Here is a 576716-nt window from a genome sequence, read left to right as displayed (position 1 = left end):
TTGATCTCTCCTCCAATTTCTTCTTTGACCCGGTCGTTCTTTAAAAGTATGTTGTTTAATCTCCATGTATTTGTGTTTTTTCCTGCTTTCTTTTTGCAGTTGATATCCAATTTCAAAGGCTTGTGATCAGCGAATACGCTTGGTATGATTGCAATCTTGTTAAATTTGCTGAGGCTAGTTTTATGTCCTAATATATGGTCTATCCTTGGGAATGTTCCATGTATACTACAAAACAATGTATAGACTGATGTTTTCGGATGAAGTGCTCTATAAATGTCAATTATGTCCATTTCATCTAATGTGTCATTTAGGGCTGCTATTTTACTATTTATTTTCTTTTTGGAAGATCTATCCATAGCTGTCAATGATGTATTTAAGTCTCCTAGCATAATTGTGTTTTGGTCAATTTCTCTCTTTAGTTTTGTTAGTAGTTCCTTGGTATAATTCGGTGCTCCCTGACTGGGGGCATAAATATTGATGACTGATATGTCTTCTTCTTGTATACTCCCCTTAACCATTATGACATGTCCATCTTTGTCTCTTGTTACCTTTTTTACCCTGAAGTCTGTTTCATCTGTTATCAGTATGACTACACCTGATTTTCTCTGCATACCATTTGGTTGGAGTGTGAATTTCCACACTTTCACTTTGAGTCTACTTTTGTCCTTGTAGCTGAGATGTGTCTCTGGGAGACAGCATATGGTTGGGTTTAGTTTTTTGATCCAATCTGCTACTCTGTGCCTTTTTATTGGTGAGTTCAGTTCATTTACATTTAGGGTGATTACTGATATGTGAGGATTTCCTGTCATTCTATCTTTAGTTTTCTGGTAAGGCTGTGTCTCCATTGTTTCTTTGCCTTTTTGTTGTTGTCTATTATTTCTGTGTGGTGGTATTCTATGATTTTTCCCTCTGTTTCTTCTTTTATTACAGTATATATTTCAGTTCTGAATTTATTTTGAGTGGTTACCATTAAGTTTATGTAAAAGAAAGTTTGATATTTAGAATATTCCATTTTCTTCATCATGCTTGCTTTCTCCATTCCCATATTCCGGTTCAGGCCTTTACTCTCTCCCTTTTTTGTGTTTTGGTTGCCACAAATTGTCACTGTTAATGGTGGTCAAATAGCCTCCTTTAGTATTTCTTGCAGTGCAGGTCGTGTATAAGAAAATTCCCTCTGCTTCTGTATGTCTGGAAAGGTCTTTATTCCTCCTTCATATCTAAAGAATATATTTGCTGGGTATATTATTCTTGCCTCATAATTTCTTTCTTTCAATAGTTTGAATATTTGGTTCCACTCCCTCCTGGCTTGTAGAGTTTCTGCTGAAAAATCTGATGATAATCTAATGGGTTTTCCTTTGTAGGTTACCGTCTTCTTTTCCCTGGCTGCCTTGAGGATTCTTTCTTTGTCATTAATTTTTGAAAGCTTGGATAAAATGTGCCTTGGAGAAGTCCTGTTGGGGTTGAGGTAATTTGGTGTTCTATTTGCCTCTTGGATTCGAGGATCCAGTTCTTTCCACAAGTTTGGGAAGTTCTCATCGATAATTTTTTGAATATATTCTCTGTTCCCTTCTCTCTTTCTTCTTCTGGTAAGCTCATTATTCTTATATTGCTCTTTCTGATGGAGTCAGAAAGTTCTTGTGGAGTTCTTTCATTTCTTTTAAGTCTCAAGTCTCTTTCTTCTTCCATTTGTGTCATTTACAGGTTTCTATCTTCGATGTCACTGATGCTTTCCTCCATCTGGTCAACTCTACTATCTAAGCTGGCTATTTCATTCTTAATTTCTTCTATTGCGTTCTTAATCTCCAGAAATCCTATTTGGTTCTTTTTTAAAATTTCAATCTCTTTCGTAAAATGCTCATGTTGTTTTTTGATTGTGTTTCTGAGTTCATTAAACTGCCTTTCTGTGTTTTCTTGCATCTCGTTGAGTTTTTTCAGAACTGCAATCTTGGATTCTCTGTCATTTAAGTCACATATTTCCATATCTTTAAGTTCCTTTTCTGGAGACTTTTCACTTTCTTTCTGAGCTGTCTTGTTGCCTTGGTGATTCATGGCAATTACTGATTTATTATTTCTCTTCCTAGACATCTACAGGAGTGTCTTCTGAAACAAGTAGATAGGAAGAGGTCTTTCTTTTGTTTTCCAGTACTTGTTGGTAGAGTGTTTTATTTTGTCTCCGACTGCAGCCTTTTTTTCTCTCTCACACGGTAGTGTTATGTTTTCTCTGCACTATTCCAGCTTCTCACACAATGGCGGGATTCCCTGGGAGACGGGCTTCTCGTGTGTTAATAGTTCGCCTGGGTCACACGGCGCATTGTGCGTGTGGGTATGCGGAGAGCTTTTGAAGTTCCAAAGCTCTGCACCAGATTTAGAGCCCGTATGATTCAGCAGTTCTGTTTTCTCCTGCAGGGATCTGCCCAGATAGGTGGGGCCAGGGGTGGGGTGAGTTGTGAGAGGTGGCCCAGAGCAATGGTGGCGACCACCACCACAGCTAGTCCTGCTTCCACAGCTACCTACCCTTTGCCGTAACTAGTTAGGCTGCGAATCTGTGTCTGCGGTCCACAGTTCTCAGAACAGCAAATATTCTGTTCTTTTGATCTGACACTGCTAATGTTCCGCTTCTTGCACTGGCCAGGTGGAGGCGGGATGAGCTCTGGGAGCATAGGGAGGGGGCCGCTAGTCTCAGTGCCTAAGGCATCTGTTCCCTGTGGCAGACAGGGCTTAAACCACCCTTTTCAGCCTTCTTCCCTCTGTCTTTGCTCCGAGGTCTCTGCCGTGAGCGTTGGTTTCAGCTGTGTTATGTGCTGTCCCCTCATCCCTGTTGTCCATGAACGGAGCCCTAGTAGTCCGAGTTTTTCCTTCTCCTGCAGCTGTGGTAGTTTCGGGATGCAGTGAGCTCAGAGCACTGAGCTCGGTCTGAGCCCTGTGCCCACATGGCCCCTTCTCTGTTCTTCTCCCTTCCCTCCTCCTGCTCGCACAATTTGCCCACCTTTTGGTGAATTCAGTAGTGAGCCTCTTTGTCTTGCCTATTTGCTGTGCAGGGAGCCCTTTGTGGAGTTATAGTTGTTCAATTTGTTGTAAATTCCAGGGGATTTCCAGAGGCTCACCTCACGCCGCCATTTTGATGACGTCTCTCCAGGATTTTTAATTTTGATGTAGTCTAATTCATCTATTTTTTTTTGCTGCCATTTCTTTTGTTGTCATACCTACAAAATTATTGTCAAATCCAGTGTCATAAAGCTTTTCTCCTAATTTTTTCTTCTAAGAGCTCTTACGTTTAGGCCTTTGATCCATTCTGAGCTATTTTTTGTATATGATGTAAGAATAACTTAGTTTTTGACATCTTCCTTTAGTTTTGACTATTAGGCACACAAGTGATAATATTTAATAGGAATTTGAATATACGATATTCCCCTTCTCTGCACAGCACATTCTTACTCTTCCTTTAGTCCCAGTGCTGCTATGGGCAGTAGCCTAGACACTAAGAGAGCAGAAAACTTTCAGAAGTTTGAGCTCATGGAAGATGAGGACTTGGAAGTGGCTATCAGATTTGTTGATTAGAAGGATCATTGGTGACCACTGAAAGAGCAGAAGGCTGAGAGCCATATATGGAGGAGTCAAGAGAAAGTAAAGACAGTTACTCTTTCCAAAGGCTTTGATATGATGGCTTGTCTGCCTTTTATTTTGATAGTCTTGTCAGCATTTCTCAAATATTTTGATGATGAAAGAGATCCAGAAGATTTGCACCTCCAAATATACCTCAGAGAGGCTACCCTCTTTCCAGGAAAGGATGTTGTAATTATGGCCATGTGTGGGATTTACAGGCAGTCAGATTTTGGCTTATACTAAGTACTAAAGGAGAGAGCATCAGAATCAGATAGACTTAGGAGCCCAAATCTCAGCTCTGCCACGCAATATCTCTGTGACTTTGGACAGGTCACTTTCTCTGATCCTCAGCTTTCTCATCTGTAAAACTAGATGTTGTGAGGATTAAACAAAATCAAATTAGTTAAGACACCATGTTACACAGTAGAATAGAGTAGTGACACAGTAATTGTTAGAAAAGGATTGATAAAGAGAAACAATGTTCATAACAAGTTGAAAATGGAATGAGGTCCCCATGATTGGGGATGTTCAAGAACAGACTACATGACTACTCTGTGGAAACTTTATGGAGAGGATTCTAATGGTTTTGCCAACTGAACATTGAAGTCCTCTCAAATATTCAGTTTTATAATTCTAAGTATTCCAAACAATAGAAATAAAGACACAAAAGGTGTTACAGAGACCACCCTGCTAATATGGAGCCTCCATGTCCAAATGGGACCTTTTTGGAACAATTGGCCTAAGGGTAAGGATAAATGCTATCCAAGGGACTGTGTGTGTGGGAGGGTGAGGGAGATAGAGTACTGCGTAGTACTGTCTCAGGTTTGAGAGCACACTGCCAGCTGTGCTGTGCCAAATGGGAGGCCCCATTTGGCATCCTGCTACAGCACTGCACTTATGTTCTTTGAAGAATCAAGTAAGCCCGTGAAGTGACTTCGTGCTCATTTTACCTCTTGACTCAGTCAGCTAGGGCATCCCACACTAATCTCTCATTCACTTTTTTACAGTTTTATCATAATTGACTCCCATTTTGGGAGAAGACTTTAAATGAGTCCGGTACAGTGGAAAACAGTGTTTCTTGATTATCTAGGCTTTTGTGTGTAGCTTACAATTTCTTTTTTCAGTTTGGCCTCCAAAGCTATGTCCATGATGCTTCTTCTCCCCACTGCGCCCTCTTCCTACCACTGCTGCTGACCTCAGTTCAAGCCTTCATCTCTGAAGTAGGCTTTTGCAATATAGCCTTCTAATTGTTTTTTTACTTCTGTTGTTCATCCCCTCTTTAATCCTTTCAGCATCCAAGCCATTTACTATCTGACTCCAACCTACCTTTCTAGCTTGCTCCTCCCTGCCCTTCCTGGCACACTCAGCTCCAACCTAATAGTGCTACTGGACTTTCCCTGAGCAACCCTCTTGCAGATATTCTGTTTTTCTTATTCTGACAAAATCCCATCGTTTATTTAAAAACAGATACCATATACCCTTCTTCCCAGAGTCACCTGTGAGGCCTCTAACTATACATGTACTGTGTGGCTTTCTTTGTGCCCTGATCACATAATACCATTTATTAGAGAGGTGTGTGTGTGTGTGTGTGTGTGTGTGTGTGTGTATGTCTTATTTCCCTTAAAAGTCTATAAGCTTCATTGCTCACATCAGTAGCTGCATTCTCTCCATATTCCTTCTCATTTTAAAAACAAACTTTTTCTTTTTGTCCACCATGATTTATCCTTTGAATCACTACTCCGTTTAGCAAATAAACAAATCCAATCAGGGTTTGTGTGGGTTATACCAAAAAGTAACTTTAACACCTGACATCCTATGGCACAAATTACAGAAGTAATTTTAGGTATTAATTGACATTTCAGAAGTCTCAGTGGGGGGAAAATCAGGCTACAATTGATCACTGAATGCTGCCATGGTGTTCTTAATCAGCAAGGAGTCACATTTGCTCCCCTGGTGCACCTTTCTCTTTTTTGTAAATGTCAATCCCAAGGGAGATGGTTGCTTGAACTCTTTATTTCACTTATTTCTCAGCTTGTGAGCCTGACTAAAGTCATTGGCTTGTTCTTGGGTATTATCATACTTTAAAGAAATGAGCAATTCTCTAATTTGTGCTTCAGAATGTCTGCATATTGCATCCACTTAATTTCTTGATGGGCTAGCATAGAAACCAGAGGTGAGTTCAACATTTATGTGGGCAGCATCAATTTCCATAAAACAAGATGACAAGGATCCACCTCAGCTCTTGTGACCACTTCCATGTCCCTGGTGTTGTTTATGAGAACACTGCTCATTACAGTGAATTGGTTCCCATAGACTTTGTTTCTCCCTCACTGAGTATACTGAGTTGAGATGGAGCAGAAAAGGTCAACATGCCTTAGTACCCAAATAGCCAACAAGGCTGCGTTTGTTAACACTAACGGGACTAAAGTAGGGCAAAGGGCTTTCAGAGCAGGTTGCATATATATTCAAGTGCTTAAACCTATTTCCAAAGCTATTAGGTCTGGAAAAGCTTTTCAGTGGACCTAATAAATCCTATTTAGAAGTCAGCTATGGAAATGAAGTCAGAGTGAACCTTCTTGTATTCCATTAAATACAAACATGTTAAGAGAGCTCCTTTCTACTGAAATGCATTATTATGACACTCTGTTCATGTAAAACTTCGATTTGGATTTATTAAAAATAAATGGAAATGCTTTTTTCAGCTTGAGTATTATGTCTTGACCATAATTTGCTAAGTGTTGTCTCTACTCCAGGCCAGTGTTCAGAAGTGACCACCTTACTCCAGAGGACAAATAATAATAATTTAATCCTCACTGCAGCCCTGTAAGGTAAGTGTTATTATTCTTCCCATTTTCTAGCCAGAAGGGGAGATGATATAGTGGAAGTCAGAGCTTAGTCTCTGAAGCCAGACTGCCTGGGTTTGAATCCCAGATCTGTCACTCACTACCGTGTTTCCCCAAAAATAAAACCTAGCCGGACAATCAGTTCTAATGCGGCTGTTGGAGCAAAAATTAATAGAAGACCCAGTGTTATGTTATGTTATGTTATGTTATGTTATGTTATGTTATTATGTTATGTTATGTTATGTTATGTATCGTGTGGGGCAGCCTGCAGGGTCTCAGCTCCCGCTCCCCACATAAGAACGCAGGATATGGTGAGGCCAAAAAGAAACACCCACGGAGCCATAGGTAGAGGAGTCATACCACTATAGTCTCACTGGAGGCTGGATTCACACGACGTGCAACCTGCTGTCCGCTTTTCTGCCAACCGACCAACTCTCTGCAATCCACTCTTGCTATATCAGCCACCATCTTCTTGCTAGCCCCCATTTTCTGCTAGCCACAGCAGTTATATTAGTGGCCAATGGCTCACTGGTTATAGCTGACGGCCAACTAGCCACAGCTGATGGCCATCCAATCACGGTTGATGGCCATTTACTACCTGAGTGAGCACCTTTCCACGTGAGGCCAAGAGCCTGGAAACTGCCCAGAGTCAGTTCTCCTTCCATCACCATATATTTGATCCCCCTTACCCTCATCTCTCATGCCCCACACCCCTTACCCTCTGATAACCACTAAATTATTGTCTGTGTCTATGAGTTCTTGTTTCTCATTTGTTTGTCTTGTTCTTTTGTTGTTTTTGGTTTATATACCACATATCAGTGAAATCATATGGTTTTCTGCTTTTTCTGTCTGACTTGTTTCGCTTAGCATTATATTCTCAAGATCCATCCATGTTGTCACAAATGTTCCTATATCATCTTTTCTTACCGCCGAATAGTATTCCACTGTGTATATATACCACAACTTCATTATCCATTCATCTATCGAAGGACATTTTGGTTGTTTCCATGTCTTGGCCACCGTAAACAAAGCTGTAATGAACATTGGAGCACATATGTCTTTATGTAGAAATGTTTTCAGATGTTTGGGGTAGATACCCAGGAGACGGATTGCTGGGTCATATGGTAGTTCTATTCATAATTTTTTGAGGAACCTCCACACTGCCTGCCATAACGGCTGCACCATTCTGCATTCCCACCAACAGTGTATGAGGGTGCCTTTTCTCCATGGCCTCTCCAACACTTATTACTATTTGTCTTGTTGATGATAGCCATTCTGACTGGGGTAAGGGGATATCTCATTGTGGTTTTTATTTGCATTTCTCTGATGATTAGTGATGTTGAAGATTTTTTCATATGTCTATTTGTCATTTGTATGTCCTCTTTGGAGAAATGTCTCTTCAGGTCCTCTGCCCATTTTTCAATTGAGTTGTTTCTTGTTTGTTGTTGACTTTCATGAGTTCCTTGTATATTTTGGATCTTAGTCCCTTAGAGGCACTGTTTGCAAAAATCTTCTCCCATTTAGTTGGTTGCCTCTTTATTTTGTCGATTGTCTCTTTTTCTGTGCAGAAGCATTTAAGTTTCATATAGACCCATTCATTTATTTTAGCTTTCACTTACCTTCCCTTTGGAGCCAAATTCATAAAATGCTGCTTGAACCCAAGATCCATAAGTTTAGTACCTATGTTTTCTTCTACGCAGTTTATTGTGTCAGGTCTTATCCTTAAGTCTTTGATCCATTTTGAATTAATTTGTGTACATGGTGACAGATAGCAGTCAAGTTTCATTCTTTTGCACGAGGCTATCCAATTCTCTGAGAACCATTTATTGAAGAGGCCGTCTTTTCTCCATTGTATGTTTTTGCTTCTTTGTCAAAAATTGTCTGTCCATATTTATGTGGTTTTATTTCTGGGTTCTCAATTCTATTCCATTGGTCTATGTGTCTGTTTTTCTGCCAATATCATGCTGTTTCGATTATTGTAGCCCTGTAGTACAAGCTAAAGTCAAGGAGAGTGATACCTCCAGCATTGTTCTTTTTTCTTAAGATTTTTTGGCTATTCGGGGTCTTTTGTGGTTCCAAACAAATCTGATGATTTTTTGTTCTATTTCTTTAAAAAATTCCATTGGGACTTTGATGGGGATTGCATTAAATCTGTATATTGCTTTGGGTAATATGGCCATTTTAACTATGTTTGTTCTTCCTATCCATGAGCATGGAATGTCTTTCCATTTCTTTGTGTCTTCTTCAATTTCTTTTAAAATGTCTTATAATTTTCAGCATATAAGCATATAATTTTCACATCCTTGGTTAAGTTTTTTCCTAGGTACTTTATTCTTTTTGCTGCAATTGCAAAAGTAATTGTTTTTTGTATTTCTTTTTCTGAGATTTCATTGTTAGTATATAGGAATGCAATGGACTTCTGTACGTTGATTTTGTAGCCAGCAACTTTACTGTATCCGTTGATTGTTTCTAATAGATTTCTGGTGGAGTCTTTAGGGTTTTTCTATATATAGCATCATGTCATCTGCAAAGAGTGATAATTTAACTTCTTCATTCCCAATTTGGATGCCTTTTATTTCCTTCACTTGCCTGATTGCTCTGGTGAGGCCTTCCAACACTACGTTGAAAAGCAGAGGTGATAGGGGACAGACCTTTCGTGTTCCTGAATGTAGAGCAAAGGGCTTCAGTTTTTTACCATTAATTATGAGATTAGTTGAGGGCTTTTCATATATGGCCTTTATTATGTTAAGGTATATTTCTTCTGTACCTATTTTATTAAGTGTTTTAATCATAAAGGGATGTTGTATCTTTTCAAATACTTTTCTGCATCAATTGATATAATCATATCATTTTTGTCCTTAATTTTATTTGTGATGTACCACATTGATGGATTTGCGGATGTCGAACCATCCTTGTGCCCTGGGGATGAAACCCACTTGATCATGATGAGTAATCTTTTTAATTCATTGTTGTGTTCGATTTGCTAGAATTTTGTTTAGGATATTTGCATCTGTATTCATCAGAGATATTGGTCTGTAGTTTGCTTTTTTTGTGTTGTCCTTACCAGGTTTTGGTGTCAGGGTAACGTTGGCCTCATAAAATGACTTAGGGAGTACTGTCTCTCCTTCAATTTTTTGGAAGAGTTTGAGCAGGATTGGTATTAGATCCTCTTTGAAGGTTTGGTAGAATTCACTAGTGAAGCTGCTGGTCCCGGACTTTTGCTTTTGGGAAGGTTTTGGATGACTGATTCAATTTCATTACTGGTGATCGGTCTGTTTAGATTTTCTAGTTCTCCATGGTTCAGCCTTGGAAGGCTATATGTTTCTAAGAACCTGTCCATTTTTTCTAGGCTATTGAATTTGGTGGCATATAGTCCTTCATAGTATTCTTGGATGATCCTTTGTATTTCTGTGCATCCGTGATTTCCCCTTTTTCATTTCTGATTTTGTTAATTAGTATCTTCTCTCTTTTTATCTTAGTGAGTGTTGCCAAGAGTTTGTCAATTTTGTTAATCTTTTCAAGGAACCAGCTCTTTGTCACATTAATTTTTTCTATTGTCTTTTTGTTCTCTATTTCATTTAGTTCTTCCTTGATTTTTGTTATTTCCTTTCTTCTGCTGACCTTAGGTTTCACTTGTTCTTCTTTTTCTAGTTCTTTAAGGTGTAACGTGAGGTTATTTATTTGGGATTTTTCTTGTTTCTTGAGATAGGCCTGTAATGATATAAATTTCCCTCTTAAAACTGCTTTCACTGCATCCCAAATATTTTGGTAGAATGTATTTTCATTGTCATTTGTTTCTATGTATCTTTTGATCTCTCATCTAATTTCTTCTTTGACCAAGTCGTTCTTTAAAAGTATGTTGTTTAATCTCCATATATTTGTGTTTCTTCCTGCTTTCTTTTTGCAGTTGATATCCAGTTTCAAAGAGTTGTGATCAGAGAATATGCTTGGTATGATTTTAATCTTCTTAAATTTGCTGAGGCTGATTTTATGTCCCAATATATGGTCTATCCTTGAGAATGTTCCATGTACACTAGAAAAGACTGTATAGTCTGATGTTTTAGGGTGAAGTGCTCTATAAATGTCAATTATGTCCATTTCATCTAATGTGTCATTTAGGGCTGCTATTTCGTTATTTATTTTCTGTTTGGATGATCTATCCACAGCTGTCAGTGATGTATTTAGGTCCCCTAGTATAATTGTGTTTCGGTCAATATCTCCCTTTAGTTCTGTTAGTACTTGCTTGGTATATTTCGGTGCTCCCTGATTGGGGGCATAAAAATTGATGACTGTTATGTCTTCTTGTTGTATAGTCCCCTTTACCATTATGAAATGTCCATCTTTGTCTCTTGTTATCTTTTTCACCCTGAAGTCTGTTTCATCTGATATCATTCTGGCACACCTGATTTTCTATGGATACCACTTGCTTGGAGTGTCAACTTCCACCCTTTCACTTTGAGTCTATGCTTTTCCTTGTAGCTGAGATGTGTCTCTTGGAGACAGCATATGGTTGGGTTTGGTTTTTTGATCAAATCTGGTACTCTATGCCTTTTTATTGGAGAGTTCAGTTCATTTACATTTAAGGTGATTATTGACATGTGAGGATTTCCTGTCATTCTATCTTTAGTTTTCTGGTAAGGCTGTGTCTCCATTGTTTCTTTTTCTTTTTGTTGTTGTCTATTATTTCTGTATGGTGGTATTCTATGATTTTCCCTCTGTTTCTTCATTTATTACACTATATATTTCAGTTCTGGGTTTTTCTTGAGTGGTTACTCTTAAGTTTAAGTAAAAGAAAGTTTGATAGAGTATTCCATTTTCTTTAGCACGCTTAGTTCTCCATTCCCATATTCCGGTTCAGGCCTTTACTCTCCCCCTTTTTATGTTTTGATTGCCACAAATTGCCCCTGTTAATGGTGGTCGAATAGCTTCGTTTAGTATTTCTTGTAGTGCACGTCGTGTATTAGAAAATTCCCTCAGCTTTTGTATGTCTGGAAAGGTCTTTATCCTTTTTCATATCTAAAGGATATCTTTGTTGGACACATTATTCTTGGCTCATAATTTCTCTCTTTCAATAGTTTGAATATTTGTTTCCATTCCCTCCTGGCTTGTAGAGTTTCTGCTGAAAAATCTGATGATAATCTAATGGGCTTTCCTTTGTAGGTTACCGTCTTCTTTTCCCTGGCTTCCTTGAGGATTCTTTCTTTGTTGTTGATTTTAGACAGCTCCAATACAATGTGCCTTGGAGAAGGCCTGTTGGGATTGAGGTAATTAGGTGTTCTATTTGCTTCTTGGATTCGAGGATCCAGTTCTGTCCTCAAGTTTGGGAAGTTCTCATCAACAATCTGTTTGAATATATTCTCTGTTCTCTTCTCTCTTTCTTCTCCTTCTGGTATGCCCATTATTCTTATATTGCTTTTTCTGATGGAGTCAGAAAGTTCTTGTAGAGTTCTTTCATTTCTTTTAAGTCTCAAGTCTCTTTGTTCTTCCATCTGTGTCATTTCCAGGTTTCTATCTTCGATGTCACTGATTCTTTCCTCCATCTGGTCAACCTTACTACTGAAGCTGGTTATTTCATTCTTAATTTCTTCTATTGAGTTCTTAATCTCCAGAAATTCTATTTGGTTCTTTTTGTAAATTTCAATCTCTTTCGTAAAATGCTCATGTTGTTCTTTCATTGTGTTTCTGAGTTCATTAAAATGCCTTTCTATGTTTTCTTGCATCTCGTTGTGTTTTTTCAGAACTGTGATCTTGAATTGTCTGTCATTTAAGTCACATATTTCCATATCTTTAAGTTCCTTTTCTGGAGACTTTTCACTTTCTTTCTGAGCTGTCTTGTTGCCTTGGTTATTCATGGCAATTACTGATTTATTATTTCCCTTCCTAGACATCTACAGTAGTGGCTTCTGCAACAGGTAGTTAGGAAGAGGTCTTTCTTTTGTTTTCCAGTACTTGTTGGTAGAATGTTTTATTTTCTCTCCGACTGCAACCTTTTATTCTCTCTCACACCATAGTGCTATGTTTTCTCTGCACTATTTCAGCTTCTCACACAATGGGGGGATTCCCTGGGAGACGGGCTTCTCCTCTGTTAATAGTTCACCTGGGTCACAGGGTGCAGTGTCCATGTGGGTATGTGGAGAGCTTTTGAATTTCCAAAGCTCTTCCTGCACCAGATTCAGAGCTTGTATGTTTCAGCAGTCCTTTTACTCCTGCATGGATCCTCCCAGATAGGGGGGCCAGGGGCGGGGTTAGTTGTGAGAGGTGGCTCAGAGCAATGTCATTGACCACCACCACAGCTGGTCCTGCTTCCACAGCTACCTCCCGTTTGCTGGAACTAGTTGAGTTGCGAATCTGTGTCTGCTGTCCACAGTTCTCAAAACAGCAAATATTCTGTTCTTTTGATCTGACACTGCTACTCTTCTGCTTCTAGCACCGGACAGGTGAAGGCTGGGCGTGCTCTTCGTCAGTAGGTAGGGGGCGGCTAGTCTCAGTGACTAAGTCTTCTGTTCTCTGCTCGGCAGTGTGGGCTTAAACCAGCATTTTCAGCGTTCTTCCCTCGGTCTTTTCTCCAAGGTCTCTGCCGTGAGCTTTGTGTTCAGCCGTGTTATATGCTGTCCCCTCAGTCCTGTGGGCCATGAATGGAGCCCTAGCAGTCCGAGTTCTTCCCTCTCCCGCAGCTACGGTACTCCGGGATCCAAAGAGCTCGGAGCACTGAGTTAGGTCTGCGTCCTGCTCCAGTGTGGCTCCGTCTCCACACTTCTCCGTTCCCCTCCTCCCCGGCTTGCGTGATTCGCCCACACTTAAGTGAATTCAGTAGCGGGCCTCTTCGTCTTGCCTGTCTGCTGTACAGGCAGTCTTTTGTGGAGTTAGAGTTGTTCTATTAGTTGTAAATTCCAGTGGAGATTTCCGGAAGCTCACCTCATGCCGCCATTTTGATCTCATTCTTCATTTTTTTAATTGAGATCTTAGTCTCCAGAAATTCTATTTGGTTTTTTTTTCAAATTTCAATCTCTTTGGTAAAATGTTCATGTTGTTTTTTCATTGTGTTTTCTTTGTTCATTAAGCTGCCTGTTTGTGTTTTCTTGCATCTCGTTGAGTGTTTTTAGAACTGCAATCTTGAATTCTCTGTCATTTAAGTCTCATATTTCCATGCCTTTAAGTTCATTTTCAGGAGACTTCTTTTTCTTTCTGAGTTATATTGTTACCTTGGTTCTTCACGGCTATTAATGACTTAATGTTTCTCTTCCTGTACATCTACAGAAGTGGGTTCTGCAACAGGGTGATAGAAAGAGGTCTTTCTTTTGTTTTCCAGTAGCTGTTGGTAGACTGTTTTATTTTCCTTCCAACTTCAGCCTTTTATTCTCTGTCACTCGGTAGTTTTATATTTTCTCTGCACTATTCCAGCTTCTCACACAATGGGGGGACTCGTTGCAAGGTGGTCTTCTCCTCTGTGAACAGTTTGCCTGGGACACAGGGTGCTACCTCCATGGGGGAATGTGGAAAGCTTCTGAAATTCCAAAGCTCTTTCTGCACCAGATTCATATCCTGTGTATTTCCGCAGCTCTGTTTACTCCTGCAGGTATCCATTCAGTTAGGTGGGGATAGGGGTGTGGTGGGTTGTGAGAGGTGACCCAGAGCAATGGGTTGTGAGAGGTGACCACCAGCACAGCCAGTTCTGCTTCCACAGCTCCTTCCCCTTTGCCGGAACTAGTTGGGCTGTGAGTCTGTGTCTGCAGATCACAGTTCTCAGAACTGCAAATATTCTGTTCTTTTGATCTGACACTACTACTTTTCCACTTCTAGCACTGGGAACGTGGGGGCAGGGCAAGCTCTGAGAGGGTAGGCAGGGGGCGGCTAGGCTCTGTGCCTAAGGTTTCATTCTTTGCTCGGCAGTGAGGGCTTAAACCACCGTTTTCAGCCTTCTTCCCTCAGTCTTTGATCCATGGTCTCTGTCGTGAGTGTTGGATTCAGCCGTATTATATGCTGTCCCCTCAGCCCTGTGGGCCATAAGTGGTGTCCTAGCAGTCCCAGTTCTTCCCTCTCCTGCAACTGTGGTAGTTCTGGAATGCAGCGAGCTCGAAGCACTGAGCTAGGTCTGTGTCCTGTGCCAGAGCAGCCCCATCTCCACACTTCTCCCTTTCCTTCTCCCCTACTTGCACAATTTGCTCACCTTTAGATGATTTCAGTAGTGTGCCTTTTAGTCTTGGCTGTCTGCTGAGCAGAGAGTCCTTTGTGGTGTTATAGTTGTTCAATTTGTTGTAAATTCCAGGGAAGATCAAGAGGCTCACCTCAGGCTGCCATTTTTATGACATCATCCCTGCTTCCTAAGCTCATTTTCTTCATAGATTTTGTGAGTAAATCAATGGTTCCTTATATTCTCAATAAACATACACAATCCATTACTTGGACTTCTGAGAAATATAAATTCCATTCCTCAAAACTGATCCTACCATATGATGTGACTGACAGGACTTGATAGTGGCATGTTTGACAAAACTCCATTGTCTGAATATTCTGTTCTTTTAGACTTCTAAAACACGTACTCATTTGTATTCCTTGAAGTCATAGCATCTGAAAACAAGTAACTGACAGTAAAAGCTATTCTTCATTTCTAACATTAGTATTAGAATATCTCCAACTGGTACAGAAAGCTGTTTCTAACTCTGGCACCCACACTAACCCCCTTTTTCTCCCTGTGTTCACCCTACAAATAGTGGAATAAAATGAAATTTTAATCAAATTCCTTCTAAGGACTGAACCATAACCAAAGAAAATATCAAAACATCTTAGCCTTTCCTGAGAGAGACAGAGGGGAACAAGACAGACTGTTCCCTAGAAGCAGCACAAAGTCTTCAGAGCACAAAGGACTCACTAAGAACACATTTTATATCTGTGAAAATAGAAAAGCCCACAAATATCCAGAGAAACAAGAAATTCAAGAAATGTTCCTGACCTGTTTTAGGGACGAGCTCTCAGAGATACATAGAAGCCTGTTATGTTAGAGGTATAGCAAATCCATCAGGGAAGCAAGTCTAACTTCTGCACATAAACGTGGGAGGGGAAGTGGGAACCATAAAGGGGAATAGTCTTGACCAATATCCCCCTCTAAACAGAGGCAGAGGTGAGGCTTCAGTCCTTCTCTCCTATCCCCAACTCAATTCTCTTTGTTGTGCCAGAGGTAAAAAATTCCAGAAAGAACCAGGTATACTGTTATTCCAATTGTTAGAGCTGGAAATCCCCTTAGAAATCATCTGGTAAAATTGTTTCTTTATAAGAAGCCAAACACATACAATGAAGAAAAGGCAGACTCTCCAATAAATGGTGCTGGGAGAATTGGAAAGCCACATGCAAAAGAATGAAACTAGTCTGCTCTCTGTCACTGTGTCCAAAATTAACTCAAAATGGATCAAGGCCTAAACATAAAACCTGAAACAATAAAATGCATACAAGAAAACATCGGTACCAGACTTAATGGACCTTGAGTACAAAGAGCATTTTATGAATTTGACTCCAAAGGCAAGGGAAGTAAAAGCTATAATGAATGAATGGATTATATCAAATTAAGCTTCTGCACAGCAAAAGAAACTGTTGACAAAATAGAGGCAATTAACCGAATGTGAGAAGATTTTTTCAAACAACCTCTTATCAGCCTCTGATAAGGGACTAATATCCAAAATATGTAAGGAACTCATACAACTGAAAAACATACAAAAAAACTCCACGAAAACAATAATCCAGTTAAAAAATGGGCAGAGCACCTGAAGAGATATTTCTCTAAAGAAGACATACAAATGGCAAATAGACACATAAAAAAAGTTCAACATCACTAACCATCAGAGAAATGCAAATAAAAACCACAAAGAGATATCACTTCATGCCAGTTAGAATGGCTATCATCAACAAGACAAATAATAACAAGCATTGGAGAGGCTGTGGAGAAAAAGGAACCCACATACAGTGTGGGAAGGGATGCAGATTGGTGTAGCCGCTATGGAAAGCAGTGTGGAGATTCCTCAAAAAATTAAGAATAGAATTACCATATGACTCAGCAATCCCTCTCCTGGGTATCTACCCAAAAAAATCTGAAAACATTTATCCGTAAAGATATATGTGCTCCAATGTTCATTGCAGCTTTATTTATGGTGGTCAAAGTGTCCTTTGATAGATGAATGTGTAAAGAAGTTGTGGTATATATACACCATGGAATACTATTTGGCTATAAGAAAAGATGAAATAACACCATTTGTGACAACATGGATGGGTCTTGAGATTATTATGCTGAGCAAAATAAGTCAGACAAAAAAAGTCGAGAACCATATGATTTCACTGATACGTGGTATATAAAACTGAAAACAACAAAAGAACGAGACAAACAAATGAAGAAACAAAAACTCATAGATACAAACAATAGTTTAGTGGACCCAGAGGGTAAGGGGGGTGGTAGATAAGGGTAAAGGGGATCTAATATATGATGATGGAAGGAGAACTGACTCTGTGTGGTGAACACATAATGTGATATATAGATGATGTATTACAGAACTGTGTACCTGAAATCGATGTAGCTTTACAAACAATCGGCACCCCAATAAACTTTAAAAAAAAAAAAGAAAAAGAAAGATCGGCAAATTGTTTCTTTATACCGGTAGAAAAACTTAGACCCAGAGAAGAGAAGTGACTTGCACAACTCATAGACTGAAGCTAAAACTTGTTCTGCAGACTTTAAACACTTCACTTAGCAGTATTTTTAGGCTTTTAACTCAAAACTGTTTTTAGTAGCAATCTGTCTAATAGTCAAGGATTTTTAGTTACAAGTGACAGAAACACCTCTCAAATTGACCTAAGCCCAAAAGAAATTACTGCCTTACATAACTGGGAATTCCAAGAATACATCCAATGGTTCAAATGATTATCTCATGTTTCTTCTCTCTCCTTTCATTTTTCTTTTTCTTTTTTCCCCCTTTTCTTCTGCCTCCCACCCCCCCACACACACACACACTCCGGTTCAAGCCATTGTTTCTCAGTCTAGTTGTGTAGGACACAGCTCCAGCCCATGATGGTATTATGAGCCTTGCGCTCCCCCCCCAGCTGAGTCATTAGTCGGCCACTCATAGCAGCTCACTGCAGCTCTTGCAGGCTGTTGGTCGCTCATGGTGGCACATGGCAGCCTGCGGCAGGACACAGCAGCCCGAGGCAGCACTCAGCAGCCCATGGTAGCACTCAGCAGTCCACGGCAGCTCATGCCAACTGCCGGCTGCTCAAGGCAACCCAGCTCCAGGGTGAGCCATTGTTCACAGTCTTAGCTTTAGAGGGCATAGCTCACTGGCCCATGTGGGAATCCAACCTGCTACCTAGGTGTTAGGAGCACGGCACTCCAACCACCTAAGCCACCGGGCAGGCCCCTCTTTTCATTTTTCAATTTTGCTTTATTCTTAGGCCTTATTCTCTCCTATTATGGATTGGATTCCTCTATGTAGACAAGATTTCCATGGAACAATTTCAGAATTCAAGTGGAACAATAACAATCTCTAAAAGACTCATATCTCAGGAAACAGCTCTGATAAACCCTTGTCTGGGTCATGTGCCATCACATAGACATGGCTTCAATTAGGATGGCTCTCACCATTTTGTTCCCAGCATGCTCTTGACATGGAAAGGGCATATGCCAATTCCTTATGGAATGGGTTCTTCCTGTAGTAAGGCAAACATTATTGTCACACCACTCGTACTGACTTTGAAGGCAAAAGGAAATAATAGATGGGAAAATCGTAGAACAAGGGACATCACCTATGCTTTATCCTGATAGGTCAGAAAAAAGGGATTGGATCCTTTGTTTGAAAAATAACAGAGTGTATTGCATTAGATGTGTAGCCAGTGGTTCTGCCTCCTATTCATAGAGTGACATCAAGCAAGTTACTTCATCACTCAGATGAAGTAATCTTCCCTTTCCCCTCACATTTTCTCATCAGATCAATGAGAACAAGAATCTTTGTGCAGTCCACTACAAATAGCTGTGGTGACCCTGCCTGCCATGTTTTTCAACTCCAGGCAAGGGCAGCACTCTCATCAAAACTTGAATGTCTAACCACTACAATGTACATCTGAAACTAATATAAAATATTAAATGTCAACTATAATTGAAAAATAAAAAAATAAAAGAACAAATTAATGATGATAATAATAGTGAATAAAGTATTAAAAATCCCGCCCCCCAAAAAAACTTGAATACAACGATGATGAAAGTAATGCTGGTCAGTTCATGACTACATATAGTGGCCCTGGTTTTGATAATGAATTTGAAAGCTGTAAAATTTGTCATAGGCTCTGTATGTACCCTCAGGAAGCTCACATTCAAGTTCTATCAGAGAATCGGAACTACAGAGATTTTTTTTTTATACATGGATTTGTCACAGGGATTTGACAGTTTCAGGGACGGGTTAAACAGTCTCCGTAGAACTATTATCTTTGCATCTCACCTTAAAGCCCTCAAGTCAGGCATCAGGGAAGGTAATATGAATGCAAGGTGGGGGCAAGCAAGAACAAGGATGGAACCCATGAGCATGTGCTAGAGCTCACAAGGATGAACTGAAACTGTGTCCATTCTTGTTGCCTCTGACTTTGATGTTGTGAATATCCTGGATAAGTTGGGGCCCTTTGTCATTGAACTAAACTCGTACTGGTCCAGAAGTCAGAGGAGCTGAAACAGGATGCAGAGGAAGATAGAGTAGCTGCAGGCCTGACTGCTGCCTTACACCAACAAGGTGAGACAGCAGATAAGTGACCATGTTTATGAGCTTGAAAATGGCTGCTGCTTCCCTTCTGTCCTGCAAATCTCCCACAGCAATCTCTCTTGTGGCCCACTCTAATCTACAGAAAAGGGAATTCTGGGAAATGTTGCTTAGCTTAGCCAATTTGCCCCATTGCAAAGCCAAGTGCTACAAGGTCTGACAATTACGTTCACGAACTCATCCTAGAAAAAGTGCTACATAATTCATTGCTGAATATCACTATGGTCACCTTCGAAGTACTCTGTTTTGGAAGCTATGCACCAACACCAGCACCTAGTCCACTCTTCAAAGCAATTTTGGAACTCTTTTTCTGGAATGGCCACCAGAGCTGTCATCGTATTACCCTTGATGTCCTGAATGTCATCAAAATGTCTTCCTTTCAACATTTCCTTTAACTTCAGGTAAAGAAAGAAGTCATTGGGGACCAGAACAGGTGAGTGGGGAGGGTGTTTCAATACAGTTATTTGTTTACTGGCTAAAAACTCCCTCACAGACAGTGCCGTGTGAGCTGGTGCATTGTCATGATGCAAGAGCCATGGATTGTTGATGTGGGGACAGAGCCAGGAGTGCAGTTTTCAGGCTCTCACCCTCATGTGGAAGGGTGCTCACTTGGGTAGTAAATGGCCATCAACTGTGATTGAATGGCCATCAGCTGTGGTTAGTTGGCCGTCATCTCTAACCAGTGAGCCATTGGCCACGAATATAACTGCTGTGGCTTCGCTAGCAGCAAGTGGGGGCTAGCAAGGAGATGGTGGCTGAACTAGCAAGAGTGGATTGCAGTTAGCACGGCAGATTGCATCTGGCAAGTGGGGTTGGTTGGTTGGCAGAAAAGCAGACGGTGGATTGTGCATCATGTGGAGCCTGCTTCCTGTATCTCCAACCTAGTCGCCAGTGAGTCTACATTGGTTTGAACCCCCTTCTCATGGCTCTGTTGGAGTTCCTTTTTGGCCTCACCATGTCCTGTGTTCTTGTGCGGGGAGATGGACTAGAGACCTCGCATGACACCCTGCATGACAATTGGAGAAAAGTTCAGGTCGTTTTGTCTTTTTCACGCAGCCTTTTCAGCACTTCCAAATAGTAAACTTGGTTAATTGTTTGTCCAGTTGGTACAAATTCATAATGAATAATCCCTTTGATATCAGAATAAGTTAGCAACGTCTTTGCAACAAGTTCGCAAACTTAATTGTCAGGCCTGGTATATGTGTAAGGGTGAAATTCAGTAAATCAATAATGCAGTTAGACTCAGTTGTCTGTGTGGTCACACAACAGCCTAGACATCTGTCCCTTCATGCCTTTCCCTAGGAAAGGAAGGATTTGTGCAACTGTGCCTCTCTGGGATTGAGTTTGTTACACCTTGTGTCTCTCCGCCTGGACTTCAGATGAAAAGTTTGCAGTCAAAGATGGGTAAGATTTCTCACGGGAGAAACAACCTAAGCCAGACGGGACCCTGTTGAGACCCCGATGAGCTGTATGAAGACTGATGGGAAAAGGCTTTGTCATTCCTTCCCCCTGCTTGTGAAAAGCTGCTGCTGACTCTTGCCTCTCCCTCTCACCTAATTGTGAGAGAGGACCATTAGAGCGATAAGATCAAGCTCTTTCTGCTCAACTCAAGGCATTGTTTTACCTCAAGTGACTTTCCCCCGCCCCAGGGAGGTACATACCACACCTTAGTTATCATGGGACTGGATGCCTGGGCTGTTTTGAGGCAAATAATTGGATTTTGAGATCATTTTTTCTATGTGGTGTAAGAGTTTCACAGACCATGCCTTAAATCCTTAAATCATGTGACTTCTTTGTCTGTAATCAATAAATACGGACAGTCAACCCAATTCAGGGCTCCAGTCTCTTGAGACTGCGAGTCCCTGGTCCTCTGTAATTTAACTGTATTGAGTCTCTGTCTTTTTATTATAGCTTAACCCAAAGCCGTCCCTTCTTGCCTCCCTACAGCCTTTGTTGTGCAGGACGCAACACGTCTGCAGTTTAACTCTGTGCATAGCTCGCTATCTAGCCACTTGTAGTTAAACTTAGCTAGTTTGCATTTTGATCCACCCTGATATTCAGACGTTTCTTGTTTCTCCCCTCACTGATTAACTTAAGAACTTTGTTTTGTTCCCTTTCTCAAGGCTCCCGATACCTTGTGAATCCATTTAATTAATAGAATCCTAACCTGAAAGGAGCAATTTCCTAATCCTCAGGTGCCCGAACATCGGACTCCAATTTACAACTCTCTTACAGTATTTACTGGTGATGCATAAAGTTCCAGGCCATGGTGGCCGAGTCAAAGCCTGGAGTCCGGAAATAACATTGTCTTCAAACAGACCAGACCCAGGAAAGCGATGTCAGCTCTCAAACCTGTCTGACAGACTCCCCTTTTTCTGTACAAGAAAAAGCTAACCTGAAATTAGGTACAGTTGTCTCTATCAGACTCTGCCCCGGTGACACCACCCCTCCACCCCCGCTGCTGGTGTTTCTTTCCTTACTACCTGTGGCAGCCTCGTCTTTAGACACTGCCATGGGCATTCTCTCTGCCCGACCTTTAATAAAACCTTTTCTTGCTCTCCAACTTTGTAGCGTCTAGTGCGAATGCTTTCACCTTTTGCGAATGACCAGGGGCTAATTCCACGCTGGGACAATGTGGATATGCTGCTGGGAAATACTGTCTTATTGGAACAGGGAAGGGATTCCAGGCACAGGAGATAGGTTGTGCTAGTGCATGGATGTGAGGTATTGGGTATGTGTGAGACACAACAAGTAGCCTAGTTTTTCAGGAACTTGGACTCTAGGAATAGGCAGATAGGACACTGAAAAGGAAGTTTTGGACAATATTAACTCCTGAATGTCAGGTAATGAAATTAATACCATAATGAATTGAGAAAAGATTGAAGGTCACTGAGCAGGTGAGTGACACTTTTGGATATTTAATCTGTCAGTGGGTACAGGATAAATCAGACAAGAGGGAGACTGTAGCAGAAGAGAAATTTAGTGCCAAACAGAGGACTTGAGATTGTTTTTGGTCCATCCCAACCTTCAGATATTGAAGAGTATGGGAGGGGGTGAGAACTACTCAACTGCTCCACAGCACACAATTGCTAGCTCTTATGTTCTTTGTGATCTTTCAGATCCTCTGACTCCAGTCACAAATTACTCTTGTCTCCCGAATATCCGTCCTCGTGCCCAGGAGGTCTTTTGCATCCATTAGTGATTGTTCTGAAAATGAGAGAGGCAAGGTTTTCCTGAGAGGATGGGTGCCCAGGGATATCTCAAGGGATTGTAGGATGCCGGCTACACAAATGGGCCAATTAAGCTTTGTTCTTGGAAGCACAGATGGACACTTTTGCACATTAGGGGGAAAGAAGATGAAAGAATAAAGCCCTTACTGGCTTGAGACTTTACACAGCTCTTCAGCTTCCATCTCAGCAGGTGGTGAAGAGCATCAGACACCACACTTAGTGTGGAATTGGAAAGTCCCAACAGAGCAGCATTTCAGCCCTAGCCCCATAACTTGGAGTGAGGGTCACAGGTATGGAGTCCTGGATTTAACCTTACTAAATGTAGGCTCCTCCTCCTCTCAGGGCCTTGATTTCTTCATGTGCATAGTTGAAGGAAAAACAATCTGTGCATTGCCTAACAAAGCTGCAGTAAGTTTCCCATGAGGTGACAGTTTTGAACGCACTTGGTAAACTGTGAAGAGCTGTGCTCAGGGAATGAATCATCATTGGGGTTATGATAAAAGGATCTTTACGGGCCTGAGTAATACTGTGGTCACAGTAGTGTTTAACAAGTAATTCCTGGTGCTGTGGCTGCAACTGAGTATTTGACCCATGAGAAAAAAAAATAATTAGAAAAGAAAGACTGGGTAATGTATTGTGAAGTAAAAGTTACACAGCAGCCATCAGTGAGGGGGCCTGGCAAAGAGGAATTGCTCCTGCTCTATCAGCCGTTCACTACCTGTTTTGGACATTTCTCCTCTTAGCCTTTGCTTTTATCCCTTTCCTTTTTCTCTTTTCTTCAAGTGATTCCATCTCACTGCCCACTCTCTCAACCTCTCTCCATTTCACCTTTCCTCTAAACTTACTCTCCTTCTCTGTCATTTATTTTATTTCTTTGTTTAGTAAAATACACTCTCTTTTGCCTGCCTTTGTCTCAGCATTTCACTCTGTCTCTCTCTGCTTCCCCACCCCCATCTCTCTCTCACAAACCTTATAAACCAGTTCTCTCTACCCAGAGGCTCCGGAAAGAGAGCCTTGCAGCCAGTGTTGCTAGGCAACCCAGTATCACATAGCCAATCCCATATTTTCTGTCTGCTTCTCCTTCAGAGCTCTCCTACTCAGATTCCAAACTACAGCTCAGATTCAACAGATCTGAGAAAAATAACAGGTCTGTTTGGGTCACTTATGGTTGGTCAAAGGTGTCAGCTTTACTCTGGGATATCTAAGTTGCTAGAAATACAGTGCAGGGGATGGGGGGGGGAAGCTATTACAGCATGACCTGCATTCTTACATAATGCTCTCCAGAGTAGGGGGTTCTTAACTTGGAACCATGGAACTCCTACACACACTATGGAGAAGCCACAGGAGATAAAATTCCCTTGAAATGTCATGTAAAAAATCAAACATTTATATTTATTTCTGCTTTTTGTTGTTATTATTTCGAAGGTTTCATAGCTTCTATCAAATTATCAAAGTAAACAAGGCTTTCCGGGGAGTTCTTACATGTATTTTCAATACCTATCGAGTTGTCTCTGCTTCGTGTTTTCCATTGCCCTCTCCCCTTCCTATACACACACTTCCCATTTCTCCTGATCTGATCTGTAGGGATTGCTTCAATGGGCCACCTCTCAGTAAGGTTTCAAGTCAGTTTGCGCCAGTGGGAGGCATTTCCAGGAGATCAGAGGGAGGGGTTGGAGGAGAGTGAGGACAGAGTAGTTATTTCCCCACTACTTCCCTGATAACTTGCCAAGGGTTTGTTTTGCCCCTGTACTGAAGATAACAATTGCTGTCAGGCAGCCCTCTCCATATGGCTACCATCTCCTTTTATGTTATGGTAAGTGCACCCTCCTTTTATTCCTTCAGACCTAGGGAAAATAAGGGCTAATATTTGTCACGAGTATCCAGGGTTCTTTAGAATTAGAAATCCCTCAACTTTTTTTTTCCTTCTTTGAATTGGAAACCTTTTTTGAAAAAGAATACGAGGGATGATTTTATTCACAAAGAACAATAGGGGCAGGAGAAGAGTAGCTAATGTTTGGACTCATACATGTGGGAGGGTCCCTTTTGTAGGACCTACAACCCATTAGACAGGATAATATGACTGAACAATTTCACTTTTCTGATCCAATTTCAAATTTAATTGTTCTGATTTTGTATCCAACTGACCATTCTGCAGATATTGTAATAGAGTTTGCAGCTGTTGGTCATGTTCACCTAATGTGACAAAAAAGAACAAGAACTTGTCCTGGCAGACAATGATGAGCTAGTTCGTGAAATCCCTTGCAATTTTGTTGGAAGTCTGTGCAATTACATAGCAAAAACAGCATGGCACTGTACGCAAAGAGTCCATGTCAAGAAATTGCTGTCATCCATACATTACCTTTGTTTACTCAGACTCTAGGCTCTCTGGAGGTTTTTACTTTGTGAACTATCTGGCCTGTCAAAAGTGAAGAATTCTGGGATGAGTGAAAGCACTTACCCATTTGTGTGAAAGAAAACTTTTTTTTTCACTATTTTTCTTTCTATAAACACTTTGGCAGGTCATAGATATGTATGTTTTTTTGAGGAGGGGATGACAGGGGTAGGGGTAAAAGAAACACATACATAAACTCCCTCTAAAATGTGCTTACGTCACGTCTAGTGATTGTGTCATTTGTGTTCTCCGGGAAGCAGACACTAGGTTAGAGATGTAGGAATGCAAGAAGTTTAATAGGGGACATCTGCAAAAAATAAAAGGAGGGGAGGATGAAGGAGGATTGGGCAGAGAAAGCCTTGGATCTCGATGCACATCTGATAAAGTCTCAGCCAATCCAATGGAGAGCTATGGAGCAAACATTTCCCACTAGATAAACTGTGTTGGGCAGAATTGTCCAGGCCTTTGGTTGCCATTGTCTGGGGCCTGCCCAGTAAGAGTGTGATTTGGCTCAAAAGATGAGATGGATTCTGAAAGCTCAAATAGCTGGAGGCTGTCAGCTCACTTCACTCCTTGCAACCAAATGGCAAGTTATTGCTTGAAGAGAGATCCAAACAGCACACTTCCGTGGCTGCCACAATTATCCAATGAGTTTAATGGTAGAAGTGTGTTGGTTTTTTTTTTTTTTTTCTGAAAATATTTTTGTCATTCACCTTATTTCACAAACACTTGAACCTGTGGTCATTGAATGATGTGAACAACATATATAAGACCCAGAGTTTTCAGATAAGTAGCATGCTCCTTTTGCAGTTTTTGGTATGAAGACCTATAGTCCTTTGTTAGCAGGAATAATGCACACAGATTAAGACTCTGCTCTGAACAGTGACAGTGTCCAAGAGTCTTAATACCAGGGAGAATGCAAGATTTAGAATATCTCTGAAAAGAGCACTCCACGTATTGGAAGGGTGGCAAGTTCAGAGGTGAAGACACCAAAACACTGTCTCCTATAGCTACAAAGAAACACCTGGGCCACAGATTGATGTCTGTTTTATAAACCTAAAATTTACAGAATGGGCTGGGGCCTGGGACACTCAAGGCTGATATAGATTCTCTCTTCTCAGGTCAAGTATTCAAACCCACACTGACATAAAAGTTTACATCTTTATGAAAAGATGGCTTTCATCCTAACAATCTGTCCCATGACAGAGCCTTGGGGCTCCAAGACTGAAGGGAGTAAAATCTTCATAATAATGTGATTCTTTGGAAGGCCATTTGTGAGGCTTCCTGAAGGCTTTGTTTCTATTTATTTGCTTCAAGAGTTACCATCCTCTGTGGTACATATTTGGAACAAAGGCACTTTGAGGGGAACTAGTCCTAGGCCAATTTCCCCAGCTTCACACAACTAGTACTAGTGTTAAGCTCCTTTAACTCTAGGGTATGGTAATTTGCATGGGCTCATTCCTTGTAGTCTAACTGACTCAGCCTGGCATAAAATTATTTGATCAACTGATTTCATTGAATGTATGAAGAGTTGGAATGAACTCTCTGTATACTGGGCTAATAACACTAATGATACCTAAGAATTATTGAGCATTTATTGTTTGCCAGGTATTGTGTTAAGAACCTCACATAATTTTTTCTCATTTAGCCCTTCAACTACAATATGTGATATACACTGTTAAGGTCCGGAATTGTCCCCCTCAGACAGACAGAGAACCCGCACAATAATGCAAGTCACACAGCGAGGTTTATTTCCAGCCAGCTGGGGTCCGAGTCTCTGCCCGACGCAGCGGGTTTTTACAAGGACCCCAAACACTTAAAGCCAAGGGGTTATATAGCATTTTCAAGGCTTTCCATAGCTTCTGAGAGTACTAGATAAACTTACAGGACTTACATAGCTTCAAAGAGTATAAGATTTACTACAGGACAAGGAGACCAGGAGTATAAGATAAGCTACAGAACTTTTAGTCTCCATGCTGCAACTGCCCACATCCTGGAATTTTATAATTATGTTGTTTCAGGCTAGGGGCTGTTAACCCTGACCTAAAGATAGCAGTTCTCATGCTAACAGTCTCTTACAACACAATTATTATCTATATTTACATATGAGAAAGCGGAGACACAAAGATTAAATACGGTCCCCCAATTAATACTATCTAAGGTGGAGGTAAGATTCATATCCAAAAGATCTGGCTACAGATGTAATACACTGTAAAACAAGCTGTTTTCTCAGATGCAGTATTTATAGGTCCTTCCATCCATATGAAGTACATCTACCTTTCAGAAGATGCAGAAAATAGTAAAGGGAAAAAAAGAGTAAATAATTTAGATTGAAGTCATTTGATTCAGAAGCTCAATTCTGACTCTATTAGGGCAGAAAGATATTTCAGCAGCCATAAAAACTGGAGGTGGCATTAAGAACCAGGCAAACTAGTCAGAGAATGATATGGTAGGGGTAGGTGCAGGTAAATGACTGCCCATGGAGGTGTATACTTTAACCCACAAGGGCACTACAAAGCATACTCTGGAAGGCAAGGCCATTTTGCTCCCCTACCTGGGCCTAGAAAGAGTGCCATGCCACAGCATGGTCTGTAGTGGGACAGGAATACCTGGAAGGCCCTAATACTGAGAGAACACTATGTATGAAACTATGGCAGAACCCCAATTCCAGTCAGGCCAAGGGTCAAGTCTAGGGCAGTTAAGAAAGGTAAGAAGGAGCAAGCAGGTGCTATAGGTCCAAGTTCATCAGCAGCTAGGATCCAGAACCCAGAAAGGCCACAAAAGCAACACCAGCAAATAAGCTGAATATTGTTTTAAGATAGAAGCTATATAGGCTTTTCTCATTTGCAGCGTATCTTTTGAATCAGGCCCTTTGAAGCCAGCAAGTGTGAATTATAGTTAGAAGGTGACAAGCCCATCTTTGAGTATGGAAAGGTATACAAAGATTCTCTCGTGACCAAATATGGTGGGATTTCCAATGTTAATTGCAGTTTATTCATGATATATATATATATATATATATATATATATATATATATATATATATATATATATATATATATATATATATATATATATATGTATACTGTGATTTTAGTCATGTTTGAATCAAAAAGAGAAGCAAACACAGTACTTTTAATTTTTACATCAGGCAAGAAAGACCCAAGATGGCAGAGTAGATAAAAACTGTGCCTGCTACCTTTCATGAACACTTTAAAATTACAACTAAATTACAGGATAATCAACCTAGAGAACTATCTGAAGTCTTGCTGAACAGAAGTTTTATAACTAAGGATATAAAGAAGAAGCCATGCCAAAACTGGTAGGAGCAGAACATGAATCGGGCTGATCACAAACCTCTGTGTGGTGGATGAAAATTGTGAGGAAGAAAATCTCAGCCATGCAGATTCCCCCTGGAGGAGCAAACTACCCCAGCCCCACTCCAGGTTCCCCAGCCTGGAGTTCTGGTGCCAGGAAGAGGTGCCCCCACAACATATGGCTGTGAAACACAGTGGGGATTCCAACCATCTGGGTGGGGCAAAAGGCTGCAGGAAACCCACATTTCCTTTTAAAGGGTCTGTGCAGAGACTCACTCACTCACAGACACCTTGGGCTTCAGTGGAGGGACGGTGACTTAGGGGGTGTCAGAGGCATGCAGGGAACAGACTGAGGTGTGTGGCATAGAGGCCAGGGCTGGAGGAGAGTCAGCATTTTCCCTGTATGGGGTCCTTCTCCAATGGAGCCAGCAAGCTGGCACCATCTTTAAAATGTTGGTCCTTCCCCCTACACTTACGGCCAAATCTGAATCTGGTTGGTCTGGTGAGCTCCCAGGTTCTGCCGTGCTAACTCACTGGAATCCCATGCCACCCAATGCCGGAGGTAGTTTCTCCACATTACACTCTTGGAAAACTATGGCAGTCCACATGCCCCAGGTGGGCAGTAATTGGCCTTGATATGCTCTGAGACTTTTGCTGAGTAGCTCCAGGCTCATCACTGGCACCAAACAAGAGTCTACATTAACGTGGTGACCACAACACTTCCCACTGTAGTGATTCCCTGAGACCCTGCCTCAGCCAACTTGCATACTTCATAAGTCTTTATCAGCGGTTGAACTTTAAGGGAACTGGCAGGTGGCAGTAGGACTCGGGGTGTCCTATCTTTTTGCAGAGCTACCCCAGGCCTGATACTGTTGGCAGCCATCCTTATTTTGCAGCATGACCTCTCCCACATGCCTCCAGGTTTAGCACAGGCAGCGAAAACCAATGAATTTCTTTGTAGCTCCTACCAGATAGTCCCCGGCTGGTCACAGGGAGTGGGTGACCTGGGCCTGTACTAAAGGCCCTGCTAAGAGGCCCCAGAACCAACATACCTGGAAGTTGGCTTCAAACCACAGCAGAAAACTACCCAATGAGCCCCAAAAGTGACATACACAAAGGGTGGTCTCAACATGCAATAGAGCTTGCTGGGTCAAATCCCACTCAGTGGGGTAAGCCCCCCACACAGCAGCCCATAAGCTGTGGATGTGGCCAAAACCCAGGGTCAATCAGCCTAAGGGCCAATCCCACCCATTGATGTGCCAATAGCAATCAAAGCTCAACAATAATAGGACAGCACACACAACCCACACAAGGGACACTCCTTAAGCACCTGGACCAGGTGACCAGGGAGATTGTGCCAGGGCCCCACAAAGCACCTACTACATAAGGTCACCAGGCCAAGACTGAGAGAGATAGCAGATCTACCTCTTACACAGAAACAAAAATAGGGAGGCAGCCAAAATGAGGAAACAAAGAAATATGTCCCAAATAAAAGAACAGGAGAAAACTCCAGAAAACGAACTAAATGAAATGGAGGCAAGCAACCTACCAGAGACAGAGATCAAACAGTGGTTATAAGGATGCTCAAGGAACTTAATGAGTACTTCAATAAAGAGGTAGCTAGCATAAAAAAGGACATAAAAACCATAAAAAGGAACGAGTCAGAAGTGAAGAATACAATAACTGAAATGAAGAATGCACTAGAAGGAATCACATGCAGACTAGGTGAAGCAGAAAATTGAATCAGTGATTTGGAAGACAAGGTAACAGAAAACACCCAATTGGAACAACAAAAAGAAAGAAGAATCCAAAAAAAAAAAAAATAGGATAGTTTAAGAGACCTCAGGGACAACATCAAGCATAACAACACTCACATCATAGGGGTACCAGAAGGAGAAGAGAGAAAGCAAGGGATTGAAAACCTATTTGAAGAAATGATAACTGAAAACTTTTTTAACCTGGTGTAGAAAATAGACATACAAACTGAGGAAGTGCAGAGAGATCCAAACCAGATGAACTCAAACAGGCCCAAACCAAGATACATTATAATTAAAATGGCAAAGGTTAAAGACAAAGAAAGAATCCTAAAAGCAGCAAGAGAAAGGCAACTAATAACTTATAAGGGAGCTCCCATAAGACTGTCAGTTGATTTCTCAGTAGAAACTTTGCAGGCCAGAGGAAATTGGCAGGGAATATTAAAAGTGATGAAAAGCAAGGACCTATAACAAAGATTACTCTACCCAGCAAAGCTATCATTTAGAATTGAAGGACAGATAAAGAGCTTCCCAGACAAGAAAAGGCTAAAGGAGTTCATCACCACCAAACCAGTATTACAAGGAATGTTAAAGGGTCTTTTTTAAGATGAGGGGAGAAAAAAAGATCAAAATTATGAATAATAAGATGGCAATAGCTACATGTCTATCGACAATTATTTTCAATGTAAATGGATTAAATGCTCCAATCAAAAGACCCAGGAGGGCTGAATAGATAAGAAAACAAACCCTCACACAGGCTGTCTACAAGAGAATCACTTCAGATTGAAAGACACACATACAGGTGGAAAGTGAAAAGATGAAAAAGATATTTCATGAAAATACAAATGAAAAAAAAAATAACAAAACAAAACAAAAGCTGAGGTAGCAATATTTATACCAGACAAAATAGACTTTGAAACAAAGGCTATAAAAAGAGACAAAGAAGGACCTAGTAATCCCACTTCTGGGTATTTATCCAAAGAAACCCAAAACACTGCTTCGAGGGGACAGAGACATCCATATGTTCATTGCAACATTGTTTACAATGGCCAAGATGTGGAGGCAGCCTGGATGTTTATCAATGGAAGAATGGATAAAGAGTGGGGTGGTACATATACACAATGGACTATTGTTTGACTAGGGAAGGGAATGGGTTCTTGCCATTTGCAGCAGCATGGAAAGTATTATGCGGAGTGGAGTATGTCAGACAGATAAAGACAGACGCAATGTGATTTCACTTGTATGTGGAATCTAAAGAATAAAATAAGCAAACAAACAAAACAGGAACAAACTCATAGATACAGGCATCATTTGGGTGGTTGCCAGATGGGAGGGGGGTTGGGAATGTGGGTGAAAAAAGGGGAAGGGATTAAATAGTACAAATTGGTTGTTATGAAGTAGTCATGGAGATGTAGGGTACAGCATAAGGAATATAGTCAATAATATTGTAATAATTATGTATGGTGTTAGATGGGTACTAGATTTTTTGATAGATGGGAGGAGGTTGGGGAGTAGGGTGAAAAAGGTGAAGGGATTAAAAAATACAAATTGGTAGTTACAAAATAGTCATGAAGATTTAAAGCATTGGGAATATAGTCAATGATATGGTAACAACTATGTATAGTGCCAGGTGGGTACTAGATTAGTCAGGGGGATCACTTCTTAAATTATATAAATGTCTAACCACTGTGCTATACACCTGAAATTAATATAAAATAATATTGAATGTCAACTGTAATTGAAAATTTAAAAGGGTGGGGGGAAGTGAAGGGCAATAAGTGGTCTAAATTTCCAGGTATAAAACAAATAAGTCATGGAGGTATAAAGTACAGCATGGGGAATATAGTCAATAATATTGTGATAGCATAGTATGGTGTCAGATGGTTGCTGGACTTAGCATAGTGATCACTTCTTTAGGTATATAAATGTTGAAGTATGGTGTACCCATGAAATTCATATAATATTTTATGTTAGCTGTATTTTTAATAAAAATCTTTTAAAAATAAACAAGTTTTACATTAGGCAGAAAAACAGCCAGGTTGAAATCAATGTCAACACTAGTCTTGGTTTTCAGTAGATTAATCTTTCACAATGGATAAAAGTGCAGTTTTGAGTTTGCCAAAACTGAGTTAACATGGTTAAGAAGTTGATTAGGGGAACCAAAAATAAAAATAAAAATCTCTCCCCAAATGTAATTTTGAGACAACAAAGGTTTTAAGGTAGAAATCAGAGGTAAGTTCATCAGAAATAAATTTTTTTGCAAAGCATAATTTGAATATAAATATAACCAGATGGAAGATCAGAGTTGGGGGTCTTGGAAGGGCTTTGGGAAAGTACAGTTAAGCATTGTTTAAGTGGGAACAAGCATTGAGAAATAAGGGAAGAAACACCCTTCCTCAAATCACATTCTTCTCAGAAAATAGAGGCTAGTCTCCCTTTTTACTCTCTGTGTAACTTGGACCTCAGTCACACCATCTGAAAAGCCCAAGAATCAAACCAGGGACATGAATTTGTGTTTTGGGAACTAAATGATCCAAATAACAGATTCTGATGGTTTTACTGACTGCCTCTTTCACCATGTCTTCCTTGTCCTTGCTCTTTTCCCTTTTTCCAGCCTCCTATGCTTCAACCCCTGACTTTTTGGTTATGAATCTTAGAGTAGTTAATCCATTCTGTTTCAAATTGCTTTTGGCTTCCTGGTAGCGACTGCTTTTAGGAGACATTTTGTTTTCCAACTATATTTAGTCAGGAAATATTTTTAGAAAAAGAGTAAATTAAATGTTGAAAAAAAATGTCCAACCGTGTTCTGATCTCCTTTGTTGCACTTAAGAATCATTAGGTCTTGTTAAACACTTTGTGCTTCTTTTACTGAGTCTAGACTTGTCCCTATCAGAGAGGCCTGTTCATTTTATTTCCTACTGAACTCTAAGAATCCTGAGGGGAAAGCTTGTATCTTATTGTTTTCCACTTTGTCAGAACCTAAGGCAGTAGTACACACTTAACACAGTATTGTTGAATTGTTAATACCATCATATTTCTACTCCAACACAATATTTGTCTTTGAAATGTTCTACTAATAAACTTTTAATTAATTAACTAATAAACTAATTAATTAATTTAAAAATGTTTCCTAAAAAAAAAATGTTTCCTGTTGGATTTACTACTGTGCTAAAGGTTCTGCACTCATGAAGCCCACAGGCAATAAGGGAGTCAAATAGGCAGTCTATTGCAATGTGGTAACATAACTGCTATGGTGATATGAGAGCATGTAAGATCAGAACCTAACTCGGCAAATAATGCCAGAAAATGTAGATGATATTTGATTTGAGTCCTGAAGAATGAATAGAATTTGTTTCGTCAGGTGAAACAAGAAAAAGGTGAGCAGGAGGAGCAGCATGAGTAAATGGAAAAAAACAGGAAAAAGCATAGTTTTCAAGAAATGGCATATCATTCAAGATGACTGGAGAGTAGTAAATGAAATGGAGAGATGAGGCTGGGAATGTAGTGAGGGCTCAGAAAATACAGCGCATAATATGACAGCTTGAAGGGATCAAACTTTATCATGTGTGCAATGGGAAGTGACATAAATTGTAAGTTATCACTGTGGTGGCACTATAAAGGATAGATAGGAGAGAGCTGGACTGATTTCAGAGAGCTGAGTAGAAGGCTATTGCAGTATTTTTGGTGAAAAATGGTGCCTTGAACAAAAGTAATTGCAATTAATATGGAAATGAAGAAATAAAACCAAGAGATACTTAGTACTTCATCCACCAACCACACAATACACATTTTTTTTACAAACTCACATAGAATGCTCACCAAGATAGAACACGTTCTGGGCTATAAAGCATGCCTTAGCAAATTTTAAAAAAAAAATAGAAATTATACAATGTCTCTTCTCAGACCACAATTAAATTAAACTAGAAATCAATAGTAAAAAGATAATTGGATTCACCACCCACCACATATTTAATGTTTAAATATAGAAATTCCTCCCCCAAAAAAGATAATTGGAAAACTCCCAAATATGTGGAGATTAAACACCACACTTCTAAATAACACGAGTCAAAGAAGAAGAAAACAAATAATATTTTTAAATAAATGAAAATGAAAACACAACTTATCAAGATTTGTGGGATGCAGCAAAAACAGTGCTTACAAGAAAATTTATAGCATTGCATGCATATTTTATAAAAGAACAAAGATCTAAAATCAATAAATTTCTACCTTAGGAAAGAAGAATAAAAGAGCAAATTAAATCCAAAGTAAGCAGAAGAAAATGAATAATAAAAAATAGAGCAGAAATCAGTGAAATTGAAAATAGGAAAACAATAGAGATAAATGAAGGAAATCACAAGGTGATTTATTGATGAGATACTTAGAAGGTTGTACCTGGAACCTTCCAAATGTGTTAGATATTGAAGGGTAAAGGAGATAACAGTCATGGGTCACTATCAAATGATGATGCCAATAACTAAGATAATGAATTCAGAAGGAGGAACAGATGCAGGAAGGGAAAGATAAGTACAGTATGAACATGAGTTCGAAGAAATCTTAGTATATCAAAGTCAAGATGGTTCATTAGAAAGATGGATAAGATAAATAGGAACTCAGAAAAGAAACATGGTTTATATGGATTTGCCTGCCATTAGCATAAAAGTGGTACTTGAAATAGTAACAGATGAAGTCAACCAGGGATTGAGAAAAGAATATTGTAGGGGAAGGCCCTGATGAAGACCAATATTTAAGGAACAGAAAGAAGAGAGCTTCTGAAGGAAACTGAGGTAGAACTGCCGAAAGGATGTCAGCTGTTAAAACCCAAGGCTATAAGTTTTTTAGAATTAGCATGTAAGTTCATATCTCTTGTGCCTTTGTGCTCCCTTACCACTTTGGCTTTAGCCTTTGGGATTTTTCTTTGCATATTTTGCAAGTCAGGTATGCATTTACAAAAAAAAAAAAATTGCTATAATTTATCCAGCAACTTGTTCCATAGAACGGGAAAGTATTCCAGAATACCTAATCCACCATCCTGTCAGAAACACTCCACTGTATTGCTTGCAAAATTAAAAACAGCTGAATGCAACCAAATAAAGGGCATTTATGAAATATCTACAGCTAACATCTTACTTGATGTTGAAAGAATGAATACTTTCCCCTAGGATCAAGAACAAGACAAGGATGTCCATCTCTTCATTTACAATCAACATTAAACTGGAGATTCTAGTCAGAGCAATCGAGGAGGAGGAGGAGGAGGAGGAGGAGGAGGAGCAGGAGGAGGAGGAGGAGAAAGAGGAGGGACGAGGAGGTGGTAAAAGAAAAGGGGAAGAAAAGGAAAGGGAGGGGAAGAGGAAAGAAGGAAGGAAAGAAAGAAGGAAAGAAGGAGGGTCATTCATTTTAGAAAGGCAGAATCAAAACTGTCTTTTTTCGTAGACTGCAAGCTCATCTATGCAGAAAATCCTACGGTTTCTCAAAAAAAGTTACTGGAAGTAATGAGTTTGGTAAGTTTGCAGGATATAAGATCAATATACAAAAACAACAATTTCTATTAGTAGCAATGAACAATTGGAAATTGAAATTAAGAAAATATTCCAGTTACAATGACATCAAAAATATGAAATGCTTAGGTATAAATTAGGTATAAATCTAATAAAATATAACTGACGTGTTCAATGAAAACTACAAAACACTACTGAGAGAAATTAAAGAAAATTTAAACAAATGGAGAGATATATCATTGTCATCCACTGAAAGAGCCAATATTGTTCAGAAAACAGATCTACCCAAATTCATCTATGGACTCAATGCAATTACAATCAAAATTCTGGCAGGCTGTTTTTGTCTGTCTGTCTGTCTGTTTGTTTGTTTGTTTGTTTGTTTTTAGAAATTGACAAGCTGATTCTAAAATTCTTATGGCATGGCAAATGATCTGGAGTAGCCAAATCATGTTTCAAAATGAACAAACTTGGAGGACTTATTCTGTATATTATAAAGCTACTATAATTAAGATAGTGTGGCACGGGCATAAGATAAACAAATGGTTTAGAACAAGTTGGATAGCCATATGCAAAATGTTGTGTGTAGGTCTCAGCCTATCAATAACCAATGTTGTGGTTGGACTGGCCCCTTGTGGTTCTTATTATGCTTGCAAGATAGTCCTCAGCAATAACCATCAGAAAACTTTGAGAGAACTCAAACTCGGTGGGGGAAGGTGGACTGGCTCCTCTTACCTAATTCTGTTGTTGACAATGTGGTTAATGGAGATAGGCATCTTTGAAGTGGATGCCTCAGCAATCAAAGCTTAAGTCATGCGCTTGCATTACAAAAAGAAAACAACATCAGGTTTACACTACACAAAACAAAACTTTGTTTTATACCTTGCATCTTATAAAATACATAAGTCAAAATGGATCATAGACATAAATGTAAAATCCAAAACTATAAAACTTCAAGAAAAGATATAGAAGAAAAAACTTTGAGACTTTGGGTTAAGCAAACATTGCTTTGAGAGGGCACAAAATACACAATCCATAAAAGAAAACTTCGATAAATATAACATCATCAAAACTAAAAACTTCTACTCTTTAAAAGACATTGTTAAGAAAATAAAAAGTCAAGCCACAGATTTGGAAACAATATTTGTAAATCATATATCTGACACTCACCTTGTATCCAGGATTCATAAAGAACTCTTTACAACTCAATGAGAAGACAAACAACCCAGTGAATAAAATGGACAACAGATTTGAGTAGATACTTCACCAAAGAAGATACACCAATGGCAAATAAAATACATCAATGGCAAATAAGTATGTGAAAAGGTGCCCAACATCATTAGTTATTATGTAAATGCAAATTAGAACCACAATGAGATGCCACTACCCACTCACTAGAATAGCTAAAATTCCAAAGACCAACTATAGCAAGTATTGACAAGGATGTGAAGCAACTGGAATAATCATGCACTGCTGTTGGGAATGTAAAACTGTATACTCACTTTGAAAAATACTTAGGCAGTTTCTTTTAAAAATTAAACATGCACCTACCCTGTAACCCAGTCATACCACCCTTAAGTATTTACCTGAGCAGTAAAATCATATGTCCATTCAAAGATTTATAACAAATGTTCATAGTAACTTTATTTGTCATAGTCAAAAACTGGAAACAACCTAAATGCCCATCACCAGGTAAATGAATAAACAAGTTGTGGTCCATCAGTATAATGGGCCACTATTCAGCAATGGATGAGTCTCAAAATAATTATCCTGAGTGAAAGTAGCCAGATCAACAAGAGTACATGTTATATGATTCCATTTACACCTGAAATCTATGTAACTTTATTAACAATTGTCACCCCAGTAAACTTTAATTGAAAAGAAAAATTCTACAAAATGCAAACTAGTCTACAGTGACAGAAAGTAGATCAATGGTTGTTTTGGGATTAGGGTGTGGGGAGGGGCAGGAGGAAAGGATTATAAGAGGGAATGAAGAAACTTTGGTGAATGATAGATACGACTATGTTCACAATTTTAAATGTGGTGATGGTTTCACAGGCTGGTCATATGTCAAAACTTAAATGAAATTGAACACTTAAATATGTGCAGTTCATTTCATGTCAGTTATTGTCTCAATGAAGCTATTTTATTTTAAGTTGGTTTTAAAAAGATATACGAGTACATATTAATATTTTAAAAACAGGATCCCTCAGGCTGGCTACTTGGAACACAAACTTACAAATTTGTTTCCATGTTCACTCTATCTTACCTTTCCAACCTCAGGTTAAATTCTGTGAATCTATTGCCAAACCTTACAGATGGATGCTCCCATCCCAAAAATTCTCTCTCTGTGGGAGGTCCTTCTACATTTACCATTTTAAACTCAGTCCCCAAGAATCTAGAATTACTATAGAAGTTTTTGGGAGTAGAATACCAGAATAAAATTGAATCACCACACAGAGTGGATGCAAGCATAACCTGTAGAGTCTTTTACTTTATAATGATGACATCAGAAATCCATGTGACACTGTTTGAAATGCTACATATAAAATGACCAGAGATGCATGAATTGGATGACACCTTTTATGACCACAATCTTAAAATTCGATTCACTCTTACTCCTAGTGTCACAGTCTCATTTGATCTATTTGAATACTCCTAATTTATTTTAAAACTGACATCATATCTACTCCACTCTAAGTATTATAATAGCTTTTGGCTAAAAGCAATACAATCCCAACGTGATTAGAATTTCAGAAAAAAAGAAACTTCTCATAAAGAAAATAGTCAAACAGCAGAGCTGTCAGAGATGCTCACAGTAAGAGTGGCCTCAGTGACAGAATCCATTCCTGCCCTGAGTTTTTAGGATTCTGATATTGAAGGGAACCAAAATTTTGCCACCCTGAAGTTGTCTTCGGAGGTACTGATTTTGAGCTGTTTATTAAAAATAAAACTCAGAAAGAACCTTTGACCCTCACCCCCACATTCCTGCCCAAGAGATTCAGACACAAACCTGCTTCAGGAAGGAAATCTTAGAATGCAGCGTTAGCCTAATTTGAAGTAAGTATGGCAAATAAGAGGACTTCAGGCAGGGGCCTGTTAGCTAGAACCTCATGTATCTCATTGTTTCTGAGTTGCCCAGCATGAATGTTTCTGCCATATACGAATGTTCCTGTGTAAATCACCCATTCTCATTTCTGAAATCTAAGACCCCACTCCTCCCTTTCTCCTTGGTTCAAAAAAGCTTTATATACCCAACGTTGCCTTGCTGTCTTTGGAATTTTCATGCTTATGTGAATTCCCCATGTGCATGTATTAAAACATTTTATTTTCTCCTGTTAATCTGTCTTTGTTAATTTGATTATTAGGCCAGCTAGAAGAACTTAGAAGGTGGGAGGAAAAGTAATTATTTCTTTAGACCTCACAACATCTTACATAACATGTGTTCCTAACCTGAAGTCCAATCATCCTGTGAAACTGCAGGCAAATTATATGCTTGCTTCCTCTGTAAAATCTGCCCAGGCCATGCCTTCTCTTCCAATTCTAAGTCATTCATGGACTTTTTCTTTTATATGCTGTAAGAAAATGAGGAGGAAGGAAGGGAGGAAGAGGTAGAGAAAGAGGGACAGAGACAGAGAGGCTTGAGCTTCCAATTTGAAGACACAGCTGTGGCACTGGATTTGAAATCAGCAGCCCTGGCTCTGGTTCTGATATTGCCATGTACTCTATGTGTGACATTTGTCCAGTTAGTTGTCTTTTCCTTTTGGGCCTGTTTCATTATCACTTAATTTAGGAGGTTGAATTAGATGATGCCCAGGGCCCTTTCAGTTCCAATTTAGTAGAGTCCTATGTACTAAGGCAGCTCTTCACTTAATCTTGATATTACTTTAATTTCCCTGGGTCTTTGTCATTTCCCCCTTCAGCCAAGGTTCTGCATCAGAGTGATGTTATATTGGCTTCTAGCTTCAGTCAGTGCCACTTTCCAGCGTGGAAAAGACAAGCTTTTAACAACAACAAGGGTCACTGCCTTTCCCTGAGTCCTCAGGTTCTGAGGCATCTTGTCTCTTTCACATTCTCTGACAGAGTCTGAAACTTGTAACCATGCTGGAACTTGGATCCCATGATGGCATGCTCCACAGCCATATCCCAACTCCCTGTGTTTCACCAATTCACCATTTGTCAGGATGTGGTCACTGTTGTCATAAAACCTAGAGTAGTAAGAATATCCTTAAAATAACCTTGTCCATTGTCCTCTCCACCACCACACCACTGTTTCCAGATATCTGTGAGGATCAGAGAGGGAAAGGACTTGCATCAAGCCATGCATGGAGTCCACAGATCAGGACCAGAACCTAGGGATTCTGACTTCATGTTCAATGCTATTTCTACAGTACCTTTTTGTTAATTATATCACCAGACATAAACTCTTATTTTTATCTGGCCATTTATTCTTTCTTTCACTAAAAAGAAAATCAGTGAATGCTTATTATGTGCCAAACACTGTGCTCAGTGCTCGGAAAAAGTACTGACAAGAACAAGCCATTTCTGTCCTGAGGTTCCCCCAGGCTTTTAACTAAAGGTTTTCTCTTATAGCACTGGCTTGGACTCAATGCAACAGAACAGGTCATCATCATTATCATTTATCCCCACTTCCAGGCACCCGCCCACTTGCACTTACCTAAACAATGTCCCACATGCTTTGAAACAGACACAATACATAACATTAAACACCATTTCATTGATTCACTTCAATGCACAAGCATTCATTGAATATCTGCTGATTAAATCCTAATCTTATTCCTAAGAATATAATGCATCCTAAAGATGGAATTAATCATCAAAAGAGAAAGCTCAGATTCCCCCTGAGCAATTCTGTGGATGTTCATTATGAAAGGTAATCCTCTATTAACCATGAATATCCCTCGCAATGGTCCTTTGCCTATTGCATCTTATTTTTACAATTGTATCAAGGAATTCCAAGGAGTGACACACTAAGGAATGGGTACAAAAAGGAAGGACCCAGTTTGAGAGGTTAAACAAATAGGAAGCACCTGGAAGAGTCCCCAGTGTTTGGCCTGCAGCAGGTCAAGGCCAGACATAAATTAGTAACAGAAGGGGCAAGCAAGTTCGTAAGAGCTAGGGGGATTGCAAGTTCTATAATAGAAGCAAAGCAGTCAATTGCAATGAGCCTTGGTCAGCAAACACAGTCTGATCTGGCAAGAGAGAAAAGAGAGAGGAGCAGGCATGTCAGCAAGGGTTGGATAGAGGCATTAAACATACTTCTTGAACCTATACACATTCAAGTATTCCCACTGGCAAAAGGTGTGAAGTATGGGAAGGTGGGGGGTTGATGCTGCTTGTCAATGAATTTATGGCCAAAGGTGAGTGTGATGTGGAGATATGATCCAGATGTTGTTTCATCTAGTCTCATTCCTGAGAACCCGTAATCTTGTGAGAACTTTGTTTGATTGTGATTCTAGTGGTTAAAAGTGAGCATTAAAAAAAATATTCACATACCATAAAGTTAAGCACTTTAAAGTGCACAATTCAGTGGCATTTTGTACCTTCACAATGTTGTGTAATCTTCCCCTCTGTCTAGTTCACAAATATTTCATCACTCCCAAAGAGGATCTCATAGACATTAAGCACTGACCACCTTTCCCCAGTCCCTAGCAGCCACTGATCTGCTTTCTGTTTCCATGGAATTGCCTATTCTGGATATTTCATATAAATGGAAGCTTACAATATGCAGCCTTTTATGTCTAGTTTTTTTTTTTTTTTTTTTTTTTTGCTTAGAATGATGTTTTCTAGGTTCATCAGTACAGTAGCATATATTAGTACTCATTCCTTTTTATGACTGGTAATATTCCAGTGTATTGTTATACCCAATTTTGTCTCTTCATTCATCCATTGTTGGACATTTGGGTTGTTTACACCTTTTGACTGTTGTGAGTTAGGCTGCTGTGAACATTCGTGTACAAATATTTGATTGAGTACCTCTTTTTAGTTCTTTTGGGTATAGTAGTAGCATTGCTGTGTCATATAAAAACTAGATGTTTAACTTTTTGTTAAATCATTTTCCACAGTGTCTGTACCACTTTACAGTGCCACCAGCAATGTATGAGTGTTTCAGTACCTGCAGATTCTTGCCAACACTGATCCTTGGCTGTCCTTATAGTCCGTCTATTGTGTGGCAAGTTGTATCTCATTGCAGTTTTGGTTGCATTTCTCTAATAACCAATGACATTGAGCATCTTTCCATGAGGTTATATCTGAGGGACATCCACTGTTAATATAGTTTATTTCTGTGAATGAGTCATATGTTCTGTGTGTGTGTGTCTCCTAGTTTTTTTTTTTTTTAAATGAGAACTCGACATTTTCAATGTGATAATGTAGTATCTCTGTAAATCAGATTTTCTTCCTTCTTAGGATTTGTTGTTGTTGCTCGCTGTGCAGTAGTTGCTTATTTGTTTCATGAGTTTTAAAAACTAATTTTTTAAAAAATTTATTGGGGTGACAATTGTTAGTAAAATTACATAGATTTCTAGTGTACAATTCTGTATTACATCATCTATAAATCCCATTGGGTGCTCACCACCCAGACTCAGTTCTCCTTCCATCACCATATATTTGATCCCCTTTACCCTTATCTACCACCCCACTCCTCCCTTACACTCTGTTAACCACTAAACTCATAGACACAGACAATAGTTTAGTGATTACCAGATTTTTCTTGTTTCTTGAGATAGGCCTGTAATGATATAAATTTCCCTCTTAAACCTGCTTTCGCTGCATCCCAAAAATTTTGGTAGGATGTATTTTCATTGTCATTTGTTTCTATGTATCTTTTGATCTCTCATCTAATTTCTTCTTTGACCCAGTCGTTCTTTAAAAGTATGTTGTTTAATCTCCATGTATTTGTGTTTTTTCCTGTTTTCTTTTCCCAGTTGATATCCAATTTCAAAGACTTGTGATCAGAGAATATGCTTGGTATGATTTCAATCTTCTTAAATTTGCTGAGGCTGATTTTATGTCCCAATATATGGTCTATCCTTGAGAATATTCCATGTACACTAGAAAAGAATGTATAGTCTGAGGTTTTAGGGTGAAGTGCTCTATATATGGCAATTATGTCCATTTCATCTAATGTGTCATTTAGGGCTGCTATTTTACTATTTATTTTCTGTTTGGATGATCTATCCATAGCTGTCAATGATGTATTTAAGTCCCCTAGTACAATTGTGTTTTGGTCAATTTCTCCCTTTAGTTCTGTTAGTAGTTGCTTGGTATATTTCGGTGCTGCCTGATTGGGGGCATAAATATTGATGATTGTTTTGTCTTCTTGTTGTATAGTCCCCTTTACCATTATGAAATGTCCTTCATTGTGTCTTGTTACCTTTTTCACCCTGAAGTCTGTTTCATCTGATATCATTCTGGCTACACCTGATTTTCTCTGGGTACCATTTGCTTGAAGTGTCAACTTCCACCCTTTCACTTTGAGTCTATGCTTGTCCTTGGAGACAGCATATGGTTGGGTTTAGTTTTTTGATCCAATCTGCTACTCTGTGCCTTTTTATTGGTGAGTTCAGTACATTTATGTTTAGGGTGATTATTGATATGTGAGGATGTCCTGTCATTCTATTTTTAATTTTCTGGTAAGGCTGTGTCTCCATGGTTTCTTTGCCTTTTTGTCGTTGTCTATTATTTCTGTGTGGTGGTGTTCTAAGATGTTTCCCTCTGTTTCTTCTTTTATTACAGTATATATTTCAGTTCTGGATTTTTTTTTTTCAGTGCTTACCCTTAAGTTTATGTAAAAGAAAGTTTGATATTTAGAGTATTCCATTTTCTTCAGCACGCTTACTTTCTCCATTCCCATATTCTGGTTCAGGCCTTTACTCTCCCCCTTTTTATGTTTTGGTTGCCACAAATTGTCCCTGTTAATGGTGGTCGAATAGCCTCTTTTACTATTTCTTGCAGTGCAGGTCGTGTATTAGAAAATTCCCTCAGCTTTTCTATGTCTGGAAAGGTTTTTATTCCTCCTTCATATCTAAAAGATATCTTTGCTGGATACATTATTCTTGGCTCATAATTTCTCTCTTTCAATAGTTTGAATATTTGGTTCCACTCCCTCCTGGCTTGTAGAGTTTCTGCTGAAACATCTGATGATAATCTAATGGGCTTTTCTTTGTAGGTTACCGTCTTCTTTTCCCTGGCTTCCTTGAGGATTCTTTCTTTGTTGTTGATTTTAGACAGCTTCAATACAATGTGCCTTGGAGAAGGCCTGTTGGGATTGAGGTAATTAGGTGTTCTATTTGCTTCTTGGATTCGAGGATCCAGTTCTGTCCACAAGTTTGGGAAGTTCTCATCAACAACCTGTTTGAATATATTCTCTGTTCCATTCTCTCTTTCTTCTCCTTCTGGTATGCCCATTATTCTTATATTGCTCTTTCTGATGGAGTCAGAAAGTTCTTGTGGAGTTCTTTCATTTCTTTTAAGTCTCAAGTCTCTTTCTTCTTCCATCCGTGTCGTTTCCAGGTTTCCATCTTCGATGTCACTGATTCTTTCCTCCATCTGGTCAACTCTACTACCGAAGCTGGTTATTTCATTCTTAATTTCTTCTATTGAGTTCTTAATCTCCAGAAATTCTATTTGGTTCTTTTTTAAAATTTCAATCTCTTTCGTAAAATGCTCATGTTGTTCTTTGATTGTGTTTCTGAGTTCATTAAACTGCCTTTCTGTGTTTTCTTCCATCTTGCTGAGTTTTTTCAGAACTGCAATCTTGAATTCTCAGTCATGTGGGTCACATATTTCCATATCTTTAAGTTCCTTTTCTAGAGACTTTTCACTTTCTTTCTGAGCTGTCTTGTTGCCTTGGTTATTCATGGCAATTACTGATTTATTATTTCTCTTCCTAGACATCTACAGGAGTGGCCTCTGCAACAGGTTGATAGGAAGAGGTCTTTCTTTTGTTTTCCAGTACTTGTTGGTGGAATGTTTTATTTTCTCTCCGACTGCAGCCTTTTTTCTCTCTCTGACACGGTAGTGGTTTGCTTTCTCTGCACTATTCCAGTTTCTCACACAATGGGGGGATTCCCTGGGAGACGGGCTTCTCCTCTGTTAATAGTTCACCTGGATCACAGGGCACAGTGTCTGTGTGGGTATGCGGAGGGCTTTTGAAGTTCCAAAGCTCTTCCTGGGCCAGATTCAGATCCCATATGTTTCAGCAGTTCTGTTTACTCCTGCAGGGATCCGCCCAGATAGGTGGGGCCAGGGGCGGGGTTAGTTGTGAGAGGTGGCCCAGAGCAAGGGCAGCGACCACCACCACAGCCGGTCCTGCTTCCACAGCTCTCTCCCCTTTGCTGGAACTAGTTGAGCTGTGAATCTGTGTCTGGGGTCCACAGTTCTCAGAACAGCAAATATTCTGTTCTTTTGATCTGACACTGCTACTCTTCAGCATCTAGCATCAGGCAGATGGGAATGGGGCGAGGTCTGGGAGGGTAGGGAGGGGGCAGCTAGTCTCAGTGCCTAAGGCTGCCGTTCTCTGCTTGGCAGTGAGGGCTTAAACCACTGTTTTCAGCCTTCTTCCCTCAGTCTTTTCTCCGAGGTGTCTGCCGTGAGCGTTGGGTTCAGCTGTGTTATATGCTACCCCCTCAGCCCTGTGGGCCATAAGTGGAGTCGTAGCAGTCCGAGTTCTTCCCTCTCCGACACCTCCGGTTGTTCCGGGATGCAGCGAGCTCGGAGCAATGAGCTAGGTCTGAGTCCTCTGCCCCTCTTCCTCCGTCTGCGCACTTCTCCCTTCCCTCCTCCCCGGCTTGTGCGATTCGCCCACCTTTAGGTGAATTCAGTGGTGGGCCTCTTCATCTTGCCTGTCTGCTGTGCAGGGAGTCCTTTGTGGAGTTATTGTTGTTCGATTAGCTGTAAATTCCAGGGGAGCTTTACAGAGGCTCACCTCACGCTGCCATTTTGATGACCAAACTAATTTTTAAAGACTTTGTCATGTGTGGTCCCTAAAGTCCTGTTCCTTTAGTGGTGAGTTAGTGTTGTGGCAGAAATAACCTTAAATTTCTGGAGTCCAGAAAAAATAACAGAAAAAAAAATATCCTTCTTGTCTTTCCAGATTAACTCTATATTAGAGCACTCTTTCAATGCTAAACCAATCCATTTGTAACTTTACCTAGTCTTCACTTTCTGCTTGTCCTGAGCTTAAAATCACCAGAGGTGAAAGCTGAGGGCCACATGCATTGTGCTCTGGGCATGCATGTGGCATTTGAAATTCCCCATTATATGTGAGAGCTTTTCTAAGACCCCAAGGAATTCTCCCCAGCTTTTCTCCCCAGGTTTTCAATGTGTTTACTCATTGTAATCAATGAATAATTACTCAAACTGTAATCTTTTGCCTTTCAATATTTTCAAGGAATACTCCCTGCTTAGTCATTTTTTTCTGCCCTGAGAGAGTTTCCAGTTAGGCAAAACAAAGGCAAGTACTTTGATTAAGTCCTTCAAGGAACTTCCAGACAGATCAAACAAACACAACTTCTTGGGAACAAGTTCCACTCTACTTCTTCTAGAACCAAGTACCCATATGTGGGAATGCAGGCTGCCATCTTTACTGCCATCACACTGGGAGGAGAGTAGGGCAAGGCTAAATAAAAATGCCACGAAGGACTCCTCCCATATTTGTCCCCTTTTTTCTAGATTCAGCATTCACTTGGTTACTGTTATCATTTGACAATACTCCAGAGTTCTGACATGGATGATTTTGACAGTTTTTGCTTATTTCCTTGGTGTTTCTGTGGAGGGACAGGCCCTTAGAACTCCTTAGTCTCCCTTTTTTGCTGAGCAAAGATGGGTGTTTTGCAAACAGTATAGCTATAGCCCCTGAACTCAAGCCACAGACTTCATCTGGTGTTTGAGCTGACACCGTGATCTTTTGCAGCACTGGGGGCAAACTGATGCCTGAGCACCCTACTTAATGACAGCAAAGTGAGCCTTTTAAAACTGAAGTCCCATTGGGAGAAGCAGCTCTCTGTTGCAACTCAGTGAATATACGTTGGGGCCAGATTGCCTGGCTTTGAAGTCAGGCTCTTCCATGTACTAGCTTTGTAGCCTTGGACAACTTTACTAACCTCTCTTACTTCAGTTTACTCATTTTAACAATAGGTATAGTAACAGCACCTACTTGCTAGAGGAATGTTGTAAGGATTAAATATATTAAGACTTATAATTTTCAACAGGGTCTGACATAGATCAAGCCTACATGTATGTTTGCTATTACTATTGTGTCACTTTGCCACTCTAAATCCTGCAATGGTTTTGCATCTTTTTTCTCAAAGTACAGTTGACCCTTGAACAACATGGGTTTGAACTGCATGAGTCCACTTATACACAGATTTTTTTTTACACAAATACTGTAAATGTATTTTCTCTTCCTTTAGATTTTCTTGATAACATTTCCTTATTTCTAGCTTACTTTATTGTAAGAATACAGTATATAATACATATAACATACAAAATAGGTGTCAGTCAACTGTTTATGTTATCGGTAAGGCTTCTGGTCAACAGTAGGCTATTAGCAGTTAAGTTTTGGGGGGAGTCAAAAATTATATGCACAGGGGTGACGTCATAGGAATGGCGGCAGCAGGGCACACTTTCTGAGTTCTCCTCCGGATCTTGTTGCAAACAAGACCTATAACCCATCAAAGAACTTTTTGCTCATCACACAGAACAGCGGGGAGATTCGTGGAGTACTTGAAGCTAAGGAGTACTTGAAGGTGCGCTAATTGGGCAAGCAAGAGAAAGAAAAAGAGGAGCGGAGTGAAAACGCCCGGCCGGCAGCAGCAAGAGATCCCAGCCCGCAACGGAGCCTCAGCTGGCGGGGGCGAAAACCGAAAACCGCGGTGGTACCCGCAGTTCCGGGCACGCACGGGATCCCAGGGCGGAGCAGAGAGCACAGAGACCAGGAGGTGGGCTCTTTCCCTGCGTCCCATGGCTGATTTCTCCCGCTGGGAGGGCAGCCAGAGGGTCCTAGGGCAGACAGAGAGCACAGTCTCCATACCTGGGCCCCTCCCCCGCCCCGCTCTTCCAATCCTACTCCGCCCTTCCAGAGACTTAAACCGGCCTCTGAACTGAGGAGTGGTGTCAGATTACAGAGGAGCCGAAGTGCTCAGGCTCTGGGAAGCCTGACGGGCAGCCCTGACCCAGGGAGACTGGGAAGTGTGTGTGATTTTGGCTGCGCTAGGAGAGAAGAGACTCCTCCACCCCCAGCCACCACCTTTTCTGGCCTGCGGGAAGAGGGCGACGCTCGGCTGGGCTGGGAGAGTGAAGACCCCTCCATCCCCAGCCCCCACCCTTCCTGGCTTGCCTAGGACGGGGCGGGTGCAGCTGCAGAGACACACCCGGAGATCAGCAGTAAGGCAGGTGCAGCTCTGGGCTTTCAGCAGATCAGAAATCTCCCGCCCGCACCCATACACACACACACTGAAGAAGTGCCTTAAGACTCAAGAGTACTGGACACGGAACTGGTGGTGCCATTCTCAGTGTGCATATGTGCAGGCAAGGGCAGAAACTGCACTGACTTTGTAAAAACTATCATCCAGACCCCTCAGGCCCACGCATTTAAGTCTGCAGTCCCAAAGTCTCTCTGGGCACCAGGAGACCGGCTCTGCTTGCGCAATAAGTAGGGGGCTCTTTGATACAGCAGAGGACAATCTGGACATTGCTTGGTGGGCTTAGGCCTAGACTGTCGCTGCTTTTTGTTTGGCTTTGTTTTGTTTTGTTTTGCTTTGTCATTATATCTTTGATATCTTTGCCTGTGTCGAGTGGGGGTTGTCAGGTGGTTTTGCATGTGAATGTATTTGATTATTTTTGTTGTTGTTGTTGTTGCTGTTGTGCTTGGTGATTTGCTTTGTTCTGAAACTGCCCTGCCGGGGGCCAGCTTGTGAGGCACGGTCAGTAGATCAGAAATCTCCCGCCCGCACCCATACACACACACACTGAAGAAGTGCCCTAAGACTCGGGAGTACTGGACAAGGGGCTGGTGGTGCTACTCTCAGTGTGCATACGTGCAGACAAGGGCAGAAACTGCACTGACTTTGTAAAAACTATCATCCAGACCCCTCAGGCACAAGCATTTAAGTCTGCAGTCCCAAAGTCACTCTGGGCACCAGGTGACCGGCTCTGACTGCGCAATAAGCAGGGGGCTCTTTGGTACAGCAGAGGACAACCTGGACATTGCTTGGTGGGCTCAGGCCGAGACAGTTGCTGCTTTTTGTTTTGCTTTGCTTTGTTTAGTTTTGCTTTGTCTTTATATCTTTGATATCTTTGCCTGTGTCGAGCGGGGGTTATCAGCTGTTTTTGCATGTGAATGTACTTGATTTTGTTCTTTGCTGTTGTCGTTGCTGTTGTGCTTGGTGATTTGCTTTGTGCTGAAATTGGCCTGCCGGGGCCCAGCTTGAGAGGCACGGGATTCAGCATATCCAGGGGCCAACTCCAGACCAAACTGGAGTGCTGCCGGGTTTGACCTGTAGGTCACACAGCCAGAGGGGGTTCTCTGCAGGCACTGGAGCTCATAGAGGCCAAACCACATTAGGGTGGTCAACCCTCACGCAGCAGAGCGCCCTGCGGGGGGCAGAGCCAAGTCTCACAACGGGTCAGCCCAGGAGTTAACCCCACCTAGTCACAAGCAAAAAGCAATTAAAGATCTTCTTGAACGGGACAGTGTACACAACACAAGAGTCACCTTTGGAGCACACACAGAGGAGGACGACGTGGTGCGAGTCAAATATAAAGGACACATACTACATAAGATAACCTAGCAAGAACTAAGAACTCTAGGGGATCTACCTAATATATCAAAATAAACACAGTCAGCCAGAATGGGGAAACAAAGATACACGTCCCAAATAAAAGAACAGAAGAAGCCTCCACAACTGGAACCAAATGAAGCAGACGTAACCAACCTCTCAGAGACAGAGTTCAGAACACTGGTGATAAGAAGGTTTAAGGAGCTTAGAGAAGACATAAAGAAGGATGTAGAAATCATAACGAACAACCAGTTAGAACTAAAGAACACAATTACCGAAATTAAGAACTCACTTGAAGGAATTACCAGCAGGCTAGATGAAGCAGAGGATCGAGTCAGTGACTTAGAAGACAAGGTAGCAGAGATCACCCAAACGGAACAACAAAAAGAAAAAAGAATAAAAAACAATGAGGATGGCCTAAGAGACCTCTGGGATAACATCAAGCGCAACAACATGCGCATCATAGGAATACCAGAAGGTGAAGAGAGGAAGCAAGGCATTGAGAACATATTTGAAGTAATAATGTCTGAAAACTTCCCCAACCTGATGAAGGAAACTAACATACAAGTCCAGGAAGTGCAGAGAGTTCCAACAAGGATTAACCCAAACAGGTCCACACCAAGACACATTATAGTTAAAATGGCAAAGCTTAAAGACAAAGAGAGAGTCCTAAAAGCAGCAAGAGAAAGACGGAGGGTTACATACAAGGGAACTCCCATAAGACTATCAAATGATTTTTCTACAGAAACATTGAAGGCCAGGAGGGAGTGGCAGGAGATACTCAAAGTGATGGAAAACAAAGGCCTACAACCTAGATTGCTTTATCCAGCAAGGCTATCATTTAAAGTTGATGGAGAGATAAAGAGCTTTCCAGAAAAAAATAAGCTAAAGGAATTTATTACAACCAAGCCAGCATTGCAAGAAATACTAAAAGGAATTCTGTAAATAGAAGAAAGATCAAAACAACCTAACTACAAATTTAAAAATGGCAATAACTGTACCTATCAATAATCACTTTAAATGTAAATGGATTAAATGCTCCAATCAAGAGACATAGGGTGTCTGACTGGATAAGAAAGCAAGATCCTTGTATATGCTGTATACAAGAGACTCACCTCAGAACAAAAGACACACACAGGCTGAAAGGCAAGGGTTGGAGTAAGATATTTCATGCAAATGGAAACAAGAAAAAAGCTGGAGTTGCAATACTTACATCTGACAAAATAGACTTTAAAATGAAGAACATACTAAAAGATAAAGATGGGCACTATATAATAATAAAGGGATCGATCCGACAAGAGGACATAACCCTAGTAAACATCTATGCACCCAATATAGGAGCACCTAAATATATAAAACAGGTACTGACTGACATAAAGACAGAGATCAACAGTAACACTATTATAGTAGGGGACTTCAACACACCTCTGACAACAAGGGACAGGTCTTCCAGACAGAAAATCAATATGGAAAAAACAGCCTTAAATGATACATTGGACCACTTGGATTTAATCGATATTTTCAGAACATTTCACCCCAATGCTGCAAAATACACGTTTTTCTCAAGCGCACATGGAACATTTTCCAAGATAGATCATATGTTAGGCCACAAAACAAGTCTTGATAAATTTAAGAAAATTGAAATCATACCAATTGTCTTCTCTGATCACAATGCTATGAAATTAGAAATGAACTACAGGAAAAAAACTGGAAGACACACCAATTCATGGAGGCTGAATAACTTATTACTAAATAATGAATGGGTCTAGCTGGAGACCAAGGAAGAAATCAAAAGATATCTCGAGATAAACGAAAATGAAAACACGACGACCCAAAATCTATGGGATGCCGCGAAAGCAGTCCTAAGAGGGAAATTCATAGCTTTGCAGGCCTACCTAAAGAAACAAGAAACATCACTAATCAACAGCTTATCTTCACACTTAAGGGATCTGGGAAAAGAACAGCAAAATAAGCCCAAAGGGAGCACAAGGAAGGAGATAATAAAGATCACAGCAGAAATAAATGAAATAGAAACCAGAAAAACAATACAAAAGATCAATGAATCCAAGAGTTGGTTCTTAGAGAAGATAAACAAAATAGAGAAACCTTTAGCCAGACTCATTAAAAAAAAGAGAGAGAAGACCCAAATTATTAAAATCAGAAATGAAAGAGGAGAAGTGACAACGGACACTGCAGAAATACAAAAAGTTTTAAGAAGTTACTATGAGCAACTATATGCCAACAAATTTGACAATTTGGAAGAAATGGACAATTTTCTAGAGGCGTACAACCTTCTAAGGCTAACTCAAGAACAAAGAGAAAACCTGAATAGACTGATTACCACCACGGAAATTGAATCAGTAATCAACAGTCTCCCAACAAACAAAAGCCCTGGACCAGATGGCTTTACAAGTGAATTTTACAAAACGTTCAAAAAAGAATTATCACCTATTCTCCTCAAGCTCTTCCAAAAAATCCAGAAGGAAGGAAGACTCCCAAACACTTTTTACGAAGCCACTATCACCCTGATCCCAAAATCAGACAAAGACACCACAAAAAAAGAAAACTACAGGCCGATATCTCTAATGATCATAGATGCAAAAATCCTCAACAAAATATTAGCGAACAGAATTCAGCAATACATTAAAAAGATCATTCACCATGATCAAGTGGGACTCATCCCTGGTATGCAAGGGTGGTTCAACATCCGCAAATCAATTAATGTGATACACCACATTAACAAAATGAAAAATAAAAATCACATGATCATATCAATAGATGCAGAAAAAGCATTTGATAAAATCCAACAGCCATTTATGATAAAAACCCTTAAGAAAGTGGGAATAGAGGGATCATATCTCAACATAATAAAGGCCATATATGACAAACCCACAGCTAACATCATACTCAATGGGGAAAAGCTAAAACCATTCCCCCTAAGATCAGGAACAAGGCAAGGTTGCCCACTATCTCCGCTTCTATTCAATATAGTGCTGGAAGTTCTTACCACAGCAATCAGACAAGAAAAAGAAATAAAAGACATCCAAATTGGTAAGGAGGAAGTAAAGTTATCATTGTATGCAGATGATATGATACTATATATAGAGAACCCTAAAGACTCCACCAAGGAGCTATTAGAGCTGATAGATGAATTTAGTAAAGTAGCAGGATACAAAATTAATATTCAGAAATCAGTTGCATTTGTATATACCAATAATAAAACATCAGAAGGAGAAATTAAAAAAAACAATCCCATTTACAATTGCCCCAAAGACTATAAAAATACCTGGGAATAAATTTAACCAAAGAAGTAAAAGATCTGTACTCAGAAAATTATAAGACACTGAAGAAAGGAATGAAGGAAGATATAAATAGATGGAAACACATATCATGTTCATGGATAGGAATAATTAATATAGTTAAAATGTCCATATTGCCTAAGTCAATATACATATTCAATGCAATTCCTATCAAACTGCCAAAGTCGTTTTTCACAGAAATAGAACATATAATCCTAAAATTTATATGGGACCATAAAAGACCCCGAATAGCAAAGGCAATCTTGAGAAATAAGAACAAAGTGGGAGGTATAACAATACCTGACTTCAAATTATACTACAAGGCTACAGTAATCAAAACAGCATGGTACTGGCATAAAAACAGACACATAGATCAATGGAACAGAATAGAGAGTCCAGAAATAAATCCTTGCCTATATGGCCATTTAATCTACGACAATGGAAGCAAGAATGTACGATGGAGTAATGACAGTCTATTCAATAAATGGTGCTGGGAAACCTGGACAGACACATGCAAAAAAATGAAGCTGGACCACCTCCTTACACCATATACAAAAATAAATTCAAAATGGCTTAAAGACTTAAATGTAAGATCTGAAACCATAAAATACCTAGAAGAAAATATAGGAAGAAGCTTCTTAGACATTACCCGGAGTAAGATTTTTACTGATATATACCCTCACTCGAGGGAAGTAAGAGAAAAAATAAACATGTGGGATTATATCAAACTAAAAAGTTTTTTCATAGCAAAGGAAACCATCAATAAAACAAGAAGGGATCCTAATGAATGGGAAAAGATATTTGCCAATGATATATCTGATAAGGGATTAATATCACAAATCTATGAAAAACTCACTCAACTCAACTCCAAAAAAACAAACGATCCAATTAAAAAATGGGCAGAGGACTTGAAGAGACATTTTTCTAAAAAGGACATACAGATGGCAAACAGACATATGAAGAAATGCTCAACCTCACTAACCATCAGAGAAATGCAAATAAAAACCACAATGAGATACCACCTCACCCCAGTCAAAATGGCTATCATCAATAAATCAACAAACAAGTGCTGGTGCGGATGTGGAGAAAAGGGAACGCTTGTGCACTGTTGGTGGGATTGCAGATTGGTGCAGCCACTATGGAAAACAGTATGGAGGTATCTCAAAAATCTGAAAATGGAACTACCCTATGATCCAGTAATTCCACTCCTAGGTATCTATCCGGAGAAATCAAAAACTTCAATTCAAAAATCTTTATGCACTCCTATGTTTATTGCAGCACTATACACAATAGCTAAGACATGGAAACAACCAAAATGCCCATCGGTAGATAACTGGATTAAGAAACTGTGGTACATTTATACAATGGAGTATTACGCAGCCATAAAGAAGAAAGAAATCTTACCATTTGCAACAACATGGATGGACCTAGAGAACATTATGTTAAGTGAAATAAGTCAGACAGAGAAAGATAAGTACCATATGATCTCACTTATTTGCGGAATCTAAAGAAAAGAATAAGTGAATGAACTAATCAGAAACAGTTTTGGAGACAAAGAGGAAAAACTGAGGATTGCTAGATGGGCGGGAGGGGTGGGGGGTGGGGGGGAGAGTGAGGGGATTGGAGGGCAGTCGGTGACCACAGGATGGCCACGGGTTTGAAAATTAATCTGGGGAACGTAATTTGGTGGTTACCAGAGGGTAAGGGGGTTGGGGGGGGGATGAGGGTGAGGGGGATCAAATGTATGGTGATGGAATGGGAGCTGACTCTGGGTGGTGAACACACAGTGTGATTTATGGATGATGTGATACAGAATTGCACACCTGAAATCTATGTAATTTTACTAACAATTGTCACTCCAATAAATTAAAAAAATAAAAAAATAAAAAAAAATTATATGCAGATGTTCAACTGCATGGGGGTTAGCGCCCCTAACCCCTGCATAGTTCAAGGGTCAACTGTAAAAGCCAAAATTCTTCCAATGGCCTTGTGAGGTCCTATATAGTCTGGTCTCCTCACGACCTCTCTGACTTCATCTCCTACTACTCTCCTTTCTCACTCAGCTGTAGTCAGTCAATCTGGTCTCCTTGATGTTCTTCAAATATTCCAGACCTGCTGCAGTGCAGGGTCCTTGTCACTGGCAGGTGCCTCTTTCTGGATCATTCTTCCAAAAAATATCCTCAATTGTGAACTCCCTCATCTCCTTCTTTGGACTTTTTTTTTAAACACATTTACTCATCCTTCCTTTATACAAATGCCACCTCTTATTATTCTAGTACTAAAAAACATTTGACCATTTGTTTATATCCCTGTAATATGTTGTAACATATGATTGTATTGGAATGACTTTATTACCCTCTAGTACATTATTGCTTCCTATGGTCTTCACTTGCCAGACAGACCAAAAAAAAAAAAAAAAATCACCAGCACAGAAGCTTCATACCAGGTGTCAAGGGATATGTTGATCTTCTCCAGCAAGTATTCTGTGATGGATAATCTACTTCAGATAGAAGTGGCAGCCAGAATTAGTGACATTGAATTGGGCTTCCTGAATTCAATAGTGATATTGTGATCCCAGGGTGACAGGGACTAGGTGGAAATATTCAATCAACAAAGACAAGATGAGTGAAGTTACTGTAATAAGAGGCAGAGCTGAAGCAATAATCAGAACAATCGTATGCACAGAGACAATATGAAGGAATATTTCAATGTTCTAGCCCTATGTCATGAATCTAGTCCTCAGGGAGCTTGATTGCCTCTTCATTCCATAGGACATCACTTCATTCCACAAGACACTGTCCCATTACATTGATGACATCATGCTAATTGGACCTGATGAACAGGATGTAGCAACTGACCTAGACACCATGATAGTATGCATACATGGCAGAGGGTGGGAAACGAATCCCACAAAAATTCAGAGGTAGTCTTCCTTGATGAACTTTCTAGGCACCTAGAGTTCTAGGGCATACTGAAATATACCTTCCAGTAGGGAAATACCAGCTGCTACATCAGGCCTCAACTACTATTAAGAAGTAGGCACAATGACTAGTGGGCTTCTGAAGGCAAAATATACCTTATTTGGGAACACAGCTCCCACCCATTGACCAAGTAATTGAACGGCTGCCCGTTTTTATCAGGGCCCACAACAAGAAGTGGCTGTGCAACAGGCCCAGGCTGCCATTCAAACTGTTCTGCCACTTGGTCAATGTGGCTCAGAAAATCCAATGGTATTATACTGACTGTGGCAAATCAGGATGCTGAGTGCAGCATTTTCAGGCTCCTTTAGGTGATGTATTTGTTTATATGTCCTGTTTATTCCCATTGTAAATAGTTTATTTGGTTAGATACCACTACCCAGATAATTGTGTTATGCTTCCTGTTATACCTCCCACCCTTTTACTTTTTCTTGAAGCAAACCAATGTAATGTTAGTCTCATTCTGAAAATATCCCAATTAACATTTCTTTTCAAAAGTAGCAATAATACTTTGTATTTTAATGAAGAGGTGAAGGATGTTTAAATGCCAAGAGGCACATTCAGACAAGTTTCCAACTTTTTGTGGATTTGCTCCTTGCTTTATGAAAAAATAAAATTACAAAATCAGAAACTGTTCTGTAATGCATCTCAGTCTGTATGTGAAATGTGAGAGAAATCAAATAGAATATTGACAGTTCAGACCAGAGGTTTCTCAGAGAAAGATAATATTCTTAAGAAGGATTGTACTGATCCTAAATGGGCTCCATACAGGTGTGTCTGAATAAGCTGGTAGCTGGTAGCTTCCAGAGAATTATGTGCAGAGAGAATGAGATGAGTGGGAGAGAGGGTGGATGCAGTCGGATGTGGGCAGAAGTACAGGATGGTTGGTGGTTACACTTTAGTTTTGCCCAAGACCTATGGAATGATGGGTTATGGGATCCATCTAAAGAAGCCATTTTCAAAGCACGGGGCAGCGCTGTTTCTGTGCTTTGGTAAAAATGTATGACAGGGAGTGAGGAAAGGGAAGGAGTAATAGACTAAATATTCAAACTGGACCATCTGTAATACTTGTGACATTTAAAGGTTTCAGAGCAAAGTTCGATTGGGGGCCTACATGCCATGTATAAAAATATTTAAGGTTTAAATCAACTAATAAACGATTAAAAATAAAATATCTCTAATAACATGAAAAATTTACTTTCTTAATGACCTGAAAGACCAGGTTCAGATTTAGAATACTGGGCATATTTAGTAACATTTTTTTGTTGTTGTTTTTTAGTTTATTGAGAATATTTAAAAACACAAATCTGTCAGTACAGGTATTAAGTCTGGAATGGTTGGTTGGGGGAAGTTCACTACTGCACATCTGGATACCTGGAGTGTCCAAGACTCTCTTCTGCTGGGCCTGGTATAAAAGAGGATCACAGGTCCTGCCAACCCAAGGGCAGAGGATTATACAAGAATGTGAATTCCAGAAGGTTGGGATTATGAAGAGTCAATTGAGGGTCAGTGTTCCCTACTTAGACTCCTCAAAGTTCTGTTTTAGTGATGTGAGAAGAGTGGATCTCTCACCTCAGGTCCCTGGTCCACATCCAAGTCCCTAAACTCAGCCTGCCTTCCACTCCTCTATGCACCTTCCACAAGTTTCCTTCCACACCATGAAAGGCTTCACATGCATATATGTGGATAATGTAGTCTTCTGTTACCTGCATACAGCCATTACCTCTTACTTACTTTTCACTCCTGAGAGTATAACACTGAAAGTGCCACTCAACCCTCAGAAGCACAGACTCAGTGAACAGGAACATGCAGGCCTCTTGGGGCTAGGGACATAGAGCCACCTGGGTAACAAATTAATGACCTCAGGCAACTGGATTATGGTTAGGGGAAGGATCCCTACTCTGAGTGTACCTCAAAAAAGGCTTATCTCAAAAAGAGTTGTATACGCATCCTTTGTTTAGTGGAAACCCCATAAGATTCTTAAGCCACATAAGGGCTTTAAATGTAACATGTATTTACTATTAACTATAGTTAACATATTAACTATATGAACACAGAAATATATATGTGTATATGTGTGTATGTACATATAAAACCACTGTCCTAAATAAGTTTATCATTCTCATACATACCTTTCTGCATGCTACATATAACTATCAATATAGATATAGATATAGATATAGCATATATACACGTATATACATGTATACATGTACGTAATTGAGGCTTGACAATTAAGTTCGCGAACTCATCCTAGAAAAAGTGCTATATACTTCATTGCTGAATATCACTACAGTCACCTTTGAAGTACTACCCTTGGGAAGCTATGTACTGACAACAGCACCTAGTCCACCCTTCAAAGCAATTTTGGAACTTTTTTTTTTTCTGGAATAGCCATCAGAGCAGTCCTTGTATTACCCTCGGTGTCCTGAATGTCATCAAAATATCTTCCTTTCAATATTTCCCTTATCGGGCCAGCCCGGTGGCTCAGGCGGTTGGAGCTCCGTGCTCCTAACTCTGACAGCTGCTGGTTCAATTCCCACATGGGCCAGTGGGCTCTCAACCACAAGGTTGCTGGTTCAACTCCTTGAGTCCCGCAAGGGATGGTGGGCTGTGCCCCCTGCAACTAGCAATGGCAACTGGACCTGGAGCTGAGCTGCGCCCTCCACAACTAAGACTGAAAGGACAACAACTTGACTTGGAAAAAAGTCCTGGAAGTACACACTGTTCCCCAACAAAGTCCTGTTCCCCTTCCCCAATAAAATATATTTTTTAAAACAATTTCCCTTATCTTTGGGTAAAGAAAGAAGTCATTGGGGGCCAGATCAGATGAGTAGGGAGGGTGCTCTAATACAATTATTTCTTTACTGGCTAAAAACTCCCTCACAGATAGTGCTATGAGAGCTGGTACATTGTCATGATGCAAGAGTCGCGAATTGTTGGTGAAAAGTTCAGGTCATCTAACATTTTTGCACAACCTTTTCAGCACTTCCAAATAGCAAACTTAGTTAACTGTTTGTCCAGTTGGTACAAATTCATAATGAATAATCCCTCTGATATCAAAAAAGGTTAGCAACATCATTGCAACAAGTTCAAGAATTTAATTATCGGTCCTCATATATGTACACCTGCCATTGAATTGGAGATACAGAATGTTTTGTGAAGTCAGTTAAGTATGAATTTGTACAAGCTTGCTATTTGGAAGTGATGAAAAGGTTGCATGAAAAAGTTAGATGAAAACGACTTGAACTCTTCGCCAACAATTCATGGCTCTTGCATCATGACAATGCATCAGCTCACATGGCCTAATTGTCAGACCTCATTTGTGTATACACATATACATATGTGTATATACACATATACATATGTGTACATACATATGTGTATATACACATATACACACATGTATATGTATACACACACACATAGACAGCATGACATGAACAAAACAACCGATTTTAGGCCTTTCAAGTGACAGTACCTGGATAAATCCCTACTTGGACTGCTCTTTCATTACATAACTATGACAAAAAACTTTGTGCATTTTTTTGTTCTGGCCATAAGGAATATTGTGTGTTACTACCTTTTTAAATGTCAACACTGGTGACAAAAAAGGGTTGAGGACACTAATTTTATTTTAACAGACCATTATCAAGAACCTACTAAAAAGAAAACCGTGTTAGGTGCTTTAGAAGAGAGAAATAAAACCTTTTAAGGTCTCAACCATTCAGAAGGTCACACTCTAGGGAGTGAGGGAGATATACACATAAATAATGTTAATACACTCTAGAATATGAGATGTGCTACCATAGAAAATGGAAAAAAGGTATTGATTCTAACTAGCAAGTATTCAAGGAGTCTTAATTAAATGTAGAAATCAGGCCTTCTACTATCAAACCCCTGGTCTTCTCTTCTCTTATCCTTTACTCTGCTCAAGTACAACTTCACTTTTTTCCTTAAACAAGTTCCTAAATTTAAGACCATTTTCTCCATTGCCTCTATTAACTTTTTTTTTTTTAAATACTTGAGAACTACACACAGATTCAGAGGATACCACATCAATGCACCCCTTACCCAACTTAAGAACATAGATTACAAATAAAGTGGAAACCCACCGTGTAGCCCTCCCCAAATGAATTCTCCCATTCTCCATGAGATTTAACCACCACCCTGATTAAGGACTTTATCATTGTCATAAATGCCTTTCTGCCTGCTGCATAAGTATGCATCACTCCTATGTATGCCTTTTACTACAAATACATGTATCTATAATCAACAAAATGATTTTGTGTTTTTAAACTTCTTATAAGCATGGCATCATAATGTTTTTATCCTTCTGAAACTAGTTTTTTCCTTTATCAGTTTGTCACTTCTACCACCCAGTCTTTGCCTCTTATTATAAGTTGAATTGTGAACCACCCCCCAAAAAAAGAAAAAAAAGATATGTTGAAGGCTTAAACCCTCAGACCTATAAATGTGACCCTTATTTGGACATGGCCTGTTTGCAGGGTATAATCAAGTTAAGATAAGGTTATTCTAGATTAGGGTGGGCCCTTAACATGATATGACTGGTGTCCTTTAAAGAAGATAAGAGATACAGAAACAAGACATAGGAGAAATGCTATATGAAGATGAAGAAAGTGATTGGACACATGTCTTTACAAGCCAAAGGTTGCCAAGGATTGATGGCAACCACCAGAAACTTGGAACAGATTTTCCCTCAGACCCTCCAGAAGGACTCAACCATGCTGATACCTTGATTTCAGACATCTGGCCTTCAAAACTATGAATCAAATACATTTCTGTTTTTTAAGCCACCAGGTTTGTCATAATTTGTTATGGCAGTACTAGGAAACTAACACATCCCTCTAGGAGGTCTTTGTGTATTAGGCTCATGAGAATTCTAGTCTCTTCCTCAGTCCAGATCTTACCATTTTTTTCAGTTTACCTGCAACAGTACCAACTCAGTGAATTAAGGTGGGTCTTACTATAGGTATAGTTCATTGTTTTACCGCATTACTCTAAACCAGTGGTTCTCGAACTTTAGTGTGCTTCAGAAGCACCTGGAGAATTTGTAAAACCCTGATGGCTAATGGCCTACCTTCAGAATTTCTGATTCAGTAGGTCTGGAGTGAGGTCTGAGAATTGGCATTTCTAACAAGTTCCCAGATTATGCTGATGCTGCTGGTCTATAGCAAACCAGTAGCACTATCTGGTCTCCAGGAAAGCTAGGTTATCTATTGGTTTCTTTCAATAGAATGGGGTAAAGTCTAGACCACCATCTCTGTCATTAGACAAATTGTTTATAACTTTATATTTCAATTTATTTGGGGCTGCAATAACGGAATTTAAAATAGGCTTATCAAAGAGTTAAAAAAGATTCCTTTCAATGATAGACAGCTGAGCCAAAACAAGTAGAAAAAGATACAAAGATAAATTTGAGTCAGTGTTATTCATGTAAAGAAAAAACCTGTGGTGACTTCCAGTCAAGATGGCAAAGTAGGTAAACACTGTGATTGTCTTCTGTAACAACCACATCAAAATTACAACTAAACTACATAACAACAATCATTGAGAATTGCCTAACGTCTAGCTGAACAGAAGTCCCATAACTAAGGATATACAGAAACCACCTCAAGACTGGAGAAGGGGTGGAGATGTGGAATGAGCTGGTCCCACATCCGTGTTTGACCGTTAAAAATAGGGAGGGGTATCTAGGTGGTGGAAGTCCCCCATGAGGAGCAAGGGATCCCAGGCCCACACCAGACTCCCCAGGACAGGGTCCAGTATTGGGAATAGAAGTCCCCATAAGCTTCTGGCTGTGAAAACCAATGGAGATTATGGCTGAGTGAGATGAAGGGCAGCTGGAGTCCCAGGCATTCCTCTTAAAGGGCCCATGCATGGACTTACTCACTGATGGACTCACTTGCTCTGAGCTCCAGCATTGGGACAGTAGAATGAAAGGTACTGGCATACAAGGAGACAATGACTTGTCTGGCTTCATGACAAGGGCTGGAGGGGCAGCTTCCTTCCAGACAAAAGTGCTGGCAGAATCCATTGTTCCTTTGTTGAGCCCTCCCCAACCCAGCATGCAGACACAGGTGGCAACCATATCTGAGTCTCCATCAACCTGGCTAACACCATTCCCCAAGCCCTTGTGATTCCCTGAGACCCCATCCCATCTAACTGTGGGCCCACCCAAGCCACTTCCAGTGGCTTTTCCATACAAATGGCTTGTCTTGGCTCATGCTATGGACATTCCTAAAATCTCTCAAAGGCTCAAAATTGCCAAACAGCAGCATCATGCCTCAGCACACCCTGCACCTCTTTCTAAGACGCCCCAAGCCAGGTACTAGTGGCAGCCAGCCTGAGTTAGCAACTTAGCCTCTTCCAGTCACCTCCAAGTCCAGCACAAGTAGCACCCATCTTCAGATCACTTTGTAGCTCATACCAAGTGGCCACAGGCAACAGGTGACCTTGGCCTGCAACAGAGCCCCTCCCAAGAGGTCCCCAAAACAACATATCAACTGGCCAGCTTCAGACCACAGGAGAGAACTACTCAACCACCTCCACAAATGACACACTCAAAGGGCAGAATGGGCAGGCATCAGAGCCCAGCTGAAGCAAATCATGTTCCATGTGATCAGCCCCTAAACAACAGTTCCTCCATTGTAAAAATGGCTAGTCCTCATAACAAATCAGCCTGAGAGTGAATCTCTCGTTTTGACATTCAAACAGCAACCAAAGCTCACCTACAGCAGAAAGACACCCACAACCCACAAAAGGGATACACCTGGAGGACCCAGCTCAGGGGACCAGAGAAACTACACCACGAGGCCTTACAGCACACCTACTATATAAGGCCACTCTACTAAGAATGGGAGACATAGCAATTCTACCTAATACATAGAAACAGAGGGAGGAAGCCAAATGAGGAAACAAAGAAAGATGTCCCAAATGAAAGAACAAAGTTCCAGAAAAGAACTAAGCAAAATGAAGACAAGAAATCTACCAGATGCAGAGTTGCAAACATTGGTTATAAGGATTCTCATTGATCTTGGAAAGAACTTCAACAAAGGGACAAGAAACATAAAATGGAGGTAGGAAATATAAAAAAGAACCAGTCAGAAATGAAAAACACAATAACAGAAATGAAGAATACAGTATAGGGAATCAAAACTAGATTAGATGAAGCAGAGGATCGAATTAGCCATTTAGAAAATAAGGTAGCAGAAAACACCCAACCAAAACATCGAAAAGAAAAAAGAGAATCCAAAGAAATGATAGTTTAAAGGGCCTCTGGACACATGAAGCATACCAACATTTGCTTCTTAGGGGTACCAAAAAAAAAAAGAAGAGAGAGCAAGGAATTAAAAACCTATTTGAAGAAATAATGATGGAAAACTTGCCAAAGGAAATAGAGATAGAAGCCCAAGAAGCACAGAGAGTTCCAAACAAGATGAACCCAAGGAGGCCCACACGAAGATACATACATCATAATTAAAATGCCAAGTTTTAAAGACAAAGAAATAATCTTAAAAGCAGCAAGAGAAAAGCAGTTAGTTACCTATAAGGGGGCTTCCAGAAGACTGTCAGCTGATTTCTCAACAGAAACTTTGCAGGCCAGAAGGAATTGGCATGAAATATTCAATGTGATGAAAAGTGAGGACCTGCAACCAAGACTACGCAGCAAGGTTACCACTTACAATAAAAAGAGAAATAAAGAGCTTCCCAGACAAGAAAATGTTAAAGGAGTCCATCACCACCAAACCAGTATTACAAAAAATGTTAAAGGGATTTCTTTAAGGCTAAGACAAAAAAAGATAAAAAATATGGATAATAAAATGGCAATAAGTACATACTTATCAACAATTACTTTCAATGTAAACAGATTAAATGCTCCAATCAGAAGATATAGGGTGTCTGAATGGATAAGAAAACAGGACCCTTACATATGCTGCCTACAAGTCTCACTTCAGATCGAAAGACACACACAGACTGAGAGTAAAGGGATAGAAAAAGATAATTCATGAAAATGGAAACAAACAAAAACTCTGAAGTAGCAATACTTACAGCAGACAAAATATACTTTAAAACACAGGCTATAACAAGAGACAAAGAAGAACCTGGTAATCCCACTTCTGGGTGGTTATCCATAGAAACTCAAAACACTACTTCAAAGGGCCATGTGCATTCACATGTCATTGCGGTATTATATACAATAGCCAAGATATGGAGTCAATGGGGTTTCCAAAATAGATTAATGGATAAAGAAGAGGTAGTACATACATACAATGGATTATTATTCAGCCATAAAAAAGAATGAAATCTTGCCATGTGCAACAACATGGATGAACCTAGAGGGTATTGTGCTGAGTGGAATAAGTCAGACAAAGTCACTTATATATGGAACCTAAAGAACAAAAAGAAAGTAACTCATAGATACAGAGAACATTTTGATGGTTGCCAGATGGGAGGGGGTTTAGGGGGGGTGGGGTGAAAAAAGAGATGGGATTAGGAAGTACAAATTGGGAGTTACAAAATAATCATGAGGATGTAAAATATAGCTAAGGAATATAGTCAATAATATTGTAATAACTATGCATGGTGTTAGATGGTACTAGATAAATCTAGTACTAAGATTTACATAAGTGTCTAATCACTAGGGTTTCCAGGCGGGAATTCCCGCCCATTCTCAGGAATTTTTTTCACATTCCCATTCCTGAATCCAGAGATATAAACTGTGTTCTCTTCTCCATAGTGAATCGTTTCCACAAAGTGATGGCTGATACTACCAACCACCTGGGTTCAAGGAGCCGATTTTCCTGATTTCCCAACCAACTTTTCTTGGGATTCGGGAACGGGAAAGTGAAAAAAATTCCTGAGAACCAGCGGGAATTCCCACCTGGAAACCCTACTAATCACTATGTTGTACACATGAAACTAATATAATATTGTATGTCAACTGTAATTGAAAATTAAAAAAAAAATATTTAAAGTAAAAATAAAAAACCCATGGCTTATTCATTTCAAACAAGCTTTTATTTTAACGTGAACAAATGCTGTCAACATATATGTAAAACGCAAGAGTGTACTCAGATGTCAGTTAATGCCATTTTTGGGTGATGAACTTTGAAACAAAAGTAATGTTTTGGACTACTGAAACCTGGAATATCCATGAAGAACAAATGCTTTCTCTTTCTCCATCCATTTCTTTCTATGCTTCCCAACTGTAAGAATGGAATAAAGAAGAGTCAATTAATAATTTTATACCATTAACATGCACTATTAATTTTCTACAGATAAAAGTTAATCCTATGTACATCTGTTGTCTTCAACCAGAAGAAAACAAATGTTCTCTTCTTCTAAACTAGATCCTTGGATAGCAGGGTGCATATGCTTCAATCATTTGATCACACCAACCTGTCTCATTCTTGCCCACCACTACCAATGCCTGTTTTGTTTTTGTTTTGTTTTTTTCTTGAGAGGAGACTGTGATTTAAATAAATCTTTCCACCTTAAAAGCTTGTGCTCTTTATACAAATCTTAAACCTCTTATAGTTCCAGACCTTCAGTTTTCATATCTATAAAATGAGAAAGAGGCTATTATCAGACTTCCACAGCTTTGAAAATTCAGAGAGAGAGAGAGAGAGAGAGAGAGAGAGAGAGAGAGAGAGAGAGAGAGAGAGAGAGAGAGAGACAGAGGAAATATAAGCTAACACTTAATTACCAATTCAATGAAAAACAATAATCTTACAATGACTAACTTTCTTTTCTTCTTTTAAATGTTATGCGAAATACAAAAATCTAAATTGAACTAGGTAATATTTGTGAATTAATCATGAAATGCAGTCTTACTTGAAATCCTTAACTTTCTACTAGTGTGTAAGGAGTCACCTTTTCGACACATTATTATTACAAGAGATGACATTACTGTGGGCAAGTGATGAAGGCACACCTAGTGGATGGCCTAACACTTCTTCTGGTGACCATTCTCTAAAAAAAATCATTGGTCTTTATTATCAGGTCTGATAAATTTCCCATTTGTAGTAGTCTTAAAGCTACAGGACAAAAGACTGCAGCTGTGAATGAAGTAAATTTCAGAACATACTGCCTTTTATATTATTTAGTACACAAGTACTTTATTAACATTAAACTGTTTTTTCAAAACTAAATTTCAACAATGTTTTTCTTAGTTTACAGAAAAAAAAACGCCATAAAGCTGTCACTAACAAGTATATGCCATGAATGGCTAGCTAATACTCAAGGCTATACAGTAAATACCAGGATTCTCCAGGGCTGCTATCCACTTAGTCCACATCCACTTCGGGTCCTTTTTCTGGTTCTTTATTTTCATCTCCTTCCACATCACCTCCAGTTTCCTGGGCTTTTTCATCAGAGCCTTCACACTTATATTCAGTTGCTTCTTTATTGAAGAATGATACAGACTTTGGGACCAAAAGATGGTGAGGAAAATATCCCAACTTCAAATTGAATAAACTGCTATTAGAAGAATCTGTACAATAGAAATATGTCAAAAGAAAAAAGAATAGCTGGGCACATTACTACTGGTTGATACAACAGTTCCATGGGCCTCACAATTCTGCTACTTGGTAATTTATAGGAGTGATATTTGGCCCCTCTTTCCAGATCGCACTCCCTGTGCTGATGATTGTTTCTGGGACATGGAGAACAAGGGATCAGAATCATTTAATTCTGATAGCATTTTGTATATTTGTTGTCAGAACTTCACTGGAAAACATTCATTTGATTTAAAAACAAATTCTATAGTGAAGCTTAACCTCGCCTTCCTAGACCTTGACCTCCACCAGTTCCTGTTTTCTGGGATGCAGTCCTCTCTGTGGCTTTCTCTAGCTCCTATGGTGAGGTGCCCTCTCTGTCAGGGACTTGCCCTCCCAGACTTTGCCTCTCCGGGTGTGATTTCCTCTTCCTGGTACTTGGGCTCCCCAGAGTGGTAACTGACCACTACACGGGCCTGCCTGGGGCTGGACCAGTACATGGTCATTATAAAGGATATAGTGAAGAAGGAAAAAGACCCCAGAACAGGGACTGAAACTGCGCCATGGGGAACTCATAGATGCCCGCCACGATTTCAGTGCCCTCCTTACCGTCTTCCTCTTCCTCTCTGTCTGTATAATTTTTATCATCTTCCTCAGAGCTACCATCCTCCTCCTCTTGTTTATCCTCCTCATTTTCATATTCCTCATCCTCCTCTTCTTCTCCCTCATCCTTCCCTTCTTCTCTGTCCTCCTGTCCCTCTTCCATCTCTTCTCCCTCTTTATCATCCTCATCCTCTTCATCCTCCTCTTCCGCCTCCTCCTCAACTTCTTCCTCATCCTCCTCTTCTACTGGCAGTCCATACCAGTTCTCCACGAATATGAGCTGGGCGACCTCCTGCCCACCCTCCTCCGCCCCAATGCCTTGCACGACTTCCTGGAAAGCCCTACGGGCTGCGGCTCTCACAGCTACCGCCCCACATTCCTCAGACATCGTGCCACCCCTGATGGTTCCGGGGTCGTGGCCCAACCCACTACCGGCTCCGTTCTGGTCACCGGAGATCAGGCTTTGCTTCTCTGTGGCAGACATGGTAGGAAAGATGCACCAGTCAGTGCCTCAACTGGAGAAGCGATCTGGCCGCTTGACGAAGGTGGCAAAGATGGCGGCCGCAGAGGTGCCGGCAGCTAACAGGAGGCTGTTGGCAGTGAAGCCTGCTGGGAGGCGGTGGGGGGAGGCAGAGAAGGTGGCTTCAGAGGGAACAACAGTCTGTAACCAGACCTGTGGAGGCCCCAAGACAGGAAGGACAGGGGAGGCCGTTTGAAGAGCAGCCCACCAAGGCTGCACTCAGATGTCGTTGGATGAGGCGGGATAGAAGCTGATGGGCAGGTGATAGGAGGCGAAGCTTTGAAGGGTCAACAAAGGTCTGCTTCCTGTACCGCAAGCTCTAAGCTCATTTGATGAAAGGCGACAATTGACATGGCCAAGGTCCAATAAATTTTCAAGGCCCTCTGCTTCTAGAGTTTGGGTCCTTCTTCCCTCCTCTTTGAGGTCTTAGAGTCCTGGGTTACCCTTTAAGTCCATGCATGCCATGTCCTTTTTAATGTTATCATTGCCAGCAAAACTAAAGTGTTCCAGTATAGAAGCACCCTGCTGCACAGGGTGAATTGTTCCCCGATTCTCAACTAGAGATGGCTCATGCAAATAAGGACAGCGTTATAAAAAATTGTGTAGTTCTCAGTAATAGTAAAATCCTACCAGAAGAGAGATAGAAAAATATTTGGACATTTAAACTTTATTAAAGCTACTTAGGAAAAAAATACAAAGTTGTAATGGATGCAGTCAGAACAGAGTTGAAGAAATGATAAAAAACAGATGTTGGACCGTGTTTAATGAACACTGCTGAATTCACTTCAAGCCTCTAAAGAATGAATAAGGAAAGAAAGACACTTCTTGTAAAGGACTAAGATAAGCATGATAGACATTAAAAGGCAGGCTTTCTAGAATAATTTCTGGATCAACAGTCATTTTGAGTCAACAGACTTTCTGTTGTATTCAGCCCCACATAGCCAAGATCGCAAGTGTAGACGATTCTTAAAATAATAAAGAAACCAACAGTTATTTTATACTGATTCTATTTACCACTAGTACTGGGCAAAAAGCTCCAAAAGAATTCCCAATGAATCCTCTGGGTCCAGACATACTCTTCCTTATATCATTATGTAGCAACAACTCATATCTCTACATAATAATCAGGGTCAGCTTATCCCACTACTGTATAAACTCCTTTCTTTACCTGATAATCCACTTTCATGAGAAGACTGAAGTGTCCAAGTGGTAGCTTTAGCTTCAAGTTCAATATTCCTTACAACAAGAAGTCTCTCTGAACATTTGATATTGTATACCCTTAAGTTTCAGGGATGGGAAGCACACATTCCGCAAGTGTGCTACAGGAAATAATGGTGAGAGGAGCTGTTGTAGTCACTCTACAAAGAAAGGATGGACACCGCCCCCAACTAAATTTTGTTTCAGATGTCAAGACTGATGACACCACACATACAGATGCCAAGAAGGTATGACAAGTTTTTTTACATAATAAGGCTTTCAGGAAAGAATAGGGAAGCCTTCCCAAACTGGTCTGAAAATGGCTTGAGAGAGTGGGGAAAGGAGACTGGTTTCAGGTTTCTGTTTTGGTTAGGGGTGAAGCCAGGATGAGGGTTCTGATGTAGAGGTAGGGGCTTGAATGGTTTGAACCTCCTGCTGGCTCCGAAGAAATTACCTGGGATTTCATTTCAGTTTGCCCAAATGTGGGGTGGAGGGTAAGAGGGAGGGCTGAGGCCTAAAAGTTCTCAGCAGGCAAACATCAGAAAATGGAATCAGACTCATTATTATAGGAGCCAATCTGATATTCACCACTTAGTTCCCAGATTCATGTATACTAGATTTGGGGGCACAGCCCCAAATATCAGTTTTTAATTCAGTGCATATATCAGATCCTGGAAGAAAGTATCCCAATGGTGCAGAGTGTTGTACCTGAATTGATGCATTAGTTGAGCTGCTCCACCTGGTTGGTGGAATTAAGCCAAAGATAAAGGAGATGCTGTTGATTGTATATACCCCTCTCTCTTGAGCCTGAATGTACCCTAAGGCCAGTTTATTATCCATTAAAACTTTATAGGGAAGTTTAGACAGATTTGCTTCTCTCTCTTTATCCTGGACACTGTTTGGCTACCTGCCAAATCACTATGGCTACTTGCACAGGTCCTCCAGATACTAACAATAAAGATAGTGGAGGTCTCTGCTTTGTGGAGGAAGAGCTTAAACATTTACCAGTCACTCTCTGGGTGAGAGGTTCATTAGAAGAGTTGTCATTCTATCTGTGATACAGTCAGTCTAGAGCAGCTACAGCCACTGTGTTTTGAATAACTTCCTCCTTGGTGTTCTTCCCAGGTTGGTCATAATTTCATCTTTGAAATAGAAATTCAAAGCAGCAAGCCACATTGTAGAACACAATTCTGTCTTGACTGAATAATCTGCATGAATTATGGGGTTTTGTGTAAGAGTGCCTACATGCACTATACACTCTCTAAAAGCATAACAGTTCACACTCTGGCCCCAGATGTACCGATTGAATCTCCAACAGTTCCCCAGTCTTTTGACATAAGTCATCTCATACTTCCCTCTTTTGCATCTTACAGACGTGCATTTTAGTAATTTGTAAATTTGTATGGGGTCATCTTCCTACTTGGTGATGGTTGTAGCTATGGTTTTCAAAGAGAAGGACATTGTGTCTTTATCTTTGACAGAAATCAGGGGTGCTCCCTTTGTCCCCTATTCAAAAGGAAAGTAAGCCATCACTATGGCACCTTTTGAGCAGCTTGTTACAGTCAAACCTCTCACCACTCAGTGTCTACCTATCAGCTCATCTTGTGTTCAAGAAACAGACAATTTACCCTCCTCCTCCTAATATTTGGGCAAACACATTCCCTTCTAGCTCCGAGGGAGTTTCTTCATATTCCTGAACTTGGCCCATGGGTCCCCTGCTTTTCTCTTCCAAAAAGTCATTGTCTACATTGTCACTTTGCTTGCTGTGCCAGTCCTCACTGGAATCCAACTTTATATAGGATGGCAAGGAGTAAGTAGACGCCAATGGAAATGACTGAGTAAGCAAGCATATTGACTTGCCACACTCCACAGGTGCCAAAAAAGGACAAAATTCAATAAATCAGAGCAAAATAGTTTATTTACCATAGCACTGCAATCAACAGGAATATCAGCCTGGTAGTACCAGTTCCCCTGTCCCCAGGTTCCACTCTGTGACAACATGGCACCAGATGGCGGCTACAAACACTGGGTTACACCACAGCTGAGCAACTAGGGCCAAGGGTTTAGCACCTTTCTATAACAAGCAGTTAACTGGCTGTTCGCTCTCCTCTAGGGCGTGTGTAGTTGTACAGCAGTCATACTATGATGTCATGTTAATAATGCTCCTTTATTCTCCTTCATTCCCATTCAAAGCTTCAAGGTGCACTCCTACATATATTCCCAGGATTTATGCCAACATATTTGACCTAAGTTTTCCACTTCCTTTGGTTGCAAATTATGTTCTCCCAGAGCAAGGATTTCACTTCCCTACTCTGCCTGTCATGAGAACTATCCTTGTGAATGGGTTTGGAGGCAATGAGAGCATGGATGTTGAATGTATCATTTTGTATGTCTCCTGTGTAGGTAATGCATCTGGAGGGTCTCCAAATATGGGGAGGTTGCTCTCCTCTAGCAAGTCAGAGGAGTGGGTGTGGGAAGACTGCTTCTGGAAGGTTAAGGGTAATCTGATAGTTTAAGATTCTCGGGTTCTTCTGTGCAAATGTTCCCATTCAAGGTCTCATAGTGTTACTATTTTTCATGATGAGCTGACTTTGACATAGGAGACCTATTCAAGTTATGCATCCAGTGCCATTTTGCACCTCTACCTCTCTTACAATTATCTCCTGTCCCTGATTTTCAGCAGTTTGCCCTGGTGCTGCAGAAGACAAGGATCTTTTTAAGCACTGCCACAGATACGTTCTGGATTTTTCAAGGCTGGTAGTTGAGTGAACTGCATCTGTTAATTTCTTTTTGTTTCTATTTTTAGCAATTTTTATTAAAGTATAACCTCCAGAAAAAAAGTGAACAAACCGTAAGCCCAATGAATTTTCACAATGTGAACATACCCATGTAGCAGCACTCAGAATGCAAAACAGAATGTTGCCATATCCCAGAATCCTTTCTCATGCCTGCTTCAAGTCACGAAATCTCCCAAGAGCAAACACTAGTCCAATTTATATCATCATAGATTGGTGTGCCTATTTTTGAGCTTTACATAAAATGAGTCATACAGTATGTACTCTTTTGTGACTGACTTCTACTGCTTTTATAACATTCATACATTTTCTGTGTGTGAACAGTTGTAGATTGTTCAAATTCATTGCTGTATATTATTCTATCATGTGAATATACCACTATTTATTTAGTTAACCTATTTTTTGTGTGCAGTTGGGAAGTTTTAAATATTTTTCACTACTATTAATAGTGCTGCTGTGAGCACCCTTCTGCATGTGTTTTGGTGCACACATGCATATAGTTCTGTTGGGCAAATTCCTGAGTGAAATTATTCTAGCATAGATTATGCATAAATTCATATATGTTTAGATGTTACTAAATAAATTTCCAAAGTGGTCGTACAGGTTTCACTTGCCTCAGTTACTCCATGTCCTCAAGTTACTGAACTCAGGTTCAGTGCCGCTTGCCTCCTGAAGAGTCCAAAACACGAGAGTGACAAGGGTTGGTGAGGAGAAGAAGCATCTTTTATTCTAGATGCTGGCAGCTACGGAAGATGGCACACTCATGTCTGAAAAACCACTTTCCCAAGCCAAAATGATTAAGGGGTTTTATAGGCAGGTAAATGGGAAAGCACAAAGGACAGCAGGCCTCAGGGATGATAGTTGAGAAGTCATCCCCTGATATCTTCTGAGGCCTCAGGTCTGTCTCAACGTTGTATTAAATCCTACTGTCTACAGCCGAAAAGTTATCACAATGAACTGTTAGGGAGTTGAGATCATACCTGGTCGCCTGAAGATTAGGATGTTAATTAGTAATGTATGGGTAGCCTTGAGAAAGGGAACAAATGGAGTTAATTGGTGAGGGGAGAAACAAAGAGAAAACAGCTGAATATCAAGATAAATCAAACTGTAAATTGGCTAAGTTTAATTACGTTGATCAACCGAGTTTTACCCTTACACTTACAGAGATATGGTATTTATATCTTTCTTCATTTTACCTATTCAAGTATGAGAGTAAAAGCATAACAGTATGGCTTTAATTTTCATTTCCCTGATCCTCATGAATAATCAAATTGAGAACCCTTTCATTTGTTTATTTCAATTTGTATTAGCCATTTTTTCTAAAGTGCCTTGTTTTTTGGAGAACAGAGCCAGGAGTGCAGTTTCCAGGCTCTCGCCCTCACGTGGAAAGGTGCTCACTTGGGTAGTAAATGGCCATCAACTGTGATTGGATGGCCATCAGCTGTAGCTAGTTGGCTGTCCGCTGTAACCAGTGAGCCATTGGCCACTAATATAACTGCTGTGGTTATGCTAGCAGCAAATGGGGGCTGGCAAGAAGATGGTGGCTGAGTTAGCAAGAGCAGATTGCAGTAAGCATGGCAGATTGCAGCTAGCAAGTGAAGTTGGTTGGCAGAGAGAAGTGGATGGCACGTTGTGGATAGTGTGTTCCTTTTTGGCCTCACCATGTCCTGCATTCTTATGCGAGGAGTGAGAGTTGAGTCCCCACATGCCACCCCGCATGACATGCCTATTTATCTGTTCCCACTTTTCTATTGGGTCTTCTGCTTTTTCTTCTGGAATTGTAGGAATTCTTTATATATTGTAGATAAAAATCCTTTTTAGATACATGTATTGCAAATAAATACTCCTGTTCCATGGACTACTGTGGGGACAGAGTCCCAGAGAGCAGTTTCCAGGCTCTCGGCCTCACGTGGAAAGGTGCTGGCTCCAGTAGTAGATGGCCATCAGGTGTGACAGTTGGCCATCAGCTCTTACCAGTTGGCCATTAGCCACTGATATAACTGTAGTGGCTGAGCTAGCAAGAGCGGATTGCAGTTAGCAAGTGAGGTTGGTTGGCAGAGAAGCCCATGGTGGGTTGCAGATCATGTGGCTCCTGCTTCCTGTGTCTCCAACCCAGCTGCCAACGAGACTATAGTGGTATGACTCCCCTATCTATGGCTCCGTGGGTGTTCCTTTTTGGCCTCACCATGTCCTGCGTTCTTATGTGGGGAGCAGGATCTGAGATCCCACTTGACACCCTGTATAACAACTGCCTTTTCTCTTTCCTAATGGTGCCTTTTGATGAACAAATGTTCTTGAGTTTTATATAGTCTTTTTTTTATTGTTAGTTTTTTTTTTTTTTCTGGTATGTCCTGTCAAAGAAATTGTTGCTTACTACAAAATCATAAAGACATTTCCTATGTTTTCTTTAAATTACTTTTTATCTTTCAAGCCCTATCCAGTTGATTTTTGTTCATAGTTTGAAGAAGAGTCAAGATTCTTTTCCTTTTAAGTGGATATCCAATTGACAAAAAGAGATCATTGTTTTTCCACACTACATCACAATTGTCATGGATCAGGTGACTCTACATGTATGTGTGTGTGTATACACACACATTTTATGCTTTTTGTGATTAATCATATATATATGATTATATGATTATATATGGTTATATGATTATATATGATTATATGATTATATATGATTATATGCTTATATATACATATATACACATATATATATTGGAATATATATATATATATATATATATATATATATATATATATATATATACACACACACATACATACCACTTAGCATTTAGGAAAACCTCCAATGTGAAATCAGACTGAGAATCTATCTAGTGCGTTGTCCAATCTCAGTCACAGTCATACCAAAAAAGATAGAGAAGAAAAAGTGTAAATCCTTTGTTGTGTTTAAAACGCCACAGAAGGTGTGTGTATGTGTGTGTGTGTGTGTGTGTGTGTGTGTGTATTATAGTTTTTACACTCTGTAATGGTCCATTGCTTTATTAGTCTCTTCTTGATCAGTACTCCATTCCTTAATTCCTATAATTTCATACTAAATTGAAAGGGTGGTAATTTATGCCCTCCTTTTTCAAGATTACTTTTATATTCTTGTCATTCTGCATTTCCATATACTTGCACTTTCCAATATGGTGGCAACTAGCCACAAGTATCTGTTTAAATTTAAAATAATTTAAAATTCAGTTTTTTAGTTACCGTAGCTACATTTAAAGTGCTCAATAGCTACATAGTGACTACTGTAATGGGCAAGAGAGATATAAAATGTTTCCATTAGCACAGAAAGTTGTAGTGTGCACTGCTATTAATACGTTTCAAATCAGTTTGTCACTTTTCACACACACACTTATACACAAAACCTATGGAGATTGGGGTTTGGTTTGGGTTTAATCTTTAGACCAATTTTGGGGAAACAACAAAGGAAACTGGCAAATAATTCAAGCAGAATGTTTGATAGAAATCATTCAGTAGTAGACTTGAGCCAGCTTATACCTGATCATGAAAGGTATTGTTAGAATCTCTTCCCAACTCTGATTTCAGTGACACCATACTGCTAGCTTGAAATTGGTTGCAATGAGAGTTTTTACATCACACAAATTGACAAATGCTAAAGATCATGTTTTCTCTTAACATCTCCCTGACCCTAGAAAACAGATTTTTCAGGTTGGAGAACGAGCAAAGCCACTGGTATCATTCAGTCTCAGTCCAACGGTCAGAGAACCACGGGAGCCAGTGGATAACTTCCAGTTTGAGGCTGAAAGGCTGAGAATCAGGAGCCTGCCAGTGTAAGTTCTGTAGTCCAAAAGCCCAAGAATCAGAAACTCCAATGCCTTAGGACAGGAAAAGGTGGACATCCAAGCTTAAGAACAGAAAGAGACAATTTGTCCTTCCTTTGCCTTTTTTAAAAACTTAAAAAGAAATAGATTTTATTGGATGGTTTTCCTTTGCCTTTTTCTTCTATTTGGGCCTTCAACAGATTGGATGACACCCACTTACACTGGTGAGAGCAGATCTCTTTACTTAGCCTATTAAATTGAATGCTGGTAATCTTTTACAAAAACACCATCACACACAGAAATAATGTTTTTACCAGCTTTTCGGGCATTAATTAGCCCAGGCAAGTTGACACATAAAATTAATCATCACTCTATATATCCTTGTGACCTTGTTATACATGCTTATTAGTTTCAGTAGTTTGTTTTCTTCCTTCCTTCCTTCCTTCCTTCCTTCCTTCCTTCCTTCCTTCCTTCCTTCCTTCCTTCCTTTCTTTCTTTCTTTCCTTTCTTTTTTTTTCTTTTTCTTTTCTTTCTTTGTCAATAGTTTTGGAGATTATACAAAGACAATTATCACTTATGAACAAGGGTAGTCTTACTTCTTCCTTCCCAAATGGTATACCTTTCATTTCCTTTTCTTGTTTTACTGCACTTTGTAGGGCTTCTCATATGATGTTGAATAGGAGAGAGGATGTCCTTTATTTATTCCCAATTTTAAGGAGAATATGTTCAATTTTTCCACCATTAAGTATATATGCTTTAGGTGATTTTTAGGTGTTCTTTATCAAGTAGAGTAAGTTACCCTCTATTCCTAGCTGACGAGATTCTTTAAAATCATCAAGGGGTGTTTTTCTTCATCAATTGATATAATCAAAAAAAAATTTTTAGCATGTTGGTGTGTTATATTGTATTGATGTTTGAATGTTGAATCAGCCCTGCATACCTGGAATAAATCCCACTTGGTAATGGGTATAATTATTTTTCTATCGTTGGATTCCCTTTACTTTTTGTCGAGGGTGTTTGCATCGATGTTCATGATAGCTATTCATCTAAGTTTTCCTTTTTCATAATGCCTTTAACTCGTTTTAGTGTTAGGGTAATTCTGGCCTCATAGAATAAGTTGGGAATTATTCCTCTGCTTCTGTTTTCTTGAAGATATTGTGGAGAATTGCTGTGATTGCTTCCTTAAATGTTTAGTAGAATTCAATGGTGAAGCCATCTGAGACTGGTACTTTCTATTTTAGAGCATTATTAATTATTGATTTAATTAATTTAATAGATTTAGGTCTATTGTTTCTGTCTCCCATTTTGGCTTTGGAATTCCCTAAGTACTACTCCTCAGAGAGAGTCTGTATCTTGCTGCTCTTTATGCTGTAATCCACTACTATCATACTGGTGTGGTGATAAAGTGTGGGGAAGGAGGTGTTCTACAATCTTCCAATTAAAGCTGTCTTTTAGTGAGCCTGTGTCTCTGTCCCATTCTGGCCCATCAAAAGTATATCTTTTTGTATAGCTTCCAACCCTCCTTGGATGAGACAGGACGATGAGGTCTGGAGTTGAGTAAATGCCTTTTACCAAGTGGGATAAGTCCCTGGCAAAATATTTTTCCCTGGAGAGTAGGCCTTTGTTATGTAGAAGACTAGGCATAGCTCACAAAGCTTACTCATCCATTCTACCTGCCAGAGCCAAAGGCAACCTTTTTTGAGTCTTCACCATAAATATGGTGAGGTTCCTGGAGGTAAAAATCCATGAAAGTATGGGACTCCAATAAGAGTGTGACCCCAGGAGTTTCTCACTTTGATGTTAGTCTACAGTCAGCCTCCAGCAGTTTTACAAAATTACCACTTAAGTGTTCCTACTAGTTTATTGCTCCACTGGCTTCTGTTCCAGGTAAGCAAATTTTTGCTGTAATTCACCCTTCTCTACAGATTTACAGTGGCAGGTGGCCTTACAATATCAGTTTTCTGATTAGTCCATGAAATATTGTTCGTTTGCAATATGATCAGTTTTTGTTGTTGTAAGGTTGGTAATGATGACTTCCAACTCTTTACATGTCAGAGCAGAAAACCTTGGCAGAGTAAATTTATTATAGAGAATTAATTAAACAAGTATGAGAATCCTGAGAAAGAATAAAAGAAAATAGCGAGGAAGTTCAGAGATAGGAAAAGCAGCAAGAATGTATCATTCCAAGAGCTGGACAAAGATTTTGCTGTGGTGAAGGGCATTTATTGAGGTAATAGAAGAAGAAGAAGCACAGAAGAATATGTTGTGTCATTGGAATTAACCCCTGGTTGCTCTCAAAAGGTGAAAAGAATTCACAGACTCAGCTTGAAATGAGGAGAGCAAGGAAGTAAGTTCATTCAAGAAGAAAGAAGCTGGCCTAGATGTGCCGGGGCAGAGGACTGCACCTAACTTTAGGTTAGCTTTTTCTTATATAGGAAAGGGTAGGTGTCATGTGGGGAGTCACGTCACTATACTCTCACTGGCGGCTGGGTTGGAGACACAGGAACCAGGAGCAACACAATTCTCAACCCTCACTGTGCCGCTTGCAGGCTCAGCCACCATCTTCTTGCTAGCCCCCATTTTCTGCTAGCGTAGCCACGACAGTTATATTCGTGGCCAATGGCTCACTGGTTACAGCTGACGGCCAACTAGCCACAGCTGATGGCCATTTGATCACAGTTGATGGCCATTTACTACCTGAGCCAGCACCTTTCTATGTGAGGCTGAGAGCCTGGAAACTGCTTTTTGGGGCTCTGTCCTCACAGTAGGTAAATTTCCTTATGGCAGATGTGACATATAGACTGAGGTCGTTTGATTGACATATGTTGGTTATATAACTAGTTTCTTTCTGCGCATGCTCTTACCCAGAATGCATACAGAAAAACCCATGGTGGGGGGCAAGCCTTAATGTTCATTCCATTCTAATTACATTGTAATTAGGCTAGAGTTCAACTAACAGGCAAGTTTGGGGATTTTGCACATGTGTGAAGAACCAGTTAATACTAGTTATGTCTTAATTCCTCTTTTTATGAGGGTTTAGATATCTTAGATTTATTTCTAGGGGATGAAAGCTGGGCAGTTCCTGGGGAGGGGATGCTGGTCTGGGCAGTTCCCCTCAGGTTCACTTTTATTAACCCTTTTCTGCCTCATCAGAATGCACAACCTGTTTCTCCTTCCTGGAGAGTCCCGGTGGTGTCCTTCAAAGGTCATCCTCAAATGGAGGTCCAGGTGATAAGGAAAAATGGCATTGCATTGTCCCCAGCCCCAGCATGATAGAGCAGAATATGAAAGTTTTGAAACTTGGCTATTCCTTAAGTATCACCTGATTTATTCTAAAATGTACCTCATTGAAACGCGGGGTGATGGGCGGGGTCTCTTCTGGGGCCTCTAGTCCCACTCCCCGCATAAGAACGCAGGATATGGTGAGGCCAAAAAGGAACACCCACGGAGCCATAGGTAGGGGAGTCATACCACTATAGTCTCCCTGGTGGCTGGATTGGCACAGGAAGCAGGAGCACACGATCCACAGCCTGCCATCCACTTGTCTCTGCCAACCAACCTCACTTGCTAGCTGCAATCCGCCTTGCTAACTGCAAACCATAATCCACACTCCGCCACGCCACGTCAGAAGATGCCACACCACCACGCCACACCACAATGCCACTATACACTACACCACCCTTTGCTAGCTTAGCCTCAGCAGTTATATCAGTGGCTAATGGCTAACCGGTAACAGCCAATGGCCAACTAGTCACAGCTGATGACCATCTACTACCTGGGCCAGCACCTTTCTATGTGAGGCCGAGAGCCTGGAAACTACTCTCTGGGCTCTGTCCCACACTCACACACTCATAACAAAGAAAACAGCAATAAGTGATTTAAATTCTGTGCTAATATAGTTAAAAGGGATAAACAGAAAGGTCAACAGCAACAACTATCTAAGAAACACCATTAAATTCTGAGCCTTTATTTAGAAGTTTTACTTTATACTGAAGATAACAAATTTATAGATTTTAAGTACCAGTGTGATGAGATCACATTTGTCCTTTACAGCAGTGGGTTCAAAGGAATGTTTGAACAAACAAGGTGATGCATTGGTTCATCCATTTATGTCCAGAGAAAAAAATATTAATAATTTCATTAATTTATATGTCATTCTTTATTATCTTTAATTACTATTTATTTTGTAATGTACACAAAACATAAACTATTATTCCTTAGAGCACCTTTGTATAGATATACACACATACATCACACATATATTTTTACAGAATGAAATGCATATTTGGGGGATATTTGTCCAACATTTTTTGGGGTCAGTGTCCCATGATCAGAAATGTTAGAATGCTATAGAAACAAACTAAATGTCCATCAACAGATGAATGAATAAAGAAAATGTGGTATATATACAATGCGATTACACACACACACACATATATGAATAGAATAGAATATTATTCAGCCTTAAAAAATAAAGAAATCCTGCCATTTGCAATAACATGAATGTACCTGGAAGACATTATGATAAGTTAAATAAGTCTGACACAGAAAGATAAATACTGCCATAATTTGAATTATACGTAAAATCTAAATGGTCAAACTCATAAAAGAAGAGAGCAGAACTGTGATGGCCAGGGGTTGGGGAAAAGGTAAAATGGAAGAGATTTGGGTCAAAGAGTACAAAGTTTCAGTTATGTAGAATGAATAAGTTCTGGAGATCTAATGTACAGCATTGTGACTCTAGTTAACAATACTGTTGTAAACTTTAAGATTGCTAAGAGGTAGACCTTACGTGCTCTCACACAAAAATAAGAAAAGGAATAAGAAAATGGTATCTATGTGAGGAAATGGATTAATTTGTGGGTGATTATTTCAAATGTATATGTATGTCAAAAAATTAAGTTGTACACCTAAATACATACAATTTTATTGTCAATTATACTTTTTATTTGTCAATAAAGCTGGAAAATGAAATAAAGTAGAAAGATATGTTTAGAGAGTTCTGCTTTGTGGAACTCAGATTTCTCATGGCCCTCCATCCCCAGGTATTATCTAAGGACAAGGAAACAATTTAGAGAAGGAATGATTGTGACTCATTCACCTCAATTTTTATTCAACAAGCATGTTATCATCTTTCAACAGCAGTATGGATCAGATCCATCCATTTCGAACTAAATACCCCTTTCCCTTCACACACACACTAACACACAATATGATGTTAGAAATCCAATAGGTTTTATACCTTATGTAGGTAATAGACGTTTCCCTCATATAAAAATTCTTGCTAAATGGTTCTACTCCAGGGGTAAAATTGTATATTCCACTTGTCTTAGAAACCAGAAGATCACTATGCTGTTTGAATTGTTGATAGGTTTCTATGGTAATCAAAATGTGAAAAATGATTTTACAGTGAGAGCCATCATCCATACTTCAGCCACTTACATCTCCTTCTAATATATAAAAGGAATAAGCATTATTAAAGGCAAGAAGCTCACTAAGGTATAGTATGGAGAAGAATACTTCATATAATGAGTTAGGTAGGTAGGCAACAGAGAGTGTGTCATGCGGGGGACCCTGCTCACTGCACCATGTGTCATGCGGGGCGGCCTGCGGGGTCCCAGCTCCCGCTCCCCCACATGGAATGCAGGATGCGGGCTAGGCCAAAAAGGAACACCCACAGAGCTATAGATAGGGGAGTCATACCATTACAGTTTCACTGGAGGCTGGATTCACACTACGTGCGACCTGCTGTCTGCTTTTCTGCCAACCGACCGACCCCCACTCCCCAGCTCAGCCGTGGCAGTTATATCAGTGGCCAATTGGCTAACTGCTTATAGCTGACAGCCAACTAGCCACAGCTGATGCCATCCAATCACAGTCGATGGCCATTTACTATCTGAGCCAGCACCTTTCTAGGTGAGGTTGAGAGCCTGGAAACTGCTCTCTGGATTCTGTCCCCACACTCCACCCCTACAGGGTCTTGCCTCCACAATCTATGCAACAAGCGTCTTACACAAGGGGCCCTGTGCGAGGTGCCTGGAGGTGCATGCAATATCCTGTACACAGCCAGGCTCTCTGGGCACAGTCAAGATTTCTCAGGGCACCACCCGTCCTTCTGGGCACAGCCAGTCTCCCCGGACTCAGCAGGGCTGTCAGGGCACTGCCACTCACTCTGGGCACAGCCAGACTTCCTGGACTCAGCCAGGCTCTCAGAGCACTGCCACTCTCTCTGGGCCTCTCAGGGTACCGTGCTGGAACAACAGTGACTCACAGTCAAGGTGCTTACATATTCTCGATGGCCAGCTGGTCAAGACACAAAAGCAAACATCCCCAGTTAACTACATGGTGGTAAGTTCCCAAGCAAACAGTCAAGTGGTCCATTAAATTAGGTATAAAAGGCAATTCACCATAGTCCATAGTCATTCTCCAGGGCTGTTCCTGAGGGTGAGGACAACCTTGACTTCATCCTCAGCTCCCACAGAGGACTCAGCAAGCGTTTCCTCCAGAGTCTACAAGTCCTGCATCTGGGCTGCCTCAGCAAGAACTTCCCAGCCCACAGGGTCGCAACGACCTTCGCTTTCTCCTGCCTATGCTGGTTGGGGAACCGTCCACATCTTTCCACCCCTCCATGGAGGTCCAGCTCTCCGGCAGCTGCTCCTCCTGGTCTTCCTGAGACTGAGTGTTCATACGCACAAACTGCTCCACCGCCCTTTGGAGAACTTTGGCGGCACTGCACCCTGCTCGCTGCGCCATGTGTCCTGCGGGGCGGCCTGCGGGGTCTCAGCTCCCACTCCCCACATAAGAACGCAGTATGTGGCTAGGCCAAAAAGGAACACCCACGGAGCCATAGGTAGGGCGGTTATACCACTATAGTCTCACTGGAGGCTGGATTCACACGACGTGCGACCTGCTGTTAGCTTTTCTGCCCAACCCGACCGACCCCCCCCCACTCCCAGCTCAGCCACGGCAGTTATATCAGTGGCCAATTGGCTAACTGCTTACAGCTGACGGCCAACTAGCCACAGCTGATGGCTATCCAATCACAGTTGATGGCCATCTACTACCTGAGCCAGCACCTTTCTATGTGAGGCCGAGAGCCTGGAAACTGCTATCTGGGGTTCTGTCCCCACAGAGTGGATAACAGATTTGGTTCCTTTCAAAAACACGATCCACTGGCTTCCAGTTCTGTAATTTAACTTCTTTAGCAACCAGCATAACTGATGCTACAACAAGTAACAATTTCAAACACAGCATGGCCCTAAATACACACCCACGACTCAGTTGACTCTAGGGTTTGGCAGATAAGAAAAACAAATCTCAAGGATGAGGAAAATACAAGCAAATCTGAGAAACATCTGAATATCTTTAGTAAATGCCTCAGGTCTGAATTATATATCAGAAAGCTCAGGCTGACTCACTCTTCTTCCAAACAAACACAAAACCACTAACTGAATGCTGAATTACCTGGAATCCCTTATTCTATCCTGATATTAATCACATCATGTCAGTTCATACCTCTGCTCAATAATTAATTTCCAGACATAATGCACTATATGCCTTCAGTGTCAAAATTGCCACTTCAACTAAAGGATTATCCTCCTCTTTCATAGGTACATTAAATTTATCCTCAAAGCCACAGGCTTAAAAAAGCACTGTTATTCCTCATAATGCTACAAATGTATGAACATAAAATGAGTGAAGTGGTAGAAAACATATTAAAGATAATGATAAATATTATTTTAATGAAAAGGCAGAACCTGAGTAATATATGGAAGTCAATTTCCATTTGATAGATATCCTCCAAGCAGCAAGTGGAGAATTCCTGGTAACAACAATACCTAAAGAAATGCAAACCCACTGAGTTGTTTGCAAAAGCAATAGTCAATAGCTGTTTCCAAAGGCAATCTTTGGAACAAAGTACATGAAGATGGTAGCAAACATGAAAATGATTCCTGGAAAGACAAGTCCATTTTTTACAAGTACCCTGTGCCCTGGTGACCACAGAGAGATAGATTGAGCTTGTCACAGTTGGGAAATTATGTTCCTACAGCAAAGGAAACCCCTACCATATTGTCAATGGGTAAGGATGCTCAGAGAAAGTTGTCATAGAATCATGCTAAGCAGTGACTCAATAAATAAAATATACGTAAAGCAAATGAGGACCTGAGAAACACATGATTACTAGGGGAAAGAAACACAGTTTCCCATAGTATTAGATTATTTGGGTTAGAAAGACATAGCTGTGGTAAGACTGTGGGGACAGAGCCAGGAGTTCAGTTTCCAGACTCTCAGCTGCACGTGGAAAGGTGCTGGCTCAGGTAGTAAATGGCCATCAACTGTGATTGGATGGCCATCAGCTGTGGCTAGTTGGCCGTCAGCTGTAAACCAGTGAGCAATTGGCCACTAATATAACTGCTGTGGATACACTAGCAGAAAATGGGGCCTAGCAAAAAGATGGTGGCTGAGCTAGCAAGAGTGGATTGCAGTTAGCAAGTGAGGTTGGTTGGTTGGCAGAGAAGCGGACAGCAGGTTGCAGAAACTGTGGATCCTGCTTCCTGTGTCTCCAACCGAGCCGCCAGTGAGACGATAGTTGTATGACACCCCTATCTTTGGCTCCGTGGGTATTCCTTTTGGCCTCACCATGTCCTGTGTTCTTATGTGTAGAGTGGGACCAGAGATCCTGCCTGACACCCTGCATGACAAAGATGCAGCTCTCTTGGATTAAAAAGCAAAGTGGAAGAACCCTCTGTGTTCATTTCTATAGATTCTACTACAGGAAGAAGCCATCCTACTTCCCAGATGACACACAGAAGAAGGGCCATAGTGGACAGAATTAAACCTGGAACCAAAATGAATAAAGGTTATAACCAGGTTCTTAGTGGGGATAAATAGAGACAGATATCAAAGATCATTACTGAGCCTCTATAGTTTGTCAAGAAGACAATATATTTGAGTGGTGAATGTTAAGTTTTCCATCAGAAAAATTGACAACGTGGGTTTCTGTCTCAGAGTTACAACTTACAAGCTATCTAACATTTAATGTAATCCTTAAATCTATAAAATTTTGATGGGTGAGAGATTGAAATATACTTTATACCAACTACTTACTAAAGCATACTTCATCCAAAGGACAGAATAGAAAGTACTTCAAATAATCTGCCCTTCTTTTGAAACATAATTAATGAATAGAAAAAAAACAAACTATTACATCAACAAAAATTACAATAAAAATTCAACCACCGAGACCAGAAGCTTTATAAAGGAGCTTGTACTTTATGCATAGAATAATGGAGAGTCATTACAGATTATAATTAGTGATGTAATAAGTTAAAGTTTTCCTTTAGAACAGTAATTTCCAAAGTGGTGTTCAGATATCTAGGACTAAGATTACCCGACTTCAGGACTTACTATGAAGCTACAGAAATCAAGAAAGTGTGATACTGGTGAAAGAATAGACAGATAGATCAATGGAACAGAATAAAAAGACCAGAATAGACCTGCATAAATATAGTGAACTAAGGACCCAAATCAATAAAATCAGAAATGAAAGAGAAATGACAACTGAAACCACAGGAGTACAAAGGATTATATAAGAAATACTATGAACAATTATATGCCAACAAATTGGACAATCTGGAAGAAATGGATAAAGTCCTAGAAACATACAATATTCTAAGACTGAATCAAGAAGAAGCAGAAAATCGGAACAGACCGATTACTACTTTCAAAATTGAATCAATAATCAAAACACTCCCAACAAACAAAAGTCCTGGGCCAGGAATTTTACCAGTCAAAGAAGAATTAACACCTATTCTTCTCAAACTATTCCAAAATAATTAAAGAGAAGAGAAGGATCCCAAGCACATTTACGAGACCAGCATTACCCTGATTCCAAAACCAGGCAAAGACATCACCAAAAAAAGGAAAAAGAGGAAGGAAGGAAGGAAGGAAGGAAGGAAGGAAGGAAGGAAGGAAGGAAGGAAGGAAGGAAGGAAGGAAGGAAGGAAGGAAGGAAGGAAATTTATAGACCAATAACCCTGATGAACATAAATGCAAAAATCCTTAAGAAAATATTAGCAACCCAAGTTCAGCAATACATTAAAAAGATCATACACCATGATCAAGTTGGATTTATTCCTGGGATGCAAGTTTGGTTCAATATCCACAAATCAATTGACGTGATACACCACTTAAATGAAATGAAAGATAAAATTTTACGATCATATCAATAGATGCAGAAAAATCATTTGACAAAATTCAGCATCTGTTTATGATATGAACTCTCAGCATGGTGGGAATGGAGGGGGCAGACCTTGGCATAATGTAGAACATGGGTGGCAGGCCCACCGCTGGCATCATGCTCAGCGGGAAAAGGGTGAAGGTGTTTTCCTTGAGATTGGGAACAGGACAAGAGTGTCCACTTTTGCCACTTTTTGCATGGTGTTGGGATCCTAGGCATAGCAACAGGAAAGGGAAATGCAGGGCATCCAAACTGGAAAGAAAGAAGTAAAACAGTCATTACTTGCAGATGACATAATATTATACAGAGAGAACCCAAAAAGTTGTTGGAACTAATAAATGGATTCGGTAAGGTGGCATGATGCAAAATTAATATTCAGAAATTGGTTGCAATTTTATACACCAATAATGAACTATCAGAAAGAGAAGTTGAGAAAACAATCCTATTTACAATTAAATAAAAAAAACCCTAGAAATAAATTTAATCAAGGAGGTGAAAGATCTGTACTCATAAATTTATAAGACATTGAAGAAAGAAATTGAAGAAACTGATTCTTTCCTAGAGCTTCTAGAGGAGCACGGCCCTGCTGACACTTTCGTTTCATCCTGGTGAAACCTATTTTAGATTTCTGGCCTCCAGTACTGTAAGATGATACTTCTGTGTTGTTTTAAATCACTAAATTTGTGGTAATTTGTTACAGTAGCAATAGGACACTAATACAGAAAGTAAATTTCATCCCTGTTCCTCCATCATATGTGGAAACAGAGGGCAAATAATATTCATTCCACACAAATTATGACTGAGGAAAAAAAGAGGCGGGAACAATTCCCAACTTATTAAATGAGGCTAGTATTACCTTGTGATTAAAAAAGGAAAGTCATGACATGAAATGAAAACTACAGCCTGGTATGCCTCATTAATGTAAACATATTTTAGCAAACCAAACCAGCAATATGATCAAGTAGACTTCATCCCAGGAACAGAAGTGGGGTTTACTTGCTTCTTTTCTTCCAGACATATCATCATGCACTCTGTGCACTCTGTGGCACTCTGGATGAGCACAGTCTAACAGTGAACCAGGCAGCAAATCTCAAACAGGGTTAGCAGAGACAATGCCTCAGTGTCACAGAGCAGAGGTAGAAATGTGATGGTGAGAGACTGAAATATACTTTATACCAACTACTTAGTAAAGCATATTTCATACAAAGGATAGAATAGGAAGTACTTCAAATAATCTGCCCTTCTTTTGAAACATAATTAATGAATAGAAAAAAAAACTACTACATCAACAAAAATTACAATAAAAATTCAACCACCGAGACCAGAATCTTTATAACGAGCTTGTACTTTAGGCATAGAGTAATGGAGAGCCATTTACAGATTATAATTAGTGATGTAATAAGTTAAAGTTTTCCTTTAGAGCAGTAATTTCCAAAGTGGTGTTCAGATATCTAGGAAGTATGTAAATGATCTACTAGAGTTCGGCAAAAAAAATGTATTAGAGTTTCCATTATATTCATTATATCAAAATTCATTTGCTTCAAAATTTATGCACTCATAATTTATCCTGATTATATTTCTTCAATATATGTAGATATATTATAAATGAGGACACATCTTTTAGGGGTACTCCAAAAATATCTCTTAGAGAGGGGTGCATAGTCAAAAATGTTTACTAACTGTGACTTTACCAAATCCAAGATTATGGGTCCCTCACACTATGGGGAGTCATCTGAGGACACAGAAACGAGGGAGGAAATGAAATAACTAGTGACTCAGCCTCTTTAGTCTGCTCTCAACAGTGGCTGCCAGCATCGCCCACAACATAAGTGATCAGTCCTTATATTTGTAATCAGATATTTAATTATTTCCCCCAACACCCTCTCATAGACACACATTCGTAGTGATAGTAGACACCCAAATCATGATATTTTGATGTGAGTATCATATACTTTATGCCTGTAGACATCTATGTTAAATATGTCTCCTCCCAGGGTAAGATGGTATAGCCCAGTTGTCATAGAAACCAAAAGTGCATCATGTTTTTACCATTGACATCAGTTTTCTATGGCAACTAGATACTGCAAATTCATCCTAAGGTGCAAAATTTTAATCTCTACCTCAGGTATTCGAACCCCTCGATCTAATAAATGAACAAATTAATATCAGAGGAAGCACCAGAAATTTACCAAGGGATATGCATTGGAGGGAAACTATTTCTATTCAATGGTTTAGGGAATCAGTTTAGATAGAAGGGTTGACAAGTTTGGCTTTCTTGTCAAACACATATCTGTGTCCCAGTCCCAGCTCAGCACACTCTTACAAGATATGCATAACATATGCTGAATCTGAAAGAGATCTCAAAGTTACTTAATCCTAATACCACACTCATTTCTACATAGCATCTATTAATGCCAATTCTCAAGGAGAGGGAGAATGGAGGCATATCTGAGACAGTTCCATATCCCTGAAATAAGTGCCTCAAATGTGAATCACATGACATAAAGAGTCAGAACCCTTCTGTCTACCTGCAACCAGCACCCTCACTCACAAACACACAGACAAAGGTTACTTGGAATTCCAAATACCAGAAGCTGGTTTTCAGATGTTCCTGTCAGTGCATGCCTTTGCAGATCTTTGTCTCTGTGGAATATATAGCTGTGGGGACAGAGTCCCAGAGAGCAGTTTCCAGGCTCTCGGCCTCCCGTGGGGAGGTGCTGGCTCGGGTAGTGAATGACCATCAACTGTGATTGGTTGGCCGTCAGCCATAACTGGCTAGCCAATTGGCTACTGATGTAACTGCCGGACTGCAGTTGATTGGTTGGTTGGTTGGTTGGCAGGCAGAGAGAAGTGAATGGCGGACTGCAGATGTGTGGATCCTACTGCGTGTGTCTCCACCGGCTGCCAGCGAGAATATAGTGGTATGACTCCCCTATCTGTGGCTCCGTGGGTGTTCCTTTTTGGCCTCACTGTATCCTGCATTCTTATGTGGGGAGCAGGACCAGAGACCCGCATGACACCCTGCATGACAGTAGTGCATCTCAGTCATCACAGAAATTAGATTGTCACCTACGACATAAGATTAACTTCTTCATCTTATGACACCCTAAAATTGCGTTTAGAGTCAAAGCCTGAAACCACACTCCTGTCACCCAAAAAGTCCATATTGTCAAGGAAAGGAGACGTTTACAGGATTTGTCATTATGTTAAATTATGTCATGACAAAATTAAAAAATGACAAAATCAAAGCTAACACTAAAAGAGGAATAAGAAAATAAACAATGATCTATTCAGAAATTAAATTCTATGCATCCATTATAAAGACGAGGTCAATTTAAATGTGCTAACAGAAAAATAATAAAATAAAATCAAGTTACAGAAATAAGTAAAAAATTATGTCATGCATTATAAAACACACATATTGCAAAAGATGCTCTATTTCTTAAGACATAATTACTGGTAAATACATAGTTAAAAGGACTTGAAGGGTAGACACTCAATTGTTGAAATAGTTGCATATGAAGTTAGGGGAGTAGCATTATGGGAGGTTTGGTGAAATAAAGCTTTAAAATTCCATTACTTTTTAAACATTTCACAAAGACAACCAATTAATGTTTTACATATTCTACTAAATATTACTTTTTAAACTACTGTACAAAGACAGGAAAAGATAAATCTGGGAAATGTGGAAAAAAAAGAACTAAACAAGTGTAACATCAGAGACAATAAAATTCCAGGAAAATAGCTTTCTCTGGATTTACAGGGCTATTTCAAATATAAAAGTAACTACTCATAGCAAGCTTTTATACAACCCAAAACAAAGATGAAAATGTATATAGAGAATCAGCTCTAACTACAACAAACTGAAAATTCACACTTAGAGTAGCAAACTTAATACCACTCTTACAATGAATTGATTTTATACATATAAAATATATACTGGGGACGCCAAAAAAATGTATACAAGTGGACAGTTTGGTCAACGTTGCTCAAGCAATAATAGTTTGCTGTAATTAGAAGTGTCTGGATGCTGATGGTAACCATTTTGAACACCTTTTGTAATTGCATAAGTCAAATGTGACTTGTATTCACCTTTTGTTATAGGTATATGTTGAGTATTACAATTTTAATACAGATTTCCTTTCTTAAAATGTGTATACATTTTTGGCACCCTCTCTACGTCATAAAAAGCCCCTTAAAATATAAGTGGATGGAATGTACCCTGCTGGGTTTTTTACTTACGTGGGACCCATGAACTCTTTTTTCTTTCCAGTTTTTACCTTTTGGAATGGGAATGTCTATCCTATGCCTATCTCACCATTGTATTTTAGAAGCAGATACAGGCATACCTCCTTTGATTATGCTTCTTTTTATTGTGCTTCACAGGTGTTGCATTTTTTACAAATTGAAAGTAAAACCCTCCACCAGCAGAAGGATTACAACTGACTTTATTGCGATACTCACTTTATTACAGTGTTCTGGAACCAAATGTGTCGTATCTCAGAGATATGCCTGTAACTTGTTTTCTGCAGAAGGAGAGGATACTTGCCTCAGGATAGGTCATACCTAGAATCTCACCTGTATGTGAGTTAGATGATTAGACTTAGGACTTTCTGAGTTGATATTTAGATAAGATTTTGGAACTTGGAGTAGAAAATGGAATGGGTTAAGAATTTTGGGGATGTTGGGTTGAGGCTCAATGTATTTTGCACATGGAAAGGACATGAATTTTGGAGGACCATAGAGTGGACTGTTGTGGGTTGAATTGTGTCCCCTGAAAAGATATGTTGAAATCCTCATCCATGATACCAGCAAGTATAGCTTCACTTAAAAATAGGGTCTTTGCAAATGTAATGAAGTTAAGGTGAGATCATTATAGTAGGCCTTAATCCAATATGACTGGTGCACTTATAAGAAGAAAAGACACAGCACAGACATAGACACATTCAGGGAGAATGCCAAGTGACAAAGAAGGAAGAGATTGGAGTTATGTTGCCCCAAACCAAGGAATGCCTGGGGCTACCAGAAGGAAGAGGCAAGGAAGAATCCTCCCCTGGAGGCTTCAGAAGGTGCATGGCCCTGTTAACGCCTTGATTACCTTGTAGCCTACAGAACTTAGAGATGATACATTTCTGGTTTTAAGCCACCCAGTTTGTGGTTAAAGCAGTCCTAGGGAACTAATACAATGCTCTTTATCAAATTAAGGGAGTTCTCTTCTATTTCAATTTTTCTGAGATTTTTTTTTTTTAATCATGAATTTGTTTTGAGGGTTTTTTGTTTTGCTTTTTTTTCAACTAAATTTTATTGGGGTGACAATTGTTAGTAAAGTTACATAGATTACAGGTGTACAATTCTGTATTACATCATCTATAAATCCCCTTGTGTGTTCACCACCCAGAGTCAGTTCTCCTTCCATCACCATATATTTGATCCCCTTTACCTTCATCTACCATGCCCCTCCCCCCTTACCCTCCAGTAACCACTAGTTTCAGGTGTACAAAGAACATAATGATTGGATATTTACACCCCTCACAAAGTGATAACCCACCCCCCAATCTACTACCCCTCTGACATCGTACATAGCAGCATAGGGAATAGAGTCAATGGAAGTGAGCATTTTTAAGTGTGTATTTTTTTCTGCATAGATTGAGAGGATCATATATTTTTTTTTTCTTTTTTAGCCTCTTAATATAGTAAATTAAAATAAAATATTTGAATATTGAACCAGCCTTGCATCTCTGGAATAAACTCCTCTTGCTCATTGCGTAGAGACATGTTTAGACATAAGTAGGCAGCAATACTCAAATTTTTGTCTCTCTGGTCATATCCAAGAGGCACAGCAGGGAGCTAATCTTCCATACCTCATCTGGCAAAAGCAGGCAGTGCTCTGATTCCCCAGCCATGGTAGTATCAACAGGTTCCAGCATCCATTTACCCTACACAGCATTAATGAGACTGAACAAAGTGATGCAAGTTGGAGCTACTTGGCACTTCACTTTACCCCCAGGAGGAAGCTGAGCCTCCACCCTTAACCCTGCAACCTCATCCAGCATCAACAAATCTATACAAGGGCAGGTGACGTTAGATGGGTCTAGTCAGTATTCTGCCCATCCTTTGTCAGTATCAGTTTGGAAGTGTTCCCTCTTTTTAGAAACACTTAAGAAGGACTGGTGTTAATCATTTTTTAATGGTTTGGGAGAATTCACCAGTGAAGTTATCTGGTTCTAGGTTTTTCTTTGTTTTTGGTTACTGATTCAGTCTCTTTACGCATTATTGGTCTCTTCAAATTTTCTATTTATCCATGATTCAATCTTCATAGGTTGTGTGTTCCCATGATTTTATCTATTTTTTTCTAGGTTATCTAATTTGTTGACATTTAATTGTTCACAGTAGTCAATTATGATCCTTTTTTATTTCTGTGGTGTCAGTTTTTAGGTGTTCTTTTGCAGTTCTGATTTTATTTATTTGAGTCTTCTCTCTTTTTTTTAGCATAGATAAGTGTTTGTCATTTTTTAATTTTTTTTTAAAAAGTAATCCAGTTTTGTTGACTTTTTCTATTGTTTTTCTATCCTCTGTTTTATTTATTTCTGCTTGTATTTATTATTTACTTGCTTCTGTTAACTTTGGGATTAGTTTTTTCTTATTTTTCTAGTTCCTTGAGGTATGAAGTTGGGTTATTTATTTGGGATCTTTTCCTTTTTTATTGTAGGCATTTATTACTATAAAATTCCCTTTTAGAATTGCTTTTGCTGCATCGCATAAATTTTAGTATGAGTGAAAAGGCAGCCTACAGAATGTGAGACATTTATAAACCATATATCTGATGAAAGCTTAATATCCAAAACATATAAGGAGCACCTACAACTCAATATCAAAAAACAAACAAACAAACAAAAAACAACACAATTAAAAAGTAGACAAAAGATTTGAATAGACATTTCCCCAAAGAAGACATACAAATAACTAACAGATATATGGGGAAAATGCTCACCATCATAATCATCAGAGAAATGTAAATCAAAACCACAGTGTTATTATCTCACTCCTGTTAGGATATCTATTAAAAAAAAAAAGAAGAAGTGTTGAAGGACGTAGAGAAATGGAACTCTTGCATACTCTTGGTGGGAATGTAAAAAGATGCTGCTGATGTGGAAAACAATATGGGGTTTCTCGAAAATTAAAAATAGAACTATCATATGATTCAGAAATCCCACTTCTACATACTTATCCAAAGGAAATGAAATCAGTATCTTGAAAACATATATCTGCACTCCCATGTCCAATGCAGCATTATTCACAATGCCAAGATATGGAAACAATAAAAGTGTCCATCAACATATTAATGGCTAAAAAGATCACACACACACGCACACACACACACACAATTGAATATTATCCAGTCATGAGAAGAGAAAATCTTGCCTTTTGAGACAACTTGGATGGAACTTGAGTGCATTATGCTAAGTGAAATAAGTCAGAGAAAAACAAATACTATATAATCCCACTAATATGTGGAATGTAAAAAAAGCTGAACTCATAAAAACAGAGAGTAGAATGGTGGTAACCAAGGGCTGTGGATGAGGTAACTGGGAGATGTTGGTCAATGGTACAAACTTCCAGTTATAAGATGAATAAATTATGGGGATTAATATACAGCATGGTGATTATAGTTAACAATACTGTATTACATACTTAAAAGTTGAATTTTAAATGGTCTCACCACAAAAAAGGAAATGGTAATTATATGACATGATTGAGGTGTTAGCTAATGCTATAGTGGTAATCATATTGTAATATATAAATGTATCAAGTCCAAACATTGTACATCTTAAACTTATACAATGTTATATATCAATTTTGTCTCAAAGCTGAAAAAATTAAAATATGAAAAAAACGGAGAGGGAATTTCAAAGATTATGTGTAAAGAGCATTTGGTCACAGAAAACACACCATGATTGTTTTGTATGACATAGTCCAATCAATGATCAGAGGACCTATCCCAATGTGGAAAGATCAGATTTTTCAAGGATAGATCAGATTTTTCAAGACAGTCTTGGAACTGACAGGAAAGTTACGAGTTACATGACCTTTCAGAGATGCTTGCTGCTTTCACCAGGTCTGTAGCTGCTAGTGACTTACTTTTGCTTCTTAATAGTCTAATGAGATGGAAGAAACCAAGTTAATATTAACAGGAGTAGCACAAGTGGTGTTCCAAGATGACATAAAGCAAACAAACACTTTATGTTATTTCTTGTGCCAAGAGGTAGACACACAAAATGACAGGAAAGATCCAGTCTCCACCATTCAGGAATACGTGCTCTCATGAAGCTCAAAATGAAGGTGGTGGTTCTTACCCTTGGCTGCACATTAGAATCACCTGAGGGTAATAAAAAATGCTCATGCCTGGACCACACCTCCAGTTATTCTGATTCAGTTAAACGCTTTAATTCTTACCAGAGTGTCAGTTAGCTCCTTGTATATTTTTTCATATGCTGGTAGCATCATAGGAGCAAATAGATTTTTAAAATAGATTGTTATTAGTGTTACAACAGATGTCAGAGAGAAGAATTTGAGGGCATAGGAAGAAGAGAGCATTAAGTCTGCTTGAGGGAATCAGATGCTGCTTCACCAGAGAGGCTATACTTCAACTGAGTTTTTGTTTTGTTTTGTTTTTTGTTTTGTTCTGTGTTGTTTTTAAGGTTTGAAAGTTTAAAGCAACACAGATGTACTGAGAATAGGAAAACAACACCCAGATGCCAATTGCACAGTACAAAAAAAGTTTATATGTTTTCTTTTTATCACATTCCTTGAGAAATAAATAAAAGTGAAATAAACCATGATAAATATGGTTGAATTCCTCTTTATTCCTCCAGTTAATCCTATCACCACTCTTCTTCCCTCAGAAGTAAGAATTATCACAATTTTATTTATTTCGAGTCTATATTTTTATACTTTTACTTCATATTGTGTGTCCATGATTACATAGCATGGTTCTGTGTAGTTTCTTAAAGTGTGTAAGTAATGTTATACTTTGTTTTGTTCTTTGCCTTGGCTTTTATCAGATGGCACATTTTGAAATATTTTCATATTTAGACATGTAACTTTAATTCATTAATTTTGGTGTTTGAACAATATTATATTCTATGACTATACCACAATTTATCCATCCATTCCCATATTGATAGATACTTTAGTAATTCAAGTTTTTCTTTATTTCACTGTTGCTGAACTTCATGGCACATGTCTCTAAGTGCATATGCGCAAATGTTTTGCTCTGGTGGTCATTCTCAACTTGGTGTATACATGCAAGTAACCTGGGATATTTTAAAGAACAGATATGCGTTTTTCTTTCCATTTAGATGAAGTAGCTTGTTCTATGAGATTGCTCCTATTTAAAACACACACACACACACACACACACACACACACACACACACCCAAAATCCCCCCAAAAACTAGAAAATCCAGATATATTACTAAAATCTAGCTTTAAAGGTGTCAGAGAACTGTAGAAACAATGAAGACTAAAGGAACCAAAATTCCAGAGAAGATAGAACCGTTCCAAGGTGCATTGAAGAGCTGCAACTTTTCCCATGGAGATATTGCTAATTCTAGCAGAAGTTGGCTGGTGGGAAATAAACAAGTCAGATGAGCTTTTGGTGATCATAGGAAAATGGTGTGACAAATTTGAAAATCTGGCAGGACTCAAACACACAACCAGAACCCCTCTTAAGACATCTGCTGAAATCCAAAACTGAAACAGGAGGGAAGCTTAAAAAGTAAGTAGAAATCCCTCTGAAAAGTGGAATATAATTTCCCACACTCTTTCAAAGTATAGGAGAGAAAGACTTCCTAGGGGGAGGGATGCTGAGACTATATCATTTTATTCAAGAAGCAGGTGTAAAACGTCTTGGAAAGAGTGAAGAATCAACTTTTACAATGTGCAACAGCTTTCCTGGGGGAAATTTGTCAATCTGAATGCAGCAAGATGCCAACAATTAATGTTTGGGCTTAGGGACAGAGGGATGCTTATGGAAACTGATCATATGCACGCCTCATGACCCAACAATTCTACTCCATGCTTTATATCCAACAAGCGGGCATACATTTATCCACCAAAATACTTGTACAAGAATGTTCAGTGAGATACTATTCATAATAACCCCAAACTGGAAACTACCTAAATGTCCACCAAGAGTAGAATCGGCAGATAAAATGTGGTATTATAATATAACAAAATACCATCCAAAAATAGGACTGAACAACCTATAATTACATGCAATAACACAGATGAATATCATAAATATAGTGCTGGGGGGAAAAGCCAGAATCCCAAAAGTATAAACTATATGATTCCATTTGTACAAAAGTAAAATAACAGGTAAGCTTAATTTATAGTGTTAAGAGTCAGGATAGATGTTACCCTTGTGGGGTTAGTAACTCTAAGGGGGCATGAAAGTGGTTTCTGGGGTGCAGATAATGTTTTCTGGGTACTGATTACAAGGATATGTTGACTTTGTTAAAATTCATTGGCTTAAATTCTTATGATTTGTGTACTTTCTCTATGTGTGTTGTATTGCAACAAAAAAAACTTTTTTAAATGAAAATAAAACAGAACAAAACAAAACAAATAAGCACATGTGCACAGGCCCTACCTCCCAGAATTTGGTTTTAATTAAGTTTTGGTGGATCCAGTTAACAGCAGTTTTCATAGGTTTATTGGACAATTATTTGTCTTCCTCTGAGCACTGGTTTTTCAAATTTTTGCCCATTTTTTTTTTCTCAGAAGGCAACTCTACTAAGACCAAGAGACATAGCAGCCCTACCTAACACATAGAAAGAAACTCAGGGTGGCAGCCAAAATGAGGAGACAAAAAAAATACATCCCAAATGAAAGAATAGAGCAATGCTCCAGAAAAAGAACTAAACAAAATGGATACAAGCAATCTACCAGATGTAGAGTTCAAAACACTGGTTATAAGAATGAAAATCAATGATCTCAGTGAGGACTTTTACAAAGAGATAGGAAACATAAAAACAGAGATAGAAAACATAAGAAAGAACCAGTCAGAAATAAAGAATACAATAACTGAAATGAAGACCACATCAGATGGAAACAAGAATAGTTTAGATGAAGCAGAGTATCAAATCAGCAATTTAGAAGATAAGGTAGCAGAAAATAACCAATCAGAACAGCAAAAAGAAAAAAAAAAGAATCCCCAAATAATGAGGACAGTTTAAGGGGTCTCTGGGAAAACATCAATCGTACAAACATCTGCAGCACAGGGGCACCAGAAGGGCAAGCTAGACAGCAGAGAATTGAAAACCTATTTAAAGAAATAATGGCAGAAAACTTCCTTAACCTGGTGAAGGAAATGAATATTCAAGCCCAGGAAGCACAGAGTCCCGATCAAGATGAAAACAAAGTGACCCACACCACCACACATCATAATTAAAATGCCAAAAGTTAAAGTCAAAGAATATTAAAAGCAGCAAGAGAAAAGCAGTTAGCTACCTATAAGGGAGCTCCCATAAGACTGTCAGTTGGTTTATCAACAGAAACTTTGCAGGCCTGAAGGGCTGACACAAAATATTGAAAGTGGTAAATAGTAAAAACCTACAACCAAGATTGCTCTACTCAGCAAAGCTATGATTTAGCATCAAAGGACAGATAAAGAGCTTACCAGACAAAAAAAAAAAAAAAAAAAAAAAAAGGAAAGCTAAAGGAGTTCATCACCACCAAACGAGTATTACAAGGAATATTAGAGGGATTTCTTTAAGATTAAATAAATAAATAAATAAAAATATGAATAATAAAAAGGCAATAACTACATATCTTTTAACAGTTAATTTAAATGTAAATGGATTAAATGCTCTAATCAAAAGACATAGGGTAGCTGAATGGATAAGAAAACAAGACCCACACATATGCTGCCTATGAGAGACTCACTTCACATTGAAAGATACACACAAACTGAAAGTAAAGGGATGAAAAAAGATATTTTATGAAAATGGAATGAAAATCAATAGCTAGTGTAACAATACTTGTACCAGACAAAATAGACTTTAAAATAAAGAGACAAAGAAGGACCCAGTAATCCCAATTCTGGGTATTTATCCAAAGAAACCCAAAACAATACTTCAAGGAGATGTGTACATCCATATTTTCATTGCAGCATTATATACAATAGCCATGATCTGAAGGCAACCTGGGTGTCCCTGAATGGATAAATGGATAAAGAAGAGGTGGTACATATATACAATGGAATATTACTTGGCCATAATAAAAAAATGACGTCTTGCCATGTGCAACAACATGGAAGGACCTAGAAGATATTGTGCTTAGTGTACTAAGTCAGACAGAGAAAGACAAATGTCATATGATTTCACTTATAAGTGGACTCTAAATAACAAAATAAAAATAAAAAAAAAAACAGAAACAAACTTGTAGATACAGAGAACATATTAATGGTTGCCAGATGGGAGGGTGGTTGGTGGTGGGTGAAAAAGGGGAAGGGATTAAGAAGTAAAAATTGTTACACAGTAGTTAGTCATGTGTATATAGGCTATAACATGAGTCAATAATATTGTAATTACTATGTGTGCTGTCAAATGGTATTATATTTATTGTGGTGATAGATGGACGGGGGATGAAGGGCAGGATGAAAAAGGTGAAGGTATTGAGAAATACAAATTGGTAGTTACAAAATAGTCATGTGGATGTAAAGTAAAGCATAGAGAATATAGCTAATAATATGGTATAATGCCAGGTAGCTACTAGACTAGTCAGGAGGAACACTTCTTAAATTATATAAATATCTAGCCACTATGCTCTAAACCTGAAATTAATATAAAATAATATTGAATGTCAACTGTAATTGAAAAAGTTTTAAAATGGGGAAAATGTGAAGGGGAATAGGAGGTTCAAATTTCCAGGTATAAAACAAATAAACCATGGGGATGTAATATACAGCATAGGGAATACAGTCAATAATATTGTGATAGTGTGGTATGGTGTCACATGGTTGCTGGACTTATCATGGTGATTATTTCTTTAGGTATATAAATGTTCAATAACTATGGTGTACACCTGAAACTAACATAATATTGTGTGTTAGCTGTATTTTAATACAAATCTTTTTTACAAAAGAAATAATGATGGAAAACTTCCCTATCCTGGGGAATGAAATAGACATACAAGTCCAAGAAGTACTGAGAGTCCCAAACAAGATAAACCCAAAAAGACCCACATGAAGATACATCATAATTAAAATGCCAAACTTTAAAGACAAAGAGAGACTCTTGAAAGCAGCAAGAGAAAAGCAGTTAGTTACCTACAAGGGAATCCCCATAAGACTGTCAGCTAATTTCTCAACAGAAACTTTGCAGGCCTGAAGGGACAGGCAGGAAATATTCAGTGATGAAAAGCAAGGACTAATAACAAAGATTACTCTACTCAGCAAAGCTATCATTTAGAATCCAAGGAGAGATGAAGAGCTTCCCAGATGGGAAAAAGCTAAAGGAGTTTGTCACTACCAAACCAGCATTACATGAAATGTTAAAGGGACTTTATTAAGGAAAAGAAGAAACTGTCAAAAAATATGAATAATAAAATGGAAATAACTACATATTTATCAACAATTACTTTAAATGTAAATGGATTTAATGTTCCAATCAAAAGACATAGGGTGTGTGAATGGGTAAGGAAACATGACCTTTACACACACTGTCTATAAGAGGCTCACTTCAGATTGAAAGATATACACAGACTGAAAGTAAAGGATGGAAAAAGACATTTCATTAACATGGAAATGAAAAAAAAAAGCTGCTGTATCAATATTTATAAGAGGTAAAATAGACTTTAAAACAAAGTCTATAACAATAAACAAAGAATAACCCAGATATCCCACTTCTGGGTATTTATCCGAAGAAACCCAAAACACTACCATATTTCCCCCAAAATAAAACCGGGTCTTATATTAATTTTTGCTCCAAAAGATGCATTAGGGCTTATTTTCAGGGGATGTCTTATTTTTTCATGTACAACAATCTACATTTATTCATGTACAACAAGGTACATTTATTCATGTACAAAACTCTACAATTATTCAAATACAGTCATGTCATCTTCTTTTGGAACATTGTCATAACTCTTCAAAACCCGAATTCTGGCTTGAATTTCTTGCGACCCCATTTCCCATAGAGCCATTGGCCCCAATCTCTCATGTCCAGCAATAGAGCTCTCCTTAAATGAGCACTTCTTGTCCATGTAGCCTGCTCATAGTGCATTGGCAACACAGCTGTCAGTGATTTTATCCCATACTTCACCCAAGTCAAGACCTCTTGCAGGCTAGGCTTCACAAAGATTCCACGCTGATTTCTCTCCATTCTATTTTGAATGTAGTCATTGATTTCCAGGCACAAATGGTCCTTGAATGACTTGTTTATTGCAATATCAAGAGTCTAGAGATAGGCAGTCATTCCTGCGGGAATCATGATTTGATCTATTCTTCTCTCTGCAAGGAAGTTCTTCATGTCTTTAGCACGGTGAGTGCTGGCTGAATTCCAGACTAGCAGACTTCTTTGGCCACCTCACAAAACAAGTGGCAGCATTAAATCAACCCACTTCCTTATAACTGCTTGTATGCACCCGGCTTTTTTGCTTTCAAGAACATAAATGCCTGAAACACGTTCAACCTTATCTTTCTTGCCCTTAGTGATGATTAAAGGTAGGGCTTTCTTTCCATCTAGATGAATTGCCAAAACACAGGAAACATGTGCACTTTCATAACCAGTGGAGGGAATGTAGATTGAGGATGCACACCTCTGATCAATTGTCGTTTGAGATCCTTGGCCCATAAGCGCTGCAGTTTCATCCATAGCAATCATGTTGGAGAGTTGGTATTTAGAAAAGTTGATGCCATCAACAAAGGACTTGAAGCAAGTGCACGTTTAATTAGGGTTTCCAGGCGGGAATTCCCGCCTGTTCTCAGAAATTTATTTTGCTTTCCCATTCTCGAATCCTGAGATGTAAACTGTTTTCTGTTCTCCACGATGAATTGTTTCCACAAAGTGACGGCCGATACTACAAACCTCCTGGGTTCAAGGAGTCAATTTTCCCTATTTCCAGACCAATTTTTCTCGGGATTCGGGAATGGAAAAGCGAATAAAATTCTCAAGAATGGGCAGGAATTCCCTCCGGGAAACCCTATCGATAAATAGGAAAAATGTCTAAGAGATACATTGTGAATAGTATATTTATTTCCCATTGTGGGTATTACTGGATTCAAGAAGCCGATTTTCCCGATTTTTCGACGAACTTTTCTTAGGACTCAGAAACAGGAAAGTGAAAAAAAAATCCTGAGAACAAGCGGGAATTCCCGCCTGGAAACCCTACGTTTAGTAACTTCACTATCTTCCAGTTTGAACAGTGTTGTCGATCTTAGAGACAGTACATATCGCTGAAGGAAGCCATCCAGCCATTGTTGTGATGCTTTGAATTCTTCTGGGGATATTTCTAACTGTGGTGCCATTGCAAGGGCAAATGCTTGAATATCAGCCCTGAGCACAACCAAAGCCTTTGCTCTCCTGTCAGCAATCCATTCACAGATGATGTCTTCCAGCTCAGGAAATAATGATTGCCGACCTGATCCACACTTGCGCTTCTTAGCATCTCCCTCGTCCACCTGTTGACTGAGGTTATTACACTCTGCTTGCCATTTTCAGACCATTCAGAGATCCAACTTCTCTTTGCAGAAAGCCGCAAGATTCTTGCCTTGGGAGTCCTCCACAATTCTTTTCTTGTACTGGATGTAATAGCTCTTTCTTTTTGCACTCATCTTGTCTGTGGGTCAAAATATTATTCCCTTTAAAGCTACCATTAAATCAAGTGTTAATTGAAGACTTACGAGACAGGAGTGGCAACAAAAATCATGACAGTTATGAATGATGGTCCACACAAAAACGACGAAAAATTGCAGGCACCAGAATTCAGGAAACGTTTCTTTATTTCACACGAATGCATTAAGTATCTCTGTCAAACACAGGACTTATTGAATTATGAAGATTCATATTAGACACAACCACATCCGTTCATTATCATGTGTGCACGCTATTTGTGCATTGTGTCTGTACTCCGATTAGTCATTTGGCAATAAGTCTCGAGTTCATCTGTTTACATAGGCATTTACCTCTCATCCAAAGGCACCCGCTTGGGTATTCACAAATACTTACTTATAATTTATATTATCATTTATTTTAAGTATTAATGTCAATAATGTTATTTATTTATATTCAGTTACATATTAATATTATTATTTTATAATCCAATACGTCCATTGGGTGTTGCAAGGGATGTACTAAATGCGTCCATCTGGCTGACGATCTTAACTGAGGCTTATTTTTGGGGTAGGGCTTATATTAGTAGCATCCTGAAAAAATCATGCTAGGGCTTATTTTCCTGTTAGGTCTTATTTTCGGGGAAATACAGTACTTCAAAGGGACACATACATCCATATGGTCATTGCAGCATTACATATAATAGCTAAGATATGAAGATGACCTGGGTATCCATTCATGAATGTGACGGGCCAGCCGCCACAAATCGAACAGTACCCGAATGGGGGAGTGGGAATGAAAAAAGACACTCACACAAATGATGATGCGGCCGGTCTTCAGTGATCCTGAAGCACCGAGTTTACTATTCTTCACCAATTTATACCATCTGTGTACATGCAGCTTAACAATCATGAATATGTATTATCTCATTAAGAGTAAATTTATGACTTTTACATACAAACTACAAAATCCTTGAAACTTTCCCAAAGTCATTATCTCATGACAAAGCCCACCAATTATCCTGCTAGTCTCTTCAGTCCTCAGTGTCTGAGAACCGGTCACTCCCACTTACTTTCTCAGCAGCTTGCAAGCACCCTCCAGGTGCAGGCAGAGATAATGCCTTAGAAGCTGAAACAAGTTAATCACAAACTGAGCCAGTCTGCAAGGCTTTAGAATAACAAGAAATCATGGCTCCCCACATCTCCCCCTTTTTTATTTTATAGAAGCAAAATCCATATTACAGGAGATATAAGGTGACGGTGCCTGTCTTAGGCACCCCGGGACCGTCTCATCAATTAACCCGCCTTTGGAACTTGTATTTTTTAATACAAGCCCTGTCTTAGGTGTTGAAGGACCTCCCAGGATTTACCCGTCATTGGCTAACCCGTCCCAATACATACAAGGGGGAGAGAGAGAGACCTAAGGCCTTGTCTTAAGCTCAAGCTGATGGATGTCAGCTCGCAAGTCTAACATCCTGCTGATGAAACATTTAATGAGGATGGGGAGTAGGCACAGAACCAAACAGACACAGATGCCCAATGTAAGAAAAATCATAACAGAATGGGTAATATGAGGCATAGATGGCATAGCATTTCTAAGAGCATCAATAAACTCAGAAGCAGCCTGAGCTGCATCAAATTTCAAGGGTTCAGCTTTTCTCATATTTTGAATTTCATCATGAAGCCGAAACATATCTAAAGACACATTAGCATCATGCCAAATTTCTTTTAGTATACCAAGGTCCAGAGATATTAACAGGAAGCATAACAAAAGATGGTTGTTTAAGTATCATAACATTAGTTCCTAACGGCACCCAAGAAATATAATTTGTTAAAGAACAATTATTACAGGAAACATTAAATTGATTTTCTACAAAGTGTACATTAATATTTTCCATCAAAAGTATATATGGGGAAGGAACACAAGCAGTTACATTAACAGTTTTAACAACAGTGGTCCAATCTCTAGTCCCATCTGGTAAATCAGCCACCTGACTGCAGGGAGTGCCTGATTTACAAAACTTTTCAAATGTTGTTTTATGTGTCCATCAGAAGGCAATCCTAGGGCGTGAGTGTCATTGACATAGACTGGAATCTCAGGACCATCCCATATAGCAGGGTGGAGGATTGGTGGATCAGGTACATAGGCCCAATACGTCTGGTCTTCTTCTGCATTGCTGAGGGTCATCAATGTCATCAGCAGGTAGAGGGTCCACATGTCGCACCGATCGTTCTGGCAGCCACCGAGGGCCTTCTGCATCCTGTGGAAAAACACAAACATGCCCTCGGCCCCATATGAGGACTGGATCTGGGCCTTGCCAAGAGCCTGTAAGTGGGTCTTTCCATTTGACCAAAGCCTGAGTGGCAGTGGAAGGATGCCAAAAGCGCTCTGCAGCACTCTTACCATGGGCATCCAAAGTCAAAAAATTTTGAATAAAGAGAGAATGAGACAGGTAATTATGAGGCGTCAGGGGATATAACTCCCCCTTTTTTATTTTTTGTAAATTGACTTTTAATGTGCCATGAGTGCGTTTAACAATCCCTTGTCCCGGGGGATTGTAAGGAATGCCAGTAACATGATTGATAGAGAATTGCTGGCAAAATAAAGAGAATTTTTTTTTTTGAATGGCTTTTTTAACCTTAGAGAGAGCCTTTTGTGCAGGCTCAGTAAGAGACCTGGGGGAGGTTGGATCAGAATCTCCTTTTAAAATTTTAAACAGTGGTTTAAGATCTCCAGTAGTTAATCCCAAAGAAGGGCGCAGCCAATTAATATCTCCCAACAACTTTTGAAAATTATTAAGAGATTTAAGATGATCTTTTTTAAGCTCTATTTTTTGTGGAGTGAAATACTGAGCAAACAACTGAAATCCCAAGTAAGAATAAGGCTCACTTCTCTGTACTTTTTTGGGTGTAATAATAAGACCCGAGGCCAGAAGGTTTTTTTTTTTATATATTTACAAAGCAAGCTTAACAACACCCCTTCCTTCTTACAGGCCAACAAAATGTTATCCATATAATGAATAATGTAAACAGAAGGAAACTGTTTTTTGGTGTTATCAATTGCTTTACTAACAAACTTCTGACACAAAGTGGGGCTATTTGTCATGTCTTGGGGAAAGACTCGCCACTGATCTTTTTATAGGCTAGTTTTATTTACCTTTTTTAAATCTTGTAACAATCTCCATTTTTCCGTTTTTTTCTTAATTACAAAAATGGGCGAATTTTAAGGTGAAGTAGATTCAATTATATGGCCTTTATCAAACTGTTTCTGTACTATAAGGTTAATGGGGAGGCTGGGAATCAAACCTGGGCCTCCTGCATGGTAGGCGAGAATTCTACCACTGAGCCACCAATGCTTCTCTAGACAAAACATCTAAAATTGTTATGGTAAAGGGGCAATAGGACTGTACTGTGTGCAAGCCTCTTTAATTTTTTTATTTGCTTCCACTGAAAAGGTCTCCATTCTCTAATCCTGTTTCCTGCCTGATCAAGCCTGTCAAAGACAGGATATACTCCAAATTGTCTCATAGACTCCCCCTGCTCATGGGCCTCCTCACAAGCCATTTGAAGAGGGGAGCGCACAAGAGAATCTGACCCTAATTTAACATAACTTGGAGGAGGCTTAATAGACATGTCCCAGATCGGGGGCTGCGGTGGTGGCAGCGGAGGGTCCCACATACGAGGTCCCTCTGGAGGTGGCACAGTGGGGTTAATTACAGGGGGACCTTTACCCCCTGGATTTCATGGATCTGTATAAGGAATCTGGGGAGGCCTGGGACAATCCTCCTCTCTATAAGGAATTTGGGGAGGCCAGGGACAATTTTCCCCTTCCCTAGTAAACTTGAGTTCTACTAATTGTCCTTGAAGCATCTTTATTTGTTCTGCGAGTGTAAACATAGGATCTGCAAGCCGTCTGCTCTCTTGAGCTGCAGCCACCACTAAATCTTCCTGATCTTGAGGGTCTAAATCTTCCCAGTGTTTATCTGGAGGTTTCTGGCTAACAGGCTCTTTATTATGTTTAGCAAGTCCCTCTGCATATCTGACTCCTTCCCCCTCCTCTTTCTCCTCCGGAGAGGCGGCAGATGGAAAAGTTTTCTCAGCATAATCAGCCCCCTCCCTTTCTCCCAGCTCTTCCAGTGAAGCAGCAAATGGAAGGGTTTTTTTTTTATTTTCTGCCTGTTTTACTTTTTTTAACTTACAGCCTTCCCTTTTAAGATCTAAGCAATCTCTAATTAAAGGCCACAATCCAAATGTTTTTATAGGGACCCGCAGAGGTCCTTGGACACTATAATAGCCTTGTAATCGTTCTCCAACCTTTTCCCAAGTCTCCAAGCTGACGGTACCTTCATCTGGAAACCATGGGCAAACTTCCTTTACAAATTCTAAAAATTTATCTAATTGCTCTTTGCTCACCCTGCTGCCACGGGCGGCAAGTAATCTCTTAAATCCTCTAACATACAGGTCCTTGCTGCTGGCGTGACCCATTTTCTTAAATCCTCTAACATACAGGTCCTTGCTGCTAGCGTGACCTATTTCTCTTTCCCTGACTCGGCCCTTCTTTCAAACAAAGAAAAACAATCAGATGCCCGTCTGGCCGTGCCCCTCGTGGGACCAAATCTGTCTTAACAAAAGGCGTTTCGGTGTCAACCCCCGAACTGGTGGACAGAAACCCAATCGCTGTTATGCCATATGACAGAACCGGAACCTCAGATTAGGGCCCAAACAAGCTCCGTAACACGAAGTCGTGGAGCTATCATTCACTCACACATTCATTCGACCGAGGGGACAGTGCCTTACTCACCGCGTAAGCTCCTCAATAAGAGCCGGGCCCTAACCACGCGGTGTTTCTCACTGTTACCCCCGTATTCGGTCCCTGTTCGGGCGCCAAGTGTGACGGGCCAGCCGCCACAAATCGAACAGTACCCGAATGGGGGAGTGGGAATGAAAAAAGACACTCACACAAATGATGATGCGGCCGGTCTTCAGTGATCCTGAAGCACCGAGTTTACTATTCTTCACCAATTTATACCATCTGTGTACATGCAGCTTAACAATCATGAGTATGTATTATCTCATTAAGAGTAAATTTATGACTTTTACATACAAACTACAAAATCCTTGAAACTTTCCCAAAGTCATTATCTCATGACAAAGCCCACCAATTATCCTGCTAGTCTTCAGTCCTCAGTGTCCGAGAACCAGTCACTCCCACCTACTTTCTCAGCAGCTTTCAAGCACCCTCCAGGTGCAGGCAGAGATAATGCCTTAGAAGCTGAAACAAGTTAATCACAAACTGAGCCAGTCTGCAAGGCTTTAAAATAACAAGAAATCATGGCTCCCCACACATGAATGAATGAATAAAGAAGAGGTGGTACATACTACATACAATGGAATATTACTCAGCTGTATGAAAAGAATGAAATCTTACCATGTGTAACAACATGGAGGGACCTAAAGGTTATTGTGCTGAGTGGAGTAAGTCAGAGAAAGACAAATGCCATATGATTTCACTTATATGTGAAATCTAAAGAACAAAATAAATGAACAAACAATATAGAAACTCATAGATACAGAGAACATTTTGATGGCTTCCAGATGGGAGGGTGTTTTGGAGTGGGTGAAAAAGGGGAAGGGATTAAGAAATACAAATTGGTAGTTACAAAATAGTCACGAGGATATAAAATATAGCATAAGGAATATAGTCAATAATATTATAATAACTATGTAAGGTGTCAGGTGGGTACTAGATTTATCATGGTAAATTTGTAAGTTACTTTGTAAGTTATATAAATGTCTAACCACTATGTTGTACAACTGAAACTAATACAACATTATATGTCAACTGTAATTGAAAAATAAAAATTATAAACAAATATATAAATAACTCATACAACTCAATATAAAATAAATCCAATTAAAAAAAATGGACAGATCATCTCAGACATTTTTCCAAAGAAGAGATACAGATGTCATTTCTAAAGCTAGCAGGTGCCGTTTCTTTTTTCTGTTTATTTCTTTTACTTTAGACATTTTTTCTTTCAGTAGATCCCACCTTTACCCTTCAACTGGCAGGCACCATCTTTGCACTCTCCTTCTACCTTGCTAAAGCCGAAGGCACTACCTTTTTTTTCCCTCCCTCAACAGGTGCCACCTTTGCATTCTCCCTCTACCATACTCCACAGTGACAGTATCTCTTGGAGTGGAGCTTTAACATATGTCTGGCGCTTCATTTTTGCAACTGCAACTCAGGAGACAACTCATGATAACCTGGCTCTGGTGCCAGCCGAAACTTGTATTCCTGGGTCCCGTGGAACTGTAACAATTGGAGAGACAGGTCTTGGCAGACTATCACCCCCAGGGCACTGCACAAATAGCAGATTGAAACACACACCTCTCTTTCTGAGAAAGAATACTATTTGCTTGTTTAGGAGTTTGGTCTGGCAAACTTCCAGAGGCCTACAAAGAAGCTGTCAGGGAATGTAGGCTGGTGGGCACCAACTTTACACTCTTCCTCAGTCTCACTCCAGTTTGCCAGTATCTCCTAGAAAGGAGCTTATGCCTTTATCTGGTGCCTTAATTTTTCCAGCTGCTGCCAGGGGGCACCTCTATGTTGTTGGATCTGGTGACCAGTGGGACTTACACTCATGAGTCCCACAGGATTGTGACCAACAAAGAAAGCGTTCTTAAATAGTACTACCCTCAGGACACAGCAAAAGCCAAAAGAACCGTGAGCTCAGTCTTTCTGTGAAAGAGGCCTATGAACTTATCATCATAGCTGCAGCTGATGGTAAATCTTTCCAGATACCTCAAAAGGTGGACACTATCTTTGAGCTCTCTACAACACTCCAGAGCACAAGTATCTCTTGGATGGGGAACTCTTACATGTGTTTGATACCCCAGTTTTTATGTCTGGTGCCACCCAGAGGACACCTCTTGAATGCCTGGCTCTGATGGCCAGGGAGTCTTGTGCTCCTGAATTCCATAGGATTGTAAAAATTGGAGAGACCGTTCTTGGCTGGTAACCATCCCCCAGGCAATACACAGATAGCAAAAAAACCTAGTCTTTCTGTGAAAGAGGCCTATTTGCTTGACCTGGAGCTCTGGTCAGAGGAGAAGGCTTCAGGTTTAGCACACATCTAGAGGCCTATGAAGATGCTTCCAGGAAACACTAGCAGGACAAACCACCTTTGCACTCTTCCTCTGCCTTGCTACAGTTCACTGGTATCTTCCAAGTAAGAGCTTACACACTCATGTGGAACCCTGATTTGTGTGACTGTCAACCAGGGGACACCTCCAGATTGCCTGGTATGGTGGCAGGTAGGGCATATGCTTGTAGTCCCACAGGACTGTATATATTTTCATACTTTAAAAAGCTGCTGCCTGAGGGCCTGGCTTCCAATCAGCCTGAATCTAGGTGCTGATTGAGAACTCCATTTTGGGACACTGACAGGTCTTGGCACTCCCTGAACAACAGGGAGCTATGAAAAATAAAATAGGCCACTTGGACAATCACTAAGGTTCGAGAGACAATAATGAGCTAGGGCAAGGTTGAACGATAAGTTTCATCTCCTACACAAGACCACCCCTTCAAGACTGGGAGAGGTGGTTATTTCATCTTTATACACAAAAACCAACACAGTCAAGCAAAGTGGGTGGGGGAAGACATGCAGATAGATGATCAACAGGTACATGAAAAGATGTTCAACATAATTAATCAAATGCAAATCAAGCCACAATGAGATGTCATGTCACAGCTGTTAGAATAGCTATTATCAAAAAGACAAGAAGTAAAATGTGCTGGCAAGGATTTGAAGAAAAGGCAACCTTTGTGCATTTTTGGTGAGAATGTAAATTGGTGCAGCCTCTATGGAAAATAGTATGGAGGTTTCTCAAAAAATTAAAAATAGAACTACCATATGATCCAGCAATTCCACTCCTCGGTATTTATCCAAAGAAAACAAAAACACTAACTCGAAAAGATATATGCACCCCCATTTTCATTGCAGCATTATTTATAATAGCCAAGACACGAAAGCAACCTAAGTGTCCATCTATGGATGAATGGATAAAGAAAATGTTATATATACATTACTATACATTATATATTATATATAACATATTATATATAATACATATTGTATATGTTATAATATATATTATATAATGTATATATTATTCATCCATATAAAGAAGGAAACCTATCCATTGCTATAACATGGATGGACTTTGAGGGCATTATGCCAAATGAAATAAGTCAGACAGAGAAAGACAAATACTGCATGATCTTGCTTAAATCTAATGTGGAATCTAAAAAAAAAAAAGTTCAAAAATACAGAGAACAGATTGGTGGTGGTTTCCAGATACAGGGGATGGGCGGTGGGCAAATGGGTAAAGGTGGTCAAAGATACAAACTTCCAGTTATAAAATAAATAAGTCATGGGGATGTAAAGGTAACTATAGTTAATAATACTATATTGTATAGTTCAAAGTTGCTAAGAGAGTATATCTTAAAAGTTCTCATCACAAGAAAAAAGTTGTAACTATGTATAGTGATGAATGTTAGACTCCCTGTGATGATCATTTTGCAATATACACAAGTATCAAACCATTATGTTGTACATCTGAAATTAATATAACATTGTATGTCAATTATACCTCAATTTTAAAAATAAAAGAAAGTACTTTGTTTTAGGAGAAAAATTGATGTACACTCTTTATTATACAACCTAGATGGGAAAAATTGACCCTAATCATCAGCAGGAGGAAGGAATGTTTTTTCACAATGGGTGCAAGCTGAATATTCTTGGTATTTGAGTGATTTATCTGAGTGCCTGTTTGTACTTTCTTGCCTAATTTTTATGATGAATGAATGGTCAAGTGTAATAACCTTGGCCAAAGAGCATGGAAATCAGTGTCTTAAGACTCATCAGGAAAGAGGCTACAGCGTCATGTCATGGTGAGCTACAGTGTCCAGCTGAAGGAATCGGGAACCTAGAATGAATAGAGGAGGGAGATAATTAGTGTCAGCTGTGACCCTGAAACTACTAGCTGCAGAAGCAGAAGCTGTACTTCATGCCACAAATATTCTTCCTCTAAGTTTCCCCAAAGAAGAATGATTCACAAGAACCCTGGAGGAGCTGCCTCCCAGACCTATATGAACAAATTGATTTCATCAGCAAAAGGAGTGAACAATGTTGGACATGTAGTTCTGCCATACAGATTCCTCTTCAAGAAAATACTTGACCCAGATGCTAGGAGTTTTGTCAGTAGATAGTCTTCAGCTTTTACCCCCTACAAAGACAGCCTCAGTTTCAGAGAGATGTCTTACCCATATCCAATAACTGATTGAGGTGGGTATATGATGGCCCAACCATTTCTGGCCATTGGAGGACAACTCTAACTGGCCATTTTCCCCCAGATTCCCTCATGCAGTCATGGCTGTTGCTTTTTGGGCTTGCATTTGAACATCACTTCTGCCTCTGCCCAGTTGTGCTTACTTCCCTTCTCTTCTACATGCATCAATCCCAAGGACACACCATAATAAACAGCCTGTACAGTAAATTCTGTTTCAGAGTCAACTTCCTGGAGACTCTAACCAACGACATCCCCACTACTTTTGCCAATTTCTGTATTATTTGGAGTAAAAGCTAGGCTGCTTAGTAAATGGGCCCAGCAATAAATAAGATTTCTAAAGAAGATAGAAGTTTATTTCTGCTCACCTAATCATCTGAGATAAGCATTTTGGGACAGTGGGCAGCTCTCCTTCATGTGAGTATTTAGATATGAATGTGCTCTTGGTCTTGTTTCTCTGTGAAGACAGGTTTTAACATGAAAATCCATACACCCTTCAAAGAGATCTACGGGTAAAATTCAGAGAATCTATACATTTGAAAATTTATAAAAAATAAATTTTAATTTTACTAACCTCCAACTGAAATTTAGCATTTTCTTAATTTATGAACATGGGCCAAGAATGGATGTGGTGGCAACCATACCTGTAATTTTTGTCACAAAAATCACAATACATATTTAAACATCACGTATAATCTCAAGGCACATTGTAGTTATTGCAGATATTTTAAAATATCATTTATACTTCATACTACTTTGGAAGCACTGTATTTATATCTTACCTGTTTAAAAATATCATTATCATAGCAGCATATATGTTACTATATGTAGTGAAAGTGCCTGATATTAGGCTTTTTTATTATAATCTAAGTGTCTGACATTAAGCTTTTGAATGCCAAGGCATCTATTGCAAAGATATCCAGCTCAAATAAACATATTGCCAACTGTATGGCAGCTACTAGCTAAAAACGGTAATCATCCAAGCAGCCCCCATCCATGAAGTTACCTTTTTAGAAAGCCCTAGGAAACCTATATAACTGACAGAGTGAGTGACCCCATTTTTCCCTTCTTGTGCCCAAATCCAGGCTTCTGTTTTAAATTCTCCAATAAAGAGTAAACCTGTGAAACGCTAGCCATCCTGTCCTTGGACCCTAATAAAGGCAATGCTCTCTCTCTCTCTCTCTCTCTCTCTCTCCCTCCCTCCCTCTTTCTCTCTCTCTCTCTCTCTCTCTCTCTCTCTCTCTCTCTCTCTCTCTCTCTCTCTCTCTCTAACTGCAACCTCTTTGTGTGGCTGTTGGTCATGCAGTGAACCCTCCAGGATCTGTGAGTAATTAACCTTGATTTTTCAAGGTCCCCTGATGCTTGTTGCTGAGGTGCATCTTGAAATCATAGTAAAAACTACAAGGGCCAGTCCAGCCACAACATTGGCTCCAGTTGGGGAAATGTCTATGAGGGGTTTGCCACAGGTAGCATGGGCCCAGGTGAGTGCCTCAGGCATTCTTAGCCAATAGCATTACTATCAATAAGCTGAGATGGACAAAATACTACATCACTAATTTGTCATTACAGTATTTTTGTAATCACATTGCAACATTATTGGTGCCCTTCGTAATCCTAATTTTTTTTTGGGGGGGGTTATTTAAAGGTTTATTTTGAAAAGAGTTCCAGTTTTCATTAGACTGCCAAAGAACTGTCCACCTGTTTGATGATCAAAGCTAGATCGTAAATCCACTATTCAGCTCAAAGGAAGCAGGAAGAGCGTGGAGGAAGTACCCTACTGCTGTAATGCCCTGGCAAGTAAATGTCCCACAACACTTACACTCAAATTCCATTGATGAAAGCTTAATCTCATGGCCACACTTCATTGTAAGGGAGACTAGGAAATGTAGTATATCATGAAAGTTATGAGGCTATAATTCCTTTACAATGGAGAAAGGAAAACAGAATTAATGGACTCCAGGCAACCCATACCACTACTCTTCTGTATTCCATTCCCCAACAAGTTTTCTCCCTTTTGTTCTAAGAGTTTTCCATAGATTTTTTTTTTATGTAGACAGATTTGTTTCCTCCTTTCCACACCATCTGTTATAATATTTATTTCTTTATTTTGCTGCAATGACTAAAACCTCCAATACAATGTTTAATAGAAACAATGATAGAGAAGGTATTTGTCTTTTTTCAAATTTAGTAGAAATTCTGATGTAAATTTTCACTATAAGTGAGATATTAATATAGGTATTTTATGGCTAACCCTTATGAAGTTAAGAAAGTTATATTCTATTCCTTGTTTGCTAGAAAGAGCTGAGATTTATAATGTGAATAGTGGTAGTCCTTCATGATCTGGCCACAGGAATAAATGATTGAATGATATTTAGTCTCTAATGAGATACATGAACTAATAGAGAGAACAGTGGCTTGTTAAACCCTGGCTTCCCTCTAGAGATACTGACATTCCCCTCAGAACAACTTCTAATTCAACTCATTTGAGGAGTTTTAATGCCTGTATGGCATTAACTCTGGCCTCTGGAGGTAGGATCTGAGCTAGAGAACAGAAATCTGAAAACCAGGACACACACACTGCAACCCTGGTTCTGAGACCAACAAACTATCTGATGTTGACCGATGATAGTGAAACAACTAGCATTTATAGGACTCTTAGCAGGTGTCAGGGTCTATAAAAAGCATATCACATGCTTTGCAGCATTGAATGTTCACAAAAAACTAATTATGTGGATATTATTGATGTTCCCATTTTAAAGATGAGGAAAATAAGATGTGTAGGGTTTAAGTACCTCAACCAAGATTACAAAACAATGGAAGTAGAAGAGCCAGGATTGTAATGTAACTTCAGTGAAACTAAACTCTATGTTAACAATGAATTTTCAGTGCCATAAGTCACGTTCTGTCTCTGTGCCTCCAGTTTCTTATCCATAAAGCCAAAGTGTGAATGATACCAGGGGTAAGCAAAGCTATGTGCAAATGGATCTGATGAAAAAAAAAACTCGAAATGTTTGTGGGACAAATATTTTTCTAAACAATATATATTTATTTCAATCTGGAAGCACAACATCTGCAATAGCACTTATACATTTGTTATTATTTCCCCTTCACTAAAGGGTTTCACCTTAGGGCTAGAATTTCAGACACCACATCTTTAATACTCACTGTACTAAATTCTAATACTGGGGCTTTGAATATGAATTGTCTAAAATGGAATTTAGTTTGGTGGTTGGGGATAGGATGGCATGCACAGGCAAGGGGGGGGTTGTTGAAGGATCTAGGGATAAGGAGGTATCAAATTTCAGTGAGAGTAGAGACAAAAAATAGATTAACCAAGACATTCATACTTGAGCAACTGGGACAGGGGTACAACATTTGGAAAAGAGCACAATTGCAATACAGAAAAGGTATGAGATATGATGTGAATGAATGACTGTCCTTCTCTACCTTCAGCTTATAAATTGTCAATAAGGGAACTTTTTTGGGGCAAGGGGAAGTGAGCTTATACAAGGATGTTCATCACTGTCTTTCTTGTTCTTTATCTCCATGCTTGTTAGGTCACAAAAGCTACATTCTTAGCAGTAGCTCTCAGTCTGTGACTCAGCCCTGTAGTGGAAACACCTTTTCATAGCCCACCAATGACAGTTATGGCAAGTATACAAAGAACTGTTCTGATGGGATAGAGGGAAGGGAGTTGAAAGATTCACATATAAGTCACTGTATTTTATAATTTTATGCTCTTTGATCTTGTTATTAGAATGCTGGGATATGAGAACATAACCTGCATTTGGACTATTCCTCAGAGGGCAGAGAAAGGACATTTGCCAGCACAGTCAAATTCCTTGGAGCTAGCTAATTGGGGAATTTTCTGACAGAGAAGTGATATGGGGCCTTCCTGTGCTTTGGGTAACGAGTTACATGTTGGCTATCTGCATATTCAGTCACAGCAGTGGCCTGTTCCACATGAAATAATACCATTTGGCCAGGGTCCAATTTCCATCTCTGGATAAGGAAAAGCATGTCCATGCCTATATTGATCACATCAGGCTGCACTATTTCTTTCCCATTGCAATAAGCACAGGCAGTTAGCCAACCGTATCTTTTCCAACTACACTCCCATTGGATTCAAAACTTTCCCTAGAAAGAGAATGCTCCTAGTGCTTTTCTCCAAACCCAACAGAAGGAAGGATCTATCAAATTGGATGGTAAAGTGAAAGACAGTGATTTGAGATAGTGATTTGAAAACTGACGGCTACAGCTTTGGTTCCTGTTTCACCAATGTCGGCCACAACATTGTTTCTGAGAACAGTGCACCCACCTCTCTGAAAGTGCTTTCTCCCTTGAAAATTTTCTGGACTCATCCAAAAAGCTTTTTGACTCTCCTATGGGAGAGCCATCTTGACATCAAAACCATAGGCAACAAAAAAATAGATAAATTGGAAAATATTAAAATTAAAAACTTTGTACATGGTATATGTGCTATGGACTTAAATATATCCCCTCCAAATTCATATGTTGAAGCCCTAACCCTCAATATGACTATATTTTGAGATAGAGCTTTAAGTGATAATTAGTTTACATGAAGTCATAAGGGTGGAGTCCTAATTCAATAGCATTGGTGGCTTTATAAGAAGAGGAAGATTTCTCTCTCTCTCTTCCTACCTCATTTCCTCCCTCCCTTCCCACACACATGTACCAAGGAAAGATCATATGAGGACACAGAAAGAAGGTGGCCGTCTGCAAGCCAGAAAGAAAGCTCCCACTAGAAACTGTATTAACTGTAACTTGATCTAGCACTTCCAGCCTCCAGAACAGTAAGAAATAAAGTTCTGTTGTTTAAGCAACCCAGTGGATGGTGTTTTGTTATGTTAGCCATAGCAGACTAATACAATATAATAGCAGTATTATATTGTGGCGAAGTATGTCATGTGGCGAAGAGTGCAGAGTGCAGAGAAAGTGAGGTCACAGTGGGGTTCAAACCCAAGATAGTCCACCTGCCAATTACAGGCTTGTCCCTCTTAACCAAGTCTTTTTGAACCTGTGATGCTCTGTTCAAATGTGAGCAGGATATTCATGCCACTGTCACCCACCTCTCTGAAAGTGCCTTCTCCCTTGAAATTTTCAGGGATCATCCAAAGAGCTGTGTGACTCCACCCATGGGCAACACAGAGCTATGTGCAGCTATGTCCAGTGGAGGAGATCACTGTTGTATGAGAGATATGAGCCACACTTGCTAGTGCTAGTGAGAAGATATAATGAACTTCCTCCTCCACCTCCAAATTATCTGAACATTGAACTTGAAATTAACACCATTGAGCCTTACCATTAAAGCAAATCTAATTCACCAAGACCATGATAGTACTCAGCATGTGGTTGTGGATAAGGTCCACCACCTTCCCTTTGATTTGCACCTCCATATGTCTATTTATTTCCTTCTGGGAAGCAGAAACATTGGAGAGATAGGTTTCAGAGGATTTTGATGTGTTTTGACATAATACAAAAATTTCACCAGGTTTCAGCCATTTCCCAATGAAGAGAGTTTTTCCTATTTGCAATTCCAGCTCCTTATTTTGAAAATTCAGTGACTAGATCATTTGCTGGCAGCTCTGCTGGATCTCTGCCATTGGGGTGTCTGTGGGTTGAATCCCAAACCCTCCAAGATCTGAGTTTGGGTGCTGGAGCAGGTCCTAAGGAATGGCATGGCTAAAGCTACAGAAATGCTCATGGGGAAAAGATAGTGCTCTGATCTGGGATCTCCAAAGTGAAGCTCCAATAAGGCTGAATGCAAGGTCAACATCGTAGAATTACATCTTATAGAGAGTAGTACTTTGTTGGGGAGAATGCCAGGTGATTACTTCACCTTCAGAGCTGTTAAGTGGTGCACAATAAATTGTATTATGAAGCCTAGGTACCAAGAGAACCAGACAGAGGAACTGTTGCATTTTGGAAGGAAGGTAATCTGTAAGTAATGAGGTAAGAGAACCATTGGGGGAATGTAGCTGGATGGAATACTCCCTGAGCCAGAGATACCTAATTATTGCCCATCATGATTAATAAAACAATAGAAAATACTTTATGGCGTGTTCACCAGGGGCTGGGAGGGGGGTTCTCTACCCTGAAAAAAGAATGGATCTAATAAGTATGGGAAGTAAGAGAGATTGTTTGCCAGGGCCACAGAAATCACTCCATAGACTGTCATTCAGATGTAATACTGACATTATGAAAGTGCTGTGAGCAAACTAAATTTATGGAAAATGATTCACTTTTTTATTTGAACCAGCCTTTTGGAGAGGGAGGGATCCTTATGTAAAACTAGCACTCTCTCTGTAAACATTGTTCTTTGTAGATTAGAATTTCAGATTGTGTTTTTAATTTGGTATCTTCTTAAGGTAAAACCTGTAAGATATAAGGCAAGAGAACATCAGTACTTTGGCTAAAAGGAAAAAATCATAATTTTCATAAGACATGTTCAATTGGAAAAGAAGGGTCGTGGTTTGTGGACCCATGTACAAGGTCACAGGCTGAAATTTATGCATTTGTGCAGTGCATGGGACCACAAGTGTGTTTCTAAACGAGAAGAGGAAAAATGTTACTGTGTTTTAGATCTTTCTAACCATTATATCATAAAAAGTCATTTCCAAGTTGCAAGTTATTTTAACACTGTTATTCTTATATTCATGTGTATTATTTTTTAATTATTAGAGAGAAATCCAAAAAGATGTGATATAAGATACTCAGAACCTGGAAGAGTACAAGGCAATGGAGTAAGGGAGTCAGCTGTGGAATCTCCAATAACTGCAGACATGAGTGATCAAAAAGAAGAGATCCATGAAGTCACGACAGATCTCCTTCCTCAGCCCTCAATCCTTTCCCTGGATAACATAATCCACTCCCAGGAACTTAACTGCCAATTCACAAAACAACATAATCCAGATTGTTCTCCTGAGTTCCCAGGCACGTGCCTAACTGCCTATTAGATATATCCACCAGGATGACCTACACCAAATCCAGGATGACCTCGATCTCAAAGTTTTCAAAAGTAAAATAATCTCCAACATGCTCCTTCTGCTTCATTCCATATCTCAGTCTCAACACCGTCCACTGAGACTCCCATGCCAGAAACCTGAGAGTTATCCTAGGGAGTTCCTTCATTCTCATCCCCACATCTCATGAGTTATGATTCCCTATGAGTACTACTTTCTGAATACCTCTCAAAACTCCTTTTCTCTCCCTTTCTACTGCACTACTTCACCAGTTCCTAACAGGTCACACTTCCTTCAATCTCTCCTGCCCCAACCCCACTGCTTCTGCCCCTCTATCCAATCTCCACATTGTCAACAAAGTCCTTTTTCTTTAAAAGTCATTAAAGCTAGTAGAAAGTCAATTATCAGATGACCACACTTAGACCTTGGCCCCCAGATATAGGAGCTCATTTGAGACTCTGACTTGCTGGTAGAGACGTTCAAAGTCCCCAAAAAGAAAAAAGAAAAAAAGTATTTACAGACCACACCCAAAAAGTCATTTGTATCTCTCAGAAAGCAAAACCTTTCCATCTTTCTGTGCTCTGTGTTGCAAAAGCAGAGCACTCATAGCTACTCATCAATTCCAGCATTAACCCCAGGGTGATATTTTCAAAGCTGATATTCAAAACCAAGGCCAAAAGGAACAAAGTGAAAAGTGATAAGGATGGAACTTTGAATGACTGCTTTGGCTCCCAGATCCTTCATCTATAACAAAAGAGAAAGAGGATTGTCAGAGCTGGAGGGGTCCAGGTTTGTGCTAGGAAATGTGTCTTTTCGGCAGGCATAATGAGGACCAGTGACAAAAAGGCCAAGAGGGACCAGGACAAAGACTGTTCTCCCCACCAGGGCCCTAAGATGAAATAGATTGAGTGACTGCTAATATGTGCTGGGATCATCAGCTTTTTGAGGGAAAGGTGCATACAGGCAAAGCCTGGGTGAGCCTCTCTATCAGGTGTTGTAGAAATTACGCATGCATTGGCTTGGAGGAGATGATGTCAAAGGTAGTTTCCAACCAGACTTCTGAGGCTGCGCACATCTGTTTTCTCAGTGGTAACCAATCCTGTCCTCTGATTACTAATATCCCCTGTGCCATCTCCTGGACCTCAGGACTCCCTAGGAGGATACAGAAGGAACGAAGGAGACTGGAATCAAAGATTTCACTGTCCAATATTCACAGTGTACTGAACTGTGTGCTGCAAAGAAGCAGTGGGAGAAAAGAGCACAGGACTCAGTCAAGAGACCTGAGTTCAACCTTGCCCTTGACAGTCTCTAGCTCTAGTGGTAGTAGTAGTAGTAGTAGTACCCAGTAGTAGTAGTAATAGTGACAGCAACTCTGCTTATTGAGTATTTACCATGTGCAGAGAGTGAAGAAACTAATTCCTGACACTGATTGTTTCAGGACTGCATTAAGGATGTGCATATGTTAAGTGAGGGGTCAGGGTTGGAGGAATGTGGGTTAGCTTGAGATAAGCCTAGACTGCAGTCTGTAGGGGGGACATGAAAGCCAGGTTAAATAGTGCAATTTTACCTTGAGAGCATTAGAAAGCCACTGGGGGATTTTCATAAGGCAGTGACTAGACAGAGGGTAATTGTGTTGTGACATTGTTTCTTCTCAACCAAACATAGGTAATGCTCCTACTATATGGAAAGTACCACACTCAGGACTGGGGTTTCAGAGGTGAATGTTAAGCATCAGTCCTGAACCCAAGGGATCTTTCTAACTACCTGACACCCACTGCCCAGACAGAACAGAACTGAGCACATCTCCCATATGAGATGGTCACAGGTGCATGTATCCCACAGCAAGACAGTAGAAAGCTCAGATCTCCTAATACTGAGGTCAGACCATGCCCACTCCTGGTATCCCACACACAGTCTGCTCTCTCAGCTATAGGCAGTTGCTGCATAAGAAACATGAAAAGACTGTGTAGAAAGAAAACTTCCCTGCCTGTGCCCTCTGATGGCATACTCAGACAATGGTACAGCTTGTTTTCGGCTGCATCTGATTCACCTGAGCTTTGCTAGTTCATAGGAACTGCAGGGTCTGTTTCGGACATATGAAAAGAGCAGTCCTCCCCCTGAAAAATCCCCTGTTCTGGACTCTGGAGTCAGAGTCACTGGACCTGTAACAGGGCTTAAGTTGCATTCTATTCTGGTCATAGGACTCTAAGAAAACCTAGCTTGGAAGTTTGTTGACCATGGATTGTTAGTGTGGCTGCTAGATGTGGACTAACTGAAGAATTCTGCCTTGCTTCTGTTACCACATTGTACCCCATTTTCATTTTCTAGGTCTCTGTTTTGCTCCCCTCATACTACCAACTCCAGCAAACATCTAGTAAGAAGATGGTATAGATGAAAAGACGTAAGACTGATATCAGGAAGCTATGTTGGACGTGTTGCTAATCCTACAGATTCTTCTTCAACACTTCCAATCTCTAAATTATATATACCTGAAAAATGACACCACAATCTGGTATTCTATTCTGGTATTCCTTTCTGAGCCTGCCTACCACTTCTTACTAAACAAGACTATCCATATCCTTTTCTTCTTTTAGATTCCTGGATGAGCCAAGAGTGGTCATAAGGGCATTTTTACTGACAGGAATTCTTGGATGAGAATCATTGGGGAACTGTTATATTAGGGATTTCTGCAAGAGAAATTAACTTTTACTAAGCCCTAGTAATAGGTAGTGGGCTAGCTGCCTCTTCAGAACAATAGTTTAAGGTAGGCATTTATTTACCACTTCATATATGAAAAAATAGAGGCTTTGAGATACAGTACATGATTTACAAAATGTTATAAAGGAAATAACTGTAAGAGCCAGAGTACAAATTAATTTTTGGCTGTATTCATATTGTGCCAGCTTAGGTGGTGAAGAATGAGCAAGATTTCCAGAAAGGAAAAGAAGGAGCTGTTACAAATATCCTTGCAACTCTAGGCCCCTCTTTTTTAGATTTTTTTTTCTAGAAATAGAAGAAATGATTCCTCAAGGATAGAGGATTTCATCTAGTTGGAAGCTGAGACTGCCACTTGGTCATTTGGGGCTTCTCACTTGTGATGAAGCAAAACATAGGGATTTAAGTGAAGTAGATTATATTATGGAGTTCCTGCCACACAACAGAGGTAGAATAAATGTGGATGGAACTCAGGTGTTCTCTTAGGATACTTTGTTACATCACTATGACTAGTATTAAAAGTTCATTTTGAAAAATGATGTCACTGAAAATGGCGTCTTGGGAGCTCTGATGCAAACATTAAGAACACTAAAACTTACCTTGTTACCAAAACATGGTAACGATAGTACAAAAAAAGAAAATTACAGACCAATGTCTTTGATGAATACAGATGCAAAAATCCTAAACAAAATTCTAGCAAATCAAATACAACAATGTATTAAAAAATTTATACATCACGACCAGGTGGGGTTCATCACAGGGGCACAAGGATGGTTCAACATATGTAAATCCATCAGTATGATACACCACATAAACAAAATAAACAAAAAAAAATTTATATGATTATAAAATAATAGATGCAGAAAAAGAGTTCGAGAAGATACAACATCCATTTATAATTAAAACACTTAACAAAACAAGTATAGAAGGAAAATACCTTAACATAATAAAAGCCATATATGACAAACCCTCAGCTAATATCATAATGAACAGTGAAAAACTGAAGTCCTTTGCTCAACATTCAGGAATAAGACAGAGATGTCCCCTATCACCTCTCCTTTTCAACATAGTATTAGGAGTTCTAGCCAGAGCAATCAGGTATGAGAAATAAATAAAAGGCATCCAAATTGGGAATGAAGAAGTTAAATTGTCACTCTTTGCAGATGACATGATGATATATATAGAAAACCCTAAAGACTTCACCAGAAAGCTAGTAGAAACAATAAATGAATACAGTAAAGATGCAAGCTACAAAATCAATGTACAAAAGTCCATTGTATTCCTGTATACTAACAATGAAATCTCAGAAAAAGAAATAAAAACAACTTTCTTTTTGTAATTGCAACAAAAAGAATAAAATACCTAGAAATAAACTTAACCAAGGATGTGAAACATCTATATACTGAAAATTATAAGACATTTTTAAAAGAAATTGAAGAAGACACAAAGAAATGAAAAGGCATTCCGTGTTTATGGATTGGAAGAATCAACATAGTTAAAGTGGTCATATTACCCAAAGAAATATACAAATTTCATGCAATCCCCATCAAAATTCCAATGGCATTTTTTAAAAAAGAAATAGAACAAAAAAATCATCAGATTTGTATGGAACCACAAAAGACCCCGAATAGCCAAAGCAATCCTAAGAAAAAAGAACAATACTAGAGGTATCACACTCCCTGACTTTAGCTTGTACTACAGGGCAGCAATAATCAAAACAGCATGGTATTGGCAGAAAAACAGACACATAGACCAATGGAATAGAATTGCGAACTCAGAAATAAAACCGCATAAATATGGACAGATAATTTTTGACAAAGAAGCCAAAAACATACAATGGAGAAAAGACAGTCTCTTCAATAAATGGTGCTGGCTGAATTGGAAATCCATGCACAAAAGAATGAAACTACACTGCTATATGTCACCATGTACCACAATTAACTCAAAATGGATGAAAGACCTAAACATTACACATGAAACAGTAAACTATATAGAAAAAAAACATAGGTACTAAACTTATGGACCTCGTGTTCAAAGAGCATTTTATGAATTTGACTGCAAAGGCAAGGGAAGTAAAAGCTATAGTAAATGAATGGGACTATATCAAATTAAAAATCTTCTGCACAGCAAAAGAAACCAGCGACAAAATAAACAGGCAACCAACTGAATGGGAGAAGATTTTTGCCAACAACGCCTCCGCTAAGTGGCTAATATCCAAAATATATAAGGAACACATATGACTCAACAACAAAAAAAACAATCCAATTAAAAAATGGGCAGAGGATGTGAACAGACATTTTTCCATAGAGGGCGTACAAATAGCCAATAGACATATGAAGAAATGCTCAACATCACTAATCATCAGAGAAATCCAAATAAAACGCACAATAAGAAATTGTGATACCAAAAATTCTTTGTGATACCAAAATATGGTATCACCTCATACCAGTTAGAATGGCGATCATCAACAAGACAAATAGTCACAAGTGTTGGAGAGGTTGTGGAGAAGAAGGAACCCTCGTACACTGTTGGTGGAAATGCAGACTGGTGCAGCCACTATGGAAGGCAGTGTGGAGGTTCCTCAAAAAACTTTAAGAATACCATATGACCCAGCAATCCGTCTCCTAGGTATCTACCCAAAAAAATCAGAAAATATTTATCCATAAAGACAAGTGTGTTCCAATGTTCATTGCAGCTTTATTTACAGTGGCCAAGACATGGAAACAATCAAAGTGTCCTTCGATAGATGAATGGATAAAGAAGTTGTGGTATATATATATATATATACAATGGAATACTATTCAGCCATAAGAAAAGATGAAATAGTACCATTTTTGAAAACATGGATGGATCTTGAGATCATAGTGCTAAGCGAAACCATATGATTTCACTGATATGTGGTATATAAAACTGACAACAACAAAAGAACAAGAGAAACAAATGAAGAAACAAAAACTGATAGACACAGACAATAGTTTAGTAGTTACCAGAGGTTAAGGGAGAGGAGATGGTAGATGAAGGTAAAAGGGATCTAATGTATGGTAGGTAATGGAAAGAGAACTGACTCTGGGTGGTGAACACACAATGGGATTTATAGAGGATGTAATACAGAATTGTACATCTGAAATCTATGTAACTTTACTAACAATTGTCACCCCAATAAACTTTAATTTTAAAAAAATAAATAAAATAAAGCCCAAATATTTTCTACAATCTAAAAATAAATAAATAAATAAATAAATAAATAAATAAATAAATAAATAAACAAAAACAAAAACAAACACACAAAAAAATCTTGTAACTACCAGAAGGCTGCTTAATGATGAAAGAGTTTTAAATTTCAGGAAGAGAGAATTGTGTCATCCATATTCCACATCGTGGTGATGATGGTTGTGGGAGTGGCAGCCTCTGTTCCTGTGCAGCTTACTGGTGCCAGAGTGGGAAATATGGACCTTTTTCTCAGAGAATGGTAATTATGCATTTCGATCTTTCTGGTGGTTACTTGAAATATCAGCTCAGGGATTTACCCGTTTTGTTTTTTTTTACTCCCTCAGAGCTCTCTCAAGGCTGGAGCAGCCTCACAGGCAGCATTGGTCAAAAATGTTTAAGACTATTTATTACTCACAGTCACCTGATGCAAGGGACTGTGCACAAGGCATTCGTTTTTGTTGTCATTGAGTTGTATGAGTTCTTTGTATATTTTGGTTATTAACCCCTTATCCAATATGTGTTTTGCAAATATTTTCTCCCATTCCATAAGCTGCCTTTTTAAAAAAAAATTTTTAATTGGGGAGTATTGGGGAACAGTATGTTTTTCCAGGGCTCATCAACTCCAAGTCAAGTCGTTGTCCCTCAATCTAGTTGTGGAGGGCCCAGCTCAGCTCCAAGTCCAGTCGCAGTTTTCAATCCAGTTGTGGGAAGGGGGGTGGGCACAACCCACCATCCCATGTGGGAATTGAACCAACAACCTTGTTGTTAAGAGCTCGCGCTCTAACCAACTGAGCCATCTGGCCACCCCCATAGGCTGCCTTGTAATTTTGTTGATTTTCTCTTTTGCTATGAAGAAGCTTTTTAGTTTGATGTAGTTTCACTTATTGATTTTTGCTTTTGTTGCTTGTGCTTTTGGTGTCATATTCAAAAAATCATTACCAAGACAAGTATCAAAGAGCTTCTTCCCTATGTTTTCTTCTAGAAGTTGTATGATTTCAGGTCTTATATTTAAGTCTATAATCCATTTCTAGTTAAATTTTGTAAGTGATACAAGGTGAGGGCTTGATTTCCTTTTTTTTTTCTTTTTTCTTTTTTTGCATGTTTTTATCCAGTTTCCCCAATACCATTTATTGAAGGAACTATCTTTCCACATTGAGTATTCTTGGCTACCTTGTCAAATATTAGTTGACTGCATATGCATGGGTTTATTTCTGGGTTCTCAATTCTGTTCCATAGGTCTACGTGTCTATTTTTATGCTAATACCATACTCTTTTGACTACCAGAGCATTGTAAAATAGTTTGAAATCAGGAGGTGTGATGACTCCAGCTTTGTTCTTCTTTCTCAGGATCGTTTTGGCTATTTGGGGTCTTTTGCGATTCCATACAAATTTTATGATTTGCCACTGGAATTTTGATAGGAATTGCATTGAATCAATAGATGGCTGTAGTTAGTATGGACATTTTAACAATATTAATTCTTGCAGCCATGAACACAGAATATCTTTCTATTTATTGGTATTTTCTTAAATTTATTTTATCAAAGTCTTGCAGTTTGCAGTGTACAGGTCTTTCAATTTCTAGGTTAAATTCTCTTGTAAGTGTTTTATTGTTTATGATGTTATTGTAAATAGGATTGGTTTATTTCTTCTTCAGATATTTTGTTGTTAGTGTATAAAAAGCAACTGGACAGAGACATCATCAAAATGGTGGCGTGAGGTGAGCCTCTGTAAAGCTCCCCTGGAGTTTGCAACTAGTCGAGCAGCAATAATTCCACAAAGGACTCCCTGCACAGCAGACGGGTAAGACGAGGAGGCCCACTACTGAATCCCCCTGGGTGGGCGAATCACGCAAGTGGTGGGAGGAAGGAAGGGAGAGGTGAAGAGACGGAGCCACGCTGGCGAAAGACACAAAACTGGCTCAGTGCTCCGAGATCCCTGCAAACCGGAACTACCGCAGCTGTGGGAGAGGGAAGAACTCGGACTGCTACGGCTCCACTTATGGCCCACAGGGCTGAGGGGGCAGCATATGATGCAGCTGAACCCAAGGCTCATGGCAGAGACCTCAGAGAAGGGACTGAGGGAAGAAGGCTGAAAACGGTGGTTTGGGTCCTCGCTGCCGAGCAGAGAACAGAAGCCTTAGGCACTGAGACTAGCCACACCCTCCCTACCCTCCCAGAGTTCGCACCGCCCCCACCTGCCCAGTGCTGGAAGCAGAACAGTAGCAGTGTCAGATGAAAAGAACAGAATATTTGCTGTTCTGAGAACTGTGGACCGCAGACACACAGATTTGCAACTCAACTAGTTCCAGCAAAGGGCAGGGAGCTGTGGAAGGAGGACCGGCTCTGGTGATGGTCACCGACATTGTTCTGGGCCACCTCTCACAATTCACCCTGCCCCTGGCGCCACCTATCTGGGTGGATCCCTGCAGGAGTAAACAGATCTGCTAAAACATACGGGCTCTGAATCTGTTGCAGGAAGAGATTTGGAACTTAAAAAGCTCTCTGCATACCCACACGGACACTGCACCCTGTGACCCAGGTGAACTATTAACAGAGGAGAAGCCCATCTCCCAGGGAATCCCCCCATTGTGTGAGAAGCTGAAATAGTGCAGAGAAAACATACCATTACTGTGTCAGAGAGAAAAAAAAGGCTGCAGTCGGAGAGAAAATAAAACATTCTACCAACAAGTACAGGAAAACAAAAGAAAGAACTCTTCCTATCAACCCGTTGCAGAGCCACTCCTGTAGATGTCTAGGAAGAGAAATAATAAATCAGTAATTGCCATGAATAATCAAGGCAACAAGACAGCTCAGAAAAAAAAGTGAAAAGTCTCCAGAAAAGGAACTTAACGATATGGAAATATGTGAATTAAATGACAGAGAATTCAAGATTACAGTTCTGAAAAAACTCAATGAGACGCAAGAAAACACAGAAAGGCAGTTTAATGTACACCTGAAATCTATGTAACTTTACCAAGAATTGTCACCCCAATGAACTTTTTTGTTTGTTTGTTTAAAATTATGCGTTTTGATTATTAGTCAGGTATAGAATTTTTAAAAAATTTATTGGGGTGACAATTGTGAGTAAAATTGCATAGATTTCAGGTGTACAATTCTGTATTACATCATCTATAAATCCCATTGTGTGTTCACCACCCAGAGACAGTTCTCCTTCCATCACCATATATTTGATCCCCCTTACCCTCATCTCCCACCCCCCACCTCACTTACCTTCTGGTAACCACTAAACTAGTGTCTGTGTCTATGAGTTTTTGTTTGTCATTTGGTTGTCTTGTTCTTTTGTTATTTTTGGTTTATATACCACATATCAGTGAAATCATACGGTTCTCTGCTTTTTCTGTCAGACTTATTTCGCTTAGCATCATACTCTCAAGATCCATCCATGTTGTCACAAATGTTCCTATATCATGATTTCTTACCGCCGAATAGTATTCTATTGTGTATATATACCACAACTTCTTTATCCATTCATCTATCGAAGGACATTTTGGTTGTTTCCATTTCTTGGTCACCAAAAACAAAGCTGCAATGAACACTGGAGCACACGTGTCTGTATGTATAACTGTTTTCAGATTTTTTGAGTAGATAGCAAGAGAAGGATTGCTTGGTCATATGGTAATTCTACTCGTAATTTTTTTGAGGAACCTCCACACTGCCTTCCATAGTGGCTGCACCAGTCTGCGTTCCCACCAACAGTGTATGAGGGTCCCTTTTTCTCCACAGACTCTTCAAAACTTGTTACTATTTGTCTTGTTGATGATAGCCATTCTGACTGGGGTGAGGTGATATCTCATTGTGGTTTTTATTTGCATTCCTCTGATTATTAGTGATGTTGAGCATTTTTTCATATGTCTATTTGCCATTTGTATGTCATCTTTGGAGAAATGTCTCTTGAGATGGTCTGCCCATTTTTCAACTGGGTTGTTTGTTTTTTGTTGTTGAGTTTCATGAATTCCTTGTATATTTTGGATATTAGCCCCTCATCAGAGGCACTGTTTGCAAAAATCTTCTCCCATTCAGTTGGTTGCCTCTTTAATTTGTCGATGGTTTCCTGTGCTGTGCAGAAGCTTCTTAGTTTGATATACTCCCATTAATTTATTATAGCTTTTACTTCCCTTGCCTTTGGAGTCAAATTCATAAAATGCCCTTTGAACACAAGGTGCACAGGTTTAATACCTATGTTATCTTCCATACAGTTTATTGATTCAGGTCTTATGTTTAGGTCTTTGATCCATTTTCAGTTAATTTTGGTACATGGGATAGTCTAGTTTCATGCTTTAGTGCATGGATTTCCAATTCGGCCAACACTATTTATTGAAGAGGATGTCTTTTCTCCATTGTATGTTTTTGGCTTCTTTGTCAAAAATTATCTGTCCATATTTATGCGGTTTTATTTCTGGGTTCTCAATTCTATTCCATTGGTCTATGTGTCTGTTTTTCTGCCAATACCATGCTGTTTTGATTATTGTAGCCCTGTAGTACAAGCTAAAGTCAGGGAGTGTGATACCTCCAGTATTGTTCTTTTTTCTTAAGATTGCTTTGCTATTCGGGGTCTTTGTCGTTCCAAACAAATCTGATGATTTTTTGTACTTTTTCTTTAAAAAATGCCATTGGGATTTTGATGGGGATTGCATTAAATCTGTATATTGCTTTGGGTAATATGGCCATTTTAACTATGTTGATTCTTTCAATCCATGAGCACGGAATGTCTTTCCATTTCTTTGTGTCTTCTTCAATTTCTTTCAAAAATGTCTTACAGTTTTCAGCATACAGATTTTTCACATCCTTGGTTAAGTTTATTCCTAGGCATTTTATTCATTTTGCTGCAATTGCAAAAGGAATTGTTTTTCATATTTCTTTTTCTGAGATTTCATTGTTAGTATATAGGAATGCAATAGACTTTTGTACGTTGGTTTTGTAGCCAGCAACTTTACTGTATTCGTTGATTGTTTCTAATAGCTTTTTGGTGGAGTCTTTAGGGTTTTCTATATATACCACCATGTCATCTGCAAAGAGTGATAACTTAACTTCTTCATTCCCACTTTGGATGCCTTTTATTTCTTTCTCTTGCCTGATTGCTCTGGCAAGGACTTCCAACACTATGTTGAAAAGCAGAGGTGATAGGGGACAGCCCTGTCGTGTTCCTGAACGTAGAGCAAAGGGCTTCAGCTTTTCACCATTAATTATGCGATTAGCCGAGGGCTTGTCATACATGGCCTTTATTATGTTAAGGTATTTTCCTTCTATACCTATTTTATTAAGTGTTTTAATCATAAATGGATGTTGTGTCTTGTCAAGTGCTTTTTCTGCATCAATTGATATAATCATATGATTTTTGTCCTTTATTTTGTTTATGTGATGTATCACATTGATGGATTTGCAGATGTTGAACCATCCTTGTGCCCCGGGGATGAACCCCACTTGGTCGTGATGAATGATCTTTTTAATTCATTGTTGTATTCGATTTGCTATAATTTTGTTTAGGATTTCTGCATCTGTATTCATCAGAGTTATTGGTCTGTGGTTTTCTGTTTTTGTGTTGTCCTTAGCAGGTTTTGGTATCAGGGTAACGTTGGTCTAATAAAAGGAGTTAGGGAGTACTGTCTCTTCAATTTTTGGAAGAGTTTGAGCAGGATTGGTATTATATCCTCTTTGATGGTTTGGTAGAATTGATTAGTGAAGCCATCTTGTCCCGGACTTTTGCGTTAGGGAAGGTTTTGGATGACTGATTCAATTTCGTTACTGGTGATCGGTCTGTTTATATTTTCCAGTTCTTCATGGTTCAGCCTAGGAAGGCTATATGTTTCTAAGAACTTGTCCATTTCTTCTAGGTTATTGAATTTGCTGGCATATAGTCCTTCATAGTATTCTTGGATGATCCTTTGTATTTCTGTGGTGTCCGTGATAACTTCCCTTTTTTCATTTCTGATTTTTTAAATTAGTGTCTTCTGGCTTTTTATCTTAGTGAGTCTAGCCAAGGGTTTGTGAATTTTTTCAAAGAACCAGCTCTTTGTCACATTAATTTTTTCTATTGTCTTTTCATTCTCTATTTCATTTAGTTCTGCTCTGATTTTTGTTATTTCCTTTCTTCTGCTGACCTTGGGTTTCACGTGTTCTTCTTTTTCTAGTTCTTTAAGGTGTAACATGAGGTTATTTATTTGGGATTTTTCTTGTTTCTTGAGATAGGCCTGTAAAGATATAAATTTCTCTCTTAAAACTGCTTTCACTGCATCCCAAAAATTTTGCTAGGATGTATTTTCATTGTCATTTGTTTCTATGTATCTTTTGATCTGTCCTCTAATTTCTTCTTTGACCCAGTCATTCTTAAAAAGTATGTTGTTTAATCTCCATGTATTTGTTTTTTTTCCTGCTTTCTTTTTCCACTTGATATCCAATTTCCAAGCCTTGTGATCAGAGAATATGCTTGGTATGATTTCAATCTTCTTAAATTTGCTGAGGCTGATTTTATGTCCCAATATATGGTCTATCCTTGAGAATGTTCCATGTACACTAGAAAAAAATATATAGTCTGATGTTTTAGGATGAAGTGCTCTATATATGTCAATTATGTCCATTTCATCTAATGTGTCATTTAGGGCTGCTATTTCGTTATTTATTTTCTGTTTGGATGATCTATCCATAGCTGTCAGTGATGTATTTAGGTCCCCTAGTATAATTGTGTTTTGGTCAATTTCTCCCTTTAGTTCTGTTAGTACTTGCTTGGTATATTTCGATGCAACCTGATTGGGGGCATGAACATTGATGACTGTGATGTCTTCTTGTTGTATAGTCCCTTTTACCATTATGAAATGTCCATCTTTGTCTCTTGTTATCTTTTTCAACCTGTAGTCTGTGTCTGATATCATTATGGCTACACCTGTTTTTCTCTGGGCACCATTTGCTTGGAGTGTCAATTTCCAACCTTTCATTTTTAGTCTATGCTTGTCCTTGTAGCTGAGATGTGTCTCTTGGAGACAGCATATGGTTGGGTTTAGTTTTTTGATCCAATCTGCTACTCTGTGCCTTTTTATTGGTGAGTGTCGTCCATTTACATTTTAGGTGATTATTGATATGTGAGGATTTCCTGTCATTCTATCTTTAGTTTTCTGGTAAGGCTGTGTCTCTTTTGTTTCTTTGCCTTTTTGTTGTTGTCTATTATTTATGTCTGGTAGTATTCTATGATGTTTCCTTCTGTTTCTTCTTTTATTACAGCATATATATTCCAGTCTGGATTTTTTTTGAGTGATTACCCTTAAGTTTGTGTAAAAGAAAGTTTGATATTTAGAGTATTCCATTTTCTTCAGCACGCTTACTTTCTCCATTCCCATATTCCGGTTCAGGCCTTTACTCTCCCCCTTTTTTATGTTTTGGTTGCCACAAATTATCCCTGTTGGTGGTCGAATAGCCTCCTTTAGTATTTCTTGTAGTGCAGGTCGTGTATTAGAAAATTCCCTCGGCTTCTGTATGTCTGGAAATGTCTTTATTCCTCCTTCATATCTAAAGGATATCTTTGCTGGATATATTATTCTTGGCTCATAATTTCTCTCTTTCAATAGTTTGAATATTTGGTTCCACTCCCTCCTGGCTTGTAGAGCTTCTGCTGAAAAATATGATGATAATCTAATGGGCTTTCCTTTGTTGCTTACCGTCTTCTTTTCCCTGGCTGCCTTGAGGATTCTTTCTTTGTCGTTGATTTTAGACAGCTTCAATTCAATGTGCCTTGGAGAAGGCCTGTTAGGATTGAGGTAATTAAGTGTACTATTTGCTTCTTGGATTCGAGGATCAAGTTCTGTCCACAAGTTTGGGAACTTCTCATCAACAATTTGTTTGTATATATTCTCTGTTCCCATCTCTCTTTCTTCTCCTTCTGGTATGCCCATTATTCTTATATTGCTCTTTCTGATGGAGTCAGAAAGTTCTTGTGGAGTTCTTTCATTTCTTTTAAGTCTCAAGTCTCTTTCTTCTTCCATCTGTGTCATTTCCAGGTTTCTATCTTCGATGTCACTGATTCTTTCCTCCATATGGTCAACTCTACTACCTAAGCTGGTTGTTTCATTCTTAATTTCTTCTATTGAGTTCTTAATCTCCAGAAATTCTATTTGGTTCTATTTTAAAATTTCAATCTCTGTCATAAAATGCTCATGTTGTTCTTTGATTGTGTTTCTGAGTTCATTAAACTGCCTTCCTGTGTTTTCTTGCATCTCATTGAGTTTTTTTCAGAACTGCAATCTTGAATTCTCTGTCATTTAAGTCACAGATTTCCATATCTTTAATTTCCTTTTCTAGAAACTTTTCACTTTCTTTCTGAGCTGTCTTGTTGCCTTGGTTATTCATGGCAATTACTGATTTATTATTTCTCTTCCTAAACATCTACTGGAGTGGCTTCTGCAATAGGTTCATAGGAAGCGGTCTTTCTTTTGTTTTCAAGTACTTGTTGGTAGAATGTTTTATTTTCTCTCTGTCGGCAGCCTTTTTTTTCTCTCTCACACGGTAGTTGTATGTTTTCTCTGCACTATTCCAGCTTCTCACACAATGGGGGCATTCCCTGGGAAACGGGCTTCTCCTCTGTTAATAGTTCGCCTGGATCACAGGGCACATTTTCCGTGTGGGTATGCGGAGAACTTTTGAAGTTCCAAATCTCTTCCTGCACAGGATTCAGAGCCCGTGCATTTCAGCAGTTCTATTTACTCCTGCAGCGACCCGCCCAGATAGGTGGGGTCAGGGGAGGGGTGAGTTGTGAGAGGTAGCCCAGAGCAATGTCAGCAACCACCACCACAGCCTGTCCAGCTTCCACAGCTCCTTCCCCTTTGCTGGAACTAGTTGGGCTGCGAATCTGTGTCTGAAGTGCACAGTTCTCAGAACAGCAACTATTCTGTTCTTTTGATCTGACACTGCTACTCTTCTGCTTCTACTACTGGGCAGGTGGTGGCGGGGTGAGCTCTGGGAGGGTAGGGAGGGGGCGGCTAGTCTCAGTGCCTAAGGTTTCCATTCTCTGCTCGGTAGTGAGGGCTTAAACCACCGTTTTCAGCCTTCTTCCCTCAGTCTTTTCTCCGAGTTCTCTGCTGTGAGCGTTGGGTTCAGCCATGTTATATGCTGCCCCCTCAGCCCTGTGGGCCATAAGCGGAGCCCTAGCAATCCGAGTTCTTCCCTGTCCCACAGTTGCCGTAGTTCAGGTATGCATCAAGCTCGAAGCACTGAGCTAGGTCTGCGTCCTGTGTCCGCAGGGCTCCGGCTCCGCACTTCTCCCTTCCCCCCACCCCCGCTTGTGGTATTCGCCCACCTTTAGGTGAATTCATTAGTGGTCCTCTTCGTGTTGCCTGTCTGCTGTGCAGGGAGTCCTTTGTGGAGTTATTGTTGTTCGATTAGTTGTAAATTTAAGGGCAGCTTTACAGAGGCTGATCTCACGCTGCCATTTGATGACGTCTCCCAATGAACTTTAATTAAAAAAAAGAGAGCGAGAATGGACTATGGGTTGTAGAAACATAGACACTTATTTGTTGGCTAATTAATTATATAGCCATTTGATGACGTCTCCCAATGAACTTTAATTAAAAAAAAGAGAGCGAGAATGGACTATGGGTTGTAGAAACATAGACACTTATTTGTTGGCTAATTAATTATATAGCCATTTAGTGAATCTTTTACTTTATCGTTTTTGTCAGGTATGCCTCCTAAGGATTATTATTAGTGAAAAGAATATAAAAATCCGACGACTCATTCCTATTTTCAGGATCTCTAACAACTGTTGGTCTAGTCTTTACTTAAGCACTTAGCAGTGGCAGTTAGCTCACAACTTTATAAAACAGTCATTTTCATTTCCAGAGAATTCCTAATAACTCCTTGTGTTGAATATATATGTACCCTTTAAATTCCTATTCATCATTCATATTTCCATTTTTGTGGTCATACAATATGAAGAAATGCCACTAGGTATTCAGAACAGATTTCTCACATATTAGGAAAAAGAAAAACTTGCATTGCTTAACTTCTACCATATTGGAGCCTACTCAAGGGTGGCAGCAGCATGTATGATGGCATGTCCACAGGCAGGCACTGGTCAAGCTCAGGAGTTCCCTGCTTTGGTCTTATTTCACCACTACATCTCTCATTACACACAGTAAAAAAGCCCCTCTAAGTGCACATGATCACTGAGCAATGTTTCCTACTCCCACTTCTTCTCACTAGCTCTTCTCTTCCATGCCACATTGATTGTCACTCATCTTCCCTACACTTCATCCGTCATCGAGCATTTGGAAGTCTGTGCTCTGGACCCTCTAGAAGCCTGATGTTTACAATTTCATGTTTAGTTTACCTGGTCTACAAGACCTTACCTCAAGTGCACATGTGCAATGACCCAGCCACTGCTCAGGTGCCGCACAAGTAACCCCTAAATCCGATGCTGCCTCAAATGTCATTCCATATTCTAACACCAACTCACCATAAGACCATAACCAACTCACCTCAGGACATAAGGTCAGAAAAAGTAGCCACCTCACTCTAAAATAATGTTGCTATAAGCTCATTCTAGTGGGCATGAAAATAACTCCATGCCAGTTACTAAGCTTACCTGCCATACATGGATGATAGAAAAATCCAAAAATGTAAAACAGATAGTGAGGTCAAGACAACTTTAGTGGATAAAAGTCACTGGCTGGCTGATTTCCTACACATTCAGAGAAACTTCTTCAAAGAAATTATTAAAGTCACTCCTCCAGCAATCATCCTGTAGTAGCAACCAACTCACTTTGAGCTCAATAAACAGTAGACAACAATTTCTTTGGTTATCTCTGTTGCAGCATGATTACAATGTCATATGTCATTTCTGTTGTTTGCATAACTGGTTCCAAGATAGGAGAACAGACAATAAAATCTGAAGTGGTTCTATGCAGAGAGAAAAAATATCTGTTTGCAATCAATCCCTTGCTCTTACTTTACCACTTTTCTCCCCATTATTAGCTCCTTTAAAAAATAAAGCCTTTCAACAACACACTCTCAATTATGTGCCCTTTCCTGCCTTCCTATTCCACTGAAATACTTTTCAGGGGATATTATTGCTTTCTCAACCCATTCCTTAAGTTTGGTCAGTTACTATTCATGTTCTACCCTCTATTTCAAGCCCCATTTCTAGAAATGCCAGTAACTCCTCCCCCTCCAGAACTATATGTTATTAGGTAGTTGAAATCCATAGCTCTGAACAAATTTGAGGCTCAAAGTTGGCTACCTCATTTTTGTTTGACCCAAATAGCAGCCCCTCCAAAAGAGCATAAAACTCAGAGCAGGATCTACACATTGTCTTCACATTCCAGCTTTACCAAAGCACCCAACATTCCCTTCTTCCCCACATTGCTGCTGCATTCTCACATTTTAACATCAAGTGCATTTTTAGAGAATTTAGGAGATTTTTTGGTAGTCAGTTTCTATAGCATCAGTTTTTGTGCCTCAAACATGGCTATATCATAGTTAGTTATAGTTACAATTATTGTTATCGTCATTGTAGTTACCATTATAGTTACCTATAGTTATAGTTAAAGTTATGGTTATAGTTATGAATAGGCTGATTATCACTATCTACAATTAGTTGTAATTAATATAGTTAGTTGTAGTCACTAACTTGTTGTGGGTTCTAGTTGTAGTTCATTCTAGCCATAGGTAGTTACCCTTGCTAACTATCCACTATAAATACTTATGACTACTAATTAACTAAGGACACCATTCATGACTGCTAACTAGTCATGCTTATCAGACATGGCTACTAGATAGCTGTGGTAACTAGTTGTGGCTACTAACTAGTTATGCTTACTGGTTGTAACCAAATACTAGCTGCTGTTACTGATTGTGACTACTAAGTAGTTGTGACCACTGGATATGGATGGTGGTGGTTGTGGTTACAGGCGATGGTTGGTTGTAGTTGTGGTTAGTTGTAGTTGGTTATAAGCATAGTTTTAATAGGTACAGTTGGTTATAGGTAGTTATAGAGTGTTAGAATTGTAGTTATTTGACCTAGAATGTACCGTGTTTCCCCGAAAATAAGACCTAGCAGGACCATCACCTCTAATGCATCTTTTGGAGCAAAAATTAATATAAGACCCAGTCTTATATTATATTACATTATATTATATTATATTATATTATATTATATTATATTATATTATACCGAGTCTTATATTAAGACCGGTAATAAACTCACAGACTTATTTCCAGGTCTTTCAAAGCTTTCAAGACCAATGCACACTGGACAGTACTATTTTATTCAATAATAATCAGTTGACTTTACTACTTAGAGATAACCTAAGGTGTAATGTCTTTCAACACAAAGCCATGTATGTTAGGTGTGGTGGAAGGTGGTTATTTTTCCTAAGTATTTGCGGTTATAACTTATGCCTATTAACCAGCTGTGGTCACTTATGACTACAACAAATTGTGGTTAGTAATTATGGCTTCTCATTACTTGTCTTTGTTATTCATGTTTAGTTGTAATTATAGTTAGTTATAATTATGGTTGCTTATGGTTGTAGTTTATTTACTAGTTGAAATTGCTAACCATGACTACTAACTAGTTATGGTTATTGATTATGACAACTTACTAGTTCTGTTACTGGTTATGTCTACTAACTAGTTGTCATTGATAGTTGGAGCTGCTGACTAGTTTTGGTTGCTATGTATGGTTAGTTGTAGTTATTTGGTATGGCTGTGTTTCTTTGGTGGTTGATTATTATTCTTCATTAGTTGTGGCTGCTACTTTTGTCTACTAACTAGTCACAGTTGCTAGTTATGGTGACTACTACATGTGCATTTATTATATGGATACTAACTAGCTGCAGTTACTAGGTATGGTTAGTTTGTAATTCTGGATAGTTGTAGCTATGGTTTATTGTGTGTATTTGGTTAGGATTCCTGACTAGTTGTGATTACTAATTATAACTATTAACTACTTGTGGTTACCAGTTGCAATTACTATCATGAATACTAACTCCAGGCATGCCTCGTTTCATTGTGCTTCACTTTATTGCACTTCACAGATACTGCGGGTTTTTTTTACAAATTGAAGGTTTATGGCAACCCTGTGTCAAGGAAATCTATTGGCTCCATTTTTCCAACAGTGTTTGCTTACTTTGTGTCTGTTTCACAGTTTGGTAATTTTCACAATATTTCAATTTTTTTCATTATTATTGTATTTGCTATGGTGTTCTGTGATGTTACTATTGTAATTATTTGGAGGCACCATGAACCACACCCACATAAGATGGAAAACAATGAGTAAATGTGTGTGTTCTGATCACTCCGCTGAGTGTCACCCCGTCTCTCTCCCTCTCCTCAGGCCTGCCTATTCCCTGAGACACAACAATATTGAAATACGTCCAGTTAATAACTCTAAAATGGCCTCTAAGTGTTCAAATGAAAGAAAGAGTAACATGTCTCTTGCTTTATATCAAAAGTTAGAAATGATTAAGCTTAGTTAGGAAGACATGTTGAAAGCCGAGACAGGCTAAAAGTGAGGCATTTTGCTTTTATCCAAGTTGCAAATCCAAAGGAAAAGTTCTTGACGGAAATTAAAAGTGCAACTCCAGTGAACATATGAATTGTAAAAATACAAAACAGCCTTATTGAAAATTTTAGTGATCTGGTTAGAAGATCAAACCAACCACCATATTCCCTTAAGCCAAAGCCTAATCTAAAGCCAGGCCCTAACTCTCTTCAATTCTATGAAGGCTGAGAGAGGTGAGGAAGCTGCAGCAGAATAACTTGAGGCTAGCAGAGATTGGTTGATGAGGTTTAAGGAAAGCCATCTCTGTAACATAAAAGTGCAAGGTAAAGCAGCAAGTGCTAATGTAGAAGCTGCAGAAAGATATCCAGAAGATCTAGCTAAGGTAATTAATGAAGGTTGCTACACTAAACAACAAATTTTTCAATATATACGAAACAGCTTTAGATTGGGAAAAAGATGTCATCTAGGACTTTCATTGTTAGCGAGAAGTCAATGCCTGGCTTCAAAGCTTCAAAGGAAGACAGGCTGACTCTCTTGTTAGGGGCAAATGCAGCTGGTGATTTTAAGTTGAAGCCAATGCTCATTTACCATTCCTCTGATCCAAGGGCCATAAAAAATATGCAAAATCTTCTCTGCTATTGCTCTGTAAATGGAACAACAAAGCCTGGAAGACAGAACATCTGTTTACAACATGGTTTGCTGAATATTTTAAGTCCACCATTGAGACCTACTGCTCAGAAGAAAAAAGATTCCTTTCAAAATATTACTACTCATTGACAATGCACCTGGTAACCCAAGAGGTCTGAAATGTGCAATGAGATTAATGTTGTTTTCATGCCTGCTTACCCAACATCCACTCTGTATCTCTTGGATCAAGGAGTAATTTCTACTTTCTAGCATTATTATTTAAGAAATATATTTTGTAAGGCTATAGCTGCCATAGATAGTGATTCCTCTGGTGGCTCTGGGAAAAGTCAATTGGAAACCTTCTGAAATGATTCACCATTCTGGATTCCATTAAAAACACTTGTGACTCACAGGAAGAGGTCAAACTTTCAAAATTAACAGGAATTTGGGAAAAGTTGATTCCAACCCTCATGGATGATATTGAGGAGTTCAAGACTTCAGTGGAGGAAGTAAATGCAGATGCAATGGAAATAGCAAGAGAACCAGAATTAGAAGTGGAGCCTGAACATAAGACTGAATTGCTGCAATCTGATGATAAAACTTCAAGGGGTGAGGGTTTGCTTCTTATGGATGCAAAAGAAAGTGGTTTCTTGAGATAGGATCTGCTCTGGTGAATACGCTATAAAGATTGTTGAAATGACAACGAAGGATTTAGACTGTTACATAAACTTAGTTGATAAAGCAGCAACAGAGTGTTGCGTCCAGAGCAACACAGGCAGTGAGCGAACGAGAAGGGTTAAGAAAGAAACAGAAATCAAGAAAGTTATGAAACAGGAGCCAAGGGTCTCACAGCCTCAAAGGACTGAAAGCCCTGAATGGGGCCGCCTTGTAGCTTTTATTGATGCACACACAAGAAAGCAACATTGTTTTCTCCAAGGTCTGTGAATTTCACACATTATACTAAGAAACTGATTTGAACTAATTACCCCTGCCTGCAAGCAGCTGCACCGGTCAATTTCAGGATGTACCTCCCCAAGAGACAAAACCTTTATGCTGAAATTTACTGAAATGGATAGATGGAGAACTGATGTTATTGCACCATTGAATCTCCTCCCAAGCAGGTTGTGGGAAGGAATGCAGCCACAAAGGCAGAAGCTCTCTTTAACCGGGGGAAGGTAGGGGTCTATGCCCACCTCTATCAACCCCGTAGGTTCTCTTGCTGGTCCCCATTCAATTGTGCCTGGCTTGAGTTGTCCCCCGCGTGGGGAATCTTACTCATCATTGGCTAACCAGCCATCCTCTGGGGCCAAACAGGGAAGCATAAAGGTGTAAGCACAAAGGTGAAGCAAAGTCCCTGAAAGGATTAGTCTCACAGACTCTCCTTTCTTTAGGGGTAGGTATTAGGGGACAGACGGGTAGGCTGCTGAGTGACAACAACAGGGTTTGAGATAATTGACTCCAAATTTGAAAGAAGTTATACTGTAGGTAAAATGCTATCAAACAGCATCACATGCTACAGTGAAATCATTTGTGAAAGGAAGGATCAATCAATGTGGCAAACTTAATTGTTGTGTTACTTTACGAAATTGCCATAGGCATCCCAGCCTTCAGCAGCCATCACCCTGATTAGTCAGCAGCCATCAACAGGAAGACAAGAACCTCCACCAGCAAAATGATTACAACATGCTGAAGGCTCAGATCGTGGTTAGCATTTGTTAGCAATAAAGTATTTTTAATTAAGGTATGTACAGTACATTTTTAGACATAATGCTATTGCACACTAAATAGACTACAGTATAGTGTAAAGACAAAGTTTATATGTACCAGAAAAAAAATTATTGTGACTCACTTTATTGCAATATTTGCTTTATTGTGGTGGTTTGGAACCAAACCTGCAATATTTCTGAAGTATGCCTATAGTTCTGATTGTTATTTATTGCTAGTTATAGTAATGCTTAGGTATCTTTATGATTAAGTACATAGTTGGTTATACTTTATAGTTACTTATGGGTATAATTAGTTGTAGGTAGTTGTAGTTTTAGAGTGTTAGAATGTTAGATTTCTAGTTACTTGACGTGGAATGTAATGTACTCACAGGTTTATCTTCAGGTCTTCCAAAGCTTTCATTATCCAAGCCCATCGGACACTGTATTTCAATATTTAATTCCACTCCATCATTTGACTTCTTATTTATAGAGAACCTAAAATACAATTTCTTTTTAACACAAAGCCATGCATGTGAATTCTTAGAAGGTTCCTTGTCTTTCTGAACCCCATTTGTTATGCTCATGTTTTGGGGGCACCTGTCAAGCAAAACGGCAGCCGCTTGTGAAATCCTTATCCCTAGTAATAGCTCTTTGCAGAATCTCCAGCTCCTTTTTTAAAAACCTTTCTTTCTTTGTTTCTTTCTTTCTTCCTTCCTTCCTTCCTTCCTTCCTTCCTTCCTTCCTTCCTTCCTTCCTTCCTTCTTTCTTAAATTTATTGGGGTGATATTTGTTAGTAAAATTATATAGGTTTCAAGTGTACATTTTTTATTGTTTCAGGTGTACAAAACAATGTAATAGTTAGACATTTGCACACCTCACAAAGTGATAACCCCCCTCCCGCAATCCACTACCCCTCTGACATCATATATAGCTGTTCCAATTCCATTGACTCTATTCGCTATGCTGTAATCCATATCCCGTGACCATATATATATATATATATATATATATATATATATATATATATATATATATATATATATAATTATAGTTGACATTCAATAGTATCCAGCTTCAGCTTCAGGTGTACAGCGCAGAGGGTAAGGGGGGAAGGAGTGTATGTAGAAGAGGGTAAAAGGGGTCATATATATGGTGGTGGAAGGAGAACTAACTTTGGGTGGGGAACACACAATACAATATATAGATGATGTATTATAAAAATGCACACTTGATGGACCTACAGAATATTATGTCAAGTGTACATTTCTATAATACATCATCTATATATTGTATTGTGTGTTCACCACCCAGAGTCAGTTCTCCTTCCATCACCATATATTTGACCCCCTTTACCCTCTTCTATACACCCTCCTTTCCCCTTTACCCTCTAGTAACCATTGAACTGTTGTCTGTGTCTATGAGTTTTTGTTTCTTTGTTTGTTTGTCTTGTCCTTTGTTGCTTTCAGTTTTATGTGCCACATATGAGTAAAATCATGTGGTTCTTTATTTTTTCCTTCTGGCTTATTTCGCTTAGCATAATAATCTCAAGATCCATCCATGCTGTCACAAATGGCAGTATTTCATCTTTTCTTATGGCTGAGTAGTATTCCATTTTGTATATGTACCACATTTTTATTATCCAATCATCTACTGAAGGACACTTTGCTTGTTTCCATGTCTTGGCCACTATAAAAAATGCTGACTTGAACATCAGGGTACACATATCTTTACAGATAAATGTTTTCAGACTTTTTGGGTAGATACCCAGGAGAGGGATTGCTGGGTTGTATGGTAATTCTATTCTTCATTTCTTTGAGGAACATCCATACTGTTTTCCACAGTAGCTATACCAATTTACATTCCCACAAACAGTGTATAAGTGTTCTTTTTTTCTCCATAGCCTCTCCAACTGTTATTATTTCTCTTGCTGATGATAGCCATTCTGAGAGGTGAGAGGTGATATCTTATTGTAGTTTTGATTTGATTTCCTTAATAGCTAGTGAAGTTGACTATTTGTTCATATATCTCTTGGCCGTTTGTCTTCTTGGGAGAAGTGTCTGTTAAGGTCCTCTGACCATTTTTAATTGGATTGTTTGTTTTTCTGTTCTTCAGTTGTATGAGCTTTGTATATATTTTGGATATTAGACCCTTACGGGAGGAGTTGTTTGCAAATATCTCCTCCTATTCAGTTGGTTGCCTCATTGTTTTATTGATGGTTTCTTTTCCTGTGCAGAAGTTTTTAGTTTGCTTTTCATTTACTTTTGCTTTTTATTTCCCTTATCTTTGAGGTCAAATTCATAAAATCCTCTTTAAACCCAAGATCCGCAAGTTTGATGCCTATGCTTTCTTCTATGTACTTTATTGTTTCAGATCTTATGTTTAGGTCTTTGATCCATTTTGAGTTAATTTTAGTATATGGTGAAAGACAGCAGTCTAGTGTCATTCTTTTGCATATGGCTTTCTCAGCACCATTTACTGAAGAGGCTTTCTTTTTTCCATGGTACCTTTTTGGCTACTTTGTTGAAAATTATCTGCTCATATATATGTGGGTTTCTTTCTGGGTTTTCAATTCTATTCCATTGGTCTGCTCTGTGTGTCTGTTCTGTTTTTTTGTTTGTTTGTTGTTGTTGTTGTTTTTTCTGCCAAACCAAAGCTGTTGCGATTACTGTGGGTTTATAGTAAAAATTGAAGTCAAGGAGTGTGATACCTCCAGCATTGTTCTTTTTTCTTAGGATTGCTTTGGCTATTCGCAGTCTTTTGTAATTCCATACAAATCTGATGATTTTTTGTTTTATTTCTTTTTAAAATGCTTTTGGGATTTTGATGGGGGTTGCATTAAATGTGTGTTTTGCTTTGGGTAATATGCCCATTTTAACTATGTTGATTCTTCCAATACATGAACACAGAATATCTTTCTATTTCTTTTTGTCTTCTTCAATTTATTTTAAGAATGTCTTACACTGGGGGTGGCCGGTTAGCTCAGTTGTTTAGAGCATGGTGCTAATAACACCAAGGTTGCCAGTTCATTTCCCACATGGGCCACTGTGAGCTGTGCCCTCCTTTAAAAAAAAAAAAAAAAAAAAAACAGATGAGGGATTTGAGTACATCATATTTCATGCATTAAAACGATGAAATGCCCCACAGGGAAACTTTCAGGGGCAAAAAAAAAAGAATGTCTTGTATTAATAGTTTTCAGTGTATACGTCCTTTGTTAAGTTTATTCCCAAGTATTTTATTCATTTTGTTGCAATGGCAAAAAAAATTGTTGTTGTTGTTTTTTTAATTTCTTTTTCTGAAATTTCATTGTTAGTATATAGGAGTGTAATGGAATTTTGTATATTGATTTTGTAGCCAACAACTTTATAGTATTTGTTTATTGTTTCTAATTGTTTAGAGTGTTTAAGGTTTTTTATGCAAAGAATCATGTCATCTACAAAAAATGACATTTAACTTCTTCATTCTTAATTTGAATGCCTTTTATTTATTTCTTTTGCCTGATTGCTCTGGCTACGCCTTTCAACACTATGCTAAATAAGAGTGGTGATATGGGGCAACCCTGTCTTATTCCTAATCATAGAGCAAAAGCCTTCAGTTTTCCACCATTAAGTATGCTATTAGCTGAGTGTTTGGTATGCTAATTAAGTATGCTAATACCTTAACATGGTAATATATGGTCTTTATTACTATGTTAAGGTATTTTTCTTGTATACCCATTTTTAAGTGTTTTAATCATAAATGGATGTTGTGTCTGTCAAATGCTTTTTCTGAATCTATTGATATAATCATATAATTTTTATCTTTTATTTTGTTTATGTGGTGTATCACATTAATCGATTTGCATGTACTGAAACAACTTTGGGCTCCTGGAATAAACCCCACATGGTCGTGAAATATAATCTTTTTAATGTATTGTTGTATTCAATTTGCTAGAATTTTGTTTAGGATTTTTGCATCTCTATTCATCAGCAATATTGGCCTGTAGTTTTCTTTTTATGTGTTATTCTTACCAGGTTTTGGTATCAGAGTCGTGTTGCCCTCATAAAATGAGTTAAGGAGTACTGTCTCTTCTTCAATTTTTTGGAAGAGTTTGAGGAGAAAGGGTATTAAATCCTCTTTGAATGTTTGATAGAATTCACTAGTGAAGCCATCTAGTCCTGGACTTTTGCTTTTGGGAAGGTTTTGGGTGATTGTTTCAATTTACTTACTCTTTTTTTTTTAATTTTATTTTTTAATTTATTGGGGTGACAATTGTTAGTAAAATTACACAGATTTCAGGTGTGCAATTCTGTATCACATCATCCATAAATCACACTGTGTGTTCACCACCCAGAGTCAGCTCTCCTTCCATCACCATACATTTGATCCCCCTCACCCTCATCCCCCACCCCCCAACCCCCTTACCCTCTGGTAACCACCAAATTACGTTCCCCAGATTAATTTTCAAACCCGTGGCCATCCTGTGGTCACCGACTGCCCTCCAATCCCCTCACCCTCCCCCCCCACCCCCCCACCCCTCCCGCCCATCTAGCAACCCTCAGTTTTTCCTCTTTGTCTCTAAAACTGTTTCTGATTAGTTCATTCACTTATTCTTTTCTTTAGAATCCGCAAATAAGTGAGATCATATGGTACTTATCTTTCTCTGTCTGACTTATTTCACTTAACATAAGGTTCTCTAGGTCCATCCATGTTGTTGCAAATGGTAAGATTTCTTTCTTCTTTATGGCTGCGTAATACTCCATTGTATAAATGTACCACACAGTTTCTTAATCCAGTCATCTACCGATGGGCATTTTGGTTGTTTCCATGTCTTAACTATTGTGTATAGTGCTGCAATAAACATAGGAGTGCATAAAGATTTTTGAATTGAAGTTTTGGATTTCTCCGGACTTACTCTTGATCAGGATGTTTAAATTTTCCAGATCTTTGTGATTCAGTCTAGGAATGCTATATGTTTCTAAGAACTTGTCAATTTCTTCTAGGTTATTGAATTTGGTGGTATACAGTGCTTCATACTAGTATTCTTGTATGATCCTTTCTATTTCTGTGGTACCAGTGGTAACTTCTCCTCTTTCATTTCTGATTTTGTTTATTTGTGTCTTTTCTCTTTTTACCTTAGTGAGTCTAGCCAAGGCTTTGTTAATTTTATCAATCTTTTCAAAAAATCAGCTCTGTGTTGCATGATTTTTTTCTATTGTCTTTTTGTTCCCCATTTCATTTAGTTCTGTTCTACTTTTTATTATTTCCTTCCTTCTGCTGACTTTGGGTTTCATTTGTTATTTTCTTTTTTATAGTTTTTTAAGATGTAATCTTAGATTGTTTACTTGGGACTTTTCTTGTTTCTTGAGGTAGGCTTTTAACGATATAGATTTCCCTTTTAATCCTGCTTTGCCTGCGTCCCAATTATTTTGAAATGATGTATTTTTATTCTCATTTGTTTCTATGTAACTTTTGACCTCTTCTTTCATTTCTTCTTTGACCCAGTCACTTTTTAATATCATGCTGTTTAATCCCCACATGTTTGTGTTTTTTTCTACTTTATTTTCAAAGTGGATTTCCAATTTCAAAGACTTCTGGTCAGAGAATATGGTTGGTATGATTTCCATCTTCTTAAATTTGCTGCAGCTAGTTTTGTGTCCCAAAATATGATCTATCTTTGAGAATGTTCTATGTACACTAGAAAAGAATGTATAGTCTGGTGTTCTAGGTTGAAGTGCTCTGTAAATGTCAATTATGTCCACCTGGTCCAATGAGTGATTTAAGGCTGATATTTTCTTACTGATTTTCGTTTTGGATGATATATATCCATAGCTGTCAATGGCTATTTAGGTCCCCTACTATAATTGTGTTTTGGTGAGATTATCCCTTTAGCTCTATTAGTACTTGTTTTGTATATTTCGGTGGTCCCTGATTGGGGGCATATATATTGATAAGTGTTATGTCTTCTTGTTGTATTGTCCCCTTTATCATTATGAAATGTCCATTTTTGTTTTTTGTCACCTTTTTTATCCTGAAGTCTGCTTCATGTGATATAAGTATGAATACACCTGCTTTTCTCTGGATACCATTTGCTTGGAGTATGGTTTTCCACCCTTTCACTTTGAGTCTGTATTTGTCCTTGTAGCTGAGATGTGTCTCTTTGAGGCAGCATATGGTGGGTTTTGTTATTTGATTCAATCTGCTACTCTGTGCCTTTTTATTGGTAAGTTCAGTCCATTTACATTTAGGGTGATTATTGATATATGAGGATTTTCTATAGTCATTTTATCTTTTGTTTTCTGGTAGAATGGTGTCTCTATTATTTGTTTGCCTTTTTTGTTTCTGTCTATTATTTAAGTTTGGTGGTATTCTATGATTTTCCCCTCTGTTTATTCTTTTTTTCTGTTATGTATCTCAGTTTTTTAGTTTTATTTTTTTTTGAGTGGTTACCATTAAGTTTATGTAAAAGTAAGTTTCGTATATACAGTACTCCTTTATCTTCAGCATGCTTATTATTTCAATTTCCCTTTTGCAAATTCAGACCTTTACTCTCTTCCTTATTATGTTTTTGTTGTCACAAAATTTAGGCTATGAGTTGATTTCTGAGTTGCGGTTGAAAGTTGACTTTTTCTTCTCTTTTACTTTTATTTTTTTTTATGCTTTTGTCTTCTTTACCCTTTCTGTTATGTTTAAGTATATAGTGCCCTATTCTGTGAAGGGGTTGCCATTTCCTACTTCTATCTGTCTGTTAGTAATCTTGCTCATGGTTGTATATTCTTTGGACTTTTTGTTCCAGATAGAATAGTTTCCTTCAGTATTTCCTGTAATGCAGGCTTGTAATGGAAAATTCCCTCAGCTTCTGTATGTCATTAAAGGTCTTTATTTTTCCTTCATATCTAAAGGATAACATTGCTGGATATACGCGTATTATTCTTGGCTGCTAATTTCTGTCTTTCAATAGTTTGAATGTTTGATTCCATTCCCTCCTGGATGGTAGATTTTGTGCTGAAAATTCTGATGATAATCTAATGGGCATTCCTTTATATGTTCCTGTCTTCTTCTCCCTGGCTGCCTTGAGAATTGTTTCTTTGTCGTTAATTTTCGATAGCTTCAGCACAATGTGCCTTGGAGACATGCTGTTGGGATTGAAGTAATTAGGTGTTCTGTGTGCTTCTTGGATTCAAGGATCCAGTTCTTTCCATAGGTTTGGGAAGTTTTCATTGACTATTTGTTTGAATAGACTCTCTGTTCCCTGTTCCCTCTCTTCTCCTTCTGGTACACCCATTATTCTTATGTTACTCTTTCTAATGGAGTCAGAAAGTTCTCGTAGAGTTCTTTCATTTCTTTTAACTCTCAAGTCTCTCTTCTTCCAGCTGTGTCATCTCTAGATTTCTATCTTTGATGTCAATAATTCTTTCCTCCACCTGGTCAGCTCTGTATCCTAAGCTGGCTAGTTCATTCTTCATTTCTTTTACTGAGTTCTTCACCTCCAGAATTTCATTTTTTTTTAATTTATTGGGGTGACAATTGTTAGTAAAATTACATAGACTTCAGGTGTACAATTCTGTATTACATCACCTATAAATCCCATTGTGTGTTCACCACCCGGAGTCAGTTCTCCTTCCATCGCCATATATTTGATCCCCCTTACCATCATCTCCCACCCCCCACCCCCTTACCCTCTGGTAACCACTAAACTATTGCCTGTGTCTATGAGATCTACCTCCAGAATTTCTATTTGGTTCTTTTTTAAAATTTCAATCTCTTTGGTAAAATATTAATTTTGTTTGTTGATTTTTGTTTCTGAATTCATTAAAGTGCCTATCTGAGTTTTTTTGTATCAAATTGAGTTTCTTCAGAACTGCAATCTTGAATTCTCTGTCATTTAAGTCACATATTTCCATGTCTTTCAGTTTATGTCCTGTAGATTTTTCATTTTCTTTCTGAACTGCCTTGTTACCTTGGTTATTCATAGCAATTAATGAATTATTATTTCTCTTCCTGGGCATCTCTACAGGAGTGAATTCTGCATCAGGTTGATATGAAGAGGTTTTTCTTTTGCTTTCCAGTAGGTGTCACTGGAACATTTTATTTTCTCTCATGCTGAAGCGTTTTATTTTCTCTTGCACTGTTCTGATTTCTCCTGTGATGGGAGGTTTCCTGGGAGGTGGGCTTCTACTCCGTGATCAGGTCACCTTGGTCTCAGGGCACCACCCCATGGGAAGATGTGATGGAAGATCAGGTTTTGAGCCTCTAAAAACCACAGTGCTGTCCCTGCAGCCCAATGCAAACCTGTGTGTCAGTAGCTCTGGTTGCCCCTGCAGGGAACAGCTTGGAAAGGTGGGGGCAAGGTGGGCTGGCAGAGGCAGCTGGTGTGTTTATGGCTCCCAGCAATGTCGACTTCCAGCCCACAGCTGTCTCAACCCTACTGCTCCTTCCCTGTCACCTGAATTAGCTACACGGTGTGTCTGCCACTGTGGGACTGTCTCTCCAGTTCTCAGGGCTATAGACATGCTGCTCTTTAACCCGACAATGCTACTGTTTTTTCTGGAGACTGCTTCTAACACTGGAAGGTGGGGGGAGGTGAGCTCTGGGAGGATGTGGGAAGGCAGCCAGGCTCTATGTCTGTTTTCTGCCTGGCAATGAGGCCTTAAACCACAATTCTCACTCCTGTATTTAGGCTTTGCCCTGAGGTCTCTGCCTTGAATGCTGGGTTCAGCCATATTATATGAGCCCTCAGGCAGGACTGTGGGCCACAGAACATTCACCTGCAGCTTACATCCTTCTTTCTTCCAAGACTGCAGTGAGCCTCATCCTGCAGCTCGCATCTCTGCACTTCCCCCTTTCTTTCTCCCTTGCTCACCCGACTAGCCCACCTTCAGATATTTCAATGTGGGGATCTGTCAGACGTGCTTGTGTGTTGCTTAAGTTATCCTTTGTTGAATTATAGCTGTTAAATTTGTTGTAACTTCAGGGGGAGATTTGAAGGAGCACTCCTTAGACACCATGTTTCACTTGAAAAGACTGAGTTAAATTTCCAGCTCCTTTTAATGCTAAGTAAAAGTGAGCCAGAAGGTCAGGATTCATCTCCCCTTCTCCCACAAGGATTTGCTTGTAGTTCTAGCGTAGCACTGAGAACATTCTAGCTTTTATAACCATTAATATTGATGTCTATGTTTGTTTTTGTCACTGGATTGTGAGCTCCTGGAGGATAGAGCCACATGCCTTATTTATTTATTTCCATAGTGGAGTACAAAAATAGTTATAAAATGCTGGACCATGTCATACTTTTGGATCAGTCATAATTAATATTACTAATATTAGAATATTAAAGTCTAAGATGACTTATTTTGTTTTGATACACATATGTGCATATGTATATATGCATATGCATACACATTCATTCTAGGTTATTCCAAAAATAATGTCTTCCTTGGTTGTATTCTGATATGCCTTCAATTATTCACTATTTGTTTCTTTTAAATATTAAGTGGAAAAAATCATGAAAGTTTATCACTGCCAATCATTAACTTGTCCTCCCTTCATGTGTCTGCAGGGCTTTGGTTTGAATTGTTGAAAAGAAAATCATCTCTCTTGGCATGGGTATCCATGAAGTGTTCTAGAAAAATAAGCAAATTGAATAATAACAGCAGAATATGCTCCAATATGTATGTACAGCATCTGACCATTAAGTTCATGAACTCATCATAGAAAAAGTGCTACATACCTCATTGTTGAATGTCACTATGGTCACCTTCAAAGTACTCCCCTTGGGAAGCTATGCCAGTAATTAGTCCACCCTTCATAGGAATTCTGGAACTCTTTTTCTGGAATGGCCATCAGAGCTGTCATCGTATTACACTTAATGTCCTGAATGTCATCAAATTGTCTTCCTTTCAATATTTCCTTTATGTTCAGGTAACAAAAGAAGTCATTGGGGGTCAGATCAGGTGAGTAGGGAGGGTGTTCTGGTACAGTCATTTGTTTACTGGCTAAAAACACCTTCACAGACTGCCGCCTGTGTGCGCTGGTGCATTGTCATGATGCAAGAGCCATGAATTGTTGGTGAAAAGTTCAGGTCGTCAAACTTTGTCACGCAGCCTTTTCAGTATTTCTAAATAGTAAACTTGGTTAACTCTTTGTCCAGTTGGTACAAATTCATAATGAATAATCCCTCTGATAACAAAAAAGGTTGGCAACATCATTTTGACTCTTGATTTGGACTGACGGAACATTTTTGGTCATGGAGAATTGGCTGACTTCCATTGTGCACTTTGACACTTTTCTTTAGGGTCATATTGGTACACCTATGTTTCATCACCAGTGATAATACAGCCCAAAACATTGTCTTGCCTTTCCAAAGGGTCTTGGCAAACTTCAGCTCTCCTTTGCTTTTGTTCATCGGTGAGCTCCTTCAGGACCGTTTTTGCACACACCTTTCTCATGCCAAGATTTTCAGTTAAGATTTTCCTATCTGTTTCTCTATCAATATTTACTTGGTCTGCTATGCTAATCACAGTCAGCCGATGATTTTGACTCACAATTCGATGAATTTTTGCAATGTTTTCATCAGTTCTCGTTACTGGCCGCCCTGACTTCTCTTCATGAGACACATTCTCTCCCCTCAGAAAAACGTTTAATCTGTTTGTACACTGCCATTTTTTTTAATGGCATTATCTCCATAAACTGGGACTAACATGTCCCTGATTTCACTTCCACTCTTGCCAAAATTAACAAGAAATTTAATGTTTGTTCATTGCTGTAATTCAAGCTCAGACATTCTCGTGAAGGCACACAAAAACACTCAACAACAATAATGAATACCACTCAGCAAGACACCACCACACGTCAACACAAACACAGCTGGGAGACACTGATATACCAAGTTTATGAAACCTTACTTAGCTGTTTGTACGGTGCTGCCAATGTAAGCATGCTGTGGCAAGTTCACAAATGTAATTGTCACACCTCTTATAGTACCAGGTGGGTACTAGACTAGTCAGGGGGATCACTTCTTAAATTATACGAATGTTTAACCACTATGGTGTACACCTGAAATTAATACAAAATAATATCTAATGTCAACTGTAATTGAAAAATCAAAAAGGGGAGGAAATGGTGAAGGGAAATAAGAGGTTCAAATTTCCAGGTATAAAACAAATAACGCATGGGGATGTAATATCCAGCATGGGGAATATATCAATAATATTGTGATAGCATAGTACAGTGTCAGATGGTTGCTGGACTTACAGTGATCACTTCTTTGGGTATATAAATGTCGAATAACTATTGTGTACACATGAAACTAATATAATATAGCACATTAGCTATATTTTAATAAAAATCTTTAAAAAATAAAATATTTTTGTTACATAAAATATGCAAAATATACTTAAGCGAATATATTGTCACCACATTCATTTTCACACACATCAACCCAAATTCATTATTGATACAAAGCTATTCTATTCAGAAATTTTTTAAACACAATGAATTTTTTTTTATGCGTTGTGAAATTTGATTTTTTTTTAATTTATGGGGGTGACAAATGTTAGTAAAATTACATAGATTTCAGGTGTACAATTCTGCATTACATCATCTATATCCCATTGTGTGTTCACCACCCAGAGTCAGTTCTCCTTCCATCACCATATATTTGATCCCCCTTACCCTCACCTCCCATGCCCCACCCCCCTTACCCACTGGTAACCACTAAACTATTGTCTGTGTCTCTGAGTTCTTGTTTCTCATTTGTTTGTCTTGTTCTTTTGTTGTTTTTGGTTTATATACCACATATCAGTGAAATTATATGGTTCTCTGCTTTTTCTGTCTGTCTTGCTTCGCTTAGCATTATACTATCAAGATCCATCCATGTTGTCACAAATGTTCCTATATCATCTTTTCTTGCCGCCGAATAGTATTCCATTGTGTATATATACCACAACTTCTTTATCCATTCATCTATCGAAGGACATTTTGGTTGTTTCCACGTCTTGGCCACTGTAAACAAAGCTGCAATGAACATTGGAGCACATGTGTCTTTATATGTAGATGTTTTCAGATTTTTTGGGTAGATACCCAGAAGAGGGATTCCTGGGTCATATGGTAATTCTATTCGTAATTTTTTGAGGAACCTCCACACTGCCTTCCATATTGGCTGCACCAGTCTGCATTCCCACAGACAGTGTATGAGGATTCCTTTTTCTCCACAGCCTCTCCAACACTTGTTACTATTTGTCTTGTTGATGATAGCCATTCTGACTGGGGTGAGGTGATATCTCATTGTGGTTTTTATTTGCATTTCTCTGATGATTAGTGATGTTCAGCATTTTTTCATATGTCTATTTGCCATTTGTATGTCCTCTTTGGAGAAATGTCTCTTCAGGTCCTCTTCCCATTTTTCAATTGGGTTGTTTGTTTTTTTGTTGTTGAGTTTCATGAGTTCCTTGTATATTTTGGATATTAGCCCATTATCAGAGGCACTGCTTGCAAAAATCTTCTCCCATTCAGTTGGTTGCCTCTTTATTTTGTCGATAGTTTCTTTTGTTGTGTAGAAGCTTTTAAGTTTCAAATAGTCCCATTCATTTATTTTAGGTTTTACTTCCATTGCCTTTGGAGTGAAATTCATAAAATGCTCTGTGAACCCAAGGTCCATAAGTTTAGTACCTATGTTTTTTTCTATGCAGTTTATTGTGTCAGGTCTTATGCTTAAGTCTTTGATCCATTTTGAATTAATTTTGGTACATGGTGACAGATAGCAGTCCAGTTTCATTCTTTTGCACGTGGCTTTCCAATTCTCCCAGCACCATTTATTGAAGAGGCTGTCTTTCCTCCATTGTATGTTTTTAGCTTCTTTGTCAAAAATTACCTGTCCATACTTATGTGGTTTTATTTCTGGGTTCTCAATTCTATTCCATTGGTCTATGTGTCTGTTTTTCTGCCAATACCATGCTGTTTTGATTATTGTAGCCCTGTAGTACAAGCTAAAGTCAGGGAGTGTGATACCTCCAGTATTGTTCTTTTTTCTTAAGATTGCTTTGCTATTCGGGGTCTTTGTCGTTCCAAACAAATCTGATGATTTTTTGTACTTTTTCTTTAAAAAATGCCATTGGGATTTTGATGGGGATTGCATTAAATCTGTATATTGCTTTGGGTAATATGGCCATTTTAACTATGTTGATTCTTTCAATCCATGAGCATGGAATGTCTTTCCATTTCTTTGTGTCCTCAATTTCTTTTAAAAAATGTCTTATAGTTTTCAGGATATAGGTCCTTCACCTCCATGGTTAAGTTTATTCCTCGGTATTTTATTATTTTTCCTGCAATTGCAAAAGGAATTGTTTTTTGTATTTCTTTTTCTGAGATTTCATTGTTAGTGTATAGGAATGCAATGGATTTTCGTACGTTGATTTTGTAGCCAGCAACTTTACTGTATTTGTTCATTGTTTCTAAGAGCTTTTTGATGGAGTCTTTAGGGTTTGCTATATATAGCATCATGTCATCTGCAAAGATTGATAATTTAACTTCTTCATTCCCAACGTGGATGCCTTTTTTTTCTTTCTCTTGCGTGATTGCTCTGGCAAGGACTTCCAACACTATGTTGAAAAGCAGAGGTGATAGGGGACAGCCCTGTCGTGTTCCTGAACATAGAGCAAAGGGCTTCAGCTTTTCACCATTAATTATGCGATTAGCTGAGGGCTTGTCATATATGGCCCTTATTATGTTAAGGTATTTTCCTTCTATACCTATTTTAAGTGTTTTAATCATAAATGGTTGTTATATCTTGTCAAATGCTTTTTCTGCATCAATTGATATAATCATATGATTTTTGTCCTTTATTTTGTTTATGTGATGTATCACATTGATGGATTTGCGGATGTTGAACCATCCTTGTGCCCCGGGGATGAACCCTATTGGTCGTGATGAATGATCTTTTTACTGCATTGTTGTATTCGATTTGCTAGAATTTATTTAGGATTTTTGCATCTGTATTCATCAGAGATATTCATCTGTAGTTTTCTTTTTTTGTGTTGTCCTTACCAGGTTTTGGTATCAGGGTAATGTTGGCCTCATAAAATGAGTTAGGGAGTACTGTCTCTTCTTCAATTTTTTGGAAGAGTTTGAGCAGGATTGGTATGAGATCCTCTTTGAAGGTTTGGTAGAATTCACTAGTGAAACCATCTGGTCCCGGGCTTTTGTATTTGGGAAGGTTTTCGATGACTGATTCAATTTCATTACTGGTGATCGGTCTGTTTAGATTTTCCAGTTCTTCATGGTTCAGCCTTGGGAGGCTATATGTTTCTAAGAACGTCTCCATTTCTTCTAGGTTATTGAATTTGCTGGCATATACTCCTTCATAGTATTCTTGGATGATCCTTTGTATTTCTGTGGTGTCCGTGATAACTTCCCCTTTTTCATTTCTGATTTTTTAAATTAGTGTCTTCTGTGTTTATATCTTAGTGAGTCTAGCCAAGGGTTTCTTAAATTTGTTAATTTTTTCAAAGCACCAGCTCTTTGTCACATTATTTTTTTACTATTGTCTTTTTGTTCTCTATTTCATTTAGTTCTGCTCTGATTTTTGTTATTTCCTTTCTTCTGCTGACCTTGGGTTTCACTTGGTCTTCTTTTTCTAGTTCTTTAAGGTGTAACATGAGGTTATTTATTTGGGATTTTTCTTCTTTCTTGAGATAGGCCTGTAATGATATAAATTTCCCTCTTAAAACTGCTTTCACTGCATCCCAAAAATTTTGCTAGGGTGTATTGTCATTGTTATTTGTTTCTATGTTTCCTTTGCTCTCTCCTCCAATTTCTTCTTTGACCCAGTCGTTCTTTAAAAGTATGTTGTTTAATCTCCATATATTTGTGTTTCTTCCTGCTTTCTTTTTGCAGTTGATGTCCAATTTCAACGCCTTGTGATTAGAGAATATACTTGGTATGATTTGAATCTTCTTAAATTTGCTGAGGCTGATTTTATGTCCCAATATATGGTCTATCCTTGAGAATGTTCCATGCACACTAGAAAAGACTGTATAGTCTGATGATTTAGGATGAAGTGCTCTATATATGTCAATTATGTCCATTTCATCTAATGTGTCATTTAAGGCTGCTATTTCGTTATTTATTTTCTGTTTGGATGATCTATCCATAGGTGTCAGTGATGTATTTAGGTCCCCTAGTATAATTGTGTTTTGGTCAATTTCTCCGTTTATTTCTGTTAGTAGTTCCTTGGCGCTCCCTGATTGGGGGCATAAATATTGATGACTGTTATGTCTTCTTGTTGTATAGTTCCCTTTACCATTATGAAATGTCCATCTTTGTCTCTTGTCATCTTTCTCAGCCTGAAGTCTGTTTCATCTGATATCATTATCGCTACACCTGATTTTCTCCGGGTACCATTTGCTTGGAGTGTCAATTTCCACCTTTTCACTTTGAGTCTATGCTCGTCCTTGTAGCTGAGATGTGTCTCTTGGAGACAGCATATGGTTGGGTTTAGCTTTTTGATTCAATCTGCTACTCTGTGCCTTTTTATTGGTGAATTCAGTCCATTTACATGTAAGGTGATTATTGATATATGAAGATTTCCTGTCATTGTATCTTCAGTTTTCTGGTAAGGCTGTGTCTCCATTGTTTCTTTGCCTTTTTGTTCTTGTCTATTATTTCTGTGTGGTGATATTCTATGGTGTTTCCCTCCGTTTCTTCTTTTATTACAGTATATATTCCAGTTCTGGATTTTTTTTGAGTGGTTACCCTTAAGTTTGTGTAAAAGAAAGTTTGATATTTAGAGTATTCCATTTTCTTTAGCACGCTTACTTCCTCCATTCCCATATTCTGGTTCAGGCCTTTACTCTCCCCCTTTTTATGTTTTGGTTACCACAAATTGTCCCTCTTGATGGTGGTTGAATAGCCTCCTTTAGTATTTCTTGTAGTGCAGTTCGTGCGTTAGAAAATTACCTCAACTTCTGTATGTCTGGAAAGGTCTTTATTCCTCTTTCATATGTAAATGATATCTTTGCTGCATACATTATTCTTGACTCATAATTTCTCTCTTTCAATAGTTTGAATATTTGGTTCCACTCCCTCCCTGCGTGTAGTTTCTGCTGAAAAATCTGATGTTAATCTAATGGGCTTTCCTTTATAGGTTACCGTCTTCTTTTCCCTGGCTGCCTTGAGGATTCTTTCTCTGTCATTGATTTTAGATAGCTTCAATACAATGGGCCTTGGAGGAGGCCTGTTGGGATTGAGGTAATTAGGTGTTCTATTTGCTTCGTGGATTCGAGGATCCAGTTCTGTCCACAAGTTTGGGAATTTCTCATCGACAATTTGATTGAATATATTCTCTGTTTCCTTCTCTCTTTCTTCTCCTTCTGGTATGACCATTATTCTTATATTGCTCTTTTGGATGGAGTCAGAAAGTTCTTGTGAAGTTCTTTCATTTCTTTTAAGTCTCAAGTCTCTTTCTTTTTCCATCTGTGTCATTTCCAGGTTTCTATCTTCGACGTCACTGATTCTTTCCTCCATCTGGTCAACTCTACTACCTAAGCTGGTTATTTCATTCTTAATTTCTTCTGTTGAGTTCTTAATCTCCAGAAATTCTATTTGGTTCTTTTTAAAAAAATTCAGTCTCTTTTGTAAAATGTTCATGTTGTTCTTTGATTGTGTTTCTGAGTTCATTAAACTGCCTTTCTGTGTTTTCTTGCATCTCGTTGAGTTTTTTCAGAACTGCAATCTTGAATTTTCTGTCGTTCAAGTCACATATTTCCTTATCTTTAAGTTCCTTTTCTGGAGGCTTTTCACTTTCTTTCTGAGCTGTCTTGTTGCCTTGGTTATTCATGGCAATTACTGGTTTATTATTTCTCTTCCTAGACATCTACAGGAGTGGCTTCTGCAACAGGTTGATAGGAAGAGGTCTTTCTTTTGTTTCCGGTACTTGTTGGTAGAATGTTTTATTTTCTCTCTGACTACAGCCTTTTATTTCTCTCACACGGTATTGTTATGTTTTCTCTGCACTATTCCAGCTTCTCACACAATGGGGGGATTCCCTGGGAGACGGGTTTCTCCTCTGTTAATAGTTCGCCTGGGTCACAAGGCACAGTGTCCGTGTGGGTATGCGGAGAGCTTTTCAAGTTCCAAAGCTCTTCCTGCACCAGATTCAGAGGCTGTATGTTTCAGCAGGTCTGTTTACTCTGCAGGGATCCACCCAGATAGGTGGGGCCAGGTGCAGGATGAGTTGTGAGAGGTGGCCCAGAGCAATGGCGGCGACCACCACCACAGCTGGTCCTGGTTCCACAGCTCCCTCCCGTCTGCCAGAACTAGTTGGGCTGCGAATCTGTGTCTGCAGTCCACAGTTCTCAGAACAGCATATATTCTATTCTTTTGATATACACTGCTACTGTTCCACTTCTAGCATTGGGCAGGTGGGGGCGGGGTGAGCTCTGGGAAGGTAGGGAGGGGGCGGCTAGTCTCAGTGCCTAAGGTTTCCATTCTCTGCTCGGTAGTGAGGGCTTAAACCACCGTTTTCAGCCTTCTTCCCTCAGTCTTTGCTGTGAGGTCTCTGCCGTGAGCGTTGGGTTCAGCCGTGTTATATGGTGCCCCCTCAGTCCTGTGGGTCATAAGCGGAGCCCTAGCAGTCCGAGTTCGTCCCTCTCCTGCAGCTGCGGTAGTTTCGGGATGCAGCGAGCTCGGAGCACTGAGCTAGGTCTGTGTCCTGCGCCCGCTCGCGTGGCTCCGTCTTAACACTTCTCCCTTCCCTCCTCTCTTGCTCGCGCGATTCACCCACCTTTTAGTGAATTCAGTATTGGGCCTCTTTGTCTTGCCTGTCTGCTGTGCATGGAGTCCTTTGTGGAGTTATTGTTGTTCGATTAGTTGTAACTTCCAGGGGAGCTTTACAGAGGCTCACCTCACGCCGCCATTTTGATGACGTACACTGACATGTATGAATTTTTTTTTAATTCTTATTATTAGTACAAATTAACACTGATACTTCATCGCCCATGTTTATTGCTTTTGTCTGAATTATGTCTGGAGACCATGTGGTTGTCATGGCTCAAATGTATCAACTATAAGCAAAGTTGTTCCCATCACTGACTACCAGATTACTCACCTAATAAAAGATGATTAATAAATGTGTTCTTACTTTTACTAATCAAGGTAGTAATAACAAGACTTTTGTACTACCACTACTACTAAGAAGAGGAGGAAGAGAAAGAGTAGTTACATTGCATAAGTGTGACTTATCAAGCATGCAATGTCTCTGGAGCTTTTAGGTGGATTATGTCTTTTGATCCTCAACAAACCTGTGTCACTGAAACTTACTAATTCAAAGACACAGACTTGTTGTGAAGATTAATGAGACAATATGAGTAGATACTTTTGGAACTTGGAAAACAACAGAGAAATTAATTAATTATATTATCACAAATGTAACATTCCATATCTAAAAAAATAATTATGACATGTTCATTTCCTATTCACATTCTACTTAAAAACCAGAGTGTGTATTTTATTTTCCACTTCTATCTGCAGTAATTCACTATCACTACTTAGTTGTTTTCCTTTAAACCAAAAGTTTTCCAGTTATTGTTGTTTCAGTGTGAGGATTTTAAAACTGTATGTGGCTGGTAGTAAAGCCCTTTCAATCCATCATGGGAAAGCAGAGTTCTCAGAATTGAAGCTGCCCCATGCAACTCACCTACTATGGTGCAGAATGAGGCTGTATTTACTACAACAACTCATAAAACATAAAGTTATTATTTTCTACCTAGAAGTATGTGAAATATAATGGCAACCATACATAGTTGAAGGTGGGAAGGAAAGGGGGGAAATTATTTTCTTCTCTGTGCACCAGCAGTAATCATTGAGCAAAAACTATGGAAATAATAATATAGGCAAAACACTATGCAGGAAACAGAATAAGGTTCCTGTAAAACACAAACACACAAAATTGGAAGGGTTACATAACTGGCTATTTAACATCAGAGATGAGCAAGCCCTATACTGTAGCACTGTTATTTTCTCTCATATTTATTACCTGTCAGTAATGAACACTCTCAATAGTATTTTAAAGGAATTTTGATAAAAACACTTTTAATGTTTACCTTCCAGTGTAAATTGTTAATATTAATGAAGCATTCCTCGAAGAGGGCGAGAAATGTGGAGAATTTGCCATACCAGATCCTAAACGAGTGCAATTATCAGTGAATAAGTGTAATTAACACAAGATAATCTTGGCTTACAATATCAAAGAGAGTTTCCTGTAACTAAATTGGTAGTTGATATGGCACATAACATTTTGGCATTTACTGAGGGAAAAAATCAATTTAAATCTTCACTTAAAAATGCAAACTTAAATGCCTTCACCATGAGTAAAAAGATACGTTTTGAAATATTAAATCAAAGCACCATTTGCCTACAATGGATATCCATAGAATATTGTTCAGAGAATATACCACATTACATAATGCACACAAGGCAAATCGATTTTTAGATACACATACACACACCCCAACCTGTCAATACAAAATACTTTCGCTGATTTAATTGTGGGTTGATATGTGTATGATTGAAAATAGAGAACATTTTAAATATTAAGGAATCATGAAACTAATTTTGACTAAGAGAGGGTTATGAAATATATAGTGTTTTTTCTTGCATTTGCCTAGGCTATATGGGTGAACAATAGCTTTCTTTAAGAATTTGATTAAGTCATTCATCTACACAGTCTATGAAGTAATCCCCTTGATATGTCCGGTGCCCATCAGGCACCTTACATAATCTTTACAACATTGTTGATTATATTGTCCATTCTGTGTGCATAAGGAAGGTAGTCAATGGTATTCTAACAGTTATATAAGATGTCAGGGGGTAGTAGTTTGGGGGAGGATGGTTATCACTTTCTGAGGGGTGTAAATGTCTAATTATTATGTTGCTTTGTACACCTGAAACTAATTAAAAAAGAATTTGATTAGAGAAATTCATTCTTTCCTAAAACTACAAATGAATTCACACTACTCATTGTCTGTGGGACCATGAAAAATGTCAATCTCTAAAACTCACCATTGATTTCCTTTTCTAATATATTACCACCTTGACAACTATGACTTAACATCTTCATTTAATATTAACCAAGTGATATCCAACTAGATTCACCTTGAAAAGTACATAATTGGCTAGAGAGCAAGCACCAAATCATACGATCAACCTATAATGCAATTATTAAAACAATGGGTTGAACACTAAAATAATGTTTCAGTGTTTAATAGAAGAGAACACATGAAATGAAGCAACTAAGAAGCATTCTAAGTTCTAACCAGAAAGTATCATTCAATTACCTAATATTCTATATATGTGCAAGTTGAAATATATAATATGTATATACCTCACCATGAAAACTCATGGGGTGCTCTGGGGAGAAAAGATGTTGCATAACCATAGGCATAGTATGTTTCCTTTTAAATGAAAAGAAATTCAACTTACCATTGGCATCTATATCTATATCATATATATATATGATATATACATATATATCATATATATATAGATATATATATAGATATCGTATATATAGAATATATATACGATCTTAAAAGATAATCAGAAGCTTAAAATTAACACATAGAGTTAAAGATCTATAGGGGAGATTCCTAAATATTTCTTTATTATTCAATAGTTATACTGAAACATTACTGCATTAGATATGGAAGTTAAAAAAACACTATGCACATATGTAAACAACTTGTAAAATGTTCAATGGGTCATTTAGGGCATGAGAACTTCCCACATGTTAACAGGAGTTGAAAGAATTTACTATTATTATAACCATTACAGGTTGCATTAAGAGCAATATCAATAGTAGTAATGGAGATGACAATGATTTGAAAATGTATAAAAAGACTACAAGGCTACAGTAATAAAAACAGCATGGTACTGGCATAAAAACAGACATATAGATCAATGGAACAGAATAGAGAGTCCAGAAATTAATCCACACCTATATGGTCATTTAATCTGCGACAATGGAAGCAAGAATTTACGGTGGAGTAAAGACAGTCTATTCAATAAATGGTGCTGGGAAACCTGGACAGACACATGCAAAAAAAATGAAGCTGGACCACCTCCTCACACCATATACAAAAATAAATTCAAAATGGCTTAAAGGCTTAAATGTAAGATCTGAAACCATAAAATTCCTAGAAGAAAATATAGGAAGAAACTTTACAGACATTACCCAGAGAAAGATTTTTACTGATATATCCCTTCGGGCAAGGAAAGTAAGAGAAAAAATAAACATGTGGGATTACGTCAAATTAAAAGGATTTTCACAGCAAAGGAAACCATCAATAAAACAAAAAGGGATTCTACTGAATGTGATAAGGTATTTGCCAATGATATATCCGATAAGGGGTTAATATCCCAAATTTATAAAAAACTCACTCAACTCCAAAAAAACAAACAACCCAATTAAAAAATAGGCAGAGGACGTGAAGAGACATTTTTCTAAAAAGGACACACAGATGGCAAACAGACATATGAAAAAATGCTCAACCTCACTAACCATCAGAGAAATGCAAATAAAAACCACAATTAGATACCACCTCACTCCAGTCAAAATGGCTATCATTTATAAATCAACAAATAACAAGTGCTGACGAGGATGTGGAGAAAAAGGAACCCTTGTGCACTGTTGGTGGAATTGCAGATTGGTGCATCCATTATGGAAAACAGTATGCAGTATCTCAAAAATCTGAAAATGAAACTACCCTACGATCCAGCAATTTCACTCCTAGGTATCTATCTGGAGAAATCCAAAACTCTAATTCAAAAAACTGTATGCATCCCTATGTTTATTGCAGCACTATACACAATAGCCAAGACATGGAAACAACCGAAATGCCCATCGGTAGATGACTGGATTAAGAAACTGTGGTACATTTATACAATGGAGTATTACGCAGTCATAAAGAAGAAAGAAATCTTACCATTTGCAACAACATGGATGGACCTAGAGAACATTATGTTAAGTGAAATAAGTCAGACAGAGAAAGACAAATACCATATGATCTAACTTATATGTGGAATCTAAATAAAAGAATAAATGAATGAACTAATCAGAAACAGTTTCAAAGACACAGAGGAAAAACTGAAGATTGCTAGATGGGGGGGGTAGGGATAAAGGGGAAGGTGGGGGGATTAGAAAGCACAGTCAGTAATCACAAAATTGCCACGGGGTTACAAAAGTTAATTTGGGGAATGTAATCAATAATGTTGTAAAGATTTTGTAGGGTATCCAATGGACACTTGTCTTGTTAGGGAGACCACCTCAGGGAAGATATAGATGCCTGATCACTGCACTGTACACCTGAAGCTGAACAATAATGTATGTCAGTTACAAGTTTATATATATATGTATGTATGTATATAGTTACAAGAAGCGAAGTACAGCATTAGGAATAGAGATAGGGGAAAAGTAATGGCTGTGTGCGATGTCAGAGAGATAATGGATGGGGGTTTGACACAGTGTGAGAGATATATATGATAAATGTCTAATTATTACATTGTTTTGTGCACCTGAAACTAATTAGTATATATATATATATATATATATATATATATATATATATATATATGAAAAAATGTAAAAAAGGATAAATATTGGTCTTTCCTTAATTTGCATGTAGTGTGCTTAGGAATTTCACGAAATTGAACTCATTTCATCAACACAACAAATGCATGGCTTGGAAACCACTACTAACCTGTATCACAAATTTGTTGTGAGGATCGAATGAGGTGACAAATTAAAATACTTTAGGAATCCAAAATGCAAGATCAGCAAGAGGTATTATGTTATAATTACATAGTATTCCATATATAACAAAAAAGTTATAATGTGTTAATTTATTGTTTACTAACTACATACCTAAGCGAGAGCAAATTCTGTAAGTAACTCTTGTCAGTTAAAATTAGAACCTACTTTTTCATAACCACACACACAAATGTACAAATATATGCACATACCAACATATTACACAAAATATTTTAGCTCTTTCGGTTAAGGGTCGATATACTTGTATGTTTGTTAGACCACAAGGAAGACTTTAATATTAGGGTAGATTGCATTTAATTTTGTTAATACAGAACTATGGAATGTAAGATTGTCTCTATATTTTTATGTAAGACAATAAATTATAGAGTGAGAAGCACCGTTTTCATTAAAAGTTGATAAGAAAAACACGCTATAGCAAAACACATAGAAACAAATTTATTTCACTCACTTTATATAGGATGTCAAAAAGGCAAGTATTCCGTGTTTGTCAATGTTTTCATTTTTTAAAAAGGTTATTAAAAATACTAAATATTATAATAATATTAAATGATCATTATTGTCATTTATTTAATGATTCAGACTGGGCACTTCGGTAACCAATTGTGTATTATTTCATTGAATCCTCACAAATCCCCCAATAATAGAAAGTTTTATTAATTTTAATTTAATCTTTTGAAGCTTGCATGGGGTAAAATATATGATATATTTTTGATGATATTATTATGCATTTTCTGCACAAATTAATCGAAATTGTGATTTCCTTTTCAAAAACTCTTAACCAATGCACTTAATACTCTTTTCTATTAGTGAAAATAAACACCACTATTACATAGCCCAAACATGATACTTGGAATTCAAGTGGCTGCCAAGGTCCAATTGTATTAACTGGTGGCAACGTTGCTCTAGTCACTGCAACTGATGTGTGTCTATCTGGGTGTTTTAGCTTGGGCTGCCATAACAAAATACCTTAGATTGGGTAGCATAAACAATAGAAATTTATTTCTCACAGTTCTGGAGGCTGAGAAATCTAAGATCAAGGTACCATAGAGGCTTCTTCTCTTGGCTTCCCGATTGCTGCCATATAACTGTATGTTCATTGACCTCATGAATTAGTTGATTGGTGGTTCAGAGTTTGATTTCTTGACAACTAGCAATGCAAGCTGTAGTTCTGGCTTTGACACTTCCATGATTTCTACTTTTCAAAAAGAAATTTGGAGGGAAACAGAGAGAATTAGTGATTTGAAATGTAGCTCATGACACAATTTGTAGCATGGTTTGGGCTACTTTCAAGGATTCTTTTCTCTGTACCAGTTCTCTTGTTCATTGTTCTCTGTGGCCCCATGATTTACCTCCACCTTCTTTTTCTGTTGTCTTCCTCAGTTATATCTGAAATGAGCATTATGAAATATGTCTTCCTTGGGAGTATGCATTTTTCTCAGTCTGCTTCTTGTCTATAGAATTTTGGTGGCCTAAGGACTATTTTATGGCTTATAACCTAAAAGGAGTCTGATGGTTTAAATATTTTTTAATTTTTTTATTAGTTTTAGGTGTACAAAACAGTATAATAATTAGACATTTACAGCCCTCACAAAGTGATAACTCCCCTCCCCCAAACTACTACCTCTCTGACATCGTATATAGCTGTTACAATTCCATTGACTCTATTCCCTATGCTATACTCCACATCCTGTGACTATATATATATTAAATTATAGCTGATATTCGATATTATTCAGCTTCAGCTTCAGGTGTACAATGCAGTGGTCAGGGCCTAGATAATTTTAATCCTACTGAGCCAAGGATTGGTATTTTTATAGACTTTCTTAGTTCAGGCTTATTGTTTGTTTAACGGTTTGATTGTCTCATAACAGGCTTGGTTTCAGCCAGCAACATGTGCCAATAACCACACCCATACTTCTTTTGCAGGCATAGTTCTCAGATTTGCTATAGCTTGTTTTTCTTTCTTTATTGCCCCTGTATCTTCCTCTTTCTTTAATGTGGATTAACTGAGGTTGTCCGTTTTCTGTGGAAAGACCATATCATTAAGGTAATCTGCATGGTGAATGGACAATGCAACATGTAGATGATGTATTATAGAATTGTACACTTGAAACCTATATAATTTTCCTAACTAATGTCACCCCAACAAATTTAATTTAAAAAATTTTTAAAAAGGTAATCTTTGCCCTGAGTATTTTATTTAACTGAAAAGTTTTATAGGGTGTCACACCATTAGTCTAACTTCCCCCTGATAAATTTTAATATGTTGAAACACTTAATGGGTTCTTATCCCTCCAAAGCTCTCTCAATATTATTTTTATAGTTTGAGGTTAAAACCCAGTTGAGTTTTCCAACCATAAAATGCCTGAAATTCTTATATTGTCTATTCCCCTTTATTTCTATTTGCAAACCAGCTAATTCTTTCCTGAGCTCTGCATTAATCAAGGTTCTCCGGAGAAACAGACCAATAGGACTTATATAAATATACATAAAAGTAGTTTTATTGTAGGAATTGGCTCATGCAGTTATGGAGGCCAAGAAGTTCCTTGATTTTCCATCTGCAAGCTGAAGAACCAGGAAAGCTGGTGGTATAATTCAGTCTTAGTATGAAGGCCTAAGAATCAGTGCGTGTGTGTGGGGGGGGGTGGGGGATTGATGACATACTTCCCAGTCTGAATCCAAAAGCCCAAGAACCAGGATTGCTGATATCCAAGGTCAGGAGAAAATGAGTGTCTCATCCCAAGCAGAGAAAACAAATTGCCCTTTCTCCACTATTTTGGTCTATCCAGGTCCTCAACAGATTGACTGATGCCCACCCACATTGGTAAGGGCAATCTACTTTACTCAGTCTACTGATTCAAATGCTAATCTTTTCTACAGACTCCCTCACAGACACACCCAGAAATAATGTTTTACCAGCTATCTGGTCATTCCTTAGCCCAATCAAGTTGACACATAAAATGAACCATTACTACACCGATCAAAGCCAGCAATCAATAAACACTACTTTGACTAAGAATAGCACTAAAATTTTGTTTTCTAGCTTCTTCTCCTAAAATATTTTCCTATGAGCATTGTTTTCCAACCTCTTCTCTTAGAGTTACAAATCCCCTAATCATATTCACTAGTTCTATTGTAAGTTAAAGTTTCACCAAACTTTTGTCACTGAAAAATCCTACCGCAAAACCACTTAGCCAATGTCAAATCTCACATTTTTGTTATGGTGATATTCCACTTTCAGTACCAGTTTTGGTATTAATCAGGATAAATTAAGCTAGGCTATGTAACAAACAGTCCTATAATCTCAGTGGCTTGACACAACAAAAGCATACTTCTGACTAGAACAAATTGCATTGTGGATTCAGACAACTCTCCAGAGTATCTTCCCTATTCCTGGTGTGTGAGTAATCAGGCTTCTTCAAACTTAAATTCTAGCATCTCAGCACAAAGTCCTCCTCAGTTGCTGCAGCTAGAAAAAGGAGGTGGCAAAAGAGTTGAACATTAACAATTAAATGTTTCACCTCGGAAACAAAATACATCATTTCTGCTCATAGCCCCTTGGCAAGAACTAGTTAGAAGGCCCTGACTAATTATAAGAGGGCTAGGAAATATATCCTTCCAATGCACATACAATGGAGGAGAACCAGACATTGTTGAAGTCTAGTAATGTATACCTCTATACCTCAGATAGTATTGAAAGTTGTATGACTTGTGGATAAAGAACATACCTGGAGTCACAAACCCTAAATTCAAGCCCTAGTTTTGCTACTTGCTACCTGACAAATGGCTTAAACCTTGAGCCTTGGTTTAAAGTACGAATAATAATACCTAATTGGATAATTATTTACTTTATATGATATTAAGCACATGCAATGCTTAGCACAGTTCCTGGCACACAGAAAGCATTCAATTAATTACTCTATATAATGCATGGTGCATAAAGACATTATTATCCACTAAGCTGTGATCATGACCAGTAAAGTCTGCTACAGATAATCTCAGGAACATCATGGCAGTACCACTTACAACATACACATTATTATAGTTCTCAGTAATTTACCAGTGTTTAACAGACTGGGAAAATATTGACATTGTTATAGTCTCCACAATAAATTAGAGTAAAGAGCATGATGGTAGCAATATGTTGACAAGAAGAAAATTAATGTGACAGAGGCTTTTTCAATTTGCTAAAATGTCTTAAATTTTGTAGAAAAATAGTCATTTACTATAATCAGGAGCTGCTCCAAAATTACATGCTGAAATAGAAATATGGAAAAGAAATGCATAGCAAGAGCAAGTAAATGACTCTGAAGAGCCAGCCTCTCAAAAAAGCTTTTTGTAGAATCCTTTTATAACGCACATGGTATTATACTTCCTAAGTAATTTTATCTAACCTTTACCTGTAATCAATGAGGATTTTTGAATAAATAAAATTTCATAATTCATATTATTGGAATGATGTTATGGCACTTCTAAGGAAAGAAGCTACATTACAAATAGGGATTTTTCTGTGAAAGGAGTCATAAGTTAAACATATTTTTATGTTCATGGCACTAATTACTCAGGGTTTATGCAATATGTTATTTTTTTCTACTTTTAGCTAATAAGTTTATTATAAGTTTCAAGCTTATAATAAATGATAATGACAGCATATTCTTCAACTGATTACCCATTTAAATGAAAGGTTTTCAAATTTGTATATTTTTTTAATATGTGGTTAATGTTCTTCTAGAATTATAAAGTAGTGTATGTTCACTGAAAACAATGGAATGAAATGATGTAATGAGATATATATTTTTTCACATACATGCCCACCTTTTCCTTCCTCACCCCAAAACTCCAGATAACCTACTGTGCATTATTACATGTTTTTCTCAATATTCAGTGTATGCATATAAGTATGTGTGCATTTCACTTAATATATCATGAATATCTCTCCAAGTCATTAATATAGATTTAACTCATTCTTTCTCTACTAGCTTAAGAAATAGCCCTATCATGAATACACAATTGGTTTAAGCTTCTACCCACTGGTGGACATTCAATTAGGTTCCAGTATTCTGCCATTATAGACAATGCTTAATTAAACATTCTTGTGCTAATATACTATGTCAGTAAAACATATGCAACTCACAGTGACAGAGGGAGAGAGAGAGAGTTACATTTCTCTTGGTACCAAATCTGACGGGAAAAATATCTGAAATAATATATACCAAAACTATGTATAGATAATATCTTGGAAAAGGGGCCTCGTAGGAGTTGGGTCACAGGTCAATTAAAACTTATTTCACTCATTTCCCCTACTATTTGCTCATCTAACACATATGCTATGTTTGTAGTCAGAAAAGTACATGAAATTTAAAATTTGAAGATATGTAGGAATTATTCCTTCTGCAACTGATTAGCAAAATAATGATATAAACGGTGTGAGCATGGAAGGATGTTAAATATTCTGTGGAGCATTTTCAAAATTACTTTCCAATATTTTTAAAATGTATCAATAGTATATTAGTTTCGTAGGGCTGTCATAACAAAACACCGCAAACTAGGTGGCTTAAAACAAGAAAAAATTATTCTCTCACAGTTATGGAGGCTAGAAATCAAAGTGTCAATAGGGTAATGCTCTTTTTGAGCGTTTCCTTGCCTCTTCAAGCTTCTGGTGGTTACTGGCAATTCTTGGCATTCCTTCGCTTATAAAGGCATCACTCCAGTTTCTGCCTCTGTCTTCACATGATTTCCTCCCTTTGCATCTGTGTCTTCCTATGGCATTCTCTTCTCTTTCTCTGTCTCTGCATCTCTTTTATTCTCCTTATAAGGACAGAAGTCATATTGGATTAAGGCCTATCCCAATCCAGTATGATCTCATTTTAACTTGATTACAGCTGCAAAAAACCTATTCCCACATAAGGTCACATTCACAGGTAACAGGGATTAGGACTTCATCATATCATTTTGGGGGATACAATTCAACCCACAACAAACAGAATAGAATTGTTGAAGTTTATAAACCTAAACGTTAACACACACACACACACACACACACACACACACACACAGAGCCTTATCTTTAGGTGAGGATAGAACTTTTTTCCATGGGGCTGGTGAGTAAAGTACTACATAATATTGTATGTTAGTTATATTTTTAATAAAAATATTTTTTTAATTTTAGCCGTTTTAATGGGGATAGATATCACATTGTAGTTTTAATCTGACTTCCCTGATGATTAAACATATTAAACATTAAAAAAAGAAATAAAAAAAGAGTCATTTGACTGGTGGGAGTGTGTTTCTCTTATCGTCTCTATTTCAGGTCTCAGTATTATAATAGAGGAAAAGGAACTGAAAATGATATATCTCATTGTATTAGACACATCATATCCTCTCACACATAAACGCACATAGAAAACCTTGTCTTTAGTTAAGAATGGAATTTTCTATGGCTGAGTAGTGCAGCCTATATATCTTTGGTCACTACTTGCCTGACTACACTGAGCGTGTTTTCCTTGTCATCTACCTATGTAGATGACTAGCTCTGGTCAGTAGTTGCTACTTATCAGTATTTCTATGCTTTCCAAGGAGAGAAAAGAGAGACTGTGGAGGGGAGGACAGAAGTAAAGAGAGAGGACAAGGAAGAAAGAGAGAGAAAAGATATGAAATTTCTTTTCTTAACGGTCATGGTACTGTATGAATTATATTATCTATATACATACACACATACATGCAATGGAATACTAAAGTTGCCTGATAAAATAATTGAAGTTGAACTGTGTGAAATGATATGGAGAGTTATTAAATTATATAAAAGAAGCAAATTCCCTGAAGAGACATTTCTCCAAAGAGGACATACTAATGGCACATAGACATAGGAAAAAATGCTCAACATCACTAATCATCAGAGAAATGCAAATGAAAACCACAATGAGATATCACCTCACGCCAGTCAGAATGGCTATCATCAACAAAACAAATAGTAAAAAGTGTTGGAGAGGCTGTGGAGAAAAAGGAACTCTCATACACTGTTGGTGGAAATGCAGACTCGTGCAGCCGTTATGGAAGGCAGTGTGGAGGTTCCTCAAAAAAATTACGAACAGAATTACCATATGACCCAGCAATCCCTCTCCTGGGTATCTACCCAAAAAATCTGAAAACATCTACACATAAAGACACGTGTGCTCCAATGTTCATTGCAGCTTTGTTTACGTTGGCCAAGACATGGAAACAACCAAAATGTCCTTCCATAGATGAATGGATAAAGAAGTTGTGGTATATATACACAATGGAATACTATTCGGCGGTAAGAAAAGATGATATAGGACCATTTGTGACAACATGGATGGACCTTGAGAGTATAATGCTAAGCGAAATAAGTCAGACAGAAAAAGCAGAGAACCATATGATTTCACTGATATGTGGTTTATATACCAAAAACAACAAGAGAACAAGACAAACAAATGAGAAACAAAAACTCATAGACACAGACAATAGTTTAGTGGTTACCAGAGGGTAAGGGGGGTGGAGGGTGGCAGATGAGGGTAAGGGGGATCAAATATATGGTGATGGAAGGATAACTGACTCTGGGTGGTGAACACACAATGGGATTTATAGATGATGTAATACAGAATTGTACACCTGGAAATCTATGTAATTTTACTAACAATTGTCACCCCAATAAATTAAAAGAAAAAAGAAGCAAATTCAAGAGTAGCATGGTTAAATGATTCTTTTTGTGGGGGAAAAAATGACATTCAAAAATGACCCCATTGTGTTGAACACCACTCTCCTTATTTTTCACTCATGGTAGAGGAACTGTCCCTGAATCCAAAAAGACTACATTATAGACATGGTGGTTTAGTTGACTGGTGGTTCAGAATCTTATTTATTGCCAACTAGTAATGCAAGCTGCAGTTCTGGCTTCAACACATTTGTAATTTCTACTCTTCAAACACAAATTGGGAGGAAGAGTGAGAGAGAATTAATGATTTGAAATGTAGCTCCTGACACAATTTGTAGCATGGCTCATGAAGGTAATACTTTCAAGGATTCTACCACAAAGATGGTAGACTATTAGTGAGTACTGAATGATAATGAGAGCAGGCCCACCTACTGTGAATACAAAGAGATGTGGGTTTTGAATTGGGCTTCCCCACTTCCTAGCTCTGTGACCTGGGACATGAGAACAACAGTGTCAAGTTCCTTGCCCCGTTGCTGACATTGGGTTCGGTCTTTCTTTTTCTGATTTGTAAATCCAAATAGGTGAAAAATAAAATTGCATTATCATTATTTGAGTTTACTTAATTGCTAATGAGATTTTTTGGGGGGAAGGAAGTTGTTTTTGCCCAACCATTGGTCATTTCTATTTTGTTCGTGGTAATGTCACTTCCAAATTTCATTGGCCAAAACCAGTCAATGGAAAAGCCTAAATCCATGAAAGGTGAGAATAATACAATCACACATCTAGTGTGGAAACCAGAAATATTAGGCAAACAATGCTACTGACTACCATAGATAGATTCCCAGAAGTGGAATTGTTTGGTCAATGATAGGCATATTTGAAATTTCCATAAATATAATTTTTAATGTTCAAAAAGGATAATGGCAATCAAAATTTCAATAGAAACATACAAGAGTTCCTATTTCCACACATCCATTCCAGTTCTGTATGTTAGATTTTTGTGTAAATATTTTTTATTGAGATATAAAATACATACAGTAAAGTGCTTGGTATTTTTGATTAGATGTACAGCTTGATATTTTTGTTTACAAAATAAGTACACCCATGGAACCAACACCCAGACCAAGATATGAAACATCACCTGCACCCCAGAGCCTCCCCAATGTCCCTTTCAGTCATTAGCTCCATGATGTAAACCACTATTCTAACTCTTATCACCATGCATGAGTTTTGCCTATTTTTGAACTTCATGTAAATGGAATGATACATGCATATTCATTTGTATCTAGCTTCTTTTGCTCAATATTATATTTGTGAAATGCATCCGTGCTGTTTCTAATAGCTCTCCAATCATTTCCATTGCTGCTACTATTTGTATGAATATAACATAATTTGTTCACTCTATTGTTGATAGACATTTGGGTTATTTATTAATTTTGACCATTACAGATAATGTTGGTATGAACATCCTCATACATTTCTTTTGGCATTTCTATTGTACTTATAGATCTGACTGGAATTACTAAGGAATGTAGTAAGCTGTAATCTATACAGCCCATCAGTCTTCCCAAATAATTGTATCAGTTTACACTCCTGCCAGCAGTGTATTAGAGTCCCAATGTCTTTTTTTTTTAATTTTAGAATTCTCGATGCTTGTGGAATATTATCTGATTATGATTTCAATTTGCATTTACTTGGTAACTAACAGAATTAAGCACTTTTTTATTGTATTATTGACCATTTGGGTATCCTATTTTTGATGGAGCTGGTCAAGATTTGTCATTTAAAAAACTAATTTGGTAGTTGTTTCCTTATTGATTTGCAGTTCTGTATTTATTCTGAATATGTTCTTCTCAGATGTAAGTATTGCAAATATTTTCTCCCATTCTGCAACATGCCTTTTCATTTTCTTAATAACGTCTTAATTTCAATGAAGTAGAATTTTTTTTTTCTTTTTTAGGGTCAGTGCTTTATGTGCCCATTTAAAGCAATTCTTAACTATATCAAGGTTATTAAGACATTATCTTATGCTATCTTCAATAGCTTTTGTTTGTTTCACCTTTCACTTTTAATATATAATCTATCCGGATGTAATTTTGTATATAGTTTGAAATAAATGCAAATGATAATTTGGATCTATTTGGTAACACAATGAATTGATCCAAATCACTTATCAAAAGGACCATTTTTTCTGACACTCCATTGCTATGGATTCTTTGTCATAAGCTGAATGACAGTATATGTGTAGATCTCTTTTTGGACTCTTCTATTGTTCTACTTTTGTATATTTGCAACAATAGAGAATGGATTTAATTAGTATCACTTGGTAAAATATCTTGATTTATGTAAATCATTAAACTCTGTTTTTCTACAATATTTTCCATACTGTTGTTACCATTTATAATTCTATGTAAAAAATTTATAATCCATTTGTTAACTTCCATAAAAAATAAGCCTACTGGAATTATTTCTTTGAATCAAGTCAGGGAAAATTAACATCTTTAAAATGGAGAGTCTTCCAATTTATAACCGGTGTAGAATTATCTTTTTATTTAAGTCAATGTTGATTTCTCTCAATGTTTTCTTTGTCTTGCACATCTTTTGTTAATTTTAATCTTTGATATTGGATGATTTTGGAAACTAATGCAAATGGTACTTTCATTTTATTTTATTTTTTTGCTAATATATGTAAATACAAACCATTTTTGTCTACCGTGATGGTTAACTTTACGTGTCAAGTGGACTGTATTATAGGGTTGCCAGATATTTGGATAAACATTATTTCTGTGTCTCTCAGTGAGCGTGATTCTGGATGAAATTAGCTTTTGGATAGGTGGACCAATAAAGCAGTTTGCCCTCCCTAATGTGGGTTGGCATCATCCAATCTGTTGAAGGCCCGACTGAATAAAGCAAAAAGGGAGAAGAAGGTAGAATTCAGGCCTTCTTGCCTGCCTGATTACTTGAGCTGGAACATCAATCTTCTCCTGCCTTCGCTGGACTCAGACTGAATTACACCATCGGCTTTTCTGAGTCTCTATTCTGCAGATGGCAGACCATGGAACTTCTCAACCTCCCTAACTGCATGAGCCAATTCCTTATAAGAAATCTCTTCCTGTATAAATCCTACTGGCTCTGTTTCTCTGGAGAACCCTGACCAAATATATATACTGGTCATATATCTAGCAAACTTGCTAAATTTATTTATTAATTCTAATAACTTATTTGTAAATATTTTGGGAATATTTGAACACACAACTGTTACCTGTAAATAATGAAACACTTATTTCTTCCTTAGCAATCTTCATGAGATCCGTTTCTCTTTTACATTAATTTATTGTCTAGCATATCCAGTAGAAGGGTGATTAGAAATGGCAATACAGACAACCAAATCTCATTCCTGATCTCAAAAGGAAATCTTTTGATATTCCACCATTAATATGCCATGTGTTGTATGTTTGTTTAAACCCTTTAACACATTAAGAAATTTTCCTTCAATTCCTAGTTTTCTAAGAGTTTTTCACATGAATAAGTGTTGAATTTTATCAGACTTTTTATATCTCTATTGTGGTGATCATATATTCTACTTTTCTTTTAATGTAATTAATTTTATTATCCCTTTTTGAATGTTAAACCATTCTTCCATTCCTAGAATAAATCCAACTTTGTTGAGATGTATTATCCTTATAATCCCCAGATTTATATTGCTGATATTTTTCATAAGATTTTTGCAAAGTTCACAAGAGATTCGGTCTATGGTATTCCTTTCTTATAATGTCCTTGATAGGTTTTGGTATTAAGTTTATAAAGGCCTCATAAAACAAGTAGGTAAATATGTCATTCCTTCTTTCTCTAATTTCTGGATGAGTTCGAGTAAGACTTGGTGTTATTTTTTTCCTGAAATATTAGGGAGAACTCACTGTGAAGAAATTCCACTTTATTTAATATGCATAAGACTATTGGGATTTTATATACCTTCGTGAAATCAGTTTTGGTAAGTTGTCATTTTTACATCATTTGTGCATTTCATACGAATTATAAAATTTGTTGTTCATTCTATAATACATCATCTACATATCACATTGTGTGTTCACCTCCCAAATTAAAAAAATTTATTGTTCATTAATATCTTCTCATTATCTTTCAGTATTTATATTAATAGATTCTGTATTGATGTTCGTTTTTGTTACTGATACTTATAATTTATACTTTCTCTGTTTTTATTATTGGAATTGCTACAGATTTATCAATTTCATTAGTCCTTTCAAAGAACCAACTTTCAGCTTTGTTGATCTTCTAAGTTGCCTGTTTTCTATTTCTTTGATTTCTGGTCTTACCGTTTTCCTCCTTCTCCTTTTCTTGTAGTTTAATTTGCTATTTTTTAACTTTCTTGAGGTAGGTGTTTATATTGTTGATTTTTAGGCTTTCTTCTTTTCTAATATATATAGAAAAGGCTTTAAAGCTCTCTCTAAGCACTACTTTAGATGCGCTGGACAAGGTGCAGTGTCATATTTTTATTATAATTTAGTTTAAAGTATTTTATAATTTCCATTTTGAGTCCTTCTTTGTACTTTGGTTATCTAGAAATATATTGCTTAACTTTTCAACATTTGGAGATTTCTATTATCATTTTTTTTTTATTGCTTTCTATCTTAATTCCACTGTGGTCAGAGAACATACTCTGATTCCAGCCATTTGAAATTGTAGAGACTTGCTGTGTGGCCCAACATATGGTCAATTTTGATAAATAGTCCATGTGCATTTGAAAGCAGTGTGCATTTTACATTTATTGCACACAATATTGTATGCTAGGACATATTTTTTAATCTTATTGTTCATTCTCCTATACCCATACTTTTTTTTTTCTCATCTGCTGATTTTATCAGTTATTGTAGGAGGTGTGCTAAAGTCTTCAAACATACTTGAAGATTTATCTACAGAGGGTGCCAAAAAGTTGTATACACATTTTAAGAAAGGAAAAAAAACTGTATTAAAATCACGCTGATGGTAACCACTTTGAGCACCTCTTGTAATTGCAGAAGTCAAACGTAACTTGTACTCATCTTTTGTTCTCGATACATATTGAGTATTACAATTTCAATACAATTTTTCCTCTCTTAAAAAGTGTGTACCATTTTTTGGCACCCTCTGTATTTATGTTTAGAGCTCTGTCAGTATTCATTTAATGCATTTTGGAGCTATTTTATTTTATGCATACCAATTAAGGTGATTTAAACTTTAATGAAAAGCAGATTCATTAGGCCCAAAAACCTAAAATAGGTTGAATATAAAGAGGTCTTCACTGAAACACATTATAATCAAATTGTCAAAAGTTAAAGACAGAGCATTTACAAATCAATAAGGAAACATTGGATTGAACTATATTTTAGACTAATGTACCTAATAAACATACATAGAACATTCCATTCAACAGCAGCATAATACATATTTTCTCAAGCACTCATGGAAATTTCTCCACGATAAATCATGTGTTAGATTACAAATAAAATCTTAAAAACTTAAGACTAAAACCATACCAACTATGTTTTCCTAACACAATGGTATGAAACTAGAAATCAATAAAAGGAGGAAAATTGGAAAATTCACAAATACATAAAAAATTAAAGAACAAACTTATGAACAACCAATGTATCAAAGAAGATATCAAAAGGGAAAAAATATCTTGCAACAAAAGAAAATGGAAATATAACACACCAAAACTTATGGGACACAGCAAAAGGAGTTCTACGTGTAAATTTTATGGTGATAATCATTTACATTAAGGATAAAGAAAGATTCCAAATTAAAACAAGCAAGCAAACAAACAAACAAAAACAACTAGCTTTACACTTCAAGGAACTAGAAGAACAAACTAAGCCTAAAGTTAGCAGAAGAAAAGAAATAACAGAGATTAGAACAGAAATAAATAAAATAGAGAATAGACAAACAATAGAAAAGATCAACAAAACTAAGAGCTATTTTTTAAAAAGATAAACAAAATTGGCTAGTACTTAGGTAGACCAAATTTTAAAAAAGAGAGAAGAGTCAAATAAATAAAATTACAAATAAAAGAGGCGACATTACAACTGATACCCATGAAGCCCAGAAATAAACCCAAGTATATAAGGTCAGTTAATATTTGACAAAGGAGCCAAAAATACTCAATGGGGAAAGGATAGTCTCTTCAATAAATGGTGTTAGGAAATCTAGATATTTATATGCAAAAGATGAAATTAGATCCTTATGTTACACCACTGACAAAAATTAAATAAAATCAATTAAGAACTTAAATGTAAGACCTAAAAATATAAACCTCCTTAGGAGAAATCATAGGAAGAAAGCTTCTTGATATTGATCTTGGCAATTGTTTTTTTGGATACGGCACCAAACTCACAAGCAACAAACTCAAAGATCAACAAGTGGGACAACATCAAACTAAAAACTTCTGCACAGCAAAATAAATGATCAAAAAATAAGTAAAAAGGCAACCTATGGCATGGGAGAAAATATTTACAAACCATGTAGTATTTTATAAGGGTTAATATCCAAAAAATATAAGAAACTCATATAACTTAACAGCAACAACAAAAAAAATCCATTAAAAAGTGGGCAAATAACCTGAATACACATAGATACTTTTTTCCAAAGGAGACATACAAATACCCAAAAAGTTCATGAAAAAGTGCTCAACAATCACTAACCATCAGGGAAATGCAAATAAAAATCCACAAGGAGATCCACCTTATGCCTGTTAGAATGGCTATTATCAAAAAGACAATAAATGCTGATTAGGACGTGGAGAAGAGGGAGTCATCATATACTGTTGGTGGGAATGTAAATTGTTACAGCACTATGGAAAACAGCATGGAGTTTCCTCAAAAATTAAAAATAGAACTACTTTATGATCCAGCAATCCCACTTCTGGGTACTTACCTGAAGAAAAGGAAAACAGGATCTTGAAGGGATAACTGCTATCCCATGTTCACTGGAGCATTATTGACAACAATCAAGACTTGGAAACAACATAAATGTCCATCAACAGCTGAATGGATAAATAAACTGTAAATATATATGCAATACACACACACACACACAAACACACACACAAACACACACACAAACACAGGAGTGCCAAAAAATGTATACACATTTTAAGAGATGGTATCTATGCTCAAGCAGTAGTTCACTGTAATCAAAAATGTCTGGTTACTGATGGCAACCACTTCGAGCACCTCTTGTAACTGCAGAAGTCAAACGTGACTTGTATTCATCTGTTGTTAATAGTATATATTATTACAATTAATACAGTTTTTTTTTTCCCTTCTTAAAATGTGTATACATTTTTTGGCACCCTCTGTGTGTGTGTGTGTGTGTGTGTGTGTGTGTGTGTGTGTATATATATAATTCAGCCATAAAAAGGAGGAAATCCCACCATTTATGACAACATAGATGAACCTTGAGGGCATTACGCTAAGTAAAAAAAGTTAGACAGATAAGGACAAATACTGTATGATCTCACTTATACATGGAATCTACAAAAGCCAAATTCATAGAGCAGAGAATAGATTGGTGGTTGTCAGAGGCTGTGGAGTGGGGTATATAAGGAGATATTGGTGAAAAGCAACAAACTTCCAGTTATCAGAGGAATAAGTACTGAGGATGTAATGTTCAGCATGTGATTATAGTTAATAATACTGTATTGAATATTTGAAAGTTACTTAAAAGAGAAAATCTTAAATGATCTCACCAAAACAACATCAACAAAAAAATTGCAATGCATTTGTGTATCAAATCACCACATTGTACACCGAAATTTAAACAATGCTATATGTCAATTATATCTAAATAAAGCTGGAAAAACTAAATAAATGAACTACCATCTGCAATTCAAAATTCCAGCTGCCATTTTGGCAGGAATTGATAAGCTGATTCTAAAATTTAAGTGAAAATGCAAGGAACCCAGAATAGTTTAAACAATCTTGAAAAAGAAAAGCAAAGGTGGAGCATTCACACTTCCTAATTTCAAAACTTACTACAGAGCTAGAGCTATCTAGACTGTGTGGCACTGGCATAAGCTAGACCTATAAATCAGTGAAATATTATTTTAAGTCCAGAAATAAACCCTTAAAATTATGGTCCATTGATTTATTGACAAGAGTGGTAAGACAATTGAATAGGGAAAGAAGTCTTTTCAACAAATGGTGGTGGAACATCTAGACCCACAAGACAAACAATGAAGTTGCACATCTACCTCACACCACATAAAAATATTAACTCGAAATCGAACAGTGAAACTATAAAACTTTTCATTAAAAACATAGATGTAAACCTTACTGATCTTGGATTAGGCAATGGTTTCAAAGATGTGACACCAAAAGAACATGCAAGAGAAAAAATATATATACAGAGGGTGCGAAAAAAAAGTATACACATTTTAAAAAAGGACAAAACTGTTTTAAAATTGAAATACTCAATATATACCAATAACAAAAGATGAATACAAGTCACGTGTATACATTTCCTTGGCACCTCCAGTATATATATAAATTGAAAATTTTTATTCTGTGAAAGACACTATCAAGAAAGGAAAGACAACCCAGAATCAGAGAAAATGTTTGCAAGTCATATATCTGATAAGGGATTTGTATCTACAACATATCACTTACATTGTAGACCTCTTATGATTAAAAAATAGAAAGATAAATATACTTAAAAATAAGCAAAAGATCTGAATTGACATTTTCTCCAAAGAAAATATAAAAATGACCAATAAGCACATTAAAAGATGATCAAAATCACTGGTCATTACAGAAATGCAAATCAAAACCACGGTAGAACTACTTCACACCTACTAGGATGACTACAATAAATAAAGATGGGCAACAGCAAATGTTGGCAAAGATGTGGAAAAATTGAAAGTCTTATATATTGCCGGTGGGGATGTAAAATTGCGTAACACTTTGAAAGGAAGTTTGCCAGTCCCTTAAAAAGTTAAACATTGTGTTGGCCCGGTGGCTCAGGCGGTTGGAGCTCCGTGCTCACAACTCCGAAGCCTGCCGTTTGGATTCCCACATGCACTAGTGGGCTCTCAACCACAAGGTTGCCGGTTTGATTCTTTGACTCCCACAGGGGAGGGTGGGCTGCGCCCCCTGCAACTAAGACTGAAAGGGGACAACAACTTGACTTGGAAAACAGTCCTGGAAGTACACACTGTTCCCCAATAAAAAAAAGTCCTGTTCCCCTTCCCGAATAAAATCTTAAAAAAAAAAAAGTTAAACATTGATTTGCTACAGGAGCCAGCAATTTCTGTCCTAGATGTCTATTAAAAATATCTGAAAACACGTCCATACAAAATCTCATATATTAATATTCATAGCAGCCTTATTTATAATAGTGAAAAGTAGAAATAATCCAAATGTCCATCAGTTGATGAAACGATGAGCAGAATGTGATATAACCATAAAATGAAATATTATTCAGCAAAAACAAATAATGAAATATGCTACAACATGGATGAACCTTGAAACCATTATGCTAAGTGAAAGAAGCCAGACACAATGCATGTTTCCATTTATATGAAACGTCTAGAATAGGTAAATCTGTAGTGACAGAAAGTATATTAATGGTTGCCAGTGTCTGGAGCAAGGAGTTGGAATTGGGAATGGCTGCTAATATGTATAGGGTTTCTTTATGGGATGATAAAATGTTCTAAAATTAGATTCTGGACATGACTGCACGACTCTGAGTATACTAAACACAATTGAATTCTCCACTTTAAATTAGTGAATTACAAGTATATGTTCTGTGAATTACATTCCAATAAAACTGTTATTTTAAAAATAAACAGTAATCTTTATTTTTGCAGTTATGTATATTTCATTTTTTAATTATTTTTCAGTTACACTTGACATTCAGTATTATCTTATATTAGTTTCAGATGTACAACGTACTGCTTAGATATTTATATAACTTATGCAGTGATACCCCCCAATCATTCTAGTACACCCCTGGCACTATATTAGGTTGGTGCAAAAGTAATTGCGGTTTTTGCAATTATTTTTTAACCTTTTTTAAATCGCAATTACTTTTGCACCAACGCAGTACATAGTTGTTGCAATATTACGGACTATATTCTCTATGCTGTACTTTACATCCACGTGACTCTGTTGTAACTACCAATTTGTACTTTTTAAAAATAATTTGATTAAAATACAGCTAACATACAATATTACATCATAGTTAGTCAACGGCACCCACCTGGCACTATAGAGTTATTACCACATTATTGATTACATTCCCTATGCTAAAGAAATGATCACAATGATAAGTCCAGCAATGATCTGACACTGTACCACGCTATCACAATATCATTGACTATATTTCCTATGCTGTATATTACATCCCTAAGAATTATTTGTTTTATACCTGGAACTTTGAACTCTTATTCTTGTTTACCTTCCCCCCTTTTTAAAATTTTTCAGTTAGAGTTTGACATTCAAAATTGTTTTATATTAGTTTAAGGTGTACAGCATAGTGGTTAAACATTTATGTAATGTACAAAATGATCCCCCTGACTAGTACCCACCGGCACTATACATACTTATTACTATATTATTGATTATATTCCCTATACATTACATCCCTAAGACTATTTTGTAACTACAAATTTGTGTTTCTTAATCCCTTCACCTTTTTCACACTGCACCCAACCCCTACTACCTATCACTCCGATACATCTAGTACCCATATGACACCATACATAGTTTTTACAATATTATTGACTATATTCCTTATGTTATACCTTACATCCCCATGACTACTCTGTAATACCCAATTCATGTCTTTATCCCTTCCCCTGTTTCATCCATGCATCCCAACCCCCTCCCATCTGGTAACCATCAAAATGTTCTCTGTATCTATGAGTTTGTTTCTGTTTCATTTGTTTGTTTATTTTGTTCTTTAGATTCCACTTATAAGTGAAATCATATGACATTTGTTTTTCACTGTATAAATTACTACACTCAGCACAGTACCCTATAGGTCCATCCATGTTGTTGGAGATGGCAAAATTTCATTCTTTTCTATGGCTGGGTAATATTCCATTGTATGTATGTACCACCTCTTCTTTATCCATTCATCCATTCAGGGACACCCAGGTTGCCTTCAGATCTTGGCTATTGTAAATAATGCTGCAATGAAAATATGGATGTAACTTGAAGTAGTGTTTGGGGTTTCTTTGGGTAAATATCCAGAAGTGGGATTACTAAGTCCTTCTTTGTCTCTTGTTATAGTCTTTGTTTTCAAAATCTGTTTTGTATGGTATAAGCATTACTACCCCAGCATTTTGTTATTGTTCTTGTTTGTTTGTTTCTATTTCCATGAAACACCTGTCTCCATCCCTTTCTTCCAGTCTGTGTGTGTCTTTCAATGTGAAGTGAGTCTCTAATAGGTAGTATATGTAAGGGTCTTGTTTTCTTATCCATTCAGCCCTCCTATCTTTTTAAAAATATTTTTAAAATTAGTTTCGGGTGTACAAAACAACGTAATAGTTGGACATTTATACCCCTCACAAAGTGATAATAACCCCCTCCCCCAATCTACTACCCGTCTGATATCGTATATAGCTGTTACAGTTCCACTGACTCTATTCCTTATGCTGTACTCCACATCCTAACTACATATATATTAAATTATAGTTGACATTCAGTCCTCCTATCTTTTGATTGACACATTTAATCCATTTAAAGTAATTGTTGATAGGTATGTAGTTATTGCCATTTTATCACTCATTTTATTTATTTATTTATTTATTTATTTATTTATTTATTTTTAAAATTTTGTCTTAAAGAAGTCCCTCTGAGATACTGATTTGGTGGTGATTAACTCCTTTAGCTTCGTCTTGCTGGAAAACTCTTTATCTGTCCTTTGATTTTAAATGGCAGCTTTGCTGGGTAGAGTAACCTTTTTGAATATTTCCTACCAGTCCCCTCTGGTCTGCAAAGTTTCTGTCGAGAAATCAGCTGAGAGTTTATGGGAGCTCCCTTGTAGGTAATTAATGGCTTTTATCATGCTGCTTTTAAGATTCTCTCTTTGTCTTTAAACTTTGGCATTTTAATTATGATGTGTCTTGGTGTGGGCCCCTTTGAATTCATCTTGTTTGTGACTCTCTGCACTTTCTGGGCTTGTGTATCTATTTCCTTTGCCAAGTTAGGGAAGTATTCTGTCATTATTTCTTTAAATAGGTTTTCAATTCCTTGCTCTCTCTCTTATCCTTCTGGTATCCGTACAATGTGAATGTTGGTACGCTGGATGTTATCCCAGAGGCCCCTTAAACTCTCTTCATTTTTTTGGATTCTTTTTTTGTTTTTGCTGTTCTCATTGGGTGTTTTCTGATACTTTATCTTCTAAATTGCTTATTCGATCCTCTGCTTCATCTAATCTACTGTTGATTCCCTGTAATGTATTCTTCATTTCCGTTATTGTATTTTTTATTTCTGACTGGTTCTTTTTTATGTTTTCTACCTCCATTTTTGTTTCCTATCTCTTTGTAAAAGTTATCCCTGAGATCATTGAGCATCCTTATAGCCAGTGTTTGGAACTCTGCATGTGATAGATTGCTTGCCTCAATTTTATTTGGTTCTTTTTCTGGAGCTCTGTTCTGTCAATTGGGACATGTTTATTTGTCTCCCCATTTTGGCTGTTTCCTGTGTTTGTTTCTGTGTGTTAGGTAGGGCTGTGTTGTCTCCCAGTCTTAGTAGAGTGGCCTTATGTAGTAGGTGTGTTGTGGGGCCCAGTGGCACAGTCTTCCTGGTCACCTGAGCCATGCACACCAGCTGTGTCTCTTGTGTGGGTTGTATGTGCCCCCCTCTTGTAGTTGAGCCTTGGTTGCTATTTGCACATTAATGGGAAATATTGACCCTTGGGCTCCTTGGTTGTGAGGCCTAGCCATGACTACAGTTGAGGAGCTGTGGTGCAGGAACTGACCCTACAGAGCAGGATCTGCCTCAGCAGGGCTCTGGTGCCTGCCCAATCCACCCCTTGGGTGTATTGTGCTTAGAAGCAACTCGGTGATGCTCCAGCTCGTTTGGAAGCTGACCACTGGATGCACCAGCCCTAGGGCCACCTGGGAGGGGACCCAGTGCATGTCAAGTTCAGCCACAGTCCATGTCTCACCCAGAGCCACCCAGCAGGAGCCACAAAGCAATCTGCAGATGGCTGCTGCCCATACCATGCTTGGAAGTGCCTTGAGAGGCCAAGCCTCAAACCAAGGCTGGCTGTTGGTTTAGGGCTGTTGGTTTAGGGCCAACCCTGAGCTTAGGGTTGCTCAGCTAGAAGTATGGTACATGCTCAAGCCAGATGCTGCCTGTCTGGGTTCCATGAACCTTTGAGAGACCTTAGGAAATTCTGCAGCATGAGCCAGGCAGTTTCTACGAAAATGTCACTGGAAGTGGCTTGGGTGTGTCTGAAAGTTGGGCAGGGTGGTATCTGAGAATCACCAGGGCATGGCAAATGAATGGCCTTAGCTAGCTTGATGGAGACTCAGATATGGCAGTTGCCTGCCTCTGCACACTGGGAGGGGAGGAGGGGGTCAACAAAAAACAACGGTGTCTGCCAGCTTCTCCGTCCAGGAGAAAGCTGCCCCTCCAGTCCCCGTCCTGAAGCCAGATAACTCAATTCCCCACCATATGTCCCTGCTGCCTCTCCTATTGCTGCCCTAATGCTGGAGCTCAGAGCTAGTAATTCCACTGGTGAGTAAGTTTGGCTTGGTCGCTTTAAGAGGAGCACGTAGGACTGCAACCACCCTCCGTCTCACTCAGCCATAATCTCTGCTGGTTTTCACAACCAGAAATTATGGGGACTTCTCTCCCCAGCACTGGAACCCCAGGTTGAAGACGGGCTGGGACTCCTTGTTCCTCCAGGGGATCCTCCACAACGAGATATCCCTCCCAATTTTTAATGGTCACATGTGAGTGTGGAACCACCCTGTTCCCCATTTCTATCCATCCTACCACTCTTGAGGTGGCTTCTTCTGCGTGTCCTTAGTTGTAGGGCTTTGGTTTAGCAAGATTTCAGGCAATTATCAATGATGGTTGTTTTGTAATTTAATTGTAATTTTGATGTGGTTGTGAGAGAAGGTAAGCACAGTGTTTACCTACTGCACCATCTTGACCAGAAGCCCCCGCCCCCACAAATTTGTATTTCTTAACCCTTCACCTTTTTCACCCAGCTCCCCAACCCCAAACCCCTTTTGCAACCATCAGTTTGTTCTCTGTGTCTATGAGTCTGTTTCTGTTTTGTTTGTTTGTTTTGTTATTTAGATTCCACATATAATTGAGATTATATAGTATTTATCTTTCTCCAACACTGTCATCTTTAGATAAATAGCTCATTGGGGACCAACTTTCTGGCTCAGCTTTATTTCAGATAAAGCAACCCAGTTTACATACTGGTTTTCAGATTCCCAAAATGTCATCAAATTTTAGCCATATATTTCAACAAACAGAAATTCTTGAGAGGAGGAATATAAACATTGAAGCATGCTAAATACATCATATTAGGATGACACATTAAGATGAGTGGAAATAAATTAATCTGTGGAATCCTGGGAATTTTCTGGAAGTCACCCTTTTTCTAATAATCAGGGAAACAGAGATCTAATAAATTGAAAATGTTCAAATCTAAAATCCAATCCCTTACAGATATATATGTGTGTGTGTGTGTGTGTGTGTGTGTGTGTGTGTGTGTGTGTGTGTGTGTATAGAGAGAGAGAGACTCAAAAGAAAAGCTAACACACTGAGACCTTTATGAAAAATAGCAGAATTTGAATGGACATAAGGGAAGGAGGGAAATAGCATGAATCAATCATTCATTATGCATCTAATATGTGCTCAGGATAACCAAAAGCATGGGGGCAAATATGAGCATTCGTTTGACACACTGAGGAGTCCAGAACTACTGTTATGGTGAGCCTGTGTTAAGAGACTTTTGTTTATGCACATCCAACAAATAAAACATATTCGACATTTGATAGAAAGGTGACATAGTAACATCCTTGATTCCAACGAGGTGGTGGGGGGTGGTATTATAAACTATGTGGATCCATCCTTGTATATTGAGGCAATTTAGTTAATGAAATCATCAAGAGCAGCCTTAAAAAGGAAAGATGTTGGAAAAGGGCAGCACTGAGCGCGAGGTCGTAGTGTTCTGGTTGCCAGGCAGCCAACCTCAGGCCCTCTTTTGTTACCTTGGTGATGCTGGAGAGCTTACCAAAATACTCTTTGAGATAGCATCTGAACTCTCCACATCCTTTTAGCACCAACTAATGATGCCACTTCTTTTTCCTCTTCCCCCAGATCTCTACCCACACTGTCATAATCTTATGAATTCAATGAACCTACAAGTGTACCTCCGATATCCAACGTCCAAGGCCAGGGAATGACGCTGATTTGCAAACCCAACATAAATAAATGAAAGGATAGTTAAATAAATGAGGATATCAAACAAGGTTGTCAAGTAAAAATAACCAAAATAAAAATAACCACAACAAGGTTATTCAAATTAAAAATTATGTATTTAGGGGCTAATCCAGGATCTGTCCAACATTATGTCATGAAAAAAATATTGGCTTGATAATCAGGAGACCTGACTAGTAGTTCTGATGCTCTGTCACTTATCACTGGGTGATCTCGGTCATGTTAGTCCCCTTTTCTAAGCTTCAGTATAGATGATGTATTACAGAATTGTACACCTGAAATCTATGTAACTTTACTAACAACTGTCACCCCAATAAACTTTAATTTAAAAAATAAAGACATTTTACATAATGACCCAGTATACACATATACATACCAACAAATCTGAAACAAAAATTTTATGAAGCCATCCTCATCCTTGCATGTGCAATGCACTTCGACAGGTTCTGCTTGGTTCTTTTTCATATTTTTGTTGGTAGTGACCCAGTAAGATGACTGCATGACTCTGTTAATGCCTCACAACCCGTAATTTGAAGAACACTGAATTAGTGGGTACCTAATGGCTCCCTATAGTTCTAGCATTCTACGATTTTATGTTATGTCTTTATCTGCCTTTTAGAATAATAGTAACAATAGCACTTATTGAACTTCTGCATTTCCTTCAAAATATCAAGCATTCTGCTGTCTCATAAAACTTACTCTAACTATTCCCTCTGATACAAATGCCCTTTCAGAAGATAGCCACATACTCACTCCCTCAATTCCTGTAGGTTTCTGTTCAATCTCTTAATATAGATCCTTTCCCTAATTACACGCTATATAAAATATTAATTCCCGCCTTCTCCTCTCCCTTCCCCCTTATTATGTTTTTTGTCTCCATAGCAAGACTGTACCTGGCCCAGAGCAGATATTCAAGAAATATGTGTAGAATGAGTAAATTAGCTAAATACTAATAATGGCAATGAAAAGAAGCTTGATTAAAGGAGCCCGACTACTGTTAACCCCAACGGCCTACAACAGTGCTTGCCTCATAGTAGGAACTTCAGAATTAGTGAATAAATAATGATGAAATGGAGAGCAAAGGGAGATTAATATAATCTAAACAAATCTATAACCATTTTGAAACGTATTATTATAGCAATTATTATATTCTGTGTACACTGGCACATCTGGGTACACATAACAAATGTTTTATTTTCAATTCTGACTATTTTTATCAGCCTTTTTACTTTACGTTCATTCCATACACATTCCTTGTAGTTTAGAAATGCAGTTTCTGAAATTCTATATCCTATTTATGTTAAGCCAGGTATTGTATAAAACCTAAGTACATTTTAAGGAATCTAAAGACAGCTCTTCACCACGAGAGTTCTCTAATTTTCTGTTTTCATTTGCATTTTATCACTAATTCACCCATCCAGCACTCAATTATGCTAATGCTAATAGCAATCACAACTAACATTTATGGATGACTTTTTGTGCTAGAGACTGTCCTGAAGACTGTGCATATATTATCTTGTTTCCTTCACACTACAGGAGACCCATGTTGTCACATTCACGTATATTAACCAACTCTAATTTACTTTCGTTGCTGGTTCAAGGCCAAAACCACCCAAACCCTGAGCTATGATTACTTGCACCCCGTTTCTAGCCACTTTCTCTTTTCCATAGCCTCTCGACACACTCCTATCTAGAAGAGCCAAGAGCGCTCCTTCCCCTCCCCCCCCCTTATGCTTTGGAAACCATGACAACCAAGGCTTTTCTCCCTCTTCCTCCCCTGGCAATCCAGCGGGCACCAGGTCCGAGGACCTGCTACGTAACCACGTGTGTGATGCTTAGTAACCGCGCCTTGGAAGAGCGCCACCCCAGGGGCGGGGCGTAAGAGTTGATGAACGCGCGCGGAAGGTCTTTGCAGTTGTGATAGGAGCGGCGCCTTTCCAGTCAGTCGGGGCAGAGTAGCGTTCGTCGCTCAAGCGCGCGGTTTCTTAGTCTCTTAGCTTTGGACCGGACAAACTAGCTTTTGGGTGTGAAGAGGGTACGCAATTTTCCCATAATGTCTGGTGAGTTAGACCAGCCTCAGGCCGGCCCCTCACATGCTGGGCTGGACCGGCGGAACCCTGAGAGAAATCGGGCTGCGGTCCCTGGAGGGGTGATCCGAAGAGCCAGTGCCCAAGGGCCCATGTCCTGGATCCAAAAGGTTCTTGAGCAAATAATGGACTCGCCTCTCCAGTGGGTCACCCCCTCGGAGGTGGTGCCTGTTGCTGTGCTGGCAGTCCAGAGGTACCTGTTAGAGGATGAGCCACGCGACACGATACCTAAACCTCCCCTTTACTGCTATGATGTGACGATCTCAGACGGGGTGTACCAGGAGAAGTGCTACCTGGACCCCAGTCTGAACTTTCTCGTATATAAAAATATCCTTAAAGTTGGCATAGAAATGAAAATTTTCAGAGTCTCGTGTCTTTACAACGAGAGAAGGCTAGGCCAGGGGATCCTATGCATGGATAACGTCCACTGTGGGGAGACCTTGGAAACTATTTCTTTAGAAACTCCCTTCAGAAATAGTGCGCATGAGGAGATACCGGAGAGGCCTTTAAGGGGCGGGAAGAGTCATTACCTAGCCCTGTGGAATAATGAAGATCCGTATGGAGATATCTGGTTAACCAACAAGCAACCTGAGGAACACAATTTTAACAGTAAGTAATCGGAGGGAACGACGGAGAGGTTAAAAAATAGTTTTTGAGAGCTTGCGTTATTGGGAAAGGAAACGAAGGTGCTTTGGTATTGTTCATTGGGAGTGATAGTAGACAAAATTTTTTCAGGAGTGACAGAGAGATGGTCCCTTAATAAAATTTGCACAGCTTGTGTCTTGCTTTGATTGTATAAGTAGCAGCTCAGGAAGTCTCAGAATACATCTTAAGTTTAATCTGGCAAACACACTGGTGTCGCAGTTATTATTCCTCATGTGTTCATTACATGTTTGAGTTGAGTGAAATTAATCTTAATGGCATTCCCATTCCAATTGTGGAAATAGTACTTTCTGTGTTGGTTGGAAAATGTATAGGTTTGAATTTGGTGTAAAAGTTGTAAATATTTGTGGTTTTGCATATTTTAACCTTCTTTCAAAAAAGGATGTTCTGTGATTTATTCCTTAATAATTTACATTAATGAAACGCCATTTGTATGTCTTTGAGTGTAGAAGTTATGTAAATATGGCTTTTAGAACGGGTGATTTTTTGGGGAAGACTTGGAATTCTCATTTTTAACATGCAATACTGATCAGAGAAGTTCAATTCTTTTGTATCAAAAGTAGGAAGTTAACCTGAAAATGCCAGCTCGCCATCAGCAACTGCTCTCAAATATATTTTATCCATAAGAGATGGAAGTAAGGGGAATGGAATGATAGTACTATAAGCATGCACGTGTATGGAATGGGGAAGACATAAAATGCAAAAAATAAAGCGAAAGTACTGAGCGGGAAAGATGATAATTTTCTACATTTACTGCTTTTCAGGATTTTGTTTTGTTTTGTTTAATATTGCAGTCATAATTCTAGACCATAGATAATCTTACTATGATGTGTAAGAGCAACAAACTTGAGAGTGAAAAGATAACTGCGTCAAAAATGTGCAATTAAACTAATATCCAATTATAAGGGAAAAAAAGATGTTCTAGAAACGTGTAACCAAGGATGATTTAAATAACTTAAGCTTTAAAAGCAAGATACTAATATCAGGGATGAAATAACGGAATAATATTTTTTAATTTCAAGCGTGGAATAAGGCAACAGTGCATCACTACTCTGTTGATCATTTTTACTTTTAGAATTGAATATATAAATGAAAATTTGGTGCTCTAGAAGAAGAATTAAAAGGGGAATACTACTTTGTAAAAATATATTTTACTTTTCTGGTTGTGAAAGCAATATCTATTCATTATTGAAACCATATTTTTATTACAAAAGGCAATGTCCATGTGCTAAAAATCCAAAAGTTTAAAAAAGTATGTTGTATTAAAAATGTAAGACCCAAGTATAGTAAAATTTTGATGACAAAATCTAGAAGTGGGTATACTGGTGTTCACTCAGGATTGCTCTGTGTTTGAAATTTTTAATAATAAAATGTTGGGGTGGAGTGAAAGACTCCTTTCCCTCCTCTTATGCCTTCAGTTGTCTTCTCAAAACTCCAAACTGTCATCCATTTGGTGTGTATCTTTGAAAAAAACAAACAAAGAATTATATGGTGTTGTGTGATTTGCTATTTCCACTTGTCTTAAGCATCTTTAATGTACATCTGTTCATACAGTCTTCCATGGTATGGATGTACAATGATTTATATAAACATTCCCTTGTGAATAGGTAATTTGTAATTTTAGGCAGTTATTGTTTTTTCTATTTTAGATTCAGGGCTGAAGATCATTAGGGTATACACATATTTGCCACTATGTTTAAGTATTTCTGTTGAATGGATGGATTCCTAGAAGTGTAATCGCTGGTTTAAAGTATCTGACTTTTTTAATGTGACGGATATTGACAAATCATTTTCTGAGAAAGCTGTACTAATTTACATTCCAATGAATATATGTGTATATATATATAGATAGATAGATAGATAGATAGATATAGACATCTATCTATCTATCTATATCCATTTTCTCATATTGTACTATAGTTAAATTATATGTTGTTACTTTTCCTAACTAATTTATAGGATTTCTTTACTAATGGGTTTTAAGTTTTTGTCTGCTATATATTGTAAATTATTTTCGTATACTCTGTCCCTTTTCTCTTATCTTTGTTTATAGTGCATTTTTGTGCTTTTAAAACTTTTAAGGTATAATGCGTACACAGTAAAGTAACAAAGTCTTAAAAATACAGCTTGATATATTTTTCATATATATATATATACACATATGTGTATATATATATATATATTTATCTATCTATCTATCATCTATCTAACCATCCCGCTAGATCAAGACATAGGATATTTCATGCACCCCAAAACGCTCCCTCATGCATTCTCCTGGTCAGTATCCTACTCCGAAGGTAACCAATATTGTGATTTCAAAGATGACTTTTTAAAATGGAAGTCACATTATGCCACTCACCCACCTGAATCTCTCCAGTGGCTCCCCATTGCACCTAGAGGACAATCCAGACCTCCTACTGGGGTCCACAGGGCCCTATGTCTGTAAGAGCCAGATAGTAAATCTTTTTGTCTCTGACAGCTACATGTGTCTCTGTCACAGCTATTCAACTCTGTCATTGTATTGCAAAAGCAGCCAAAGACAATCTTTAAATGAATGGATTTAGCTGTGTTAAGATAGAACTTTATTTACAAAAAGAGACAGCAAGCCAGATTTGGCTCATGGGCCATGGCTTGCAGACCCCTGTCCTATATAATCCCCTTACTCACCTCTCTAACCTCATCTCTAACCTTTCTCCTCCATTTTGCCTCAGCAATACCAGACTTCTTTTTGATCCTCAAACTTCCAAGCTCTTCCCTGCCTCAGGTACTTTGCTCCAGCTATTTCCTCTTCCTGGAAAGTTCCTCCCCATCCTCAGGATTCAACTCAAATATATAAAAAATATTACAAAAGAACTATTTAAATATGTATTCCCTACCCACTTATTATTATGACATCACAGTGCACATACCCTTCACAGAATTGATAATACTCTGAAATTATTTTGTTTGTTTTCTTCCTCCTCCCACTAGTTTATAAGATCCATGAGGGCAAAGTCTCTGGTTTTTTACTGTTGTGAGCCACTTTCCCTATACCCAGAACAATGTCTGGCACACAGTAGGCATTCAGTAAGTGTTTATTGAATTAAAAAATGAATGAAATAAGTTACATTAATGGATTTTCTAATGTTGAACCACTTTTGTATCTCTACTTGGTCATGGTTGTTATTTTTATATCTGTATATTCAAGTGAATTTGGTTATTAAATTTTGTTATTTTTTTTGGGGGGGAAGTATTTCAGTCCAAGTTTGATATCAGATTAATGACTATTAGCCTAGTAGAATGAATTGGGAAGCTTGTTCATTCTTCTGTGTCTACAGAAATCATGTGTTCATTGAAGGTTTGGTAGAATTAACCCCCGAAAGTACTTGAATCTGGGGCCTTGGGCCAGGATTGGGGGTTGGATGAATGACTCCTTATTAATTTCTTGTAGAAAAAGTAATGAATCCAATTATGCTATTTGAGTCCAATTGTGCTGTTTTTGAGAATTTATATTTCACTAGGAAATCTCATTTCACCTAGATTCCAATGTTGTATACAGCACTCTAGTCTTTAATCTGTCTTATTAGTTATATCTCCTTTTACATTCTTGATTTTTTTGTGTTCACCTTCTTTCATGATTAGCCTTGCCAGAAGTTTGTCTATTTTATTGGTATTAAAAAAAAAAAAAGGACCCTTGGCTTTACTAATTGAGAAGTCTATAGTGGCGAGAAATTTTCTACTTAATTTCTATCATCTTTGATTCCTTTACTTCCTTTGTTCATTATGTTTTTGTGCTACCTTCTTGAGTTGAATGTGTGGTTCATTTATTTCCTTGTTTATTTCTTCTAAAAGCTTTTAAAATTCTGAAATTTCCCATGGGTACTGCTTTGGCTGCATCCTCCCAGGTTTTGAAGTGTAGAGATTTTATTGTTACTCGTTAGTCATATTTTATAATTTTAAATTTGAGTTCCTATTTAACCCCCAGACGTTTAGAAAGAGTTTACTTATTAGATATGAAGTTCCTTATTATATCAAGTTTTAAATTTTAATGAAAATATTTCATATCCTTATTTTTCATCTATTTTTTTGCCCATTTCTCTGAGAGAAATATTGGCTTCTCTTTATGATGCTGGTTTTGTTCCTTATATGTCTAAATGTTTTTGATTTAGCTGTTGCTATAAACAGCTGTATAACATTTTATAAGATATTAATATCTTGTTGGTGGATTTTACTCATTATCAATATGGAATTTCTCTGTCCCTTTTTGCCTTGAATTATATTTTGTCTGATGGTAGTCTTTACCATTTTTGCTGTCTTTTAGTTAGCATTTAGAGCAATGGTGCTTAAACATGAGTGGGCATCCATATCACCTCAAAAGTGTTTTAAAATGCAGATTGCTGGGCCCCACCACCAGTTTCTGATTCAGTAGGTCTGTGATAGGGCCCTAGAATTTACATCATTAACAAGTTACTGGTGTTAATGATGCTGTTGGTGCAAAGACCACACTCTGAGAATCACTGACCTAGTGTATGTATCTTTTTTCATCCCTTTATTTCTATTTTATGTTAGGTTTGTCTCTTTTAGGAAACTAAAATTTTGCTTTTTGACACAAACCAGTTATTTATTTTTCTTTTAGGAGGTGAATTTAATACAATTAAATTTAATGTGTTTATGATGTTTGTACCTGATCTTGCAATCCTACTTTATATTTACTATATGTCATGGTTTTTTTAAACTTTTGCAGGATTTAAATATTTTTTTCTCTAGTGCTTTAGAAGTTATACATTATATTTGTATTTTCCTAGTGGTTACCCTTAACTTTCTAACAAAATTATTTAAACTTGCATTTTTGTGTCAATCTCTAGAATTATTCAGAATTTATAACATCCCCCTCCTGATTAAGACAGGATGTTTAGGAATCTGCTTGGTCATGATGAAATGTGTCATACTGGTATATGGAAATTGTAAGTACTCTATTTAAGAGTTGTGCCGTCACAAATGATTTGGGTTTATAGTTTTATGTACTATTTCTGTCATGTTTTTTCATGATTTATCTAAGTTTGTTAAATGAATTGGTACAATTTCTGTATTTTACTCTGTATTAGGACAACTTATAGTTAAGGGAAAGAGCTATTCTTTAAAAGTTGTTAGAATTTTCTTATAAAACTATGTGAACCTGGGGCATTTTTGGATGTCATTATTTGTGAACTTTTTCATTTTCGACCATGGTTATTGGCCTATTCCAGTTCTCTTCTGCTTCTTAAGGCAATATTGATAATATTTCCTAGAGGATTATAAAATATATAATCCCAACGAAATACATTGATATTTTCAAGTTTTTCTATGTTTATAGTCGATCACATTTCAAACATTGTATTTTTGTTTTCTTTCTTCACGATTGCACTTGTCAAAGGTTTACCTTTTAATTCCATTTTCCAGGGAATTGGATGTACCAGTTCTACTGCTTTCTAATTTTTTTCAGCTCTTACGTTTATTCCTTTTCGCATTCCTTAGGTTTATTCTTTTGCAACATTTTTTTTCAATATGTGGTTCAAGGGCCACGAAGGCCTTTTCAGGGGATTCACATCAATACTATTTTCGTAATAACAATACTAAGGCTTTATTTAACTTTTTTCACTCTCATTCTCTCAAAAGTATATAGTGGAGTTTTCCACAGGCTACATGACATATGACATTGAAACCAACAGAATGACCAAGAAAATATGAATATCCAGCTGTCTTCTAGTAAGCTAGAGACTAAAGAGATTTGCAAAACTGTATAACAATGCCTTTCTTCTCAATACATTTTTGTGTTTTGGAAAATACAGTAATTTTTTTTAAAAATACATGTTTATGTTATATATAATAGGTTATTGTTATTTTACGGGGATTAATGAATAATTTTTATTTCTTAGTTTTACTTTACAATATGGTAAATATTGATAGATATTACTCATATAAGCAAAAGCTTTTGAGGTCTTCAATAATTTTTAAGAATATAAAGGGGTTCTTACACCAAAAAGTTTGAGAATCACTGTTCTATTGCTTATTATCTTTTTATATTGAATATCTAGTTTATTTATTTTCATTCTTTTGATAATGAATACACTTATTTCTATGAATTTAAACATTCTTCATTGTCTATGTACAGTCTATAATTTCTTTTTGGATTTGAGAGATATGTATATTCTATAAAGTTTGTGAGTTAAAAACCTAAACTGGGAAAATGTTAACCAGCCACATGTCTGATCACAACTAACTCTCTAGACCCAATTATAACAGAAACAGTGGCTCTTATAACTCTGGTGTTATAAAACCATGTATCTCTTGAATTTTTGCACCCAGTAAGGGAGGTGTATGTGCCTTCATTGGTCAAGAGTGTTCCACATACACTCCGGATAATTCAGAGCTGATCCACGATTTGACCATATTAAAAAGAAAATCACTTAATTATATCAGATCAAATACTAGGACCTGTGATCCTGCGCTAGTAATGTACTGGAAGAATCTGGAAGGAGAATTACACTAGATATCTTAACACTAAAAATAATGTTTTTTTTTTTTAATGGTACAGGTAGGATGATAAAAATACCATTTAAACTCTTATTAAAAAGAAACTACAAGTATGGTTTTTGTGCCATAATGTTGAATAGGTGATACATGAATGTAAATAAAAATGGAAGTGGAAGATGCCTTAGCAAAATAAATATTGGAACAAACAAAAATTCAGGTTTTAAAAGTTGGGACTGTGGTCTATGAGAGAGCAAAATGTGGAGAGAATTGCAGGTGGAACGCTTCTTAACCCAAGGAAGAATAAAATCAGAAATACAAGCTAATCTTTTAAAGATGGTGAATAGCTTTTAAGCAGTTCTTGTACTTGCTAGCAGGCTTGGAGATTAAAACATTTCAAAGTAAATTATATGGCATATAAGTGCTATATAGAAAAATAAAATGGGATGTGAGAAAAGTAAAGGAATCAGTTTTCAATAGGAATGTTAAGGATAACATCACTGGGAAGGTGACCTTTGAGCAAAACTTGGAGAGGAGGAAGGAAGTCACTTGGAAGTGACTAAGAGGAAGACATTCCAGACAGAGAGGGTAGCAAGTGCAAAGACCCTGATACAGGACCATGTCTGGCATTCTTAGGAAAGATAGAACTTACATCTATGAGACTAAGGTGAGGGAAATACAGAAATGTATCATAAAGCAATTCTATAAGTTAGGTATGTGAGGGCTTAGTAGTAGGAAAATAATCCATGGCATTGAGTGTTTTCCACAAAAAGGGAGGTGAGTTTAGATTCGTCTTCTAGGAAGTAATTAAACAGTTTAACAGGTGGAGGGCATTCTAGATGGAACAATGTATTAGTTAATATAGGTATTTATCTATGTTCCAGGCACATAGTAAGTCATATATATTACCTATTATTACTAGGGATAGTGTGTATTACTAAGTTTGGTATGTGGCTTAGCTGGCGAAAAGGTGTTACTTCGGGTATGATCTGGCTACTATTTTTAACCATTAAAATAGAATTTTGATATTACCATGACATACTAAGGAATATATTTTTCTTCTATTTTGTATTCTAGATACCAAAATAATTTCCCTTTCTCACCTTGAAATGACCTGGAATAACAGAAGGAATTTTCCTGCTTTGCTTGTGAGAATCTTGCATAAATCAAGACTGCGATATTATGGAAAACCTGATAAAAACATGATTGAGCCATACCAGGTATAAGTAATGATAAAATATTATATTATTATATGTTAATTTAACAGTAATAGATTATAACTTACAGACAGGACTCCATATGAGGATAATTTATGTTTAAATAGCATTTATATGTTCAATTTAATTCTTTCTGTATTGGTAACTTTTAATTACCTGATCCAGCTGGTCTCCTTCACACCTTTTTATATATCTTCAACGTTTTCTTCTCTACTGTGCTTTGTACACCAGCATATAAACGTAGTCTAGTCTTCCATTTTAATAAAGGAAAATAAATATCCTTTGATCTCAGGACTCCTTTTCCTCTCTTCTCTTTAGGCAAGCTCCTTGAAGAAGTAGTCTACACTAGATGTTTTCACTTTCTTGCCTCCCATTTACTCCTCAGCATAATTAGCTTGGCGTTTTTCTTCAACTGGTCACTCACAAGAGACCTTCTAATTGTCAAATGTCTCTGACACCTTTCTGTTGTCTTGACTCTATGTGCCATATGATGCTGATGAGAACTTTCTTGATTTCTTTTTTTCTTTATGTTTTACTGTATTTTCACGTGTTATCAATAATTATTTTGAGTTTTTTATTAAGTTTTTATTATAAAAGTTATGTATTCTTTTAGGGAATTTGGAAAATGTGGAAAGCTATATAAACAAGGCTGATAAATAGTATCACCCCAAATCATACCAATCTGAGAGAGCCACTGTTAACATTATAATGTGTTTTATTCTCTTTTTTGTGTGTATATATCATATTATCTACAACATTTATCATATATGTATATATATCTATAATATTACATTGTATATATCACATCCATCTGTATATGTATGCATGTCATATTTCATATGACTATGTATGTCATGTATTAAGTTATCTTATAAACTGGCGATCATATAGTACATAAAATTTTGTATCACTTAACATTTTCTTTAGTATTTTCTCATATCACTAAAAATTCCTGATTCGTAACTTTTCATAGTTATAGATTCTGTCATACAATATCAGAAATTATTTAGTCATTCCACGATAGTTTTACTTCCTCATTCTTAAAAATTTAACATCCTGTAGGTAAAAATAACAAATATGCATGTATTTTTACTCTTTTTCTTTTTTAGACCTTTTTGGAAGTTGCTGACAGTTCAGGCACGGTGTCAGTGATTATGTGGAATGCTCTGTGTCCTGAGTGGTATAAAAGTTTGCAGGTTGGCTTAGTTCTTCTGCTTCAAGATTACTCTGTTAAAAAGAGTTATCCATTGAGGTTGCGGCCTCTCCCTGTGGATCCACAGATCAAACTAATTTCTACAATGGGTTAAGTACTAGATGTATTTTTTCTTTTATGGCTTTATTGTTTGCATACATTTGCAAAGTACCATATCAGCCAAGACTCTTAAAAATCATAGAAGCTGACTTAAGTTAATAATATATTGATATTGGTTCATCAATTGTAACAAATGTATTACTCCAACGCAAGATGTCAGTAATAGGAGAAACTGTTGGAGGAGGACAGGGAGTATGTGGGAACTCTATACTTTCTGTTCAAATTTTCTATAAACCTAAACTGCTCTAAAAAATAAAGTCTATTTATCTAAATAAAAAGGGGGCACAAGAAAAAATTTGGGAGTGGATATGTTGATTGTCTTGGTTGTGATGGTTTCATGAGTGACGTGTTAAAACATTAAAAACTATACACTTTAAAAAAAATTACTGAAGCTGTTAGAACCTGATAAACCTTTGAATTCCTGTATCTATAAAATTTTCAAGCACTCACTTAATGAATGTACTTATTTATTATTGCATGTATTAAGAAAGGTTATCTGAGATATTTATTTTCGATTAATGAATGAGCTCCATTTGAGGTACGCTTATTTTTATTATTTTTTATTTTTGTATTATAATATTAAGTTAATGACTTAAATACAGTTTTCTGTTACTACGAGCTAGTATTCTTTCTTTTTTTAAATTTAAGTTTATTGGGGTGACGATTGTTAGTAAAGTTACATAGGTTTCCGGTGTACAATTCTTTAATACATCATCTACATATCACATTATGTGTTCACCACCCAGAGTCAGTTCTCCTTCCTTCATCATATATTTGATCCCCCTTACCCTCATCTCCCACCCCCCACCCTTCTTGCCCTCTGGTAACCACTAAACTATTGTCTGTGTCTATGAATTTTTGTTTCTCATTTGTTTGTCTTGTTCTTTTGTTGTTTTTTGTTTATATACCACATATCAGTGAAATCATATGGTTCTTGACTTTTTCTGTCTGACTTAGTTTGCTTAGCATAATAATCTCAAGACCCATCCATGTTGTCACAAATGACACTATTTCATCTTTTCTTATGGCAGAATAGTATTCCATTGTGTATATATACCACATCTACTGTGAGCTATTATTCAAAAGGGCTTTTTTCACATTTTATTTTGAAATAATTTCAAACTTACATTAAAGTTAAAAGAGCAGTGTAAATAACTCCTATATACCCTTCATACAGATTCAGCCATTGTTAACATTTAACTTTGCTTTACATCTATCTCTATCTGTCCATCCATCCATCCATCCATCCATCCATCTATCATCTGTCATCTATCTATCTCTTTATTTTGTCCTCTGAACCATTTGACAGTAGGTAGCAGCCATCATGCATACCCCTTTATCTCTAAACACTTCAGTAATATTTCAGTCTATGTTTCCCGAGAACAAGAACATTCTAGCACGTAATCACAGTACAGTCATCAAAATGAGAAAATGTAAAATTAAGGCAATACTGTTATCTAACCTATAGCCAATGTTCAAATGTTGCCATTTGCTGCAATCTTGAAAGGGCTCTTCCTAATTAGTATTGAAATAAAAATTGTGACATCTTGGCATCATCCTAAATATTTTGGAAGCATTAAAATTAACATATTAATTGATTGCTGCAAGACATGGATATATTTTTTTTTTTCATTTCCATTTTTCAAAATGGTAAATCTATCACTCAACAAGTTTAAGTATTGTTTTGGGCTTATAATAGTTTTATATTGGACCCATATTTCTATGTATTCTAAATTCCCTAGCTAATCCATTAAGCATAATTGCTTAGAGAATATTCAGATAACGTAGTCTTTGTTCATTGTTTCCTGAAACATATGTATATTTTGGAAAACCTCATATGATTCTTTATTAAAACCTTCAACATTTGGTAGACATCAATCACATCTTGCTAGATGAACAAGTCATTACCTAGATAGTTAGGTAAAATTTATCCATTGATCTCATTACTCTTTATTTATAGAAAGGTAGGAAATTAAATTGATATTGATGTTGGGACTTATTTGAACAAATATAGTAAAAGTTGGCAAAAGGAAGCTAATTCACAACACACATTATTATGTCTACCAATTTATAACTTCTTTTCCATGACCAAGTACATCCAAGTAATAAAATTGCTTTAGTAAAAATTGAGACATCCATTGTCAGTAACAGATAAGGTAAGTGACTTTGTTGATGTCACATAATAAATCACTGACATAATGGAAATCAAAACCTGGTTTTCCTGATGCCTAATGTAGTGTTCTTTCTACTAGATACACTCTTTTCTGTTATAAATAGAATTAATTTGAATCACAGTTTTTACATGGCTGTGGGCAAATCTAGAAATATGTCTGGTACTAATAGCTGCTTCTAAACCTTAAAAACATGATGATGGATGTAGAACTGACTCTGGATGGTGAACACACAATGCAATGTATAGATGATGTATTATAGCAATGTACACTTGAAACCTACATAATTTTACTAACTAATGTCACCCCAATAAATTTAATAAATAGTAAAACAGAACAAAGCAAAAGGAAAAAAAAAACATATGGAAAGTGGAACAAAAGACACCATGTGGTCAGTAGATAAACAGCCACTAAAACTTAACAGGAATCACAAAGAACTTAAAAGGAATTAAGAACTATGTTACCTCTGCTATATAGGATTATACAGACAAATTTTCATAATGGAAGCTCTCTTTAAGACATGGCAGGCTATTTGTACTTTCAAATAAATAATTGCAAATGTAAAACAATTATTTTTAAAAATAAGAGCCTTGATGAGAATATATTGAAAATGTGCTGTTTAGTGTTTAAAACAATTTTACTTCTTATCAGTGTTAGCATCAGTCTCTATTATATAACTTTTAGATGAGTAATAGTATGTATTTCCTCTTTATCAGAGGTCAGCTAGCTATTTCTGTAAAGAGCCAGAGAGTAAATATTATAGCCTGTGCAGGCAATATGGTCTCTTTCACAACTACTCAGTCCTGCCTTTCTAGAGTGAAAGCAGCCAGAAATGATATAAAAATGAAAGGACATGGTTGTGTTACAGTAAAACTTTATTTGAAAAAAAACAAGCAGCCATCTGCAGGCTGTAGCTTGCTGAGTCTATGTGTATAAGTAGATCTCAATCCTGTCTGTACGTTTGTATCACTTAGAGAGCTTTCAGAAAGGACGGGCACCCCACCCTCTGAGAATCTGATTTAATTACTCTGAGGAGGGGACTAAAACATTGGTATGTCTTCAAAATTCCTCAAGTGACTAATGTACAGCTAGGGTTGACAACAACTGCTTTATGATCTTTAAAAATTACCTACTTCAAAGTGATAGTGATCTTTTGAAGAGAAAAATAAAACAGCTCTATAAATCATGCTAGGCAGAGGAGATAAAAAGATAAGTAATATATATAGAGTTCTAAACTTAAAAAATAGTCTAATGGGGTAACAGATACGTAAGGTGAACAAACTACAGTAAAATGAAAGACTGATGACAGTAAATAATAAGAAAATGTGGTGAACAAAAGAGGAGAGGAAATGAATAGAAATTTAGTTGAGGAAACAATGAATGATCAGGAAAGCAGGAGAGTGGGTTGGATAGGAGAAAGTGTAATTCGGGGTTAAGAATAATAATAACAGGGCAGTTTAAATGTTACGAGCAGCATAAATGAGGAAGAGTATGTATCGGGGACTGGAGTTGGTCGGTAAGAGAATAGGGATTCGCGATACCATCAGTGCCTTCCAGGTGTTGATGTTGTAAGACAAACTAATAGGGTAATTCATCTTGGTTTATTTTTTCATATTTATGTGTAGTCCCAAGTTATAGAAACTAAAATGTATTTTTAAAAGACCTAACACATGGAAGCCTATAAAAATGAAAATTATATTTTAAAAGAAAGGATATTATTAGCTGGTAATATATGAATTTGTATATTGCCACTTTGTATATCATTCTGTTCTACCTTTTACGAAGTAGTATTCAGCTGGCATACCCAAATAATAAACCTTTTTAAATCTTGAGATTTTTCAGACTGTATTGCATAATACATATTGACATAGTTGCATCAAGTGTTTTTGGTTTGATGGGAAAGGGGCTATTTATTTCATTCAAAATCCTAGCATTTAGAACTGTAAGGGTTCTTGAATATAATGGAGTAGCTATGATTATGAAAGCACTTTGTAAAATGCAAACTATTTTCTAGGTTCAAGGCAATATCACATAATACAAATTTTCCTCACTCATATATGAAAAGACAAACTCATAGAGGTGAAGTAAATTTAGAATTCTAGTTACATGGCTGGTAATAGGATAAGAAGTCAAGTTTCTTCATCCTTTTTTAATTTTTGTTTGCTACACAGAAAATCCTTAGAAAAATATTACTTACTGAAATAAAAGGAAATAGAAATCCCAGATAGTTCCATAACTATTAAAGAAATTACATCAGAGGTTTAAAATCTTCCTACAAAGAAAATACCAAGCACACATGATTTTACAGGCAAGTTCTATCAAATGTTCAAGGAGTACCATGTTTCCCCGAAAATAAGATCTAGCCAGACAATCAGCTCTAATGTGTCTTTTGGAACAAAAATTAATGTAAGACCCGGTATTATATTATACCTGGTATTATATTATATATTATATTATATTATATTATACCTGGTATTATATATTATATTATATTAATTATATTATATAAGACCGGGTCTTATATTAATTTTTGCTCCAAAGGACGCATTAGAGCTGATTGTCCGGCTAGGTCTTATTTTCAGGGAAACACGGTACATCATTCCAAAAGTATTCCAGAGAATGGAGTAAGAGGGCATACTCTGTAACACATTCTTTGATACCAATATAACCTTGAAAAACAAAACAAGAATAGTATGAAAGAGGAAACTTAAAGGCTAGTTTTCAGCCATGAACATATACATACATATTCTGAATAAAGTATTAGCAAACTGAATTCATTTATATGTAAAAAATTATCACACACTGTGACTAAGTTGCATTGTTCTCCAGCAACGCAAAGCTGTTTTTACATATGAAAATCTGTAAGTGTCACTCACCACATTAGCAGATTAGAAGATAATGGTCATCCTAATAGAATCACAAAAGGCATTTGTTAAAATTTTACACCCATTTATAAATTTAAAAAAGAAAATAGAGAAGAGAAGGAGCCTTCCTTAACCTGATAAAGGATGTTTACAAAATCAAAACAAAACAACAAACACAACTTTTAATGGGGAAAATTTAGATATATTTCTTTCTAAAAAGAGGAACATGGATACCTCCTATTACTATTTCCATTTAATGTTTTACTGGCTGTCCTAGCCAGTGTGAGCAGACAAAATGCATTAAGGACATAGGATTTTAAAGGAAAACACAAAACTGTCATTATTCACAAATTAGATTTTTCTTTTTTCTTTGCTTTCATTCATTTATTTATTTATTTAATTTATTGGTGTGACATTGGTTAGTAAAATTATATAGGTTTCAAGTGTACATTTCTATAATACATCACCTATATATTACATTGTGTGTCCACCACCCAGAGTCAGTTCTCCTTCCATCACCATATATTTGACCCCTTTTTCCCTCCTCTTCCACAAATTAGATTTTTCTACAAAGAAAATCCAAAATAACACAAAGTATTAAAAATAATAACATATTAGCAAAGCTGGCTATAAGGTCAATAATTTCTAACTCTTTGTTATTGGAGTGTACAATTGATTTTGTACACTCTGATAATGAAGAGTTAGAAATTATAATTATGAAAACATAATTTCCTTTGTCAACAATAACTATAAGGTATCTAAAAGTAAATTTAACAGAAGATAGATAAAACCTGTTTGGAGAAGATTATAATACTTTGTTGAAAGACCTTAAAGAATCCCTAAATAAATGGAGAAATATCTCATGTTCCTATGTAGGAGGTCAGTCTCAATTTCATAAGTGTGTCCGTTCCCCCCAAATTGATCTATAGATTCAGTGCTATTCTGTCAGATGTTTTTATTCTGGAACTGACAAATTGACTCTAAAATTTATGTGGAAGCACTTAATTATTAAGAATAGTCAATACACTTCTGAAGAAAATGATAGGGGGCTGAAGAATGAGTGAAGATTTGTCCTACAAATATCAAGAATTACTATAATTATTATAATCCTATTTATTACAGGATTATTATAATCCTAAAATTTCAAGAATTATTATAAAGTATTTATGACCATGCAGTATTGGTATAGGTATAGACAAACTGTCCTGCAAGTCACAGTACAAAGTCGAAGAGTAGCCCTAGACATATAAACTTTTGATATGTGACAGATGTGCTGTACAGATCGTCAAGGAAGGAGGAAAACAACCATTCAATAAATAGTATTGGGAAACTTGATTATATATATATGAGTAAAAATGATATTATATCCCTATCATATCATATAAAAAAGTAAATCCCAGGTATATCAAATACTTTTATGTGGAAGGTAAAACTTTTAAAAGAACTTAATAGAAAAGTCTTTTTGACCTTGGGATCAGGAAGAGCTTCTTGGATAAGGCACAGGGAATAGTAACCAATAAAAAAAGATTTTAAAGCTAACTACATTAAAATTAAGAACTTTCGTTCATCAAAAGAAACCATAAAAAGAATGAAAAAACAGTTCACAAACTGGGTGAAAATATTTGCAGTGATATAATCAACAAAGGATTAGTATCAAACATATAGAAAGAAGTCCTATAAATAAATAAGAAAAATACAAATAATCCAATAGAAAAAATGGGCAAAAGACACAAACAAGTATTTAACAGAAGAGGATATATGAATGAACCATAAGAATATGAAATGTTCAACATAATTAGTAATAAGGGAACTGTAAAATAAGATCACAACAAATTGTGATTTTTGTGTCACTAGATTGACAAATAAGAAATTTGACAATACCAAAATTTGGAGAGATTGTGGATCAATGGGAATTCTTACACATTGTTGATGGAACTATAAGTAGGTCCTTTAGTTTAAAATAGTTTCGAATTATCCTGTGGAGTGGGACATTTGTATATTATACAATCCAGGGATTCCCTCCTGGGTATAATACCTTAGAAAACTCTTGTCTGTGTACACAGGAAGACATGTACAAAAAGTTCATAGTAACCCTACTTGTAATAGCAAAAACAGGAAATAATCCAGATTCTATCGACATGATAATGGGTAAATAAAATTGAAGTGTGTCAACATCCTGGAACATTATTCAGCAGTGGAAATGAGGAAAAAAACTACTACATACAGCTGCATGGATGAATCTCAGGAACAATGCTGAGTGAAAAATGTAGTCCTGCAATACTGTATATGATATGACTCTATCCATTAAAGTTCAAAAATAAAAAAAGCCAAACAGTATTTTGTTTGGGGAAAAACACGTAAGTGATTTTTTTTTTAATTAAGCAGATGATAAAACACAAAATTTAAGGTATGGTTAACCTTTGGTGGGAGATAAATGGATGTGACAATGTAGCAATAGGTAGAAGAAAGCTATTGATAATGGTCTAGTTCTTAGGTTTAGTGTTGTGCTCAAAAGTGTTCATTCTGTTATTTTCCTGCATAATTTATACACGTGTACATTATTTTATATATATATATATTAAATACAATATTAAAGTAATATATTTTTGTTTTTTCAGAAGTGTGCCTGAACCTTCGAGATCCTCCTACTAATATCATTATAATTCCAGAAAGGCAGGTGAAACCAGAATGGAGATTGCCAAAATTAAATCACCGCTTTATCACAAGGTAAAATTGCTTTTTGTAAAATATCTTAAATAATTCTCAATGTTATTATATCTGCTCAAAATCTACCCAAAATTTTGCTGTAATAATTATATAAATGTACATTTTCACAATGATAATTATAAAATACGTTTTCACTGTTAAAGCTACAATATCTATTTAACAATTGTGTTTCTTTTATTAGATCAGAACTAGATGATATGCCAGAAAAGCAAATCTGTGATATTATTGGCATTTTAGTTTTTGTAGGAAGGGTGCAGCGGTCAAAAAAGAAAGGTAAGCTTTTTAATTTTAATTAAATTTATTGGGGTGACAGTAGTTAGTAAAATTACATAGGTTTCAAGTGTACAATTCTATAAAACATCATCTATATTTCACATTGTGTGCTCACCACCCAGAGTCAGTTCTCCTTCCATCACCATGTATTTGGATGGATCTTGAGATTATTATGCTAAGTGAAAAAAGTCAGACAGAAAAAGTCGAGAACCATATGACTTCTCTCATACGTGGGATATAAAACTGAAAGCAACAAAGGGATAAGACAAAGAAACAAAGACTCATAGACACAGACAACAGTTTAGTGGTTACCAGATGGTAAGAGAGAAGGGGGTAGTAGAAAAGGGTAAAGGGGGTCAAAAGGTAAGCTTTTGAAATTGAAAGTCATAAAATGTATTACAGTGAATAGTTTTGTATTCATACATGCATATTCAATTATCTTCATTTATTCTAATATTGTATCCTTGTAGAAAACTGTGAAGATTTTTGGTCACATCGCTGGATTCACATTGCTGACGGGACTTCAGAACAACCATTTGTAGTAGAACTATTTTCTACATCTCAGCCAGAAATCTTTGAAAATATTTGCCCAAGTACTTAGTTCCAATATTTTTATCTTTATTTTTGGAAGTGTGGGCATTAACTTAAAAATTGGTAAACTTAATTATGGAGCGTCATGATATTGAGGTAGCAAATTTGAGCAGTCTGATAGCATATTTAAGTTTTTCTATATTAATATTATATTTGGTACTACAAATGTTAACCACCTTCTGGTTTTCTATTTAGAATTAATTTGGGATTGAAACTAGTTTTTCAGAAAACAGGTTCTTTTATCAATTCTCATTATTAATATTTCAGACATAAAAGCTTAAGAGTCAGTGAAACTAAAACATAGGTAGTCAATACCCTTTGTATCCACTTGGAAATTGACTAAGTAGACTCTCATTAAAGAAAATGAAGATTTTACTCATGTAGAATTAATTGGTAGAGGATTAGCAGGCTTTGTAATTAAGTACTGACAATGACAAGTATGATTCCATTTGAATATTAAATTAATATTAGGGTGGTGGTGTTATACCAGCTGGTCAATATTTTACTTACTTTGGTGTTGACTTTTTCCCCTTGCATTCATTCAGATATATCAGTATTTTTTCCCACTAATTTTATTTATCTGAAAACATTTTAAGTATGCCTTGTTATACATTTTATATAACAAGTTAGTCTTCAGATCTATTATAAGAAAAAAAAAGTATATGTGATACTTTTTAACTTTTTAATATGTAAATTTTTCTTCTTTGACTTTGTAGCATAAAGCTATTTTAGATATGGTGTGCTATTTTACTATTTTACAAATGATTATGTGAATAAAATACCAATTGTTAAATGTTTGTCAACATTGGGGAAACTCCCAATTCTTGACTATTTGCAATTTTTTAAACATCAGCAACATGGTAGAAATTGTAGAACGTCAGGAGACCTAGAGACCATATACAAGGCTGTTTTGCTACCCCTTTCTTCTCTATTGCAAAACAGTATTATGCAACATTCAGATATTACCTCATTAGATTCCACCCCTCTACTTGTGAGATTAATTTTTTAAATGTATCTGAATAGAACCAAACCTTGCCCCAGCTATTGGGGGAGAGGGCAGAAAGAGAGTTTTAGCCAAAACCAAGGCCTGGTCTTCCAAGGTGAATGGAGCTATAACCTCTCATATAACTTCTCTAAGGGCATAAATAATTGGTATAGATGACCTCTGATAAGGTAATAATTCCATTACTTTACTTTAGATGGGTTTTATGGTCATTTCCCTCTCTCTTTGTAGCCACTTTAAGCACCAAACTGACACAATTTTTGGATAATTATTTTTCACAGAAAAGTTGCCATACACGTGTGTTCTATTTCTTGTGATAATGTGAAATGTAAATTTCTAAGAAAGGTTTGTGTGGACTTTGGTGAGATTTTCTTTAATATAATAGTTGACAGTGATCACAATTTATTTTCATCTTTTGACCAAGAGTAAAGGAAAAAAAAACATTAAATGACTGGTGAGTACTTAAGGGGACTTCAGGCCTATGAAGGGGAACGCGACCAGGGGTCTTCTGGAATAATACCAGAATCTTTTGGTAGTAGGGCATCTTTTTTACTTTTAAGGTAACTGAAGGACTAAGGGAAACTAATATTGAGTGTTTACTATGTACCAGATGCTCATACATGTTATCTCACTTTGTACTCCCAGTTACCTTTTAAAGAGTTGATGTTTTTATAGGTTTTACAGGTGAGGAAACAAAGGTCCAGAAGGATTAAGTAATTCCCTAGGTGTCAAACAGCTAGAGTGTTAGATCTGAAATATCTGATTTTTAAGAGTCATGAAATTAAAATTAGAGATTTTGTTAATATTCCTATATTGACATATTTAACCATGAGTACTCACATTATTTTTAAAGTTTTTGAAATAAAGGAAAGGCGATATAAATTAAGAGAATTATTTTTAGTCGTTTGAACAGATTTCCTTTATTTTCATTGCTACAAAATAAAGATCTAGTAAATATGAGAGGTCAGAAATGAATTTACAGTTATTATCATGCTCTAGGGAAATATTTATTCTTAAATGAGAACCTACTGTTATTGTGCGATTACAAGTATTTACATTTATTTCTTCATTTCCTAGTTTGTAAGACCATAACTGTTTTGGGCATGTAATGAGTTAAAATTTTTAAGAATTGTTGGACTAATGAATTTTCCCAAATAACCTAATACCCTGTTTCCCCGAAAATGAGATCTAGCCAGACAATCAACTCTAATGCGTCTTTTGGAGCAAAAATTAATATAAGACCCGGTATTATATTGTATTATATAGACCCGGTATTATATTATATTATATTATATTATATTATATTATATTATATTATATTATATTATATTATATTACATTTATTATATTATACCGTATTATATTATATTATATTAAGACCCAATCTTATAATAAAATAAGACCGGGTCTTATATTAATTTTTGCTCCAAAAGACGCATTAGAGCTCATTATCCGGCTAGGTCTTATTTTCAGGGAAACACGGTATATAATTTAAAATGATAGCTCTTGAAAGGTGTTGAAGTCTGAAGACATTATAACCCTATTTTCAGGGATTTTTTTTTAGTTTATCAAGTTAGTTAGCAAAGTGAACAGAGAAGAATAGATGGTATAAGTCCTGTCATTGAGGCTTAAAATCTAAAATCAACACATGTAAAACACTTGCATAAGCAAATTCAAATTAATACTGTATAGCCCTATCTGGTGGAAGGAGTCAGAGTAATTCAGGGATCAGTGTTAGATTGGGTTAATGAGTGAAATCATCATGGAGAAACTAAGCTTCTTTCTCTGCAGAAATAACTGTTCACATTCAGCTGTGTGCCCCATTAGAAAGACTCTTGCACTCTTCAACTGTGCAACAAGCAGTGACTTCAGTTAGGTGCAGCTGTTGTACTTTCTAAAAGTGTTAGATCCTTTATCTAAAGGAAAAGTGTCAGATCCTTGTTCCAAGTGTGATCGAGGGACTTGCAGCACTAGTACCGTGTTTCCCTGAAAATAAGACCTAGCTGGACAATCAGCTCTAATGCGTCTTTTGGAGCAAAAATTAATATAAGACCCGGTCTTATTTTACTATAAGACCGAGTCAATATAATATAATATATAATATAATATAATATAATATAATATGATATAATATAAAATACCGGGTCTTATATTAATTTTTGCTCCAAAAGACACATTAGATCTGATTGTCCAGCCAGGTCTTATTTTCAGGGAAACACGATATCACCTAGGAGCTTATCAGAAATGGAGTATCTCAAGCCCCACCCTAAAACTACTGAATCTTATTTTGCATTTTAACAATTGTCCTAGGTGATTCCTATGTTTATTAAATTTTGAGGAGCACTGTGTTACATCCTGATCTTGGTATGTCTTCTTTGAAATGCAGAAGTAATTTCATAAGTGTTTTCATTTTCTACAGTGACATATTTCATGTGTACACAATTGAAAGTTGTCAGAAATGATACTCAAGTACCTAAACTGCTTTACCTCACCACTACAAATGAGAGTCACGTTTTTATTACTGGTGAGCAGTTTCTTTGTATATACTTTATTGAAAATGTAATATATTTTCTCTTCATTAAATTAACTTTCACATTACAACTTTCAACCACAAGATAGCTTTATTTGACCTCCTTTATCACTATAAGAATGTTTTAACAAAGAATATGTAGCCTATGAAATATATTGCTTCTAGATTATTTACGATTGAAGCAATAATTTTGTGACTTACGGGAGAATTATGTTTACGTCCTTTAGCTAACTTTATTTCCTGCTTGATGTAAAGTAGATAATTATAAATTGCTTGATTGAAAACTGTAAGGGCCTATATCACAATATGCATTCAATTAATAATATTTTAAAATACTAAATAAAACAAAAATGTGCATCAAATTTTAGCCCTGGAATCTCACATTTTATTTATATAGTAAGAAGAGTCTCACTACTTGTCTCTAAGTACATTGTTTTCCTCTATTGCCTTTGATAATGGATGTGAAAACAATAAAGATACAAGTTTCCAGATGAGTGAGGGAATGGTGTGGGATGGTGTGTTTCCTAGAATGCTACCATATAGGTAATTAGGAAATTTGTCAAAAGAAGAGTCCTAGGAAGTGTATAACACACATCTAGATTTGTCAATACCTCATTTTATAAAAACTAATAATATCAGATGTAAATATATATTAATAACGAGATGTAAATATCACTTTTAAGTATGTTTTAAGAACATGAATTTAAATGTTGAGCTATACTCAGGCAGTTTAGTTCATACATGATGTCATACCTTCAAGATAATACATGATTTAAAAATCAATTTTTTAAGAAAATGCCAACCATTTGGATAGTTAGAAAAATTCCAGATTATTAGTTTTCTTTTTCTTAAGGCTTTTAAGTATCTTGTAGACAGCTACTGTTTAGTCCACTTAAACTCTAATATGTCTGATTTTGTTCTTGACTTAAGATTTGTTTACTCTCTTTGGTAATTTTTGTATGCATATTAAGTATAATTATTTGCTACATAGAGAATAAGTGAATTTGACTTCTTTTCTTGGTGACGTAAGAAACTGTTTTAATATTAAACTGTTTTTATACAAATGTCCATGCAGTTTATTACAGTGAGCTGTTGTTTTTTTCTTTTTTTTTGTTTGTTTGTTTGTTTTGGTTTGGTTTTTTTTGTGTGTTTTTTTTGCACTTTAACCTTCTTACAAAGAGGTCATAGAAGCCAACTGTGTGCCATTGATATCAAGGTAAAAAATTTTATTCACTGGATTAAAACAAAGACCGATTCTGGGGAAATGAAAAATTCTGTTATTGGGGGATATTACCCCTATCCACCAGTGCCGGAGACATTTTCGAAGTATAGAAGTTCTGTTAAAGGTACTAATGTAATTGCCAATTTTTTGTGATATGTTTGTATGCTATATGTATGGTATATGCTATATCAGTTAGTCATCTTTATTCTTTTATTTTAGGGGAGTGAGTCAAAGTGTACAACACTCACTGATAATAATTGTGTCTTTATGAGGACGTAAAATACATGTTATGCCTCCTAAAGTTTAATATTTTTATCTTATTACATTAGAGGAAGAGAAAGAACATAGATAATGACTAACTAGAAATAATATCTTGATTTAATATCATTGAGATCCAGTCTGACCTTAGTAGATTTCAACTCCTATGACATCACATAGAGAGATTAAAGATATCAGTGGGGACACTGGAAATCTGATATCAAGATATTGAAAACTGTATTATGCTGCTCTGTAGAGTGATATATATTGGATATAACAAAATCAAGTGCTACCTTTAAATAAAAATGACACCAAAATAAATGAGATACAGAGTAAGTACTGATGAGAGGCCTAAAATTAATTTATTTTAGTACAATTAAGATATGACAGTTGAGAACTTTAACATAGGTATATTCTTTTTAAAAAGCCATGGGATAATTGCATGGTTTTGGGGGGAAAAAGAGAAGTTTGGAAATACTGACCTATCATCATCTAAATATTAGCATCCTCTTGTACTTGATAATGCCATCGATATATAGTATATGTTTAAAAATATTAAAATGTGTGTTTCAATTCAGTGGCTCGGCAGCACTTTATAGTCTGAAGTATGATATATGAATTACATTCAGTATGCAAAATTTCAAATTAAAATTCCAGGCTAGAAGACTGCATCATAATTTAACTGATAAATATGTTTTGCCTCTTTTACAGAAATTACATAGGGGTATACCAAGTATAAACATAAAGTCTTGCAAATTTACGTTATGTAGCAAGTTTATAATTTCATATTGTGAAATTACATTGCAAATCTAATTCTTATTTTTATCATTTCAGTTCTTTAAAACTTACAATTTTCTTGGAATTACTCTTTTGCAGTTGAGTCGCTCTTGACAGCTATAAGTGAAGTGAGGAAGGAGATTGAAGACTTGCAGTATAGGGAACAAAAGCGCATTGCAATTCAGGGGATAATTACCGTTATAAAGTATATCCCCCATAGCAGCGCAACTGAAAGTGCCTCAGCATCAGAAACACTTCGGGTATGGTGCCAGAGTTAATAGTGTATCTCTGAAAGCACTGTGATCATAATTACAATTGGTACCTTGTTCGTTGTATTCTTTTTTAAAACATTCTTTTTTTTGTTTGTTTTTATTAAGAAAGCATGCCAAAAAACAAAACAAAACAAAAAAAGCACCACAACTGTGAGACCATACCCCCTTCCCAGTCTAAGAAAAAAAAAATTGTTTTTTGGCTGTTTCCTTTTTCTGTCATTTATTTTGGAGCAGGCTGGGCTGAAGGTCCCAGTTTCTGATAGGCCCTCAAAACTCGGTATCTTATTTTTGCTTTCTACATAATTTGAACCTATCGTGATTGTCATTATTTAAATTCCCAGGTGGTATATATGATTATAGGCTATCCTTGGAGGTATTGCAGGTTTGGTTCCAGACCACTGCAATAAAGTGAATATTGCAATAAAGCAAGTCACATGAATTTTTTGGTTTCCCAGTGCATATAAAAGTTATGTTTGCACTATATTGTAGACTATTAAGTGTGCAATAGCATTATGTCTAAAAAGCAATGCACATACCTTAATTAAAAAATACTTTATTGCTAAAAAATGCTAACCATCATCTGAGCCAACTGGAATAATGGTGCTGATAGACTTGCTGCTCAACACCGGGTTGCCACAAACATTCAATTTGTAAAAATATGCAATATCTGCAAAGCACAATAAAGAGAGGCACAATGAAATGAGGTATGCCTGTATATTCTATTCCTACCTTTTGTCAAGACCAAAATTGTAGAACACTTCCACAGGAAATTTTTACCTCTGTATCTGGCATGGCAGTCTTACCCAGGTTCTATAAGAGTTAGCAATGACTCTTGTAAAATAAATGCTCTAATAGAAGATGCTACCTCTGAAATCTATGCACAATCAAGACAAATAAGTTAATTTTTTCCATGAGTTTATCTTTTAAAAATTATTTCTAGGATTACTATCCATGTGGAAATGTGCATCTACTCCAACTTTTAAGCTATACTAAGAGGGATTTACCTTCCTTTTAACAATATTTTAACAGCCGATGGAATTGTATAAATCATCTTTATAAAAGCAGAATTATGGTTGCAACATTTTGTCACAACTCTTAAGATTATGAAAAATGGATAAACTAAAATTGTAGAACTTTTAAGAGAAAAATAATTTTTATGAATAAGCTTAAAATGTATTCTCTAATTTTTTGGTTTTAGAATTGTAACCGACCCTCAACATTCCAGACAGCTGAAAGAGAAAGTCAAAGTCAGGAAATAGATGGTAAACAGCACCAAGAGAATGGCCCTGTGAATTCTCAGTGTTCTCAAACTACATATACAAGTTTGAGCCCTACCAAGAAAAAAAGGATTGTGCAGGGGCAATATACCAAACTGTAAGTCATTTGTATTTATTCTGTGCATAGCCCTTTTTTGTTTGTTTGTTTTTGTCTTGTTTCTACCCTATAAAATGAGCAATTGTACTAGAAGCCATTTTAGTTTTTTAGGGCTGCCGAAGACTGAGATCAGGGTATCTGCAGGATGAGTTCCTAGTGAGAGCTGTAATGTACATGGTGTGATCAAAAAATATGGTGAATGCTTAAATTTAAAAAATGTATTACAGTAAAAGACACATTGCCATTAATCCCCCTCAAAATACTCCCCTTCGCTTTGACCGTACTTACCCCACCATTTTTGCTACTTTCTGAAGCAATTCTGGAAGTTCTCTGTTGTGAGCATCTTTAGTTGCACTGTTGTGGCTGTCTCCATGTCCTCAATCATTTTGACTTTGAGGAAGAGCCAGAAGTCACACAATGTCAAATCTTGTGAATAAGGTGGATGAGGACACACTGTAATGTTTTTATTTGACAGAAATTGCCATATACCAGAAGCCATGAGTGACACGGAGCATTGTCATGATGGAGGATGATTTATGGCACACGTTAAAACACACCTTCTCTCAACCGTAGCTCACACCCGACTGACTGCACCAAACAAGTTGAAACTTGTCACACACTGTTACTAAGGTTCAACGTGCCGCTTCCGGTATTGAAGATCCCTGCCTTTCCATTCGATGGCACTCAGCAGCAGCACTCACCATATTTTGTGATCACAATGTAATGGCTTTGTGTCACACATCGCTTCTGGTATGCAATTTCTGTCATATAAAAACGTTATAGTGTGTCCTCATCCACCTTATTCATCGGATCTGGCACCGTGCAATTTCTGGCTCTTCCCCAAAGTCAAAATGACTATGAAAAGTAAATGTTTTTAATTGAGTCAGGACGTTGAGGCAGCCGCGACAGCGCAACTAAAGACACTCATAAAAGAGGACTTCCAGAACTGCTTCAGAAAGTGGCAAGAACAATGGGATAAGTGTGTTCGAAGTGAGGGGGGTGGTATTTTGAGGGAGATTAATGGCAATGTGTCTTTTACTGTAATTTTTAAATTTTATTCAAACATTCACAGTATTGTTTGCTCACACCTCATAGAATCTGTTCTATGCCTCTCCCATGGTTTTTGGTGGTTAATTGGCAATCTTTGTCATTTCTTAGCTTATAGAAGCATTACCCCAATCTCTGCCTTCATCTTCACATGGCATTTTCCCTGTTGGCACATCTGTGTCCAAATTTCCCCTTTTTGTAAAGACGCCAGTAATATTGGATTAGGGACCCACTCTGGAAAACTGGTCCCCTCCAGTCTTACCTTGTCTTAAGCAATTACATCTTCGGTGACCTTATTTACAAATAAGATCACATTATGAGGATCCCTGAAGATGTAATTGCTTACATATTGGTAGTCATATTGATATTTGGTGGGGACATAATTCAACCCATAACAGTCTGCCCTCTGTCCCCTAAAAGTTCATTTCTTACATGCAAAATACATTCACCCCATCACACCATCCCCCAAATTCTTAACCCATACCAACATCAACTCTGAGTCCAAAATGTCATCTAAATATCATCTAAATCATGTATGAATAAGATGCAGGGTGATCCATCCTGGGGCAAATTTTTTTTCATGACTGAACCCGTGAAAGTAGACATGTTATCTGTCTGAAATGCAATGGTGGGACAGGCATTCCAAAAAGGAGAAATTGGAAGGAAAAAAGGGATCATGGGTCACAAGCACATCTGAAACCTAGCAGGGCCAATTCCATTTGATTTTAAGATTTCAGAATTTTCCTTTCTGGCATGATACTATGTCCTCTGGGCCCACCAGGTGGCACTGAGTGGTGGCCCTGTACTCTGGAATTGAGGAGATGGCCCTGCCTTCTGTAACTGAGGAAAGGGCCACACCCACTGGGTCATTCTTCCCTTTTTTTGAAGGATAACACATGATCACAACTGGATATCTTTGTTGCCTCATTTCCTGACTGTAGAATTCCAGAAATCTGACAACCTTTCTTCATTCTGTCCCACCTATGTCCCTTTCAGTCTAAGCTAGTAGCATGCCTACTGAGATGGTTGATTGGATCCACAAGTCACAGGCCTAATCTCTTGGGCAAATGGTTCTCCAGCCAAACCCTTGGTGTTCTCTCCAGAACAAACTTTCTCATTTTTTGCAATATGAATAGGTTGAGAATTTTCCAAGTATTGAAGATCTGGTACCTTTTTTCTTAATAATTTCTTTTTCAACTCTCATATTTTACTATAAGCAGCAAGGAGAAACCAGGTTGTACCTTCAACACATTGCTTAGAAGTTCAGCTAAATATGTAAGTTCATTGCATATAAGTTTCACTTTCCATCCAACAGAATAGAATTCAGCCAAGTCTTCTGCTACTTTATACCAAGGATCACCTTTCATCCAGTTTCCAATAGCACATTCTTCATTTCTGTCTGAGACCTCACCAGAAGCACTTTTTACATTCATATTTCTAGCAATATTATTTTTGTAACAATATGTGTATTCTCTAAGACAACAGAAGCTTTGTCCACAGCTTTCTTCTTTTCTTTCTGAACCCTCAACAGATTCTCCTTCGAAATTCATATTTCTACCAATATTCTCTTCAAGGCAGTTGAGGCTTTTTCTATTATGTATCTCAAAACTCTTTCAGCCACTACCCATCATGTGCATCTTTATCTTCTCTTCTTTAAGCCCTCTCATGCCTTTCTGTCCTTAGTTATCCTTCTCTACTTCTTGTCTTTTCATTTCTTTAATCTTTCTTTTTTCAGTTTTCTCAGCTGATACTCGTAGACATTGTATACTCCACTTCTCTCATTTAGCACCTTTAAGACATTTAAGTCATACAGATGAATTACTACATATTCCAGTAAAAATCTTCTAAGGCACTTTTCAAAATTCTGTACAATATAATGGTGCTCCTAGAGTTTGAAAAACTGTTTTGTCTAATTTATTTCAGATGAAAAATCACATGTATTTAAAAGTATAAACATGCTGTTTAAGGATCTCAAAATACATATAATTTAACTATTTTTAGTATTAACATTTCTCTCAGAGTTGATGGTTTCAGTTTACTAATTTCTACAAATACCATGTTTTCAATAATTGAAAAAAATTAAAACTACAAGTATAACTTTTTTTATTATTTCCTGGAGTTCTGTAGTTAAATGGATGCACTCTTCCTTCATGAAAGCTACTTCTTTATAGTTCATTAATAACTCACAAGTAAAATGAAGAATACTACTATTATAAGAGACACATCCTTTGATACAATAAGTTGAGCAATATTATGTGGCATTCTACAATATGACATTTCTATTTTATTTTACGGTTTTAGTTTTGGAATACAACAATAGAAAAACTCACCACAGAAGAATGCTAAAAGCCCATAAGATGGAAATCTTTCTTTATGAAACCAGGCTTCTCTTCAGCTTCAAAATAAGATGCTGCCTTTTTTCTCCATTCATTTCAGTTCAATCAACAGTTAGCAGATATTATGTGGAAATACAAAAATAAATAAAGTCTATACTTTTGTAGGGCTTATAGAAGAATCAGGTGGAAGAGACAAACTGATAAACCTGGAATTGCAATACAAGTGTGATGAACGCTGATAGAAGTTTAGTCATGGTGCTGTGAGAACATACACAAGAAGCAGTGAGCCTTAACTAGAGATCAAGGATGGCTTCTTATAGGAAATAATGCCTGAGTTAAATAATCAGGCAAAGGAAAAGGGATATAGGGTTGTTCCACTCAGAAAGAAAAGCATAAAGATTTGAAGTAGCATGAGGCTTATAAAAAACTCTGGAATGAAGATGGCGAGTTAGGCCAGATAGTTTTCCAGAATATTTGAATAAAGTAAACGTGAAAATAAGCCATTGAGCTAATTTTTAAATTCCTGTCATCGAGAATAAAATATGTGTGCATGTGCGTGTGTGTGTATGTATATATATACATCTTTAGTTGATATTTAATAAAGTTGAGTACTTCCTTTTGTGGAATACTCCTTAAAAGAATATTTAAACCTATTGCAATATTTGAATTATGTTATGTATAGATAATTGTTCATAATTTGAAAGTATTTTTCTTAAATGTTTAATGCACCACTTTAAGAAACTAAACATATATTTTCTAAATTTATTAAATTAGAATAAATTCTGGATGGAAGCAATTCATTTCTTTCACTCAATTTGGTATCATGTCTCTTTTTTATACTATTGGTTATCCTTTTTTTCATCTTTTGTAGAATTCCTTTACCTCAGCCAGAAACTTCTGCACAAACAAAAGGAAATAAACCAGACATGCCAAGCATCTTCCAACGTATGTTGCTTTAATTATTATTAGTAGTAGTATTAATGAAATCTTCACATAACACTGTTACATACAGATTATTCTTTGATTCTACATTTTTTTGTGTCATGCCTGCCATTAGCATAATATGAGTACATCGAATAGATATATAGCTAGCTATTTTTGTTGCTGGTTTTCATTTATATTAGGTTAGGTCCTTGTCAAAAATACTTGTCCCAACTTTAGAACAATATTGTGGTATCATCAAAGTGAAAATAAATATAAACAAACTTACACTTATCGATTTGTTTCTTTAGTAGCATATCCCTTCAAGTGTACTATTTTTTTTTTAATTAAAGTTTATTGGGGTGACAATGGTTAGTAAAGTTACATAGGTTTCAAGTGTACAATTCTGTAATACATCATCTATATATCACATTGTGTGTTCACCACCCAGAGTCAGTTCTCCTTCCATCACCATATATTTGATCCCCCTTACCCTCATCTCCCATCCCCCTCCCCCTTACCCTCTGGTAACCACAAAACTATTGTCTATGTCTACGAGTTTTTGTTTCTTCATTTGTATGTCTTGTTCTTTTGTTGTTTTCAGTGTTATATCCCACATATCAGTGAAATCATATGGTTCTCGACTTTTTCTGTCTGACTTATTTCGCTTAGCATTATAATCTTACAATCCATCCATGTTGTCACAAATGGCACTATTTCATCATTTCTCACTGCAGAATAGTATTCCATTGTGTATATATACCACAACCTCTTTATCCATTCATCTATTGAAGGACACTTTGGCTGTTTCTATGTCTTGGCCACTGTAAAAAGCTGCAGTGAATATCAGAGTACATATATCTTTACGGATAAATGTTTTCAGACTTTTTGGGTAGATATCCAGGAAAGGGATTGCTGGGTCATATGGTAATTAATTCTATTGTTAATTTTTTGGGGTATCGTCATACTGCCTTCTTTAGTGGCTGGACCAATCTGTATTTCCACCAACATTGTATGAGGGTTCCTTTTTCTCCATAGCCTATCCAACACTTGTTATTATTTGTCTTGTTGATGATAACCATTCTAACTGCTGTTATCCAGTTAATCCAGTTAATAAGGTGATATCTCATTGTGGTTTTTATTTTCATTTCTCTGATGGTTAGTGATGTTGAGCATTTTTTCATATGTCTAATGGCCATTTGTATGCCCTCTTTGGAGAAATGTCTATTCAGCTCCTCTATCATTTTTTAACTGGATTGCTTGTTTTTTGTTGTTGTTGAGTTATATGAGTTCCTTCCTTATATATTTTGGATATTAGCCCCTTATCGGAGGCGTTGTTTGCAAAAATCTTCTCCCATTCGATTAGTTGCCTCTTTATTTTGTCGATGGTTTCTTTTGCTATACAGAAGCTTTTTAGTTTGATACAGTCCCATTCATTTATTTTAGCTTTTCTTCCCTTGCCTTTGAAGTCAAATTGATAAAATCCTCTTTGAACCCAAGGTCCATAAGTTTAGTACCTAAGTTTTTTTCTATGCAGTTTATTGTTTCAGGTCTTATGTTTAGGTCTTTGATCCATTTTGAGTTAATTGTGGTACATGGTGAGAGACAGCAGTCTAGTTTCATTTTTTTACATGTGGCTTTCCAATTCTCGCAGCACCATTTATTGAAGAGGCTATCTTTTCTCCATTGTGTATTTTTGGCTTCTCTGTCAAAACTTATCTCTCCATATTTATGTGAGTTTATTTCTGGGTTCTCGATTCTATTTCATTGGTCTATTCCATTGGTCTGTGTGTCTGTCTTTCTGCCAATATCATACTGTTTTAATAATTGCCCTGTAGTACAAGCTGAAGTAAGGGAATGTGATTCCTCCAGCATTGTTCTTTTTTCTTAGGATTGCTTTGGCTGTTTGGGGTCTTTTGTGATTTCATGTAAGTCTGATGACTTTTAGTTCGGTTTCTTGAAAAACTGCCATTATGATTTTGATGGGGATTGCGTTAAATCTGTATATTGCTTTGGGTAGTATGGATATTTTCACTATGCTGATTCTTTCAATCCATGAACATGGAATGTCTTTCCATTTCTTTGTGTCTTCAATTTCTTTTAAAAATGTCTTATAGTTTCAGTGTGTAGGTCTTTTACATCTTGGTTAAATTTATTCCTATGTATTTTATTCTTTTGTTGTAATTGCAAAAGGAATTCTTTTTCAATTTCTTTTTCTGGGTTTTCATTGTTGGTATTCAGAAATGCAATGGAATTTTGTACATTGATTTTGTAGCGGGCAACTTTATTCACTTATTGTTTCTAATAGCTTTCTGATAGACTCTTTAGAGTTTTCTATATATAGCATCATGTCATCTGCAAAAAGTGACAATTTAAATTCTTCATTATCTATGTGGATGCCTTTTATTTCTTTCTCTTGCCTAATTGCTCTGGCTAGGACTTCCTGTACTATTTTGAAAATCAGAGATGATAGGGGACAGCCCTGTCGTGTTCCTCAACTTAGAGCAAAGGACTTCAGTTTTTCACCATTAATTACGATATTAGCTGAGGGTTTGTCATATATCGCCTTTATTATGTTAAGGTATTTTCCTTCTCTACACATTTTATTAAGTGTTTTAATCAAAAATGAATGTTGTATCTTGTCAAATGTTTTTTCTGCATCTATTGATACAATCATAAGATTTTTGTCCTTTATTTGTTTATGTGGTATATCATATTGATTGATTTGAACATGTCAAACCATCCTTGTGCCCCTAGGATGACCCTACTCGGTTGTGAAGTATAATATTTTTAATGCATTGTTGCATTCAATTTGCTAGAATTTTGTTTAGGATTTTTGCATCTGTAATCATCGGAGATATTGGTTTGTAATTTTCTTTTTTTGTGTTATCCTTATCAGGTTTTGGTATCAGGGTAATGTTGGCCTCATAAAATGAGTTAGGGAGTATTGACTTTTCTTCAATTTTTTGGAAGAGTTTGAGTAGGATGGGTATTAGATCCCCTTTGAATGTTTGGTAGAATTCACTAGTGAAGCCATCTAGTGTTGGACTTTTGCTTTTGGGAAGATTTCATATGATTGATTCAATTTCTTTACTGGTGATTGGTCTCTTTATATTTTCCAGTTCTTTGTGATTCAGACTAGGAAGGCTATATGTTTCTAAGAATATGTCCATTTCTTCTAGGTTATTGAATTTTGTGGCATATAGCCCTTCAAAATATTCTTGGATAATCCTTTGTATTTCTGTGGCATCTGTGGTAAATTCCCTTCTTTCATTTCTGATTTCTATATTTGTGTCTTTTCTCTTTTTATCTTAGTGAGTCTCACTAAGGGTTTGTCAATTTTATTCATCTTTTCAAAGAACCAGCTCTTTGTTGCATTATTTTTTTCTATTGTCTTTTTGTTCTCTATTTCTTTTAGTTCTGCTCTGATTTTTATTATTTCCTTCCTTCTGCTGACTTTGGGTTTCATTTGTTCTTCTTTTTCTAGTTCTTTAAGGTTTAACTTGAGGTTATTTATCTGGGATTTTTCTTGTTTCTAGAGATAGGCTTGTAATGATATAAATTTCTCTCTTAAAACTGCTTTCACTGCATCCCAAAAATTTTGGTAGTGTGTAATTCATTCTCATTTGTTTCAGTCATTCTTTAAAAGTATGTTGTTTAATCGCCACATATTTGTGGTTATTCCTGCTTTCTTTTTGCAGTGGATATCCAATTTCAAACCCTTTTGATCAGAGAGTATGCTTGGCATGATTTCAATCTTCTTAAATTTGCTGAGGCTAGTTTTATGTCCCAATATGTGGTCTGTCCTTGAGAATGTTCCATGTATACTAGAAAATAATGTGTAGTCCAATATTCTAGGATAAAGTGCTCTATAAATGTCAATTACGTCCATTTCATTTAATGTGTTATTTAGGGCTGATATTTCTTTATTTACTTTCTGTTTGGATGATCTATCCATAGCTGTCAATATGTATTTAGGTCCCCTACTATAATTGTGTTTTGGTCCATTTCTCCCTTTAGTTCTGTTAGTAGTTGCTTGGTATATTTCAGTGCTCCCTGATTGAGGTCATATATAGTGATGACTGTTATATCATCTTGTTGTATAGCCCCCTTTATCATTATGAAATATCCATCTTTGTTTCTTGTTACCTTTTTTATCCCAATGTCTGATTCATCTGATATTAGTATGACTACACTTGCTTTTCTCTGTATACCATTTGCTTGGAGTGTCAATTTCCACCCTTTCACTTTGAGTCTATATTTGTCCTTGTAGCTGAGATGTGGCTCTTGGAGGCAGCATATGGTTGGATTTCGTTTTTTGATCCAATCTGCTACTCTGTGCCTTTTTACTGGTGAGTTGAGTCCATTTACATTTAGTGTGATTATTGATATATGAGGGTTTCCTTTCCTTCTATCTTTGGTTCTCTGGTAGGACTGTGTCTCCATTGTTTCTTTGCCGTTTTGTTCCTGTCTGTTATTTCAGTGTGGTGGTATTCTATGATTTTCCTCCTTTTCTTCGTTATTCATGTTACAAGTTTCAGTTCTGGATTTTTTTTTTTTTTTGAGTGGTTACCATTAAGTTTATGTAAAACAAAGTTACATATTTAGAGTATTCCATTTTCTTCAGCATGCTTACTTTCTCCTTTCCCTTATGCCGGTTCAGACTTTTACTCTCTCTTTTTATGTTTTTGTTGTCACAAGTTATCACTATTTATGCTGTAAGTTGATTTCTGTGCTGAGTTAGCAAGTTGTCTTTTTCTTTTATTTTTTTTAAGTGTTTTCTTCTTTACCCTGTTTATTATGTTTAAGTGTACAGTGTCTTATTTGATGTAGAGGTTGCCATTTCCTGCTTCTGTCTGTCTCTTTGAAATACTACTCATGGTTTTGTATTGTTTTGCTTTTTTCTTTCATGTCAAATAGCATTCTTGAACATTGCTTGTAGTGTAGGTTTTGTGTTAGAAAACTCCCTCAGCTTCTGTATGTCAGGAAAGGTCTTTATTCCTCCTTCATATCTAACGGATATCTTTGCTGGATATATTATTTTTGGCTCATAATTTATCTCTTTCAGTAGTTTGAATATGGGAGTCCACTCCCTCTTGGCTTGTAGAGATTTACTGAAAAATCTGATGATAATCTAATGGGCTTTCCTTTGTAGGTTACCGTCTTTTTTTTCCTGGCTGTCTTGAGGATTCTTTCTGTGTCGTTAATTTTTGACAGCTTCAATACAATGTGCCTTGGAGACATGCTGTTGAGATTGAAGTAATTAGGTGTTCTGTGTGCTTCTTGGATTCGAGGATCCAGTTCTTTCCACAAGTTTGGGAAGTTGTTGTCGACTATTTGTTTGAATGTACTCTCTGTTCCCTTCGCCCTTTCTTCTTTTTCTGGGATACCCATTATTCTTATGTTGCTCTCTCTGATGGAGTCAGAAAGTTCTTGTAGAGTTCTTTCATTTCTTTTAACTCTCAAGTCTCTCTCTTCTTCCATCTCTGTCATTTCCAGATTTCTGTTCAATGTCACTGTATCTTTCCTCCATTTGGTCAGCTCTATTACCTATGCTGGCTAATTCATTTTTCATTTCTTTTATTGAATTCTTAATCTCCAGAAATTCTATTTGGTTCTTTTTTATAATTTCAATCTCTTTGGTAATATGTTCATTTTGTTCTTTGATTGTGTTTCTAAGTTCATTTCTAATCTGCCTGTGTTTTCTTGCATCTCATTGAGTTTTTTCAGAAGTGCAATCTTGAATTCTCTGTCATTTCAGTCAAATATTGCCACATCTCTAAGTTCATTTTCTGAAGACTTTTCATTTTCTTTTTTAGTTACCTTGTTACATTGATTATTCATGGCAATTAATGAATTATTATTTCTCTTCCTAGGCATCTACAGGAGTGGGTTCTGCAACAGGTTGGTAGGAAGAGTTCTTTCTTTTGGTTTCTAATAGGTGTTGGTAGAATGCTTTATTTTCTCTCCAACTGCAGCCTTTTATTCTCTCTCACGCTGTAGTGTTTTATTTTTCCACACTGTTCCAGCTTCTCACACATTGTGGCGGGGGGTGGGGGATTCTGTGGAAGCTGTGCTTCTCCTCTGTGAGCAGGTTGCCTGGGTCTCAGGGCACCGCCTCCATTGGGGAATGTGGAGAGCTTCTGATGTTCCAAAGCTATTTCTGCACCAGAATCAGGGGTTTTATGTTTCAGCAGCTCTGTTTATGCCTTCAGGGTTTCACACAGGTAGGTGGGGGCAGGGGCAGGGTGAGTTGTGAGAGGTGGCTCTGAGCAATGTCCGGGTCCACCAACATAGCCAATCCTGCACCCAGGGCTCCCTCCCCTTTGCTCAACTAGTTGGACTGTGAGTCCATGGATGTGGGCTGCAGTTCTCAGAACTGCTAATATTCTATTCTTTTGTTCTGACACTGCTACTGTTCCACTTCTAGCACTGGGCTAGTGAGGGCGGGGCAAGGTCTGGGAGGGTGAGGTGGGTGTGCCTAGGCTCTGTGTCTAAGCCTTCCATCCTCTGCTCAGCAGTAAGGGCTTAAACCGCTGTTTTTACCCTTCTTCCCTCAGTGTTTGCTCCGAGGTCTCTGCTGTGAGCGTTGGGTTCAGCCATGTTATATACTGATCCCTCAGGTGGGACTGTGGGCCATCAGCGGAGCCCTAGCAGTCAGAATGCTTCCCTGTCCCGCGACTGCGGTGGCTCTGGAATGCAGGGAGCTCCAAACTCCAGTCTCCGGCCCAGAGTTGCACGCAGCCCTCTTCTCTGTACCTCCTGCTTCCCTCCTCCCCTGCTCATCCAATTTGCCCACCTTTGGATGATTTCAGTTGTGTGTCTGTTAGTCTTGCCTGCTTGCTGTGCAGGGAATCCTTTGTGGAATTATAGTTGTTCAATTTGTTGTAAATTCTAGGGGAGATTTCAGTCGGGTCACCTCATGCTGCCCTTTCTATGACGTCATCCTGGTATGCTATGATTTTTCTTTGTCTTTCCTCTGTTTTATGTCATGTGTCTCAGTTCTGTGTTGTTTTGTTTTCTTTTTCTTTGATTTGTTTTGTTTTAGTGGTTACCAATAAGTTTATGTATAAGAAAGTTTCATATGAACAGTAGTCCTTTTTCTTCAGCGTGCTTCTTATCTCCATTCCCCTTTGCAAATTCAAACCTTTACTCTCTCCCCTTTCATGCTTTTGTTATTACAAATTATTCCTATTTATGCTGTGAGTTGATTTCTGAGTTGCAGTAGCAAGTTGCCTGTTTATTCTCTTTTCCTTTTTATATTTTTATCTTCTTTACCCTTTATGTATGTTTACGTGTATAGTATCCTATTCTGTGTAGGTGTTGCCATTTCCTGCTTCTGTCTGTCTGTTAGTAATCTTGCACATGGTTTTTGTATTCTTTTGACTTTTTGCATTCTTTTGACTTTTTGTTTCAGATAGCCTCCTTTATTATTTCCTGTAATGCAGGCTGTGTGGTGGAAAATTCTCTCGTCTTCCATATGTCTGGAAAGGTTTTTATTCCTCCTTCATATCTAAAAGATAACTTTGCTGGATATATTATTCTTGGCTGGTAATTTCTCTCTTTCAATAGTTTGAATATTTGATTCCACTACCTCCTGACTTGTAGAGTGTCTGCTGGAAAATCTTATGATAACTAATGGGCTTTCCTTTATAAGTTACTGTCTTCTTTTCCCTGGCTGCCTTAGGATTTCTTTGTTTGTCAATAAATTTTGACAGCTTCAATATAATGTGCTTTGGAGATAGTTTGTTGGGATTGAGGTAATTTGGTAATCTTTTGCTTCTTGGATTCGAAGATCCAGTTCTTTCCATTGGTTTGGGAAGTTCTCATCAACTATTTGTTTGAATAGACTCTCTGTGCCCTTCTCCCTTTCTTCTCCTTCTGGTATGCCCATTAATTCTTATGTTGCTCTTTCTGATGGAGTCAGAAAGTTCTTGTAGAGTTCTTTCATTTCTTTTAACTCTCAAGTCTCTTTCTTCTTCCATTTGTGTCATTTCCAGATTTATATCTTTGATGTCACTGATTCTTTCCTTTATCTGGGCAGCTCTATTTCCTAAGCTGGTTATTTCATTCTTCATTTCTTTTATTGAGTTCTTCATCTCCAGAATTTCTACTTGATTCTTTTTTAAAATTTTAATCACTTTGTTAAAATATGCGTTTTGTTCATTGTATTTCATTCTGAGTTCATTAAACTGCTTGTCTGAGTTTTCTTGCATCTCATTGAGTTTTTTCAGAACTGCAATCTCTGTCATTCAAGTCAGATATATCCATGTCTTTCTGTTCATTTTCTGGAGATTTTTTTCATTTTCTTTCTGAGTGCCTTGTTACCTTGGTCATTCATAACAATTAATGAATTATTATTTTTCTTCCTGGGCATCTACAGGAGTGGGTTCTGCAGCAGGCTGATATGAAGAGGTCTTTCTTTTGCTTTCCAGTAGGTGTCACTGCAACATTTTATTTTCTTTCACACTGCAGTGTTTTATTTTCTCCTGCACTGTTCTGGCTTCCCTCATGACGGGACGTTTCCTGAAAGGTGGGCTTCTACTCTGTGATCAGGTTGCTTTGGTCTCTGGGCACCGCCCCCATGGGAGGATGTGGTCGGCGATGGGATTCTGAGCTTCTGAAACCCCAAACCTGTCCCTGCAGCCTGATGCAGAGCTTCCGTATCTCAGCAACCCTGGTTGTCCCCGCAGGCATCCACCCGGAAAGGTTGGGGCGGGGTGGCCTGGGAGAGGCTGCTGGTGTCTGTGGCATTGAGCAGTGGTGACTTTCAACCCACAGCCCTTTCAGCCCCTTCCCTGTCACCGGAATTAGCTGCACTGTGTGTTTACGGTTCTAGGACTGTCTCTCCAGGGCTGTATGTATTCTGCTCTTTAATCCGACAATGCTACAGTTCCTTCTGGAGCCTTCTAACATTGAAAGGTGTGTCGGGGGAGGCGAGCTCTGGAAGGATGTGGGAAGGCAGCCAGGCTCTATGTCTTTGTTTTCTGCCTGGAATTGAGGGCTTAAACCACAGTTTCACTCTTCTGTATTTGGCCTTTACCCCGAGGTCTGTGCCCCAAATGCTGTGTTCAGCGGTATTATATGCTGATCCCTCAGGCAGGACTTTGGGCCACCGGTAGTGTACAGTGCACCTGCAGCCTGAATCCTTTCCTCTTTAGGCATTGCAGTGAGCTCTGGGCTGAACTCTGAAGCCCACATCTCTGCATTTCCCCCTTCCGTACTCCCTTGTTTGCCACAATATGCCCACCTTCAGATGTTTGGATGTGCAGATCTCTCAGACATGCTTGTGTGCTATGTAGGATATCTTTTGTTGAATTATAGCTGTTCAATTTGTTGTAACTTTCCGGGCAAATTTCAAAGAGCATCCTTCATGCCGCCATGTTTGACATCACTACATATTAATAATTGTTACTTATTTGGGACAAATCTTAAAGAAACTGATAATGATTATTTTTTTAATTAAAGTTTATTGGAGTGACAATTGTTAGTAAAGTTACATAGATTTCAGGTGTACAATTCTGTATTACATCATCTATAAATCCCATTGTGTGTTCACCACCCAGAGACAGTTCTCCTTCCATCAACATATATTTGATCCCCTTTACCCTCATCTTCCACCCCCCACCACCCTTACCCTCTGGTAACCACTAAACTATTGTCTGTGTCTATGAGTTCTTGTTTCTCATTTGTTTGTCTTGTTCTTTTGTTGTTTTTGGTTTATATACCACATATCAGTGTAATCATATGGTTCTCTGCTTTTTCTGTCTGACTTATTTCTCTTAGCATTATATTCTCAACATCCATCCATTTTGTCACAAATGGTCCTATTTCATCTTTTTTTACCACTGAATAGTATTCCATTGTATATATATATATACCACAACTTCTTTATCCATTCATCTATCGAAGGACATTTTGATGGTTTCCATGTCTTGGCCACCGTAGATAAAGCTGCAATGAGCATTGGAGCACATGTGTCTTTATGTATAAATGGTTTCAGATTTTTTGGGTAGATACCCAGGAGAGAGATTGCTGGGTCACATAGTAATTCTATCCGTAATTTTTTGAGGAACCTCCTCACTGCCTTCCATAGCGGCTGCACCATTCTGCATTCCCACCAACAGTGTATGAGTGTGCCTTTTCTCCATGGCCTCTCCAACACTTGTTACTAATTGTCTTGTTGATGATAGCCATTCTGACTGGGGTGAGGTGATATCTCATTGTGGTTTTTATTTGCATTTCTCTGATGATTAGAGATGTTGAGCATTTTTTCACATGTCTATGTGCCATTTGTATGTCCTCTTTGGAGAAATGTCTCTTCAGGAAGTCTGCCCATTTTTCAATTGGGTTGTTTGTTTTTTTTGCTGCTGAGTTTCATGAGTTCCTTGTATATTTTGGATATTAGCCCCTTATCGGAGGCACTGTTTGCAAAAATCTCCCATTCAGTTGTTTGCCTGTTTATTTTGTCGATGGTTTCTTTTGCTGTGTAGAAGCCTTTAATTTTCATATAGTCCTATCCGTTTATTTTAGCTTTTACTTCCCTTGCCTTTGTAATCAAATTCATAAAATGCTCTTTGAACCCAAGGTCCATAAGTTTAGTACCAATGTTTTCTTCTATGCAGTTTATTGTGTCAGGTCTTACGCTTAAGTCTTTGATCCATTTTGAATTAATATTGGTACATGGTGACAGATAGCAGTCCAGATCCATTCTTTTGCACGTGGCTATCCAGTTCTCCCAGCACCATTTATTGAAGAGGCTGCCTTTTCTCCATTGCATGTTTTTTGCTTCTTCGTCAAAAATTATCTGTCCATATTTATGTGGTTTTATTTCTGTGTTCACAATTCTATTCCATCGGTCTATGTGTCTGTTTTTCTGCCAATACCATGCTGGTTTGATTATTGTAGCCCTGTAGTACAAGCTAACGTCAGGGAGTGTGATACCTCCAGTATTGTTCTTTTTTGTTAAGATTGCTTTGGCTGTTCGGGGTGTTTTGTGGTTCCAAACAAATCTGATGATTTTTTGTTCTATTTCTTTAAAAAATGGCTTTGGGATTTTGATGGGGATTGCATTATATCCATATATGGCTTTGAGTAATATGGCCATTTTAACTATGTTGATTCTTCCAATCCATGAGCATGGAGTGTCTTTCCATTTCTTTGTTTCTTCTTCAATTTCTTTTAAAAAAAATCTTATAGTTTTCAGCATAGAAGTCATTCACATTCTTAGTTAACTTTATTCCTAGGTATTTTATTCATTTTGCTGCAATTGCAAAACGAATTGTTTTTTGTATTTCTTTTTCTGAGATTTCATTGTTAGTATATAGGAATGCAATGGACTTTTGTATGTTGATTTTGTAGCCAGCTACTTTACTGTATTCGTTGATTGTTTCTAATAGCTTTTTGGTGGAGTCTTTAGGGTTTTCTATATATAGCATCCTGTCATCTGCAAAGAGTGACAATTTAACTTCTTCATTCCCAATTCGGATGCCTTTGATTTCTTTCTCTTGCCTGATTGCTCTGGCAAGGACTTCCAACACTGTGTTGAAATTCAGAGATGATAGTGGACAGCCCTGTCGTGTTCCTGAACGTCGAGCAAAAGGCTTCAGTTTTTCATCATTAATTATGAGATTAGCTGAGGGTTTGCCATATATGGACTTTATTATGTTAAGGTATTTTCCTTCTATACCTATTTTATTAAGTGTTTTAATCATAAATGGATGTTGTATCTTGTCAAATGCTTTTTCTGCATCAATTGATATAATCATATGATTTTTGTCTTTTATTTTGTTTATGTGATGTATCACCTTGATGGATTTTCGGATGTTGAACCATCCTTGTGCCCCAGGGATGAACCCCACTTGGTCGTGATGAATAATCTTTTTAATGTATTGTTGTATTCGATTTGCTAGAATTTTGTTTAGGATTTTTGCATCTGTATTCATCAGAGATATTGGTCTATAGTTTTCGCTTTTTGTGTTGTCCTTACCAGGTTTTGGAATCAGGGTAACGTTGGCCTCATAAAATGAATTAGGGAATACTGTGTCTTCTTCAATATTTTGGAAGAGTTTGAGCAGGATTGGTATTAGATCCTCTTTGAAGGTTTGGTAGAATTCACTAGTGAAGCCATGTGGTCCAGGACTTTTGCGTTTGGGAAGGTTTTCGATGAGTGATTCAATTTCGTTACTGGTGATCGGTCTGTTTACATTTTATAGTTCTTCATGGTTCAGCCTTGGAAGGCTATATATTTCGAAGAACTTGTCCATTTCCTCTAGATTACTGAATTTGGTGGGATATAGTCTTTCATAGTATCCCTGGATGATCCTTTGTATTTCTGTGGTGTCCGTGATAACTTCCCCTTTTTCATTTCTGATTTTCCTAATTACTGTCTTCTCTCTTTTTAACTTAATGACTCTAGCTAAGGGTTTGTCAATTTTGTTAATCTTTTCAAAGAACCAGCTCTTTGTCACATTAATTTTTTCTGTTGTCTTTTTGTTCTCTATTTCATTTAGTTCTCTCTGATTTTTGTTATTTCCTTTCTTCTGCTGACCTTGGGTTTCATTTGTTCTTCTTTTTCTAGTTCTTTAAGGTGTAACATGAGGTTATTTATTTTGGATTTTTCTTGTTTCTTGAGATAGGCCTGTAAAGATATGAATTTCCATGTTAAAACGGCTTTCGCTGCTTCCCAAAACTTTTGGTAGGATGTATTTTCCTTGTCATTTGTTTCTATGTATCTTTTGATCTCTCCTCTAATTTCTTCTTTGACCTGGTGGTTCTTTAAAAGTATGTTGTTTAGTCTCCATGTATTTGTGGTTTTTCCTGCTTTCTTTTTGCAGTTGATATCCAATTTCAAAGCCTTGTGATCTGAGAATATGCGTTATATGATTTCAATCTTCTTAAATTTGCTGCGGCTGATTCCATGTCCCAATATATGGTCTATCCTTGAGAATGTTTCATGTAAACTAGAAAAGAATGTATAGTCTGATGTTTTAGGATGAAGTGCTCTATATATGTCAATTATGTCTATTTAATGTAATGTATCATTTAGGGCTGCTATTTCGTTATTTATTTTCTGTTTGGATGAACTATCCATAGCTGTCAATGATGTATTTAAGTCCCCTAGTATAATTGTGTTTTGGTCAATTTCTCCCTTTAGTTGTGTTAATAGTTGCTTGGTATATTTCGGTGCTCTCTGATTGGGGGCATAAATATTGATGACTGTTATGTCTTTTTGTTGTATAATCCCCTTTACCATTATGAAATGTCCACTTTTGTCTCTTGTTATCTTTTTCACCCTGAAGTCTCTTTCATCTGATATCAGTATGGCTACACCTGATTTTCTCTTGATACCATTTGCTTGGAGTGTCAATTTCCACCCTTTCACTTTGAGTCTACGCGTGTCCTTGTAGCTGAGATGTGTCTCTTGGAGACAGCATATCGTTGGGTTTAGTTTTTTGATCCAATCTGCCACTCTCTGCCTTTTTATTGGTGAGTTCAGTCCATTTACATTTAGGGTGATTAGTGATATGTGAGGATTTCCTGTCATTCTATCTTTAGTTTTCTGGTAAGGCTGTGTCCATTGTTTATTTGACTTTTTGTTGTTGTGTATTATTTCTGTGTGGTGGTATTCTATGATGATTCTCTCTGTTTCTTCTTTGTTACAGTATATATTTAAGTTCTGGATTTTTTTTCCAGTGATTACCCTTAAGTTTATGTAAAAGAAAGTTTGATATTTAGAGTATTCCATTTTCTTCAGCACGCTTACTTTCTCCATTCCCATATTCCGGTTTAGGCCTTTATTCTCCCCCTGTTTATGTTTTGGTTGCCACAAATTGTCCCTGTTGATGGTGGTCGAATAGCCTCCTTTAGTATTTCTTGTAGTGCAGGTCATGTATTAGAAAATTCCCTCAGCTTCTGTATGTCTGGAAAGGTCTTTATTCCTCTTTCATATCTAAAGGGTATATTTGCTGGATATATTATTCTTGGCTCATAGTTTCTCTCTTTCAATACTTTGAATATTTGGTTCCACTCCCTCCTGGCTTGTAGAGTTTCTGCTGAAAAATCTGATGATAATCTAATGGGCTTTCCTTTGTAGGTTACCGTCTTCTTTTCGCTGGCTGCCTTGAGGATTCTTTCTTTGTTGTTGATTTTAGACAGCTTCAATACAATGTGCCTTGGAGAAGGCCTATTGGGATTGAGGTAATTAGGTGTTCTATTTGCTTCTTGGATTCAAGGATCCAGTTCTGTCCACACGTTTGGGAAGTTCTCATCGACATTTTCTTTGAATATATTCTCTGTCCCCTTCTTCTTCTCTGTCCCCTTCTCTTTCTTCTCCTTCTGGTATGCCCATTATTCTTATATTGCTCTTTCTGATGCAGTCAGAAAGTTCTTGTAGAGTTCTTTCATTTCTTTTAAGTCTCAAGTCTCCTTCTTCTTCCATCTCTGTAATTTCCAGGTTTCTATCTTCGATGTCACTGATTCTTTCCTCAATCTCGTCAACTGTACTACCTAAGCTGGTTGTTTCATTCATAATTTCTTCTATTGAGTTCTTAATCTCCAGAAATTCTATTTGGTTCTTTTTTAAAATTTCAATCTCTTTCGTAAAATGTTCATGTTGTTCTTTGATTGTGTTTCTAAGTTCATTAAACTGCCTTCCTGTGTTTTCTTGCATCTCGTTGAGTTTTTTCAGAACTGCAATCTTGTATTCTCTGTCATTTAAGTCACATATTTCCATATCTTTAAATTCCTTTTCTGGAGACTGTTCACTTTCTTTCTGAGCTGTCTTGTTGCCTTGGTTATTCATGGCAATTACTAATTTATTATTTCTCTTCCTAGACATCTACAGGAGTGGCTTCTGCAACAGATTGATAGGAAGAGGTCTGTGGGGACAGAGCCCCAAAAAGCAGTTTCCAGGCTCTCGGCCTCACATAGAAAGGTGCTGGCTCAGGTAGTAAATGGCCATCGACTGTGATCAAATGGCCATCAGCTGTGGCTAGTTGGCCGTCAGCTGTAACCAGTGAGCCATTAGCCATGAATATAACTGCCGTGCCTAGGCTAGGAAAAAAATGGGGGCTAGCAAGAAGATGGTGGCTGAGCCTGCAAGTGGAGCAGTGAGGGTTGAGAATTGTGTGGCTCCTGTTTCCTGTGTCTCCAACCCAGCCACCAGCGAGAATATAGTGGTATGACTCCCCTACCTATGGCTCCGTGGGTGTTCCTTTTTGGCCTCACCATGTCCTGCGTTCTTATGTGGGGAGCGGGACCAGAGACCCCGCAGGCCGCCCCGCACGACACATGGCGTAGTCGGCAGGATACCCTGCCTGACACCCCGCACGACAAATGGCGCAGCGAGCAGGGTCCCCTGCATGACAAATGGCGCAGCGAGCAGGGTACGGTGTCGGCCAAAGCTCTCCGAAGGGCGGTGGAGCATTTTGTGCATATGAACACTCAGTCTCAGGAAGACCAGGAGGAGCAGCTGCCGGAGAGCTGGACCCCCGTGGAGGGGTGGAAAGACATGGATGGCTCTCCAGCCAGCGTGGAGAGGGCCCTGAAGGCTCTGGCTGAGCGGTTGCCGGAGGAGGAGAAAGCTACAGCTGGCCGTGTGGGCTGGCTGTTCCTCACGGCCTTGAGTCTCAACACGGAAAATGCGCTTAATGAAATGACCCAGGTGCCGGACCAGGTGTCCCGGTTGGAAGCGCTGGAAGCTCGGGTCCGCTTGTTGGTGCGGGGCGCCCGCAGTGGAGACTCTGAGGCAGAGGCGGAGGAAGCCAGTGGAGACAATGTAGCTCCCAACCCCCAAGCCCGGCCAATCTTGAAGCAAAGAGTAAAACGTGAGCAACCTTTGGGCCCCGGGGGTGTTGCTGCAGGCAACCCAGCTGTGACTGAGTTCACAACCTACACCCCTTACACTCCCACTGAGTTGCAGGAGCTGGGGAGGCGGTACAAACAGAGCCCTGGAGAGCCAGTCTCGGCTTGACTATTACGTTTATGGGATGAGGGAGCAGACAGCATTCTCTGCTCCCCGGGCGAGATGGAAAAGCTAGCCTTTGTGACAGTGCATCCGTCCCTGCGACAAAGGTTACAGAACTGCCATAGGTTGGCCCACGACCAGGGCAACCATTCTCTAATGGAGTGGCTCACTGCTGCGGTACGCACAGTGTGGGGACAGAGCCTCAGAAAGCAGTTTCCAGGCTCTCGGCCTCATGTGGAAAGGTGCTGGCTCAGGTAGTAGATGGCCATCAGCTGTGGCTGGTTGGCCGTCAGCTGTAACCATTGAGCCATTGGCCACTAATATAACTGCCGCGGCTACGGAGGAGAGAAGAGGAGAGAGGAGGAGAGAGAAGGAGACTGAAGGAGAGTGGAGGAGAGTGGAAGAGAGTCGGTCGGTTGACAGCAAAGCGGACAGCAGGTCGCACGTCCTGTAAACCCAGCAAGACCATAGTGGTATGACTTCCCTACTTATGGCTCCGTGGGTGTTCCTTTTTGGCCTCACCATGTCCTGCGTTCTTATGTGGGGAGCGGGACCAGAGACCCCAGAGACCCTGCCTGACACCCCGCACGACAAATGGCGCAGCGAGCAGGGTCCCCTGCATGACCCCACTGTGGGGCCCCGCTTCCAACAAGCGGACCGAGCTTCCAGTGCTTCCAACCGGGACACCTGGTCCGGCACCTGGGCCATTTCATTAAGCGCATTTTCCGTGTAGAGACTCAAGGCCGTGAGGAACAGCCAGCCCACACGGCCAGCTGTAGCTTTCTCCTCCTCCGGCAACCGCTCAGCCAGAGCCTTCAGGGCCCTCTCCACGCTGGCTGGAGAGCCATCCATGTCTTTCCACCCCTCCACGGGGGTCCAGCTCTCCGGCAGCTGCTCCTCCTGGTCTTTCTGAGACTGAGTGTTCATATGCACAAACTGCTCCACCGCCCTTCGGAGAGCTTTGGCCGACACCGTACCCTGCTCCCTGCGCCATTTGTCATGCAGGGTGTCAGGCAGGGTATCCTGCCGACTACGCCATGTGTCGTGCGGGGCGGCCTGCGGGATCTCTGGTCCCGCTCCCCACATAAGAACGCAGGACATGGTGAGGCCAAAAAGGAACACCCACGGAGCCATAGGTAGGGGAGTCATACTACTATATTCTCGCTGGTGGCTGGGTTGGAGACACAGGAAACAGGAGCCACACAATTCTCAACCCTCACTGCTCCACTTGCAGGCTCAGCCACCATCTTCTTGCTAGCCCCCATTTTTTTCCTAGCCTAGGCACGGCAGTTATATTCATGGCTAATGGCTCACTGGTTACAGCTGACGGCCAACTAGCCACAGCTGATGGCCATTTGATCACAGTCGATGGCCATTTACTACCTGAGCCAGCACCTTTCTATGTGAGGCCGAGAGCCTGGAAACTGCTTTTTGGGGCTCTGTCCCCACAAGGTCTTTTTTTTTTTCCAGTATTTCTTGGTAGAGTGTTTTATTTTCTCTCCGACTGCAGCCTTTTTTGTGTCTCACACGGTAGTGCTATATTTTCTCTGCACTATTCCAGCTTCTCACACAATGGGGGCATTCCCTGGGAGACGGGCTTCTCCTCTTTTAATAGTTTGCCTGGGTCACAGGGCACAGTGTCCGTGTGGGTATGCAGAGAGCTTTTGAAGTTCCAAAGCTCTTCCTGCCCCAGATTCAGAGCCCGTATGTTTCAGCAGTTCTGTTTACTCCTGCAGGGATCCTCCCAGATAGGTGGGGCCGGGGGTGGGGTGAGTTGTGAGAGGTGGCCCAGAGCAATGGCGGCGACCACCACCACAGCCGGTCCTGCTTTCACAGCTCACTCCCCTTTGCCGGAACTAGTTGTCCTGGGAATCTGTGTCTGCGGTCCACAGCTCTCAGAAGAGCAAATATTCTGTTCTTTTGATCTGACACTGCTACTGTTCTGCTTCTAGCACCGGGCAGGTGGGGACGGGGAGAGCTCTGGGGGTTTAGGGGGTTGGCAGCTAGTCTCAGTGCCTAAGGCTTCTGTTCTCTGTGGCAGTGAGGGCTTAAACCACCGTTTTCAATCTTCTTCCCTCAGTCTTTTCTCCGAGGTCTCTGCCGTGAGCGTTGTGTTCAGCCGTTTTATATTCTGTCCCCTCAGCCCTGTGGGCCATAAACGGAGCCCTAACAGTGCGAGTTGTTCCCTCTCCCGCAGCTGCGGTAGTTCCGGGGTGCAGCGAGCTCGGAGCACTGAGCTAGGTCTGCGTCCTGTGCCCGCCCTTGCAGCTATGTCTCCGCACTTCTCCCTTCCCTCCTACCCCGCTCGTGCGATTTGCCCACCTTTAGGTGAATTCAGTAGTGGGCCTCTTCGTCTTGCCTTGTCTGCTGTGCAGGCACTCCTTTGTGGAGTTATTGTTGTTCGATTAGTTGTAAATTCCAAGGGAGATTTACAGAAGCTCACCTCACGCTGCCATTTTGATCCGACCTCCTTTCCTTTTTATGTGTGATTAAATGTTGTATTCATTTTGTTATCAAGCAGTATTACAGGAAAGTAAGTGTACTTATGAAGTGAAATTTGAATTTAAAAAAGCCTTTTGTAATATTGCAGTATTTTGAATTCCTGGTGGATAAGAAGTATGTGTTCAACATCTTCATCATTTCTTATAATTAAATCTAGTATTTCACCTTGTAATTAATTTTCAGCAAGTCTCTTGGTAGGGTTAAGAAACCAAGAAAGTAGTGTAAGAATATGGAATAAAGTTAGGAAAGCAGAAGTAGTATATTGACCACACTGAAACCTTGCTGTTGATGGTCCTTCTGCATCTTGCCTCAGTAAAGTTTTTTGTTTGTTTGTTTGTTTTGTCTTTTTTTTTTAAATGCCAGAATAAAAAATCAAGGCATAGGCAGCCTGCATGGAAGCAATTTAGCAACCATGGTAAACTGACACAGAGTTGCTTTCAGCTTGCCTCCGCAAACAGAACTGACATGAGAGTCTTGTACCAAAGTCTAATTTTTTCTGAATTAAAGTTTATCGGAGTGACAATTGTTAGTAAAGTCACATACCTTTCAGGTATAAAATTCTATAATACATCATCTATATATCACATTGTGTGTTCACCACCCAGAGTCAGTTCTCCTTCCATCACCATATATATTTGATCCCCTTTACCCTCATCTACCACTCCCACCCTCCTTACTCTTTGGTAACCACTAAACTATTGTCTGTGTCTAAGAGTTTTTGTTTCTTCATTAGTTCATCTTGTTCCTTTGTTTCCAGTTTTATATACTACATATCAGTGAAATCTTATGGTTCTCGATTTTTTTCTGTATGACTTATTTTGCTTAGCATAATAATCTCAAGATCCATCCACGTTGTTGCAAATGACAGTATTTCATCTTTTCTTATGGCAGAATAGTGTTCTATTGTGTACATATACCACATCCTCTTTATCTAATCATCTACCGCTGAACACTCTGGTTGTTTCTATGTCTTGGCCACCATAAATAAAGCTGCAATGAACATCAGAGCACATATATCTTTGCAGATAAATGTTTTCAGATTTTTTGGTTAGATACCCAGGAGAGGGATTGCTGGGTCATATGGTAATTCTATTCTTCATTTTTAGAGGAACCTCCACACTGCCTTCCATAGCGGTTGCACCAATCTACATTCCCACCAATAGTGTATGAGGGTTAATTTTTCTCCACAGCCTCTCCAACACTTGTTATTGTTTGTCTTGTTGATGATAGCCATTCTGACTGGGGTGAGGTGATATCTCATTGTGGTTTTTTTTTTTTTTTTACATTTCTTTGATGATTAGTGATGTTGAGCATTTTTTCATAGGCCTATTGGCCATTTGTATGTCCTCTTTGGAGAAATGTCTATTTAGTTCCTCTGCCCATTTTGCAATTGGTTCGTTTGTTTGTTTGTTATTGTTGAGTTGTATGAGTTCCGTATATGTTTTGGACATTAGCCCCTTATCAGAGGCATTGTTTGCAAAAATCTTCTCCCATTCAGTTGGTTGCCTCTTTATTTTGTCGACGGTTTCTTTTGCTGTGCAGAATCTTTTTACTTTGATATAGTCCCATTCATTTATTTTAGCTTTTACTTCCCTTGCCATTGAAGTCAAATTGATAAAATCCTCTTTTAACCCAAGGTCCATAAGTTTAGTACCTAAGTTTTCTTCTATGCAGTTGATTGTTTCAAGTCTTATGTTTAGGTCTTTGATCCATTTTGAGTTATTTTTTGTACATGGTGACAGATAGTCTAGTTTCATTCTTTTGCATGTGGCTTTCCAATTCTCCTGGCACCATTTATTGAAGAGGCTATCAGCTTGTACTACAGGGCAACAATAATCAGCTTGTACTACAGGGCAACAATAATCAAAACAGTATAGTATTGGCAGAAAACCAGACACACAGACCAATGGAATAGAATTGAGAATTGAGAACCCAAAAATAAACCCACATAAGTATGGACAGATAATTTTCGACAAGGAAGCCAAAAACATACAATGGAGAAAAGACAGCCTCTCCAAAATCTGTTTTTTTGTTGTTGTTTTTTTCAGTTTCCAACATAGGTCTTCAGTTCCCAGGGTATGTTATTCAATTAAAATATTATTGTAATTGTACACCTGAAACCAATGTAATTTTGCTAACAATTGTCACTCCAATAAACTTTAATTTAAAAATATTGTTTTGCAAAATTTGTTAGCACGATATCTGTTACAAAATAGGTGCTCAATAATTATTTGCTAAATTAATGGATGTCATAATGTGTAGGGGAGAAATTATATTCTGCCTCAGAAACTAAATATGTTAAATTGTACATAAATGACATGTTAACTTGATAGAGAACAATCAAGAACTAAAGTGGTCTTTTATCTCAATTTAGTTCCCTCTTTTCAATATTTTATTTATATGTGAAAGGGGTATTATATATAATAAATAAGTGGTCCTTTTGAAGGAGAGTTATATCCAAGAAAAAGACTGTGTTTTGTATTTGTTCAGGCTACTTTTAGCAAAGATTTACAAAATTTTGTTTTAAGCTTAAATTCCACCAGTACTGAGTGGTAGTCCCATCTCTAAAGGTTATTATTCTCACGAATTTCACTTAACTTGAATTTGTCACTGAATATAAAAGGAATATGTTTATTTAAGAGCATTTAGAAAATATAGAAAAAATATAAAGAAGATAATTACAAATTTCCATAAAGCCGTTAACAGAGAAAATAATATCACCGTTTAATACGGAGTAAAAGTTTATTTTGAAAATGAATTTAGTTCTTTCTTCACTTTAATAAGAATTATCTTTTGGACATTCAATTTACATTTTGTAGGTGTTTGTTTGATTTTCAAAGTTAATTAAACTGTTCCTCATTAATCTGTGCTTTTTTGTAGTGAATGACTTGACTTGGTTAGTTTATAGGTCAATTCTGTCTATCTCATTGTGTCTTCAACAGGTCCAGAAAGCACAAGGACTAGTATGCACGGGAAAGCCAGAAAAACTATAAGTCATAGGTGGGAAAGTCAGCTGTGGAGAGAGAAGAAGTTTGGCTTAGTAGAGCACCTGCATTACAGCTCTGTTTATCCTGAAAGTATTCCACGGAAATTTACTTTGGAACACAAAGATTTTCTCATTCAGCAGTATAATTCTCAGCCTGCAAAATACATACCACCAAAAGAAAGGCCCCCAAAACTTAATGATTTTAAGAGTGCCCGAAGCCTTGGACATTTTGAAGTAACCATCCTAGGTAAGTCAACTGTTCTTCTCTTTGAACGTTATTTATTTAGCATACTTAAATGCAGACGATACTATTTTGCTTCAAAAATTTAAGCACCCTAAACAAGAAAACTGAAAGAGAGCTCCTGTTTGGCTCAAACCGAAGGGATGAAGCACTAATTCTGGAATACATTAAGCTCTAGTTGTGGGCTTTTAAACATTGGCAAGTCCTTGGAAAGTACTTGGGGAGAGAAGATTGAGAACCTAGAGAATTTTCCTCATCCCTGACTATCTGATTACTTCTAAAATTGATTCTGTTCTCCATTAGCCACCACTTTCTTGCCCATGTTATTTGCCTCCTCTTCAGAGCATCTGAACCATTGAAAGGTCAAATGTAGGTTAAAGAGAAAAGGGTACTAATCAAGAGAAGCTTCTGTGACTAGAAGTCTGTTTAGCCCCTGAAGAAAATAAAATTCTCAAGTAACTCAGGTTGAATAGAAAGAATCTACTGAATAAACTTCCCATATCTGTCTGATATGGGAAGCTGATTTCCTCACGTTCAAAACTGAGAAGTAGCTATAAAACGTATAGAAATTTAAAGGAGGCAATGCATTTTTAAACATATTTATTTATTTTATTAGTTTCAGGTGTACAAAGCTATGTAATAGTTAAACATTTACACCCCCCACAAAGTGGTAACGTTCCCCAATCTACTGCCCATCTGACATCGCATATAGCTGTTACAATACCATTGACTATATTCCCTATGCTATACTTTACATCCCGAGACTATATATGCATACATTTATATATGTGTGTGTGTATATATATATATAAAATTATATATAACATGTAATTATATGTAATTATATGCAATTATATGTACATAATATATGTAATTATAATATATAATTATAGTTGACATTCAGTATTATTTTACTTCAGCTTCAGGTGTATAGCGTAGTGGTCAGGCATCTACACAGTCTATGAAGTGATCCGCCCGATAAGGCCAGTACCCATCTGGCCCCCTGCATGATCTTTACAACATTATTGATTATAGTCCCCATGCAGTATTTTATATCACTGTGACTATATTGTGACTACCAATTTGTACTTTCTAATCCTTTCACCACTCCCCCATCCCCACCCTCCTCCCATCTTGCAACCGTCAGTTTTTTCTCTATATCTCTGAGTCTCTTTCTGTTTTGTTTGTTCATTTATTCTGTTCTTAAGATTCCACATTTAAATGAGATCATATGGTATTTGTCTTTCTCAGTCTGACTTATTTCACATAGCATAATATTCTCTAGGTTCATCCCTGTTGTTGCAAATGGTAAAATTTCATTATTTTTTTATGGCCGAGTAATACTCCATTGTATAAATGTACCACAATTTCTTTATCCAGTCATCTATTGATAGGCATTTCGGTTGCTGCAGTTTGGTTGCAGGCATTTCATCTATTGATAGACATTTGCATATCTTGGCTATGGTAAATAGTGCTGCAATCAACGTAGGGGTGCATATATATTTTTGAATTAATGTTCTAGATTTCGTTTGATAAATAAATATGCAGGAGTGAAATTGCTGAGTCATAAGGTAGTTCTATTTTTGATTTTTTGAGGAACCTCCATACTGTTTTCCATAGTAGCTGCACCAATTTGCAATTTCACCAATAGTGCACGAAGGTTCCCTTTTCTCCACATCCTCGCCAATACTTGTTTGTTGATTTATTGAAGATAGCCATTCTGACAGGAGTGAGTTGGTATCTCATTGTGGTTTTTATTTGCATTTCTCTAATGAGGAGTGACCTTCAGCTTTTTTCCATATGTCTGTTGGCCAACTGTATGTCTTCTTTGGAGAAATGTCTCTTCATGTCCTCTGTCCATTTTTCAATTGGGATGTTTGGTTTTTTGGTGTTGAGTTGTATGAGTTCTTTTTTATTATTAGTTTCAGGTGTACAAAGCAATGTCATAGTTAGACATTTCCACCCCTCACAAAGTGATAATCCCCCCAATCTACTACCCCTCTGACATTGTATATAGCTGTCACAATTCCATTGACTATTTTCACTATGCTGTACTCCACATTCTGTGGAGATTATATATATAACTATAGTTGGCATTCCATATTATTCTACTTCAGCTTCAGATGTAGAGAGTACTGGTCATGCCATCTACACAATCTATGAAGTGATCCCCCTGATAAGTTCAGGGAAACACCTTGCATAATCTTTAAAACATTACTGATTATATTCCCCATACTGTGTTTTATATCCCCATGACTTTATTATGACTACTAATTTGCACTTTCTATTCCCCACCTCCTTCCTTATACCGTGTTTTCCCGAAAATAAGACCTAGCTGGACCATCAGCTCAAATGCGTCTTTTGGAGCAAAAATTAATATAAAACCTGGTCTTATTGTACTATAAGACCGGGGATATAATATAATATAATGTAATATAATATAATGTAATATAATATAATATATAATACTGAGTCTTATTTTACTATAAGACTGGGTCTTGTATGATATAATATAAGACCGGGTCTTATATTAATTTTTCCTCCAAAAGACATTAGAGCTGATGGTCCGACTAGGTCTTATTTTCAGGGAAACACGGTATGTGGAATCTAAAGAACAGAATAAACGAGCAAACTAAACAGAAATAGACAGAGATACAGAGAAAAAATGTATGAGTTTTTTTAATAACTTTGGATATTAACCCCTTACCAGATATATCATTGGCAAATATCTTCTCCTATTCAGTAAGATGTCTTTTTGTTTAATTGATGGTTTCCTTTGCTGTGAAAAACTTTTTAGTTTGATGTAAAACTAAGACTGATAAACTATCCAAAGAGACCAAGTAATGCAGTCTAATAAAAGAAACATCTGTAATGTTTAATAATAAAAAATATTTTAAATTAAAATAGAAACATTTGAAACTTAAGTCTAAGACTGTCCAACAGAGTTAGTGGAAATTCATACTTTTTCCCCTTTACTCTCTCCCAGTCCCACTTCCCTACATCCTTACACATAAATATGTACATACATGTGTTTGTGTATATGTGTGTAATCTATGAAAAGTATGAATTTCCACTAAATCTTTCAGACAGTCTTAGACCTAAGTTTCAAATGTTTATTTTTTAATTTAAAATATTTTTTATTATTAAACATTACAAATGCTTCTTTTATTAGAATGCACTACTTGGTCCCTTTGGTAGTTTATCAGTCTTAGTTTTACTTATTGGAGACAAAAATTACAGCAAGGATTTCCCATACCTCACAAAAAAGTAACCATGGCAATCATGAATTCATCTGGAAACATAGAAATTGAATGTTTTTCTTCTTTTTAACATGTGACTGATCCATTAAACATCTCAGCTGTTTTACAAGTAATTGTAAACCTTTGTGGCTTTTGCTGTGCATCACCTAAAAGCAAGAATCAAATGTTAAGAAGGCTTGGCGCGGCTGGATGACTCAGTTAGAGCGCGAGCTCTCAACAACAAGGTTGCCGATTCAATTCCTGCATGAGATGGTGGGCTGCAGCCCCTGAAACTAAAGATTAAAAAACGGTGACTGGACTTGGAGCTGAGCTGCGCCGTCCACAACTAGATTGAGGGACAACGACTTGGAGCTTATGGGCCCTGGAGAAATACACTGTTCCCCAATATCCAATATTCCCCAATAAAAATTTTTAAAACAATGTTAAGAAGGCAAACTTATCATTCTGCCCAGCCAGCTCTAATCCGTTATAGAATGATGCTGTTTTATATCCTACATGTTTTCACGCTTTAAGGTGATTTACAAAAATAAGCTATGTGTGGATAAAACAAAACAGAGTATTTAAAAGGAAACAGAACAAGTAGATGTTACTAGGTACTTGCAAATAACCAAATTTCTACCATTGGGCAGTAATTTTCTGTGTGCTTTCTGGCGGGGAGAGAGAAAGGAGATTTTTCCTGATTAGATATTTTAGAGTTAAAAGAAATTTGGATATCTTTTAGTACTACTTCCTGGCTAGGTCAAAACCAGACCATGATTAGAAATTATGTCTCCTGAGTCTCTAAACCTATCTTCTGTTACAGAAAAAGCAAACACTCATATATAGGAACCCTGTTATTGTTTTCTGCAACAAAACTCTGAACTGTAGTTCAACCAGAGAACTCACAACAAATGTTATTAATAATGTTGACTAGAAATCACCTTATATTGCAATTTAGAAAGTAACTCAAAATAATATCAATGACATGCTGATAATAAAGCTACCTTCCTGAAAATATCAGGATTTTAAAACTTCTGATATTTTCTCAATTACAAGGCATACTTTCTTTTTTTTCACATTTGCAAGTTGGAATGCATCTTATGGTCAATGAGTACATTTAATGCAGTGTTTTCTTTTTATTTAAAAAGCGTATTAAGTTGATGGTATATCTTTAAGTTAAATTTAGTCTTGAAATCAAAGAAATAAGTACCAGAATGTGCACTTTCACATGAGTTTTGCAGTATTGCTAAGATTCATATATAATCTTAAGGGGTGGCTACACTTGTTATAATCCTGCGTTGGAATCCTCCATAAATTCTAGATACCATAACTATTTTAGTATATGAATACCAAATTTTAGTAATTCTTAAAAATCTTTAAGTAGCCCTTAGTTGTATGTTACACTGAAGCTATGGGATTTAGTGAGTGTCATTTGCCCACGAAAAGCAGAGAATGGACTTGCATTTCTGGATTAGTTTACAACTCAACAGGAAGAACTTCGTTTGCCCATCAGTGGCCCATATTCAGTACTTAAGAATCGTTGTAGGGATTAATAGGAAATATATTAAGGTCATAGAATCTGTTGGACATGGTAACCAACATCAGGGAAGAACAAAAGGGAGGAGTGAAGTTAAGGATAGCTCCCAGGGTTTTGGTTTGTGTGTCTGGGTAGAATTCATAGAATTTTAAAGCTTTGCTCTTTGTATTTACCCTTGCTCCAGCCATGATGGGCTCCTTACTCTAGTCTAGTTTTGACTACTCCCTGCCCCATCTGAAATACTCTCCTGTTTATTTATTTATTTTTGGTGTTTGTTTTTTTGTTGTTTTTGGTTAGTTGGTTGGGATAACACTGTTTATCAAGAATGATCAAGGGTAAGGGGGGAGGGGTTGGTAGAAGAGGGTAAAGGGGTCAAATATATGGTGATGGAAGGAGAACTGACTCTGGGTGGTGAGCACACAATGTGACGTATAGATGATGTATTATAAAATTGTACACTTGAAACCTATGTAATTTTACTAACAATTGTGACCCCAATAAATTTAAAAAAGAAAAAAAGGAAGATCAAGACAAAGAGTACAGGAGGGTCCCTTCTAGGACACAGAGGCCAGGTGTCCAGAATCTGGGGGCTGCTGGTGGGGAGGACAGTTGCCCCCAGTTGGACCCTCAGGTTTCCACAGATGGGGTAGGAGTGTCATGGCCCCCATGTGTCCCTCCCAGTCATGAGTACTGGCTTCCCCTACCCAAGGCTCTTTCCAACCACCAATGCCCTCCTCCCCAATATCCCCTGGGCCTTCATTTCCAGATCAGTGGAGGGATGTGGTCTGGTGCAGGAGACAGACCCACTCAGTGCTGGCCTCTGCCTGGACCAGCTCCTGGTAAGGATTGGGGTGGAGTTTCCCTTGCAGCCCCTGAGGGCAGGAGCCCTTGGGTAGGTGTTCAGTAGAGGGATGCAGACCAGGATACCCTCCTGTTCATTTAAATACTACTCATCCTTTAGTACCCAACTTCAACCCTTGCCTTTTATCCACCCTAGGTGACATTGACCCATATAAAGAAATGACAGTCATAGGTCAGGATTCACTTGGGTTGTTCCTCTGTAACCCCTTTTCTACTGCAGCCCTTTACAGTCCTAATGGTAAGTGATTGACACTTGTATATCAAGGACAGATGAGACCTAGTTATTACCATACATACCATACCATATATCTTTAAGTCCAAATGGCAATAAGGGAACCAACAGAGAATTCTCTGAATTCTCCTTTGTAGTAATGGCACATGTCATGAATGACCAAGCAAGCACTCTACTTGTCTTCATTTATGTGACTAGTCTGTCCTCTAGATATTAAGATTTCAGCCTTTCATCAGTAGGGAAAATTTTTTGCATTGTTATTTCTAGCAGTAGTGCTAAATTACACTGAAGTAGCTCCTCTTTCAACCAATAGCATGTATTCATAAATGTTTGCACAGCTAAGGGTTTAGTCTGCAGCTTTGAAACACAGTTTATTACAGATGTGAAGCTATTTGGCATGTGTTAGGATCAGCAGCAAACTTGGCCTCATTAGCACATGTACTAACCCACTGAACTTTTAATGAAGGGTGATTTTTCTATAACAGGTCTGAACCATGAGATAGCAATTGATGTTGCATTCCTACCCATGTATTGTCCAGAAGATATCCGAACATCTCAAATAGACACATTATTAACCTGCATGAATTACACCTGTGTGTATCCACAGGAAGGAAGTGGCAATGAAAGGATGCCAGGTCCAAGAGCAATAGCAGGTAAGACAATCTCAGCATTCCTTTCATTCAGAAAATAAAATCAATATTGTAAACAGCCCTAACCTTAAGATATTATGATATAAGCAGTTCTAGCCTTAACATTTAATATAGTTTAAAGGGTTATTTGGTAAATATACCCCAAGACTTATAAGTGAGAATATATTTTTCAATAAAATTAAATGGATTAATGACAGGCATTAAGAATGTTCTCTTGTAATACAGTTCTAAATGTCAGTATTCGTTAGGCCTAAGTGGTATGCATATGGAGCAGTGCAAATTCTACTCTTCTCTACTTTTATCTCAAGAGAGACAATTTATCCTTTCACCTTATAATTGCCTGAAATTTTCATACCTCCATAGTACAGTGCAGTACAATTGTTTTCTCTTATAAATGTTTAGGTATTGAAGTGAAACATTGAAATGAATTCCTTGAGGAGTGCTAGGAGTGTATGTAATCCCAATAGTAAAACCTTTCAATCAACTAATCATTTAGGCTGCTACATAATATACCAAGCTTAAGTTATTTCTATATACCTATACAATTATGTGTCAATAATTATTTTAGTCACTTTCTGTTGGTATTTCTATTTCCTAAGCACGTGGTAAAGTTTCAAGCAGTTTTCATTGAGCTTATAAGGATATTACATTTTAAAGAGCTTTTAAAAAAACCTTTATTAACTTAGGATTTTGTGGTGGGTCTTTCTATGCTGATGAAACTGTTGAGTGTATGTTGTTTTTAAACAAGTCTTATGAGCTGTGCCTGATGATTAACTTTTGGCATTAATGGTTACTGCAAACTGAACTTGAGTAGCTAATTTTATAAGAGATGAGGTTTTTTTTTCCCCCAGTCTATTTTAGAGATTATATATTAGTTGGCTTACAGTATTACTTCCTACATTACACCCGTTAGACTTCCACAAATTCCAGATTTCTTAATTAGTGTCCTAATACGTAGTTTAAATATTTGTGCACTTGTGCTCTTGCTTCACACAATATCCACTTTCGTCACATTTCTTCTGCTAAATGCTATGATTGAAATAAAATATCAAGGCAAATTTCTCAGCTACCTACCACTAGTTGCCAGTGCCAGTATTCTTCCAACAGTCACCAACATGATCATATGAAAATATGTGGTACCGTTCTCCCAAAGAAGTTAACATTTGGGAGATGAAGGGCAAGAATTTCTAGAGGAGAAAAGAGATACGGTAATCAAAAGCAGGGTGATTTATTTCGTGCTTTTCATGACATAGCATTATTATTAATAATAATAATGTCCATTTAGATCGGTGCCAAGCACTGTGCTTGCACATTTATATAAGTCACGACTAATCCCAGTAAGAGCGTTGCCAGGTGAACATGATTGTCCCCTATTTATAAATGATTAGACTGAAAATCAGAGCAATTTACCAGCATGAGTAACAGCTAGGATTTGAACCCAGATCTGTCTGATTTAAACTTTTCCATTCCTTCCATGATTCCAAACTGAAAGATAAAAATAGGTACAGAATAATATAATACATTGGCTTGTAATATAACATTGGTGTCATCTTTTAAACATTTTTATGAACTGGTTTCTTTTTATTACCTTGAAAATATGTAGATTTACTTTGCTCCACTATAAAAAATAAATAAATAAAAATGATTAAATATGGCTTTGGAGTACCAGTCCATATCTTGACATTATTGGTAGCATCTGTTTGATGTATTCACTGTTTTCTGCAGAAGTTGCTATAACATAACTTTGATGAATATGTGTGATGAATTGGAGGGAAGAAGAAGATGAAAGACAGTGGTAATATAAGAAAAAATATCAGCTTATGTGATACTAAATCCAAGTAAATATTTAACTATTTTACAACACTTACCATCTGCTTTTTACTTTTAGGTGATATTATAAAAGCAGTAACTGAACTGGATCGAATGCATGTCGTCTGTATCTTGGATGTCTGTAATTTGGGTAACAACAAGGTAGAAGTCTATTTGCATAAAATTTATAGTCCAGATAATATTTATTAAAAATTGGCAAATGAAATTATTATACGTCACAACGAGGTCACTGCTTTAAAGATATTCTATCATTTTATTGGTAATTTCAAGTAACTTTTTCTGAAAGAATATTACATAAACTTTAAAGTTATTAAGTGGTTTTATGTTTGTCTTGTATTTGGAGCTAACGTTTCATTTTAAATTCATTACTGAAACAGTCATTAAAACAATTTTTTGTGTATCAAGAAAATTCACCTTACTTCTATATGACTGTTATCTTGACTTACAAAAATTTGTGTTCACTGTTTTGTGAAGCGTGCTTTTGTTCTAAAGCTTCAGCATAAGGTATCCTGACTTAGAAGAGTAACTTTTCATGGACATTTAACATCCTGCCAGTTTTATTCACCTATAATGGGAAATTTTGAATTGCTAATTTGGAGATTAAATGTTTCCAAAGTGGTCAACCTGCATTTCTCACAACCAAAGTAGTAGTAGTTGCTATCATTTTCAAAAGCATGCTTTTGTTATGGTCCAATTGCCCCCTCTATAGTTTGTTTGGCTATACAATGTGCCTGCTAAGGGTTTTCTGCTCCCTCTTGTGACTTCATATCCTTTGAATTTCTAAATGTTTTGACCAGCGTGTGATCTTAAAGCCAGAGGTTACAGTATGTCTATATACTTGCTGTATTAATTTGTAATTTTGGTGCATGTAGTGTGACTTTAAATAGTGAAATTTTATCTCATGTTAACATTTTAAGTGCTCATATTGAAAGTATAAAACAATAACTAGGGAGGTGATTTTATTCTAGTTGTCTGTTATACTTCATTTTAACTGTGAATGGTCTGTCCACATTTGAAAGGCCCTATGGTTGACATCTATGTGCATCTATGACCATCACATGAGTTTATAATTATTCTGTATCAAGAGGAATCTGATTATAGTTAAGCTGTTAACTTGTGTAGTTTCATCCTAGCCCTGTGGTTCTGTGACTTCATATGCTATACATTTTAAATGTATTAGACAGCTCATGAACCTAAAGACAGATTCTGCAGTTTGTTCATAAATGTGTTCAGCCTTTTGTTTTTATAATTTTGTTTAAATGTTATTAAAATTGTGAATACTTCTCATGTTAAAATTTTGAGTGTATTATTAAAGAAGTTAAACACAATAACTTTTTTGGTCACCCATCTCATTTTGAATGGATCTGATGTCTTTCTTCCGTATTTTTGGCCTATGGTAGACCTACATGTTCTTGCTAAATGAGCCAGTGTGATTCTTCCATGTGGGTTGAAAAGTGTTATTTTATCAAACAAAACCTGAGTTTTTGCATTTAGCTATAGTAACTTTATAAGACAATTCAATTTTAGTGCCACATAAAAGTTGGAGAAGGGAAAAACATAATACTTAAGTAGCTATTGACTAAAACCTCAGGCTGAGATTTCAAAACTACATACTTTAGCAGGCATAATTTCTACTCTCATATTGAATGAGAAATATGAACTTTTTTTTAATTTATTGGGGTGACAATTGATAGTAAAATTACACAGATTTCAGGTGTACAATTCTGTATTACATCATCTATAAATCCCATTGTATGTTCACCACCCAGAGTCAGTTCTCCTTCCATCACCATATATTGGGTCCCCCTTACCCTCATCTCCCATCCCCCACCCCGCTTACGCTCTGGTAAGCTATTGTCTGTGTCTATGAGTTCTTGTTTCTCATTTGTTTGTCTTGCTCTTTTGTTGTTTTTGGTTTATATACCACATATCAGTGAAATCATATGGTTCTCTGCTTTTTCTGTCTGACTTATTTCTCTTAGCATTATACTCTCAGGATCCATCCATGTTGTCACAAAGGGTCCTATATCATCTTTTCTTACCGCCGAATAATATTCCATTGTGTATATATACCACAACTTCTTTATCCATTCATCTATCGAAGGACATTTTGGTTGTTTCCATGTCTTGGCCACCGTAAACAAAGCTGCAATGAACATTGGAGCACACGTGTCTTTATGTGTAGATATTTTCAGATTTTTTGGGTAGATACCCAGGAGAGGGATTCCTGGGTCATATGGTAATTCTATTTGTAATTTTTTGAGGAACCTCCACACTGCCTTCCATAATGGCTGCACCAGTCTGCATTCCCACCAACAGTGTATGAGGGTTCCTTTTTCTCCACAGCCTCTCCAACACTTGTTACTATTTGTCTTGTTGATGATAGCCATTCTAACTGGTATGAGGTGATATCTCATTGTGGTTTTTATTTCCATTTCTCTGATGATTAGTGATGTTGAACATTTTTTCATATGTCTATTTGCCATTTGTATGTCCTCTTTGGAGAAATGTCTCTTCAGGTCCTCTGCCCATTTTTCAATTGGGTTGTTTTTTTTTTTGTTGTTGCTGAGTTTCATGAGTTCCTTGTATATTTTGGATATTAGCCCCTTATCAGAGGCACTGTTTGCAAAAATCTTCTCCCATTCAGTTGGTTGCCTTTTTATTTTGTCAATGATTTCTTTTGCTGTGTAGAAGCTTTTAAGTTTCATATAGTCCCATTTGTTTATTTTAGCTTTCACTTCCGTTGCCTTTGGAGTCAAATTCATAAAATGCTCTTTGAACCCAAGGTCCATAAGTTTAGTACCTATGTTTCCTTCTATGCAGTTTATTGAGTTAGGTCTTATGCTCCATTGGTCTTTGATCCATTTTGAATTAATTTTGGTACATGGTGACAGATAGCAGTCCAGTTTCATTCTTTTGCACGTGGCTTTCCAATTCTCCCAGCACCATTTATTGAAGAGGCTGTCTTTCCTCCATTGTATGTTTTTAGCTTCCTTGTCAAAAATTATCTGTCCATATTTATGTTTTTTTATTTCTGGGTTCTCAATTCTATTCCATTGGTCTATGTGTCTGTTTTTCTGCCAATACCATGCTGTTTTGATTATTGTAGCCCTGTAGTACAAGCTAAAGTCAGGGAGTGTGATACCTCCAGTATTGTTCTTTTTTCTTAAAATTGCTTTGGCTATTCGGGATGTTTTGTGGTTCCAAACAAATCTGATGATTTTTTGTTCTATTTCTTTAAAAAATGCCATTGGGATTTTGATGGGGATTGCATTAAATCTGTATATTGCTTTGGGTAATATGGCCATTTTAACTATGTTGATTTTTCTAATCCATGAGCACGGAATGTCTTTCCATTTCTTTGTGTCTTCTTCAATTTCTTTCAAAAATGTCTTACAGTTTTCATCATATAGATCCTTCACATCCTTGGTTAAGTTTATTCCTAGGTATTTTATTCTTTTTGCTGCAATTGCAAAAGGAATTGTTTTTTGTATTTCTTTTTCTTAGATTTCATTGTTAGTGTATAGGAATGTAATGGATTTTCGTACGTTGATTTTGTAGCCAGCAACTTTACTGTATTCGTTGATCGTTTCTAATAGCTTTGGTGGAGTCTCTAGGGTTTTCTATATATAGCATCATGTCATCTGCAAAGATTGATAATTTAACTTCTTCATTCCCAATGTGGATGCCTTTTATTTCGTTCTCTTGCCTGATTGCTCTGGCAAGGACTGCCAACACTATGTTGAAAAGGAGAGGTGATAGGGGACAGCCCTGTCATTTTCCTGAACGTAGAGCAAAGGGCTTCAGTTTTTCACCATTAATTATGAGATTAGCTGAGGGCTTGTCATATATGGCCTTTATTATGTTAAGGTATTTTCCTTCTATACCTATTTTATTAAGTGTGTTAATCATAAATGGATGTTATATCTTGTCAAATGCTTTTTCTGTATCAATTGATATAATCATATGATTTTTGTCCTTTATTTTGTTGATGTGATGTATCACATTGATGGATTTTCAGATGTTGAACCATCCTTGTGCCCCGGGGATGAACCCCACTTGGTCGTGATGAATAATCTTTTTACTGCATTGTTGTATTCGATATGCCATAATTTTGTTTAGGATTTTTGCATCTGTATTCATCAGAGATATTGGTCTGTAGTTTTCTTGTTTTGTGTTGTCCTTACCAGGTTTTGGTATCAGGGTAATGTTGACCTCATAAAATGAGTCAGGGAGTACTGTCTCTTCTTCAATTTTTTGGAAGAGTTTGAGCAGCATTGGTATTAGATCCTCTTTGAAGGTTTGGTAGAATTCACTCGTGAAGTCATCTGGTCCCGGACTTTTGCTTTTGGGAAGGTTTTGGATGACTGATTCAATTTCATTACTGGTGATTGGTCTGTTTAGATTTTCCAGTTCTTCATGGTTGAGCCTTGGAAGGCTATATGTTTCTAAGAACTTGACCGTTTCATGGTTGAGCCTTGGAAGGCTATATGTTTCTAAGAACTTGACCGTTTCTTCTAGGTTATTGAATTTGGTGGCATATAGTCCTTCATAGTATTCCTGGATGATCCTTTGTATTTCTGTGGTGTCGGTGATAACTTCCCCTTTTTCATTTCTGATTTTGTTAATTAGTGTCTTCTCTCTTTTTATCTTAGTGAGTCTAGTCAACGGTTTGTCAATTTTGTGAATCTTTTCAAAGAACCAGCTCTTTGTCACATTAATTTTTTCTATTGTCTTTTTGTTCTCTATTTCATTTAGTTCTGCTCTGATTTTTGTTATTTCCTTTCTTCTGCTAACCTTGGGTTTCACGTGTTCTTCTTTTTCTAGTTCTTTAAGGTGTAACATGAGGTTATTTATTTGGGATTTTTCTTGTTTCTTGAGATAGGCCTGTAAACATATAAATTTCCCTCTTAAAACTGCTTTCGCTGCATCCCAAAATTTTGATAGGATGTATTGTCATTGTCATTTGTTTCTATGTATCTTTTGATCTCTCCTCTAATTTCTTCTTTGACCCAGTCGTTCTTTAAAAATATGTTGTTTAATCTCCATGTATTTGTGTTTTTTCCTGCTTTCTTTTTGCAGTTGATATCCAATTTCAAAGCCTTGTGATCAGAGAATAGGCTTAGTATGATTTCAATTTTCTTAAATTTGCTGAGGCTGATTTTATGTCCCAATATATGGTCTATCCTTAGACTTTCTGCTGAAAAATGTGATGATAATCTAATGGACTTTCCTTTATAGGTTGCTGTCTTCTTTTCCCTGGCTGCTTTGAGGATTCTTTCTTTGCCGTTGATTTTAGACAGCTTCAATGCAATGCACCTTGGAGAAGGCCTGTTGGGATTGAAGTAATTAGGTGTTCTATTTGCTTCTTGGATTGGAGGATCCAGTTCTGTCCACAAGTTTGGGAACTTCTGATTGACAATTTGTTTGAATATATTCTCTGTTCCCTTCTCTCTCTTCTCCTTCTGGTATGCCCATTATTCTTATATTGCTCTTTCTGATGGAATCAGAAAGTTCTTGTAGAGTTCTTTCATTTCTTTTAAGTCTCAAGTCTCTTTCTTCTTCCATCTCTGTCATTTCCAGGTTTCTGTCTTCGATGTCATTGATTCTTTCCTCCATCTGGTCAACTCTACTACCTAAGCTCGTTGTTTCATTCTTAATTTCTTCTATTGAGTTCTTAATCTCCAGAAATTCTATTTGGTTCTTTTTTAAATTTCAATCTCTTTTGTAAAATGCTCTTGCTGTTCTTTGATTGTGTTTCTGAGTTCATTAAACTTCCTTTCTGTGTTTTCTTGCATCTCGTTGAGTTTTTTCAGAACTGCAATCTTGAATTCTGTGTCGTTTAAGTCACATATTTCCTTATCCTTAAGTTCCTTTTCTGGAGACTTTTCACTTTCTTTCTGAGCTGTCTTGTTGACTTGGTTATTCATGGCAATTGCTGATTTATTATTTCTCTTCCTAGACATCTACAGGAGTGGCTTCTGCAACAGGTTGATAGGAAGAGGTCTTTCTTTTGTTTTCCAGTACTTGTTGGTAGCATGTTTTATTTTCTCTCCGATTGCAGCCTTTTTTTTCTCTCAGACGGTAGTGGTATTTTTTCTCTGCACTATTGCAGCTTCTCACACAATGGGGGGATTCCCTGGCAGATGAGCTTCTCCTCTGTTAATAGTTCGCCTGGGTCACAGGGTGCAGTGTCTGTGTGGGTATTCGGAGAGCTTTTGAAGTTCCAAAGCTCTTCCTGTACCAGATTCAGAGCCTGTATGTTTCAGCAGTTCTGTGTACTCCTGCAGGGATCCGCCCAGATAGGTGGGGCCAGGGGCGGGGTGAGTTGTGAGAGGTGGCCCAGAGAATGACGGCGACCACCTCATCTGGTCCTGCTTCCACAGCTCCCTCTCGTCTGCCAGAACTAGTTGGGCTGCGAATCTGTGTCTGCTGTCCACAGTTCTCAGAACAGCATATATTCTGTTCTTCCCATCAACACTGCTACTGTTCCACTTCTAGCACCGGGCAGGTGGGGGCGGGGTGAGCTCTGGGAGGGTAGGGTTGGGGCGGCTAGTCTCAGTGCCTAAGGCTTCCGTTCTCTACTCGGCAATGACTGCTTAACATCAAAAAACCACCGTTTTCAGCCTTCTTCCCTCAGTCTTTGCTGTGAGGTCTCTGCCGTGAGCGTTGGGTTCAGCCGTGTTATTTGCTGCCCCCTCAGCCCTGTGGCCCATAAGTGGAGCCCTAGCAGTCCGAGTTCTTCCCTCTCCCGCAGCTGCGGTAGTTCTGGGATGCCTCGGAGCACTGATCTAGGTCTGCGTCCTGCGCCCGCGTGGCTCCGTCTCCGCACTTCTCCCTTCCCTCCTCCCTCGCTCGTGCAATTCGCCCACCTTTCGGTGAATTCAATAATGGGCTTCTTCGTCTTGCCTGTCTGCTGTGCAGGGAGTCCTTTGTGGAGTTATTGTTGTTCGATTAGTTGTAAATTCCGGGGGAGCTTTACAGAGGCTCACCTCAGGCCGCCATTTTGATGACGTCCGAACTTTTTTTTAATTTAGGATGTTTAAAGACAACTTCCCTAGCAACTTATTCTATAATGTAGTAATATTTCTATCCAAATGTGAAGTTAAACATCTTTGTCCACATTTCTGGATGTTGCAAAATTAGACAGCTACTGTGGCATTTTCCTAAGAAAAATAGCAAACTACCATCAGAACTTACCTTCAAGTGACAATATGTGTTCATTAATTGCAAATCAACACAAATATACCACTGTGATGTCTCCTTCAGAGTAATAAATCAATTAGTAAATTATGAAATATTACATAGTCTACAAAAGGACAGTAGTCTCTCTCTCTCTGAAGTTTGTGATTTTAGATGGCACATGAGATATACACATTGAAATCCATTGGTAAGCTATTAAAGGAAGAATCTGAGCACATGTTCTCCCTGCCATTTTTATTTCTTTGTTGGAATTATACTGCATTCATTTTACTCATATTAAGAAAACGATTTTTAAGAAATTGGAAACTCTTTATTTAGTAACACTAACAATATTTGATGTTTTTAGCTAGATACGTTCTGCAATATGGCCTAGATTACAAGGTCTGATAATTAAATTCTTGAACTTGCCACCTTTCGCTTACATTGGCAGCACTATATAATCAGCTTGGTAAGGTTTCATAACCTTGGTATATCAGGGTCTCACAGCTGCGTTTGTGTCAACGTGTGGTAGGGTCCTGCTGAGTGGCATTCACTATTGTTGCGTGTTTTTGTGTGCCGTAGCGAGAATGTCTGAGTTTGAATTAGAGCAATGAACAAACACTAAATTTCTTGTTAAACTTTGCAAGAGTGGAAGTGAAATCAGGGACATGTTAGTCCAAGTTCATGGGGATAATGCCATGAAGAAAACGGCAGTGTACAAATAGATTCAACGTTGTTCTTAGGGGAGAGACCACATCACTGATGAAGAGTGGTCAGGGTGGCCAGTAACAAGGAGAACTGACGAAAACATTGCAAAATTTCATCGAATTGTGCGTCAAAATCATCGGCTGACTGTGAGAAGCATAGCAAACCAAGTAAACATCGGTAGAGAAACAGGAAAACCTTAACTGAAAATCTTGGCATGAGAAAGGTGTGTGCAAAAATGGTCCCGAAGGAGCTCACCGATGAACAAAAGCAAAGGAGAGTCTAAGTTTGCCAAGACCTTTTGGAGAGGCGAGACGATGTTTTGGGCCATGTTATCACTGGTGATGAAACATAGGTGTACCAATATGACGGTGAAACAAAGCATCAAAGAGCACAGTGGAAGTCAGCCAATTCTCCATGACCAAAAATGTTCCATCACTCCAAATCAAAAGTCAAAATGATATTGCTAACCTTTTTTGATATCAGAGGGATTATTCATTATGAATTTTTACCAGCTGAACAAATAGTTAACCAAGTTTACTATTTGGAAGTGCTGGAAAGGCTGCATGAAAAAGTTAGGCAAAAACAACCTGAACTTTTCACCAATTCATGGTTCTTGCATTGCGACAATGCACCAGCTCACATAGCATTGTCTGTGAGGGAGTTTTTAGCCAGTGAACAAATAACTGTATTGAAACAGCCTACCTACTCACCTCATCTGGCCCCAAGTGACTTTCTTTACCCGAAGATAAAGGAAATATTGAAAGGAAGACATTTTGATGACATTCAGGACATCAAGGGTAATACAACAGCTCCGATGGCCATTCCAGAAAGAGTTCCAAAATTGCTGTGAAGGGTAGACTAGGCACTGGCGTTGGTGCATAGCTTCCCACGAGGAGTACTTCGAAGGTGACCGTAGTGATATTCAGTAGTGAGGTATGTAGCACTTTTTCTAGGATGAGTTTGCAAACTTAATTGTCAGACCTCATAGAATACTGGTAACCCTTGATTATTCATAGCGATCTTAATTGTCAGATGTCGTATAACCAATTATATTTTTCTAATATCATTTATATAGTACAATTGAGCTGGTTGCTATTTCACTGGTGGTTACCTTTTCAGGTACATTTTATTTCTTGTTTTTTGTTGTTGTTTTTTTTTCTTTTTTACGCACTGCTATGCAATCATTTGCAGGTAAATGGATGTGAGGTGAAATATGTATTACACAGTTCTGCTTATTTCAATAACCAACTGTTTTTAGTGAAGGGATTTTAGGGAAAAAAAGGTTAAAAATTAATAAGTAAAACAAGATTTGGGGACCATCTAAAAATTGAAGTTGAGATTACATTTGCATCAAGTCATATTATGTTTGTACCAAGTCTCCAAAATAGAAACATTACATATGAACTTATTTCTTGGTCCATGTCATACCAGCCAGTATGTTATCCATCATTCTTACATTGTTATGTTGATACTATGTGTAGCCCTAAGTTTTTGCTTTCCTTTATACTAAAAAAAAATGGAAGTAGATTTTGGGGAAATAAATCAGATATAAAGCTACCCACAGCTCTGTCCCTAAATCACTGTGGAACTTTAAGAAACGCTACTTAAAATGCTTGGCCTTAATTTTCTTATTTGTAAAATTTGCAAAATAATGCTCCATCCAGTTCTATGATTCCTTTGGTCTATTAATATAGTTATTAGAACACTGAAATTGTCTTTGTGTAATTTAAATGTGTTTCATGAAAATGTGGTTTTCTATGAAGAACATTTTAAAGTTATGATTAGACCATTATCAATTACAGCAACTCGTAACAACAAAAAACATTGAAATGTTAGAATCCCAGTTATTTTCACTGTTAGTGTTCTTCCTAATTTGTTGCCCCTTTTAGTGACGTGTGTGTGTGTGTGTGTGTGTGTATTTCAAAACAGAAATCTGAAATATTTTAGATTTTTTAGTGATATGCACATTTTCATTGACAATCAAGCAACACTCTTTAAATGCAAGCACCTCTGATGCTATTCTTGAGATTACTGTATTTGACTCCTACTGTGTTTCCCGAAAATAAGACCTAACCGGAAAATAAGCCGTAGCATGATTTTTCAGGATGACATCCCCTGAACGTAAGCCCTAATGCATCTTTTGGAGCAAAAATTAATGTAAGACCCGGTCTTATTTTGGGGGAAACATGGTAGTAGCTTAAGATCTAGAAGTTGCCCCTAACAAGATTTTAAAATCTATTTTGTAGATGGGGAACTGAAACAGAAAAAGAGTAAATAATTTAATGTAAAATTGTCAAGGTAATTGTTTGGTTAGGCTTATAACTACAAAGTCTGTTTCTTTAAACTCTAATTTGAGCACAAAGTAAAATGTTTGAATAATAATAAAATTTCTGTTAGTGCATTAGTTCACTGTGAGATAAACTTCTCTAAATCCTGGGGCTCATAAAATAATGAGCTGAATCATTGCAGCGTGTATACAAATATTTGAATGTCATTCTGTGGCAAACACTGGGTTAGCACTAGGAACACAGTACAAGCAAAAACAGACATTGCCCCTATTCTCATAGAGCTTATAGTGTTGTGGAGGAGAAAGACATTCAAATAAGTACACAAATAAGTGATACAAATGCCACAAAGGAAAGATATGTGGTTTATATTAGAGCCTTTTAAAAAAGGAAGCCTGTCCCGGGGCGGGTGGAAGTAGGTGTGTGTAGGGGCACTGGGAAAGTTTTTCCTGATGAAGTGAACTTGAGATGAAAAGGCCTTGCAGCACAAGATGTGTTTGAGGACTTGAATGAGAACTGATATGGCTGGAGTGCAGAAAGTGGGATACAAGACAAGATAAGCCAACAGACAGGGCTCTTACGTCTAGACTATGCAGAGCCTTAGGGGCCATGGTAAGAATTTTAGTTTGTATATTCAGAGCACTGGGAAGCTATTAAATGGTTTGTGGCCAGTATATACCATGATTCAATTCATGTTTTAGAATGGCCACTGTATCCTGGAAGGAAAATGGATTATAAGGAGGTTTGCTAGTTGTAGCCTAATACCTTTTCTCCTCTTCTATAGTAATAGGTCTCTCAATTTTTACCTGAGTACATGGCTAGAATAAAGAATACTTTATCCTGTTTTCTTTGTTGCTAGACATGGCCTTGTGACTAAGTTCTGGCCAATGGGAAGTGAACGTAAGTGATACGTACACTTTCTGAACTGTTCCCTCAATGATTATAAGGGAATGCTCTCTTTTCCTCCCCTTTTCGCTGGGAATGTGAACGTGGCAGTGGTGAGACATTCCTAGAGCAACATTCGAGGGACGTCAACACAACCAGCTAGTAGGAGCCTAGGTCCCTGATATTGTGGAGCTGCCATACCAACTTTGTATTGCTTACCTCTTTTGGTTGTTACATGAGAGAAAAATAAACTTCTATCTTGTTTATGCCACCATTATTTTGGGTCTCTGACCAGATTCAGACATGTATACTACTAATGAGGGAGCAAAAATGAAAGCAAGGGGACCAGCTAGATGGCAAATGAGATTGAAAGAAGTATATATAGTCCATATAAATTTTGTAGATGACATTGAAATACAGATTCAGGCATCTTGCCTAATTCTTATGGTTCAGTTCTTAAATTCTCACTGAAAGAAAAAAATTCTAGCACTCAAAAAATTATCCCTCCCCTTAAATCACAGAGGCAATATCTTAATAACCAAGTAAAATGTAGATGACTTTCAGGTATCGTTGCTGTCATATGGTCCTAGGCATACTTGACTTTTAACATCAAGTGATTTTCAATCAGATGTCAGTTAGTTTTATTTGGCTTGGGATAATATTAAAATTAATTTTTATTCCTTTTCAATGTACACCAAGTTAGTCATCTATCCCAGAGTTGGAAGATCGCTATGAATAATCAAGGGTTACCTGTATTCTATGAGGTCTGACAATTAAGTTTGCAAACTCATCCTAGGAAAAGTGCTACATACCTCATTGCTGAATACCACTATGGTCACCTTCGAAGTACTCCCCTTGGGAAGCTATGCACCGATACCAGTGCCTAGTCCACCCTTCACAGCAATTTTGGAACTCTTTCTGGAATGGCCATCAGAGCTGTCGTCGTATTACCCTTGATACCCTGAATGTCACAAAATGTCTTCCTTTCAATATTTCCCTTATCTTCAGGTAAAGAAATAAGTCATTTGGGGCCAGATGAGGTGACTATATAGGCTGTTCCAATACAGTTATTTGTTTACTGGCTAAAAACTCCCTCACAGACAATACCATGTGAGCTGCTACATTGTCGTGATGCAAGAACCATGAATTGTTGGCGAAAAGTTCAGGTCGTTTTTGTCTAACTTTTTCACACAGCCTTTCCAGCACTTCCAAGCAGTAAACTTGGTTTACTATTCGTTCAGCTGGTAGAAATTCATAATGAATAATTCCTCAGATATCAAAAAAGGTTAGCAACATTGTTTTGACTCTTGATTTGGATTTATGGAACATTTTTGGTTGTGGAAAATTGGTTGACTTCCATTGTGCACTTTGACGCTTTGTTTCAGGGTCGTATTGGTACACCCATGTTTCTTCACCAGTGATAACATGGCCCAAAACATCATCTCACCTCTCCAAAAGGTCTTGGCAAACTTAGACTCTCCTTTGCTTTTGTTCATCGGTGAGCTCCTTTGGGACCATTTTTACACACACCTTTCTAATACCAAGATTTTCAGTTAAGATTTTCCTGTTTCTCTATCAATGTTTACTTGGTCTGCTATGCTTCTCACAGTCAGCCGACGATTTTGACGCAGAATTCAATGAATGCTTGAAATGTTTTCGTAAGTTCTGGTCATTACTGGCTGCCCTGACCTCTCTTCATCAATGACGCATTCTCTTCCCTCAGAAAAACGTTTAATCCATTTATACAGTGCCATTTTCTTCACGGCACTATCCCCATAAACTTGGACTAACATGTCCCTGATTTTACTTCCACTCTTGCCAAGTTTAACAAGAAATTTAATGTTCGTTCGTTGCTCTAATTCAAGCTCAGACGTTCTCTCGACCTCACACAAAAACACACAACAACCTTAAGGAATGCCACTCAGCAATACACCGCCACATGTCAACACAAACGCAGCTGTGAGACACTGATATATCAAAGTTATGAAACCTTACAGAGCTGTGTGCACAGTGCTGCCAATGTAAGTGCAAGGTGACAAGTTCGTGAACTTAATTGCCAGACCTCGTGTTAGAAACACAGCCTTGTGCTTCCTCATCTCCAAATGGTGGGTTTCCTATAGCTGTTTAATCACATGGAAAATTTTGAAATGTTCCTTGCCTAAGACATAAGTTTTTGTATGCCTCTATTAATGTTAATTATATACCTTTGCTAAGATACTTAATATTTGTTAAGTTACTTAATATTAAGGTAGAAGCAATTGAAAAAGTCCAGTATTAAATGTTTGAAACAGTACTGTATAGAAATGGTCCTCAAACTTGGCTTCAAATTGGTATCACCTGGAGAATTTTAAAAATTACTATGCCTAGATGTCATTCCCCAAGTTTCTGATTGGGGTGTAACCTGGGTTTCAAGATAGTTAGCAGCTCTCCAGGTGATTCTAATGTGTAGATACGTTTGAAAAACCACCAGTATATAGTACTGTTTCAAACACTGTTAGTTTTACTAGAGCCCAAGCTTTACCCAATACTTTCAACTTACCTCCTACAGTTTCATCTACTCTCAATGCAGTTTCATCATGAATTGTGATGGTAGGGAGGAAAAATATAATAATTTGATAGTTTCTAAACAACTTTCATTTTCATAGAGTTCTAGTATGTCAGATGTAGAAAAGTCCTGATAAATTCTAATCCCAACTTCTGTCATTGTGTAAATGAAGAAAAAGTCCCAGAGAGGTTTTTTATTTTCCTGAGGATATAATACCAGTTGTTGTGGCATCAGCATTTGTGCCAACTTTTGGGTTTTAGCACCACCTAAAGTACAAGTAAACATCAAACTTTTATAGATTGGAAGTTGAAGCACAAGGAGATTTAAATAAAATAACAGCTGACAGATTAGAAAAGCTGCTAATCTGTCAAAATTAGAATTAGATCCTGTATTATTCATCATGTACAGTTTATATGATCTAACGTTCTTAAATTATAAAGTACATAAGAATTACCTGGGGAGCTTATTTACAGTGTGAATTCCTAGATATTTCCCTCATATTCTGATTCAGGATGACTGGGAGTGGGACCCAGGAATCTTCATTTTTAATAAACTTTCAAGTGAGCCTAACAGAGGTGTTCCCCAGACAAAACTTGAACAACACTGAATAAGCACTGGACCACTCACCCTCCAGCAAATTGCCTTAAGAGTTAACAGAAAAATTGCATTGATGAGTATTTATTATTCAAGGAATTTTACTTAACTGCAATTTTTAAAAACCGATCTAAAATTATCTTTATAAATTATGACTCTGAAAGCCATAAAAAGTAAACATAAGAGCACTTATATACAAGGTATATAATGCTGATCACCATATAAAATTATGCATTTCAACCTCCAGAGCAGTTTAAAATAGTCTAACAAAGTTCTCTTTAATACACAGGCACTGCCACAAATGGGAAAGTTATCATTTTTAAGGCATATAATGATTTAACTTGTGCAAAAAATATAATGTGAAGATTTGAAACTGGTGTGTTAATACTATTTAACAAAATTGGACTTCTAATGGCTTTAACCAACTCTTCACTAATCAGTTTCTAAACTATTTCAGGAAAAGTCTTTTCTTTAGAAACAAGTTAAAAAGGTTAGATCAAATTTCTAGGACTTTGCTAATTATTTGTATGTTGAATGCTGATGTTGAATTTATCACCTATGTCTATTAGCAATCAGCAAACTAATGGTTTTGACAATAACACTTCTGTTTTCAGTTTGATGGTTTGTTTTTGGGTAGTGTACTCATTGTACACTAGACAAAGCCTCTGTACTGTACAAAGCCTGTATTCAGCTTTATTATGAATTTTAACATCAAAATTGTAGTGCTAGTAGCAAAATAATAAACTATTTGCATTTACTCTTAAATATACCATAAGCTAATACACAAGACCTTTAAACTTTCTAGTTCAAGTTCATGAATAATTATTAAGTGATTACTATGTATAAAGTGCTACTAATACCAGATGATATGGGGGAAGGGATACACAGATGGTGTAATTGGCAGGTATAATACGATAGAGAGGTTTATACTTGTATTGTGCTTCTGTTGGGGTTTATTCACTAGGTTCAAATGTAGATTCCCTGAACTCCTCTCCACTGCTAAGTGGCATTAACTGTTGGTTTCTACCTGCAGGGTCCACTCCAACGCTAATGTTTCAGATGCCTAAGAACAGACAAGAAGTAGGGGGAAGAAATAGCCTCACTGATCATCTCCTTCAACAATGTTTCCTAGTTTCCTATTTTTTGTTGTCCTGTCCCCTTGACTCTAGTAGTCTTCCTGATTCTAGACTACTTTCCTTGGACTTTGGACTACCATTGTGCCTGCCCTCCTTTTGACCTGGTGTCTTTCTGTTTCTCCAACAGCCTGATGCCTGTTTGTCTAGTTTGCTGACTCTTGGCTTAATCTGACTCCTGATATCTCTGTTTGTCTTGTTGTCCATTTATCTACTCCTTCACCAGCCCTTGGCACACATCACAATCTCCCTATCCCAGCAACTTGCTCAGACCAGTTGACCCCATAGAAATGTCCAAGTGGTGCTAGTGCTCAGTGTACTCTGATTAAAAACAGAGCTTTCAATAAAGGAAGCACTGAAAAAAATCAGTCTATACATTTGAAAGAACTAGAATTTAAAATTCTAAATGTTAAAAATTAAATCTTGAACAATCGTGTTAGAGTATAACACATGGGACATAAAAATTAATGGAATGTAGCAACTCATAGGTATCAGTCAATGAACAAATATTTGAGTGCCTACCATGGGTAAGGTACTGTGGTTGAAAGGAAAGGATCTCTAGCCACTGAAATATGTTTACTTTTCAACGAATAAACAAGGCGGCAGAAGATATTCCTTAGGGAGCCTGTTAAGAAAAATTCCACAAATAAGAGGGGGGGAAAGCTGTAAAATAAATTCCACTAATTCCACAGCAATTAAAATTGAGGATCTTAACTTACTCCTGGCTGAACTGGTTGATAGCATATTTCAGCAGGTCTTGGAAAACCAGTTTGGTATTTTAGAAATTCTAAGAGAGGTGACTTTCAGACTTGTCACGTGGGATTCCCAAGAGTCCAGCTCCTTGTTCCAATCCACTCCATGTTTATGAAAGTGCATTAGCTGGAAAATCAAGAAGAAAAAAAATGTCAGTGCAGGAAGTCATCCAACCCTGATAAGTTCACATGTGGAATAAAGTTGATGGTGTTATTTATTACTAAGGTAGTCCTGGTTAAGGGTTATGTGTGTGTACAGTTGGAGGAGGGGCAGGCAAAAGAGAATGCAGATAACTGAAGTGAAATAGAGCTGATGTATTCAGAGCTTATGTTGCTTGAGGTGAGATCAGTTACCTACTTGCAACTGAAATTTCAAACTTCTGCTTAGCGGGGACCTGAGTGGACAAATGGTGACTGATAGTTGGAAATATCAGCAGACATCTTAAATTTTATGCTCAAATGAACAAGCAATGAACCAGGAGAATAAGTCCAGTTGTTTTCCGCTGCTTGTAATTTTTACCTTTTTATTTAAAATCACAACGTCTTTTTCAATGAATGCCTACGTGACTGTGACTTATTACAATGAAACCAGCAACTACACTACAACAGAGATGTGTGAATGTGGTGTTTATGGATTAGCCTCACCAGTGGCTAATGCTATGGGGGTGGTGGGCATCCCTAAGAACAATAACTACCAAGCTTGTGACTACAACACTGAGTTTACTGTTACTGAGAAGCCCTGGATTGCACTGATAGAAAGAGGTAATTGTACATTTTCAGAAAAAATTCAAACAGCCGGCAGAAGAAATGCTGACGCTGTTGTGATTTACAACGCTCCAGAGCCTGGCAACAAGACGATACAGATGGCAAATTTCGGTAAGTAATAATAGATTCCCAAAAAGGATTAATGTCTTTGTTTATCTTAAAATGATATTTCTATCTAGAATTATTCTAGGATCTGACAATGATGGTGTAAAACAATTTTATTTTAAATGTTCTTGCCTGGCAAGACTTGGAAGTACTTTACTATTAATATTTGTAATTAATTTGTTCCAGGGAAAAAAGCAATTCATGAAATGGTTCCTCTTTTCTTTCATGGTTTTCTTAGCTGTATTAGTTTTCTCAGTGTATATTATATAGTTGTACTTTAGTAATATATGCTTTTACCTCTAAACATTAAAGAAAAATATGTTTATTCCATTGTTAATTTGTACTTTTCAGTTTGATGCATTTTCTCATGCAAAAGGAGTTGTATGTACTCAAGTATGTGGTAGCTGCAAAACTGATTCATTATTATGATTAAACAATAGCAGGCTGTAACTGTGCAAAATGTTTACAGAAATGAGAATTCAACTGTCTGGTGTATGCAGGTAAGATCTGAATCTGTTTGTGGGACTAATACATATAAAACTGTTCTGTAAGAAACATTATACATTGAAAAGGGTATGGCAGAAATATGATAACACTGCAATTCACATCAAAAATAAAGGTCTCCCTTAGAAATGTTCACTTACGACTTCTTAAGAAAATATAATCATCAGTTTATTAACTTTATAAAGGTATTTACTTCTGAGAATTACTTTTTATTGCATTTCATTAAAAAATGCCACATTCCAAATAAATGCTTTTTAAGCCACTGAACAAGTAGACTCCTGACCCAAGTTTCTATACTGTAGGTGAGTATGGGTCACCAGTCTTGGTAAAAAAAAAAAAAAAAAAAAGGTAGTAATTTCAAAAAAGGTAAGAGTTGACAGAACACAATATCAGGATAACTGGTGCTACCACCACCACATTCAGACTCTGAGAAAATTAATGTAAATTAAACAGATGTCACAATTGTAAAAGAGAGAAAATCGTGTTAAGAATAGTAGAGGGATTGAAACATTCCAGGTCAAATACCTGTAATATAGCAATTTAGTACTAATGTTTGAAAAACAAGCGTCTTGTTTTTCTGGGTATTGAAAAACCAGGTCAGATGGTCTTTCAGCAGTACAAAATTATTGTAAATGTAAAACTCTACTTTCTACCTTTTGTAACATATCCTGGACATTGCCCAAACTCAGACATTCACATTATTTTTAAAGTAAGAGCACTTCATAAGCATTTCCTGTATGTTCCTATAGTTTTAGAAGTGACTTTTATTTTTGTAGAAATAAATGAGGCAGCTTTCTGATGAAAATTAGAAATTAAACCTGTTTTAAGGAACCTACTTCCTTTATGTTTCAACTTCTAGATTCTGAGCACTCGAGGTTTCCTTTTACATGGACAGTCACATTCTCTCGCAGCTATTTTTAAAGTATAAACAGTATGAAACTAAATAGTAGTCGTGTTTTCAAAACTTGCTTTGCAACATGCAGTAGGGGCCAACATCTAGTGGAATGTACGTAGCAGCCACTGAATTTAAAAGATTTACCAAAGGTCACTTACAGTAAATCTCACCAAAAGGTATGCACACAGCCATTTGTATATATGGCTCTGAGCTGAGTTTAAAAAACAAGGAAGTTATATTTATCATTGAATATATGCCTTCATAACCAAGGATACGTGATCAAACACCTCTTTTTAAAAAAAACAACCTGAGGCATTACCCGTTTTAAAACACGCACGTTGAAAAGATAACATAATGTTAGTAATTGCAATAGTTAATATTTATTGCCATTTACTATATGCCAGGCACTGTTCTATGGCTTTTATTTTATTTAATGAATACTGATCATTAACATTGAATAATCACAACCCCAAAGAATTACAAGTTTAGTGTTTTGCACTGATAAGACCTGTCAACTAGTGTGTCATTGCAGTTCCTCCTTCCCAGAAATTTCACTTATATAGAAACTATTATATAATGCAGTTGACAAACATAGATAAACAAGTGTGGATGTAAAAACTCTATGATCTAGGCCATTGAAGATCGAGTCATTATTTCATAACATCAGCCAATTCTGTTTTTGTTTTTGCTGTTTTTCATTAGTGTTTTATTTTGTTTAGGCACAGAGGGTGTGGCAACAACTCCTCCTCCTCCTACAAAAGCTCATGGCTTCACCTTCCATGATCTCATCTTTTATCACCCCTAAAAACCACCTTTTTTGGAAACCACACTCTAGTCTCCTCAGGGCCGTGGCACCTTTTCATTCTTCCCCAGTTCTACCTACCTCTTCATTCCCTCAGTCCATTTTTCCATGCTAGGCCTTACTAGCGTTTCCACGATGTTTTGCATCTTTACTTCTTACTGATCTCAAGGCCCTCCAAGCAGAGACCACTAGGAACAGACCTGTAGTTGGAAAAGGGGGGTTTATTACTTGTTGCAACAAAGTGGGAATGCATACCATGGGAAACTATGGGGTATCTCAATAACAGGGTGGTAGAAAGGACTTAAAGATTTGGGCTTGCTTTAGATGATTTGCAGAAGGGTTTGAGGAGGCAGGCCATTGAAAAGCCATCCCAGTTTGCCTAAGACAAGGATTTTCTGGAATGTGAGACTTCTAGTGCTAAAACCAGGAAATCCCTGGGAAAACCAGGCTGAGTTGGTCACTCTAGCTGGCTTTGCTCTGGACTCAGATGCTGTCATGAAGTGGGGGTAATTCAGTGATTGGATTTCAAAATAAATCTTATTTATAAATGGGGAAAATTAACCCGAAGCTACAGCTGTAATTGTCAAAGAAGCAGGATGGCAGCTGTTTGGTCGTTTTTTTGGCTCAGACACTGTTCAGATTTTGACTGTTCAGACATGATGATGGATTGGGCCTGTTTTTGTCTTGATTCATCATGGTCACAGACTGACCTCTTGTGTTGATGTTCCATGAGATTGTTTATATTCATCAAGAAAACACCAACACCCAAATGATGATGCCAGGACAGGTCCCAGATGTCATGGCCTGCTTGTCTCTTTCTCACTGACAGTGCACTATGCCCATACCCTTACTGTTGTACAAATGCATTCTCTCCCCCTGCTTTATATTCCTGTGCCTCCCCACCCCCTATAGGCCGCCTTCAAGGTCTCAAGCAAGCCTAAGGAATGCTTATGCATCGCTTGCCTCTTATGGTTTCATGTTGTGGAGACAGAATGTCCTTACTCCTGGGCCCAGTCTATTTACAGCCTCCCTACTAGCAGGTTTCTTTTTCTGAAGGAGACAACTTCAGTCTGAGAAGAGCTCCCACTGAGGAGGAACAGTATATAGCTTAGGACTTGGAGGAAAACTTCTCATTCAGAGTTTCCCAATTTGCAGTGTGTTTTGAGTTGGCATTTGGATGGGGTTGGAAATAGAAGGATGTGCTTGTGATACCCTTAAGTAATCATGTAACTTCTTTTTAATTAAAGTTTACTGGGGTGACAATTGTTAGTAAAGCTACATAGATTTCAGGTGTACAATTCTGTAATGCATCATCTATATATCACATTTTGTGCTCACCACCCAGAGTCAGTTCTCCTTCCATCACCATATATTTTAACCCTTATACCCTCATCTCCCACCCCACCCCCCTTACCCTCTGGTAACCACTAAACTATTGTCTGTGTCTATGAGTTTTTGTTTCTTCATTTGTTTTGTCTTGTTCTTTTGTTGTTTTCAGTTTTATATGCCACATATCAGTGAAATCATATGGTTCTCGACTTTCTCTACCTTATTTCACTTAGCATTATAATCTCAAGATCCATACATATTATCTCAGATGGTACTATTTCACCTTTTCTTATGGCAGAAGAGTATTGCATTGTATATATATACCACCACTTCTTCATCCATTCGTCTATCTAAGGACACGTTGGTTGTTTCCATGTCTTGACAACCGTAAATAAAGCTGCAGGGAACATTGGAGCGCATATGTCTTTACAGATCAATGTATTCAGATTTTTTGGGTAGATACCCAGGAGAGGGATTGCCTGGTCATATGGTAATTCTATTCTTAATTTTTTGAGGAACATCCACACTGCCTTCCATAGCGGCTGCACCAGTCTGCATTCCCACCAGCAGTATGTGAGGGTACCTTTTTCTCCACAGCCTCTCCAACACTTGCTACTATTTGTCTTGTTGATGATAGCCATTCTGACTGGGGTGAGGTGATATCTCATGGTGATTTTTATTTGCATTTCTCTGATGATTAGTGATGATTAGTGATGATTCTCTGATGATTAGAGCATTTTTTCATATGTCTATTGGCCATTTGTATGTCCTCTGTGGAGAAATGTCTATTCAGGTCCTCTGAATACATTTTTTAATTGGATTGTTTGGTTTTTTGTTGAGTTGCATGAGTTCCTTATATATTTCGGATATAAGCCCCTTATCGGAGAGGTTGTTTGCAAAAGTCTTCTCCTATTCGGTTGGTTGCCTCTTTATTTTGCTGATGGTTTCTTTTGCTGTGCAGAAGCTTTTTACTTTCATATAGTCCCATTCATTTATTTTAGTTTTTACTTCCCTTGCCTTTGGAGTCAAATTCATAAAATGCTCTTTGAACCCAAGGTCTATAAGCTTACTGCCTATATTTTGTTCTATGCAGTTTATTGTTCCAGGTCTTATGTTTAAGTCTTTGATCCATTTTTAGTTAATTTTGGTACATGGTGACAGATAGCAGTCTAGTTTCATTCTTTTGCATGTGGCTTTCCAATTCTCCTAGCACCATTTATTGAAGAGACTGTCTTTTTCTACTGTGAGTTCTTGACTTCTTTGTCAAAAATTATCTGTCCATATTTATGTGTGTTTATTTCTGGGTTCTCAATTTTATTCCATCGATCTATAGGTTTGTTTTTCTGCCAATACCAGACTGTTTAGATTATTGTTGACCAGCTGAAGTCAGGGAGTGTGATACCTCCAGCATTGTTCTTTTTTCTTAGGATTGCTTTGGCTATTCCGGGTCTTTTGTGGATCCATACAAATCTGATGATATTTTGTTCTATTTCTTTAAAAAATGCCATTGAGATTTTGATGGGGATTGCATTAAATCTGTATGTTGCTTTGGGTAATATGGCCATTTTAACTGTTGGTTGTTCCAATCCATGAACACGGAATGTCTTTTCTTTGTGTCTTCTTCAGTTTTTTCTAAAAATGTCTTATAGTTTTCAGAATATAGGTTTTTCACATGCTTGGTTTAGTTTTTTTCCTAGGTACTTTCTTCTTTGTGTTACAATTGCAAAAGAAATTGTGGGGTTTTTTTTTATTTCTTTTTCTGAGATTTCGTTGTTAGTATATAGGAATGCAATGGACTTTTGTACATTTATTTTGTAGCTGGCAACTTTACTGTGTTCGTTTATTGTTTCTAATAGCTTTCTGATGGAGTCTTTAGGGTTTTCTTTCTTTTTTTTTCATTGTGCATAAATAAAGTTTTATTAATAGACAGCCACGCTCATTTGTTTACATTGCCTATTCGATATATAGCATCATGTCATCTGGAAAAAGTGACAATTTAACTTCTTCATTCCCAATTTGGATGCCTTTCATTTCTTTCTCTTGCCTGATTGCTCTGGTTAGGACTTCCAATACGATATCCAAAAGCAGAGTTGATAGGGCACACACTTGTCGTGTTCCTGAATGTAGAGCAAAGAGCTTCAGTTTTTCACTGCTAATTATGATATTAGTGAGTGTCCTATATGGCCTGTATTATGGTGAGGTATTTTCCTTCTATACCCATTTTATTAAGTGTTTAATCATAAATAGAAGTTCGATCTTGTCGAATGCTTTTTCTGCATCTATTGATATAATCATGATTTTTGTCCTTTCTTTTGTTTATGTGGTGTACCACATTGATCATTTTGTGTATGTTGAGCCACCCTGTGCCCCTGGGATGAACCCCACTTGGTTGTGATGTATAATCTTTTGAATGCTTTGTGGCATTCAGTTTGCTAGAATTTTGTTTAGGATTTTTGCATCTGTATTCATCAGAGATATTGATCTCTAATTTTCTTTTTTTTCTGTTATCTTTACAAGGTTTTGTTATCAGGGTAATATTGGCCTTATAAAATGATTTACGGAGTATTGTCTCTTCTTCAGGTTTTTGGAAGAGTTTGAGTAGGACAGGTATTAGATCCTCTTTGAATGTTTCATAGAATTCACTAGTGAAACCATCTGGTCCCAGACTTTTTCTTTTCGGAAGGTTTCAGATGACTGACTCAATTTCCTTACTGGTGATTGATCTATTTAGATTTTCCATTTCTTCGTGATTCAGCATAGGAAGACTATGTGTTTCTAAAAACTTGTCCATTTCTTCTAGGTTGTTGAATTGGGTGGCGTATAGTCCTTCATAGTATTCTTGGATGATCCTTTGTATTTCTGTGGCATCCGTGATAACTTCCCCTCTTTCATTTCTGATTTTGTTTATTTGTGTCTTTTTTTATTCAAGTGAGTCTAGCCATGGGTTTGTCAATTTCTAATCTTTTCAAAGAACCATCTCTTTGTTGCATTAATTTTTTCTATTGTCCTTTTGTTCCCTATTTCATTTAGTTCTGCTCTGATTTTTATTACTTCCTTCTGCTGACATTGGGTTTCATTTGTTCTTCTTTTTCTAGTTCTTTAAGATGTAACTTGAGGTTATCTATGTGGGATTTTTCTTGTTTCTGCAGATGGGCCTGTAATGATATAAATTTCCCTCTTAAAACTGATTTCACTGCATCCCCAAAGTTTGGTAGGATGTATTTTCATTCTCATTTGTTTCTATATATGTTTTGATCTCTCCTCTTATTTCTTTTTTGACCCAATTGTTGTTTACTCTTCACATATCTGTGTTTTTGTCCTGCTTTCTTTTTGCAGTTGATATCCAATTTCAAATCCTTGTGATCAGAGAACGTGCTTGGGATGATTTCAGTCTTCTTAAATTTGCTAAGGCTAGTTTTATGTCCCCATATATGGTCTATCCTTGAGAATGTTCTGTGTACACTAGAAAATAATGTATAGTCTGATGTTCTAGCATGAAGTGGTCTATAAATGTCAATTTTGTCCACTTTATCTAATGTGTCATTTAGGGCTGATATATCTTTTTTTAATTTCTGTTTGGATGATCTATCCATAGCTGTCAATGATGTATTTAGGTCCCCTAGTATAATTGTGTTTTGGTCAATTTCTCCCTTTAGTTCTGTTAGTAGTTGCTTGGCATATTTTGGTGCTCCCTGATTGGGGGCATAAATGTTGATGACTGTTATGTCTTCTTGTCGTATAGTCCCTTTTATCATTATGAAGTGTCCATCTTTGGCTCTTGTTACCTTTATTATCCTGAAGTTTGATTCATCTGATATCAGTATGACTACACCTGCTTTTCGCTGGATATCATTTGCTTGGTGTGTCAATTTCCACCCTTTCACTTTGAGTGTATATTTGTCTTTGTTGCTGAGATGTGTCTCTTGAAGGCAGCATATGGTCAGGTTTAATTTTTTGATCCAATCTGCTATTCTGTGCCTTTTTATTGGTGAGTTCGGTCTATTTACACTTAGGGTGATTATTGATACATGAGAATTTCCTATTATTCTATCTCTGGTTTTCTGGTAGGACTGTGTCTCCATTGTTTCTTTGTCTTTTTGTTGCTATCTATTATTTCAGTGTGGTGATATTCTATGATTTTCCCTCTGCTTCTTCATTTTTTATGTTACATATAATTCAGTTCTGGATTTTTTTTTGAGTGTTTACCATTAAGTTTATGTAAAAGAAAGTTTCACATTTAGAGTATTCCATTTTCTTCAGCATGCTTAGTCTCCCCATTCCCTTATGCCAGTTCAGACCTTTACTCTCCCCCCTTTTATGTTTTTGTTGTCACAAATTATCCCTATTTTTGCTGTGAGTTGATTTCTGCACTGCAGTAGTAAGTTGGCTTTTTCCTCTTTTTCTTTAAGTGTTTTTTTTTCTTTTTCCCTGTACGTAATGTTTAAGTGTATTATGTCTTATTTGGTGTAGGGGTTGCCATTTCCTGCTTCTGTCTGTCTGTTCGTAATACTAGTCATGGTTTTGTATTCTTTTGCTTTTTTATTTCAGGTTGAAGAGCCTCCTTCAGTATTTCTTGTAATGCAGGTCATGTGTTAGAAAATTCCCTCAGCTTCTGTATGTCTGGAAAGGTCTTTATTCCTCCTTCATATCTAAAGGATATCTTTGCTGGATATATTATTCTTGGCTCATAATTTCTCTCTTTCAATAGTTTGAATATTTTATTCTACTCCCTCCTAGCTTGTAGAGTTTTTGCTGAAAAATCTGATGATAACCTAATGGGCTTTCCTTTGTAGGTTACCATCTTCTTTTCCCTGGCTGCCTTGAGGATTCTTTCTTTGTCGTTAATTTTTGACAGCTTCAATACAATACAAAACAGGCCTTAGAGAAGGCCTGATAGGGTTGAAGTAATTAGGTGTTCTATTTGCTTCTTGGATTCGAGGATCCAGCTCTTTCCACATGTTTGGGAAGTTCTCGCCGACTATTTGTTCGAATATATTCTCTGTTCTTTTCTCCCGTTCTTCTCCTTCTGGTATTCTCATTATTCTTATCTTGTTCTTTCTGATGGAGTCAGACAGTTCTTGTAGAGTTCTTTCATTTCTTTTAACTTTCAAGTCTCTCTCTTCTTCCATCTGTGTCATTTCCAGATTTCTATCTTTGATGTCAGTGATTCTTTCCTCCGTCTGTTAGCTCTATTACCTAAGCTGGCTAATTTCATTCTTCCTTTCTTTTATTGAGTTCTTAATCTCCAGAAATTCTATTTGTTCTTTTTTAAAATTTCAATGTCTTTGGTAAAATGTTCATTTTTTAATTTGATTGTGTTTCTGAGTTCATTAAACTGCCTGTTTGTGTTTTCTTGCATCTTGTTGAGATGTTTCAGAACTGAAACCTTGAGTTCTGTGTCATTTAAGTCACATATTTCCATGTTTTTAGGTTCATTTTCTGGAGACTTTTCATTTTCTTTCTGAGTTGCCTTGTTACCTTGGTTATTCATGGGAATTAGTGAATTATTGTTTGTTTTCCTAGTCATCTACAGGAGTGGGTTCGGCAACAGGTTAACAGGAAAAGGTCTTTTCTCCGCTTTCCAGTAGGTGTTGGTAGAATGCTTTATTTTCTCTCCAACTGAAGCTTTTTATTCTGTCTCATGCTGTAGTGTTATATTTTCTCTGCACTGTTCCGTCTTCTCACACAATGGGGGGATTCCCTGGAAGGTGGGATTCTCCTCTGTGAGCAGGTTGCCTGGGAAATGAAAACATAGTGTAGCATATAAATGAAGTGAGAAGATTAAAAACTTCAATAAGGCTTAGACTCACATATACACATTAAGAAAAGCTCCATTCAAGAAAACCAATCATTTTCTAATTGGATTGTTTGTTCTGGGTTTTTGTTTGTTTGTTTTTTGGTGTTGAGTTGTATGAGTTCTTTAGAAATTTTGGAGTTTGACCCCTTATCAGATGTATCATTGGCAGATATCTTCTCCCAAACAAAATGGTTGTCTTTTTGTGTTATTGATGGTTTCCTTTGCTTTGCAAAAACTTTTTAGTTTGATGTAGTCCCATTTCTTTGTTTTTTTTCTTTTGTTTCCCTTTCCCTAAGAGAGATATCAGGGGAAAAAAAATTACTAAGGGCAATGTCAGACAGTTCACCCCCTATGTTTTCTTCAAGTTTTATGATTTTAGGTCTCACATTTAAGTTTTTAATCTATTTTGAGATTATTCTTGTATATGGTATAAGGTGGTCCAGTTTCATTTTTTTCATGTATCTGTCCAGTTTTCCTAGTACCATTTATTGAATAGACTGTCAAAAAATAAAAATAAAAACCAAATGGAATCCTACATAAATTTAAAAAACAAGAAAACTAATCAGTTCCAGTTCAAATGAATCTCAAATCTGTCTAGTTGTATCCATCTCCAAGACTTCATCCTCAGACCTCTGCAGTAACTTCCTATCTGATCTCCCTGCTTCTCTTGTCCCGTTCCAAGACCACTCAGCATTCTGAAGCCAAAGTGGCTTTTTAGAAAAGATAAATCATACTCAGTTTAAAATCCTTCAGTGTCTTCTTATGATACTTAGAGTAAATGCAAACTCCTTTCCATGTCCTCACCCATCTGTGAACCACCTGGCTGCTGCCTACCACTCTGACCTCAGCTCTTCTCACACACACCCCACTCGCTGAGTTCTAGGCACACTAGGTTCCTTTCAGTCCCTCAATTCCATTAAATTCTTCCCTGCCCTTGAGTCTGAAAGTACTTGATACCTCCCTCTTCTTTACTTCCACATCTCATTAAACATGAAGTCCTGTTGGTTACCCCTCCAAGTATTTCTTAAATTCACCCATTTTTTCACCTCTGTGGCTTGCATCCAAACCCAGGCCAATATTATCTCTCACCTGGATTACTACAATAGCCTCCCAAAGGGTCTCCCTGCTACACTTGCCCCTCTATAGTGTCTTGTCTTCCACCTAGCAGCCAGAGCGATCCTGTGGAAAATGTAATTCAGTCCAGTTAGAATTAAATCTGGGCTTCATGCCATGTCTGAAAAGGGCCTAAATGATCAGACCTTATTCCATTCCCCTCTCCTCCACATCACTATGCCGCAGCCACCCTAGTCTTTTGTTTCTAAATCAATAGAGAAATATAAGCAAGCTTTTGCACCTGCTGCTCCCTCTACTTAAGTCATTTCTCCTTCATATTTTCACATAATGCTGCCTCCAAACATATAACTGTTTGCACTATGACCCCCAGTCTAGAGCAGGCTACTATCATCTCTCACACTACAAATGGCTTCCACCTGGGCTCCTGCGTCCACTCTTGCTGCCTACCCCATATTTTCTCTACATGGTAGCCAGTGTGATCTTTAAAAAATATAGGTTGGATCACGTTGTTCCTCTACTCAAAGCCCTCAGTGACTTTCCCTTGTGCTTTGAATAAAAGCTAAACTTTACCATGCCTAAAAGGACTCACATGCTCTTGGCCTCTGCCTACCTTTCCAACCAACAGTGCCACTCTCCCTCTCCCTCATAATGCTCTGACCTTCAGATACTTTCTCTACCACCTGAAGCTTTTTCGTTCTGAGACCCTTTTTGCTTGCATTTCTCCCCATCACCACCATCACTACTATCACACATAATAGATCTTCCAAATCCCAGTTTAAATGTCTCTTCTAAGAAGTCTCCCTTAACCACATTATTTCCCATCAAAACTCACTGCTCATTTCTGTTTAAATTTCTTAGAATTTGTAAATATTTTGTTATTTGCTTATTATCTGCCTCTCCCACTTGATTGTAAGTTCCAGGACGGCAGAGACCATGTCTGTCATGCTTGGCTTTGTATCCATTGTACTGAGCATAGTGCATGGTCTTCAATAGCTGTTGAACAAATGAAAGTTTAAAAAGCTGGAAAACAATTCCCTTTTATATATCAAAAGATGTACAGGTTTAAGTGAAGTTGATTAGGTGAATTCAGCAAACCATTGCATTTTAAAATTGTTTTTATTTTTACCTATACAAGTTATACTTTCTCCTTAAAAAAAAAAAGAAAAGAAAAACTAAAAATACAATTAAACTCTCCCTTGACTACCGCCCCCAATCTCAGTCCTCTCCTGAGAGATAACTACATTGCTATTCATTTCATTAGTTAACCTTTCAGGCTTTTCCTATTTGTTTTCATATATATATATATATATATATATATATATATATATATATGTATATGTATATGTATATGTATATATACATATGTATATATGTATACACACACACACTCACACACACACACACACACACACACATATATTACATAGTCAACTTGTGTTTTATTTTTAACATTAACAAAATTATTCTGTAGCTTGCTTTTGTCACTCAGCAGTAGAAACTGGAGTTATTTCCATGTCAATAGTTTACATTTAAATCTAATTCATTCTTTCAAATACTGTGTAATATTTCATAGTGTGTGAACACACATATTTAACCACTTCCCTATTAATAAACATTTGGTTTGTTTTCCATTCTGCTCTTTTGTAGACAGTACTTCCATGAACATAATTATTGCTGATAAAAAGAATGCTATTGATACTGATCTTGCGTCATTATTGATGTTTACCTTGCATCCGACCACCTTGTTGAACCCCTATTAATTTTAATAACTTGTCCATTGATTCTCTTGACTTTTCAAGATAAATGATCATTTTCTCTACAAAGTTTTGCCATGTCTTTTATATTAATTGTACCTTTTAATTATTTCCAGTGGTTTTAGTCCATTGTCTAGGGCTCCAGTAGCCATAATATTGTACATCCTTAACTTGTTCCAGACCTTACTAAAAAATCGCTCCCACCCTTCCACTGTTAAGTGTTTTGTTTGATAGAAGTTTCTGGGAGGTGTTCTTTATCAAGTTTCAGGACTTCAGTAAGGCTTTTGAATCTTGTTACTATTACTGGCAAGCTAGAATATAAATATATAGATATATATATTTATAGGTATATATGTATTGTGTAGATCGATATATAAATACAGGTACAGTCATTCACAGCTTAACAACAGGGATACATTCTGAGAAATGTGTCGTTCAGAGATTTCATCCTTGTGTGAACACCATAGAGTGCACTTACACAAATCTAGCTGGTATAGCCTACTACACACCTAGGCTGTATGGTCTAGCCTGATGCTCCTAAGCTAGGACCACTGTCACATATGCAGTCTGTCATTGACTGATATGTTGCTACATGACATATAACTATATATTCACTATTGTAGCATATGAACCAACGGGGAAATCCAATAGTTTACTGTCAGCTTAGGAGAAATAATTAAGTGATATACAGAAATAATAGGTAAAAGGGACAGTTTTTTTTCATTTCTTTTTTCAAATATAGTTTTATTGGTGCCCTGGAAAAAAGGATTACAAATATTTTTGTTGCTTGTACAAATGACTCCAAGTGGAGTGCCAAGTTGTAAAACACAAACAAAATTTTAAAATATCTTGAAAAATTAGAAAAAAAAAGTTTATTACAACAAGATGAAGTGCCATAGTGAGTAGTAAAGAGAAATAAATGTAGCGACAGATATAAACTAGAAAAACATGGGCAAAATACAGATTCATAATCAAAATATTAGACAATCACATTATACCACAAGTTAAATAAAATATGGCACAGTTATTTTAAAAACTGGTATGATCATGAGTGTACAAACAAGTACATAACATGTGAGGTCTGGAAAATATCTCAGCTATGCTTCAAATTCATGAAACTCGACAAACCTCACAAGGTTTAATATCACCTGGCTTACAATAACAGGGTTCTCTCTCTCATGTTCTCACATAACTTTCCAAGTGTTCTCTTTCTGTCTTTCTCTCACCATTCGGGCACATACATATATAATTGCATAAGAGTTTATATTTTTATAAGGAAGTCAAAGATACAGTACCTCTGGATGCTGGTTTCCAGGGGAGAAAAACGAAGTAAGTTTACTCTGAGCTTTCTAAAGTACATTTTGTCTCCCTTTTCTCCATTTTAAAATAAAGGAATGTTTTGTGAGAGTCTAAAGGCATGCTTTTTGTTCATTAACATATTCTTTGCTTAACTCTTGGTTTCTTCGTCCTAAACTTTTAATGTTCTATTTATTATATTATGATTTGCTGTCGGTCATTAATTTTGCCCAAAATTACTGACAGTTATTAGGAAGGAATGTGCATGCACAATGTGTGTGTGTGTGTGTGTATGTGTGTGTGTGTGTGTGTGTGCACGCACGCATAAATACAGACAGAGAAATGCATGAGCAGGATTATATCAAACAGCCTACTTCCTCTTAAATACTCTCTCCCTTTCTTTTCATCAAGCCTTGGTTCCTAAGTCCTCTTATCCCAGCTCCCCTTCTTCCATCATGCAAACTTATTTTCCCTAGGCAGTAAATAAATCATATCCATTTGCATCTAAACTTGCAAGCCCCATGTCCTGCTCATTTAGGGAATTGTTAGCTATGCAGGAGCTACTTTGATAAAGTATCCCAGGGGGAACTTCACTTGTTGTACCTGGAAACATCATGACTTAAGCGAACAAACCCAATTTCTATCTAGTGATAATATCAGTACCTCTGACAGAACTATAGAACAGTAATTTGGGAAATGGTATTTCAGAACATCCCTCTCCATATCATGTAAGTGACAATCTATTCCACCTATGCTCAGAACCTGTCATGTCCACATGAAAATTTGCTTAATAATTTATTTGCTTTCAATTTCTCTTTCCAATGACTGTCTCTCTGTATCATTATTCCTAATAATTAGAGCTCTTTGTTTTCCTTCAGTATTGCACCTAATTCCTATTAAAATTTATTTCCTTTGCCCTTTATGAAGGCAATTATTAACTATTCTATTGGCTATGTGCTGAGCATTCTTCTAAGTATAATCACTTCAACAACTCCATGAGGTACATAGTATCGCCATTTTATATATAAGGGAACTGAGGCAGGGAGAGGTTGGTTAACTTCCCCATGGTCATACAGGTAGTAGGTTGCAAACCTAGGGTTTAAACTCTAATATCCTGACTCCAGAGTTCATACTCTTAACCAGTACATGACATCACCTCTCTAGTGAGAATGTGCTATGCAGGCACTGTACAAAAATGGTACAAAAACATTATCATTGTCCTCAAGGAGGAAAATGTAGTAGGGAGAGGCAATAATTATACAACTAGTAGAAAAGAGAATATGTAAAGCATTATCATGGAAGTGTTAAGGGTATTGGAGCTGAAGAGATTATGAAATTCCAGTGTGTTGGAAGGGTTATCAACATGGATGTTAAAGTTGTAGAAGATGATAGCAGAGAAGTCAAATACCAGGAGTGGGAGTATAAAAGGGAGAGTTACAGGGTAGGTAATCAAAAAGTGGAGTATTTCTGTTAAGATTTCAGAAGTTGAGCAGATCAGAATGATGATAATGTCCAGAGTATGGGCGTGGCGTGGGGTGCCTAAAGTGGAATGGAGGCAAATATCCCTGAAGTTGAATCCTAATGAGGCCAGAGTGTTGGATGATAGGGTGGAGAGAATGACTGTGATCCAAATGACAGTCTCTCTCTCTCTCTCTCTCTCTCTCTCTCTCTCTCTCTCTCTCTCTCTCTCCTCTCTCTCCCTCCCTCCCGCCCTATCTATCTATCTATATGAATGACTGAGAGGTTGGTCCATAACCAAACAGGGAGGAAAGGAAGTGGGGGGGAGGGTGATAAAGCCAAGTGACATGAGTCTCTTGACTGCCACAGGTCTCCAAGAAGCAGGAATTTTATTCATGAGGGAGGGGGAAACATGGTCTGGAAGCAACCATGTGGAAGTGAGGAGACCCTTTAGAGACCTGAAATATGTGGAGTACAGAAGGATGAGCTGCCTCTACTGAAAATAACTGAAGGAGAAGTGATGTCCTTGGGGATATGATGGGTCAAGTAACATAAAGAATTATCGTAAGCCTTAGTATGAATCCTCCGTGAGGAGGAAATGAAGGGATTTTACTAGTTAACCATGTGTCATGTAACCAGAGAGCTAGAAGACACAGTGGAAGCTTTTGGGAGGGGAGCAGTGAAAGAAGAAAGTAATAAGCAGTATGGAGAGAGAAGCACAGGAGTGAATATTAACCAAATTAGCTTCCATTTAGGGCAATAACTGAGGATGACATTAGTGTGAGACCAGGGAGCACTAATGACAAGGTTTCAAACTAAATTCTGGACTAAAGTTGTCTCAGACAAGTACAGACTTCGTTTATCAGCATAGAAGGCTGGCAGTGTATACGAAATGTAAGAGAATTATTCACAAAAGAACAGGCACTCTTGAAGGAGCTGAGAAGGGCTACGCTGAATAGGGTAGAGATGAAAATATGAAAGAATTTACATCAGAAGTATCCTAGAGCTGTGATGGTAGATTCCAAGGGTGAAGGAGGGGCATGTAGTCTTGGGGCAGGGCGAGGAAGTACAGTGGAAGGTAATTGGTGCTGAATGACCTGAATCTAAAACTAACCAGCCCTCAGGTTCCTAATGGAACTGCTTTAAATTCTTAAGTCAGGTGGTAGTCGGGGCTTCAGTTGAGTGTTACCTGTGTATCTGGAGGATGTTGCACAAAAATATGAAATTATAAAGAAAGAGCACATAAAATTATTTTGGGCCATTTTAATAAATCAGGTGTTCTGGGGAATGATCTGTGTGTTATGAGTAATACTAATTACCTATCTGCATTGAGGAGATTTGGATTTTAGTCAAAATTGGTAGAAACCTAGTCAAGGGCTTAGGATGTCAAAATTGCAATCATTAAATGTCTGGATGCCCTGCATGCCAGAATTGAATTAAATCCAATTTCCATTCACTTGTATATATTTTTAGCTTTTAAATAAAAGTGTAAATTGAGTTCTTTTCCTCAGAGCAGTCAGTTCAGCAAGGAGGAAGCAGAGGAGTGTAGATTCAAGGCAAATAGGATGTTTGACATTACTTTAGCTCTAAAAATGTCTCCATGGACCAAATAACCATTTATCAAGATAATTTTTCCACTGATTATTTTTATTAGCCTCCTATAGGATACAACCAGCATCTAAATCCTCAGTAATAGGTACAGTAAGATTAGCTGCAGTTGGAGGACACGGTGGTTAGTTCTGAGAGAGTTAGTACCACTCCAATCATACAGGCAAATGCTCTTAGAAAATGTCTTGTCAAAAAGCCAGGATATACTGAAAAGGCCATATTTACCATAGGGCTTTGTGAAGAATTCTTGGAACATAACTCAGATGGGCAGAGGGCTAAGTTGCATTTTGGCTAAAGGAAGATGTGTAGTTTCTCTGACCATTTCACAAAGAACACATCCTTTCTCTCCTAAAAACTGCAGCACTTTGGCTCAACAAGAGAAGCTGAAGGAAGGCTTAAAGACAAACAGTAGGGCTCTAGCGTGTTGCGTATTACCACATCATACCTCACCCACCTGCGATACAAGAGGTGAGGTTAAACCCCAGGGTGTAAAGCCCTAGGGTACTATTTGTTCTTGTTTACAGATCCATGGCCTGGGCCAGGGGAAGCTGTGCAGTGGCTGGGAGGTAACCTCTTAGAGAGAGCAAGTTCTGGCTGACAATTGAGTTTTCTAACACAGGAATAAAAGAACACATAAAAATAGGCTGTTTTTTTCATCTAGAAAGCAATGGTTTACTTATCCATTCAATAAATATTTACTGAAGGCCAACATTTGTCCTGTCTTCCCAAGTTTTACATCTATCTCATAGTTCTCTGAGCCTTCAAGCATACAACATGGGTTCTATGAGAAGCAGTGGAATGTGGGAGTGATATAGGTCATGGTCTTCATAGGGAGACAGACCTGGATTTTAATACCAAATCCAGTATTTGTTTTCTAGCTGTGTGATCTTGGACAAGTTATTTAACCTGTCTGAATTCCAGTCTTCTCATCTCAGTTGTCTCATCTGTGAAATGGGAATACTATAGTACTACTTTATAGGGAGGTTGTAAGGGTTAACTGAGATAACACATCTAAAGAAAGCAGTTAGCATGGTGCCTGTTCTGTAGTAGACAGTCAAAAAAAAATGGAAGTAGTAAGATGGTGCTGATAAAATCATCCCCCCTCTTGGATTATTCTCCCTCTTCTTCCCCTATCCATGTCTTTTTCTCACTTTAAAATCTTGGCCAAAATGTATTTCCTATTAGAAGCCTTTCTTGACTAACAGTTTACCCTGATCTCTCCTTTACTTGGCACCTACTCAAAATTTAGAAATATAGTTGAGGTCATGTTAATTTGCTTTTTGCCTATTTTTATATCTCCATTTGTATCTTTCCTGGATTCCTAATTATCATTGACTAATAGATTCATAGACTAGACATTAACAAATATACAAATTTTCCATGTACTTCAGGGATCCCTTCAACTAAAATCCTGTCTGGTGGCCATCCATTTACTACTTACATACTTTTAGTGATAGAGAACTCATCATCTCACAGAGCAGTTCAGTTCATTGCTAGATAGCTTAGGTTTTTAAAACAATTATTTTTCAGACTACACCAAAAGGTGCCTCCCTCTCACTTTCACATATTTTTCCTAGTTGTGCCCTTTTGAACAACATAGAGCATTAGACTGTTCACTATATGAACCTGTCTCCTGTTTACATCATCCATTCAATTCTCCATCAGCGGTATTGACTTTTTGACTTTTTACTAATGGTAGAATTTGAATTTCAAAGTTTTTTACCACTAAAATCTATTTTTTCCTGTTAATCAGGAGGGGTCATTTCCTTTGTTTGTTAAAAAGTGACTTTACTTTTGTGTATGGGAGAAGGAATTGGGAGCCAGTCACCTGTGTGGTGTGATTAGTTGCGTCCTAGGAATCCTCTTGCCCAACAATATCCTCCTCCCTATGATACATTATCTGAAATTTCATCCATCATTAAAACAGCATTCCTTTGGGTTTCAAAAGCTATAGGGTCTTTGAGTCCCTGTTTAAAAGGCACATGGTCCTGGGAAAGATAACATCTTATCTTTAACAACTGATACCATAGCAGGGTATAATTTGTTGATAGTGACTTGAGTGCCAACTAGCAGATAGGATGAGCTGTGACCTGGAAGCACTACTAGACTGCTGGAAATCCAGGAACCTCATTTCATTCATCTCAATATACATAGCACTTGATTAACATGGTGACTGACTAACACTAGGCCCTCACTGATGAACAAATGAATGAATGGGGCTGAGAAGGGGAGTATATTCTCTCCCAAAATACATTACCTGTTTCATAATTGTATCTGTAGCCAATGGAGTGTGGTAACACCAGACATATTAGGGTGTCAGCTTAATGACAGCCTTGCTAGCTATTAACAATGCTCTTTTTGTCTCTGTCACCTCTCCCTGGAGCTATTTGGTGTCTCACCTTCCGCTGGCAGTCGGGGACACGACTTCTTTGTTAGGCTGCTTCTATATAAAGCTCTGGCAATAGGAACTGCCTAGATTACCACCCGTGATTCACACACCTACACTGAATGCTTATACCCACACAAGGTCAGGGAGTGAAGGAACCAAATTCTAGTTCATATCTTGTTTCCCTGCAATATATGGTGAAATTAGTATTATTCTTTCACTTATTTATATAAGCTATTGTAGATGTAGTGATATGCATCATACTATGTGAATGTAAGTATAATAAAAACCTCGTTAATTCTCACCAGTGTTTAATCTAAGTTAAAAATGTAGGGATGGGACTTAAAGGGGTGGGGAGACAATTAACTGCCTTCAGAGGATAGAAACTCTTTTTAAGCAGTACATAAAAGCAGTTATTTTCCTTCAAACAATCTTTGCCTGTTCATTAAATGATATCCAACAGTGCTTCTCTTTGGCATGATTTTAGTTGCAATTCATTTGTGTTATTGCATTACTTGAAAATAATAAAGCTGCATATTGTATTTTGTTAAAACTTTACAAGGAAAGCCTGTCTAACAGGAAATCTCTGAACTATGGAAGGATATTTTAAAAAGCATTTTTCCAGCATATACAGCAATGTGATCAAAGCTAATGCAATATAGAAATCTGCTTCAAAGAACAATGTAAATGATTTTAATTAATAGTCCAATTGCCTTTATGTAAATGAATATTTCCTAAGGTGCTGGAAAAATTGATTTTCTTGTACAAGGTAACTGACCCCAATGTAGCACTTATATATATCATGAATTCCCTTTCATCATAGAATGAGTCCTAGTCTTTCTCCAAAATAATGAAATATTATTACATTCTATAACTCCAATTATAGAATTTGCCAACTTCAAGCAAGTGTGATTTAGTAGTTTTACTCCATTTTCAAAATAATTTCATAATGAAAGTAGAGTTCTATTTTCTTTATTCTGTATGTTTGGATTGTACTTACGGCAATGAAAAAAGTTAAATCTAAAAGAATATCCACATTGTTCATTTGTAAAAATTGTTTAAACTTTTGGATATCCTATTGGTACTTCTCTGAAAAAACAAAACAACAACAACAACAGATGTCCACAGTCCATTAATTCTCACTCTATGAATACTTAAAATGTTAGTAAAGCAGTAGATACTGACAAAACGTGTCTCTTTCAAGCAGTAATACCTTAGAAGTCTGGTACTTTAGGCTTCCATTTAACTGACCTGTGCCCTTACCCTGTAATTACATTTTAAAAACATGAAGTTGTGGTGTTTTGTGGGGTTATATTTAATATTCATTTGGGACATTTTTATGCTATAACTCCTTATGGGAATTATTGCAATTTCATTACAGTGAGATCTTGGAGATAGTATATGTATGTGTATACACACACACACACACACACACACACACACATATGTTAAAATGTCTTCTCAACTCACATACCCTATTTCCATTTTAGAGGAAGAAAATATTACTTAGAGTAGAAGGGTAATTCAAGACTTCTTTTAGCCAAACAAAATGGCAAAAACAAACAAACAAAAGCCACAGTGTCCTAAATTTACTTTCAGATAAATTTAATTACTGCATGGATTGTATTGTGATTTCTGAGAGACTAAACAGTCTACTACCATGTTCTACTGAAATATGAAAATAATAGATAATCCCAAATCCATTAATATGTTTGTTTTCCTGTCCTTGACTGAGGTTCACTCTTGTCTTTGACATACTACTAACAGCCGTAACAAAGGAAAACAGTAACGATTAATACACACCAAAAGGCAAATTTCTAGTACTCCAAGCATTACTTTGGCACCTGTTATTATTTATTTTGTTAATGGTGTAAGCAATCGAAAAAGGTGTTTTAGACAATTCAGAGAACAATTATTTAATTGAGGACACCGATTTAAATGAGCCCCGAAGAATTTCAGTTTGATAAAATTAAAGCCTTTTACTCTCAGGAGTATGAAAGGCTGATCTTGGTACTTTAGGAAGAAATTCATAAAGAAAATAGCATAAGGAAGATAGTCAACGGTACTGTAACAGCTATATAAGATGTCGGAAGGGTAGTAGCTGAGGGAGGGGGTTATCACTTTGTGAGGGGTATAAATATCTAACTATTATGTCGCTTTGTACACCTGAAACCAATAAAAAAGAAAAAGAGAAAAAAATAGCCAGCTATATTCTGGCCAGTCCTAGTTTTTGAGTGCCAGTTGACACTGGAGAGAGTAGAAACAATAGTCTCTCTAGAGTCCATCTAGTTTCATAATTTGCTTCTTCTGAAGCTATAAGCAAGACTATGCAGTCCATTAAAATGTGGCTATTTATGCAATTTTTGCAAATGAACTGTGTAAAACCCCATTTGACTGAAGGAAGTTGGTGGGAAGATACTTGCTGGATATTTGTTACTTTACCACACAGGATATTAAAAAATGTTTTGATCCAAAAAATATATAAATAATTTTGCTAAAGAAACCACTGAAACTAATTCCCCATTCTTCTCCATAAGCAAAATTCTAGGAATATGTGCTGATTTATAGGATTAGGCCTCATATAACACCCCCCATCCACCGGATAGGGGCAAGAGCTGGAAATTCTCCTTTGCAAAACCTGCAAAAATCTTGAATTAAAATCCACCTCTTCACAGACATCCTCTTGTGGCAGAATTATTTAGTTGGTTTACATAATAATGTAATGATTAAATAATAATGGTAGAATTATTTAGTTGGTTTACACATTTATGGAGAGATTATCTGACAATAATTAATAAGATTATCTTGTTTCATAAAACACAGGGGCATTTCTAAGCATATAACAATGTTTTTGTTTCCTTGGGTCTAGATTGCATTTTAAATCTTCCTTTAACGTAGCTTTGAAACTAGCTAGGTGAATCGGACTTATTTGTGCCATAAAGACTTGTGAATTCGTATTTAGGGTTTATTCATCACCTGTGATAGTTACAGTGGAATTCCTTTTCTCAACCCACTATACAACCAGATGACACAGCATTTTTCTGTGCCAACCTTATAAAAGAAAGGCCTACCAGAGGGCATGTTGAGCACATTCATGGCTATTCCAAACACCTTGGTACTTCTCTCAAGCGTATTTAAACAGTAACATGCTATATTGGCATCTGAAGTAAAATTTCCAATGTCTTCTGACACCATGTGGCAACTCTTTCAATTAAGAGAACACTGAGATACTCAATTAGTCAAGGTCAGCCAAATAGATTTGAATAAAACAAAAATCAATTTAATTGATTACTTTAAAACCAAGCAGCTTGAAGATTTGAATAAATTCCTGAAATGAAAAAGACCACTGAGTCCATACATTCTCTTTAGTGGTTACGGGCGTAAGCTCATGGGAATAAGGTCATATACAGAATATAAATATACTAAGTTATGTTGTTAATTTAATTATCTGCATGCAGCCAGTTCACTAGCAGTGTTTAAATCTTAGACTAACCTTCTTTGATCACTCAAACTACTTCACAGTTACCGCTTATGGGTCTGAAGGGAATGCTTCTGTAAAACCTAAGATGAAAACGTGCTGAAAAATGCATTTCAAAGCCAACTCCATGTGTATTTTTGATTATCTGCTCTTTCGTATTATCTACATCACTGCTTCCCATCTACTAATATCTTTAATTGAGATCTGATTCAATTCTTTTTTAGGGGGCTAATAAACAATGACCCTGAGAAAATTACACTTTCAATATAAAATTCTGGTGTGTACCTAGCTTAAGATGGAAAAAGAAATTCTATTCAAAAAAGAAAAAAAAAAGTTGGTTTCAATACTTGAAGGAGAAAGCCAGGAATGCAAAGAGATTGTTTACATTTTAAGAATATAATTCTTCTAATAAGAGAAAAATCATCAGAGCTTTGGTAAATGACTACCACTTTAAGTATGAATGCCTTCTCTTCCTAAATACTTGACAAACTACAATGAACCAGAAAGCTATTTATTGCAAGACACAAGTTGCTTTACATTTTCTCCACCTTTTTTCTGCCTACACATCTAAAATGTTACTCAACTCAGCTATTTATTTTCCCATCATAGGATATAAAATCTTGCTCTTCCCCCTATCTGTTTTAATAACCCTTTGCCACAATCAGTATCATATATGTTTACATCACACTAAAATAAATAAAATATATTAGGTCAACAAAGCAAGTGAATATTCCACTTTCAACCAATTGTTTTGGCATTATGTAGGTAAACCTAACTCTTGACTATCTCCTAATATCTATTCATCTATATCTGTTCCCCTCCAAAAATACCTAATACACTTGAAACAATCCTTCCTATTTGCAAGTGCCAGCCTGCCTTCTTCTGCCATTATATATAATTGAAATGATAAAAATTTAGGATCTATAGCCTACCTAATTCACAAGGGATTTAAACTATCCTCTTGCTTAAACCCAATACAAAATAAAACATTTATGGATAAGGTAGAATCCATTTAAAGAGAGGCTTCTTAGGCTGGGGTCCTTGAAGGCACACAGATAGGCCATACAGAGTCTTCATGCAGCTGAAATATTCTTGAAGTTATAAGTACATGGGATTGATTTTTTTAAATACAGTAAATCTCCTTTTTCACCCATCCATTCATGTTGTCAAAAACGGCAATATTTCATTCTTTTTATAGCAGTGTGATATTCCATTGTATATGCAAGGTGTGATTAAACAATACAGTAAATGTTTAAACAAAAATGTATTACAGTAAAAGACACATTGCCATTAATCCCCCTCAAAACACTTCCCCTCGCTTCAAACACACTTATCCCATCGTTCTTGCCACTTTCTGAAGCAGTTCTGGACATCCTCTTCTGTGAGTGTCTTTAGTTGCATTGTCATGGCTGCCTCGATGTCCTGAATCATTTTGACTTTAGGGAAGAGCCAGAAGTCGCGCAGTACCAGATCCGGTGAATAAGGTGGATGGGGACACACCATAATGTTTTTATATGACAGAAATTGCTGTACCAGAATCATGTGACACGGAGCGTTGTCATGATGGAAGATGATGCACACTTTAAAACACACCTCCCAACCGTAGTTCACACCCGACTGACAGCACCGAACAAGTTAAAACTTGTCACACACTGTTACTAAGGTTCAACGTGTCACTTCCCATATTGAAGATCCCTGCCTTTCCGTTGGATGGCACTCGGCAGTAGCATTCACCATATTTTGTGATCACAACAGGAAAGGCTCCATGTCACACATCGCTCCTGGTACAGTCATTTCTGTCAAATAAAAACACTATGGTGTGTCCTCATCCACCTTCTTCACCGGATCTGTCACCGTACGACTTTTGGTTCTTCCCCAAAGTCAAAATGACCATGAAAGGTCAAGGTTTTGAATCGATTCAGGACATCGAGGCAGCCACGACAGTGCAACTAAAGACACTCACGAAAGAGAACTTCCAGAACTGCTTCAGAAAGTGGCAACAATGGTGGTTAAGTGTGTTCAAAGTGAGGGGGAGTATTTTGAAGGGGATTAATGGCAATGTGTCTTTTACTGTAATAATTTTTTTTTAATTTAAACATTCACTATATTTTTTATCACAATCTTCTCTATCTGTTCATCTATTGATAAACACCTATGTTGCTTCCGTATCTTGGTTATTGTAAATAATGCTGTCATGAACATAGGGGTGCATATACCTTTTGAATTGGTGTTTTTGTTTTCTTTGGATAAATAACCAGAAGTAGAATTGCTGGGTCTTATGGTAGTTCTATTTTTAAATTTTTGAGGATCTTCCATACTGTTTTCCATAGTGGCTGCACCAATTTACAATCCTACCACCAGTGCACAAGAGTTCCCTTTTCTCCACATCCTTGCCAACTCTTGTTATTTGTTGACTTTTTTTATAATAGCCTGATGTGAGGTCATCTCTCATTGTGCTTTTTATTTGCATTTCTCTGATGATCAGTGACATTGAGCAGCTTTTCATATGTGTATTGGCCACCTGTATGTCCTCTTTAGAGAAATGTCTCTTCATGTCCTCTGCCCATTTTTTAATTGGGATGTTCGTTTGGTTTTGTTTTTTCTTCTTTTTTTGATGTTGAGTTATATGAGTTTTTTAAATAAATTTTGGATATTAACCCCTTATCAGATGTATCTTTGGCAAGTATCTTCTCCCAGTCACTAGGATGTCTTTTTGTTTTGTTGATGGTTTCCTTCACTGTGTAGAAGTTTTTTATTTCAATTATAAAATAAATAAGCCACAGAGATGTAGTGTACAGCACAGGAAATATAGTGAATAATATCATAAAAACTTTGTATGGTGACAGATGGTTATTATATTTATCGTGGTGTAAAGTACATAAATGTCAAATCACTATGTTGTACACCTGAAACTAATATAATATTGTATGCCAACTATACTTTAATATTTTTTTTAAATGAAGAAGGTGAAATAAATAGGATACAACAAAAACAAATACATATATACAATGGACATCTGAATTGTGATGCTGCAACTTTAGACATTCATTTGGTTCATTTATTATGGCACCACTAACTTTGATTAGAATATTAAAATTCCAGGAGTATTGCAGTTTAGAAAACATATTAAGAAAGACTGATGATAACAAAGACATGGATAAAATATATCACCAGGCCATAGATATTTCAATATAACAATTCTCTTCCTTTTTCTCTTGTTAGAATGAAAACGTGTTTCTACTGCAAAATCTTTAAATTGCATTCATGACATCTTGGTATTCTTGGAATATCCTTCTTTTCTGTATAGGGGCCAATGATTATATATCAAAACCATCAAGTAGAATCAAACTCTCAGACAATAATTTCCTGGATAACTAAACTTTATATTTTAAGATGTCTTAGAATATATAAAAATCCTCCTCCCCAATCAGACCTGCTTCAAGAGTCTAGGACAGTCTCTCATACCATAGGTGATTAAGAAACCATTGGAATGTGAAGGAAAGATTTAAATAATACAATCTTTATAGTGCCAAAAAATAAAGTAAATCTTATTCTAAATGTTTTAGAGCAATGCTATCCAAGAGAACTATCGCTGTGCTGTCCAGTACATACAACAAGCCACCTGTGACTATTGAGCATTTGAATGTGGCTAATGTGCCTGAAGAACTGAATTTTTAATTTTATTCAATTTTAAATAGCCATGTCAGGCTATTGGCTACCATATTGAACAGCATAGCAATAGATGAACATTAACATGGAGTCACTGGATAAGCTTCATGAGGTCCATTGAATTCCCTGAAATTGTGCACAAAATTGCATGTTTATGTATTCTGTACATAAGTTTCATCAAATTTTCAGAAGTAACTCTGACCCCAAAAGAGGTTAAGAACCACTCTAGCAGAAGCAGAAGTAACTGCTCCTGTTTGGGCTCTAAGTTTCCTGACAACGTAGTTGAAACTAGAAGCATGGCTTTTTTTTTTTTTTTTTTTTTTTTTTTATGTCATAAGAAAACATCCAAATTCTTCAGCAAAATCAAAGATCTTTTCCTGAAGTTAAATTCAAGTAATGTATTATATACATTTCTACAACCAACACATATTCCTCTTTAAAAACAACAACAACAACAAAAAACCTCTTTATTTGGGAAAATTGTAGATTCAAATGCAATTGTAAGAAATAGAGATCCTTTCTACCGTTCACCCAGTTTCCCACAATGGAATCACCTTACATAAGTATGATACAATATCACAACCAGGAGATTGCAATTGATACAATCCACCCAACTTATCTGGATTTTACTAGTTTTACATGCACAAAATTGCATGTTCTATGCAATTTTATCACGTGTGTAGGTTCATGTGACCACCACCACAGTCAAAATTCAGAACAGTTCCATCACCAGAGGGCTCCCTCGCGTTGCCCTTTTTTAGCAACACACATCTCCACCCCACACCTTCTTAACTCTGGGCAACCACTAATCTGATCTCCGTTACTATAATGTTTTCATCTCAAAAATATGATATAAATAGAATTATACTGTATGTAATCTTTTTGGAGTTACTTTTTTCCCTCAGCCTAATTCTCTGGATTCATCCAGATTGTTGCTTATATTCATAGTTCGTTCCTTTGAGTAGTATTCCATGGTATGAAAGTATCACACTTTGTTCAACCATTCACCTATTTGGGTTATTTCCAGTTTGAGGCAATTATGGATGAAGCTGCTATGAACAGTCACATACAGCTTTTAGTGAACAGAAATTTTCATTTATCTGAGATAAAGGCCCATGGCTGAAATTGCTGAGTCATATGGTAATTGCATGTTTGGTTTTATAAGGAACTGCCAGACTGTTTTCCAGAGTTGCTGTACCATTTTACATTCCCACCAACAATGTATGTGTATGTGTGATCCAGTTTCTCCACATTCTCGCCATAATTTGGTACTATTTTTCTTTTGTTAAAATCTCTTTCTGGTGGGTATGCAGTGATATCACATGGTTTTCGTTTGCATTTCCCTAATGGATAATGATGTTGAACATCTTTTCATGTGCTTATTTGCCATCTGTATATCCTCTGTGGTGAAATGTCTGTTTTTGTCCCAGGGAAAAAAAAATCTAAAGTAGGAATGAGTAACTTTTACATAGGAATTTGAGTACTATCGCAGGATAGTTTGGTCTTACAAAAGAAAGAAATGCTGTTCAACTGGAATTATTTATTGCTTATCTGCTAAAACAGAAGCCCTAACATTAATTCTTACTTACCCCAGTGAAGACGTTCCCATGGAGAACTAGGAAAATAAGATCCAGGATACCTTGACCATAGAGAGAATTGAGAGAATACAAATGAACGGAAAGATAAGAGAGCCATTGGTAGATACTGGATTCAGTCATTTCATGAATACATTTTCTGGCACGTACTGATAGTACAGATATTATACATCCTTGGTATGCTTTTGATATATTTAGATGTCATTTGTTGCCTTGTTTTAAAAGTCACCTTTGTATACCCACTCGTACAAAGAGCAGCCTCCTTCAGCTCAGGCAAGGCAGCAGAATGACTAGCAGACAGAACTATTTATTCTCCTCCAAAAAGAGCTTGAGTCGAAAGCCTGCAATGGCTGTCCACTGCCTAACAAATCAAGACCAAACTCCTAAATATGTTATTCGAGGTCAACAAAGCCCTGACCTACCTTTGCTGTCCTATCTCCCACTACTGCCCCTCTTGTGCTCTTGCCAAACTGAAATAATGTTCTCCAAATCTGCTCTGCTCTTTTCTGACTCTTTTCTGAATTTTTGTTCCTGCTATATCCTTTACTGGAATATTTTCCCTTACTATGTGTGCCTAGCAAAACCACAACTATCTCTGAAGGCCCTGTTCAGATGTTACTTTCTCCATGAAATCTCCCCTAATTCCTTGAGTCAGAAGCACACATTCCTGCTGCTATACTCACATAGGACTTTCACAGCAGCCCCCTCACAGCAGCCATCTCTCTGACCTCTCTTTTGTTTAAATGCCATGCCAACGCAATAGCATGGATGAATCTCAAATGCATTGCACTAAGTGAAAAAAGTCAGACACAAACAGCTACATATGGAATGATTCAATTTATATGACATTCTGGAAAAGGCAAAATTATGGGGACAGAAAATAGACAAGGGGTTGCCAGGGGTTAAGAGTGGGGGGAAGGGTTTTCCTACAAAGGCACAGCAAGAGGGAATTTTGGGCGTGATGAAACTGTTCTATATCTTGACTATGGTAGTGGCTACATGACTGTATATGTTTGTCAAAATGTATTGAACCGTACACTGAAAAGGGTGAATTTTACTCTATATAAATTATACTTTAAAAACAGTAAAAAAAAAAAATTCATACCACCTAGCCAGCAAGCTAGCCAGCCTGTCCTCCAGTTCTTGCCATCCGTTTACTTGCTCTTCAAACATACTCTAACATGCCAGGCTAAGAGCTTGGCCACAAAGAAGAAAAATACATGGTTCCTCCTCTCAAGTAACTCAGTCTCTGATGGAGAAGATTGGTATGTAAGTAAATAAATACAGCACAGTACGGAAGATGCTATATATAATACACGTCATGTGTCAAATACAGTGAAGGCATAAAGGGGGCAGTGGTCAGATGGACCTAGATTGTTGAGGGCCTAGCCTCCCAAGTTTAGAAATTTATATTTACTTCAATATGCAATGAGAAGTGGCATAACCATAGCTATGTTTTAGAAAGTATAATATGAAGAATGATTTGGAGTGGGGGAAAGACTAAAAGCAGAGGGATCAGTTAGAAGGCTATTTACAACTGTCTAAGAGAAAATTAACATCACTTCTCTATTAGTAGACTAATTGAGATTAGACTGTTTTCAGTTAAAGCTTGTACTGCTGATAATCTAAATGTATGTAGGCAAAAACAAAGAGTGGGCCCACAAAATTTGTCTTGATACAATTTACCCCCGGTAGTCTGAGATACTTAATGGAGGGACCTTGTTGCATACATCTTTTTATCTTCCCCAGCAACTATAATAAGACTCTGTAGACATTAGAAGCTCTAAAAAATGTTTATTATTCTAATGAATAAATTAGAGAATGGGTGAATTTTTTTTTTAAATCATTAAAACTCCAAAAGAGAAAATTATTATTCCTGTATGCCCAATGATGCTTATCACTTACAATTTTATATGCCTGACAGCCCAGAGGGTCAAGGTTAGTAAAAATGTTTTATTCCTAAATTTGTATACTACTTGCCGTGATCACATGGGATTAGTCTAGCACATTTTTCCCCCCAGAAAGTGTGCTTATTTTTAGCTTCTTCATTGCTACCAAACAACTTGCAGTGGCAGGGGTAAGATTCTGTTAAAAAGAAAGCTGGATTATAAATCCAGCAGGTATTATAAATCCACTTTCCAGTATGCTACTTTTAAGGAATTGACTATTACCTGTCTGTCTCGGAGCTTGAAGACCTCTGCTGAAAATGCCATATGTGGGGCATGATTAAAAGCACTAATATAAGATAACCTGCTTTCTGGAATGTGTGTGCTGAAAAGTTTTCATCCTGCCTTGAATCCAGCAAAATAGAAGGCCCTAAAACCAGCAGGGAGCTGTGCCCAAAACACCATGTAGGGCCCAAACATATGCTCTCACCAGGTCTCTAAACACCTCAAACATCACCACCTAAGAAAAATGAAGACATTTAATGAACTTGTAGGATCACTGAAGGTAAACTTGAAGAGCCTCTTCTTCAAACAAACAAGAGCTTCAGGATTTCAATTTCTGCTTTCTCTGTCTTTGTCTCTCTCTCTCTTTTTTCCCCACAAAAAGCAAACCTTGCTGAGCCACCTCATTGCCTCTGGTAAAAGGCGTTCTATGGTTCCAGAGTTGACAACTTCCAGAATATTAAGTAGTCACTGACTTCTGCTTCTGAACTAGTTTTCTATAAAGAACATGAAGAATACTGATGCTATCTGCACCCAAAGTTCCATGGAGACAACTTAAGAAAAAAGTGTACTTAATGCACACTAATTGGAAGATTATCAGCTGAGAGAGAAGTGATTTTATGGATTCCACAGTGTGCTGTGATTTAATGCATCTGGGCATGTTTTTCCTTTTGATGTTCCCAATAGTATTTTTCCTCAGTAAATTTCCTATACTTTACTGCATGATTTGTGTTGAAGTCAAACTAAAGTAATTTTTGTAGCCATAAAATGTCCTTTTCTTGAAAATACCCTGCTTGTCTGTCCCTTGCCTATTTCCTGCAACCAACAAAACCATAACACCTAATTCTGTTGTGACAGAACTTAATTACTGTGTGAATTGCAAGTGGTAAGCCAAACAATTTCAGTTGTCTCAACTATGTGCTAGCACCTTGTCACTTATTGCCAGATACTTGTTTACTCCGAGTTATTGATCAATTTTGAGCCCTGACCAGCTGCAGCTAATCCTAATGCATATAGTGGACAGCTGTGGATTTGTGACTTTGCCCCTTGGAATACAAAGGCTGCCTTTGCCCAGACTCAGGCAGACCTTAGCTTCTAAAGGGCAAGCCTTGGCCTCAGTAGGTGATTGTGATTATGTACTACGATCTAAGTATATTTATTCTTAAATTGCTTTTCAGAAGCCCCAGCTTTGCTAGAAATCAAATTCGATCCCCATTAAGAAACACTCCCATTCGGTCTGTAGGTTAAAAAACACTTACTGTCCACGTGCATTTCTAAGCACTTAACTCCTCCCTAACTTAGTAAACTGATCCTATCCATGCCTGCCAAGCCCACTCTCTTCTACAGCTCTTCTGTCATTTGTCATAGGCAGTGGCAGGATAATAGATATTTATTTTACATATACTATTTGATTTGTTAGGCTTTAATCTGAAGGAACATTAAGTGGTTCAAACATATATATGCAATTTTTTGTTGTTAGTTTCCCCCTTTTTTTTATAGTGGAGAAAGAAGAAAGAGAAACTTCCTCGGTGTCACATAACCAGCAAAGTTAAAAATAACAGAATGGAATGGGGGAGTTCTGTGGACCTAGTCTAATGAATAGTATGAATGAATTGGAAGTAAACCTGAAATATGTGGTCATATCTGTAGGGCACAATTTATTAAAAACATTTTTTCTCTCCTAGTTTCCCCAAGTAATTGGTGGTTTTTTTAAATAACATATACATAAATCTCTTCTAGTCACAAATGTAATTCTTTGAAGCCTTCATCTTACCAGAAACCTGAAAAGGAAGGAAAGCAGACTGCATGAGACCAGATAAGTCTCCCAAATAGATTGTCCTAACACCACAGTCTAGGGTAAAAACCACTCATGTCCATCATTCCCTCCAGCACCTTCCCTGCCCAACTTTTCCCTGAAGCCATTCCTGCCCCCATGCCTTGGACCCTCCCCCACTCTTATCCCTCTTTAGCAATCTGGGATCCCCTCAATCATCTCCCCAAACTCAAGATAGCTAATCTGATCCCCCAGAAGCAATCAAGTCAACACAATTTAGCTTAAATTTTCTGCATTGTCCTCCATTAACACAAGTCCTTTCTGTACCAGTTTCCATCAGTGGACATAAAACACCCTTTCTGCACAGTTTCAGGCACTCTTCTCCACACTGTGTACAACTGAAGATGTAGACATTTATGAATGATGATGAAGCACTTTACTAAATGTGCTCTCATAATCTCTGTTATCTAGGGTCTCTGGGGCTCCTCAGCAGGAAATCAGGGCCCTCTGGTGAGGGGGTTCTTAGTGTGCTAAAATGTGTTACTGGATGTGGCTGAAAAACACTCATTCTTTCCACCTTGTAATGATACCCTCACTACGTATGTGGAAAGGTAGTATAGCAGAGTGAAAATGGCATAGAATTTGGAGACAAACACAATCCCATGTGAATACCACCTCTGCCACTTACTAGCTGTGTTACCTCTGGCAAAATAATTTGCCTTCCTGAACCTCATTTTCCTCATCTGAAAAATGGGAATTACTGTATAGTAAAATTGTATTACCTGTTATAAAAAATCAAATGATATAATTAATGCATGTGAAGTATCTGGCACATAGTAGGTTCTCAATAAATATGTTTCCTTTCTACTTCTACTTTTGAAGGTAGTAATGTATAGAGTGGAAAGTGCTACAATGGGAAGAGTGTAGTTTTGTACTAAGACAGAAATTCCAATTTTGTCATTCGGTTACCTTGGGTGACCTCAATAAGTTACTTAACCTGAGTCTCAGTTTCTTCTTCTGTAAGATGTAGCATATAATACTTATGTCATAGGTGTAAAGTACCTGGCCCATAGTAAGCTCTCAATGGTAGCCATTAATGTTATAGGTGTGAAAAGACTGTTATCAGTTTCAGATACATCTACTGTTGTGAAGCCCCTGTCTGAAATTCTCTTTTCTTTGGGTGTATGAATGCTTCGTTTTAAAAAATTATGTTTTCTAATGGTTATGTACCCACTTGAGCCGACTGAGTTTTACCTGCATTTACCAGTGATGTTGCATTATTTGAAATTATGCTGCAGTATCACACTTAGGCTTTGTGTTTTGTTTTCTTTGGCTGCTCGCTGTCTCCACACCCCCATCGTTTTCTTCTTGCTCTCCATAGAGCAGCTGCCAGGGGTGGAAATTTATTGCCATCCCTTCTCCACACATTCTCTACATTTATAATGTCAATCTGGGTAGCCACAGCATCACTTAGATGCCAGGACACTAGTTGTCCCAGATGGTGCTTTGCCATTTATTTGATGGTAAGAAGCCAGATGTGATTTTTCACTATCGTCCGTCCACCTCTACACCTCTGCAGAAACTTAGTGTAACTGGAAACTTAATCGGCTGCAATGGTGCCCTGCTGTTTCTACAGGATGCTGCTCTGTTTATCAGTTCATCATTAGATAGTGCACCGCTCAGGACAGCTTTCTGTTCAGTATTGCTGATACAAATATTTGGCAGGACTAGTCTTTGTGGTAGGATTTGAGGAGTTCAAAAAGGTTCCTGGCCCAAATATATCTCCCTCACTGGTCACAGTGCCTGAAATGCACACAAGAAACATTTCGCTTGAACTTTCTTTGTTTGGTGCAAGGCAATGTTAAAATACAAATGCCACTCTCCCTAGGGAAGCTACTGAGTCATTATCAGCTATTAATACTTATAGTCAGAAATGCATTGGAATCCTAATTTGATTCAGTTGCTAGCTATATGATTGTAGGCAAGTTGCTAATTCTCTCTGAGCCAGTTTCCTCTTCTGAACATGGGAATAATAATGGACGTCTGTGAGAGTTAAATGAGATAATGCATGTAAAGCACACAGTAGATGCTCAATGAACAATAGCAGTTGTTAACCTTAAAAACACGGTCCTGGGGGAATACATCTCAGACTAGTAAATTTGGTTTGAGGGTCAGGAATAAGGTAAGGTCTGGTATAGGGAAACTGCTCAGACCAAAGGCCCTGGTGTGGTGGCGATGCAGCTGGACTTGGAAGAGTTGTGTGGGAGGAAGGACTACCGCAAAGTCAAACTACATTTACATGAACTTTCCAACAAAAAATGTGTAGTGCTACTCAGGATGTGGTGCTTTGTGAGGTAGTAAGCTCTAACACCGGGAGTATTCTTGCTGAGGGTAGAGGCTGGCTACCCATCAGGAATACTCTAGTCTACCCCAGGGCTTCTCAAACTTACGTGTGTGTATGAATCACCTGGGAATCTTGTTAAAATGCAGATTCTGGGCCAGCCCAGTGGCTCAGGTGGTTGGAGCACCGTGCTCCTAACACTGAGGTTGCCAGTTCGATTCCCACATGGGCCAGTGAGCTGCACCTCATGGCTACAGCTAAGATTGTGAACAACGGCTCTCCCAGGAGCTGGGCTGCTGTGAGCAGTCGAAGGTCGCGTGAGCTGCCATGGGCTGCCACGGGCTGCTGTGTGCTGCTGTGGGCTACCGTGTGTTGCCAGGAGCGGCCGGTGCCCAGTGTGAGGGGCCGGCAACCGGCGAGAGCTGCCGTGAGCTGCTATGAGCGGCCGACTGATGACCGGCAACCGACTACCTCAGCCAGTGGGAGCACAAGGCTCATAATACCAGCATGGGCCAGGGAGCTGTGTCCTACCCAACTAGGCTGAGAAACAACAGCTTGAACCGGAGTGGGGGAGGAGGCGGAAGAATGGGGGGAAAATGTGGATTCTGATTCAGGAGGACTGGGCTGGGACCCGAGATTCTTCACTTCTCACGAGCTCTCTGATGATGCTGACCTCATTCCTAGTAGCCAGGCTCTGTTGCAGTTTGAAAAGAAATAACGGTGAGACAGAGGGATATGGCTGGGGAAAACTAGAGAGTTACCCAGACAAGTCTCCATAGCATGGAAGGACTTTGATACAGTCATGATCTACAGTCCGGTTCTTATCTTTGTAAGCTTTGAAATTGGATTGGTAGTATAACAAGAAAGTGGGCTCTTGGAGATTGACTCATACTTAACCAAATTCACAAGAGACCAATATATAAGCCAGAATGCCAACTGATTAATTTATAATGAGAAGCACAACTAGACCAGATACTAGTGTTTGCCCATCAGTGCATTATCTCTCTGTAGGCATATTTATATGAGGAGCTAAATGATAATAAGAAGGTTGCTTGGTGAGGATGAACTTGTAGCAAGGGGAGTTCATAGGAGGATTTTAATGGTTCATGTTATCAAGCTATGATAGTCTGATACGTCCATCTCCACAGTTGGACTAGACCTCCAGAATAGTGCTGGAGATGTTAGTCTCCTCACTAGTCTCTGTGTCCTGTCTTGCCCTCATAAAATCCAGAGATCTCTTTAAGCCTAGGTCTGATCATATTCATTTGTTCCACAGACTTTAACATAAAGTCACAATTTTAAACTCATCATTACAAAAAGTTTAAAATACAGAGAAAAGTTGAAAAATAGTACAATGATCACCTACATACCCATGACCTGGATTCAACAATTATTATTTTGCCATATTTACTTTATGTGTGTGTGTTATGTGTGCATGTGTATCGAGTCCACACTCTTTAACATAGTTTTCTAAACTCTTCATGTTCTGGTACAACCTACTTGACCAGCATTACTTCCCTTGGCTCCCCCTTCGCAACTTACATTTCAGCCATACCTAACTACTACATGTTAGTTCCCTAGATATTCCCTGGTGTTCTCATGTAATATACTATTGCTTATGCCTGAATATTCTTACTCTCTTTGCTTGATTAACTCTATTTGTTCTTAAAGACTCAGCCACACCTATGTTACCATAGCATCTTATGCTTTCCTCAGTCATAACATTTATTACACCATACCCTTATCATCTGTTTACCTCTCTGAATTTCCTACTAAACTGTGAACTCATTGAGGGAAGGGACTATTTCTTTTGTTTCTGTATAACCGCGTCTCTCCGGTTTCTTGCACATAGTAGGTGTTCAGTAATCAGAAAATCCAACTCCCTGAGAGTTGTACCTAGTTATGTCATAGGTACCTCAAAATCAACATCTCTAAACTGAAGTCATCTCTCCCTCCTACCTACTCTATACATTTAAAACCCTCCCCCTGATTGTTATCCAGTCTTCCAAGCCAAAAACCTCAGAGCAATCCCTATCACTTTTCTCTCTTTCACCCTCCAAACAAGTCCTGTTGATTCTACCTCCAAAATGTATTCCCAATCTGTATACTTATCTTCATCTCCACTACCTGTGTAGTCCAGGCTACCTTCATCTCTCACCTGTATCACTGCCAACAACCTTCTATCTGAGCGCCCTGTTTCTACTCTTGTCCCTTCCCATCTATTATCCACAGAGATGATATAATGATCTCTAAAATTCAAATGTGATTATATATTACTCCCTGTTTAAACCCTGACTATATTACTCATTGCTTTTGGATAAGGTTCAAACTCCCCAGCTTTACCTAAAGGACTCTCAAGAACTAAATCTGTGGACTTCTAACTTTATCTCTTGTACTCTGGGTTCCATCCAACCATTTTGTGTTTATAGAGCCTTGTAAAGCCTGTACTTGTTGTTACCCACCATTTTCAGTTTCATGCCTTTCCTTGTATTGTTCTTTACCTAGACAGGCTAACCCTCTCAAACTCAGCACAGGTATAACCTCCTCTGGGAAGCTTTTCCTTACTTCCCAATCTGGGTTAGGTTCCTCTTTTCTATTACCCATTATTGCCCTATGCATACTTCTCTCAGACCACTGACACTATATACATATAGCACTCTATACTGTAATCATCAGTTTGCTTGTTTGATCGTCAAAGCTCATTTATGAGCTTTTTGAGAGCAGAGTTCAGGTTTTATTTGATTTTTTTACCCTAAGGCTTAGCCCATGGCTGACGTGTACTGGATGTGCTATAAATATTTAAGAAAAGAATGAATGTTAATGAATGTCTCTCCAAACTTCATTTTGTAAGTACCTTATAAAAGATCTCTTTTGTTTTGAACACATTGTTTCTTCAAAGCACAATATATCGTTGATTGTCATGCAGATAATAGTGACTGAATTTTGAGAGCTCTTCACTAACAAATTCAGACAATTTCTGGAATTGTACCATTTCATAGAGGTGGCTAATCCTACCCTTCTCTTTTCCCCTAGGAAATTTTTTTTTTAGAGATTAACATCATCAGTAGCTGGGAATGCCATGCTGTTGGCCCCATGTTCTCCCTTGACCTCTAAAGTCCCTTTCAACACCTAGGGTTTGTTTCACAGAATTGCCCATTTATTTGGATTCTAGGTGCCATTGGATTATGGTGTTAATTTTCCACTAGGTTTCTCTCAAGCTATAAAAGTATCAAGTGCAGAATTGCCCCATGTTTAATCTTTGGGAATAATATTTATTAAGTAAATGTTGGGCCAGGAACGGAGGAGAGTGATTGATCAGTAATTTAACAAATGTTGGGCTGGATAAAGTAAATTATATTTCTTTGAACTGAAAAAGTGGCTAAAGCTAAACATTCTGAACATAATTTTCTCTGCTTATTACCTCAATGTAATAACTTTAAGACTATTTAAAAAGTATTGGGTCCCTGAACCTGTTTAATAATAGTACTTAACAGATAAAATTTTCACATTCTACTTAGCACTGTTTTAAGTGCTTTATGTGTATGAATTCATTTAATCATCTGAACAACACTAAGAGGTAGGTGCTATTATTACCCCCATTTTACAGCTAATGAGGAAACTGAGGCACAGAGAATTTCCCCAACGTCAAATTTATCCATAACTGTCAGACACGAGGTGTATTATCAATTTAATCCAATGCATAGTTACTGAGCACCTACTGAATGCAGTAACTGACAGGGTGCATAAAATTTTACATTTATAGTAAAGAGAAATCATAATGCAATAGTGCCCTGAGTGAATCTCCAAGGTGAGTCAGGCTCCTTTTAGTTACTGGGAAATGGAGAAAGATTATGTAGTTAAGGTCATGAATGGCACAGACATCTCCATTTGGATAAACCTGGTTTGTGGAAGATAAAAAGAGGCTTAGTTTTGAGGTGTGTGAAAACGGATTCTTTTTTGAGGACTAAATTTCCTTTTATAAGGGGCCTCTGATGCAGCATATATTAAGCATGGGCTCAGAGTAAGACGGAAATACACAGGTAAGAGGCTTCTTTGGGGCAGAAAAGTAGAAAGGTTAAAAAAAAAAGGTTAGGCGCCTTTCCTGCCCCCTTCCCCATCCCGAATCTCAGTAAAGGGCTTGCCCCCAGCACCACGCACCTACCAAAATTCTCTTGACTACAACTCAGACCCTTCGGATCTGTGCTTTTTATAAGTACTTTCACATTCTGGCACCTTAAGCCTGAAACGCCCTTTAGGCAAATGTTAGGATGAAAAATGTATTCTTGCAATTCAAAACGGACTCGAATGCTACCAGAGAGCTTTTTTTTTTTTATGTTCGCAGATTCTATAGTTCTTCACCTGTCCACCTTTCGTAAAACCACGCGACACACCTGGCCACACAGCCTTACATCCTACTCTAATGCCTGTCTCTCCTGTTACCCTTTTAAGAGGCGGATCCCGCAGTGTCCTTTCCTCCCTCCCAGCCACCTCTACCCCCAATCGGCTGGGCGGAGCTTCGTGCTAAGTCCCCAGCGCCCGAAGCGGCCGCAGCAGCAGCGTAGAGGACTGGAGCAGAGAAGAGCTGCATCTGCAGCAGTATCTTTACCGATTCTACGTGCCTCTGGGCGCGAACCTAGCTCGCAGCGTGCGTTAGTCTTTCCCCGCACCCCTCCCCACCTGGCGCGCACCTGGTCAAGGCCAGGGTCCTGCCGAGAGCTAGGAGAGTTCGTGCCTGGGGCCCTAGGGAACCGCCGAGCGCCATGGGGCCGTGGCCCGGGGCCTGGGTCTCCTGCCGCTGTGGCTGCGGCTTTTCCCGATTTCTGGCGTGGTGCTTCCTGCTGGCTCTGAGTCCGCAAGCCCCGGGCTCCCGGGGAGCCGAAGCCGTGTGGACAGCGTACCTCAACGTGTCCTGGCGGGTTCCGCAAACCGGAGTGAACCGCACCGTGTGGGAGCTGAGCGAGGAGGGCGTGTACGGCCAGGATTCCCCGCTCGAGCCTGTGGCTGGGGTCCTGGTACCGCCCGACGGGCCGGGGGCGCTTAACGCCTGTAACCCGCACACGAATTTCACTGTGCCCACGGTCCCAGGGTACTGGGGAAACACCGTGCAAGTCTCTTGGTTGGCCCTCATCCAGCGCGGAGGGGGCTGCACCTTCGCAGACAAGATCCATCTGGCCTACGAGAGAGGGGCGTCTGGAGCCGTCATCTTTAACTTCCCGGGGACCCGCAATGAGGTCATCCCCATGTCTCACCCGGGTGAGTGCAGCTACTAAATTGCTCTCCTTCAAGCCCCTGCCAAGGCCAGTTTTTTCTTATTTTCTTCAGTGTTCTCCTCCTCTACATCCTTGCTCCGAAAGAAAACGAGTGCCCTTTCTGTCCCCACCAAGTGAGGTAGGGTTCTCTCCTCCCCTAGATTCACCCTGTGTGGGGGACGGGGGTGGGGGGCTGGGCGGAAAATCCTTTAGAATTTGCCTCACTGGTGGAAAAGGGTAAGACAAACGGAGTGCTGTGGAGGCTGGCAACTCGAGAAGGACTGCTGGAGCTCTTTGCCTTGTCCTGGTGTTTCGAAAGGGTGCCTTGCGTTGGATTAATTGGTGGTGGGCATTGGCTTTGAAATGACTGCGGAGAAGACAGCCTGGAAATCCCTTCCTCACTCTTTTCCTGTTTAACAATCTCAGGCCTGCAGCAGATTTTTCCCTCTGCTCTCCTTGTTTTTCTCCATGTTTTCTAGTATCAGGTACAAGATTGTGTTACTGTGCCCTGTTAACCTCTTTGCAGTTTTGGTAAAAACTTTTCTTAGCTCTTGGGCTCCTCCCTGCCCAGGGATCTCGGGTCCCAAATGATTGTTGGTATCAGTGCTTTCCTTTGCCTTTGAAAAAATCTGATTTAGGGTTATTGAGTCACAAAGGAGGTGATTAATGTTATTGAAAAAAGAAGAGGTTTATGCAGGAGGATAGCAAAGGCCTAGACTTTGGAAAAGTAGTCTAAGTGGGTCTTACATTTGTGGGATGAGGTGGGTTTCAGTTTTTCCCTCTGCAGTTACCCTTCCAGAAACCCTAACTGTGATTAGGTATCTGTACTATATGTATAGTGATCCTAAGCCCCGAGGGACAAAAAAAAAAAAAAAAAAACATTTTGGGAGAAAAACATTTTGGGAGAAAAACGAAGAGACACATAAAAGCAGTGTATCATAGTTGTTGAGAGCTGGGCCTCAAGTCAGGCCTTGGATAAATTCTGACTCCATTGCTTACTATTCCTGTGACCTTGGGCAACTTATTTGAAGTCTTTGAGTCTGTGTTCCCTCATCAATCAAATGGGAAAGAACTAAGAACTACTCCCACAGGTTTGACTTGAGGATGATATGAAATAATGGCTGTAAAGAGTTCAATACATCATCCTTCTCAGTAAAGGTTAGCTGATCGTCACTGGAGAGATGAATCTGCTTATTTAAGTACATACTTAGAAGGAGTTTTTTTCTTCTTTCTTTCTTAAAACAGTGTGTGTAGCCCTGCCTAGAGAGCACTTGCTTTGAGTGGCTGGGTGGCATAATGGCAAGAACACTGAACTCAGGAGATTTTAGTTTCTTCTTTGCCTCTACCAGCTTTGTGACCTTGTACTACCGTGTTTCCCTGAAAATAATACCTAGCCAGACAATCAGCTTTAATGTGTCTTTTGGAGCAAAAATTAATATGAGACCCAGGGAAACAAGGTAGTTACTCTCTAGTCAAATGATAGTATAGAGGTAGGAGGTGGAGGCCAAATTGGCAGAGTATGCAGAGACAAAAGTGAACTGGATGAACTCTAATATCACTTCCAGCTCTAAAATGGTGTGATTCTTCGATATTATGTTGATTAAATGAGCAACTGTATCTCTCTTGGTTGATAATTCATTGATTAGAATGAAATTTCTTTTTAAAGACTAATAAAAATGAAGACTAAGGACTTGATAAGTTTAAACGTCCTTACATTTCAATTGGCTACCTAAATGCAAGGGTGTGACTTTGTCTCCTCCAAAAGAGATTCCTTTGAATGAATGATTTGGAATTGACAACTCTTTAATTAGAGAGTTTCTATTTAGACTGCTTTCATCTTACTTCTGTTAAAAATATAAGCTTAATATTTATCTGACAGTTTTAGGGGACAATAAAATTATTTTTTGTTGAGCTCCTACTATATATACACTTACTTATCACTATGTATACATCTTATACTTTATTGAGACAGTATGGTGTGCTAGGAAAAGCACAGGCACTGTAGTCATGAATGTGAATTAAATTCTGGATTTACCACACAACAATAGCTTTGTGTCCTTGGTCAGATTATTTAATTTACTGACTCTCAGTTTCCCCATCTGTAAGATAGAGATAATATTTATTTTATTTTTTAAACATTTTTTAATTAGTTTCAGGTGTACAAAACAATGTAATAGTTAAAGATTTATCATTTATATCCCTCACACAGTGATAACCCCCTCCCCCATCCACTACCCCCTGACGTCGCACACAGCCATTACATTTCCACTGTCTCTATTCCTAATGCTGTACTCCACTTCACATGTATATATATATATAAAATTGTAGTTGACATTCATTATTGTTCAGCTTCAGCTTCAGGTGTACAGTGCAGTGGTCAGACATCTACATCATCCCTGAGGTGGTCTCCCTAATGAGACAAGTGTCCATCGGAAACCCTACAAAATCTTTACATTATTGATTACACCCCCCAAATTGACTTTCCTATCCCCGTGGCAAACTTGTGGTTGCTGACTGTGCTTTCTAATCCCCTCACCTTCCCCCTTATTCCCATCCCCCCTTCCCATCTAGCAACCCTCAGTTTTTCCTCTATGTTTCTGAGACTGTTTCTGATTAGTTCATTCAATTCTTTTCTTTGGATTCCACATATAAGTGAGATCATATGGTATTTGTCTTTCTCTATCTGACTTATTTCACTTGACATAATGTTCTCTAGGTCCATCTATATTGTTGCAAACAGTAAGATTCCATTCTTTATGGCTGCGTAATACTCCATTGTATAAATGTACCACAGTGTCTTAATCCAGTCATCTACCGATGGGCATTTCAGTTGTTTCCATGTCTTGGCTGTTTTCTATAGTGCTGCAATAAACATAGGGATGCATAAATTTTTTTGAATTAGAGTTTTGGATTTCTCCGGATAGATACCTAGGAGTGGAATTACTGGATCATAAGGTAGTTCCATTTTCAGATTTTTGAGATACCTCCATACTGTTTTCCATAGTGGCTGCACCAATCTGCAATCCCACCAACAGTGCACAAGGGTTCCCTTTTCTCCACATCCTCGCCAGCACTTGTTGTTTGTTGATTTATTGATGATAGCCATTTTGACTGGGGTGAGGTGGTATCTCATTGTGGTTTTTATTTGCATTTCTCTAATGATTAGTGAGGTTGAGCATTTTTTCATAAGTCTGTTTGCCATCTGTATGTCCTCTTTAGAAAAATGTCTCTACATGTCCTCTGCCCATTTTTTAATTGGGTTGTTGTTTTTTTTTGGAGTTGAGTTGAGTTTTTTATAAAGTTTGGATATTAACCCCTTATCAGATATATCATTGGCAAATATCTTCTCCCATTCATTGGGATCCCTTTTTGTTTTATTGATGGTAGAGATAATATTTACATTGCTGTGATTATTATTTTATTGGAGTGACATTGGTTAGTAAAATTATATAGGTTTCAAGTGTGTTCACCACCCAGTCAGTTCTCCTTCCATCACCATATATTTGACCCCCTTTACCCTTTTCTACCATCCCTTCTACCCCCTTAAGCTCTGGTAACCACTGAACTGTTGTATGTGTCTATGAGTTTTTGTTTCTTTGTTTGTTTGTCTTGTTCCTTTGTTGCTTTCAGTTTTATATACCACATATGAGTGAAGTCATATGTTTTTTTTTACTGTTTCTGTCTGACTGATTTTGCTTAGCATAATAATCTCAAGGTCCATTCATGTTGTCACAAATGTCAGTATTTCATCTTTTGTTATGGCAGAGTAGCATTCCATTATGTATATATACACCACATCTTCTTTATCCAATCATGTATCGAAGGACAGTTTGGTTGTTTCCATGTCTTGGCCACTGTAAATAAAGCTGCAATGAACATTGGAGCACATGTGTCTTTATGGATAAATGTTTTCAGATTTTTTGGGTAAATACCCAGGAGAGGGATTGCTGGGTCATATGGTAATTCTATTCTTAATTTTTTGAGGAGCATCCACACTGCCTTCCACAGCAATCTGCATTCCCACCGACAGTGTATGAGGGTTCCTTTTTCTCCACAGCCTCTCCAACACTTATTATTTGTCTTGTTGATGATAGCCATTCTGACTGGTATGAGGTGATATCTCATTATGGTTTTGATTTTCATTTCCCTGTTAGCTAGTGAAGTTGAGCATTTTTTCATATTTCTGTTGGCTATTTGTATGTCTTCTGGGGAAAAGTGTCTGTTCAGGTCCTCTGCCCATTTTTTAATTGGATTGTTTGTTTTGTTATTTTTGAGTTGTACGAGTTCTTTACATAATTTGGATATTAGTCCCTTATGGGAAGTGTTGTTTGCAAATATATTCTCCCATTCAGTTGGTTGCCTCTTTGTTTTGTTGATGGTTTCTTTTGCTGTGCAGTAGCTGTTTAGTTTGATATACTAACATTCCTTTATTTTTGCTTTTACTTCCCTTGTCTTTGAGGTCAAATTCATAAACTCCTGTCTGAACCCAAGGTCCATGAGTTTAGTACCTATGCTTTCTTCTATGCAGTTTATTGTGTCAGGTCTTATGTTTAGGTCTTTGATCCATTTTGAGTTTTAATTACATTGCTGTGATTATAAAGGATAACATATGTAAGCTACCTAGCAGATAATAAATATTCAGTTAAAGTTACTTATGATAGTAGGTTGATGCTAACAAGATGCAGAACATTAACATACAAATATATGATTGTGCAACCATCAGTTTGAAGACATGAATGCACTGGGAATCTAATCATGGCTGTTTTGCTTCAGTATACTATTTAGAAATAAAGCCCTAAATATTGATCACTTTAAACTACATTCAGAAAGATATTTTGATACTTTAAAAATTTATCTTACCTAATACGATGACTATAGCAAAGTGTACCATTAGACTATCTGGCTTAAAAAGCTACCTAGTTATTTCTCCCTTGAACTCCTGGAGAAACTACTTTTCAACACGGGAGAAAAATCACTTTGCATTTCATTCATGTGTGTTGTTGAATATTTGCTTGCAAAATGCTGTATTGTTTGCTTTGCTCATCGCTGAGAGAAATCCTAGGGATCACTGAAATCACAAAAATGACTGAATCTTGGACCTTAGTGGCAGAGAGGTAAGACTAAGGTTTAAGTATTGATTAACTCTATATTTATTCCTATGAATTACACAAGGGCCACCAAATGTGGAAAAGCCAGTGCTGTCTTCTTTCTTTACAAAATCTCTCTTCACTCACTCTCATAAGGGCCTGTGCTTGAATTGTTTGTCATTCGTTCGAGTTTGTGCTGAGCATCCACACTGTCACCTGTTACAGTCTGGTGACCATGAAGACTGATTTGTTGCAAGTCAACAGAACTAACTGATTTAATTCTGATTTAGAACTGGTTTGGAACAGTTGCTTTAAAACTTTTATCAGAGAGAAACTCCACTGTATAAGAGTGATCAATTAAAGAAATGAGGCTATTTTTATGTATACCAACATTTCACAAAAAGTTGTAACCTTGTATCAACCCATGCAGTTTGTTTCTGTATAGTATTTTTGTTGCAGAGTACTCAGAAAATTCTTATTCACACAGATAAATAATAGCAAATGATAGGTGTTTATTAACAGCTTATCTTGCAATCTCTGGGTATTTTTCAATCAAATTGATCTAGAAACCTGGAAGAAAATTAAGAGACCATTTTGGTTTCAAAGTTTAACCACTATTCATATGTCTTAACTATGAAAATCAGGTAAGAAGCAGCCAAAACTTAGAGTAAGCACTAAAGTCATCTAAAAGTAGAATTGTCACTGGGGCAGCCGGATGGCTCAGTTGGTTAGAGTGCAAGCTCTGAACAAGAGGGTCGCTGGTTCGATTCCCACATGGGCCAGTGAGCTGCACCCACAGCTAGATTGAAGACAACGAGCTGCCATTGAGCTGCCAGTTGGTTAGAGTGTGAGATCTCAACAACAAGGTTGCCAGTTCAATTCCCACATGGGATGGTGGGCTGTGCCCCCTGTAACTAAGGTTGAAAACCATGACTGGACTTGGAACTGAACTGCCCCCTCCACAACTAGATTGAAGGACAATGACTTGGAGCTGATGGGCCCTGGAGAAACACACTGTCCCCCAATATTCCCCAATAAAAAAATAAAAATAAATAAAAGTAGAATTGTCACAATGAGTCAAGGTACATGTTTTTGTTATTGTGCAACTAACTATTCTACTTTCACCATACAGATGGGACTGAACCTTAGATACTGTTTAATTGAGCGCCTCCCACGGGTTTAAGTGGTGTAGGTACTTTGCTTGTACAATTTTCCTTGAGTAAACATGTGCAGGCATGAATTTATTGAAAGACCCTGTGGAGCTACAGCCTTCATAATCCATGACACATGTACAAGAACTTGAAAATTATTCAAAGGGAAGGCATTATTTGTGGGGGCTGTAAGAAAGTGAATGAACCAACCAGTTAAGCTAATGATTGTGTGGTCTTCAATGGGCTACAGTCTGATATAGAAAACAGATGCTTCTATACATTATTGAAAGACAGTAGAGCATATTAGAGGTTAGGCTCTGTCACTTACTATTTTTAAAATTTTAGACCAGTTATTTTACTTCTTTAAGTCTCAGTTTTCTCCTATTTAAGATGGGCATAATAAGGCTGCCTCATAAATTTGCTGGGATTAAATGAGATAATCCAGATAAAATGTTTAAGAAAGTGCCTGTTATATAGGAAGCTACTATATACATTTTCTATTATAGTTAAGATAGTTAAATGTATTTTAGAAAATGAAAATTGAATCTTATGGTTATTGTACACAATTTGAAAATTAATAGCCTAGAGTACTTCAAAGTCCACATTACCTGAAATCCTAAATTTAACTCTTTAGGAATAGGGTGAGTAGACTAAATTTCTTACAAGAAAATGATCTTTTGACCCACCTATGTTTATCATTCTTTTCTCAAATAACTGCCTCTCCTTCAATCTCCAATCAATCTTTCCGTTCACAAAGGACTTCTGGATAGTATTTTACACTGATTTATCACCACCTAATGTCTTCTCAAAGACTTGACATTTAGTTTTTATTCTGTTTTTTTCCCCGCTAGGATGTTGACTTTGAAAAGAATCCTTTTTTAGTAGTGTGAGAAGTTCGGAGAAAATAAGAAGAGACTAGGTAGTGATGATTTACCAAAGTAAAGTACCATTCCTAAATTCGTTTCTAGATACATCCTTTTTGATATCTCTGCAGTACCGTATTTTACAATGTTGACCACTGCTTTGAAACCCCCTGCCAAGCAGTCTTTTGCTTCTTTTGCCTCTCTTTTGTTTCATTTCTATTATTTTATTAATTTATTCATCTAACACCTCTTTTTCTTTGAATTCAAAACTAGACCCCCCTACTCCCCCTCCAATAACTAACTACCACATCCAGTAGATTCTGTCACTTTAAATCTTCTTACTTATGTCCCCTTCTTCCCTGCAACTGTTATTACTCTGCTTTCAGTTCCTATTTCTTCTCATGGAAACAAATGCTTAACCTCCTAATTGGTCTCCCTGCCTCCAGTCATTACTTCCCTCCAATTCTTCTTCCACGTTGCCACTGGAACACAGCTCTCATTACATATGCTCAAAACCCATTACTTTTAAATTTTAGACTGCATTTCCCAGCATGGTATACAAGACTCAAAATCCTACTTTTGTAGCTTTATATACCTCTTCTTTCCGGTTGGTCCCTAAATGTTCTTACCCTTTCATTTCATCGTTCCTTTGCTTGTACTTCTGCTTTTGCTTATGTACCCTTTTTTTTCCTCTGCTGGTCAAAACTTACCCATCTTTCAAAACCCAACACAAATGCCTCCTTATCTTTGAAGTATTTCGAATTCCTTGTTTTCTTCTTCCCACCACAGCCCACACCAAAAACAAAATAATTTCTGCTCCCTTTGCACTTCATCTCTTATAGTACTTTCTGTGTTTTGCTAGTAGTCATCTGTTTATATATTTAACCTTCCTACTGAATTGTAATCAATTTAATGTTTTATTAATTTTCATATTCCCCATAGAAATTTCTTTTACTGTATTGCCCTGGAAATGCTTGTTAAGTTGCTTTAAATATCCAAGAATGCCAGAGGGTCTTAAGATTCACTAGAAAAGTATCTAATCGAAGGGGATTAAAATTCAATTCACTGAACATTTATCAGGGGTCTACTTACTGTATGCTAGGTACTGTGCTTCTCGCCTGAATATACAAAATAGTTAAGGTAAAGTAGGAAGAATAAGAGTGTACAAATACTTCAAGATTGCAAGCTTCCTAATTTTTATGGTGATCATCATCATGGGCCAGTTTATGGATTTTTAATGGCAAAATGACCTAGGTAACAGAAATAATGACAACGAGTTTCTACATTGAACTTTCCTCATTCTATTTTTGATGTTTTAAAAACTTAATTTATACAAGCATTCAATTTATGTCTCCAATTAAAATGTTTCCATTGAGCATGTTGGTGAATGTGGAATTACATCACATAAAAGCCTTTAAAATATATAGCTTGATAAGCAAATTGTTTTTCTAAGCACATAAAGAACTTTTTCCCCCCAGTCCCTGGAAGATGTGTGTTATCTCATACAGAATGCTGTATTTAATCTACGTTCCCAGGCTTAAATCGAGGAAATAGAGGAAAGTACCAAAGACATTTTCTAAGTTATTTTCTGATTATAAAATTAGTCATACTTCTTGCAGTAAACTTAGAAAACACAGAGGAGTATAAAACTAAAAAATGCTGCATAATTCTACAGAGAGAGCACCATTAATATTCCTTCTTGTCTCTTTTTCCATGTATAGGCATACTTTTGTATCTTTTATCATAATGATTATTTTTTCATGAGTATTAATTTAGTATTAAGAAAATACATACAATTTAAAGGAAAACATAAAAACACATAGATATAACCATTTTGGTATTTTGGAGTGTTTTTGTTGTCATTTTCTTCTTTTGTCCTGCATATATATATTGTTTAAATAATTATATACTGTATATACAGTTTTGTGTCCTACTTGTGATTGTAAGCATCTCCATTTAATTAAAAATAGAAAGAGGGTTCTCTTATAAGTTGAACGTGGTAGTCTTTGACTGAGGGGCAAGATTGAGCTTCCTTTCCATTAACGAGCAGAAAGGAAGTGCAGAAATGGTGATAGGGAGGGGTGTGAATTAGAACATTTAAAACAAAAATATACCTCACAGAGCTTTACATAAAAATATACTTACTAGCCATCAATGATCTGGCCTAACCCATATGCATTGCCTATTGTGACCTTGGTCTTTTGAAAGGTTTGATCACCATTTGTGCTTTAGTTCCTTTGCTCTCATAAAATTCCTATTGGTGATGTCTTTGTCACAAATGAAATTTGTGCCCCGTTTCCCTATTGCTTGGTTAAGTAGTACCTCACTGACTAAAATGGCTTTTATTTTTCACGATAGCCACTGAACTGTAAACTATTGTTGGGGTTTTCCCCAAAGTTTGCTTAATAGGGTACCACAGATATTGCGTAGGGATGAATAATTTTTTGTATATGTCAATTTAATGGAAGCATTAATGCATACCAAAAAGGTACAGAAATCGTTAGTGTGTAGCTCAGTGGATTTTCACAAAGTGAACACACCTGTGTAACTAGCACCTAGATCAAGATACAATAGTACCAAAACCCCGGAAGAGTACCTCACACCCCAAGGTGAAGAATTTTTGAAGCAGCACAGTTGTCAACCTTGCCCCTTCAGGGAATGACATCTTGCAGCATGTGACAGGAGTGTAGTCACCCACAAAAAGTCTCCTTCACTGCATTGGAGCTAGTTAACTGTGGTGATCGTCAGCTACATAGTGTAGGAAGTTATTTCCAAGCATAGAGTACCTTCAGTTTTTTGAAGTAGTTACTAAGCCAGTTCACAGTTGCCACATTTTGATGTTAACACCCACTTTGGAGCCTTACGGCAAAGCAGAGCACAAGGGCTCTTGATTATTATTCCATTTCCTGTTCTGTCTTTTTCTCTTTTGGCTGTAGGTATGTCTTTCTATATATTGTGGCATATAGTTACTGCTTGTTACAATAGGCTTGTTACACATAGACTTGTTACAATATTGGTTTCTTTCAAAAATAGCTTTTGGTGATTCATGCCTTACTTGATGGAGGAGACTGTTAGGTTCAGAACCTGGTTGTAATTTATTTGGTTTATTGCTTGAATGCTCAAGTTAGATATAAATCATTGATTTTCAAAACCCTATTCAATCCTATTTATTTTGACCTTTTTTGAAAGATGATGGTACTAGAACTCAATTGTTGATGTGTGTGTATATGTTTATCTCAAGATATTAATCATAATTTCAGATAAAATGTTGAAGTAGCATAGTTAAATGTTGCCTGCAACTAAAAAGTCTTAGCTTTTAAAAAGGTAATACACCAAAATGTTAACCTTGGTTATTTCTGGTTGGTGGAATTATGGGTAGTTACTTTCTGATTATAAAATTCTCTTCATTATTATTTTTCTGTATTTTCTGAATTTCCTATAATGAATATCCTTTATACTTACAATCAGTAAAAAACCAGTTATTTAAAAAACATCCAGAATACTCCTGTAGCACTGATAAATACCAAAGAAAGCATTAATATGTGACTATAGCAACAATAAGAACAAAGTATGTCTGATAATAGAAATGATTTACATACTATCATGAGAATTTAACAAAGAATTGCTTTGGTCTTTTGAATATATCTAACACATATGATTGTTAGCATGACCCTTTCTTGTTAACACAAGTTTCTTAATATGTAAAATGAGCCTTGAACACTGAAGAACTGACTTTTCCTATTTTAGTAGAGAATATTTCTCTTTACCCTTTGTATCACTATTTGTATTTTTTCTTTCCCCTCTTACATACATATGAGCCTTGAACACTGAAGAACTGACTTTTCCTATTTTAGTAGAGAATATTTCTCTTTACCCTTTGTATCACTATTTGTATTTTTTCTTTCCCCTCTTACATACATATACACACATGCCTCACTTTTCTTAGTAATTTTGTTTCTTTCCCCAAAGAAGCTTTCCCTCACTAGCCCCCTTCAATATATTGGTGGTTTTCACCCATGACACACTGGATTCATCTTATGACAATAATTTTTGTCATTCTAGAAAACAGGAGAAAATTTTAGAATAAGGGCAGAGAGGAATCATGGTGTTCTTATTTTTATACTTGATTAATGATGTGCAGAATGTACAAGCTCAATCCAAATTGCATTTAAGGCATCTTTAAGTTGAATTACTTATTTTTAAAATGAACATTTCCCTTGAAGTGATATTCAACTATACAGAATTCCACCAGTTGGTGGTATGCATAAGAAACTGCCAAATTCAAGGGTAGCTGCTGTACTACTTCTTTTCCTCTTAGGACACATTTTGTTTTGTTTTTAAACATTTATTTATTTATTTATTTATTTATTTATTTATTTATTTATTTATTTATTTATTTATTTATTTCAAGGCGGGCACAGCTCACAGTGGCCCATGCGGGGATCGAACCGGCAACTTTGGTGCTACCAGCACTATGCTCTGACCGACTGAGCTAACAAGCCACCCCTTAGGACACATTTTGTGATCCACTTTTGTATCCTCTTCCTCTGCCTTTCAAAGCTTAATTAATTCTACCTTAGATAATTTTACACACACACACACACACACACACACACACACACACACACCTTCTTACAGCCCCATCTTCCTTTTCAAAAAAAAAATTGAGCTTCCTTCTATGTGATTCCACTACTTTTGAAGTGAAATTAAACATTATAACAAACCAGTGCTCTCAGTATCTAAGGACCTTAAATGTGTCTATAATTCACTCTCACAATCTCCGCAAAAACCTCCCATCAATCATGTAATCCTCCAGATTAAATAAGCATTTTTCTTATGTACCAGTATTTAAGATCAATTTTAAATGCTTTTGTTTTGCTTTAGGTATTTCAGTGATGCTGTTTTCTGAAAAGTTTTATTACAAATATGGGTAAAACAATCATGTATATTTGCTTTGCAGTTTTTAGCCCTCAAAGCATTTCATATGCAATAATCTATGGATTCATTTGGAAACCCAAACACTGTGTGGCAACATTACTATGGAAAAATGTGTTGTCTCTAATTACAAACAACAGACTTACAAATGAATTTTTGACATACAACCCATTAGTGTTTCTTTTGTGTTTATTGTTCATAATGGTAGTCTATGAAATAGAGTTTATCACAGCTGACCCTTGAACAACATAGGTTCGAACCGTGAGGGTCCACTTACACACAGATTTTTTTCAATAAATACGCGTATACAGTCTACCGTCCATATCCCCAGATTTTGTATCCACAGATTCAACTAGCCGTGGACCGAAAACAGTATTTTGGATCTGCGGTTGGGAATCTGCAAATGTTGAGGGCGAACTATATGCATTCTTCTATGCCATTTTATATAAGGGACTCAAGCATACCCCCTTTTATATAAGGGGTATCCTCAAACCAATCCCCCACAGATAGAGAGGAACGAGTGTAGTTAAGTTTTGAGGGAGTCAAAATTTATACACAGATTTTTGACTGTGTGTGGGAAAGGGGAGGTCAGCACCCCTAACCCTTGTTGTTCAAGGGTTGACTGTGTATTCTTCCCAATCATGCTGCTTTAGAGAGTTTTCTCTCTATTCAGTTTCTTTGTGATGTTGATCAAAGCTCTCTCCCTCAGCTTTTCCATATGTTTTACCTTATGGACTCTGCATTTTGTTTTCCTAACCTATGATGATCTAAGAAAAAGTTGGCTTATTTTAATAGCACTTGTAATGTTCCTAAAAGTTTTAAGAACATAACTTTGACTTGTGGCTTAGTTAGCCATTAATAGATTTCCAAGTTGGTACATCTTTTCTCATTAGAGGATTTCAAGAGTAATTCAGATGAAGGCTAGAAAAGTATGGTTATATTGAATGAGGTTTTCATTTATAGATCTACAAACAACCTATATTTAACACAGTTCCAAAATTGAGTTGTAGGGTATTTGGAATTATTGTTTTCCACCACCATCATTTTATTTTGGCAAGAGGATGTGTAAGAAAGACTGAAACTGGTCAGTGCAAAAGCACTAGTCATCTCCCTTGCCTTAGCCCCCAACCTTTTTGTTTGCTTGTATATGGCTGATGCCTTTTGGTAGAGCTGGCAAACAAAACAAGGAAATTGACTTACCTTGAGTGATGTAATTAAAGGCTAACAGATTATCCTTTGATGGTAAGGAAAGCTATATGATTGCTCTATTTTTATTTCAATCTATTGTACCAAAGATGAATGTGTTCCATTTGAAACTGGGAGACAGCATATTATAATGAAAGGATGGGTGTCCTTGAGTCAGACTGTTTGGCTTGAATTGCAGCCCTACCAATTAATAAATATGTGATCTTGGGCCAAGTTGTTAACTTGGATTTCATTTGTCTCATTCATCAAAGGGGGGATAATAATGCCCATTTTCTATGATGTTTTAAATAAAGTGTTTGACATATAGTGGGCATTTAGTGAGTGTTAGTTCTGTTGAACCTTTTGCTAACAATTTTATTACTATACATAATATTTCTCCTTTGGCTGTTACAGCTGTTCATTACCATATTTTGAAATATGTAATTGTTCTGTATGCAGAAGCAGGAAAAAAACTGTGATATCCAAATTGCTATTTTTCTGGGCAATTTCTGAGAAATGCAGAAAGAAATCACATAATCAAGAAACTGAAACAATTATCTTGTCCTCTTTCTCCACTGTGTATTTCTGTTTTAAGCAGCAGCGAGACCTTAAAATCAAGATGTTAAACTCCAAACAGTAGAAATGGCTATGGACCTTTTGATAGCACAGTGGTGAAAAGAGGGGACTTAGGAATCAGATGGATTTTGACTTGAATCCCAACGTATCATGTGAAGTTAGCCAAATTAACCTCTTTATAATTCAGTTGTTTTTTTTAATCTGTAGAATGGGGGATGATAAATGTACCTACCTCATAGGGTTATTGTAAAGGATAAATTAGGTAATACATGAAGCACTTAGTACACAGCCTGGTCATTAAAGCTTAGCTTAACCACCTCCTCACCCTCATCTGTAGCACTGTCTTGGAGATTAGCCATGCGTGTCACTGCAGGGCTTCTCAGAGCCTCTGATATGCTAAAGAAACACTGTTTAACTTTGTTCAATGCATTATTTTCTAAACTTCTTGATTTATAGAACCTTTTCTCTCAAAAATACTTAACATCCGAAATATAGTTTGGAAAACTCTCGTTGTCATGCACTTGATAATTTGCCTCTCTCCCTCTCTCTCTCTCTCTCTCTCTCTCTCTCTCTCTCTCTCTCTCTCTCTCTCCCACTGTATCTCTTTCTCATTTTATTGCACTGGCCACATATTTTAACTATCAAAGTTTCATCAATGTCAAGGAGTGACTAAGCCAGTTATCTCACTATGATAAGAACAGAATGTTTTCAACTGTGGTGACAAACATTTTAGTTATTTATCTTTGTACTAATATGGTACCTTTCATATCAGGTTAATCTGACTTCAAAGTGTAGTGCTACAAGCTAGGTTTATTCTCCTTATTTACTTTCAGAAACAACTTATTATGAAAGGATAAAAACACAAGTGGACAGATTCATGTATGTTTTTATAATTAGTATATGGGCCTTACTACAGAGGTTGGCTTTTGTAATACTTCATACAGGAGGAAATTTAATCTTTTTCGGTAAGTAGAATGTTCTTATTTATGAATATTTTATATTAAATGATACCAAAATTGCTGCAGAGGCATACCAAATTCTCTTTTTCAATGATTGGGATACCTGATAGAATACTAATTGAACCTCTGTAACTTTTGCACCCTTAGGTTCTTGTAGCCAGGTCAAAATGAATACCCTCTCTCAACATAATGCTCTTCCTAATTTTAATGATTGATGCAATTTCCAACTTAATTCCCCTATGAGAAACTATACCTGAAGAGAATGTATGAAAAACGAGGTTCCAATTTCAACAAAAGTTTGAATACCCCTTTATGACCAGCACTGTGCTGGATGTTGTGGTAGAAGGAGAAGAGTGAGCAAGGGGTAGCTAAAGATAAACAATGCCTTGCTTGGTCCTTTCCTTCCAGGGAGCTCATATTTTCAGGCTCCATCGCATTTTTTTTGGCTAATAATGATACTTTACTCTGGCACTCAAATATCAATTTACACAGTGATTGTAGATGTACACAAAAATGGCCCTCTCCGGAGTTTCACAATATTTAAGGTACAGAGTGCATGTCCGTCCCTTCCATACATTCTTGTGCTAGTTTCACCTGGTCTGAAAGATGGAGGATAAAGTGGCAAGTGGTGGAGACCATGTCCTAATTTCATTGTAAGTCTAGGCCCTGGCTTGGTTTTGTGCTCATATTTTTTCCCCTGGGTACAGCAACAATTTATTCAGTGGAATTCTCCTTCCTAAGGTCTCACATTGAAGGAAAACATAACCAGTTTATACAAGGACAAAGGATCACCATAATATATTTTATTTTTGATACCATAATTTCTAATTTTCATTTGTGTAAGTTTTCTTTCCCTAAAACCCCTAAATCTCCTGTTTATCCTTTTATACTGCCCAACAAATATCTTTCTGTTTTTAAGCTGCTGTGTGCATATTGTTAGTCAGTGGTGGCTTCACCTTGCACCATAAAATATTCTTATCAGATTTTGAACAGCTCTGGATATGGCACAATTTATTATCCCAAAGGGTTGAATACATTGATGCTGTGGAGTTAACTGATTTACGTTCCTCTAGAAAGCATTAATACATAGCAACAACAAATGTTGAATTTGGTTTGTACACACCTTACTAACCCCAAATAAAAACTATGATAATAGAAAACTTTAGCATAACAATTTTAATACAATTACAGGATACCTACTACAATTTCTGCATGACCTTGCAATAGCATATCTTATTATTTTCATTTCTTCAATATCAGCACAAATTTAAGGTTGTGTAGACACTCAGCCTGTCCAACTGCTTTAAGACTTCTCTTTTATGTCCTCTGAATCTCCTCCTAAGTGCTCAAATCACCAGTCTCCTATTGAACCAAAATGACTGGGTTCTAACTTGAGCTTAGGGCTAAAATGACATCTGTCCTAGCTCCTGAATGTAAGTGAGAAACTGAGGTGTAGACAAGCACCATTTGGAGAGGGATTATTGCCACTATTAGTGCTGCTCTAGCAGTATGGTCATTTCAGTGGGATCAGCACTATGGCAGTATGCGTCACACTAAACCCAAGGTCTATAAAGTAGGATTAGTGTTTAACTTTTTATCTGTGTATACCCATATGTGATACATCCTTGCTATAGGCATACATGTCCTGTCAAGATATGCCGTCTTTGAATGTAGGGAGGAGGTGTACCTTAGACTCTGTTCATCACAATTATCTTTAAGGATGAATTTGTTTTCAGATTGAATCAAGATTCAAATTATCACTAAAAATAGCATACTTAAAATTGCATTCATCAAACGTTTATTGGACTTGTATTATATGCCAGGCACTCCACTAGACGTAGATACAGTGATGAAAGACCTAGTCCCTAACCTGAAGGAATTAATCATTTAGTGAAACTCAAGTAAACCAGATAACCTCAAGGGAAGTCTGAACTAGGCAGTGTAAAAGCTGAATGTCTAACCCACATGGGCCAGGATCACATAAAAAGAGGTTGAACTTTATTCTGTTGGTGAAATGGAGCTCTTTAAGGGCCTTTAGCAAATAAATAATATGAATATTTTTCCCTTTTAGAAACACTTATCTGGTGGTAGCTGTGAGGAGAATGAATTGTAGGGCTAAGACTGATGGCTTGGTTACCAGTTAGGAGGTAGTTATAGTGATTTAGATGAGACAGTAATGACAGTGGAGTTGTATTATAACAGGAAAGCAATGGGCCTGTTTATGATATGGCTAATTTTCAAACTTATCTGTGCAAAGTACTTACTGATAAAAACTAAATAATTCTATTGGCAGAGATTTTCTATGCAGGGTAAAGGATTGGCACTGATCTGGTCAGAGTGACTAGACAACTGTTTTAGAGTTCCTTGACAATAACATCAGTCAAACTATGATCAAACTCCAGCCCAATATTTCTAAAAGTATGGGCCGCAGATGACTTGCAGCCAAAGAACCCACAGAACTTGTTAAACTGCAGATTCTCCAGCCTAACCCCAGACATACTGAATCAGGGAATCGGTCCTGGGAGCTCAGTGTTTTAACAAGTTTCCCAGGTTATCCTCATTCATATTAAACTTTAGGGATCATCACTGTGGCCCAACAGTTTTCAAAATATGGTCTGGGACCACTGGTCCTGGAGACTCTTTCAGGGGTCCATGAGGTCAAAACTATTTTTATAATATGTGGACATTTTTTGCCATATTCATTGTGTTGACATTTACACAGAGGATGTAAAAGCAGTGGACAGAAAAACTGCTGGTACCTTAGCACAAATTAAGACAGAGGCACAAAACTGTATTGTATACTATGCCTCCATGCATTTATAGTAAAAAGAAAATGTCAGTTCACTTAAAAATGTTTTTGATGAATCAGTAAGAATTAATTTTATTACCCTATTATTTATCCTACCCTGTCATACACAACTTTTTTTGTATATATAAAATTGGAAGTAGGTATAAAGCACTTCTGGAACAGACCAAAGTATAATGGTTGTCTGAAGGAAAAGCACTTGCATGACTGAGTTGTGAGCTGAACTAGCTGCTTTCTTCAAACATCTTCTTTTCAACTTGAAAGAACTACTAACAGTGGTTGTTCAGACTTGGGTATTTGGAAGACCTTTTCTCAAAAGGGAACTAAGTGAGCCAGTCATTTCAAGGAAAACAAATGGCATTATTTGTTGCTAATGATAAAATTTAAGTGTTCAAACAAAAATTAGAACTTTAGAAAATTTATCCACCATGGGAACTTGACAACTGCCTAATACTTAGACTTTTCTGATGAGATCAATGGTGATATAGTATCAAAAGAATAACTGTGATTTTTTTTGATATTGCATTGTCTTGAAATGAGTCACCATTTCTGAGATCTTCAGAACTCAGTGAACCAGTACTTTCCAAATGACCAATGTGTGATACTACAAACCATGCATAGATAAAGGATCCATTTAATATACAAGGTAGATAAATGGATTTTCATTTAACACAGTTCATTGGTATGGTTTCAAATTCTACTTGCACCTAACGTTTAAGAAATTACCACTTGTTGAGTTTTGGTATAGTATCAAAGAAGAATATCTACAATTTTTTGAAAATGCTATTAAAACACTCTTCATTTTTCTAATTACATATCTGTGTAAGTGCAGATTTCCTTCTTATATTTCAATGAGAAGAACAGAACACAATAGATCTAATACAGAAGCAGATATTAGGTATTATCAGTAACTTAGAGATGATTTAAAGTCTAACATTAAAGAGACTTGTACAAATGACAATGCCATCTTATTACATTTTTTTGGGGAAATATAGTTAGTTATTTTTAATTAAAAATATGTTAATTACATTAACGTGTATTTATGACTTATTTAAAATGAATGAATAAATAGTTTAAAAATTCCTCAGTGTTAATTTCTAATATTGTAAATATGAATAGAAATAATCTACACAAACAAAAATTTTTTGGCATACTCGATGACTTTAAAGAGTATAAAGGAGTCCCGAGATCAAAAGCTTGGAGAAATGCTGATCTAGCCCTTGGGTTCTTAACAGTATGCTAAACATATGACTGCTGAAAATTAGAATAGTCCAGGCAGGATTAGGATTTTTTTCTTTTTTCTTTTCAGATTAAGACTCGTTGTTTAATGGATATAGAGTTTCAGTTTAGCAAGATGAAAAGAGTTCCAGAGATTGTTTGCACAACAGTGTGAATATACATAACACTACTGAAGCGTACACATAAAAATGGTTAAGATGGTAAATTTTATGTATGTTTTACCACAATTTTTAACAATCAATAAAATTAAGGAGCATTCCATAAAATATCTTCAATAAATCATGAAATACAAAGACTATGGACAGTTCCAGATTAAAGAAGACTAAAGAGACCTGACAACTAAGTATAATTTGTATGATTCCGGATCAGGAAATACATTTATAGCTATAAAGTAAAATATTGGGACAATTGGTTTAAATATGAATAAGGTCTATAGATTATAGTACTGTATCAATGTCATCTTCCTGGTTTGTATAATTGTACTGTGGTTATGTTAAAGAATGTTCTTGTTCTTAGGAAATATACACAAATATTTTGGGAATAAAGGGCCATCATGTCTGTAACTTACTTTTTTTAACTTCTTTTTTATCTTTATTAAATTTATAGGGGTGACATTAGTTAGTAAAATTATATAGGATTCAAGTGTACACTTCTATAACACATCATCTATATATTGCATTGTGTGTTCCCCACCCAGAGTCAGTTCTTCTTCCGTCACCATATATTTGACCCCATTTAGGAGTTTTTAATAAGAATTCTAAGAATTGTTTACCTGTGAGTATGACATGTCATCCACAAATAATGCATCTGTGACCTTTTGAACAGTGTTGCTTCTAATTCCCTAGTGTCTTTAATATGCTGTTTCCTGGGGACTCCATCTACCAGATTTTTTTTTTTGGTGCTATATCAAATTGTGACTCATTCCTTAATGTAGTATAATCGGCCCTCCATATCTGCCGAGTTCCTCATCCACAGATTCGAAAATATTCAGGAAAAAATGTTATGTTGTTACTGATGTGTACTGTGTAGTTAGGCCTACAATGGTTGGGTCTGTACTGAACATGTATGAACTTTTTTTGTTGTTGTTTTTAAGGAGGGTGCAGCTCACAGTGGCCCATGTGGGGATTGAACCAGCAACCTTGGTGTTATTAGCACCATGCTGTAACCAACTGAGCCAACCAGCCACCCCTGTACAGACGTTTTTATTGTCATTTTTCCCTAAACAATAGAGTATAACAACTATTTACATAGCATTTATGTTGTATTAGGTATTATAAATAATCTTGAGTTGATTTAAAGTTTGGGAAGATGTGCATAAGTTACATGCAAATACGATGCTGTTTTATATCAAGGACTTCAGCATCTGCAGATTTTGGTATCCAAAGGGGACCCTGGAACCAATCCTCCAGTGATATGAGGGAACAACCGGATTGCCTTCAACAAGTACAGCAGAAGTATTTGGGGGTGCAGGGAAGAAAGAAAGGCAACATGACAGTGTGACTTTATTTCATTTGTTGGCTTAAAAGACTGATAATAATAAAAAGTGGTATTGGTCATCTTTACTGCCACCAACCCTCCTCCAAAAAGATGATTTGTAACAACACAGAATGTTAAGAACCATTGCTTTAACCAACAGCTTACCTATATTAATGCCTATTTCCTATCCCAAACAGACTAGAATTTAACTAAAGGCTAGTTAATAGCATAATGACATATTAAAGGGGGTGTGCAGTACTGATTTGTCTGGTTTCCAGTGAACCACAGACATATGTTTCCAATACTTTAGAGAAATCATTTGTATATGAGTGTTTATTTGGTGAGGTGAAATTTAGAACTTTTTTTTTTTTTTTTTTAATCCAGGGAGCTGCTATGAAGCAGTCAATTTAAGAAACCTAAATTAGGTTCATCTGTGGCTGACAATAATCAAATGGGTGAAAAATTGTCAGAAAACAGGAATTTGAAGAAAGAGAGGCTAGTCTGGCTTAAAAGTTTAGAGAATTTTTTACTGGTATGAAAAAAATGCCACTTAGGGGAGATGTAAGATAGTGGAGTACATAAACACTGTGCCTGCTTCCTTAGGTGAACACATTAAAGTTACGACTAAATTATAGAACAATCAATCTGGAGAACCATCTGAAGTCTAGCTGAACAGAAGTTTTATAACTAAAGATATAAAAAACAAAAGCCATGTTGAGACTGGTAGGAGGGGCAGAGACGCAGACCGGGCTGGCCCCAAACCTCAGTATGGTGGTTGAGAATCTTGAGGGATATCTGAGCCACAGAGGTACCCCCTGGTGGAGAAAGGGGCCCCAGGCCCACATCAGGCTCTCCAGCCCAGAGTACTGGTGCCCGGAAGAGAAGCCCCCACAGCAACTTGCTGTGAAAAACAGTGGGGATTCCAACCACCCAGGTGGGATGGAAGGCTGTGGGAAATCCACATGTCCTCTTAAAGGGCCTGTACACAGACTCACTCACTCACAGGCACTCACCCTGGATTACGGTGGAGGGACAGTGACTCGGGGTGTCAGAGGCATATGGGGAGCAGACTGAGATGTGTGGTTTCAGCATGAGGACTGGAGAGTAGTCGCCATTTTTCCTATGTGGAGTCCTCCTATGCAGCTGGTGGGCAGGGGCCATCTTTTGTGTGTTGAGCCTTCCCCGCATGCCCATGGCCAAATCTGAATCTGAATTGGTCTGATGAGCTCCCCTGGGACCCTGCCCCACCCAACTCCCCCAATGCCGGAGCCACTTTCTCAAGGAGCAGCCAGCCCCACCCACATTGCACTCTTTCTTGGAAAACTATTGGAGTCAGTGAGCCCTAGGCAGGCGGCAACTAACCTCAGTGTACACTGAGACTTTTGCTAAGTAGCTCCAGGCTCAGCGCTGGCACCAAACCAGAATCTACATTAACCTGGTGACCACAACTCCTCCCACTCTAGTGACTCCCTGAGTCCCTGCCTCACCCAACTTGTGTGCTGCACGAGGCTCTATCAATGGCTGAACCTTAAGATGTCAGCATGCCTCGGGGTGTCCTGACTTTTTGCAGAGCTACCCCAGGCCTGGTGCTGGTGACAGCCATCCTCGGTTCACATTGCAGCCTCCCACATTTGCCTTCATGTTTAGCACAGGCATAAAACAACCATGGATCCCTTTGTAGCTCCTACCTTGTAGTCCTGACCGACCACAGGCAGTGGTTGACCTGCACCAGTGCCCCTCACAAGAGGCCCCAGAACCAACACATTTGGGTGTTAGCTTAAGACCACAGCAGCCCAATTAGACCCACAAGCAGCACACACAAGGGGTGGTCTCAACAGGCACCAGAGCCCACTGGAGTAAATCCCACTCATTGGGTAAGTCCCCCACATAGCACCCCATAAGCTCTGGACACAGCCAAACCCCACAGCCAATCAGCCTGAGGGCCAGTCCCATCCCCTGATGTGCCAATAGCAATCAAGGTACACGAAGCCACACAAAGGTACACACAACCCACACAAGGGACACCCTGGAGCACCCAGAGTGTGTGACCAGAAAGACTGGGCCAGGGCCCCACAGAACACCTACTACATAAGGACACCCGGCCAAGATTCGGAGATACAGCAGATCTACTAATACTTAGAAACAAACACAGAGAGGCAGCAAAAATGAGGAAACAAAGAAATACGTCTGAAATGAAAGAACGGGAGAAAAATCCAGAAAAACAACTAAACAAAATGGAGGCAAGCAACCTACTAGATACAGAGATCAAAACAATGGTTATAAGGATGCTCAAGGAACTTAGTGAGAATTTCAACAGAGATATCATGCATTAAAAAAGGACACAAAAACCATAAAAAAAGAACCAGTCAGAAGTGAAGAATATGATAACTGAAACGAAGAATGCAGTAGAAGAAATCACCAGTAGACTAAATGAAGCAGAGGACTGCATCAGTGATTTGGAAAACACCCAATCAGAATAGCAAAAATAAAAAAAAAAAAGAATCCAGAAAAATGAGAATAGTTTAAAAGACCCTGGGACAACATCAAGCATATAACAATATTTGCAGCATAGAGGTATCAGAAGGAGAAGAGGGAACGCAAGGGATTGAGAACCTAGTTGAAGAAATAATGACTGAAAGTTTCCTAACATGGTGAAGGAGATAGATATACAAATCCAAGAAGCGCAGAGAGTTCCCAAAAAAGAAGAACCCAAACAGGCCCACACCAAGACACATCATAATTAAAATGGCAAAGGTTAAAGACAAAGAATTGTAAAAGCAGCAAGAGAAAGGCAACTAGTAACTTATAAGGGAGCTCCCATTAGATTGTCAGCTGATTTCTCAACAGAAACTTTGCAGGCCAGAAGGGATTGGCAGGAAATATTCAATGTGATGAAAAGTGAGGACCTACAACAAAGATTACTCTACCCAGCAAAGCTATCATTTAAAATTGAAGGGCTAATAAAGAGCTTCCCAGTCAAGAAAAAGCTAATGTAGTTCATCGCCATAAAATCAGTATTACAAGGAATGTTAGAGGGCCTTTTTTTTTTTTTTTAAGTTTATTGGGGTGACAATTGTTAGTAAAATTACATAGATTTCAGGTATACAATTCTGTATTACATCATCTATAAATCCCGTTGTGTGTTCACCACCCAGAGTCAGTTCTCCTTCCATCACCATATATTTGATCCCCCTTACCCTCATCTCCCACCCCCCTCCCCCCTTACCCTCTGGTAACCACTAAACTATTGTCTGTCTCTATGAGTTTTTGTTTCTCATTTGTTTGTCTTGTTCTTTTGTTGTTTTCGGTTCATATACCACATATAAGTGAAATCATACGGTTCTCTGCTTTTTCTGTCTGACTTATTTTGCTTAACATTATAATCTCAAGATCCATCCATGTTGTCACAAATGGTCCTATTTCATCTTTTCTTACCGCCGAATAGTATTCCATTGTGTATATATACCGCAACTTCTTTATCCATTCATCTATCGAAGGACATTTTGGTTGTTTCCATGTCTTGGCCACTGTAAATAAAGCTGCAATGAACATTGGAGCACACGTGTCTTTATGGATAAATGGTTTCAGATTTTTTGGGTAGATACCCAGGAGAGGCATTGCTGGGTCATATGGTAATTCTATTTGTAATTTTTTGAGGAACCTCCACACTGCCGTCCATAGCGGCTGCACCAGTCTGCATTTCCACCAACAGTGTATGAGGGTTCCTTTTTCTCCACAGCCTCTCCAACACTTGTTACTATTTGTCTTGTTGATGATAGCCATTCTAACTGGGGTGAGGTGATATCTCATTGTTGTTTTTATTTGCATCCCTCTGATGATTAGTGATGTTGAGCATTTTTTTATATGTCTATTTGCCATTTGTATGTCCTCTTTGGAGAAATGTCTCTTCAGGTCCTCTGCCCATTTTTCAATTGGGTTTGTTTTTTGTTGTTGTTGAGTTGCATGAGTTCTTTGTATATTTTGGATATTAGCCCCTTATCAGAGGCACTGTTTGCAAAAATCTTCTCCCATTCAGTTGGTTGCTAGAGGGCCTTTTTAAAGAATAATAAGAAGAAAACGAAGAAGATCAAAAATATAAATAATAAAATGGCAATAGCTACATATCTATCAACAGTTATTTTCAATGTAAATGGATTAAATGTTCCAATCAAAAGATAGGGTGGCTGAATGGATAAGAAAGCAAGAGCCTTACATATGCTGCATACAAGAGACTCACTTCAGATTGAAAAACACACACAGAGAATAAAGGGATGGAAAAAGATACTTCATGAAAATGGAAATGAAAAATACAAAACAAACAAACAACAAAAAAACGCTGTGCAATAGCTATACTTATACCAGACAAAATAGACTTTAAAACAAAGGCTATAACAAGAGACAAGGACCCAGTAACCCCACTTCTGGGCATTTATCCGAACATACCCAAAACGCTACTTCAAGGGAACATATGCTTCCATATGTTCATTACAGCGTTGTTTACCATGGCCAAGATGTGGAGACAGTCTGAGTGTCTGTCGATGGATGAATAGATAAAGAGGAGGCGGTACATATATACAATGAAATATTGCTTGGCCATGGAAGGGAATGGGTTCTTTCCATCTGCGGTGCCATGGATGGACCTAGAGGGTACTGTGCTGGGTGTAATAAGTCTGACAGCGAAAGACATGTCATACAATTTCACTTATAAGTGGAATCTAAAGAACAAAATAAGCAAACAAAACAAACTCATAGATATAGAAAACATTTTGATGGTTGCCAGATGGGAGGGGGTTTGAGGGTGTGGGTGAAAAAAGGAGGAAGGATTAAGAAGTACAAATTGGTTGTCACAAAGCTATTATGGGGATGTTGGGTATAGCATAAGGAATATAGCCAAGAATATTGTAGTAACTATATATGGTGTCAGATGGGTACTAGATTTATCGGAGTAACAGATGGAACGGGTGTGGCAGCAGGGTGAAAAAGGTGAAGGGATTAAGAAGTACAAATTGGTAGTTACAAAATAGTCATGGGGATATAAAGTAAAGCAGATGTAAATATAGTGAATAATGCATTAATAAGTATGTATTAATAAGTATGTACCCAGGTGGGTACTAGACTAGTAGGGGGATCACTTTGCAAATTATGTAAATGTCTAACCACTATGCTATTCACCTGAAATTAATATAAAATAATACTGAATGTCAACTGTAATTGAAAAATTAATAAAAGGGGAGAAGGCGAAGGGAGTAAGAGGTCCAAATTTCCAGGAATAAAACAAATAAGTCATGGGGCTATAATGTACAGCATAGGGAATATAATCAGTAATAATGTGATAGTGTGGTATGGGGTCACATGGTTCCTGTACTTATGGTGATCACTTCTTTAGGTATATAAATGTTGAATAACTATGGTGTACCCCTGAAACTAATATAATATTGTATGTTAGCTATATTTGTAATAAAAATCTTTTTAAAAATGCCATTTAGGACTGCTTGGTCTGATGACCTTTGTTATCCGTCTTTGAAATACATTGACCTTCCCCAGTTGCCCAAAGAGTTTGAGCTATAGGGTGGGAAAGTGATCCTTTGAAAGCTGCTGTGGACAAAATGAGTATTCCCGAAGTCCACTTGAATTGGTTCCAGATTTTCTGATGGAAGAAATGTTTGTTAAAGAATTATGTTGGAATTTTTCACACTTAGATCTTGTTCATTCTAGATATGAGTGAATTCAGAAGTGCTGACCTCGTTGATTTATCAGGACGTTGGGCAGTATTGAATGTGAGCTTAGTTTTAAAAGAGCTACTTTGGCCTTCAATTGCCCTTACTACTTGTAACTCACTCATTGTAAATACTCTCTAATATTAAAAGTGGAATACTGGTTGAAATAGATACTGAATAGTTTTCCCCACCTCCTTGTATTTTGTGCTTGAATGCCAAAGTGTTGTAAGTATACCATCGTGCTTAGAATATTTAATATATTGTAAAGTGTTTAAGAATTTATTTTACATTTTGACACATTAATATTTAAATGTGGGGGGAGAAGTCCAGAAGTACAGAATTTACTACATAGTTTGCACTTGATAAATATTTGTTCAGTGAATTTGTGTTCACAAATGAATAATTAAGATTAGACCAAAACCACATCATTAGCCTTTTGAAAGCCAAGAAAGGGGTTGGCCACCAGCAGGATCCTAGACCAAATTTCTACATATTATGAATAATGACTAGAGAGTGTTTTTTTGCCAGTAGGGCCAAGAATAGATACCACTTATTTATATTAACATTTTAATTGAGTGATATTCAGTAACAGTAGTAAGAGTTGCTACAGCCTATTTTATTTACCTTTGTTCCTAAGACAGGCACATGCCCAAACCTTTATTCATTGTTGAACACTTGAAATTGGAGTCTGTCTTTCTTCTGTTACTTAATCGTTACCTTTTCCTAATCTGCCCCTTCTCCCAAAATACTTTAGATAGCAGAGTGCAAATGTGAAAAACTTGAGCCATATCGTGTCATTAATGATTTTTAAATAGGAAATTCAAGGATTCCTTATAGGATTAAGTGACTGATATATTTGTAGTATCAAGATAGTGTGGTTTAAGTTATACTGGATGTAGGAACTTGTGTTTAAGCAATTAGGGTCCAGATTAAATATTCTTGATCATTAAATTGTCAAATATAAAATGGTATCAATACACTAGAATTGTAAAAATGACAGCTTTTCTGCTATTCAACTCTAAAAATGTATCAGATATAATACATTAAAATTTATGAATAAATCCTTGACTTATCTCTTCAATCAGATAGTGAGGCATTTAACTAATATGTTTTATAGTTTGTCTTAATGATTTTGCCTAACAATCCAGGAAGGAAAAGCATGTAAATTGGCTCACAATCACCTTTGATACAAACTACAGATTTAAAGATTCAAATCCTGAAATGACAGCTGTTCTGTGATCAGGGTTTAGGCCATAGAGGTTTGTTGGTCAGTGTTTCTCATCAGACACTTTTTTTTTTTTTGCTTAAATTTTTTTATTAGACCATATATTAAAAAGTCAATTTATTTTTTTTAAAAAAGGTATTTGATGATATACAAAAGTAAAATTACAGATTCCAGAAGACAATAAGGCAAATTTTTTCATCCTGTAGAGAGTAATTTTTACCTCATGATAGTAATATTTTTTGTTTTTTAATTTAAACAATTTTACTGGCTTTATTCAGCAATTCATGAATCAGGCAGTAACCAATCTAGCAGAAAGTCTCTTGAAGAGCTGTACAAGATACTTTTATAGACCAAAGTAAGCAGGAACAAGCACGTTATACTGGGCATTTGCTGATTGATTACATCAGGGTTACTTTTCTTATACGGAGCAAAGGAAAGTCTTGGCCCACATCAGGTAACTTGTGCTGACCAAGCAAGCATGAATTGGTTGACCTAGGCCTTCCTTTTCTGGGAGAGCCAGCAAGTAAACTTAGTTTTTTGGTTTGCTGATATGGGGCTTAGCTTGAGTAACTCCGTCTTGGGACTAATTTGATTACTTTAACACCTTCAATATTGGAGTAATTTCTAAAATAAATTTTCTCCTGTCAACAGCATTTTGGGTGATTTAAACCTTGACTTGCTGTTGTTAAAAGATAAACTGAGGCATATTTTTAAAAACTTTAAATGTTTATTTGAGCCAAAATTAGTTTGAATTGGACAGTGCCAAACTGGAAATTGTTAGAAACACTCCACCAAAGGGAGCTAAGGGAAAGACTTTTATAGAGATGATATGGAAGCAGAGCAAGGAAATTATTTGATTGGCTATAGCTTAAGTAGATATCTTATTTGGGAAAGCCTAGTTGGCCGTTTGTGATTGGTTGTCCTTAGGTTTCAATTTCGGGTTTTTTTAAATTAATTTTTTATCAGTTTCAGGTGTACAAAGCAATGTGATCGACATTTAAACCCCTCATAAAGTGATAACCCCCCTCAAGCTACTACCCCTCTAACATCTCATACAACTGTTACAATACTATTGACTATCTTCCCTATGTTGTACTCCCCATCCCGTGACTATATATACCTATATATTTAGTTATAGTTGACATTCAGTATTATTCTACTTCAGCTCTTCAGGTGTATAGCGCATTGGTCAGGCATCTACACAGTCTATGATGTGATCCCCCTGATAAGTCCAGTGCCCATCTGGTACCTTACATGACCTTTACAACATTGTTGGTTATATTCCCCATACTGTCTTAACTATCAATTTGTATTTCTTAATGCCTTCACCTTTTTCACCCTGCCCCCAACCCCATTCCCATCTATCACCCTGATAGATCTAGTACCTATCTGGCACCATACCTAGTTTTTACAATATTATTGACTATATTCCTTATGTTATACCCTACATCCCCATGACTACTGTATAACAACTAATTTGTTCTTCTTAATCCCTTCCCTTTTCACCCATCCTTAACCCCCCTACCATCTTAAAGAAGTTCCTCTAAGATTCCTTGTAGTACTGGTTTGGTGGTGATGAACTCCTTCTGCTTTTTCTTGTCTGGGAAGCTCCTTATCTGTCCTTCAATTCTAAATGACAGCCTTGCTGGGTAGGGCAACCTTGGTTGTATGTCGTTGCTTTTCATCACATGGAATATTTCCTGCCACTGCCTTCTTTCCTGCAAAGTTTCTGTTGAGAAATCAGCTGACAGTCTTATCGGGGCTCCCTTGTAGGTAACTAACTGCTTTTTTCTTGCTGCTTTTAAGATTCTCTCTTTGTCTTTAACCTTTGGCATTTTAATTATGTGTCTTGGTGTTGGCCTCTTTGGGTTTATCTTGTTTGGAACTCATTGCTTCCTGGGCTTGTATGTCCATTTCCTTCATCAGGTTAGGGAAGTTTTCTGTCATTATTTCTTCAAATAGGTTTTCAATTCCTTGCTGTCTCTCTTCTCCATCTGGTATCCCTATAATGCGAATGTTGGTACACTTGATGTTGTCCCAGAGGCCCCTTAAAGTCTCCTCAATTTTTTGGATTCTTTTTTCTTTTTGCTGTTCTGGTTGGGTGTTTTCTGCTACCTTATCTTCTACATTGCTGGTTGGATCCTCTGCTTCATCCAATCTACTGTTGATTCCCTGTAATATAGTCTTCATTTCTGTTATTGTATCCTTTATTTCTGACTGGTTCTTTTTTATGGTTTTTATGGTTTCCATCTCCATTTTTATGAGATCATTGAGCATTCTTATAGCCAGTGTTTGGAACTCTGTGTCTGATAGATTGCTTATCTCCATTTCACTTATTTCTTTTTCTGGAGCTTTGTTCTGTTCTTTCATTTGGGACCTGTTTCTTAGTCTCCCCATTTTTTGGCTGTCTCCCTATGTTTGTTTCTATGTACAGTGGTACCTCGGTTGTCGAACGTAATCCATTCCAGAGGACCATTTGAGTTCTGAAACATTCGAAAACAGCCGACTGCTAGGCCTCAGGATCTTGCACTCAGCGGAAGCCAGCTGCTGCTTGTCTGGGTTCTGCAAACCTTTGAGAAACCCCAGGAAGGTCTGCAGCTTGAGCCAAAGCAGGCAGTCTGCATGCATGAGAAAGCCACTGGAAGCGGCCTGGGTGTACCTGAAAGTTGGGTGGGGCCAGGTCTCAAATCACCAGGGCAGGGTGAACAAACGGGGGAGACTCAGAAATGGCAGCCACATGTGTTCGCACACCTGGAAGGGGGAGGGCTCAACAAGAAACAGTGGCCTCTGCCAGCTCCCTGTCCAGGAGAAAGCCGCCTCTCCAGTCCCTGTCCCAAGCCAGACAACTCAGTTTCCCACCATGTGTCTCTGCCGCCTTTCCAGCCACTGCCGCAGCCTGGAGCTCAGAGCGAGTGATTCCACTGGTGAGTAAATCTGTGCACAGTCCATTTAAGAGGAGCGCCTGTGAATGCAGCCGCACTCAGTCTCGCTCAGTCACAATCTCCACTGGTTTTCACAACCAAAAATTATGGGACTTCTCTCCCCAGCACTGGAACCCTGGGCTTGGGTGGGGCTGGTATCTCTCATTCCTTTAGGGGATGGGGGCACCCCCACCACCGAAATAGCCCTCCCGATCTTTAATGGTCATGTGTGTGTGTGTGTGTGTGTGTGTGTGTGTGTGTGTGTGTGAGACCAACACATTCAGCGTCTCTGACCTTTCTACCAGTCTGGAGGTGGCTTCTTCTGCAATTCCTTAGTTGAAAGGCTTCAGTTCAGCTTGATTTCAGGCGATTCTCAATAGTGGTTGTTTTGTAAATTAGTTGTAATTTTGATGTGGTTGTGAGAGAAGGTAAACACAGCATTTACCTGCTGCACCATCTTGGTTGTCTGTCAGTAATAGTTTTCTTAAAGAGTCAAAAGGTACAAAAAAAAAAACAACACACACACACAAAAAAAAAAAAAAAAAAAAAAAAAACCGCATCCAGGATGCCCACCACTGCAGGTCCCAGACACTTTTAACCTAGTTTTTTCTTTTCTTTTTTAAGGGGGTGGAGTGGGGGAATGGGTGCTATGTTTTCTGGAAAAACAGAATGAAATTAATAGTTGATTTGGAAATTCCATACGGCTAAAGGAAGAAATGTAGTCACATTCCTTTGCCAGAACTTGACTTTAGAAATTCAGTACAGCCTTAACCTCCTTGAGGTAAAAACTGCAACCCAGTGTTCTGATTCCCACTTCAGTGTTATTTTTGCTACATTATGCTTTCTCCCTGGCTCAAACTCTAGTCTATTTCTGGTTACCAATTTTTTTAAATGAAGAGCACTACCAAATTCACAAATATCAAAACAAGTACAATTTGTTATTTTACAAGTTATTGGACACTGAAGAAAAATATGTTTTCTTTTTTATATAGGAAGATATTCTCCTAACCCAGTATCAGTTCAGAATGTGCTTTGGAATTTTTTTTCTATTGCAGGCCATGATGATGGATATGCACAATTTGTTTCACTGGCATAATGATGAATGGCTAATATATAGGAGTCATTTGCAAGGGCCTAGAGGGAAGGGATATATTTTATTTCTTTTTGTAACTCCAAGGCTTGGCACAGTGTCTGACATGTGTGTAGATACTTTTTAAAAAAAACTTAATTATTGAGATTTCAAGTACTGTCTTCTGTATATAACTACTCCACAAGAAGGGCAATTGAACAATAACTTTGATCTTATTAGCACTATGTTTTAATCAACTGAGCCGTTCAACCCATATTTGGTTTCTTAAGCCTGGTATCATGTTTTGCCATGTATAAAGTGCTCCCGTGTATAATGTGCACCCACGTTTTTGGCCTAAACTTTCAGGGAAAAAAACCTTTCATTTTAATTTAAATTTTTATTTGTTTACATTTAAGTACTTTTTTTGTGTTATAAAGGAATTTTAGCGTTTATTTCTTAACATATTATGGTACAAGAAATTTTATGTGACAAATAATTCTAAAACACAAGAACAGATACAAGGTACAAGAAATTTTATGTACTGGTGACAAATTTATGATATTTAGGCACCATAGAAGGCCCAGAACTCTTCATTGTTGCAAGTTGGTCATAAGTTCAACAAAACCAATCATTGTATTCCAGGGTATTATTTTGCATACAGATATCGGTATTGATTTCTAGAGTTATACTTTTAACTCATAAGCATAAATAAAAGAATTAAAAACATTTATATATAGAGAGAATTAGTACTACCCATGCATAATGCACATCCTTATTTTTCCCTCACAAATTTGGGCAAAAAAGTGCACATTATACATGGCAAAATACAGTACTTTCCAAAGGACGTTGTTGGTATAGTGAAATTTTAGATAGGAAAGTGGAAAGGTTGATAGCTGGTACAAGAGTCTGTGTATTAGTACATAAATATTGGTTTTAAAGATCAACTAAGAATGTTTTGAGGAAATAGCAATAATTTTAAAGATTGCAATGAAACTACTTCTGTTTAATATGTTGTTGTACTGCTGTAAGAGAATAAGCTGATAAGCCAAATTCTGCAGCATAAAGAACATGTATTCAATGATATAAGTTGGTTATCTGTTAATTGAACTTGTTCTATTGAGGGCCTGAACTCTTATCTTCATGGAAGATCAATTCTCATAAGCACCTGAACAGTGCTTTGAGTTTCTCTAGGAAGGAAATATCAGTACCCCAGCCTTTCAAGTAGGCAAAAGATTATATTTTAATCGTCTCTTTGAAAAAATGCCATTCTTCACATTTTCTAAATCTTGGTTAAGATGAGAAAAGCTTCTGGTCTTTATGTGTGCATATTCAATGTTCCCTTCACTTTCTATTCCTCAATACACCAGAAATTATAGAGAATAAATATTCAGAATAAGTTCTGAATATGACTACATATATGGTGCTTATAATAAATGGCTAACTTTTTACATACAGAATATGTTTTGTGATGTTTTAAAAAGATCACTTATAAAGTCACTAATTTTAACTTCAGAGGTTTGGAATCAGCTGAAGCATAATAATAGCCCTGTGAGTCTCCAATATTTTAGGGACAGAGAAAGCCTAAGGGAGACAAAGGCTCGGCAAGGCCTGCTTTAACAACACACACACACACCACACACCCCAATCAGAAAAGTTTTTTTTTTTTCCTTTTCCACAAGAAGAATTCTGGTTATTCTTTGGAATTTCATGGTACGTATCATATTTTGTGGTTTTCAACAGAGTTGCAAGTAGAAAAGCAAATTTAACTTGGGACTGTACGTGAACTTTGACTGGCTTTTCCAAGTAGCTATGAATAAGTGAAATGAATAAACCAAGTAATTTTGTTGTAAGCTTTAAACTGTATACTACTTGTCTTTGAGTTTTGACTCTGTAATGTCCAGCGGTGTGCTGGACTCATATGGCTCAGCGAACTGTACCCATAATTTCCCAACTCCACATTCATACAGCCCTGGAAGTAGTATTTATACCATGGAAATTGGTACATGCTGCAAATCAAGGATTCCTACTCCCCTCGCCCCCAAGAACCAGTTATTAATCATTTACCACACACCCTCCCCCAAATGTACCTATTTAAATTTCATTTTTGCAGTCAAATAAAAGCTTTAGATTTCACTGAAGATAGAAAACTGATGTAGGAAAAGGTGGTAGAGAGCAGAGGCACTGAAGCCAAACTGCCTGTGTTCAGATACCAGTTGTGCACTTATTAGCTTGTATTGTCCTAGGCAAGTCAGTCAGTCTTATCTTTAATGGGATAATAGCAATGCCTACCTTGTAGGGTTGATGTGGAGATTAAGTATGTTAAATGCATATAAAGCACTTAGTTTATAGATAAATCTTATCTGGCAACCTCAATTATCCAGAGCATAACCAGCATTCAGGAAGTAAACAAAAATGTCACTGAGCAACCAATATAAATATCAGAGGGTACTTGCACTGAAGCCCTCAAGCTCTCTCTCTGGAAGTCTATTTTACTCTTTCTTCAGACCCAAGCTTGGTTGAGTTTTCAGTTGACAGTAGGATTAGAGAGGAGAGATGCTGCTAGCCGCAACAAGTGAGAACATTCTTCCTCCAAAGAAAATTACTCAAGGTGAGAATTCAAAAATGAGTCAAACTGAATGATCTCTAGGGTCCATTCAAGCTCCAAAAATCTATGACTATGGTGAAAAATCATAACTGTTTGGGGACAAATGACCTTACTGTTATATTAAATAATGGCTTACAAAGATGATCTGCTGTCGATAATAAATCATAATCAGTATATCCTAGGTAGGAAAATCAGGCACTGTAGATTACTTTTCTAAATGTCCATTCAAAATTGTTAAAATTAAATGTTTGTGTAAAAATTTTTATTACTTGAAAATTTTATTTATATGGAACACCTAATTCCCTGACAATCCAAGATAACGGAAAGCATTACTGTAGTTAATTAAAAGATGGTCTCTGCCCTTAAAATGTTCTTAGAGAGGGCATATGGCATGCCAATTGAAATGCAAAGCAAAGTGAAGTACTAGAAGATGTTAAAACCAAGTGACAAAAAAAAAAAAGAGAGAGAGAACATTTATATTCCAACTTGGAACTTGGGAAATTAACATAGGAGGCAATATTTGAGCTGGATTTGAGTAACAGACAGGCAGAGAAGGATGGTGGAAGTGTCAGAGCAGATTAGGACATTTTAGGCTGAGGGAACAGAAGGAATAAAAGGAGAGTTATGAAAATTGAATAACAATAGTTAGGCCCATGTGGCTGGATCTGAGTGTTCATGACATGGGAGTGTAGTGGAGATATATCCAACTTGAAAGGTTAGTTGGGACCAGGTCATATAATGCTTTAAATACTAGGCCGAGGAGTCAAACTTTAATAGGGAATAAGGAGTCAGTAAAGACTTCTGAGCAGGGAACAGGCATTATTCAACCAAGTGATGGCAAAAGTCAACCAGGAAGGTCAGCTCTGATGAAGGGAGGGGGGAAAATTGGATATTCAGTGACCAATTAGGAGGTTAATGAAGTAGTTCATGTAAGGATATTATGATGGCCTATATTATATAGGCAGCAGGAATGGAAAGAAGAATCTGATAATACCATAGGAGATGCCAAGGAAGTAGCATCTACATGACTTAGTAGGTTAGCAGTAAGTATGCACACATGATTCTGAGGTTCCTAAACCAGGTGACCAGATAGTTGTAATGCCATTAACTGTGGTTGGGAACAGTGGAGGGGGAACAGTTTTTAAATAGTTGCAGGGGCATGTAAAGAGGACATATATAATAACACTTAGAAATAGGTCTTTTATGTGGTTAGAAAGCTGATTCAGTAGTTGGACTATATATAGCTTGTATGAGTATGAATTGGGGTGGTTGAAGCACAGCATTGTTCATTATGTATAGACAATGTATTTCTTGCCTATCCTTGTTTTTTAATCTCCATCTGACCACAATGGTGTGTATGTTCCTGAGCATTCACCCCTGCCACCCACCTCATATCTTCTAAAAGAATGAAAACGTATTTCTGTTAGTCAAAAAAAATCAGAAGACATCTATTATTAAAAAGAAATCTTTAAAATTATTATGTACTCCCAAACCTAATTTTTAGAATTATCCATGCCTTCAAAGATTATACAGGTTACAGTATCAGAAATGAATGCTAGGTTATATAGTTAATCAAAACTTTATAACCAGAAATCTTCCTGACAGATGGCTTGTAGAGAAAAGACAAAGACTATGCTTTTAGTGCCAAAGCTAGACATTTAAAGCCCCAAATAAATAGAAAAATGAGCCACTCTCTTGCAAAATCACCAATTCTCTAGACCCATAAAGGATATTTGGGTCATATACTAGATAGAGGAGAAAGTTGCAACTGTAAGCATTTCAGACTCCTTCACTTCCCATTGCCTTTGAGATTTTTTCCCCCTGTAAACATGAAGAGAATGAGTCATCAATGTCTACCAAATGAGTGATTGCAAATAAGTCAGTAAAGTTATAAAAGCGTTTAACTGGCTATCATAAATAAAAATAGTATCTTTTAGAACTTTAAAGAGCTGTAATAATACCTTATAAATGTATTTTTGGAATATATACTTTCAAGTAAAGAGAGGACCTTTTGAAGACTTTGGCAACTGGGGGCAGTAAATTTAAGGGATTACCTGGGTAATAATTCTGCTATGTATATTGCTATTTAAGGTTTGTACTCTTAATTTGATTATTAAAAGTATGGATACTATTTTAATATTGTACATTTGTATTTAAATTCTAGTTTGAAGGGCCTTTTAGAGTCGTGTGTGTGTGGTTTTGTTTATTCCAGATTAGAGTTTGATCATTAACCAAGATAGTACTTTAACTTAATATCAGTGGGAGGTTTCTCTGGTTGGTAATCTCTTAGAACTCTAAGAGAACTCTATTCAAAGAACTCTATTCTTTTGCTTAAGGTTATTGGTCTATAAACTAGAAGGAATATAAACCTTGATAAGCATTGAAATGGCATGAGTCATCTGACATTCTCACAGCATCGGGAAAGATATTTGTCCTTCATTTTTTTCACAACATTTATATAGTTGGGTGGTAGGGAGGAGAAAGATTAGTGGGGGGTTAAAGAGGGAAGTGTTACAGAGATTAGACCTTTAGATTGTTAACCCCGATGGTCTATGGTCGTTGATGCCAGTCAACACCAACAGAAATTCCCAATTTGGGGTGCAGTGAAGGGGAAGGAGACTTTATTCATTGCAAACAGTTCAATTGTGATATAACACAGCTGTGGAACAGCTCAATTGTGATACAGCTCAGCTGGAGAAAAGCATAGCTGGGAGGTGGCCCTAGGTGTGAAGCAGTCCCTGTGTTGCAGCTCAGCCCCTCTCCAGCAAGACAGTTCTGCTCTGCTCCAGCAAGTCAGCTTAGCTGGTATGGCTCCAGCCAGGGAAAGTGCGTTCCAAGAGCCACAGGGAAGCTTACTTATATAGAGAAGTCCCTGCCCCTGGTCCCTGATTGCTCCATTCTCATGCAAATGAGGACTCCAAATCCTCAGTTTGGTTGGTCCAAAAAACACTGTCCTGATTGGTTAGTGAAGATGTTAATGAGGTTGTAACTGCACAACTATGATTGCACTGGGAAAATCCCAGTCATATTGGTTGAAATACAACTCCAGGAACTCCTTTATTGGTTGGCTCAGATGGCAGGAACATAGTGCAGGCAGGCCATTCAGTGGAAGCTTCTCCCTGAAGCACAGCTTGTATGAGAGGCCCTTGCTCAGCAATGACTGCTAAGTTCTATTTTTATATTTGAGCCCAATCAGCCACCAAGAGCCCTTCTTAGTAGGTACCTTCATTCTCAGGGTCAACACAACTAACACTTAGACTACTGGACTAAGTAATGAATTTAGTCTAATTTTAGAATTGATTTTAGTTGGTGTTGAATAGTAACATACATCTCTATCAGTTTTATAGTCATTGCTAACCAGATTAGGTCCATGCAAAACCTTAGAGTACCTTGGACAAATTTTATATTGATTTTGAGGATATAAAAGAAATGGAATACATACATATATATATATATATATATATATATATATATATATATATAGTACATTTGGGCTTAAATAAATGTATACATATATATGTATATATAGTACATTTGGGCTTGTAAACATTATTTTTCTCAAATTACTAATCTTAATATGTAAATCGTTGCACTTTTTAGTAGTGAGCTCCTGAGAAAGTCTATCCTACCTTATAAATTGGGAAATGTACAGTTAAAATATTTCTGTCTTTCCCAAATCTCAGATTCCATAGGATGTAAGCCCTATTCTTTACCATCCAGGGGACTATTTATCTTACAGAAAGCCTTCATATATAAGAGGCAAATTAGGCCCCAGACTCAACTGTTGAATTATCAGTGCCTAATCTGTGGAGAGTGGAGATATGTGTTATGTATCACAGCTTCCTTACGAAACTATGAGTTCCTTAAGATTAGTAACCAAGTCTTGGCATGTGTATATCTGCTATAATTTATATATGCATATTAGGTGCCCAATAAATGTTAATTAAGTAAATGAGTATCCTTTCTTTGTCTCATTGGGAATCATTTAAAATCACTTCAGCACTTGGATTTTTATACTAAGAATGCTTTACGAAAACAAAACTAAATTCCTTTTCTTTTACAGGTGCAGGAGACATTGTTGCAATCATGATTGGCAATCTGAAAGGCACAAAAATCCTACAATCAATTCAAAGAGGCATACAAGTAACAATGGTCATCGAAGTAGGGAAAAAACATGGCCCTTGGGTGAATCACTATTCAATTTTCCTCGTTTCTGTGTCCTTTTTTATTATTACGGCAGCAACTGTGGGCTATTTTATCTTTTATTCTGCTCGAAGATTACGGAACACAAGAGCTCAAACCAGAAAGCAGGTTTGTAAAGGTCCTTTCTTCCAATTTAAAATTACTTTACTGTATTAATTTAGTTTTGATGTCATGAATTTTAATATATTTCACTTGATAATGATCCATGCATATGTTTTACAAAACCTGATCATTTTAAAAAGTATATCAGCTTATAGCCTCTCAAATCTTTTAATTTCTGTAAATTGTCTATGGCCTTAATCCTACCTGATTAAGTTTTCTAAAATCTCATTATGGAGCGCAGCCAGCATTTAATTATATATGGGTATAAATACGTATGTTTTTTAAATAGTCTTTTCCTAAATTACAAAAGCATTTCATACTCAATATAGAAAATTTAGAAATTAGAAAGTACAGGGGAGTATTTAATCTTTTCTTATGGCAGAATAGTATTCCATAGTAGCTAAGCAAAATAAGTCAGACAGAAAAAGTCGAGAACCATCTGACTTCACTCTTATGTAGAATATAAAACTGAAAGCAACAAAGGAACGAGACAAACAAACAAAGAAACAAAAACTCATAGACACAAACAACAGTTTAGTTCTTACCACAGGGTAAGGGAGGAGGGGTTGTAGAAGAGGGTAATGGGGGACAAATATATGGTGATAGAAGGAGAACTGACTCTGGGTGGTGAGTACACAATGTGATATATAGATGATATATTATAGAAATGTATATTAGAAACCTATGTAGTTTTACTAAATATTGTCATCCCAATACCTTTAATTAAATAAAAAAAAAAGAAGAAGAAGAAGAAGAAAGAAAATACATGGGAATTTGCAAGAGAGGTCCAAGATGGTGGATTAGGTAAATGCTATGCCTACTGCATCCCAGGATCACACCAAAATTACAAATAAACTATAGAACAATTAATCTCAAGAATCATCTGAAGGCTAGCTGAACAGAAGAACCCCTATAACTAAGAATATAAACAAGAGGCCACATCAAGATGGGTAGGAGGGGGGAAGACCCAAAGCGGGCTGACCCCAAGCCCACAGATGGTGGTTGAATACCTGGAGGGACACCTCGGTGGCAGATGTTCCCCCTAAAGATGGATGGGTCCCAGTCCAGGGGTCCTGTGCCAGGAAGAGAGGTTCACATGGCATCTGATAGTGAAAATCATCGAGGACTCTGTCTGCCCTTCCTGATGGGGAGAAGGGCAGCTGGAAACACAGACACCCTCCTGTAGAGCCGGCACATGGACTCACTCGCTTGTGGGCACTCACCTGGTCTCTGGTGGAGGGATGGCAGCTCAGGAGGCCCAGAGACATGCAGGGAAGGACTGAGTGGTGTGGCTTTGGTGCAGGAGCTGGAGGGACAGGAGCCATTGTTGTCCCTGTGTGGATCCTGATACACGTGTGGCTTACAGGAGGACGCCAACTTTTCAGGGTTAAGCCCTCCTTCAAAGGGCCAAGTCTAGGACCGCACTGGTCTGGTGGAATCTGTACATGCGCACTGCCTTGATGATGACCTGGGTCCCCATCCCCCCCATCCCCCCACCCCCTTACCCCACATACACACAACTGGTGTTACTTTACCTGGGGCACTCTTGACTGCTGGGCTGCCGGCCCCTCCCCACAGGCTGCAGAAGCCTTTTTGCAGCTGGCGGGATACCTGCGGTGACACTGGAAACATTTACTGGTCGGCGGTAACCCAAGACCTGCATCACAGTGTCTCAGAGGCAGCTCCCGGGAATCTGCGGGCCTGAGACGGGTGGTGACTAACCGTGGTGTACTCGGGGCATTTTTGCGGGGTGATCGCAGGCCCAGGACTGGTGCAGGAGCAGAGACAGCATTGACTTTGTAGAAACCACAGACCACAACCCTTAGCTCCATGGAACCCCACCCTGCCTACCTAGAGCTACATTGTCAGGGGCACTCTGGGCACCTGGGTGGCTGGCCCCACCCAACAAGGCACAGAGGCCTTTTACAGCAGTGGACAGCCTGTGATGGTCCCGGGAGATTTTCGTGGTGGACAGAGACACAAAACCTGCACCGCAGCCACTCTACTCCACAGCTGTCAGGAATTTGCGAGCCTGAAGCAAGTGGTGGCTGGTTATGGTGTTCTAAGGGTGAAGTGGTCGCAGGACGGGCACTGGTGGAAGAACTGAATCTGCATTAACTTTGTAAAAACCACCACTGGCCATATCTAGTGACTCACTTGAACTCCACCCTGCCCAGTTAGTGCTGCATTGCCTGGGACACTCTCAGCACCAGTTCAGGCAGCCTAGCCCCCGAACCTAAGGAGGCTCTTTCAACAGCTGGACCTTACAGGCAGCCGGCGGGTGGCAATAGGTCTACAGGACCCTGGGCATTTTACTAAGCAGCCTCAGGCCCACAACTGGTGGCAGCTAGTCTCAATTCACAGCAAGGCCACCCCCACATGCCTCCAGGCACAGCACTGGCAGCAGCCAACAACATATAGCTTTGTGGCTCCTACCAGGTAGCAGCTGGCCAGGAACAGGCAAGGCTGAAATTGGCCTGCATGGGCGCCCCTCCCAAAAGACACCAGAAACAACACACCCAGAGGCTGGCTTCAGATCACACCAGAGTGCTACCTGGTTAGCCCTACAAGTGGGACACCCAAAGGGGGAGGTGTCTAAACAGGCACAAGAGCCTGCGGGGGCGAATCCTGTAAGGGGCTAGCCCCCACAAAGCAGCTCATACACTGTGAACGTAGACAGTCCTCACAGTCAGTCAGCCCGGAAGTCAGTCCCACTCACTGATGTGTCAAAAGTAATCAAGGCTCATTTACAACAGGAGAACACGCACAGCACACTCAAGTGACACTCCTGGACCACACACAAAGGAGATCAGGGAGACTGTACCATTGGACCACACAGAACACATACTACATAAGGCCATGCAGCAAAGACTGAGAGACATAGGAGATCTACCTAAACATAGAAGCACACACAGAGAGGCAGCCAGAATAAGGAAACAAAGAAACGTGTGCCAAATGAAGGAACAATAAAAACCTCCAGAAATAGAACTAAACGAAATGGAGGCAACCAACCTACCAGAGACAGAGTTTAAAACACTGCTTATAAGAATACTCAAGGAACTTAGTGAGAATTTCAACAAAGAGATAGCAAACATAAAGAAGGACATAGAAACCATAAAAAAGAACCACTGAGAAATAATGAATACAGTAACTGAAATGAAGAATACACTAGAAGGAATCAATAGCAGATTAGATGAAGCAGAGGATTGAATCAGCGATTTAGAAGACAACATAGCAGAATACACCCAATTGGAACAACAAAAAGAAAAAAAAGAATTTAAAAAATGAAAATAGTTTAAGCTACCTGTGGGACAACATCAAGCATAACAACATAGGTATCATAGGAGTACCAGAAGGAGAAGAGAGGGAGCAAGGGATCGAGAACCTGTTTGAAGAAATGACTGAAAACTTCCCTAACCTGGCAAAGTAAATAGAAATACAAGCCCAGGAAACACAGAGTCCCAAACAAGATGAACTCAGGCCCACACCAAGACACATCAAAATTAAAATGGCAAAGGTTAAAAACAAAGAGGAAATCCTAAAAGCACCAAGGGAAAGACTGGTTACGTACAAGGGAACTCCCATAAGACCATCAGCTAATTTCTGAACAGCAACTTTGATGGCCAGAAGAGAGTGGCAGGAAATATTCCAAGTGATGAAAAACAAGGGGCTACAACCAAGAATGCTCCACCCAGCAAGGCTATCATTTAAAATTGAAGGAGAGATAAAGCACTTCCCAGACGAGAAAAGCTAAAGGAGTTCATTACCACCAAGCCAGCATTACAAGAAATGTTAAAAGGGCTTCTTTAAACAGAAGAAAGAAGAACACAAAAGAAAATAAAAGGTATGAATAATAAAATGGCAATAACTATGTACTTATAAATAATCACTTTAAATGTAAATGGATTAAATGTTCCAATCAAAAGACATAGGGTAGGTGAGACCCATGCATATGCTGTCTACAAAAGACCCACATCATATCAAAAGACACACAGAGACTAAAAATAAAGGGATGGAAAAAGATATTTCACTCAAATGGAAATGAGAAAAAAGCTGGAGTAGCAATAGTTATATCAGATAAAATAGACTTTAAAATGAAGACTATAATAAAAGACAAAGAAGGACATTACATAATAATAAAGGGATCAATCCAATAAGAGAACATCACCCTAGTAAATATGCACCTAACATAGGAGCACCCAAATATATAAAGCAAATATTGATCAACATAAAGGCAGAGATCAAGCATAACACAATCATAGTAAGGGACTTTAACACTCCACTGACACCAATGGGCAGATTTCCAGACAGAAAATCGACAGGGAAACAGCGACTTTAAATGACACACTAGACCACATGGATCTTACGGATATTTTTAGAGCATTTCACCCTACAGCAGCAGACTATACATTCTTTTCAAGTGCACATGGAACGTTTTCCAAGGTGCACCACATGTTAGGCCACAAAAAAGTCTCAATAGATTTAAGAATATTGAAATCATATTAAATGTCGTCTTTGACCACAGTGGTATGAAACTAGGAATCAATTACAAGATAAAAACTAAAAAACACACAAACACATGGAGACTAAATAACATGCTACTAAATAATGAATGTGTCAACAATGAGATCAAGGAATAAATCAAAAGATGCCTCGAGACAAATAAAAATGAAAACAAAATGACCCAAACTCTATGGGACACAGTGAAGGCATTCCTAGGAGGGAAAGTCATAGCAATGCAGACCTACCTAAAGAAACAAGAAAAATCTCAAATCAGCAGTCTATCTTTACACCTAAAGGAACTGGAAAATGAATAGCAAACAAAGCCCAAAGTGAGGACCAGGAAGGAAATGATAAAGATAAGAGTGGAAATAAATGATACAGAGATTAAAAAAATCCATTTGTCTACCGATGGTCATTTCGGTTGTTTCTATGTCTTGGCCATTGTGTATAGTGCTGCAATAAACATAGGGGTGCATAAATTATGAATGTCAACTACAATTTTATATTATATATATATATACACACACACACACACACACACATATACACACACACATACATACATACATATAGTTACAAGAAGCAGAGTACAGCATTAGTAATAGAGAAAGTGGAAATGTAATGGCCGTGTGTGAAGTCAGAGGGGTAGTGGATGCGGGGCGGGGGAGTGTCACTGTGTGAGGGATATAAATGATAAATGTCTAACTGTTTTGTCTAATTGTTTGTCTAAATGTCTAATTGTTTTGTGCACCTGAAACTAATAATAATAATAATAAAATGTTAAACAAAAACCAATACGAAAGATCAATGAAACCAAGAGCTGGTTTTTTGAAAAGATAAACAAAATTGAAAATCCTTTAACCAGACTCATCAAGAAAAAGAGAGGACCCAAATAAGTAAAATCAGAAGTGGAAGAGGAGAAGTGACAGCTGACAAAAAGAAATACAAAAAAAATTTTAAGAAAATATTATGAGCCAATAAATTGGACAATCTGAAAGAAATGGATAAATTCCTAGAAACATACAATCTTCCAAGGCTGAATCACGTAGGAACAGAAAATCTGAACATATTGATTACTACCAACGAAATTGAATCAGTGATCAACAAACTCCCAACAAACAAAAGTCCTGGACCAGATTGCTTCACAGGTGAATTTTACTAAACATTCAGAAAAGAATTAACACCTATTCTTCTCAAACTATTTCAAAAAATCCAGGAGGAGGGAAGGCTCCCAAGTTCATTTTACAAGTCTACTGTTACCCTGATTCCAAAACCAAAGAAAGACATTACAAAAAAGAGAAAACTATAGGCCAATATCTGTAATGAACATAAATGCAAAAATCCTCAAAAAATGTTAGCAAACCGAATTCAGCAATACATTAAAAAGATCAGAGGTCAGCCCAGTGTCTCAGGTGGTTGGAGCACCGTGCTGTGCTCCTAATGCCAAGGGCGAAGGTCGCTGGTTCGATTCCCACATGGGCCAGTGAGCTGCGCCCTCTACAGCTAAGATTGTGAACAATGGCTCTTCCTGGAGCTGGGCTGCCATGAGCAGCCAGAGGTCGACATGGGCTACCATGTGTTGCTGTGAGCGGCCTGTGGCCAGCGTGAGTGGCCTGCAGCCAGCATGAGTGGCTGGTAGCTGGCGAGAGCTGCTCTGAGCTGCTGTGAGCGGCCAACCCAAGACCGGCGACCAACTGCCCCAGCCGTGGGGAGCACAAGGCTCATAATACCGGCATGGGCCAGGGAGCTATGTCCTACACAACTAGACTGAGAAACAACGGCTTGAACTGGAGTGTGGGGTGGGGGTGGGGAGGCGGAAGAAGGGGGAAAAAGGGATCATATACCACAATCAAGTGGGATTATTTCCTGATATACAAGGTTGGTTCACTGCGTGCAAAGCAATTAATGTTATACACCACATAAACAAAATGAAAAGTAAAAATCATATGGTCCTATTAATAGATGCAGAAAAAGCATTTGACAAAGTCCAGAATCCATTTAAGATAAAAACTCCCAGCAATGTGGGAATAGAGGGAACATATTTCAACATAATAAAGGCCATATATGACAAACCCATAGCTAATATCATACTCAATGTGGAAAAGCTAAAAGCATGCCCCTTAAGATAAGGATGTCTTCTTTCATCAGTTACATTCAACATGGTTCGGGAAGTTCTAGCCACAGCAGTCAGACAAGAAAAAGAAATAAAAGGCATCCAAATGGGAAAGGAAGAAGTAAGATTGTCATTATTTGCAGATGACATGATACTATATATAGAGAACCCCAAAGATTCCACCCAAAAACTGTTACAGCTGATAAATGAATTTAGCAAAGTAGGATACAAAATTATTATTCAGAAATCGTTTGCATTTTTATATTCCAATAATGAACTACCAGAGAAATTAAGAAAACAATCCCATTTACAATTTCATAAAAAAATAAAATATGAATAAATTTAACCAAGGAAGAAAAAGACCTGTACTGAGAAAATTATAAGAGATTGAAGAGAGAAATTAAAGAAGATACAAATAAATGGAAATATATATAATACCATGCTCATATATAGAAAGAATTAATATAGTTCAAATGCCCATACTACCCAAAGCAGTATATAGATTTAACGCAATCCCTACCACAATACCAATGGCATTTTTCACAGAACTAGAACAAATAATCCTAAAATTTATATGGAACCATTAAAAAGCCCGAATAGCCATGGCAATCCTGAAAAATAAGAACAAAGCTGGAGGTATCATGCTACCTGATATTGAATTATACTACAAGGCTATAGTAATTGAAACTGCGTGGTATTGGCATAAAAACAGACACATAAAAACAGAATGGAACAGAATAGAGAGCCCAGAAACAAATCCATGCCTATATGGTCGTTTAACCTATGACAAAGGAAACAAGAATTTACACTGAGGTAAAGACAGTCTATTCAATAAATGGTGCTGGGGATACTGGACAGATACATGCAAAAAAATGAAACTGGACCACCTTCTTACACCATATACAAGAATACACTCAAAATGGATTTAAAGACTTAAATGTAAGACCTGAAATCATAAAACTTTTAGAAGAAAATATAGGAAATAAACTCTCAGACATTACCCTTAGTAATATTTTTATTGATGTATCTCCTCAGGCAAGGGAAACAAAAGAAAAAATAAACAAATAGGACTACATCAAACTCAAGTTTTTTCACAGCAAATGAAACTGTCAACAAAACAGACATCTTACTGAGTAGGAGAAGATATTTTCCTGTGATATATCTGACAAGGGGTTAATATCCAAAATCTATATATATATAAAAAAAAACTCATACAACTCAACACCAAAAACATAAACAATCCAGGTGAAAAATGGGCAGAAGACATGAACAAACATTTCTCTAAATAAGACATACACATGGTCAATAGACATATGAAAAGATGCTCAACAATACTAATCATCAGAGAAATTAAAAAAAAAAAAGAAAATCCCACAATGAGATACCACCACACACCTGTCAGAATGGCTATCATCAATAAATCAACAAACAACAAGTGCTGGCGAGGATGTGGAGAAAAGGGAACCCTCGTGTATTGTTGATGGGGTTGCAAATTGGTGCAGCCACTATGGAAAACAGTATGGAGGTTCCTCAAAAAATTATAAAATAGAACTACCTTATAACTCAACTGTTACACTTCTGGGTATTTATCCAAAGAAACCCAAAACTCTAATTTGAGAAGATTATATGCACCCTTATGTTCACTGCAGTGCTATTCACAAGAGCAAGATATGGAAACAACCAAAATGCTCATCAATAGACAATTGGATAGAGAGATTTTAGTACATTTATACAATGGACTATTACTATGCCATTAAATAGAATGAAATCTTACCATTCACAACAATGTAGATGAATCTAGAGAATATCATGCTAAGTGAAATAAGTCAGACTGAGAAAGACAAATGCCTTATGATCTCACTTATATGTGAAATCTAAAGAACAGAGTAAATGAGCAAACAAAACAGAAATAGACTCAGAGATACAGAGAAAAAAAACTGAGGGTTGCCAGATGGGAGCGAGATTGGGGCATGGGGGAGAAGGTGAAGGGATTAGAAAATACAAATTCGTAGTCACAAAATAGTCACGGGGATGTGGAATACAGTATGGGGAATATAATCAATAATGTTGTAAAGACTATATAGGGTGTCAGATGGGTACTGGACTTACCGGGAGGATCACTTCATAGATTATATAAATGCCTAACCACTGTGCTGTACTTCTAAAAACTAATATAAAATAATATTTAATGTCTTGTTTAGTTAAATATATATATCTGTATCTATATAGATAGATAGATAGATAGATAGATAGATAGATAGATAGATAGATAGATAGATAGATAGATATGTTCACAGGATGTAAAGTACAGCATAGGGAATATAGTCATGGTGTTTGTAATGGCTATGTGCAGTGTCAGATGGGTAGTAGACTTGGTGGGGTTATCATTTTGTGAGGGATGTAAATGTCTAATCATTATGTTTTGTACACCTGAAACAAAGAACATTAATCAGTTTGCAAATGACCGAAGAGATTTTTTAAAAACAAACAAAAAAACAGAAAGTACAAAGTACAAGGAAGAACCTTCACCCAAAACCCCATATAACACAAAAACTGTAGTCACCACCCAAAGATAACTACTGTTATTTTCCATATATGTATATGCCTGTGCATGTGTGTATTTGTTTGTGGGGCCCGGGCTGGGAAGAGAGACTAGGCTGAATGTTAAGAGAAGGCAGGTTTAATGATCTAATTGTGCATGAAAGAGTGCTAGACTCTAAACAGTCATGTATTCATAATTTCTACCACATTTTAACAACTGATTTATGAATAAGTACAAAGCATAAAAATAATAGAGCAAATATTTCAAAGCATCATTGAACATGGAAATACTTACAGTTATGTGGCATTGATCCTATGACATTTAAACTGCCCCTCCTTCCCCTGATATCCTCACTTCTCTCCTTACCCAGCTTAATTTCCATGGTCACTCCCATGTATACATCTTCAGTTACCTTGGCCCTTCTCTCTGTTACACTTGCTGTCAAAATCCAGCCCTGGTTAAATCCTACTTTCCACCTACTCTACCTGCACTTTGCAAGCTGAAGTAACAGAAAAACATTGACGTATATACAGACTGATCTCACTTTAAATTTTTGACCATAAACTCAGAGTGAGCCCATAATGCTGCCTAACAATCATAGTATGTTTTCTTATCCATTTCCTCTCCTGCTTTCCTAGGTGACTAATCATGTATGTTCCCTTCTCCTTAAACCATCAACACCTCCTGCATCTTTACTCTCAACTTGTATTTTGGATCTTATCCCAATGAGAAAATCAAAGTAATCAAAAGAGTACTTCCACAAACTCCTTCCACACCTACCATCTATCTGCATCTGTCTTTATCATATATCCTCTACCTTGTCTTCTGTCACTGTGGACACACAAGCATGCTATTATTGCTTCCATTTTGAAAAGAACTTCACTTCACTCCAGGCCAGAAACCTTGAAGTTATTCTTTTTCCTCTTTTCTCTCACTTCCCATATAACCTCCATAAGCAAATCCTGTTGGTTCTACCTTCATTGTATATCCAGAATCTGGTTACTTCTCACCAATGCTATTGCTTCCACCCTGATGCAAGCCACCATCATTTCTTACCTCCTCCCCTTCTCAAGTATTTCCACCATAGCGATACAGTGGTATGCCACTTCTCCAGAATGCTCAGTAGGGATTTAAAGCTTTCAGCCGATCATGTAATAGGTGCAAGAATATATTTTATGTGTACTGAGAAATTCCTCCGAAGGCAGTGAAATTCTGGCCACTTCATGCACTCTTTCTCCAATAAGCAAAGATAACCCCAATTTATTTGGGACTGAAGGAGCAGTGAGGATTTCTATATGGCAAGAAAGTTCATTGAATTTAGGAACAGATGAGAAATTGAAATCTTACTATAAAATCTTCATAAAGATTAGATACCCACATATGGTAATGAGTGATGATTATCTCAATGTTTAAAATTAATTGACTTCTGTCCTCCTCAGAGAAGCAGCTTATCACATTGGTGGCAGGTTCAGCCTGTTACTAGCTGTTGTCAAAAGGATGTTCCAAATTCCTGTGCCAGGCCATTCAGTAGTTTCACACTGTTAATATTTGACCTTCGTATATTGTGCAGTTTTTATCTCTGAGGTTGGAAAGAAATTGGCATCATGTATGAGTAACTATTCAAAGGTTATAGTTACAATGACAAGAGTATTTGGTTTGCATATGTTCATAGTGGCGTTTGTATTTCTCTATTCCAGGTGCTATAATAAATCTATTAACATGGCATTAAACCCTGTCAGCAAGTAATACAGCTTGTAAAGAACTGCCTGGTGTTCTACAAGTTCCATTGTATATCTAACTTTGGTCTCATTGTTCATAAGCAGTTTTCAGAGTTTATAAAATATATTGTGTAATATATTTTATGAAAATTTTATTAATATATTACATTAATTATGTATAATTAATATATTATTGTATAATGTATTACTAAATATATTACAAATGGTAAAGAATAGAGTTGAAAAATAGAATTGAAACCTCTCACTTTTTGAGAAGGCATTTGAGAGGGCCTCTTTCACTACTTAATGGGCTATATCTGTTTATCCCTTGGTGACTAAAGGGTTAAATATATGACTGATAATCCCTTTTGCTTATAAATATTTGAAAGTGCTAGAATGCCATTTACATGTTATTTAATTTTCCTTTCTATTTATTTTAAAAGGTAGAGCTTGATGTATATGATGGCTGTAACTATCACTAAATAGTTAACTGCATTATCTCCATTTTGTGGGTAGAAATGGTAATGAAACTAAGTTATGGAAACTTAGTTTCATTAGAATATTAGGAATTCATTTGTAAATTCAGTCATTTGTAAATTCTGAGCCATTATGATGCATACTATATGATGTCAGGCAAACTGATAAATGTGTAACCATAAATTTTGATGACCAAAATGCCCAAATATGACATGTCATGGTATAATGTGTAAGAACAAATGTCATCCCTGTTTTTGTGGATGGAAAGCTTTTAAACAAGATGAAAAGTATCAGTGGGTTGTGAGTGAAGATAATGTACTAGGCATTACATGGTGGATTCGTGTCCCCTCTGGGAATAACTCTAACCTGAGACAAGGAAGATTATGGGAAACCTATGGCATGTTCAAAATAAACTGAATTTGGGAGTAAACACCGTACATTTGACTCTGGCATAGGACACCCGGCATTTGTAGGTACAGTGCATGTATCCTAACCGTACTCAAGCAATTAATACTCAGTGGCAACAAGGCAGGTGTTGGATTAAATAAACATTGGCCAGTGAAACAAAAGAGGGCTCTAGGTGAAATACAAGCAGGCCTAGGTATAATGGAACAAGCTGAATTTACTTTTAATGAAGAGTGACTTTCAGAAGAAAATAATTTACTCTCTATAATAGATTGGCAGAAGTCATCTTACATGAGGAGGGAAACGAATGAGAACCCACTTAGAAAGAAGATAAAACCTTGATAATATAGTCACACAGATCCAATGCATAATGCTAGAGAATGCTACCTCTCAAGACTGGGAAAGAGCATATACTCTGACACAACAGGGTCTGTTAACTATTTTACTGCAAATAGAGGTCCAAGTAGCCCTGGGTTAACCGCCTTCCATTTTCAGCTATGGAAGCTTAGAGAGAGCATCTATGAGACACATGCAGATGCCCAAATTTATGGAAATTTTCTAGATGAAATTTTAACTTACTTGTACATTGTTGATCTCTGATTGATCTTGACCAAAGGGTGGGCCAAAATAAAACCAGCTGGTAGGAATAGGAATAAAACTGAATGATACTCATGTATCCCCCAGCAGAGGGAGATGGCCTTACCACACAACAGTCAATGGGAACCTATAACTATATAATAATGTGAGTTGCGACAAATGATTGGCTTTGTCTTCAGCTAACATGGAAACTATAACTGACAGAATCATCATCACTGGTGACAACATTTGTACATAATATCTAGTATGTGGGCAAAGAACAATTCTTCCAGGAAGGTTTAATAAACAATCTGTGATACTTCCTGATTTATGTTGTAACCAAACCAAACTGTATCATAACCATGTTGTGATATGGTGTAATACTAGTATTGCTGGTAAGAGTCAACTACCTTACATAAATAAGTCACATGACAATCACATTATTGGGAAATCAAAACCTCCCCAGGATGTGATAACAGTAAAGAGGGACTGGCCTGAGGAAGAAATAGATTTAGTTCATTATTATATTAAATAGCTCTGTACAGTTGATCTCAAAGTTCAAGTGGCCATAGATCAATGGAGGAGTAAACATGCTGAATAGGTATATCAGTATAAATATATTTGAAATGTTATGGACTGGAAGAATTGTTTCTTTGAGCCTATTTTCACCCTTCGTTGGCTTCTAAAGTACTAGATATACTTATGTTGTTCTTACTGTACCTTATGTAGAAATGCTGTAACTAACTATAGAAGTCCAAATAACTATGACTGTTATGTTGTTTAAAAGACCTTGACCAAAAACGAGGGGTGGATTATGAGGAGAGAGAGAACATGGTAGATCTAGTTGCTTACTCCTTCCAAGTCTCCAAGGGACCCATGATTGGCCCTTGGCCAACCCTGGAAATGTATTCCTTAAAGTGTTCATTATGTTGGTGATTGATGATATTTTTTTTATAGACACTTGGAGCAATGAACCATATTGTACCAGCTTGTCAAGGTTGCTTGGCATAACAATGAAGATTGATGATATGCACCCGGTTTCATTGTTGGGGTCCTAAGTTTCAGGCAGCATGGCCAGTTGCTAGCAGAATTACCTAGTGAACAGCCCTCGCCCCCCATCTGAGCCTCAGATCCTGAAACTCAAATTGGCTCTATGAGCAGAGATATGTCACATATGTCCATGTAGTTCATTGCCAAAGAGATAGCAGTCCTGTGTGGTCTCAGACAAGGAAGAGCTAAGCTACATTAATATCTTAAAATTTGTCCTTGAACTTAAAGCATAACTAAAAATATCTGAAATATTTCTTAATGGTTACATTAAGTTTTCTCTACTAGTACATGCAATTAACTGGAAGATTTATCAGGTGTCTGCATACATTATCAATATGCTATACACATTTGTAGTGGGTGTGTTTTTATGCATGTATCTGTTCCTGCCCCTATTTGATAGTTACCACCTTTTACAAAACCATTATTTTGACTCTTATATAAGAAGAGCAGTTTAAACAAATTCTTGTCTGAGTAGGACCTAGTTTTATAGTCTTTCTCTGACTTTCTCACTGAACAAAAGGAAGCTCTTATAATGGGTCTCAGGATTTTTACATATTCACTTACTCTAATTTTATATTTATATCACTGATTCTAAAGGTTTTTATTGTCTTTCCTTGAAAAATGCTATGATCTGAGCCATAACCCATCTACCGGGTCGAAATCCCCTTTCTCTCACTGCTTTTCCTTAGAGGGTATTTCCTCACACTGTTCACAGGGATCACCTTCATGTGTGTGGTCTGCATTCCTATTTATCCCCATCTCTGTAGTTCTAGTCTTATGGGAAGCTGTTTTATAGCCCATACCTCGTCTTTCCTTTAGGGATACTTTCATTTAAATATTATGCTTAGGTTTTTATTGGAGAAAAGATAGATTTATTTAAGTTCTTATATACACATATCTTAAACAGCCACATGACTCAAACATTGATTTTGTTCACAGGAATATATCTAAAGAATTCTCTTACTATAATTCTTGATTTTAAGTATTCTATTTTACAAATTCTGAGCCAAATTTTTATGAAAAAAAATTATTTTAAAAAGTGGTGACTTAAATGCAAGAATATCTTGTTTGCTTATATCCTCCCACCTTTCTTGCTTTTGTACACCCTGCCTCCTGTCAAGTAATTGGGTTTGACTACATGCCTAGTATTATCATGTGGGTTTCAGTTAAGCTACAAGCTGAATGCCTTGAGACCAAAATACAGGCTGACAAATCACCAGACTGAGACATTTATTTTACTTAATTGGAAATAAAAACACAAATAAAGTAGGTAGGATATCATTTTCAGCCCAAATAAAGTCCTTCTCAGAACCAAAATATATATGAGGTGTGATCAAACAATACGGTAAATGTTTAAATTGAAAAAAAAAATATTACAGTAGAAGACACATTGCCATTAATCCCCCTCAAAATACTACCCCTCGCTTCAAACACACTTATCCCATCGTTCCTGCCACTTTCTGAAGCAGTTCTGGAAGTCCTCTTTTGTGAATGTTTTTAGTTGTGCTGTCATGGCTGCCTCAATGTCCTGAATCATTTTGATTTTGTGGAAGAGCCAGAAGTTGCATGGTGCCAGATCCAGTGAATAAGGTGGGTGAGGACACACCGTAATGCTTTTATTTGACAGAAATTTCCATATACCAGAAGCGATGTATGACATGGAATGTTGTCATGATGGAGGACAATTTATAGGACACTTTAAAACACACCTTCTCTCAACCGTAGCTCACATCCGACTGACTGCATCAAACAAGTTGAAACTTGTCACACACTGTTACTAAGGTTCAACGTGCCACTTCCGGTATTGAAGATCCCCCTGCCTTTCCATTTGATGGCACTCAGCAGCAGCACTCACCATATTTTTTGATCACAATGGAACGGCCCTGTGTCACACACCACTTCTGGTATGGCAATTTCTTCTGTCAAATAAAAACATTACAGTGTGTCTGCATCCACCTTATTCACTGGCTCTGGCTCTATGCGATTTCTGGCTCTTCCCCGAAGTCAAAATGACCATGAACGGTAAATGTTTTGAATCAATTCAGGACATTAAGGCAACCACCATAACAGCGCAACTGAAGACACTCACGAAAGAGGACTTCCAGAACTCCTTCAGAAAGTGGCAAGAACAATGGGATAAGTGTGTTCGAAGGAAGGGGAAGTATTTTGAGGGGGATTAATGGCAGTGTGTCTTTTACTGTAATAATTTTTTTAACGTAAACATTCACCATATTTTTTGCATATAGCTGAGATTCTTCAGCGACTAGAGTGATTGCTTTTGAATAATGATATTAAGCTTCTGTTTAGAAAAATATTGGCCAACAACCAAGCTTCTTTGTATCAGTCTTCAACTCTACTGCCAAATATTCTTCGACCAGGTATCTCTTAGTATAGGGAAGGTGGAGGGGAGAGTCTATTGGTATAAAATACTTGTTTAAAAGAGTTCCCCAAATCTCAATTAGTAAACAATTTAGAAAGGATTTGAAGATTGGATAATAGCTGACTTTGAGATTTCTTTTTCCTTATTTCTTTCATTTATCTTCTTTACAAGGAATGTGAAGTCTTTTAAAGGCTTCTTTGCTATTGGATAATGGAGACAGTGTGCTATAGTGGAGAGATCATGTGCTTCAAAGCCAGATAGAACCTGGGCTTGAATTAATTCACAGCTCTGCAACTAACCAGCTGCCTGGATTTTAGTCAAGCTTTTGAATCTTTTCTTGTCTATAAAAGTTGGATATTAAAATACGTATTCCATAGGTTGTTAATGATTAAACAAGATGACACATGTAAAAAGCGTCGGGTTGAACCTGGCACATGGTAGGGGTCCATATAGGTATGTTCTCTAAACCTTTCTTTTCCCAAATTTAATGGAGTACAGGCTTTTACTTTTTCTTTTTACCTTTTTTATTAGTTACAGGTGTACAAAACAACATAGTGACTAGACATTTATATAGCTCACAGAGTGATAACACCAATAAGTCTATTACCCATCTGACACTGTACATAGTTATTACAGTATTATTGACTATATTCCCTATGCCATACTATTGTTTTTAATTATAGTTGACATTCAATGTTATTTTATATTAGTTTCAGGTGTACAGCATAGTGGTTAGACATTTATATAATTTATGAAGTGATCCCCTCGATCAATCTAATACCCATCTGACACTATATATAGTTTTCACAATATTATTGATTATGTTACCCATACTGTACTTTATATCCCCATGACTCTTTTGTAACTACTTTAATCAATAAAACTGTGACTTGGATAAGAAAATCATGAAAATCTGTTTTAATTTTCTAAATTCAAAAGCTACTGTTTGCACAACTACTAGGCAGTATGGGAATTAAAAAAAAAAAATGATTGGAGCCCAGTCCTCAAGCTACTCTCAATCTAGTAGGAGAGAAAGACGTGAATAGTACAATTAAAAAATATGATAAGAGGTAGAAACAGTGTCCTATTGGAATTTATAGGGTAGGTGAGAATTCTGATACAGTGGAGAGGCATTGAAAAAGTGTCCAATGTAATTTGTATAACAAAATAGATATATTCTTGAAATTCTGTTTTTTAAGGAATAAAATATAAATTACAGTTTGAATTGTGGCATATTGTCTTTAAATTTTTGAGGCATATTTGAGCACACAGAAGTTCAACTTAAGTAATTGTATCCAAACATAGGTATGCAGTATAAACTATTTGGTCTTAATGTTGTTCTCATATTTCAGTTTTTAGAGAAGTGAATGCATCTTGGAAACTCTTGCTATCAGTGTGACAGTGGAATATTTTGAGTACTAATGGCATTTTTGTGATTGAATTTCATTCAAACTCTAAAAATATAGTTTGTGCTTCTTACCAAAATCACATAGCTCATATCTATATATTTTTTTTTAAATGGCTTTTCTTTTCTTTATAAAAGCTCAGCAGGAGTTACTGGAAATACTGAAATTTCCTTTTAAAGGACTTTTTGTTTATTCCAGGGCTGCTTTGTTAAACATTGGTTTCTACTGTCCTGCAAATCTTTTAGAAATCCTTCATAATCAAGGCCCCTGCTTAGGATCTTCTAGCACCTTGGGTTTTACCCTGTATTTTTGTATCCCCCACTATTTTCTTTTTTTTGACATTGGTCTGCATGTAAGTTCTGTTCTCATTGGCAAAGACTTGGCTATTTAAAGCTTCCCTTTGATACCATCCCTCAAATTCATTTGCATTAGTCTTAAATGTAATTAAAGTTATATATTTAGCATTCGTTCCTAATAAATTGATAAGCACTAGCATTGGAGACTCAGCCATTTATACTGTATTGAATTGAATGTTTTAGAATGAGAAATCAGCCTATATAGACTTAATCAAGTAAATATACTAGTGATCTATCACTTCCTTGTGAGTGCCTTTCTCCAGTTGTGTCCTAGAACTTGTTGCTTAAACCTAAATCAGAAGTGCTCCAAAGACAAAGTGCAAAATGATTGTCAAAGACATCATCAGCTACATTTTTTTTTTCTTTTCCTGTTTTTTCTTCTTGGCTCTATTTTTTTTTTTATCATTTGCATTTTCCTCATCTTGGTGTCTAAATAACTCATGATCTACATGAAAAGAAAGTAGTAATGTCTGGAAGTCTAGGCCAGGGCCAGGATCCTGTGGGCGTACTGGTTGTTCACTCTAAGGACTGGGTACTATGTGACAAACCATAGAATCCAGGAGTCGGCAAACCTTCATAAGGTAGCTAAGTTATGGATGGGTGTATTGTAATGGAATCTTGGAATATGAAGAACAGAGTTTCAATAACATATCTATCATTTAGAGTCTGCATGCCCTTTTGGACAAGGGTTTTTTTCGTTCTTGATGTTTTCCAAGCCTCCATTTGCTTATCTTTAAAATGGGGGTATTATCTCCTTAGATAGTTGTTATGATGATTAAATGAGGTAAGATATATAAAAATATTTTTATATTATATAATAATTATATAAACATAAGAAAGTAGTAGTACTAGCTTCCTGGTCCAAGCCTATGTCAAAAAAAAGGAAAAAAAAAAGATCTCAGCAGAAGGAACACTTAACTCTGGGTTTCAGTGGGATTGACAGTAACCCAACTCCGAGATTTTAAGCAAGTTATTCCTCCTCTTTGAGAATCAATTTTCTTACCTGTCAGATTTCAGACTAGGTGAACTTTAAGCATTCTTCTAGCTCTAAAGAGCCTAAGTGTACTTTCTTTCACTGTCACTCTATTATTTACTTATGACACAAGTAACAAAATAAAAGGAAAATATTTGTGCTCAAAATAGAGTACCATCATAGAATCCACCTTGTGAGTTAACTCACAATAAAGTCCCTAAGTGGGAGTGAAAGGACCTCAGTTAGCACCTTTTTCCCTCTGAGGACTGGGCCTTTCTGATAAGCTATATTTGCTAGTCAGGTAACAATCTGAGAAGTTTCTGCTGTTCCTGTGACAGCAAAGAAATAGTTTGACTAGTTATCTCTTTGGAATTAAGCCAAATACCTTTCACAAAATAATATATAGGAGGTAGGTTTGGGCGTTAAGGAACTTCCTCACGTACCTATACTCATGGATTATTCCCTTACAAAATATATTTGCTACAGATACGTATAAACATGTTACAAGAACCTGTAAGGCTTATTGATGAATGGTACTTTATATTTTCACCTAATAAACATTTTCTCGAGTTCTCGAGTGTCTGCTATATGCCAGACATTATGCTGGATGCTTTACTTATATTATCTTTAATTTTCACATAACCTAGATGTCAGGTGTGGGTCTCCCTGCTAGGGGTGAAGCTCCATATAGTGGGATGAGGAAGCTGTTTACATTCTCACAGTGACCTCTGGTTCAGAGTGCCTAATTTTTACTGAATTTCTACCAAGTTTTTTCTTTTTCTTTTCATTTTGCAGTTCAAAATAAGAAGACTGCTTATTATCTTGGCATGTTGCACATGCTTTATCTCTCTATTCCACACAGCATCCATCCAGGTGTAAAATCTACCCTCTTCCTCAGTTTACACATAAATTATATTCACTTGAAGTATTTCAGTATGTGCTAGATTTTAATGAAAGGGACAGAAGAACTTTTTGTGGCATTACAAATAACTTCAAATTAACACCGAATATCACCTACCATCTGGGATTTTTTTCCTTTGTCCAGTTCACCCCACAAAGAAGGACAGTCTCTCATTGATTACTATAGTTCTTATCTTTCCCTCACCTCTTAAATTTCCCCCTATACCCTTCTGATTCAATTATGTATAATATTTTAGTCCTTATTCCCTAAGTGAGCCTGGGGCTTGCCTTTGCGTGTCCAGACTCATCTAGGTATATGCTCAGTGGGGAAAAAAAAACAGTCCTACCACTTGCAGAATCTACCCTCCTCATTAAGGTGATAGTGGTTATAAACAGCATTTTCCCCCCCAATACCAAATAACACTGTCAGAGTTGGTATTAATCCTCATTTTATAGATGAGTAAACAAACTCAAAGAAGTAAATGATTTATCCAAGATTATTAATTTAGCAAGTGACAAAGTCACATTTTGAATCTAGGTCCAAATGAATCCAAATCCTGTGCATTTTCTACCAAGCAAAAAACAGTTCAAAAAAAAAAAAAAAAAAAAAAAGGGAAAGATATCCTTTAAGGTTCTCTGAGCTTGAAAACAGGAAAATTGCTTTGACAATTCATAGCATCTGAATTCATTTGTAACAGGGACATGTAGCTTTACCACTGTAGCCAAAAGATACTATTTAAGAAGGTAGGGAAATATAAGTGAAAAATTTCGGTAATTTGAAAAATCCTCCCTGATATCAGATAAATGGGGTATTATCGTTAATTGAATCTCATCTTTTAAAATTCATTTAACCTAATAAATATTTATTAATCTTCTACCTTTTTCATTATTTTTTTAAAAACACATTTTTCTGATACCTGTTTTTTTGTTTGTTTGTTTTTTTATTACAGAGACAATTAAAGGCTGATGCTAAAAAAGCTATTGGAAGGCTTCAACTACGCACACTGAAACAAGGAGACAAGGTACATTTATGACTTGAAAAGGCTTTTTGTTCTAAAGCAGTGCTTAGCAAGCCATTGTGAAAGCTGGATATTTTTTCCAAGTAGTATTCTCATTGCCATTTATAAACCTTATTGACTTTTTAAAATTTATTTGATGCTGGAAGTAGACTGAATAATGGCCCCCAAAGATATCTAGGTCCTAATTCCTGGAACCTGTGAATATTACCTTATATGGCAAAAAGGACTTTAGAGGTATGATTAAATTCAGGATTCTGAGATGGGGAGATTATTCAGGGTTATCCAGATGGGTCCTAAATGTAATCACAATGTCCTTATAAGTGGGCGGAATAGGGAGATTTGACAGTAGGAGATGTGACAATGGAAGCAACAGGTTAGAGTGATGCAAGAAAGGGGCCATGAGACAAGGAATGCAGACAGTCTCTAGAAGCTGGAAAAGGTAAAGAAAGGGATTCTCCCCTGAAGCCTTCAGAAGGAGCCCAGCACTGCCAACACCTTGATTTTTAGAATTCTGATTTGCAGGACAAGAAGAGAATAAATTGTATTATTTTAAACTACCAAGTAATGGTAATTTGTTACAGCAACAACAGGAAACTAATACAGTACACTGCAGTATGACTTTACTTGAACATCGATGTTCAGATTTAGGACAGTTGAAAACTACCATCAATGTGTAAAACACATATCAAAAAATGTCTATAGAATGTATTGAAATAAAAAATGCCATTTATAATAGCACTAAAACTATTAAATGCATAGGTATAAATCTTACAAAATATGTACAAGATCTATGTACTGAAAACTGCAAAACACCAAAGAAAGAGAGAAATCAAAGAAGACCTAAATAAGTGGAGAGATATACCATGTGCATGGTTCAGAAGACTCAGTATTGTCAAAATGTCAATTGCTCCAAAACTGATCTATAGATTTGATGCAGTTTCAATCAAAATCCTAGTTGGAGCTTTTGTAGAAATTGAAAAGTTGATTCTAAGTTTATAAGGAAAAGCAAAAGAATTAGAATAACCGAAACAATTCTGATAAAGAACAAATTTAGATGACTCACATTACCTGATTTCCAGGGTTGTTTTAAAGCTACCGTAGTCAAAATATTACGGTATTGAGAAAGGATAGACCTTTAAATCAATGGAACAGAAGAGAGAGTCCAGAGATAGACATATGTGGTCAATTGATTTTTGTCAAAGGAACAAAGGCAATTCATTGAAAAAAGGATAGCCAGTTGTTGGCTCTTCATGTGCAATGATTGGCTGTCCATATGCAAAAAAATGAACCTTAATCCATACTTTATATTCTTTGTAAACATTAATTCGAAATGGATCACAGACTTAAATATAAAACATAGAATTAAAAACAATTTTAGAAGAAAACTTTGGAGAAAAATATCTTCATAACTTGGGTTAGGCAAAGATTACTTAGATGTGCCACCAAAAACATGTCCATTAAAGAAAATAATGAGAAATTTAACTTTGTGAAAATTAAGAATTTTTGCTCTTTGAAAGACACTATTAAGAGACTGAAAAGACAAGTGACAGAACGGGAGAAAATATTTCCAAATCCCATATCTGATAAAGAGCTGTACACAGAATACATAAAGAACAATCAAAAGTCAACAGTAAGAAAACAATCTAGTGAAAAAACTGGGAAAAACTGGACATTTTACTGAAGAATATATATGGATGGCAAAAAAGCACATAAAACAATACTCATCATCATTAGTCATTAGGGAAATGCAAATAAAAAACACATGAGATACCACAGCACTTTCATGATTTGGACTATACCAGAGAATGAGAATGGCTAAAAATAATACAACTGACAATACCAAGAGCTGGCCAAGATGTGGACTACCTGGAATTCTCATGCATTCCCTGCTAAGAATACAATATATATTCAATCTGGAACACAGGCAGTTCTTTATGAAGTCAAACATACACTTTCCAAAGAACCCAGCAATCTCAATACTAGATAGTTACCCTAGAGGGGAAAAAAAATATGTTCACATAAAAACCTGTACATAATTGTTCAGCTTTATTCATAATTACTGAAAACTGGAAAGAACCCAAATGCCTTTCAACTGGTGAATGGATAAACAATGGTGGTATATCCATATCATGGAAAACTATTTAGCAATATAAAGGGGGGACTCTGCCGATACACCCAACAACATGGATGAATCTCAAATGTATTATGTTAAGTGAAAGAAGCCAGATTCAAAGGTTAGGTAATGTATGATTCCATTTATATGACATTCTGGAAAAGCCAAAACTATAGGAACTTAAAATGTTTGTCCAAACTTGCAAAACTATATACTAAAAAGAGTGAATTGTACTGTATGTGAATTATATCTTGATTTTCTTTAAATGGAAAAACATAGCTATAGAATTTATACAAATGACATTTTGTAAATTGAGAAACAGTTTAAATCAATATTCCATGTTTCCTTTGTCCTGTTCCCCTTTTGGTTGACTTTATTCTTTTAACTTTTTAAGTCTAAATAATTTTATTTAAAATTTCAATTTATATAATACAGTGTTATCAACTATAGTCACCATGTTTTACAGTAGATCCTCAGACCCTATTCATCTTGTAGCTGAAACTTTTTACTCTTATACCAACTTCTCCCTATTTTCTCCAACCCTCACCTCTGGCAACCACTTTTCTGGTCTCTGTTTGCATAAGTTTGACTTTTTTTTTTCAGATTCCAGTTAACTCTAAATAATTTTAAATTGTTATTGAAACATAGTCATTTAGTGATATGACATCCCTCCTTCTATAGGAATTTATGCAATTTAAGTACATGTATATTCTGATCTTTCTCTGTAGCTTAATGTACTTTTTCTTATCCATCAGTGTAACAATAACTATTTGCTCATAGGAAATTGGCCCTGATGGAGATAGTTGTGCTGTGTGTATTGAACTGTATAAACCAAATGATTTGGTGCGCATCTTAACCTGCAAGTAAGTTTGATTTTCGTATATATGATCAATAAGAATTGCTGATTTACAAAAATGATTGTAATGGGGGGAAACTATTTTGAATGTTTCCAAATTGATGTGAATAAAGTATTTATTTTTAAGTTATTTTCATTTAAATATAAGAGAATGCTTTAATTTTTTAATATCATTGAATTGGTATAAGGCTAATTACATAAAGTTTTCAAAATCTGGTACAATTTGGAAACTAGTTCCATATGAAACTTAGAACCTAGCCAGCACAACAATTTTACATATATATACTGGATTATTTAATTAAAATTTATTCTAACAATCCTATTAAGGAAAAAACAAAATCAAGTTATTAGCACTTATTTGAAAGTCTTCATTCTTTTGTTTTTTTTTTATTATCCCTCTCCGGAAAGTTGTTCATAATAGTCTTTCTTTCAGCTATTAAATAGTCGTGCTCTTGGAATGTATCACATTGCCTAAAGTATCACCACGATATTGTGCTCAGTAGGGAATGACAAGATAATTAAGATCTGAAATACTGAGCAAAGTCTTAGGTCAGGTAGCATCTTGGCCATTTTTCAAGTAATGAGTACTAAAACTATATCTTTTGAAGCTAGAGTAATAGGGCTTTTATATTTAAAAATACCACATTATGAAATTTCAAAATTTTGCTTGCGTGTCTCCTTCTTAGCCTTTATGCTGTAATAATATGTTTAAAAGGGGGGAAAAGCATCTGTTAAAAGACTACGTAAAATTACAGGGTAACAAGTAGTATATTAGACAAAATGTTGCTATTTCATAACTGATAACTAAAGTATGTGTTGTTTTCTTCCTTCATTAGCCATATTTTCCATAAGACATGTGTTGACCCATGGCTGCTAGAACATAGGACTTGCCCCATGTGCAAATGTGACATACTCAAAGCTTTGGGAATTGAGGTAAACATTGCTAAACTATTTATGTGAAGGAACTCAAGCTATGTGTTATTTATGTACTTGGGCCTTTGGGAAACTAACATCCTTATTTTTTAGCTATGTAATGTGCCAGATTTAGAGTTTGTAGCAAAAGTTTGACCTGTTTATATCATAGTAACAGTGAGGTGCCATGTTGGAGCACCTCCATTTTCCTTCTTCCTCCTTTTCCTCAAATGTACTTGTTTTTTGGTCAGATTTTGAAGTAATAACCATTTAAAATACCAACTGGTTTCTGATACCCTATTCTGTTTTTTATTCTCTTACTATTGCATAGCAACCAAACTTAGGAGAATGTATTATTTCAGAAAGTACAATAAATATTAAATTATAATTATATTTGGTAAATGAAAAAAAACTACCTTTTTCATAATACACACAACAGAAAGTCAAGCTCAACAAAATCTTCGCGATTTGAGGAGATACATAGAAGACAGTGATTCTCAATTCCCCTGGGGAATAACATGATATTTTTTTTTTTGATTGCCTACCTTGGACCAGGCATTATATTATGAAGTGCTGGGACCTCCCAGATGAACATGTCAGATGTGGTGACAATCTGCTTGTAACGTCTTTTGCCCCTTTGGTGGACCCAGTTACTCCAACTGCTCTGGCAGGGACCAGAAAGAGATTTTTGTGATTGTCAAAAGGGATTATAGGTTTACAAGGCTAAAAGCATTGCTGTAATGAGTCACCTAGGAAGAAACTTTGTAGTGATATAGCAAGGAAAAGTGTGTACTCTGACAGTCTTTTAATTTGTTCAAATGCTTTCCAAAGGTGGGTGTTGAAGATGGATCGGTGTCTTTACAAGTCCCTGTGTCCAATGACACATCCAGCAGTGCCTCTCCTCATGAAGAGGATGATCGCAGTGAGACTGCATCATCCGGATATGCTTCAGTTCAGGGAACAGATGAACCACCTTTGGAGGAACATGTACAGTCAGCAAGTAAGCACTATGCTGAGGGGCAAGTGCCCCACAAAGGATCCATTGTGGGTCATAGTCCTGCTTCTTAGCATTTGTTCCATTCATCCATTAACACATTTCAGATTTTTTTCTATAAACAACAATGCACTGCAGGATGCACCCCTACCTTATGTTAATATACGCATATTCAAATGTACCTGAACCAGATAAAATGCATCAGGAGTGGGTATTATTCACCGAAGAAAAAGATTTATTGGAAAGTTTCCCTCTGATGCATTTAAGTGTTGGCTTATTAATATACAAAGGCCAAGGAGAAACTTTAAACTTTTGAAGCTGTTGTTTATTGCAGATCAATCAGAAGTTAAGATAAAGGAGTTCTGAAATGATAAGATATAATTCAGTTTACAAAAGCTTGATTTATACACAACTTCTCAGGAACCCATCTTTTGCACAGATCAAAACTAAGAGTGCTGTATGCTGCCATCTGTTGATTACTTACCATGAAATGAACAAACCTCGGAAATTAAAATTGAATACGGTAGTGCCCCCTTATCCTCCATTTTGCTTCCCATGGTTTCAGTTGCCACAGTCAACCACAGTCTGAAAATATTAAACGGAAAATTCCAGAAATAAATGGTTCATAAGTTTTAAACTGTGCGCCATTCTAAGTAGCAGGATGAAAGCTCGTGCTGTATATGCTCCCCACCCATTAGTCACTCAGTAGCCACCTTGGTTGTCAGATCAACTATCGTGGCATCACAGTGCTTGTGTTAAGGTAACCCTTATAGTAGCCTAATGCTATATGACAATACCTATGTCATTCACCTGACTTCATCTGACCACATAGGCATTGTATCGTCTCACATCATGACAAGAAGGGTAAGTACAGTACAATAAGATATTTTGAGAGAACATATTCACATGACTTTTACAGTATATTGTTATAATTGTTCTATTTCTTTCTTAGTTATTATTGTTAACCTCTTACTGTACCTAATTTACAAATTATCATAGGTACGTATGTATAAGGGGAATAAAACACCATCGTATATATAGGGTTCGGTACTATCCACAGTTTCAGGCATCTCTGGGAGTCTTGGAACGTATCCTGTGTGGATACTATATATTATTTTCAAATTCATTTAAATCAGTATTGCAACATAGTCATGTCATAGCAGTAAATAAATTTTAGGGAATTATGTTACTTTTTTCCTTAGAAAGAGAAAACCCCTGTAACAAATTATTTTCCCTTTCTTTGACTTCCACCATTTTCCTGGTTTTTGATGGTGTGAACATTTTTTCTCAATCCTCATTTTGAGATAACCTAATTCTGGCATACAAATAGGAAAAAAACTAAATGTCAACATGACTTATGAAATGTCAAATGTCAGCTTCCTGTAACATAAACCTTTGTCCTCTGTAGGCCTATCAGTGCCATAAATACCATTTCTGAAGATGTCATGAGAAATACTGTCATGCAAATGCAAACCTTGTGTTGCGTGTAATCTAATCTTCAGACATATCCTAGAGTATAAAGTCGTCATAAGAACCTTAATAATCTCTGGATTAGTCTACCTATAATAGAGACTCATTGTCTATTTGCCCCAGATGAGATTTTGTTCCCGTAACTGTATGGTAATAGAATTCAGAGAAGATAAAGGAGAGTGTACAAGATAATGTAGTTTATTGCTAGGCTTGTTTAAATAAAGTTCCAACCTACTTTTTGTGCTCTGTTCTTATGGAGGACGATGGTAAGTAGAAGTTTTTGTAGAGAATTTGAGAAGTAAGTGAAATGATGATCCATGTCCCTCTTCCTGTATTATTTATCTGCATGAATGATAGTAACACCCACCCAGGTTCCTCAAACCAGAAACTAAGGAGATCCTTGATTCTTCCCTCTCCTGCTTCCAGTTGATTCAACATCCTTTTTCTCTAATCCATCCCCTAATTTCCCACCTTAATTTTACAGTCATAGTTTGAGCCCCTATCTCCTCTCTACCCATTCCATTCCTTCCGCTCTTTCTCCACCAAGAAATCGGGGAAACTCACTTTAACTCCTATTCCTCTTTTAAAACTAACCCCCCTTTGAGAAGCCTCCCTTGACTCACATGTGTGGCCCTACTGTCTTCTTCCATAGAACTTCTATCATTGTACTTATTATACTCAATTATATTAAAACTTTTAAAAGTTCCTTTGGGTAGGGACAATATCCTATTATTTATTATTGTATATCCAGCACCTAGCACAGCCTACCACATAATAGATACTCAAATAAGTGTAAATGACCACCTAGAATAGATTTATCTGTGATTATGTATTACTAGTTTGGGAAACTTACCTATTAACCATTGATTTTTATGGTGATAGTTGATTTAAATAACTCTGTAAACATATAATTGATTAGTTCATGTCTGTGTGTCTTATCATTGTGCTAAGTTCTATTGGAGCAGTGGTTTTCAAACCTAAGCACCCATCAGATCACCTGGAGGGCTTGTTAAAATAGAGGAGCTACCAATTTCTCACTCAGTAGATCTGGGGTGGGGCCTGAGAATTTTCATTTCTAAAATATTCCCAGGTGATAATGATGCTACTGGTCCAGGGACCACACTTTGAGAACCACTGAATAAGGCCCTTAGTTCATAACCCTGGCTGCACATTAGAATCACTCAAAAAAACTTTAAACATTAGCAATGCCTGGGCTGTACTCCATAATAGTTAAATCAGAATCCATAAGGGGTGGGACCAAGACCAGTTTTTTTTTAATTTTATTAATTTTAATTTCAAGTAATTTCAGGCTGACTCAAAAAAAAGTTTCAAAAATAATACAAAGAATGACCATATACCCATCACCCAACTTTTCAAAATGTTAACATCTTATATAAACATATACAGTGATCAAAACCAGGAAATTAACTGATAAAATATCAACTAAACTACAGATGTTACTCACGTTTCACCAATTAACCTACTAATGTCTTTTTTCTATCCCAGGATCCCACGTTGCATTTCCTTCCCCGCCCCTGCCAGGTTTATTGAGGTATACATACTTGACATGCAACATTGTATAAGTTTAAGGTGTACAACATGATGATTTGATACACATATATATTGCAAAATGATTACCACACTACTGTTAGTTAAAAAAATAATCATCTCACATAGTTATAAAAACTTTGTGTGTGATGAAAACATTTAAGATCTACTCTCTTAGCTACTTTCAAGTACATAATACAGTATTAACTGTAGTCACCATGTAGTACATTAGATCCCCAGAACTTATTTATCGTTTTTTTTAAATGTATTTCCATATTTTGTTCGATAGTTTATACTTTTTTTTTTTTTTTATTATTGGGGAAGGGGAACAGGACTTTATTGGGGAACAGTGTGTACTTCCAGGACTTTTTTCCAAGTCAAGTTGTCCTTTCAATCTTAGTTGTGGAGGGTGCCGTTCAGCTTCAAGTTGTTGTCCTTTCAGTCTTAGTTGTGGAGGGCGCAGCTCAGCTCCAGGTCCAGTTGTCGTTGCTAGTTGCAGGGGGCGCAGCCCACCATCCCTTGCGGGACTCGAGGAGTTGAACCAGCAACCTTGTGGTTGAGAGCCCACTGGCCCATGTGGGAATTGAACCAGCAGCTATCAGAGTTAGGGGCACGGAGCTCCAACCGCCTGAGCCACTGGGCCGGCCCTTATTTATCTTGTTAACATGAAGCTTGTACCCTTTGACCAACATCTCCCCATTTCCCCTACCCTCCAGCCCCTAGCAATCATCATCATACTCTCCGTTTCTATGAGTTCAGCTTTTTATTTTTAAGATTCGACATATAAGTGAGATTATATAATATTTGTCTTTCTCTGAGTTATTTCACTTAGCAGAATGTCCTCAAGTTCCACCCATGTTGTTGTAAAAAGCAGGATTTCCTTGTTTCTCATAGCTGAACAATATTCTGTATTCCAGGGGTGCCAAAAAATGTATACACATGACTTGTATTCATCTTTTGTTATCAATATACATTGAGTATTACAATTTTAATACAGTTTTTTCCTTTCTTAAAATATGGATACATTTTTTTGGCACCCTCTGTATATAATCACATTTTTTTTTATCCATTCATCCATCAGTGGACACAGGTTGTTTCCATGTCTTGGCTATAATGAATAATGCTGCGGTGAACATGGAGATGCAGATATCGCTTTGAGATAGTGATTTCATTTCCTTCAGATATATACCCAGAAATGGAATTGCTGGATCATGTGGTAGTTCTGTTTTTAATATTTTGAGGAACCTCCATACTGTTTTCCATAGCGACTACACCAATTTACATTCCTACCAATAGGGCCTTAAGATTTTCTTTTCTCTACATTTTTGCCAATGCTTATCTCTTGTCTGTTTGATAATAGCTATCCTAACAAGTGTGAAGAGATATCTCATTTTGATTTTGATTTGCATTTCCCTGATGATTGGTGATGTTGAGCGTCTTTTCATGTAACTGTTGGCCATTTGTACGTGTGCTTTGGAAAAATATCTATTCAGTTCCTCTGACCATTTTTTTTAATGGATTATTTGTTTTTTTTGCTATTGAGTTGTGTGAGTTCCTTATATATTTTGGATGTTAACCCCTTATCTAATACATGGTTTGCAGACAATTTTCCCATCCTGTAAGTTCCTTCTCCATTCTGTTGATTGTTTCTTTGCTGTGCAGAAGCTTTTTCGTTTGATATAGTCCCAGTTTTTTATTTCTGGTGGTGTTGCTTACCAAACACATTGTTGGTAGGACCAATGTCAAGGAGCTTTTTCACTATGTTTTCATCTAGGAGTTTTATGGTTTCAGTTCCTGTGTTTAAATCCTTAATCCATTTTTAGTTCATTTTTGTGAATGGTGTTAGGTAGGGTCCAATTTCATTCTACTTCATGTGAATATCTAGTTTACCCAATACAATTTATTAAAAATATTATCTTTTTCTCATTGAGTACTTGGCTCCCTTGTCAAATATTAGTTGACTGCATGTCCATGGGTTTATGTCTGGGCTCTCAGTTCTGTTTTATTGATCTATGTGTTTGTTTCTATGCCAGATTACTGTAGCTTTGTAGTATAGTTTGAAATCAGGAAACATGATGCCTCCCACTTTGCACTTCTTTCTCAGGATTGCTTTGCCTATCTGGGGTCTTTTATCATTCCATATAAATTTTAGGATATTTTTTCTATTTCTGTGAAAAATGTCATTGGAATTTTGATAGGGATTGCATTGAATCTATAATGGCTTTGGGTAGTATGGACATTTTAGCAATATTAATTGATCTGATACATGAACAGGGGATCTTTCCATTTATTTGTGTCTTCTTCAGTATCATTCATCAATGCCTTACAGTTTTCATTGTACAGGTTTTTCACCTTGGTTAAATTTATTCATAGTATTTTATTGTTTTTGATGCTATTGTAAATGGGATTTTCTTCATTTTGCTTTAGATATTTCATTGTTAGTATATAGAAATGCGACTGATTTTTGCATGTTGATTTTGTATCCTGCAATAGTCTTGTGGTGGAGTCTTTAGCATTTTCTCTATATAAGGTCATATCATCTGGATACAGAGACAGTTTTGCTTCTTCCTTTCTGATTTTAAGGGCTCTTACTTCTTTTACTTGACTAATCGCTTTGACTGTGACTTCCAGTACTATGTTGAATAGAAGTGGTGAGAGTGAGTACCCTTGTCTTATTCCTAATTTTAGGGGGAAAGCTTGCAGCTTTTCATCATTGAGTGAGATATTAGCGTTTGTTATATATGGCCTTTATTATATTTGGGTGTGTTCCTTCTGTAACCAATTTGTTGAGAGGTCCACATTGTATTTCATTGTAATGTCTTCTTAGTTTCTAATCTTAGTTTCAAACACTAAAGACTATTCCTTAGTCTTTGTCTTTCATGACCTTGACACTTTTGAAGACTACTAGTCAGTTATTTTGTAGAATGTCCCTCAATTTCAATTCCTCTGCCATTTCCCAATGGTGAAATTCCTTGTCCTTTTCTGTATGGGGCAAGAATATCACAGAAATTATGTCATGCCCTTCTCTGCCTCTTATCATATAATGAGACACATGATGTCCGTTTCTTATTACTGATGGTTTTAACTTTGCTCAATTCGTTAAGTTGGAATCTGCCAAGATTCTCCTTTCAAAGTTACTATTTTTTTCCCTTATAATTATCAATTATCATATAGATAGACACTTGGAGACTATACAAATATCCTATTTCTTATCATACTTGTACTCACTAATTTTAGCAATCATAGATGCCCCTTGATTGCAATAATTACTATGGAAGTGTATGCCAATGGTGATTTTTTTTTTTTATTTCCATCCTTCTTTCTACATTAAGTTTCTATTTTAAGGAAGAGCTATCCGTTTTTCATTTATTTATTCAATTATTTATTTATAATAGTATAGATTCATAGGTATTTCTTTTATTCTATAATGTTATTCTCATGATTTATTCATTGCTTAAATTGTCCTTGACTTGGTCATTGAGAACTCCCTCAAGTTGGTTTCTGTTTTCTTTTAACACACTCCATCTTTTTTCTTTATTTTTCTTTTCTTTTCTTTTCTTTTCCTTCCTTTTTTTTTTTTTTTTTTTTTTTTAGCACTTCCTTACTTTCTGGCACCACAAAATGTTCTAGGCCAGGGATTGGCAAACTTGTTCTGTAAAGGGCAACGTAGTAAATATTTTAGGCTTTCAAGGCCATAAGTCTCTCTTGCGTTTTTTGTTTGTCTTACAGCCTTTTAAAAGTATGAAAACCACCATTAGCTATGGATTTGGCTTGCAAGCTATAGTTTGCTGACCTCTAGGCTAGAATCTAGGTTAATCTTGTACTCCCCTTGCCCTAGCCCTTGAATCAGTCATTTTTTCAAGGGGCCTTTTATGTATTTCAAAACCAAGATCTAGGCACTAGGTATGCTCATTGCTATTGGGGTGTCATTGCTGTTAGTCCTTTTAATGAACAAAGGTAAGAAATATGTGTATATACTCACACAAATATACACACACATCTATATACCGTGTTTCCCTGAAAATACGACCTAGCCGGACAATCAGCTTTCATGCGTCTTTTGGAGCAAAAATTAATATAAGACTCAGTATGATGATATGATATGATATGATATGATATGATATGATATGATATGATGATATGATACCCAGTCTTATAATAAAATAAGACCTGGTCTTATATTAATTTTTTCTCCAAAAGATGCATTAGAGCAGATTGTCCGGCTAGGTCTTATTTTTGGGGAAACATGGTACATAATTCAATCAATCAATCAATCTATCTATCTATCTGTCTATCTATATTATCTATCTATCTATCTATCTATCTATCTATCTATCTATCTATCTATCTATCTATCTGAAAAACAGTGAGCACATACTGCGACATCTGATTCCAATCCAACAACACAGAGTTTATTCTAGCCTTCCCTTTTCTTTATTTATAATTTCCCTCTCACTGACAGTGAGAAACCTGGCTTTCATTATCTACAATACAGTTACTTATTTGTTCAATCCTAGAACACACATAAAATAATTTCAATATTGCTAACTCACAACCTTGTGAAAAACAATTTCACTAACTAGTGTACAGTTCTTTTTGTTTTTAGCCTTATAGGATGTAGTCAGAATACTGTTTCCAAAGTTACTTAAGTTAATTATTTTTTTTCACGTTCTTTCGGTGACTGTTGTTAGTAAAGTTACATAAATTTCAGATATACAATTATTTTCTTCAAAATGGTTATACATTTAATCGTTATATAATTACGTTCATTTATTACCATTTGTATTCCATTTGGGGCACTCTCCCCAACTTTCTGTTTTTCGTTTTTTTTGTTTTTTTGATCTGTCTGCCTATCTATCTATGCACTTGAAAAAGCATAGGTAATTTTTTATAGTGCTCATATGATTGAAATGTGAAGCTAGGTTTAAGAACTTGCGTTTAGGACAGAGAAGAAGCAGAAGGCGTAACTTTTGCTCTTGAGGCTATAATCTAGGAAGATGTTAGCACACATGTGAATTAAAAAAAAGACCAATTGTAAATATAATAATGCCATATGTGCTTTATGTAAGACATGGCATAAATCATATAATTATTAAAGGAAGAGGGAATGAATGTAATAATCAGAGTATGGTGGAATTGGATAAGAAAGGCTTCTTAGACTTGAGTGTTGAATATTGTTTGAAAGAAGAGAAAGGTAATATCATCCTAAAATTGCTATTTGTTTCTAAAGATGAGAATCTACAGCTGGTAAACCATGAAGCAAGTTCTGTGGCAGTGGATGTTGTTCCTCATGTTGACAACCCAACCTTTGAAGAAGATGAAACTCCTGATCAAATGACTGCTGTTCGAGAAATTAAATCATAAAATCTGTGTCAATAGAAAACTTGAACCTTTAGTAATAACAGAACTGCCAATCAGGGCCTAGTTTACTAGTAATGAACTGGATAAATGTAATAAAATAAGAATGATACTGAAAGTGCTGAGATGACTAATATTATGCTATAGTTAAATGGCTTAAAATATTTAACCTATTAATTTTTTCCCACAAGCTCATGTTTTTCATAGGCAAGTTTCTTCTCAATAGTGATAGCAAGATTTTTAAACATTCAAAACTCTCTTCAAGTAGTCATGTTTTTCATTTATAAAAATTTTCTTATAAAAACCTGTTGCTTTTAAAATGTGAAGTAGCTATAATCACTTTATTTTATGATAGTATCTTAATTAAAAATACTACTACTTTAGCTTGGGCTATATGTGTCAGGGTTTTTCTCCAGGTGCTTATATTGATCTGGAATTGTATTGTAAAAAGCAATGCGAACTTAGGTTAGTACTTCATGAAATGTCTATTTAAGCTACATTAAGTTGATAGAACAAGATTAAAGGAAAATATTCATTTTAACTATTTCTTGTTTTTAAAATTAGGCTAAATATACTTCATGTAAGTGTCAAGCATAGTTCATCAGAGAATATGGACTGGACTGAATTGATTGGTATATTAGTGACACAGATTTGACAAGTTTCCTTACTATGTATAACTATTTCTCAAACTTTACTTATGTGATTTTCAAAAGCAGAGTATATAAATTATACTATTTGAAAATAAGTCACACAAAATTGGTAATTGATCTTTGTGTATGAGTTAGCCTGAAGAAATCAGTCTGTAGAAAATGTTTTCCAAACAATGTTGACTTTGAAAATTGGGTTTACATTCTACCTTAATGTGCTAAAATTACATTAGGTAAACTAAAATTCTGTCCATGTAGCTATAAATTTTGTGAATGCATTTTCTTGGTGTTTGAAAAAGAATTGGGGGACAAGGGAGAATTCCAGGTGCCTTAATATAAAGTTTGAAGCTTCATCCACCAAAGTTAAATAGAACTATTTAAAAATGCACTTTATTTTTATTCTGTGTGGCTTATCTTTGGTTTTAGAGTTTTGTTTCCAGTGCAAATTCCAGCAGAATTTAGGTAAAGACACAACAGATGTGTATTTTTGTTTGCTAAATGTAGAATGGATTAAACCATTGCAATCTTGTACACTGATTTGAAATGCTGTAAATATATCCCAATTTGTATTGATTCTATTTAAATATAAAATGTAAATAAAATATTCCAATAAAAGTTTGTGTCTGGTGTTAAGTTTAGTGATCATATACTAACTTTTAATATATGCTTGGATTTGGGAGTAAAAATTGGTTGCATATAAATGGTAATTGATATATTTGATCAATAAAAACTAAAACTTTAGTATGATATACATTTATATATTTCATTACATAGAAACTGCTGCCATTGTAATATAAAAGCGCCTACCATGAATTATTTTTTAAATGTCAGTCAGGTAAATAATAAGGTTGACCACGGATAATATAAGGTTAAAAAAGACCTTGATGCCAGGCCATCTTTATCCCTCCTAAGACTTAAGGCCATTTTATTACTTTAAAGTTTTATTTACCTTCAGCCTTCTCTTTAGAGGTGTGATTGTTGGGATGCTGTTAAAGAGTTAAGCACATCTCCTTCTTTTATCAAATATGTTAAGAATAAACAGATGCTTGGAATGCCTCAGAACCATGATTATCAAACCAGGGTACACATATGTCTTATTTGGCAATGTACCAGGTGTATGAGTGTCTGCTGCTATACAACAAGGCCTATAGTCTTAGAGAGTTAATTATTTTAAGTTTTATGGGGTTCTTTTGGGAGGGAATTTATAATCTTTTTAAATTTTAACAGCCGTATTCAAGTATAATTTACATACCAAAAATTCAGCCATTGTAAATGTACGGTTCTGTGATGTTGAGCAAATGCATAGAGTTGTGCAACTTTCCCTATGACCCAGTTTTGGAACATTTTATCACCCCAAAGAGTTCCCTCATGATCCATTTGCTGTCAATTTCTGCTTCCATTCCCAGCCCCAGACAACCACTAATCTGCTTTCTGTCTCTATAGATTTGCCAATACTGGACATTTCATGTAAATGGAATCATACAATATGTGGTCTTTTGTGACTGGCTTCTTCCACTTAGCATAGTACTTTCAAGGTTCCTCCATGTTGACGTGTGCATCAGTGCTTCATTCCTTTTCATTGCTGAGTAATACGTATATCCCATGGTATGGATATTCCATGTTTGGTTATCCATTCATCAGTTAATGAACACTGGTGCATTCTCACTTTTGGGCCATTATGGATAACGGTGCTATTAACATTTACATACAAGTCTTTGTGTATGTTTTCTATTCGTTTGGGTATACACAAAGGAGAGGAATTCCATGTAACTTGTGAATTTTCTTCTAGCTATTATCCTTTGACAATAAAAAAAGATAGTTTCAGCAACAGACTTTATTACTCTCGTATAATCAAAATATAAGCAGATTCCTTTAAGTGGCAGTAGATATATTTGTATGTATCGTGAGTGTCTAATTTAAGAAAGGGGAGTTTTCTGAGGGTTTATTTGTAAGTTTAGCAGAAGTCAGGTTGTATTATCTCATAAATAGGAATATATGAGTTCTGACAATTAAGTTCACGAACTCATTCTAGAAAAAAGTGTTACATGCTTCATTGCTGAATATCACTATGGTCACCTTCGAAGTACTCCCTTTGGGAAGCTATGTGCCAACACCACTGCCTAGTCCAACCTTCAAAGCAATTTTGGAACTCTTTCTGGAGTCGCCATCAGAGCTGTCGTCGTATTACCCTTGATGTCCTGAATGTCATCAAAATGTCTTCCTTTCAATATTTCCTTTATCTTCGGGTAAAGAAAGAAGTCACTGGGGGCCAGATCAGGTGAGTAGGGAGGGTGTTCCAATACAGTTATTTGTTTACTGGCTACAAATTCCCTCACAGACAGTGCCGTGTGAGCTGATGCATTGTCGTGATGCAAGAGCCATGAATTATTGGCAAAAAGTTCAGGTCGTCTAACTTTTTTCATGCAGCCTTTTCTGCACTTCCAAATAGTAAACTTGCTTAACTGTTTGTCCAGTTGGTACAAATTCATAATGAATAATCCCTCAGATAGCAAAAGAAGGTTAGCAACATCGTTGCAACAAGTTCTCGAACTTAATTGTCTGACCTCATACATGATTCCCAGGGAAATCACTAAAAATAAATTTAAAGATACAATTGGAATGCTAGGAACATTCCTTCTTCGTCCCCCCATATCTAGTTTTTGTTCATTTACTAAATATTTTAATTAAGTTCTATAACATCTGGAGAAATTTTATCACTGTAGGCTATAACAAATTTTGAGTTATTTACCTTACCTCTTCTTCTGGAGTGGATTTTAAAAATATTTTAAAACATACTAATGTAAAATTTAGGTTTACGTAAGACTTAAAAGAAATTCATGGTTATGGTGGGCCCTTTGACCTCCAAAGATAAATGTTCATTGTCCTCTACCGTACAGCTAATTCAGTGAAAAGTTTGAAAAACCGTACCCACTAGTTCTGAACTTTTTTTTCTACAGAAACATACAATCTCATGAATGTGAGATACTTGTGGACATACCTAGATTTTAATGGTTAGAAAGTAGTATATATAAATAAATAGGATTTAGCATGGATAGTGGCAATTTCTTCTCTGATATCTCAGTTCTCAACCACTGCCTTAGAAAATTTTAATTGGCATGTCCTGGCATAATTTTTTCTTAGAAAAGCAATTCAGTCACCTAAAATTCATTAACAGAGCTTATTTTTAAAAAGATGCCTGTGTTCTTAATGGAAACATGAGTAATCACCTCCGATTTGTTGATTTGATTGATTTTCAAATACCTAATTTGATTTAAATTAGTGTGTTTAAAACTTTAATGTGCCTACATATTACCTAGGGGCCTTGGTAAAATGCACACTCTTTGATTCAGCAGCTGTGGAATGGGGTCTGAGATTCTGAATTTATACCAAGTTCTTGGGTGATGCAGGCGTTGCTGGTCCATGGTCTGCATTTTGAGTAGAAAAGCCTTAAAAGGCTCTTCTCTAACAGTGCTCTTCCCGTTTTGATTCTTACTGCTTCTAAACCTGCTTTAGACTGTAAAACATCAAGTAAGCTTGTGAAATTCATTTCAAATAAGAAGTCAGTAAAATCTTGAGAGACATCCTCAGCTTTTCCATGGCACAGTGTTAGGAATTGCTATTTGGGGTTTCCTAGTATCTTTTTACATAGTTGTTTGAGGCTATAATTTACAAGCCTGGGTCAGCTGAAAGACTGACCTCTGGATACATGAGGTATTATTCATCTCTGCATGGTATAATATTGTATCAATAAATATGTGACTGAGATATATCAGAAAACAAAATTGGAAACAGAAAGATGAGTTGGGAAGCTAGCATAATAGTATAGCCAGAAAGTGAGGGGCTAATCCGAAGTGGTAATAGGAGAATGGGATGGGCTTTTGAAAAAGAATTAGAAGGGTGTGCATATGTGACAATGGAGGTGGTAAAACTAAGAAGTTTAAGATTATTCCAAAGTTCTTAGCTTGAGCATCTTGGTAAGCAGTGGTGCTCTAAACTATGAGAAATTAGTAGAAGGAAAAACCCTGGGCACAGGGAATATTGGGGAAATAAGTCTGGCTTTGGACATGTATTTGAGGTATTTACAGATCATATGCATAGGTAGTATAGTGTCATGGTTTGTAGTCAGACAAATCTAGGTTCAAATCCCAGCTGTGCTATTTATTTAACTATGTGACCTTAAGCAAGTTACTGAACTTCTCTGAGCCTCATGTTCTTCATCTGTAAAGTAAGGATGTAAAAATGTGTACGCTTCTTAATGAAGACTCTCTCTCTCTCTCTCTCTCTCTCTCTCTCTCTCTCTCTCTCTCATACACACACACACACACACACACACACACACACACACACAATATAGTACCAGCAATGATATCCAAAACAGTTTGTAATTCTACTCCTTTCCTAAAACCAATTTATTTTAGCATGCACAATTGAATATTGAATAGTGACATGATCTATTTTTAAGGCGTTTTCAGAAAAACACTTTTATTAGCAAAGACTTAAAATACAGTTTATGATCAAGCCAAAATTTATATCACAGGAGCAATTTACTTTCAAAAAATGCTTCTTCACAGGATGTGGAGTACAGCATAGGGAATAGAGTCAATGGAATTGTAACAGCTATATAGAATGTCAGAGGAGTAGTAGATTGGGGGAGGGGTTATCACTTTGTGAGGGGTGTAAATGTCTATTACATTGTTTTGTACACCTGAAACTAATAAAAAAAGTTTCTTTACATAATCAGTGAAATGTTTACTAAAGCAGGAGCTCTCTAAATGCCCCTGCTGAGCCAGCAGTGGGTCTGGTTCTATAACAGGGAACATGTGGGCATATCTGGATGGAGTTGCCATAAAGAGGCAGAGGAACCATCCAGTTCTGAATAGCCCTTGCACAACTCTAACCTGTAGGATATTGGAAAACAATGTGGTTTGATGAGGAAGGGGATTTTTAAAAAGGGAAGGAAAGGTAAAAAAAAAAAGGGCATCTCACATCTCTCTACGTTTGCTACATTTACTGATCTTTCACCAGGAAAAGAAATTATCTTCCTTAATACACATCCAAATTGGGAAGGTTTTTCCCAGGGATACATTGCAGCTTGGGCTTTTTTTTTTTTTTTTTTGAACCTGTAAAACAATTTTAATTTTTACTTGAAATTTGAGATGTCATCATTAGCCCTTATCTTACACTTGAAAAATGGATTGCCTCTTCTCATCCTCTCCAGAAAGCTGCCTTGGGACTAATTGTGACAATTGCAAATTGACCCGTTTCTCACCCAAGAAAATTCTCTGCTTTTAGCACATCTGCCTACCTTGACCTGGTCCACATCTTGAGGTTTAAGCCAGAGACACTGCTCCAAGGGAGAGTTCTTTGGCTCTATGACTTGGCATTTGGGTGTGTCCCCCCCACCACTTTTTTTAGCCAAATGGACTTGAGGCTTCATTCTCAACATAGCTTGCCAAGAGCCCCTTGTTTATTGTACATTGCCTCCCTATTCCTGCCTTCTTATACACCTAACTTCTCTGTAGTGCAGTCTTTGATTTTGGTGGGTTTAGTTATTGCAATAAATAAAAATCGTCCCTCAAATAATTCCTCACTGCAATGTCATGCAAATCACTGACCTCATTCACCTTGACGTGTAAGCAGCTGTGTATCATTGGGAAGGTACAAAGAGGGGAAGGCTGCACTGAAAGGGATTTTTTTTCTTAAAGAGCTTGAGAAAGAAAAAAAATTGCTCATAAATTGTTTAGATCCTGAAAAGGAAAGTCAGACATTTTCTGTGGCTGATTACAGTAATTAAGTAAACAGATGGGGGGGGGAGGGTAGCTGGCGAAAGAAAGGGCTCAGACCGTGAAGAAAACTGTGTGGCTTCTGGAGATTTTATATTCTTCTTGTAAGGGAAGAAAGAGCTTAATCTAAGGAAGGTCTTGAATTAGACAAGAAATCGTATCAGACTCCACTTACTGTGTGAACTTGGATAAGTCAATTCACCCGTCTGCACTTTCGTTTATTTATGTGCAAAATTGGGGAGATCTACTTCTCAAGATTTCTGTAAGGATCACGTTAGATAATGTACACGAAATCGCTTTAGTACAGAGTACTAAGAGCTCATTAAATGTTAGTTGGTGCTACTGTTGCTTCCCAGAACGGGCCATTCGCTACTCCAAAATTCCAGAAACTTTGTTTTCTACAGTTTAACACCCTTGGCTGTAAAATAATGAGAAGAAGCAACTTTTATACCTGGGGCTCACTTGTTTAAATAAAATCCCTCTTTAAACTTTAGATAGCCAAAATACACTTAATTGGTGGCGGGACCCACTTTGAAAGCACCCCTCCCAGTTCTCACTCCAGTGGATTGTGGGAAGTGTAGTCCCACACTCAGGTGCCTTGAGCACAGAAATGCTGGCAGGAAACTACAATTCCCAGGAGGTGAAGAAGCGGGACTATTTTCCAGTCGGGCGGTAGCGCCGTGGGAGGGAATTGGCAATCTCTTTGCCTACGTGGGAGAGAAGGGAGCTTTGGGGGAAGTGTGGAAAACCTGAACCTGAACCGCTGCCGCCTGAGGAAGATTTGGTGGCAGGAGAAGTAGAGGGGAAAAGACAGGTGGAGGGTGAAGTGAGGAGGGCATCTGGGGCGCTGCTCGCAGGCGGCACAAAGTTCTTGGCGATGTGGCTGAAGCCTGAGGAAGTGCTCCTGAAAAATGCCCTGAAGCTGTGGCTGATGGAAAGGTCCAACGACTACTTCGTGCTGCAGCGGCGTCGGGGCTACGGGGAGGAAGGCGGAGGGGGGCTCACAGGTAAGCTGTGACCACCCCCACCCCTCAGGGCTGGGGTCGCTGGTACTTAAAAGGTGGTGAGAACAGCCGTGGCCATCCGCCGCCCGAACCAGCCTAAACCCTGGGCGGAGGGACAGGGGTTCTTCTCCTGCCACCACTTTTGCGTTGCCCTCCCCGAGTCCTGAGAATGTCTCACTGGACCAGCAGTTGCTCTTTGCTTGGGACAGGAAACGGGAGGAGATGTTCTTTCTGAGGCCAAGTACTAACCCTGTCGCTTCCCATGGGGGAGGGGGCTGATGACGAGTGTTAGACCTCGACCGTTCGCATTTACGCTGGTGACTGGGGCCATTTCGCAACTGTGGATTTAACTTCTTTCACAAAACCCACTATCGATAATCACCACCCTAAGAAGTGTAAGTGGTGGGCAGGGACGACAGTGAGAAATTACCGCAATCACATCCTGAGGGATAGGCTTCAAGTGAGATATTAGGGAGGTTGTGAGGGAGGACGAAGGAGAGGTCCCAGAATTTCTGACCTCTTCCAATTTAGCATCTTTTACTTTATCTCCAAGTTTTCAGGCCTTGGGATCCCCTCTCAGAGTAACTGTCGAAATTTATTTCTGTTTTGAGTGGCGTTGCCCTTTCTTTCAAAGCCATGGTTGTAAGCAAACCAATTAAACAAACAGAGGTTTAACTCTTCCCGCTTAATCCATCTTGCCTTCAATTCTTTGATTTACAAATCAAAACTGTTCCTTGGACAAGTGTTTTGAAGCCATGAAATAATTTTATTTTGAGACCACTCGTCTCAGGCAGGGCATTCAAACTTTTGGACAGTGGGGAGAGCAGATCTCTTTTTTGTGACAATTTCTAGTTTGGTGTTGTGGCCTTGAAGTGCTGGACCAGGCTTAATTTAGGCAGCGTGATGTAGCAGGAAGAGGGAGGAAGAATAGGAAACCCTGCATTTTAGTCCCACTCTCATTACTTGTTGAATGACATTTGACAAATTTTTTTAATTTATTCAACTGTAAGTGCCTACTATGTGCCACATGGCATGCTAGGGTACAAAGACAATTAAGAATCAGTTCCCTGCCATGAAGTGCCCATAAGATCGCCTAAGAGGGAGAAGGTGGGGTTATGGGGAAGTAACCAGTACAACAGGCAAATTATAATTATAACCAGTAACTAGTAACAGGTAAATTATAATTAGAGCCAAATAACTGAAGGACTGGATAAAGATTCACGGAAGAGGAGATTACATTGCTTGTCCTCTTCTGTGAAACGATGTCTACCTCACAGAGTTGAGAGGATAAAATGAAAGCTATAAGTGCCAAAGCAATGTGTGTTGTTAAGATGTGGTAATGAACGTGTGCTTCCTTTTTTTCCAAGCCGCCCCCAGGGTGGAGAAAATTCATTTTTTTTTAACCTTGTAAGACCCATTCATCTTATCCATCTTCTAAAAAGGCCCTTTTGAAAATATTGCAGTGAAAAATTGTCTTGTTAATATTGACACTTTGTCATTTTCTGATTTTTAAAAGTTGCAAGTGCTATTTTGCAGAGGAATTTTCCATTTAATAGATGCATATATTTTCCAGATTAAAATTTGAGGATCAATGTTCATAATTACCCAGTGATGTAATTTATCTTCTTGAGTCCATTGAGAACAGGGCAGGATATATTTAAAATAGATCTTATAGCCCCATGTTACAGCATAATATTTTGGTTCCCCATAATTTTATTTTATTTGATCAGAATTTTTCTGGTGCTCTTGCCCACCTTTACCTACATTTGCCCACATTAAGAAGTGTATTTCACTTTGTACAACAGTGTTCCTGAAAAATAATAGGCAAATCAGATTCTTGAGAATCAAATCACTGTGATGTAGTAAATGTTTTTTTTTTTTTTTTTTTTTTTTTTTTACTTGTTGCAGATTTCCTCCTTTAAATAATCACTTCTTGTTTTCTGTGGTTTTTCGTTTGAGATCCTTTCTTAAAGCATGGACCAATTGACCAGTTTCTTCTCTCTGTCCCACCCACTCTCCTGAGATATGCCTGAAGAAATAAACCAAGATTTCTACCACACGTGTATGTTGAGAATATCCATAGGCCCATTTTTGTGGTCAGTTTATATCTCTGCATGATTGTTTTACCTATGGTATTATCAACAAGCTTCAAATTACCATGTGAGAACTGCCACTATATTTCATGTAAATTAAACAATGGATAAGAAAGGTGCAAAGATGTTTTTAAAGTCTGAGGGGGGTTTTGTTTGTTTTTGTTTTGGTCTAGAGCTAAAGTGTGTGCTGATTTTCATGGCTGCTCAATTACTATATTCTTACTTAAAATTGTGAAGCCAAGAACTTTGCTCTGCTTTACCACAAATCCACATTTGGATTAGCTCTCACGGAGTTTGTGTACCAGCATAAGCTTGCCTTTGCCCATTTTGTTTTCTAAAATCTAATGTTATGTGCTACTCCTTTAAAAGATTCATTTATACATTTTGTTTAGTGAAGAAAAGATAATGACCATCTAGAAGTGTTAATAGTTGTACTTTAAGATTTCATTTCTTTGCCATGTGATAATTAGCAATAACCACTAGCAATGTAATGACTTTCGCTGTGGACTTGGTGACTCTAGTTTGTAGTTTGTTTTTTGTTTTGTTTTTTTCTAATAATGGAATTGGGCAAAAGAGAACCCTAGTATAGTTATAGCAGGAGACTGGTTTGTAAGTTAGAATTCTCAGGTCCTTTTCTGAATTCTGAAACACTTCTAGTGGCTATCTGGTAGATTACTTACCATTTGCCTAACTTTATTTTACTTAATTGTCCTTCTTCACAGCAGGGGGAATGTCTTGTGAAAAAAATTGTTGTACATAAGATTATTTTACAGATAAAGTTATTTCTTTCATTTAGAGAAGTAATTTCACCATTCTGCATTTTTGCAGTTACCTTACATTATTCCTTGTTCCCCCGGCCTGATTAAGGGTAATGACTCTTCTGTGGCATCTAAATTTAGGACCAGATTGTACATGATTAAAAATAATTTATGCATATTTGGCTTATTAAGTAAAAATCAGTTTGTTCTGCTTGGTAAATGAGAGCTACTACATGAGTGGAATTATGGGGCTACATTCTATTAAGCACTCTAGTGTATAGGATTTAGGAAGATCTGCTAGTTGGGGACACAGTGTGATTTGCCCTCTCCAGGGGTTACCCTATGAGAGTTTCTTTTTAATAAGTTAACTATAAGCCATCATCCACAAATACATAAATATATCACCAAGTCCAGTGATTCCACTTACCCCATTAACCCTTTATCTTCCCTGATTCTTTAATATTTGTATGCCTCTATTCAGTTGTAATTGTTTTATAATGGCTTTGTTTCCTCATCTATTAAATGGGAACAAAACTTATCTTCCCTACCACACAGCATTGTTATGTGAGTCAAATGAGTTTTGAAACCTGTGAACAAGTATGTAAATGTTTTATATTAATTTATCTATTAAAGAAGGAGTAAGATGGCAAGTGCCATTTTCTGTATCTGAAGACCAAATGAGGATCTATATTTATACCATTTGCCCTAGTAATTTCTTTTCCCATGTTGTATATAGAAATTGATTTGGAGTAGTAACATTGAGTATGTCCAGTATGCAATGATATCACTACAAAAGCAAAACACTGGTAGTTAATCATTCAAGAATTTTGGTATGATAGTGATTGTGCATTTATGGTTTATAATCAGGACAATGCACAAGAATTAGAATAAAATATCGCAGCAGCATTTCTTTTTGTTCTATGATTGCCCAAAACCTAGAAATTCTCAAATGGAGCTTCTATAGATGTAAATAGTACTTGTTGTCTTAATGAGTGCTATTGAAGAGTACATATAACTTTAGTTATCTTAGTTACATTTTTCAAAACATGATAGTTGAGAAAGAAACAATGATTCCACTGGTGAAAGTCTATGCTTCTGGTGGACAGTTGTGAAAGGACTGTGGATGTAAGGTAAGCCAAAAGTTAATAATAAAATAAAGGGCACTACAATGTTTCCCATGCAGTTATATACGAGTACAGGTACGACATGGATTTTATATTACCTTTACGTTAGAAAATTTACCCAGTTTTCTCCTTTTTGCTGCCACTATGTAAGCACAAAAGGAAATGTGATGGTACAAGATATATTCATTTAACAGATAATTACAAGTGCCGTCTAAAACCAAGCACTGTTTTAGGTACTGGAGATAACAGCAGTGAGCAAAACAAAATCCCTATTCTCGTGGGGCTAACATTTAGTTGAGGGAGACTAAAATGAGCAAATAATATATATGGCTGGTGGTAATGAGTGATATCAAGAGGAAAAAAGGTAAGGTATAATTATGATAGAGAGGGGAGGGCGCTGGCATTTTATATGAATTTGGTCTGGGAAGGTCTCTTTAAGGTGACCTACCATGTTTCCCCGTAAATAAGACCTAACCAGAAAATAAGCCCTAGCACGGTTTTTCAGGATGACATCCCCTGAACATAAACCCTAATTCGTCTTTTGGAGCAAAAATTAATATAAGATCCGGTCTTATTTTCGGGGAATCACGGTATGAGCAGAGACCAGAAGGACTAGAGTGTCCGAGCCAAGCAGATATTTGCGGTCAGAGTGAATATACATAATTCTTTCTAGGGATTTTGCTGCGAAGGGAAGCAGAGAAGTAGGGGAGGTAGCTGGCCACGGTGCTGGATGTTGGGTATACAGTGGTAATAAAACAGAAGTAATCCTGCCCTCACAGTTTATAATCTGGTGGAACAGACAGATAATAAACAAGTAAGCAAACAAATATATAATTACTATGGTCATCAATAATATCAGCCTGGTTTTGATGGCTTCTAAGTAGTCATGAGTAAGGGCCATTTCAAACCTCCAAAGCGATTTTCCAAGGCCAGCTCTGGTGTAAGTTCTCATCAGATGTCCTGTTAAATGATGCAAAGATTTCCTAGAAGCAGTGATTAATGACATAGGTGGTATTCTGCTGGCAGAATTCCTGTGTGACATCTGTGGTGCAACTTGCCAAAAACCAGTTTGGATTTTTTTTTTTTAAATCAATCATCTGTGAGCACTAACAGTATCTGGGATGGGGTGGACAGGACATTCTAAGTGGGAGGAATAATATGATAGTATAAAAGCAAAAGAAAATTGCAGTTGTTGGAGACTTAGCAAGTATTCCAGATTCATTTATTTATGTTTGAAAGTATGAGATTCAGGAGATAGTGCCCTTAGCAACTAGAAAATGTTGAAGAGCAATGACCTCATCTATGGAAGATGAAAACCTGAGATAGAGAATTAAAGGGACCTGAGAATTAAACCTTTGTTATTCGTTCGTTGTCTCCACTGCTCTTTCAACTCCAGCATACTCTTTTTTCTCTCTTACTCCAGTATAAAGAAGTGAAGTTTTAAAACAAGGGATAATCACATTTGTTGATTTTTATCATTGTATTAGTTATCCTCTTGTTTTGAACTAACCAAAATAATAGCCAGCTTTACTTCTTCTAGATGTTTTTAAAGTACTGTAATAATTAATTTATTCATTTGCTGCCACATTTGCTTGTTGCTTTGCACCTACCTAGGAACTCAGATATTGTATTTTCTTTAATTTTCTTTGGACTACTCTTTTTGTACATTAATGCATACTTTTTAAAGTATAAGAAGGTGCTGTAAATAAAGATGGTGACAATTCTCATAGTTCCCTGTTTTAATCTTTAGAAATGTAGCTGGGTTTGATTGATAAGTCATGTATTCTTTTCTTTTTTTTTCCCACAGCCATTGTAATCTGCCATTTTGTGACATCAGTTACTTCCCTAAAAAAAATTTTTAAACCCTTTAATGAGCAAATATTTCAATTAGGGAAGGAAATGAGTGCTTACATATTTCCAGTTTCCAAGTAAATGTCTTTAAAAGAATAGAGAGAGAGGGAAAACAGGACAAAGGAAGAATTAATATTAACTGTTTTCCAAAGCTTTTAGTATAAAGTTGGCAGCTTTCAAAATGCCAACTGTGGATATTTGATTATTTTAAAATAAGCATTCACCGTCCTGTTTTAAGGACTTAGATCTGGTAGCAAAAGCAATGGATTTAGGAAAACCCACAACCTCTACTGAGAACACTACTTTCTCCTATTTGAATGTATTTCCTACTAAGTGTGTTGGCAGTTTACTAATTAGTTTGTTCATTAACATTTAATGCAGTTGAGATTATAAAAAATTCAGTAAAGGTATACTTGTTTGACTTTGTATAAACATGGCAATTTATGACAAGATACAGAATTCACTGTAAAGTTCTAGCAGTCATTTCCATAGCCAGAATATATAACAGAACATTTTACTTAGAATGGAAATAAATCTTGTTTGTAATTAGCAAGTTCATTTAAATGACTCTTCTGGGGCTGGAGCAGTGTTGCCTTACGCAGTGCCCTCAATCTAGTTTACAAGCAGAAAGAACCACTTGTCAAACTAAAGTGTACTAAACTAGCACATTGATAATAAGTGCCATTTTTAAACCATGCTGTTTTACTGGCTTCTCCTCCAACACTCAGCCCTTGGTCCTACTTGATTATCATTTTTATTGGCCAATACAAAAAAAGAAATGTTTACCAAATTTGCAGGTGTGTGAAAATTGAAAGGGACAATTAATACCATAGATCAGTTTTCTCAACACTGGCTGCATGTTAGATTCAACTGAGAACCTTTTAAAGCAAACTAAATAATACTAGAGAATTCACAGGTAAAATGATATGATGTCTGGGATTTACTTTGAAATATTCTAGGAAGGGGTAAATGACAGAAGACTAACAAAATGTTGGTAATTATTAAAGTTAGATTATGGACACATAGAAGATTCAATATATTATTCTCTATTTTATATATGTTTGGATTTTTTAATTAAAGTTTATTGGGGTGAGAATTGTTAGGAAAATTACATAGATTTCAGGTGTATAATTCTGTAATACATCATCTATATCTCACATTATGTGTTCACCACTGAGAGTCAGTTCCCCTTCCATCACCATATATTTGACCCTGCTTACCCTCTTCTAGAACCTCCTCCCCCCTTACTCTGGTAACCACTAAACTATTGTCGATGTGTATGACTTTTTGTTTCTTCATTTTTTTGTCTTGTGCTTTTTTGTTCGTTTCAGTTTTGTGTCCCACATATCAATGAAATCATATGGTTCTCCACTTTTCCTGTCTGATTTATTTCGCTTAGCATTATAATATCAAGATCCATCCATGTTGTCACAAATGGTACTATTTCATCTTTTCTTACCGCCGAATAGTATTCCATTGTGTATATATACCGCAACTTCTTTATCCATTCATCTATCGAAGGACATTTTGGTTGTTTCCATGTCTTGGCCACTGTAAATAAAGCTGCAATGAACATTGGAGCACACGTGTCTTTATGGATAAATGGTTTCAGATTTTTTGGGTAGATACCCAGGAGAGGCATTGCTGGGTCATATGGTAATTCTATTCGTAATTTTTTGAGGAACCGCCACACTTTCCGTAGTGGCTGCACCAGTCTGCATTCCCACCAACAGTGTATGAGGGTTCCTTTTTCTCCACAGCCTCTCCAACACTTGTTATTATTTCTCTTGTTGACGATAGCCATTCTGACTGGTGTGAGGCTATATTTCATTGTGCTTTTTTTGCATTTCTCTGATGATTAGTGATGTTGAGCATTTTTTCATATGTTTGTTGGCCATTTGTATGTCGTCTTTGGAGAAATATCTCTTCAGGTCGTCTGCCCATTTTTCAATTGGATTGTTTGTTTTTTTGTTGTTGAGTTGCATGAGTTCCTTGTATAGTTTGAATATTAGCCCCTTATCGGAGGCACTGTTTGCAAAAATCTTCTCCCATTCGGTTGGTTGCCTCTTTATTTTGTCGATGGTTTCTTTTGCTGTGCAAAAGCTTTTAAGTTTGATATAGTCCCATTCATTTATTTTAGCTTTTACTTCCCTTGCCTTTGGAGTCAAATTCATACAACGCTCTTTGAACCCAATGTCCATGAGTTTAGTCCCTATGTTTTCTTCTATGCAGTTTATTGTTTCAGATCTTATGTTTAGGTCTTTGATCCATTATTTTTTTAATTGGGGAATATTGGGGAACAGTGTGTTTCTCCAGGGCCCATCAGCTCCATGTCATTGTCCTTCAATCTAGGACAATGACATGGAGGGCGCAGCCCAGTCCCAAGTCTAGTCGCCGTTCTCAACCTTTAGCTGCAGAGGGCACAGCCCACCACCCCATGCGGGAAATGAACCAGCAACCCTGCTGTCGAGAGCCCACACTCCAACCCACTGAGCCATCCGGCCGCCCCTCCGTAAGCCCAGCGGCAACTCGCTATCCTAAATTTAGCCATGGAGGGCATAACTCACTGGCCCATGTGTGAATCGAACCTGTAACCCTATTGTTCAGAACTCGCGTTCCAACCAACTGAGCCATCCAGCTGCCCTGGTCTTTGATCCATTTTGAATTAATTTGGGTACATGGTGACGGATAGCACTCTAGTTTCATTCCTTGCACATGACTTTCCAATTCTCCCAGCAGCATTTATTGAAGAGGCTGTCTTTTCTCCAAACATTTTATGTTTTTGGCTCCTTTGTCGAAAAGTCTCTGTCCATATTTATGTGGGTTTATTTCTGGGTTCTCAGTTATATTCCATTCGTCCGTGTGTCTGTTTTTTTGACAATACCATACTGTTTTGATTATTGTTGCCCTGTAGTACACGCTAAAGTCAGGGAGTGTGATATTTCCAGCATTGTTCTTTTTTGTTAGCATTACTTTGGCTATTCAGGGTCTTTTATGGTTCCATACAAATCTGATAATTTTTTTTGTTCTATTTCTTTAAAAATAATGCCATTGGGATTTTAATAGGGATTGCATGAAATCTGTATATTGCTTTGGGTAATACGGCCATTTTAACTATGTTGATTCTTCCAATCCATGAACATGGAATGACTTTCCATTTCTTTGTGTCTTCTTCAATTTCTTTTAAAAATGTACAGTTTTTAGTATATAGTTCTTTCACACACTTGGTTAAGTTTATTCCTAGGTATTTTATTCTTTTTGTTGCAACTGCAAAAGGAATTGTTTTTTGGGGTTTTTTTATTTCTTTTTCTGGGATTTCATCGTTAGTATATAGGAATATAATGGACTTTTATACACTGATTTTTGTAGCCAATAACTTGAATGTATTCGTTGATTGTTTCTAATAGCTTTTTGGGGGATTCTTTAGGGTTTTCTATATATAGCATCATATCATCTGCAAAAAGTGACAATTTAACTTCTTCATTCCCAATTTGCATTCCTGTTCTTACCTCTCTTGCCTGATTGCTCTGGCTAGGACTTCCAACACTATGTTGAAAAGCAGAGGTGATAGGGGACAGCCCTGTCGTGTTCCTGAACGTAGAGCAAAGGGTGTCAGTTTTTCACCATTAATTATGAGATTAGCTGAGGGTTTGTCATATATGGCCTTTTTATGTTAAGGTATTTTTCTGCTGTACCTATTTTATTAAGTGTTTTAATCATAAATGGATGTTGTATCTTGTCAAACGCTTTTTCTGCATCAACTGATATAATCATATGATTTTTGTCCTTTATTTTGTTTATGTGATGTATCACATTGATGGATTTCCATATGTTGAACCATCCTTGTGCCCCGGGGATGAACCCCACTTGGTTGTGAGGTATAATCTTTTTAATACATTGTTGCATTCGATTTATTGTAATTTTGTTTAGAAATTTTGCATCTGTATTCATCAGAGATATCAGTCTGTAATTTTCTTATTTTCCTTACCAGATTTTCGTATTGGGGTAATGTTGTCCTCATAAAATGAGTTAGGGAGTACTGTCTCTTCTTCTATTTTTTGGAAGAGTTTGAGCAGGATTGGTATTAGATCCTCTTTGAAGGTTTGGTAGAATTCACTGGTGAAGCCATCTGGCCCAAGACTTTTGCTTTTGGGAAAGTTTCAGATGACTGATTCAATTTCCTTACTGGTGATCAGTCTATTTAGATTTTCCAGTGCTTCGTGATTCAGCCTAGAAGGGCTATATGTTTCTAAGAACTTGTCCATTTCTTCTAGGCTATTGAATTTGGTGGCATATAGTCCTTCATAGTATTCTTGGATGATGCTTTGTGTTTCTATGGCATCCGTGATAACTTCCCCTTTTTCATTTCTGATTTTGTTTATTTGTGTGTTTTCTCTTTTTATCTTAGTGAGTCTAGCCAAGGGTTCCTCAATTTCATTAATCTTTTCAAAGAACCAGCTCTTTGTCACATTAATTTTTTCTGTTGTCTTTTTCTATTCTATTTCATTTAGTTCTGCTCTGATTTTTATTATTTCCTTCCTTCTGCTGACTTTTGGTTTCATTTGTTCCTCATTTTCTAGTTCTTTAAGTTGTAACATGAGGTTGTTTATCTGTGATTTTTCTTCATTCTTGAGATAGGCTCTTAAAACTGCTTTTGCTGCATCCCAGAAATTTTGGTAGGTTCTGTTTTCATTCTCATTTGTTTCTATGTATCTTTGATCTCTTATTTCTTCATTGACCCAGTCGTTATTTAATAGTATGTTTTTTAATCTCCACATATTTGTGGGTTTTCCTGCTTTCTTTATGCAGTTGCTATCCAATTTCAAACCCTTGTAATCAGAGAATATGCTTGGGATGAGTTCAATCTTCTGAAATTTGCTGAGACTAGTTTTATGTCCCAGGATATGGTCTATCCTTGAGAATGTTCCATGTACACTAGAAACGAATGTGTAGTCTTATGTTGTAGAATGAAGTGCTCTATAAATGTCAAGTTATGTCCATTTCATCTAATGTGTCATTTAGGGCTGATATTTTTTAATTTACTTTCTGTTTGGATGATCTATCAATAGTTGTCACCGATGTATTTAGGTCCCCTATTCTAATTGTGTTGTGGTCAATTTCTCCCTTTAGTTCTGTTAATAGTTGCTTGGTATATTTCGGTGCTCCCTGATTGGGGGCACAAATATTGATGACTGTTGTGTCTTCTTGTTGTATAGTCCCCTTTACCATTATGAAATGTCCATCTTTGTCTCTTGTTACCTTTTTCACCCTGAAGTCTGTTTCATCTGATATCAGTGTAGCTACACCTGATTTTCTCTGAATACCATTTGCTTGGAATGTCACTTTCCACCCTTTCACTTTGAGTCTATGTTTGTCCTTGTAGCTTAGATGTGTCTCTTGGAAGCAGCATATTGTTGGGTTTAGTTGTTTTGTTTTGTTTTTTAATCCAGTCTGCTACTCTGTGCCATTTTATTGGTGAGTTAAGTCCATTTACATTTAGCGCGATTATTGATATATGAGGATTTCCTATCATTCTGTCTTTGGTTTTCTGGTAAGACTGTGTCTTCATTGTTTCTTTGACTTTTTGTTGCTGTCTATTATTTCAGTGCGCTGATATTCTATGATATTCCCTCTGTTTCTTCTTTTATTATGTTATATATTTCAGTTTTGGGTTTTGTTTTTTTTTTGAGTCATTAGCATTAAGTTTATATAAAAGAAAGTTTCATATTTAGAGTATCCTTTTTCTTCAGTATGCTTACTTTCTCCTTTCCCGTATTCTGGTTCAGGCCATTACTCTCCCCCCCTTTTATGTTTTTTGTCGTCACAAATTATCCTTATTTATGCTGGTCGAATCGCCTCCTTCAGTATTTCTTGTACTGCAGGTGCAGTGTTAGAAAATTCTCTCAGCTTCTGTACGTCTGGAAAGATCTTTATTCCTCCTTCATATCTGAAGGATATCTTTGCTGAATATATTATTCTTGGCTCATAATTTATCTCTTTCAATAGTTTGAATATTTGATTCCAATCCCTCCTGGCTTATAGAGTTTCTACTGAAAAATCTGATGATAACCTAATGGGCTTTCCTTTGTAGGTTACCGTCTTCTTTTCCCTGGCTTCCTTCAGGATTCTTTCTTTGTCGTTAATTTTTGACAGCTTCAATACCGTGTGCCTTGGAGAAGGCCTGTTGGGGTTGAGGTAATTAGGTGCTCCATTTGCTTCTTGGATTCGAGGATCCAGTTCTTTCCACAAGTTTGAGAAGTTCTCGTCGACTATTTGTTTGAATATGCTCTCTGTTCCCTTCTTCCTTTCTTCTCCTTCTGGTGTGCCCATTATTCTTATATTGCTCTTTATGATGAAGTCAGAAAGTTCTTTTAGAGTTCTTTCATTTCTTTTAACTCTCAAGTCTCTCTCTTCTTCCATCTGTATAATTTCCAGATTTCTATCTTCGATGTCACTGATTCTTTCCTCCATCTGGTCAACAGTACTACCTAAGCTGGCTATTTCATTCTTCATTTCTTTTATCGAGTCCTTAATCTCCAGAAATTCTATTTTTGTTCTTTTTTTTAAAATTTCAATGTCCTTGGTAAAATGTTCATTTTTTTTTCTTTGATTGTGTTTCTGAGTTCATTAAACTGCCTGTGTTTTCTTGCGTCTTGTTGAGTTTTTTCTGAACTGGTGTCTTGAATTCTCTGTCATTTAAATCACATATTTCCATGTCTTCAAGTTCATTTTCTGGAGACTTTTCATTTTCTTTCTGAGGGGTGTTGTTACCTTGGTTATTCATGGCAATTAATGAATTATTATTTCTCTTCTTAGGCATCTACAGGAGTAGGTTCTGCAACAGGTTGTTAGAAAGAGGTCTTTCTTTTGTATTCCTGTAGCTGTTGGTAGAATTTTTATTTTCTCTCTGACTGTAGCCTTTTATTCTCTTTCACGCTGTAGTGTTGTATTTTCTCTGCACTGTTCTGGCTTCTCACACCATGGGGGTATTCCCTGGAAGGCGGGCTTCTCCTCTGTGAACAGGTTGCTTGGATATCAGGGCACTGCCTCCATGGGGGTGGGGGATGTGGAGAGCTTCTGACATTCCATACTCTTCCTGCACCAGATTCAGAGCCTGTTTGTTTAAGTGGCTCTGTCTACTCTTGCAGGTGGGGACAGAGGCGGGGTGGGCTGTGAGAGGTGGCCCATAGCAATGGCAGTGACCACCAACACAGCCGGTCCTGCACTCAAAGCTCCCTGCCCTTTTCTGGAACTAGTTGGGCTGCAAGTCCATGGCTATGGGCCGCAGTTCTCAGAACTGTAAATATTCTGTTCTTTTGATCTGACACTGCTACCGTTCAGCTTCTAGCCCTGGGCAGGTGGGGGTAGGGTGGGTTCTGCAAGGGTGGGGAGGTGGTGGCTAGGCTCCGGGCCTAAGTCTTCCATTTTCTGCTTGGCAGTGAGGGCTTAAACTGCTGTTTTCACCCTTCTTCCCTCAGTCTTTGCTCCGAGGTCTGTGCCGTGAGCGTTGGATTCAGCGGTGTTATATGCTGATCCCTCAGGCAGGAATCTGGGCCAGAAATGGAGCCCTAGCAGTCCAAGTTGTTCCCTTTCCCGTGACTGCAGTAGCTCCGGAATGCAGGGAACTCGGAGCTCGGAGCTCTAGGTCTGCTCCTGTGCCCCGGCTGCACCTTTTTCCACGCGGCCCACGTTGCCTCACTTCCTGCTTCCCTGTTCCCCTGCTTGCCCAGTTTGCCCACCTTTAGGTGATTTCAGTTGCACACCTCTTCGTCTTGGCTGTCTGCTGTGCAGGGAGTTCTTTGTGGAGTTATAGTTGTTCAATTTGTTGTAAATTCCAGGGGAGATTTCAAGAGACTCACCTCGTGCCCCCATTTTATGACTTAATCTTGAAATTTTTTATAATACAAAATTAAGGGGAACATAGAATCCCCAGGCCCTATTCCAGATGAATTAAATTAGGATCTCTGGACTTTAATAGTTTGAAAACTTGAACTTGAGTAGTTTCAAAAACTCCTCCAAATGTTTCAAATTTGCGGTTTGGGTTGAGAATCACTGTCATAGAAGATAAAATCAAGATTCAGAAAGATCTGTACAAGTTAGAATGCTCAGTTGAAATCAGTGAGATAAAATTTAACATGAGTAAATAAATGTACATTGCTTTTAGGTTTTTTAAAAATCAGCTGTCTGGGACAGAGTACCTAGATTGGTTCTTATATTTGTGAAAGTGATCAAAGTAGGTTAGTTGATCACACACGTAGTAAGATAATATGATGTAGTAGCTTAAAAAGCTAGTATGATCTTAGACTGCATTAGCAGAGCCATGAAGCCTACAATATAATAAACCTGCAATTGTTCAGACCATACCTGGTATTCAGGTTTGAATGATATATTTTATAAGAGACTTTGACAAATAGACAAGAGAATGGTAGAAGAAATAATAAGAGCCCCAGACAGTTTCATACAACAGACAGTTAAAAGAACTGGGTGTATTTTAAGCTAGAAGAAAAGAAGAATAAGCAAGAGGAGACAAGATAGCTGTAATCATATTTGAAGACCCATCATGTTGAATAGAGTAAAGAATGTTTCGTATTGCCCCCAACTTGCAAAGAAGTAGCATTTTATTTATCCTAAGAAAGATCTTCCTTTTTTTTAAGTGTAAGAAATAGATTTATTTTTTTCTAAAAGGTTAAAAAGGTGTGTATTGTAAAAATTTCAGAAAATATGTATAAGTATAAAAGAGAAAATAATGATTACCCATTATCCCACTGCCCAGAGATAACCACTATAACCAGGATCAGCTACCTAATTTGTGGGGCCCAGTGCAAAATGAACAAGTAGGGCTTTTTGTTTGAAAATTAAGAATTTCCATATGGTGACAGCAAAGCATTTAACCAAATCATGGGGGCCCTTGTGGGCATGGGGCCCTATGGGCAGGTCACAAGCCCATGAAGCCAGCCCCCACTATAACATCTGATATATATATATATATGTATGTATATACACACACACACACACACACACACACACACACACACACACACACACACATATATAAATCCTTTCATATTTTAGAACGGACTTTCTTATCAATAGAAATTCCCACCAATATATGCTGCCATGGGAGAAGTAAATTCGAGTTATAATGGAAAAAACAAGGCTATCAGGGGTAATATAGGTTAGATGAATGTGCGGGAGATTGGACTACATGACCTGTCAGGATATCTTTCATCTTCAAAGTCAGTGGTGCTGTATCTCCATTCAGCCATTGGTCCATGGACAGTAGTCATTACCTGCAAGTTGCCTGTTTTTGTTTTTGTTTTTTTTAAATCATAGAACCTTGCTTTCTTATTATCTTGCTGTGCCATTTAGTAAAAAGTATTTCACATCAATTATGGTGGTGAATTTCCTTAAGAAGTTTCATGTTACTGGTACGGCAGGATGCTCCTGAAACCCTATAGACCTTTAATAAGGCCTAGAACATTGGTACCTTACTCAGTTACAGATGTTCAACGGATGGCTTGAATTTCTTTATCTTTTTAAATCTCTTCTTTTCTCACGCAGCTGAAAGACAGTATCTATTCTCTTCCCAATTTACTGTAGCTATAGAACTTCCCATCGGTAGGCTGATTCCTGACCTTGGATGTTCAGGCAGTCAGATGATAAACCTCTGTGTATATGGAAAAGCAAACCAAGATTGTCCGCTTATGATTTTTTTGTACTTTTAGAACCCAGACATTGGCACATATTAATTTCTGGATGACTTGCAAAGACTTGATGATTATAGCTTAATGAGCTGGAAGAGTTCCCCAAGTGACTAGAAAATGTATTCTAGAACTAGCTTCCAAATTATTTGTTGCATAGTTTTATACTAATTGCCTGATTTAATGCACTTACAAAAACTGAACAATTTCCTTTCTACACAGTGTACGGCAATTACCTTGTAAACCTTTCTGCTGCAAAAAGAAATGACCTTTCCTGCCAGTGATTTTGACCCCTTTGTCCCCAGTCTCAAAACTTTCTATCAAAGAACTAATTGTTATGATGTTACTCAGGAGTGATCATCTGTGGCCTCTCCTTTCCTCTCTGCTCCTCACACGTCCACACTCCCACTATCATCTTTCAGTCAAACTTTTCTTTATCTCTGTTCTTTCTCCTGTTCTTCTAATACTACTTTTTTCTAGTGTATGTAAATAAGGAAATCGGATTAGAGCTAGTTTTATTTCAAATGTGGTAAAATTAAATGATTTTCTTCACTAATTTGAAAATACTTTTTTGAAACCTTTTTTAGAATTTAAGTTCTTGGAAAGCAAATCTAGCAGATAAAACAGTGCTGTGTTTAATAAATGCTTTTATTTGAAGTTATAATTGCTTTATTTTGACAATTTTGTCGAGTTATGTGTATATTTATATACGAGGTCAGACAATTAAGTTTGCGAACTCATCCTAGAAAAAGTGCCTCATTACTGAATATCACTAAGGTCACCTTCGAAATACTCCCCTTGGGAAGCTATGCACTGACGCCAGTGCCTAGTTCACCCTTCAAAGCAATTTTGGAACTCTTTTTCTGGAATGGCCATCAGAGCTGTCATCGTATTATATGGTACCTTGATGTCCTGAATGTCATCAAAATGTCTTCCTTTCAATATTTCCTTTATCTTCAGGTAAAGAAAGAAGTCATTGGGGGCCAGATCAGGTGAGTAGGGAGGGTGTTCCAATACAGTTATTTATTTACTGGTGCATTGTTGTGATGCAAGAGTCAGAAATTGTTGATGAAAAGTTCAGGTCATCTAACTTTTTTCACGCAGCCTTTTTAGCACTTCCAAATAGTAAACTTGATTAACTGTTTGTCCAGTTGGTAAAAGGTAAGCGACATTATTGCAACAAGTTCACGAACTTAATTGGCAGACCTCATACACAGTCATACACTTGATTTCTGTTTTCAACCTGAAGAAAGTTAACCTCTTTTGGTTCTGTTCTTTTAAACAAAAATTCATACGGTAACTTTTTTCTATCAGATAACTTCTTTTCTCTATCATCTTCACATGTTGCCATTGCCAAATCTTTTTTCTTAATACTTTACCCCCACTATCAAAACCCTCTGTCAGATTGCTGATTGATATTATGCTGCTTTTGTGACCCCTATTTTTACTTTTTACCAATTCCTATATCCACTCTCCCACCCTTTCCTTTTAGCTGAGCCAAATTTCTCTTTATCTCTTTCTTCTATCTCCTACTCTTCTAATTTACCTCCCGCTATGCTTATGATAACTTCCTCACATCTGCCAACCTACCTATATTCTCATTCAAAGCCCGCTTGAAATCTTAACTCCTTTTAAGTGGGTAAAGATAGGAAAATAGCCAAAAACCTGCTTTATAATTGACTTATTTTTTGTCTCAAAAATCTGTATGCTAAATTAAAGAGAAATGCCACATGAAGCAAAACCAACACTCAACCAATCAAAGCTTCCAGAAAAGGGAGGTAGATTTATATATTTCAGCCATCCCATTGATAGAGTTAAAGTCAACAAATTTTGCTCCTGTTGTGCTCAGCAATATGTTAAAAGTTAGGGTTACAAACCCAGAGGTAGAAGATGTGGTTATTGTCCTCAGAGAATTGACAATCTAGGTAAGAAGACAAGATTAATACACCTGAAACATTTAGCAAGTAGTTGTTATAACTAGCCTAATAATCAAAATAATAGGTTGTGTTGTATAGACTTTAAGTGCTGTAAGTAATCAGAGAAAAGGAAGGGATTATTGCTTGAGGTTGCCAGTGAAGTCTTCATGGGGGAAATGGGTCTTGAAAAAAATGTCGAATTTGAATTAGCTGGACTGTGCTAGAAGACATGCGTTAGCATTTGTAAGTAAAAAGAGAATTGCTTAGCAAAGACCCTAAGGGAAAAATTAGTTTGTTTTTCAAGAAAACAGCCAACTTTGTTTTAGGGAGGAGCAGCCAATATTATCAGATCATTAAAGTGGAACTAATTGATCAAAAGCCTTGAGTTCCCAACTGAATTAAGAGTTGTTAAAAAGAAAACTGCTTTACCTATTTGTTTTTAAATTTTTTGGGGGAAACTGTGTTTTTCCCATCAGGACCCATCAGCTCCAAGTCAAGTCATTGTTTTCAATCTAGTTGTAGAGGATGCGGCTCACTGGCCCATGTGGGAATCCAACTGATGACCTTGGTGTTATGAGCACTGCGCTGTAACCAACTGAGCCAACCGGCCACCCCTTTACCTAATTATTTTAATCATAGTTTTATCTTGTTTAAATATCTAAGATCTTCTCATATAATAGTATTAGCTAACATTGAGGGTTTTACTATGTGCTAAGCATTGTTCTAAATGTTTTATATGTAACAATAACTCATTTTATTTTTACAACGCCAGAATTCAAACCCAGGTAGTCTCTGGTACCAGAATCTACATTCTTATCTGCTATATACAGAACCTTGTAAAGGAGGTATATAAGTGCTATAAATATATCATAAGATTTGGACAATTGAACCTGACTTATTTTATTAAAAGATCATTTTCTGAAGCACTGCTCACATCTAAACAGTGTAATATCTTCATCCAGAATATATATATATATTTATGTAAGAAAAGCCTCTGTAAGGAAACTGAGCTAGAATTTTAAAAAGTAAATCCATTGTTTTTTTTGTGTTTTTTTTGTTTGTTTTTTTTGCTTTTTTTTGTCATATGAAGTGCTATTGATAATTATGTTTTGTAAAATCCTTATTTCAACAGTCTCTTTATTACAACAGGACTTCTCGTTGGGACTCTTGATTCAGTCTTAGACTCAACTGCTAAAGTAGCTCCATTTCGCATTCTACACCAGACACCAGATTCTCAAGTTTACCTGTCAATTGCATGTGGTGAGTATGATTTTTAAAACCTATCATTCAAACAAATAAGGGTACTAATAAATTGAATGAATGTGTTTATAATCCCCAGTTGTTTTGATTTAGAAATGAGTTAAATGTGCAACTCTACTTTGAGAGAATAGGAAGACTTCTTCTTTTTTTTTAAATTTATTGGAGTGACAATTGTTAGTAAAATTACATAGATTGCAGGTGTACAATTCTGTATCACATCATCTATAAATCCCATTGTGTGTTCACCACCCGGAGTCAGTTTTCCTTCCATCACCATATATTTGATCCCCCTTACCCTCATCTCCAACCCCCCACCCCCCTTACCCTCTGGTAACCACTAAACTATTGTCTGTGTCTGTGAGTTTTTGTTTCTCATTTGTTTGTCTTGTTCTTTTGTTGTTTTTGGTTTATATACCACATATCAGTGAAATCATATGGTTCTCTGCTTTTTCTGTCTGACTTATTTCTCTTAGCATGATACTCTCAAGATCCATCCATGTTGTCACAAATGTTCCTATATCATCTTTTCTTACCGCCGAATAGTGTTCCATTGTGTATATATACCACAACGTCTTTATCCATTCATCTATCGGAGGACATTTTGGTTGTTACCATGTCTTGGCCACCATAAACAAAGCTGCAATGAACATTAGGGCACACGTGTCTTTATGTGTAGATGTTTTCAGATTTTTTGGGTAGATACCCAGGAGGGGGATTGCTGGGTCATATGGTAATTCTATTCGTAATTTTTTGAGGAACCTCCACACTGCCTTCCATAACGACTGCACCAGTGTGCAGAATAGGAAGACTTCTAATTGTTTACTTAAGAAAGGCTACAGATTATTATGATTTTTTAAAAAATCGATTAGTGTGAGGTACCTGAAGCATGTGTTGCAGCAGGGCTGCTTCTGAGCAAATTTTGGTCTTTGCTACTGCTGTATGACCCTTCTTCAGCTTAATTCTCCTGCTTCACTTAACTGCAGGGAAGATGACAACTTCCACATGAAATAATACTTTGTTTCATCTGTAATCACTCAGATGAGGAGAATCATGCCCAAAACATAAATGTCCTCCCCTAAGAAAGTGTAAGCCTGAAAAATTGAATCTTCTTTAGTTACACACGTACTTTCTCACAAAAGGCGTCATATTCTTGAAATACTTGAAATATGAAGGGATGTCTTTCAGGTAATGCTACATATTCATTCCTGCTGGGAGGTTCAGATCCTTCCACATATTTATATTGTGAGTAGAAAAGGAATTAGGATAATTCTTCCTAATAAAGCAAACCCCCTCCCCCCCAAAAAAAACACATAATGACAGCTTAATTTTTTTTATGATGCCATTATAATGTTGGTCTAACTTAGAATCCCAGATTTTTGGCCTTTTTAATATTGAACAACTGCCTTTTTCTTTTTCTCTCTCTTTTCTCCCCTTCTCTTCTCAAGTAGATATGCTTTTAAAAAAAAAAAAATTCATGTGACTTTTGGATAGTTCATATCTGTGAACATATAGCTACAGCATACAATTAATTTTTAAAGATGTGTGGCTTGTTTTCTGCATCTCCCTCTAAATTCCCTCAGTGTTGTTGGTGAATGTTTTCTTCTGGCTCTCTTAAATTCAATGTTATTTAAACAAAATGAAGAAGGCATTACACCTGCTGACATTATGAGACGTCAATAACCTCTACTTTAAATCTGGTTGGTAGAAATTGTTTAGAAAAAAATGTGCCTTTACTTTTTATTTAAATAATGAGTATATAACTTATACCTCCAAATTCACCTGATGCAGAAATATAGTAGTTACCTACTAACGAAGCTTCTTATGCATAAAGGACCAGAATAAAGGCCTTAAAAATTTCCCATGGCTTTTTTTTTAGAAATATCATAAAACATTTTTATTGTGAACACTGCTTCATACAATGAAAAACTATTTACAACGTGTGGCTTCCTATATATTGGTTTCTTTTACAGCATATATATATACCCAGCACATGTCTTCAGCCAGTAGCTTCAATCCAATTGCACATTTTCCTTATACTCCATAGCCCAGCAAGTTTTCCTGGAGATTCAGGAAATCTGTCCACTTACATTCTCCTTAGTAATTATGGCTCGGCAGGTATGCCACCAGAATCATCTGTAACCCAGAGACTCTAGCAATCACACATATATAAAATGCACAGACTAGCTTTTTCTCCAATAAATACGAATTTGGCATTACAATCCATTTCCATATTAAGAAATTGTTTTCAGTTAGGAAAGTGTTTTTTCCCTTGGTGGAACTAGAGTGAACAGTATGTTGTTTACAATGGAACTGGGTTATGATGTCTTTGTATATAAATATAACATACTTAGACCAGGAATATAATTTCTTGTTAAAGAGTTTATTTGCCTTCACACGCCAGATTGCTATATACATTCACAGTTTTAATATACTGTAATTAGCTATTCTATTTGTGCTTTAAAATCCCAAATATTATTTTCACTAGTGCAAAGGAAAAGTTCTATTTGACTACAGTTGGTCCTAGAGTTAAAACTCCATAATGATTTCTAGGAAGTTCCCTCATTCTCCAGGTTCATTGTTTGCTTTTTCAGGTATGCCTTCCAGGCTCTGGCATTTTCTATGCCTGGTTTATTCAGTCCACATGAAACAGCAGCATAATGGATTTGTTTTAGGTTCCCCAAAGTCTGGTTCTTGGCATATTTCAAAAGAGCTGCTTGTCCCTTTAAGATGGTAATATTCCAGGTAAAGCTCTCCACTGCTTTTGGAGTTTTCGTTCCTTCAAACCTTCCTGGATGCCTGTGCTGTACAAGCGTTGATGGGATTCCATGGCTGCCTTCTGACACTGTGCAGTCTTTTCATACACAGCGTCTGCATTTTCAGTCAAGGCCTCGAGGGACTGGATCATCATGTCATAAGTTGTTACAGTCTTCTTTAGAACCTCAGGCATGATTCCCTGCAACTCCATCGTGGGATACTGCTCACTGAGATTCAGGAGCACCAGGGGTGTGTTACCAGGCCCCAGAAAGCGTTGGTGGGGAGGACACCACCAGCATGTACTGTATGAGACTGGCCACAGAGGAGAGGCCGCAGAGCTTGAGTGATACCACTGCATGCTGCAGTGGCATCCCATAAAGGGGGCTGGGCATTCTTGAACACCTCATCTACAGTTTTAATCCACAGTGTTCTCGAAGTTGCATATTCCCTGATTTCCTTTCAGAAAGGCCCCTTTTATGAGGTTTCCCTCCTCCTCTTCAGTTAGTAATAGCCACGTGGACAAACACAGAGGCATGTGCTAGGACCTCTCCAGTCAGTGACTGCAGGGGGACATGGCAGTAGCCTGTCTGTAAACATTCAAAGGGAATAGTGCACTAAGCAATAAATTCACCCCCAGTGTCGTCATCATCTAGTACTACAAAGCGAACCACAGCCAGTTCCGGTAGGTTGATTTGAAATTCAAAGCTTTCGTCAAAAATGGGAGCATCTCCATGCTGGTTCACAGTTTTTGTCCTTTCTTCTGCACAGTCAGCAGGGATTCCATGAACTTGCACATAGACATAATGATCCACCACGTCATTTTTGGCACCTGATCCTTTGGGTTTGGGACTGTTTTTTATTGCTTGAAAACTGAACTAAAAGGAAATAGATTTCAGGTCTAGTACAAAGCCCATGGGAAAACCTCAACAAATTCTTCCTTTGTGACTTCAGTACCAGCTTTGCCCTTGAATTTGTGCAATTCTTTGAAATTAAGCTCAGTTTTGCTAGTGTTTAAACCAGGATTGAGGTTTTCGATATACTGTGCCATGTTACACAGAGTTACATGTCCCAGGTTATCTACATCAATTTAACTAAACATTTGTGAAACCCAAGAAATCCTCTTGTTGTCTTAGCTACTTTCTGATATATCAAGTGTATGTTTCCTATAAGAAATTAAATACTGCAGTCTTGTGACCCAGATGTTTGCAATATGTGCAGAGTTGGCAACCAATCCAAATGACTCTGGTGGGGTAACCACCTGGTTTGCTCTCCTCAGGGAGAGGGCTAGCGGCCTGGCTGGGGGTCGGAGGAAGCCCTCCCACGGGGTCCCGTGGCAGGGCTGGCCTTGCCCGGCTCCGGCTTTGGCTTTCAGGGCTCCCTTGTCACTGAGGGCTGGGCCTGGGGAGGTGGCCAGGGCCACACAAGCAGCAGCCCTTCCCTGGTACCGCACTGCTGCCGTGGGTGTCCCAGTTACCCGCCAGCACAAAGCCTCGTCCCCGAGTCCCCTCCCCATGGTTTTTATATGTAGCTCATTAAAGAAAATCATTATACTTGGTATGGCGACTTTAATAACGTGAACACACTTCTAACTGAATTGGAGGAAATAGGCAAGTTTGCCGTTCTAATAAATTTTTAATGTGTCACTCTCCGTATATCCTAAAACACTAAGAAGTCAGGATACTTCTTTTGCTTGAGATTTGTCTAATCCACAATGCTGGGGAAATCTTAAAGGTTTGTGGGTTCTATGGAGAGATTGATAGATATAGAAATGTTCTTCAAACGAAATCAACCCAGAGCTAATTTATTTAATCGGACCTTCAATAAGCCACCTAACCCTGATTCAGCAGGTAACATGGATTTAACCTTGCTACAGAATTTCTAACCTCTTTCATAAAATTTTTTTTTATTCATTTTTTAATTAAAATTTATTGGGGTGACAATGGTTAGTAAAATTACATAGGTTTCAAGTGTATAATTCTATAATGTATCATGTACATATCACATAGTGTGTTCACCACTCGGAGTCAGTCTCCTTCCATCACCATATATTTGATCCCCCTTACCCTCATCTCCCACCGCCCTCCCGCCTTACCCTCTGGTAACCACTAAACTATTGTCTGTGCCTATGAGTTCTTGTTTCTCATTTGTTTGTCTTGTTCTTTTGTTGTTTTTGGTTTATATACCACATATCAGTGAAATCATATGGTTCTCTGCTTTTTCTGTATGACTTATTTTGCTTAGCATTATACTCTCAAGATCCATCCATGTTGTCACAAATGGCACTATTTCATCTTTCTTATGGCAGAGCAGTATTCCATTGTGTATATATACCACATCTTTATCCAGTCATCTATGGAAGGACACTGGTGGTTTCCATGTCTTGGCCACCATAAATAACACTGCAATGAACATCGGAGCACATATACTTTTATGGATAAATGTTTTCAGATTTTTGGGGTATATACCCAGGAGAGGGATTGCTGAGTCATATGGTAATTCTATTTTTAATTTTTTGAGGTACCCCCACACTGCCTTCCATAGTGGCTACACCAATATGACTAGGTCTTTAATTTAAGGGTGACTCTGGGCAAAGGCTACATATCTTCTGAAATAAATAGAGTTGCCACAGTTGAAATCCACAGTGAGCATAGGCTTGTCACGTGCATGCTGTTTACAGTCACACAGATTACAGGAACAGTACTATTATTTTAAGTCCAAGGATTAAATTGTGTATATTTGTGTTCTGGTACTCTATATATTCTTTTAAAAGATACTTATTATTTTAGGCAGTAGTTACTGGCATCTTGTTTTCAGAATTTTATCTTTTCTCAAGTTGTATTTACTTTTCTCCTCTTTCATTGTCTATTTTATTCTTTTTATTTATAATGAAAAATAGTGTTCATGCCCACCAGTGTCCTTCCATAGATGATTGGATAAAGATGTGGTATATATACACGATGGAATACGGCTCTGCCATAAGAAAAGATGAAATAGTGCCATTTGTGACAACATGGATGGATCTTGAGATTATTATGCTAAGCGAAATAATAGGGATGAAGTAGCGAATAACTAATACATTTTTATGATCATAATTTTTGAAAATGAGCAAATATAATTTTTTATAATTTTATTAAACTAAGCTTGAAAATTTCGAGACCACTTTCATTGTGGAGTTTTTCTTGAGCCTTTTATTCTCTTTCATTATTAATCAGGAGCCAACAGAGAAGAAATAACGAAACATTGGGATTGGTTGGAACAAAATATCATGAAGACCCTATCTGTGTTTGATTCAAATGAAGATATTACTAATTTTGTACAAGGAAAGATAAGAGTAAGTGGCATGGATATAATTTGAAGATGGAATACAAAAATCTTTCTCCCACTTATTTGAGGATCACAGGCTGCATGGAAGGTCATTGTTTTATTGGCACCTTTCAGGATTATCAGAAGCACACATATGAATGTCATAATCAGTGCTAAAGAAAATTGTAGTCAGTGGTTAGTCTTTGGTGCCCTTGTGAGTTGTCGTAGGGATATTTTCATTTCACTGTCTCTTGAGTTTGGAGTTTGAACCCTTCACCCAATCAATACAGTATTTAGCACCTGTATTTGTGGTAGCTATTTGTGAGGCATTGGAAAAAGCCTAATGACAAAATTAAAGAACATCTGGTCACCTCTACCCTAAGTATGTAATACACATATATACATATGATACATGTACCTGCATAGATATACACAGTTGTGTTCAATGAACTGTTTACATATAAAATGTATTTTTGTTAGTAGGTAATTATTAATTTTCAGAAAATATTTTGTCTCCCTTAGGGATTAATTGCTGAAGAGGGAAAACAGTCTTTTGCAAAAGAAGATGATCCTGAGAAATTTCGAGAAGCCCTTTTGAAATTTGAAAAATGTTTTGGTTTACCAGAGCAGGAGAAGTTAGTGACCTATTACTCATGCAGTTATTGGAAAGGACGGGTTCCTTGTCAGGGTTGGCTCTATCTTAGCACCAACTTTCTAAGCTTCTATTCTTTTTTGTTGGGATCAGAAAGTAAGTGGTTTCTATTGCTTACCATGACTTTGAACTTGCTGAGGACCTCTCGACTCCTTGGTGGTGTTAGGTTATATATAAACTAATATGATTGATTATTAAGGGTAATTGAATTGTACATTGACATTTCACTCATCTAAGGCTGGTTGCTTAATGTAGGAATCATTAGAAATATGCATAGAATGCCTTGCATATTGTGGGAAGTGAATGAATATTAAATGGTGATGGTGATCTGACATACGGGTGTAACTCCTTTTTTCCCTTGTTCTAAACTACCTGCCTTCTTCAGTCCATGTTTTAATCCTTGTTTTAAATATACAATATAAATATAGTAGCCATAGTACCTAATGTCCCACAGCTACAAAGAATAAAACAGTACTGTTGATAGTATACATGTAGCTTGTATATCAGTAATTAAGTAAAGTAACAGATTTAAATATCAAATTATAATATTTTTAGAGATCTTTAGAATTACTGTATTTTGCCATGTAAAATATGCTCCTGTGTATAATGCACACCCTCGTTTTTAGCCCAAACTTTCAGGGGGGAAAAAGTCTTTCGTTTTAGTTTTCTAATTCAAATTTTCATTTGTTTACATTTAGGTACTTGTTTTTGTATTATAAAGGAATTATAGCATTTATTTTTTAACATATTATGGTAAAAGAAATTTTATATATCGGTAACAAATTTACGTATCATAGAAGGCCAAGAACTCTTCATCATTGCAAGTTTGTCGTAAGTTCAACAAAACCGATCATCGTATTCCAGGGTATTACTTTGCATACAGCTATCGTTATTGATTTCTAGAGTTACACTTTTAACTCATTAGCGTAAATAAAAGAATTAAAAACATTTATATAGATACAGAATTAGTACTACCCATGTATAATTCTCATCCTTATTTTTCCCTCACAAATTGGGGCAAAAACGTGTGCATTATACATGGCTAAATATGGTATGTATCTATTCCTAGAGTTACCAATTATTGTGTGTTCATGGTTATGACTCAAAATTATAACTGATCTTGAACGCAAGTATGTTAGTTGTTCATAGCATTTTTCAAGTAGTTAAATATTGTTTCGAAAGACCTGATTGATAAGTATTAATAAATATTGAGAAATGTAATGGTATCTGCTTATAACTCTTATTGCAGTAAAACTCATTATCTCCTGGGATGCAGTCTCAAAACTTGAAAAGACTTCAAATGTCATACTGACAGAGAGTATTCATGTGTGTTCCCAAGGGGAGAGTCACTACTTTTCAATGTTTTTGCATATTAATCAAACATACCTTCTTATGGAACAGCTGGCAAACTATGCTATAAAGAGACTTTTTGATAAGGAAACATTTGATGATGACCCAATCCTTGATGATCCTCTACAAATCACCAAAAGGTATTCAAAGCTTAATTAATACTTACTTTTTAAAGAATTGTTTGACCAAAGAGCAGTAGCATTGATTAGCGTTACAAGTTAACTGTTCTATATTACATGATAGTTTTTCTTTGGAGTTAGTTATCAATGTGTGTGCGTGTGTGTGTTTTAGTTTATTCATATGCATTTCACAGATAGTATCCTCACCCTGAAATTGAATCCTAAGAAACAAAAGAAGTTAGGTTTGAAAATTATTTCTTGAGATCCCAGTAGGATTTGCCCTGGAGTGCTTTTCGAAATGTAGAGATTTGTGTGTGTTGTTAGTCTAACTCTAAATTTCTATGAGTAGTATAGATAGTTTTGGGTCTGAAATTGTTAAATGTATTAGTTTCAAACATAATTTATAAACAGCATCTTTTTGTGGTTGTTTTGCTTTGTTTTTTTGTTTTGTTTTGTTTTGTTTTGTTTTGTTTTTTATGAAGAGGCAAGTTAGTGGAGTCAGCGGAGCCATGGGCTTTAGCATGAGAGTAGAACAATCCTTGGACAAGTCCTAATCTCTCAGCACCTCTGTTTTCTCGTCTGTCATTTCTACCTCAGAGAGCACTTGTGGGAAATGAGCAATATAATGTATGAAAGCATTTTGTAAAATATGAAGCAGTAGATAAATGTTAATCATTATTAGTGCCTGCATCAGAAGTATTTGTCCAATAGGTGTTTGCCACTCTCCTTGGTTTGCTGAAACTGACTCTTTGGTCCTGCTCAACACTGAGAACATTTGACTGAAATGAACATGCCAAAGGGGGACAGAGAGAGGATAGGATCCAGAAATAGCTAGTAAAAGCCGCTTCTGACAAGGAGAATGAGGGTATAGACTAAATGGGAAAGTGTAAGAGGAACCTAAGCCACGGTCCTATGGATAAACCAGGATAAGTGACCCGCTAGGCTGTATGATTACTATATAGTTCTAATTGGGTATAATCGTTCCTCTTGCCTATTCCTGAACCATTCCTAAACTATATGCAGAAGGATTCCTTTGTGAGCCTGCCTGCTTTTCTGGAAAATAGATCATTGAGGTGAATTTTTCACACCTATTACCAAAATTAGGTCCCAGTGTGCATGACTTATGAATAGAACTCTATAAAATTAAGAATCCTGCTTATGTTATAGTTGGGTATTTGTTTTCGTAGTTTGTTTCTTGATTGGCCACCATAAATAAACTATTTAGCAGTTTTATTTCCCTTAAAATATCCTCTAAAAGGCCATCTATCAATGAGTTATTCATTACGACGGTAATATTTAAATGAGATATAGGAAATGCATTTTTGTCTCTGCATTTTTAAGAGAGCCTGTTGAAAATCAAATATATCTAAATCCTTTTTCTCTAGTAAGTTGAAAGGAACAACAGCTTATTTAGACTTAGTCTCCAGATGACATTTTTATAAAATGAAATGTCTTTATTGCTTTGGCTTATTGTTTTTCCAAATATGTATAACAACACAGAAACATAATAACAATAATTAAAATCAGTGTATATCCTTCCAAGCTTTTTACTGCATGAATTTAAAAATATTTGCAAAAAAAAAAAAAACATGAATTGGGTTAAACATCAAATATCCTACAATTTGCTTTTTTCCCCCCACTTAAAATAATATATCATGGACATCTTTTCGTTGATATAAATACACCTACCCTTTTAAGTAATAGGGAAATAACCCACCAAATTACTCTTTAAGTGGGGTAAAAATTAATATGGTTGTCTCTTCATATTTATCAGAATTATTTTGAAAGACATGATGAAGTGCCTCATATTCAAATAGTATATGCTGGAAGGATAAATTTAGTTTTAACTTTGTTGGCTTTGAGTTAGAACTTGCATAATTTACTAACTACCCCAGATGGCATTGCTGCTTAGCTTAAGTGTTTACTGCCTCTAGAAAAACTGTACTATTTTTTTTTTTTAATTAGAGTTGATGGGGTGAAAATTGTTAGTAAAGTTATATAGATTTCAGGTGTACAATTCTGTAATACATCATCTATATATCACGTTGTGTCTTCACCACCCAGACTCAGTTCTCTTTCCATCACCATGTATTTGATCCCCTTTACCCTTATCTACTACTCCCCTCCCCCCGACCCCCTGGGAACCACTGAACTATTGTCTGTGTCTATGAGTTTGTCTTTCTTCATTTGTTTGTCTTGTTCTTTTGTTGTTTTCAGTTTTATATACCACATATCAGTGAAATCATATGGTTCTGTACTTTTTCTGTCTGACTTATTTAGCTCAGCATAACAATCTCAAGATCCATCCATGTTGTTGCAAATGATACTATTTCATTTTTTCTTATGGCTGAATAGTATTCCATTGTGTATATGTACCGCAACTTCTTCATCCATTCATCTATTGAAGGACACTTTGGTTGCTTCCATGTCTTCACCACCGTAAATAAAGCTACAATGAACATTGGAGCACATCTTTATGGATAAATGTTTTCAGATTTTTGGGTAGATACCCAGGAGAGGCATTTCTGGGTCAGATGTTAAGTGTGTTCTTAATTTTTTGAGGAACCTCCACACTGCCTTCCATTGCAGCTGCACCAATCTGCATTCCCACCAACAATGTATGAGGGTTCCTTTTTCTCCATAGCCTGTCCAACATTTGTTACTATTTGTACTGTTGATGATAGCCGTTGTAACTGGTGTGCAGTGATACCACATTGTGCTTTTATTTGCATTTCTCTGATGATTAGTAATGTTGAACATTTTTTTCATGTCTATTGGCCACTTGTATGTCCTCTTTGGAGAAATGTCTGTCCAGGTCCTCTGCCCATTTTTTAATTGGATTGTTTGGGTTTTTTTTGTTGTTGAGTTATATGAGTTCCTTATATATTTAGGATATTAGCCCCTTATCGGAGGCACTGTTTGCAAAAATCTTCTCCCATTCAGTTGTTTGCCTCTTTGTTTTGTCAATGGTTTCTTTTGCTGTGCAGAAGCTTTTTAGTTTGTTATAGTCCATTTATTTATTTCAGCTTTTACTTACCTAGCCTTTGGGGTCAAAATCATAAAATGTGCTTTGAACCCAGGGTTCATAAGTTTAGCACTTATGTTTTCTTATATGTGTGGTGTTGTTTCAGATCTCACGTTTAGGTCTTTGATCCTCTTTGAGTTAATTTTGGCACATGGTGACAGATAGCAGTCTAGTTGCAAATTTTGCACGTGGCTTACCAATTACCCAGCATCATTTATTGAAGAGGCTGTCTTTTCTCCATTGTATGTTTTTGGCTTCTTTGTCGAAAATTATCTGTCCATATTATGTGGGTTTATTTCTGGGTTCTCAGTTCTCTTCCATTGGTCTGTGTGTTTGTTTTTCTACCAATACCATACTGTTTTGATTATTATTGTCCTGTAGTACAAGCTGATGTCAGGGAGTGTGATACTTCCAGCATTGTTCCTTTTTTTTAGGATTGCTTTGGCTATTCGAGGTCTTTTATGGTTCCTTACAAGTCTGATGATTTTTTTGGTTCTCTTTCTTTAAAAAAATTCCATTGGGATTTTGATTGGGATTGCATTAAATCTGTATATTGCTTTGGGTGATATGGCCATTTTAACTATGTTGATTCTTCCAACCCATGAGCATGGAATGTCTTTCCATTTCTTTGTGTCTTCTTAAATTTCTTTTAAAAAATATCTTATACTTTTCAGTGTATAAGTCTTCACATCCTTGGTGAAGTTTATTCCTAGGTATTTTATTCTTTTTGTTCCAATTGCAAACGGAATTGTTTTTTTTTTTTATTTTTATTTCTTTTTCTGAGATTTCATTGTTAGTATATAGGAATCAAGGGACTTTTGTAGGTTGATTTTGTAGCTGGCAACTTTACTATATTCGTTTATTGTTTCTAAAAGCTTTTTGGTGGAATCTTTAGGGATATAGATATAGTTATAGATATAGATATATATAGCTATCTATATCTATAGATATAGATATATATATATAGCTTCACGTCATCTGCAAAAAATGACAATTTAACTTCTCCATTCCCAATTTAGATGCTTTTATTCCTTTCTCTTGCCTGATTGCTCTGGCGAGGACTTCCAATACTGCATTGAAAAGCAGAGATGATAGGAGACAGCCCTGTCGTGTTTCTGAACATAGAACATTGGGCTTCAGGTTTCACCATTAACTATAGTGGTAGCTGAGGGTTTGTCCTATATGGCCTGTATAATGTTAAGGTATTTTCCTTCTATACCCATTTATTAAGTGTTTTAATCATAAATGGATGTTGTGTCTTGTCAAACACTTTTTCTGCATCTATTGATATAATCATATAATGTGTGTCCTTTATTTTGTTTATGTGGTGTATCACATTGATGGATTTGCGTATGTTGAACCATCTTTGTACCCCTGGGATGAACCCCATTTTGTTGTGATGTGCAATCTTTTTAATGCATTGTTGCATTCGATTTGCTAGAATTTTGTTTAGGATTTTTACGTCTGTATTCATTGGAGATACCGGTCTGTAATTTTCTTTTTTTCTGTTATCATTACCAGGTTTTGGTATCGGGGTAATATTGGCCTCATAAAATGAGTTAGGGAGTATTGTCTCTTCTTCAATTTTTTGGAAGAGTTTGAGTAGGACAGGTATTACATCCTCTTTGAATGTTTGGTAGAATTCACTAGTGAAGCCATCTGTTCCCAGACTTTTGCTTTTCAGAAGGTTTCAGATGACTGATTCAATTTCCTTACTGGCGATCAGTCTATTTAGATTTTCCAATTCTTCGTGATTCAGCCTAGGAAGGCTGTATGTTTCTAAGAACTTGTCCATTCCTTCTAGGTTATTGAATTTGGTGGCATATAGTCCTTCACAGTATTCTTGGATGATCCGTTACATTTCCCTGGCATCCGTGATAACTTCCCCTCTTTCATTTCTGATTTTATTTATTTATGTCTTTTCTCTTTTTATCATAGTGACTCTAGCCAAAGGTTACTCAGTTTTATTAATCTTTTCCAAGAACCAGCTCTTTGTTGCGTTATTGTTTTCTATTGTCTTTTTGTTCTCCGTTTCATTTAGTCTTGCTCTGATTTTTATTATTTCCTTCCTTCTGGTGACTGTGGGTTTCATTTGTTCCTCTATTTCTAGTTCTTTAAGGTGTAACATGAGGTTATTTGGGATTTTTCTTGTTTCTCGAGATAGGCCTGTAATGATATAAATTTCTCTCCTAAAACTGCTTTCATTGCATCCCAAAAATTTGGGTAGGGTGTATTTTCATTGTCATTTGTTTCTATGTATCTTTTGGTGTCTCCTCTCATTTCTTCTTTGACCCTGTCGTTCTTTAAAAGTGTGTTGTTTAATCTCCATGTATTTGTGGTTTTTCCTGCTTTCTTTCTGGATTTGCTATCCAATTTCACAGTCTTATAATCAGAGAATATGCTTGGTATGATTTCAGTCTACTTAAATTTGCTGAGGTTAATTTTATGTCCCAATATATGGTCTATCCTTGAGAATATACCATTTACACTAGAAAAGAATGTATAGTCTGATGTTGTAGGATGTAATGCTCTATAAATGTCAGTTATGTCCATTTCATCTAATGTGTCATTTAGGGCTGATATTTCATTATTTATTTTCTGTTTTGATGATCTATCCATAGCTGTCAATGATGTACTTAGGTTCCTACTATAATTGTGTTTTTGTCAATTTCTCCCTTTAGTTCTGTTAGTAGTTGCTTGGTATATTTCAGTGCTCCCTGATTGGGAGCATAACTATTGATGACTGTTATATCTTCTTGTTGTATAGTCCCCTTTATCATTATGAAATGTCCATCTTTGTCTCTCGTTGCCTTTATTATCCTGAAGTTTGTTTCATCTGATATCAGTATGACTACATCTGCTTTTCTCTGGAAACCATTTGCTTGGAGTGTCAGTTCCCCCCTTTCACTTTGAGTCTTTTATTTTTCCTTGCAGCTGAGATGTGTCTCTTGGAGGCAGCATATGTTTGTTTAGTGTTTTGATCCAGTGTGCTACTCTGTGCCTTTTTATTGGTGAGTTCAGTCCATTTACATTTAGGGTGATTATTGATATATGGGAATTTCCTATCAATCTATCTCTGGTTTTCTGGTAGGATGGTGTCTCCATTGTTTCTTCACCTGTTTTTGCTGTCTGTCATGTCAGTGTGGTGGTATTCTATGATTTTTCCATCTGTTTCTTCTCTTTTTTATGTTATATATTTCAATTCTGGATATTTTTTTTTTGAGTGATTACCATTAAGTTTATGCAAAAGAAAGTTTGATATTTAGAGTATTCCATTTTCTTCAGTATGCTTGCTTTCTCCATTCCCTTGTGCCAGTTCAACCTTTACTCTCTCCTCTTTTACATTTTTGTTGGCACCAATTATCCCTATTTATGCTGTGCGTTACTTTCTGTGCTGTAGTAGTAGCAAGTTGTCTTTTTCCTCTTTTTTTAAGTGTTGTTTTTTTTTTTTTCCTTTTTTACCCTGTATAGTATGTTTAAGTGTATAGTGTCCTATTCAGTGTAGGGGTTGCCATTTCCTGCTTCTGTCTGTTCATAATACTACTAATGGTTTTGTATTCTTTTGTTTTTTGTTTCAGGTCAAATAGCTTCCTTCAGTTTTTCTTGTATGCAGGTCGTGTGTTAGAAAATGTGTTAGAAAATTCCCTCAGTTTCTGTATGTTTGGAAACGTCTTTATTCCTCCTTCATTTCTAAAGGATATCTTTGCTGGATATATTATTCTTGGCTCATAATTTCTCTCTTTCAACAGTTTGAATATTTTATTCCAATCCCGCCTGGCTTGTAGAGTTTCTGGTGCAGAATCTGATGATAATCTAATGGGCTTTCCTTTGTAGGTTACCGTCTTCTTTTCCCTGGCTGCCTTGAGGGTTCTTTCTTTGTCGTTAATTTTTGACACCTTCAATATAATGTGCCTTAGAGAAGGCCTGTTGGGGTTGAGGTAATTAGGTGTTCTCTCTGCTTCTTGGACTCGAGGATCCAGTTCTTTCCACAAGTTTGGGAAGTTCTCATCGACTATTTGTTTGAATATACTCTCTGTTCCCTTCACTCTTTCTCTCCTTCTGGTATGCCCATTATTCTTATATTGCTCTTTCTGATGGAGTCAGAAAGTTCTTTTAGAGTTCTTTCATTTCTTTTAACTCTCAAGTCTCTCTCTTCTTCCATCTGTGTCATTTCCAGATTTCTATCTTCAGTATCACTGATTCTTTCCTCCCTCTGGGCAACTTAGTTACCTATGCTGGCCATTTCATTCATTGCTTTCATTGAGTGCTTAATCTTCAGTAATTCTGTTTGGTTGTGTTTTTTTTTTTAAATTTCAGTGTCTTTGGTAAATGTTCATTTGTTCTTTGATTGTGTTTCTGAGTTCATTAAACTGCCTGTGTTTTCTTGCATCTTGTTGAGTTTTTTCAGAACTGTAATCTTGAATTCTCTGTCCTTTGAATCACATATTTCCATGTCTTTAAGTTCATTTTCTGGAGTCTTCATTTTCTTTCTGTGCTGTCTTGTTACCTTGGTTATTCATGGCAATTAATGAATTATTATTTTTCTTCCTAGGCATCTACAGGAGTGGGTTCTGCAACAGGTTGATAGAAAGGGTTTTTTTTTGTTTGTTTCGTTTTCCTCTAGCTGTTAGTAAAATGTTTTGTTTCTCTCTCTGACTGCAGCCTTTTATTCTCTCCCATGCTGTAGTGTTATATTTTCTCTGCACTGTTCCGGCTTCTCTCACCATGGGGGGATTCCCTGGAAGGCGGGCTTCTCCTCTGTGAACAGGTCGCCTGGGTCACAGGACATCGCCTCCATGGGATAATTTGGAGAGCTTCTGAAGTTTCAAAGCTCTTCCTGCATCAGCTTCAGGGCCAGTGTGTTTCAGTGGCTCTGTTTACTCCTGCAGGGATCCACCCAGATAGGTGGGGACTGGGGCAAGGTAGACTGTGAGAGGTGGCCCAGAGTAATGGCAGTGACCACCAGCACAGCCAGTCCTGCACCCAAGGCTCCCTGCACTTCACCAGAACCAGTTAGGCTGCAAGTCCATGGCTGCGGGCCTCAGTTCTCAAAACTGCAAATATTCTGTTCTTTTGATCTGACACTGCTACTGTTCAGCTTCTAGCACTGGGAGGGTGGGGGTGGGGCGAGCTCTAGGAGGGTGGGGAGGGGGTGGCTAGGCTGGGAGCCTAAGGCTTCCACCCTCTGCTAGGCAGTGAGGGCTTAAACCGCTGTTTTCACCCTTCTTCTCTCATTCTTTGCTCAGAAGTCTCTGCCGTGTGCATTGTGTTCAGCTGTGGTATGTGCTGATCCCTCAGGCGGGACAGTGGGCCATAAGCGGAGCACTAGCAGTCCGAGTTCTTCCCTCTCCCGTGACTGCAGTAGCTCTGGAATGCAGGGAGCTCAGGGCACTGAACTCAGGTCTCCTCCTGCGCCCACCCAGCCCACGTGACCGCACTTCCCCTTTTCCCCCTTCTCTGCTTGTCCAGTGTGCCCACCTTTAGATGATTTCAGTTGTGTGTGTCTTAGTCTTACCTGTCTGCTGCGCACAGAGTCCTTTGTGGAATTATAGTTGTTCAATTTGTTGTAAATTCCACTGGAGATTTCAAGAGGTGTACCTCACACTCCATTTTTATGAAATACAATAAAAAATTGTACTATTTTAAGCACTTATTCTTTATATATTTACATAGCACCGAACCACTCATCTGTTTTTATTGACACCTATCCTATGTCCTGTTCTGGTCAAGAAGTGTTGTTTTATCTTGCCTCTACTTTGGATTTTTCAAACATTCATTTCCATTTTTGCTTCACTTAGTTTTGTTTGTTTGTTTGTTTGTTTTTTTTAATGTATTGGGGTGACAATTGTTAGTAAAGTTACATAGATTTCAGGTGTACAATTCTCTTAGCTTTAATATTATCTTTTATGCACTATTTTTCCTGTTTAAATTTTGATGCCATAAATTTTCATTATTTCATTTTGTTTGAAATGATTAACCCTCTTGATTTTCTGATAACCAGATATAACAATTATTGTCTGCCAAGATTGGTTTTAGCCATATCCACTTCCACATGACTACATAATAATAATATAATCTTATAGCAAATCACCCCTTAACAGATGGTTTGAAGACCTCTGTCTTCTCTAACTTTTTGTGCATTGTAATCCACTAATAATATAAAATTGGAAAAGAGAATACACAAAATGAATTTTTTAGGAATCAGTGTGTTTCTTCCATTTTATAATTTGCTGAAGAACATAGCACATAGTGTTTAATCTTTCTGCTTTACAGTGCATTTATGTGAATCAACATAGGCATATGTTCACTTTAAAAGTCATTACTTAAGCTGTACCCCCACCCTTTTTTTCTTTCCTGCAGAGGTCTGGAAGATCGAGCCCACAGTGAGCAGTTTAATGCTTTTTTCAGGCTGCCCAAAGAAGAAATTTTGAAAGAAGTGCATGAATGTTTGTTATGGGTACCATTCAGCCACTTCAATGCTCGTGGCAAAATGTGCATTTCTGAAAACTATATCTGCTTTGCTAGCCAGGATGGCAATCTCTGTAGTGTAATCATTCCATTTCGAGAGGTAATGTAAATTTGGTTACTTACCAGTTTTTTTGTTTGAAAATGTTATCATTCACAGAGTAAAATGTCCTTTAATTCTGTAAATTATTAAAAACTCAGTATGTACCATCCTTTTAGTAATTTTTAAATAATCATTTTTTGAAGTTCAGCATTATTCTTCAGGATAAGAGTACCAGTCTTCAATATAAGAATATTAGGATAAGATCCTTAATAGCTCTTGTTGAAAATGAACATAGAAAAAACAAAAAAATTAGAAACAACATAAGGGTTTATTAGGATGACACAAAATGGAACATGATCACTCAGACACTTGTGGCATGAATATCAAAACTTAGACTATCACATTTGATATACCCAGTCAAAAAGAATAGAATTGATAGCTTTTATGTAAGTCAGAAATAAGATATTGGCAATGCAGCACTGAATTTTTACATTTGTATTGTCGTTTTTAAAGGCAACATGTTAGTTACACCTTTTCCTTAAGAAGTGAAATAACTCACACTGAGGTTACTTGTATCAGTGGTACCCAAAGTCTGTTTCTTAATTAGTCATACCAGGGACCTAAACTTTTATCCACAAAAGAGTAAGCTAAACACATTTTGCCTGAAGGTGTCAGCAACAAGGGAAAATGTGATTCATTTACACTATGTTTAATCCCCCAGGTCTTCGCTATAGAGAAGACGAATGATTCCAGCAAATCTGTCGTCATTAGCATCAAAGGAAAAACAGCTTTTCGCTTCAGTGAAGTTAAAGACTTCGAACAACTGGTGGCAAAACTCAGGCTGAAGTGCGGGGCAGCTTCAACTCAATATCATGATATTAGTACAGAGGTAATTATTATATCAACCAAATCATTTTGAAATAAAGGTTTGTGTTTTTTCTGGTCCCTTGCTTCAAATAGAATTCATAGTACCTTTCCTATTGATACTTAGGTTTATTTTTTTAAAAGACTAAAATTAAAGAAATTATACCGTGTTTCCCCGAAAATAAGACCAGCTCTTATATTAATTTTTGCTCCAAAAGACACATTAGGGCTTATGTTCAGGAGATGTCATCCGAAAAAATCACACTAGGGCTTATCTTCCAGTTAGGTCTTATTTTCGGGGAAGCACGGTATTCTCTCAGTCACATCATAAAGCAGAAGTGAAAATTAAGGTCTTTATCCTTTTTAGGAACTCGTACTTTATTACAGAACTGTTATTATTTGATCTTTCTTAACTGTATGTGTTGTTTATCAAATATATACATCTTGTACTTTCATACAACATGTGTTTTAACAACTCAAACTATATTTGAGAATTCAACAAGGCCTAGGACTCTCCTCTTACTGCTATTAGAGAGGAAGCAATTTTAAACCACTCTAAATATCTTTTATTTAATATCAATTGGGTCAGCCTTGTTTACATAATCTAGCCCAAAGCAAAATAGTGGCATATCTGTTTACTAGTAAAATAGTAGAGGAAGCAAATATTTTTAGCAAAGGGTAGTTAAGAGCCTGATTTTGATGTTTAGTGTGTTTTTCACGGAAACGTAGATAGTTTCAAATTAATTTTTTCAGTGCCTAGGAGCCTCATGTTTTTAGTAGATTGATAAAACTTATCATATTATAAGTATTTATGTAGTAATTAAAAATTCAAAGAAAAATCAACATTGACTCTATTAGCTATATTATTTTATTTGAATTGGATTATGGAGGCTTTTACCACTCTCTCCAGAGACTGAAAAGATTATGCTCAGTCAATTATAGATTATGCTTAAGTCAGTTATAATGCAGTGTTGATAAGACTAACTTTCCCTTTGATAATAGAAACTCACAATGAACACATGTAATATACATATGTATGTGTGTATACACACACATACACACACACATACATCTCAGTTCCAGACACAGAACTTTCATGTTGGCCATCAAGAGTTTTATTACCCCAACTTTCTAATCTTTCCTTCTCTTCCTGTATGTACCCAGGATATTCCTTAGTTTGATAAGAGGACAGAAGTAAAATTTTATCAGTCTTGCTAATTTCTCTAAAAGTTGGACCATACACAAAAAGGCACTCAAAATGGATCAAAGACCTAAATAAATGTCAGAGCTGAAACTATAAAACGCTTAAAAAACAGAACTAAATCTTCATGACCTTGAATTAGGCAATGTTTTTTCTTAGCTATGACACCAAAAACACATGACAAAAGAAAAAAAATAGTCAAATGGACTACATCAAAATTAAAATCTTTTGTAGTACAAATGAGACCATGGTAGTCTCTTAGGATCTTTGTATTTCTGTGGTTATCAGTTGTAATGTCTCCTCTTCTGTTTCTAATTTCATTTGTTGGAGGTCCTGTCTCCTTTTTTCATCGTAAATCTGGCCAAAGGTTTGTCAGTTTTGTTGATCTTTTCAATAAAAAAAACCCTTAGTTTTGCTGATAGTTCATTTCTTTTTTTGCTGAAAAGTATTTCATGTTCTGGATATACCACAATGTTTTATCCATTCACCTACTGAAGAATGCCTTGGTTGCTTCCAAGTTTTGGCAATTATGAGTAAAGCTGTTGTAAACATTCATGTGTAGGTTTTTGTGTAGACATAACTTTTTAACTCATTTGGGTACATACCTAGGAGCACAATTGCTAAACATATGGTAGGACTGTACGTAGCTTTGTAAGAAGCTGCCAAACAGTCTTCCAAAGTGACCATACCATTTTGCATTCCCACCAGCATTGAATGAGAGAGTGTTTCTGTTGTTCCACATCCTTAGGAGCACTTGGTGTTATCAGTGTTTCGGATTTGAGCCATTTTAATAGATGTGCAGTGGTATTTCATTGTTGTTTTAATTTGCAATCCCTGAGGACATATGATGTTGAGCATCTTTTCAAATGATTATTTGTCATCTTTATATCTTTTTTGATAAGGTCTCTAATTAGATCTTTACCTATTTTTTAACTGGATCTTTTTTATTTTTTTGGAATATCGTTTTCTTTAGTTCTTTAATATCTGCTTTACATTCTTAGTTTACAAAATCCAAGAACTATGCCCCCTCAGGGACATTTTTGTTGTTGCTTTTTTGTTTATACTTCATGTTCTTATTTTTAAGCCTGGCTTCCTTGGATCACCCAGAGTCAGTATAAATTAGTGGTCAGCCAATAATGGGTTAGAAGACTTCCTTACATGCCTTGAACCATGAAATTTTCCACCTTTGCCAAGGGAATCTTTGTGCAAAAGTATACCTCACACTTCCAGCAGTGTATAAATCAGCCTTAGCTTTCACTTCTTACTTCCAAAGTCGGCCAGAGTTGAGTGAATGGGACTTTCTCCTGTCCCATTTCTTTCCTGGGCAGATTCAGAGCCCTGCATATGCATGCATACATTTAGATCCTCAAGAATATGTTGGCACCTTTCAAAGTTCCCTGTGGTCATCTGATTCTCCAGGTCTTCCTTTTCCATTTTCAGCCAGGTCTTGTTTGCCCATAATGAAATAGCCTTAGACAGCTGTGAAGTTATCAGAAGATTGCTCTGCTTTGCTCTAATGCTGTGGGGAAGGGGCTTCTCTCTCACAGAGCTGAGCTCTGAATCAAATCAAATGATAACAGCATCCTGGGAATGGAGATTTTCCAGGGAGCTGCTAGTTTGGTCAAAATATTGACTGTGTCCTGGGCACGGGGCTTTTAATGAAGCTCCAAAGGATTCTTTGCTGTGATGATGCTGGCTTTCATGACTACCACACCTCTGAGCTTGGGAGGGTGACAGATGGGAATAGCCTCAAGTTAAAACTTCACAGACTCTGGTGTTCTTATTGAGGTTCATTAGTTTCACTTGAATTCATGCTTTTCAGTTTGTTCTGTGCCTGTGGTTAATTTCCTACATTCTGAACTGCTGTGGTTTTTTGTTTGTTTGTTTTGTTTGTTTTTTTATGTTTTGCCAGTATTTTGTTGCTTTTGTAGGGGAGGGGGTTCACTGAGGTCCTGAGTTTCCTGTGCCAGACATTGATTTGTTGACATCTCTAATTTTGATAGAAAAACAATGTCTCCCTGAGACATAGCTTTAGATTGTGGTTTATAAATGACAAAGCATTGCCACCTTTTCTTGCAGAAACTTTTAAGCATACATTTCGGACAATTACGTTCTTTCTTTTTCAGGTCCCTATAAGTTCTGATTCTGCAGACCCATCTGATAATATTGAGGTACAATCTTTGACATGTCAGAGAGAATGCAGTAAAACTGTGAACACCGAAGCCTTAATGACGGTATTTCACCCTCAGAATTTGGAGACTCTTAATTCCAAAATGGTAGGGAAACAAAATATTTAAATCTGCGGACTAAAACAGTTGATCAAAAATAAAAATCTTAGAGCAGACTAGAAGGTGCTACAACTGAACACTCTTCTTTTGGGGCTTGAAAAGCTTTTCCAGCAGGTACTACTGTGTATTATGGTTGGTTCCATTACACAAAAGGACTGTTATGAATTAAGATAAAAGATGAAAGTTGAGTATTGGGTTTCATTTGCATAGATTTATAATCAGTCCTAATCGAAGTGATTTGGGAAGAATGATGGTTCAAAGCTTTACCTTCTAAGAGTAATGCTTTTTCCATTTTTATGAGTTTAGCTAATAATTGAAATAGTAAATTAAAGTTATTATGTTCACGTGGATTTAAAAGATTTTTGTGATGACAGTGGTCCAGTGTTTGGCCCCTGGATACTGCTTTTGATCTTCTGTTCTTGATTTCCATAGGTATTGTGTCATGGTGAAGACAGTTATCAAGTTATTTGAAAGAAGTTAATTTCTCATTATGTTTAGTTGCTTTGATTTTGATTTTATTATTTTATTTTATTTTACTTTATTTTATTTTTTGGTTGTAGTTAAAAGAAAAGATGAAGGAACAGTCATGGAACATCCTATTTGCAGAACGTGGACGTGGTGTTAGCATGTTTCGGACCAAAAAGACTCAAGATCTGGTTATAAGAGGGATTCCAGAGACCTTAAGAGGAGAGCTCTGGATGCTTTTTTCAGGTATTATATTTATTCACTTTATTTAACAGACATGAATTATGCCCCTTCTAGGAGTTATGTACCAAGCTAAATAAAAATATTTACAAAGATGGCTAGGACAAAGTCTTATTCATCATGAATCCAGACCAATCAAAGAGGGTGCATTAGTTTTGTGTACTTACCTATACGAGGTTGACAATTAAGTTTGCGAACTTGTCACCATGTGCTTACGTTGGAAGCACTGTACAAACAGCTCGGTAAGGTTTCATAACCTTGGTATATCAGTGTCTCACAGCTGTGTTCGTGTCGATGTGTGGCGGTGTCTTGCTGAGTGGTGTTCATTATTGTTGCATGTTTTTGTGTGCCATTGCAAGAATGTCTGAGCTTGAATTACAGCAAGGAACAAACATTAAATTTCTTGTTAAACTTTGGCAAGAGTGGAAGTGAAATCAGGGACATGTTAGTCCAAGTTGATGGGGATGATGCCATGAAGAAAACAGCACTGTACAAATGGATTAAACGTTTTTCTGAGGGGAGAGAACATGTCACTGATGAAGAGAGGTCAGGGCAGCCAGTAATGAGCAGAACTGACGATAACATTGCAAAAATTCATCAAATTGTACATCAAAATTGTTGGCTGACTGTGAGAAGCATAGCAGATCAAGTAAACATCGATAGAGAAACAGTTTGGAAAATCTTAACTGAAAATCTTGGCATGGGAAAGGTGTGTGCAAAAATGGTCCCGAAGGAGCTCTTGCATCATGACAACGCACCAACTCACACAGGGCACTGTCTGTGAGGGAGTTTTTAGCCAGTAAACAAATAACTGTATTGGAACACCCTCCCTACTCACCTGATCTTGCCCCCAGTGACTTCTTTCTTTACCCAAAGATAAAGGAAATATTGAAAGGAAGACACGTTGATGACATTCAGGACAGCAAAGTAATATGATGACAGCTTCGAGGGCCTTTCCAGAAAAAGAGTTCCAAAATTGTTTTGAAGGGTGCACTAGGTACTGGCGTTGGTGCATAGCTTCCCAAGGGGAGTACTTCGAAGGTGACTGTAGTGATATTCAGCAGTGAGCTATGTAGTACTTTTTCTAGGATGAGTTCGCGAACTTAATTGTCAGACTTCATATATCCATCCACTGTCTGAGCAGATTAATTTATCAGGCAAGACATAACTAATTGGTGGGGGTCAGATGTCTATCTCTAGTGTCAAAAGAAAGTTAAGGGGGGAAAAACAGTTCATTAAAATGTTATTCTGTTGGATAAAATTGGGGTCCTCATGTTACAGATTCTAGTGTGATGCTTTTTCTTTTGTTTTTGCTCACATACTACTTGAGCATAAAACTAAATTTAAAGGTATTCCAATTCTTTGTGTACATAAACAAGTAGTAACTTTATTATATTCCTCTTCTTTTGTATGTCAATGCAATCATCTTGACAGGAGCTGTTAATGACATGGCTGCTAATCCCGGCTATTATGCTGACGTGGTTGAGCAGTCCTTAGGGACCTGTAACTTGGCTACTGAAGAAATTGAACGTGATTTGCGTCGCTCCCTGCCTGAGCACCCAGCCTTTCAGAGTGACACTGGCATATCTGCTCTGAGGCGGGTACTCACTGCTTATGCATACAGGAATCCCAAAATTGGATACTGCCAGGTATGACTTCATTATGAGTCCAACTGTGTCTTTATTCCAAGTGATGCAATCACATCAAATCCAGCTCTACTAGCTTAAAAATTGTGATAATAATGACAAGCGGGTGGGCGGCAATTGATAGTGGATATTATTAATCTAAGTAGAATGGTAGTGGAAATACTTAGGAGAATTAATATTTCATTAATTCGTTTTTCTTTTATATCTAGCATGTTTATTGAATTCCTGCTTTGTAAATTATATTGTGCTAGGTGCTGAAGAATATATAAAGATGAATGAGATAAGGGTCTTCCCTTTAAAAATATATAGACTGGTAGGTACCGTGTTTCCCCAAAAATAAGACCTAGCCAGACAGTCAGCTCTAATGCGTCTTTTGGAGCAAAAATTAATATAAGACCTGATATTATGTTATGTTATATTATATTATATTATATTATATTATATTATATTATATTATATTATACCCGGTCTTATTTTACTATATAAGACCCGGTCTTATACTAATTTTTGCTCCAAAAGATACATTAGAGCTGATTGTCTGGCTAGGTCTTATTTTTGGGGAAACAGGATATTAAAACATTCATTTGCAAATGAAAAACAAATGAGGCAGATTATTAAAGAAATATAAAGTCCCATCAGGATTTATAATAGGGATAAATTATTTTCACCTGGAGGAATCAGAGAAGGCTTCATGGAAGAGAGAGCATTTGTAGATCTTGCATATTTGTGGAATTTGTATGTATGGAAAAGGAATGAAAGAACATTCCAGGTGAAGAGATCAATGTAACCAAATACAGGTAGAGGTAGGTGTGGAATGTATATAGGACCATGTTCTATTTAGTAGAAGTGTATGGTGAATGAAGTGAAGTAGTTAGAGAAAAAAATCAATAAAGTAGATAGATTGGGATAGGTCAGGAGTTTGAATTTTATTTTGTGGGCAGTAGCAGAATCACTGAAAAAAAACCTATATTAATTAGGGTATGCTGGACTGCTAACACAAATAATCTCAAACAGATAATAGCTCAAAACATACAAGTTTACTTAAAAGAATAAACAGAGGAGAGCAAGTATTTAAGTCAGTAGCCAGCTCTCCTCCATGAGATTATTCAGGGACTTAGGCTAATAGCAGGCTCTGTCATCTTCAAAACATGGCTTCCAAGGTGCTCTTCCATTGCCATTACTACTCAGGGGCAGGAAGAGAGAGCGTGGAGAAACAGTTGGGGGAGATTTGATCACCTAGGCCTGGAAGGTGCATGCATCATTTCACCTACATATTACTGGAGGATCTTGGTTTCATGGCCACACCTATTCACATAGAAGTCTGCAAAATGTGTGGCTGAGCACATGTATGTGCAGATACCGTGGAAGAAGGGGAGATGGATTGTGGTGAATAGCTAGCACTCTCTACCACAGATTCATTTATAATGGGTGGGACACCCATAACTGTTACATATCAGTCCTATTTATTCATTGAAAGTTATTGATACACAAATATATGGTGATGGAAGAACTGACTGGGTGGTGAACATATAATGTGAGATATAAATGATGTATTACAGAATTGTACACCTGAAATCTATGTAACTTTACTAACAGTTGTCACCCCAATAAACTTTAATTAAAAAAAAGAAAGTTATCGATACAGAACTCTTTTTTTTGAAAAGCAGTTTAAGTGAATGGAGACATAAATGACGGTATTTATTTTTTATTTTTCTGTGAATTTTAGGCAATGAACATTTTGACTTCAGTGTTGCTTCTGTATGCAAAAGAGGAAGAAGCTTTTTGGCTTTTGGTTGCCGTGTGTGAACGAATGTTGCCTGATTATTTTAATCGTCGAATAATTGGTAAAAAACAAAACAAAATAAAAAACCCACATAAACATATATAACTGTATTTCTTTTCCAAACAATTTATATGCCTGTTGTCTATCCAGTTACCTATCAAATGGAAGAACTGATCAATTTGGTTTTAAAATATACAAAATGCAAGCAATATCAAAATGTCACATTCACTGACATGCTCAAGAGAAGAGCTTTTTGTACTGAATAACAATTGGGAAAATTAATATGTTACTTTTTTAAAGACTAAAGTACCTGGCCTGTTTCTTAATACAATAGAAATTTTAAGTGTATTATCTCCATATTGTTAAAACAGTGGTGATCTGAAGCATCGAGAGCTGCTAGAAATTTTTTAATAGTTTCTTGATGAGAGATAGATTTTAATCAGCTTAAAATCTCCAAATTTATATGACTTGTACAGATATTTTCAAGATTTGAAAGGGATCAAGTTCTTGTTTCCTTAATTGTGTAATATTTTCTTCAGTCATCAAATATTTATAGATCTATGATCACCTACCTTAAAATCATAGGTGGTCTCTCCTTTGTACCCTCATAAGCCTTCAGTATCATGGCTAGGTCATTGATTGTATTGCCTTTCATAATAGGTGGGTATTTATCTTACGTTCTACTAGATATTAAGCTTTTTGAAGATGAGACCATTTCAGTAATTGGTATATCTCTTATAACATGTGCAGGTTTATACACATAATAACAATTCAATAAATAATTGTTCAAATGAATTTTAATTGACTTTCTCAAGTGCTTCTTCATGCAATACACTCTGCTACCGTGATTCCCTGAAAATAAGACCTAGCCGGACCATCAGCTCTAATGCGTCTTTTGGAGCAAAAATTAATATAAGACCCGGTCTTATTTTAATATAATATAAGACCGGTTCTTATGTAATATAACATAAGACTGGATATAATATAATATAATATAATATAATATAATATAATATAATATAATATAATATAATACCAGATCTTATATTAATTTTTGCTCCAAAAGACACATTAGGGCTGATGGGTCCGGCTATGTCCTATTTTCGGGGAAACATGGTAGCAGATAAAGACATACGTGAAACATAGAAAAGGCACTGAAGAGGCTCATAATTTAAGGAAGATAAATGAGATATATCAGCATACTATAGTAATAGAAGTGAGAAGTATCAGAAACAAGTCCTTTTGAAAGGTATTAATTTTTAAACTTCTTTTTATGTTCTCCAGGTGCCCTGGTGGATCAGGCCGTCTTTGAAGAACTTATTAGGGATCACCTTCCCCAGCTGACAGAACACATGACTGATATGACATTCTTTTCCTCCGTTTCTCTCTCATGGTTCCTCACACTTTTTATTAGCGTGCTACCTATTGAAAGTGCAGTGAATGTGGTGGACTGTTTTTTCTATGACGGAATAAAGGCCATTTTACAACTGGGATTGGCAATACTTGACTATAATTTAGACAAATTGCTGGCATGTAAAGATGATGCTGAAGCTGTGACAACTTTAAACAGGTACTGTAAGAACCATAATATTTCAATCCGAAGAGACCTTTAGATAATTATGTTGTTCAGTCCCCTTATTTTACAGAGGAGGAAACTGAGCCCTAGAAACTTGAAACAATTTGCCCAAGGTCACAAAGCTAGTTAAATGAAAAAGCTGGGCCTAAGGCACTCCTCTGTTTTCAAATAGAATATAACAAAAGTAAATACTTTTGAAGTAAACAACTGATATTGTTGATTCATTATGCTGGAACTTTCATAGTCCCAGTTTGAGCTATAAGGTGTCTCTGTGTAAAAGTAATTTGAAGAGGGAAGGATATTTGCTAATGTTTAATATCCAGTGAGGGAAATTGTTCTGGTTTTCAAGTGGTTTCAGTCAGGTGGGCTGAGCTTTACTTATGAATATTTGATTGGGTAACTGTTATAATGGTACATCAAATCCCATGATGTACAGAATAAAATATAAATACCTCACTCTAGCATTTAGAACTCACTGTGTTAAAGCCTAGGTGTACCTATTCTTATTTTTCCTTACATGCCTCTACATACCCTATATTGCATCCTTACTGGGCTCTGTGCTATTTGCCTTAAAGTGAATCTGTTTGTTTCCATCACACTTTTCTCCCTACCTCTGAAATAATTTCTTCACCATCCCATTCCCCATTCCCGTGTCTTACTAATTCCGAATCATTTTCAAATTCCACTTCTTCATAAGACTGTCCTTTGTCCTCTTAGCTGAAATTAACCTCTGACTAGGGAGAAATTAGCTGTCATTTTCTCTGCATTTTACTTCCACTAATTCTTGTATTACTATCACTTTTGGATAGGTTCTTTGACAGTGTCACTAATAAGGATAGCCCATTGCCTTCAAGTGTTCAGCAAGGTTCAAATGTGAATGATGGAAAAAGTCATATTAGAGTGGATATTACAGATTTGATTAGAGAGTCAAATGAGGTAAGATTTTTAATACCTTAAATATAATTACATATCATGTTTAAAATGACCAATACTATAGTTATGTCTCTTGTGGTATATTAAGAGTAAGATACTAATGCAAATAAAGATATAATTTAAAATACGACTTCACTTTAAAAACGAGTTCTGTGAACTGTTCCTAGGTTATATAGCCTCCTCTGCTTCCATTTGCGTTTCATTAAATGATACTAGATTCTCTTACTTTCACAAATAATGACCACTTTTAACTATCACTATGTAAAAAGGTGAAAATTATTCTCTCCTTAGAGGCTAAGAATTTTACCAATGTTCTTGTACTTAACCTAGACACATAGTAGATGGAATGCTCTCCAGTGAATATATAGAAAAACAAATATGGGAGGTGAAAATTTGCATAATTACTGAACAGGTTAGGAAAATAGCTAAAAATAGAACCAAGGCCTCTGAGAATTGAATCTGATGAAATTCAGTTGTAAGAGAAGTGACTGTTTATTATGAATGTGTATCCACTGAAATGATATTTCTTACAGAAATATGGTAATATTTGTTGTGAAGATATATACAGCATGCGCTGTCGAAATAGGTTGTTTGTGATACAGACCCTAGAGGAAACAACAAAACAGAATGTGGTGAGTATTCACTCAATGGGGGAAACCCAGTTGGAGTAACATTTTTTTCTTCTACTTCCCTTAAAATATTATCATTCTATGTAAAGAAAATGAAAATAACTAAACTTTTGAGCTAGATTCTTGCCACAGCTTAGCTTACTATACATTTTTTGAGAGGAAATAAGTTATTTTCTTCTGATTGAATTATGCTGGTTTCTCCAATATGTTTTGTATTATTTGACCTTCAATAGTGAATGTTATGATGCAGCCACTTAAGCATAACATATTTGTGATGTGCTCCATCAATAAGAACAGCTGACCTATATAGTAGTCAATGTTGGTAATACATATTATTATCCTGAGATACCTAAGATAAAGTGAGAAAGGTAGAAAACAGTGTGTTTGAAATTCTCTCCTTGTTAATATTTGGATGGCTATATAAGAAGCTTTTAATAGTGGTTACCTCTGATTAGTAGAATTAATAGATTGCTGATCAGAAGAGGGAGAGTTTTACTTTGCTGTATATGTATCCTTCTGTACTGTTTGAGCTTTTATCATAAGTATATGTATTGCTTTTGTAAACCTACTTGTTTAAAAGCCAAGTCCTCAGAGGTACAAATCTGGGAAAGTTAACATTTCTGAAGATTCCAGGTTTAGATTTCAATTAAATCAATGATGTTGCTGTAATATAATTATAATAGCATAGAGCCTCCTTGTTTTAGTTTTTATAAATTAACTTTAAAAATAATAGTGAAGTAATATATGCTCATTGTAAACTATTCAAACATTATAGAAATGTAAAACAGTAAATGTTCCCTACCCCAGGAGTAACCAATATTAAAATGATGTGGCAGATGACCTTCCAGATCTTTTTCTGTGGATCTAGACATAAATGTGTGTGTGTGTGTGTGTGTGTGTGTGTGTGTGTGTGTGTGTGTGTGTGGCAGGGGGTGGTAATACAGTTTGTTAAATGAGATCATACTAGTCACTTTGTTCTGCAGCTTACTTGTTTCTTATTAAATTTATTGGGGTGACAATAATTAGTAAAATTACATAGGTTTCAAGTGTACACTTATATAATACATCATCTATATATCACATTGTGTGTTCACCACCCAGAGTCAGTTCTCCTTCCATCACCATATATTTGATCCCCCTTACCCTCATCTACCACCACCCCCCTTCCCCCTTCCCGTCTGGTAACCACTAAACTGTTGTCTGTGTCAATGAGTTTTTGTTTGTTTGCTTGTCTTGTTCCTTTGTTGCTCTCAATTTTATATCCCACATATGAGTGAAGTCATATGGTTCTCAACTTTTTCTGCAGTTTACTTTTTTTCAGTCAAAAAATATATGTTCATTGTATATCAGTACACACAGAGCTACCTCACTTTCCTTAATGTACTGAATAGTATACCATAGTATGGATATGCTGTACTTTATTTAACTATATATGTAGATATACATTTAGTATGACATTTTTTGCTCTTATAATACCTTATCTAAACATCCTTGCATATCTATTCTTACACATTTATAATTTCTGTAAGGTAGATTACTGGAAGTGGAAGCTGGGTCAAAGGGTTTACCCATTTTAAAATGACAGGTCCTGCCAAATTGTCCTCCAAAAGATTTGTACCAAATATAATCCCACCAACAGTGTGTAATGATTCCCCTTTTCCCACACTCCCACTAACATCAGATATTAAAAATCTTTAATTTGCACCAATTTGATGGATTAAAAAATAAAATTGTTCTTTTTATTTCACTGATCACATAGCCTCTTTCATTTCTTAATTGCCTATTTATAGGCTTTGCCCATTTTTCTGTGAGGTTGTCTTTGTCTTATTGATTTGTAGGAACTCTATATATATTAGTGGTATTCTTTATCAGTTATATTTGTGACTAATATCTCCCGTCAGTATTTTTTTTTAACTTTCTTTAGGGTATGTTTCAGAGTATATAAGTTTCAAATTTTTATATGGTTCAATCTTTTATTTTTTGCATGTTTTGTTGGTTTTATGTCAAACTTAGTAAGTGGCCTTTCCTATTTAAAATTATATAATTTGTAAACATACTTTGTCATATTGTACCATATTGGCTTATGGTACTGGTATTGCTTTGATTTTTTAAAAAACATTTAGCTCTGTAATACACGTAAAGTATCTTTTGTTTACAATGTGAGATAGGACTCTAATCTAAGTTGTTTTTTCAACTGAAACAACCCATTGTTTAAATACCATTTATTGAGTAGTCCATTCCTACTGTACTGTACTGTAATCTGCCTTTTTCATGTGCTAAATACTTATATACATACATGGGTTTATGCCTGGAGTCTCTTTTTTTCCTGCAACAGCGCCATGCTGTTTTAACTACTATAGCTTTATAGTCCATATTGAAATCTGGTGAAGCTTTTAAAAAGTTTGTAATATCCATTTTAATGATGTCTTTTTAAAGGTTCTTTAGTAAATATTTATAGTTTTCACATATGGGTCTTACACATTTCTTGTTGGGTTTATCTACTTGTATGCATTTGAGGTTTTGTTGCTAATATGAATGAGATCTTTTTTTCCTTTACTTTTTCTAATTTGTTTATTGCTGTGTGTGTAAAAGCTATGGATTTGCATATGTTGTTTATTAAGTGGCTGTGTTACTGACTCTCATTAGTTCTAATATTTTTTGGTTTAATTTCTCAAATTTTTTGAATAGGCAAGCATATCATGTCTAGTCTTAGAGTTTTGACCTTTCCTGATATTCATACATTTTTTAGGTTGGGTTTTTTTGTTTGTTTGTTTTGTGTGTGTGTGTGTGTGTGTGTGTGTGTGTGTGTGTGTGTGTGTGTTACTATATTGGGTATCATCTTTAGAGAAGAATTGAATAATAGCACTGAGAGTAGACTTTCTTATCTTACTGCTGAATTTCATAGGAATGCCTCTAGCATTTTATTGTTAAGTGTGAGGTTTGCTGTTTATTTCTAAAGGATGTCCTTTGTCAAATTGAGGAGTTTCATTTTGTTTCTAGGTTAAAAGATTTTGGATATTTCTTAAAAATCAGTATTGACTGTTAACGTTGATCAAATGAATTTTCATATCTTCAGATTATGTATCTTTCTACTTTATTAATGGAGTAAATTATATTAAAGAACTCCTAATATTAGACTTCTGTTGGATCTTGAATGCATCCTATTTGGTCATGTTGATAATTTCGGTAAATAGTTTAGCTAGGTTCTGTACATTTATGTTAAAGTGACATTGGCGTACTTTTCTCTTTGTGTGTGTGTGCTAACTTTAGTTTTCATCTAAGAGTTGTACTCTCGTCTTAGAATGAATTTTGGAATAAGTCACATTTTTCTATATTCTGGAATAGATTAGATCACATAGGAATTATCTGTTACCTGAAAGTTTGAAGAAATGAGATCCATCTGGATCTGCTACCTTTTGATGGGAGGCAGGTCTTTGAATACCTTTCTAACTCTATCTATTCAGAGTTTCCTATTCCTGACTTAATTTTGATCATTTATATTTTCCTACAGAATTATCCATTTCATATAAAGATTATGGAATTCATTCAACCGATATTTAATACCACCTTCTGTGTGCTGGACACTTTTAATAACCCCTGTATCTATGTTTATATTATCATTTTCCTTCTCAAAGATATTTATTTGTACTTTTATCCCACTTGCCAGGTATTTTTCTATTTTACTTATTTTTTTCCATTAACCAGTTATTGAGTCTACTGGATTTTTTATTTATTTCCCCTTTCATTACTTTTAGCCTTTTAACCTTCACTTTTAAATTTCTTAAATACCAAAATCATTGTACCATTATACTTATTTTTCATGGGGTAGGTTAAAGTTATATATTTTCTAAGCTTGTTACTTCTTGGATTACGTTTTTTTGGCCCAGAGAAGGAATGTACATCTCCCAATGCCTTTGAAGTGTTTAGTGACAACCCCTCGTGATGAATTGACAGATTGCTTATGTGGCAAGTGAGGAATATACGGAATGAGACTTCGCATACTGTTGCTTATATTTATAGACATTAAGTGGCTGTCCTTCGGCAGTGATTCTGGTATGAAAAGATGAAGATCAAAGTACATAATAGTAGAATTCAACCTGTAGTCTATGTACAACCTTTTTAAAGGGCAAAATAGGTTCATTTACTTTTGTTGTTCCTTTTTAAAGTTAGAATAAAAATATTCTGGTAGAGGGAGATTTCTAAATGGATTCAAAGAGAATTTATATACTGAAGTGTTAAATTCTAAATTGATTTTAATCTTTTTAAAGTTACGTGTTGTATCTCAAGATGTGAAATTGAGCCTTCATGAATTGGATGAACTTTATGTCATCTTTAAGGTATTATTTTTCTTTAAATAAAAAATAATACTCTTTTAGTAGAATTTTACCAGTCATGCTTAAATATCTCATCTTTAATTAATTTAATAAACATGTTTAAAAGAAAGTTAGGAAATTACTTTTTCTGATTTAATGACTCTCCTTTTTTGTTTGTTTTTAATAGAAAGAGCTGTTTTTTACTTATTACTGGTGTTTGAGTTATCCAGTATTAAAGCACCATGACCCCAGTCTGCCATATTTGGAACAGTATCAGATTGACTGCCAGCAATTCAGAGTGTTGTATCACTTGTTGAGTCCCTGGGCTCATTCTGCAAACAGAGACTCATTAGCTTTATGGACATTCAGATTGTTGGATGAAAACTCGGACTGCCTTATAAACTTCAAAGAATTCTCCTCTGCAATTGGTAGGATGGTGTCCAATAATTTTCTTTTTTAAAGCAAGCATAAAGGTACCCCTAGAGATACTTAGTACTGCCTGTTATTGCAGATTTAGTCAGATTTTTATCATCCTGAGTTACATTGTGTCCAGCATAAGCAATAACTGGACAGTTTATGTGTTTGTTGCTAAACCTAAGTATATTGGTCTCATTTTGCCCCTGCCTTTCCAGAAAAGCAAGCTGTTAAATATGGATGTTTTAACGGTTAACACGAAGAAAGAGAATGTCCCAATTTTCCCACACTCAGGCAAATGGATATACTTCAGAAGGATATCCCCCCCCTCAGTAAAAATTCAACCACATAGCCTAGGAAAGTGGTAGAGAAATATCCAAAAAACATGTTGTGCTTGTAGATGGGCCACCAGTTCTATCATTCCTTTCTTTTCCAGACACCCCAGCATGCTTTCTTATCAGGGACTGCCCCTTGAAGAGGAGTTTTCTCCTAAATGAGGCATAAGGTTGCATTCAAAAGAAAAAAGAAATCTGCGGTTGGGGAAAGGGAGATCAGCAGAAGAGCATTTTATCCCTCTGATAAAGGGTGTTTTGCTTATACACTAGGAGAAGAGAATCTGGCTAACTGGGTGGTTGTTTAACTGTTAGCTTAAGTAACAAAAGGTTTCTGAATTCTAATTCCTGGTTAATATCCGCACCTTAATTAATCTGTGTTGCTGGAACTGATTGAATGTTCTTTGGATATGTGACTATTCTCTATTGAATTTTATTGAACAGACATAATGTATAATGGAAGTTTTACTGAGAAGCTTAAGCTGCTTTTTAAGCTGCATATTCCTCCAGGTAAGAGTTTAACAGTCTTTAATGATGTACAGGAGTTGATTCCATTTTAAGAAGTATAATTACAGATATAATTCCATTTTAACAAATAGCATAATTTTCTTTTTTTCTTCTTAATCCCTTCACCTTTTCACCTAACCCCTCAACCCCTCTTCCCAGCTGGCAACCATCAGTTTGTTCTCTGTATCTATGAGTCTATTTCTGTTTTGTTTGTTCATTTTGTTCTTTAGGTTCCACATATAAGTGAGGTCATAGGGTATTTGTCTTTCTTAGTCTGACTTATTTCACTTAGCATAGTAACATAATCTTCAGTATGATACGAGGTTATTCCCTTATTATGGCCCATGAATCGTACTACCAGTACTTTTGCTGATGTATAGGTACAGTGAAATCTATGGAAGAGAGTCTGTGTAACAGAGGGGTTCACAGCTTTCCTTCCTGATAGTGGTCAATCAATTTAGTGATCAACAGTTTGTATATAAGAGCTACGTATCATTTAAATATTGGTATAATGTTGAATTTTTATTGTCGTTGTTGTCATTAGAGAGTAGAATTTAACTTTAGACAAACTGCCAAACTTGTGAAACACTACAAATTATTCAGAAAAATGAGACCAGGCAGCAGGGATAGTAAACATTTGGAAAAGGAAACAAAATAAAAGCTACCATTTGTTCAGCACCAGCTCTGTCAAGGCATTTACTTCACATGCATTCTTTTTTTTTTTGAATATTTATGAATTTATTTATTTGAGCCAAACTGATGACATATGCTGGGGAGCAAGATCTCAAATCCTCCCTGCTTCACATGCATGCACTCTTATATTTAGTTCTTACAATATCCCTGAAAGGTGGTATTATCCTTCCAGTTTAGACAATAAAAAAACTAAGTGTCAGAAATATTAAATTATTTGCCAAAGATCACACAGCTAATAAATTGCATATTTGGGATTCAAACTGAGGTCTGACTCCAAAGCTCAGGTTTCCTTTTATTCTACTACCATGCTGCTTCAGTGTTACCACACCATTCCAGTTTACTTACGTGTTTCCCACTCACCTTAAGAGGCTGCCTTTTCCAGGCCTGATCCATATTTTTGGAAAACAGTCTTGGGCTTTAAGCTAAAGGAACGTTGCAAAAGTACCTTTTAGCTTAGATAAAGCAATTCACAAAAACAAACAGCTTTGTGTAAAGCTACACTTGGGCTCTCTTTTAAGAGTCTTCCCAGGATAGCCAGGAACCATTCTTTACCAGACCAAAAATGTAAAAGCCATCTTTAACTCTTCACACTCTCAGATCACAAACACAGCATTAAAAAACAAAAGACAAACTACCTAGTAATTTAACTATGAAGGCCTTTTCATTGTCAAATCAAATTGCTATTAAAAAGTCTAATATTGTCATGGAATGAATATGCTTTCAGTCAAAGAATCAAAAATAGAAAAAAAAAACACTACATATTTGTTAGCGCACTCAACTTCATGTTTTTTTCTTATTATTGAAGATGTTTTTAAATGACTGAAGTCACATTTTCAGAGATTTCCAAATGCCACATTTTCTTATTTCAATTTGTAATGGCTCTCAGAAATCTATTAAAAAGCAAGTAGGAGAAATAATGGAACTCAAAGTGATCAGCACTTTTATTTGCTATACAGTAAAGTAGTACCACTTCCACATTTCTTCATGTGTCTTTCTTTTACAGAAACCTTTTGTTTAACTCTCTGCCCCCAGATTTACTTGACCTATTACAGGGCCTATATCTGTCCCTCATTATTAGTAAATGTGATATGTGGGTTATCTGTTTTCAGCTTACACTGAGGTGAAATCTAAGGATCCTTCAAAAGGAGATGAACTTTCCAAGGAAGAATTACTTTATCTCAGTCAGCTCCATGGTAAATATCTGTTCAAAAATGTATCTGTTTTGATGATTAGTCACTCATAGAGATCTTCCTGGCTTAAATATTCTTTACCCAGCTACCTCTAGTAAAATTTGTGTTAATTAGACCTTGTTTCTTCTGTGCTACCAGCGCACTTGGCACAGTACTAAATGCATGGTAAATGCGCCATAAATATTTGATTGACTAAACTGCATTTTGGGTTTTGATGTATGGAATTTTTTGTTTACTGGAGAATTAGAAAGAAAATGCATTTTGTTCCTACTTATGTTGCAGAAATTTCTAAAATGTATCAGATCATTTTCATGCCTTGTTAAAAATGCAATGAAGACAATAGAATCTTTGATAATTGAAGGTCATAACTATTATTCAAACAGTGAATACTTATTATACATTACTGTAGGGGTAAGAGACAGGGATGAGCCTGTCTCCAGGACATAATTTGGAAGTGTTATGAACTTATTTTTGTGTCCTTTGTTTTTTTTCCATGAATATGAATGTCTTATAGAGAGGCAAGTCCTGACTAATATATGTTTATGGATATATTATGTTAGTTATGTTAGTGTTTGAACAGTAAGTTTGACGAGACCTTACAGATCATCTAGTCAACACTTAATTATATAGATGAGGACACTGTGGCCCAGGAAGGAGTATAGGATTTCACGATGAGTTATTGCCACGGTCAGGACTATTAGCACAGTCTTCTGGCTTCCAGTATGTTTTTTTTTTTTCCCTAACAGTGAAAGTAATACAATTTAATTTGAGGAAAGTCACCAAGAAGGAAATACCATGCAGAAATAAATACTTAATATTTGGTACACTTCCCTCTAGGATTTTTTTTCCTATGGATGTTCTTTTTACTATGAAAGTTCTTCAGTACTTTGTCTTCTAATGACAGGAGGTCACGTCAACTAAAATTTGTTTGCTGAATTAAAGAAAAGAACATGTACTTATAAGTCTTTATATGAAAACTTATTTTACTTTCCAAAGGTATTTGTTAAATATTTTACGAAATGCAGTTGTCCTCTTTTCCTCTAGTTTCCAAGCTTGAAAATGAGAAGGAAGCAGAAGCAGTAAAAAACAGCCCTGAAAAAGGTACCATGGTCTAGAAATATTTAGTTTATGAAGTTATTGTTTTTGTAAATAGGGTTAACTACACACAGGGGAAAAGCAGATTCCCTTAAAAGGCTATTGATTTGTCCTGAAAGCTTTTTCAGTTCCTTCATGTTAGTTTAACAATTTATTCTTTCTTATCTTGGTACTTAAGTCTCAGAAGTTATAAAACTATAATAGTATAGTTGACCCATAATAATAGTATAGTTGACCCAATATAATGACCCATAATTGCTTAATTCTTTAAAGATAATTATTTTTAATTGCAAAAGTAATAGGTAATCCTGTAAAATAAATTTAAACAGTACAGAAGTTTTCATACCCCCACCAATACCACCCTAAAGTAAATGTGAAAACATTTTGGGTTATGTCCTTTCCAGACCTATTTATACACAAGCATTTATAGACATCTCTCTTTAAAAAAAAAAAAAAAAGAAAGAAACATTCCGTAAATACTGTTCTACAATTTGCTTTTTTTGATTTTGCGATATATCATGGACAACTCACTCAGCCGTACACTTTAAACTAAAGGCACATTGCAGAAGCGCATTTTAGCTTAATACAGTTGGGTCTATCTTATTCTTTTTAATGGTTGCAGTTTTCCATTGTTTGGTTGTACCCTGATTTATTTTAATAATAGCCTAATACTGATGGACATTTAAGTTGTTTCTAATGATTTATGTTGCAAACTATGGTGCAACAAACTTTTTATACTTAAATTTTAGCATACTTTTACACATATTTCTTTAGGATGGGGTAAATTCATAGAGGTATGAGATGCTGGGTCACCAAGAATATGCACATTTAATATTTTAATAGAGCCTGTCAAATTGCTCTCGAAAAGTCCATCATTCTTTTTATGTTTTTGAGTAACAGTTACAAAATAATTGCTGAAGAGCTCTTTATTTATGACAACTTAGCCAGGTTGTTCAGTACCCCCACCTAATTGTCTAAGGAATCTTATTATTAATAAAGTCACATTAATATCATCTTGATTAAACTCTTCAAAGGAATGAATGAATAAGTAGTGTTTTGAATTTTTGAGAAAGAGCCACCATAGACCACTTCAGTATTTGCATATTAAGAACGTCATGTAGAAGCTATTTTAAACTTAGTAGTATGTATGAGAATGTTTGCATGAAATTTGCATCATCAATCCAGGGTGCACTGTTTAATCAAAAATGCATCCTTCTCAGTCTCTCCTCACATCTTCCCTAGTCCCCAGCCTTCCCAAAATAAAAGTTTTAGTTTAGTGGAAATGGCGAAGTATCCTGAGAACCAGTAGGTGAAATGAAAGGTAAATTCAAATCATTTCCTGAATTCAAAATGGTAGAATCTTATAACTCAATGAAATATCTTTCAATTACAACTATCCTTTTTGAGTTTGGGGAAATGCAGTGAACTGTTTATTATGAAATAGTTTTGTTCCCTTCATTCAGGCAAAGGAAAAGCTGATATTCAAGCATATCTAAGTCAGTGGCAAGATGAGCTTTTCAAAAAAGAAGAAAACATTAAAGATTTACCAAGAATGAATCAGGTATGGTACTTTCAAAGAAAAGATTCTAGGTTCTTGTTTTTTATTTTTATGCATGTGGGTGTATACAACTCTAAAATAATTAACATGCTATTACAAAAATAGTTAAGTAATCTATGTATCATCTCTGTAAGTTTTACATGAGCACAGAAGAGGGAGATCAAATATTTTTAACACTGAAATGCATCTAGTGTTTCAGTGTAGTTCCTCTGCTGTGACAACATTTGTACCTATAGAAAAGATGGATATATATCGGGGTGCCAAAAAAATGTAAACACATTTTAAGAGATCTCATACATTTTTTGGCACCCTCTGTGTGTGTGTGTGTGTGTGTGTGTGTGTGTGTATTTCAGTGTTTTCTATTTCCAGCTTTATTAGAAATGTACATTTATTCAGTTAAACCTTTTTAGTGCCTACTAGATGACACACCCAGTGCTAGGTACTAGGAATAAGAAATTACTGAAATAGGTCATACCCTGGTTCCTAAGCATGTGTTTGAACCTGCTCAAACTATACTAATGACTAGTACTGACAAAATTCTAAACCCGTCTCTTTCTTACACAGTATTCAGTTGGTCTTTGTTCTTTTATTTTTTTTAATGAAAATCTGTTGGTATAGATACTAAGGATTCCCAGAACTTGACCAAAATGAGAACTATCAAATAGCTTAGTATTTCTCAGTAGAATAGGTAATTTGGTAGTTGAATAAGGACTTTTTAAAATGAATCAATAAGGTGTATTCTAAAATTTTTATAAATAGTACTATAGACTAAAGAAAAAAAGAGAAATAAAACCTGTAAGTTTGGTACAATATATTTTTATGAAGTATGTCCTTTCGTATTTGCTTTGTATTTACAGATAAACTTTTCTGGTAGGATTGACTTATAGAACTCTTATGTTGGAATCTTTTTTTTTTTTTTTTTAACTGACGGATATCTTCTAGGAATGTCTGTGGATTATCCAGGGGAAATTAGCAAACAATCCAGTTTATTTCTGCACATGGGCCTCACCTCAGCCTTTATAAAGAGAAACATGTCCAAATGGGCCCAGCCCCTTAGAGCTACCTTGTACTACTAGATAGTTCCCAAAACATTCTTCCCTAAATTTAAGTCATCCCTGTTGAGCTGCCTACTCTAGCCCTTTGAGAAGATCAAAGGGATCTCATCTTAATCCTTTCATTAAGATTGGTTAATGAATGAATGATCTTCATGTAGGGAAAAATGGGACTTTACCTAATTAAAAGTACCACCTAACACTGAAGGAATGCTGGCAGGTAAACTGTCCAGGAGTTAGTAAATATGTAATTATATATATATGTGTGTATATATATGTATATATATATATATATATATATATATATATTTATATATATATATATTAATATATATATATGTATATATATATATAATATACTGCTTTTAGGCAACAGATGAGATGACTTAAATGGAATTTTCTTCCATGGTTGATACTCATCTGTCTAGAACCAAGGTTTATTGAGGATTTATCAGTTCGTGTAACTTCTGTGGTGAAGGTTAAATAGTACAACTTATAAATAGGAGACTATTCTAAGTTCTCTTTATATTTGCTAAATCTAATATCAAATGTGATATTTCTAACTTGTGTCTTCCAGTCACAATTTATTCAGTTTTCAAAGACCCTTTATAACTTGTTTCATGGGGACCGTGAAGAAGAGTCGTTATATCAAGCGATTGCTGTTGTGACCAGCCTTTTGCTCAGGATGGAAGAAGTTGGAAGGAAACTACATAGCCCTATATCATCAGCCAAAGGATTCTGTGGTACAGTTTGTGCCTCTAGAGGAGCCAGTGAGGAGAAAACAGAGAGCAGCTTGGAGAAAGATCCCTCCTTGCTCAGGGAAGAACCTCAGTGGTCATTTGCATTTGAACAGATTCTTGCATCTTTGTTGAATGAACCAGCATTGGTGAGGTTTTTTGAGAAACCCACAGATGTAGAAGCCAAACTAGAAAATGCAAAAATCTCTCAGTTAAGCTGTAGAACCAAGATGTAAATCTCTTAACAGGAATTGCCTGTCAGACAAGTTTACTAAGATTCCTGTAGCTGTCAGCTTAATTCCTGGGAGTAGAAATCAGGGATTTATCTTGTTACCAATGTGCTCAAAGGTTTAAAAAAGTTATTTGGAAGAACAGTGATTCATTCCTTTGCGGTAATCTCTAATTTTGATATTCTCCAATACCAGTTTACTTTTTATTTTATATTTCACATGATATGCAATATCAGGGCAATATGCTAAATGGTACCACCAGAGGGCGCCACCATATCGCTTTAGTAAGAAATTACTTGTTTGTGCTGCTATTTACATATGAATTGACCAATAATTTTGAAAATGTGTGTTATGTTTGAGTATTAGTGATGATGATATGTCATATTGATAAATGCTACTTTCCAGATTGCCTCAGTCTTATTAGAATGCGTTAGAAAACCAGGCTCTTGGATTTATAGTCTTAATTATCTACAATATTACCATATGGGGAGGGGGGCTCATTTTCAAGTTACCTAACTGAAATAGTATTAACTTTTTAAAGTTAATCTCATTCGGTCTTCTAATAATAATTTTTTTAGTAACTTCTGAATTCTCCCTACCTGAGCAGTTCAGAAGCTGCTGACTCACTCTTCTAACTGTTACTGATAAAAACGAAGCAAGAACTCAAAACTCTGGCAGGGCTAATATAAGGGAAAACAATATTAGATTTAGATTTAAGCAGGATAAAGCCAGTCTTTTCAGAAGGATTAAGAAGCTATTCAATTAACTGTATAGGTCTCATGAAACTGAGAAATTACTTGAATTGCTTCGGAGCACTGTGGTTTCTGGCATTTGTCTCAGAATAGCCTGTGACTGCTTTGGTTCTGGCTTTAGATTTTGGATTTTCACCAGTTATATTTTAAGTTACGTTAGATAGACTGAATTCTTGTATTAGTCTGGTAAGTTCATAAAGTATACTTGTCTATAATGATTGTTAAGGTAATGTATAGAATTGCTGGTATCTATCTAAAAAGTTCTGACTATCTGATTTAAATGTATAATTTCTATATACTTTATGCTGCTTATATATTAGTCATTACCGTTACAATGAAAGTCCATGTAGAAATACTAGGGTTCGTTAGCACTTTAAAAAAAAATAAGCAAATCACACACCTGTCTAAACTTCTGTGCTATTTCTGACAAGAGCAATTTATTAATCAATTGATTTCAGAATTGTGGGGAGAAATCCATTGCAGCTTCTTTCTTCACAAAAGACTTTGGTTTTAATCCCATTGACTTTTTGGATGTGAAACAGCGAAAGGGTAGACATTCTCCTTTAGAGTGACCCAACAGGTCTCCCTTTCTGGAAAGAAATTGGTATACGAGTGGTCTGCCTTTGGCAAGACTCCATTGTGAACAAGGCCTAACACAGAGGGCTTTGTCACCATAGAATATGTTCTTTTCAGAGAGACTCAAGAATTTATAAGTAGACCCTTTCAAAATGTCATTAATTGGGCTCAGCCAAACACTTACTAGTAGTGTCTTTAAAATGATTTGCTCAACCTTGTCTTTTCAAGGAAAATACCACTTAAAGAGATAGTTGGTAAATAAGCATCTATTCCTTTTCTCAGAAATGATTTGCTAAAACATGTGCACATTTTAGAGTTAATAGTTTATATGTAAACTACCACATATCTACCATTATGCAATGATTGATAAATTAGACTGCAGTAGCTCTAAGAAAGACACGAGGCTCTGTGCTTATGTACAAAGGCACTATTGCACATACTTTGTTGACTATTTTGTCAATTGTATTTACAGAAAAGATTCTTTCTTAAGAGCATATGTTATTAATATTTAGTATGATTTTAAAGTCATAACATTGAAGATTACCTAAGTACTGTAGTCTAGATTAATTACAATTGAATACTTAAAGAGATTTTTTGAGTTCCCTTATTCCCCAACCAGGTCCGGCCCTTACCCCCAGGCCCAAAAAGATTATACATACAAGTTAAAGAGACAAACATTTATTTTCTGAGTCTGCAGGAGAAATAAGCTAAACACGTAGTTTTATAGTTGTTACCTTTTTAAGTAAATGGGTTCTTAATATTAAAAATCTTATCTGTGTCAAATTGAACCAGTACATTATACCTTATACATTAAATTAAATATGTTATAAGGTGGCTTTACTTGTCTTTATAAAACTACATATTGTAAATCTATTATAATAAACGTGAAAAACGGTTTACATATTACTGTTTGTTACGATAAACTTTTATTTACACTTAACTCAGTTATCATTTGAGGACTTCCTTCTTATGTTAGTTAAGATTCAGTTGCAGAGAACAGAATTCACTCTAATTAGTTTAGTCAGGAAAAGATGTATTACCAGACATTAAGTGGCTTACAGAATTATCAAGAGGACTGACTCTAAATTGAGCTTTCAAGAACAACTTCCAAAGCTACACCACAGAACCAGGCCACCAAGGGAGTTGCTAATTCTTCTACAATTAGGAAACTGCTACTTCCCACTGCTATGATGAAAAGCCAACATTACAGCTGCTACCTCCAGATCCATGCCCCAACTGCTATGATTTACATCAGCAAAATAGATGCCAAGCCTCCCAATACCCATAGCTAGCGACTAAATTGCAATTAAACAGCCAAACATCTTCACAACCACATTTACCAGCAAAAGTGGCAGTAGCATAGCCTCCAACTCCTGTCTGGTGTTCAAGTCTCATGAGTATACATCTGATTGACCAGTAATATATCCAGAATCCTAGTTGTAAGGGAATCTGGGAAGTATCCTTTTAGGTTTTTAGCCTCAGTAGTACAGGAAGGCACACTAAGAGGCTGGAATGAACATTGGACACTTTGTTTTCTATTGCTGTGCAACAGATTACCACACACACGTTTATTATCTCACCCTTTCAGTTGATCAGGGCTCTGGGCTCAGTTTAGCTGGCTCCTCTGCTTAGGATCTCACATGGCTGCAACCAAGGTGTCAGCCAAGCTGGTTCTCATGTCGAGGCTCAACTGGGGAAGAATCCACTTCCAAGTTCACTCAGGCTGTTGGCAGAATTTATTTCATTATCGTTGTGGTCCGGAGGCCCCAGCTTTCTGCTGGTAGTCAACTGGAAGCCATCCGCAGTTCCTGGAGGCTTCACTCAGCTCCTACCAGCTGCCCTTAGCTTCTTCAGGCTGCCAAGGTTCCTTGCCAAGTGGGCTTCCCCAAATTGGCCACTTACTTCATCAGTCCAGCAAGGAGTCTCTAGAGCAAGTATGCTGGCAAGACAGTGTCTTACATAACGTAACATAATCTCACGGTGGTGATCTCATCCTCTTTGCCATATTCTGTTGGTTAAAAGCAACTCACAGGTCGCGGTCCCTCTCAAGGGGACAGGCTTACACAACGGCATGAACATCAGGAGGCAGAGATCATAGATGCCAAGTGGTATTTCAAATGGCTGTACCAACTAGCACCCCAGTCAATCATAATCAACAGTTCTGGTACCTCTGCGTCCTCATCCACACTTGGAATGGTCTACCTCTTTTCATCTTAGTCACCCTGGTGGGTATATAATGGTATCTCATTGCAGATTTGATTTGCATTTCTCTGATTTTCTTTAAAATAAACTATTGAGGTGTAATTTACATACAAATCAATGCACTCATTTAAAGTGTACATGTTGATGAGTTTGACATGTGGTGTATCCAACAACACCACAGTCAAGGTATAGAACATTTTCAACACCCAATAAAGTTCCCTTATTCCCCAACCAGGTCCCGCCCTTACCCCCAGGCCAAGCAACCCTTGATCTGCTTTCTGTCATTTGTTAATTTCATCTTTACTAGAGTTTCATAGAAATTGAGTCACACAGTTCACTTCTCTTTTATGTCTGCCAGTATAATGCCTGTAAGATTCATCTATGCTGTGGCCCATATCGGAAGTTTATTCTTTGTGAACATGTTTTCATTTCTCTAGGATAAATGCCCAGGAATGGGATTGATGGGACATGTAAATGTATTTTTAACCTCTTAAGGAACTTCCACACTGTTTTCTAGATTAGGTGAATCATTTTGCATTCGCATCAGCAATATATGAGAGCTCCAGTTGCACCACAGTCTCACCAGCACTGAGTGTTCTTAAATTTTGACTTTTAAATTTTGGCCATTCTGTAGGGTGTATAGTAGAATTTCATATTGTGGTTTTGATTTGTATTTCACTGATGTCTAATGCAGTTCCACATCATTTAATGTACGTATGGGCCATTCTTACGTCTTTTACAAAGAGTTTTAGCATCTTCACTGATTTTTTTTCCCAGTTTTATTGAGAAATAATTTGCTTAGATCACTGCATAAGTTTAAGGTGTATACCAAGATGGTTTGATTTACATATATTGTGAAATGATTACCCCAATAGGTTTAGTGAACGTCCATCATCTCATACAGATATGATAAAAACAAAAGAAAAAAAATCTCTTTGTGATGAGAACTCTTAGGACCTACTCTCTTAACTTTCCCATATATCACACAACAGCGTTAACTATAGCCATCATGCTGTACATTACATCCCAAGTATTTATTTATCTTATAACTGGAAGTTTGTACCTTCTGACTACCTTCCTCCAATTCCCCCTCCCCCCACCCCCTGCCTCTGGTAACAACAAATCTGATCTCTTTTTGTGTGTGTGGGGGGGGTTTGTTTTGTTTTGTTTAGATTCCGCATATAAGGGAGATAATGCAGTACTTGTTTTTCTCTAACTTATTTCACTTAGCATAATACCTTCAAGGTCCATGCAAATGGTAGGATTTCCTCATTTTTTATGACTGAATAATATCCTATTGTGTGTATATGTGCATACACACCCACAATGTATACATATTTTAAGAGATGTTAGCATTTTGGTCAGTGTTGCTCAAGCACTAGTTCGCAGTGTCTGGACGCTGATGGTAACCACCTTGAGCACCTCTTGTAATTGCAGAAGTCAAATGTGACTTGTATTCATCTTTTGTTATTAGTATATATTGAGCATTATGATTTTAATACAGTTTTTTTCTTTTCTTAAAATGTGTATACATTTTTTGGCACCTTCTGTGTGTGTGTGTGCCTACATATATACATGCTATGGCTTCTTTATCCATTCATCCATAAATGGACACTTAAGTTCTTTCCATATCTTGGCTGTTGTAAGTAACGCTGCTATTAACATGAGGGTGCACATATATTTTTGAATTAGTATTTTTGTTTCCTTTGGATATATTCCCAGAACCAGAATTGCTGGATCATATGGTAGTTCCATTTATACTTTTTTGAGGAACCTCCATACTGTTTTCCATAGTGTCTGTGCCAATTTACATTCCCATCAACAGTGCACAAGGGTTCTCTTTTCTTTACATCCTAGCCAGTATTTGTTATCTCCTTTTGTTTTGATGATGGCCTATTAAGGTGTGAGGTGATATCTCATTAATTTGCGTTTCCCTAGTGACTAATGATGTTGACCATCTTTTCATGTACCTGTTTGTCATTTGTATATCTTTTTTAGCGAAATGTGTAATTAGATCCTTTGCTTTTTTTTTTTTTTTTTTTTTTTTTTTTGCTATTGTATGAGTTGTATATATTTTGGAAATTAGCCCCTTAACATATAGATTGTTTGCAAATATGTTTTTTTTTCCCCATTCCATAGGTTGTCTTTTCATTTTGTTGATGGTTTCCTTCGCTGTGCAGAAGCTTTTTAGTTTTGTGGAGTCCCAATTGTTTATTTTTTATTTTGTTGCTTGTATTTTAGGTGTGATTTCTAAATCATCACCAAGACCCATGTCAATGAGCCTTTGTGCCTTTTTCCTCTGTTTTCTTCTAGGAGTTTCATGGTTTTAGATCTTATATTTAAGTCTTTAATCCATTTTTAGTTAATTTTTGTGAGTGGTATGAGATAGAGGTCAAGTTTCATTCTTTTCCATGTGAATATCCGATTTCCTTTTACTATCTATATCAGTTTATCTTTCCTTGTCATTTCATATAAAGAGACTCATACAATTTTTGGTCCTTTGCATCTGGCTACTTTCACTTACAATGTTTTTGAGTTTCATACATGTGGTAGCTAACTATCAGCAATTAGTTCCTTTTCATTGTTGAGCAGTATTCCGTTGTGTGGATATATCACAATCTGTATCAGTTCAACAACTAATCAACATTTGGATCATTTCCACCTTTTGGCTATTCTCAGTAATGCTGCTGTGAATATTTGTGGTACAAGTTTTTGTGCGGCCATGTGTTTTAATTTCTCTTAAGTATGTACCTAGGAGTGGAATTTCTGGATTACATGGCAACTCTCTGTTTAATATTTTGAGGAACTGCCAAATTGTTTTCCAAAGTGGCTGCACTATTTTACATTTTCACCAGCAATGTATGAGGTTTCCAATTTATCCACATTCTTGTCGACACTGTTTATTGTCTGTCTTTTTTTTATTGTAGCTACCCTAAATGTAGTATTTCACTGAAGTTTTGATTTGTATTTCCCTGATGTCTGTTGATGTGGAGCTTACTTCTGTGTTCTTATTAGCTGTTATGGGCTGAATTGTGCCCTCCCACCCCCAAATTCATGAGGTGGGGTCTTGTCCAAATGAGACAACAGCAGTCATCCCAGGTGCAGGATCTGCATGGCTCTGTGGCCTGAAAAAGGGGCTGAGCTTGAGTCCACAGAGACCCTCCTTATTGAGCCCTCGAAGCCCCTAGTGGCCTTCTGTGGTATTTGGGTAGCCATCATTCTTTTCACCCTGCCATACCAGACAGCATCCTTGGTAGCTTGGTGAGAGCTTCCTTGAGGCCTGACATTCGGGCCTGAAGACCCTGAGACCAGCCAATCTGGCTTGGAGTGGCCACCACCATTACCATCAGATCATGGAGGCAGGTGTGGTTTACTGCTTCTTCTGAGTCTGGGCCCGGCCAGTGGCAGCAGTGGACAGGGCTCTGGGTCTCTGCAGGACAGGAGCTGCAACCCCCTCCTGACCTCCTCCCCTGTCCAGTTCACCTGTCTCTACTTCTCACTGCCCATTCTTTTCTTCACACTACATCTTTGAAATCCAATGTGTATGTTACACTGACAGAAAATCTCAACTTGGACTAACCACATTTCAGTTACTCCGTCATTCCACGTGGCCAGTGGCTACTGTATTGGACAGTACAGTTCTATAGCTTGACTTATTTTTGTCTGCTTGCTCTGTCATTTACAGAAAGAGGTATGATAAAATCATCCTATGACTATGGCTATATCAACTTTTATTTCTATCAAGTTTTTCTTTATTTTTTTATTTAAGTCTAGTTGGTAAACAATATTATATTAGTTATAATAGATTCAGGTATACAATATAAAGATTTGACATTTTTTTATCTTGCAGTGTGATCACCCCACTAATTCTAGTAGTCAACAAGTGAGACCATGTGGCATTTGTCTTTCTCTGCCTGACTTGTTTCACTTAGCATAATACGCTCTAGATCCATCCATGTTAGTTTTGCTTTAAAATTTTTGAGTCTTAAGTTATCGTGTATGTTAAAATTAAAAAAAAAAAAGCTCATCTCTTGCTGGTGGATTGAATCCATTGTCATTATGAATGATACTTGTTATCTTTAATCTTTAGTTCATGCTTCTTGCATCAACCCTTTAACCTGATTTTTTCTCCTCATGACTTACTTGCTACTGTTGCTGTGTAATGTACTTCTCTGTATATATTGACTTTACATGACATTATTGTTGATTCATACAGTCAATATTTACTTGGATTTACCAACAGATTTACTGTTTTTATTGTTCTTCATTACTTGCATCTTGTAAGCTGCCATCTTGGATTGTTTGTATTTAATGTTTCTTTTAGTGGGAGTCGGCTCTTAACAGATTTTCCTAGTTTTTGTTTGTCTGAAAAAATCTTTAGTTCACCTTTTTCTAAAATTTCTCTTATGGGATAATTTTAGATTCACATGCAATTCTAAGAAATAATATAGAAAGATCCCATATACTTTTTACCCAGTTCCCCCCCAATGGTAACATCTTGCATAAATATAATACAATATTAAAACCAGGAAATTGACATTGGTTCAGTACACTGACCTTACTGAAATGTCTCCAGTTTTAATTGTATTTGTATGTGAGCATATCTTGTTCTATGCAATTTTATCATTTGTATAGATTTGTTTGACCACTACCACATCCAAAATACAGAGCAGTTCTCTATCACAAGGCACTCTGGTACTACCCTTTTACAGCCACATCCATCTCCCTCCCACCCGCCACAACTCCTGGAAACTAGTAACCTAGTCTCCTTTTATCCTTTCAAACATTATATAAATGGGATCATACAGTATGTAACCTCTGAGGATTGGCTTTTTTCATTTACCACAATTCTCTGGAGCTTCATCCAAGCTGTTGTGTGTATCTTTGTATTGTTGAGTAGTATTCCATGGTATGGGTGTGCCCCAGTGTGTTTAACCATTCTGCCACTGAAGTACATCAGGACTGTTCCCAATTTTTGGATATTATGAATAAAGCTGCTATAAACATTCATATACAAGTTTTTGTGTGAACAAAAGTTTTCACTTATCTGGAATAAATGACCAAGAATGCAGTTGCTAGGTTGTATGGCATGTGCATGTTTAGTTGTGTGAAAAACTGCCATACCCTTTTCCCAGGGTGGCTGTACCATTTTATATTCCCACCAACAATGTATAAAGTGATCCAGCTTCTCTGAAATCTCTCTAGCATTAGATGTCGTCTATATTTTAGCCAATATGATAGACATGTCATGGTATTTCGTAGTGGTTTTAATTTACATCTCCATGGTGGTTAATGTTATGGCTTGAATTGTGTGCCCCCAAAACTCATGTTGGAAGTTCCAATTCCCAGTACCTCAGAATTTAACTATTGGGAGATAAGGTCTTAAAGAGGTGACTAAGTTGGAATGAGGCTGTTAGGGTGGGAACCTCATCCAGTACACTTGGTGTCTTTATAAGAAGAGAAAGAGACACCAGGGACACGTGCGCATTGATGGACGACCATGTGAAGAGGCTTCAAGAGAGCAGCCAACACCTTGATATTCTGGAGACTTTCAGCTCCAGAAGTTGAAATGTTTGTGTTTAAGCCAGTCTGTGATATTTTGTTGCGGCAGCTTAGCAAACTGATATAGGTAATGATGTTGAACATCTTTGCATGCACTTGTTTACCATGTGTACATCCTCTCCAGTGAAATGTCTGTTCATGTCTTTTGACCATTTTTTAATTGGATTTCTTTTTTTACTGTTGAGTTTTGAGATTTCTTTTTATATTTTAGATCCGAGCCCTTTGTCAGCTATGTATTTTTCAACTATTTTCTTTCAGTATATAGTTGGAGTTTTCATATAATTCATAGGATTTTGATGAGGTCCAGTTTATCAATTTTCCCTTTATAGTATGATTTTGGTGTCAAGTCTAAAAATTATTTGACTAGTTGTACATCCCAAAGATTTACTGCTATGGTGTTTCTCTGAACTTTTTTATAATTTATATTTTACATTTGTCTGTTATCCATTTTGAGTTAATTTTTGTAGAAGATACGAACTTTAGGTCTCAAGGTTCAATTTTTTTTTTTTTTAAAGGAGGGTGCAGCTCACAGTAGCCCATGCAGGGATCGAGCTGGCAGCCTTGGTGTTATTAGTACCACGCTCTAACCAACTGAGATAACCGGCCACCTCCAAGGTTCACTTTTTGCCTCTGCATGTCCAATTGTTCCAGCACCATTTTCTGAAAAGGCTCTTTCTCCATTGAATTGCTTTTGCACCTTGTCAAAAATCAATTGGATGTATTCGTGTGGGCATGTCCACTTTGATTTTTGAAAGATTTTTTTTGGTGGATATCAAATTCTAGATTGCTTTTTTGGTATTCTTTTTCCAGCAATTTGACAGTATTATCGCATTGCAGTTTCATTGTTGCTCCTTTGAAGTTAATCGTTCTTTTTTTCTCTGACTGTCTTAACCTTTAACTTAAAAGAAAAATCTAAAAACAATGTAAGCCCTTTAAGGAGCATTTGCAAAAAAGAAAAAGTAAAATCATGTCTAATGTTATCATCCTAACACAACCAAAGATTTGTACTTTTGTATTCAAGTTTCTGTAAGCATTTTCAAGATGGTTAATTCTTTAATCTTCTGTCCATTTCTCTCTTTTTAATCATACTCTCTTCTATCTGGTTTCAGTTGTGGTGTGTCCAACTGCATGTACTATTCATGGATTCACAAAAATAGGTATAAGAAAGCTTTGAAACATCAACATTTATAATTTGTACCCTCTAGCAATAGTAAAAGAAAATTTCCTTTCTACTAACTCCTCACCGACCTATTTATGGTTTTCTTTATGTTTAAGGGGGAAGAGTACACAAAAAGTATATAATAGATTACATCAACACTCGTATCTTCACCCTTCCCTTTCTTAAAAGTAAAAAGGGACTCTCTTAATAATTTTATTTTTATTCCCATGACTCTGTCTTCATTTTACCTTTTTATATTTCAGCAATCGTTTTGGAATTCCTCCTGCCATTTTTAGTGGTGTTCTTATGTCTGTGGTATTGCTTTTATGGATTATTTGTAAGTTTGCCCATGATTTTGGAGAACCTATCTTTTTTAATTTTCCGTATCTTTTTGGAATTTAAATAGTATGAATCCTTAAAGTGATTTCTAGGGGGGAAATCCATTTTCCTGGCATGCTGAGTACATTCACAGTGGCATAACATGTTCATTGTACTCAAACACGCAGGCAGCCTATCTTTGGAGCAATAGCATGAACTGAAGGTTTTGTAAGCCATTGCCAATGGCAACTACCAAAAGCCATCACTCTCAGCAACTCAAGCAAAGCTACTGCTCATATATTCACAGTTTGGTATATACAGAGCCTTGTGGGCAGCTTCCCTGAGTTGATTAGGAAATGGAGTATCCAGGAAAGCTGGGAAAACAAAAAAATGGAAATACTTCAGCTGCCTCTAGGAATAAAGTCACAAGCATTAGCTTCTGTTGTAACTTACCCGAATGGCTTTTATGCCAGATCTCCAAAAGTTTCTCCCAGAAATTTCTGGGGCTTGTGTCTGCGTTTGAAAGGCAGACTTTGTTACACTGAAGGTCCTTTCACAGTGCTTATTAAAATTCAACTATGAAATTTTACAATTTCAGGATGGTTTGATCATACAAGTACCTGCTCAAATTTCATTCCAACAAAGCTATGAGGTTGATAGGCTAAAGACAGTCCCCATTTTAGAGAGGAGGAAACTAAGTCAATTGTCCAAGATATTACAGATAATAAATGACAGAACCTGAACAGGTACCTGAGTCAAGTCTGGTGCTCTTTCCTTCCCACAACACTGCCCCCACCTCAGAAAATATGAACTAGCCATTAATATGGTCATTTTATAAAGAATAGATTTTTATTTTAAACTTTTCTCACCTGTAGAAATTGTCATCAGTTTTCCGAAAGTGTTTTGATAATAAACAGATTTCCGTGGATCTGTTTGAGCAGGGGAAATTTTCACTGTTAACCCAAGACAGAGCCCCTACTCCCAGGCTAACAATTTCAATACACAATCAGGTCACTTTGGGTGTCCACGAGAGAGCTACACACAACTAGAAGCTCAATATGGAATTCAATTTAAGTTGAAGTTGCTCCCCAGGTCCTCAGAGATCAGAGGAAATAAAACAAGTGCACCCTCTGCCCAGTGTAGGCAGGCTGGGACAAGACTCTGACCCTGGCAAATCTTCCTATGTGTTCGGGGTTCAAGGATGAGTTTTCATGGTTGAATCCCACCACTTACCCTTCTTTTCAAGGCTTTCCACTGAGAAAGCTATATACACCAATTAGCAGAAGAGCAAGTGAAGTGCCATTTATTAATAAAAGCTTGATTCGAGAATTCAGCATATGCTTGGTTACCCCTTTCCCCTCTTTCTTTCTGTTGCAGGGTCCTCTGGTTTAAAATAATGGAGTTGGAAAATGTACCTTAACCTACTCCCTCCCCTCTGAATATGAGAAGCTAAAGTCTTCATAACAAAGTTGGCCTGACCTAATCATCCAGAGCAGGTGGACCCGACTACTATATGTAGTCACAAATGTGTATCACTTTTCATTGTGATGAGCCTGCTCACTCATGAGATGTAGCCTAATGATTGATCACAAACCAATCGGATTAATAGGTCCTGTGCAGGGAGATCTAAGAAAGACGTATATCAAGCACCTGGAAAGTGAAAGTATTTGCTCTCTACCATGGACCAAGGCTGAAGCATGGAGAGAGGGTTAAAAATGTTCCCCTTCCTAATGAGAGAGAGAGAGAGAGAGTGTGTACACTCACTGTTACACATATGTCTATTGGGAGGAGTTGATTTTAATGCTGGCTTCCTTTCTTGGGTTGCCATCATGATGAGAGAGTGAAGAGCAAGTGACCGCAGGGAAAGAAATTTAGTGCCACCCAGAGATCCAGTGCTCCAAGAGGAAGTAACAAGATTCCCCTCGACAGAACCAAGCTTGCCAGTGCTTCAGCATGGCACAGGGGCTAGGGAAGGGGTCTTGGGGCTCAATGATTTGTTATTTCAGCAGTGCTTGAGCTGTTGCCAGTATGTTAGAATGAGAGGAGACCAGGCTCTGGTACTGACACTCAAGCCTGCATTCTCTACCCCTGAGTCATGTCAGGCAGCGCTGAGCTATTATACTGCTTCCCTCAGTGCCTCAAACAGGTGTTGCCATCAGGACCCATGCTGATGACACACATCAACACCTCCCAGTCTTTGTACTGACTAAGGACAGAGTTGCCCTTTTGAGCCCCAGATGGTTATGTCCAACATGAGATGAGTGGCTAAATCAAGCTGGCTGCGAGTACAGGACAGCAGTTAATTTTTCAGCAGTGCATGCAGCTTGGCTGGGGAGATCATTTCATCTCTCCTCAAACCTGTCACCTAACATTTAACTGTAATTCTCGGCATGTGTTGGAGATGTAGTTGTCTTGGGTCTCCAGTTCTGATAACTTGTTGCTGTCTTTTAGGAGAAGAATCGTAGTTTGATAGTTCACTGGCCTCAGTAGAAGCAGGAAGTTTGTCAGTGCAGTAATGTGGCCTCCAAACAATAGGCTGAGTCCTCGATTATAGAAGCTTCACATTTAGTCAGAGCTCAGGGCCCTGGACGATGGCGAGGGTTGGTGGACACGCACTGGACTCAGTGCAATATTCTGGGGTCCAGTCTTGACCCCTGCACTGACTTGCTGTGCAGTCTTGAGCACGTCACTTCTCTTCCCATCGTCTTCAATTTCCTCATTGAAAAATGGGACTATATCATGGGGAGTATTAAGAGATTCAAATGAGATCATGGATGTAAAACTGCTCTGACATGCAGAAAAAGCCTAGCACCTGTGTAAAGCAAGCTTATTAATAGTCACAGGATAGTGAAGGACAAAGCTGTACAGTTCAAGATTCTTGAAAGTATGTATGGAGAAAAGCAAGTGTCTTCGCCCCGGAATTGCCCATAAGCCTTAGGTGAGTGTGTTGAAAGTGCATCCCTTAGGGCAAGGGAAGACATTGGGCTTGGGGACACCAGGGACCTAGTAGAGCTAGGTAGGCAGGTCAAGGGGAATCAAAGATGTAACTACCAACATGACAGCATGTGTCAAAAAATAACAATGATTTTATATATACACACACATATATATGTACCTCACATCTATAATGGGCCAAATACTCTACTAAGTCCTTTACGTGTAGTATCTCATTTAATTCTTACAATAACCCTGTAAAATTAGTATGATTACTATCCCTATCTTATAGATGAAGAAACTGGACTTAGAGATTATTGTGCTATTTCGCCCATGGCCATTTAGCTAGTAAGGAAGAGAACCAATATTTGAACCCAGGTCTGATGTGCCTCCAGAGACTGTTCCCATAACCACCAGGCACCAAATTGCTGGCCATAGAATCCTCTGGGAGGATGGGCCTCCTGATGCCTTCCCCAGTGCTATAGGTCCAGGCTCAGTCTAGAGCTCAGCCACTAGGGGGCGCAGCCTCTCTTGCTGTTAATGGACACCAGTTGAATTGCTAGGGACTTAGGGGAGCTAGCAGGCTGTTCCTTCCAAGGAGTAGAAGACTTCTGCAAGAACCCAGAGCTTGGTACTGCCGTGTTCTTGGGCTGTCCCTCAACCCCTTTTAATTCACACTTGGCCCCAGGCCCCAAGTGTCCCCGATGATGAGGACAGAAATATCTTTGCATGACAGTTGATGTGCTTTTCATCCAGGTAAGCCACAGGAGACCAGATGAACTGTCGGCCCTTACGGAACTCTCAGGACTTCTTTGGGAGAATGAGTAGAGGGGTAGGAAGAGCCTAGTAGTTAAGAGCCAGGACGCTGGGGTCTGCCCGCAGCCTCCCCTTTCCTCGCTGTCACTTCACCTCTCTGAGTCTGTTTCCTATCTCTAAACGAGGAAAGCACCACCCACCCTGCTGGGTGTTGGTGAGTCTTGCTCGGGATAAAATGTGCCGAGCTTAGTGCCTGGCACACCACGGGAGAGCTGGGCAATTGTTCGTTCCTCCCACTGGGCCCAGACCCTTCCAATGAAAGTAGCACCACAACCAGCCAGGGCCCATTCCACTCAGAGGCTGCAGAGCACTGAGGGGCGGGAACAGAAGTCCCTCCTTGGCTCCTTGCCTCTGGTGGCTCTGTGCCTGCAGCCCAGCCTCTGTGAGAGACTGTTACTACCCAGCAGGAGGCCCCCAAACGTCTTTCCCTTGGTGACACCTCCGCTTTTCCTGGCCCAGAGTTGTTCCTATCCTCTGACTCACTTCCCTCCAGCCAGAACTGAAACCTTTTCTCTCTTGCCTTCCCATAGATTTAATTCTTCACTGTAGATTCTACCTCCGGAATGTGTCGAGCCTGAATCCTTTCCTGCTTCTTAGTGGTGTAACCTGGGGCAAATTCTGTCGCCTCTCAAATCTTGGCTCAGCCATTTGTGCACTGTGTGACCTTAAGCAGATTCCTTAACCTTGCTGAACCTCAGTTTCCTCGTCTATAAAATGAAGATAATAATAGTACTTATGTCTCAGGGTTGTTGTAAGGATTAAATGAGGTAATACGTGTAAAGTGCCTTGCACTTACTAGAAGGTGCCATAGATTACAAGCTGTGTGATTTTGCACAAAGTTTTCTAAAAACCACTCAACGCTTCAGTTTCCCTAACTGTACCTATCCCTCAGGGTTCTTATATTAAAGGAGTTAATCCATGTAAGTTTCCTTGCTATACACCCAGTCCATAGTAAGAATTCGATAATTACCAGCTGTTGTAACTTTTATCCTCCTAGCCAACCTATTATTGCCTAATATTCTCTGGAGAGGGAAAGCCCCCACTTCCACCCCAGTGGGTGTTGCCACCTCCTACCCACACACCCCCAACTGTTGCCTGTGTGGGTTTGTCTTCTGTCCTCCCCAGCCCCCTGTTGTAAAATGGTAGCCCAAGTTCACTGTTCTGACCTGTCAGAGGCCTGGTGTTAGTTACTGTGTTTTTGGTTTACTCCCAGCTGGCAAGGCTTATAGCCACCTCCATGCAAGCACACAAGCCCACATACAAAAACCTTGCTAACTCTTAGTTTTATCATTTATAAATGGACATAATAATTGTGCCTGTCTTTTAGATCATTGTGATTATAGTACCATGGAAGATCATGGCTGTAACACGAGTAGCAAGTGCCTGGCAAAGAGTGCTGTGGCTACTGCTTGCTGAGTACTCACTCCACTAGGCTGTTGTACCTGGGTTTGTGTGCTTGCATGGAGGTTGCCACAAGCGTTGCCAGCTCAGAGTAAGCCAAAAATTCAGTAACCAACACCAGGCCCCTGACAGGTCAAAACAGTGAACTCAGGCCACCAAACAAACTTCTTTGGGAAGGGACGGGCAACAATTTTACAACAGGGGCCTGGGGTGGAAGGCAGAGAAACTGCCCACTAGATAACCACACAGGAACAGTTGGGGGCAGGAGTGAGAGGTGGGTGTTGGTAATACCCATTGGGGTGGGCATGGGGGGCTTTCCTTGGCCAGAGACAGAAGAGAATAGGCAACTTTTAATGAGCATATGCTGTGTGTGTGTGTGTGTGTGTGTGTGTGTGTGTGTGTGTGATAATGAGACTACTGAGGTAGTAAGAGGGCTGACAGCAGAGGGGTGATGTTGACACCAGAGGGGAGTAGATAAAGCTAGCACGTGGCAGATATGGGATTTGAACCCAGGTACTTCTGCCTCCAAAGCCCGTGCTCATAATCATTACAATATTAAAACCTGCCACAGAGTAGATGCTCAAAAATATTTCTTTAATGAATTCATATTGCTGCCTCTTTCTGGAAAGTTTTCTCCCTCTATCTCTGCCTGGGCTCATCCTTCAAGACCCAGCTTGAATGCAGTCTCACGCTCAACCAATGTGCCTTCTCTCTGTTGCTGTGGGGTGGGGGAAACGGGACATCAGTGCTGGGGTGAGGAAGCATGGGGCACTGGGACGGGCTAGCTGGGATGGAGCCGGAGGAAGGACTCCAGGTTTTGCACAGAGATTTTTCTCCTGAGTTTGTGTGCTGGCTTTGAAGTTGCTTTGGACTGGATACACCCAGCACAAAGTAACTCACGCTAGCTCTGATTAGTCAGAACAGTGAATTCCAATCACAGCAACCATGTGTGCTGAGGAGCACTCGACGTCAGGCGGCAGAGAGGACAGTGACGTCGTGTCTGCCACTGACCAACAGCAAGTGTGTAGTAAGGGAGAGGCAGAGGAGAGAAAGTGAGAGGAGCTCATTCTAGTGGAGAATTACTGCTCCAAGTGTTTTAGGGTCTTTAAGGCCCTAAGGATTTAGGGATTTGTAGTTTTATGCTATGTAATACCCTAAAACCGAGCATATTGGCATTCCAAGGATTTTAAACCCGAACAACCTATGGTACAAGGACACAAGCTATTTTTGAGCTATGAAATGCTGGGAACTTAGGACCCAAAACAAGGAGTTTAAATGGAGCACTGAACATGTTGAAATATTAATCCCCCTTAGACTTCAAGTCAATCTTGTTTTAACCCTTGGGACAGTGGTTTCCAAATAGTTTTCCCCACAATCTAGGGATCCCTGCAGGTGTCTCACAGAAGGGGAGGACACCAGGGTAGGAATTTGGTGTCCCCCATTGTGGCTTCCACCAGGACAGCTCCAACTTTATTTGCTTTATATACTGGGCTTCTGCATTTGATTCAAAAGAAGGGTATTCCTGCTAAAGCACAGAAAAACACGTTTTGAAACCTCTGTCCTTGGCCTTTCATGTTTTTTTTTTTTCTTTTTTAAGTGGTGGACAAACCCTGCAAAGATGCTTTGACTGGTAAACCATCAAGTGGTGCCAGGGAGATCAGGTGGAGGTGACTGACAAATCAGTCACTTAGTTGAGTAAACGAGTCATTAGCTGACTTTAGCCTATAAGCTCACTCCTGTTACAAAATTAAGAATAAGCACTACTACAACTACTATTCCTCTGACTATTACTACTTTTTGAGTGTGTTTACTGTGTGCCGGGGCTGTGCTAAGTACTTTTCATATATTCTTTCATTGAATCCTCACAGCAACTCTGAGAAGAAGTAACATTGTTTTCCCCATTTTACAGATGAGGAGACTGAGGCTTAGAGTAGATAAGTAATTTTCCCACGGTCATACAGCTAGCACATGGTAGATTCCATCTTACTTATAAGCCGAAACAGAATGGACTAAAGGAATTATAGTCGTCAAAAGTCAATTAATTGTCTGGTATATTAATTAAAGAACAAGGTTAAATTTTGACCAGTAGATGGCACCGGTGTGTGAGTTTGGTGGCCTGCTCAAGGCTGTGTTCAATTCAGGGAAGTCCCCGCAGGCTCGGAACTGAAGCAGCCTGTCTCAAGTTGAGCGAGGAGGGAAAGAAAGATGGCCAGCATTTTGCTTCTGAATCAGATGACATTACTCTGTCCTGTTTGCAGCTGAGCAAAGATATGGGAAGCCAGCAAGTGGGGGGACAGAGGCGGTTCTACCAAGAACTGCTTTAAGAAGACCTGAGACTCCTTTCTTCGACTTTCCTGAGTACCTCTTTCATGCCGGGCAGTGTGCTGTGTGATATCAAACAGCCCCATCATATTTCATTAGAAGGGGGGCAGATGCTATGGTAGGGGAGGCACTGAATGTGATGTGGGCACCAACCTGGAGTTTATCAGACATGTAAAAGTGGAAAGGCATTCCAGACAGAGATTTAACGCTACAGAGGTTAAAAAGCATGCCACATTCAAGGACAGGCAGCGTAGGCTTCAAGTGTTGAGAAATGAGTCTGAAGAGACAGGTAAATGAAGGGGAATAAAAGGTACAAATGTCCAGTTATAAAACAACTTATGGGATATAACAGACAGCATGGGGGAAATAGTCAATATCACAATAACTTTGTACATTGACAGATGGTTACTAGACTTATTGTGGTCATCACATTGTAAGGTAGATAGTCAAATCATTATGTTGTACACCTGAAACTAATATAATATTGTATGTCAACTACATATATTTTAATAAAACATAAATTTTCAAAAAAGAGAGACAGTCAAGGACCAGCCAATTGGACAGCTTGGAATACCAAGTTAAGGGCTTGCTTCATGAATATATGAGTAGAGAAGCCATAGATTCTCAAGAGGATCTGTGATAAAAAAAAAATAAACAAGTCCAGCTGTTGATGACGCAACGAAAAACCATAGTATGGCCTTGAGCAGGGGCACAACATGATCTGATCTGGTGGCCAGTGTGGAGGAGGAATTGCAGGGGGACATGCTGGAGGCACAAAAATTAGTCGAGGAGTAATTGGCGCAGGGGTAAGGCATGAGGCCTGAGCTGTGGTAGATACAAAGGGAATTGAAGAAGTAAAATTGATAGGACTTAGTAACCCCAAAGCGCCCCTCCACACATGCACACACTCATCTCCAAGGCTCAACTGAGGCTGCACCTCACCCCCCACCCCAACCCACAGCCCTACTACCAACTTTCAAGCTACACTGTGGAGGCCTTTTTGCTCCCTTTCCAAGTGGTCTTTAAAGTTTAATCTAGTGATTTCACAAGTTGCCAGAGAGGACCTGGCCCTGCGCTGGCCCCCTGGCCCTACATCCCCATCTGTCAACTGACCTCTGGGAGACCTTCAGCTGGTCTCTGACCCTGTGCCCATGGCTTCATAACATGGACAGAGTTCAGTTAAGAAATCAGCACAGTTCCAGGAAAAAGGCAAACATCATCTAGTTTATTTTTCTCCTGAGTCATCTCATGCCAGGACAGATCCCGATGGATAGTAGGCAAAATGGGAGGAGTTCCCCAAAGCAAGCTGATTGTCTAGATGCCCTCTCTTCTTCCTGCCAGGTCCATCAGAAGGGCATCCCAACTTTGCTTGGATCTGGTGTTGGTATCCCTGAAGGGAAGCCAGAAATCAGGCTTTCCATGGGGAGACGAGACTTTGTGGCTATCTGGAAAGCTGGGGAGTCAGGGAGCCCCAAAGAATGACTGCTCCCCTGTACATGGGCATGCTTTGTCCTGATCTGCTTTCTGGGGGCTTCAGAAAGCATGTCTTCCTTCCCCTAGAGCCCCTAGGACTCTCCTACTGTCAACACAATAACAACCCAGACAATGAGATGTCAGAGGCCTGGGCTCACAGGCCAGTTGGGTACAGCCAGTGTGAGTTGCTGACTCAAGGACCCAACTTTCAATCCAGAGAGCTGTGCCTGGACATTCCTGGCTGATTGATGCCCTGGAGCCTTGCCAGGTGTACAGAACGCTAATCAGACTCTGACCGGCTCAGTTTGGAGAGGTCAGGGGCTAGGAAGGAAGATGAATTGCGGCCCTGTGTGGTGCTGACCCTGGTACCCTCACACACCCTTCTGGCCCCTTTTCATCTGCCTCCTTTTTCTCCTCCTCTTCTTCGTCCTCTTCCTTCTCGTCCTCCTCCTCTTCGCTGTCTGAGTCCTCATACAGATTGATGGTTGCCTGGACAGGGAAGTGCTGCAGTAAAATCTCCCCATCACTATACAGGTAGTCAAAGAAGCGGGATTTGGGCCAGAAGAGCCTGTGGACAGAGAAGAAACTTAGACAGGTCTCATGTGCAGAGGGGTCAGTAGAGCCGAGAAGGAAGCCAGGCCCTAAACTCCTTTTCCTACCTGCAGTAATGGGGTGAGAGGTAAAGAAAGAAAGAGAGCTTTGTAATGGAACTTTCTGAATTGTTACAAAACGGCCCCAGGCAGGACGGTAATATGTGGTGGACCTATAACTGTGGGGAGCTCCAGCCTTAGCATCTATCAATCCCGATGCTGATCCCACCCCCACATAAGAAGACCTCTAGCCAAGAATTCTCTAGAATTCTCCTGTGTCCTCCATCTCCTACAAAGGCTTCTTTCACTGACCTGTCCATAGGGGCTCCTTCTTAGGGGCCATTGACAATGCCTCCAGAGAAGACAAACTTGGTCAAGTCCCTTAACCTCTCTGAGCTTCAGTTTCCTGGTCTATGAATTAGTGGTCATAGCAGTGCCCCCCACTACCACCACCAATTCTGTTTCACAGGGCTGTTGTGAGGATTTAAAGACCTAATGAATCTATGTCACGTTCTGAGCTTGGTGCCAGAAGCTTACCTGACGGGGTGATGGAACTCAAAGTCAGCTTTGGTGACCTCAGCACTTGTTGCCCCACCAGTGGCCTGTTCAAAGCAAAAGCTAGCATGTGGCTCAAAGTACATGGCCAGATAACTGCCTCCTCTGTATCTGGGGTCAGCAACCTGCAGATAAGATGATCTAGAAGAGACCTCAGACATCTCTGGGGTCCAGACCCCGCTCCCCAACCCAACAAGGGGGTCTGTCCTGTTTGTGGTTGAAAAACAAGTGGACAGAGTCCTAGGGATTGTTGGCTTGCCTGCCCCCATTCTAACACCTGTTTGGAGACTATCCAGGGGACAGAATTTTACTGGAGCAGCAAAGATTCAGGGGTGACCGTGGTTGAAAAGCACTGGGACTCGGTGCCAGGAGACCAGGATTCTAGCACCAGTGCTACTACAGGCGAGCTGTGGGGCCTGCCCAAATCCTCCCCTCCTCTGGGCCTCAGTTCCATCATCTTTCAAATTGCACAGAAACCTCGTGTCTGCCCTCCTCCTAGAGCTGTTGTAAGAATCAAATGTGAGCAAGGCTGTGAAGATGGTTTCCCAGATCTGCAGCCCTGGATTGAGGTCAGAGGCTCTCTGTGAAGGGACCTGGTCAGTGTGAACACAAATGGCTGCGTGTGAACTTGGGTAACGGGCTCAAACTCACCAAATCCACAAGTTTCCTCACCTTCCTTGGGGAGTCATTTGTAGAGCACAGCCAGGGCCTCCAAAGACAAACCCGTCTAGGACAGAGAGGGGAGATCCAACAGGGGAGGAAGAAGAGACAAGAACATGGACTCCCTGAGATAACCAAAGAGGTCTCTAAAACACTTGGCTTGGATGTCATCTACTTCAGGAAGTCTCTCCGAAGGACCCTGAGCCCGGGTCAGGACATTGCCATTCCTCTCTACTTCAACAATGTTATCGTTGTTCTTATCACAGTTTTGTAATTGTCTGTTTACTTGCCTTTGAGTTTCTTAAGGGCAGATTTCAGTTTGATCATGTCTTATTCTCCAACAGCTAGCACAATGCCTGGTACACAGTAGGCATATCAGTAAATATTTGTTAAATGTGTTAAATGTTTGGAGGAATGAATGAGGGTTGGGTGCAGATATCTTGCCCTCTACCTCCTGCTCAAGAAGCTCAGAATCCTACCATCTTCCTGGGCTGGGGAAATGGGCCAGAAATATTCCTGGGCCCACTGCTCCCCCACTAGACTTCCAGAGGTAGGGAAAAAGCAAATGGAAATCTTATGGTGTGGTCAGGAAAGAGACAGTGCCCCAGTCAAAGGCCTCTTGGGACGTTGGCCCTCTCTCCTCCGTCCCCCGTGCAGCCTAGGCCATGTGTAACCCAGGTTTCATGGCATCCCCCCTGTGCCTCTCAGTGGACTGAGCAACTTAGCCCATGAGGGCCTGGCTGCTCAGCTTTCAGTTTTGGCAATGCCTACTGTCCCCAAGTCCCCTCTTGTCACTCAGAGCGATTGATGAGATGGAAAGCCAATTGAGATATTCCAGCCCGATACATGGAGGGGACACTCTCTGAGGGTTGTGAGACCTCCACACCCCCTTCACAGAGAACAGGGGCACCCTGGACATCTCATTTTCCTTCCTTTCCCACAAACCCCACAAAACCAGAGTTCAGGTTGCCAAAAGCCAAGTACTACTTACCTTTCACTCCCGTCTACTTCTTGTCCACAGGAGAGAGGGGGCGATGGGCTTAACAGGTCAGGGAGTGCCAGGGGGCCCTGAGCTATGGCTGGGACGATGCTTAGAGCCAGGGCTGAGACAGGGGCAGCAGCAGTGGCGGGAGCAGCAGGATCCATCCTTAGGGTGTCAAGACCAAGCAGGCTGCGAGGGCTCCTATTTCTCAGAGCCTGCTGCACTCTTGGCCTTTCCTGGGAGACCCTTTATAAGACCTGCCTGGACTCATAAATTATTCAGGGAAGTGCAAGGGTGGGGGAGCTGGGAGGTGGAATGAAGACTTAGGAAAGGGGCTCAAGGAGCGAGAGCTGGATTCCTGGGTGTGAAATCTCTTCCAGTTGAATAAACAGAGCGTCAGTGGGGGGTAAGAGGTTATCATTACCTCCAAGTCAGAAGGAAAACACAGAAGGGGCAAATCACACACCATTTGTGCAAATTCCCCAAGCAGTAGCAAAGCTGGAAGGAGGAAAGGTGGGAAGCTCATTAGTACCTAAAACCGCAGAAAGCTGTCAGGCACTGGGGGCTGGACAGACAGGCCTTTAGCAAAGCCAGTTCCCAGCAAGAAATGACAGCTGACCTAGCTCAGGAGAGTGAGGGACTCGTACATCATTTCATCTCAAACCCCAAATATATTTGCCAGGCGGTCCTGACATATAAGATGACTGCCTTAAGCATAACACCTGGGTGAAGAAAAAGAGGAGGTTCTGGGTGGAGCCTGTGGGGTAAACCTCAAGTCTTCGTTTCATGCCTTCCCCTTTACTGGTCAGTTCACTTGTAAAAGAATGCCCTCTCCAGCCTCAGCAGTAAGGGGTCCGGTAAAGGAACACAGGCAGCGTTCTCAGGGCTACCAGATCAGATTCCAAATCTCAGAACTCAGCTTCCAGTCCAGGAGCTAGGGTGCTGGGGGAAGGCAAAGTTGTGTCCAGCTGCTAACCTGCTGAAGACCACCCCTGGCCCTGGGGCCTCAGCTCCCTCACATGTAAGAGGAGGGTGCGAGCCCAGCAGTCCCCAATGGCCCTGTAGCCTGAACACGCTGTGACAGGGGCTGTGTAAATGGGTACTGACCCAGGGCAAGCCCAGGGGCTACAGCACAGCCCTTGACCATAGCCAGTCTCCTGGGCTTTGGCCAGAAAGCTTCCAGTTACAACTACTGTCAGGCTCCTTATGCTTTAGAAGTCCTGAAAATATGCTTCCTGAACTCAGTGTCCAGCATCAGAGTGCATTTAGCTTCCTGGACGTTCATCACAGTCGGGTTTGGGGTGGTCAGAAATTTGAAACAACCTCGAATGTCCAATGATAGAAAACCAGTTGCAATTAGGGTAAGTCCTTGCAACCAAATACTAAGCAGACACACAATCACGTTCCAGGATGTATAATTATCAACACAGAAAGTGAGAAAAAAAAAAGACTCCAAAAGAATATGAGTCATTTGCCTCCAGGGCTCCTCTTTTCTCCATGCACTTAGCCCCTACCTCCACAGCATTTCAAATTCCAGCCCCACTGTGTTCTTTGCAGCAAAAGAAAATTGGAAACAACCTAAATGTCTCACTTTAGAAAGCTGGTTAAATAAATCATTGAACAGTTATACAATTTTGTATTAAAATTCGTTTGGTAGAAGATTGGGGGAAAGTCAATACATTGAAGAGTGAAAAAAAGAAGCCTCTACAATATAACTTAGAGGACGATCCCATTTTGGTAAGAAAAAATGAATAGAATATACAGTATGCAGAAAATAAAAAAGACTGGTTAAGAAGAAAAGAGAATGTTACAGTGGTCGGTTCTGGGAGTAAGATCATGATAAATTTCTTCCTTCCTTGTGCTTTTCTGAATTTTCTAAAAAGCTCCACAAGACCTGATATACTTTGGGTAATGAAAAGCCATGACACATAAGAATAAAAAGAGCGCCGGCCCAAGTGGCTCAGGTGGTTGGAGCTCCGTGCTCCTAACGCCGAAGGCTGCGGTTGGATTCCCACATGGGCCAGTGGGCTCTCAGCCACAAGGTTGCCGGTTTGACTCCAACAAGGAATGGTGGGCTGCCCCGCCCCACTGTAACTAACAACGGCAATTGGACCTGAAGCTGAGCTGCGCCCTCCACAACTATGATTGAAAGGACAACAACTTGACTTGGAAAAAAATCCTGGAAGTACACATTGTTCCCCAATAAAGTCCTGTTCCCCTTCCTCCATAAAATCTTAAAAAAAAAAAAAAAAAAAAAAAAAGACTGTAAAGAAAGAATTGCTTATCCGTGGAGGAGAGAAAACTCTTGGGAGGGAAATGACAGCCATTTTCAAGTATCTGAGGATTAGACTGCAATGAGATTACACTAGTTCTGTGTGACTTCAAAGGACAGGGCTGTGGCCCACGGGTGGAAGCTACAGGGAGACATATTTGGGCTCAAAGGAAAACTTTCTAACAGCCCAGCCACCACCTAACCCAAGGGCTTGGCACTGCACCGGCCCTCAATAAAACAGGTTTATTACATGTGGTGAAATGAGTGGTGCAGTGGAATGTGCTGCCTTGGTAAGCTCTCTGTCCCTGAATTGTGTAAGTGCAGGCTGGATCCTGGATCCTGGATCCCGGATCCTGGAGAGGAAAAGCTTTCAGGAGAAAAGGGGAGACCCAGTTTCTACCAGTCTCTGAGTATTCTTGCTAAATTTGCCTCCAGAAGATGAGAATTTGCTTACACTGCCTCACTGACTCAAATGAGGAGTAAAGGAGCTGAGAGAAGGAGCCAGGTTGAAGAGACTGGGCTGGAAGGAGATGGCATGTGAAGGAGAAAGAAGCAGACTTACTGTCATACCCTGGGATCTTTTTGACCTCTAGGTGACTGTGATCTCTGAAAATAGGCAGGAGGGAAGAAGGAAAGGGAGAGGAGAGCATTCCTACTGAGCCCCTGGCTCATGCCCAGCCACACTTAGCATGTCACCTCCCACCCTGAACTTGTGTTCATTCTGCCATAATCCTTCATGATCTTCACTGCCCTGAGCAGCATACCTGGGAGTTGCTCTCACACCAGCTCCCAGTGTGCTCTCTGGGAGCCCGGATAGCCTTCAGGCCTGTCTCCATGGCTCTTTGTTCTCCACACAACTGCTCTATCTTGCTACTTTTTAAGAATTGTTTCAGCTTCATTCAGCTTGTGGGATATGAAGCCACTGGCCTCTCCCCAGCCTGAAAGATTAAAGCCCGCAAGTGCTGCTGGATAAAAGCAGGAGCCTGGCTGTTCTCCTTTGCACTCAGCATGGAACACGAGTAAAGTGGCCAGGAAGGTGGCAGGAAAGATCTGGAACAACCAAAATGAAGAAATTCACGGGAAGATAATTATGATCCTACCTCAGCGATTACTTTGACAGATCCTTCCGAGAGAGCTAGGTGCCTCCTCTCAGCCAGACACTACTGGGCATTGCCTGGCAAGGGAGTGGACTAGAAAAAGGCAAGTGCTGCAGACACTGCCTCAAGGTAGCTTATAGCCTATGGAGGGAGACAAGACCCGCACATGGGAAGACAGACTCAGTCAACGTCAGCTGGGCCCCAGTACCCCTCAGCCACCCTTGAGCATGTTCCCTGGTCAAGTCCCCAGCTCCAGCTGCCACATTTCCCTGGGCCACACACCAAATTTTCTTCAGCTCTCTACCATGTGCTTGCCCCACCCATCTGCCTACATGGAATAACCTCTCCTCTCACTTCCCTGAGAAAACAGAGGCCGTCAAGCATGAATTACCTCAGTGCCCTGCCCCCCCCACAAAAAACTGGCCTGCCTCTCCAACTTCCCCTCCAGCCCTCCCCTTTTAGGGGACAAGGTGCCCCTCTCTCGTTAAAGGCTAATCCTTTCGCCTGGGCCTCCGTTTCATCTACCCTCCTTCTCTGGGCCCTTCCTTCAGACCTCATGCCCTTCTCTTCAGGAAAGTTCAGCTTCTTTATGCCAGATCTTTGTCTTCTGATGATAAAATGCCTATCTATGTCTGTCATGCCCCAAAACAAACCCCTCCCTCCTCAGATGTGTTCTCTTGCTCCCCTAACTTGCTCTCTTTCTCTCTCTGTCCACCTCCCCCCTTCCCTCTCGCTTTTCTTTCCTTTACCCTCAAATTTGTTGAAAGTAGAGTCTACACTGTAAACTACCACTTTTCCCAATTTCCCACTTGCACCTCAACCTACTGCAATTTGGCCCCAGCCCCATCCTTCTAGTGAAAGGGCACTACCAAAGGTCACCAACGGCCTCCTAATTGCCAAATTCAATGATCTCTTTGAACTCTGGGTGGCAAAAGACACTGCTGGCCAAGTCCTCATTTCTGAAACTCTCCTTCCTCTCTCGGCCTCTATGATCACTCTCTCCTGGTTTTTCTCCTACTTCTGGAACCATGCCGCTTGGTCTCTTCTGCTGACCTCGCTTCCTCTGCCCATTCCTCAAATCTGTGTCCCTCAATTATAGTCCACAGATCAGGTTGAGACACAGTGATGTTTTCAATGTGTCCCAGCAAAATGGGAAAAAGCATCAAATTTAGATTATTTTCAATAATCTAAATGTATTCAATTATAAAGGACTGCCCTTTATTCTGCGATTATGCGCTCCTTATTTTTTTATGGCAAAACATTCTCTTTTTTTGAAATGATGGCAATGGTGGATGTTAGTTTACTTCTTTAATGTCAAAATCAAATGTTACTTTCTCTATGTCGGTCCCATTAATGTTTATTGAACGAAAGATTGAGAGTTATATTTCCAGCCTGAAATTCTCCCCATAGGTATGTCATACTCATTCCAAAATGGAACCATTTTCTCCCTCCACAAACCTCTTCTGTACCTGCCTCAGTAACCAGCATCATATTGGCCCAGTCACTCAAGCTGAACACCTCAGCCACCAAGCCACATTGATTATAGTCTTCACCATTTCTCACATCTGTCTCCTTTGTGCTCCCCATTCTCCCAGTTGTTTCTTCAATGATGGTCTCATTTGTCCTCTCTCGTCGGGATACCTGAAAGAGCTTCCAGATTGGTTCCCCTGTCCTTCACTTGGCCTTTCTAACCCATCCGCCTCACAGCCACCCCAGTGATTTTTCTAAAACACAGAGCTGAGCAGGATCCTCCTACATTTAATTAAAATCCTCCAGTGAGTCCTAATGGCCCATAGGAAATGCCCAAACTCCTTTGTGTGGCAATTGAAGCCTTTTGCTGCCTAAGCCCAGGTTGTCTCTCCAGTCTTCTGCCTCCGATGCCCTCCACACACCCTCTACTGCAGCTCCCCTTGACTTGATCTCCATTTTGTAAACAGGCCATGGCCTTTCACCTGTAATCTCTTCAGGGTTTAGGGCCTCTGAAAGTCTTAAGCCCACCCTGAATAGGGTTTATCACAGAGAACACTGTGGGTTATAACCAATGGCAGGGCTTAACATCAGTTTAGTGGGTTGTAACCCATGTTTAACAAGATGAATGAATAGCAAATAGAAGAGTGAATCACATGTGGTAAGGGCATATGTTGTTCTGTGAAACTTTTGTTTTAGTCATATATCTAGATCTAGATTTAAAGATACACAAATGCATATACTGGGATATGCTATAAAATATATTTCTTACTGTGGGTCCCAGTTGCAAAATTTGACGGCATTGATGGGACTAAATGTTATTTTGTGATTCATTTAATCAGTGTTTTTCCTGTCACAAAATGGGTCTAGTCTCACTGTGGAGTATAAGAGGTCAGGAGAACAAGTAATGCCAGGGAGACATCATGGAGGAGGAGGTGACTGAGCTGAGCTGGGCTTAAGGAGGCAGTGGGAAGGGGAAATGGAATCCTGGCAGGGAGAACTGGCACAGAAACGGATAGTAAGAGGAAAGAACATTTGTTAAACATTTATGCACCAAGCACTGTTCTAAGCATTTTGCATGGATTAATTTAAGTCCCACAAACAACCCTCTGAAGAGGATATTATTACAGGCCTCATTTTATAGATGAGATTAAGGCCAAGGTCACAGAGTTAAAAGTGAAAAGGCTGGGATTTGAACTCAGATAATCTCTAGCCTTTTAACCACTACACTGCACTGCCCTGCACTATACTGCCCCTGGAGCCAATGAGGAGAAGAGGCTGTCCAGGGAACAGTGAGAGCCTAGACCAGCAGTAAATGGGCTCTAGAATGCCAGGTTGAAAGCCCCAGAACAGGTTCTGCTCTCACCTCAGGGAAGAGAATCTTTCCCTCCAGCATCTGCCTTTTGAGCCAGGGCCCCCAGGGTGGGGGGCAGGAAGCCTAACAGGCCAGTGTGGGGGCCAGGAGGAGACAAGAAGCGAGGCAGGATCTGCTCTGAGAAAGGAGTAAAGGGGAAGAATCTCTCCGCCACCCAAGCCTGTCCCCAAAACAAAAATAGCAAATGGTACCTGGGACCTCTGCCCTCAAGTCCAAATGTCCCAAATGTGCCAAGTCTTGGACCCAGCCCTTCAGGTTTCTGGGACAGGGGGTCCCCTCTGGAGAACAGTTTGTTGCTAGGTCAGCTCTCCTCCTGCACCCTCTGCCATTTGAGCCAGGGCTGTGGCCCATGTGGTGCAGGGCTCTCTTGGCAGAACCCTTCACAGATCCCCATTTGTTCCTCATTTGGACGGCAGAGGCCTAGAAAAACAGAGCTCTGAGGCAGCAGGAGGGGTGGGAGGGAGGGTGCCTGGGAAGGTCACTCTCAGCCAGCCTCCTTCCCTGCCCCACTTAATTTAGTCAGCTTCATCCCTGGCTCCTCTAGCCAGCCTCTCCAGCCCTTCTTCTCCAAGGCAGCCTCCTTTCTCAGCCTGGCCTGAAGCCATGGGAAGACACAGTAATGCTGAATTCTCAGTACATTCTCTTTTCTTTCTAGTCATGGCATCCTGCTGATCCTGCGTAAGTAAATAACAGATATGGATAACTAGTATCGGCTATCTTCCTGGGAGGTAGATCCTAACAAACTAACAAGAATGGCCACAACCACAACAGAAATAGGTAACATGTATTGAGCGCTTACAATATGCCAGGCCCTGTTTATTGCTTTATTATTTCATTTAATCCTTATGGAAGTCCTACGAGGTGGGAACTACTATCACTCACATTTAAAGATGAGCAGGAAACTAAGGCACAGAGAGATTGAGTGATTTACCAAATAGCTACCGAGTAACAGATCTGAGATTGGAATTCAGTTCTGTCTTGTTTCAGCACTCTATGAGATTTTAGAATACAGCTGTGTGGAGGGTATGATCCATTTGGTAATTGCTCCAGGTGCCTGACTTAGGGGCCTGTGTACTGCTATGGAGTTAGGCAGCTTGTAGAAGGGCTCAACGGAAATGGGTGACTGGTGCCACAACCTGAGCAAGTCTCCACCATAGCCATCACCAGTGCTCTGGGACTGGGCCTGATCTGTCAACGGTACCACCTCCCGACTACCAAATGGGGACAGCTAAAAGTTGTGTCAGTGCTTCCTCCATGACAGCTCTTAACTCAGCCCTCACTAGCCATTGTTAAAAGTGGTTTGGCTAGCTGAGGTCCTTAGCATCTAATGTCTGTATTTCTGTAGTAGGTCTTAAAGTGGAAAAACTTGGGCTCTAGAGTTAAACTTGGATGTGTGTCTCAGGCCTGGGGCAAATGACGTAACCTCTCATTTTTCAGTTTTCCCATTTGTGAAATGAGATAATAATGGCCCCTACCTCACAGGGTTGTAGTGAAGATTTAACGAAAGAGTGTATGGTTTGCTCAGCTTGTCACATATTTAGCTGTCACATGTGGCTGTTATCATTATTATAATTATTCCTTTTTTCCCCCCTTGATCACTGGTTGTTCGGAGCAGAGGTTTTGGAAGAAGGCCTGAGTTGAAATCCCTCTTCAGTAGTTTACCATCCAGGTAATCTTGGGTAAGTTACCCAATCTCTGTAAGCCTCAATTTTGGGGGGATGAAAACAATAGAACCCACCTCACAGGGCTGGAGTGAAGCTGAAATGAAACGCTGCAGGTAAATTGTTATTCGTACATTTTGTCCCACACACTTTCAAGAGTTTTCTGCATGTTTGTCCAGATTCAGCTTCCTAAAACATAGCTACCATCCTGCTCACACACCTGTACTGGCAACTCATGACTGATGCAATAAGTCAGTCATTTACAATGTTTCCCCTATATCTTCAGCTTTACCTCTGACGCCATCCAGCTCTCCGTCTCACTTCCAGCAGACTTGTTACTACACTGGGTTTGCACATGATCATTTCCAGGTCTACAATGCTTTCTCTCTCCCCCATGACTCAAAAAGCTGTTGTGCAATTCTACTTCTCCCTCCCAGGTCCTTCTTGAAATCACACTTACTCCAGAAAGCCTCCAAGACTTGCTAATATCTGCTTTCTTCCACTGCCCTTTCATCTGCACTCCCTTTTCAGATGTGAAGCAAGCCTCTCTATTGAAGTGATCACAGAAGGGGCTATGGTTTTGTCATCCCTACTCTTTCCCATCAGCATTTGGCACAGGACTAGGTACATAGTAGGTGCTCATTCCATGCAAATGGAATGTCATTTGACACAGAGTAGTTGGTCTGAAAAGACTAATAAGATTCAGTCTAGCAGAGCCTTGGAGCTTTAGGGTAGGGTGTCAGAGAGCCATGGGCCAGGATGGAATTCTCTTAGTATTTTGGCCTGGCAAGACAGAGATCCAAGATCCCAGGATGAGAGAGGTTTAGAAGGTAGCTGTTGACTTGGCTGGGACAGCACAGGAGCAAGGCAGGTCAGAATTAGGAAGGGGCACAGCAGAAGTCTTTGGGGGAAGGAATCTAAAAATTCTCTCCTCTTCTTTTTTCCCAGCTGCCTCCTCTATTGACAAGATGTTTCTAATCATAATTAAATTTTCATCTCCACCCTCCCCCATTCCTCCCCTTCCAGCCTTGGCCTTGACCAGCTAAAAGTGTGAGCCAAAGACCCCTGGGAACCCCTAAGGTTCATTCAGGGAGTTCAGTCAAAACTGTTTTCATGATAATGCTTAGACATAATGTGGCGTTTTTCACTGTGTTGGTATTTGCATTGATGAAGCAAAAACAATAATGGGTAAAAATGCTGGCACTTTAGCATGGATCAACACAGTGGCTCCAAACTGTATTCATATTCATGAGCAATGTATTCCTGGTAGAAAAAAAGTCAGTTTCATTTAAGAATGTTTTGATGAAACAGTAAAGATTATTAATTTTTAAACCCACCCTTTGAATACATGTGTTTTTTCTTAATAGTCTATGACAAAGAAGGAAGGATGTATAAAGCACTTCTACTACATACTGAAATATGACATTGGTCGTGAAGAAAAGAGCACTTGCGTGATTCAATTGCAAGCTAAACTAGCCAGTTTTGTATGGAACACCTTGCTTTAATCGAAAGAACGACTACAGACAAACTATGATTATTCAGACTTGGGTATATTTGGCCAGCATTTTGTTGAAAATGAATAAAGTTATCCTGTTATCGCAAGGAAAATGACGATAGTATTTGTTGTCAATAATAACATTTAAGCTTTCAGGTAGAAAAACAGAATTTTGGAAAACCTGTGTCTGCCACTGTGAGATTAAGAGTTTTTCAGTACCCTAAAGACATTTCTGATAAGCTTAATAGTCATATTAATGAATGTATTTTTTTTATATTCTATAATCATGAAATGAGTCAACAATTGGAAGATCTATATAACTGCTTGGGACAATATTTTCCAAATGACTAATGCATGATGTTACAAAACCATGCATGGATAATAGATCCATTCAAAGTTCAAGATAGACCAATGGATTTTAATGTCACAGAGTACAAAAGGTTCATTGATAGGGTTTCAGATTCAACATTGCAAATGATCATTAAGAAACTACGACTTGTGAAGTTTAGGTGTAGTACCGAAGAAGAATATCCACAATGTATTAGTTTTCTATTGCTGCCATAAGACATTACCACAAACTTAACAACTTTAACACAATACCCATTTATTATTTTACAGTTCTGTAGATCAGAAGTCCAGGTGGGTTCACCTGAGTTCACTGCTGAGGGTCTCACAAGGCTGAAGTCAAGTTGTTGGCTGAACTGGGATCTTATCCGAGCTCACTCAGAATGTTAAAAAAAAAAAGAAAAAAAAAAAGTCCAGATTCTGCAAGTGGTAGGCCTGAGCTCCCCGTTGCCTTGCTGGCTGTCATCCAAACGCCACTCTGTGCTCCTAGAGGCTGCCCACATCCCTTCTCATGTGGCCCCTTCCCTTTTTGATTCATCAATGACAAGTCAAGTACTTCTCAGACTTCGGATCTCTCTGACTTCCTTTTCTGCCACTAGACAGAGAAAGCACTCAGCTTTGTAGACTCACATGGGTACATTAGGTCCACCTGGGTAATTTTTCTTTGTCAATTAAGTAACATAATCATGGGGGTACCCCGATAAACATCATAAACACCCACTCTCAAAGGAGAAATTTATTGTACACAGGTGAGGGTCATTTGGGGTCATTCTTAGAATTCTGCCAAAACAGCTATTAAATAACCCCTTCTTCAACAACATTTCTTTGTGAGGCTGGATTTTCTTCATATACTTTAACCAAAACAACATATGGTAACAGATTGAATGCAAGAGCAGATATGAGAATTTGGCTGCCTTTTATTCAGCCAGATATCCAGAGATTGGCAAAAATGCAATACAATGCCACTTTTCTTGATAATTTTTTGTTTGTTTTGGAAAAGGTATTTTTTTTCATAATTATGTTATTTATTTTAACATGCAATGTGTTTTTCATTGTGATTTAAATTTAAAAAATAGTTTTTAATTTATCAGTTTTCATTTCTAGTATGGTAAATGTCAATAGACATAACCCATAAAAATGAAAGCCCTTCAGAATCTTTAATCATTTTTGATGAATACCTTTTATTTATTTATTTTTAAATATACATACATGTCATTTTAATATTGTGTGATGAAATGTGGAAAAGCACATAAAATTCATTCTTTTGGATGTACAGTTCCATGAATTTTGACAAATAGTAGAGTTATGCACCAAACATGACAGTCTCAACACCCAAAATAATTCACTGTGCCAAACCACTGTAGTTAACTCCTTCTACCATCCCCAACCCCTGGCAACCACTCGTCTGTTCTCCATCCCTATAGTTTTGGCATTTCAAGGATGTCATGTAATTGGAATCACACAGTAGACAGCCTTTTAAATCTGGCTTCTTTCACTCTGCATAATACATTTGAGCTTCATCTATGTAGTCATCTGCATCAATAGTCCATTCCTCTTCATTGCTGAGTAGTGTTCCATTGGGCAGATGTGCTATATTTTATCCATTCACTAGTTGAAGGACATTGGCCTGTTTCCTAAATAACTTTTAAAAGTGTAAATTGGTCCTGATACCACAAATTTTGAGAGATGATGGTAATGGAGGTATCATGTTTACATGGGAAATTATTAGATGGATGAAAGAGCTTTATTTTGGAGGTAGGATTGTAAAGATTTACACATCAAATGAGATGGGGAGTGGAGGGCCAAAGAAAGAGAAAGGAGTGAAATTAAGTCTAACTCTGAGGTTTCTGGTTTAAACAACTGGTTTTTGCAAATGAAGAAGACTGAAGAAGGATTGGTCTTAGTTGCAAAGGAATCAACGATATAATTTTGGACATGTTGAGTCTGAGATGCTTTTGATTTATCCAAATGGAGATGTCAGTATATAAGGGCAGTGAATTTCAGAGCAGTCTGGGCTGAAAATGACAATTTGGAAGTCATCAGAATATACAGGGTAATTGAAACCATGAGAGATAAATGAGACTTCCGAGAGTGGGGATGCAGAGTAAGAAGGGAAGAAGACCTAGGTCGGGCTCCTGAGAAACACCTATACTTAAGGATCTGGCTGAGGAGGAGTCGGCAAATGAAAAAATATCCAGAGAGATAGGAGGACCATGAGGGGAGAGTGGTATCACAGAGGTCAAGAGAAGAAAACATTTCAAGAAGGGCAAAGTTATCGAGGGCATTGAACACTGCAACAGAGAGAGGTCAAGGAAGTTAAGGACTGAAAAGCAGCCACTGGATTTTGTGTCATGGGTGTCATTTGTGACTTTGACGAGAACTTCTTGGTGGCGATGGAATACTCATACCTCTAATCCTCTCTCTGCCCTAGACCCTAACTCCTTCTCCCATAGCCCTCTCACCCCTGCTCCTTTGCCCCTAGAATCTCTTTTATTTCTCTTTCTAAACTCTTTTCATAGTACCATCTCCTCCCTCTCCCTCAAGATCTTGCTTTATTTAGACTTCTCTTAGATTTTCTTCCTCAAAGGCCTCTCCTGCTCTCTTCCCTAACCCATCTCTTCCCAGACCCTCATTTTCCTCCCTTTATTCTCTCACTGCTCACTCCTCTCCTTAACCAGATATTGCTTTTCTCAGACTGCTGTCCTTTCCTCCCTTCTTTCAGACCCCTCTCCATTCCCCCACCTATCCAGGCTCTCTGGATGTTGGCAAGGGTCTCAGCAGTTTACTAAGGAGCTTCCCAGGTTCAACACTGAGGAGTCATAGTCTTTGGCATGATTCCACCAGGATCTGACAGTGCCAACCTGTAGGAAACACCGTGTTAGAACCTAGTCTTTGAGTGACTGCCAGTCTGGTAACCACATCCTGCCAACGAAGTACCCTCATCCGTCCTGGCACCTGCTCCTAAGATTCTGCCTTTTCCTATTCTAAATTGCAGAGTCACTGTGAGCTGATAATTCTATTTTGCACTCAGCCAGCATTTTTTACTTGTGAAAATGTTGTCATATTCATTAGCCCAGCTGTGGGAAGTCAGCTGGATGAAGCCCGGAGACAGAAGATGTGAAGAATTGCCCCAGTTCGCACAGCTGGTTAGAGGGTTAGCCTGCTATGCTTCCCACTCCTTCAATCTTGCTTGTTTTCATGCCTAAAGAATCCCCAAGTCTGAACTCAGACATGGCTTCCCTTTTAGCTTGTCCCAGCTTGCCAAGTGTAAGCACCCTGGGAGCACTGTCAGGGGTCAGTACCCAATTCTCACCTGAAAAACAGTTATGGGCCACGTTGGAAAGGACAATGATTTTTTATTTGCTTCATTGAATTCACATTAGGCAACGTTCTGCCTGTTTGCTTTGATATTACTTCAAAAATGGAGTAGAGCATAATGATTAAGAACCAAGCTTCAGAGATGGCCAGGTTTGGTGCCTAGGCCTGGCTCTGAAGCATCTCAGTGAGACAATGTATAGAAAACCCTCAGCACACTGCCTGGCACCTAGAAAGTGTCCAATGAATAGTGGCCACTAGTCTTATCATTTTTACATAGGAATCCTTGGGAGGGAGTCAGCAAGGTACACTGGAAAGTTTATTCAACCCGACATCTGAAGACCTAGATTCCAGGTCTCACTATTACTGCCCAGCTGGGGATGCTGAGTAACTCACTTATTTCATTTCACTGGGCCTAGGCTTTCTCATCTGGAAATAGTAATAGCTGCCCTACTTTTCTAATATGTTGTTTTAGCCTTTAAAGTATGCATACTCTTTGCCCCTGCTATTCTATTCCTAGGAATTATCCATATTGTGTGTAAAGATTCTAAGTTATAATGATGAAAAAAATGGAAATAACAAAAATGTCTATTAGTTATTGGTTTAATAGATTATATTTCTATATAATAGAATACAGTGCAGTCATAAGAGATGATCCAGATTCATTTTTTTAATTGACATGGAAATATGCAGGATATAATGTGATTCAATTTTGTAAAAATATTTCTACTCATGTCTCTACAGTACATCAAAATATTAACAATGATTAACATTACACCTCTTGCTGGTAGTATTATCAAGACCTCTATTTTCTTCTTATTTTCTGAATTCTTTGCAATAGCATCTAGTTTTTTTTTTTTTTTTTTTTTTTTTTTTTTTTTTTTTTTTTAATCAGTAAAAAAGGAAAGCTTTTTTTTTTTCCACTTGGAGAGGAAACCCAGTCTCTGTACTCTACTCCACAGACCTCGTGGGAGACTGAAATGACACAGGTATCCCTGTGTGTGGTACAAAGGGGAGGCCTATGGTTACTATGGACATCGCAGTCCGACCTTGTAGGGACCTGCTCTTTGAACCCAACAGAGTCTGAACCTGTAATTCACATTTGCCCTTGTACCTTGGGGTCAGCCTTAAGAGTGGGATAGGGCTGGGGGCTTTGCTGGAGAACAAACATGGGTGGAACAGTCTGCCCGGCTGTAGGCAGTGCAGGGCTGCTTGGGCACCAGCTCACTGGGCTGTGTTTATGAGGCTTACTTCCTGCTGGGCTGGAAGGCTGCTAGCCAGGAACACCTCATGGGCATAAGAGACCTCCCTCCTCTCCCTATTCCCAAAGCTGAAATGTTCCGAATTCCTCCTCGGGCCAAACTGCTCTCCCCCAAGTCCTCTCCTGGGCTCACAGAGGTCACCACACAAAAGCCCAGCTGGAGTTTTTGACAGGAAAAACACAAACTTTGCCAAACTTTTTTTAAGTACCTCAATCTTCCACAGTCTCCAGGGGTTTAATTCTGATCTGTAATAAGTCTCTGACTTGAGGCTGAGATTTGCAGATGGATTTTGCAAAGCTGCTGCAAACAATTAGAAATCCTTTATCACCTCAGCCTGGAATATTAGCACCTTGCACCTTGTTCCCCTCCCTCAGTATCTTCTCCAGGGCCATACGTCTCCTCCAAGGCTCTCCAAAGGAACTGCTTTGTAAGTGTCTCAATTCTGATTTATTTGCTGCCTTTTAAACTCACTTAGGTGGGCTCTTGCTTCCTAGTTGCTGTCAATTTGGCCCACGGTCCAGCCAGGCTGGGCCACCTTGGGGTTCTGAGGGAAGGACACTGGAGGCAAAATTCAGGTAGGTCGGTAGTATTTGTTTCTTCAAGGCTACCACAAAGTTTCTAGTCTTTGAAACTACAGGACCAGAGGAAGCATTCTCCAAATCAGATCACAATCTCTGAATGGAGCTTTTGAGGGCAAAAGGACTGAGATAAAAAGGATGGGAGGAAAGGAACTACAGTTTACTCCTCTAACTAAGGGGCCTAAGGATGATCAGAAGGGGTGTTTCCTCACAGCCAGCTCCAGTGCCTTCCTTAGCATGAAGGCTCAGGGAGTCAGCAGAAGGAGGATTTTGTTTTCAATTCATTTTTTATTTATTAGTTTCATGTCTACAAAACACTGTAATAGTTAGACATTCATCATTTATACCCCTCACAATGTGATAACCCCCCATCCCCCAGTCTACTACCCCTCTGACATCGCACACAGCCGTTACATTGCCACTGTCTTTATTCCTTATGCTGTACTCCGCTTCTTGTGAATATATATATATATATATATATATATATATATATATATATATACACTTATAAAATTGTAGCTGACATTCATTATTGTTCAGCTTCAGCTTCAGGTGTACAGTGCAGTGATCAGGCATCTAACTCTTCCCTGAAGTGGTCTCCCTAATGAGACAAGTGTCCATCAGATACCCTACCAAATCTTTACAACATTATTGAGTACCTTCCCCAAATTGACTTTCGTATCCCCGTGGCCATCTTGTGGTTACCGATTGTGCTTTCTAATTCCCTCACCTTCCCCCTTGTCAAAACCCCACCTACCATCTAAGAAGGAGGATTTTTGAGTGAAGTCAGGAAGTCTCCCCTTCAAGCCCTTAAATAACTCCTCCACTAGTCTGCATGTCTGTCATTAGAAATTCCCCTTTTAAGGAAATCCTGCCATTTTTAACAATTTGGATGAACCTTGAGGGCATTATGCCAAGTGAAATGAGTCAGACAGAAAAAGACAAATACTATATAATCTCACTTATATGTGGAATATGAAACAAATCTGAGCTCATAGATACAGAGAACAGATTGTTGGTTGCCAGCTGCAGGGGTGGGGTGGGGATGGGTTGATGAAACGGGTGAAGGGGGTCAAAAGGTACAAACTTCCAGTTACAAGATAAATAAATCCTGGGGATGTAATATACAGCATGGTGACTTTAGTTAATAATACTGTATTGTATATTTGAAAGTCGCCAAGATAGTAGATCTTAAAAGTTCTCATCACAAGAAAAAAGGAAAAACTTGTGATTATATGGTGATGGATGTTAACTAGACTTATTATTGTGATCATTTCACAATATATACATATGTCAAATCATTGTGTTGTACACCTAAAACTAATGCAATGTTATATGCCAATTATATATCAATAAAAACAAAAGAAATTCCTTCTTTGGACTGAGACATTATTCTCTTGAAGTGTCCTCTTTGAAACAGAGTTGGAACCAAAACATTAACAGCATTTTAGTTGGGGAGATTGTAGGTAATGTCTGTTTTCTAAAGGCTGCCTTTCTGCATTTTCTAGCTTTCTAAAATGAGAGTGATTTACTTTGATGTTCAGGACAAAAATAAACTTCTTTTTAAAAGCAATTAGAAAAATCTCTCAATCCAGTTGCAGTTCCCCAAGCTGTTATCAATCAACTGATGCGAAGGAAAGGTGAACTGCTCCAAGGACAAACTTTCCAGAAAGTGGGGCTTCAAAGGAATGGCTTTGCCACTTACTGGAACCCTCAGAGGCTGGGTCTCAGACTCCTGTGAGGGGCTGGAAGGTCAACACATGGAGAAATGAAGCTGACTGGCAGAAGAGAGCTGTGGTGGCCCCCATCACCCCCAGGACACCACATGAGGTCCTTCCTTGAGTGTGTGAACCCCACCTGTCTTGCCCCACTCAGTCTTATGAGGGTGCTCCCAAAGAAGGGGTCTGTGCACAAGACTCTCAAACCAAAAAATCAGGGGGACTAGCAGGGCAAGAAGGGGTTAATTCAGAAGCTCCTGTCAGTCTTTATCCCCCTAATCGTCTCCTGCAGTTCTAATCTCCCCTCTAAGGAAGATTAGTTAAGGATCCTAAATGAAGCTTTCTTGCCCAGCTCTTGGACCATGGAGTGTGTTGGTCCCATGCCCAGAAGACAAATTCAACTGGCAAGACCTAGAGTTCTCTGTTCCTCCAGAGCAGCCAGGGCTTGACTTCTAGGAGGATCCCTCAAAGAGATGAATTTCTTTCAGAGCTGCCTGCTTCTAATAATAGCTGTTGCATCTTATATATTTATCAGAGTGGCTCCTGTCCCCATTACCTTATTTGAGACTCAAAACCTTAGAGATGAGCAAACTAGGGCTTGGAGAAGTTAGGGAACTTCCTCAACATGTTCCAGGCAGAACTGAGACACACAGATTTTGATGTGACGTTGACACTACCCTTTAGGTCACCAATATGCTTTGAATACAGTTAACCATTTGTTAAGGACTTACTATTGGCCACGACCACACTGAGAGGCTGGTATCATCTCCATTTTACAGATGAGAAAACTAAAGTGTAAAGAATGGAAGTGACTCTCCCAAGGCCACACAGCTAGAAAGTACAGAAGCAAAATCAAATTCTTTTCTGACTCCAAAGTCCAGGTTCTTTTCCCACTACACCATACTGTCTATCTTGAAAACAATTAGCCTTGGTTTCTTCCTTTTGATAAGAATATGCTAAAGCTATCAAATATATGGTGATGGAAAGAGTGGGTGGTGTCTCTGGGTAGTGAACACACAAAGTGATATATAGATGAAGTGTTACAGAATTGTACACCTGAAATCTATGTAACTTTACTAACAATTGTCACCCCAATAAACTTTAATTAAAAAAAAAAAAAGAATATGTTAAAGCCAGCCCACACTAATAGGAATTTCCAAGGTCATTTGATTCTCAGGCTGGAACTCTTTCTCTAAACCCTCTACCATTCATCACACAAACCAAAACAGAATCTAGCCTGGCCTACCACCCAACCACTTGCTATGTTGCCCATCCCTACTTTCTTGACCCTGGCTGAAAGCTGACCCCCATTGTGCCATTTCTCCCAATTGAATAAGCTCCAACAACTTGTTCTTCCTCCTGCTCAGCTATGCCAAGCCAGACTCTCTAGAGATTACAAACCACAGTGATGGCATTTTTTTTTTTTTTTACTCTGCCTTCCTCCTGCTCCAAACTACTTCCCTATGTACTCCTACTGAGTCAGGACTAGCTCTGGGGAGAAGCTCTCTTCTTGGGCACACTGTTGACACCCATGGGAAACTCAAGATCGGCTGTTCTGCCACCATCCCAAGAAGGCTGGAGCAGGAGCTGCTCCTCTGGGAGGCAGAGGTCTTCTCCCCCAAAACCTCAAGGTACCTCATCAATTATCACTGAAAGCACAGATATAAATAGGGAGTACAAATTAAAAGTATTTCACACAGACTGGGTGGGTAGAGGGGTCCAAGGAAGGTTTCAAGGATAGGATGATTCCTGAAGCATGACAAGCAATTACCATATTTTGCCGTGTATAATGTGCTCCCATGTATACTGTGTGCCCACGTTTTTGGCCCAAACGTCCAGGCAAAAAAATATTTTGTTTTAAATACATGGAGGCTGAACAACATGTTACTAAATAATGAATGGGTCAACAATGAGATCAAGTAAGAAATCAAAAGATACCTCGAGAAAAATGAAAATGAAAACACAACGACACAAAATCTATGGGATGCAGAGAAAGCAGTCCTAAGAGGAAAATTCATAGCAATGCAGGCCTATCTAAAGAAACAAGAAAAATCTCAAATCAACAGATTATCTTTACACCTCAGGGAACTGGAAAAAGAACAGCAAAATAAGCCCAAAGAGAGGACAAGGCATGAAATAATAAAGATCAAAGTGGAAATAAACGAACCAAAAACCAAAAAAAAAAAAAAAAAAACTAAAGCTCAATGAAACCAAGAACTGTTTTTTTTTTTTGAAAATAAACAAAATCGACAAACCTTTAGCCAGACTCATTTAAAAAAAGAGAGAGAGCACCGAAATTAATAAAATCGGAAATGAAAGAGGAGAAGTGAGGACAGATACCACAGAAATAAAAATTAAAAAATTAAAAAATTAGGAAAATACTATGAGCAACTATACGCCAACAAATTTGACAATCTGGAAGAAATGGATAATTTTCTAGAAGCACACAACCTTCCAAGGCTAACTCAAGAAGAAATGGAAACTCTGAATAAGCTGATTACTACCAGTGAAATTGAATCAATAATCAACAAGCTCCCAACAAACAAAAGCCATGGACCAGATGGCTTTACAGGTGAATTTTACAAAACATTCAAAAAAGAATTATCACCTATTCTCCTCAAACTATTCCAAAAAATCCAGAAGGAGGGAAGGCTCTCAAACTCCCTGTACAAGGCCACTATCATCTTGATCCCAAAATCAGACAAAGACATTACAAAAAAAAGAAAACTACAGATTGAAATCCCTAATGAATACGGATGCAAAAATCCTCAGCAAAATATTAGCAAACAGAATTCAGCAGTACATTAAAAAGATCATACACTACGATCAAGTGGGATTCATTCCTGATATGCAAGGTTGGTTCAATATTTGCAAATCAATTAATGTGATACACCACACTAACAAAATGAAAAATAAAAATCATATGGTCATATCAACAGATGCAGAAAAAGCATTTGACAAAATCCAACAGCCACTTATGATGAAAACTTTTAAGAAAGCAGGAACAGAGGTATCATATCTCAACATAATAAAGGTCATATATGGTAAACACACAGCTAACGTTATACTCAATGGGGAACAGCTAAAACCTTTCCCCTTAAGATCATGAACAAGACAAGGTTGCCCACTTTCTCCACTTTTATTCAATATAGTTCTGGAAGTTCTAGCCACAGCAGTCAGACAAGCAAAAGAAATAAAAGGCATCCAAATTGGTAAGGAGGAAGTAAAATTGTCATTATATGCAGATGACATGATGCTGTACACAGAGAACCCCAAAGACTCCACCAAAAAACTATTAAAATTGATAAATGAATTTAGTAAAGTAGCAGGATACAAAATTAATATTCAGAAATCAGTTGCATTTGTATACACCAATAATAAACTATCAGAAGGAGAAATTAAGAAAACACTCCCATTTACAATTACTTCAAAAACTATAAAATACTTAAAAATAAATTTAACCAAAGAAATAAAAGACCTGTACTCGGAAAATTATAAGACAATTCAAAGGGAAAGTAAAGAAGATACAAACAAATGGAAACACATACCATGCTCATGAATAGGAAGAATTAATATAGTTAAAATGTCCATACTGCCTAAGGCAATATATACATTGAACACAATTCCTATCAAACTACCAAGGACATTTTTCACAGAAATAGAACATATAATCCTATATGAACTATAAAAGACCCCGAATAGCCAAAGCAATCTTGAGAAATAAGAACAAAGTGGAAGGTATCATGATACCTGACATCAAATCATGCTACAAGGCTATAGTAATAAAAACAGCATGGTACTGGCATAAAAACAAACACATAGATCAATGGAACAGAATAGAGAGTCCAGAAATAAATCCATGCCTATATGGTCATTTAATCTACAACAATGGAAGCAAGAATATACATTGGGGTAAAGACAGTCTGTTTAATAAATGGTGCTGGGAAATCTGGACAGACACATGCAAAAAAAATTAAGTTAGACCACCTCCTTACACCAGATACAAGAATAAATTCAAAATGGATTAAAGACTTAAATGTAAGATCTGAAACCATAAAACTCCTAGAAGAAAATACAGGAAGTAAATTTGCAGACATTACCCTTAGTAATACTTTTACTGATATTTCCCTTTGGGTAAGGGAAGTAAGAGAAAAAATAAACATATGGGATTACATCAAACTAAAAAGATTTTCACAGCAAAGGAAACCATTAATAAAATAAAAAGGCATCCTACTGAATGGGAGAAGATATTTTTCAATGATACATCTGATAAGGGGCTAATATCCAAAATTTATAAAAAAACTCATTCAACTCAACACCAAAAAAACAAACAACCCAATTAAAAAATGGGCAGAGGACATGAAGAGACATTTTCCTAAAGAGGACATACAGATGGCAAACAGACATATGAAAAAATGTTCAACCTCACTAATCATTAGAGAAATGCAAATAAAAACCACAATGAGATACCATCTCACTCCAGTCAAAATGGCTATCATCAGTAAATCTATAAACAAGTGCTGGCGAGGATGCGGAGAAAAGGGATCCCTTGTGCACTGCTGGTGGGATTGCATATTGGTGCAGCCACTATGGAAGGAAGTGTGGAGGTATCTCTAAAAACTGGAAATGGAACTACCTTATGACCCAGCAATTCCACTCTTAGGTATCTATCCAGAGAAATCCAAAACACTAATTCAAAAAAAAAATATGCACCCCTATGTTTATTGCAGCGCTATTCACAATAGCTGAGACATGGAAACAACCGAAATACCCATCGGTAGATGACTGGATTAAGCAACCGTGGTACATTTATACAATGGAGTATTACTCGGCCATAAAGAAGAATGAAATCTTGCCATTTGCAACAACATGGATGGACCTAGAGAACATTATACTAAGTGAAATATGTCCAACGGAGAAAGACCAATACCGTACGATCTCACTTAGACGTGGAGACTAAATAATAGAATAAATGAACAAACTAATCAGAAACAGTCTCAGAGATATAGAGGAAAACTGAGGGTTGCTCTATGGGAGGGGGGAGGGGATAAGGGAGAAGGTGAGGGGATTAGAAAGCACAATCGGTAACCACAAGATGGCCACGGGGATACGAAAGACAGTTTGGGGAATATAATCAATAATGTTGTAAAGATTTTATAGGGTATCCGATGGACACTAGTCCTATTAGGGAGAGAACTTCATGGATGGTGTAGATGCCTGACCACTGAAGTGTACACTTGAGGCTGAAACTGAATAGTAATGAATGTCAACTACAATTATATATACACACACACACAGGATATGGAGTACAGCATAAGGAATAGAGTCAGTGGAACTGTAACAGGTATATATGATATCAGAGGGGTAGTAGATTTGGGGGAGGGAGGTTATCATTTTGTGAGGGGTATAAATGTCTGACTATTATTACATTGTTTTGTACACCTGAAACTAATAATAAAAAAACCCTTTCGTTTTAATTTTTTAATTCAAATTTTTATTTGTTTACATTTAGATACGTGTTTTTTTTGTATTATAAAGGAATTTTAGCATTTATTTTTTTAACATACTATGTTACAAGAAATTTTATGTGACAAATAATTACAAAACACAGGAACAGATACAAGGTACAAACAATTTTACGTACCGGTAACAAATTTATGATATTTATACATCATAGAAGGCCAAGAACTCTTCATCGTTGCAAGTTCATCATAAGTTAAGCAAAACTGGTGTGGTATTCCAGGCTATTATTTTGCATATGGATATCGTTATTGATTTTTAGAGTTACATTTTTAACTCATAAGCATAAATAAAAGAATTAAAAACATTTATATAGACACGGAATTAGTACTACTCATGTATAATTCGCATCCTTATTTTTCCCTCACAAATTTGGGCAAAAAAAGTGTGCATTATACATGGCTAAATATGGTAGTCAAGCAAATGGTGGATGGTAGAGTAGCATGCTTAAGGCTTGGAGATAGAGAGAAAGGGAAATTCAGAGAAGTACATGTGTTCAGGTACGGCTGGATTGTGTGTGTGCATGCGCACGCACATGAGTTTATTTGGTTGTAGGCTGGGAAGAAAAGGAGGAGTTGGACAATGATGGCTTTCCTGACAGCAATTAAGAGGTCCTGAAGTTTTTTAAGCATGGCAAAGAGGTGGGGTGGCACTTGTGATTTCATTTCCATTTTATAAAGATCCTTAACTACTGGATGGATAATTGATTGCAGGGGCAGGGCAGAAGTGGAACTGGAGAGATCAACTTGAGGTGCTTATGAGATTTCCAGATAGACAAGAGATAATAGTTGCATGTAGTTTGAACTTAAGTTTAGGCAATGGAGATGGGAAAAAAGTGTATTTATTCAGAATATATTTTACCAGTAGATCTGATAGAACTTCATAATTGACTACATGTCAAGAAGAGGTGAGGCATCAAGGATGACTGGCTTGGGTTACTGGATTAGTGATGGTTCCATTGAAATAGGGAAGACTGTGTGCGGAATAGTTTGGGGGTAGAGAGAGAGAAGAGGGCAGATGATTTCACCTTTGCAAATGTTGAGTTTGAGGTGCCATTAAAGCATTCAGGTGGGGTCATGCCAAGTGCAGTTGAGTGTACAAATGTTGAATTCAGGAGAGAGATCTGTGCCAGAGGTATGGATTCAGGAGTCATTGCCATGGAGACAGAGTGGATGAGATTTCCCAGAGATAATGTAAAGAATAAAAAATCTAGAAGTCTAGATGAAACCCTGGATGGGATAGTCAAATTTATAGAGTGGGAAGAAGAAGAGGAACTTATAAAGAAGACCTAAGAGAATCATTTTGAGAGGCAGGGAAAACTGGGAGTAGTGTTACAGAAAACAAGGGAGAAGACAGTTTTATGAAGGAGAGGGACAAGGTGAGATGACAGAGATATGACCCTTGGATTTTGAACAAGAAAATTGTTTCTGACCTCATTGAGATATTTTCAGTGGAGGGCTAATGGCAGAAGCAAGACTTCAGAGGGTTGAGCAGTGAGTCGGAGAGGGGAAAAGTAGAGACCTCAATATGAAATGGCTTGTTTTAGAATCTTGGCTGCAAAGAGGATGCTGTGGATAGGGTAATAGCTGCAGAGAGAGGAGGGTAGTTCAAAAAGAGTGATAAGTATTTGAAGTAGTCACCCAGAGATTCTCAGCTGGGGGAAGTAGATGGACTAACAAGTAACCGTGAAAGCCCCACTGAGATGCACAGTCATGAGTGGGCTAGGTAGAATTGTGCCCCATTTAGCAATAAAAAAACTAATACCTGGAAAGGACTTCTGCAGCATCACAGCTGGTAAGTGATAGAGGTGACATTCAAACTAGATTTCCCTTCCCACCTCCTATCAAATGTTTATTGGCCCTTGCTCCGCACAGCTTTGCATCAATATTGGCACTGTCATATCCATCCCTGATGAATACTATTGACTATCAACCATGTGCCCAATGCTGCAGAGGCACAACAGAAGTTTAATATACGGTTCCTCCCTCAAATGGTTTAGAATTTGGTTGAAGAGACAAAATATTCAACAATTGTATATAAATTAAAATGGTGAAACTTTGTCTGTTTCTCTCTCTGTCTCTTTTTCCCTGTATCTCTCTCTGTTTCCATCTCTCCATCCCTGTCTTCGTGTTTCTCGCTCTCGCTCTCCATTTCCCTTCTTCTTCCTCTGATTCCCTCTCTCAATCTCCTTTCCCAACACCAGGCAGCTCAGGTCCCTTACACTGAGATGTCATTGACTCATTGAAAAAGTCTATATTTTATATCCCTCAAACCTCTTTACCACTTTTATTCCTTCATTAAGAAGACATTTGTGAACACTGGCTCTGGGTAATGCACTGTGTAAGGCACTTGAGACACAGAGATGAATAAGATAAAGCCTTTGGTTTCCAGTAGCTCACAGACTAATGGGGAAGAATGAGGATTTAAACAGGAAATTTAAACAGTTTCCTCATCTGTGCAATAGGGATTTTGGTACCACAAAGTGTTATTGTAACATTAAATGCATTAACATGTGTGAAGTGCTTACAATGGTCACATAGGAAACACTACATAATGTTACTATTCTTCTTATTACTATGATGGAGGTAAGTAAACACAAGATACTGTAAGAACATAGAGGAGGGGCACTTCAGGCTAAAGTAAGAGACTTCTGAGCTGAGTCCCAAAGGATGAGAAGGCACTAAACAGGGGGAGAAAAATGCCAGGCATTCTGCACAGAAGGAACAGCCTGTACTCAGATTTGTCAGAAAAGCCAACACGGTCTGACTGAGGAACTGAAAGTAATTTAGTTCAGCAAGAGCATAGAGCATGAGGAGGGGAATAGCAAGAGATGAAGCTTGAGAGGTCATAGAGTACAAGCAAGTTTGCACTTTATTCTTTAGCTGGTGGGGAGCCACTGGAATGTTTTATGTAGAGTAGTGACTTGATCAGATTAATGTGTTGAAAGATCACCTTAGCAACAGCGTGGAGAATGAATTGGAGGAGGCAAGACTGGAAGTAACGTTGCTATAGTCCAGGAGAGAGAGGATGATGAAGCTCTGAACTGGGAAAGTCACAGTAGGGATAGAAAGAAGGGTACCATAGATTTGAAGTATAGACAAGAGGTAGAATTGGTGAGACAGTGACCATAAAGGGTGAGGGATAAGCATGAGAGAGGTGTCAAAAATCACTCCCAGGATTTTGGTCCAGCGCAAGAAGATGGATAGAGATATCATTCAGTGACCATAGGGAACCCAGGGAAGAACTGCTTGGGGAGGAGTGCAATAGGAGAGGTGATGATTCTCTTTTAAATACATCGAATTTTAGGTTCCTATGAGATTTCCAAGTGGGCATTTTAAATAGATAATTGTTCTGGAAGTCTTGAAGCTCAGGAGGAAGGTCTATGCTGGAAATGTAGATTTGAGAATGCCAGTGGATGGGTGTGAGATTAAGTCATGGGGTGGATAAGTGTGTTCAGAGACCAGAATGTTGACTGAGAAAAGGATAGACTTCTGAGGGATATTCACATTGATGAGATTGGTAGGGAAAGAGAAATTTTGGAGAAGGCTAAAAATGGAATAGCCAGATTGTGGTGGGTTGAAAGTTAGTGGGCTGGAGAGTCTTGCTGGAGAAGGGATATGCCCTTGAACATTAGTGTTTTGAACCTTGGCAAGAGTAAGGGTCCTTGAACACTGCAAAATCCTGGAAAGCTCTGCAATTCCAAAAGATTGCCTTAGATACTTGGCCTTTACAAAGCCAAGAACAGCTTCCCTTTCCTCTGTCCTCCCAGTGAATTTCCAGGCTCCTTCTTCCAGGCCCTGGAACAGTCTCTGCTCCAGAGTTCTCCCACGTCATCTGAGAGGCCTAGGGATGGCGGAGGGCATCTATTAGGAGAGCAGATGGGAAATGTCTGCATGTGTTATACATGCAGGAGGCCTTAGGCTAGCCTATGGAGGGGGATTTGGGTAGGTCCGGGAGGATGTGAACCTCAGGGTGTAGACAGAAGACTCTGTTGCCTGCCCCAACCTGCCCTGGAGTAAATTTTCACCATGGGTTGGATGATCTAGGGCTAAACCATTGCCTTCTACCCCCTTGAAGATTCAAGAGGCTTCTAATAACCTGGAGCCCAAGGCTATATCCTAAGACCTGTTCTTCCTGATCCAGTCTCCTGGAGTTTGGCCTCAGTCTGCAATTGAGGGGCCCTCTGGCATTATTGCTGGGCAGTGTGTTAAACAGCAGGCCTTGGAGACAGAACCGTGCCAGCCAACAGCCTGATCTGGAGTTAACAGCCACTACAACTGCCACTGCCATACCACGTTCTGGGAAAGCAGCTGCCTGTCTGGCGCCCGCTTTTGTCTGGCTGCCAGCCGAAGGCATGTGCCTACGCAGGAGGTGATGACATTTTGGCTCCACTTTCAAAGTTTTTTTTTTTTTTTTCTTTCTTTCTCATGTGTTATTTCTAAAGATAACAAAGGTCAAAAGGCACCCAGCATTTTCTGGTTTCTCATAAGCTTCTGGTCAATATTTAATCTAGTTTATGGATTTTTTTTTTAGGTCTTCTAGATGCCTTCTTGAGCCTGCTTGTGGCCACCCACACACTTGTAAGGAGGAGAAAAGTTGGCCTCTCAGTGACACTCTGAAATGAGGGAATAGAGGACGGGATCCAAGGAGCAAGAGCTGCAGCCTAAAGACGAGAGAACAGGCCCTGAAGACACTTCTACTGAGAGGTCTGTCATGGCCTCTCTTGGCCTCCAAGTTATAGGCTATATTCTGGGCCTTCTGGGGCTGTTGGGCACCCTAGTTGCCATGCTGCTCCCCAGCTGGCGAACCAGTTCTTATGTCGGTGCCAGTATTGTGACAGCAGTCGGCTTCTCCAAGGGCCTCTGGATGGAGTGTGCCACACACAGCACAGGCATCACCCAGTGTGACATCTACAGCACCCTCCTAGGCCTGCCCGCTGACATCCAGGCTGCCCAAGCCATGATGGTGACATCCAGTGCAATCTCCTCGTTGGCCTGCATTGTCTCTGTGGTGGGCATGAGATGCACAGTCTTCTGCCAAGACTCCCAAGTCAAGGACAGAGTGGCAGTAGTGGGTGGAGTCTTCTTCATCCTTGGTGGTCTCCTGGGCTTCATCCCTGTTGCCTGGAATCTTCATGGGATCCTGCGGGACTTCTACTCCCCACTGGTGCCTGACAGCATGAAATTTGAGATCGGAGAGGCTCTTTACTTGGGCATTATTTCCTCCCTGTTCTCCCTCGTTGCTGGAATCATCCTCTGCTTTTCCTGCGCACCCGAGAGAAATCGCTCCAACTACTATGATGCCTACCAGGCCCAGCCCCTCGCCACTAGGAGCTCTCCAAGACCTGATCAACCACCCAAAGTCAAGAATGAGTTTAACTCCTACAGCCTGACAGGGTATGTGTGAAGAACGAGGGGCCAGAAACGGGGGGTGGCTGGGTCTGTGAAAACTAGTGGACAGCCCCCCTGCCCCCCCCGACCCCCCGTCAGGGCCACAGGTGAGGGACATTGCCACTGGATCGTGTCAGAAGGTGCTGCTGAGGATAGACTGATTTGGGCCACTGTATCAAGAGAAGGCAGAAATGGGAGCTGGTGTGACAGCAAACAGGTTGAATTGTCAAGATGCTTGCCAAGCCAGCCTTTCTGTTTCCTTCACCTTGGTCCAACACCCCACACACTGAGTTCTCCAACTCTCAACTCCAAACCCACCTTCCTACTCTAAGCCAGACCCCACAGGCTCCCTTCTGCCTTTTGGTTTACCTGGGAATCCATCCATAAACTCACTTATTACATCCTATTGACTGATGCTTTCTATGATCAAAGACCCTCCCTCTGACTGAGGTTGGCTCTTAGCTCACTGCTGGAGGATGGGGAAAGGAGGAGTAGTGGCTTTTATGAAAATGGCTCTAACCTCCTTCTCAAACCTCCCTCCAAAGAAATGGATTGGCCAATAATGGGCTCTGGAGCTTCCGACCCACTCTTGTTATGTCTCCAAGTGTCCAAACTGGTTTGTGCATAAACGGAAATAGAGCCATCCCACTTGTACTGAGAGAACAGAGAGCAACTGGATGCAGGATGCGAGAAAGGGAAGGTAGCTGAGGACCCAAAAAGACCAGAAACACTGCCTAGGGCATTTCCCAGAATTCGCTCGCACTTGCAGGTTGGGGATCTAGCCCACAACTAGAGGAAAGCACAAGGAAAGAAGATATGGTGGAAAGCTCCAGGCAGCAGCAGACTGTCTCCACTGAGGAAGTGCCTCAGAAGCTGCAGTCCCACCTTTCACTGAAGCTCCTGCCTCCCTCTGGGGCATCTGACCTGGCCTCCTGCTAAACAACAAGGCTAAGGGCCCTACATGATTGTTTCCTTAGGAATGGGAAACTGATTTTTCTAGAGACAGCCCTTAGCTGGGGGCTGACAGTGTGGGAGCTGTGGAGGACTGTGACAATACCACTCCTAGATGCTGCCCAAGAGAAAAGAACTGTGGCATGTAAGAAGCTGGGTGGACATGTGTGGTGGCTCCAGTAGATATTTCTGTTGTGCCAGAGAGAGGCAGCTCCCTTCCCCACCACAGAGAGTCTTCAAGCCTAATAGCAAATCAGCCCAAAGGCTGAGATCGGACCCTGGGGTCCACCCATAGAACACAACAGAGACTCTTGCAGACTGCAGCACCAGGTGGGCCTCCTGTCACCCTTCATACTTCCCCCATCATCCTTCACCAGAAATTCCAGTTGCTAAAAGTCATCCAAGGGCTTCAGCATAGAATAATCAAGCCCAAGGTGGTACAGCCCTGATTTGAGTGATAGATGAGCTGCTGCCTGGGATTTCAGACGAGGTCGGAGAGTATAGAGAATAGTTCCCAGGCAGACAGACAGCTCCAAGGCCTGAAAATGTTCCATTTCCCCTGGTGTGGGGGTGGGGGAAGTCATAAACAAACCAAAGGCATTTTCCCTCATCAGCCTAAGCATGAGCAACTTCTGACAAAGTCCAGTACACCTCCCCAAACCTCAGTGCCAGCACAAGGGGCCCATTCGTTGTATCTACATGCCTTGCACAGTTCCACTTCCTAGCCTGATTAAGCTGTTCTCCCAAGCTGGAAGGCGACTTTCCCCTTTCCCAAGTCTTCCTCACGCTTGAACAACTTGCTCAGCACCACCTCCTTCACTGAGCCTCCTCTGACCACTCCGTCCCTCTCCTACCCCTCCCTCAATGTACAAATCACTTCTTCGATGCTTATCATTCATAATTTTTGATGCATAGTTATATTTTCATGTGCTTATATCTGATTTCACAAGTACATTGTAAACTTTTGGAGGGTAGGGGCCATATCTTAGACCTCTATGTATCCTCCAGACTTACAGATAAAGACTATGTGGAAGAGTGCTGGGCACACAGTAGATGATCAATAAACACTTGTTGATTGACTAACTGTTTTATTCATTAAAAGAGGCCCAGACAAGACAAGTGTGATGGAGAGAACTGGGCTAAGAAAAGGGTAGCATGGAAAATGGCCTTTCTTCCCACTGGGTGGATTTAAAATGATAGACTTTTCTGAAGATATTAAGAAAGCAAGATACCCCTCCTCCCCAGGAAAACTTTTACCTTTTCATCTTGCCCAGGGTTCCTCCCTTTTCACAATTCTTTCATTTTAGTTAGTTACTGAATTTGTTATGTATTTACTCCTTTCATTTTCTGAATCCTCATTGTGAGGAAGGTGAAAGAGATCTGATTATCTCCATTTGGCAGATGGGGAAACTAAGGCCCACATAACCAAATAGATTTTCCCAGAGCCACACAGCTGGTGTTTGTGTCCCAGTCTCCTGACTCCCAAAATAGGACTCTGCTGATACAAATATTCACAGCCAATAGGAAGAGCCTGCCAGAGGTCTCCAAGCTGCCTAAGGAAAACAACATACGGCCAACAAGGTAACACTGGGGACACACAGGCTCTCCTGGCTGCCTGTGAGGGGGATCGGGGAGAGCAGGACCGATTCACTGAGTATGCCACCTGGAACTGCCCCACATGTCATGCTGGCCACTTGGCCAGCCTGGACCCAGCTAACTGTCCTCACAGGGGAGAGGCCAAGCTTACATTTGAAGAAGTCACAGCACCTCAGTTCCAATTCCCCTAACTCTGGAGGTGTGGGAGTTTGGGAGGCCAATGAGTTGGTCCCGTTCTCACCTCCTTTGGAACTAACAAAGCCTAATTCATAAAGATGTTAACTGTGGCGACACTGATGATAATGGAGCCCTACAAGATTCGGCTTACCCAGTCCCCGGACCTAGTGGGCCCCAGCACACAGGAGCCTGTTACAACAGGCACTACTGCCATTGCCTTCCCAAAGTGAGCCTTCTTTGGTGCAGAGGCTAGGACCCCGGCACCCAAGCCCATTTGGAAAGAATGGCAGCAGGCAGGAATAAGGGTGCAGAGAGAGGGCTCTCTGAACAGAAGTTTAATAAGAGATCACATCTCTGGTCTGGCACCGGAAACCCAAGTACCCTTGATGGGGGGGGCCACTGGAGGTTGGAAGATGGGGCTGCCTTGCTGACTCTGCTCTGCTGAGTGGGCAGCAGTCTGCTATGGGATTCAACGACCCACCACCTGGCAACCAAAGCACTTTCAGATCTATCAATTTCATTGTGTGCTCCAAATACCCCAACGGAATGGGTCTTTTACAGGAAACAAAACGGAGGCTCAGAGAGGTAAGTTTCCTGAAATCAGAGTGTCAGAGTCTGAACATAAGCTTAGAAACCCTTCCCGCAGCAATATAGGTCTGTGATTCTGCTCAGAAGGTGTTAAGAGCGCCTGTTGCTCTTCAGATTCCTGCAGCCCTCCTTTCCCATCTGCTACTGGACTCTAAGGGCCTTTGAGGGAAACAGGGCACAGAGCTTCCCTTCATCTTAGGATGAGGATGGCCTGGGAGGTCCTCCTTCCTTTTAATGTGGGAAGAATCTATGGAAGGGGTTAGAAGTTCATCCTCAACTAGAAAAACCGGGGTAGACTTGACAAAGAGCAACTGGCTGAGCAAGAAAAGCCTTTGACTGGTTTTCCCTATGGCTCGTTGAGCAAGAAAAACCTTGATCTAGACAATTCCCTAGAAATTTCCTTGAGTCTGGGTCCATGTTAAACAGGGTTCCATTGCCTTCCATCATAAAGTAATTTAGATTAGCCATAGAGCAAAGGGATAGCGAAGGCCATTGGGTTTATGCTCCAGCCTCATGGCTCTGAACCTTGCACAAGGAGATGTTTCTGCCTCCCTCATTCCTCTGATAATAGAGTGACTCATGTTTTCTCCTTCTTGGGGCCCTAGTGATCCACTATGATGTCATCATTAATGGGGAGGTGGAGGCTGAAACTGGCTTCCTGGTGGAAAGGCAAGTTTTGGAGATACCTTAATCCAACCAGTTAAACAGCCATTCCAGCAGCTCTCTCGCCAGCCAGCCACACTAACTGCACTCTGAGTCTGTGTCAGGAAAAATGGTAAAGGCTTTGCCGGTTACGAGGGTGAACCAGGGTAGTTTTTGCCTTGCAGGAACTGACAGCTGATCTAGGGAAGATAAGACATGCACACCTAAGTGTGGTCCAAGGCACAATATAGTTTGTCCTGTGAGAGGGGAGAAGTGCCATAAGATAGGGGTGTCAGGGGGCTAGTTCAAAAATATGTGTAAATCGCCTCAAATCCCAATCCATACGAAACGAGGCTCTGGCACTTGCTTGAGCTTCTGGGGGAAGGATGATGGAAAGAAACTGCTTCCTCCAGTGGAAGGACAATGGAAAATTGAGAAATAGGGTGGGGGAGAGCAATACTGAGGAGGGGACAGGGAGACACTGCTCAGCTAACCCAAAACACCTCGGAATGTGCCCCACAGGACCCGTAAATGGCTCTAAAGAGACAGTGACCCTGATGCTCAGCCTCTTCGCCCTCATCCCCTTCTCTGGGGCATGTCTCCAGAAATTGCTGGGGGCCGCAGACAGTGCCCATTCGGGTAACCTGGGGCCTTCTGGCTCTGGACTAGAGCAGAAACACAGATGTGGGAGAAGGTGCCCAGTGCTTAAGGAAGGCAAATGAGGCCTTACAGGGTTAAGTGTCCCCTCCCACTCAGCCCCGGGCCCATAGACAGGGGATCCTGTCATGCCTCCAGCCGCCCACTCTGGGACATGGAGGCCCCAGGCTGGGAAGTGCTTGTGCTTGTCCTCAGCTGGCTGAAGCCTGGCCTTCACCCAGCCTGGTCTCGCTGCCCAAGCGGCTCCTAGCTTTGATGAGAAATTCTCTTATCTCAACAGGAGGGGGAAAGCCTCAAACAAGAAGTCCAGCAGGTTATCTCTCTTTTGCCCCAAGTGGTGGCTTACTATGCACTGTGATGTGATCACTGATAAAATATTAACAGGCTGTTTGTTATCAGGCACAGCAATACAGAAGCTAATTTGACCACCGCTGCCCCCCACCCCCGCCCCCACACACATACACTTCACAAAACCTGCCACTTTCCTAGGAATTGCAGCTCAGGAATTCCTAGTTAAGTCTTGCCTACTATTCCATGTTCTGGGCCTCATTTCTCCACAAGGCAAGCAGGAGCGTCTTAGGGCTTGACAAAGCAGAAAGTCACCACACAAGGGCAAATCATCAGGCCCTGCTTTAGTGTCATCCACGAAGTCCCATTCCTCCAGAATGGCACCCTTACCACTTCGTAAGTCACTTCCTAGGAGGGCTTTGAAGAACTTTCTATTTGAAAACATGGCCTTGTGGCGATAACATTGAGAAAACTCACATGCTTTCAGATATTAGAAAGTATAATGGGATGTAGAACTAGATGCCAAATGAGTATGAGTACTGCGGCAGGCGACCCAGCATTTCAGTGGTAGCTCCTTTTCTCCAATAGTACTTTGGAGTCTGTGATACTTTGACCAAGTGCTGTATGGGTTGCTCAGGACAAAGGCCAGTCACACCAGACGTACAAAGAGAAGATGCTCTTTGCAGCCTTTCACTTGGATGTACTTCTCGGATTACCCAATGGGGTGCAAAAGGGTGGGTCAGCATCTCCCACAAAAGATACTTGATGATACTGTGAAGACCTTACCCCCTTGGGTTAAAGGCACTGACTGTCTTCATTAAAAAGCAAGTATATTTTATGGGACAGAAAACGCATTCAGCCAACGACTGACCATCAACACCAGAATTTCTACTAGTTTCTTGCTTTGGCCCTAAAAAGAGCCAGAATGAGAAGATGAGTTCAATGATTTTTAAAAAACAGAACACTGATTCAGAGACAATGGCCACTGGAATTCCGGGCAGCAGGGGACTTCCCTGAGTAACACAAGCACCCTTCAACTAAATGATTCAACAGCTTCAGAAATGGAGACGAAGTAGAAACCAAGAAAAAGGCAGACAAGATGAGAAAGGTGGTGCCATCTTCCCCTTGGCAATTTGAGTCAGCTCGGGTGGTTAATTTTACTCCTCTGAGTGTAATAATAAACCAATATGTTCTCAAGTGTCACTTTCTCACTCCCCAAGAGACTTGCCCAACTCAGCATTCTCGGGGGTGGGGGTGGGGGATGAAGGTGGAGGGGTGGTGCAAAGGAGCCAGTGGGAACACTCACAGGCAGAGGCCAACAAGTCCAAGACCTCCTGGACTGTAAGAATAGCATCTGGAGGGCTGTTTTGATTATCTGGAAAGCTGCCAAGTGACAGCCCTGAGTGAAAAACCCAGTCAAGAGGAAATGAATTCCCATGTTGTTTGAAGGGATATTCATTACATAAGTGAACAATTTCCTGATCATGAGGTCAGTTAAACATTGTGTGGGATTGTGGAACTTTATTCCTTGGAAATTCCAATTAGTGTGGGCTGGCTTTAGCATTGTCTTATCAAAAGGAAGAAGCCAAGGCTAATCATTTTCAAGATAGGCAGATTGGGGTAGTGGGAAAAGAACCTGGGCTTTGGAGTCAGAGAAGGGTTTGGTTTTGCCTCTGCGCTCTCTGTGTAGCCTTGGAAGAGTCACTTCCACTCTTTACACTTTCGTTTCCTCATCTGTAAAACGGGGATGATACCTGCTTCTCAGTGTGGTCGTGGCAGACAGAAGGTCCTCAACAAATGCTTAACTGTATTCAAAACATATTGGAGACTTAAAGGGTAGTGTCAACATCACACCAAAATCTGTGTATCTTTGGGGAATGGGGGCAGATGACAAAGTATATTTTCTACCACAGATCTGAATCTACATTAGCAAAGGGATATTCTTTCCCAAGCAAAATTTCTCAGTATTGTTTCTGAAAGTCTGAATACTTTGAAGACCTTAAATAGGCTTCTATTTATCAGACTCCATTAACAGAACCCAGAGAAAAAGCAGACTTGAAAAGTTGGAGAGGAAAGGGGTGGCCGTCCTGGCTCATTAACCTTCATCCAGATCTGTGAAAATCTGCGGTGGAAAAGAACCATCATCAATCAGGTTGCACTGCTAGAGAAAAGTTTAGTTCAAGGGAACTGCAAACTGGGGTTAATTTCCCAAACTCAGGGACAACTGGGAGATTTCAGCAGCCGCCTTCTAACGCATAGCCTAACGGGCTCCATTGTTAGCGTGGCGCCGATTTAGCGTAGCCTCCCTCTTGTGGGCATTCCCAAGCCCGTGGTCCATTCTGTTCCTCACACTCCAAATTGAGTAATTCACTATCCCTCACACCCTCTCGGGTGTTATTCACTCCCCTCCACCCAGTCTTATGACTTTGCTTATACTATTCCTACACCTTGGAAACTCTCCCCATATACCCCCACCTTTCCAGTCCTTACAAGTTTCCATACCCCATCTGGAAGATCAGGTATTTTGGGAATACTTTCCTGACCTAAAGTTATGTTGCCTGCTCCTGAGGTCTCAATGGGCAGATGGAATATGTTTGGCATGTAGAAAACACCCGAAACATTTCAACTGATTTTATCTAGAAGTGGGTTGGGGATTTCTGGTGATTCACATGAAACCTTTGGGCTTGGGGATGGAGACACATAACAAAACACATTTCTTCTGCAGATTTGATTTTCCATTAGAAAATGAATGCTGTGTGTCTCACTTAATGAGACTAAAGCTTTAATATACCCCAAACTTTTTAAGTCAGTTCTTTCAAATTGTCTACTTTATTATGTGCCCTGACTTTAGATTCAGAAAGTCTGGTTCCTCAATGTCACTTCTGCCTAAGGTAAGTCATGAGTTAGGAATGTCCTTGTCACCAAGCAGAAGTTATTCTTTTGGGGAACTTAACACTTGACTTAGCCTGCACTCACCCCCTGAAGCTTTCCTGAGCATACCACCATGCTTCACTCTTAACACTGCACTAAAGAAAGAGGCTTTCATTCATAGTGTAGAGCTGACACATGTTCTATCTGGAGATTGCCCTTGGGAACTCAGAGCCCAACAATCAAGCCTCTAATTGTTCCCCCAGATTATATGCAATCACTAGACATGGGCAAGCAAATCTTCCTATTCCCTGGGGCCATCGTGGCTCTGACCTAGTCCTCTGCTGGGTGCCGATTTGTTCATCCAACAAGCACGTACTGACTTCCTAACATGTGCTGGGAACTTACTTCCTTGAAGCTTGTTCTGTCTGTTCTTGGCTTATGGATTAGCTCCTCTTTCTTCTCTTGAAATAAACTGCCACTACTCTTGGTAAAAGTGAACAGAAGACTGCTCAGAAATGTTTTTTTCTCCTTTTAGTTTTTACTCTTATGATCTGGTCTCTATAGACTTCTCCTGATTATATTCTGTAATTCTTACTATTTCAAAATTGTATGCTAGGGAGCTTCCTTTTGATAATTCAGAAAGTCTGAGGTCAAGAACACCCATATTTCCCTTGTCCCTTATGCAAATCAAATTATGCAAATCAAAGATCAGCTAAAAAGAAACACTAGGCCACTCCAGCTCCCACTGATTTTCCCCGTAACCTGCAGCACTTACTGTCTCAGTCCTTCATTTTCAGAGTTAAGGACCTGGGATTATCTACCTCACTCACACATGCATGTACCCCTTCTATGAATGAGGTACTGTTTTAGGGTCTTGAGGGAAATGGAAATTTGAACAAAACACAGTTCCCACCACTAACAATTACTTATTGATTACCTACTATGAACCAAGTCCCACAATAAGCTCTGGGATACAGTGACTGGCAAAAACAGGTATGGCTGGCCCCTTCCCCTTATGTAACTTATTAGTGAAAGAGGCAGAGACCACGTGTGTTGTGTTCACCACTGTGTATCACAAAGCATATAGTAGGCATTCAATAAATATTTGTTGAATGAAAGTAAACAGCCAAATATATAATTGCAAATTGTGAGAAGTGTTAGGAATTCAACACAGCAGGAACTAGTGACAGAATAGGGTAGATAGAGAAAAAAGGTTGCCAGGAAGGCCTGAGAAAGTTGACACTTACACTAAGACCTGAAGGATGAGGAATAGCAAGCCATGCCAAGATTGGAGATACGAGCATTACAGGGCAGCACACAGCATGGATAGACTCTGCTGTAAGTCAGAGCCTGACATGTTTCAGTGGGAAGACCAGTGAGCAAGGGGAAAAGTGGGATATGATGAAGTTACAAGAACGAAAGGAAAAGTAGGCAGGGGTCTTGAAGGATATTGCAAGGAGTATGGATTTTATTCTAAGTGCAATGAGAAGCCATTGAAGGGCTTTAAGAAGGGAGTCACGTGATCTGACTTCTACTTTTAAAAAAAATCACTCTGGCTGTAATGATGAGACAGTTGTGGGAATAAGAATGAAAGCATGGACAGGACACCAGTTGGGAGTTGCGATTATCTATAGGAGATGATGGTGGTCTGGACTAACGTGGCTGTAGTAGAAGTGAGTGAAGTCAATATACTTTGGAGGTAGAATTGACAGACTTTCTGACAGACTGTATGTGAGGGACTAGGGAAGAAAATTAAAGATAAGTTCCCTGATATGTGGGATATAAAACTGAAAACAACAAAGGAACAAGACAAACGAAAAAACAAAAACTCATAGACACAGACAATAGTTTAGTGGTTACCAGAGGACAAGGGGGGTGGGGGGTGGGAGATGAGGGTAAGGGGGATCAAATATATGGTGATGGAAGGAGAACTGACTCTGGGTGGTGAACACACAATGTGACACATAGATGATGTGTTACAGAAGTGTACACCTGAAACCTATGTTACTTTACTAACAATTGTCACCCCAATAAATTTTAATAAAAAAAAAAAAAAACACCGAGTTCCATGTTTCTACCTCTTGTGAATGGGTGGGTGGAGGTGCCATTTTTTTAAAATGAGGAAAATGGAGGGAAGGAACAGTCATGGGGTATGTGTCACTGTTTATCTTTAACATGTTTTATTTCAAATGCCTGTGAGAAATGTAAGCGCAAATATCAAGTAGGCAGCTGAATATTTGAATTGGAGCTTTTTAATAGGAAAGGCAGGACAAGGAAGTTTGTGGTTAAGTGCTTTGTAAGTGACACAAAACTGACATGCTCAAAGAAAATGTCAGGTCTGGCTGGGTTATTCAGAGGAATTTTCAGGAAAAAAGTTGACATTTGAGCCAAGGGAAAGATAATAAGAGAGAACATTCGAGGCAGAGGAAAAATCTCAAGGTTGGTTCAGAAACTAATAGTTTATTTTGGATGGATGCAGTTTGTGTTTGAAATGTTGGAAGCTGAGTCTAGAGAGCAACGTCGAAACCAGATGGGAATTTGTACTGCACTCGGTGGGCAATGGGAGCATCACCAAGCCTTTGAGCAGAGACACAACCTGGTGAGATCATTAAAAGCCATTTGGTGACAGAGAGTACGATGGACTGAAGTAGCGAGAACAGGAGACAATGGAGGCCAATTAAGAATCTATTTCAATTACCAAGGTATGAGGGAATAACAACCTAAACGTTGATTGTGGAAGAGGAAAGTTAAAGGGCAAATGTGAGAGGCATTTGAAAGGAGAATTATGATTACGTTAAGCTAACAGGATAGCCAGGAGGAAGAGCCCACTTTCTTCTTCTGAATGTCTTTTGCCTCCACACTTGATCATAAGCTCTGGTAAAGCTGGTTGATACTTTTCAATCTCTCCACTGTGGCATTTAACATTAGTTAAAGGGATCTCATCTGGTATGGCTTCATTGTAAATAGGTAACAAAGGTTAACTCTAGTACTGTAGTGAAGGGATGCACACAGGTAACTTGCTGTGAGAAGCAATACGGGGTTGGGACTCGGAAATGAGCTGAGAATAAGCACTAGTAAAGATGAGTTACAATTTTTTACCTTTCTCTTTTTAAAGCCTATACTCCTTCCTACTCTGCCCTTTGTTCACTCACACCTCTCTCTCTCTCTCTCTCTCTCTCTCTCTCTCTCTCTCTCTCTCTCTCACACACACACACACACACACACACACACACACACACACACACACACAAACACGCTGAACCTTCAAGACTCTGAATTTTTTCCTATACCACCTTCTCATCCATATTGTCCATATCTGTGCTAAGCCCCACCATTTCACAGCCCCCATCTGAAGAACAAGTATTACTGAGACAATAGATGGATGTGTTTCCTCCCTTCTCTGAGTAATATTTAGACAACTGGGGCCCTCGATATCATAGTCCAAATGTCTGACATGAGAAATAATCACAAGGCAGGCTAGAGCTACAATGAGGTGAAGGGAAGGGGGCAGGGGACACCTTTAAGTACCCATTCCAGTGGTGAAGCCTGGCTCTGGTCTCCCCCATTCCTTGCAGTGTCACTGGAATATCTATGATGGGCCTCCTTTCAAAGGAAGTAAAATAAGTTTGGGAAGCGTCTTCTGAAGTAACTCTGCAGAGAAACAGAAAGAACATCCAAAACATTCTCCTGGACTAACTAATCCTTTGGCAATTGCTTGATACCACCTCCCTTTTATTATTTCTCCTTTACTTGATATTTTTTACTGTCACTATGTTTTCATGTGTTCACTGTCCAACATCTTTTGAATAGTACCTTGAACTCTTTGGAGCATGTGCTATATAAACACAATAAAGCAATGAATAAACAAAATATCTACTTTTACAAGAGTGTAAGTTTTACTCTTTCTGATAATATGAGATCTACCCCTCACTCTGCACTATCCTAAAGAGTAGGTAGGTGGTGAATTCTGAGGGATATCAAATACATCTCCCTGCTCTAAAACAGCTCCCCCACGACCTGAAATCCCAGTTTGGTGATACATATATTTTGGATATGAGCCTTGAAGATTTCTTTTTCAAGAATTCCTTATTAAAATGCAAACACCACAGAGGGAGGTGCGCAGATGGGTCACAACTGAACCTCAGTTTCCTTTACATTAACCCATTATTTCTACCAAACACGTATTTCACATTCCAGCTTTTTCCGTGCCTTTGTTCATGCTATTCTTCCAGAGGTAATGCTAAATATAAGTTATAAATATAAAATTAACTTACATTTTCACACACTCTCTCGTTTGATATCTAAATCCAAGCCTACTCATTCTTTTAAAAAAACAATTTATTTTTTCCAACATAAGAATAACAACAGGTTTATTATAGAAAACTTGAAAAAGGCAGGAAGATAGCAAGAAGAAAAAATATCAACCATATTTCTACCACCTAAAGAACAACTACTGTTAATTGTGGTCATGCTTGTTCTTTAAACAAACCTTAGTTTAGGTCCCATTTCTGCTGTGATGCATTCCTTGAACTTCCTCCCCTAGAAATTCCCTGTTTGCACAAGTCAGTTAACTTGGTGTGTGTTTTGTGTTTCCAACTAGATTGTTAGATCCTTGGTGGCTGAAACCATGAGTTATACTTCTTAATTTATCCTCAAATGCCTAATACATTGGACCCATTATTTGCTGACTGATTCAACTTAAATGAATACAAACCATTTCAGAAAGGATATAAAATAGAACAAGTACCTAAGTCATGAAAGTTAAAGCTCTCAAGGTCACCTGGTTTGGTGACTATTGCTTTCCTGTTCCTGAATCTCTTGAAAGCCTACTGAACTAGCCTCTTTCTCACAGCAAACTGAATAAGAAGCAGGCTGGTTAAGACCCAGGATTTACTCAAAGATTCTCTATATAAGGCATAAAGGTGAGAGAGAAAGAGAGAGAGAGAGAGAGAGAGAGAGAGAGAGAGAGAGAGAGAGAGAGAGAGAGAGAGAGAGAGAGAGAGAGAGAACGAGAGAGAAGTGGGGGAGGGAGGGAGGAAAGGAGAGAAAAAAGAAGAGAAAGGCAGAGAAGGGCATATAGAGTATATAGTCTAGTGCTCAGTCCAGTATGTGATTTGCCTCCAGCACCGTATACAGGATCCCATCCACTTGTTCTGAGTCAAACCCGATCTCACGAAGCTCCAAGTGAGGGAGGACAGAAGTAAGGAGATAGCTGACGTGGATACGCAGCCGCGTAAGCTTTGCCAAAGCCCTGTATGATGGAGTGAGGGGGGCAGGAGAAGAGATGACATGAAGTCATTAGCCAACAGACAAAAATGAAGCTCCTTAAAGATGGGCCTACATTTCTCAACAATTATGTTCCATTAGCTACAAAGAGAGAAGAAAGTACACCACCACCAAGCACAGGGAAACTGGCTCTAAGAAGTAATTCCTCAATCCTTGTGGCCAATGAATTGATTAAGGCTTCCTCCCTTATCAGTGACCAGTAACTGGGGTCCTAACAGATGCTTCCCATTAGCGCTCACAAGCTGGTAACTAAACCCTAGGAATTAACCTTTCTAGGTCATCTCCCTCTGGGGTCCGGTAGGAGACCTGAGCCTTCTGCAGCACTTCCAGATGCGTCTCTGTCTCCTTCAGTTTCTCTTTTAGTTCTTGCTTTTCCTCTTTGGTTCTTTCCAGCTCAGCTTTCAGAATCTGGAATTCAGCTTGGCGATAGCCCATGTGTTTCTTGCTCCAATACAAGCCTTCTGTCTCCTGGGCACTGTAGGTTACCAATTCATGCTGGACTTTCTTGAATTCAGAATGCCAATGATTCCTCTCCTGTTCCAGCTCCTCCACCTGCAGTCCAAAAAATAGAAATTCCATGACCCCACATGCTACAAGTGCCATAAACTATCCCTAGTTTCACTCTGTGATGCCTCTGTACATATTCCTCTGCTTATGGACCTTTTCAATCCCAAAATGTGGGTGGGAACCCATTAGGGTGCACCCAATCAAGATATATACCACAGAATGATTCAATGGCTTATTTTGCTTAAAGGCCTCAGAACAGGAAATCATCAGAGCTCCGACTCCCTGGTTCCTTGGTTACAAGGATCTCTTATTCCTAGTGGTAAGATGCAGCCCTAACCTTTTGCTGGAATAAATTCCTTTCAGCCAGAACACGTTCCAATTTTTCTGTGGTTCTTTTCAGCTCTTCCAGCTCTCTCTGGTTCTTCATCTTTGGCGTATTATGACCTCCACTCTCCTCATAGCCTCTTCCTTTCCCCCCAGCGGCTGCAGCAGGGGTTGTAGCAGCGGCCGCAGAAGAATAAGGCACTGGGTTCCAGGATTCAACTGCTTTTCTTCTCTCAGAAAGCTCCTCTCGGTTAAAAGGGATCAGCTGAATGGGAGCTCCTGAATCTCGAACACCTTTTGCAACACCAACAACAGCTACAAAAGGTCCCTTGTTTACTTCTTCCTTGTTTATGTTTCTGCTGTCTCTGTTAGATTCTTCTGCTACCAATCTTGGCATCTGATCTAATTCGTCAGGGAGCAGGGACCCCTGGTGTTGGTCTTGGGCTCCTGAATACAGAACTGAAACCTCCCTACTTTGACTGGTATTCTTGCTTGCTTCTGGGTATTCTGGGGAAAGGTATGGTGGTGTGCTTCTCTCAGAACTGGACTTCTCGTGGCTGTTTTCCCCTTCTGGGTAGGCAACAGCTGCCTCTACCCTCCTGTAAGACCCAGGCATGGAATAATCTAGAGGAGGTGCTGTCATCTCATTCTGGAGCCTTCTTCGTTTCTCCACAGGTTCGTCACCTAGGATCCATTTGTACTTACTGTAAGAAGAAGAGGAAATTACATTTTAAGCTGCCAAAATATAGGCTAAGTGTATTCTTATCCTATGGAGCCCTTCTTCAAATTCCCCATATTAAAACTTACTCTAGCTGTTATCCATAGCTCATTTCAGGTCTACAATACAACTTTACCCCCAAACTCCAACCCCTTCACTTATGCAATTTCCTGAGATAGCAACTGGTCTTAAGAGAGAGATGAAACTAAAAGGTATAAAGAGTCAGCATCTGTATAAAACAGGACCAGGTTGACCTTGGTAAGAATTCTGAAAATAGGATTGACATCAGCCTGACTTAGAAGTTTCTGAAATGCAAGTAAAGGGAGAAAAACACACAAAAAAATACATATGCAAAATCCCCTAATACAAGAATGAAAGAAAAAAAAAAAAGGTCTTAAAAAGCCTAGTGGAGTATGCGGAGGAGAACCGAGCCAGCTTGTTAATTTTAAAGTGTTACAAAAACCTTCCACTACCAAAGACTTATGCACATTTTTTTTAATATTGCAATGAACACCATACTATTTGCCAGCCAACAGGATTGTAGCTATTGTCTATTATTCACTTGTAAAAGTTAATTAAAACACAGGGCCCTGGTCATAAACAAAGAAACCGAAAGAGGCAATTCAAGTCATTTCACCCTTTTGGCAAAAGCACTCTTCTCTGTTGGGGTAAACAGGCACGCCTTCAGCTTTTCAGGAAAGCCCAGGACGGTGACCTCAATCACCTTCCATTTCTGGTTGCTATACGCACTAAAGGTTGAAGGAACAAACAAAACAACGGGCACCAGTGAAATCCATAGGCAATTTTATATCATGTGGCAGGACAGGACCCATTTTAATCCTTATAACTATTCTGCCGTCTCCGCAGAAAATCAAGAAATGTCAAGGTAAAAATCATCTTTCAAATTTTCAATGGGAAAGAATCAGGCTTGTAATTGGACAACTCAACAGGATTTCAAGGCTGCCCGCATTCCTCTGCAATTTCTGAGAACATCTGTAAGATATCTCAAACCTTAGCTTCTTATAATGCCCTGAATATTCTTCAAAACTAGTGTTCACCTGGAAATAAAACTGGTCTGCCATCTAAACAGATCTTGTGTCAGCCTTAGGGGGAAAGCAAAAGGACTTAGGGGCTATGTAAAAACAAATGTACCCATCTTTAAACATGTGTAAAGGCCACCGCAGATGGACCCTTTAGCTGTGGTACTGAGGAAGACAGTAAACCAGTTTGAGCATAAAGAAAGGGTAAAGGATACTAGACAGCAACAACAAAGTTTTACGAAAAGCAATGGATGTCAAATTATCTGCCTTCTCTTCATTTTCCCACCTCTAAGGGTTCTGTCCTTAATTCTCTTCTCTCCCTACATTTCTTTTTCGTTGGTAATCTCATGCAACCTCTTGGCTATAACCTCTGGGGAGTAACTTCCAAGTCATTCGCCCAGCCCTGATCTCTAGTACTGAATTTCCAACCGCCGGTCACACATTTCTTCATGGAAGCCCCACTGGTATCACACTCAGTATGTATAAAACTCACCTTTCATTTTTCACCTTCAAACCTATCTCCCTCTCCTGTTTCCTATGTGCTATGAGACCACTAAACTCTCAGTAATTTTATATAGTTCTGCCACCATCAATACTCAAGTTCAAGCTCTCATGACCTCTCCTGGACTACTGTAGTGGCTTCTTCCTCCAGTCTCCCGTTCTCTCACATCTGATCACCCACAGCCAAGTTAATCTTCCTAAGGCATTGCTCTAATTATATTACTCCCCTATTTGAAATCTTTATTTATTGCTCCCATGTCTAACTGAAATGGTACTTCCTAATTACTATAGCACTTTAGCCTTCACTTATAATATGTTATCACTTTCCACCATGTGTGTCTGTGCGTGCAAGTGTGCATACCTGTGTCTCACAGGTTCCAAACTCAAGTATGAGCTCCTTGACAGAACGGATCTTAGCTAACTGTGCTTAGGAATGAGGGGAATGAAACCTTTCACAGTAAGAGCCAATCAAAATGAAACTATCATGTGAATGAGAGAAAAATAAGTGGATTTTATTTATTGGTTCTATAAATACTTACTAGTTTTCTAAGTAAAGGTCTGGTTCTTTCCTCTAGGAAACGATTCTTATTCCAGATCTGTATTCGCTCATTTAGTAAAGATTTATTTAGTTTACATACCAGGAATTCTTTTCCAACTACATAGTTTCTACTCATTTTCTTTCTTATTTTTGTTATATTCCTCTATCGTTTGTCTGCAGAGAAGCCAGCTGATATTTTAACAGGGATTGCATTGAATCTGTAGCTCAATTTGGGGGAGGACCTCAACAGCATTCAATCTTCTGACCCACAAATATGAAATGCCTTTCCATTTATTTATTTAGGTAGGTGTTCTTTAATCTCTTTCAACAATATTTTGTAGTTTTTAGTACACAGTGTTGCTTGCTTGCACTTTTGTTATATGTATTCCTGAATATTTTATTTTTCAAGCAACTGTAAATGGAACTGTTTTTCTTAACTTCTGTTGTTCTTTTCAAAGAGCCAACTTTTGATTTCACTGATCTTCTCTATTGTTTTTCTATTCTCTATTTCATTTCCATTCTGATCTTTATTTCCTTCTTTCTGCTTGATTTAGGTTTAACTCGCTCTTGTTTTTGTAGTTTCTTAAGGTGGGAGTTTAGGTTCTTACTCTGAGATCTTTCTTCAATTTTAATATAAGCATTTACAAATATAATTTTCCCTCTAAGTACTTCTTCAGCTTCATCCCTTAGGTTTTGGTATATTTTCTTTTCATTTTCATCTTCCAAGACATTTTCTAATTTCCCATGTAATTTCTTCTTTTATTCATTTGTTGTTTTGGAGTGTGTTATTTAATTTCCACATATTTGTGAATTTCCCAAATTTTCTGTTGTTGATTTCTAATTTAATTCCATTATGATTGGAGAACATCCTTTGTACTATATCAATCCTTTTGAATTTTGTGAGGCTTGTTTTATAGTCTAATATAGGTTCTATCCTGGAGGATATTCCAAGTGCACTTGAGAGGAATATATATTATGCTGCTTCGGGGTGAAGTATTCTGTATGTCTGTCAGGTTCAGTTGGCTTATAGTTGGTTTATAGTATTCTTCAACTCTTCTATTTCCTTGTTGATTTTCTACCCATTATCGAAAATGGGGCACTGACGTCTCCAACTATTATTGTGAAACTGTTTTTCCATTCAATTCTGCCTGCTTTTGCTTGGTGCATTTTGGGGGCTCTGTTCATACGTAGGTATAATTTTTATATCTTCCTGAAAGACTTTATCATTATGAGATATCCCTCTTTATATTTAGTAGTATTTTTTTTTTAAAGTGACTTTTGTCTGATATTAGTATATATAACCACTCAAGCTCCTATGGTTGTTGTTTGCATGGTATATTTACTTTTCCATCCTTTTATTTTCAACCTATTTGTATCTTTGAATCTAAAGCATGTTTCCCATAGACAGTATATTAGAACATTTAAAAAAAATCCAACCTGATAATCTCTGTATTTTGATTGGAGTGTTTTATCTAGTCACATTTAATGTTATTATTGATAGGACAGAATTTACATTTGCTATCTAGCTTCCTGTTTCCTATGTCATGCTTTCTTTGTTTCTTCTTCAACTGTTCCTTTTTTCATGTTATATGGATATTTTCTAGTTTAACATTTACAAATCTAACAACACATTTATATAATTATTACCTTCTACAATGTTATGTCTTTTGAGAAAGCTGAGCGAACCTTATTTTTCCATTTTTAATTTTCTTCATTTCTAACTGTAGATCTGAGTTACCATCTGGTGTTATTTGCTCCAACTCACCTCCTTTGGTGCTGTGACTGTCAAACATTTTACATCTTCAGATGAGCCCAATGATAAAATTGTATACATATATGAAATTATATACAAATACGTACATAGTTTCATGCAATTATTCTTTTTTATTAAATTTACTGGGGGTGACATTGGTTAGTAAAATTATGTAGGTTTCAAATGTACATTTTTATAATACATCACCATACATTTCACTGTGTGTTCACCATCCAGAGTCCATTCTATTTTAAATCAGTTAAGAATAGAAAGAGGCAAAATATGCCACTGCAATATCTTTTATAATTAATTACACTTACCACTGCCAGTACTCACTCTGTTTGTCATGTGAATTTGAATTACTACCTGGTGTCAGTTGCTTTCAGCCTAAAACTCCCTTCTGTATTTCTTATAGGGCAGTCTTGCCAGAAACAAATTTCATCTGCTTTTATTTATCTGGGAATGCATTTATTTCACCTTCATTTTCTGAAGATAGTTTTACTGGATTTAAGATTCTTGGTTGACAGTCTTTCTTCCAGTACTTTGAATATGTCACCACACTGCCTTCTAGTCTCCATTGTTACTGATGAAAAGTCAGCTATTATTCTTATTAGGGTTCTCTTGCATATGATTTTTTTTTTCTCTTTCTGCCTTCAAGATTTTTCTCTTTGCCTTTCAACATTTTCTCTATGCTATGTCTGGCTGTGAATCTCTTTGCATTTATCCTATTTTGAGTTTGGTGAGCTTCTTGGATGTGTAGATTAATGTTTTTTAATCAAATCTGTGAGTTTTCAGGCACTATTTCTTTGAATATTTTTCTACTCCATTTCCCCCCTCTCTTCTTTTTTGTACTCCTATTTTGTATATGTTGGTGCACTTAATGGTATCCCACATCTCTGAGGCTCTGCTCATTTTTTTTATTCTTTTTTTCTCTCTGTTCTTAGCATGATCTATAACTGATATATCTCCAAGTTTGTTGATTCTTTCTTCAGCCAACTTTAATGTATTGTTGAATCCTTTTAGTGAAATTTTCATGTTATTTATTGCATTTTTCATCTCCAGAATTTCCATTTGGTTCTTTTTAAAAACAATTTTGTCCCTCTACTGATATTCTCCACTTGATGAGACATGGTCTCCTTTTGTCTTTTGAACATATTTAAAATGGCTGTTCTGAAGTCTTTGTCTACTAAATCCAACATCTGGGTCTCTTCGAGAGCAGTTTCAATTGCCTGAGTTTCTTTGTTTGTTTGTTTGCTTGTTGTTTGTTTTTTGTCTCTATGTACAAGTCACACTTTCCTGTTTCTTTGCATGTCTCATAATTTTTGTTGACAGTTGGATACTTTGGATAATATAGTACAGCAATTCTGGACACTGATCCCACTTCCCAGAAGGGTTGAGATTGCTTGGTTGTTTATTTAGTGACTTGGCTGAATTGACCCCAATGAAATCTATAGGTTGGTGCAAAAGTTATTGCTGTTTAAAAGGTTGAACTGCAAAAACCGCAATTACTTTTGCACCAACCTAATATTTCTCCCACAGAATGCAGCCTCTGATATTCCTCCTCACATTTTTCTTGCTTTTTATGGTTTACCTGGCAACCTAGGAGTCACTCCTGGGTCAGCATAAGCCATTTATTGGCCAAAGGTTGGGCCTAAGCCCTGTCAGCTAGTTAAGATTTTTACCCTTTAACACTGGATGTATGTGTGGCTTAGAGGCTGTATCACAGTTCAAGGAAGTTATGTGTCTGCCCGACATTTAGTGAGGTAGTGGATTTTCCCTCTCCAGTCACTTTTGAGAGGGCACAGCCTTGAGTATGCACACAGTCTTTCAGACCACCAGGGATATGTGTAATTTTATTTTTAAGCCTTGCTTACTAGGACATGCCCCTGGGTCAGAGCAGCTTATTGTTCAGCCAGTGGTTGGTTAGCAGTTGTACTTAAGCCCCTAGTTCCATTGAGGCACCTGCCTTTTGTTGTTTGATCTGTGTGAGGTTTGGGGACTGCTTTCAAGTCCACCTTATATCCTAGTGTGATTGCTCCAGAGGGGTGCAGCCTTGTGTTTATGCACAACCTTCCTAACCCCCAGGGTTGACCGTGATCCCAGAAGAGATCTTCTTGACTATCTTTTTCCTTGGTTCTCTCTGTTACCAAACATCCAATTACTTGGCCATTTTGCTTGTTGTAAACTTGTATTTGGAGCCATGAGTGCCCTCTTAATTGTTCTCCACCAAGATTTCCATTATTTTTTACGATGCCATTAGGAATAGAATATTCCATGATCTGTTCCACATAAAGTCAGTTATCTCAGGTAGAGATAAGGAGTTCTTCATCTTTAAAGCCTGCCTCTCTCCCTAAGTAGAACCACTGTGCAAGAGATAGGGGCAGGAACAGTGGCCAACTTCTCCCAGAGTGAAATTTTATTTTTTTTATGAAGAGGTGCCAGGATGGTTTTTAGCTTGCTCCTTCTAGGATGAACCCCTGCCCTATAAGAAAACTGAGGCTGGAGCGATAGGGGCCCAGGATTGTCAGCATGCTGTCCCTAAGTGAGTGTTTTCGCCCTGCGTGGGGGCTGCATGAAGGAAGAGAAAGCTGGCTGGGAGAAGAGAGACCCAGTCCTTCTTGGGTCTGCCTGGAATAGAGCTTCTGCAAGACAGAACTGGGAAAGATGAGAAATGTTGGAGGCCTGCCCCTCCCGGGTGAAACCACATCTCCAGACTAGGAGCTAGGGTTAGAGGGCACCCCCAACTTCTTGGCCACACCCACCTGGATTAGAGCTTGCTGCATAGTTTTCATAAAATACAGCTTGGAGAAGGATCAGAGCAGTCTATATGCTGAGATTCAATAGATTGTTTTGAATAAATGTTTCTCCATTTGCTGTATGCTCCTAGGACAATTTCCAGGAACTTGGAATGATTGGGTTTTTTTTTTAAATAATTTTTTCCAGTTAAATGATTATTTATTGGTGAAAGTGCCCACTGCACTTCTCACTTCTCCATTCTGGAAGTCTCTCTCCAAAATCATATTTTAAAATGTTAATACTGGCCCCTGAATCGACTTATTCATTTTAAAAATTGCTCTTTTCTACCTCGTGTTTGTTGTTTCAAATATTCCTTTAAACGTAGAATGTTTCTTCTTTCCTTCCACAGTTACAGTATAATTTGGATTTTTTTTTTTTTGGTTATCCTCTTAAACATGAACAAAATAGCCTTTGACATACAGCTTACTCAAAGGCTCTCTAAATATCTAAATAAATTACAGCCACTAATTCTCGCCTTTGTCCATATGCTTACGGCTACTTTAGACCTTAGTTTGTAATACTCATAGGAAACCTAGCATGCATTGGGAATACTTACATATAAAACTTTGATTACCATAAGCTCCTTCATCTTTGATTCCATCACTGCCTTAGAACACTGCCTTTCATACAGTAAGCACTCAAACATATATAGAATGAGTAAACAGAAAAGGATGATTTCCTTTAACATAAATAAGCTGTCTTTCCCTAAAAGGTTACACCTATTTCATACTGGGTGAACCTATTCTTTATTGCAGGTGCTCTCCTCCCCTTCCTAGATTTGTGAGACTCACAAAGCTGTTTCCAATGATACCTCGGGAAGCCTTACCAGGTCATATAACCCACCCCACAAAAATTTTAAAAATTCTCTTGGATCATGTAGGCTTTATTTTACCTAGAGTTAGAGAGCGGTACTACATGATCCAAGGACCCTTATCAGCTTCAGGTTTTAATAATAACAAGGGAGACCTTTGTAACTCTTAACTAAATGTATTATTCTATTAACATTGTTTTTATCAGGAAACCCTGTATATTTCACTGAACTCTTGAACACCTTCATTTTCCCTTATGAAAAGGCAGACTCTTTCCAATCACTCAGAATTGCCCTATATATGTAGCTTGAAATGACATAATCATCATTTACTGACCTTACATAAAATATAATATCAGCAATAACACCAATTATCACATATCTCTTTCGCATGAAAGAGTATTATTCTCAAATTAAAACCACACATGAACAATTAAAGTGCTTTACCTGTCTGTTATAGCCAAAACCCAACGCTGGGTACAGCAGTTCCATGAACTCACACAGAAATCTCAGATGAAGTATGCCACCCAATGGATGTACTGATATACTGCACTCATAAAATACACCCACACACATAGGTTAGTATTTGTAATCGCCTTCAGGTTACCAAAAACCAGTACAAAGAATAGAAGAAACAGTGAAGAAAAAGGGCAAGTGGTCACAGCAGGGAACGTGTAGCATTCAAGAACAATGACACCTTGATGCTCCAGTGGCAATTCTGATACATGTCTATCTCAGAGACTGAGGTAGAAAGGTAGCACTGTACTTCACAAACATACAGCACTTTACTGTACATCCCTACCAACCTACAAAGGGAGTTGAAAAACTATAGATGGGAACAGAGTAGAATTAGGCTCAAGCCCGTGAGACTGACTAGACTGTATTTCTTACCCCTTGTTGCACAGTTCAATCTTAGAAATTGCTCCATCAATATGACTCAAATTCAATCATTAGTTAATGAGTACCTCTAGATGCTTTCATACAAATTATCATTTAATTCTTTTAGAGTTTTATTAGTTTTGTTCCTAATAGCTTACTTCCTCTTGAGACTTTTTGTTCATGTTCAGAGGGGTCATGGGGTGTTTCCAATATCTACAGGGCTTAATTGTGGAAGAATCACTGAATAGGGGACTTGCACAAATGTAGAGATGTTAGTCTAGATGAGAAGCTGAAAAGACCCACCTAAGAAGCAAGAAACAAGGACAGAAATCAGTAATATGGGGGGGAAAAACAGGAGTCATTTTTACCCTATTATGTATTCCATAGCTTATATCCTACAATATGTTAAGAAGATATCCAAACTGAAGAGGGTCAATGAAAAGTTCACAACCCACTATGTATCAGTCACATTACTGATAAGTATATAAGTTTCTACTGTTAGAGAGCAACTCTACCTGCCCTATGGCTTGGCCTTGCCAGAAGAAAGAAGCATAACAGAGGGGAGAAAGCAAGTGTTAGTTAAGGATCCTGAGTTCCAGTCTCATGGTAGGCAGTACAGGGGCAATCGTATCTTTCAGTGCTTCCAATAGTCCAGATATTTAACAAAAAGAAAAAGTATGTTCTTTTCTGTTGATGAGAAGCTAGAAGATGAACAAGTAAAGCCCAAAACTAAACTCATACTAGTAATTTACTCTAGGAAACTGAACTAGAAGGCTTACTTAATGGTACACTTCTAATAGGTTTTTTGTATGTGGCCAATGTGTGCTAGGCCTATGGGGCCCCAGGGGACTTCAGGATTCCTAAACTTAAGGAGACAAACAATGCTTATCTATGTAACTTCACCTTACATTTGCACAGTACATTATTCTTTTCAGAGTTTTCATGTCCATTATTTCATTACACAGCATAATGTGAATACATAAAAGAGCACTGGTCAGATGATCACCTCAAAAAAATCATAAAAAAAGGACAGACTTGACATAGTAGCTGTAATGTTGAAAAACCTGGGGATACATGCAACACACAATTCTATTAATGTCAAATGGTGTTTCTCTTTCTGAATTCCATGTTAGGCCTTAGGAATACCATCACCATGAGAACCATACCAACTTACTTTGCAGGAAAATGGAGCCTGAGACTTACTATTAAAGACAGACTATGTTTTCTACCCACCTGGAAAACTGAAAAACGCTGGAATCCAGAGACTTAAGTTGAAGAGGTGTTCTGCTTTCTTCTCCAACAGATGGAAGCTGGCTAGGGCTATCAATTTCCTCATATCCAATTGTTTTATTATTCAATTCATCCATACCTTGAATCACAGGGATCTTCAGTGGATTAGTGAATACCTAGCAAAAAAAGAAATGATTTGTAAAAATCCCAATTTCAAACTAAACACCAGAGGATGAGTCAATCCTTTTGATGCTAGGAAAGAACACTTGGCCAAATAAAAAGAAACTGTTTCCTACACAAAACAAACAGCACACAGTAACGTACACTAGAACACTGAACCCAGGCACGTTCACTTATAACCTTATCAGCTGGTTGCCAACAGACCTCCCCAACTCACTTATTGGCTCCTAGAGTCATCCCACCCATGACATAACCCAGGCCCTCTAGTCAGTGTCTAATTCTCCCTTGTGACCCAGTTTAAGGCTGGGTTTTCACTTCTCTAAGATCTGTGATGAGGGTAGGGGCGAAGGAAAAAGCATTGCAGCATGTATCGGTGCTGGTTTTGGAGAAATGCATGCAAGACGTTAACATTTATTCATAGTATACACACACAGACACATGCATCTGGGATCTTGTGGGAGAGCCAGCTTATGAAAACAATATGAATGATGAAGGTGAAGGAATATAAAGGGGAGGTAAACTGAATGAGGACAGGGCAGTCCCAGGAAATCTCCCAGTCTCTACGTCAGACCATTAAGCCAAGACATTAGGGCACGAAACCTGAATATTCATATATGTGGGTCTCGGTAGACTGTAAGAAGAATTAATATTAAATTGCCTCTATCCTCACCAGTCTGACCAACCCTGACTGAGTGGGTGGAAGGTGAATCTAACATGCGACTAGCAGATATCTCTCTGGGAAAGAGGGTCAACAGGAAAATCATGCAAAAAGACAGGGTCGGGTGGGGGGAAGATACATGGGTGCTATGGTGGCTGTCGGGAAAGGAGTGTCCCTGAAAGGACGGCCAACCTTATTGCACCCTTCAGCGTCCGGAGCTGGGCAACCATGTCCGAGAGACAGTGCTCCTGAAAATTCAAAACAGCAGAGTCTTTATAAAGCCAGCCAGCCTGAAAGCAGGGATGGGGTAGGGGCACAAAGAACCACCCCTTCTTCCCAAAAGGAAGGAGGAAGAATCACCCCTGAATCCTGGAAGAAAGGAGACTGAGGAAAACCAGACACTCAACAGGAGCAGCCTGTATGAGGATGGAACAGAAGTCTGAAAGTTCTGTGACACTGAAGGTGACATTCACACTGTCCAGAATCAGTACTGAATCCAAGTCTGTGAAATTAATGATTTGGCTCTTCTACTTCTGGTGATCTGAACATCAGTAAGAGCAGATCAAAGCAAAATCAAAAGATTCAATGAAAAAAAAAAGACCACCAGAAGAAATGGTTCGTTATTTCTATGCAGCTTTCAAGACTGCTGCTTCCTTCAACCTATGGCCGCTGTTGCGGAAAATTCTGTGTGAGAAAAGGAAGAGGGTGGACTGTCTCTCACCTGGTGGTCCTCATTTTCCATTGGCACCTTCTTCTTCTCAACAGTTTGATCTCTAGGAGAAGATAAAAGTGCTATTTAGTTCACTTATGAAATTTCTCAGTCTGAAATGGATTACCAATTGTAGATTTACGTTATAATGTTCCTTCCAAATTAGAAATAATGTGGGCCTCACTGAGCAACAAGGGTGCCTTCCTGAACTCAGCTACCAAAGAGAGATGTCACACGCTTCATCAAAAGAGAGAGGGTCAGGAAGGGAGAGAGACTAAAGTCAAGCACTAGTTGAGACACGTAGGAGATAATTGGAAGAATAAAGAACTGGTGGAACAGCAAGGTGAGGAGCTAAATCACTGAAAACCCCAAAGGAAAAAAAATCATCTCTCTTCTCAAAACTCCCCCATCCTATTAGAAGAGTCAGGCTCCTCTACTGTATGATATAGAACACCACCTTAGGTATACTCAACTGTTTCTTAGCTTTGCTCAAGTACAGGTCTTCATCAATGAGTTCTTGTTCTTCTGGAACAGAGCACCTCCTGCAGTGCAGAGAAGACATTATCTTTTGGAAACAAAATATGCCCTTCACTTTTACCCTTTACTTTCCACCCAACTATGACAGGTTAACAACCCTCTAACATTACAGAGTCAGATTCCACCCACATCACAAAAATGTTAACCAAGGTTAACATTTACCAATCCTTATTTCAAGGCATACCATCATCTAATTATTTTTGGTGCTGTATCACCTTTCTCCCAAGACATTCAAAGTACCTGACAGCTACAAAATTCCTATGATGGTGGACAGCATGAAGCATAATCTCTATGTTTATACAGTAAAGTTCAAGCACAAGAGAGACTTGCTTAAGGTTCCACACAAAGAGAATATTGCTAGACTAGAATCTAGGTCTTTTGCTTCTCATTTACTAGAAAGCAATTCCCAAGATGCCATATAGAAGCATGAGAATCCCTAAACTAGGTGATGACACCTGAAGAAAATCAGAGGCAGCAATAAGGGACTAGGAATTTACTTCATAAAAAGAACAGAACACAGACTAACAAAGGAAAAAAAGGAGAATTCTATAAATGAAAATATTTGCTATATGTAAAGCATGAGAAGAGAATTTTAGAGGAATAAAAACTGAAAGCAGTCCTTGAAAATATAGTCAATGGTCAAAAGTAATCCTACAAATAAATAAAAATGAGTAATAATTGGAAACACTATGCTACATCCATTTTATAAGGGGGCATAGTATCCTGGAAGGCAATGTCTCCTGGACGAAGTGTAAACTGATAGGAGATATGTGACAGTGGTCATAGAAATGGCGACGTGAGGTGAGCCTCTTGAAATCCCTCCTAGAATTTCCAACAAACTGAACAACTATAATTCCTCAAAGGACTCCCTGCACAGCAGACAGGCAAGACTAAGAGACATGCAACTGAAATCATCTAAAGGTGAGCAAATTGGGTGAGCAGGGAAGGAGGGAAGCAGGAAGTGCGGAGACGCCGGCTGCACAGGAACAGACCGGAGCTCGAAGCTCCCTGTACTCCGGCGCTACCGCAGGTGAAGGAGAGGGAAGAACTCGGACTGCTAGTGCTCTGCTTATGGCCTGCAGTCCCGCCTGAGGGATCAGCATATAACACGGCTGAACCAACTGCTCACGGCAGAGACCTCAGAGCCAAGGCAGAGACCTCAGAGCCAAGACTGAGGGAAGAAGGATGAAAACGGCAGTTTAAGCCCTCACTGCCGAGAAGAGGATGGAAGCCTTGGGCTCAGAGCCCAGCCGCCCCCTCCCTACCCTCCCAGAGCTTGCCAAACCTCCACCTTCCCAGTGCTAGAAGCGGAACAGTAGCAGTGTCAGATCAAATGAACAGAATATTTGCAGTTCTTAGAACTGTGGCCCACAGCCAAGGACTCGCAGCCCAACTAGTTCTGGTGAAGGGGAGGGAGCCCTGGGAGCAGGACTGTGCTGTGCTGGTGGTTGCCGTCATTGCTCTGGGCCACCTCTCACAACCCCCACCACCCCGCCTCCACATGCTGACCTATCTGAGCAGATCCCTAAAGGGGCAAACAGAGCCGCTGAAACACACAGTCCCTGAATCAGGTGCAGGAAAAGCTTCGGAACTTCAGAAGCTCTCCACATCCCCCAACGGAGGTGGTGCCCTGAGACTCAGGCAACCTACTCACAGAGGAGAAACCCACCTTTCAGGGAATCCCCTCACAGTGTGAGAAATTGGAACAGTGCAGAGAAAATATAACACTACAGCGTGAGTGAAAATAAAAGGCTGCAGTCAGAGAGAAAATAAAAAACATTCTACCAACACCTACTGGAAAACAAAAGAAAGACCTGTTCCTATAAACCTGGTGTAGAACCCACTCCTGTAGATGCCCAGGACGAGAAATCATTCACTAACTGCCATGAATAACCAAGGTAACAAGGCAGCTCAGAAAGAAAGTGAAAAGTCTCCAGAAAAATGAACTTAAAGACATGGAAATATGTGACTTAAATGAAAGAGAATTCAAGATTGCAGTTCTGAAAAATCTCAGCGAGATGCAAGAAAACACACACTGGCAGTTTAATGAACTCAGAAACACAAACAACAAAAGGAACATTTTACTAAAGAGATTGAAATTTAAAAAAAAGAACACAATAGAATTTATGGAGATTAAGAACTCAATAGAAGAAATGAAGAATGAAATAACCAGCTTAGGTAGTAGAGTTGACCAGATGGAGAAAAGAATCAGTGACATCGAAGATAGAAATCTGGAAATGACACAGATTGCACAAGAGAGAGACTTGCGAGTTGAAAGAAATGAAAGTACTCTACAAGAACTTTCTGACTCCATCAGAAAGAGCAATATAAGAATAACGGGCATACCAGAAGGAGAAGAAAGGGAGAAGGGAACAGGGAGTATATTAAAACAGTCGATGAGAACTTCCCAAACTTGTGTAAAGAACTGGATCCTTGAGTCCAAGAAGCAAATAGAACACCTAATTACCTCAACCCCAACAGGCCTTCTCCAAGGCACATTGTATTGAAGGTGTAAAAAATTAACGACAAAGAAAGAATCCTCAAGGCAGCCAGGGAAAAGAAGATAACCATTAGGTTATCATCAGATTTTTCAGCAGAAACTCTGCAAGCCAGGAGGGAGTGGACTCAAATATTCAAGCTATTGAAAGACAGAAATGATAAGCCAAGAATAATATATCCAGCAAAAACATCCTTTAGATATGAAGGATGAATAAAGACCTTTCCAGACAAACAGAAGCGAGGGAATTTTCTAGCACACGACCTGCACTACCAGAAATAATGAAGGAGGCTATTCGACCTGAAACAAAAAACAAAAGAATACAAAACCATGAGTAGTATTACAAACAGACAGACCGAAGCAGGAAATGGCAACCTCTACACCAAATAAGACATTACACACTTAAACATAACAGACAGTGTAAAGAAGAAAAAAAAAACCTTAAAGAAACAGAAGAAAAAGCCAACTTGCTACTGCACCGCAGAAATCAACACATAGCATAAACAGAGATAATCTGTGACAACCAAAACATAAAAGGGAGGAAGAGTAAAGGTCTGAACAGGTATAAGGTAATGGAGAAAGTAAACATGCTGAAGAAATTACAATACTCTAAATATAAAACGTTCTTTTACATAAACTTGATAGTAACCACTCAAAAAAGATCCAGAACTGAAATATATAACACAATAAAAGAAGAAACGGAGGGAAATATCATAGAATACTACCACACTGAAATAATAGCAACAAAAAGGCAAAAAAACAATGGAGACACAGTCCTACCAGAAAACCAAAGATAGAATGATAGGAAATCCTCAACATCATTAATCACCCTAAATGTAAATGGACTGAACTCACCAATAAAAAGGCACAGAGTAGCAGACTGGATCAAAAAACTAAACCTAACCAAATGCTGCCTCCAAGAGATACGACAAATATAGACTCAAAGTGAAAGGGTGGAAATTGACACTCCCAGCAAATGGTATACAGAGAAAATCAGGTGTAGTCATACTGATATCAGATGAATTAGACTTCAGGATAAAAAAAAGGTAACAAGAGACAAAGATGGACAGTTCATAATGATAAAGGGGACTGAACAACAAGAAGACATAACAGTCATCAATATCTATGCCCCCAATCAGGGAGCACCGAAATATACCAAGCAACTACTAACAGAAAAAAACGGGAGAAATCGACCAAAACACAATTATACTATGGGACCTAAATACATCATTGACAGCTCTGGATGGATCATCCAAACAGAAAACAAATAATGAAATAGCAGCCCTAAATGACACATTAGATGAAATGGACGTAACTGACATTTATGGAGCACTTCATCCTAGAACATCAGCCTATACATTCTTTTCTAATCTACATGGAACATTCTCAAGCATAGACCATATGTTGAGACACAAAACTAGCCTTAGCAAATTTAAGAAGAGTGAAATCATCCGAAGTATATTCTCTGATCACAAGGCTTTGAAATTGGATAGCAACGGCAAAAAGAAAGCAGGAAAAACCACAATTATGTGGAGATTAAACAACATACTTTTAAAGAACGACTGGGTCAAAGAAGAAATAAGAAGAGAGATCAAAAGATATATAGAAACCAATGAGAATGAAAATACATCCTACCAAAATTTTTCAGATGCAGTGAAAGCAGTTTAAGAGGGAAATTTATATCATTACAGGCCTATCTGAAGAAACGAAAAATCCCAGATAAATAACCTCATGTTCTACCTTAAAGAACAAGAAAAAGAAGACCAAATGAAACCCAATGTCAGCAGAAGGAAGGAAATAACAAAAATCAGAGCAGAACTAAACGAAATAGAGAACAAAAAGACAATAGAAATATTAATGCAACAAAGAGGTGGTTCTTTGAAAAGATTAATAAAATTGAGAAACCCGTAGCTAGACTCACTAAGATAAAAAGAGAAAAGACACAAATAAACAAAATCAGAAATGAAAGGGGGGATGTTATCACGGATGCCACAGACATACAAAGGATCATCCAAGAATACTATGAAGGACTCTATGCCACCAAATTCAGTAACATAGAAGAAATGGACAAGTTCTTAGAAACACAGAGCCTTCCTAGGCTGAATCACAAAGAATTGGAAAATCTAAATAGACCAATCACCAGTAAGGAAATTGAATCAGTCATCCAAAACCTTCCCAAAAGAAAAAGTCCAGTACCAGATGGCTTCACTAGGGAATTCTACCAAACCTTCAAAGAGGATCTAATACCTATCCTCCTGAAACTCTTCCAAAGAATTAAAGAGAGACAATACTCCCTAACTCATTTTATGAGGCCAACATTACCCTGATACCAAAACCTGGTAAGGATAACAGAAAAAAAGAAAATTACAGTCCAATATATCTGATGAATACAGATGCAAAAATCCTAAACAAAATTCTAGCAAATCGAATACAACAATGTATTAAAAAGATTGCTCATCACGACCAAGTGGGGTTCATCCCAAGGGTACAAGGGTGGTCCAACATACGGAAATTGATACATGTGATGCATCACATAAACAAAAGCAAGGACAAAAATCATAACATTGTATCAGTAGATGCAGAAAAAGTGTTTGACAAGATACAACATTCATTTACGATTAAAACACTTAATAAAATGGGTATAGAAGGAAAATATCTTAACATAATAAAGGCCATATATGATAAACCCTCAGCTAATCTCGTAACTAACAGTGAAAATACTGAAGCCCTTTGCTCTACGTTCAGGAACACGACAGGGCTGTCCCCTATCACCTCTGCTTTTCAACATAGTGTTGGAAGTCCTCACCAGAGCAATCAGGCAAGAGAAAGAAATGAAAGGCATCCAAATTGGGAATGAAGAAGTTAAACTGTCACTTTCTGCAGATGACATGATGCTATATATATAGAAAACGCTAAAGACTCCACCAAAAAGTTATTAGAAACAATCAACAAATACAGTAAAGTTGCCAGCTCCAAAACCAACGTACAAAAGTCCATTGCATTCCTATATACTAACAATGAAATCTCAGAAAATGAAATTAAAAAAAAAAAAACAATTCCTTTTGAAATTGCAACAAAATGAATAAAATACCTAGGAATAAACTTAACCAAGGATGTGAAAGACCTATATACTGAAAACTATAAGACATTTTAAAAGAAATTGAAGAACACACAAAGAAATGGTAAGATATTCCGTGTTCATTGATTGGAAGAATCAGCATAGTTAAAATGGCCATATTACCAAAAGCAATATACAGATTTAATGCAATTCCCATCAAAATCCCAACGGCATTTTTTTAAAATAGAACAAAAAAATCATCAGATTTATATGGAACCACAAAAAACCCTGAATAGACAAAGCAATCCTGAGGGGGGAAAAAATGGAGGAGGTATCACACTCCCTGACTTCTGCTTGTACTACAGGACAATAATCAAAACAGTATGGTATTGGCAGAAAAACAGACACACAGACCAATGGAAGACACACATAAAAAATTACGAATAGAATTACCATATGACCCAGCAAGCCCTCTCCTGGGTATCTACCCAAAAAAATCTGAAAACATTTATGCATAAATATATACGTGCTCCAATGTTCATTGCAGCTTTATTTATGGTGGCCAAGACATGGAAACAACCAAAGTGTCCTTCGATAGATGAATGAATAAAGAAGCTGTGGTATATATACACAATGGAATACTATTTGGCCATAAGAATAGATGAAATAGTACTATTTGCAACAACATGGATGGATCTTGAGATTATAATGCTGAGCAAAATAAGCCAGACTGAAAAAGTAGAGAACCATATGATTTCACTTATACATGGTATATAAAACTGAAAACAACAAAAGAACAAGACAAACAAATGAAGAAACAAAAATCTCATAGCCACAGACAATAGTTTAGTGGTTACCAGAGGGTAAGGGGGGTGGGGGTGGTAGATGAGGGTAAAGGGGATGAAATATATGGTGATGGCAAGAAAACTGACCCTGGGTGGTGAACACACAGTGTGACATATATAGATGACGTATTATAGAATTGTACACCTGAAATCTAAGTAACTTTACTAACAATTGTGACCCCAATAAACTTTAATTAAAGAAAAAAAACTGATAGGAGATACAGGATTCAAAGGTGAGACTTCTAAGCACTCATTCCCATATTCTAATCAAAAAGTCCCAGTTACTCTCCTGTGGAGAGGTACTTAGGCACAGTTGGAGACTGGGGGAGTGCTTACTCATTACAAACCTGGATTTCATTTATTTAATTTCCTCCATTTTAAACATTTTTTCCCTAAAAAGCACACTGTTTTAGGACCTTGTTTTCTATCAGCATTTATCCCGAGGGGAAAAAATTACATCACGGCTGAAACGAAGCTAACTGAATTATTATTGTAGACCTATGTGACTACTGAGCCAAATAAAAGAAATATTTGTTAAATGGAAACAAATGCCCACAGATATGCCAGGCACAATCTAGATATTAGCTGCTACAAGGAACGTATGGTGCCTTAGGAAGACAAACATGAAAACAGCATTGAATGTACAATAGGTGCTGCAACAGATTCAGGCATAGGAAACATGAACTAAACCCTAAGTGTAAAGCCCTTGTTCTCAAACAGCTTATAATCTCTTGAAGAGACAAAGTGAATGCATGTGAAAAACATCCAAAAATACAAAACAGTATGTGAGCAAATGTCAATAATTAAGTACCTCAGGAAGCCAGAGTAAAATCACTATTGTCAACAGGAGAAGTATCACACAATACACTTAAGCTTTCAAGATGGATGTGATTTGGATAGGCAGATGGAATGCATAAAGTCACTGAAAGCCAAGTGGAATGACTGTCAAGTCATGGAGGAGGGAGTAAGGGTGGCATGTGTGGGGAACAGTGAAGCCACAGGCCTGGCTAAAGCACAGGGTGTGAGTTCAGGTACCGTGAGAAATAAGGCTGGAGAGATAGGGTGGGACCAGGTGGCACAGCGGCTTGAATGCCACGCTGAAGAGTGTAGACTTGAGATGTGAAGTGTTTTAGAATATAAAGACAAATCTGGAGCTATCTCTGGCATAATATTGAGTCCTAACCTTACCTGTACTTTGGATGGGAATTATAGTAACAAAACCATCTTGCAGGTAATGTAGACGGATCAACCTTGCCAGGAAGCTTCCTCCATTTGAGACACTCATCACACTGCACCCATGTCTGGTCAGGAATCTTTCTGAAGGAAGGAAGGAAAACAGAAGTATGACTGTGTAGCTCTGTCTTCCATCTCACATTAGAAAGGCATACCCTAAAAGTGAAAGAACATAATTTTATATATGAAATGCATTATTATTGTTATAGTCTAGGTGTCTAAAATGTACATATCTTGAACTTCACAGAAAAAATGACAGGACTATACCAGATATGGATATGAAAAATAGTACTAAATGTTATTAACATAGTGAGCTATCATTATTTATGGAGGTCAGTAATATGTATCCTGGATTCGCCTGTTCTAAGCAAGCAAGAGAATAATTTTAACTCTGAAATTAACTAGGAAAATTTTTTTTTAAAAAATTTTATGTATATCACAATATTACCAAGAAATAAAACCCATAGAATCCTTTTACCCGGTTCTATCCAATCCCACGACAAGTTTAAAATGCATTTGTGGGTGGTGGCCAGATGGCTCAGTTGGTTAGTGCACGAGCTACTAATAAGGTTGCTAGTTCAATTCCCACATGGATGGTGGGCTGTGCCCCCTGCAACTAAGATTGAAAACGGCGACTGGACTTGGAACTGATGGGACCTGGAGAAACACACTGTTCCCCAATATTCACCCCATCCAAAATTTTTTTAATAAAAATAAATAAATAAAATGCATTTGTGGGAATCACTGAAGAATCATCAAAATATCTCCCCCATTTCCCTGCAGACTCCCTACTCCTATTTTTTTTCCTTACAAAAAAGGTATTTGTTTATACTTCAAACAAAATTTTACTAGGTTGATATTCCCAAAGTTAATCTTAAAATGTAATATAAATTTGATGAAATTTCATAACTAGAAATGGTGGCTACAGTCCAACAATTGGGTTAAATTATTAAGATAAACTTCTTCCAGAGTTCTATTCTTACAACACATACCCACTCCCACCACACCACCCTCCGCCCCGCCGAGGAAGCATAATCCAGTCACCTACACGTTAGAGTGAATTTGTTTCTCTGTGAGAGGAGCTGGTCCATATATAACAGCTATAGTCAGCATCTAAGGTATGAAAGGGGTAGGAAGGGAAGGCTAGAGAAAAGAGAAGAGACACAGAAAGAGGGTAGAGGGGTACCTAGGACCAATTTGAAAAACACATAATTTAGCTTAGGGCGGGTTTTCTGGTGTTTTTTTGTTTTAAGTTTAAAGTAATCATTTATTTTAATAAAATGTAGCACTTTAACTGTATTTACTTGAAAACATAAACACTGCAATTATTTTTGTGGATTTTTGACACATTTTGGAGAAAAAACTTGAAATCAGTTAATGCAGTGAAAGGGTTGCCAATATGGTAAAGAAAGATTCCCCCGATTTACTTGTGAATCCACTTCACAAAACTGATTAAAATCATAAACATTCACAATGAAAACTATTTCAAAATATTCATTCTCTGTGGGAAAAAATTTATTTAAAAGAAAATTAATTATAAAAGAAAGGGTAATCCTTTATAAAGGGTAGCTCATTATAAAGGAAAAGTATAATGAGCTGCATTATACTTTTCATCAGATTACCCAATATTAGAAACAAAATGAAATAAACAAGTCTTCAAAGTTTTTAGGAAAAAAATATTGTGATTTTAGAATTTTCTACCAGCCAAAATAGTAACCGACTCTAAAAGCAAAATTGTTCTTTCCCCCTAAATTTTACAAAAATATTTTATTCATAGCAGCAAAAATATTGGCAACAAACTAAAGTCCAAGAAATCCAAGAAAAGAAAAATGACGTGGAATACAGGAAGTAGTGATTAATCATGATAGCAAACCACTATGGACACTTACATGCTGTGAACATATAAATTTATTTAGTCTCAAAATAAATCAATAAGATGGGTAGTGATATTATCTCCATTTAAGGTGCAGAGAACTTATGTGACTTCAACAAGTTCTCTGCTGTGGTAAGTGCCAGAGCCCAGGACTACCCAGAGCTAGAGCTACATACTCTTTTTTCTTTTTTACTTTTACAGAGTATTTATTTTAATTTTTACCTTCTGATTCCTTTTTTTCTTTCTTTCTTTCTTTTTTTTTTTTAGTTTCAGGTGCACAAAACAATGTAACAGTTCGACATTTATCATTTATATCCCTCACACAGTGACAACGCCCCTCCCCCCATCCACTATCCCTCCAACATTAGGGCGGGTTTTCCGTATATTGCATTTATCATGCTCTCATACTGACATTTCAACAGAGTGGTAGTTTCTTTTTATGTCTTAGTTCAATCTTTTTCTTATCTTTTAAAACAGTGCTGATTTTTAGGTATAAAAGTAATATAAGCTCATTAAAGGAAAACTGCAAAATACAGAAATACATAAAAAGAAAATAAAAGACACTCATAATTCTACCACTCAAATACAATGCCCACTTCTTGTTTAAAACTCTGTTTTTAAAAAGAGAATTCACACACATTTTTTGATACATAGCTTCCTATCTCCCAGCTCCAGGCTACTCCAGCCTTGTAACCTCTAAGCTCTAAGCTCAGGTCTGACCTCTGGTCTCTATGTATTTCCATACAGCCAGTGTTTTATTTAGAGCCAGAGCAGCAAAAGGCAGTTTCAGCAGTAGTGGGAGGGGAGAGGAAAGGTCATATTAGCTTTGGTTTTACATGCACATGCACAGAGGAGTCTCTTGTAGAAGCATGCCAGTATTATTCTCTTGGGACAAACGCCAGCGACAGCAACTCCCTGCCTCAGGTTATATGCAGACCATGGTAGGTACTTCCATCCAAACAGATAAGAGAGGCTTTTAGCTTGTGCTTGAAATAAACAGGTAGTTAAAGGGGCTATATCATATTCCCCTCATTGCATCCTTCCAGTAGTGTGTCAGGGTTAAGAACTTGGGAGCCCAGTTGCCTATATTTGAACCTTAGATGTACCACTTTCTACCTGTCTAACCTTGAGCAAGCTACCTAAGCTCTCAGTGTATCATTGTCTACATTTATAAAGAATTAATGATGTGTCATCAAAATGGCGCCATGAGGTGAGCCTCTAAATCACCCCTGGAATTTACAACTAATCGAACAACTATAAGTCCACAAAGGACTCCCTGCACAGCACACAGGAAAGACGACGAGGCCCACTACTGAATTCACCTAAAGGTGGGCGAATCTCGCAAGCAGGGGCGGAGGGAAGGGAGAAGTACGGAGACGGAACCAGGGGCGCAGGACACAGACCTAGTTCAGTGCTCTGAGCTCACTGTATCCCAGAACTACCTCAGCTGTGGGAGAGAGAAGAACTCGGACTGCTAGGGCTCCGCTTATGGCCCACAGGGCTGAGGGGGCAGCATATAAAACGGCTGAACCCAACGCTCGCGGCAGAGACCTCGGAGCAAAGACTGAGGGAAGAAGGCGGAAAACGGTGGTTTAAGCCCTCACTGCCCAGAAGAGAACGGCAGCCTTAGGCACTGAGACTAGCCGCACCCTCCCTACCCTCCCAGAGCTCGCCCTGCCCCCACCTGCCCGGTGCTAGCAGTGGAACAGTAGCAGTGTCACACCAAAGAACAGAATATTTGCTGTTCTGAGAACTGTGGACCACAGACACAGATTCGTAGCCCAACTAGTTACGGGAGGGAGCTGTGGAAGCAGGACAGGCTGTGGTGGTGGTCGCTGCCATTGCTCTGGGCCACCTCTCCCCACCTATCTGGGCGGATCCCTGCAGGAGTAAACAGAACTGATGAAACATACAGGCTCTGAATCTGGTGCAGGAAGAGCTTTGGAACTTCAAAAGCTCTCCGCATACCCACATGGAAACTGCACCCTGTGACCCACGTGAACTATTAACAGAGGAGAAGCCCGTCTCCCAGGGAATCCCCCCATTGGGTGAGAAACTGGAATAATGCAGAGAAAACATAGCACTACCTTGTAAGAGAGAAAAAAAAGCTGCAGTCGGAGAGAAAATAAAACATTCTACCAACAAGTACTGGAAAACAAAAGAAAGACCTCTTCCTATCAACCTGATGCAGAGCCACTCTTGTAGATGTCTAGGAAGAGAAATAATAAATCAGTAATTGCCATGAATAAGCAAAGCAACACGACAGCTCAGAAAGAAAGTGAAAAGTCTCCAGAAAAGGAACTTAAAGATATGGAAATATGTGACTTAAACGACAGAGAATTCAAGATTGCAGTTCTGAAAAAGCTCAACGAAGACGCAAGAAAACACTGAAAGGCAGTTTAATGAACTCAGAAACACAATCAAAGAACAACATGAGCATTTTACGAAAGAGATTGAAATCTTAAAAAAGAACCAAATAGAATTTCTGGACATTAAGAACTCAACAGAAGAAATTAAGAATGAAATAGCCAGCTGAGGTAGTAGAGTTCACCAGATGGAGGAAAGAATCAGTGACATTGAACATAGAAACCTGGAAATTACACAGATGGATGAAGAAAGAGACTTGAGACTTAAAAGAAATGAAAGAACTCTACAAGAACTTTCTGACTCTATCAGAAAGAGCAATATACGAATAATGGGCATACCAGAAGAGAAAGAAACAGAGAAGAGAACAGAGAATATATTGAAACAAATTGTCGATTTATTACTTCCCAAACTTGTGGACAGAACTGGATCCTCGAATCCAAGAAGCAAATAGAACATCTAATTACCTCAATCCCAACAGGCCTTTTCCAACGCACATTGTATTCAAGCTGTCTAAAATCAACGACAAAGAAAGAATCCTCAAGGCAGCCAGCGAAAAGAAGACGGTAACCTACAAAGGAAAGCCCATTAGATTATCATCAGATTTTTCAGCAGAAACTCTACAAGCCAGGAGGGAGTGGAACCAAAAATTCAAAGTATTGAAAGAGAGAAATTTTGAGCCAAGAATAATATATCCAGCAAAGATATCCTTTAGATATGAAGGAGGAATAAAGACCTTTCCAGACATACAGAAGCTGAGGGAATTTTCTAATATACGACCTGCACTACAAGAAATACTAAAGGAGGCTATTTGACCACCATCAACAGGGACAATTTGTGGCAACCAAAACATAAAAGGGGGGAGAGTAAAGGCCTGAACCGGAATATGGGAATGGAGAAAGTAAGCGTGCTGAAGAAAATGGAATACTCTAAATATCAAACTTTCTTTTACATAAACTTAAGGGTAATCACTCAAAAAAAAAAAAAATCCAGAACTGAAATATATACTGTAACAAAAGAAGAAACAGAGGGAAACATCATAGAATACCACCACACAGAAATAATAGACAACAACAAAAAGGCAAAGAAACAATGCAGACACAGCCTTACAAGAAAACTTTATGATAGAATGACAGGAAATCCTCACATATCACTAATCACCCTAAATGTAAATGGACTGAACTCACCAATAAAAAGGCCCAGAGTAGCAGATTGGATCAAAAAACTAAACCCAACCATATGCTGTCTCCATGAGACACATCTCAGCTACAAGGACAAGTGTAGACTCAAAGTGAAAGCGTGGAAATTGACACTCCAAGAAAATGGTATCCAGAGAATATCAGGTGTAGCCATACTGATATCAGATGAAACAGACTTCAGGGTGAAAAAGGTAACAAGAGACAAAGATGGACATTTCATAATGGTAAAGGGGACTGAACAACAAGAAGACATAACAGTCATCAATATTTATGCCCCCAATCAGGGAGCACCGAAATATACCAAGCAACTACTAACAGAACTAAAGGGAGAAACTGACCAAAACACAATTACACTAGGGGACCTAAACACATCACTGACAGCTATGGATAGATCATCCAAACAGAAAACAAATAACGAAATAGCAGCCCTAAATGACACATTAGATGAAATGGACATAATTGACATACATAGAGCACGTCATCCTAAAACATCAGACTATACATTTTTTTCTAGTGTACATGGAACATTCTCAAGGATAGAACATATATTGGGACATAAAATCAGCCTCAGCAAATTTAAGAAGATTGAAATCATACCAAGAATATTCTCTGATCACGAGGCTTTGAAATTGGGTATCAACTGCAAAAAGAAAGCAGGAAAACACACAAATACATGCAGATTAAACAACATACTTTTAAAGAACGACTGGGTCAAAGAAGAAATTAGAAGAGGGTTCAAGAGATACATAGAAACAAATGACAATGAAAATACATCCTACCAAAATTTTTGGGATACAACGAAAGCAGTTTTAAGAGGGAGATTTATAACATTACAGGCCTATCTCAAGAAACAAGTAAAATCTCAAACAAATAACTTCATGTTACACCTTAAAGAACTAGAAAAAGAAGAACAAATGAAACCCAAGATCAGCAGAAGAAAGGAAATAACAAAAATCAGAGCAGAACTAAATGAAACAGAGAACAAAAAGACAGTAGAAACAATTAATGTGACAAAGAGCTGGTTCTTTGAAAAGATGAACAAAATTGACAAACCCTTGGCTAGACTCACTAAGATAAAAAGAGAGAAGACACTAATTAATAAAATCAGAAATGAAAAAGGGGAAGTTATCACGGACACCACAGAAATACAAAGGATCATCCAAGAATACTATGAAGGAGTATATGCCAGCAAATTCAATAACCTAGAAGAAATGGACAAGTTCTTAGACACATATAGCCTTCCTAGGCTGAACCATGAAGAACTGGAAAATTTAAACAGACCGATCACCAGTAATGAAATTGAATCAGTCATCCAAAACCTTCCCAAAAGCAAAAGTCCTGGACCAGATGACTTCACTAGTGAATTCTACCAAACCTTCAAAGAGGATCTAATACCAATCCTGCTCAAACTCTTGCAAAAAACTGAAGAAGAGACAGTACTCCCTAACTCATGTTATGATGCCAACATTACCCTGATACCAAAACCTGGTAAGGACAGCACAAAACAAGAAAACTACAGACTAATATCTCTGATGAAATACAAATGCAAAAATCCTAAACAAAATTCTAGCAAATGGAATGCAAGAATGCATTAAACAGATTATTCATCACGACCAAGTGGGGTTCATCCCTGGGGCACAAGGATGGTTCAACATCTGCAAATCCATCAATGAGATACATCACATAAACAAAATAAAGGACAAAAATCATACGATTATATCAATTGATGCAGAAAAAGCATTTGACAAGCTACAACATCCATTTATGTTAAGGAAAATACCTTAACATAATAAAGGCCATATATGACAAACCCTCAGCTAATTTTATAATTAATGATGAAAAACTGAAGCCCTTTGCTCGACGTTCAGGAACACGACAGGGCTGTCCCCTATCACCTCTGCTTTTCAACATAGTGTCGGTAGTCCTTGCCAGAGCAATCATGCAAGAGAAAGAAATAAAAGGCATCCACATTGGGAATGAAGAAGTTAAATGCTCACTCTTTGCAGATGACATGATGCTATCTATATATAGAGAACCCAAAAGACTCCACCAAAAAGCTATCAGAAACAATCAACGAATACAGTAAAGTTGCTGGCTACAAAATCAACGTACAAAAGTCCATTGCATTCCTATATACTGACAATGAAATCTCAGAAAAAGAAATACAAAAAACAATTCCTTTTGCAATTGCAGCAAAAAGAATAAAATACCTAGGAATAAACTTAACCAAGGATGTGAAAGACCTGTATGCTGAAAACTGTAAGACATTTTTGAAAGAAATTGAAGAAGACACAAAAAAATGGAAAGACATTCCGTGCTCATAGATTGGACGAATCAACATAGTTAAAATGGCTATATTACCCAAAGCAATATACACATTCAATGCAATCTCCATCAAAATCCCAATTGCATTTTTTAAAGAAATAGAACAAAAAATCATCAGATTTGTTTGGAACCACAAAAGACCCCGAATAGCCAAAGCAATCTTAAGAAGAAAGAACAATACTGGAGGGATCACACTCCCTGACTTCAGATGGTACTACAGGGCTACAATAATCAAAACAGCATGGTATTGGCAGAAAAACAGACACATAGACCAATGGAATGGAATTGAGAACCCAGAAATAAAACCACATAAATATGGACAGATGATTTTTGACAAAGAAGCCAAAAACATACAATGGAGAAAAGACAGCCTCTTCAATAAATGGTGCTGGGAGAATTGGAAAGCCACGTGCAAAAGAATGAAACTGGACTGCTATCTGTCACCAGGTACCAAAATTAAAATTAATTCAAAATGGATGAAAGACTTAAGCATAAGACCTGACACAATAAACTGCATAGAAGAAAACATAGGTACTAAACTTATGGACCTTGGGTTCAAAGAGCAGATTGTAAATTTGACTCCAAAGGCAAGGGAAAGAAAACCTAAAATAAATGAATGGGACTATATGAAACTTAAAAGCTTCTACACAGCAAAAGAAACCATCAACAAAATAAAGAGGCAACCAACTGAATGGGAGAAGATTTTTGCAAACAGTGCCTCCGATAAGGGGCTAATATCCAAAATATAAAAGGAACTCATGCAACTCAACAACAAAAAAACAAACAACCCGATTGAAAAATGTGCAGAGGACCTGAAGAGACATTTCTCCAAAGAGGACATACAAATGGCAAATAGACATATGAAAAAATGCTCAACATCACTAATCACCAGAGAAATGCAAATGAAAACCACAATGAGATATCACCTCATGCCAGTCAGAATGGCTATCATCAACAAGACAAAGAGTAACAAGTGTTGGAGAGGCTGTGGAGAAAAAGGAACCCTCATACACTGTTGGTGGGAATGCAGACTGGTGCAGCCGTTATGGAAGGTAGTGTGGAGGTTCCTCAAAAAATTATGAATATGGCGCTTCAGGATCACTGAAGACCGGCCGCATCATCATTTTGTGTCGACGTCATAGGAATGGCGGCAGCAGGGCGCACTTTCTGAGTTCTCCTTCGGATCTTCTTGCAAATAAGACCTATAACCCATCAAGGAACTTTTTGCTCATCGCACAGAACAGCGGGGAGATTCGTGGTTTACTTGAAGCTAAGGAGTACTTGAAGGTGCGCTAATTGGGCGAGCAGGGGAAGGAAAAACAGGAGCGGAGTGAAAGTGCCCGGCCGGCAGCGGCGGGAGATCCCAGCCCGCGACGGAGCCTCGGCTGGCGGGGGCGAAAACCGAGAACCGAGGTGGGACCCGCTGTGCCAGGCACGCACGGGAGCCCAGGGCGGAGCGGAGAGCGCAGAGACCGGGAGGTGGGCTCTTTCCCTGGGTCCCACGGCTGATCTCTCCCGCCGGGAGGGCGGACTGAGTCGCCCGAGGGCAGACAAAGAACACAGTCTCCATACCTGGGCCCCTACCCCGCCCCGATCTTCCAGTCCTACCCCGCCCTTCCAGAGACTTAAACCGGCCCCTGAACTGAGGAGTGGCGGCAGATTACAGAGGAGCCGTAAAGCTCAGACTCTGGGAAGCCGGACGGGCAGCCCTGACCCAGGGAGACTGGGAAGTGTGTGTGATTTTGGCTGCGCTAGGAGAGAAGAGGCTCTTCCACCCCCAACCACCACCTTTTCTGGCCTGCGGGAAGAGGGCGACGCGCGGCTGGGTTGGGAGAGTGAAGACCCCTCCATCCCCAGCCCCTACCCTTTCTGGCCTGCCTAGGGCGGGGCGGGTGCAGCTGCAGAGACACACCCGGAGATCAGCAGTGAGGCAGGCGCAGCTCTGGGTTTTCAGCAGATCAGAAATCTCGCGCCCGCACTCACACACACACACTGAAGAAGTGCCTTAAGTCTCAGGAGTTCTGGACACGGGGCTGGTGTTGCCACTCTCAGTGTGCATATGTACAGGCAAGGGCAGAATCTGCACTGATTTTGTAAAAACTATCATCCAGACCCCTCGGGCCCACGCATTTAAGTCTGCAGTCCCAAAGTCTCTCTGGGCACCAGGTGACCGGCTCTGCCTGCGCAATAAGCAGGGGGCTCTTTGGTACAGCAGAGGACAACCTGGACATTGCTTGGTGGGCTTAGGCATAGACTGTCGCTGCTTCTTGTTTTGCTTTGTTCTGTTTTGTTTTGCTTTGTCTTTATATCTTCGATATCTTTGCCTGTGTCGAGGGGGGGTTATCAGGTGGTTTTGCATGTGAATGTATTTGATTTTTTTCTTTGTTGTTGTCGTTGCTGTTGTGCTTGGTGATTTGCTTTGTTCTGAAACTGCCCTGCCGGGGCTCAGCTTGTGAGGCACGGTCAGCAGATCAGAAATCTCCCGCCCGCACTCATACACACACACACACTGAAGAAGTGCTCTGAGACTCAGGAGTACTGGACAAGGGGCTGGTGGGGCTACTCTCAGTGTGCATACGTGCAGACAAGGGCAGAAACGGCACTGAATTTGTAAAAACTATCATCCAGACCCCTCAGGCCCACACATTTAAGTCTGCAGTCCCAAAGTCACTCTGGGCACCAGGTGACCGGCTCTGCCTGCGCAATAAGCAGGGGGCTCTTTGGTACAGCAGAGGACAACCTAGACATTGCTTGGTGGGCTTAGGCCTAGACTGTCGCTGCTTTTTGTTTTGCTTTGCTTTGTTTTGTTTTGCTTTGTCTTTATATCTTCGATATCTTTGCCTGTGTCGAGGGGGGTTATCAGGTGTTTTTGCATGTGAATGTATTTGATTTTTTTCTTCATTGTTGTTGTTGCTGTTGTGCTTGGTGATTTGCTTTGCTCTGAAACTGCCCTGCCGGGGCCCAGCTTGTGAGGCACGGTCAGCAGATCAGAAATCTCCCGCCCGCATCCCCCCATACACACGCACACTGAAGAAGTGCCCTAAGACTCAGGAGTTCTGGACGCGGGGCTGGTGGTGCTACTCTCAGTGTGCATATGTGCAGACAAGGTAAGAAACTGCACTGAATTTGTAAAAACTATCATCCAGACCCCTCAGGCCCACGCATTTAAGTCTGCAGTCCCAAAGTCACTCTGGGCACCAGGTGACCGGCTCTTCCTGCGCAATAAGCAGGGGGCTCTTTGGTACAGCAGAGGACAACCTGGACATTGCTTGGTGGGCTCAGGCCGAGACTGTCGCTGCTTTTTGTTTTGCTTTGTTTTGTGTTGTTTTGCTTTGTCTTTATATCTTTGATATCTTTGCCTGTGTCCAGTGGGGGTTATCGGCTGTTTTTTGCATGTGAATGTATTTGATTTTTTTCTTTGCTGTTGTCGTTGCTGTTGTGCTTGGTGATTTGCTTTGTGCTGAAACTGCCCTGCCGGTGCCCAGCTTGAGAGGCACGGGATTCAGCATATCCAGGGGCCAACGCCAGACCAAACCGGAGTGCTGCCGGGTTTGACCTGCAGGTCACACAACAAGAGGGGGTTCTCTGCAGGCACTGGAACCCATAGAGGCCAAACCACATTTGGGTGGTCAACCCTCACGCAGCAGAGCGCCCTGCGGGGGGCAGAGCCAAGTCTCAACGGGTCAGCCCAGGAGTTAACCCCACCTACTCACAAGCAAAAAGCAATTAAAGATCTTCTTGAACGGGACAGTGTACACAACACAAGAGTCACCTTTGGAGCACACGCAGAGGAGGACAACGTGGTGCGAGTCAAATATAAAGGACACATACTACATAAGATAACCTAGCAAGAACTAAGAACTCTAGGGGATCTACATAATATATCAAACACAGTCAGCCAGAATGGGGAAACAAAGATACACGTCCCAAATAAAAGAACAGAAGAAGCCTCCACATCTGGAACCAAATGAAGCAGACGTAACCAACCTTTCAGAGACAGAGTTCAGAACACTGGTGATAAGAATGTTTAAGGAGTTTAGAGAAGACATAAAGAAGGATGTAGAAATCATAACGAACGAGCTTAGAGAAAACATAAAGAAGTATGTAGAAATCATAACGAACAACCAGTTAGAACTAAAGAACACAATTACCGAAATTAAGAACTCACTTGAAGGAATTACCAGCAGGCTAGATGAAGCAGAGGATCGAATCAGCGACTTAGAAGACAAGGTAGCAGAGATCACCCAAACGGAACAACAGAAAGAAAAAAGAATAAAAAACAATGAGGATGGCTTAAGAGACCTCTGGGATAACATCAAGCGCAACAACATGCGCATCATAGGAATACCAGAAGGTGAAGAGAGGAAGCAAGGGATTGAGAACATATTCGAAGTAATAATGTCCGAAAACTTCCCCAACCTGATGAAGGAAACCAACATACAAGCCCAGGAAGTGCAGAGAGTTACAACCAAGATTAACCCAAACAGGTCCACATCAAGACACATTATAGTTAAAATGGCAAAGCTTAAAGACAAGGAGAGAATCCTAAAAGCAGCAAGAGAAAGACGGAGGGTTACACACAAGGGAACTCCCATAAGACTATCAAATGATTTTTCTACAGAAACATTGAAGGCCAGGAGGGAGTGGCAGGAGATACTCAAAGTGATGGAAAACAAAGGCCTACAACCTAGATTGCTTTATCCAGCAAGGCTATCATTTAAAGTTGATGGAGAGATAAAGAGCTTTCCAGAAAAAAATAAGCTAAAGGAATATATTACAACCAAGCCAGCATTGCAAGAAATACTAAAAGGACTTTTGTAAATAGAAGAAAGATCAAAACAACCTAACTACAAATTTAAAAATGGCAATAACTATGTACCTATCAATAATCACTTTAAATGTAAATGGATTAAATGCTCCAATCAAGAGACATAGGGTGGCTGACTGGATAAGAAAGCAAGACCCTTGTATATGCTGTATACAAGAGACTCACCTCAGAACAAAAGACACACACAGGCTGAAAGTGAAGGGTTGGAGTAAGATATTTCATGCAAATGGAAACGAGAAAAAAGCTGGAGTTGCAATACTTATATCTGACAAAATAGACTTTAAAATGAAGAACATACTAAAAGATAAAGATGGACACTATATAATAATAAAGGGATCGATCCGACAAGAGGACATAACCCTAGTAAACATCTATGCACCCAACATAGGAGCACCTAAATATATAAAACAGGTCTGACTGACATAAAGACAGAGATCAACAGTAACACTTTTATTGTAGGAGACTTCAACACACCTCTGACAACAAGGGACAGGTCTTCCAGACAGAAAATCAATATGGAAACAACAGCCTTAAATGATACATTGGACCACTTGGATTTAATCGATATTTTCAGAACATTTCACCCCAATGCTGCAAAATACACATTTTTCTCAAGCGCACATGGAACATTTTCCAAGATAGACCATATATTAGGCCACAAAACAAGTCTTGATAAATTTAAGAAAATTGAAATCATACCAATTGTCTTCTCTGATCACAATGCTATGAAATTAGAAATGAACTACAGGAAAAAAACTGGAAGACACACCAATTCATGGAGGCTGAATAACTTATTACTAAATAATGAATGGGTCAAGCAGGAGATCAAGGAAGAAGTCAAAAGATATCTCGAGACAACCGAAAATGAAAACACGACGACCCAAAATCTATGGGATGCCGCGAAAGCAGTCCTAAGAGGGAAATTCATAGCTTTGCAGGCCTACCTAAAGAAACAAGAAACATCACTAATCAACAGTTTATCTTCACATTTAAGGGATTTGGAAAAAGAACAGCAAAATAAGCACAAAGGGAGCACAAGAAAGGAGATAATAAAGATCAGAGCAGAAATAAAAGAAATAGAAACCAGAAAAACAATACAAAAGATCAATGAATCCAAGAGTTGGTTCTTAGAGAAGATAAACAAAATTGACAAACCTTTAGCCAGACTCATTTAAAAAAAGAGAGAGAGGACCCAAATTAATAAAATCAGAAATGAAAGAGGGGAAATGACAACGGACACTGCAGAAATACAAAGAGTTTTAAGAAGTTACTATGAGCAACTATATGCCAACAAATTTGACAATTTGGGAGAAATGGACAATTTTCTAGAGGTGCACAACCTTCCAAGGCTAACTCAAGAAGAAACAGAAAACCTGAATAGACTGATTACCACCAGGGAAATTGAATCAGTAATCAACAGTCTCCCAACAAACAAAAGCCTGGACCAGATGGCTTTACAAGTGAATTTTACAAAACGTTCAAAAAAGAATTATCACCTATTCTCCTCAAGCTCTTCCAAAAAATCCAGAAGGAAGGAAGACTCCCAAACAATTTTTACGCAGCCACTATCACCCTGATCCCAAAATCAGACAAAGACACCACAAAAAAAGAAAACTACAGGCCGATATCTCTAATGAACATAGATGCAAAAATCCTCAACAAAATATTAGCGAACAGAATTCAGCAATACATTAAAAAGATCATACACCACGATCAAGTGGGATTCATCCCTGGTATGCAAGGGTGGTTCAACATCCGTAAATCAATTAATGTGATACACCACATTAACAAAATGAAAAATAAAAATCACATGATCATATCAATAGATGCAGGAAAAGCATTTGATAAAATCCAACAGCCATTTATGATAAAAACCCTTAAGAAAGTGGGAATAGAGGGATCATATCTCAACATAATAAAGGCAATATATGACAAACCCACAACTAACATCATACTCAATGGGGAAAAGCTAAAACCATTCCCCCGAAGATCAGGAACAAGGCAAGGTTGCGCACTATGTCTGCTTCTATTCAACATAGTGCTGGAAGTTCTGGCCACAGCAATCAGACAAGCAAAAGAAATAAAAGGCATCCAAATTGGTAAGGAGGAAGTAAAATTATCATTGTATGCAGATGATATGATACTATATATAGAGAACCCTAAAGACTCCACCAAGAAGCTATTAGAGCTGATAGATGAATTTAGTAAAGTAGCAGGATACAAAATCAATATTCAGAAATCAGTTGCATTTGTATATACCAATAATAAAACATCAGAAGGAGAAATTAAAAAAACAATCCCATTTACAATCGTTCCAAAGACTATAAAATACCTGGGAATAAATTTAACCAAAGAAGTAAAAGATCTGTACTCAGAAAATTATAAGACACTGAAGAAAGGAATGAAGGAAGATATAAATAGATGGAAACACATATCATGTTCATGGATAGGAAGAATTAATATAGTTAAAATGTCCATACTGCCTAAGGCAATATACATATTCAACGCAATTCCTATCAAACTACCAACGTCGTTTTTCACAGAAATAGAACATATAATCCTAAAATTTATATGGGACCATAAAAGACCCCGAATAGCAAAGGCAATCTTGAGAAATAAGAACAAAGTGGAAGGTATAACATTACCTGACTTCAAATTATACTACAAGGCTACAATAATCAAAACAGCATGCTACTGGCATAAAAACAGACACATAGATCAATGGAACAGAATAGAGAGTCTAGAAATAAATCCACGCCTATATGGCCATTTAATCTACGACAATGGAAGCAAGAATGTACGATGGAGTAAAGACAGTCTATTCAATAAATGGTGCTGGGAAACCTGGACAGACACATGCAAAAAAATGAAGCTGGACCACCTCCTTACACCATATACAAAAATAAATTCAAAATGGCTTAAAGACTTAAATGTAAGATCTGAAACCATAAAATACCTAGAAGAAAATATAGGAAGAAACTTCTCAGACATTACCCGGAGTAAGATTTTTATTGATATATACCCTCGCTCGAGGGAAATAAGAGAAAAAATAAACATGTGGGATTATATCAAACTAAAAAGTTTTTTCACAGCAAAGGAAACCATCAATAAAACAAAAAGGGATCCTACTGAATGGGAAAAGATATTTGCCAATGATATATCTGATAAGGGATTAATATCACAAATCTATGAAAAACTCACTCAACTCAACTCCAAAAAAACAAACGACCCAATTAAGAAATGGGCAGAGGACTTGAAGAGACATTTCTCTAAAAAGGACATACAGATGGCAAACAGACATATGAAGAAATGCTCAACCTCACTAACCATCAGAGAAATGCAAATAAAAACCACAATGAGATACCACCTCACCCCAGTCAAAATGGCTATCATCAATAAATCAACAAACAACAAGTGCTGGCGCGGATGTGGAGAAAAGGGAACGCTTGTGCACTGTTGGTGGGATTGCAGATTGGTGCAGCCACTATGGAAAACAGTATGGAGGTATCTCAAAAATCTGAAAATGGAACTACCCTATGATCCAGTAATCCCACTCCTAGGTATGTATCCGGAGAAATCCAAAACTCCAATTCAAAAATCTTTATGCACTCCTGTTTATTGCAGCACTATACACAATAGCCAAGACATGGAAACAACCAAAATGCCCATCGGTAGATGACTGGATTAAGAAACTGTGGTACATTTATACAATGGAGTATTACGCAGCCATAAAGAAGAAAGAAATCTTACCATTTGCAACAACATGGATGGACCTAGAGAACATTATGTTAAGTGAAATAAGTCAGACAGAGAAAGATAAGTACCATATGATCTCACTTATTTGCGGAATCTAAAGAAAAGAAAAAGTGAATGAACTAACCAGAAACAGTGTTGGAGACAAAGAGGAAAAACTGAGGATTGCTAGATGGGCGGGGGGCGGGGCGGGTGAAGGGATTGAAGGGCAGTCGGTGACCACAGGATGGCCACGGGGTTTGAAAATTAATCTGGGGAACGTAATTTAGCGGTTACCAGAGGGTAAGGGGTTTGGGGGGTGGGAGATGAGGGTAAGGGGGATCAAATATACGGTGATGGAAGGAGAACTGACTCTGGGTGGTGAACACACAATGTAATTTATAGATGATGTGATATAGAATTGCACACCTGAAATCTATGTAATTTTAATAACAATTGTCACCCCAATAAATTTAAAAAAATATATATGAATAGAATTACCATATAACCCAGCAATCCCTCTCCTGGTTATCTATCCAAAAAATCTGAAAACATCTATACATAAAGACACGGGTGTTCCAATGTTCACTGCAGCTTTGTTTACGGTGGCCAAGACATGGAAACAACCAAAATGTCCTTCGCTAGATGAATGGATAAAGAAGTTGTGGTATATATACACAATGGAATACTATTTGGCGGTAAGAAAAGATGATATAGGAACATTTGTGACAACATGGATGGATCTTGAGAGTATGATGCTATGCGAAATAAGTCAGACAGAAAAAGCAGAGAACCATATGATTTCACTGATATGTGGTATATAATCCAAAAACAACAAAAGAACAAGACAAACAAATGAGAAACAAGAACTCATAGACACAGACAATAGTTTAGTGGTTACCAGAGAGTAAGGGAGGTGGGGGTGGGAGATGAGGGTAAGGGGGATCAAATATATGGTGATGGAAGGAGAACTGACTCTGGGTGGTGAACACACAGTGGGATTTATAGATGATGTAATACAGAATTGTACACCTGAAATCTATGTAATTTTACTAACAATTGTCACCCCAATAAGTTAAAAAAAAATTAATAATATCACCTATCTCATAGGGTTGTTGTCATAAAGTAAATGTAAATACAAGTGAAGAATTTAGATTAGTGCCTGGTGTAAGTGCTCAATAAATAATAATTATTACAACTCTTCCTCCAGAAAGATTGCATAACATACATATACACATTCCAGCAGTATATGAACAGTTGTTTCACTGCATTAATCATTGCTTATTTGAAACTCCGAAAATGACATCTCATCTTAATTTGCATGTCTTTGGAAACCATGGAGATTGGATATGAGCAAGATCTTTAGAATAAGGTAGCGATATGTATACATCCATCAGGTTGCTTTTGAAACAAAATTTTGTATCATCCATTTTTCTAATGACTTCCATTAATAAAAAACCACAGTTGGGTGCCTACCTCAAAATGAACTTTTAACACTCTAATCTTTGTCTTGATGGTGGTGTAACTGATTGTATATGCGCTGTTACACATTCTATCCTCTCTCTTATGCTCCTTTCCTTGCCTACTGAGGCATTGCATCCGGATTCATAGTTCTGTGTGTAATTCTCTTAGATTCAATAAATTCTATCTTTTTTTTTCTGATATGCCGGTTCTCTACTTCTACTCTCAAATTTCTTAGTACCGTTCCAACAATGTTCACTAGCAATAAAGAGAAGGGAAGTTGCTAACATTTTTGAATACCTACTATATTCCAGTCACTGTGCTAAAAATGTTGTACCATCTAATTTAATATACTCAGAAAGTTGAAGTGACTTACTTACCCAAGCTTACTCAACTTTATGAAAGAGATCCAGATTTTCAACCCTGGAATATCTGACTTAAATGGCCATCATTTCCATAGTACCATACTACCTATCGAATTAACTGGCACTAATGAACTCTTCGTATTTATGATCCAAATCACACAAGTGTTAAACTGGAATGTAGAGGTATAGAGAGTGATGAAATCAGTATTAATACCTGTAATTTCCAGTTTTAGTTAATTAAACTTCCTTCTGTGAAAAGCACCATCTTACTCTTGTTCCTTCCATTTGTTCTATGGACATTTTCCCTAATACTTTTATATTCTGTATTTACTACTCACGGTATTGTCCTGGCTATGGCTGAGGTCTCAGAATTCTCCTCGGATATCTTTTCCTTCCAATAAGCATTGAGCTTCTGGGCAAGGGCACTTATTGTCAACCTGAAAGACAAACCAAGAAGCATGTCAACGCTGAGGATTTGTTGCACAACTTTGCGACTTATGAGATGCTCCCATCTAACAGAAGCCAACAATTTAGAATATTCAGCATAGGTTTGAACACCTCCACTTACAGGAATTAAGATGGGAATCCACTGCCTTGCAAATTACATGCCGGAATGACGAAGTCCTAATGATGAATAGTCACTTTGGGTGAAAAAGTAAAATGGGCAAAAGTCCTAAAATCTACTGTGTTCTCCAAATTTTCAGGGCTTTTAGTATCATGGAGGGTGGGGAGTTGACACTAATACAATGACAGAGGACTAAATTCCAGGGCCAGGACAGAGCCAAATACGGATAAGTTATTTCATTGTCAGATGACTACAGGCACACAATTCAGGACCAAGTTGCAAATTAGAGGATCAAATACTGCACCCTGTCACAAATCAAATACAAACTTAAAAATGATTTACAGTTCCTCTTCATGCAAATGCTGATCAGAGCAGTTATAGCACCAGTGGGCAAGTCCCCTTCAGCCTGCTACTATATAGCTGTTAGTGGAGGCTGTCCCCAGTTCTGGCTGCTGCTCTTTCTCCTTTCTTTATCTCTCTTCCCAAATAAACAACAGTAGACCCAGGGTCAAAAAGCAATGTATATAAGTCAAAAGCAGAATTTTACTTTTGAAAACTGCCAATTTCTAATAACTAATTCATATTGAATTCTACAACTCAGGATTACAACTTAATGTAGAGCCGTGTACACCTGAAATACTATAAATTTGGTTTGTTTAAAACCTCTTGACTCCCTGGATCATTCCCCAAGCTGTTGCAGACCTCTTCTCTCCCTGAGAGGAATTCTTCCTTACCTCTACCTTACTCATATTACATTAGAGTCTGACTACAGAGAAGAGATTAAAATAATCATACATGAGCTCCCCTACAAACTCCTATTCCCCTCCAACCTACCAATATTCTTACCTCTGTTTATATCCTTGCCTCAAGTCACAGATGAAGAACTATTACCTGTTTTCTCTTAAAATTCTACTTTAAATCTACTTTAAAAATAAGTAAATTGACAGGATTCTGGAAAGATGGTGGAGTAGAAAGCAGCAGGATTCTGACCCCTCAGCTAGACAACAACTGCACTGGCAAAATCTGATGTACCTATTGGGAACTGTGGAGTCTGTTGAAGGCTTACAACTTCAAGGGGAAGGCTTGGATGGTAAATCGGCAAACTTCAGCTCTCAGCACAGTAGTAGCTATGATTCCCTACCCCCAGCCCAGTGGCAGGCAGCCTGCAGGAGCCAGGGTGGGCAGAAAGGACTCTACCCTATACATATCAGGGATCTGTGCTCTGATCACTGTTTGCTGCTCCTGATCACAGGATCACGTACTCCTCATGGCAACCACAAAGAAAATAGCCATAAAATATGCACAAAAGGAAATGAGAAGATTTAAATGTCTCACTATGAAAACTCAAATGAACACAAAAGAAGACAGTAATGCAGGAAATGAGGGTCAAAAATCTATAAAGCATATAGAAAACAAATAGCTAAATGGCAAAAGTCCCTGCTTATCAGTAATTACTTTAAATGTAAATGGATTAAGCTCTCCTGTCAAAAGGCAGAGATTGGTAGAATGGGTAAAACAACATGAACCAAATATATGCTGTCTACAGGAGACTAACTTGAGATACAAAGACACAAACAGGTTGAAAGTGAAAGGACAGAAAAGAATATTCCATGTAAAAAGTAACCAAAAGAGAACAAGGGTGGTTATACTAATATCAGGTAAAATATAGTAGTCCCTGCTTATCTGCGCTTTTGCTGTCTGCAGTTTCAGTTACCTGCAGTCAACTGTGATATAAATATTAAATGAAAAATTCCAGAAATAAACAATTCTTAATTTTTAAATTGCATGCTGTTCTGAATAGCAGGATGCAATCTCGCACTGTCCCACTCCATCCCACCAAGAACATAAATCATCCCTTTGTCCAGCATATCCACACTGTTATGTACAGTACGAAATATTTTGAGATGACATTCATGTAACTTTTATTACAGTATTTTGTTATAATTGCTCTATTTTGTTATTATTGTTGTTAATCTCTTTCTGTGCCTCGTTTACAAATTAAACTTTATCACAGGTATGTATGTACAGGAAAAAAAATAGTACATATAGGGTTTGGTACTGTCCATAGTTTCAGGCATCCATTGGGGATTGGAATGTATCTCCCATGGATAAGGGGGGACTACTGTAGACTACAAATCACAATAGCTAAAACGTGGGAGCAACCCAATGTCCACTGATGGTTGAATGGATAAGCAAAATGGAGTACATATACACAACAGAATATTCAGCCTTAAAAAGTAAGGAAATTCTGACATATGCTACAACATGGATGAAGACTGAGGACATTACACTCTGAAATAGGCTAGTCACAAAAAGACAAATACTGTATGACTTCACTTATGTGAGGTATTTAGAGTAATCAAAATCATAGAGACAGAAAGTAGAATGGTGGTTGCCAGGGGTTAGTGGGGGAGAATGGGGAATATTGTTTAATGGGTATAGAGTATCAACTTTTGCAAGATGAAAAGAGTTCTGGAGATGGATGGTGGTGATGGTTGCTTAATAATATGAATGTAGTTAATACTACTTAACAGTACACTTAAGAATGGTTAAAATGGTCATATTAAATAACAAAAAATTGATAAAAGGAAGTAGGTATGTGGTTGCCAGAGGTTGGAGACAAGGATAAATGTAGACTGACTGCTAATACACAAGGGGTTTCTTTTGGCAGTTATGAAAATGTTTTGGAATTAGAAAGTGATGATGGTTGCACAATTTTGTGAATAAACTAAAAACCACTGAACTGCACACTTTAAAATGGTGACCTTTAAGGTATGTAAGTTATATCCCAATTGAAAAATAAAAATAAACCTCATGTACTCAGGTAAAATTTAATGAGGCAGAATTTATATAGAATAAAATGCATCTTTTTAAATGTGTAGTTCTATCGGTTTTGACAAATGCATGCAGTCATGTAACCACCACTTCAATCAAGATGTGGTTTTCATGTATTTTGAATCCCCATTCGTTCTCACAAAAATGCTGGCTTTACTCTACTGTTCTATTAATCTCCTTCCCTAGTCCTTGTGTATGTGGTCTATATCCACTACTTCCTCTTCATTCTCCTGTCTCAATCCTCGACAATCTAGTTTCCACCATTGCCTCTCCAGGAAACTGTTCCTTTTCCCAACCTCATTATTCTATCAATGATCCCACCAATATCACAGTCTACTAAATTTAAGATTTTGAAGTGATCTTTGATTCTTCCATCTCCTTTATCTTCCGTACTCCATTATTGATATATCACCAAATTCTTTTGCTCTTTTTTCATAGTATCTATCATATACTTCCTTTTCCACAGATATTCTTATTTCAGACCTTCACTCACCTAGATTACTCCAACAGCCTTTAATCCTTCCTTCAATCCATCCCACATCTTGTTGCCAGATATATCAACTGACATAATTCATGTAAAGCACCTTATAAACCATAAAGCAGTATGCAAGTATGATGTACAGCTGAACCTTGAACAGCATGGGTTTGAACTGTGTGGGCCCACGGATTTACATCCAATTGGGTTTGAACGGCTCAAGTCCACTTACACGTGGACTTACATATAAGTGGACCCACGCAGTTCACTCACATTGTTCAAGGGTCAACTGTAATTTTGATCTGCAGTTGGGAATCCACACATGTGGAGGGCCGACTTAAGTTATATGTGGGATTTTGACCGTGCGGGTGGTTGGCGCCCCTAACCCCTTTGTTGTTCAAGAATCAACACACCATGTTCTTAAGATAGTGTGTCAAGTCACTCCCCTACTCAAGAACTACGCAATGAATTCTCATTTGTAAGGTATCAACTACTTTACCCAATGTCCCTCTACAACAGAGGTTCTCAAACCTTCTTGGTTTACGGCACCCTTAGTGTCTCAAATTTTTCATGGCACCCTTAAAAAAAAAGTTCCAGTTCCATTAGTTAGATCCAAACAACTTAGAAAATATTTATGAACTAGAATTTAAAATCCATTTGAAAAAAATAATACATATAAGTTGAAAAACTATTTCTGTTTCATTCTTAGCCATAATTACTTACTAATGGGATGTGTACGCCTGTGGGGTACTGTACAACTTCTCAAACCTTAGAATCAAATTGGACACAACTTTCCTCATTTCTTATTTGACACTGATTTTCATGTATTACTTGCTTTGTATCACAGCAACCAGTGAAAACCCAGATTCACAAAGATATGATGTAATCAAAAGGAATGCAGCAGATTTTGGTACACGGAAGTGGCGGTGCTGCTCTAACAAATACCCAAAATGCAGAAGTGTCTTTAGTATTGGGCGATGGGCAGAGGCTGGAAGAATTTGAGGAGCATGACAGAAATAGCCTAGCTTGCTTAAAGACTGTCAGTAGAAATACGGATGTTAAACACCCCACTGGTGAAGGCTCCAAAAAAAAGTGAGGAGCATGGTAGAGAAAACATCAAAATCATTGTGAACAGACTGTTTGAATTATGGATGTAAAAGGTGTTGCTGGTAAAAGCTCAGAAGGAAATGAGGAACATGTTATTGGAAAACTTGAGGGAAGGTGATCATTTTTATATAGTGGTAAAAAGCTTAGCAGAATTGTGTCCTACAATGATATGGAAAGCAGAACTTGTAAGTGATGAAACATTTAGCTGAGATTTCCAAGCCAAGTGTTGAAAGTGTGACTTGGTGTCTTCTTGGTGCTTATGTAAAATGTGAGAGAAAAGAGAGAAATTGAAGGAAGAACAGTTCAACAAAAAGGAAGCAGGACTTAATGATTTTAGAAATTCTCAGCCTATCCAGATTGTAAAAAATGCTAAAATTTCAAGATTCACTGTCAGGAAAGCATGCTCTAGAGAAAAAGCCAAGCCTGTGACTGAACAACCTTTTGCTAGTATCTCAGAAAGATCAAATGTCAGAGTATTCAGTCACACAAAAAGCTCTTTGAAAAGATTAAACATGTGACTCAGATCTCAGCAGAAGCTAAGAATAGAAATGGATTATCTAGGAAAGACCTATCAGGAACCTCTTATCTGGAGTGAATATCCGTAACATACATGTGAGACCCAAAAGGTTCATAGGACGGTATACTAGCACAAAAACTGCTAGATTGGACTGGAAAAGATGAAGAGAGTATAAAATGAAGGAAAGCCTTTTGATCTCCAAAACTCTAGTCAAGAAACAGGCTGATGAAACTACTCAGCTGCAAATACATGCTGCCCTTGATGATAAATGAAAGATGACTCTAAGGGTGGAGCCATGAGCCCAGAGTGCAGAACCTTAAATCCAGAGGGTGGAGCTATAAGACCCCAAAGATTATTCCCAGGCCTTGAAATTTAATGGAGTTAGCTTGTCTGGATTTTGAAATTGCTTGGGAACAGTGACTCCTTTTTCCTTCCATTTTTCTTCCTGTTCGAACTGGAATATCTATAACTGGTACCCTATGTCTGTCCCACCATTGTATTTCGGGAGAAATATACAAAAAAGAAAGACAAGTCTACAGATGGAGAGGGATTTTACCCCAGAATGTATCAGACTCAGAGTATCACCAATACTTGATCTACATGATGAGATTTTGGAATTTTGACCTGATGACACTAACATGAGAGTTTAGACTTTGAGTTGCTGGAATAGTTGAGACTTTTGGGGATGTTGGGATGGGGTGAATGTAGTTTGCATGAGAGATGTAAGTGATCTTAGGGGGCCAGAGGGCATAATGTGATAGGTGGATTAATGGTCCTTCAAAGATGTCTATGCCATAATCCCTGAAATCTATGAATATATTAGGTTACATAGCCAGGGGGAATTAGGGTTGCAGATGAAATTAAGGTTACTCATCAGCCGACCTTAAAATAGAGAGATTATTGTGTATTATCCAATGTAATCACAAAGGTCCTTAAAAGTGGAACAGGGAGGCAGAAGAAGTCAGAAACAGAGAAGTGATGATATAGAAGCAAAGTCAATGGAGTGATGCAATGTGACAAGGACTCAACCTACCCGTGCTGGCTCTGAAGATGGAGGAAGAGGGCCATGGGCCAAGGCATGAGATCGGCCTCTAGAAGCTGGAAAAGGCAAGGAGATATCCTCCCCTAGAGCCTCCAGAAAGAATGCAGCCCTGCCAACACCTTGAATTTAGCCCAATAAGATCCGTGTTGGATTTCTAACCTACAGAACTCGAAGATAATAAATTAATGTTGTCCTAAGCCACTAAGTTGGTGGTAATGTGTTATGACAGTAATGTAAAACAAATTCTATTGTTTATAAACAGAAGACAAGTATCACTGCATTGCCCTCAAAAATTTTAAATATACTATGGCTCCCCTGTGAGTCTATTATGTGCAGCTTGGCAAGTAGTCTGAGAACTGTGGCTCTAGGACAGGGGTCGGCAAACTATACTGTGGGCCAAATCCAGGTCACTGCCTGTTTTTGCAAACAAAATGGTACTGGACACAGATACACTCATTCCTTTACATACTGTCTATGGTTGCTTTCATACTAGAGCAGAATTGAGTAGTTGTAACAGAGACGATATGGCCTACAAAGCCTGAAATATTTACTTTCTGGCCCTTCACAGGAGATACATGCCAACCCCTGCCCTAGGATGTGGCCCTACTCTGTCCATCTATTTCCCTCACTCTAGTTTCATTCTTTTAATCTCACTCCCCATATTCTTACCATTCTGAGTTCCTGTCACTATATTAATTCACGCTGTAATTCCATCTTGGATTTGACCCTCCCCTTTCTTTTCTAAATCCTGTGTCCTTTAAGCAAATCCTAAGTCATACTTTCTACCTAAAACCTTCCCTATCTGTTCTCTCAGGGCATTTTTTTCATCTGCCATGCCACTTTGGTTGCGATTGATCAGTTATTTTATTACTCTCTAAATTGTTTCATGTATATAATAATCCATTATTACAAATAGACTATAAGCTCCTCAAAGACAGTAACCGTGCCTTGAATTTCTCTAGAAAACTTCCAAAGCCTAGCCACTGTATCATGAAACAGCGGGTTGCTCAGTTAGTATGTGCTGATCGCATTTCTTAAGCTGAAATTTACTCTAAAAATGTTGTTAAGTTTGAGCCCTGACAGTTGCAGTTGAAATTTGATATCCACAACTATTAAAAGTGATATTACAGATGATTTATTTGTAGACATTCCAGCAGTATGATGGCTGGTATCTCTTTTAGCATTTGCAGTTTTGATATCTATGATACTGTTAGGATGAGTTTAGTCTGTGATAGCAGACAACGTTCTCTAATCCCCCTCTGAAATTCCCTTATTTTTTAAAACTAAACATCTTTTCATTTTATATAAATTGCATAAAAAGGAAAATGGTGCCAGAATTGGGATAAGAGTTATGCAAATTTTTATCCTCAAATGATTCTGTGTTCAAGATAGTATATTAGTTTTCTGTTTTTAATAAATGTGTAGCAGATATTAAACTAAGGCAGAAATCCTGTATGTTTAACTGAATAAACCTACTGGCAATAGAATATATCTGGATCCCCTGCAATCAACTCAAACTCATCATACTGAAACTAAACATCACAAACCAAGGAAGGGTTTAATAGCTCTAGAATTTGAAAGATCGATAGGGGGTTTGGCAAAGATGATATAAGGAAGATGTTAAATAATTTTTAATATCTAAAATTTGGATTTCACAAATCTTAACTATTTTCTTAATCACCAGAAAGTCACTATTCTTTTTATTCTAGAGAAACAGAATGACTTGGCTCTGAGCCTTTTGTCAAACTGAGGTCATTTCTAAACTTTCACTATTAAGAGTCAAGTCCTAGTCAAAGATCTCCATTATGGACCAGACTCATAGTTAAAAAAAAAAACAACAACAAAAAACACACACACAAAAAAAACATTTTACTTAAAACTGAGGGCAGGCAGTTACCATAACCACTGAACAGCCCTAGTGACCAAAAACCAATCACCCTGAAATTAATTTGTGTTGCCATCCAAATAGTTATCTCTTTGTCAAGGACTAAACCTAAAATTCTTATGGTTCCAGATAAATTAAGGTATAACACTTAACTAATTTTATTACAGTTTGGGGTGCACGAAAAAAGGAGATTTGGGGAATTACGTTTCCCCCACTCGAAGAAAAAAAATTGCTACTGAGACTGCACGGAAAATGACACAAAATGTCCTCATGCCTTCTTTCTCCACACTCCAAGAACATCTTCTTGCCCTTACATGTCCTTGCATATATTCCCTCTGCATAGAATGTCCTTCCTCTATTTGTCCACCTAGCAAACTCCAATTCTTCCTTCAAGTTTAAGCTCAAATATAAGCTGCTTTGTGAAGTCTTCCTTAACTCGTTTAGCCATATTTAAAAGTTCTTCCCATTTTGCATATATCCCCCATTAAAGCAATTATTTTATAGGTATTTAAATTTATTATTTGCATATGTCTCATCCCATTTGTTCATAGGTATCAAGGATTCTTCTTTCATTCTTATGTTCCTAGTACTTGGCACATAGGAGATAGCTCATAATATTTGATGAAAGAAGAAATGAAAGATTCATTCCTCACCCAAACTTTTAAAACAAACTATTATATCCTGGCTTTAACACCTCCTTTCTTGGTCTCCTAAAAATACCCTTGCTGGTTTGGCCTCAATGCCTAGTTCCTTTCTGATTCTTACCTGTTTACCTTATCTATCAAATCTAGATGCTTCCACAAAAACACACGTGTCTTTCCTGCCGCTCAAACAGTTTCCTCTCACTCTGTTCACTGGCTTCAAGAAAGTCTTTTGGAAAAAATTTCAAATTGCTGTTTGTTTGTTTTTTTCCCCAACATAGTCAGTAACTTCAGATCCACTCATCTCTTCATTAACATAATTCCAATGCTCTTTGTTTCACCAGAAATATTTTACTAAATGATTCCAATGCTCTTTCCATATTTTTTTTATTAGTTTCAGGTGTACAAAACAATGTAATAGTTAGAAATTTACACCCCTCAGGTAATGTTTATCTCAACTGGGCTCCATATTTCATGTATCAGTAAGCTTTAATTTAAAAATAAAATCATTTTATCTCTAATTTTGGAAAACAGATTTGAAGGAATTCTCATTTAATTTATCTGCCTGGTTTTTCAAGACGCTTTTATTATTTTAGAGGTTTCAGAGAATAGAATCATATCTGAACAAACTATCAGAAACACCTCAGGTTGGGAGTGACTCACCGGTACTCCTTGGTGTACTCAAAGTCTTGTTTGTTGTAGGCAGGTTTTAAGAAATTGCACTCAATGACTCCAATTACTCCCACACCTTCTCCATGAGTTGGCTTAGAAGAAAAATATTAATTTCAACACTTACATTACTGTTGACTGCCTGGAGGCATTTCCTTTTAATTCCAAATAATAATAGAAAGGTTACCTAACATTCATGGGCAAGGAAAGGCTAGCAAGATCTAGAGAAATACTCATAATGTATTTCAATAGACTGCAAGTATTACATTGAACTGGAACCTCTGGCCAATTCTAGGGCAGAGATTTTCAAATTATGATCCATAGATTCCCAAGGATTTTCCAAGGATTAATAGCCATCTCTACTTCACTCATATTACCTCTACTTTCACCTGTTTTATATTCTGGGATTGCCATAAGATTTCACATGAACAAAAAATGAAACTGCTAAAAAATCAAGGTTATATACTACTGTTTTAGGTACATACTTAATCTGAGAGAAATTTTAAGGATGATAGACAATCATCACACTCTATTAAAATAAACTATTTTTACATATGTAGGCCACCAAACAACTATTAAAGAGAGTCACACTTGTAGTGGTTATCAATTACAAGTTGATAGAAGAGATTATTGAACTTAAAATATTTAAAAAAATTATTTAATGGAAGGAATTGAGGCAAGGTATAATCAGGCTGGCACACAGACATAAATTGTCTCAAGACGATATAACAAGGAAAATCAACATAGGCCGAAGACTAGCTATCCTGGATCTTATATAACTTTGTCCATCTATGTAATATAAAGCAGTTCATCATTCTTTGTGCTTTAGCATTCTTATCTGTAAAACAGGAATGAATGGGATACTTGCAGATATTTCTACATTAAATCATCATTTAAAACACTGAAGATGATGGTAATATTTGTGTAGTTCAGTTTATAAAGTATTTTCACACAATTTACCCCATTTAAATCTCTCAACTTTGTAAGCTGTAAGGTAGGCAGACCAGGTAAAATTATTGTTGTTTTTTTCATTTCACAGGTAAGGAAAATGAGTCTCAGACAAATTAAACAATTTAGCCAAGGTTGCACTGCTTGTAAGTGGAAAAGCCGGGACTCAAATCCTGCCCATCAACCACTAAATTTTATGCATCTTCCACTATGCCTTATTGTCTCCCCAAGAAAATATAAAAAGCTGCCTTCAACATTAATAAACTTAAATACATGGCAGAGCTGCTGGTGTTCCAATTCTACCCCTTATTAACAACTACCTAGAAAATGCATCCAGTAAAGTTCCTGGGTTAACTAACTTCTATGAAGAATAAGAAGTAGTATTTTTCAACACACGATGGCTCAGTGCTAACACAGAATTCCAGGATCAGATTTAACAACCATCACAAGATGGGAGTAAAAGCCATTAAAGACTTTATTCCCTTTGCAAATTTTAAATCCTCTTCCAATTCTTTTCAGCTTCCTATGACAAGGGAACATTGGCCACTCACCTTCACCTGGCATCCCACCTTCTCAAAGGACTTTATGAGCCGATTGTGATGATACATCATTACTCCAAACTGCTTCTTTTTCTTGCAAGAGAACCCAAAAGTTATTCTCACCTGCTTATTCTGAGAATAAAATCATTAAGGAGACAAACGCCAGCGGCTTTAGCAGACAAAATTTTGCACTCGATCACAGCAAAGAACATTAAACACCATTGGATGTAAATCAGTACAACCTTTCTAGAGGGCATTTAAAAAGTCTGTACTAAAAGCTTTAAAAATAATCTTAACCTTTGACCAAATAGTTCTCTGTCTAGGAATTTATCCTACAGAAACAGTCAGGGAAGCCCATAAAGGTTTATGAGTTACAGAAATGTATCAACTAGTTATAATGGCAAAACAACATAAGTCATTTAAATGTCTGACACTAAGGGAATGATTAAATAAATAAGTGTTGGTATATCCACACAGTCAATTGTGCAGCTTTAAAACTATGCCCTTTAAAAATATTTGGGAACGTTAGGAAAAGGTTCCGAATATTGTAACAAGCATTACCTAAAAATATGTATATATAAACATACACATAGAAAAGACTGTGAGAAGATATACCAAAGTGTCATTAGTGATTTAAAAATTCATAAATAATGATGAAACGTTTTTTAACCTTGCTAGCTGCTCAATTTGCTGCTAGGTCTCCCAGGTCTTGATAAGAGCTGTAAATAGTACAACACAGATCTATACAATTATAAGCAATTAGGTAAACCCTGCTAATCATTCAAAAGTATGAAAGCAAAAGTGCCAAGAACCAAATCACTTTTAAAGGTAAAGGACGATGAATAGTGCTGTTGTAATATATTTCATGGGAAGAAGTTAACAAGCTTGGGTAGATGAAATAAGGACTAATTATTATACATAAAGCATGAACAATGATGGGTTTTTAAAATGTCCTATTTGTAAGAAAGATAAAAGGGAGATAGAGAAACTGATGTTTTCATTAAAACAAATACTAAGAAATCTTCATGTCCAAATGAGTTAAATAAAAATTTATTTTTGCTACATATTCAAAAAATTATATCCACTGTCCCTCTAAATAACAAGCTATGTGCATAAATCCATGTGACACATGGGTCAGGTATGATACAAGTACAGTAATACAAGTGAGTACATAACACAGTAATGTCTGGCTCAGAACATACAATGTTCTGGGCCTCAGAAGCTCCAATCAAACCCCAAATAAAACCCTATTCCAACGCAAAAACAAAACTCCCCCAAACAAACAAACTAAAACTCTACACCATAAAATTAATATTTTTAAGATAAATATTGTCAAAAACTTCCTATTGTACACTTTTAAAATTCTAAGTTATGGGATGGGAGTACACCGGGGTAGGGGGTCCCTCAAATTAGTGTAAAGAGAGCGGACAAGAGGAGAGAAGAGGCCTTTGATAACTGAGGAATAAATAAATCAGCATCAGTGATCTTGGGAGACATTTTGTTAGGAGTTTCATTTTACTCATGCCTATGGTGAATTCTTTTAGCCCAAATTCTAATAGAGAAGGTAACTAGTTTAATGAGAAGGGGGTTTAAGAAGAGTTAAGGTACATATAGAATGCGTGCATAGGAACACATAAAAGAAACCCATAAAAGAAAGAAGCTGGTGACAGAAATGTGGTATACCTGAAATAGTAGCTGGAGAACAATTCTTTTGACTGGCTCTGTTAAACCAATGGCACTAAGATCCCAGCCTACATACACTGGTATAACTAAGTTACCTACAGATGTTAAGAATGCTGGCTCTGGCTTTGTTAAGTTGGCTTTAAAAAAACTTTCCTAGTAGACAGGTATTGTTCCCGAAAAGGAGAAAATCAATCTGCTTATGAGATACAACTGCACAGCTTTTTAAAAAGGATACGACAATTTCTAATTATTGATCAGGGGAAGAAAGACAAAGTAAGATAAGTAATGCCTTTGATAAAGTAAAGAGAGTGTGTTTCTTAGTCCAAGAGCTGTGCTTAGTTATTAGACAATAAATTACAAGAGCAATTCTTTATAACTGCTTATGAGTTCTCAACATTTCAAAGACTTTTATCCTGCTCAGAAAACCATCAACAAAGGCAGACCTAATTTCCATAATCTTAAGATTTTTCTCAAGTGTCTGAAATCCATTCCTAGTGCAATGGGGGATAGAAGTGAAAATGAGTACTTACTTCTCTGAGTGGCTGCCATTATGAGAAGTATCAGGAAATCCATGTCAAACCTGTTGAAGATTTATCTCAGCCTAGAAAATCAACCTTTAATTTCCACTCTCCTAACTTCTATCAACATAAGTCTGGACTTGTCATGACAAAAATCATACTAGGTCCAAAAGATTAACAAGTTCAAGTCAACGTTTTGCCTATTTCAATCAATGTAATATACAACAAAATAAAACACCCATATAAACCAAATGGTATGGACCTTTTAGATTCTCAAAACTGGCTGCTTATTAGAATCAGCTAAGAATTTAAAAATAAATAAATGGTTTTTTATTTAAAAAGGAGATTTCAGAATCTACTGAACCAGAATCTCCAAAGTCTCAGGACTCTGTATTATTTTAATAATTTCCAGGTGATTTCTGATAAAACTGATGCATAGACTGGCAATTAAGAAACACCTCTTCAGAATACACTGTAATAGGATTTGTACTACAACACATATTTTTGAATTAGAAAAGGAAAGGTTTTTGTTTTTCTGTGCCAGCTTTGAAATCTAATCCTGAAATGAAGAGATAAGCTTCATGTAGTTGTAAGGATACTGTGAAGGTAGGTTTATATATATCATATGCTACATTGGCCAGGCTCTTGGCAATCATCTGGGTAGTCACCTTCTTTTGACGCAGAAAAATTTTCATTCGTGGCTTCATATACAGAATACCACAAAATGCCTATGGAATAGTGAAGGGAAAGTTATTATATGATAATGCCAATTCTACTGACATCCCCATAAAACACTGCTACCAACTAAGGTCTATTTTGGACAAAGATCTGGCTCAGTTTCTATACCTTGTTATACTATCATAACTACCACACTAACGTGCTGCTGACTATATTCACTAAACTGTTTTGGTGGAAACAGTGAAAAGTATTCCTAACACAGGGCTAAAAGGCTGTCATCTTTATATAACTAAAGTGAAATCTTGTTCTCTAGATTTTCTTGTTACAGCAAATCTTACCTCTCATTGTTGGAGAAAAACCACTCTTACTCACCCGTAAAGAATACTCTGTTTCTGGCAGCTCAGAGGTAACACCACCAGTCTCTTTTTCTTCTGTGCCAAAGTCTGATACCAGGATGTCATATTGATCTGTATCAAAGTCCAACTCAGACTTTCCATCTTTATTTCTGGGTAAAAGAGACAAGTACCACTCTAACAAAAACTGGCTCCAAAGGACAAAAATGCACTAGGAACCCAAGAGAAAAGAAACAATATGAGCCAAAACTCAGGTACTTATTTCTTTTCCTGACTACCAGTACTAAGGAACTACAAATTACTTGGTTTGAAGACCCCACGGTATTTCCAGTCTAAACAGATCTACTGTGTTTCATAGAACTGGTAATGCCAAGTACAGAAGGAAAGAGAAAAAAAAAAGTGGGTATGTATGTGATCTGATAAATCAAATGGATGCCAGCTATATCCTCGAAGAAGGATCTTATAATAGATCCCAACTTTCTGTGTATTGTTGGGTAGGTCATTCAACATCATTCTCCCTAAATGAATAAATAGATGAATCAAAACCTGCTTCTTCTAACTTCAGCAACAATATAAGGACTAACGAGATACCAAGATTTCCCCAGATCTAATCATATTTCTTAGAAAGAAAAAAAGGTTGTTATAGAAACAGCATATATTTGCTAGTCCTCTATAAAATCATTTATGGAATTATCATTTAAATATAATAATACTCATTCCTTTTATAAGGACCTTTCTTCTTCTCATAACCCTTTTTGGCCACTTAGCTTTGGTCCATTCCAAGACCCTGAGCTATATCACTAACAACTGCCAGGGCAAAGAGCCAAGACCCATCTTTGTTCCTGGAAAAAACTCAAATGATGGATTATGGAGAAAACATATATATCAGAACAGTTTCCAAAATTTGTTCTGTTGAACAGCAGTTCCCCAAAATACTCTTAAATAAGAAAGGAAGGAAGAGAGGGAGAGAGGGAGGGAGGGAGGGAGGGCAGGAGAGAGGGAAGGAGGGTAGGTAAGATGGCTTGGTTGTGTGATCAAATAAAATTGAGAAACAATTCCTGGCTCTTAGAGCAATGTCAACGGTCTAGTGATACCTCCCTCATACTTCAGGCTCTGCAACCTCAGAGCTGCTGTGGTAAAAATGCAGCTCCTCCTTCAGGGCTGGACCAGAGCCATTAGGTATGGAGCTTGTATAAAGCCCATGTCACTATAATAGTATACTCTGGATTTTCCAGGATAATCCTGATTATTGCTACCCCACTCAACAATAACACATACTCTGAGGGGGTTCCCTGTCCTCCTTGCCCCTCACCATTCATCTTCCAAGGAAAAGAGGGCTGGAGAAACATTTTTTGAAACTGGGAAATACTGCATACTATATTGCTCTCTTAAATATTTTCAATGCATATTGAAATAACATTAGCATATTAAAGCCTCTTTATTGCTGAGAAGTCCTGCAATAAAGCAACGTGGTAGACTTTGTTTAAGCCAGCTTTTCCCAGTTATTTGACCACGGAATCCTTTATTTTCATAACACCTAGTACCCTATAACTGAGAAACAATGGATAAAGAAAAAAGTCTGCTTAATGTGTTTAAATCATTGGAAATACCTCAGAAAAAAACATTATTTGAGGTTTTCCAAAGTAGGACACAGAAGATCTAAATGACCAATGTGTGAAAAATCTCCTTATGTTTGTTTTCTTTTTAGTTAAAGTACTTTCTACACAAACCAGCATGGTTTTTATGTAAGTTTAACCCAGCTAAGAAATGAGGTGAAACATTTGACTTAAGGAGAAAAAGACGAATGAATATATCTGATACTCTGGTCTATTAGGCATAAGAGTAACACCTCTATTTTATATTAAAGGTTTTTAGGTTTTGGTGGACACTGTTAAATGTATTCCATTTGACATGACAAGATTAAACATATGACGTATCCTAGAGAATGTCTAGATTGTTTTATTAGCTCTCAACATGACCTGAAGCCAGCCTCACTATAGTTCAAATTTATCTGCTTCAAGATTTTTCTACTTCTAATCCAGCTACTCTGAAGCACTAACACTGAGGTCGTCGTTTTTACAGATCATGTTATGCTTTATTACCCTAATGTCTCTTTCTCATACTTCATTTTCATTGTCAAACAAGTGAAATAACTATCATTTACTGACCTCAAAACAGTGTCCATGAATATAAAATAGAATAACATTGAACTGTCTTCATTATTTTTGGCAATCAAGATATGCATGTCTCCACCCTACGTAGCTCCACATTTTACAAATTAAGAACCACTATCTCAAACAGAGCTGTGGTTCTAAGAATGTTAATGAAAAGTATACAGTGCCATACAGATATGTATCAAAAGTTACCTACTCTGTTTCTCTAGAGATTGATTAAAGTGTGCTTCATCATACTATCTTTGCTTATTATCATCTATCACCCTTGGAATACTATACCTGCGGATGTTCCAAATGAGAACACGAGTGCCTTTTTTGCCTGGGATGGCATCAAACTGGGACAGCAGGTCATTTTCACTGTTGAAAACTGAATAGTTCAAGATGGCTTCTAGGCTGGGCAAGGAATCCTCAGTAATAATCATTTTTTGTAAAACCAAACACAGTCAAAGGAAAATTAATATTTTAAGAGGATGCTATAAGGAAGATCTGCTTTTTGGGTTGCATGTTTAGACAAAATATGGACATACAGACATAAAGCATGGGCATTACTGCTACAGAAGAAAAGAAAGGAGCAAATGAAGAAAGGCTGTAGAAACCAACACAGAAATCAGTTACCCCTGGAGACTACAGCTTCAAAGAGACAATGTAAATAAAGACAGTTCTGTATTTAAGAAACAGATCAAAGCCTGCATTTTTAGACTTGTTGGAAGCAATGAGTTCAAACTTTACTGCTATAGTGCTTGGGTAAAACAGAAATAAAAGCTTGTCCAGGTATAGGGAAATGAGCTATTCTGCCATCAGATAAGCTGAGGAATAGAATGTTTCTAGGAGTATGATGGAATGTAGCTACCTTCAGGCAGAAAAACAGAGAAGGCCCATGGAACTTTACCAAGGGAATGGTGGAGGAAAGAGAGAGATCAAATCGCATAACAATGAAAATTACCATACAACAAAAACATTTCTAAGCTATGGCCAATAGTCCATTTATTTTCAAAGTATTTAATGGGGGGAAATTCAAGTTAAATTTAAGACAGTCAAGTACCTCTTTAAGTATGAAAACGCTGGATAGCTGGATTTGACCTGAAGAAAGAGGTTTCTATCAAAATAGTCAGATGAGACCAAGTTTTAACCAACATTCTCCATTTCCAGAAAGGATATTGTTTTGCTGGTTGAACGGAACAATTGGTACAATAACTGCCTGGGCCTGGACACATTCCAGGTAGGTCTGTGATAGAAGTCCAACTGTGAGAGTACCCCCATTCTTGGTGAAGACAAGAGCGTCCTTTCCTAGCCGCATGGAGCCTGACTTGAAACCATTACCAAAGACTCCGATGGGACACTGGCTCTTCTTTATGACTTTATCTGTAAAGCCAAAGCTGTAATTACACAAGAAAAAAGAAATCAGAAGAAGGAAACCAAAAAGGTAAAAAGCATCCTAAGATAGGGGACAGGCAGAATGTTTAGCTTACAAATGAAGAGCACTTGTAAAAAGCCCCTTTTTTCCTACTTTTGATCTTTCTGGGCAAAACTATTAAGTTAAAAGCATAGGAAATTACTATGGGGCAATGGGACTGATTTTCCTGTGGGGCTGTGTGTACACAAACACTTCCACTACACCAGAGTCACACTTTAGAAATGTAAAGGCAGCCTCCTTTGACTAACAGGGATAGTTGGACAGGGCCATGGGTAGCTTTCGTGTCTAGATAAAATAGCTCTGATGGCTAATGGTAAGGTTAAGGCTAGGTTAAAAGGATGGTTATCTCAGGACACCCTAGAGGTGACAATGAAAGTACCAGATAGCAGCATTGGTCAGAGGTACTAGACTAGGCATCCCCTAAACTGGTTATATCACCCTCTAGAAATCTGAAAGTCAGGTTATATATCTTAACAATTTCAACCCTCCACCCAAAATATAACTCTCCAATTCTTACCCTCTGCTCCATCTGCTGGGACAGTTCATTGGAATGCGGCCAAGGGATAAAAATAGGTAGTTCTGCCTCTGAATATCAGCAAACAGCTGCAGTATAAAGTCTCTCTTGTTCTATTAAGGGCCTGTCACTGAGTCACCTCAACAATCTCTGTAGCCCCTTATGATCTGCTTAATCTGGGAGCCAGATCCTTTCCTTTTCATATATTCTCCATGCAAGTATACAAAATAACAGAACCCAAAAAAAGTAAAGATAGGAAATCTAGAAAGTTATGATTATCTTCCTCATGTGTCTTACCTCACCACAAATAAAACTATTAGGTTGGTGCAAAAGTAATTGCGGTTTGTACAATTATTTTAACCTTTTAACCTGCAATTACTTTTGCACCAACCTAATAATTTTAAGGATTCTCTCCAGATTGACTAAATTTACAATGCTGTACACTACCACTCATTCAATAAATATTTCCTGAGTACCTAGTATGTGCCATGCATTGAGCTAAGCACTGGAGATACAACAAACTGTTAATAAAAAACATGATTCTTGCCCTTGTGGTACACAGTCTAAGGAAAGATTTCATATATTATAGAGTACATGCTTCTCCAACATCGATGAAATAGACATTCTATATGCCAGATCTGAGCAGCTTGGCCTTGGCTTTTACTCTTTTGAGCAAGGTTGAGCTGCCTGGTTTACACATCCTGAAGGCTTTGGTTTGTGTTTGCTCCCTAAGAAAGAGTACCGCCTTTGAAATTTTCTGTTTCAAACTGTTATATGATAATGCCATTAAGTCTTTCTCAAGTAAACACTTTACAGGAGCTTTGTGTATCCTACCCAAAAAAAAGAATCTAACCACAGAAATAGGTAATTTCTAGGGCAATTGGTACTTTGAAAATTCCAAAAGAGCACAGTTCCTGCTCTGTATGGGCCTTAGTATTCCAGGAAATAAACTTATAGAAGTTGGTAAGTTTCAGGCATTCCTATTGCTCTTGTGAAGAATTGGCTAGAAAAGATGCGGTCATGAGGATTAAATTATATACTGTATGTACAATATATTATAAAGTAATATTCAAATTTTAATCTTAAACTAAGTCTAGAAGTCACTCTGAGAATTGTCATGTGCTATCCTGCAGCTCTGCTTCAGATCTAATGGCATATCTAAAACTCAGGGCTCTTCATGAATAGTAACCTACCACGTGAAATGAATCTATATGGTTATTTGCACTTAAAGCTTCTGTAATGCCACAAAAGCTTCAATTAGGTGGTCATGGGAAAGTGGTGAAAACAGGGAGACTGTATCACTCTCTGAATTTCCTAGCCATCCCTGCCTCTTCTGCCATCTATTATCTCTTTTTTTCCTTTGTAAGTATAAACCCTTACTGTATTAGTTTGGGGAGACCAAATGACTAAGGTTGAGAAGACAAGTAGTAGGGCAGGGCCAGAACCAGAAATGGAAAAGGATAAGAATAACGAGCAAAGAGGAACTGGAAGCTCTCGATGGTGTTGCTGTTAGGTTCCACTTAATTGTTCTTATGTGTTCTTTTATTCCGCTTAATGTTTCCATTTTAGATGTTCTATTTAACTGAAAATTAAGAATGGATGCTAGATACCAATCAAATAACTACCTAATATGAAAGCCTTTGCAATAAATAACAGAATTGTAGGAATGAATTTTATATGGTTTGATACAGCTCATTCATTTTCCACAAAGACACTGTGGCTTAGACATGTGGTTTCTCTTCACTAAGTCCTGTTCTATCCTCTCATGTAAGAGACAACAGTGTTTATACACCAAGGGGGCCTGGATACTAGTAGCTCTTTGAGTGGAATCCAGGAATACTGCAGCTTGCTCCTGTGTGCCTTAAAATGTCAAGATTCTAGAATTGAGAGAGGTAAATTTAAATAGGGGCTCTGACCAATGAAACAAACCTTAGTAAATCCATGGACATATAAGGACAGGCACTGCTGTTTCCTAGACATATTGGTGATGTAATGTGAAATATAAAAGAATGGAAGACTGCTCAGCTCAATGTTATTCCCTGGCTGTTTTAGAACAGATCTACTAGGAATGCACTTCTGAGCAGAGGTAGCAAATACCTTCAATCCACAGATCAATAGCTGCTTTTAATCCTTGACCTTTGAGAGGCTTTCCACCTTGCTGAAAAAGGCAGCTGAACTTATAGACTAACTGGTTCACACACTAACCACAGAAGTTAAAGAGAATTGTGGACCTTAAAGAAATTTAATCATAGGCTTTTCTTTTTTATGATTTTCATGGGATTCTGTACTTATGGGAAAAGTGTTGCTGCAATTACATAACTATTTTATTAGCTGGAAAATAGGAACTGTAGCATAAAGAACTGGAAAATGTGGCTAGGATTATAAGAAATGTTATAGAGCAAACAGAATTTCTGCAGGCTTAATAATTTTGCAAAACTACCTCTATTATTTTTAAATATAAAAGCAACATGCCCTCAAACCAAAAAAAGAAATACTAATATACTTAATAATAATTTTCAAAGCTACCTTGAAAGTTCAATCCTTTGAAAAAGAAATTGTGGTAAGTGGAATCGTTGGCGAAAAGTTAGATGGGATTAAATGATCTCATCTAAATACATGGGAACTCCTAACACATTCAAGTTTAAGATTTGATCAAAAATAAAAACCAGCACATATAATATACATAATCCAGAACTCATTAAAAAATACGCTAAAAATAATTTTTAAATATGAGTAAAAATTGCCCAGCTCAAATTAGTGGGAAACACAGTTGGCATGATAATGTCAAAAAATGCTATGGCTAAAGAAGTTTCTGCCTGTTTTGCTCTGTTTTGTTCCTTGGGATAGAAACCAAATTTTAAATGAATGATACTCGTCCTTCATATTTCAACTCAAATGTCTTTGCTTCAGGGCAGCTTTTTTTTTTTTGATTCTATAGATTAGAACAGATCCCTCTATCATATGTACTCACAGAAACTGTACTCTTCAGAGCACTTACCACTAGGTAGGATAGCCTATTGAGTTGTATTACTAGTCAGTCCTTTTCTATCTTTCTCACTAAACTGTCAGCCCTTGAGAGTGAGTTCCATGTCTGTCTGGTTCACCATTTTATCTCCAGTGACATTCATATAGATGTTCAGTTAAAATTTGTTAAATGAATCTGGAACAAAAACTGCTGCAATTATTTAGAAATCATCTTCCTTCTTCGTCCTGCCTTGTAACTCTAAGCACCAACTTTCACCAACGTAGTTCCACAGACAAAATGGAAGGTGGTAAGATTTACTGGGCCCACTATTTGACACCTATGTCACTGGGATAAAGTGTAGAGGGAAGGAGTCATTAAGATGATTTAAGGAAAAAAACAAACTGGTACATACAGTATTAGACACATAAATATTTTGGCTCCATCCTATCAAAACTCATATTTTTCTTAATATAAAATATTAACTTTAGGATATGAAGTGATGCTATAAGCTAAAACATAGGGCCAGGTCCATAACTTCACTAACATACCAGCCACGTTCTTACATCACTTCCAGAAGCTTTCCTCAAATATTCTTCTAATTATGACGGTCTGAGACACAAGATACACAATCTGCTCAGGGATAAAACATAACAAAATCTATAATTGTTATGCCCAAATTTCACTTCTGTTCGTTGATGGATCAAAGGGACTTCCCTCCAAACAGGGTTATAGAATTAGAATACTTTCAAAGAGAACTACAATCAAATGAATGTTTTCCATTTCTATAGATTGAAACCCTTTTCCTCCCACAGAACCCCTCCATTGTTATTCATGCTTCACACATTAGGTTCAGGAAGCCACGTGAAGAATAATCAACCTCATTTGCTAAAAAAGGGAGAGAGAAGGAAGGAGTTATGGAAACGCTTATCTTTGACTGAGTGACATATGAAGATAATAAGGTACAAACTTACATTCTCAACTACAAACTTTTCCAAGTAATTAAATGAACTGAAAGTGGCAACATAAATCGTTTCACCAGGTTCAGGCAATAGCAATCTATATCACTTAACTTCGCAATTCTACTGCTAAACCTTCAAAGATTGTATGTATGAATGCCTTCTATTTGTTCTCTTTGCCTGAACTCTTACCCTTTGCCCCTGCTCCTTTACCTTGTTAAATTTTACTACTCACCCTTAGATCTCAGCTTAAAAATCACGTCATCTACAAGGCTTTTCCTGACCTCCTGGATCAGACTGGGTTCCTTTGATGATTTATCCCATTGCATCCTATGCGTTCTTATTATTACACTTATTTTCTTTTATTATTATTCCTGCTTAATTGTCTGAATTGCCAGCTAGACTGTAAGTTCTCTGAGGGCAAGAACAGTGCCTATTTCATAACCAGTACCCTGGCACATAATAGATGCTCAATAAATATCTGCTGCACGCATAAGGGGAAAGTAAAATATTAAAGAAAATCATAAAGCCTTAAATAGAGTTCATGAACTCCAGACAAGAGAAAAACAACGCAGACATTTTTACCTGAGCATCCGGTGTAGTTTATGAGGCGTCATCCCGCATCCATCATCAGTGAAGGTCAAACAAGGTTTACTCTTGACCTCCTCAACATCTATGAAGACCGTCCTGGCAGATACATCTGGATCTACAGCATTATCTGCAAAAGGTAGAAATCTGTGATATTAGAGCTCTTTTCCTAATATTCTATTAAAATCTCTAGTTCAGCACCCCCAAGACAGAGAAACTGTCCTTTATTCCCTTCACGTGGATATCCCAAAAGGTGAGCAGGAAGCATTAATGGTAGTGCACTTCTGAGGTTATAGGGAACAACAGATATAATGGCAGATGGGGTTATAAGCTGATTATCAGATTTCATATAATGACTGATCTGCAATCTACCTTTCTCCCTTCAAACTTCAGAGTCTGTGGGGAAAATAACTACTCCTATATACAAAGCACTTTGCTCTCTTTTCATCTTATCACTTCTTGTCTTTTAGCCACTTCACTGCTCGTGAACACATACAGTAAAGGGTGGCTGTGGGAAAGAGCTGAATCGTAATTTTGGTACAAATAGATGCATATTACACACATTACAGTTTATTTGTGAAAAATTTATTTTCTACTGTTTATACCACCTCCTCTGTTAAAGAACACAGATATTATCACCATCCTTGTTTATAGTCTAAGAGGTGTTGAAAGAACTAGAGGTTAAAATAAAAACTAACTGCCTGCCTAGGTCCCGGTGATGGTAACAAGCTTGCTGAGAGAAGAGGAGTGATTCTGCTTAGGTACACTGTAATAGTCTTAAAGGTGAGGCAGCCCAACCCTCACTAAACGGAGAACCTAGAATTAAAGTTAAAAAAGGGTAGAGTTCCACGATTCTTCCTGAGTTAGGTCTTCCTAATGGGTTAATTATTTAAGACTCCAAAAACATCAAATATACCCATATTCTAACATACGCGCCATGTCCATAACCCCAGGGGATGTTGTTGTCTAGTGGCCACATCTTTTAGCCAGAAGTGCCATTTACATAATTGTCAGTGTAAAAGTCTCATTAAGACTCATGGGTCCGAGTGGGAGGGCAGTTGGTGCAATCTGTTGGCTAGGTTCCTTCAGCACTCCTGTCTCTACTAGCTCTTTAATCAAGACTGAGACCTTCCCTTCCACCCTCTACCCTTTCCCTGGCATCCTATACTGCTTTCCTGATATCACGTGGCTAGGCTGAGAGATCCAGGTGGGGGACTGTCTGTAAACTGGTCCCACTACCACTGTTCAAACTGTGACATTTATACCTTACAAGCAAAAGAAGTATTACACAAATTCAAAATATCAATTTTTACAATATAATTAACAGTATCAGTTATAACCACTTGGATGTATGGAATGTCCATCAAATAAAACAAGACAGATTAATTTCAAGGGCCACAATGATGCTGCCAGAATCAGTGATAAAACTGTCACTGATTGTAACCCGAAAAAGTCTTAACAGCAGTAAGGTATCACCAATAGCCCCAGAAGGGGGTTAAGAGGTCTAATATGGCAATCTTTAAGGGACTGGGTGGGGCCAAAACCGTGTGTCAGGTGGTGAATCAAGTGGGCCAACTTTTGGCAGGAATTATAAATTTGACATGCAAGAGTGGCTTTATCAGAAATACATGTTTTACTTTGTATAAGAGGCAGCAATTGTTGTTTTTTTTGGTTGTTGTTTTGTTTTGTTTTGTTTTTAACGGACAGGATTCAGCATTGTGAAGCTGCCTCCATTGTTTCAAGAAACTACTTGGCAAGCAGACCCTGAATTGTTTTTACAACCTATCAGTCACTCCTGCTGGCAGAAAGCCAGGGCCATTGAGACTGATACTTTTAACTTGTCAACCAACAAGACATCACTTCTACTTTGAAAATTTTGAATGTAGAGAAATTGTTTTTTAATACTTTATGAACATTCACAATTCAACACGTAACACATACCAATTCCAATTCCATGTTTATACAGCAGTGAATTCAATGAACCAGCTCATAGGCCTCTCACAAAATCACTTTTACTTTTTTCCTCTTTACTCCAAATTTTGCCCAAACTTTACTAGGTGATTTTTCACAGGAACACACCAAAGAGTTTTAATACAGGTGCTTGAGGAGTTACAAGGTAGCTAGCTAGACATTTTATCTCCTTGGCTGGAAGCTAGGGGAAAAGGGCATGCAAGAGGCCAGAGTCAGCTGGAGCAGCAAGCAGCAAGAGAACAGCAGGCAGGCTGCAGCAGTAAGTACAGCTTTGCACTTAATGTTGATTCTAAGTAGTCTTTCACTTGGCCTCAACAAATGAAATTATAGTAACAACAAGACCAGCCTCCACAAATGAACTTACAATAAGGCACCAATCTGGCAGTTGGCTTCAATCCTACCTCTTGCTGCTTAAACTTTCTAAAAATGTATCAACACTTAGCATATGCTACCAGATCCCAGGAAAGCTATTTTCTCCTGTGGCCCACCCCACCCAGCCTTATGAACAGGTAGGGCAACCACAGAACCCCTACTCCTCTCCCCTCGTCCACCACTTAGGAAAGAGCTGCACTAGCAGATCCTGGGATGTGTTTATCCCCCAACCTGGCCCACAATCTCATGTGCTACCAGATCCCAAAGAGTTTTCTTTCTCCTAACCTGGCTCATGCTACCCTTGGTAGGAGGACCCTATCTCTACCTCCCCTCGCCTACCACTTAGGCAAGAGCATGAAAAACCAGATCACAGGCAAGCTACCTTAGCCCGTGACCCAGTCCATCTGACCCCTGCTTGGTCTTCTAACAAAGCATTGTAACTGAAGCCTCATACCTCATCAGAACCTGGGAGGCAATGAAAACCTGTCCTTATGACAGCCTCGCTGGAGAGAGAGGGTGGCAAGTGGGGATGTGGCTTTGAGGTAGCACTTCACAAGCCTCCCATCTTCTTCTGTCCCAGAATGGCCTATGTGGATTCCTGTAAGTTTGCCATGACCAAGTTGCTGCCCTACGGACATCTTTCAAGTATCTAAAAATATTATCTCAAACTAAGACCATCATATTCCAACACAAGCTATTGTGCTTCCTCTGTCCCCTATATACACACATAGTATCAGCATTCAAATGACCAAAAGTTTTAAATTTGAAGGTCATTTTTTTATCCCGCCCTCTCTCTTACCCTATACTTTCCCTAGGCTCTCTCACATCTTGCTATTTCTATTCCCATTGTCACTTTCTTAGTTTACAGCGTTTATTCCCTCTCACCTGGATGATTGTGATGACCTCCTCCTAACCACTCTTTCTCTCTCTGCTCCTACCCATTTTACATAGTGCTGCAAGATTGTCTTTCCTGGAGCACAGCTCTGATCATAACATTCCCCTGTTGAGAAAACTTCAGACTAAAAGGCCAAATCCCCAAATCCCCAGTCACATCCTGGTCCCAGTCCACCATTCTACCTTCATTCCCTACTTGGTACTTGGAGTAAAAAGACCTGTGTTTGAGTCCTGGATGTGCCACTCACTCACTAGACATGTAACCTTGGAAACGGCAATTAAATGCTCTGAGCCTCTGTATCCTCATCTGCATAATAATAACTACAGTAATAATGCCATTTACCTCAAAGAGTAAAGTTAAAAATGTATTTGTGAAAGCTCTTTGTAAACTCTCTAAGGACCTAGAGTTTTGACTATTTGTGAACTCCATGCTCTAATTAAACTCAACTACTCAGTATTCTTCATGCTTTTGTTCACAGTTGTTCCTTTTGCCTGGCATGCCCTCCCCTCTCCTCCCCTCACCCATATCCACATGTCCCAATCCTTCAAATCTCAGCTCAAATGTCACCTCATCTACAAAGCCTTTCCTAACCTTCCTCTTCCTGGTAAGCTGGTAGTCTTCCCTCCCTCCTGTAAACTCCCACAGCACAGGATGTGTGGATCTTTGCTGATACATCACTCTCTAGTTTGTTGTTATACAAAGCATGAACCTTCTTTACATAGTTTATCTCCCCTACCGTACTAGGAGAGTGAATTGTTTTTACCTACCATGGTAGCCTTGCCCAGTGAGTACTCAATAAATACTGAATGAATGATTCACTAGAAAATTAACGCATAAGAGGAGGTGAAAACTGTTGAAGGAAAACCTAAAATGAAAGCTTTGGATTACCAGTTAATTTTTTGCTCTCCATTTTCCCTGTTATTAATATGACTACAAATAGTTGGGATTTGGTTTTCAAAATCTGTTTGTATATACGTGCGCAGGTGTGTGTGTGTGTGTGTGTGTGTGTGTGTGTGTGCATATACATACACACACACACACACACACATATATATATAAAATACACACATAAATACTTACACTCATATGGGATATGTTAGGCCAGGCTTAGGTTCTTTTAAGTTAATGCTTAAGACAAAAACTATATATCCAGAATTACAAATGGAACACTCTTTAAATCACCCATACAATTCAGCACACAGTATAGCATAGATGCATATGGTTTTGCATGGTATCACTATGAGCTAACGACACATTTGTTTTCCACCTCCCACCAAGTAAATTGTTATTTTTTCCCTCTTTTTCTTTTTGTAAGCTACATGCACATAGGTCTCACTCCACCATGCAGAGATTTACTCAAATAATCCGTATTCTCTAGGATTCAAAATGTGTTAATGTCACTTTTTCCCCTGCACCTTCTAATGAAGTCATACATACCTACTGTAAGCATTCTGTGTTATGGTCAGACTAATCATTCAAGTACCCTGTTACCCTTGCAAATAACTCTCCTGACCATCTCCTCCAGCTGCCCACTGACTTCTAGCCCAAGACAACTCACACTGCATGGCCACAGTGAATGCTTAAGTAGGGACGGGGGCTCATTTGGGGAGCTTTGAAACCATTTTCTAGATTTTGTTCTGTACTACCCGGCCCCATAAATATCTCTCCCTTCTTCCAATTTTTGAAACATTGATAATGTGCACTGTATGCTGCTGCCTTTTGTCCAGGAATGCTTTCCTTCTTTGCTTTCCACACAGTATTTAGCACACTACTGCAAAAGCTGGTGTACTTGGCTTCCAGGGATCAACTGAAAACGCTTTAAAAGCAAACACCAGTGGAGCGAGAGGTTAAGTGCTCAGTATTCATTCCAGCGGTGTGAGGGCGCTCGTGGACCACGGACCCAGCCCTCCGCAGTACAGGGAGCCAAATGCACTCGTGTCATCTCTTAAGAGATGTCCCATCATTCCCAGATTCTCTGGTCCCCAAAGTTAAAGAACTCCGTTTTCCAGACATTTCCTCATGACTCTACCGGCTCTACTATGATGCCCCTTTGCAAGATTGGCGCCTTCTGTCGGTCGCCAGTCCTGTGGATCCCAGCTGCCTTGGGGCCAAAAAGTTTCATGCATCTCCTTTCGGTTATTAACTCAGCCATTCTAAAGTGGCCGGGACATCATGAGCCAGAGAGGAAAATCACACAGAAGTCTTAACTGTTAAGACACACCTTGTTACCTCAGCTTTATTCGCGGAACCTAGTCCCTGGAGAGAGCGCCGTCCCCGTCCTCCGCCTGCGAAGCCGGGCCAGTCCCCACGCCCCCTCCCCAGCCCCGGCCCGCCCCGCGCGGCTCCGCACATTCCTCTCGCGTCCGCGGCACCACGTTGGCACCACTGCCTTGGGCGAATGCGGCCAGGCCCGCCCTCGCCACTCACCTAGCAGCTCCGCGATGGCACTGAAGGGTCGCGTGTGACTGCTGGAGTTGCTCTGTAGGTAGCGGGGGCTCATCTGGGGGCGAGAGAAGGTCCCGTCCCGCGTGAGGCCTCGGCCCACTGGGCCCTCCCCGCGCGCCCCCCGCAGCCCCGGGGCCCGCGCGCGCGCGCGCGCGCGCGCGCCCGCCCCCTCGGGCCCCCTACCTACCGTGCTCAGGCGGATCCCAAAGGCCTGAGGGCCGCCGCCCGGCCGGACCAGCCCGCTGCCCGGCGCGCCAGGGCACGCGGGGGCCCCTCGGTACAGGAGCATTTTTTTGGCCGCCACGGTACTCGGTTGCTGCCGCCGGACTCCTCTCCCGGCCGTCCCGGGCTGGCCCTTACTCACTCGCACTCGCAGCTGGCGGCCGCCGTGCGGGACCCGCTCTCCCTCCCTCGATCCCACCCTCAGCTGGCGGGGGCGGGGCGTGCTCCAGCCACCTGTCCCGGGCGGGAGGGGTGAGGCAGGCAGAGCCGAGCGACGGCCCCGCCCTGTCAGCACCTCTCCCGACCCACCGAGTGCCAGGGCGGCCTCCGGGCCGTACAAAAATATGGCGACCTCCTGACAGCCGCTCCTTGATCCCCGCCCCTAATTAATTCTTGGCGCTTGCCATAGGCCAGGCCGCCGAGCGGGAAAGCGCGGGGGAGGGGGTGAGGGAAGGGGGCGGGTGTGGAGGGGAGGGGGGCGAGTGTGGGGGGGGAAGGGGCGGGTGCGTGGGGAGGGGCGGGAATGAGCGAGAGGAGGGAGAGGGTGTAGGGATTTTTGGAACAGAGTTCCAGTTAGGCTGCATGACTAACGGGCAGGATAAGACAAGTCTTACAAGTTCTAAAGACCACAGTTGTGCTATCTGGGAAGATAGCAGGCTTGGGTGATTGGAAAGAATTCTGACTACTCTAGCTCAAATGTCTCCAGAAGCACCCAGAACTTTCTAGAACACAATTGGTAAATGTTTAAAGCTTTGCAAGCCTGCATGGAGGCTATTTATAAAACGAGAAATTGGAATGCACTTAAATACCCCAAAATAGGAATTGGTTAAGTTATGGGGAGTATCCATAAACTGGAATACTATTCAGTTCTTAAAGGTCGTGTTTGTAGATGAATATCGATGTGGAAAATATTCATGAGGGAATGAAGGAAACAAGAGGTTACAACACACTCTGTAATGTGATACCTTTTTATTGGAAAAACAAGTATACATACATATGCATGTGTACACACACACACACACACACACACACACACACACACACTTGAAATGATGTATTCCAAAATGAGCTCTCCAGGTCAGGAATTATGAGGGTTTTTTTCTTATTTGTACTTTCTACTTTCTGTGCTATTAAACATATACTGATTATACACACAAAAAAAGATTTTTAATGTTTTTTAAATATAACTTTCCCTGGTACGGATAAAGCATAATTTATTTGACCATTCCTCTATGATAATTCAGGTTTTCTTTCTTTCTTTCATCCTTTTTTTTTTTTTTGGTAATACAAAAAGTCCCACTTCAGACATCCTCACGTACATATCATTAATTTCTGGTACTATTATTTCTATAGAATATTGCTGTGTGCAATATAATCTTTACTTTTTCCCCCCCTTCTTCCACCTCCCCCCGGCCTCACTCCAGTTCAAGCCGGTGTTTCTCAGTCTAGTTGTATAGGACATAGCTCCCTGGCCCGTGCTGGTGTTATGAGCCTTACGCTCCCTCCCCACACCCCCAGGCAGTCGGTCTCTGGTCATCGGTCGGCCGCTCACAGCAGCTCACGGCAGCTCTCACCAGTTGCTGGCCACTCACACTGGCTGCCGGCCACTCACGCTGGCCACCGGCCACTCATGGCAGCACAGGGTAGCCCATGTCGACCTCTGGCTGCTCATGGCAGCCCAGCTCCAGGGAGAGCTGTTGCTCACAATCTTAGCTGTAGCAGCTAATCTTAGCAGCTCACTGGCCCATGTGGGAATCAAACCAGCGACCTCGGTGTTAGGAGCACTGTACTCCAACCACCTGAGCCATCGGGCTATCTCCATGTTTACTTTCAATAAATACTGTAAGATGGAGGCAATTTGCCCTCCCAGCTATGGTTTGAAGTAGATGATCCTGATCCTTTAACTTTTTACCAATAAAGGTTGAATAAAAAATAGTATCTTCTTATTAATTTGCATTTCCCTGACTACCAGTGAAACTGAATATCTTCTCAAATCTTTATTGTACATTTGTTTCTCCTCTTCTATAAGTAACTGTATCCTTTGAGCATTGTTTTTCCCTTTGGGTCCTTTGCATTTCTCTTTCTTTATTTTTTAGTATCTTTAAACAAAATTAAATACAAAAGAAGTACAGAGAATAGTATAGCAAATCCCCAAATACGTATTACTTAGATTCAAAAATTATCAAGACTAACATACCTACTTTACATATTCTTTTCTTCTTCTTTTTTTATTTCTGTGAATATTTTAGAGCAAATCTCAAACATCATGTCATTTTACCCTATATAGTTTTTGTCCTCAAAAATATGGAAACTTTCTAAAAATCATAACCATATTGCCACATTCACACTAAACAAAATTCTTAACAATTATTTGATATCTTTTAATACCCAGTCCATATTCTGATTTCCACAGAATATAACTTTTTACATTTGGTTTGTTTACAATCTAGATCCAAACAAGATGCACACATTGTACTTGGTTATGTGTCTTCAATCTATTTTAATCTAAAACAGTCTCCCTTTTTCTTTCTTCATGCTATTGAGTTGTTGAAGAAACCAAGTCACTTGTACTGTTGAATGCCTATATTCTCATTTGTCTGTTGGCATCTTCATGTTGTCACTTAGCTTGCTCCTCATGTTGGAGGCACACTCATAAGTGTAACTTAACTATAAACTGTAAGTTGGCTCTAAAGGCTCCATTAGATTCCAGTTCAATGGTTTGCTGTTGTTGTTCTTGTTTGTGTTTGTTTGTTTTTAAGCAGGGATGCTCATAGATGGTGCTGTATATTGCCTATTGCATCAAATCAGGAGGTACATACTGTTCAACAGTTGGTGATGATCAGTGGGTTCAGGTGGACGTAGCCTGAATATTCCACTACAGGGATACTTCAGAGATATTGTGGGTTCAGTTCCAGACCACCCCAATAAAGTGAATCTCACAGTCACACAAATTGGTTGGTATCCCAGTGCACATAAAAGTTACGTCCACAGTATACTGTAGTCTATTAAGTATGCAAAACATTACATCTAAAAAAGCAATGTACATACCTTAGTTTAAAAATACTTTATTATTAAAGATGTTAGCCCTCATTTGAGCCTTTAGCAAGTCATAATCTTTTTGCTGGTGGAGGGTCTTCCCTTTCTGCTGACTGATCAGGGTGGTAGTTACTGAAGGTTGAGGTGGCTGTGGCAATTTCTTAAAAT

The 576716-nt window shown here is 38.1% G+C and overlaps 6 protein-coding genes and 1 pseudogene across 12 annotated transcripts; 4 read left to right on the top strand and 3 right to left on the bottom strand.

Moving 5' to 3' along the window:
- Nucleotides 1–115657: 115657 nt before the first annotated feature.
- On the bottom strand, nt 115658–116296 carry LOC117037047 (thyroxine-binding globulin-like; annotated as a pseudogene).
- Nucleotides 116297–187070: 70774 nt separating this feature from the next.
- Nucleotides 187071–247406, top strand: RADX (RPA1 related single stranded DNA binding protein, X-linked). The gene is made up of 14 exons (XM_033115262.1): nt 187071–187734; nt 195355–195497; nt 196604–196796; nt 204460–204568; nt 204750–204841; nt 205312–205434; nt 208855–208959; nt 210147–210311; nt 211322–211482; nt 212693–212868; nt 217123–217196; nt 238584–238874; nt 245223–245390; nt 247276–247406. Exons 1-14 carry the CDS (start codon nt 187092–187094, stop codon nt 247404–247406), a joined length of 2574 nt encoding a protein of 857 aa, XP_032971153.1. The 5' UTR covers nt 187071–187091.
- A 16189-nt stretch (nt 247407–263595) lies between these two features.
- Nucleotides 263596–376421, top strand: RNF128 (ring finger protein 128). 2 transcript variants are annotated; one of them, XM_033118632.1, is made up of 7 exons: nt 263596–264177; nt 341226–341473; nt 361817–361888; nt 364779–364861; nt 365691–365787; nt 366598–366766; nt 375009–376421. In XM_033118632.1, the coding sequence occupies exons 1-7, from the start codon at nt 263772–263774 to the stop codon at nt 375140–375142; spliced, it is 1209 nt and encodes a 402-aa protein (XP_032974523.1). In that variant the 5' UTR covers nt 263596–263771; the 3' UTR covers nt 375143–376421. The 2 variants fall into 2 exon arrangements, with proteins under 2 accessions (XP_032974523.1, XP_032974513.1); XM_033118622.1 differs by lacking the exon at nt 263596–264177 and adding an exon at nt 302613–303352.
- A 5844-nt stretch (nt 376422–382265) lies between these two features.
- On the top strand, nt 382266–444967 carry TBC1D8B (TBC1 domain family member 8B). Of its 2 annotated transcripts, none has more exons than XM_033117180.1 (21): nt 382266–382573; nt 401163–401273; nt 407240–407358; nt 407853–408078; nt 409232–409472; nt 418837–419044; nt 419706–419873; nt 423176–423325; nt 423898–424048; nt 425477–425691; nt 427415–427532; nt 428756–429041; nt 429857–429983; nt 430514–430612; nt 434878–434946; nt 435110–435350; nt 436113–436178; nt 437978–438061; nt 439103–439159; nt 440617–440714; nt 442341–444967. In XM_033117180.1, the coding sequence occupies exons 1-21, from the start codon at nt 382444–382446 to the stop codon at nt 442734–442736; spliced, it is 3360 nt and encodes a 1119-aa protein (XP_032973071.1). In that variant the 5' UTR covers nt 382266–382443; the 3' UTR covers nt 442737–444967. The 2 variants fall into 2 exon arrangements, with proteins under 2 accessions (XP_032973071.1, XP_032973082.1); XM_033117191.1 differs by having other exon boundaries at nt 382286–382573; nt 423176–423283.
- A 17301-nt stretch (nt 444968–462268) lies between these two features.
- Nucleotides 462269–465196, bottom strand: RIPPLY1 (ripply transcriptional repressor 1). 2 transcript variants are annotated; one of them, XM_033118069.1, is made up of 4 exons: nt 465042–465196; nt 464042–464117; nt 463373–463437; nt 462269–462813 (listed from the first exon to the last, which is right to left on the bottom strand). In XM_033118069.1, the coding sequence occupies exons 1-4, from the start codon at nt 465194–465196 to the stop codon at nt 462567–462569; spliced, it is 543 nt and encodes a 180-aa protein (XP_032973960.1). In that variant the 3' UTR covers nt 462269–462566. The 2 variants fall into 2 exon arrangements, with proteins under 2 accessions (XP_032973960.1, XP_032973968.1); XM_033118077.1 differs by lacking the exons at nt 463373–463437; nt 464042–464117.
- Nucleotides 465197–479612: 14416 nt separating this feature from the next.
- Nucleotides 479613–498912, top strand: CLDN2 (claudin 2). The gene is made up of 2 exons (XM_033119295.1): nt 479613–479748; nt 491671–498912. The coding sequence occupies exon 2, from the start codon at nt 491851–491853 to the stop codon at nt 492541–492543; it is 693 nt and encodes a 230-aa protein (XP_032975186.1). The 5' UTR covers nt 479613–479748; nt 491671–491850; the 3' UTR covers nt 492544–498912.
- A 206-nt stretch (nt 498913–499118) lies between these two features.
- On the bottom strand, nt 499119–573835 carry MORC4 (MORC family CW-type zinc finger 4). Of its 4 annotated transcripts, XM_033120013.1 has the most exons (18): nt 573478–573835; nt 573273–573345; nt 567605–567737; nt 562329–562546; nt 561450–561597; nt 559016–559148; nt 558565–558693; nt 555777–555896; nt 554272–554372; nt 544880–544978; nt 526350–526478; nt 518698–518766; nt 518237–518288; nt 516681–516853; nt 506428–507118; nt 505852–506135; nt 505294–505548; nt 504650–505229 (listed from the first exon to the last, which is right to left on the bottom strand). In XM_033120013.1, exons 1-17 carry the CDS (start codon nt 573577–573579, stop codon nt 505395–505397), a joined length of 2808 nt encoding a protein of 935 aa, XP_032975904.1. In that variant the 5' UTR covers nt 573580–573835; the 3' UTR covers nt 504650–505229; nt 505294–505394. The 4 variants fall into 4 exon arrangements, with proteins under 4 accessions (XP_032975914.1, XP_032975904.1, XP_032975933.1 ...); XM_033120023.1 differs by lacking the exons at nt 504650–505229; nt 505294–505548 and adding an exon at nt 499119–499548; XM_033120042.1 differs by lacking the exon at nt 573273–573345.
- Nucleotides 573836–576716: the final 2881 nt, after the last annotated feature.

The sequence above is a fragment of the Rhinolophus ferrumequinum genome, chromosome X (genome assembly GCF_004115265.2).
Source record: "Rhinolophus ferrumequinum isolate MPI-CBG mRhiFer1 chromosome X, mRhiFer1_v1.p, whole genome shotgun sequence".
Taxonomy (NCBI): Eukaryota; Metazoa; Chordata; class Mammalia; order Chiroptera; family Rhinolophidae; genus Rhinolophus; species Rhinolophus ferrumequinum.
Note: the sequence above shows the minus strand (reverse complement) of the source record. Positions and strands in the feature narration are given on the sequence as shown.

Bases quoted from the DNA above. Each gene is read 5' to 3' on its own strand.
- RNF128 (XM_033118622.1), top strand. From the start codon at position 302,860: ATGGGGCCGTGGCCCGGGGCCTGGGTCTCCTGCCGCTGTGGCTGCGGC. The intron at 303,353-341,225 runs GTGAGTGCAGCT...TTTCTTTTACAG, and splicing joins CATCCCCATGTCTCACCCGG to GTGCAGGAGACATTGTTGCA. The intron at 365,788-366,597 runs GTAAACATTGCT...TGCTTTCCAAAG, and splicing joins TCAAAGCTTTGGGAATTGAG to GTGGGTGTTGAAGATGGATC.
- MORC4 (XM_033120013.1), bottom strand. From the start codon at position 573,579: ATGCTCCTGTACCGAGGGGCCCCCGCGTGCCCTGGCGCGCCGGGCAGC. The intron at 573,346-573,477 runs GTAGGTAGGGGG...TCTCGCCCCCAG, and splicing joins TTGGGATCCGCCTGAGCACG to ATGAGCCCCCGCTACCTACA. The intron at 562,547-567,604 runs GTAAAAATGTCT...GTGTAATTACAG, and splicing joins AAACTACACCGGATGCTCAG to CTTTGGCTTTACAGATAAAG.
- RIPPLY1 (XM_033118069.1), bottom strand. From the start codon at position 465,196: ATGGATCCTGCTGCTCCCGCCACTGCTGCTGCCCCTGTCTCAGCCCTG. The intron at 464,118-465,041 runs GTAAGTAGTACT...TCTCTGTCCTAG, and splicing joins GAAGTAGACGGGAGTGAAAG to ACGGGTTTGTCTTTGGAGGC. The intron at 462,814-463,372 runs GTAAGCTTCTGG...CTCTGTCCACAG, and splicing joins GAGTTCCATCACCCCGTCAG to GCTCTTCTGGCCCAAATCCC.
- RADX (XM_033115262.1), top strand. From the start codon at position 187,092: ATGTCTGGTGAGTTAGACCAGCCTCAGGCCGGCCCCTCACATGCTGGG. The intron at 195,498-196,603 runs GTATAAGTAATG...TTTCTTTTTTAG, and splicing joins ACATGATTGAGCCATACCAG to ACCTTTTTGGAAGTTGCTGA. The intron at 210,312-211,321 runs GTACTAATGTAA...ACTCTTTTGCAG, and splicing joins GTATAGAAGTTCTGTTAAAG to TTGAGTCGCTCTTGACAGCT.
- CLDN2 (XM_033119295.1), top strand. From the start codon at position 491,851: ATGGCCTCTCTTGGCCTCCAAGTTATAGGCTATATTCTGGGCCTTCTG.
- TBC1D8B (XM_033117180.1), top strand. From the start codon at position 382,444: ATGTGGCTGAAGCCTGAGGAAGTGCTCCTGAAAAATGCCCTGAAGCTG. The intron at 424,049-425,476 runs GTATTATATTTA...TCATCTTGACAG, and splicing joins GCTCTGGATGCTTTTTTCAG to GAGCTGTTAATGACATGGCT. The intron at 439,160-440,616 runs GTACCATGGTCT...CCCTTCATTCAG, and splicing joins AAAAAACAGCCCTGAAAAAG to GCAAAGGAAAAGCTGATATT.